At 43.3% G+C, this 576,716-nt stretch overlaps 2 protein-coding genes and 1 pseudogene across 6 annotated transcripts; all 3 read right to left on the bottom strand.

Moving 5' to 3' along the window:
• Positions 1–119,544: 119,544 nt before the first annotated feature.
• On the bottom strand, positions 119,545–124,771 carry BBS10 (Bardet-Biedl syndrome 10; the record flags this gene model as incomplete). The annotated part of the gene is made up of 2 exons (XM_082256605.1): positions 119,545–121,509; positions 124,578–124,771. The coding sequence occupies 2 exons, from the start codon at positions 124,769–124,771 to the stop codon at positions 119,640–119,642; spliced, it is 2,064 nt and encodes a 687-aa protein (XP_082112731.1). The 3' UTR covers positions 119,545–119,639.
• Positions 124,772–196,313: 71,542 nt separating this feature from the next.
• OSBPL8 (oxysterol binding protein like 8) lies at positions 196,314–574,140 on the bottom strand. Of its 4 annotated transcripts, none has more exons than XM_082257116.1 (23): positions 574,010–574,140; positions 512,678–512,714; positions 433,743–433,880; positions 322,922–322,992; positions 321,824–321,904; positions 319,156–319,257; positions 315,982–316,185; positions 312,917–313,001; positions 303,427–303,598; positions 300,465–300,702; positions 290,140–290,324; positions 280,861–280,942; positions 278,131–278,229; positions 260,351–260,447; positions 255,739–255,837; positions 255,559–255,656; positions 245,271–245,360; positions 243,303–243,439; positions 227,612–227,797; positions 225,520–225,673; positions 202,842–202,947; positions 199,836–199,941; positions 196,314–197,495 (listed from the first exon to the last, which is right to left on the bottom strand). In XM_082257116.1, the coding sequence occupies exons 1-23, from the start codon at positions 574,049–574,051 to the stop codon at positions 197,360–197,362; spliced, it is 2,745 nt and encodes a 914-aa protein (XP_082113242.1). In that variant the 5' UTR covers positions 574,052–574,140; the 3' UTR covers positions 196,314–197,359. The 4 variants fall into 4 exon arrangements, with proteins under 4 accessions (XP_082113242.1, XP_082113243.1, XP_082113244.1 ...); XM_082257117.1 differs by having other exon boundaries at positions 225,586–225,673; XM_082257118.1 differs by lacking the exons at positions 433,743–433,880; positions 512,678–512,714; positions 574,010–574,140 and adding an exon at positions 359,776–359,941.
• On the bottom strand, positions 248,318–249,322 carry LOC309554578 (annotated as a pseudogene). Its single transcript has one exon. The product of its transcript is annotated as an uncharacterized misc_RNA (transcript).
• Positions 574,141–576,716: the final 2,576 nt, after the last annotated feature.

Here is a 576,716-nt window from a genome sequence, read left to right as displayed (position 1 = left end):
ATTACTAAACACTTTAACATAAAACACCCTAAGCAAAATATACTGTTACCCTAGAATTTTTTCATCTGGCTATACAAATTTACATGTTTAGGTAGAAAAGAAAACAGTGTACCCCAAAAAAACAACAGGATAAACTGTAAAAACTCTCCAATGTGCACAAATTGATCTCAGGATACAAAGCAGACCAAGAAGGCAGATTGGGCAAAGAGAATAGTTTTTCAAAGCATCTGCACATCTCTAATTGCTACTGCAGCCTTTTCTAACCAAGGTACTGTAGAACCCTAGGATTTCACTGGAGATTGCTATGGGCTCCTTGACCAGTGAGCAGGATGGCCTGATTTTCTACAGGGTGGTACCAGTGCTGTATCTTGGCCTAGGCCTACGCAGCACATTGCAGGGGGCAGCAAAAAACCTGCACCCTACATGAAAAAAAAAAAAAACAGCCTACTCCCAGCTCCCGCACAAAAGGGGTCCCCGCCGGCTTGTGCTACGCTTTTAGTATAGTGCCAGTCTTATGGGGCGAATTGGGCTGGAGGTCAGGGTCCAGGAGGCAAGCCACTAATAAGGCAGCACTGATATGCTGCACTGATGGGCACTGATATGCTGCACTGATGGGCACTGATATGCTGCACTGATGGGCACTGATGAGGCTGCACTGATGGGCACTGATGAGGCTGCACTGATGGGCACTGATAGACTTTGGTTGTGGTCTGTGGTTTACAGATGACAGGGCGGGTCATAAACAGGAATATATTTAATATATTTAAATTAGGGGGTGCACAAGTTTAGTCAGGCCTAGGGCAGCACAAAACCTAAATACACCACTGGGTGGTCTATTTTGAACACCAGTGTAACAGGGCATTCTTTCCACTGTTCACAAGGGTAAGAGGATACCTCTCCTAATGTAAAGGGAAACCTTTCTTCCAGTTTCCAATGTTTTATACTGATCACAGATGTAAAGAAGCACCTCTCGTGTAGAAGATGCACGAATCCACTTATGACCACTAGTTAATTACCATGAGCTGAAGATATAATAACTTTGTGCAGGTTCCATGAGACCTGAAATTTTTTTTAAGGGTTCCTCCATGATAAAAAGATACAGAAGGTCTGAGCTACCTTTTCCTCTTATCAGATTCAGAACAGGATTTATGTGTATCCAAGCAAAAAAGATCTACAAGTAATTTTTGCAGCTTGATCTGCTTTCACATATGAAGGTATTTTGCCCATGCTTCATGACAAGCGTAAACATCCAAGATATGGTAATACACTTCTGAATGACAAGTGCATGTGTTATTTAGGAATTTAGCACAGATAAAATGGAAATAAAGGTGATGATAATGGAATGCCTACAACCCAGGAGGTTACAGAACAGCTGACATGTCATAAGACATTAGCTATTGTCTCTCGGAGCCTCCCAATGCTCCCTGAACCATTTCTGCCTGCATGGATGTGTACATGTTCCTTGCCTGTCTCCCTCAGTAAACTGCATCCACATCAGCTCAGGCATGCTTAGTCCTGTGTCTGTGTCTGTTGTGCAGTGATCTATATACTGTGCCCCACAGGGAATATTCATCTCACAAGCATCAATTTACAATGTATCTAGCTTAATGGTGCTAGCTAAATTGATGAACTTTATGTAAATTAGAATTATTTTTTAAAACTGCTCATTTATTTTGATGCATTTGACCAGTCTTAGCTATATCTTTGTAATAGTATGAGTACCATTATTTAAAGTATAATCATAGGACTCAAGCTACTAGCTGTAATTATTAATACTGGCATTCATATTATAAAAAAAGGATGCTCCCTTCACTAAATCCACATGTTTACCTATTTCTTATTTTTCTAAATGGTCCTGGATATGAAGATCCTCTCTGGTTGAAAAACAAAATTCCAAATTTCCACTTTTTTGGGCCTAGACCCACTTCTGAATACAGTTATTTTTCGGGACCCACTTGCTTGTAATTGAATATTGTAAAGCGCTACAGAATTTGTTGGCGCTATAAAAATCCAAATAATAGTTGCAAGTAATCAGCACCCTCGTAGACAGTATAAGGCAGACAGAGGACAGAAATCAACCACCCAGGACAGTGATCAGCAGGCTATATGGCACTCACCCTCCTTCCTCTCCCAGCGGTCCACAGTCAATGTGAAGTCCCTGAGGTGTCCTGGCTCTTCTCCTTCAGATCCTCTACTGGGATCACAGAAGCTGCCATGAGCTTCTGACACCGCCGGACCACCTGATCCTCCTATGACACCTCCTATGAGAATCCCGCCACCAGTCTAGCCACTACTGCTTCCGCCGGCAGGAATGATGAGCTGGCTGTGCACCCCATGAACATATACTACATAACAGCCCACATACATACAAATACAACATTACAATGCCATAGAATGGTTACTCGCTGATGCAAGTATCCTCCTCGCGGGAAATGCAGAGCAGCCTCCATAAACTGCGTGGGCAGGATTCTGAATCCATCGTGATTTGACTGCTCTGGCTCTCTGTAATTTGCACGGGCTCGCACACCACAATTTAAGCGGGCCCGCTCTCAGTGATTTCTGGCTCAGCGCGACCCACTCAAACGCAGCTCGCAACCCACCAGTGGGTCCCGACCCACAGTTTGGGAAATTCTGCCTTAGTATGTCCGGTTAACTCCTACCCTGTCCGCCTGAGCAATCCTTGAAAACTCATTTATTCAGGGAAGCCCAGCCCACTTCCACCTAAGAACTGTTCTTGAGTCCCCTTCATCAAATCATCCCCTGAAGCTATTACCTTTGTACCACCTCAACCTTCCCTTAGATTGTAAGCTCCATGAGCAGAGCCCTACATTCCTTCTGTAATTGTACTGTCCCCCTTTACGTTGTAAAACGCTGCGTAAACATTTGTTGTTATATAAATCCTGTATAATAATATTAATAATACTGCAGAGAGGAGCACTGAAGTCATATTTCAGTGATGGGGTTTTTTGCTAGCTGTGTCCCATTGGGGAGATTTCCCATCACTTCCTGACCCATAGCCAAAACAGGGAGTGAGAGGAAATGCCTCCAAAGTGAGAGAATCCTTGGTTGTCACCAGAGCCACCATAACTAGTGTCCCTTTTGGAAGATTTTCTTTCTATTACTGTTCTTGTTCTGGGAACAATCCAAAGTTTGGGAAAGTTTGACTTTCACTTTAAGTGATAACAGTAAATAGGATAAAGAGAGAGGGTGAATCTCCCTAACAGGGGCACACACAGAAATAAACACCAGACAAGGGTTCCAATCTCTTGCCACTCTATCCAAAACTAAAAACGTGTTTTGCCTTTAGTTATGATTTAGGCTCCATTCACACTTGTGCAACTTGTCATGAAACTTTGCATATAAAAGTTGCATTAAAAGTCGTTCCACGTGTTTTCCAATAATAACCATTCATATATGCGCAACTTAAAGTTGCAGCAACTTCAAAGTAGTTTATGCACTGCTTTGGTCTGACTTTTCATTCGTACCTGAATGCTATACAATGGAACTTGTGTGTAACAGTTGTCCATTATCACTGGTCAAAGCCCAAGTGATAATGGACGTTGTCCATACTGAAGAGCGTCTGCAATTGCTTGATTTATTCTCCCTGGAGAAGAGACGCATGAGGGGGTACATGATAGCAATTTATAAATATCTCAATGGGGATCTCAGCTTAGAAAAAAGGCTGTTCAGTCGAAGGGATTGCACGAGGACTCGAGGGCATACAATGCGATTAGAGAAGCGTTTTAACCTCAGGCAACATGGGGGGTTCTTTACTGTGAGGGCTACAAGATTGTGGAATTCTCTACCACAAGAGGTGGTTGCTGCGGGAAGTATGGTGGCTTTCAAAAGACTCTTAGACGTACATCTCAGGGATCAGAACATTCAGGGCTATGTGAGATGATTGCAGCCACGCACACCTACACAGGTTGAACTGGATGGACTATTGTCTTTATTCAACCTCACCTACTATGTAACTATGTAACTATATGTATGTAAGTCGTATCCAAGTTGCACCCATCCAAAGTTGCATCAAATTGGCCTCAAAGTTGCAGTCCAAAGGCGGCACGACTTTGGAGTCGTACAAGTGTGAATTAGGCCCTAACCAGTTCTGCTTTTTGAACAAATGTAGAAAGTCCAAAGAGTAAATGGTTAGGTACAAGCTGAGGGCTGCTTTGCATGTTGTCCTCAGACAGCTACTAGCTATAAAGTGATAGTGATCACTTTCACAGCGTGGGTGGCATACCCTGCCCTCCTGCTAGATCGTCACACGTGTTTCCCGGGATCTTCTGCTCTTACTGGGATGCATGGATTGCTTCATAATGGCAAAATGGAGAAAATTGAGGAATATCCTTTCCTCAATGTTTTCTGCCCAGTATAAAACCAGAAGCAATGATGATTTTGTCACTTACAGTTTCAGAGCCATCATTCTCTGGCTGATAAAAGGACAAAAGTATGTTTCTGCAACTGCTTAAAAAAGTAAAAGCTGGAGCTCAGCTTTAATTTGTTATTCAAATCCATCCTAACTATATGGTGTATCTAATAATACCCTCTTCTCAGATTGAAAATGCTGTGTCCAAAGGTATCTCTGTTGTTCCTCCATCCAGAGTGGAGAAACACTAAGACAGGATGACTGTTACTGGCCAGATTACCAGATGAAAATAAAGAGAAAAAAGCCTAAAAAAACCCAGAAAACAAATGTAGCTACCACATTTAAAGGTTGGTGCTATATAAATCCTGTATAATAATATATTTTTTCGAAACGTGAAAAAAATTTCCGCTCTATCCCTGTATAATAACCTCCTATTACTCAACTCTATATACTATAGGAAGCAGCTAGCACCACTATGCATCAAACCCCCTGTACAAATTGCAATAAATATATATAGTCACACAAAAGAGTGCAGCTCTTTCCTTAAATAAAGTGCATTCAAATTATAGTGCATAAATACATTTTTGAAAACAGTGTAAAAATCACCTATGTATAATAAATTAATTAATAACCTGAGTCCATCTTTTTTTTAAATATACTGTATACACAATCTATCAATAAATGATCAATGTTCGTGAAAAAAAAAAAAAAAGAGGTGCAGTCCCATACACCAGAAACTCTTCAGTAATTGTCTATGATCACCACAGTGCTCTTCACCCCACCTATGGGTCTCTTCTCACCTGCTTGAATGGACCTTACTAATTAAAGGAGGTCTATTTATGCACTTTGCAGTGTTATAAGTGGCACCGTTCCCACTGGCCGTACACTCCAAATCGGTGGCTTTCAGCAGCTCTCAGCATGGAGTCAATCATATAGGAGTTAGGAGGAAAGAACCAAAGTGCAAATTGCTAATAAAAAGCATTTATTTTCATATAAAAATCCACTCACATTTCAGAAGTAAAAAATGAGCATTTCACAATACAATCCTCTGCATACACAGCTCAACCTAGTCCCAGCATGACTACGTCACCGCCCACCTCACGCGTAGTGCCCAATGGGGTTTCTCAAAGGTTCAGGAGCCTGGTTGAATCTGAATATATTTTTTCTATTTTTGGCTTAATACTACTTTAAGAGAGCCGTCCTCTTCAGTTCTTAGAGAAAGTCCTTGCACAGCACAGAAAAACATGACAAGCAGCAGTACTGCTCTGACGCACAATGAGAATAGCAGCACTGCATTACATTCAATGTGCATGAGATGTAACTTTGTGCCTTAAGCACAATTACAAAGTTAATGTGAGAATATTATAATTTTACAGATGGACTAGACTTGTTATCAGTTGTTCTTGAAAAGAATGATTGTACTAACTGATGTTAAACAAAGTTGATATAAAACCTTTACCCCAAGAAAATCCAACTTCAGATTTAGAGGAAAACCCTCTTCTGTGAAAATGCCACCTGCTTTTAGCGCCCATGAAGCTATAACACCTTCAGCTCTTCTGGGAAGGCTGTCCACAAGGTTTAGGAGTGTGTCTATAGGAATGTTTGACCATTCTTCCAGAAGTGAATTTGTGGGGTTAGGCACTGGATGAGAAGGCATGGCTCGCAGTCTGCGCTCTAATTTATCCCAACAGTGTGCTATCGGGTTGAGGTCAGTACTCTGTACAGGCCAGTCAAGTTACTCCACCCCAAACTTGCTCATCCATGTCTTTATGGGCCTTGCTTTGTGCACTGGTCCAAATCATTTGGTGGAGGGGGATTATGGTGTGGGGTTGTTTTACAGGGATTAGGCTTGACTCCTTGGTTCGCATGAAGGGAGCTCTTAAGGTGTCAGCATATCAAGACATTTTGGACAATTTCATGCTCCCAACTTTGTGGAAAAAGTTTGGGGATGGCCCCTTCCTGTTCTAACATGACTGCACACCAATGCACAAAGAAAGGTCCATAAAGACATGGCTGAGCGCATTTGGGGTGGAGGAACTTGACTGGCCTTCACAAAGTCCTGACCTCAACCAGATAGAACACCTTTTGGATTCATTAGAAAGGAGACTGCGAGCCAGGCCTTCTCATCCAAGATCAGTGCCTGACCTCACAAATGGGCTTCTGGAAGAATGGTCAAATATTCCCATAGGCACACTCCTAAACCTTGTGGACAGCCTTCCCAGAAGAGTTGAAGCTGCCATAGCTGCAAAGGGTGGGCCAACTCAATATTGAACCCTACGGACTAAGACTGGGATTCCATTAAAGTTCATGTGTGTGTAAAGGCAGGCGTCCCAATACTTTTAACAATAAAGTGTGGATGGTATCCCTTTGTTAGCTACAGATGTGAATCTAAGCTAACATGTACTTAGTAAACTGTATAGGAAACAACCACTGACTTCTGCTTTTGAAATGCTATTTGTCTACCCCTTAAAGCCCATTTCAGAGCATGCACAATCTCCCTACAGGGATAGACCTGCAAGAGTAAAGAAAGCCTTTGAGAGCATCTCAAACTTTATCTGCAGAATCTTTGAAAGAAGGAACATCCTCAAAACAGTATGATGTTTGTTTTAAACTGAAACAAAGAGACCACTTCTTTAATCGCTTGAAGACCAGAATCATGATTACTTAGTCATACATCGGAGTTTATTACTAACGTTCATAAAAAAAATCATCTTGGTAGGAGTGATGATATCATAATTTCATTTAATGTTATGTAGCACCCTCCTAGGTAGGTGCTAGGTAAAAGCATTGTTTGCTCCATCTGCTTATCAGGGGAGCCTGATCAGTAGTTTTGCCTGTTACATGTGTCCATGTGTGATTCACTTGGTCTGAGGGAGTGTCCCCACTGTATCCAATAGGGGAGCCTGGTGGACAGTGGAGGAAACCCAGTCAGTGACACACAGGCTTTTGTGACAGTCCCGATGGGAGGGCACAACTGCAGTGCATCCTGGGATTGATCAAAAGCCAGGGGCACGTCCCATCCAAGTTCTAAAATAAAATACAAAAACCAATTCCCCTGGACTGTTCTTTGTCGGAGCCAAGTTTTAAAGTAATAAGTTTTACAGACTGTTGCTATGGGTAACCCAGGGGAATCCACTCAGCAGCTCCCTAGGGCACAGTGCTACAGTTAGTGGTAAACAACAAGCACATACTGTACTGCAAAGATAAAAACACTTCATTTTATGAGAGCAAATTTTCCAAGCATGAGGGTTGCTCCCCAAAATTTAGACTGGGAGGGAATGTGATCATTAACCCCTGGACCTCTGGAATATTTCCCCCCCCCCCTTCACGACCAGGCCAATTTTTGCGATACTAAGTTACTTTAATTGACAATTGCGTGGTTTTACTGAATTTATCCATATCCGTGTCAGGGAACATCCATAAAAGACACAGTTTAGGGTGGAGTGTCAGGGGGGATCCCATCTCATAATGTAAGAATTGCACGACCTGTTTCCAGTACCGGTGTTCTCATCACTTTTGTACCTAGCCAATCTAATGGGAGTAAGATAGGAGTGATGAAGAATATACTGTTGTATTAAGCGGTCTGACAGCCTAGGGGACACTATCTTGCAACCAGCAAGCGCTTCACTCTACTCTTCATCCTCCAGGGTGCCGATATCCCCTGCCCTTCATAATTTAAGCTCATAGGCCAGCCTGGATGAAGCGGGAGGATGTACAGTAGCTTGGTGTAGAATGCCGCGATCAATTTTTGGCATCCGTGCCCCTGATTGTCTCTATAATAGGGATAGGGTTGAATTGTAGGGGCATGGATACAAATTGAGTCTGAAAGGCATGGCGGAGTTGTAGAGTTGTAGATATCCGAAGAATATGTGATTAGGCAATGTGTGCTAAACTTTCAGCTGATCAAATGGTTTAAGGCACCCGTTCACCAATGTGGTGGCTACACCTCCGGTACTGGCGGTGAAATGGCTATTCGTCTGGGCTTTACATTATGATATTTGCCTATTTGATCATTTTAAATGTAAGCAGATTTGATAGGGGGGGGGGGGGTAGTGGACGTGTGTTAGTATATGTGAAATAAATTTTAAACGTTATCACAATGTCCGCCTCCTATCTTGCTTTTCTTGCATTGGTACGATCCGGTCACCTGATCTGGAGTTCCAAGGAGTACACAGATTCTTCAGATGAGAAATAAGAGTGTCCCTATCCAGTGTTACAAAAGGGTGTATGCAACCTATGCATAAACGTCTATGACCTGGGGTCATCTGGTGAGTGCCCATTCTTGTGGGGAGCACTTGAGGTGTGGTGAAGGCGTTTTGGTTGATCCACATAGAGCACTGGGAGTACCATCAATGTCTTGAACCTTGTTTTACCAGCAGAGAAATTTAAAGACTCTTTTTACCTGCATGGTGCTTTATGAGGACTTTTATATGATACATGTCATGTGCAAACATACATAGCGCTGCTGAATGTGGTTTATGCTATAATTTAATTACAGTATCTATTACATTTGTTTTTTGTGCTTTATTTGTTTTGACAGTAGCTGCTATCATAGAACCATACATCTTTATATTTTATTGATTTTAAAGATTTAATAGAGCATTTCCTGAAGACCGTCAGCGCTTGGCGAGTGTTTGAAGGTTTTAGGATCTCCAACCACTATAATTTTTCTGATTTACTGACTGCCTATCTAATTTTTTGAGATTTTAAAATGCCAGGACAGTGCAAAAATCCCCCAAAATGACTCCTTTTTTAGAAAGTAGACAGTTTAAGGTATTTAGTAAGAGACATGCTGAGTTTTTTAAAGTAGTAATTTTTTGAAGAAATTAAATAATTTTTTTTCACAAAGTTGACATTTTAACAACAATTATTTAATTTCAAAGCAGAAATATTTAGTGCTACTATCTAATAAATCTAGCATCAGTAGAACTCATAGGTGCCTGATCTGCAGCCTCACAGCTGTAATACATATCCATAAAAGTGATCTGCACAGCCGTTGCTGCTCTTAAAATATTGTTTGTTGTAGAAACCACTGTGTACAGGTAGTTGACGCATTTCAGCCAATGTGGCTTTAGTCATAACAAATATGGCTTTATATTAAAACTGGCCTATATCATGGTGGTGCTGTGTGAATCCATTCATTCCACAGAATCTGGTGTGGGGGTTTTCACTCTCTGACTTCTATGGCTTAATGACTTTTACGGACTTGTATATTTGTTATTTAGCACTGCATTCTGTCGCTATATATTGTCAATGGGACTGCAGATGGGTGATTTAATTGGGCAAGCAAAGACATAGTCAGCAAACAGACAGTTGGTCCAGACAACAAGCAGAAACATGGTCAATACAGGTGGCAGGCAGAGACAATACTGCACTGGTATGATATGGTGTGATCAGGAAAGCTGTTGCTTACTGCACTGGCACTAGTGACACTGTACTAATGTAGTGGTAATCAGGGACACTGTTGATGGCTGTACTAGCTCTAGTGACACTGGCACTGGTGTGGATAGAGATCAGGAACATTGTTGCTGGCTGCACTGGTCTGGTGACATTGCCACTGTTGTGGTGGCGATCAGGGACACTTTTGATGACTGCACTGGTCAGGTGACACTGGGTCTAATGTGGCAGCAATCAGGAACACTGTTTCTAGCTTACATTGTTCTGGCGACAATGAAGACTAGTGTGGGAGCAATCAGGAACACTGGTGCTGGCTTACACTGATCTGGTGAAACAGGGACTTGCGTGGCGGAGATCAGGAACATTGTTGCTGGCATACACGGGTCTGGTGACACAGCCACTGGGGTGGCGGTGATGAGGAACATTGTTGCTGGCATACATTTGGTCTGGTAACACGGGGACTGGTGTGGCAGTGATCAGGAAAACTGTTGCAGGCTGCAATGGTTTGCTGTGGCAGCAATAAGGAACACCTTTTTCTAAAAACACTAGTCTGGGGACACTGCGACTGGTGTAGTGGCGATTGGAGACACTGTGACTGGCTGCACTAATAGGGCTCATTCACATGTGAGGTTGGGAGGTAGTAAAACAATGCAGTTGAACTGTGGTTTTACTGCCCTCCAGCCCATTTAGCTGCAGAGGCAGCAGCCAAGGTGTGCACATGCAGCAGCCTCGTTGCTTCAGAGAATACTCTACATATGAATCAGGCCTTTTGATGACACTGGGATTGGTGTGATAAGGCAAGTGACCAATGTGCTACCAGTGACGTGATGAAAATGATAATAAAGTGAAAAATATATGTGATAAATTCTATGATCCAACAGTGAGTAAAGCTGCCAATTTCTGTAGTGTCATCACATACGTACCAATAAGAATTAGGAATAATGAAAAAAATTGGCTCTAATTCCAAACATAATATAAAGAATACAATCACAAACTATATCAAACAGTATAGCACTCTTGAAATAATCATTGATACCAACATATTTCAAAATGTTTTCTTCACTGATTTCCCAGGACAGTCTTTCTCCAAACTGTACTAAACTCTCTTTATCACCTGCCTATCTAATGATAATATCATCAATAAATCTCTTAAATAAGAGTAACTAGCTAGGTTGATTTTCATAAACAGCTTTCTCCTCCCATTGTGCCATAAAAAGGTTGGCCACACAAGTAGCGTATTTAGCCCCCATAGCAATGCCTTGTATTTGCCTATAGTATTCAGAATCATACCAAACTATACTTGAGACATTTCTGTAGATATTTTCTCTGTGGACATTGAAGGTCACTCATTTCTTTTAGAGCCAAATTAGTGGCTGATAAAGCTTCTTGATGGTTAATGATAGTGTACAAGCTAGCTACATCCGCTGTGGCTAGTTGAATCAGAATCCAATTTTAGAGATTATTCAATAACTATATAAGATGTTTAGTGTTTTTTGTACTACTGGCTGTAAAAAACAGTCAATATACTCTCCTAATCTATACCCAACTGAGTTAATCCCATTCACAGTGGGTCTACCAGGTGGATTCTGCTTATACTTGTGTATCTTTGGTAATATATAGATGGCTGGAATACGACAAGTGTTTGGTACTAAATATTTGGCCTCTTTTTCATTGAGGACATCTTTTCTTCTCCCTTTTTGGACTCGTTTTTCTAGCTCCTTCTTATATATTCGAGTTGGATTAGACGTCAGCTTTAGATAGGTGGATGAATCGGATAGCTGTCTTGACATTTCTTTAGTATAGGCTTCTTTAGACTGTATCACTATAGATCCACCTTTATTCACAGGCCTAATAACCAGATTCTTCCTTTCTTCTAGTTGTTTAAACCATTCCCTTTCGGATCCCATATTTTCTTCAGTTTCAGTTTAATCAAATCTTGAGTAACCAATTTCTTGAACACTTTGCTGTGGCTTTCATTGATTGACGGTGGATTAAACAATGACTTATTCCTCAATGTAGTGTGTGCAATAGTATCAGCTATTGGTCTACATATATGGGGCTCTCCTGGTTTTAATAACATATCTTTTTTAATGTTCAATTTACGTGTAACTTCAAAATATCAACATACGTGTCAAATTTATTAGGGTTCTTTTTCTGAGAAAATTTTAGACCCTTATCTAGAATAGTGATGTCGCGAACATAAAATTCGCCGTTCGCGAACGTCGAACATCGGCGAATGTTCGCGAACCGGCGAACATTGTGAACCGCCATAGACTTTAATAGGCAGGCGAATTTTAAAACCCACAGGGACTCTTTCTGGCCACAATAGTAATGGAAAAGTTGTTTCAAGGGGACAAACACCTGGACTGTGGCATGCCGGAGGGGGATCCATGGCAAAACTCCCATGGAAAATTACGTAGTTGACGCAGAGTCGGGTTTTATTCCATAAAGGGCATAAATCACCTAACATTCCTAAATTGTTTGGAATAACGTGCTTTAAAACATCCAGTGTGTGTATACGATCAGGTATGATGTTGTATCGATCAGGTAGTGTAAGGGTTACACCCGCTTCACAGTGACAGACCAAACTCCCTGTTTAACGCACCGCAAACAACCGCAAACAGACCAGAACCGACCAAAATGGGACAGGAACTGGGCTTTAAGGGTTAGGGTTAGGTTTAGTGTTAGGGGCTAGGGTTAGGGTTACGGTGAGATACTTAGGGTTAGAGTTAGTAGCCCTACCCCTACCCCTCTAACTCTAACCCTCCAACCCTAAGCACTAAAAATAACCCTAACCTTAGCCCTGACCCTAACCCTAGCCCTAACCCTAATTCTAATTTTTTCTGGTTCTGGACATGCTACAGAGCTGAAACTTCACAGGTACACTTTTTAGACCCCCCCAGACAATAAATCCAAAGACATTTTTTTTTTTTTAAGTTTTTTTTTTTTTTTTTTAAGTTTTCCAATAATTGGCTCTCTATCAAAAATGACAATTTTTAAGAACTTTTTTGTGTGATTTAGTGTCTAGGGGGTCTAAAAAGTGTACCTGTGAAGTTTCAGCTCTGTAGCATGTCCAGAACCAGAAAAAAAACGGAAAATTTATATCAAATACTTACCGTAATTTTCCTTTCCTGATGGACTCCATGGCAGCATACGTATCGGGTTTGGCCCCGCCTCCAAACCTACCCATAGGACCTCACTCCCATAAATCTTTGCTCCTGTTCAGCACACGTGTTCTTTAACTATCCTCCACAGAAATCCGGGAGGGAACTCCTGCTGCCATGGAGTCCATCAGGAAAGGAAAATTACGGTAAGTATTTGATATAAATTTTCCGTTTTCCTGACAGACTCCATGGCAGCATACGTATCGGGAATTAACTCGCCGTACACACAGGGTGGGCAGGTGCTGAACAGAAAAGTTTAATGCATTTTGTCAAACAGACAGGACTTGCAAACCGAAATTCACAGAAGAAAGAGCCGCTGGCTCAACACAGTAATGGGATAAGAAAGTGTTAATAGAGGACCACGACGCTGCTCTGCAAATGACTTCAGGAGCCACATGTCTGGATACTGCCCAGGAGGTAGAGATGCTCCGCGTCGAATGAGCTGTAACTACTGCTGGAGGGGTCAAGCCCTTAGCCCTATAAGCCCACTGGATGGTCTGGATGATCCAAGAGGAAATGGATCTCGTCGAGGCTCTTGAACCTTTGTTTTTTCCATAGAAGGTAACAAAAAGATGTTCTGATTTTCTGAAAGAGGAAGTGGCATCTAAATATTTCTTAATACACTCTCCAACATCCAGCGGATGAACCGAAGATTCTTCCTCTTCCTGTCTAAAGGTTGGTAATACTGTTTCTATGTTTTCATGGAAGACAGAGGTCCTTTTTGGTCTCGCATCCAGCATGGGGATGAGCACCACTCTGTCAGGAAAAAAGGTTAAGAAAGGCTCTTGTGTCCCAAAGGACCCAATTTCCGACACTCTTTTTGCTGAGGTTATAGCTACCAGAAACACTGTTATCAGTGTAAGCTCTCTTATGGTCAAGGAATCAGACATGTCTTGAATCTGACTCGCCAGGAAATCCAGAACTAGTGGCAGATCCCACTTGGGAAACCTGGGTTTTCTCTGAGGTCTGATTCTCACTGCCCCTTGGAAGAACTGACGAATTAGGGCATGAGTGGCCCAGGAGATCCCTGTAAAAGCGGAAATAGCCGAGACCTGGACTCTGAGCGAACTCACTGATAGAGGCAAATCCAGTCCTGATTGGAGAAAGCTCAATACATCCTGGATCTTAATTGAAGATTGAGGATCAGGCCTTGTATTCAGTTGTGCAGAAAATTTTTCCCAGATTCTCTGATACACCCTGTTCGTTGAGCTTCTTCTAGCACTAAGTAATGTCGAGATTGCCGTTTCTGGACAGCCTAAAGCCTGTAACCTCCTCCTCTCAACATCCAGACCCTGAGATGTAAACGGTCTGGGCACGGATGGAGTACAGACCCCTGGGACAACAGATCCGGTCTGAAGGGTAGCGGGATTGGGTCTCGGACACTGAGTAGCGTCAGAAGGGGAAACCATGGCCTGTTCGGCCAGAAGGGAATCACCGCCACTACCTCCACTGGCTCCGACCTGAGTCTCCGAAGGAACTGCAACACAATCGGAATTGGTGGGAAGGCGTATGCCCTGTGGAATCTCCACTGATCCGAGAGTGCATCTATCCCTGATGCTTGTGGATCTCTGAATCTTGAGTAGTACTTCGGCAGTTTGTGATTGCAGGGGGAGGCGAAGAGGTCTACCTCTGGAGAAAGCCCCAATGTTAGGATCCAGTTGAACGTTTCCTTGTGAAGGGACCACTCGTTGTTGTCCAGATCCACTCTGGACAAGAAGTCTGCTTTGACATTCTGGACTCCTGGAACATAAACCGCTGAAAGATTCGAGAGATTTTTCTGTGCCCAGGACATAATCGGCTCCACTTCCCTCAATAGGGACCAGCTGCGTGTTCCCCCTTGTTTCCTGATGTATGCCACTGCTGAGGTGTTGTCCAGGCGCAGCATGACAGGTTGGTCTTTTGTCAGGTGAGCAAATGCTCGAAGAGCTTGGAATGCTGCTCGGAGTTCTAGTATGTTGGATACTATTCCTCGAGTGGAAAACTCCCACCTGCCCTGTGCCACCTCCGACAGACAGTGGGCACCCCAGCCTATGTTGCTGGCGTCCGAGGTAACCACTACCCACGGAGCCGGCCTCAGAGAGTGGCAGTTCAGCAGGTGGTCTCTGCATAACCACCAGGGGAGACTCGCTCTCATTGAAGGGGTTAAGAAGATGCGTTGATCCAGATGCCACGTATCCCATTGCTGAAGGAATCCCTTCTGAAAGGGTCTCATCCTCCACAGGGCCCACTTCACCATGGGGACTACTGCGACCATAGTCCCGATCACCTTCAGGCATTGACGTGCCTGAAGATGAGAGGATGAGAGGGCAAAGCGAATCCTGTCTCGAAGAGTCCCTATCTTTTCCTCTGGAAGAGAGATAGTCGCCTTCTCTGTGTCGAACAGAGCGCCCAAGTAGATCAGGGACTGAGTTGGAATCAGGTGACTCTTCTCCTTGTTGAGTAACCAACCAAACTTCTGGAGAGTGGACACGACCTGCTCCAGATGAACTAATAGTTGGTCTCTGTCTTGGGACAACAGGAGTAGATCGTCCAAATAGTGGTGAAGACGGATACCTTTCAATCTCAGTAGGGCTACCACGGCCAATAAGATTTTTGAAAAGGTCCGTGGAGATGTTGAGAGCCCGAATGGGAGACAGATAAACTGAAGATGTAATCCTCCCACTTCGAACCGGAGAAACCTTTGAAAATCTTCGTCCACAGGGACATGAAAGTAGGCGTCTTTCAAGTCGATGGACACCATCCAATCTGCCGGCTGGACTGACTGCTGTATGGACAACAGGGTCTCCATTTTGAACCTTTCTTTTTTTATGAATTTGTTCAAGAAGGTCAAATCTATTACTGGTCTCCATGATCCATTCTTCTTTTGGACCAGAAAGAGCGGAGAATATATTCCTTGGCCTCGCTCGGACTCTGGAACGGAGATGACAGCCCCTTGAGCAATGAGAGCTTCGACGTAAGAAAACAAAATCTGACGCCTTTCTTCTAGGCATGGTATGGCAGTAGGCAGGAACCTTGAGCCTGGCCTCTCCTTGAAGACCCACTTGTGGCCTGAAGACACCGTCCTGACGGCCCAGGGGTCCTGAATCGAAGCCGCCCAGACATGTCGGAAGGAGCGTAGACGCGCACCCACCCGACATGTCTGAGCGGGCCCACCTTCAAAAGGACTTAGTGGGCTCACGGTCCCCCGAGGAGACGTTCTTTGTCGTCTTCCTGGAAGACTGTCTGGATCTCCAGTTCCGGTTGAACTCCCGACCAGGTCTATAAGAACGAGCTTCCCTGGCCCGGTCAGGCACAAATTTTCTGGTAGGCTGTCCTTTCTTGACGTTGAACTGGCGCCGATCCTGGGGAAGAAACCCAGACTTACCGCCTGTAGCCCGGGTTATGGCCTCGTCAAGTTTATTCCCGAAAAGGGAGGACCCCTCAAAGGGAATACGGCACCAAACTTGCTTTGATGCCGGATCCGCAACCCAAGGGCGGAGCCAAAGAGCTCTCTTAGCTGTGACCGAGGACAGCATAACTCTTGCCAATAGACGGATCAAGTCTATGGAAGCCTCCCCAAGGAACGACGCGCCCAGCCTAAGCTCCTGGATTGGAGCGCTTCTGGCCACCTCCTCCGAAACCGATCTGACCGATTCGTCTACCACATCAGCCCAAGACTCCATGGCTTTGGATAGAGCAGCCAAAGCCAGGACTGGTTTACAGGCCATACCTGCTGTAAGGTAGATTCTCTTCAAATCAGAGTCCATCCTTCGGTCCAACGGGTCTTTAAATGAGACCGTATCCTCTAAGGGAAGGGTCACGTGCTTGACCAGTCTCATGACTTCTGCGTCAACTAGGGGAGGAGACTCAAGATGTTTCACATCATCCTCTTTGAAGGGGTAAAGTTTAGCCATCTTGGATACTAAGGAATTCTTTCGTTCCACCTTTTTCCACTCCTCCAAGATGATTTCACCCAACTCTCCCAGGAAGGGAAAATTAACACGCTCCTTATTGAGCTGTTTAAAGTACTTCTTCTGCTTGGGAGGGGGAACAGCTGACTCTTCCCAATTTAAGGTCTCTCTGACCGCTTTAACCAGGGAAGGCACCAAGGTATATTCAAAACCCAAGCAGGGATCTTCATCTTCAGAGTCGCTACCCGACAAGAGCATCGACTGATGGCTTGTGTGGGCCGACTCGAAATCTTCCTGTACCTGTAGTGCTACAGGGGAAGGGCTTGGGGAAGCCGTTGCAGTGTCTTGAGAACGACTGACACCCAACTCTGCCAAAGAGTCCTTTACCACTCTCTTGACCAAAGCCTCAATGCGTTGATCGGAAGTATCCCTTTCTCCCGCAGCCTGGGAGAAACATCTGTCACAGAAAAGCTTCCTCTCCGGGACACTAGCGCCACAGCCCCTGCAACCTGCTTTGTCAGGTCTCTGTGCGTGGCTGGCTGAAGTGGACGCTTTACGATGATGTGAGCCCGAACGGGACTTTCCAGTAGAGTGCCGGTGGCGAGAGCTTGAGCGCCTTTCACTTCTTTGAGAAGAGTGCCTAGTCTCTGAACGAGGAGGGCTGTGAACAAGAGAAAAAACAGAAAACACAGACAGGAAGCTAGGAACACTTGAGTTCCTACCCCCACCCCCTATAACCCACAACCCCACCAAGAAGCCCCAAATACCTGTTAGGGGCGGGCTGACCACCGGAGGGCAAAGTAGCTTCCATTCTGATGCTGACCTACAAGAATGAGCCGGACAGCATGTCAGAAAAACCAGCAAAGCGGGGGGGGGGGGGGGGTTGCTCCCAAACTGGGGCCAGTACTCACCAGGAACCAAGGTTAGCAGGCAGAGCGGCAGCGCACAGCAAAATGACCACAAAAACGAACGATTTTCGTATGTGTAACACCCAGTATCAGCAGTGTGTACAAACACAACACTGCTGACAGCTCTGGGGTTTAAATATGGCGCCTGGTGACGTCATCAGCGATCGCCACCGACGCCAGCTTACTGCGCATGCGCCGTGCTTACACTGCGCATGCGCGAGAACCAAGCCTCGTTCCCGAGGCGCCGCACATGCGCAGTAGCGCGCACCGGAGGCCGGTCAGGAAGTGAATCGCTGACCGGCCCCGGACCACTAGCCACCAGGGAAGGCAGGAGAAAAACCAGGTAAGACATAAAGGCACGAGCAAGCAATAATATAAACAAAATAGCTGCCATGGAGGACTTTGTACTCACGGACCGCAGATCACCAGGAATGGATGCACACACCGGACTTATCTCATTCTTAGGGTACCGGCCACCCGCAGCAGCTGGGCTTTTTGGCCAAGGCTGCATACATCTTCGCCCCTACTCCATACCCCGCAGCAGCTGGGGCTTATTGGAGAGCTCCATACCCGACTGGTAGAGCCATCCATCACCCGGAATCCATCTTCAGGTAGGATATCAGGTAATCCTTTGGAGGACAAAAAAAGAACACGTGTGCTGAACAGGAGCAAAGATTTATGGGAGTGAGGTCCTATGGGTAGGTTTGGAGGCGGGGCCAAACCCGATACGTATGCTGCCATGGAGTCTGTCAGGAAAGATCATTTTTCAGTAGAGCAGGGATGGTGGGAACCCCTTTTACACCTATATGATCTTTTTTTCTGGTTCTGGACATGCTACAGAGTTGAAACTTCACAGGAACGCTTTTAGACCCCCCCAGACAATAAATACAAAGATTTTTTTTTAAGTTTTTTTCTTTTTTAATTTTTCCAATAATTGGCTCTCTATCAAAAATGACAATTTTTAAGAACTTTTTTTGTGTGATTCAGTGTCTAGGGGGTCTAAAAAGTGTACCTGTGAAGAGTGTACCTGTGAAGTTTCAGCTCTGTAGCATGTCCAGAACCAGAAAAAAAGATCATTTTTCAGTAGAGCAGGGATGGTGGGAACCCCTTTTACACCTATATGATCTTTTTTTCTGGTTCTGGACATGCTACAGAGCTGAAACTTCACAGGTACGCTTTTTAGACCCCCCAGACAATAAATACAAAGATTTTTTTTTTTTTTTTAAGTTTTTTTTTTTTTAATTTTTCCAATAATTGGCTCTCTATCAAAAATGACAATTTTTAAGAACTTTTTTGTGTGATTTAGTGTCTAGGGGGTCTAAAAAATGTACCTGTGAAGAGTGTACCTGTGAAGTTTCAGCTCTGTAGCATGTCCAGAACCAGAAAAAAAGATAATTTTTCAGTAGAGCAGGGATGGTGGGAACCCCTTTTACACCTATATGATTTTTTTTTTCTGGTTCTGGACATGCTACAGAGCTGAAACTTCACAGGTACGCATTTTAGACCCCCCCCCCCCCCAGACACTAATCCAAAAAAAGTCATGCCTGCCACCGTATATATCAGTGGTGGGTGGGCAGTGGCACTGCAGTGGGCACAGTACACTCTGTGGACCTGACAGTCACTGGCACCCAGGCAACTGCAATTATAAAAAAAATATATATATTTTTACTTTGCAAGCTGCTGTGCCACCGTATATATATCAGTGGTGGGTGGGCACGCAGTGGCACTACAGTGGGCACAGTACACTCTTTGGACCTGACAGTCACTGGCAGCCCAGGCAACTGCAATAATAAAAAATATTTTTTTTTTCAATTTGCAACAAGATGCTGTGCCACCGTATATATATATATATATCAGTGGTGGGCAGTGCACTGCAGTGGGTACAGTACACTCTGTGGACCTGACACAGCACTCACTGCAATTATGACAGAGGAAAAAAAAAATATTTTTTAAAATGCAAGGTACTGTGCCTGTGCCACCCGAAATGAGTGTGGTGTGCACACAGTACAGTCTGTGGTGGGTCTGTGGCCTCTCACACACAGCGGGCAGGCAACTGCAGTGTACAATAGATATATATATATATATATATATATATATATATATAAAAAGAAAAAACTCAATTACCAGCCCTTAAAAGGGCTTTTGGGGACACTAGAGATATATATATATATATATATATATATATATATATATATATATATATATATATATATATAAAAATACACAAATACCAGCCCTTAGAAGGGCTTTTTGGGGTGCTGTCAGGATGCTGTCCTTACAGCAGTAGTGGACCAAGAACACTGACTAGCAAGACCAGGAACACTGACTAACAACTGTCCCTAGCTATTAACAGCAGCAGCAGCAGCAGCAGCTCTCCCTGCTCTCACAAACACACACTGCTTCAGAATGATCTAAGATGGATGCTGCCCTTGCTTATTTATAGGAGGTGGGAGGGTGTGGGAGGGAGGTATGCTGATTGGCTGGAAATGTGCCTGCTGACTGTGAAGTTCAGGGTCAAAGTTTGCCTCAATGATGTATTATAGGGGGCGGACCGAACATCGCATATGTTCGCCCGCAGCGGTGAACGCGAACATGCTAAGTTTGCCGGGAACTGTCAGCCGGCGAACAGTTCGGTACACCTCTAATCTAGAACCCTAAGTTCCTGTTCTGTGAGATTAACACCACTTAAATGAAAGATCCCCTCTCCTAATATTCTCTTTTTCTTCTGTTTTTTGAGCCCTGCTCGACATCCTCTCGTCTTTCGGGGCTTCTTCTCCATCCTCTCTCCGGGGGTGTTGATCGTCTGCCTTCTTTTTCTCCATCTGGTCTTCATAGGGCTCTCTGTGCTCTGTCCCCAAAAAAAAGGTTGATCCCTAGAATAATCATCCCTGTGTCTTTCTTCTTTATAATATTGGCGGGCTGTTCTATCATTATCTTCTTCCCTCCTTAAAATCTCAGATCTATTGTAAGTCGGAATAGGGTCTCTTCTTTTCTCATAATATGAATTCTGATAGTCATGGGGAGTACAAGGAGGGACTGGGCTCCTCCTATTATCATTGGAGTGCCACGGAGAATCAATATACTTATGAAAAACGCCTTATTCATCCATCATTGAGGTGAGCGGCCATTGCACTCAATATTGGATTCTGCGTTGGGATCTTCTCACTTCTGTGACACTATTTTAATTGATTATTCACATCACAGTTTGGATCACCATTTTATTGCTTTACAATTATTATTCATTTTCTGCACATTCACATGGACTTTTTCATTTGAATTTTATAATGTCACTTTATTGATTATTTAGATCAAGTGCAGTTTATATTATATTTTTTCACACAGGGATTTATGCTTTGAACTCTGTTGGTATCAATGATTATTTCAAGAGTGCTTTACTGTTTGATATAGTTTTTGATTGGATTCTTTATATTATGTTTGGAATTAGCGCCAATTTTTTTCATTATTCCTAACTGGGATTGGTGTGGTGGTGATCCAGGATGCTTTGACTGGCTGCACTGGACTGGTGACATTGTAATGCTGTGGCGGTGTTTAGAGACAATGGCTGACTGCACTGACATACAGTGTTTTTATACTTCCTTTCTTTTAAGTGAAAAAAAAAATAAAAGATTTTTTTTAACATATATCAATGTTTGAACTGCCTTAAAAATCCCACAAAATGAGGATACAAATTTCAAAAGTTTACACTGTAATAAATACAATTCAAATATCACTTCTATCTTTTACAGTCAGAGGTATATGGGGTGACGGGTGACCATGTTTTACCTGCCCGCGATGCTGGACTGTATATAAAGTACAGGTTTCACCCTTCTTGGTGGCATACCCCTACACAGGTCTTCGGGGGTCTAAGTTCCATAGGGATGGACCACATTCCTGGACACCCTGTGGCTCACTACATGTTTTGCACTTAGGGGTTTGATTATTAAAGCTGGAGAGTGTAAAATCAGGCTCCCTTCTTCATAGAAACCAATCAACTTCCATGTTTTATTGCCAAAGCTTAATTTAACAAGCTAAGGTTTCTATGCAGAAGGGAGACTGATTTTGCACTCTCCATCTTTAGTAGATAAACCCCTTAGTGTCAAGGTAAGCGCCAATACAGAAACCAGTGCCCAAAGCAACATTACAGCTTCCAAGGTTTACGGAGGTTGTTCCACTCCAGATGCGCTGTTTCTCTTTTCTGGTGTTAACCACTTTACCACTGCTCACGTTGCTGCTACTGCAGCAAGGTGACAGCCCTGGGTCTGGCGACGTAAACCTACGTCACCAGATCCCTCAGTCTCTCGGTGATGCGTGCGCGCGTTGCCGGAGGCTCGCTCCCGCTGTGTTTAGACACAGCGGGAGTCGGGCCAGGGAAGGAGAGGCGGTGATCCCCACCTCTCTTCCCCAATCGTCGGGGAAAGACTGAGGAAATCCATCCGCTTGTGTAAACAAAGCAGGCGGATCTCCTCTGTGACAGGCAGGGACAGATCACAGGATTCAGCATGGCTGAACCTGCGATCTGTGTCTATGTCACACAACCCCCTCCCCCCACACACGTCAGTAAGCATGAGGCAGACATTTAACCCATTGATCACCAACAGTGTTAACCCCTTCCCTGCCAGTGTCATTATTACAGTAACAGTGCATATTTATAGCACTGATTACTGTAGTAATGTCACTGGTCCCCCCAAAAGTGTCAAAAATGTCAGTTAGGGGTCCGATCTGTCCGCCGTAATGTCGCAGTCCCGTAAAAAAATTGTAGATCGCTGCCATTACTAGTAAAAAAAAATAAACAATAAAAATAGCAAATCTTTCCCGTAGTTAGTAATCACGATAACTTTTGCGCAAACCAATCAAAATACGCTTATTGTGATTTTTTTTACCAAAAATATGTAGCAGAAAACAAATTGGCCTAAAATGTTAAAAAATTTTGATTTGTAAATTTTTTTTGGGGAATGTTATATATCAGAATGTAAAAAATATTGTTGTTTTTTTTTTTAAATTGTCGCTCTTTTTTTCAAAAATTAAAAATCGCACAGGTGATCAAATACCACCAAAAGAAAGCTCTATTTGTGGGGGGGGGGGGGGGAAGACATAAATCTAATTTGGGTACAGTGTCGCACGACCGCGCAATTGTCCGTTATCACAAGTGCTGAATCACAAAATATGGCCTGGTCAGGAATGGGGTAAAATACATTCTGGCCCTAATATATGACAAAAATTTTATATATTGGATATTGTTTAACTGTCAAAGTAGAAAATGTCAAATTTTTACAAAATTTTCGCTCTTTTTTTATTAATATCGCAAAAAATGAAAAGTGCAGAGCTGATCAAATACCACCAAAAGAAAGCTCTGTTTGTGGAAAAAAAAAAGGACGTAAATTTCGTTTGAGTACAGCATTGAATGATCGCGCAATTGTCAGTTAAAGTCGCACAGTGCCAAGTTGAAAAAAGTGGCCTGGTCCTTAACCACTTACCCCAAACTGACGTACCCGTATGTCGGCTGCCTTTGGGGGGTTTTACCGGGGTGATGCCTCTAGCTAGAGCGTGAGCAATAATTTAAAAAAAAAAGAGCTAAACTCTAACTCTAAACCAGTAACCGTTAAAAAAAATTAAAGCGTCGCCTATTGAGATTTCTTTTGACCGTAGTTTGTCGCCATTCCACGGGTGTGCGCAATTTTAAACCATAACATGTTGGGTATCTATTTACTCGGCGTGACATCATCTTTCACAATATACAAGAAAATGGGCTAAGTTTACTGTTTCGTTTTTTTTAAATGCAGTGAAATATGATTTTTCATAATTTTTTTAAAAAATGGCGTTTTAAAGACCGCTGCGCAAATACCGCGTGACAAAAAATATTGCAGTGACCGCCATTTTATTCTCCAGAGTCTTTGCTAAAAAATATACAGTTCCTTCGCGAAAGTATTCGGCCCCCTTGAACTTTTCAACCTTTTGCCACATTTCAGGCTTCAAACATAAAGATATAAAACTGTAATTTTTTGTGAAGAATCAACAACAAGTGGGACACAATCATGAAGTGGAACGAAATTTATTGGATATTTCAAACTTTTTTAACAAATAAAAAACTGAAAAATTGGGCGTGCAAAATTATTCAGCCCCCTTAAGTTAAGACTTTGTAGCGCCACCTTTTGCTGCAATTACAGCTGTAAGTCGCTTGGGGTATGTCTCTATCAGTTTTGCACATCGAGAGACTGAAATTTTTGCCCATTTCTCCTTGCAAAACAGCTCGAGCTCAGTGAGGTTGGATGGAGAGCGTTTGTGAACAGCAGTTTTCAGTTCTTTCCACAGATTCTCCATTGGATTCAGGTCTGGACTTTGACTTGGCCATTCTAACACCTGGATATGTTTATTTGTGAACCATTCCATTGTAGATTTTGCTTTATGTTTTGGATCATTGTCTTTTGCAGACTCCATCAGGTTTTCTTCCAGAATGGTCCTGTATTTGGCTCCATCCATCTTCCCATCAATTTTAACCATCTTCCCTGTCCCTGCTGAAGAAAAGCAGGCCCAAACCATGATGCTGCCACCACCATGTTTGACAGTGGGGATGGTGTGTTCAGGGTGATGAGCTGTGTTGCTTTTACACCAAACATAACGTTTTGCATTGTTGCCAAAAAGTTTGATTTTGGCTTCATCTGACCAGAGCACCTTCTTCCACATGTTTGGTGTGTCTCCCAGGTGGCTTGTGGCAAACTTTAAACGACACTTTTTATGGATTTAAGAAATGGCTTTCTTCTTGCCACTCTTCCATAAAGGACAGATTTTTGCAGTATACGACTGATGGACAGAGTCTCCCACCTCAGCTGTAGATCTCTGCAGTTCATCCAGAGTGATCATGGGCCTCTTGGCTGCATCTCTGATCAGTCTTCTCCTTGTATGAGCTGAAAGTTTAGAGGGACGGCCAGGTCTTCGTAGATTTGCAGTGGTCTGATACTCCTTCCATTTCAATATTATCGCTTGCACAGTGCTCCTTGGGATGTTTAAAGCTTGGGAAATCTTTTTATATCCAAATCCAGCTTTAAACTTCTCCACAACAGTATCTCGGACCTGCCTGGTGTGTTCCTTGTTCTTCATGATGCTCTCTGCGCTTTAAGTGGACCTCTGAGACTATCACAGTGCAGGTGCATTTATACGGAGACTTGATTACACACAGGTGGATTCTATTTATCATCATTAGTCATTTAGGTCAACATTGGATCATTCAGAGATCCTCACTGAACTTCTGGAGAGAGTTTGCTGCACTAAAAGTAAAGGGGCTGAATACTTTTGCACGCCCAATTTTTCAGTTTTTTATTTGTTAAAAAAGTTTGAAATATCCAATAAATTAGAGTTATAGGAGAGTTAAAGCATCCGGGGGCATGTCCTCAAATGCTTGCAAATGTCCAGTCACCTGAAGATATGAGCCTCTAACCCATGATCTATGAATACTTTACCTCGTTCCTGTGCTGATTAGATATAGTATTTTTGACTTTACAGTAAAATTAGTATCTTGGAATACAGTACAGGAACAGGATCTTTAGGCTTTACCATATGTAACATGGAGCTACCCTCAGGTGATTGGACTCACCTCAATTTTGTAGAAAGAAATAGGGAGATCATAAGAACAGAGGGGGAAGGACCTGTATCACACAGTGTACTCCAAGGAACAAATTCTATTAATAAGTCAAAACTCTTATTTTCTTATTCAAACAGTACAGGACACTGTGTTTTTAACCTTTTCTATGAGAACAAGAAGGAACATGGACACTTCCTATTGGCTCTTCATTGGTGGTGTTGGTGCGCTTCATTGGTGGTGATCCATATGAGGAGCGACATCAGTGCAGGCAAGACATCTGCAAGAGGTGGATTAGCAGTCCCCACACCCGGAAACAGATCTGGCAAAGGACCCGGACGGTAGACTTAGGTGAAAATATCTTAGTTCGTAAAATAAGAAAAATAATGCAGGATGGGTTTGCAGGGGGAGGGAGGAAAGGGCTTCATATTTTGCCTGAAGCTGGGATAAGGACATGTTTGCAGTCTTGCTGGGATGAATAAAGAGTAAATAAAGGATTTAAATACTTCACTGTCCTGTAGCAATGTTGGCCACATGCCTGAAAGCCAAGGCACTTGGATACATTACTTATTTTGAAGAGGATGATCTGCAATTATGAATAAAAATCAAATGCCAAGGCCTTTAAACATTTGAAAAGCACCAAGCATGATAAGTATTTTCTCTCTCCCTAAAGCTACGGTCTGTGGACCGCTTCATCACTTGCAATGCAGGGCTATTATCCCTGCATCATGCAGTATGTGTGACTGCATCCCAAAACACCTTAGAGAGGAGGCCTTGGGGGACCGGTTGTATGGATCAAGGGAGCCTGCCAGAGCCAGAAGTAAGGCATTTCTCATTTAAAGCTAGATTTAAAGCTAAACATAAAGCGCATGTAACCCTTGCATTAAGGGGCAGCCACACTGCAAGGGTTGTTTTTGTCACATTCCTGGAGTCAGTTTTATTACCAAAGTGCAGCGCAGCTCATGAGATATATACAGTATCTCACAAAAATGAGTACACCTCACACATTTTTGTAAATATTTTATTATATCTTTTCTTGTGAAAACACTGAAGAAATTACACTTTGCTACAATGTAAAGTAGTGAGTGTACAGCTTGTATTACAGTGTAAATTTGCTGTCCCCTCAAAATATATCAACACACAGTCATTAATTTCCAAACCACTGGCAACAAAAGTGAGTACATCCCTAAGTCAAAATGTTCAAATTGGACCCAATTAGCCATTTTCCCTCCCGGTGTCATGTGATTTGTTAGTGTTACAAGGTCCCAGGTGTGAATGGGGAGCAGGTGTGTTAAATTTGGTGTTATAGCTCACCCTCTCTCATAGTGGTCACTGGAAGTTCAACATGGCTCCTAATGGCAAAGAACTCTGAGGATCTGAAAAAAAGAATTGTTGCTCTACATAAAGATGGCCTAGGCTATATGTATATTGCCAAGACCCTGAAACTGAGCTGCAGCACAGTGGCTAAGACCATACAACGGTTTACCAGGACAGGTTCCACTCAGAACAGGCCTCGCCATAGTCGACCAAAGAAGTTGAGTGCACATGCTCAGCATCCTTTCCAGAAGTTGTCTTTGGGAAATAGACTTATGAGTGCTGCCAGTATTGCTGCAGAGGTTGAAGGGGTGGGGGTGTCATCTTGTCAGTGATTAGACCATACGCCGCGCACTGCATCAAATTGGTCTGCATGGCTATCATCCCAGAAGGAAGCCTCTTCTGCACGTCTAAACCTGCTTGCCTCAAGGGGGCCGACTGGCATATGTGGAGGGGAGGCAGGTGGGAAAGCAGCACAAACAGTCTGGCAAGCCTACAGATTGTGTGTTTATAGAAGGTTGGATTGTCAGCAGCAGAGTTTAATATTGTAGGCAGGTGCAACACTCTGCAGGCAGGTGCAACACTCTGCAGGCAGCTCAGTAAACTCTGGAGTGGGTCAGACAGTCAGTGCACAATGACAGAGAGCCTACAATCAAAAAGCAGGTACTACTGAGACATTATATACATATGTCCTGAAGAAGATTATGGAGCAGAGTCAGAGTAGGTAGATGCCGCAGTGCAGGTGGAGAATGGCACCAGGGGGACAGACAGTTCGTTGTGGATGTGGAGGTTGACTGGGCTTGAGGCTGGGCAGCCGGAGATTAACTACAGCCTGGGCAGGCCAGTTGTAAGCCAATATATACAGACCGACCCTGGATGGACCCCGGGGATGATGATCAGCGTGGGCACAGGGTCTAGCGCGGGAAAGATGGCGGCCGAAGCTTAGGCCGCCTGCGGTCACTAAGATGCAGTGCCTCTGTCAAAGGGCAGGTAGGTAAGCAGGATGGCATGGCTCTATGGGGGTCCGGCAGGCGCCTACCTGGCTCCTGGTGGCAGATGGATTAGGCCAGCAAAGGCTGACGGCGGCGGAGGCCCGAGCAGGCCGCGTCCATCCCAGAGATGCGATCTGGCCTCGCAGAGCAAAACTATGGCCCAATACTGTTGCAGCAGGACTTGCTGTGGTGAATGGAGGCAGTATTGAGATGGTAGATGCCTGTAATCCAGCGGATGGATGAGGATTGGGATCGGTGGCACCGGGGCTCTCGCTCTATGCGTCCGGCTCAGCTGACGTCCGGACACGCCCCCCAGAAGGAGGCCTCTTCTAAAGATGATGCACAAGAAAGCCCGCAAACAGAGTGCTGAAGACAAGCAGACTAAGAACATGGATTACTGGAACCATGTCCTGTGGTCAGATGAGACCAAGATAAACTTATTTGTTTGAGATGGTGTCAAACGTGTGTGGCGGCAACCAGGTGAGGAGTACAAAGACAAGTGTGTCTTGCCTACAGTCAAGCATGGTGGTGGGAGTGTCATGGTCTGGGGCAGCTTAGGAGCTACAGTTCATTGAGGGACCATGATTGCCAACATTTACTGTGACTTACTGAAGCAGAGCATGATCCCCTTCCCTTCGGAGACTGGGCAGCAGGGCAGAATTCAAACATTAGAATGACCCCAAACACACCTCCAAGATGACCACTGCCTTGCTAAAGAAGCTGAGGGAAAAGTTGATGACTGGCCAAGGCATGTCTCCAAACCTAAACCCTATTGAGCATCTGTGGGGCATCTTCAAACGGAAGGCGGAGGAGCGCAAAGTCTCTAACATCCACCAGCTCCGTGATGTTGGTGGACTCCAGTCACAATCTCTGAAGCTCCAGTGAACTCCATGCCCAAGAGGGTTAAGGCAGTGCTGGAAAATAATAGTGGCCACACAAAATATTGACACTTTGGGCCCAATTTGGACATTTTGACTTAGGGGTGTACTCACTTTTGTTGCCAGCGGTTTAGACATTAATGGCTGTGTGTTGAGTTATTTTGAGGGGACAGCAAATTTACACTGTTATACAAGCTGTACACTCACTACTTTACATTGTAGCAAAGTGTCATTTCTTCAGTGTTATCACATGAAAAGATATAATAAAATATTTACAAAAATATGAGGGGTGTACTTACTTTTGTGAGATACTGTGTATGTACATACATGTCAGGTATTAAAAGGTTTCATCAGGGCATTTACGGACAAATCCTAAAATTGGATTCACTTTTAATGGCATTCACCCTTCATGTTATGGTTGCATTGGTGCTGTTTAGTAAGCTGCAGCAGTTAGGTGATTGTAGCCAGACTAACTGTGCTCTAAGCAAATATCTGCTAAATATTATATATATAGTATATTCATTTTATGTGGCTTTTTTTTTTGGCTGAATTTCAGGCAAATCATTATAAAATGTCAGAGGAAGATGTGTTAACTTCCTGTGTCAGTATAAACTTCCTGTATAATGGTGTGCTCCTCAGCAAACGAAATGTCATTCTTTGCGGTCGTTGATCTTAGGTGTAAATAGAATTTGGCCTTGAGTGCCCAAGAAAATAGTTTGCTGATCACACTGGCATTTTCCACACTGGAGGACCAAGCTGTGTATGATCCATGCTATTTGGGAACAGGCAGCTGGGGTGAATACCATCTTCCATAAGCATCAGAGTTTGTTGCAATGCCACAAGGTAATTTGTGACATAAAAATATATGTATGTTTATGTTTAAAGTCTATAATTTGGCATTTCTCATTGCATATGCAATAATTAGAAACTATGTTTATGTCACTATTGTGTAAAATTCTCTTGACTTTTTTGTGCTAAATGCAGCATCCATGTACTATTTTGTCTTCCACCTTTGCCATAATTAATGTTGTCCTCACATTTAGGCCTGGCCCTACCATGGGTCCCGCTGGGTCCATTGGACCCAGGCAGAACTTTGAGAGGGGCAGCAGAGGTAGCTCTTTAACCACTTCATCTCCGGAAGGTTTTACCCCCTTAACGATCAGGCCATTTATTGCGATCTGCACAGCGTTACTTTAACAATTGCACGGTCGTACGATGCTGTACCTAAATACAATTGATGTCCTTTTTTCCCCCACAAATAGAGCTTTCTTTTGGTGGTATTTGATCACCTCTGTAGTTTTTAGATTTTGAGCTATAAACAAAAAAAGAGTAACAATTTTGAAAAAAAAAAAAATATTTTTTACTTTCTGCTATAAAACATTCCCATTAAAAAAATTTAAAAAATCATTTTTTTTTTTATCAGTTTAGATCAATTTGTATTCTGCTACATATATGGTAAAAAAATCCCCAAAAAGGTAATTGGTTTCCACAAAAGTTATAGCATTAACAAACTATGGGATAGATTTTTGGACTTTTTATTTATTTTTTTAGTTTTTATTAGTAATGGCTGCGATCAGCAATTTTTAGCAGGACTGCGACATTGCGACGGACATAAGTGACAGTTTTTGGGGACCAGTGACATTAATACAGTAATCAGTGCTAAAAATTATTCACTGTTACTGTATAAATGACACTGGCAGGGAAGGGGCTAATACTGGGGGTGATCAAGGGGTTAAATGTAAGCCTAAATGTGCTTGCTAATTGTGGGGGGGGGGCTGTGTGAAAGGCACACAGAGATCGGTGTTTCAGCTTAGCTGAAACACACAATCTCATTGTGCCTGTCGGATAGGAGAGCCGTCTGCTTTGTTTATGTAGGCAGGCGGCTCTCCTGTCAGTTTCCCCAAAGACCGCGGGAGGCTGGCGGTCTGGCTCCCGCTGTGTCGAATCACTCTGGCAGCTCGCACATAATCACGTAGATCTACATGATTATGCGCAGCCGAGCCGCCCTGCCGCAGTAAATTTGCTTGGGGCAGTCGACAAGTGGTTAATTTTGCAAATTAGGCAGTCGACTTAGGCCTCACGCTCACAGGGGCCTGGCATCTGCCTATTTAAAGAGCCGCCTCTGGGGGTGGGTAGCAGAGCTCCCTGCTCTCCTGCACTGGCTGTTTGTTAGTCTCGGATTCCCTGCCCATGTGCTTAGCTGGCTCCTCGGCCACTCAGCCAGAGTCCAACCCCCCTGAGTCGTCTGCATCCATTCCTCCTGTGCAAATGAAGTTTAAGCACACAGGTGCTGCAGTGTAGTAGCGCTATGAGAGCCAGAGGACACTGCAGGCTTGTCTGCCAGGCCAGCCCTCCTCCTTCCCCTGATCTTTAGCTAGCCATATATTATACAATTTTCTGTAAAATTTTCTTTAGACTTACCTTCAACTATGTAGTACAAAGGTCTACTTAATTGGATACAATTGAAAGTATTGTTTAGTTTTGACCTCATTATGTGGGACAGGGACCCCTTGTCACCTGAGGACATGGACCCCTTCTCACTTGGGGAAAGGGAGGGACACTCCCCTAAGGACAGCACTAAGAGAGTGTGCACTGACACCAGCACTGAGAAAGACCGAGCATTGACACCCACTGAGATAGAGGACACTGATTCCAGTACCGGGATAGAGAACATTGACACCAGCACCAAGATAGAGGATACTGATTCCAGCACCAAGACACAGTGCACTGTGAAAGAGTGCCATGACACCAGCACTGAGATAAAGAGCATTGATTCTAGCACCAAGACCGAGTGCACTAAGAAAGAGTGCCTTGGCACCAGCACCGAGACAGAGGCCACTGACACCAGCACTAAGAGCACACTGCCACTGGCGCTGATATAGGACACTGACACCATCTCCAAGACACACTGCACTGAAATAAAGTGTTCCGATACCAGTGCTTAGAGAGAATGCACTGACACCAGTGTTGAGATAGAGTACACTGACACCAGCACTTTAAGGCTCTTAATATATGCAATTTTCTACAGTTATTTTTTATCACTTGAATTATTTTTTACATTACGGGCGTGAGTGGGGCCTCATGTCTAAGTTGTGCCTGAGGCCTCACAAAGCCTAGAGCCACCTCTGGGGGGGGGGGGGGGGGGGGGGCAAATTGACGCCCAAGAGTATTTTTTTTTCCAGCAGTTTTGCATGTCATCAGTTTGCGGCACGTTACAGGCAGCATTTCTCCATCTCATACTGCCGCCCATTTTTTTTGGGGGGTGGGAAGCATTTAATTCTTGGACCAAGGCAGCACAATGTCTTGGGCCAGCCTAGCTCACATCATGGTTACAATACAATAATTGCCTAATTATTCTGATATTCCTAACTCCATATATGTTCGCTTGAATTTAACGCATATTAATCAGAAAGGTATACTCAATCTTATCATACATATTTATTTTTCAGGTTAGTTTTCCAGGAAAGTACTGAGCAAGCACTGCATATACAGGCAATCTGCTACTAGAAGTGGGAGCAGGAAATTTAGAGGACTACTATACATTTTTAAACCACTTCAGCTCTGGAAGGTTTTGTCCCTTAAAGACCAGGCCATTTTTTGCAATACGGCACTGCGACGATCGCGCAACATCGTACCAAAAAAAAAATTGACGTCCTTTTTTTTCCACAAATAGAGCTTTTTTGTGGTATTTGATCACCTCTGCGGTTTTTACTTTTTGCGCTATAAATAAAAAAAAGACCAACAATTTTGAAAAAAAAAAAAAATTTTTTTTTTACTTTTCTGCTATAAAATTAATCCAATAAAAAAAAATTTAAAAATCAAAATTAGTTTATTGGTTTAGACTAATTTTAATTCTGCTACATATATTTTGTAAAAAAATCCCAAAAAGCGTATATTGATTGGTTTGCGCAAACGTTATAGCGTTTACAAACTATGGGTTAGATTTATGGACTTTTTATTTTTTTTTTCTTATTGCTTTTATTAGTAATGGCTGCGATCAGCGATTTTTAGCAGGACTGTGACATTGCGGGAGAAAAATCTGACACTCAGTGTTACACAGTTACTGTATAAATGACACTGGCAGGGAAACAACAGGGGCAATCAAAGGGTTAAGTGTGCTCCTAGGGAAAGCTTTTTAACTGTGTGGGGGATGGGACTGACTGCAGGAAAAGAGAGATCGGTGTTCCTGATTAGTAGGAACACAAGGTCTCTCGCTTCCTGTCTGACAGAACGGCGGTCCGCCTTTCTGTCATTCTCCTGAACAATAGCGGGTGGGCACTGGACCTACGTGATTTTGTGCTTAAGGGCTGCCCCTTAATGTATGTGGGGTGGTCCTCAGGTGTTTAATACTGTTTTTGTTGACAGAATCTCCAACTATAGCACCCTGCCCAACATTCTTAAGGGGTAAGGAAGAAACACCCTCATCATACATGAACACTGGTAGGTCCTTGTTTTATCAGACATAATAGAGTAGTATTAAACCCTCAGGTAAAAATGTTAGCTTTCCTAAAGCACCCAGTATCTGGCAATTTCCAACTCACCAGTCTGATACCAGAGTCAATGTTTCTCCCCTTGCCTACCACCCTCTTTTCTTTAAGAAAAAAATAAGGTAATTTTGAAATGGTAGCAACACATTTCAAAAAGTTGGGACTGGGCAACAAATACAGTGGTGAAATTAATTATTTGATCCCCTGATGATTTTTTAAACTTGCCAACTTCTATATTTGTTATAGGTGTATTTTAAATGATAGAGACAGAATATCAACCAAAATCCAGAAACAACACATGATACAAATGTTATAAATTGAGTTGCAGTTGAGTAAAATAAGTATTTGATCCCTTACCAACCAACAATAATTCTGACTCCCACAGACTGGCTAATTAAAGAAGGTGCTCCTAACAACAATTCGTTATGTGTATAAAAGATACTTATCCACAGAATCTCTTTCTTCCATTCAAACCTCACCATCATGGGCAAGACCAAAAAGCTGTTAAAGGACGTCAGGGACAAGATTGTTGACTGACACAAGGCTGGAAGGGGCTACAAAACTTTCAGCAAGAAGCTTGGTGAGAAGGAGACAACTGTTGGAGCACTTATTCGCAACTGGAAGAAATACAAAATAACCATCAATCATCCTCGGTCTGGAGCTCCATGCATGATTTAGCCTCATGGGGTAGGGATGATCATGAGAAAAGTGAGGGATCCGCCCAGAACTACACAGGTGGAGCTTGTGAATGATTTCAAGGCAGTTGGGACCACAGTCACCAAACCACTGGTAACACAATACACCGCCATGGATTGAAATCCGGCAACGCCTGCAAAGTCCCCACATGTACAGGCCCATCGGAAGTTTGCAAATGAACATCTAAATGATTCAGAGAACGATTGGGAGAAAGTGCTGTGGTCAGATGAGACAAACTTTGAGCTCTTTGGCATTAATTCGACTTGCCATGTTTGGAGGAAGAAAAATTATGACCCGAAGAACACTATCTCTACAGTCAAGCAAGGAGATGGAAACATGGTTTGGGGCTGCTTCTCTGCTAAAGATACAAGCCGACTTTGCTGCATTTAGGGGCCAGTGGATGGGGCCATGTATTGTAAAATCTTGAATGAGAACCTTCTTCCCTGGTCTTCCAGCATGACAATGGCCCAAAACATACCGCAAGGCATCAAAGGAGTAGCTCAAGAAAAAGCACATTAAGGTCATGGAGTGGCCTAGCTAGTCTCAGAACCTTAATCCTATAGAAAATGTATGGAGGGAGCTAAACATTTGAGTTGCCAAGTGACAGCCAGGGACCCTTAAAGATTTAGAGAAGGTCTGTATGAAGGGTGGTCCAAAATCCCTCTTGAGATGTGTGCAAACCTGATAACCAACTACAAGATATGTCTTACCTCTGTGCTTGCCAAGAAGAGTTTCTCCACCAAGTACTAAGTCAGGCTTTGCTTGGGGATCAAATACCTTATTTTACTCAGTGAACTGCAACTCAATTTATAACAATTGTATCATGTGTTTTTTTCTGAATTTTTGGTTGATATTCTGTCTCGATCATTTAAAACACACCAATGATACAATAATAGACCATTCATTTATTTGTAAGTTGGCAAGCTTACAAAATCTGCAGGAGATCAAATCATTTTTTTTTTGCCACTGTAGCACCGCTCTATTCGTCAGCTCTTTAGAGAGCACAACTATTTGTATTGATCTGTTTCCCAATGGCAAACAATATATGCTTCTGTTCTAGACATAAGATACACACAGTAGGGTCAGTTTGAATTGAGGTTAATTGACTTTTCATTGTAGAACACATTTTTGTAGAATAGGCAAAAGACAAATACTGTAGGCTATGTTACAAGTGAATTCTTTACTACAGTATTACTGTTTGTCTTGTCAAGCATAACATATACAAGGGACACATCTGTGTATTATAGATTGCTTATTAAAGCTTAAAAGTCCACATGTTCTCTTCAGAAATGCTTTTCTAAATGACCGATGGCTTAAAAAATTATTTTTGTCTGTCCATATGTGTGTAGAATTTACTATAATAAAAGCCATTGTCTTACATACAAGGTTTACATTTCTATAGTCAAATATTAAGAGGTTGGCCTTAAACAAAGCATGTTTCAGACCAGGGCAATTCAAACAAAGCACGTTTCGAGAATGCCTAAAAAACAAAAAACAAACAAAAAGAAAGAAACACGTCTAAATGATTAGGAGATCCAGAAATATAGGGTACTGTACAAATCCAGATAATGCCAGCTGAATTTATTTGCATATGTCAAATGTACCTGTTAAGTCTCGTACACACTAGTAGTTTTTTTTTTTGTTCAACCTGAAAAAAACTGACAGCTCAGGAGGAGCCACTGCACTAACAATCTGATGTTAGTACAGCGATCTCCCCCGCTGTTCTATTGTGTTCTGACAGGGGAACGGCACCTCCCCCCAGAAGTCTCCGGTCAGCGCTCCCTGCCATTGAACTTTTTTGGTCACGCCCCTTTAACAGAAGTCGGCCGAACTACAGCACACACAGGCCGTATGTCAGTCGGTTTCGATTAACCTTTTTTTTTTAGTCTAAGCTTAATTGAACAAGCTGAAGTTAGAATCTGATTGGCTATCATGTACAGCTGCACATAATTTGCACTCTCCAGTTTTGGTAAATCAACCCCCATCTTTTTTTTTTTGACCAGACAGCAGGCTTAACAAAAAAAAAAAACCGAACCAATCTACCAATCCACACATTCAAGGTGGATGTGGAAATCTTCTCCACTGTGTCATTGTATTCTAACTGCAGGACTTCCCACCGACAGAATACAGTGATCAGCGCTGCAGCCCATTTTCTGCATGCGCTGATCAAATAAAAGTTTCCCAACAAGCTCATTTATGAGAAGCTGAATGAATCAATATTGGTTTGGGCCCTGCTGAACCGGACAAATTTTGATGCATCTATGGCCATCTTCACTGGCAGGATTATTGGGCGAAAATAAAAGAAAATACATTTAAAAATGAACATGAAGTTAAGCAAGCTCCAGGAGGCAGTGGAGGACAGAAAAGCCTGGAGTGCTATGGTCTATGAGGTCACGAAAATTCGGACACGACTAAACGACTGAACAGCAATTTACAGTTGTGTTCAAAATAATTCAACCCCCAATGCTGTAAAGGGTTTTAGGGAATTTAGTGTACATTTGTAATTGTATTCAGAATGAAATCCTACAAGGACTTCTTAAAGAACCATATGCAACTAAAATGACATCAATTGGTTTTGTAATACAGTAGTAAATGTTTCTTTTGTGAATTCTTCATTGATACAATTATTCAACCCCTTAAAGACTACCACTCTGAAGAACAGAGGTTCATTGAAGTGTTTTCAATCAGGTATTGAAAACACCTGTGGATGTCAGGGAGCAGCAATAAAGCCTAATAAGCACCAATTAGGCAGCTTTAAAATGACTGTGATACTCAGCTCCTTCTAGACATTTACTGTTGTGGTTACAAACATGGTGAAGTCAAGAGAATGGTCCAGGAAGACAAGAGAAGAGGTGATTACTCTTCACAGGAAGGGCAATGGCTATAAGAAGATTGCAAAGATGTTAAACATACCAAGAGATACCATAGGAAGCATCATTCGCAAATTCAAGGCAAAGGGCACTGTTGAAACGCTACCTGGTCGTGGCAGAAAGAAGATGCTGACTTCGACTGCTGTGCACTACCTGAAGCGTAGAGTGGAGAAAAGTCCCAGTGTGACTGCTGAGGAACTGAGAAAAGATTTGTCAGATGTGGGTACTGAAGTTTCTGCTCAGACAATACGGCGCCCACTGCGTAATGAAGGCCTCCATGCCAAAACTCCCAGGCGCACCCCGTTGCTGTCTCCAAAGAATAAGAAGAGTCGACTGCAGTATGCCAAAAGTCATGTGGACAAACCACAGAAGTTTTGGGATAGTGTTCTGTGGACTGATGAAACAAAACTAGAACTGTTTGGGCCCATGGATCAACGCTATGTTTGGAGGAGGAAGAACAAGGCCTATGAAGAAAAGAACACCTTGCCTACTGTGAAGCATGGCGGGGGGTCAATCATGCTTTGGGGCTGTTTTGCTTCTGCAGGTACAGGGAAGCTTCAGCGTGTGCAAGGTACCATAAATTCTCTTCAGTACCAGGAGATATTGGATGACAATGTGATGCAGTCCATCACAAACCTTAGGCTTGGGAGACGTTGGACCTTTCAACAGGACAATGATCCCAAGCATACCTCAAAGTCCACTAGAGCATGGTTGCAGATTAAAGGCTGGAACATTTTGGAGTGGCCATCACAGTCATCAGACTTAAATCCGATTGAGAACCTCTGGTGGGACTTAAAGAAAGCAGTTGCAGTGCACAAGCCTAAGAATGTGACTGAACTGGAGGCTTTTGCCCATGACGAATGGGCGAAGATACCCGTAGATCGCTGCAAGACACTTGTGTCAAGCTATGCTTCACGTTTAAAAGCGGTTATAACTGTAAAAGGATGTTGTACTAAGTACTAAGATTGAATGTCACTTGGGGGTTGAATAAAACTGATAATGATGTGAGCACAGAAAAGACATTTGTGGTTATTTCATTATAAATGTTATGTTATATTTGTCTGACCTACACGTGCCTCTTTGATTTAATTGTAAGCAGGATGACTGAATGATCAAAATCAATGTCAAACTGGCCAAAACAATCAATTTCAGTGGGGGTTGAATAATTTTGAACACAACTGTATATCTCCCTTAGGTGCTGAATTATAAAAAAAACTGTAACATGAAAACAGAAGTACATTTTTCAACCAATCAGGTTTTTAATTTTATAGATTTATAATATTTAAACAAGATTTTATTTTGTCTTATGCCAAAGCCCTGTAAACTCAATTGAGAAGTCTTAGCAACAATAGCTTTTATCATTTCCACACCCAACAAAGCTCTAACTAACATATTACAGACATACCCCAGTCTTTTGCATTTTGATTCTCCAGATAAAGTGGTGCTTGGCAGCAGGAGAGGCAAGTATTACTAAAATAGCTGATTGTAGCTATCTCTGGAACTTCTACATGCGCGCATTTCAATAAGACAAATATTCCTGAAATGTGCAGCTGAAAAAGGAGATGCTCAAACAGGAGTATCGTGTGTAGAGGCCTTTGCTGGCGTCCCCTGTTGTGGGATCTCTAATGACCTGTTGTGAATAGGTTAAGCTTTAGGGATCTTAGTCGACAGCATCTCCCTGAAGGGCCTAGTACCTGAAAAATCTGTACAGATCTTGCTGTGTGAGGTTTCAGCTCTAAGATCTATCTCTCACTTGTAGGTAAGGGTATCCACCAGGGATGCACCGATACTGATATTGGTGCAAATACCAAGCATTTTTATGAGTACTTGTGAAAATGCTCCCGATACCGAAACCAATACATTGCAGGGTGATTTGTGTCAACAAAAAATGAATGGGCACAAATCGCACTTCAAAGAATTGCATGCGACTTGACCAGGAATGCGGCGCGATTCCTGACTGAATTGCATTTGATTTCCCCCACCTTTCCTGCGTGTGTGTATAGAAAGGGAAGTGTCACCTAGTTCGCAGTTTATTAACAACTTACTTACTGGACACGTATACCCCCATTTTGAATGACAATTGCCCAGTCATGCAACACTGCACTATAATAAAGAAAATTGCTGCGCTAACTGAAATTCAAAGCTTCAAACATACAAACTTCAGAAGTTGGTAATAAAATCCAAATAGAAAAGCTGCTACACAGAATCTGGAATAAAAAACAGATCTAAAAGCAATATAAGAACAATGTAGCGCTAATCATCAGTAAAAAGTTCTCAGAAAGATTAAAAAGTCCATGTAAAGTCCCAATATGATCAGATGAAAAATGTAGCGAATCCGTGATACCACCACCAGACACCCAGTTCACACTGACCCTTACCACATAACGATGATCCCCATGACAGAGATCCCAAATGCCAAAACTAGACTCAGTAGGACTCGATATGTATCCTGGATAATATACGTCCTTCTCTGGAAGTCTCAGGTCAGTAGTCACAGGTATGTAGGGAATGAAGCACAAAGCAGTATCATAGCGCAAACCATTTATTAACCAGATCAAAATAATAGATTAAAAACACTTACAAGGATCCAATCATAACGAGCATGTAAAGCAGTCCAAATTGTTTCCAAGCATGTTCCGCCACGGCATTCCACCAAAATGATGGCCGCCACGTCTCCTCACTGTGGGCGAGCGTGTCCAATGTGACCGCCCATATAGGGCGGTCACAGTGGACACGCTCGCCCACAGTGAGGAGACGTGGCGGCCATCATTTTGGTGGAATGCCGTGGCGGAACATGCTTGGAAACAATTTGGACTGCTTTACATGCTCGTTATGATTGGATCCTTGTAAGTGTTTTTAATCTATTATTTTGATCTGGTTAATAAATGGTTTGCGCTATGATACTGCTTTGTGCTTCATTCCCTACATACCTGTGACTACTGACCTGAGACTTCCAGAGAAGGACGTATATTATCCAGGATACATATCGAGTCCTACTGAGTCTAGTTTTGGCATTTGGGATCTCTGTCATGGGGATCATCGTTATGTGGTAAGGGTCAGTGTGAACTGGGTGTCTGGTGGTGGTATCACGGATTCGCTACATTTTTCATCTGATCATATTGGGACTTTACATGGACTTTTTAATCTTTCTGAGAACTTTTTACTGATGATTAGCGCTACATTGTTCTTATATGCAACACTGCACCCATATGAAATTTTTATCAGTTTTTTTTCAAACAAATAAAGCTTTCTTTTGGTGGTATTTAATCACCATTGTGGTTTTTACCTTTTGTTAAACAAGGACCGACAATTTTAAAAAACAAAACATTTTTCATATTTTGTGTGTCTTCACAGCTTTAACTTCAGGCAGCTGGTATAGCTGCCCCTGTATCTAGGGGGTTTCTCTACTGAGAGATTCCATATTCTGAGCTGCCTTCTGACCTTCCAGGACAGGTGGTTCCCTCTACTTTGTGGAATCCCACCTACAGCAGGTCTCTTGGGTCAACCTCCGCTTGACATTCACGAGATATTACTTTGTCTTCACCACAGATAGGATTTCCTCCTGCGTCAGGAAAAGTATTCTGGTCTCTGTATTCCTTATTAGGGCAATTCACCAATCCATCTTACCTAGTAGCTTTTGATTACAGAGGAGAAATTCATTCCTCTATCTGAGCTCTTTCTAAGCTCACCTGAGGTGGACCCCCCCTTTTTCCCAGATGGCTTGCAGGCAGTGCACAATAGTCTCTTGCAGCGGGTACCCATTATAGGCTTAGAGGGACTTGTCCAATCACTCTTAGGTTCTCTTTCCTTGATGGATTTGGAGTTAATTAAGAGAAGCAAAATGTGTATAACCGCGCTTGCGACTAGAAACAGCTGCAACTTCAAGTGAGATAACACAAAAAAAAATATAAACCAAACAAGTCGCGCTAAGTAATGATCAAAAAATTATGTACATAAATAAATAAAAATTAGTTAAATAAGAATAAAAATTAGTTAAATAAGAAATACAAGTGAATTAATTAAGAAACAAATAAAATTCAATAATGTCCAAAAAATTGAAAATAGTGAATATCAAAAATTCTAATATAATCAGATGGTGAAAATAAGTGAAAGTTCTTAAAAAACAAATTTGCATATATGAAGCACACGTGATGTGATCTCCTCTACCGCCTGTGTTTCAATTCGCCACCATATATAAATTCCGCTTACCAGATGAAAACGGCAAACAGTCAAATGACAATATGGGAGGATGATGGGACCCAGACCTAAAACGGATAATCCTGCAACCCTGTATTGTGTCCAAATGGATGGAGGAAATATAGGGAGCCTCAAGATCGAGCCGCCACAAGGAGGGAGATGTAAAACCTGCAAGTGCAATTTTTTATGCTTTAATAAAGTGTTTAAGGATTTTACACTATGGAGCCTTTATTTTCCTTTGTGGCTGTCCATTGGCGAGTATGGATTCTCTAAGAGCGGGATGAGTATTGCTTGCGTGGATTGAGTTTTACATCTCCCTCCTTGTGGCGGCTCAATCTTGAGGCTCCCTATATTTCCTCCATCCGTTTGCACACAATACAGAGTTGCAGGATCATCTGTTTTAGGTCTGGGTCCCATCATCCTCCCATATGGTCATTTGACTGTTTGCCGTTTTCATCTGGTAAGTGGAATTTATATATGGTGGCGGATTGAAACACAGGCGGTGGAGGATATCACATCTCGCGTGCTTCATATATGCAAATTTGTTTTTTTTAAGAACTTTCATTTATTTTCACCATCTGATTATATTAGAACTTTTGATATTCACTATTTTCAATTTTTTGGACATTATTGAACTTGAATTTCTTATTTAACTCACTTGCATGTATTTATTTACATCATTTATTGATCATTACTTAGCGCAACTTGTTTGGTTTATAATTAAGAGAAGGGCTTAAGGTTTCTTGCCTTTTTTGGAATTCAGCCAGGCCTATGCTCATAGTTTTCTCCTGTTCCTTGCTGCACAGATGCTAGTGCTTTACTGGATGTCAAAGTTCGCAAGCATGTCTAGGCTTTAGGCTAGATACCAGGGATAGACAGAATTGCTGTTTAGCATTATTTCTCTGGGGTTGCGTCAGAGGAACTTTAACTTCCCAAGGAGGATATTTTTAGCTATCCTCTGCCCACTTGGTCATTTGCAACTCACCAGTCTGATACCAGAGTCAATGTTTCTCCCCTTTAAATCAATATTAAAATGTGTGATCGCCCTGCCTCTAAATCAAGGTAAAAATAATAACTAGAAAGTGACAAAAAATTACTAAATAGTTAAGTGTTTTTTTTATATATATATATATATATATATATATATATATATATACATACATATGTATGTGTATATATATATATTTTATATATATATATATATATATATATATATATAGTGCCAGTGTAAATAAAGTCCATAAACAAACAAAGCAAAAAAGGCAGATGCAATCAATAATAACAGATTCTTAAAGCTTGTGCAATCAAAAAAGTATTTTTTTGATAAGGTGCTTCATAGGGATGACACCACAGTGTAACGACAATTTTCCACTTGTGTTCATTTCACCAGGTGAAGTGCAAGCTCACCTCCATTATATACCTCTAAGGGTCAACAAAGCATAAACACAGATCAATCTGATGCACCAAACTGTTGTTCGTGTTCCTTTAAGAACGATGGAATTCCTCTTCAAGATGGCTCTACACAGCTCACACATAGGTCATTAGCAACAAACAGAAAAAACAGCCTCCAATAGTGCAGCATCTGGGTTATTAAGCTCAACAAACCGCACAGAACCCACTTCAAAAAATGCACTCACATTTATTAGGTAAAAAACAAGCATAATAAAATCAAGCTTCTTAGTGATCCAGTGAAAACTCCCGCCGCCAGACTCAACCTCTATGCGTTAGGCAAGTAACGTTCGTGGCTTAATCTGGAGGGAAGCCAAGCGGCAGTGGCAGGGTATATTTATGTGAAAAGGGAATAGTAATGGCCGTGTATCCACTTCTGGTTCACGCATGCTCATTGAGTGCAGAAATTCGCGAACGCGCATTGCACGCAGAAATTCACGCATTCGCAATAAAAAAAACGGCAACCTATAAAATAATGTACTACAATAAATTGTACTGCAATACAAATGGCATTCAAGTCCTGAGTTAACGCATGCAGGATTGCTAAAAAAAAAAACAGTAGTCCTATAATAAGGACAAGAAAATGGCTACGCAAAAGGGGAGAGCTTAGTAGCTAAACGGATAAAGGCTAACCCTTAGTGAGAGACAATATTCCAATCTGGAGACATAAATATTAACAGGTAAATCATGATTAAACAATAGTGATACTGAGAATCAATAAGTAAAATAAATAAAAAACAAGGTAATTCTAAACAATAAAGAAGGAACTGAAAAATAAAAATAATCCCACCTAGCAGCGCTCAAATCAGAAAAGTGCACACAATATATGTGAAAAAAATAAACAAACAAACAATTGAATCAATATATGTGTTCAAATAATCACTGAAAACCCAATCCCTAAATTAAATGAATGAATCAAGTGAAAAAAAATCAGTGAAAAATTCCAGTGAAACACACATGAATAAATCAATGTATAACTAAAAGTCCAATAGTAGGAAAACTAAAAGTCCAATAGTAGGAGAATAGTGATATGTGATGATCCAGTGAGATTCCAGTGTAAGTTGAACAGAAACACACCAACAAAGTGTCCGCCCCCTTTGTGCTCCACTCCCCTCAGCTAAAACACTCACCTCCACTTTTTGCCCTCCACTCTCATGGATAGGGCTGATCACGCTTTCGAATATGCACCACTGCACAGGATATAGGGAATAATGGATCCTTGGTGATTCTCAAGATGCCACTCCACATAAACCATAAAAGAAAGAGGAGAGCCAACTAGTGCAATAACGTATGAACTAGTTTATTCCATTCAAAATCCACTAATATGCACGTACATGGGATATAAATATGCAAAGCACATCATAATCAAGAGTGGGGATCAGGGTGCTCACTTGCTCCGGATGCGTGATGTACCAGCGAAGGGGGCCCCCTTCGAAAAAGTCAGTAAGTGATGAAACGTCAGGGACGTGGCCATACAACGTGCCTAGTGATTGATTGGGTGATCGGTGGTGTCTCACCGGAGAGTCCTCGACCCAAACCCAATCTGTTGGAGCTAGGATGGGTCAATACATTGATCAGTATTTGCAACCTCTAGCCCAAAAAGCTAAAGCATATTTGAGAGACACAAAGCATTGAATACAACTCTTAGAAGAAATCAGATAAGAAGAAGGACCATACATACTAGCTACAGCCGATATTAATTCTCTGTACACAATCATAGGACATCAAGAAGCAATGAAAGCAACAAAATGAACATTGAAGAAATTAAGTGATATATCGAGGAAACAAACAGCATACTTGGTTGAATGTTTAGATTACTACCTAGCGCATAATTATTTTTGGTACAACAATATTTATTATAACAAATCAAAGGTATTACAATGGAGGCACATTTTGCACCGAGTGTGGCTCATATTTTCAGAGGCTAATATAATGGAGGTGAGCTTGCACTTCACCTGGTGAAAAGAGCACAAGTGAAAAATTGTCGTTACACTGTGGTGTCATCCCTATGAAGCACCTTATCAAATAAAGACTTTTTTGATTGCACAATCTAAAAGAAGCTTTATTATTTTTACCTTCATTTAGAGGCAGCGCGATCACACAATTTATTATTAATATAAAGGGGAGAAACATTTACTCTGGTATCAGACTGTTGAGTTGAAAATGACCAAATGGGCTGAAGATAGCTAAAAATATCCTCATTGGGAAGTTAAAGTTCCTCTGAAGCAACCCAAGAGAAATAATGCTAAACAGCAATTCTGTCTATCCCTGGTATCTAGCCTAAAACCTAGAGATGCTCTGGCTGAATTCCAAAAAAAAGGCAAGAAACCTTAAGCCCTTCCTTTTATTGGCTCCAAACCCATCAAGGAAAGAGAACCTAAGCGTGATTGGACGAATCCCTCAAAGCCCATAATGGGTACCCGCTGCAAGAGACTATTGTGCACTGCCTGCAAGCCATCTGGGAAAAAAGGGGGGTCCACCTCAGATGAGCTTCGAAAGAGCTCAGATAGAGGAATGAATTTCTCCTCTGTAATCAAATGCTACTAGGTAAGATGGATTGGTGAATTGCCCTAATAAGGAACAATGTGCTTGAGGCAGATTCTCACATTATCATCCAGCACAGGGACCAGAATACTTTTCCTGGCACAGAAGGAAATCCTATCTGTGGTGAAGACAAAGTAATATCTCATGAATGTCAAGCGGAGGATGTCACAAGGGACCTGCTGTAGGTGGGATTCCACAAAGTAGAGGTAACCACCTGTTCTGGAAGTTTAGAAGGCAGCTCAGCAAATGAAATCTCTCAGTAGAGAAACCCCCAAGATACAGGGGCAGCTATACCAGCTGCCTGATGGTGAAGCTGTGAAGACACACCTGAGACTACCTGGTCCATAGAAGCAAACATTTTGGATTACCTGCAGACGTAGAGGTAACAGGTGAGGTAGGCCAAGAAGATGAAGGCAAAGGCAGTCTCTAAAGTCTTTAAAACACACCTGCAAGGAGGAAAAGAGAGGGCCCTAAATTACCACTGTGGACTAGTTTGTCCTAAGGTGGATACTAGGGATGCACCAATACAGGTTTTTTTTTTTATCAGCAAGTATGAGTATCGATACTTTCTGTCAAGTATTCGCCAATCCAGAGTACCGATACTTTGCGGTGCAATTTGCGTCAATACAAAATAAATAGATGCAAATTGCATGCAACGTGAACAGGAATTCCTGTCTGAATCACATGCGATTTCCATCACCACTTTTGTGTGTGTATAGGTTTACTAAAAATGTTATAACTCACATTAAGTACATATATGGCCAAATGCAAAATCTGCATAGTGTCCCAGTCCCACCAATGATGGAAAATCGCGGCCGCTGGAGGTGCTCACAGGGCTGGAGGAGAGGTTCCGGAAACCCTGTGGGTATAGGGTGGAAGTGATGTCAGCTTGGGGGTGGTCCGCCTCTACATTTCCTCCAGCCCTTTTTAATAAACTGCCCACAGGAACACTGTAGATTTTGCATTTGACCAGATACAGTATGTTCTTATTGTGAGCTAAAACATTTATAACTACTTGGCGCCCTCGCTATAGCCGAAAGACAGCTACAGAGCGGGCTTAAAAAGCCTGAAGGGGGTACATGGACGTCCTCCCGTTCTCGCACTGCAGGTGGCGGCTGGCTCTGTGATCGCAGAGTCCTTGGGACACAGCTGAACACTGATCAGGGTAAAGGGTCAATCACAGCGGGCTCTTTACCCCATGATCAGCGGTCAGCCAATGGTTGCTAATCAGTGCCCTCCAGTGCCACCTATGAGTGCCCTCCAGTGCTGCTAAATCAGTGTCCCCCAGTCTCTGGCAGACTGAGGAGTCACTGCACTATCTTATCAGGCTGTTGTGTTCCAGCTAATTCAGCATTCTCTTTGATCTGCCTTGTCTAGCTAGGTTAGTTTTCTGACCAGACACTCTGGTAGACATGGCTCTGATTCATTGATCCCAAGAGATCAGGGGTATTAAGGCCTAGGTTATCCCTACTTAACCAACTGGTCCTTTTTTATCACGACCCTTGTTGAATTAGGTACCTTTTTGGGGGTTTTGCACCCATAACTTGTTGGCCACATCAGGTTGTGGGTTATTTCTTTCCTTTTGGGGAATTTTTCACTCCACTTGTTTTGGTGGGTTAAGGTCAATCTGCTGTACCCTTCAAGTTGTGGTGTTTCCTCCCATTTGGAGTTACGCTCTTCTGACAGTGATCTTTCACTTTCTGACCTTTGGCCATGTCTGCTTCCTCTTGAAGTCAGGAGCTAACCCTCCCCAGGTCCTTCAAGGCAGTCTTTTGACTGCTGTCAATCCCCCCGCTCTGTTTTGATTAGGCCTGTTGGAGGTTGTTGCTCTGTTACCCTCCTCTCTGTTGGATTACTTGGTACTGATTTAACACAAATCTGAAGCATGCTGAAAGTAGGAGGTATTCTCCTGGGCAATTTTTATTTTTTCCAGTGTTGATTCTTCTGTAGATGGATGAATAACCAACAGTATCTGAATTGTTGTGCCCCTAAACTGATTCAGGGAAAAGGTTTTCATGGTAAGCACAAAAATCTGATTTTAGATAGCAGGACGAGCAACAATAAATAAACCATTCCATAAAATATTTACATGAAATGTAAATTGTATGTCTGTATGTCACACACTCTCACTCTTTGATCTGTAACATTTCTCAGTTCTTATACAGTTCTAAAGCATCTGGGGATAAAATGCACTAGAAACTTCCAAAGTACTTCCCAAAGACTTTTGCCTTTTGTACAAAATACCAGATGACATTATCATATATGGGTGCTTACTCTAAAATTGAGAGAAAGTGTATGCAATATATATATATATATATATATGTGGCTTAAAAATTCACTGTGTAGAAAAAATTTCTGCTGTCCCCATTATTCATTAAAGGAATCCCAGCTGTGGTTGTGATATGGACCCCTATAATGTATGCCTCGCCTCAAAGGACTATACCAAGTGGATAATAACAAGACATTGAAGTGTATTTAAAGGGTAACTCCGCTTTCGTGGTGAAAGAAAATAGGGAATAAAGAAAAAATAATATAGCGTTATACAATTGCGACACAAGTCATATTGTAATTAAATGTTATTAAAAATTACCTTTCCTTTTTATTCTGCAGCTCTGTAATTTTCTGAAAATACAATGCATTATGGCTACCTGGAGGTGTTCTTTACACAGAATGTGTACAGAATGCCCCCCCCAGAAACATCATTTCCTGCTTGTGTGATTGGCCCACTAATTTTCCCAGAAGTCTGCCCTAAGTCAGATTTCAGGCACCCTAGCAACATAAATGTCATTTTTGGTCAGATACTTCCAATAGGAAATCATGTCTGAAGGGATGCAGGCCCAGCAGCTTTCCTCATCAGAGCACTGCAGGTGCACAGCTGATTGATAATTAAGAAACCACTCCCATTAGGCTCACTTTCCAACCTGGATAAAGACAAACACACAGGGACTTCTTCAGAATAACTAAAGGTTGGAATCTGCAATAGTTTGTTAACCACTTTAGGACCGGAGGATTTTCCTGCTTTACGTCCAGGCCACTTTTTGCAACTTGGCACTGTGCAACTTTAACTGACAATTGCGCGGTCATGCAACGCAGTACCCAAGGGAAATTTACGTCCTTTTTTCCCACAAACAGAGCTTTCTTTTGGTGGTATTTGATCACCTCTGCGCTTTTCATTTTTTGCGATATTAATAAAAAAAGAGCGACAATTTTGAAAAAATTACAATATTTTTCTACTTTGACAGTTAAAAAATATCCAATATATTCAATTTTTGTCATATATTTAGGCCAAAATGTATTTAGCTACATGTCTTTGACAAAAAAAATTCTCAATGAGCGTATTTTTAACTGCTTTAAGACCAGAAGATTTTACCCCATTCCTGACCAGGCCATATTTTGCAATTCGGCACTGCGCTACTTTAATGGACAATTGCGCGGTCGTGCGAAGCTGTACCCAAATTTTGCCAATGTGCCAATTTTGAATAAATAACAATATTTTTCTCATTTTTTTATATGAAATTCCCCCCAAAAAAATTTAAAAATCAAAATGTTTTAACATTTTAAGCCAATTTGTTTTCTGCTACATATGTTTGGTTAAAAAAAAAAAATCGCAATAAGAGTATTTTGATTGGTTTGCGTAAAAGTTATCGCAGCTACTAACTACGGGAAAGATTTATGCCATTTATGTCGTTTTTTTTTTTTTTTTTTACGAGTAATGGCGGCGATCTGCGATTTTTTTTGCGGGACTGCGACATTGTAGCGGACAGATCCGAGCCTTGACTGACATTTTTGACATTTTCGGGGGGACCAGTGACATTACTACAATAATCAGTGCTATAAATATGCACTGTTACTGTAATAATGACACTGGCAGGGAAGGAGTTAACTTTACTGGTGATCAGTGGATTAAATATATGCCTGGTGCTTACTGACGTGTGTGGGGGGGAGGGGACTGTGTGACACAGGCACAGATCGCAGGTTCAGCTATGCTGAATCCTGTAATCTGTCCCTGCCTGTCACATAGGAGATCCGCTCGCTTTGTTTACACAAGCGGGCGGATTTCCTCACTCGATCCCCGACGATCGGGGAAGAGCGGGGGTGATCACCGCCTCTCCTCCCCTGGCCTGACTCCTGCTGTGTCTGAATACAGCGGGAGCGAGCCTCCGGCGGCGCGCGGCGCCCACAAGGGGAGGAGTCCAGCAACGTAGGTCTACGTCGCTGGACGGAATCGAGCCACTTTGCCGCAGTACGCTCCATGTGAGCGGTCGGCAAGTGGTTAAAATCCTTGTAATGTACATACTGTAGATCCCCCAAGCGGGAATGCTTTTTTCTACACAAAAGTGGGGTTACACTTTAAAGCTAAAATCCAGAAATGTCACGAAATAACCCTTGCAGTGGGCCCTCCCCGCACTGCAAGGGTAAAATGCTTGTTCAGTCTAGGGGAACAAAATACAATACAACAGGATAAACAGGCATTAATCAGCTCCTCACTTCACCCAGTAGTCTGGCGTTCTTGTAAAATATACAAATTAGCATTTTTTCAGCTCAACAGTACGTTCGCATGTGTTCATTTGTTCGCAATCACGCGTATTTGTGCACATTATGCCAAAGGGCTTTTGTTTTTGAAGCTTTAGAATATCTATTGACAAATATATATTGACAATCTTGTCTCGTTCGATGGTGTTTACTATCTCCAGCAGTGTGGGGCAGCTATGAGACCTAAATTTTCTCCCTCACTTGCAAACCTTTTAATGCGGTGGTGGGAGCGGTCCTACATCAATGAAGGTAGAAACCTATTTAGATTGCACATACGTATGGATTTACAGTACACTGATGATTTACTTTTTGTCTGCAACACAGGCTTTGGTGATTTAGGGGTTAATTCACTAAGAGTTAAATAACGGAAAGAAATGCGGTAAAATAACATATGCGGTAAATCAGTTTAAATTCTCTGAGAATTTAGCAATAAATAACGAATGCGCTATTTTTTTGATTGTTCGGTAACTACCGCATTTTCTCATGCAGTAATTTATCGCACTTGTCGGGGCTTAAGGGTTGTTTAAGGTTATTTCCTTATAAAATTTTATGTTTTAACATGCTTGTTAATTTTCTTTTCCAAAAAAACTATTTTTTAATCTAACATTTTTTACAGTAATCTATTTGGAGGCATTTAAACCATTGTCTCATATTCATGTCTCCTGATGTTTGGTAATCCAGGCTGTGTCTTTTTCATGTGGAACTCTGTTGCCTTAAATTAGCTGTTAAGCTGTGTTGCGCTCCTTTACTAAATCCATCATGCTATACATTCAAAAAATTTATTTTTTTGTAAATGTTTTGCCTACTAGAGCTGTTGAAAGTGCTCTTTACTAGATTGGTCTTTGTTTTTGGCCCAATTCTGTGCTTCTGTCTATGTTTATATTGTGGAAGCTGAAGAAAACTTGACTATACAGTATTTTATATCTTCTGTAAACATTTTTATTTATTTTAATTTTCCTATCCAAATTTACCTTGTAATGGTGTATATAAGCAATAGTATTACAGTGGTCACTTCTAGCTGGAGTAATTGTCACGGTTGACATACTCCAATAATGCACTTTTTTAAACGTTTACTTTTTAAAAAATAAAAAAAGATTATTTTTTAAAAAAAAAAGATGTTGATGTTAAATTTCAACCGATGTTTGCATTTAATTTTCACTGCACCTCATGCCTTTTTAATTTATTAAAAAAAAAAAAAGTTGTGTACTCGCAATCTATAATGCCACATTTTTGTGTGTCCACTGCTGGTGGAATAGGGTCAACTTTCTTGTGGGTGGAATTAGACCCCTCTCTGGGGGTAGTATTGCACCCCTTTCTGTGGGAGAAAAAGTACCCCTTCCTTACATTGTTACATATTAGTTGAGGTTAAATAAGGACAATAGTCCATCCAGTTCAACCTGTGTAGGTGTGTTTGGCCGTAATCATTTCTCATACCCCTGAATGTTTTGATCCTTGAGATGTACATCCAAGAGTCTTTTAAACGTAGCCATACTCCCCGCAGTTACTACTATTTGTGGCAAAGAATTCCAGTGTTGTAGCCCTTACTGTAAAGAACCCCCTGCGTAGCCTGAGGTTAAAGCGCTTCTCCTCTTAACACACTGTATTGTCTCGTGTCCTCATGCATTCCTTGCGACTGAATAGTTTTTATGTTCTATGCTCAGATCACAGTTGAGGTATTTGTAAATTGCTATCATGTCCCCTCTCAGGCGTCTCTTCTCCAGGGAGAATAAATCAAGCGCTTCTAAGCGCTCTTCATAATTAAAAGTAAGCAAAAGAAATTGTCTCACATGGTTCCATGTAAATACCTCCATCCCGGTTCATACTGAAAAAAGAAAAAAAGGTGCCCTTGGGGTGGGACTTTAAATGAGGTATATACATTCAGTGACCATAGTACAAAGATGGTAAAAAAATGACAAATGTTATTGATGTGGTTGCATATAAATGATAACAACAATAAAATAACAACGCAATGGGCATGCGGCATAATAGCATCAACAATACACATGAATAACAATATCGATAAAAATATGGGTTGCACTCATATATTGTAGTAACTCGACGCGTTTCGTGAGTCTTCAGTAAGCTCACTCATCAGGAGTGTATATGAGATAAATTGTCTAAAAATGAATGAGACAGTAAACAACATGTTACTATATATGATTGAGGAGTGTGATATTGTAACATCTGTACATGAACAGAAATGAAAAAGATCACACTCACACATCATTGTTATCATTTATATGCAACCACATCAATAAAATTTGTCATTTTTTTACCATCTTTGTACTATGGTCACTGAATGTATATACCTCATTTAAAGTCCCACCCCAAGGGATCCTTTTTTTCTTTTTTCTTCATAATTAAGGTCCTCCAATCCCCTAATAATTAGTTGCCCTTCTCTGGACTCTCTCCAGCTCCAACACATCCCTTCTGAAGACTGGCGACCAAAACTGGACAAAATACTCCAGATGCGGTCAGACCAGTGTTTTATAAAGTGGTAAGATTATAGTTTTATCTCTGGAATACATCCCCTTCCTTATGCATGCTAATATTCTGCCGGCTTTGGTAGCTGCAGCTTGACATTGCATGCTATTGCTAAGTCTATCTTCTACTAAGACTCCCAGATATTTCTCCATATTTGATTCCCCCAGAGGTTCCCCCCTAGCGTGTATTGTGCTTTTATGCTATTAGTCCCTAAGTGCAATACCTTGCACTTATCCACATTAAACCTCATTTGCCATGTAGTTGCCCACACTGTTATTTTGTTCAGGTCATTCTGTAAGACTTCTGCTTCACGATGTGAACTTATTGCCCTGCTTAATTTTGTGTCATCTGCAAAAACTGAGATCGAGCCAATGACCCCATCCTCAATGCTATTTATGAATAAATTGAACAAAATTGGTCCCAGGACTGAGCCTTGGGGGACCCCACTTGCCATCCCAGACCAGTCTGAGTATGCGTTATTTATTACCACCCTTTGGACACGCCCCTTTAACCAGTTCCGTATCCAAGAGCAAACCTTGTGGTCAATGTCTATGGACTTTATTTTATAAATTAAACGCTTGTGGAGCACTGTATCAAATGCCTTAGCAAAATCTAGGTACACCACATCCACAGGTCTCCCCCTGACTAGCTCACAGCTAACCTCCTCGTAGAATGTTAACAGATTGGTTTGACACGAACGCCCTTTTGTAAACCCGTGCTGATTACTATATATGTTGTCTTTAGCAAACTCTTGGATATAGTCCCTTATCATCCCTTCCAGAAGTTTACATACTATTGACGTCAGGCTGACTGGCCTATAATTTCCCCGAGATATGCCTCTGCCCTTTTTTAAATATTGGTATCACGTTAGCTTTTCTCCAGTCACCTGGTACAGTTCCTGTCATAATGCTGTCAGCAAAGATCAAGAACAGTGGTCTAGATATAACCTTACTGAGTTCTTTCAGTACTCTTGGATGTACGCCATCCGGGCCTGGTGATTTACTTGTGTTAATTTTATCCAGCCTTTCCCTGATTTCACCCTCTGTTAGCCATAGCGGCAAGTCCAGTGAAGTACTGCTAACCATACAGTCATGGTCAGTGTAAATAAATATATGCAAACCGCGCTATCTAAGAAATGATATGTGATAAGCTGCCAACACTTCAACTTGACATAGGTTGTATAAAGCAAATAAAATGATAAATGCAGAGCTAATACATGTAAAAACACAATGTGCAAATTATATACAGTAGTGAAACCAATGAAATATGATACACTAAAAATGTGCAAATGATGTGGAGGAAATACAGTTCCAATAAGTGAAAAAAGTCCCAAGTGAAACACAAAAATCTTCCAAATAAATGTAGACGTGGTGATAATGACAGGATCCCCACACCAACAGAATATAAATGCGCTCACCGGAGGACATGGACCCACACTTCCTTATGGAAAATGGATCATGTAAAGCAGATTAAGGTAACAGGTCTCTCCAACTGCCAATATGTTGCCAGATGTTAAAACCGAAATGGCCATGGGATTCAGCATAGGATACCCGGACTTCCAGATCAGTGTCACATAAATGGGAATAAACCAAATAATGCAGACAATGTGTAAAACCGCTTCACATTGTTTATTAAAAAACAAGGAATACACTTACAAACATCTTGTAGAACAGCGCATATAAGTAGAGAGATGGCAGTGCAAGATTTGACACGTTTCATCCAAACGGATATAATCATAGGAGATTTACCTCTGTGGTTAGTGTTCCTAGGGTCTGGTCCCAGTTTATTTACTCTATCATTGAGCACAGTTTGGGAAAGTTTGCCCTTCTGAAGTTTATGGTTCTTATGTTTCCCTCATGCCTTGCTATGTTGTGATTTACGCTAAATGTGATCATCCTGTGATCACTAGAACCCAGGTTGTCCCGGACTCCTACATCTGAGATTAGGTCTGGGTCATTAGTAATTAATAGATCCAACACTGCATTTTTTCTAATAGGTGAATCCACCAACTGAGACATTTAGTTGTCCTGTAAGGTTTCCATGAAGAGACGGGCCTTTAGTGAGTGTGCAGTCACCTCTTCCCAGTTAATGTCAGGATAATTAAAGTCCCCTAATATGATGACTGATCCCAGCTTTGCAACATTACCCAACAGTGATATAAATTCTAGCTCTACCTCCTCCCTTTGGTTGGGTGGCCTATAACAAACCCCCACAATTACTTTCCTCTTTTCTTCTTCCTTATGGAGTTCTACCCACACAGATTCTAACTCCCGTCATCCCTTCCATAATATCACTCCTCTCAACCACCCTTAAATTATTCTTGACATAGAGACATACCCCTGCCCCTGTTTTTCCTTCCTTGTCCTTCTGATACACGGAATACCCCTGGATATTGGCCAACCAGTCGTGTGAGGGGTTTCTGTTATTCCCACAAGGTCTATGTCCTCCTCATGTACTAACATTTCCAACTCATCTATTTTATCAGCTAGGCTGTGGGTTCAAATAGGGTCTCGGTAGGTTGAATGCCCCTTTCTGAGGGTTTATATAGGTCCCTCATTCTAGTACCGCACTGGTTATCGCCACCAAAAGGGTGGTGTTAAATATCGCACTTTTTTTTTTGTGAATCAGACTTAACAGATTACTGCACGATTATTTTATTTTCATTGTTTACCACAAAATCTTAATTTTTTTTAAACGAATTGGACTTTATTTACTGCATACGATAATTTATGCAAATTAGTAACATGATACCCTTACTGCATGCGGTAAAGCTTAGTGAATTGACCTCCTTAGAGTCTTTTTGTCATATCTGAATGTCTATTTAATTAGACATTCACTGAACTGTAGAGTGAGACTTTTATCTTTTTAGATAAAACTGTATGTACAGAATGGATGAGTAGGTACCTGGCTTTTTAGAAAACCTACCTCAACAGGGCTAACACTATCGCTAGAAATAGGAACAGGATTGAAAGGTATAAATTGTTTCTTCACCTCATGCTGCACTTTCTGCCACTGTATCCAATACTGCATTTCAGCCTTAAGCACAGATGTTTTTCCAGACTCTCTGAATCTTTTGATATTGTGTACTGTAGATGATGCTATATTTAAAGTCTTTGCAATTTTGCATTGAGGAACATTATTCTGAAATCTACCATTTTTTGATGCAGTTTTTTACAGACTGGTGAACCTCTGCCCATCTTTACTTCTGAGACACTCTCTTTAACTACTTCCATACCACGCCTATTTTGGCACTCCTCTCCAACATGTACAAATAATCATGTAAATCAATGTAAACAACCCTTATAAATGGGTTAGAGGATGACAGGTCCTCTTTATAGAGAGATGTGGGGTCTATAAGATCCCACATCTCTCCTCTAGGCATTAATGACTCATATAAAAAAAAACAAAAAAAAACCCAAACAATCTCGGCCTTTACAGCAGTGTACATGGAAGTGTTTACATCTTCCAGGCCAGACATGACATCATAACATTGCGCCTGGGCCTCTGAAGGTCATAGAGACTGCCGGGGACCATTCCTTCTCCAACTCGCCGACTGCACTGCATCATTTAGTTATCCCCACTCAAAGTCCAGGACGTCTTGGGTGTGGAAGGGGTTAAAGCAGAGCTCCACCGAAAAGGGGAAACTCTGCTTGTTTGATTCCTCCCCCCCCCCCTCCGCTGCCAAATTTGGCATCTTTCGGGGGGAAAGATGTATTCCGTGTATCAGAAGGACCATTCAGAAAGCGCAGCGTGACTCGCACATGCGCTGTAGGGAACAGGCTGTAAAGCCACAAGGCTTCACTTCCTAATTGCCTTGGTGAAGATGCCGTCACCTGCACCCGAAGCCAATGGACGGATGAGCTTGGGGTGCCGACATTGCAGGCTCCCTGGATAGGCAAGTGTCTTTATATTAAAAGTCAGCAGCTACAGTATTTATAGCTGCTGACTTTGAATTTTTTTTCCCTAGGCTGGAACTCCTCTTTAAGATGCTCTTTTTATATCCTGCCATGTTACAAAAAATTCTTCCAGCCCTTCCTTGTTAGTACTTTGCCAGCTTTTTGTTGCCCTGTCCCAACTTTTTTGAGACATGTTGCTGCCATGAATTTCATAGGCGTCTTTTTTGTCTTAAAATGGTACATTTTCTCAGTTTAAATATTTAATGTTTTCTATTTTCTGAGGTGAAAAAAATATGGGTTTATGAGATTTGCAAATCATTTTGCAACTTGGATTGTATGTCTGCCATCCAAGACAAAGTTGGTAAAATACCTCTGGTTAGAGAGATCATGTCATTGGTGGCTTTGGAAGCCCACTTACTTACCTGAACTCCACTTCTTGAAGAGTGGCCGACTCCTGGTACCACCTTGATAATTTATATAGGCCACTGCATTGTCAGATTGGACCCTGACTGGTAGTCACCAAAAATGCAAACTGAAGCATCACGCCACTGATAAGAGGTCCAGATATTCCAATAAAAGTCAAGCAGACAATTCAAAGAGTAACCAATGTGGCTTGGAGGCCAAATATTCCCCTTCATCAGGGCTAGATATTACATGAAAATATCTCTAAATCAATACAATATTCCCTCCTTGGAGCTATAGTTAAAACCAAATAGCTAATAACCAATAATATTGGTTGTATAAAAATTTATGTCAGATAAAACTGAATATATAATCAATATACAAGAGCCTCAGACAAATAATAATCAAAAACATACCATTTTCGTTTATCAATTAACTTTAAAAGCAGTAAAAATAAAAATGACAATATTAATAAAAAAAATACTTGCAAATGAAAACTTGGACCTCACGAGATAAAACACCTCTGTGGAGAAGGAAAGGACCTCTTGGGGATCCAGCCACTGACAGCTTAGGAATTCTACTTGCCAGTTTTTCATGCTGGGAATATGTGCTGCAGACACTTCTGCGGCATGAATAGAGAACTTGCTAACACAGAAGCAGATTGTCCAGATACCCCAGAATGGGAATCTTATGAGCAACTTTGTGAATGCTCACGGTGCCATGGCCAAGCCAAAGGGCAAGGCCACAAACTAAAAATGTTGCTTTCCTACTGCAAAGCGCAAGTAGCTAGAGATGTGGAGCCCTTGATGCCCACCGAGGCCAGAAAATCCCACAGATGAAGGGAAGTACCTACAGCCCTGGCCAAAAATATTGAGAATGACACAAAAATTAATTTTCAAAAAGTCTGCTGCTTCAGTATTTTAGATTTTTTCAGAGGTTACTATGGTATACTGAAGTAAAATTACAAGCATTTCATAAGTGTCAAAGGCTTTTAATGACAAATACAATAAGTTTATGCAGAGTCAATTTTTGCAGTGTTGACCCTTCTATTTCAAGATCTCTGTGAATTGTGCTGGCATGCCGTTAATCAACTTCTGGGCCACATCCTGATGATGGCAGCACATTCTTGCAAAATCAATGCTTGGAGTTTGTCAGAATTTATGGGGTTTTTTTTGTTCACCCGCCTCTTGAGGATTGACCACAAGTTCTTAATGAGAATGAGGTCTGGGGAGTTTCCAGACCATGGTCCCAAAATGTCCATGTTTTGTTCCCCAAGCCACTTAGTTATCACTTTTTCCTTGTGGCAAGGTGCTCCATTGTGACAGGAGTCACTTTGGCTGAGGGGCTTGTGGAACCCTGATTACTTTAGAGAGATCAGAAAACTCTTTGTCCAGCTTCCCCGGCCCCTCTTTTGTGTAAGTCACCCTGTGTCTATTAGGGGCACAGGGTGACCAAGAACTCAAGTTGGGTCTGCACTAATCAGACTGGCTGTACAACCACACCGGACTCAGCATTTCCTGTTACCTCGGTTATTGTGGGTTCTATATGTGTGGTTTGTATTGAAAGAGTGAAGGACCTCTTTCACTTGGGACAATAATGTTTCTGGACAATGTCCCTCAAGAGATATAAAGAGATAGACAATTTGACTTTTCAGATTGCTAGAATATTGCAGGAGTGTCTCATAGACCCTTTCTAGATAGTGAGGTGGAGTGGGGTTTGTTATTGTTAAGTACCTGTATTCCATTGTTCTATTGTTTCTAACTGCCTTAAGATCAACCTATTATGGGATGTATATATGTATGTGGATTGCCTGCTAAAGGGGGGGGGGGGGGAGCTGTCCCACAGTGTATATCTCTTTGTGCCTGTGTTTGAATAAACAGTTGTTATTCTGGAAGGTTCCTTAACCGCTTGCCGACCACCACAAGTACATATACCGCGGCGGTCAGCCCCGACCAGGCACTAGCCTGTGAGCCAATAGGGGCGAACCTCCCCCCCCCCGCTCGTTCACGGACGAATCGCGATCGTCCGCTGTGAAGGGAGAAAGGCAGACGGCTAATGTAAACAAAGCCGCCTGTCATTCTTCCCTGTGTAACAGCAGAGATCTAACGGTCCTGCTATGTAGGACCGTAGATCTCTGCTGTTACATGTAAAGCCACATCCCTGCACAGTTAGAAACATGCCCCTAGGGACACACTTAACCCCTCCTTCTCCAATAAACTTAACCCCTTCCCTGCCAGTGTAATTTTTACAGTAACAGTGCATATGTATAGCACTGATTACTGTAGTAATGTCACTGGTACCCCCGAAAGTGTCAAAAATGTCAGTCAAGGGTCCGATCTGTCCGCCGCAATGTCGCAGTCCCGCAAAAAAAAAAAAAAAAAAAAAAAAAATCGCAGATCGCCACCATTACTCGTTAAAAAAAAACAACAAAAATGACAAAAATATTTCCCTTAGTTAGTAAACGCAATAACTTTTGCGCAAACCAATCAAAATACGCTTATTGTGATTTTTTTTTACCAAACATATGTAGCAGAAAACAAATTGGCCAAAAATTTTAAAACATTTAGATTTTTACATTTTTTTTTGGGAATTGCATATACAAAACTTGAAAAATATTGTTATTTTTGCAAAATTGTAGCTCTTTTTTTGTTTATAGCGCATGATTAAAAAAAAAAAAAAAAAAAAAAATCGCACAGGTGATCAAATACTACCAAAAGAAAGCTCTATTAGTGGGAAAAAAAGGACGTCAAATTAGTTTAGGTACAGCGTCGCACGACCGCGCAATTGTCCGTTAAAGTCATGCAGTGCCGAATCGCAAAATAGGGCCTGGTCAGGAAGGGGGTAAAATCTTCCGGGGCTTAAGTGGTTAACTTGTACAAGCTAAGTTGTCGGCTAGCTTTGTATGGGGGCGGCTAGGATTTGATATCTATGTTCGCGACTGGGAGGAAGCCGTATACTGACGGAAGTCCACAAGTACAGTGTGGGTTGAGGTTCCGTTACATTGGTGGCAAGCAGTGGGATGCTTCCTGCAGTCTGGGACATCCAAACCTCCACCGGGATCCAAGGTCCGGATAGTAGAAGAAGAGAGGTACAGATATCAGCTGCCATGGAAGAGGAATTCGGAAGAAGGTTGCAAAAGATGCAGATACAGCACAGGGGACCAGTTTCAAAGCAGGTCCTGCTAGGATGGCATGATTCTGTGCACTTGGATCTCTGAAAGGATATGCTAGCCCGTCCCCTCCATCCAGAAAAGGTACTGGTCGCAGTATGGATTGCGGGAGCTGTTTTCGGGAGAAACACCGCACAAGGAGCAGACACCTGAGTTAAGAAGGCTGGTCTGGGCAGAGATGCGGTTGGAAGAGAGCTATAGAGCCCTCCAGTGGTTTAAATCCCAAACATGCCCGTGGATAGTGGAGGAAAGCACAACGGAAGGCTTTGGCTATGGCGGCCGGGGACTGTTGTAGGAGAAGCTGTCAGGGGACCCTAACTTTGGGAGCAGTTACAGGAAATTATGGATTACAGAGAAAGGATTCTGAACATCTTGGAAGTGCTCTGGGCACTGGAAGATATGGAGTTTCTGGCCATTCAGGAATGGGAGCTGGAGATGGCCTACAGATGGCTGCTAGACTCTGCTCAGCGCCAGGGATGGGCTCCCCTTGCCTGGGAATATCCAGAAGTACCAGCTGACTGTCTGGAAATTCTGGCTGAAGAATTGACAATATGGCATAGTAATAGTGTGCTTTGCTCACCTGCACCCACACTCTTGGATGCTAAGGTCTTATGGAAGATGCAGAAAGTGCTGACAACAGGGCACAGCTCTGCTAGCCTCTGCCCAGCACCGATAACATCTTCTGGGTTCCACAGACAGGAGATGGTGAATCTCAATCCCCAGACACCACCAGAGACTGGGGATTTAATAGACTTTTCTGCTGAGGAGGAACAACCTGGTGAGCATCGTGCAGAAGAGCTGACTTCAGTGCATGGCGCTGTTGACCCCTGCATACAACAATCGGCAGCCCTGAAGGATTTGTGCAAGGCCACCAATGTTTCAATTTACTTCCCAGTGCAATAGCTGGGCAGAACGCTACTAGCCTCTGCCCACAACAATCAACTCTGCAGGAGCTCCAGGGAGAGAATGCAATCGCCACCTCACAACTGCAGCTTGAGCTGATATCAGTGGATAGGACTGCGGTATTCACTGACAGCAATTTAGCAGAAGAGCTGGCAACAGGGCAGAGTGCTGCTGACCTCTGCCCACAACGAATAGAAGAAGAATTTCCTGTGGTAGTGGATGGGACTTTGGTTATTATGGGATGTATATGTGTATGTGGATTGGCTGCTAAGGGGGGGGGGGGGTTGTCTCACAGTGTATACAGGCATACCCCACTTTAAGTACACTCACGAGTACAGACACGGCACTTCTCCAGGGTTTTCACATTGGCGTCTATGGGAAATCTCTGTCAGCTTGTATCTCTTTGTGCCTGTGTTTGAATAAACAGTTCTTATTCTGGAAGGTTCCTTAACTTGTACAAGCTAAGTTGTTGGCTAGCTTTGTATGGGGGCGGCTAGGATTTGATATCCATGTTCATGACTGGGAGGAATCCGTATACTGACGGAAGTCCACAAGTACAGTGTGGGTTGAGGTTCCGTTACATCCATCATGCTGGAAAAGGCATGGTTACTCACCAAACTGCTCTTGGATCATTGGGAGAAGTTGCTCTCGGAGGATGTTTTTGTATCATTCTTTATTCATGGCTGTGTTCTCAGGAAAATTGTGAGTGGGCCCACTCCCTTGGTTGAGAAGCAACCCCACATATGAATGATCTCAGGATGCTTTACTGTTGGCATGACACAGGACTGATTGAAGTGCTCATCTTTTTCTTCTCTGGACAAGTTTTTTTACGGATGCCCTAAACAATCAGAAAAGAGGATTCCTCAGAGATAATGACTTTACCCCAGTCCTCAGTAGTCCTAATCCTGTACCTTTTGCAGAATATCAGTCTGTCCCTGATGTTTTCCTGGAGAGAAGTGGCTTCTTTGCTCCCCTTTTTGACACAAAAGCAGTGGAAAACTGGATTTTTGTCTTACCTTAAAATCCTTTTCTCTGATGTTCATTGACGGACACAGCTCCCCATCTTCTTGACCCTTGGGTTTATGCTGCCCCATAGGAAACTATGCAGAAAAAAATTTTGACTACGCCTATAGGGCAGTCCCAGGGGGTATACTCCCACTTGCTGCTATATATATTCAGTTTTGTAACAAGCAGTGTCAGAAGATCATATAACCCAACTCATTAGAGCGGCGGGTGCTGTGTTTGTCAATGAACATCATAGAAAAGGATTTTAGGGTAAGACAAAAATCCAGTTCTCTCTTTTGTTCTTTGACAGACACAACTCCATATCTTCTTGACCATTGGGACATCCGAAAGCAGTTCAACATGAGGGGTTGGAAGAACACAGCAATAACACACTACCCAAAAGGCTAAACATAGCCAACCAGGTAATATAAAACAGCTCAACCAGGAACAACTGAGGTTCACCTGACAAAAAATACACCCTCAAAGAGGACTAATCCTCTCCAACAGCGGTCTGCAAAACATTGTGGCCAAAGGCAGCATCTGCAGATGACAACACATCAACCTTATAAAATGTAATTAAAAAGTGTGCAAGGACGACTAGGTGGCCACTTGCAAACCTGCACCACTGACGCCTGATGACGAAAAGCCTAAGAGCAGAGTTGTATGAAGTACTCGAAACCCATACTTGAGTAAAAGTACAAGTGCTCGATCAAAAAGTGACTTGAGTAGAAGTGGAAGTGCTCGATCAAAAATTAACTTGAGTAGAAGTACTAAAGTATTCATACATAGTTACATAGTTACATATAGTTACATAGTAGGTGAGGTTGAATAAAGACAATAGTCCATCCAGTTCAACCTGTGTAGGTGTGTGTGACTGTAATCATCTAACATAGCCCTCAATCTCCTGATCCTTGAGATGTAAGTCTAAGAGTCTTTTGAAAGTCACCATACTACCCGCAGAAACCACCTCTTGTGGTAGACAATTCCACAATCATGTAGCCCTAACAGTAAAGAACCCCCCACGTTGCCTGAGGTTAAAACGCTTCTCCTCTAATCGCATTGTATGTCCTCGAGTCCTCATGCAATTCCTTCGAATGAACAGCTTTTCTTCTAAGCTGAGATCCCCATTAAGATATTTATAAATTTCTATCATGTCCCCTCTCAGACGTCTTTTCTCCAGGGAAAATAAATCGAGCGATTGCAGCCGCTCTTCATAGGTAAGGTCCTCCAACCCCCTAATCAGTTTAGTTGCCCTTCTCTGGACTTTCTCCAGCTCCAACACATCCCTCCTGAGGACTGGCGACCAGAACTGGACAGAATACTCCAGATGCGGTCGGACCAGAGTTTTATAAAGTGGAAGGATTATAGTCTTATCTCTGGAATACATCCCTTTCTTTATGCATGCTAATATTCTGTTGGCTTTGGAAGCTGCCGCTTGGCATTGCATGCTGTTGCCTAATCTATCATCAACTAAGACTCCCAGATCTTTCTCCATTTTTGATTCCCCCAAGGGTTCCCCTCCTAACGTGTATTGTGTTTTTATGTTTTTGGTCCCCAAGTGCAAAACCTTACACTTCTCCACATTAAACCTCATTTGCCATGTCGTTGCCCACTCCGTAATTTTGTCCAGGTCATTCTGTAGGATATCTGCTTCATGCTGTGCAGTTATTGCCCTGGCCAATTTTGTGTCATCTACAAAAACTGATAACGAACTACTGATCCCTTCCTCAATGCTGTTTATGAATAAATTGAACAAGGTTGGTCCCAGGACTGAGCCCTGGGGCACCCCGCTTACTACCTCAGACCAGTCTGAGTATGCGCTGTTTATTACTACCCTTTGGACACGGCCTTTTAGCCAATTCCGTATCCAAGAGCAAACCCTGCTGTCGATACCTGCAGACCTTATTTTATAAATTAAGCGCTTGTGGGGAACTGTATCAAACGCCTTAGCGAAATCCAAGTACACCACATCCACTGGTCTCCCCCTATCTAGCTCACAGCTCACTTCCTCGTAGAATGCTAAGAGATTGGTTTGACAAGATCGCCCATTTGTAAACCCGTGCTGGTTACTACTGATGATGTTGTTGTCTTTAGCATACTCTACGATATAGTCCCTTATCATCCCCTCCAAAAGTTTACATATTATTGATGTCAGACTGACAGGCCTATAATTTCCCGGGATATGTCTCTGGCCCTTTTTGAATATCGGAATCACGTTAGCCTTCCTCCAATCCCCTGGTACATCTCCTGTCCTAATACTGTCAGCAAAGATCAGGAACAGTGGTCTAGATATAACCATACTGAGTTCCTTGAGCACTCTCGGATGTACGCCATCCGGGCCTGGTGATTTGTTTGTGTTAAGTTTATCCAGTCTTTCCCTGATATCCCCCTCTGTTAGCCATAGTGGCAAGTCCTGTGTATTACTATTAACCATACAGTCATGGTCAGTGTACCCTTCCTTTTCCTGCGTAAAGACTGACGAGAAAAAAGAATTCAGCACGGTTGCTTTTTCAGTGTCCTCTGTAACCATCCTCCCATCATCGCTAATTATGTGTGCAATATGCTCTGCCCTAGTTTTTTTGCTGTTGATATATTTAAAGAATTTCTTTGGGTTTTTTTTACTATCCTCCGCTATTTGTCTCTCAAAGTTGATTTTAGCCATCTTGATTTCGTGTTTACACTTCTTATTTTCCTCCTTGTATTGCTGGAAGGCCGATACGGTGCCCTCTGATTTATATTTCTTGAAGGCCAATTTTTTTCCCCTAATAAGTTTTTTAACGCTACGGTTTAGCCAGCCAGGTTTGGCTTTGTCTCTTCTAAATTTATTCCCCATAGGAATGCACTGCAAGATGCCTTTGCTTAATATTGTTCTAAAGCATTCCCATTTTTCCTCTGTGGTCAGTGATCCCAGGGTTTGGTCCCAGTTTACCCTTTCCATCAATGAGTACAATTTTGGAAAGTCTGCCCTTCTGAAGTTTAGGGTTCTTATGTTCCCCACTTGCCTTTTTATATTGTTATTTATACTAAATGTGATCATCCTGTGATCGCTAGAGCCCAGGTTGTCCTGGACTCCTACCTCCGAGAGTATGTCTGGGTCATTAGTGATCAATAGATCCAGGATACCATTCTCTCTAGTAGGGGAATCCACCAACTGCGACATGTAGTTATCCTGTAAGGTTTCCGTGAATAGCCGGGCCTTATGCGAGTGTGCAGTCCCCTCTTCCCAGTCAATGTCGGGATAATTGAAGTCCCCCAATATGATGACTGATCCTAGTTTTGCCGCTTTACCTATTAGTGCTAAAAATTCCAGCTCTACCTCCTCCCCTTGGTTAGGTGGCCTATAGCAAACCCCCACAACTACTTTTCCCTTATCTTCTTCCCTATCGAGTTCAACCCACACAGATTCTAAATCCATGCTCATCCCATCCGTAATGTCACTCCTTTCTAGCACCTTTATATTGTTCTTGACATAGAGACATACCCCTCCCCCTCTTTTACCAACCCTGTCCTTCCGGTACACCGAATACCCTTGGATATTGGCCAGCCAGTCATGTGAGGGGTCGAACCAAGTCTCCGTTATTCCCACAAGGTCTATGTCCTCCTCATGTACTAACATGTCCAACTCATCCATCTTATTAGCTAGGCTCCTGGCATTAGCATATACCCCTCTTAGTTTTACGGAAGTTAAACGTGATTGGCGGTTTTGTTTATTTCTGTTTGGTCTGCTGTTCTCCCGCACAGACCCGCCAATTGATGTTGTTGACCTACTGTCGCTATTGACCCTACAACTGCCTTCAGTCCTCTGCTCCCTCCTGACTGATTCTATTTCTGAGCCCTCCCCCCCGTCTCCTAGTTTAAAAGCCCCTCCAACTCGGTGGCCATCTTTCTCCCCAAAAGAGCTGTACCGTCCCCATTAAGGTGCAGCCCATCCTTACTAAAGAGCCGGTAGCCGACTGAGAAGTCAGCCCAGTTCTCCAGGAACCCAAACCCCTCCTTCCTACACCAATTCCTCAGCCACTTGTTAACTTCCCTAATCTCCTTCTGCCTCTCCTGTGTGGCTCGAGGTACAGGCAGTATTTCAGAGAAAACCACCTTGGAGGTCCTTTTCCTCAATCTATTACCTAAGTCCCTGAAATCGTTCTTAAGGATCCTCCACCTACCTTTAACTTTGTCATTAGTGCCCACATGCACCATGACCGCGGGGTCATCCCCAGCCCCGCCCAACAATCTGTCTGCCAGATCTGCGATGTGCCGAACTCGGGCGCCCGGTAAACAACAAACTGTTCGGTTCACGCGATCTTTTTTACAGATTTCCCTCTCTGTCCTCTTGATAATTGAGTCCCCAACTACCACAACCTGTCTAACCTTTCCTGCGTTACGGCCCCCCTTCTTCCTGGAGCCGTCCCTCCCCTGGCAGCTGGGGGAGGGCGCATGCTCCAGCACTGCCACCCCTGAGTTGATATCCCCCTCAACCTGCAACTCGGCAAACATGTTAGGGTGTACCAACTCAGGACTGGCCTCCCTGACTCTCCTCCCCCTAACATTCCTAACAGTCACCCAGCTGCGTACCTCTGCTGCTTGCGTCTCCTCTATTCCTTCCTCCTCTATGCTGACCCCTGCCAGCGCCTGATGGGTAAAGTCCAAGCTCCTTTCCAGGTTGTAGATGCCACGCAGTCTTGTCACTGTGTTCTCTAGATCCACGATGTGGGCTTCCAGAGCAACAAGTCGCTCACATCTTGCACAGCAGTATTCGTCCTCGATTGTTTCATCAAGGAACGCATACTTGCCGCAAGAAGTGCACTGATTGGCATCCCCAATCCTGTCGGACATTATTACCCTCTACTCTATGGGGATAATATTAACGACCTGCTCTTCCTTACCTACACTACCTCTAACTTCCCTGGTACAAAACCTGGGGTACCCACCAGTCGCTAATACCCTCACCAGTCACTAGATACTCACCAGTCGCTAGGATCCTCACCAGTCGCAAGATACTCACCAGTCACAAGATACTCACCAGTCGCAAGGATACTCACCAGTCGCAAGGATACTCACCAGTCGCAAGGATACTCACCAGTCGCAAGCTACTTCACCAGTCGCAAGGATACTCACCAGTGCAAGGATACTCACCAGTCGCAAGGATACTCACCCGTCGCAAGATACTTCACCAGTCGCAAGGATACTCACCAGTCGCAAGGATACTCACCAGTCGCAAGGATACTCACCAGTCGCAAGGATACTCACCAGTCGCAAAGATACTCACCAGTCACAAGGACACTCACCAGTCGCAAAGATACTCACCAGTCGCAAGATACTCACCAGTCGCAAGCTACTTCACCAGTCGCAAGGATACTCACCAGTGCAAGGATATTCACCAGTTGCAAGGATACTCACCAGTTGCAAGGATACTCACCAGTTGCAAGGATACTCACCCGTCACAAGGATACTCACCAGTCGCAAAGATACTCACCAGTCGCAAAGATACTCACCAGTCGCAAAGATACTCACCAGTCGCAAGATACTCACCAGTCGCAAAGATACTCACCAGTCGCAAGGACACTCACCAGTCGCAAAGATACTCACCAGTCGCAAAGATACTCACCAGTCGCAATGATACTCACCAGTCGCAAAGATACTCACCAGTCGCAGGGATACTCACCTGTCGCAAGGATACTCACCAGTCGCAAGGACACTCACCAGTCGCAAAGATACTCACCAGTCGCAAAGATACTCACCAGTCGCAAGGATACTCACCAGTCGCAAGGATACTCACCAGTCGCAAGGACACTCACCAGTCGCAAAGATACTCACCAGTCGCAAGGACACTCACCAGTCGCAAAGATACTCACCAGTCGCAATGATACTCACCAGTCACAAGATACTCACCAGTCGCAAGGATACTTACCAGTCGCAAGGATACTCACCAGTCGCAAGGATACTTACCAGACTTCCCAGGTACTCAGTTGCAGAGACAGTCACACAGCAGTCAGTCGCAGTACAGACAAACAGCTATTGATTTCTTACAGAGTACAGTCACACAGCTTTCCCCCTGTTTGCAGCTGCTGCTCTACTCACAGCTGCTGACACACACACACACACACACACACACTGGGACGGATGTCTCCTCCTCCTCACTGGGCACGGACGGTCCTCCTCCTCTTCTTCCAGGCACTAAGGAAGGCGGGTTCTGACCTCCGCCGCCGCCGCCGCTCTCTGCCTCGGCTCCCGTCCTCCACCTCCGCTCAGTTGCTGGTCCCTGCACGGTGCACCCGCACCCCTTGTGCGGCTTCCCCCGCACGTGTCCCCGCAGCTCCTCTTCCTTCCTCCTCTCTCCCTTGCCGCACGAACCCTCACTTCCGGTTGAAAAAATTCAACATTTTTTGTACTTATGTATTGCAAGTAGTTTTTTTTTTTAATTTTGCTACTCAAGTACTGAAAGTAAAAGTACATGTAGTTTTGAAAAAAAAAAATGCTACTCAAGTACTGAAAGTAAAAGTACAAGTACTGTGTTATGTAGTTATTAAAGAAAGAAGTCAAAAGTTTGAACATCATATTGTTTTTTATTATTTCAAATGCAGCTCTTATTTATACATACAGTAGCTTTTATTTTCGTATGCGCTGATAATACACATGTTTTGAGCTTCATTAAACCTGCCATCTACTGTTCTGGCAGTGGTAATTTTTATAATTGTAACGAGTAACTATGCAGCACAAAAAAAAAATATCGGAGTAGAAGTATTGAAATCATAGAAAAAATGTAGTGAAGTAAAAGTGGAAGTAGGAGAAAAAAATTCTACTCTAGGAAAGTACAGATACCGCCTTTTGGTACTTAAGTACAGTAGTGAAGTAGTTCTACTTAGTTACTATACATCTCTGCCTAAGAGGCACTAAGCGCCCTCGTAGAATGAGCCTTAACAGGGAAAGGAGGAGCCTGATCCTTAATGGAGTTGGCCTGCACCACCGTCTGCCTGATTCATCTGGAAATGGTCACAGCAGACGCAGCCAGCCCCTTATGGGGTCCATCTGTAAGGACAAACAGAATACGATTTTCTGAATGACTTAGTCCCCCGCCAGGTACACCCTGATCGCCCGGACCACATCCAAAGAATGCAAGGCAATCTCTTTAGGGTGCTTAGGCTTAGGACACAAAGAAGGCAACACAATGTCTTAATTTAAATGGAAACCAGAGACGACCTTAGGAAGGAATGACTGGCAGGGTACGAAGCATTATTTTGTCTCTGTAAACCACCAGGTAAGGTTAACGATAAGACAATGCAGCCAACTCTGACACCCTGCAAGCAGAAGTAATAGCCACCAAGAATGCTACCTTCTGCGGCAAAGCGCCAGGGCCAAAATCTGTCCTTTGATGGTACCCAAGGCCAAATGCTGATCTACACCTCTTTGGAGAAACTCCAAGACACGAGACATAGAAAGGGAAACCCCCCGAGACTCGCACCACGCAATGTACGCCTTCCAGACTTGATGACAAATCTTCCTAGAAGTAAATTTTCTAGCTTTAAACAGCGTAGGAATCACAGATTCAGACACCCCTCTATCCTTCAGCACCTGGCTTTTAATAGCCAAGCCTGTTAAAGCCAGCGACTGTAAAGCAGGATGGAAGATCGGCCCTGTCGGTTGGACAACAGGAGTTGAATTGCATCCTGCAACGTCTGGAGTTTTTGGGCTGAGGCCGAGTCCAGGGTCAGGCCCAGGTAGTCCAGTTTGGTGGACGGAACCAGAGCAGATATTTGGAAATTCAGTTTCCACCCAAACTCTTGTATAGTTCACACCAGAATGTCCAGATTGTCTTGTAAGGCATTCGGAGACTCTGCTCACAGAAGGAGGTCGTCCAGATACCCCAGTACCGAAATCCCCTTCTGCCATAGCAATGCTAACACCGGGGCCAAAACGTTTGTGAACACGCAAGGAGCCGAGCCGAGACCAAAGGGTAACGCCATGAATTGGTAGTGCTCCTTGTCTACGGCAAAGCGAAGGAAACGCTGATGCCTGATATATTGGTATATAAAAGGTAAGCGTCCTTGATGTTGATAGAGGCCAGAAAATCACCTTGATGAAGGGATGCCACTACCATGTGAATGGACTCCATCCGAAATTTCAGAACCTGCACAAAGCAGTTCAAGGCCTTGAGGTCCAGGATTGGGAGGACCTTGCCTCCCTTCCAGGGAACAGTAAATAGGTTTGAATAAAACCCATGAAAGTGGCCTGATTCTGGAAATGGTAAAATGACCGCTTGTGAGAGTAGATCCTGTACTGTCCCAAGAAGACCTCATAGGCGATCTGGGGACATGCGCAGACTGGTAAGGAAGAACCTTGCTGAAGGCAAGGACTGAAACTCGATCTAGTAACTGGATCAAATCAACTTGTGAACCCATTTGTCTTGGATCAAGGAGGTCCACGGATCCGGAAAGAAGCAAAGACGTTCCCCCCACCCCAGATATGGGTGAGGGCACCCCTTCAGGCAGAAGTGGGCTTATCTGCGGTCCCGGAGGAATCCACTGTCGGCTTACCAGACCAGGGCCAATTGGAACCCCCTGCGGGGCTACGGACAGATTTTGACCCCTGGCCCTTAGATCCCAAGGGGCGAAAGGATTGCTTATGGGCTGAGAAGGGCCACATTTGCGACGAGACTCTTTGCTTCTGGTAGTCTGCAGAAGCGTACTCTTACCTCCTGTAAGACCCTTAATAATCTCCTCCATGGCAGCTCTGAACAGGCGGTCTCCTATAAAAGGGAGATCAGTCAGGATCTTCTTGGAAGCCTGGTCCACAGACCAGTATTTCAGCCATATCATGTGGCGAAGGGTCACCGCTGTCACGGACACGCATCCAGAGAGGCATCACAGATATACTGCAACCCCTGGACCTAGCAGAATGGAACAAGCCATGTTAAAATGGTATCAGACCAGAGATTCAGCTCTCTTGTCAAAAGGGTCCTTAAAAGGACAGAGAGTCCTTGTAACGTTCATGCGTTTTTGTTAGTGGAGGGATTTACAGCTGCAGAATTATTACACTCAGTAGCCTTGTAGAGAATCTGTTGAACAACATATCCAACTCTCAGGACTTCATCACCGTGTACAGCCTGTTATATACTATATATATATTAATAGATGTTTAATGGAGGGATAGAGTATATGAGGATATATAGATGAGAGACAGGCTATTGTATGGTGAGCACTAGAAGTAGTATTAGGAGAGTTGCAGGTGATGGTAAAGCAGATAGGTTCTGATGTCAAGTATAGTGCAGATGGTAAGAGGACACAGATGGAGTATACTTAGACAGAGTAACCTAGTGCAAGGATAGTTGAAGGTAGTCCCAAGAACTAACAGTCTATGCAGATGATAGTGAATAGATAGATACAGATAGTCTTTGGTAATTGCAGTAGATGACAGTAGGAGATTGGTTAGCAAGAATCCCCTGCGGGGTACTTATCACTTAGATAGGTTTAGGAATAACAGTGTCCATTGGAGAGGGGTGATCCCGTAGCGAGATACGGATCACCAGCGAGGTTTCCGGCTTCAGTTCAGCAAGGGAGGTATGTCAGCAGCTCCAACTTCTCAGGCGTAGGTGCGATGAACATGTGGGTGAAGGTGAAGACAGCATGCCAGGGGTGATCGGGTGGCGAGACACAGGATCCGAAAACAGGTTCAGGTAGCGAGATACAGGAACGTGTCGAACTGGTATGCTGACTTCAGACAGCGGGACGCTCCAACCATGGCGGTTGAACGAGCGATGAGTGAGAGCAAACCGGCGATTGAAATAGCCGCTCATAGCGGCGCTCGGCAATGATGTCATCCGGTCTTAAAGGTATATGCGTCCCTTGTTACACAAGATGGTACGCAATTAGGAGAGGAGAAATATGGAGACAAGGGTACCAGAGGTACCGGAACATTACAGTCCTCCACCGTGAGAAGGGTGGCTTTATTCAACCTGGAAACCTGAGAGTCCACCACAGGTGGTACTGTCAGTGTATTTAACAGGCACTCTTTAAAAGGATACCTTCTAGCATAACACTTAGGTGCCCCGACAGTGCGTTTTGGGGAACCCCACTGAAGCGCAACAATGCTCTTGAAATAGGCAGGAAAGGGAATACCTTTGCCGTCTTTGAGGCTCTGTGGGTATCAAAGTGTATCTGCGCAGCCAACGCAGCCGTAGCTGTGTCCTCCAATTTTAAAGTTTCCCGCACTGTCAGTGCATCCACTAGCATCTTTTCATGTGCAGCTGTAATGAAAGAGGATTCATCCTCACTATCAGATCATTCTGGGTGCGTGGACGGAGACCCAGTAGGGTGACTCGTGTCCACGGCGGCCAAATCAACCTAAGAATCTGAGGAGACAGAGGATGCAGGTGAAGGTAGAGGACGCTTTTTGCTCATGTTATTTTGGAGGGCAATATCTACCTTGGAAACTAGTGACTGCAGAACCGCCGTCATAGCAGACAAAGTGGACTGGGACCCAGAGGGCCCCAGAGCCTCAGAGGGGTTCAGGTGGTGACACTTGCTCCAGGGACTCCATGGGTTAACCTAGTGACTGCCAACAAAATTTTGAAAATTGCTGTAAAGTACCCTCCACCGCTGCACCAGCGGCACCACAAGTCCCAGCGCACCAAGTACCGCTATAGAAGAAAGAGGGAGTCTTTAGCACCCAAAAGGACTCACCACCCCCTACTCAGGTACAGGGACAGAGTGACAGGCTGCACGTCGTGCGGTGATCAGAGAGAAAGGAAAAAAGTTCAGGAACTGACACTAGAGGCCCAAAAATTCACCGCTCCATTGGCTTCAGAAACAAGGCGCCGTGTGATAGCAATGGCAAACTACAAGAAAATGGTCGCTGATAGATAGAACAGCCATCCACAGCAAAATGGGGGCTCCAGGGACCCCGAGAGGACCCACAGGTACATTTGGACGACAGCAAGAGGCCCCCACCAGGACCATCTTGCGCAAAAAACGCGCCTTGCGCAGCTGGCAGCGTGCCCCCCGCAGCCCCCACTTGACGCCCCCAAACATAACAGGCACAGCCACCCCGGGGAGGGGAGGGAGGAGCTAGGCATGGGTGAATGGGGGTGGTCCGCAGAGGGACCCCGATGGTGAAGAAGAGCATTCTGTGGGAAGGAAGGGCGCTCGGGGGTCCGACCAACCTAGGGGCCCACGTCCACCCCAAAAAAAACAAAAATGAGGAGGGACACTACTCACCACACCTAGGGACCGGGCGGGCACCACTTCAGGCAGACCACCGCACCATCTTGGAATGGGGGTGCTGCGGGCAAGAGGCACCAGGGCTATGCGACCTCGCAAAGTGTTTATCTCCATCCCCCGTCCAGTGAGGCTATGTCGCGGCCGATCTAGCGCAGAGCTGAGGTCGGGTCGTGCTTGCTGGCTGGACTAGGGAGACCATAAGGATCTAGAATATCCAGTCCATCACCCAGTCCAGCAGTTGCAATTCTCACAGAAACAGAATTGATTGTAGTTCTCACAGGAACAGAAAGTAATAAAAGGAGGCAAAAAATTTCATTTAAAAAAGGAAAAAATGTTAGGACGAGAGATCCCAGCAAGGAACTAGGCCCTTACTCCTGACTAGGCAGAAAGAGAAACTGAAGATCTATAGCAGGAAGTGGAAATATACACCCTGGGACTGCCCTATAGGTGTAGTCAAACTTTTTTCTGCCTAGTGTCCTACTTCTGTAGGGGGCAGCATAAACCCAAGGGTCAAGAATATATGGAGCAGTGTCCGTCAATGAACGAAAGATAAATATTTTTTATAGGATGAGGTTCATTTTCATGGCAAAGAGGGACTTTGCAATCAACTGCAATTCATCTGATCACTGTATATAACATTCTGGAGTATATGCAACTTACCATAAAAACTAAGACAGCAGACTTTTTAAAAATAATATTTGTGTCAGACTCTTTACAGAGCTTCTGAAAATGCAAGAAATTGTTCAAGTGCTTTAGGTGCAAAATGGACTGCGCATTGCCATTTGGCTTGGGAACCATGAACAGGTTGGAATAGTAATCATGAAACTTCTGGAATGGGGCAATGACCCCAAGAGCACAAAGGGTGGCAGAGTTGCTCTTTTGTCGGAGAAAAAGATATACATATGCCAAATCCCATTAGCTTGTTCATGTGTTTGAACTACCAGGTGCTAAAAGGGGTGTGACCACATAGTAACACTACAAATTCTGGATGGACCCTCTGCACACTGCTACACCCTTTCCAGCAAACTATGCAATGAAAAAAAGGGATATTTAGTTCACAAATATTGCAATACATGTTTAGGCTGTAAACATTAAACATGTATTGCAATATATGTGAACTAAATATCCCTTTTTTTAATTGCATAGTTGTCTGGAAAGGGTGTAGCAGTGTGCCGAGGTTCCATTCAGAATTTGCTCTTTTGTCAGATGCACTAGGCATGTTTGATGCCATAAAGAATGGAGGAATCAAAAATGAAACTCCAGTTTGTAGCCTCTGTACACAACATTGTGAACCCAGAGATCTCTCAGTCCATAGAGTTGCAAAGTGCAAGCATCACCGCACTTGCAGAAGTGGGGGCGTTCTTTCACTGGAAAGGTTTGTTTTTCTGAAAGGATGTTTTGTGTTTTGTTACAAGTTCGGAAAGGAACCCTTCTTGGTTCCAGAAGACAGCTTTTTGCTCAGAAGACTTTTGCAGAGGTAAGACCGTGCTTCTTTCTTTCTACCATGAGGTTTTGAATAAACATATTCAGAACATTGCCAAAGAGGCAGTCACCCCCAATAGGCATATGCTTCAGTTTTTTCCTGTAGGGGAGCGAGCTCTGCTGACTAGCATTTTAGCCACAGCACCCACTAGCATAAGTTCCAGTTGAGAAAGTTTTTGGACAGAAGCTCCCAACACATTCACACAGAAGCATAGAGCTTCAGGGAAGAGCTCCTAATGCTGGCTAGCCGAGGAACAAGACTTAAAGTGGTTGTAAACCCTTATACACTTAATATTTTAAACGCAACACTTTTAATTTTTGCCCCCATTTTTCATGAGCTTAACTCAAAGATTTAAGACTTTTTCTATGTACACAAAAGGCCTATTTCTCTCAAATATTGTTCACAAATCTGTCTAAATCTGTGTTAGTAAGCTCTTCTCCTTTACCGAGATAATCCATCCACCTCACAAGTGTGGCATATCAAGATGCTGATTAGACAGCATGAATATTGCACAGGTGTGCCTTAGGCTGGCCACAATAAAAGGCCACTCTAAAATGTTGTTCCGAAAAACAGTCAGTATCTGGTGTGACCCACAATTGTCTCACGCAGTGCAACACATCTCCTTTGCATAGAGTTGATCAGGTTGTTGATTGTGGCCTGTGGAATGTTGGTCCACTCCTCTTCAATGGCTGTGCAAAGTTTCTGGATATTGGCAGGACCTGAAACACGCTGTCGTATACACCGATCCAGAGCATCCCAAACATGCTTAATGGGTGATATGTCCGGTGAGTATGCTGGCCATGCAAGAAGTGGGATGTTTTCAGCTTCCAGGAATTGTGTACAGATCCTTGCAACATGGGGCCCTGCACATTATCATGCTGCAACATGGGGTGAAGGTCGTGGTTAAAGGGCACAGCAATGGGCCTCAGGATCTCTGTGCATTCAAAATGCCATCAATAAAATGCACCTATGTTCGTTGTCTATAACATACGCCTGCCCGTACCATAACCCCACCGCCACCATGAGCCACTCGATCCACAGCGTTGAATGAGCAAATTGCTCACCCACACGACGCTATACAAGCTGTCTGCCATCTGCCCTGTACAGTGAAAACCGGGATTCATCCGTGAAGAGAACACCTTTCCAAAGTGCCGGATGCTATCGAATGTGAGCATTTGCCCACGCATGTCGGTTACGACGACTAACTGCAGTCAGGTCGAGACCCCGATGAAGATGACGAGTATGCAGATGAGCTTCCCTGAAACAGTTTCTAAGAGTTTGTGCAGAAATTCTTTGGTTATGCAAACAGATTGTTGCAGCAGCTGTCCGGGTGGCTGGTCTCAGACGATCTTGGAGGTGAAGATGCTGGATGTGGAGGTCTTGGGCTGGTGTGGATACACGTGGTCTGCGGTTGGGAGGCTGGTTGGATGTACTGCCAAATTCTCTGAAACACCTTTAGAGACAGCTTATGGTAGAGAAATGAACATTCAATTCACGGGCAACAGCTCTGGTGGACATTTCTGCAGTCAGCATGCCAATTGCACGCTCCCTCAAAACTTGTGACATCTGTGGAATTTGTCTGAGTGATAAACCTGCACATTTTAGAGTAGCCTTTTATTGTGGCCAGCCTAAGGCACACCTGTGCAAAAATCATGCTGTCTAATCAGCATCTTGATATGCCACACCTGTGAAGTGGATGGATTATCTCAGCAAAGGAGAAGTGCTCACTAACACTTATTTAGACTTATTTAGATTTAGACAGATTTGTGAACAATATTTGAGAGAAATAGGCCTTTTAGGTACATAGAAAAAAGTCTTGGATCTTTGAGTTCAGCTCATAAAAAATGGGGGCAAAAACAAAAAAGTGTTGCGTTTATAATTTTGTTCAGTGCATATACCCAATGAAGTGATTAGCCTCAGGTGTTACACAGAGATTAACCACTTGCCACCCGCCCGCCGTCAATTGACGGCGGGACGATGCGGCCATTGTTCTGGGAAGACGTCATATGACGTGATCCCAGAAAAGCAGGGCAGGCGCGCGATCATGTGCGCCGCGCCCTGCACTGCCGGTGTCGGCGTGTCCCCGGGACACCCCCGTCACCGGCAGGGGGGAAACAGCCAATGGGCATGGCTGTTTCCCACGTGATCGGCTGTGTTCCAATGACACAGCCGATCACAATACAGGAGCCCGGAAGATGACCGCGCATGCGCGATCGGGAGCGCGCAGCGCGGTCATGTCGGTGGCTCTGTGTTCCCTAGGAACACAGCTAGTCACCGGCAGTAATAAACAGTCACTGACAGTGACTGTTTACTATGTGATCGGCTGTGAATCCATTCACAGCCGATCACAAAATGTAAACAAAGAGCAGTTTCCAGTGTGAGGAGAGCAGAGCTAGAAACAGTGAGTTACTGCTCTGTACACATGTCACAAAGTAAAAGCACAAAAATAAATGTCCCCACACAGTCCTTAGCCCCCCCCCAAATTGCACCTGTCACCCAACAGTCACCTCATCAGTGCCCAGAAATTGACACCCATAAGGCTACGTTCACATGTGAGCATAGCGATCGCGGGCAGAATCACCGCGATTCTGCCCGCGATCCGGAAATCATTGCAAATTGCGGGACACTTGTGCGTTGCCCGTGATTTGCAATAGCACCACAAACGCTGTGCGATGCCGCGATTTCCACCTGCTGAATCGCGGTAACATCGCGCAAACAACGCATGACGCCCAAAAAAGGTACAAGAGCTTCTTTGGAGCATCATGCGTTGTTTGCGTGATGTTACCGCGATTCGGCAGGCGGAAATCGCAGCAACATCGCACAGCGTTTGGGGTGCTATTGCAAATCACGGGCAACGCACAGGCGTCCCGCGATTTGCAATGATTTCTGGATTGCGGGCAGAATCGCAGTGATTCTGCCCGCGATCGCTATGCTCACATGTGGACATAGCCTAAAGTTCACCGGTCACCAGAGACTGCCATCAGTACCGCCGTGCACCATTGCCCGTCACCTGTCACCCATCAGTGACCATCGCCCGTCACCTGTCACCCCATCAATCACCGTCACCTGTCACCCCATCAGTCATCGTCATCTGTCACCCTATCAATCATCGTCACTTGTCACCCCATCAGTGATCGTCACTTGTCACCCATCAATCATTGTCACTTGTCACCCTGTCAGTGATTGTCATCTGTCACCCCATCAATCATCGTCACCTGTCACCTCATCAGTCATCGTCACCTGTCACCCCATCAGTCATCGTCACGTGTCACCCCATCAGTCATCGTCACCTGTCACCCCATCAGTCATCGTCACCTGTCACCCCATCAGTCATTGTCACCTGTTTGCCATATACATGCAACCACTTACCGACCGCCTAACGACTATGCGTCGGCCATTAAAAGCTAAATACTGGGATAGCTGCCATAACCCCGGTATTTTTTGAACCGGTGGGCGGTCGGCTTTCAGATAAGGGTGGTCGCAGTGGCGGATTCGCCGCGGAATTACCCTTACGGTGCAGGGGAAGAGGTGCCCCCCCCCTACTGCCGCGTCCCAGACGTTTTCCCAGCTTACAGGACCCGCCGGCAGCGGGGTAAACTACCCGGTCCCGGATCCTCAGAGACAGGAAGTCGAGTGAGGGCAAGATGGCCCTCACTTGACTCTATGGTCTTGGAGGACCGGAGCTACGTCAAAAGACGTTGCCTAGCAACCGGTTTAAAGGGCCGCTTTTTTTCTTCCTACTTTTTCAACAATTTTTTTTTTTTTCTTTTTTAGTGTAGTTGTGAGGTCTTTTTCACCCCAGATCTCACAAGAGGACCTGTCATGCCTATTTCTATTACAAGGGATGTTTACATTCCTTGTAATAGGAATAAAAATGATCAAAACATTTTTTTTTAAAACTGTGTAAAAATAAAAAAATAATAAATAAAATAAATAGGAAAAAAAAATTAAAGCGTCCTGTCCCCGTTAGCTCGCGCGCAGAAGCAAACGCATACGCAAGTCCCGCCCACATATGTAAATGGTGTTCAAACCATACATGTGAGGTATCTCCGCGATCGTTAGAGCGAGAGCAATAATTTGAGCCCTAGACCTCCTCTGTAGCTCTAAGCTGGTAACCTGGAGAAATTTTTAAAATGTTGCCTATGGGGATTTTTAAGTACCAATGTTTGGCGCCATTCTGTGAGCATGCACAATTTTGAAGCATGACATGTTGGGTATCTAATTACTCGGCGTAACATTATCTTTCACATTATGGAAAAAATTGGGCTAAATTTACTGTTTTCTTATTTTTTAGTTCAAAAAAGTGAATTTTTTTCAAAAAAATTGCATTTGGAAGACTGCTGCGCAAATATGGTGTAATAAAAAATATTGCAACGATCTCCATTCTATTCTCTAGGGTCTCTGCTAAAAAAAATATATATAATGTTTGGGGGTTCTAAGTAGTTTTCTAGCAAAAAAAGATTTTAGCTTGTAAACACCAAGTGTCAAAAATAGGTCCCAGTCTTAAAGCGGAGTTCCACCCTGGATTTTTTTTTTTTTTTTTTAATACCCCCGGGACAGTCAGGGCTAGTGCATTCCACAATGGCTAGCCTCTGATCTGTCCCGGGTTGCACTTACCTGTTAGGACAAATACTTACCTTGCAAACGTCTTGTCCAGCGCTGCCATCTCAGATGTGGGCAGCTTGAAGCCAGCGCGTCCTCTTCGGCGTCTTCTTCCGCCTTCTTTGGTCCCACGATGCTCTGCGCCGGCCCCAACGTCACTTCCGGGTCGCGCGCGTCATCCCTCCACAGCTTCTGGGCATGCCCAGAAGCTGTTTAGAAGGGGATGACGCGCGCGACCCGGAACTGACGTCGGGGCCGGTGCAGGCGCAATGATTCCTGGGAGCTATGACGTCCAGCTCCCAGGAATCATTGCAGAGCCAGGAAGTGACGACGGGCCGCGGCCGAGGAAGGAGGAAGAAGGAAGTAAGGTAAGTATATTTTCTTCGCTACGAGGTAAGTAAAAAAAAAAAAAATATGCGATTATCCATTTCTTTTTCAGGTGACCCGGAGCGAGAAGATGGAGGTAAGTATAAAAATAGGGTGGAACTCCACTTTAAAGTGGATAAATGGACAACTTTGTGAAAAGGGCTACTTGGATGTTAGGCCTCTGTATGTGGCTAGGCTGTGTAAAAGTGTTACACATGTGGTATCGCCATATTCAGGAGGAATAGCGGAATGTATTTTGGGGTGCAATTTTTGCTATGTACATGCTATGTGTTAGAAATATTGCATAAATTGACAGCTTTGTGTAAATAAAATGCGTTTTCATTTTCTTTCCACATTTTCCAAAAACTTGTGGAAAAAAATGACATATTCAAAAGATTCATTATGCCTCAAAAATTATACGTTGGGCTGTTTGCTTTCCAAAATGGGGTCATTTTATGGGGGTTTCCATTGTCCTGGAGCTCCAGGGCCTTCAAAAGTGCGATAGGTTGTCAGGAAATTATATGTGTAATTTGTGCTTCTAGAATGCCGGACGGTGCTACTTGGATGTTAGGCCTCTGTATGTGGCCAGGCTGTGAAAAAGTCTCACACGTGGTATCGACATACTCAGGAGGAGTAGTAGAATGTGTTTTTGGGTGTAGTTGCTGTTAATACGTCAATTTGTAAAAAAAAAAAGAAAAAAAATATCTTCATTTTGCAAAGAGTTGTGGGAAAAAATTACAACTTCAAAAAACTCACAATGCCCCTTATTAAATACCTTGGAATGTCTACTTTCCAAAAAGGGGTCATTTGGGGGGTATTTGTACTTTCCTGACTTTTTAGTGTCTCAAGAAATGAGATAGGCCTTCAGTACATCAGGTGTGGTCAAGTGTGATCAATTTTCAATGATTAGCACCATAACTTGTGGACTCTATAACTTTCACAAAGACCAAATAATATATACTTATTTGGGTTATTTTTACCAAAGATAAGTAGCAGTATAAATTTTGGCCAAAATTTGTGAAGAAAAATTACTCATTTGCTAAATTTTATGACAGAAACAAAGAAAAATGCGTTTTTTCACATCATTTTCAGTTTTTTTATTTATAGCACAAAAAATAAAAAACCCAGTAGTGATTAAATACCATCAAAAGAAAGCTCTATTTGTGTGAAAAAAAGGACACAAATTTTTTATAGGTACAGTGTTGCATGACTGAGTAATTGTCATTCAAAGTGTGAGAGCGCTGAAAGCTGAAAATCAGTCTGGGCAGGAAGGGGGTGAAAGTGCACTGTAGGCAAGTGGTTAAACAAATTCTTCTACATAAGTTGTACCTGCTTATCTGCGGCTCTCATCCTCTACAGCTGAAGTCGGCAACTCATCCCTCGTGCTCTACCTGTCGATCGCGGCTATCTGACAGGTAGATCGTGACCCTGACAAGCCACCTGCTCCTGATTACGCCTGCCACCTTTCAGATCAGAGCAGCAATCTTCAGTACAGGGAGGCAGACATGCCAAGTAAGGGGTGGGGCTGGATAGGAATGAGAGAGACAGCCAATTTGTGAGGAATGGGAGTCCCTGCCCAGCCTGCAAGAGCTGCGTCTATGTTATCGTGGTCATAAGGGAGTCTGATAGGACAATTGCTGAAAAACAAACCAGTAACTGAAGGCTGGATATGGGTGACGCTTATTAACACAGAAGAGGGTCAGGGCCAGGAGGCTGTAATGGCAGGTCCTCCATGATGAGCTACTAGTGTTATTTAAGGCTGCTGGCTACAATTCAGATGCATTATAGTGGTATCTGCCTGAGATGAGGAAACAATTAATGGCAGGGGCTGTAGATACAAATAGGCAGCTGCTTGTTACATACAGTGCCTTGCAAAAGTATTCAGCCCCCTTGAACTTTTCGACCTTTTGCCACATTTCAGGCTTCAAACATAAAGATATAAAACTGTCATTTTTTGTGAAGAATCAACAACAAGTGGGACACAATCATGAAGTGGAAACAAAATTTATTGGATATTTCAAACTTTGTTAACAAATAAAAACTGAAAAATTGGGCGTGCAAAATTATTCAGCCTCCTTAAGTTAATACTTTGTAGCGCCACCTTTTGCTGCGATTACAGCCGTAAGTCGCTTGGGGTATGTCTCTATCAGTTTTGCACAACGAGAGACTGAAATTTTTGCCCATTCCTCCTTGCAAAACAGCTCGAGCTCAGTGAGGTTGGATGGAGAGCGTTTGTAAACAGCAGTTTTCAGTTCTTTCCACAGATTCTCGATTGGATTCAGGTCTGGACTTTGACTTGGCCATTCTAACACCTGGATATGTTTATTTGGGAACCATTCCATTGTAGATTTTGCTTTAGGTTTTGGATCATTGTCTTGTTGGAAGACAAATCTCCGTCCCGGTCTCAGGTCTTTTGCAGACTCCATCAGGTTTTCTTCCAGAATTGTCCTGTATTTGGCTCCATCCGTCTTCCCATTAATTTTAACCATCTTCCCTGTCCCTGCTGAAGAAAAGCAGGCCCAAACCATGATGCTGCCACCACCATGTTTGACAGTGGGGATGGTGTGTTCAGCTGTGTTGCTTTTACGTCAAACATAACGTTTTGCATTGTTGCCAAAAAGTTCGATTTTGGTTTCATCTGACCAGAGCACCTTCTTCCACATGTTTGGTGTGACTCCCAGGTGGCTTGTGGCAAACTTTAAACAACACTTTTTATAGATATCTTTAAGAAATGGCTTTCTTCTTGCCACTCTTCCATAAAGACAGATTTGTGCAGTATACGACTGATTGTTGTCCTATGGACAGAGTCTCCCACCTCAACTGTAGATCTCTGCAGTTCATTAAGAGAGATCACGGGCCTCTTGGCTGCATCTCTGATCAGTCTTCTCCTCTTTACACTACTCTGCATCCTACTCACTTCTGTACACTGCCCTAAATCCTACTGACCCGTTTGGTGGGATTTGGCAGGTCTAAACCAATATGAGGATGAGAGCATAATCCCACGAGGAACTCAGAGTAAAAAAGATCCCTTCCACTATCTACTCTGTATTATTTTTTTAAGGAATGGAATGTCATTTTTTCCAAATGTTCATTTGAACTTATGAAGTTAATTATACCCTATGGAGGAGTCAACTTTAGAATCTGCAACTACAGAGGCAAAAACATGTAGAGCTTCCTTTGACAAGTTTGTACAATTGCCGGTTCACGAAGAGTTAAATAAAAAACTGGATTCCATTACTGATCTAGAAAACTCTATAAATGAATTCAAAAATCCAAATATCTCAGAGACGTGAAAAAATACCACATGGATGTGGTTTATAAATGGGGGCGGTGGGATCAGGATATATTCCACACTGCGTTCAATTTTCAAAAAACAGAAATAAAAAGGTGGAAACACAGACGTGATGCATCCCATAAAAGTGTCAGTTTCAGCTCACCTGATACATTGGATTCTCCATCTGAAATATCGGATGCTGGGGAGCGGAGTTTATTCCAGATTCAAGAAGCTCAGTAAGCTCTGTTTTTGCACGGGATGATGGTGCCAGTGAAACGTCAAAAATTGATCCACCCCTAAGTTACTTCAAGCATCCACAGTCAGCAAAAGACAGAAGAAAAAAGACACAGAGGGGACAGGCGAAAGAAGTACAAATATACCACATTAGTAAGAAGAAATGACCATAGACAATCAGATTTCACCGGCTACCAACATTGTCAATCTGTCAGATTTTCCTCTTACTGATTCTGATCTTTCCTTGCTTTCAAGGGGCCTATCTTTTGCCCCAACTTTTCACTTCAATGTCTTTTCTACCCTTCTCGATGTCAATAAATCCATTAGAAATCTATTATTAAAAAAACATTTCCTTAATGACAGTGAGGATGGTAGCAGCGATACAGATGCTACACTAGAATTTAGGCAAGATGAGGGGGTGCTTACATATAGCTCTGATAGCAATATTTTCACTTCTTTTCAGGATTTATCCACAAGATTGACTTTGGATCAGCTTTTATTCAGAATTTTCACATGGAATGCATGTGAGGAGTAGTAATGTGGAAAAAGGAGATAAATAAATAAAAGGAGATACATTTTTACCCTGTCCATGCGAGAGGTTTAGCAGTTAAAGCATTTCAAGAAACAATTGAAAGAGAACTCCATGTTTTGAAAACACATACTGGCAATCCCCATAGACCGAACCTGAGTAGGGAAGAGTTCAATGCCATTAAACATTTGCAAGAGAATAATCATTTGGTCATTAGAGAGGCTGATAAAGGTGGTGCAGTGGTGGTGTTCAGCACTGAACAATATCTCACTGAAACTTTGAGACAAGTGATGCAAATATATATTGACTTCTTAGATAAAATTCCACAAAAACCTTCAAAATGTCTTTGTTTAGTCTCATTAATGAAGGTCAGCAAATGGGACTTTTGAATGTGAAGACCACTGAATTTGTAAAGGTAAACAACCCCATCACTGCTGCTTTCCATCATTTGCCTAAATTAAACAAATCCCAAGTCCCTATACAGGGGTGTCCCATTATGGCTGGCATTGGCTCTCTCTTAGAGCCCCTTGGCGAGTGGGTTACATCCATGACACAGGACATGTCTTACATGAACTCCAAAATGCAAAGTGGACGGATGATTTAGTCTGGATAACTTTGGATGTCACTGCATTGTATTTCTCCATACCCCACTCACTGGCATTGAAAGTTGTAAAATATCACCTCCAGAAGTATAGTTCGTATACATTAGAACTTCAGGACTATCTTCTAAGATGCATAGATTTTCTTTTGACCCACAACTTTTTTCTTTCTGACAATACCTATTACTTGCAATTGTGTGGTGCATCGATGGATGCCAAATTTGCTCCTTCCCTGGCAAATATTTATATGGGTTGGTGGGAGGAATTTTATATTTTTTTCCATCTTACTCCATTTCATAGCAATTTATTTTGGTATAGCAGATTCATTGATGACCTGCTTATCATTTGGGTTAAGGATAACGCTACTTTTGACATCACACCATTTTTGCACTATGCAAATGCCAATGATCTTAATTTAAAGTTTACTGGCAATTGTCACAGAGTCATAGATTTCCTTGATGTCACCTTGGAAGGTGATCCCTTTGCCCAAACTGCTTCCACTAAAACTTTTCATAAACCCACCACTGGTAACACCACTTTACTAGCCAGTAGTTTTCATCCAGTGCAGACTATTAATTCCATCGCAGTAGGTGTGTTTACTAGAGCCAGAAGAAACTGCTCCATGGAGGTTTCTTTCAATAATGAATGCCAAGTAATTAACAGGTTTGAATCCAGAGGTTATCCTCCGTGGTCTATCCAGAGAGGTTGCAGCTACCAAACAGCGAGCTGATTTATTATCCAACGCTCATACTGTTAGATCCAAACCTACCAATTTGAGGAGACACAAGAACTCCAAACAGCCTGTCACCTTTGTCACGTCATACTCAGGTGAATATCATCAAATCACTAACATCATAAAGCAGAACCTCCCTATTCTGAATTCTGATAAAACCTTCTATAAATGTTTTATCCAATGGTGTTTGTTTGCTCTTTGCGCACCTACACTTAGGTCCCTTTTATCTCTATTTAGTCTTGTACCTCTTGATAATAAACAGAAGAAAAAAACTTGGTTATCCTATCCAGGTTCCTATAAATGTGGACTCAAGACTTGTAGATATTGCCGCACACATACTGTATCCAAGATTTTTGTTTCTGCCAACACGAAGGAAGAGTTCAAAATACAGGAATACATCAACTGTGGTACAGATTATGTTGTTTATCTAATCCAATGCACTGCGTGTAGTTTGCAGTACGTTGGTTGTACGATTCGTCCCTTTGTTCCTGCATAGCAGAACACTACTGTAATAGTATAAATGAAAATGCTAAAAACATCTCCACCATATCCAAACACTTCAGGGATGTGCATAAAGGAAATGTGAGTTCTTTCAGCTTTAATGGTGTTGCGAGAGTATTGCTAGATACCGTAGATTATTAGAGTGCAAGGTTTATTGGATTTTCAGATTAGACCCGCATCCCTCTTGGCCTTAACCATAGGTGGGATGTGGATTTGTACCTGAAATTATATGTATGTATATATATATATATATATATATATATATATATATATATATATATATATACACACATATACACACACACACACACACAAATACAGTATCTTACAAAAGTACACCCCTAACATTTTTGTAACTATTTTAGTATATCTTATCATGTGTCAACATTGTCAACGCTGAAGGAATGACACTTTGCTACAATGTACACAAGTGAGTGAACAGCTTGTATAACAGTGTAAATTTGCTACTCCCTCAAAGTAACTCAACACACAGCCATTATTGTTTAAACTGCTGGCAACAGGGAGCCTGTCAATGGCTCCCCCGCCTCCATGGGCTATTGAGCGGCCCACCCTAGGAACGCCGCCCCCCTCTTCACCCTCGAGCCGCCGGCGTGAGAAGAAGCTCGGTGGAGAACCGTAGCGACCCGCTCCGGACCAGGAGAGAGCTGCCACTGGTGTGGCCGGATCCCGCCGGAGGTCAGAGGTGGAGATCGGGCAGGACGTGCTAATGCGCGAGTGAGCAGCGTGGCTGCCAGAGAGGGAAGCTGACTCCGACAGAAGACCGCAGCGGAGACACGGAGGACAGCCAAGACGCATTGTTTGAGATCTGGCAGCCAACCTGGTCTACCTGGAGGGAAGCGGAGCGGGACTGCCACCTAGAAGCTCTAGAGAAAGTCTGTACACACCGACGAAGGAGTGGTGAGAGGGCGAAAGCCCCCCCCCCTTTTTTTTTTTTTGTGTTATTTTCTGTTCCTCTATTCCATACTTGCCCCACACCACCCTCCTCACTATACACCCTGGACAATGTATATGAACTTGGACACTTGCATTGATATACGAACTTGGACATCAAAAATGAATAATGAATGAAGCATTAACTGCATAGTACATATTAAAGGGTGGGAAAGGCTAGATAAGATTGGAAGGTATGCAGCAGGGAGATTTTACACAACCCCCCCAGAAGTAAGCTATAAGTCTGGACTGCCTAAATGGTCTTAAATAAATATATCGCCTGCTGGTTTACTGTATGTATAACTGAAAAACTGCTCACCTATGAAGTATCGCCATACTATCATCAACATTAGGTGTAAAACTTTTAAAAATTAATTGAGAAGAAGGTGTGCTGAAAAAGTATATGTTTCTAACAGAGGCAAGGACTGGATGGGATAAGGTGAAATAGAGGTATACCTCACACTGTCGTCCTAAACATATCGAATCCCCTATACTTTATTAAAGAAGAAAACATCTAAGAACCCAACCATATGGGGGGACTTTGACTCTTTATAGCTTGTCAATTAGACCAATACAGTGGCCTGTGTTGTGGCTATCTTTTCCGCATCTTGCTGTGCTCTATCAGAGGTGACCCTGAATTTTCTCTGGTCTACAAGCTTTTCTAGTGTATATAAAGACTTGCCCTATGTTATAAAGGTTATTGTACAAAGAAAGGCAAAAAAAAAAAAAAAAAACACCATACAAATAGAGGCTCAGAGGTCTGGACTGGATATAACCATATAACCAGGGAGCCCTTGCAAGGTTGCAAGGTTGAACTTAACTGGAGTATCCGTATTTCCTTTTCGTATTTTCTCTCTCTTTTTTATCACCCTTAATATCTCATTTTTTTTGAGAGATTGAAAAAAAAAAACAAAAATGAAAAATAAACCGGAAAAAGAAGTGGCAGGGAAGCCTGCAAAAACAACAGCAAGTCCAGGGTAAATTAAAATATACATGACGCCAGAAGGGAAAGGACAAAACGCACAGCCAGAGAAACAACCAGTCGTCAGACCAAAAAAAATTAAGAACCAAAAACCATCAGGAGGAAGTGGAGAAGAAAGTTTGGAGGTATCAAGAGAAAGTGCTCTAACAATAGGAGATGGAGACATGAGCAAAGAAGATGATCTGAGTGGAAAAGACACCCCCCCATCAAAATCGGAAATGCGTGAAATGTTCGCCAACCTTGAGAAATCCATCAAAACTGAAATGGCTACCTTGTATGGGGACTTGGGGCATATACTGGTAAGGGTAGAAGAAACAGAAGAGAAGGTGGAGCTTCATGGGAAAATGTTAAAAAACTTAAAAGAACAGATGAGGAAAATGCAATTGGATCAGAGAAATATGCTATACAAAATGGAAGATCAGGAGAACAGAAATCGAAGAAAAAAACTTACGAATAAGAGGAATACCAGAAAAAGGCCAAGCTGAGAACCTAGGAGAAATCCTGGAAAGTATACTCAATCCTCTACTGGGAAGAGCGATCACAGACAAAATTGAATTTGAAAGAATACATAGACTACGCAAACCACCTAATATTCCAAAAGAGAAAACAAGGGATGTGATTGCAAGATTCCACAAGTATGAGACAAGGGCCCAGGTCTGGGAGAAAATGAGAGATAGACCCGTATTAAAATACGATGGAGAGGATATTCAGATCTTTCCAGACCTAGCACAAGAAACGATCAACAGAAAACGTATCCTGAGACCATTGGTAGAAGCATTAAAGGGAAATAATATACAGTACTTCTGGAACCACCCAGCGGGTTTAGGAGTAAGGAGAGATGGGAAGACAATATTACTAAGGTTTCCAGAAGAAACTCAAGAATTTTGTGAATCAGTAAATATACCATTAATAGATATCCCGGGTTGGACAAAACAGGAGTCTCTAGAAGAGGAAACAGAGGAAGAAGAATCGGCCCAATGGAAACAGAAGAAAAAGCTGAAATAACTGAAAAAGAAAGTAAGAAGAAGATGAGGAAGAACTCTGGGGGGACTTGAGGGACCTGGGGGGCGGATGGGGGGAGACGGTCGGTGGGGGCGGGGAAGAAGGGGAGGAGTAAAATAAGAATGTAAAATAGATGGCTCCATGGGAATCAGCAGGCATGTACTATCGGACCTAGTAATAGGAAAGATAGACGGGGAATGCGACCATTGGCAGAGCTCGACCTCGGCTACAAGTCGATTGGAAAGGGAGGGAGGAAAATTGACAAATCTGGCGGAGGGATGGGGGTTAGCCAGGCCCCCACAAAGGAGGGGGAGGGTGGGGGGAAGAGAGGGAGGGAGGGAGGGAGGGTAGGGGCGGGAGGAGGAGAGGGAGGGTAAGAGGGAAAAATAAATCAAAAGGTTCAATTATCTCCTACGAGGAAGTTCTAGAATTAAGGGAGTATATACCCGCATATTTCTCTGCCCATTTTAAAGTCCTGATGAGCAATAAAGAAAAGAGCTATAAGAATGAAGGTTAATAAATCAGAAATGGTAGTAGTTAATATATTGTCTTACAATGTACGAGGTTTAAATTCACCAGATAAAAGGAAGAAAATTTTAAATGAAATCAGTTATTTGAAAGCAGACCTAACATTCCTACAAGAGACTCATATATCCCACGCATCCAACATTAGGCTTTACTCTAAGAACCATCCTACTTGGTACTACGCGGACTCGCCCGGGAGGAAGTCCAAGGGAGTTGCCATTGGCATCGCCAAGGACCTTGGATTCACTCTTGAGTCGAGACTAGTAGACCCAGAGGGAAGATACCTCTTTTTAAGAGGTAAAATTGGAGATGAAGAGCTGACTCTAGTAAATATATATAGTCCTAACGAGAGACAAGTAGACTTTCTAGGAAGGGTTCTGGGAAAATTAATGGAGTTTAAAAAAGGGGGAGCGATATTGGCAGGTGATCTCAATCTATGCCTCGACCCTAAAATAGACACTACATCAAAAATCCTACGAAATAATAGAATACAGACAGGGAAAATAAAAGAAAAATTGTTTACAAATCAATTGGCAGATATCTGGAGAATTCTCCACCCAAAAGATAGAGATTTCACGTGCTATTCAAGTGTACATGGAACATACTCGAGATTAGATTACATCCTACACGAACATAGATGGATTGAAAGGGTAAGTGAGGCAGAGATTTGGGATAAGGACCTGGTCCGACCACACGGTTAAGATGAAAATAGTGAAAGAGCGGCCTGGGATGGATGCGTGGAAGATAAATGAAGAGTTGTTAAGAGATAAAAAATGGGAACAAGAAATAGCGAAAGAGTTAGAATTCTACTTTCAAATAAATGACACGAATGAAGCACCGAAAGATATGGTATGGGAAGCTCATAAAGCTTATATAAGAGGTATACTCATCTCAAAAGGGGCCCAAAGGAAAAAAGAAAGAATTAAAGACAAGGTTAGGTTAATGACAGAACTACACCAACTAGAGCAAAAACACAAAAATACCCAAGATACATCAGTAAATAACCTACTAGAGGTAAAACGGGAAGAACTGAAAGATTTGTTAGAACAGGAAATCAGACAGGAAATGAAAAGATGTATAAAAGAAAAATATATTGAAAGCAACAAGGTGGGAAAAAATTTGGCAAGAATCTTAAAAAAGAAGAAAGGGAGAAATTTTATAGAGAAAATAAAGAATAAAAATGGGAAAATAATTCAAACAACGACAGGAATAGCCAAGGAATTTCTAAATTATTATGCCAATCTCTATGCAGTAAAAAAAGGGGATAAACAGGAGAATGAAACAGATAGGAGAGAGAAAATCAAAAAATATCTTATAGATGCTGGGTTGACAAAAATAGACGAGGATAAATTAGCATTTTTAGAAAGACCGATCTCAGAGCAAGAAATAGAGAGAGCTATTAAAGAAACGAGTTCAGGTAAAAGTCCAGGACCTGATGGGTTAACTATAAATTATTATAAAAAATATAAGGAAATTCTAATTCCAAGATTTAAAGAATATATAAACGTTATAGGTACCCAGTATGAGCTGAGTAAAGATGCACTATCTGCTTCAATTACAGTAATACGCAAGGAGGGGAAAGATCCGCTATTATGTTCTAGTTTTAGACCCATCTACCTCCTCAACGTTGATACTAAATTATTTACAAAAATACTGGCTACCAGGATGAAGAACCTAATGAGGGAATGGATACATAATGATCAAGTAGGATTCATCCCGGGGAGACAAGGAACGGGATAATGGGATAAAGACCTTACTCCTGATTAGCCAAATGACAAAAAGTAGATCACCCAGTGTACTCCTGTCAATAGATGCTGAAAAAGCATTTGACAGAGTAGACTGGGAGTTCATGATAAATACCTTAGAGGAGTTGGGAATAAAATCTAGAATGTTGGCCTGGATTAAAACATTGTATAACCAACCAACTGCAAAAGTAGAGATTAATGGAGTTTTGTCAGACCCCTTCAAAATGTATAATGGAACAAGACAAGGATGTCCCCTGTCACCGATGTTATTTGTTCTATCCTTAGAACCCCTTTTGGCAACCATTAGGAATAGTCCAGACATTAGGGGAGTAAGGATGGAACAAGAGGAGTACAAGGTCTCTACCTTTGCAGATGATATTCTGATTTATGTAAGTAATCCCAGGACCACATTACCAAATAGAATAAAAATAATGAAACAGTATGGAGAGTTATCCAATTTAAAAATCAATAAAAAAAAAAAATCAGAAATATTAAATATCAATATCCCCAAACTAGAAGAAGAGAGGCTAAAAAATGGCTAAAAAATGCATTCCAGTTCAACTGGAGAAAAGATGAGATTAAATATCTAGGGATTAAATTAACCCCAACCCCAGAAAAACTCTATAGAATTAATTTCATACAACTCTTAAATGAAATAAGAGTAGAATTGAATAGAGTATCTCCAATAATTTTTTCCTGGATAGGGAGAATAAACATGATAAAAATGATAATATTGCCTAAAATTTTATATAAATTCCAGATGATTCCAATTCTAATACCGCAAGCGTTCTTTAACCACTTTACGACCGGCGCACGACGATCTACGTCGGCACTCAGCCCCGGCCAGGCAAACTGACGTAGGCCTACGTCAGCACTATTTGCCGGCCCCGTGCGCGCTCCCGCGCGTCCCCGCCGCCGCCGATGACTCGATTGGGTTCAGAACCGATCAGTCATCAGGTCCAGGCCAATCATTTCTGGTCTGGACCTGTTGATCGGTCCTGCCCAATCAGATCATCCTCTAAGCCTGTGAAATGTAAACACAGGCTTAGAGGAGATGTGCCCTCCCCCCACAACGGTCTTTTTGGATCCAGCGTGAGAGGAGAGCACGTCTTACTGCGAGTATTGCACCAAGCACACCCACACACAGGTAGATAGGCACATTTCACCCCCGATCGCCCCCCCAATTAACCCCTACAGCACCTGACACAACACACACTATATACAGCATATAGCAGTTACCTATATACCTGTATAAGTGTGATTTGTGAACAGGTGTAGCACTTGCGACCCCCCCTTTTCCACTCAAATTACCCCCCACCCCCCCTAATAAAGATTTAACCCACTGATCTCCCCTGACCCCCCCCTGATCACCGCCGTTAACCACTACACCCTCTGTCACATCAGCACTAATACAAACGCAATATACGGTGTTATTGTATTTTTGTATTAGTGTCATTGTGATCAGAATTAGCGCAGGCGACTAAGTTTCTGTCCCAAGAAGGTTTAGGGTCCCCGCCACCCGCCCAATAAAGATTTAAGCCCCTGACCCCCCCCTGATCACCCCTACACCCCCTGTCATAACACACACCGTATACAGTATATAGCATTTTGCTATATACCCGTATAAGTGTGATTTGTGGTCAGGTCTAGCGCTTGCGACCCCCCTTTTTCCACTTGAATTACCCGCCACCCCCCCCTAATAAAGATTTAAGCCCCTGATCCCCCCTGATCCCCTCCTGATCACCGGTAGTTAACCCCTACACCCTCTGTCACATCAGCACTAATACAAACGTAATATACTGTGTTTTTGTATATTTGGATTAGTGTCATTGTGATCAGAATTAGCGCAGGCGACTAAGTTTGTGTCCCAAGGAGGTTTAGGGTCCCCGCCACCCGCCCAATAAAGATTTAATCCCCTGATCCCCTCCTGATCACCCCTACACCCCCTGCCACAACGCACACTGTATATAGTATATAGCATTTTCTATATACCCGTATAAGTGTGACTTGTGACCAGGTTTAGCGCTTGCCACCGTTCCTTTTATCCTTAGGATACCCGCCAGTCCCTTCCAATAAAGATTTAAACCCCTGATCCCCCCCTGATCACATCCCGTTAACCCCTACACCCTCTGTCACATTAGCACTAATACACACATAATATACTGTTTTTACTGTATTTTGTATTGAGGTTGCGTTAGCTAGCTAGTTTCTTTCCCAAAGGAGGTTTAGGGTCCCCGCCACCCCCCCCCCCCAGATCCCCGGCGCATAGTTTAGAAGTAACCCCTTGATTGCCACACACGCACGCACGCACGCACATACACTTCCATTTCTAGTATAGTGTTTGAACAGATCAATATCTGATCTGATCAGAACTATACTAGCGCCCCCATAGTTTAGGGTTCCCAAAACGCGGTGTTTGCACGATCAGTACTGATTCCGGCCAGCACCTGCGTTTAACCCTTTCACCCAGGCAAGTGTAGTAATCAATAGATTACTGTCACTTGCAAAAAAACACAAGACACAAAACCGCTGTGTTAGCAGAGTCAGGCCTGATCCCTGCTAGCATTAGCAGTTTTTTTTTGTAGCGCTTGAAATAATCTTCGACAACCAGGTGCTTTTATTACCTGTGAGTCGCATCACTGTACGGGTAAATTTAGTTACCAAAATGACCAAACGTTCGTACAGGGATGAAGAGCTTATCAGTTATATGCTGACCGAGTCATCTGATAGCGAAGGGGAAGCTACAATGACCGAATTAGTGTCAGTATATGAACCTGATGACGGCAGCGGCTCCCTGACAGATAGCTCCGACGACAGATGGGTCCCTGTTAGACCCAGGCGTACCCGACCCCATTCTGAAGTTGTTGAGATGCAGGAATCGCAGGGTGCTCGTATGGAGCAGAGTGTGGGTACTAGTGCCGCTCATCCTTCTGGCGACCTGGCAAGCGCCAGCGGCCTAGTACAACCTGGACCTAGTACAACTAGCACTGCAGTAAGAACTGGTGACGTGGCGAGTCCCCTAAGTGCAGTTGAAGCTGGTGCGGTGGCTAGCACAAGTAGTGGCCCGCAGCCACCGCGTATTCGAAGACAGGCCCGTAGAGCCCATAGTGCCCTCCCTGATGCGCTGGCATTTCCTAATTGGCAACCCACTGATACTACAGCGCCAGTACTTCCCCCATTCACCGCCCAACCTGGAATCCACGTGGAGACAGCTGGTTTTACGCCCCTGAACTTTTTTGAGCTGTTCTTCACGGAAGATCTTTACAGATCTATTGTGGATCAATCAAATTTATATGCACAACAGTTCATCGCCGCCAACCCAAATTCACACCTTGCGAGACAATTCGGCTGGAAACCTATAACGGTTTCCGAATTTAAGATCTTTCTGGGCCTTTCCCTCCACATGGGCATAACTAAACAGAGTGAATTGCGGCTATATTGGTCCACTAGCCCAGTTCACCATATGCGCATGTACTCTGCCTCTATGTCCAGGACGAGATACGAGCAAATTCTGCGATTTATGCATTTCAGCGACAATGAAATCTGTCGTCCTCGGGGAGACCCTGCATACGATCGGCTCCACAAAATTCGGCCCCTCATAGACCACTTCAATCAGCGGTTTGCAGCCTTGTTTACCCCCGAACAAGTTGTCTGCGTTGACGAGTCCCTGATTAAATTTACTGGCCGCCTTGCTATGAAACAGTACCTCCCCAGCAAGCGTGCCAAGTACGGGGTCAAACTGTATAAATTGTGTGACAGGGCCACAGGCTATACAGTTAGTTTCCGGGTCTATGAGGGAAAAGATAGCTGTGTGGAGCCCCCCAACTGCCCAGACTACATAGGGAGCAGCGGTAAGATCGTTTGGGACTTGGTGTCACCCATTCCTGGAAAGGGGTACCATTTGTACGTGGACAACTTTTACACAAGCGTGCCACTATTTAGTCACCTTCTCGATTTACAAATTGGCGCATGTGGCACCGTGCGACCTAATCGCCGGGGCTTCCCCCAACGGCTTGTAGATTCCCGTCTTAGTCGGGGGGTGAGAGCCTGCTTGAAAACGGACAAATTGCTTGCGGTGAAGTGGAAGGATACACGGGATGTTTATGTTCTGTCCTCCCAGGGGTTGTTTGATCATTATCCACCTATAGGATAGTGTGTGGTTTGCCACCGTCCCTGTCGTAATGTTTATGGGGTTAGGTACCTCAGGCCTAAAGATTGGTGGGACTTTATGGGCAAGGTATAGATAGTAAAAATGAGTACAATACTTAGTAAAAATAAATTTTGTTTACTGTATGTAAAATCATATATATACAGTATACAATGGTAGTAGTGAGGGGTTGTAGACCCCTGAGTGAGAAGGGTGAGGAAAATAATAGAATGGTGACAGTGTGTAAATAGTGACTTGGTAAGATAGGAAGTTTCTCTATTTCGTTTAAGAGAGTTTTCCTCTTTTGCGTCCCAACGCGTTTCGGCTCGCTCCTGGAGCCTTTTTCAAGGGTGTAAGTCACATAATATTCCTGAAATAGTCAGATAGATATTCTCAGTTACATATTGGTGATACCTATTGATTGATGTATCAAGCAATGGTATCTCCAGACAATATTGTTACATACATTTTGTTTTGCCGCGAGTAGAGATGGAGTTCCCTCTAGAAACAGCGAGAACGTGAGCCTTGTAAGCCTGCAAGGTATTAAGTGAGTTTAGGAAATCATATTTGTATCAACCAGTGCTGAGTGTTGTTGGGGTTAAACTTACTGGCTATGTGGTAGGTCTCGGTGCCCAGGATTGCCAGATGGGACATACAGAAAGGTCCCATTCAGGTGATGCTGGGGTGTCTTGCTGGGTTGTACTCCAGATTAGAATAGTATATCCAGTCAGGGAAAATCTCTGAAAGAATGATTTGAGGAGTTAAGTTCAGTGTGTGGGAATTTTGAGTGCAACCGGCATGTATAGACCCTTTCATAGGCTAGTACCTTGTGGGTTCCTTGCTTGCGTTGAGGTCGGGCATCTGATTGTATGCCTGTTGGAGCCTGTTGGATGGTGTGCTCCGATCTGCAGGAATGCATGGGTATGATGTATTGTATGTTATATGAAGATAAGTGTAATATAATATATATAAAGTATATATGTAATAAAAAATGAAAAAAATGAAAAAAATGAAAGATGGACGGTAAAGTGGTATAGGCCACTTGTGCTTGTTGTATTATTATATTTTGGGATAATATATGTGTATAGCCATCTATGGGCTTTAAAATTCTGGCTATGTATTAGCCACTTATTAAATTAGTATATATTGGAGCATCTATCCGTGCATCTTTGTGGTGATTAGTGCCTCAATTTAAGCGACTGTGTCGCTGAATGCATTGCAATTCCTGGTAAAAAGTCAGCAAAAGTGTGAGGGAGTTTACTTGATTTATGAGTCCAATATGTATCAGGTAAGGTGCCATCATATACTAGAAAGTGTGTGTACTGGTGGCTGTAAAATATATATATGCAAGACCAGAAGGTATCCTCACAGTGGGGGTACAAAAACCAGTGTGCAAAAATGTGACTCTTTTATTGGTGTTACATGTTTAAACAATGCTGGCCTGTTGGGGCCAGTAACTCACTTTTGAAAAATGCAGGAATGTCTCTCCAATGTGCGGGCTAGTAGCGGCTCTTGGGTACCTCTCTCCTCTCAGCCTGTGTGAGAGTGAGAGGACCCGATGCTCCCCGGCCTTTTAACGAGGCTCGCGCATGCGCAGATCGCGCCGCACGTTCCTCTCGCTGATTCCCTTCAGCTGACGTTAGGCTGTGGTGCGCGCGCGCGAGTTGCGCGCGCAACCTCACCTACGTCATCCGGGATATCAGCTGGCGGCCGCCGACAAGGTAAGGCGTGCTTCCACTGATGTGGGAGGGGGCGTGATGACGAAGCCTCATCGCTTCTGTGTGCCCCGGTCGGCCTGGTGGGCGGCGACAGGGGCTTACCTTGTCGGGTGTTTGTAGTGGGTAAAATCATGTCATAACTATGCGGCTCACATGAAAAAATAATACAAAACTGGCATGTAATTAAATAAATACTGAAGTAAACATATGTAATCTCTTTAGTGGTCTCATATAAAGAAGTATTAACAGCAGTGTGCAATTGGATCTGAATATCAATGGGATAACAGATGTTCTGGGAGGGGGATATATATATACCTCGGGATGGTTACCCGTATACTAATCGGATTGGAGGTTGGGAAGGCCTGTGCCCGACATACTTGGACCATTGGGGGGTACAGTGATAGATGTTTTTATGGGGGGGAAAGGGAAAAGGATTGGAGAATAGGAGATATGGAGCCAAACAGCGAAAGAGGACAGTGGTGTTAATAGCCCACCTGTGTGTCTAGGGCTGGGGTTTGGACTGTGGGCAGGAAAGGGGGAGGAGTCAGAGCATCGGTCGGAGAATCAACGATCGTGGAGTTTAGAAGTAGAGATGTAAAATCATGTCAAAATGGTGAAGCGAATGATAGAAAAAATTGATAGAAAAATGACCCAGGTTTCTGATGTGTTTGTGTTCCAGTTATCTCAGTCCGTTTTCCCAGAAGAGAAACCCTCTAGGAACGGTCTATAACTTTCTGCTTCATTTAGTCCTGGTGGTGTGGTGGCCTTGAGGCGTTGAATCCACCTCATCTCAAGTTGTAATAGGGTCTTGTTCCAATCACCCCCCCTCCTGGGGATGTGTACCCTTTCTAGGGCCATGAAGGTTACATTCGGCATTCTGTGGGCATGTTTGTGGGCCACATGACGTCCTAAAGGTAAATAGAAGTTGCATAACTCCATGCTGTTCATATGCTGGTTTACTCTTTTGCCAAATTCTTGCTTTGTTTTGCCAACGTAAAACGCATTGCAGTCGCATCTCATTAAATAGACGATGCCCTTAGTATGGCAATTCGCATAGTGTTTGGGTTCAAAGGGCTCTCCATTTGGTAAGGTGGTTTTTATGCATTTTTTTATTACTCTGCAGTTGTCGCATGTTCCACATGGATAGGTCCCCCTGACTTTGCATGGGTCCTTGCGATTTCCTTCACAGAATTCACTTCTGATTAGGTCGTTTTTGATTGCTCCTGCTTTCCTGTATGTGATTGGTGGCTTCTCGGTGATGAATCTTTTTACAGTTGGGTCCTCGTAGAGGATGGCCCAGTGTTTCTTTAGGATGTTGCTTATTTTATTGTGTTCGTTCGTATATCTCATAATGAGTCTAGTCTTGTGTTCTTTTGGTTCTGGGTCCTTGTTCTTTTTCTTAAATAGAATATCTCTTCTGTCTTTTCTCGCCACTCTGTTGAACGCCTTCCTAAGGGAGGTCTTGGTGTAATCTCTTTCCATCAATCTACAAGTCAGTGCATCCGCTTCTTTTTTGAAGTCTTCATATTTAGAGCAATTTCGTCTGATCCTTAGGAATTGACTATAAGGGATCGCTTGTTTTAAGGGAGTTGGATGGAAACTGGTTGCATGCAGGATAGAGTTTCCTGCAGTGTCTTTACGGTATAGGGTGGTTTTTAGTGTTCCATCTTTTTCTTTATAGATCCACGTATCCAGAAACGGGATCTTTTCTTTGCTGTAATTTAGCGTGAAAAACATGTTAAAGTTGTTGTTGTTTAGTTTTCGTCTCAAGTCTGGGATGGATTCTTCAGGTCCTGTCCAAACGATCAATATGTCGTCAATAAATCTCTGCCACATCAGTATATGGTCTGTGTATGGTCTATTTCGGTCATCCATGAGGAATTCCTGTTCCCAGGTTCCTAGATAGAGGTTTGCATAGCTGGGTGCACAGCTTGTGCCCATCGCCACACCGCATACTTGCAGATAGTGTGTGCCATCAAACGTAAAATAGTTTCTTCTCAGAATATATTCAAGCATATTGATAATGAAGTTGTTGAAAGCTGGGTCTTCTAGGCTTTGTTCTCTCAGTATTTTACTGATGGTTGCTATTCCTTTGTCGTGTGGGATATTGTTGTACAGGGCTTCTACGTCCACTGTAATAAGTATCGAGTTGATTGGGATTGTTATGTCTTCCAAGATTTGTAGCAAGTGCATAGTGTCTCTTACATAGGACGTGAGGCTTGTCACATATGGGCGAAGGTAGGCGTCAATAACTTCACTCATGCCTTCTGAGATACTCCCATTACCTGAAACAATCGGTCGCCCTGGGGGGTTCTTCTCGTTCTTATGAACTTTGGGTAACAAGTAAAATGTTGGAGTCCGTGGATATTTAGTCCTTATAAAGTTCCAGAGGGTAGGTGATATTATCCCATCACTTCCTGCTCTGTCGACTTTCTGATAAAATTCCTCTTTGTACCTTTGAATCATAACTGGGGAGATTTTTGTGTAACATTTTGGGTCATTCAAAATCTTCAAGCACATCTCCTTATAAAGTGTGTTATCCATAATTACGACATTTCCGCCTTTGTCAGATGGCTTGATCGTAATGCCTTCTAGCTCTCTTAGTTTTCTTAATGCCTTTTGCTGGGATTTAGTTAGGTTTTGCTTGCATTTTTCTCTGGGCATCTTTTCAATGTCCTTTGTAGTTTCTCGCACAAATAGTGCTATTGCAGGGTTTAGATTAAGAGGTGGAAATTTGTGTGATTTTTTCTTAAATTTCTTCAATATTTCATCCTTGTCTTGTGGTTTTTCAATGTCTTCTTCATCCCCACTGTCAGTGACGTCTCGATTGTCGTCTGTCCATTCATCAAGGCCTCCCTCCTGTAAAAGGAGATTGAGGTCTCTTAAGGCGCGGAACTCCGCGGCCGATAACTGGGGTTGGGGTTCGCTCACAATCGCTTGCTTACTATACATTACTTGCTGGAGAAGTTTCCTAGCAAAGAGGTGAATGTCTTTTATGGCTTCGAACCTATCCACCGGTTTGTTGGGACAGAATGATAGGCCCAAAGTCAGTACCTCTGTCTGTTCCTTCGTTAGTATGTGTGAGGAAAGGTTGATAATGGAAAGTCCTTGCTTGGTCATCTCCTTGTTAGTATTTGTTATTTCTGTTATTTGTTCCCCTTTGTCGATCTCCCTCGCGACCCTAAAAAAGGTCTTTGTTTCTTTGGGTCTTGTTGGGATCTGGTAAAGATCTGATGGTGCTTAACTGGGGGTGCATTTGCCATTTCATTGCTCGGTTCTTCTGGTGTGTCAGTGTCCTCCTCGTTCCTGTCGGTGGTTTCCACGTTGGTTCTTTCCAGTTCTTTTTGTGCTCCCCAATGTGGTTGGCGAGCTTGTGCTCTTTTCCTTTCGTCGTTCTCCCCTCCAGAGGTATATGTGGAAGAGTCTGAAGAGTAGTTTCTCGGATTTCTCTGTCCATATTGTGTTCTATTCCTGTATGTCTTGTTATTGGTCCATCTATATGCCCTGTTCTGGCTGAACGCATTTTTATCCCTCCAATATTTCTTTTCTTTCTTTCTTAAAATTTCTTTACTGTGTTGTTCCAAATGCTCCTTCAGTCTTTTTTCCTGTTCTGAATACAGGGTTACCGACTTCAAGGGGGTTAGTTGTTCATAGACCCCCTTAATCTCATCTTCAATGGTCTTTAATTGGTCTTCATATTCATTCTTAAGAAGGAGCATTAGGTTCTTTGAGCAAGTGTTGAGTATTTCTTCCCATTCTTTCTTCAGTTTCGTACTGATATTTTCCATGGTCGGGAATATTTGTACTCTCAGACCTATGGGATTGATGTTTTCTCGTATATAGCGTTCAAAAGATTTTATGTGCCAATATAGCGCTGATTTTCGTTCCAAGTGTCTTCTGAGAGTGTTGAATAGGGCCGTAACGCGTCACGTACCTGATCCGAGGCCGAGATGCAGAGAGGGCTCCCCTTGCGGCTGAGTGCGACACACCCCTGGGGTTGAGACAGAGGGTGTAGCGCCCACAGAAGCACTGGTTGCCAGCAGGGTCCTGATGGTGAACAGGCGGTCTCTAGCAGAGTGCTGGGCAGGAATACACCGGACAGTCCAAGGAGGAACCAGGAACAACCAGGCAGTAGGTGTAAGACCGGCCGGGGGTCAAACACAGGAAGCTGCAACAGGTGCAAGCCAAAGGTATGTTAGGAAAGCCAGAAGCAGACAAGTCCGTGGGGAAGCCAAGATCAGGTACTGGAGGGTAGGTAGACAGGAAGCAAGTCCGTGAGCCAAGCCGAGATCAGATAACAGGAGAGCCAAACTGGAGCAGGGATGGTCAGACGAAGCCGAGGGTCAAAGCCAGGAGAGAGAGCAGACAGGTCAGGAACAAGCCGGGTCAAACTGGAATCCAGGAAGTATCAATGCACAGGAAACAGGAAGAGCTGAAGACAATCCAGCAATCTGATGGGCTGAGCAGAGCCCTTTTATAGGCCAGTGAATTAGTCTATGGCCTGAGTCCATTGCGGCCATGGGAAGTACTGGAAAGTTGCCAGTTTGCAGCACAGCCATTTCACTGACAATGAGTCTATGGCCTGAGTCCATTGCGGCCATTGGAAGTACTGGCAGAGTCGCCAGTTGCAGCATGGCTGTTTCTCTGACAGTGCCCCCCCCCCAAGGGGCAGCCTCCGGATGCCCAACCGGGCCACGCTTCCCGGGAATCTCCTGTGGAATTCCTGTACCAGCCTGGGGGCATGCAGGTTACTAGCGGGTTCCCAGGAATTGTCTTCAGGGGGGTAACCTTTCCATTTAATAAGATACTGAGTTTGTCTCCCTTTCTTTCGGCAATCCAGTATGGACTCAACTTCAAATTCTGTCTCCCCTTCGATTGAGACAGGAGGTGGAGGTAGCTCGTCTCTCCCAGGAAATGGACTGGGGACAACTGGTTTGAGCAAGGAGATGTGAAAAACTGGGTGTACCTTAAAGGAGTCGGGAAGTGCCAGCTCAAAAGCCACAGGATTGATCACCCTCTTGACTTCAAACGGACCAATGAACCTTGGCCCGAGCTTCTTGGATGGGCATGAGAGTTTAAGGTTTAAGGCTGACAGCCAGACTTTGTCTCCAATCTTGAGATTCGGACCCTTCTTTCTTTTACAGTCATGAAACCGTTTATAGTCCTCCTGGGCTTTACGCATGGCTTCCTGTAGGGTTTGATAGTTGGTTTGAATGAAGCTGATCCGATCTTGGACAGCAGGAACTGATGCTTCCGGAAGGGTGTTAGGCAGAAAGGAGGGATGAAATCCATAATTTGCCCAGAAAGGGGACTGGTTGGTGGATGCATGAAGAGAATTGTTGTAAGCAAATTCCGCACAGGGGAGGAGCGAGACCCAGTCGTCTTGGGAACAGGTGCAAAAGCATCGTAAGTATTGTTCTAGAGTTTGATTAGTCCTCTCTGTTTGCCCATTGCTCTGAGGATGGTATGCAGAAGAAAGAGAAACTTCAATGGACAGGGATTTACAGAGATCCCTCCAGAACCTGGAGGTAAATTGCACTCCTCTATCTGAGACAATGTTATCTGGAAGGCCATGTAGCCTGACTATCTCCCTTATGAATATGTTGGCTGTGTCCAGGGCTGAAGGTGTGCCAACCATGGGTAGAAAATGGGCCATTTTGGAAAGGCGATCCACTACCACCAAGATGGTGGAAAATCCTTCTGAAGGGGGTAGTTCAACAATAAAGTCCATAGATATGTTTTTCCAGGGTTGCTCAGGAATGGGAAGTGGTCTTAGCAAACCCCAAGTCTTGGTACTTGACCCCTTGTTACGTTGGCAGATGGTACAAGAGCCGATGTAATCCTTGCAATCCTGCCCAAGGTTGGGCCACCAAAAAGAGCGTTGGATAAGCTCCGAGGTCTTCCGCACCCCAAAATGCCCAGCAAGTTTACTGTCATGAAATATTTTAAGATCTTGAGGTCTTACTTGGGCAGGGACAAAGATTTTATCCTGATGCCACAGCAACCCTTCCTGTTTTTTCAGGGAGGGTACTTCAGGATCCAAGCAAAGGGCTGAGGCCTGTCGGATTGCCGTCATCAGGTCAGGCTGGATAAGGAGAAAATTATGGGCAGAAAGGATGGTATCAGGTTCTGCTGTTTCTGGGGTATCTGGAAACATCCGGGAGAGAGCATCTGCTTTCCCATTCTTGGAGCCAGGTCGATAAGAAATATGGAAGTTAAACCTGGAGAAAAACAGCGCCCATCTGGCTTGTCTGGGTCTCAACCGTTTGGCAGTCCTGAGGTACTCCAAGTTCTTGTGGTCCGTGAAGATCATAATAGGATGAGTGGCTCCTTCCAATAGATATCTCCACTCTTCTAGTGCAAATTTAATGGCCAACAGTTCTCGGTCGCCAACGTCATAATTCTTCTCCGGAGGTGACATTTTCCTAGAAAAGAAGGCCACAGGATGTAGGAGAGATTTGGGCCCTTGACGTTGCGACAGGATTGCCCCGGTGGCCACTTCCGAGGCATCGACCTCCAACACATAGGGCAGAGCCGGATCAGGGTGTTGTAGGACAGGTGCAGAAATAAACAGCTGTTTAAGTTTGTCAAATGCCACTTGGGCCTCCTGAGACCACAGAAAGCGGGACTGATGGCGGGTTAACTGGGTGATGGGGGAGATGATGGAAGAAAAATTTTTCACAAAACGCCTGTAAAAATTAGAAAAGCCCACGAATCTCTGAACACCTTTCTTGTCACAAGGAGCAGGCCAATCTAGGATCGCTTTCACTTTTTGTGGGTCCATAGCGATCCCATCTGTGGAAATAATGAGTCCCAAAAACTGAATGGACCCCTTTTCAAAGTCACACTTCTCTGCCTTGGCATAGAGTCCGTGTTTTCTCAAGGTAGAAAGGACTTTTTTAACGTGAACCCGATGGAGTTCCAGTGAGGCAGAAAAAATGAGGATATCGTCAAGGTATACGATGACGAAGTGGTCAAGAAACTCCCGAAAGATATCATTTACCAGGTGCTGGAATGTGGCTGGGGCATTACACAGGCCGAAGGGCATGACAAGGTATTCATAATGTCCAAAACGAGTTCTGAATGCGGTCTTCCACTCATCTCCCTCCCGTATCCGGACAAGGTTATAAGCTCCCCGCAGGTCTAACTTGGTAAAGAGCTGGGCGGTCCGGAACCTCTGGAAGAGTTCGGGGACAAGGGGGAGCGGATACCGGTTTTTGATAGTGACCTTATTCAGCTCTCTATAGTCCACACAGGGTCTCAAGGTGCCATCTTTCTTTTCCACAAAGAATATACCAGCACCTGCAGGAGAAGAAGATGGGCGAATAAACCCCTTTTTCAAATTTTCATCAATATAGACCCGTAGGGCCTCCAGTTCCTTTTCAGAAAGGGGGAATATCCTTCCAAACGGGATCTCGGCTCCGGGAAGCATTTCTATAGGGCAATCGTAAGGCCGATGGGGAGGAAGGACCTCGGCTTTTTTCTTGTCAAAGACGTCCCTGAAGTCCTGGTAAGCAGGTGGGATATCCAGGAGTGGCTCAGGTGTTGGTTGAACAGACAAGCAACTAGCAGGCCCACTAGGTCTTTGAGGGAAGCAATGCTGCTGACAGTAGGCAGAAGAAAAGTTGAGTTCCTTCTTGGCCCAATCGATTTGGGGGTTATGGGCTTGCAGCCAAGGAAGTCTCAGTATGACGGGAAACATGGGGGAACAAAGGGCATCAAAACGGATGAACTCCTGATGACCGGAGTCTGCTGTGGTGAGGATGGGTCCAGTCTCTAGGATAACTGGTCCGGAACTGGGTAGGGACCCATCGGCGAGATGGACCTCGAGCCTTTGTGTCTTAGGGATAAGAGGAATATGGAGTCTCTTGGCCAAAGAAATGTCCAGAAAACAGCTGCAGGCCCCAGAGTCAACGATGGCTCGAAGTTGGACCTCCCCTTCCGCCACCTGTAAGGAGACCGGGAGAATAAGGTGAGAGAGCGAAAGCTCAGAAACTCTGCAGTTAAATGGGGGCTGAGAGTAAGGCTTACTGGGTCTCACGGGGCAGTTCCGAAGAAAATGTCCAGCCCCGCCGCAGTAGAGGCATAGGTTGGCCTGCCGACGACGTAGTCTCTCATCAGGAGTCAGGGAGGAACGGACCAGGCCCAGCTGCATAGGTTCCCCTTCAGATGCTCCCATGGGGGAAGAGACAGGAGGTGCAGGTGGAGCAGAAGAGATCTTGGGAAGCATGCAGGTGGGCCGGAATGTTTGGAGACGCTCCGAGCGTCGCTCCCGCAGACGTCTATCAAGTTGAATGGCGAGTTGTATGAGACCCTCAAGGGTAGCGGGGGTCTCCCCTCGAGCCAGCTCATCTTTTAATGTCTCAGAAAGTCCTTGGCGAAACTGATACTTGAGGGCAGCCTCATTCCAATCAGTGTCAGCGGACCATTTACGGAATTCAACCGTGTAGTCCTCCACTGGGCGCTTGCCCTGTAGCAGGGAGTGTAGGGCGACCTCTGCGGTGGCCGTGCGCTGGGGGTCGTCGTAAAGCTGAGCCATAGCCTCAAAGAATGTGTCCACAGAGTCCAGAACAGGGCTCTTCTGTTCCATTAAGTTATGAGCCCAGGTTTGGGGTCCTTCAGACAGCAAAGAGATGATGAACCCCACTTTCACAGAGTCCAGAGAAAAGGTCCGGGGTTGCAAGGCCAAGTATAGCAAGCAGGCGTTCTTAAAGGCCCTGAACTTCTTTCGATATCCAGAAAATCGCTCAGGCGTGGGTACTCGTGGTTCAGGAGGCGGGACTAGCATGGAATGGGCGGAGCTAGCGTGTCCTTGTTGTAACGGGGGTGAAGAGGTGCTGGCAGGCGATTTATTGGAGTCTGTAGGAGGCGAAACGGCCAGGTGTTGCAGGCGACCTTCCAACTGGAAATAACCCTCCTGGAGTCTTTGCACTGCCTGAGTGAGGGCGGTGACTTGCTGGCACAAAGCCTCAATTGGGGAAGCACCTCTGTCGGCCTCTGACATGGCTGGATTGTACTGTCACGTACCTGATCCGAGGCCGAGATGCAGAGAGGGCTCCCCTTGCGGCTGAGTGCGACACACCCCTGGGGTTGAGACAGAGGGTGTAGCGCCCACAGAAGCACTGGTTGCCAGCAGGGTCCTGATGGTGAACAGGCGGTCTCTAGCAGAGTGCTGGGCAGGAATACACCGGACAGTCCAAGGAGGAACCAGGAACAACCAGGCAGTAGGTGTAAGACCGGCCGGGGGTCAAACACAGGAAGCTGCAACAGGTGCAAGCCAAAGGTATGTTAGGAAAGCCAGAAGCAGACAAGTCCGTGGGGAAGCCAAGATCAGGTACTGGAGGGCAGGTAGACAGGAAGCAAGTCCGTGAGCCAAGCCGAGATCAGATAACAGGAGAGCCAAACTGGAGCAGGGATGGTCAGACGAAGCCGAGGGTCAAAGCCAGGAGAGAGAGCAGACAGGTCAGGAACAAGCCGGGTCAAACTGGAATCCAGGAAGTATCAATGCACAGGAAACAGGAAGAGCTGAAGACAATCCAGCAATCTGATGGGCTGAGCAGAGCCCTTTTATAGGCCAGTGAATTAGTCTATGGCCTGAGTCCATTGCGGCCATGGGAAGTACTGGAAAGTTGCCAGTTTGCAGCACAGCCATTTCACTGACAATGAGTCTATGGCCTGAGTCCATTGCGGCCATTGGAAGTACTGGCAGAGTCGCCAGTTGCAGCATGGCTGTTTCTCTGACATAACGTCAGAGTCCTGTTGTTCTTGTCCCTGGAAGGTCTTATGTATACCAGTCATTAGGTTTTCCCATTCTTTTCCGATTAGTTCTCCGCTTGTGTCCTCCATTTCTTCCAGGTTCATTAATGTTGTCCACCACTTCTTTTAGTGGGGGAAGGTTAAAGTTGCAATCGGTTATTGATGTTCCAACCTCCTTGTTTGGTTACCAAACTCGGTAATCCGTCAGAAGGGGGAAACTGTACTTTTTTACGATTGCTCACAGTATTTTGTCCGATAATGTGTTTATACTGGGATCCTGCTGATTGATTCCAGTGTTATCAGATAATATAAAGACATGTCTTTTGTAAAGGGTGAGGTCGGATGATGATCAGTGAGGTGTGGATGTGTTTGTACCCCCACTGTGAGGATACCTTCTGGTCTTGCATATATATATTTTACAGCCACCAGTACACACACTTTCTAGTATATGATGGCACCTTACCTGATACATATTGGACTCATAAATCAAGTAAACTCCCTCACACTTTTGCTGACTTTTTACCAGGAATTGCAATGCATTCAGCGACACACAGTCGCTTAAATTGAGGCACTAATCACCACAAAGATGCACGGATAGATGCTCCAATATATACTAATTTAATAAGTGGCTAATACATAGCCAGAATTTTAAAGCCCATAGATGGCTATACACATATATTATCCCAAAATATAATAATACAACAAGCACAAGTGGCCTATACCACTTTACCGTCCATCTTTCATTTTTTTCATTTTTTATTACATATATACTTTATATATATTATATTACACTTATCTTCATATAACATACAATACATCATACCCATGCATTCCTGCAGATCGGAGCACACCATCCAACAGGCTCCAACAGGCATACAATCAGATGCCCGACCTCAACGCAAGCAAGGAACCCACAAGGTACTAGCCTATGAAAGGGTCTATACATGCCGGTTGCACTCAAAATTCCCACACACTGAACTTAACTCCTCAAATCATTCTTTCAGAGATTTTCCCTGACTGGATATACTATTCTAATCTGGAGTACAACCCAGCAAGACACCCCAGCATCACCTGAATGGGACCTTTCTGTATGTCCCATCTGGCAATCCTGGGCACCGAGACCTACCACATAGCCAGTAAGTTTAACCCCAACAACACTCAGCACTGGTTGATACAAATATGATTTCCTAAACTCACTTAATACCTTGCAGGCTTACAAGGCTCACGCTCTCGCTGTTTCTAGAGGGAACTCCATCTCTACTCGCGGCAAAACAAAATGTATGTAACAATATTGTCTGGAGATACCATTGCTTGATACATCAATCAATAGGTATCACCAATATGTAACTGAGAATATCTATCTGACTATTTCAGGAATATTATGTGACTTACACCCTTGAAAAAGGCTCCAGGAGCGAGCCGAAACGCGTTGGGACGCAAAAGAGGAAAACTCTCTTAAACGAAATAGAGAAACTTCCTATCTTACCAAGTCACTATTTACACACTGTCACCATTCTATTATTTTCCTCACCCTTCTCACTCAGGGGTCTACAACCCCTCACTACTACCATTGTATACTGTATATATATGATTTTACATACAGTAAACAAAATTTATTTTTACTAAGTATTGTACTCATTTTTACTATCTATACCTTGCCCATAAAGTCCCACCAATCTTTAGGCCTGAGGTACCTAACCCCATAAACATGTTCTGTCCTCCCTTCACCCAGACACGACGATCCAAATTCCTACGGCAACTGGCGTTATGGAGAAACCCCTCTGTGTCCACGAATATAACCTTAATATGGGAGGGGTGGATCTTAACGACCAGCTTTTGGCGCCGTATTTAGTTGCCCGTAAAGCCAGACGCTGGTACAAAAAAGTGTCTGTTTACCTATACCAATTGGCTATGCTGAACGCCTTTGTCCTATACAGGGCGTCAGGACGAACTGGATCTTTCCGGGAATTCCAGGAAGAGATCATCCTTGCCTACCTGTACCCAGGAGGCACGCCTGCCCAACTTCCCCTTCCAGATGCAGTGAGCCGGCTGCATGAGAGGCATTTTTCACATGTCCTCCCGAGTACCCCTACACAAAGATGGCCCCAAAGCAGATGTCGTGTCTGTAGCAAGCGCGGATTTAGGCGTGACACCCGTTATTATTGTCCCAAATGTCCTGACCAACCTGGTCTCTGCATCGGGGAATGTTTCGAGCGCTACCATACACTAGTGGATTATTAGCGTAGGGTACAGCACGACACAGTGTAGGGCACATAAACACAGGGTCTCGAAGGATGTTGGATGTCCATCGACATTTTGAGAGACCCAAGCTGGAAGAGAAGATCGCAGAAGATCGCAGTCCCTCCCAAATCAAGAAATAAAGGAACAGTTAGAAAGAAAAATAAAAGGATCCAAAAACTGTTGTGGTGTCAGTAATTTTATATGTCCTTCTACTCCTTCCTACTATACTTTTTTCAATGTCCTTTGTTTGTTTTTTCATTCTTTTGTGACCTGTTTCTCTTGCAGGTACTCGTCAGCTACCACGCATTGATTTTATATATTCTGACACAAACAGCGTTTGCGCTCAGCATATATGGATACCTTTGCTGATAGCAGCTGTGGTGATTTTCTGATTTCAGCACTGCAGTTAAAATCCTATTTTGGTATACGTGGATAGCGCCGTGTATACCCATCATTAAATTCAGTGGGTGGTTGTTTGGGCGGTTAATGATGAAGATCCAAAAACTGTTGTTGTCAGTCATTTTATATGTCCTTCTACTCCTTCCTACTATACTTTTTTCAATGTCCTTTGTTTGTTTTTTTCATTCTTTTGTGACCTGTTTCTCTTGCAGGTACTCGTCGGCTACCACGCATTGATTTTATATATTCTGACACAAACAGTGTTTGCGCTCAGCATATATGGATACCTTTGCTGATAGCAGCTGTGGTGATTTTCTGATTTCAGCACTGCAGTTAAAATCCTATTTTGGTATACGTGGATAGTGTCGTGTATACCCATCATTAAATTAAGTGGGTGGTTGTTTGGGCGGTTAATGATGAGTAATACTACGCATTATTCCTGTGCTGATTTCTGATAGGTTCTCTTTTTTTCCGTTCAGCCCACAGGCTGCATGAAAAAAAAAAAAACCTATATGCCAAACAAGGACCAGCTGGACTTTGAGTGGTTATACCAGGATGATGCCTGCAGATTTAGGCATCATCTTGGTATCGTTTTTTACAGCCAGCGGTCGGCTTACATGTAAAAGCAATTCTAGCAGGTAATTGGCCGCTAGACTGCTTTTACATGCAGTGGGAGGGGCCTCCCCCCCCCACCGCCGCCTTCCGCAGCCTTCCATGGTTTTTCTCTGGCTCTCCTGTCCCACCGGTTAACCCGAGAGTGCAGCCGGTGGTTCAATTATCTAACCATAGAGCTAATTGGAGATGAGAATGGCTCCAATCATCTCTATGGCCTAAGATGCCGGAGGCTACGAGCATTTTATGACTTCTGTTTCGCCAGAAATAAACAGGGCCATTGGGAAATTGGGAAAGTATTTTATCACACCAATTTTGGTGTGGTCAGATGCGTTAAGGTCAGAGGAGAGATCTAGAGTCTAAAAGACCCCAATTTTTTTAAAAAAGAGTACCTGTCACCACAGATTGCTATCATAGGGGATATTTAAATTCACTATGATAACAATAAAAATGATTTAAAAAAAAAAAAATTAAAAGGAAAGGTGTCAAAATAACATAAAAAAGCAAAAGAAAAAAAAAAAATTGAGCCCCCCCCCCTTACCCCCAGTGCTTGCGCGCAATGGCGCACGCAAGCGGTGGTCTAGTGTCATATGTAAACCACAATTGCAGCATGCATGTGAGGTATCGCCGCGATCGCCAGATCGAGTGCAGTAATTCTTGCAGTAGACCTCCTCTGTAAGTCTAAAGTGGTAACCTGTAGAGACTTTTAAAGGTTTTTAAAAATGTACATATGTTTTTGTCGCTGCGCAGGCATGCGCAATTTTTAAAGCATGTCATGTTAGGTGTCTATGAACTCGGCATAAGATCATCTTTTAAATTTTACCAAAAAAATTGGAATTATATAGTGTATTTGTGCAATAAATTAAAAAAAAAATGTATTTTTTTCGCAAAAATTGCGTTTGGAAAATCTGTGCGCAAATACCGTGTGACAAAAAAAATTTGCAACATCCACCATTTTATTCTATAGGGCCTCTGCTTTAAAAAAATATATAATGTTTGGGGGTTCAAAGTAATTTTCTAGTAAAAAAAAAAATATTTTTTCATGTAAACAAAAAGGCACAGAAAAGGCTTGGTTTTCAAGTGGTTAGAAGAGTGGGTGATGTGTGGATAAGATTGAGCATAAAACGTCGGGACTGTTCAAACACCCCCCTAATGACCCCTTTTTGAAAAGTAGACACCCAAAGCTTTTTTCTGAGAGGCATGGTGAGTCCCATGGAGTATTTTATATTTTGCCACAAGTTTCGGGAAAATTATTATTTTTTTTTTTTGTTGTTTTTTTACAGAAAGTTGTCACTAAATGATATATTGCTCATGCATGCCATGGGAATATGTGAAATGACACCCCAAAAAACATTCTTTTGCTTCTCCTGAGTACAGGGATACCACATGTGTGAGACTTTTTGGGAGCCTAGCTGTGTATGCGCCCCCGAAAACCAATCCACATCTTCAGGTTTTCTAATGGCGTAAATTGCTGATTTTACCCCTGACTACCTGTCACAGTTTCAGAGGCCCTGAAATTTCAAGATGGCATAAAACCCCCCCAAATGACCCCATTTTGCAAAGTAGACACTCCAAGCTACTGGCTGAGAAGTATGGTGAGTCCATGGAATAGTTTATATTTTGCCACAAGTTTCGGGGAAAAATTTTTTTTTTATTTTTTTACACAAAGTTGTCAGTAAATGATATATTGCTCACACAGGCCATGGGTATATGTGAAATGACACCCCAAAATACATTCTGCTGCTTCTCCTGAGTACAATGATACCCCATGTGTGAGACTTTTTGCCAGTCTAGCCGCGTACAGGACCCGGAAAACCAATGCGCACCTTTAGGCTTTCTAAGGGCGTAAATTGTTGATCTCACTCCTTACTACCTATCACACTTTTGAAGTCCATAAAAAGCCAAGATTGCACAAACCCCCCCCAAATGACCCCATTTTGCAAAGTAGACACTCCAATCTATTTGCTGAGAGGCATGGTGAGTATTTTGCAGCTCTAATTTTTTTTGGAAAATGAAGAAAAAACAGGAAAATGCATTTTTTTTCCTCTTTTTTCAATTTCCAAAACTTTGTGACAAAAAGTGAGATCTGCAAAACACTCAACATGCCTCTCTGCAAATAGCTCAGGGTGTCTACTTTCCTAAAAGGGGTCATTTGGGGGGGGGGGGGTTGTGCTGTCTTGGCATTTCATGGCCTCCAAAACTGTGATAGGTAGTCAGGAGTGAAATCAACAATTTACGCCCTTGGAAAGCCTGAAGGCGATGATTGGTTTTCGGGGTCCTGTACTCGGCTAGACTGCAAAAAAGTCTCACACATGGGGTATCCCTATACTCAGGAGAAGCAGCAGAATGTATTTTGGGGTGTCAGTTCACATATACCCATGGCATGTGTGAGCAATATATCATTTACTGACAACTTTGTGTAAAAAAAAATAAATATATATATATATATTTCCCGGAACTTGTGGCAAAATATAAAATATTCCATGGACTCACCATGCCTCTCAGCAAATAGCTTGGGGTGTCTACTTTCCAGAATGGGGTCATTTGGGGGGGTTTGTGCTATCTTGGAATTTTAGGGCCTCCGAAACTGTGATAGGTAGTCAGGAGTGAAATCAACAATTTACGCCCTTGGAAAGCCTGAAAGCGGGGACTGGTTTTCGGGGACCTGTACTCGGCTAGACTGCAAAAAAGTCTCACACATGGGGTATCCCTGTACTCAGGAGAAGCAGCAGAATGTATTTTGGAGTGTCATTTCACATATACCCATGGCATGTGTGAGCAATATTTCATTTACTGACAACTTTGTGAAAAAAAAAAAAAAAAAAAAATTATATATATATATATATATATATATATATATATATATATATATATATATATATATATATATATATATATATATATATATATATATATATATATATATATATATATATATATATATATATGTATTTCCCGGAACTTGTGGCAGAATATAAAATATTCCATGGACTCACCATGCCTCTCAGCAAATAGCTTGGGGTGTCTACTTTCCAAAATGGGGTCATTTGGGGGGGGGGGTTTGTGCTATCTTGGAATTTTAGGGCCTCCGAAACTGTGACAGGTAGTGCAGAGGTGACATGCACAATTTACGCCATTAGAAAACCTGGGAGTGTTGATTGGTTTTCGCGGTCCTGTACACAGCTAGGCTCCCAAAAAGTCTCACACATGGGGCATCCCCATACTCAGGAGAAGTGGCAGAATGTATTTTGGGGTGTAATTCCACATATACCCATGTCATGTGTGAGAATTTTATCTTTTAGTGACAACGTTGTGTAAAAAAAAAAATAGTAATATTCCCAAAACTTGTGGTAAAATATAAAATATTCCATGGACTCACCATGCCTCTCAGCAAACAGCTTGGGGTGTCTACTTTCCAAAATGGGGTCATTTGGGGGGGTTTTGTGGTATCTTGACATTTCAGGGCCTCCTAAACCGTTAGAGGTAGTGAGAAAATGCAATGAAAAATGTACGCCCTTTGAAATTCTGATGGTGGGGATTTGTTTTTGTGGTCCCGTACACAGCTAGGCTCCCAAAAAGTCCCACATATGTGGTATCCCTGTACTCAGGAGAAGCAGCAGAATATATTTTGGGGTGTAATTACACATATACCCATGGCATGTGTGAGCAATATATCATTTCAATGACAACTTTGTGTAAAAAAAAAAAAAAAAAAATTTTTAGTCATTTTTCAAACACCTGTGACAAAAAAATGAAATATTCAATGAGCTCAACATGCCTCTCAGAACATTCCTTAGGATGTCTACTTTCCAAAAAGTGGTAGTTTGAGGGGGTTTTGTACTGCCCTGCCATTTTAGCACTTCATGAAATGAGATAGGCAGTCAAAAATTAAAGCTGCGTAAATTTCAGTATTTACACCATAGTTTGTAGACGCTATAACTTTTGCGCAAACCAATAAAAATACGCTCATTGAATTTTTTTTTGTCAAAGACATGTAGCTAAATATATTTTGGCCAAAAAAAAAGACATAAATTGAGTATATTGGATATTTTTTAAAAGACAAAGTTGAAAATGTCATTTTTTTGCAAAATTTTCGCTCTTTTTTTATTAATATCGCAAAAAATAAAAAGCGCAGAGGTGATCAAATACCACCAAAAGAAAGCTCTGTTTGTGGGAAAAAAAGGACGTAAATTTCGTTTGGGTACCACATTGCATGACCGCACAATTGTCAGTTAAAGTCACGCAGTGCCGAGTCGTAAAATACCCCCTGGTCGGAATGGGGGTAAAATCTTCCGGGGCTTAAGTGGTTAAAACACTCAAAACTCTAATATCTCGCTTCGTTTGGAAATACAAAAAGCCAAGGGTAAAGTACACTACACTTAGTAAAGGAAAGGGACAAGGAGGTCTAGCACTACCGGATTTTAAAAAATATTATTTTGCATCAATACTTACAAGGGTGATAGAATGGACAAAAAAAAAAAGTGACAGAAATTGGGTAACAATAGAAAACAAGATGAGTGGTACACACCTAGCAAAAGCTTTATGGATACCTCCGAGGTTCAGAAATTTAGACACTAATGCCCCATACACACGTGCAGATTATCTGCAGACTTATGTCTGCAGACTTACCTTTTCTATGTAGTGCAAGGGCCTGCCGGATTGCATACAAATTGAAAGTGTTTAGGTTTGACCTCATATTATATGGTTTTGGTAAGTCTGCAGACAAAAGTCTTCAGATAATCTGCACGTGTGTATGGGGCATAACACTCACACAATCACAAGACATGCTATTAAAATATGGGACAATGTACACAAACAAGAAAATTGGAAGCACAATTCACCAATGATCCCCTTACAGGGCACAAAATTTTTTGCTCCAGGGGAAGGGAAGGAACTGGGTAAATGGTTAGAAGAAGGAGAAGCACGATTAGGAGATATAATTGAGCAGGGAAAATTTTAAAGTTAAAACAAAGGAAGGGAGAATGGAAGATAAATGAGTGGAGATACCTTCAGCTGAAGCATTTTACACAGACATTACCTCAGCCATTGAGAGATATGAGTGATCTTCGACTTTTTGAGCAACTTTGTCTCTCAGATAAAATAGCTAATAATATATCCAATGTATATAAAATCCTATTAACAATAACAAAAGAGAGAGGACCTTCATTAAAAGAAAAATGGGAAAGGGACTTCGGTCCTTGTAGTAACAACACACTATGGGATAAGAGTTTGCAACTAGTACATAGATCAGCGATAGATAATAACACCGAGGAGATGAACTACAAATTGCTCACAAGGTGGTACAACACTCCTGACAAAGTAGGTAGATTCCAAGCAGAAAGTTCACGAGTTTGCTGGAGGGGCTGCCTGATGATAGGGACTATGGCCCATATATGGTGGGAGTGCCCCAAAATCAAAATATTCTGGAGAGACGTCCTAGTCCTGATAAATAAAATTACAAAAATAGAGATCCCCATGGATCCTTGGAAATGCCTATTCCACGGAACGCATATGTCAGTGAAACAATACAAAAAAAAACACTACTCCCTCATCTATTAAATTCAGCTAAAAGTTTAATTCCCACAAAATGGCAAAAAGAAGAACCTCCATCCAGTAAAGATTGGCTGATTAGAGTAGAGAAAACTAGAAAGTTAGAACAATTAAGAAGCGGGGAAGAGGAGGAACAGGGGAATGGAGAGGAAATTTGGGATGAATGGTTAAATTTTAAGGGCTCAAAGGAATATAAAGATCTAATAGGAGATGGATCGATAGAAGAAATAGGGGGTAGGGAGGGATAAGGGAGGGAGGGAGGAGGAACAAAGGGATTAGAGGATTGTATGTTTAAAATAAATAAATAAATAAACTGCTGGCAACAAACATGAGTACACCCCTAAGTCAAAATGTGCAATTTGGGCCCAATTAGCAATTTTCCCTCCCCGGTGTCATGTGACTGGTTAGGGTTACAAGGTCTCAGGTGTGAATGGGGAGCAGGTGCGTTAAATTTGTTTTTATCGCTCTCACTCTCTTACTGGTCACTGGAAGTTCAACGTGGCACCTCATGGCAAAGAACTCTCTGAGGATCTAAAAAACTTGATTTTTGACTTACCGTAAAATCCTTTTCTCTTAAGTTAATTGACAGGCACAGTTCTCTCTGATCCATATCAGTAGGGTAATACTGCCCCCTACAGGAAGGGGACACTAGCCAAAAAACAGTTCTGGCTATGCCTATGGGCAGTACCGGAGGGTACACCCTCTCTCTTCCTGCATAGGATGTTAGTTTTGTATCAAAGCAGTGTCAGAAAAGGAACACCAACCCAACTCAAAATAGAGGGGCGTGTTCCGCGTCCATCAGTGAACTTAAGAGAAAAAGGATTTTACGGTAAGTAAAAAATCCAGTTGTCTATATTGTTCATTGATGGACGCAGTTCTCTCTGATCCAGAACAGTAGGGACGTCCCAAAGCAGTGCCATAAAATGAGGGGTGGGAACAGCAGAAAAGAACAAATCCCCAAGGCCAAACATAGCCGACCAGGCAACATAGGACTCATCAGAACAAAAGATGAGGCCCACCTGAAACAAACAGTAAACACCCTCAAGGAAGGTCAAAAGCCCTCCAAACAGCAGCCAGCATAAAACTGCCAGCACGTCCACCTTATAAAAACGTGGTAAAGGAGTGAACAGACTACCAGGTAGCCGTCTTGAAACCTGGAGCACAGATGCCTACAAGGCGAAAAGCCCTGGAAGCACTAGGCGCCCTCCTCCTTCACTTCCATTCCAAGGAGGGTCGGGAGGGGAAAGTCACAAGGTGGATCCTGTGAAAATGGTGACCTAGACCACCGAACATCCTGCTGTAAATCCTTACGCATATCTTCCAGTTAAGCAGCTGAGAATTCCTTTTTAGACACAAAAGTTTCTGATGAAGGAGCTCCTCAAGGAGTAGGTAAAGAACCAGATGTTGCCTGAGAGCTAAAACTGATTTGCTGCCCTGTAAATTAGCTTGTGGAATACAGTATTCAACTGAAATATGGAAGTTTAGTTTGCATGTTTCCAGTTTCCCTAGTGCCAAATCCACAGTGCAATACCAACAATGCCTTGAGTACCTGAACCAATGGAGGGGAAGGAAAAGCAGTGGGGGGTGCCCTCCCAGTTTCCCTCCACCTTGAGTACCTAGGAATGCGACTGGTGCAGCATGTGTCCACAAGGAAAAGAAGTCAGAATCAATATGACGTCCACACATGTTCAGTGAAAACTTCCAGACACAAGTGTGCAGGGGACTGGCTTTGCCTGTGCACATCTATGCCGCCCATTTGTGCCCTAAGCTGGGCAGGGCTCCCCAGCACTGACGTGAACTACCAGAAAGCAAGGAAACCCACAGCACCCTCTTGCAGTACCTAGGGGCACAGGCAATAGATCTGTGGGAACCCATCAACTATGCTGAAGTCCCCCCAGCGTTCCGAGGCAGAAGACAAGTACATGGGGACCCCTAAAACAAGGGGCAACTTACAAATGTGCCCAAGAGCCAGATGGTTCCATCTTCACCATGTGCATATCCAGCGTACCCCACCGAGTCTTCAGGATCTGCCCAAGCAAATCATGCAATTGGACCTGTATAGCATCCAGCCAGCTAACTCACAAGACGCAACCTCCTGGCAAGGTGAGCACCAACATGCAGGATCCAGTGCAGTTGCAACTTACAGGCCTTTCCCATTCTTCTGCATAGGGTCCAGGTACAGCCCATCAATGAGTCAGTAATCTGTAGAGGCTGACTCGGATAACTGCTGCTGCTATACAGCACCAGGGCTCAGAAGCTCAACACAGCAGAACTTCTCTCAGCATAGAGAGACAGGTTCATCACCTATGGATACTGGCAAGAAAAATGAGGCAATGCTGGGTGTGGGAAGGGTTATGCCGGTCGATATCACGCTTTGATATTTGGCAGTGTTCAATCACCTAGAGGTGGAGCATAAACCAACAGTCTAAGAAGTCACTCTCCTGTTATTTATTGTTAAATCAGACACGCTGGGAAAAGGAGGGGCTTATCTTGTTTCCATTCTTCTTTTAGACTGATGTTTTGCTAGTGTCCATTCCTCCTGTAGATGGCAGTATAACCTGATCTGAAATCCTGTACCCCTCATTGGACTCCATGTAAGAAAGCAATAAATTCAATAATTGTGTAAAATAGACAGAATAATAAAACCTATTTGGTCTATCATTGGTGTTATCACAGCACAACAGTAAGGACGGCTTCACACTGCCCCACTGCAGTTTGGGCAAAATGTAGCCAACACGTGGGGCATATTGAAGTCTATGGGAAAGTGCAGCTAACCATAAAGTGTAGGTTAGCTGCCCTTTAGCCAAAGCACATCGGGTATAGTGTGAAGCTGCCCTAAAGAAAACTGCTAGTAAAAAAAAAAAAAATGGGGCTTCAAATCAAGATCAAATGTAACTATTAGCAGAATTAGAAAAAAGTCTTTATAAAACATACTTGTGTATGACAGCTTAAAACTAGCATTGTAAGAAGGAAAGATAAGCCTCTACAGTATGTAATCAGGATATGCTTCCTTTAGCATATTAAAAAATACTGCCTGAAAAAACAAAAATTATGTATTCATACTATCTTTTAACTGCTGGGTAAATGAACAGAATATTACTGGAAAAATTAGACTGGTGTCCATTTAAGAGAACCAGCTATGACTGCTCAATCAACAATCTGAGTATTCATTCAATCTAAAAACAAAATCTTATTTAGTTTTTTTACTGTTTTCTGACGTGTTAAGTTAAACTCCGATCGTTAAAAGGTCAGCTAAATAAATAAACTTTAGTTCTGAAAATGCTAGTTGACTGGCTCTCATTATGGCCCTCTCGCTTTACTACTGTACTGTACATGTGGGTGTACTGCTCCATACATATGTGTGAAGGGCCTTCTTCGCCCTTATGAGATGCACAGGTGTTCCGTGCATAGTCCTTAAGGAAGCCTGTTAAATGCAATGACAGGCAACCAGCTACATGAACCTGTGTACACCCATGCAGGTACAATGCATGGACCAGGATGCAGACAGACTGTTCTGAGCCATGCATCAGACCCGCATGGATGTACACTCGGGAATGCGCTTAGGGATCTGCACAGGTCCGTGCAGTTAGCCACCCGTCATGGATTTGAACAGGCAGTTTGCACGGAATACCTGTGCACCTCCCACGAGTGAAGATGGTCCTTCACATGGGTGTTCAGTACAGCCATGTGAATTAGGCCTAAGACACTGGCACTTCTCTGACTCACATGCTTGTGGTGGATTGCTGACACAAACTATTAAAGCTTGTGGGTCAAAATAACATCCAGGGCAGCGTTTGCTTGTCTTTGAACTTCCTAAAGCCCCGTACACACGTACTGATCGTCGGCCAAACGATCGGCCGTCTTTTGTCCAGGGCTGTCGTGTCTGTTGAAAACTGCAAAAGACTGCACACGAATTTTGTCGGCCAACAACAGCCGACTGCAGAAGTGATGTCATGTGATGGTTAACTTTCCTGGTCTTTTTTCTTTTCTGAGCATGCCCAGTCTTGCTAATCTGCTGTCTGTCGGCCGAAATCTGTACTGACTGGCGAACAATCGGCCGTTCTGGTGTTGGCCAACAAAAATTTTAATGCCTGCACGACAGATTCTGTTCGGCCGAAAATGCGCTGTCGGCTGTCGGAAGCATCATACTAACAAGCCTACAAATCGGCCGATCGGTCGTCGGCCGAATATTTAGGGCCGACAATCGGTACGTGTGTACGGGGCTTAACACAATAGGGGAGATTTACTAAAACTGGTACACACAGAACCTGGTGCAGCTGTGCATAGTAACCAATCACCTTTCAGGTTTTATTGTCTAAGCTAAATTGAACAAGCAGAAGTTAAAACGCGGATTGGTTGCTATGCACAACTGCACCAGATTCTGTGTGCACCAGTTTTAGGAAATCTCCTCCATAGTCTCTCAACGTCTGAACGCATAGTGTGTGAAGGGCAGCAGTTGCCAGGCTATAAGGCTACATTCACACCTGAGCGTAGCGTTTTTCGCGCGTTTTTTACCGCGATTTTTGCGGCGTTTTTTACCGCGATTTTACCGCGATTTTTACCGCGATTTTTGTGCAGGCGTTTTTAGATTGAATAGAGATCAATGGAAAACGCCTGTAATCTGCCCAAAAAGAAGCTCATGTACTTTTTTGAGCGTTGGGCGTTTTGTATACAGCGTCAAAACGCTCAGATGTGAACAGGGGCCATTGAAATGAATAGGATTTGTCTTGTTGGGCGTTTTGAGAGCTGATCCTAGAGCAGAAAAACGCCCCAAAAACGCCCCAAAACGCCTAGATGTGAACGGAGCCAAAGTGATCTTTCACCCCTGTAACTCAAAGCACAAAATAAAGCTAAACAAGGAGGTAAATATAAATATTACATTAGGAAGACCACAACATTATAATAATTTAAACACAAGCCTGTCAGCGCCATAGGAGCACTAAACAGGCTATAGCAATTCAACATACGCTCATAGTAACAACTTCACATACCTTTCTGTGACCAACACATCAGCAACACTTTCCCTAGAAATAAAATATAGGAACATTGCATGAAAGGTATGATCTGTTGCTTTGTGTCACTCACTTTGGGATAAAAAAGGGTTCATTTATATATTTATTATAAGTACTTTTAAAGCACCATCAATTTATGCAGCACTTTACATACACTATATATTGTACATTCACATTAGTCCCTGCCCTCAAGGAGCTTACAATCTAAGGTCCCTAACTCACATTCATACATACACCTACTATCTGAAAAAAACATTAGCATACCCCAGAATCAACATTAGAAGATAGAATGAGATGCTGGGTATGAAAGCAGAATTAATATCTTAGTATGTAAGAAGTCATATGTCCTCAATCTATTTCTTCCCTGGAAACACTCCGAGACCCTTTCTTGATACCAATAATTAAATCTATTGTCACGAGTTTACTAATGCATTGGAGCACTGAAGCCATCAATTGGTATTTGCAAGACACTGATTCAAAACCTGTCTGGGTTAGGTCTATTGGCTCTTTGCTTTTTAATGCATCAAGGCATTGTTTATATACAAGTGGAAAACTTTCCTTCTTAGCTTTGTAGATATGTTTCGGAATGCATAAGAGGGCTTCTCCAAAAACAGTACAAACCATTGCAAGATCTGCCTCCTGGCACGTTTTGGCAAAATTGTTAAGATGATGATGCAATAAAATTTCAAACACTCCCCCACTTGGTAATACTAGTCCGATATTTGCATACCCATTTGTAGATATAGCCTGCTTACGTGATATGACATGTGCAGGCAATTTTGCTCTGGATTTACAATTCACTGAACATCTTAACCTTTGTGCAGGTTCTGCTTCCACAGCTTGCTGAAGGCTTTGTTCTAACTGATTTAAACACATATGAATACCTGTACATAACTGGGAACATGTTCTTAAGCTAGTTGTTGCTTCTGGTAATGTCGGTTCTGAAAGGTCTCCTGGTATATTGTGTGTGCAGTGCATAGGAGTGTATTGATCCGTTCTTTGCAGATGGGAATCACAGCAGTCTGAGTCATTCTGGCAATTGCTACAAGTTACTCTTTGTTCTTCCACTGACACTCTTCTATTGGATAAACAAAAGTCTGGGTTATTTAGTGGCTGTTCCCAACTGGCATCTACTGGCTGGAATAACTGTTTAAGCATTTTAAAAGCACCATGAAAAGAAGAAGCAATCTGCTCACTCAGACCTCTGACAGGCCCATACAACACAATGCTGTGTGGCTTGAAGGCCAATGAACCACTGAAAACAAGATGTACACACTTTTTGTCACCAATTAAAACGGGCTGACAAGTCTTTACCAGAAAAGTGTTATTCTGAAGATGATCACTGAGTGCTGTAGACACTGAAGTCACCCCAGCGGCTGTGCAAAGCAGATCAATCTCTTCTGTTGGTATACATTCTACTATAGATATGCTATGCAGTCTAGCATAGAAAGAAACCACTTCATGTTGTTTAACAACTGATAATATCAGCTTGATCTTATTATTCTGAAATTGCTTCATTATATTTTCAGTTCTTTGCTCCAAATGCTGCTGGGAAATCTGTAGCTGAATCGGTGAGGAAACAACAAAGCCTATGCCTGATGCAGAAAGAGACTGATGGATTTGATCTGTGACTATAAGCGTTTGCAGGTCTCCCTCTGCTGGGCAGTATACAGAAAAATCTCGGTGAAGTAGCAGGCCTGGCAGAATCCTGGAATTTTCAATTGGAAATCCTGGAGCTTGTGTGTGAAGCTCAGAAAAGAATTTGTCCACAAAGCTGACTACTTCCAGAATGTCACGAGCACAAAATAAACATTTAAATAGATAATCACAGGCCAGTCTACTAAGGAACCCCTGGTTGTTGGAAGTATTTCTTCCACAAAAGTATGTATCCAGTGTTTGTTGCAAAGATGTTCTGCACAATGTAACATTTCCTGTCTGGTTTGTGTACATGGAAAGAAAGTGTGGTCTTAGGCACTTTTTTATGATGGGCTCCAGAACTGTGCTCTGTAAAATCAACAGCATATTGCTTAATCTTCTTAACACGTGACATTTACTTTTAGATTTCAATTTCCCTGCCGAATTCCCAGATAAAAGTAGGTCCTCATTTTTATCAGTTGATTTCTGGATTTCTCGGAGGAAAGCACACAGCAGTAAAACAAATGACTTCACACCATCTCCAGTGACACTATAATGCTTAGAGGCACAGTTCACAATTATTCTAAGAAAAAAACAAAATCAAAACAGGTAACTTTGCATTTTGTTTTTGTATGTGAATAATGAGTTCTTCTTTATAAAATAATATAGAAATAATTCAAATGGCCAACAATACAGAACACAGTATAAGGGTACAGTGCATCTGGAAAGTATTCACTTTTTTCTTGTTCCAAAATGGGATTAAATTAATTATTTTCCTCAAAATTCTACAAAACAATACCCCACAATGACAATGTGAAAGAAGTTTGTTTGAAATCTTTGGAAATTTAATAAAAAAAAAAAATCACATGTTCATTAGTATTCTCAGCCTTTGCCATGACACTTAAAATTGAGCTCAAGAATATCCTGTTTCCACTGATCACCCTTGAGGTGTTTCTACAACTTAACTGGAGTCCACCTGTGGTAAATTCCTGTCTATATAAAAAGGTCCCAGAGTTAGCAGTGCACGTCAGAGCAAAGTGAGAACAAGTCATGAAGTTCAAAAGCATTGTCTTTAGACCTCCGATATAGGATTGTATCAAAGCACAGATCTGGGGAAGAGTACAGAAGTTTTTCTGCCGCACTGAATGTCCCAATGAGTACAGTAGCCTCTATCATTGGTAAATGGAAGAAGTTTGGAACCACCAGGACTCTTCCTAGAGTGTGCCGCCGGGCCAAACTGAGTGATCGGGGAAGAAGCACCTTAACAACCATCTCTGCAGCACTCCACCAATCAGGCCTGTACGGTAGAGTGGCCAGACAGAAGCCACTCCTCAGTAAAAGGCACGACAGCCTGCCTGGTGTTTGCCAAAAGGCACCTGAAGGACTCTCAGACCATGAGAATCAAAATTCTCTGGTCTGATGAAACAAAAATGTAACTCTTTGGCCTGAATGGCAAGTGTCATGTCTGGAGGAAACCAGGCACCGCTCATCACCTGGCCAATACCATCCCTACAGTGAAGCGTGGTGTTGGAAGCATCATGCTATGGGGGATGTTTTTCAGCAGCAGGGACTGGGAGACTAGTCAGGATCAAGGGAAAGATGAATGCAGCAATGTACAGAGATACCATTCATTTTCATCCATAATGAAAACCTGCTCCAGAGCGCTCTGGACTTCAGACTGAGGCGAAGGTTCATCTTCCAATAGGACAACGCTCCCAAGCACACAGCCAAGATAACAAAGGAGTGGCTACAAGACAATTCTGTGAATGTCCTTGAGTGGCCCAGCAAGAGCCCAGACTTGAACCTGATTGAACATCTCTGGAGAAATCTGAAAATGGCTGTGCCCTGACGCACCCCATCCATCCTGATGGAGCTTGAGAGTTCCTGCAAAGAATAATGGGAGAAATTGCCCACAAATAGGTGTGCCAAGCTTGTAGCAACTTACTCAAAAAGACTTGAGGCTGTAATTGGTGCCAAAGATGCTTCAACAAAGTATTGAGCAAAAGCTGTGAATACTTATGTAGATGGGATTTTTGTTTTTTTATTTTGAATACATTTGCAAAGATTGCAAACAAGCTTATTTCACATTGTCATTATGGGGTATTGTTTGTAGAATTTTGAAGAAAAAAGTGAAGCGCTGTGAATACTTTCCGGATGCACTGTATGTGAAATAAAAGGGTTTTTCCCTTTTATAGATTCTGCTAGATTAAAGTGGAACTTTAGTCAGAAAATTAAGTCCTGCTAGATCACTTCATGCTGGCCCCTTTTACAGGTATAGCTATGCAAAACGTTAAAAATAAGTGCCTATACTTTTTAAAATCCAGTAATACACTGTCTCACCCTGCTCTGCACATGCTCAATTGTTCTCTACTTTGAGGAACTGCTGAATTTGTAGAGGTTGATCTGCTGACATCCTAAGAGCGGAATGTAAGAAGAAGCATTACACCCACGATCAGCAGATGCAGGAGTCATGCAGGAGTCCTGCAGACTTTTCAGTGTATCTGTTTGATCGTACCTCATGTGGGCAGACAGATACACACAGACAGGAAGAATTAATGAACTACCAGAGTGCTCAAAAGCACCCTGGTAGTTCTTTGAAATTACAAGTCGACACTCGGGACTTGTAGTTTCCCATTCACAGAGGACTGTAAATGAATGACGTGGCTCGATGGGCGGATCCCCACAAGGCCACATTTTTTTTCAAACAGTGACAGTGGGGGCGCCCAGAGAAGATGCCCGCCCACTGTCACTGAGGTGGGGGGGGGGGTGTCTGCAGCTGCTGGAACATATACAATCTTGGTAGAACATGTAGCAAGTTCCAAAAGGTGAAATTATCCTTTAAACCCTCCTATCCTTTACAGCCAAGGTAGCTGCTTCTGTTTGATCTGGATCTGCCATGGTGCTGCGCGTGTGATCAGTTATGACACCAGCTATTTGATGGTTTGACAGTTTGGTTGAGGATTCAACCAAATGTGACAGTTAGCAAACCCAGCATTCCAGGAAGGGAACTGTTTTTTTAAACTTAAAGCGGAGTTCCAGCCATTTACTCACCTCTCCAATGGTCCAGCGATGCGGCCGCCCGAAGCCTCGATCCTCTCCCTCGGCGCCGGCATCACTGCTGTGGGCACCCGGCTGTTACAGTTTGCGGCTTCACAGCCGGGTACCCACTGCACATGCGCGAGTTGCGCTGCGCGCCGTGATTGGCCGGCAATCTTCTGGGACCTCTGACGCAGGCGGCGCTCCGAGCGGAAGTGGGAGCGGGTACCTGTCAAAACTAGGTACCCGCTCCCCCCCCCCCCCCAAAAATGACATGCCAAATGTGGCATGTCGGGGGGTCAGGACTCCCTAAAGCGGAAGTTCCACTTTTGGGTGGAACTCCGCTTTAAATTGATGGGTTTAGTTCTGCTTTATGATTTACTGCAGTTCAGGGGCTCTGGGCTTCAACAAAATGGCAGCCTCCAGAAAGAAGAAACAGAAACAATGCTGGAGGCAATTCACAAAACACACTATTTTGGTAGCATAACAATTAATGTGGAATGTATGTTCCTGCTAAAGAACATTATTTTTTGATAAGTTGTTATGGGTAAAGTACTTACCCATACTTTAAAGTAGTTTCTACTCTCACCCTCTCCCCACTATAACATCACCCACCTTGCAACAGGGTGATCCAATAAGAGATACTCAAGTATTCTTTTTCCATCTTTGGTAATGATAAGCTCTCCAGTGGATTTAATAAAGAGAACCTGCCCCCCATCTGGACCAAAACAGCGACATATAGTTTTCTCCAATGATCCAGCCACTTGTAGAATTTTAGATATGTCCAAATGCTTTGTATGCTGCAGCATTTTTTCCTGTCAAAACAAGAAAAATAGGTTATATATATCCAATTTAAAGCTGAAGTTTAGCAACTTTTTTTTTTTTGGGATACAGTACTAAATGCATTAGTTGTGTGTAATTGTTTGTATCCCATATCCTGTAGGCTGCTGCTTCTTGTAACAAACTATCCTTCATGTTCCCTACACAGCCCCTTAGCAGCTATCTGGTGTATGGGTTGAGAGCAGCCGCTGCTTGAGTGAAGAGTTTTGCCACTCACCCACCCCTTTCTGCCCTTTCCGTCATTCAGAGACTCACAATGCATTGTGTTAAATGGAGATGAAATTTTTAAAAAATGACAAAATCCCCCTGCCTAGTCACAGAACGTGTTGCATTGTGGGAGAATATTGGAAAAGGTCTCAGAATGGTAGAGAGTGCAGGAGAATCAGCATGACATCCGGGCAACAATGTAGAATGGGGAGCCAGCAGTGGTACCCCCTGTTTCTCTCAGCAAAGGGCCCATTTAGATCCATCCATTGTGGTGTGCTGCAGTAAATTGTGAATTATATATGTTAGAGCATTGTATAGTCGAAACAACTAATCGATTATGAAAATAGTTGCCAACTATTTTCATAAATCGATTAGTTGGCCTGCATACAGAATGCATTATTTGTTTACATATGAAGTACACCATCCATACAGGTCAGTAAGTGCCTGAGAACTTGTGAATGTGAATGTGTGGGGAGCAATGCCTCATGGGACATGTAGTCCTGGGAAAGGAACTTTTACCAGTATTGTGCATTATATTTAAAATGATCCTATCCATGGGAAAAAAGCTTTTAGTACTACTTTAATATAAAAGATTTAGATCTCCCTTCCACCCTTCATATAGCTTCATGTTTGACTCCTACTTAAAATGTCCATATATCCTACTTCTGGGTGTATTTAGTTTTAGCTATATGATATATAAAACTTTTTACTGTTTCACAGTATAAAGTAACCCCTTATAGTTGCGATTATCTGCTCTTTTTGTACTATAAAGGGCTAATTTTAGTTATTTTAACCCCATTATGACAGGCGATACAAAAAAAAAAAAAATGCTACTGCTACTAAACATTTTAGGCCTTGTTCCCACCTATGTGTTTTTTTGCAGAAACGCACTACAGTTCATTTAACATGGTTTCCTATGGGACACATTCACATCTATGCTCTTTTTAGCCGCTTTGATCTGGAAAGGGTCAAGGACTTTTTCAACCCAAAACGGTTTTTCTTTTTTGCTTTTTTTGGTTTAATAGACTTCAATGGAGATGCTGCAGAAGAGCCTGTAGTGTGTCTTTACAGCTATTTGCGTTTTTTAACCTCTTTACCACTAGCCACTGTGCTGCTACTGCGGCACAGTGGCTCGTTATCGTCTAGCGACGTAGACCTACGTCACTAGACTCCTCCCCCTTTTCATTCACAGCGGGAGTCGGGCCAGGGGAGGAGCGGCGGCGATCGCCGCTGCTCTGCCCCGATCGTCGGGGAATCCAGTTTGGAGATGTGTAAACAGAGCGGGCGGATCTCCTAAGTGACAGGGAGTGACAGATCGGAGTGTTCAGTATAGCTGAACATCCGATCTGTCCCTGGCTCACTCAGTCACCTCCCCCCACACAGGTTAGTAAGCACCAGGCATACATTAACCCCTCCCTCTCCAATAAAATTAACCCCTTCCCTGCCAGTGTCATTTTTACAGTAACAGTACATATATATAGCACTGATTACTGCAGTAATGTCACTGGTACCCCCAAAAGTGTCAAAAATGTCAGTCAAGGGTCCGATCTGTCCGCCGCAATGTCGCAGTCCCGCAAAAAAAAAAAAAAAAAAAAAATCGCAGATCGCCGCCATTACTCGTTAAAAAACACCAAAAATGACAGAAATCTTTCCCTTAATTAGTAAACGCAATAACTTTTGCGCAAACCAATCAAAATACACTTATTGCGATTTTTTTTTACCAAACATAGGTAGCAGAAAACAAATTAGCCGAAAATGTAAAAAAAAAAATGTTTTTTACATCTTTTTTGAGGGGAATTTCATATAAAAAAAATTTAAAAATATTGTTATTTTTTCAAAATAAACGCTCTTTTTTTGTTTATAGCGCAAAAAGTAAAAATCGCACAGGTGATCAAACACCACCAAAAGAAAGCTCTGTTTGTGGGAAAAAAAAGGACGTAAATTTCGTTTGGGTACGGCGTCGCACGACTGCGCAATTGTCAGTTAAAGTTGCACAGCGCCGAATCGCAAAAAGTGGCCCAGACGTAAGACAGCAAAATGCTCTAGTGGTAAAGTGGTTAATCTGTCCAATAAAAAAAATCATAGAAAATGCAAAACGCAAATCACAGCTAAATCGCGTGTGCAAAAAACACAGAACAAAAAGCACTGCAGAAACTGATCAAAAGCAAACTGCATAGGTGTGAACCGAGCCTTATGCTGACCATATACATATCGATTTTCAGATGAGAATATTCATGCAAAAAATCTTTGAACATTCGCTGAATATAGAAGATATTGAAGATAGTTTGAAAATTTCACTTGCTTTTAACATTCAGTTTTAAAATGAATGTAATTTCTAAACGAGAACCACATACACTGAAAATTCCTGTGACCAAGAAGTTTTCTATTCTGCTCCTTCAAATTTTCCCAACACTGTGGTCGAAAACAAAATGCCAATTTGACCCCACTAACGATTATAAAATCAAATAAACGTTCTCAAAATGAAAATTTTTTTGAAGAAAGACACTTCTTTTGTATCGCCAGCATAAAAGACAGCAGGCGAAGGAGCTTTTATCAAGCCACCTGCCTATGACAAGGGAGTGTTATACATAATATATTACAGTTCTGTCTGAAAATCGGCAAAACAGTCTTAATTTTTTTTTCTTCTTTAACCACTTGCCTACAGTGCACTTTCACCCCCTTCCTGCCCAGACCGATTTTCAGCTTTCAGCGCTCTCACACTTTGACTGAGAATTACTCAGTCATGCAACACTGTACCCATACAAAAATTGTGTCCTTTTTTTCACACAAATAGAGCTTTCTTTTGATGGTATTTGATCAATACTGGGTTTTTTATTTTTTGTGCTATAAATAAAAAAAGACTGAAAATATCGTGAAAAAACGAATTTTTCTTTGTTTCTGTCATAAAATTTTGCAAATTAGTCATTTTTCTTCACAAATTTTGGCCAAAATTTATACTGCTACTTATCTTTGGTAAAAATAACCTAAGTAAGTGTACATTATTTGGTCTTTGTGAAAGTTATAGAGTCCACAAGCTATGGTGCGAATCATTGAAAATTGATCACACTTGCTCACACCTGATGTACTGAAGGCCTATCTCATTTCTTGAGACACTAAAAAGTCAGGAAAGTACAAATACCCCCCAAATGACCCCTTTTTGGAAAGTAGACATTCCAAGGTATTTAATAAGGGGCATGGAGAGTTTTTTGAAGTTGTCATTTTTTCCCACAACTCTTTGCAAAATGAAGATTTTTTTTTTTTTTTTTTTTTTTTTTTACAAATTGCCATATTAACAGGTTATTTATCTCACACAGCACATGTATACTTGCAACTACACCCCAAAACACATTCTACTACTCCTCCTGAGTATGGCGATACCACATGTGTGAGACTTTTTCACAGCCTGGCCACATACAGAGGCCTAACATTCAAGTAGCAGCGTCCGGCATTCTAGGAGCACAAATTACACATATAATTTCCTGACAACCTATCGCACTTTTGAAGGCCCTGGAGCACCAGGACAATGGAAACCCCCATAAAATGACCCCATTTTGGAAAGCAAACAGCCCAACGTATAATTTTTGAGGCATAATGAGTCTTTTGAATATGTCATTTTTTTCCACAAGTTTTTGGAAAATGTGGAAAGAAAATGAAAACACATTTTTTTTTACACAAAGCTGTCCATTTATGCAATATTTCTAACACATAGCATGTACATAACAAAAATTGCACCCCAAAATACATTCTGCTATTCCTCCTGAGTATGGCGATACCACATGTGTAACACTTTTTCACAGCCTGGCCACATACATAGGCCTAACATCCAAGTAGCGCTTTACACAAAGTTGTCCATTTATCCACTTTAAGACCGGGCCTATTTTTGACACTTGGTGTTTACAAGCTAAAATCATTTTTTTTGCTAGAAAATTACTTGGAACCCCCAAACATTATATATTTTTTTTTAGCAGAGACCCTAGAGAATAAAATGGAGATCGTTGCAATATTTTTTATCACACCATATTTGCGCAGCAGTCTTCCAGATGCGATTTTTTTGAAAAAAATTAACTTTTTTGAACTAAAAAATTAGAAAACAGTAAATTTAGCACAATTTTTTTCCATAATGTGAAAGATAATATTACGCCGAGTAATTAGATACCCAACATGTCATGCTTCAAAATTGCGCATGCTCACAGAATGGTGCCAAACATTGGTACTTAAAAATCCCCATAGGCAACATTTTAAAAATTTCTGCAGGTTACTAGCTTAGAGTTACAGAGGAGGTCTAGGGCTCAAATTATTGCTCTCGCTCTAACGATCGCGGCGATACCTCACATGTATGGTTTGAACATCGTTTACATATGTGGGCGGGAATTGCGTATGCGTTTGCTTCTGCGCGCGAGCTAACGGGGACAGGGCGCTTTAATTTTTTTTTTTTTTTTTTTTTCCTATTTATTTTATTTATTATTTTTTTATTTTTACACAGTTTAAAAAAAAAAATGTTTTGATCATTTTTATTCCTATTACAAGGAATGTAAACATCCCTTGTAATAGAAATAGGCATGACAGGTCCTCTTTATTGTGAGATCTGGGGTCAAAAAGACCTCACACCTCACAACTACACTAAAAAAGAAAAGAAAAAAAAAAAATTGTTGAAAGAGGAAAAAAAAAAAAGAAAAAAAAAAAAGCGGCCCTTTAAACCGGTTGCTAGGCAACGTCTTTTGACGTAGCTCCGGTCCTCCAAGACCATAGAGTTGAGTGAGGGCCATCTTGCCCTCACTCGACTTCCTGTCTCTGAGGATCCGGGACCGGATAGTTTTCCCCGCTGCCGGCTGGTCCGGTAAGCTGGGAAAACGTCTGGGACGCGGCAGGAGGGGGGGGGCACCTCTTCCCCTGCACCGTAAGGGTAATTCCGCGGCGAATCCGCCACTGGGACCACCCTTATCTGAAAGCCGACCGCCCGCCGTTTCAAAAAATACCGGGGTTATGGGGGCTATCTGCTGCCATAACCCCAGTATTTAGCTTTTAATGGCCGACGCATATAGTCGTTAGGCGATCAGTAAGTGATTGCATGTATATGGCAAACAGGTGACGATGACTGATGGGGTGACAGGTGACAATGACTGATGGGGTGACAGGTGACAATGACTGATGGGGTGACAGGTGACGATGACTGATGGGGTGACAGGTGACGATGACTGATGGGGTGACAGGTGACGATGACTGATGAGGTGACAGGTGACGATGATTGATGAGGTGACAAGTGACAATGATTGATGGGGTGACAGATGACAATCACTGACGGGGTGACATGTGACGATGATTGATGGGGTGACAAGTGAGGATCACTGATGGGGTGTCAAGTGACGATGATTGATAGGGTGACAGATGACGGTGACTGATGGGGTGACAGGTGACGATGACTGATGGGGTGACAGGTGACGGTGATTGATGGGGTGACAGGTGACGGGCGATGGTCACTGATGGGTGACAGGTGACGGGCGATGGTCACTGATGGGTGACAGGTGACGGGCGATGGTGCACGGCGGTACTGATGGTAGTCTCTGGTGACCGGTGAACTTTAGGCTATGTTCACATGTGAGCGTAGCGATCACGGGCAGAATCACTGCGATTCTGCCCGCGATCCAGAAATCATTGCAAATGGCGGGACGCCTGTGCGTTGCCCGTGATTTGCAATAGCACCCCAAACGCTGTGCGATGTTGCTGCGATTTCCGCCTGCCGAATTGAGGTAACATCACGCAAACAACGCATGACGCCCCAAAGAAGCTCTTGTACCTTTTTTGGGCGTCATGCGTTGTTTGCGCGATGTTACCGCGATTCGGCAGGCGGAAATGGTGGCAACATCGCACAGCGTTTGGGGTGCTATTGCAAAAAACGGGCAACGCACAGGCGTCCCGCAATTTGCAATGATTTCCGGATCGCGGGCAGAATCGCGGTGATTCTGCCTGCGATCGCTGCGCTCACATGTGAACGTTATGGGTGTCAATTTCTGGGCACTGATGAGGTGACTGTTGGGTGACAGGTGACATTGGGGGGGGCTGAGGAGTGTGTGGGGGGACCTTTATTAGTGTGACTTCTACTTTTACATGTGTACAGAGCAGTAACTCACTATTTCTAGCTCTTCTCCCCTCATACTGGAAGCTGTATGAGGAGAGAAGAGCTAGTAACACTGAGTTACTGCTCTTTGTTTACATTTTCTGATCGGCTGTGAATGGATTCACAGCCGATCACATAGTAAACAGTCACTGTCAGTGACTGTTTACTACCGCCGGTGACAGCTGTGTTCCTACGGAACACAGTGCCACCGACATGACCGCGCTGCGCGCTCCCGATCGCGCATGCGCGGTCATCTCCCGGCCGCCTCCATTGTGATCGGCTGTGTCATTGGAACACAGCCGATCACGTGGGAAACAGCCACGCCCAGTGGCTGTTTCCCCCCTGCCGGTGACGGGGGGTGTCCCGGGGACACCCCGACACCGGCAGTGCACGGCGGCGCGCCCGCGATCGCGCGCCTGCCGTGCATTTCCTGGGTCACGTCATATGACGTCCGCCCAGGATAATAGCCGCACCGTCCCGCCGTCATATGACGGCGGGCGGGCGGTAAGTGGTTAAATAAAAAAATTTGATCTCAGAGTCTGATATTTACCTGATTCAACCTCTAACAGTATTATACAGTATATCTCTTTTGTCTGTTATTCTCAGTGTGGATTAAAGATTTTGCTCCCTAACCATATAGTTGGTTATTTATATTTAACACTGCATATAGATATTTAAGAATAAATTGCCTTTTTCTTTTTTTTTTTAACTTTACATATTAACTAAATTATACACCACACTTTTTTTAAGGTTATTATCCGATTAATCGAAAAAATAAATCGGCCAACTAATCGATTTTAAAAATAATTGTTAGTTGCAGCCCTAGTGCATTGAGGTGCTGTTTTATTTCAAGTGCATCCACAGCATTACGGCAAAGCATCTTGAACATTTATGCACCACAGCACACCACGATGAATGGTAATACACTAATGTTTGTTGCAGTGCACTGCATCGGAAAAAATGTGCAGGTCCATATTTTGGTGCATTGGCAGTCCAATCAAATGTTTACTAACACACTGCAACAGTTTGAATTGCCCTTAAGATCAAAACTTCATTACTTTTTGGAGACAATATGGAAAAAAGCCAGGGGGGTCCCACTGGGGTGATTTACCTTCACTGCACTGTACACAAAACAGGAAGTAAGCAGAAATATCTGAAAGTGAGGAAAATACACTCTTAAAGGATCAGTTCATCTTTCAGAACATGTTATGGGGTATCTTCTCCCTGCACCTGTTGTCACCTTTTGAAAATAGCACAGCCATGTAGGGCGCCACCCACACGGCCATGTCATTTATTTACAGCGATCTGTGAATGCAAGAACTACAATTACTGTCAACCATTGCAGCTTGTAGGTTTCTATGAACTGCAAGGGTGCTGATGACCAGCACTTTCATAGTTCATTCACAAGCCCAGCAGCTTGTAAACATCACCTGTATCAAAATAGACATATGATTAAATGTTTAGTAAACAACTGAAACATTAATACAAAATAATAAAAAAACAAAAAAAACAAACAAACACACATTGTTTTCTTAACTTATTTTTTTATTAATAGATAGAGGCTATTTTTTTATTAATGTTTTTCTTGCTCAAATGTTTTTTTTAAAGTTAAAGAATAAACCTAGGGCTGGGCGATTTTGCCTAAAAAAAAAAAATCTTAGATTTTTAAAGAAAAATTCGAGTTTCGATTCGATTTTCGATTTTTTTTTCAATGCACTTAAAAAATGACTGCAGACATCAGATATAGTGTCAAAAGTGCAACTTTATAAAGTGCTTGTAGACTGTCTTGCTGAAGAAAGCATAGTAGAGTTCTATTGGAGTGAGTAGTAAATAGAGTGCTTGTTGACTGTCCTAAGCAATGTAGAATGTTTGATGACGGTCTTGCTGGAGAGAGCAGTATAGAGAGTCTGTAGACCGACTTTGTGGAGAGAGCAGAATACAATTCTTAGTGACTGTCCTGCTGGAGAGACTGGACTGATTATTCCAATCAGAAGGGAGAAGAAACTGATGATTTATGAAGGATTGTATGGCCACCATAAGGGCTTCTTTACACTAGCTAGAGGCAAGGACTCCTCTGAAAAGTGATCTGTACTTTTCAGAAGTGTTGAATAGACAGTGAGGCGATAGGATGCCTTTTTTTATCCCCTAAATGTCACACTCCTGTGTCCCGCACACACTGCTTTGGACATGAATGGGTCTCAAATTCCTGGCAGCAGCAAAGGTCAAACACGACAGTAGGTAATTCCTGGTGTGACCGCAAAACACTGCGACTGCAGCATATGTACACCCCTCCCCAGCGACTGCAGCTAAAAGGGGAGCGGTACAAACCTGGCTTAACAACGTGATTTTACTGCACCCCTCCCTGTAAACAAGACTGAGTGTTATATCAGAGCAAACCTGAACAATCCATTCAGTCTGCATCCAATCAGTCACACCCACTACACAGCTGAAGGGAGATACAAAGGAGATTGTACTGTGTATAGCAGATACAGTCTATACAATCTGATTGTACAATCTCTCTTAGATCATCCAACACCAGGCACAAGGACCTGCCTGACTGTATAGAGATGGATAGGCCAGGTCCTCATATACTATACAGATTCAGTAGATCTGAAATTTGATTGTACAATCAGGTTGTGACAGGTGGGGTGACCCTACGGAGACTCGGTAGATCTGAGGTTGCCTGTACGCATTGGGTGACCCTACAGGAGACTGTACAGAGTCTATACAATCTGAATGTAATGTGTGTGGGGTGACCCTACCGGAGACTGAACAGAGTCCATACAATCTGATTGTAGTGTGTGTGTGTGTGTGTGTGTGTGGGGTGACCCTACAGGAAACTGTACAGAGTCTATACAATCTTATTGTACGATCTCCTGTAGGCTCACCCCACACATTACAACCTGTTCACACCATCAGCTTGAGATCTACTGTATGTATGTATGTAATAGAAGGACCTACCTACTCCATCTCACCCACCTCCATACAAGCAGGCATGCCCTGGCACTACATACTTATAACAGAGATCATACAATCAGATAGTAAGGTGTGTGAGCTGACCATGCAATCTGATCATACGATTTGAAGCAGGGAAGAATTCATGTGGCAGAGGAAGACCCACAGTGATCTGCAGAGGGTGGAGGGAGGACTTCGCCTCTCCTGTACACCTGGGAGGAGAGGAGCAGGCTGGCCGGATGCTGTCTGGAGGAACAGGCGGAACTCACCACTATACGTCCAGGTGGAAGGCCCAGTACTGAGGACGCAGGTTACACCAGCCCGGGACTTTCTCGGCCTCCTCCCCGCACACACACACGTCGTTCTCCGCTTCCAGCAACAGACGCCTCTGCTCAGCACTCAAAGCTTTACTGAGTCCAATCTCCCCCACACAGATCCTGCACACTGCGCATTCCCACAACAACAGGACCTCCGTCACACAAACAACCTCCTATCACAGCGCACCGCAGCCCCTGTACAGACGCACCGCCCGCAGCGGACGTCACATCCAGGCGCGGCGGTGGTCCGTTACTGGGGAGTTTGGTTCCTGTGAAAACTCGAGCTTGAAAAAAAAATAGTTTCACACTAAAAAAAATCGATAAATCGATTTATCGCCCAGCCCTAAAACATACATATGAAAAAGATGCAAAAGACAAAATAGGGTATACAATGGTGCAGTGCAATAATAGGGACGCAGCCCGCACTAACAAAAAACATCTAAAAAGGTACACTAATGAAAACTGAGGGCAACAAGGCATGTGTATGGAAAAAATAGGTGTCCAACAAAGTAATACGACTGAAAATGAGCTTAGTATCGGAAGCAGTAAGTAATAACAAATGACAGGGAACTGAAGATGAACCTGCTTGGAAATAGAGCAGAAAATGGGACACTAGGAAACCTGAGAATAAAAGGGGGAAGAAGGGGAGTGGCTGTTGTGTGCAATTAAAACTGGGGTCTGGTGGGACATACATTATGTGGCTGGCATCCCGCCAAGTCGAATTGTACAGATGGGTCAATACTAATAGGGGATAATGTTTCAGTTTTTTATTAAACATTTAATCATATGTCTATTAATATGACCCATTTTAAAAGGCGAGCAGGACGGTAGTGTTTTGCTTATCTTTTTGCCTCCCTGGCCTTACATGTACAGGGCATTAGGTTCTGGTGTCATTTCCTCTTTAAAATGATGGCCACTGATGTCCCAGACCAGTCTTCATTCCCAGAGGACACCTTGTACAGAGAAACGCGTCAGCTGGTGCTAGTTCTGTGACGCCATCACGCAAAGGCTCGTTGGATGACAAGCCTATGCAACGCCTGTGGTCTCTGAAAGTACAATATTGTACTGAATAAACTGAGCATTTTAACCAGTTCCTGACCGCCTCCTGTATACTTACTGCGGCAGGCTGGTATACGTCGCTCGCCTGGGAGGAGCTAGAGGGCAAGCGCGTGCTGCAGATGGCGCGCTCCCGGCTCCAATTGCCGCCTGACACTCTTGATCGTTCCCCACTGAGAGAGAAGAACAGTCGGCTGTTGTAAACACAGCCGACCGTCTTTCTTCCTGAAATGATCACAGAGCTCATGTGATCCTATATAGCAGTCTCTATGATAATTTTACAAGTCCAATCCCCATACAGTTAGAATCACTCCCCTAGGGTCACATTTAACCCCTTGATCACCTATACTGTTAACCCCTTCCCTGCCAGTGTCATTATTACAGTAACAGTGCATATTTATAGCACTGATATATGCACTGATTACTGTAGTAATGTCACTGGTACCCCCAAAAGTGTAAATGTCAGTCAGGGATCCGATCTGTCCGTCGCAATCCCGCAAAAAAAAAAAAAAAAACGCAGATCGCCATTACTAGTAAAAAAAGGAAAACATTAAAAATGTCATAAATCTTTCTCGTAGCCAGTAGACGTGATAACTTTTGCGCAAACCAATCAAAATACGCTTATTGCGATTTTGTTTACCAAAAATATGTAGCAGAAAACAAATTGGCCTAAAATGTTAAAAAATTTTGATTTTTAAATTTTATTTTGAGAATGTTATATAGCAGAATATAAAAAATATTGTTTTTTTGTTTTTTTTTAAATTGTCACTCTTTTTTTGTTTATAGCGCAAAAAATAAAAATCGCACGGGTGATCAAATACCACCAAAAGAAAGCTCTATTTGTGGGCAAAAAGAATGTCAATTTCATTTGGGTACAGCGTCGCATGACCGCGCAATTGTCCGTTAAAGTGACGCAGTGCCGAATCGCAAAATAAGGTCATCAAGGGGGAAAATCCTTCTGGTCTTAAAGTGGTGAAAAGTGTTGCACTATGAGACTTCTTTTTTTTTATATTGGATGCAGACTTGTGTTGGAAATTGATGGAGTGCAGGCTGAAGTTTTCATTATATGCTGGGGACTTCGCTGCTAATTCCGGTCGTTGGAGTCACTGAGCTGAGTGGAGATCTGAGAGTGAGAGCGTCATCTCCTCTAAGCAATAAAGATAAGGCACAATTTATCTCTATAACTTGAGATCATTGCGATCTTATAAGAGGCCTTATCGTTTTAAAAGCACCTTGAGCACTTTTTATATTGGAGCACAGAGCACTTATTATGCACGTCGAGGGACTTTATAAGATTATTGACATTTGATTATGAGTGATTTATGAATTGTTTTTTTAGTTAATTTATATATTATTTTCACATTTTGGATACATTATATTAATTGGCATTGATGAATTGTATTTTCATTTATTTATTCATTTTGCTAAATTTGCACAGTTTTGATGAGATTTTTCATTATAAAAATAGTGTCTCATCACATTCTTTTATTTGTTAGACATTATTTCTGATTTGGTATTCAGGTTTGTGAAGTGCCAATAGCTGTAACCAAGCACGAGATTTTCCTTTTTAAATTAGCAAAAAAAAAAAAAAAAAAACCTGCCAACTCCCTCCAAACGAAAAAAAAAAATGGTTTCAGATACACTTTAAAACTGAACTCAAGTATAAGCACATATTGTCTAAATAGAGGAAACGTGTATTCTTACTTAAATCTTGGTGTGAACATTTCCTTTGTGTGGGAAATTTCTGTAATATAGACCAGTCACCACTGCTCTCTCCCCTTGTGCAGGGTAACTGGTCTTGTATCCACCCCCTTCCCTGCAGTGGGTGGGCTTGATAGGTCCCTCTCACAGCTCTGCTCTCTGTGTAGAACAGTGATGATGTCACTGTTCCTCAATTTAATGTTGCATAAACATTAAATATTTACACTACATAAAAACAAAGCCAACAGTTATTAGAAAATACACACTATGCCCCGATTACAAATTATCCATAAACTTTTTTTTCAATCCAAACCTCAGCAGGACAATCTGCCATGTTGTATAATCTTCCACAATATTACAAAAAAGCTGAATGAAAAAATTAGTTTAAGAATACATTTTACAAAACATGAACATGAAAATACTTTTGCAAACAAAAGCTTCATCTCTATGGAAATTTTTCAAAGACTGGAAGAGCAGTAACATAGCAGTGCTTCCACTGAGAACACTCATTCTTTATACAAGAATAGCTCTTCCATCCCCATGGGCGCTGGGTTAAACAGCAGTAATATCAGAGAGAAGAGTGGCACACAATGCTCTATTTCTACCAACCACTGCTTTATTTCCCCAGGAAAAAACAAGAAGAATCTCTATGCATCTCCTGCAAATGTGCTGAAACACAAATGGGAGACAATGGGATTGTGTGAATAGATGGTATGGCTTCTGCGCTAGGACTTTTAACCACTTTACCACCGGAGGATTTTGCTGTCTTCCGTCCAGGCCACTTTTTGCGATTCGGCGCTGTGCAACTTTAACTGACAATTGCGCGGTCGTGCGACGCCGTACCCAAACGAAATTTACGTCCTTTTTTCCCACAAACAGAGCCTTCTTTTGGTGGTATTTGATCACCTGTGCGATTTTTACTTCTTGCGCTATAAACAAAAAAAGAGCATTTATTTTGAAAAAATAACAATATTTTTCACATTTTTTTATATGAAATTCCCCCCAAAAAAAATGTAAAAATCAAATTTTTTTAAAATTTTTGGCCAATTTGTTTTCTGCTACCTATGTTTAGTAAAAAAAAAAAAAATCGCAATAAGCGTATTTTGATTGGTTTGCGCAAAAGTTATTGCGTTTACTAACTAAGGGAAAGATTTCTGTCATTTTTGGTGTTTTTTTTTTTTTTAACGCGTAATGGCGGTGATCTGCGATTTTTTTTGCGGGACTGCGACATTGCGGCGGACAGATCGGACCCTTGACTGACATTTTTGACACTTTTGGGGGTACCAGTGACATTTCTACAGTAATCAGTGCTATATATATGCACTGTTACTGTAAAAATGACACTGGCAGGGAAGGGGTTAATTTTATTGGAGAGGGAGGGGTTAATGTATGCCTGGTGCTTACTGACGTGTGGGGGGGAGGTGAATGTGTGACAGAAGGACAGATCGGATGTCCAGCTATGCTGAACACTCCGATCTGTCAGTCCCTGTCACTATGGAGATCCGCCCGCTGTGTTTACACACAGCGGGCGGATCTCCAGACTCGATCCCCGATGATCGCCGCTGCTCCTCCGCTGGCCCGACTCCCGCTGTGAATGAACACAGCGGGAGCGAGCCTCCGGCGGCGCGCGAGCGCCGCCCACAAGGGGCGGAGTCCAGCGACGTAGGTCTACGTCGCTGGACGGGATCGCGGCACTTTGCCGCAGTAGCCTCCATGTGAGCGGAGGTAAAGTGGTTAAAGTAAGGCCAAAGCCTACCTCACATATCACAAAAAGGATATGAAGTAAATTGGATTTAAAACAGAGAATAGGTGGCGCTTGAGAAATGCTGGAATTGGTATGAAGAAATATAAAAATCAAATATATATATGTGTGTGTAATGTGTACAGTGCTTAATGTGCTGTGAAAGCACAAAATAAAACGCAAAAAGATATACCAAAACCTCCTATGAACATACAAATCATATATATAATCCAGTAATCCAAATAACCAGAGATCATTGCACTGTAATCATGTAAAGTGCTCTAACTGCAAAGTAAAGTGACACACTTAATATATTGATCAAAAATATGTGACAAGATGAATATTATATAAAGTGCTAAAAACAATGATACATCAAATATCAATTAATTCTAAAAATTCAAAAAGTTAATGAATCCATATAAAGTGACAGGTGCGACAATAGGTGCAAATAAACGCAATCTTGTGGTGTTAACCTGTGCAAGTGGGCCCACTCGTGCTCCCCACTTTTAGGTCTGCACTCACCACAAAATGGAACCCCTACGGGGGTCACAGGTAGCCACCAGTGGGATATCTCCTTTGCCATCTTTATGCACCGGGACACAAGAATAGGGAATGAGATCACCAGCCAGACGACGATATATCTTTTTCCACTTCAGTTCACTAAGTTATTGTGGACTCCCATCACAGGTTTTTAGAAAAGAAAGGCATCTCATTGCGTGATTCCATATAAACCATTTTTAATAGTATAAAAAATATATTGCACTTACAAAACAAGCAAGGAATACAGGCCTTCAAAGCAGATCAAACACTTGGCACGCGGTATTTGGAACGCAATGGAGAAGAATGGCAGGAGGCATTCCGGATACTGAATTCCGGAGATTGCACCTATTATTTGCACCTGTCACTTTATATGGATTCATTAACTTTTTGAATTGATATGTGATGTATCATTGTTTTTGCACTTTGTAGAGCACTTTATATACAATAATTTTCATCTTGTCACTTATTTTTGATCAATATATTAAATTTGTGTCACTTTATTTTGCACTTAGAGCACTTTACACGATTACAGTGTAATGATATCTGGCTGTTTGGATTATATATGATTTGTAGGTTCATAGGAGGTTTTAGTATATTTTTATGAGTTTATTTTGTACTTTCACAGCACATTGAGCACCGTACACATTGGATTTAAAAGAGAAATAGGTGGTGCTGCCCAGAAGTGTGAGAAATGCTGGAATTGGTATGAAGAAATATAAAAATCAGAGATATATACAGTGGGGTTAACAAGTATTGGATACACTGCCGATTTTGCTCCTTACAAAGCATGTAGAGGTCTGTAATTTTTATCATAGGTACTCTTCAACTGTGAGAGATGGAATCTAAAACAAAAATGATGATTTTTAAATAATTAATTAACTGCACCTGTTTGAACTCGTTACCTGCCACACACACAAACAGACTCCAACCTCTCCACAATGGCCAAGATCAGAGAGCTGTGTAAGGACATCAGGGATACAATTGTAGACCTGCACAAGGCTTGGCATGGACTACAGGACAATAGACAAGCAGCTTGGTGAAAAGGCAACAACTGTTGGCGCAATTATTACAAAATGAAAGAAATTCAACATGACGGGACAATCCCCCTTGGTCTGGGGCTCCATGCAAGATCTCACCTCGTGGGACATCAATGATCATGAGGAAGGTGAGGGATCAGACCAGAAGTACATGGCAGGACCTGGTCAATGACCTGAAGAAAGCTGGGACCACAGTCTCAAAGAAAACCATTAGAAACACAATATGCCATTATGGATTAAAATCCTACAGCGCACGCAAGGTCCCCCTGCTCAAGCCAGCGCATGTCCAGGGCCATATGAAGTTTGCCAATGACCATCTGGATGATCCAGAGGAGGAATGGGAGAAGGTCATGTGGTCTGATAACGCACAAAAATAAGAGCTTTTTGGACTAAACTCCACTCGCCGTGGTTGGAGGAAGGAGGATGAGTACAGCCCCAAGAACACCATCCTAACCCAAGCATGGAGGTGGAAACATTCTTTGGGGATGCTTTTCTGCAAAGGGAACAGGACGACTGCACCGTATTGAGGGGAGGATGGATAGGGCCATGTATCGCGAGATCTTGGCCAACAACCTCCTTCCCTCAGTAAAAGCATTGAAGATGGGTCGTGGCTGGGTCTTCCAGCATGACAATGACCCGAAACACACAGCCAGGGCAACTAAGGAGTGGCTCCGTAAGAAGCATCTCAAGGTCCTGGAGTGGCCTAGCCAGTCTCCAGACCTGAACCTAATAGAAAATCTTTGGAGGCAGCTGAAAGTCCATATTGCCCAGCGACAGGATCTGGAGAAGCTCTGTATGGAGGAATGGGCCAAAATCCCTGCTGCAGTGTGTGCAAACCTGGTCAAGAACTACAGGAAATGTATGATCTCTGTAATTGCAAACAAAGGTTTCTGTACCAAATATTAAGTTCTGCTTTTCTGATGTACCAAATACTTATGTCATTCAATAAAATGCAAATTAATTACATAAAAATCATACAATGTGATTTTTTGGATTTTTGTTTTAGATTCCTTCTCTCACAGTTGAAGAGTACCTATGATAAAAATTACAGACCTCTACATGCTTTGTAAGTAGGAAAACCTGCAAAATCGGCAGTGTATCAAATACTTGTTCGCCCCACTGTATATATCTCTGATTTTTATATTTCTTCATACCAATTCCAGCATTTCTCACACTTCTGGGCAGCACCACCTATTTCTCTGTTTAACCACTTAAGCCCCGGAAGATTTTACCCCCTTCCTGACCAGGCTTTTTTTTGGGATTGGCACTGCATGACTTTAACGGACAATTGCGCTGTCGTGCAATGCTGTACCTAAACGAATTTGACATCCTTTTTTTCCCACAAACAGAGCTTTCTTTTGGTGGTATTTGATCACCTGTGCGATTTTTACTTTTTGCGCTATAAACAAAAAAAATAGCGTCAATTTTGCAAAAATAACAATATTTTTCACATTTTTTATATGGAAAAAAAAAAATGTAAAAATCAAATTTTTTTAACATTTTAGGCCAATTTGTTTTATGTTACATATGTTTGGTAAAAAAAAAAAAAAAAAAAAAAAAAAAACGCAAAAAGCGTATTTTGATTGGTTTGCGCAAAAGTTATTGCGTTTACTAACTAAATGTAAAAATCAAATTTTTTTAACATTTTAGGCCAATTTGTTTTATGTTACATATGTTTGGTAAAAAAAACAAAAAAAAAAAAAAACGCAAAAAGTGTATTTTGATTGGTTTGTGCAAAAGTTATTGCATTTACTAACTAAGGGAAAGATTTCTGTCATTTTTGGTGGGTTTTTTTAACGCGTAATGGCGGTGATCTGCGATTTTTTTGCGGTACTGCGACATTGCGGCGGACAGATCGGACCCTTGACTGACATTTTTGACACTTTTGGGGTTACCAGTGACATTACTACAGTAATCAGTGCTATATATATGCACTGTTACTGCAAAATGACACTGGCAGGGAAGGGGTTAACTTTATTGGGGAAGGAGGGGTTAAGTGTGTCCCTAGGGGGGTGCTTCTAACTGTGATTAGACATGGCTACTGGTGTAGGAACAGTGATCAATGATCCTACATAGTAGAACCGTATGATCACTATTCATACACAGGGGAGAATGACAGGCGGCTTGTTTACATTAGCCGCCTGCCTTTCTCCCTTCACGGCGGACGATCGCGAGTGACCGGCGGACATTGGGCGCGCGCTCGCCCGCTATTGGCTCACAAGCAAGTGACAGGCTAGTGACGTACCCATACATCACTTTGCCTGGCCGGGGCTGACCGCCGCAGTATATGTACTTGCAGCGGTCGGCAACCGGTTAAATCAAATGATTGTGTAAATGATGCCAAGTATAACAGCAGACCTGCATATTATTTTATTAGTAGTTAATATTTCTGTCTTGCAGCACTAGAATACTTGGTTCGAATACTGATCAGGACACATCTGCATGGAATTTGTATGTTCCCCCTGTGCTTGTGAAGGTTTCTTTCAGGTAATGCAGTTTGTTTCTACACCCCAAAGACATGCTGGTAGATTAACTGGCATAATATCTTTTATACACTGCTCAAAAAAAATTGAAGGAACACTTTTTATTAAGGGTGTAGCATCAAGTTAATTAAACTCCTGGGATAATGATCTGGTCAGTTAAGTAGCAGAGGGGGTTGTTAATCAGTTTCAGCTGCTTTGGTGTTAATGAAATTACCAACAGGTGCACTTGAAGGGCAACAATGAGACAACCTCCAAAATAGGAATGATTTTAAAGGTGGAGGCCACTGACATTCTTTTTCCCTACTCCTCTTTTCTGACTGTTGAAGGGGTGGGGGGTCAGCCTGTCAGTGCTCAGACCATACGCTGCACACCGCATCAAATTGGTCTGCATGGCTCTCATCCCAGAAGGAATCCTCTTCTAAAGATTATGCACAAGAAAGCCCACAAACAGTTTGCTGAAGACAAGCAGACTAAGGACATGGATTTGGATTACTGGGACCATGTCCTGTGGCCTGACCAAGAGAGAGACCAAGATAAACCTATTTGATTCAGATGGTGTCAAGGGTGTGTGGCGCCAACCGAGAGTGGAGTACAAAGACAAGTTTATCTTGGCTACAATCAAGCATGGTGGTGGGAGTGTCATGGTCTGGGGCTGCATGAGTGCTGCCGGCACTGGGGAGCTACAGTTCATTGAGGGAACCATGAATGCCACCATGTACTGTGACATAATGAAGCAGAGTATGATCCCCCTCCCTTCGGTGACTGGGTGGCAGGGCAGTATTCCAACATTATAATGACCCCAAACTTACCTCCAAGATGACCACTGCCTTCCTAAAGAAGCTGAGGGTAAAGGTGATGAACTAGCCAAGCATGTCTCCAGCCATAAACCCTATTGAGCATCTGTGAGGCATCCTCAAACGGAAGGTGGAGGAGCGCAAGGTCTCTAACATCCATCAGCTCCGCAATGTCATCATGGAGGAGTGGAAGAGGACTTCAGTGGCAACCTGTGAAGCTCTGGTGAACTCCATGCTCAAGAGGGTTAAGGCAGTGCTGAAAAATAATGGTGGCCACAAAAAATATTGACACTTTGGGTCCACTTTGGATATTGTCACTAAGGGGTGTACTCACTTTTGTTGGCAGCGGTTTAGACATTAATGTCTGTGTATCTGAGTTATTTTGAGGGGACAGCAAATTTACACTGCTATACAAGCTGTACACTCACTACTTTACATTGTAGCAATGTGTCATTTCTTCAGTGTTGTCACATGAAAATATATAATAAAATATTTACAAAAATGTGAGGGGTGTACTCACTTTTGTGAGATACTGTCTTTACAAAATGTTATAACAGAAACTAGGAAAAACATTTTGGTCTTTTTTTGTTTGTTTTGCAGAAAGAAAAAAAAAAAAAAAAACGGGGTGATTAAATACCACCAAAAGAAAGCTCTATCGCTCTAAAAAAAATTATAAAAATGTCATAGGAGTATAGTGTTGTATGACCGCGCAATTGTTATTCAAAGTGCGACCGCAATTTGCCTGGTCAGGAAGTGGGCGAAAGTGCCCAGTAGAACTGCACGATTAATTGTTAAAATAAAATTGCGATCTCGATTCACACCAAATGATCTTAAAACCACATTTCCTCGATTCATACAGAGCAGAGCTGTTCTCTGCTCACTCACAGCTGTCAAAAAAATAAATAAATAAAATGGGATCCTCCAGCCAATGTTTATCAACATTGTTAAGGCTGCTAGGATAACTAGAAACACAATGCTTTACAATGTATCATTTTCCTTCCATCTGTAAATCAGGACAGTTTAACCTCTTAGGCCCCTTTTATACTTGCGGACCGTTCAGATCCGCCTGTTAGTTTTTCAGGCGGATCTGAACGGATGCCCCATGTATCTCTATGGGGCATCGGATGACAGCGGACACATGTCTGCTGACATCCAATAAGTCAAATCTGGACGGAAACCCTATTTTCCATCCGTCCAGCGGATCGTATGAGAACAGACAGACGGTCCGTTCCCACCTGATTACCCCATAGAAAACAGCAGGGACCTGACAGCTCTGTCTCCGCACACAGCGCTGAGACAGAGCTGCCATCCACCTGCTCAGCGGGGGATTGGCGGATGGATACCCCACTGAGAAAAATGGAGTCCGCCGACAGACTACAAGTGTGAAAGGGGCCTAAGGCTCCATTCATACCTGAGGGTATCATTGTTAGGCTTTTCTTTGGGCTTTTTGCAGGTGTTTTTTGCAGGTGTTGACAGCTAACAAAAAACACTGGTAATCTGCCAAAAAAGCTCATGTACTTTTTCGAGCTTCAAGCATTTTGCTTCAGGTGACAAAACACTCATGCGAACAGCGGCCAATGAAATGAATGGGATTTTGCTTGTTGGGCGTTTTGAGACTTCAGAGATGAGCGTTTTACGAGCTGAAAAACGCTCAGGTGTGAACAGGGCCTTAACCACTTACTGACTGCCCACCACAGTTTTACTGTGGCAGGCTGGTTCAGGCTGCGCGAAACAATGTAGCTCAACGTTGGACGCACGTGTGGTGCTTGGGTGGTGAGCGTGCGCCTCCAGCAGGGATGCTGTGTTAATTTCACAAGCCCATCCCGCCCACAGTTAGAAGACACTCCCCTAGGCTCACACTTAAACCCCTACCCTGCCAATGTCATTATTACAGTAACAGTGCATATTTTTAGCACTGATTACTGTAGTAATGTCACTGGTCACCCCAAAAGTGTCAAAAATGTCAGTTAGGGGTCCGATCTGTCCGCCACAATGTCGCAGTCCTGCTAAAAATCGCAGATCATGGCCATTACTAGTTAAAAAAAAAAAAAAGAAAAAAAAAAGACAAATCTTTCCCCTAGTTTGTAGCCGCGATAATTTGCACAAACCAATCAAAATACGCTTATTGTGATTTTTTTTCTTTTTACCAAAAATATGTAGCAGACTACAAATTGGCATACAAGGATGAAACATTTTGATTTTTACATTTTTTTTTGGGGGGGGGGGTGTTATATAGCAGCATGTGAAAAATATATATATTTTTTCTTTCCAGAATTGTAGCTTTTTTTTTGTTTATAGCACAAAAAATAAAAACTGAAGAGGTGATCAAATACCACCAAAAGAAAGCTTTATTTGTGGTGAAAAAGAACATCAATTTCAGTACAGTGTCGCACGACCGTGCAATTTTCCGTTAAAGTAACAGTGCTGAATCGCAAAAAATGGCCTGGTCATTAAGGGGGCAAATCCTTCCGGTCCAGAACTGGTTAAAGGCTAAACCTTTTTCTGACATTTGTTGCTTACAAGTTAAAAATCTTTATTTTTTGCTAGAAAATGACTTAGAACCCCCAAACATTATATATATTTTTTAGAAGAGACCCTGGAGAATAAAATGGCGATCGTTGCAATCTTTTATGTCACACTGTATTTGCGCAGAAGTCTTTTAAACACAGTTTTTTGTGAAAATAATACACTTTCATGAATTAAAAAAAAATAAAAAATACAGTAAAAATAGCCCAAGTTTTTTGTATAATGTAAAATATGCTATGCCGAGAATCATGAGAGAGAATTGTGATCTTTATTCTAAGCAAATAATTTTTATAAAATCATTTTTATCCAGAATCGTGCATTTCTAGTGCCCAGTAGGCAAGTAGATAAAATGAAACAGAAAATCAGTAGTGGAAAGGCTGCACAGTCTAAGTGAAGGGACTATACAGCTAGGTGTGCCTGCAAAAGACGGGTGAAGACATTTGTTCTAGGAATGGCCAAGCAATGCAATATTAAGTGCCAGCTCCATAGCCCTCCCTGTGTCCTCTGACAAGCACACACAGGACGGCACAGCTTATAACGACTACACGCATTCTTCTTACCGGCGTCACCGCACTCAGCTGAAGAATCCTCACGTCTCTTCACAGCAAGCGACGTCTGCACGTTCATATACACGTTACGTATCCATGGCAGCGTGCCCGGGCTGCGCCTGCGCGGTGGTGCTGTGTTGGCTGTGTGTGTAGAGTAGAGGTATACAACGTGTGATTTCGGGGAACATTACAGGGAAGGGGCATTGGCAGAGAGATGTGGGCTGATACTGGGCATGCCAGTGTGTTCTTACAATTCTTCATTAGTCCGGGAAATAAGTATGTGGAGCAAGAACGTTCACACATAGAGAATTTACTGAGCTGCTGTGCATGACAACCAATCAGCTTCTAGCTCTCAAACACAAAGCTTAAAGCAGAACTAAAGTTCCATTGTACCTAACTGTGAGCAGGCAGGCTTTTCATTGCAATGCATGCAATGTCATGACAACAATATACATCTAGCTGCCTGCTCACAGTGATCCCCGCAATGTAGGATGAGGGGCGCATGTAACAGGATGTGTTAAGCCTCGTACACACGCAACGATTGTTGGCCAACCGATCGGCCGTCTTTTGTCCAGTGTTGTTGTGTTGGTTGAAATGTGCTCTACACTGCACACAAATGTTTTCGGCCAACAACAACCAACTTCAGAAGTGATGTCATGTGCTGGTTTACTTTCCGTGTGCTTGTTCTTCTCTGAGCATGCCCAGTCTTGCTCATCAGATTTTTGTCTGCCGCAATCTGTACTGACGGAAAATCGGCCGTTCTGTTGACGGCCAACAAAAATTTTATAGCATGCACACCAGATTTTGTTCGGCCGAAAAGTCGCAGTCGGTTGTCAGAAGCATCATACTAACAAGCCGACAATTGGCCGATCGGACGTTGGCCGAACAGGTGCGTGTGTACGAGGCATTAGGAAGGCTAACTTCTGCGTGTGCACAGGGGGGACATCATACTGCACCGGCCAATGAAGAGGTCCCAAATCAAGCACAGAGCAGATGAAAGGTGAGTATCTCTTGCCTTTAGTCCAGGTTTAAAGTGTTTGTAAAAAAAAAAAAAAAAAGACTTTCTGATCCCTTAGGTCCGGTTCACATTTGTGCGATTGCGGAGATCGCATGTAATTCGGAGCGCACTGCTCCTAAATGACATGCAATCTCATGTGCGGTGCGAATTCCAGCCTTACACTTTGTATGGCTGAATTCGCACCGCATCCGCAATAAACTCGCACATGAGGCTTTTTTTTTTTTATCCGCAGCAGAATCGGATCGTATAATGGTTCACACTAGTGTGATCCAATTCTGTGCAAACTTGCAGATCGCACTGCAATATGCGATCGCAACTGGGGCTGTCGTTAACCTTTAAATGACACCCCCTGCGTATTGCATATGGCAGTGTGAACTGCCAGGTGTGCAGATGCCATGCGGGATCATGCTGCATATTCGCAGCGTTCCCACATCGCACAAATGTGAACCGGCACTTACAGCAGGTTAAACAGCACCTGCCCCTCTCTAAAATAAAAAAACCTGGCTGAACCTGCTACTTCCTGTGTCCCCCTCTGTGAGCTGACCACAATAATCATGACCGCTGAGCCCTGATCACCATGGTCTGCCCGCGTGCCTCCGTTATTCCAAAGCTCTCCTGTCCTCCTTACCCCCTCCCCTCTCTGCCTGTCACCTCTCATGTCTGTGTGAGCTGTCTCTGCAGCCCCCCCTATTCATTGTAAAAAAAAAAAAAAAAAAAACCTTTACAAAATATCCTGGCAGCTTCTCTATTTTATCTGGCAATAACTCACTGTATAAGTGCTAAAGGATAAAAAAATGAATTGCGCGCTACCCTTGAAACACCAATAGTATAAATATAATTTTAAATAATGTAAAAATATAAATAAAAGCTACTGCTACCACTAAATGTGTTTCCACATCTAAGGATCCATATAAAAAGAAAAATGTGATAGCGCTGCTTAAACAGTGATAGTAAATTTACTAGTAAACAAATAAGTATAAGAGTGCAAATTTAACCATTTTTTAACCATATTTTATATGGATCACTGTATAAGTGATTGTTTAAAGAGGAAGTAAACTCAGCCAAAAATAATGAGAAAAGAAAAAACCTGTAAAGACAAAGGCATAATGAGCTAGTATGCATCACATACTAGCTCATTATGAAGTACTTGCCTGAAAACGAAGCCCCCGCAGTGCCGCCCGCTCAGCGACAGGATGGCTGACATGTTTAGCCGTCCTGCTTCCTGGTAAGCTCCTCCGGCCATCTGATTGGCCGGAGGAGCGATTACATCACTCCCTCACATGCGCGCGGGAGCTGCCGTTCACGGCACAGGGCTCTGAAGGAATGGCACGGGTGACCATCCCTTCAGAGCGCATACACCGACGACGTCATCGGCTGCATGCACTGTAAATATCTCCTAAACGGTGCAAGTTTAGGAGATATTTATAGCACCTATAGGTAAGCGTTAATATAGGCTTACCTATAGGTAAAAGTCTTTTAAATAGATATTTCTAAATACCCTTTTCCAGTTATCTGCAGGCCGGTCACGTGACTCCCAGCCGCCCTGCTATTCCAATCCCCAGGGCTATAGTGGGAGATGCAACCTCCCGGCTGACTTTATTTTTGTATACAAACTTTTTTATTAGGGTGAAAAAATTGTGGTACAAATGCGTATATTAACAGTGAGGTAAACAACAATAAACAGTTCCCGGCTGACTTTAGAGGGAGATCTCGGCTCCTCTTACTGAAGCCCTTGATCGGAGTAGCAGAGCAGCTGGGAGTCACGTGGCCGGCCTGCAGATAACTGGAAAAAGGAGTTTAGAGGCATCTATTTAAACAATCATTTTTACAGTGAGCTAGGGCTAGATAAAGGAGAGGGGCTGCCAGTGAAAAGAATTCTAGGGTTACAACCACTTTAGGGCAGCGCATAGATAAGTCAGTTTTTTTATATTAAAAGGATAAGTTCACTTTTTTAGAAAAAAAATAAATGCACATATTTTTGCAGGTAAAAAAAATGAGCATTTATTATTTTTTTTATGAAGCCAGTAAAGCATTGTACCATCGATCAGAAGATCGCTGGTGCCATGCAGGTCTCCTGCAAGATCTGCCAGCATATCAGCGTATCCTGCACGGGCAAGCTGATACAATCTGACAGAAGAGAGAATGAACTACCACAGCGCCATGGTAGTTCATTGAAAGCTACAAGCAGACAGCCACAAAGGCTGCCGTTGTTCTATCAGATTACCGCTACCCATCAGACTGCATAACGGAAGTGACGTTCCAACCAAAATACTGCACATGCGCTGTGCATTCAATGGCGCACTATGCGTTCCACACACTTCTCCACTTCACTACCAACAGAGCACAACAGACTGTTCAACAACAGTCGTATCAGATTACCACTACCCATCAGATGTGTTTGGAACACATAGCGCTGTGGAACGCATAGAACACTGGACCTTGTAGTTTTCCATTCAGAGGACGCTGTGAATGAGTGACTTGGGCAGAGCCCTGGATTTTTTAAATTGTGACAGTGTGGGGGGGAGATCCCCGCTAGCTGTCAATACTGGGAGGTATGGGGGCCGACCCATTCGTAACATGTTCCGGAGTGTGAACTTATCCTTTACCAGTGGGGTGAATAAAAATGAGCCAATTCCCACATCCACACATTTGATGTGGATGTGGGAATCCTCCCTGCTGATCTTTTTTTTTTTTCAAAATTCTTTATTAGAGAGAAAAAATGTACAAGCATACCACAGATCAACAACAGGTACAGCCAAATTCCAGGTACAGTGAACATATGACAAATTGAAGACAGTGCAGACAGCATTTCAAGGTGTATTAACGTAACACTAAGGCATCCATAGAGCGCATAAGGAACATAATGTACACCCCCTGTGAGGCCAACGGCCTTAGCTGTTAGAGCTGAATAGTGAACAAATAAATTCTCAGGGCACCTTCAGGCAGACCCCCCCCCGCCCCACCGGCATCCTTCTCATGGCCGGCTACCGGGGAAGGGAGGCCCCCCTCAGGTGCACCTGAGTGCCGCGCCACACCCCAGAGGACCCAATGGCGGTACTTCCCCCAAAGGGGTGTCGCACCGCATCACTCCCGGAAACTGACTGACCAACCTTATAGGGAGCCAAACATATCATAGCCAGTACTCAACAGCGGTATAGAGGATGAATAAGCTTATAGACGGTATGCTTAAAGCCAAAAAAGAAAAGGAGGGGCTACAGGAAAAAAGACAAAGAGGGAAAGAGAAGAGGGAAGGGGACCAAGGTGGAGAAGTAAGGGAACAGGGAAGCACCAAGGAGGAGAGTGGGGGGAGGCCGGCCGACCCCCGTTCAGCGACCATCAGCGGGTAAGCAACTCTGTATATTCCGAAGTGTATTTAAATTCATGCCAATAGAACCAGCGTTTCAGGAACTTCTCTCGTGTACCGTGCTCAGTGGCTACTAGATCTTCCATTTCATTGAGGCAAGAGACCTTGCGGAGCCACATGGCTACCGTAGGAGGCTGTGTCTGCTTCCATAGCGGAGGGATGCAGCTTTTAGCTGCCGTGAACAGAAGGGGCAGAATTGATTTCCGATAGGACGCTCTCGGATATTCATGGTGATGAAGGAGGAAGAGGGCTGGGTCTAGGGTGAAGGGATGGTCTGTAAATTTCTGGGCAATGCGGAGGACCTCCTTCCAGAAAGACTGTAAACTCGAACATGACCAAAAGACGTGTAGGTAGGTTCCAACCTCCTCCCCACACCGCCAACAGACATCCGGGCAGGTCGGGAACATGCGATGAAGCCTAACCGGAGTATAGTGCCAGCGGGTCAAGGTCTTATAGCCCACTTCCTGATACCGCGAGCAGCGGGAGGTCTTGTAAGTGAAAAATAATATCCTCTCAACCTGATGGTCTGTAAAAGACACATTCAGGTCCCTCTCCCATTTGGCAATAAATGGGGGGCGGAAAGATTCGTCCAGCGAGGCCAGCGCCCAGTAAACCAGAGAGACCGTGTGGCGAAGGGGAGACGTGTCGGAGCAAAGATCTTCAAAGTACGTGAGCCGCCTCGAAAATTGAGGCGCCGAAGGAAGAGCTTGTAGAAAATGAGCCAACTGGATCCGCTGCCAAAAGGACAAGGAGGTAAAGGGCGCCGTAGAGTTCATATGAGAGCGCGAGATCCAAGCCCCCGCCCTCACAAAGTGCCGTGCTTGGTGAACCCCCTCGGTCTTCAAGAACCTAAATCCAGGTTGATCCAATCCGGGCCCAAAGTCTGGGTTATCAATCACCGGGAGAAGGGGCGAGGGAGAGGACGCCAACTGGCCGTTGTGGCGCAAACGCCTGCCCACCGCCAGCGTGGGTCCAATGGTCGGATGGGTATCCAAGTCTCTGGGAACAGGGCCAGAGCTCCAAAGGGCGGACTCCAAGGGAGTCCCCACTGACAAACGCTCCAGGCGGACCCATTGTTTCATGGAACCGTGGCGATACCAGTCTATAATGCGAGAAAGAGGACATGCTTCATAATAGAGGACTGCGTCCGGCATTGCCATGCCCCCACTCAATTTAGGCATCCGGAGCACCCGCAGCGCCAAGCGGGGGGATCCCCGAAGCCACAGGAACTCCCGGAACACCCTGTTCACCCTCTTGAGGTAGGAGGATGGGACCTTAATGGGCAGCGCCTGGAGCACATACAAGAGGCGGGGCATGATGTTCATCTTTATAATGTTGCAGCGACCGAACCAGGAAAAAGTCCCTCGGCGCCACCCTTCTAAGTCCTGCTTGATGCGAGTCAAAAGAGGTGGGAAGTTACAATCGAAGATTTTCTCCGGGCAACTCGGGAGATAAATCCCCAGGTACTTGATGTGGGACAAACCCCATTTAAAAGGAAAATCAGCTCTAAGGAGAGTCGACAGAGAGGCCGGTAAACCGACCGCCAGCGCCTCCGACTTTGATTGGTTAATTTTATAGAAAGATAACGACTCATAAACCCGAAATTCTCGCAAGAGATTCGGGAGGGAAGTGAGAGGGCGTGTCAAGAAGAAAAGTAGATCGTCCGCGTATGCCGCCACTTTAAGCGACTCCCCTGCACTTACCGACAGTCCGGCCACATCCGCATTCGCCCTCACTGTCCTCAGAAAAGGCTCAAGAGCGAGAACAAAAATCAACGGGGAGAGCGGGCACCCCTGGCGAGTGACATTTGCGATGTCGAGGGAGTGTGAGAGAGACCCGTTGACCTTCACCCTAGCTGAGGGCCTGGAGTAAAATGGCCCTGATCCACGACAACTGGCGTTCCCCCAGACCCACATGCTCCATGGTAGCTAGCAGAAAATCCCAGTTCACCCGATCAAACGCCTTTTCGGCGTCCGTCGACAGGACCAACATCGGGATACGGTGGCTATTAGCATAATGTATGAGATTAATTGCCTTGGCGGTATTGTCCCGGGCTTCCCGGGCAGTAACAAAACCTACTTGATCATCGTGGATCAAGCTTGGGAGCAGGGGAGCCAATCTAGAGGCAAGGATCTTGGTGAATAGTTTTAGATCAATATTCAGGAGAGAAATCGGGCGGTAGCTCGCACATAGCAGTGGGTCTTTACCCTCCTTGGCCAAGACAGTGATATGAGCCCGCAAGGAATCAACCGGCAGGGCCGCCGACTCGCCAGCTGCATTGTACGCGGATAAGAAATGCGGCGATAGGACCTCCTCAAAACACTTGTAGTACGCAAGGGTGTAGCCATCAGGACCAGGCGCCTTCGCAGGTTGCATGCCCCCCAGGGCCGCAGTAAGCTCACCCGAGCGCAAAGGTGCGTCCAACTCTTCCACATCCTCCGGTGAAAGGGTGGGGAGGCCGGAAGCCGTAAGATACGATCGAATCTCCCGGATCCTAGCGTCCCGTGATGCCGGCGAAGGGCCAGAGGACAAATTGTACAGGGAGGATTAGTACCGACGGAAAGCTTCCGCTATGTCCGTCGTCGAATGGACCTTACGGCCCGCCGCCGTGGAGATCTCCGTGATAAACGTCCCGGATCTCTGTTGTCGCAGTGCCCTGGCTGTCAGGAACGCTCCCTGTGCACACTAAAGTGCTGTCATGAATCTGCCACCTAAGGGTTAACCTAGCTCAGACTAATTTCATTAATTGGCAATAGGCTGCCTTATTTAAGCACCTCAGAAGCACAGTGTCTTTGCTGTCTGATCTGAAGCTTCTCCTGTGTTCCTGAACCTGAAACCTGTTGTATCCAGTTTGATTCCTGTTTGACCTCCTGGCTTGTCCCTCACCTCGCTTGTCTGCTGCCCGCCCTGACCTTGGCTTGTTTGTGACCATTCTTTTGCCTTACCCTTGTCTGTTTATCTGCCACCAGATCCGGACCTGTTCACCTCCTGGCAGGGCAACCCCGAGGACCGCGACCTGGTGCTATACACGCAGCAAAATCCAACCTCACCATCTGAGGCTCTGGTGAAGACCGGTTGGCACTTAGATTCCGCACCTCGGGTTAGCCTGCGTCTACTGCCTGGGTGACTCGTCTGTGCTCCATCCCTCGGTGAGCTAGAGGCTACCCTCTGCACGTCAGGCTCGCCTCCAGAGTCCTGACAGTATCAGACAGCCATGTCGCAGCCTGCAAGAGGGGCCTCACCATTGGATGAGATCTGCCAGCATCTCACAACTTTATCTCAAGCCGTAAAGACACTTCAGGAGGGCTACATGCATCTGGAGGAACGGATGCGTTCTGCACCTGGGAACCCCCCTGTGATGACAGATTCTTCTTCCTCGGTACCAGCAGAACCTACTCCAGGTCCCACAGTAGTGATGTTGCCACCTGAACCCTGGGTCCCTACACCCGAAAAGTTCTCAGGGGACAGAGGCAAGTTCAGGGCGTTTCGCAACGCATGTGAATTATATTTCTCTCTGCAACCTCGGACTTTTTCCTTGGAGGCTACCAAAGTGGGCTTTGTCATCTCCCTGCTCCTGGATGAACCACAGTCTTGGGCTCATCGGCTTATTGAAGAGCGCAGTCCTCATCTAAAGTACTTATTGTCTTTCTTCAGTGCCATGGCTCAGCTGTATGACGACCCTCAGCGAACCTCCACCGCTGAAGCTGCTCTGCATGCGCTTCAGCAGGGTCAAAGAGATGTGGAAGACTATGTAACAGACTTTAGGCGTTGGAGTTCCGACACCCAGTGGAATGACGCTGCATTACGGTATCAGTTTCGTTTAGGTCTCTCTGAAGGGCTGAAGGATGAGCTAGCCCGGGTTGGGGTTCCTGACACCCTAGAGACTCTAATAAATCTGGCTATCCAGATAGACCGCCGGCTCAGGGAACGCCGTGCAGAACGTTCCACCCAGCAGCCTCGTCCAGCCTGGATGATGCCGCGGTTCGCGGCCCCGGTAAACGTCCCTTCCTTTAATCCGATTCCTACCAGCTCTGCTCCTGCAAACCTTGCTACGGATGTCCCGGAACCCATGCAGCTTGGGGTTAAGAGACCTGCCCTGTCTACTGAAGAAAGGCATCGCCGGCGACAGAACAATCTCTGCCTGTACTGTGGAGAAGGCGGTCACTACGTGCGCTCCTGCCCTGCGAAGCTACGTAAGTGCCTTTCCATCTCCCCATCCAGTGGTCCAGCATCCGCTTCCAGTGCTTCTCACCTAGCCTTCCCTGTCTCGTTTCAGCTTCCAGGAGGTAGCATATCAGTAACCGCGATTATTGACTCCGGAGCATGTAGTTGCTTTATCGACCTGTCATTCGCTGTTCAACGGGGTATTCCACTTCAACCCAAGACCCAAGGACTTACCATCTTCCTGGCTGATGGTTCCCACATCAGTTCCGGACCTGTAACCCAGGAGACTCCTCTCCTCATGATCTCCTCTTGTGACCATAAGGAACTAATAACACTAGACGCTATTGCGTCCCCCTTGTTTCCAGTTATCTTGGGGCTACCTTGGTTGAAGGCACACAACCCCCAAATCGACTGGACCTCTGGAGTCTTCAAGTTCCCGTCTACCTATTGCTTGAATTCCTGCCTGCCTGACTCTCTCAGCTCCTCCAGAACCTTGCTGTGCCTAGAATCTGATCCAGATTTATGCTCTGTTGTGCCTGAGGCTTATCATAATTATCTGGATGTTTTCAGCAAACGTGGGGCTGAGACCCTTCCCCCTCATAGTCCTTATGACTGCTCTATAGAGCTGCTTCCAGGGGCCGAGATTCCGTTTGGTCGTATCTACCCACTATCTGAACGGGAGTTGGAGGTTCTTAAGGAATACGTGGACGAAAGCTTAAAGAAGGGTTTCATCCGTCCATCTACTTCACCAGCAGGAGCAGGAATCTTTTTTGTAGAAAAAAAGGATCACTCTCTCCGTCCTTGTGTGGATTACCGAGAGTTGAATAAAGTCACGGTTAAAAACCGATATCCTCTCCCCTTGGTTCCAGAACTCTTTCAGAGATTAAGGTCTGCTGTCTTGTTTACCAAATTAGACTTACGTTGGGCCTACAATTTGGTTTGTATCAGCGAAGGGGACGAGTGGAAAACGGCGTTCCGTACCAGGTTTGGGCATTTCGAGTACCTGGTGATGCCCTTCGGTCTCTGCAAGGCCCCGGCTACATTCCAGCATTTTGTAAACGACATCTTCAGAGACTGGCTTGACACCTTCGTAATTGTCTATTTAGACGATATTTTAATCTTTTCTGCATCTCTGGACCAGCATCAGGAGCACGTCAGGAACGTTCTCGGCCGCCTCCGCCAACATGGACTCTATGCTAAGGCCGAGAAATGTGAATTTGAACAGCAAAGCATCCAGTTCTTGGGCCTGATCATATCCACCGAAGGAGTTAGGATGGATCCTCAAAAAGTTTCAGCTATCCTGGATTGGCCGGCTCCATCTGACAAAAAGGGGGTGCAGCGCTTTGTTGGATTTGCAAATTTTTACAGGAGATTCATTAAGGGGTTCTCTACCATCATCTTCCCTATCACACAGCTTACCAAGCAGAACATTCGCTTCCATTGGTCCCCTGAAGCCCAGACCGCCTTCTCAGTCCTGAAAAAGCTGTTTACTACTGCTCCCATCCTGAGACACCCTGATCCCACCTTACCTTACCTCCTTGAGGTAGATGCCTCAGAAGTGGCTGTAGGGGCTGTTATCTCCCAAAGACAGGGAGTTAAAGACTTGGTACACCCTGTAGCCTTCTTTTCCCGCAAACTCTCTCCAGCGGAGAGAAACTATGATGTGGGCGATCGTGAACTTTTGGCCATCAAGGTGACACTCGAGGAGTGGCGATATTTACTCGAAGGGGCAGCACATCCCATCCTTATCTTCACCGACCACAAGAACCTTGAATACTTGAGATCTGCTAAACGGCTGAGACCACGCCAGGCACGGTGGGCTGTTCTTTTCAAGGTTCGCGTTTCATATTACTTACCGACCTGGTTCCAAGAACGTCAAACCGGACGCACTCTCCCGCATGTTCGATGACCCGAAGGAAATTCCTGTACCTGACACCATCCTGTCTGAAGGTAACTTTCTTCTTCCATTAACTAATCTGATGGCTCATATTAAACAGGCTTCTGTGAGTATTCCCTGTCTTCCTGAAATTTCTCTGGTACCTAAGGACGGTTTGCTATGGTTTGGGGACAAGATCTTCATTCCAGAAGATGTCCGAATGTCGGTTCTGGGTTCTTGTCATGACCATCCCTTGGCAGGTCACTTTGGAGTCCGTAAGACCCTTGACTTGCTGCAGCGTACATTCTGGTGGCCTGACCTGGAAAAAAGTTGTAGGGACTATGTGTCTTCCTGTGCTGTGTGTTCCCGAAGCAAGCCCGCGAGAAGTAAGTCATGGGGTCTCCTTAGACCACTTCCAGTTCCTGATAGACCGTGGAGGATGATCGCCATGGATTTTATTGTGGAACTTCCTCCTTCTAAGGGATGCTCTGCCATTTTTGTTGTTGTGGATCGATTGTCTAAAATGGCCCATTTTTTGCCCCTCAGGGGTACTCCCTCTGCCAAGGAAACCGCAGAAGTCTTCATAAAAGAGATTGTTAGGCTTCACGGGGTACCTGCAAATATTGTCTCTGACAGAGGGGTGCAGTTCACCTCACGCTTCTGGAAAGCATTATGCAGTCTGTTGAAGATTGAATTATCCTTGTCTTCTGCTTACCACCCACAGACTAATGGGCAGACCGAGAGGACCAACCAGACCTTGGAACAGTACATTCGGTGTTTTACCACCTTTGTTCAAGACGATTGGGTGGCCTTGCTGCCATTCGCAGAGTTTGCCTATAATAATGCTAAACATTCTGTTACTGGACAATCTCCATTCTTCTCAAACTACGGCTTCCACCCATCCTTCTTGCCCGATATCCCGTCTGACTCTGGAGTCCCTGCAGTACAGGACACTATTAATTTCTTTGCTCTCAACAGCAAATTACTGCAAGAAGCCATACTTAAGGCACAAACGGCATCTAAGAAGATCTTTGATAGAAGAAGGGGAGAATTAATTCTTCAACCAGGTGACCAGGTTTGGTTGTCCACAACTAACCTCCGTTTAGCCTGTCCATCTAAAAAATTGGCTCCCAGGTTTATTGGACCCTTTCCGGTCAAGAGGAAACTTAATGAAGTTTCCTATGAGTTATCTTTGCCCAATTCACTCCGCATTCACCCAGTATTTCACGTCTCCTTGTAAAAGCCTGCAGTTCCCAATGCCTTCCCTGGTAGGAGTTCAGAGCCACCCGAACCTGTAATCGTTGATGGAGATGTGGAATATGAAGTAGAAGCTATTGTGGACTGCCGGAAGAGAGGAAACCTGTTACAGTACCTTGTCAAGTGGAAGGGTTATGGTCCAGAAGAAAACTCTTGGGAGCCTGAACAAAACATCCACGCTATGGAACTTATCCAGGCTTTCTTTCACAGTCACCCACAAAAGAGAAAACTATTGGGCACCCGGAGGTTGCCCTTAAGGGGGGGGGCAATGTCAGGAACGCTCCCTGTGCACACTAAAGTGCTGTCATGAATCTGCCACCTAAGGGTTAACCTAGCTCAGACTAATTTCATTAATTGGCAATAGGCTGCCTTATTTAAGCACCTCAGAAGCACAGTGTCTTTGCTGTCTGATCTGAAGCTTCTCCTGTGTTCCTGAACCTGAAACCTGTTGTATCCAGTTTGATTCCTGTTTGACCTCCTGGCTTGTCCCTCACCTCGCTTGTCTGCTGCCCGCCTTGACCTTGGCTTGTTTGTGACCATTCTTTTGCCTTACCCTTGTCTGTTTATCTGCCACCAGATCCGGACCTGTTCACCTCCTGGCAGGGCAACCCCGAGGACCGCGACCTGGTGCTATACACGCAGCAAAATCCAACCTCACCATCTGAGGCTCTGGTGAAGACCGGTTGGCACTTAGATTCCGCACCTCGGGTTAGCCTGCGTCTACTGCCTGGGTGACTCGTCTGTGCTCCATCCCTCGGTGAGCTAGAGGCTACCCTCTGCACGTCAGGCTCGCCTCCAGAGTCCTGACACTGGATAACAGCTTCCCACACTTGTCTCCATGCTCGTAAAAAGCTCGGCGACATTTAGCTAGGGCGGCCTTGGCTTGGAAGAGGACCAGATCTCGGAGCTGATCACGAAGAACAATGAGCTCCTGAAGGGCAGCAATTGCTTGGGACCGTTTGTGGACCCTCTCCAGGCTTCCGATTTTCGCCAGGAGGTCTGACATTTGAGCACTCCTTTCCTTCTTCCTCCGGGATCCGAGCTTAATCAAAACCCCGCGCATATAACTTTTATGGGCCTCCCAGACCATCACGGGCGTGCTGTCCGTCGTGACATTAGAGGCGAAGAAGTTCCTCAGTTCAACACCGAGCTCCCCCAGGATAGCAGGATCCTGGAGAAGGGTGTCGTTAAGCCTCCACTGCCATTGTGACACCTCCGGGGATCTCAGATCTAGGTCGAGGAGAACGGGAGCGTGGTCCGAAATGGCAATAGAACCAATAGAGGCAGCGGAGACCCTTGGAAGCAAGGACTGCGGTAACAAAAAAAAGTCGATACGCGAATATGAGTCGTGCGGGGGGGAGAAGAAAGTATAGTCCCTATCCCCGGGATGGAGAACGCGCCACGGATCCACTAGGCAAAAAGCATGAATCAACTGCTTGAAGCGTCGGAGAGCAGCATAGGACAACTGGGAGGCACCCTTGGAGGTATCCACTAGCGGGTCAAGAGCCAGATTAAAATCCCCTCCCATGAGAATCTGTCCCATAGCGAAGTCTGCCAACTTAGAAAGCACCGCGTCCATACAGGAGATTTGGTTAGTATTGGGCAGGTAGAGATTCACCAGGGTTACCGGGACGGAACCCAACTGGCCCTTCACAAAGAGGGCCCTGCCAGACTCGTCCCTCCACATATCCGAGAACATCCATGGAGTATTGCCCTGAATCAGGATGCTAACCCCTTTCGTCTTGGAATCAGAAGAACAGCCATGGTAAACCGTAGGAAAACGCCTATTTCCCAATTTAGGGATCTTATCCAGTCTGAAATGCGTTTCCTGCAAGAAACCAACATGAGCACGGAGACGGTGGAGTTCAGACAGCACAATAGAGCGCTTCTCAGGGGTGTTGAGTCCCTTCACATTCAAGGAGACCAAACGGATCGGGTCAGGACGGGGGGCGGCCATATCCTCCCCAACCAGTGTGTCCAGCCCACGGGTCAAAAACAAAAAACCCCCCAAGAGAAGGGGAGGAGGGGAAGGGAGGGAACGGTGGGAGAGAAAAAAAAAAAAAGGGGAGCAGTAAGGAGATAGAAGGATATGAAAAGAGAAAAAAAAGAAAAAGGAAAAAGGGGTGGAAAAAGGAGAAGGCGCGATGCACGCGCCGAACTACAAAGTAGTAGGTTGCCGAAGCACAAGAGAGAATTCAATCTCAAAGGACCCTAGGGCCCAGTCCACCACCCCCGCAAGCAGGGGACAATGAACAGGTATCCAGGGATCACCCTATGTGGGGAACGAGGAGAGCCACTAACCGGGAGAAGCAGGTGACCTCTCCCACGCCCCCCAGACCAGCCCACCATAATCCTAACAACATATAATAGCATAGTAACCAGCAATAAAATAACGAACCCAACACAAAAATCAGCAACACAGTGTTGCAGCCCGAGGCCCCCCACTAGAGAGGAGTCCCCCCCCCCCCGCCCGCCACGAGCCAAATCAGCAGTTCCCATGGCACTCTCGTTGACAAACGCCAGATTTAGCGCCCGCCCCCCTGCCCGGATTCCTCCCGCCGGGTCAGTAGCAGCAGACAGGAGGGGGAGGCGTCGCACCCACCCTCACCCATATCACCAGACCCTGGGAGGGGAAAACACTAGAAAAAGAAGGGGGGGAAAGTGAGGGGAATGGGGAGGGGGAGGGAGGGGGGAGGGGGAAAGGAGGTGGGAGGGAGGGGAGGGGAAGGAAGATGCGAGCTGGGGGAAGGGGAAAAAGGGGGGGAGGGAGAGGGAAAGGAGGGAAGGGGAAGAGGGGGATGAGGAGGGGGAGGGGGAAGGAGAGGAGAGGGGGAAACAAGGGAGTGGGAAGGAGGCATGGGGAAAAATGAAGGAGAAGGAAGAGGGAGGCGAGGGAAGGGGGGAAGGAAGGTGAGAGAGGGGAAAGGGGGGAGAGATAGGAAAAAGGAGGGGGGACAAGAAAAAAGGGGGGGGGAAGAAGGGGGGAGGGGGGAAGTGACGGGGGAGGGAGAGGGGAGGGAGAGGGGAGGGGGGACCGCATGAGGAGGGGGTACAGAAGGTAAGTAGGCGGTGCCCCACCGGAACTAACGAGAAGCCCAAGTCCCCGCAGCCCCCCAACCCGGCACAACGCACCACCAAGTAATGAAAGGAGAGCAGCACCCTGACCAAGCCAGCGCCCAATACAGGCATAGCCCGGCCAGAGCGCCGCCGGGAAGCAAAACCAGGGAATAAGCCAACTAGTATATCCCGAGCCCACTGCAGACCTATACAGACCCCAGTAGCAACTTCAATATAAACCATACATTGTTATAAAACATAGAGATAGATATGTATGCGTCCAGCCGTCCGGTAGGGGGTAACAGCCACCACTGTCACACTCTCTCCAGCAGGGCACCCCCGGAGCCAGAAGTAATGGGAACGAACACTGCACTACATAAGGGAAGGCGGGGGTCGTAGTTCCAGACATCAGAAAAGGGGGCAGCCAGGACAGTGGGACAAGGCATCCGTCTTGCAGGGACAGGGGCAAAGAGCACGGGATACGTCCGCATGAACCAGCAGGGGGTCAGTCAGAGGCAATGCAGACAGCGGGCAGGGCCGGGCAGAGGTTACAGAGCAGCTCGGGCGGGAGAACTGGAGGGAAGATCATGTGGGGTAAGGGAGGGGGCCATTAGGCTACTCACTGTTCCAGGGCATTCCAAGTTCAGTCTTCAGGCGAGGCCGCGGAGGAGCCAGCGGAGCTCGGCCCGGGGGCATGTCGCTGACGGTGCCAGCCGGCAGGACCCGTCCGCGATGGCCCACCGCCAGGGGATCGAGCATCACGCTCCGGGAGCCTCGCCAGCCAGTTCGGGATCGCCATTGGAGCCAGATCCGCAAACCGGAACAAGGCCTGAAGATCAGAATGCTTACGGAGGATAAACGTCGATCCATTTCTGCGGACTATCAGCTGAAGAGGGAAGCCCCAGCGATAGGTAGCGTCTTGACCATGGAGCCGTTCCAGAAGGGGCTTCAGCATCGCCCGGCGCATCAGGGTCCCTCGCGAAACATCCGGAAAAATGTGAATTGTAGCCCCATCGAAGTCCAAAGGGCCTACCGACCATGCGGCCCTCATCACCTGCTCCTTGACCGCGTAACGATGGAGGCGGCAGATCACGTCCCTGGGTCTGTCGGCATCCTGCGACCTGGGACCCAGAGCCCGATGGACCCTATCGAACTCCAACACCACCGGGGGTTCTGGCGGGAGAATCCGGATGAGTATGGCCCGGACCGTCTCAGGCAAGTCCTCGTGGCCCGTGGCTTCGGGAAGGCCGCGGAGCCGCAGATTGTTCCTACGGCTCCGATTCTCAATGTCCTCCATGGTAAGTTGTTGCTCAGCAAGGATGTCCGCGTGAGCTGCCTGGGTCTTCTCCAACTGGGTCACCCGGGTTTGTAGGTCACAAATAGCGGACTCTCCAGAGGCCACCCGCTCCTGCACCTGGGTCACCTCTCCCGACAGGGCCTGGAAGTCCCTCCGGTGTTGCTCCGTGACCTGAGCCACCAGGGCCTCCATGTCCATTTTGGTGGGGAGGGATCGCAGCAAGGCCCAAATGTCTCTGTCTTCCCCCGAGTCCCCGGTAAGAGAGGACTGGGACGCCATAGGAGGCGCCGGAGATGCCGCCGAAGGCGAGGGAGCCGGGGTGGAGGGTGTTTGAGGCAATGATGAGGTAGCGGCCGGAGCGGGGTCCCCGCGTGGACTCAGTGCAGGCGCCCGGATTCCCGGTGCTGGAGAACCCTGGAAAAACGGGCGGATCGGAGCCGAGGAAGTCGCCCGAGGAGCAGGTTTCGCCGATTTAGTCCTCCTCCGCTTGTAAGAGCTCATGACAGCCGGTAAATGCTAGGTTAAGGCCGATCAGGGAGGCTAGGGAGCGGAGCACCATGAGAAAACGTCTTCACGCCGCCATGTCCTAGCCACGCCCCCCCCCTGCTGATCTTTACTATTCAGATAGTGGGGAAGTTTCCCTGTCATCAGAATACACTCACACCCTGTCAAATTGTCTGGTGTCATTAAATTCGTAATACATTTCAGAGTATATAAGGCTCTCGGGCCTTCCCATTTAGGCTAGGGCTCCATGCACACTAGCATTGTTGTTAAGTTATAAAAAACGTTGAATAAAAAAATGCTAGTAATAGCTTTTTAGGAGCGTTTCTGCTGGAAAAATGCTGCAAGAAACTCTACAAAACGTTTTTTATTTTTTCTGCTAAAAAAAAAATGCTAATAGCCTAAAGTAGTGTGCTTGGACACATAGGATAACACGTTTTAGCTTCTAGGAGTAGAAAACCAAAAGCTTCTAGGAGGTTAAAAAAATGCTAGTGTGCATGGAGCCTAAAGCCTAATGCCTCATACACACGTACCGATCGTCGGCCGACCGATCGGCCGTCTTTTGTCCAGGGCTGTCATGTCCGCTGAAAAGTGCAAAAGACTGCACAAGAATTTTGTCTGCTGACTGCAGAAGTGATGTCATGTGATGGTTAACTTTCCCTGTGTTTTTTCTTTTCTGAGCATGCCCAGTCTTGCAAATCTGCTGATTGTCGGCCGAATTCTGTACTGACTGGCGAACAATCGGCCGTTCTGGTGTTGGCCAACAAAAATTTTAATGTCTACACGACAGATTCTTTTCGGCCGAAAGTGCGCTGTCGGCTGTCGGAAGCATCATACTAACAAGCCTACAATCGGCGGATCGGTCGTCGGCCGAATATTTACGGCCAACAATCGGTACGTGTGTACGGGGCTTAACTCCAGATTTAACTCCCCTCAACTGTTCCTCCCTGACCCAAAAATTGGCCACATATATAATATATGTAGAAAAAGAAATCGGTTGCACTCCGTCATGGAATGAAGCCGTCCAAATTTATTGAAGTATCATCATTCCAAACATCCAAACAGACAGAAACTGTTAAAATATCACACGAACAAGCACAGAGACCCATGTGAAACGTTAACAGTTTATGTCTGTTTGGAATGACGATACTTAAATAAATTCAGGCGGCTTCATTCCATGACAAAGTGCGACCTATTTCTTTTTCTACAAATATTTTCAGTGTTGAGCACCCAGCTGGATTGCAGAGCACAGCTGATTGAGCCTGAGCGGTGTTGCTCTTTTCTTTGCATCACATATACAGTGTACCTTATTTTTGAGTATCATGAGATCAATCTTTTGGTGAGTAGCATCAGTGTCCGCAGTCGAACAAGGCTCACATTGTAATGTGTGTGCGCCATGCTATGCAAAAATGCAAAATAGTGACATATGACCAGGCTGTGTAGGCTTTAAATTTTTTTGCAAATCATGTTTGCTGGGGGGGGGGGGGGAGCCTAGGCATGGCGCTCGAGTGGCGCTCATGCTAGGAGCTCTAGGATCCCATTCCCCTATGAAACGGCAGGTTTGATCTTCCCTCTCTTGTGCATACTCAAATATGAGAGGTAAAACAGTAAAGGTTGGAGCGACACCGAAGTCACCCAAAGTAAGTTCAAGGCCAACATATGATGCAAGAAGATGGCCTAGAGAAACAATAAGTACCCCTGTGAGACAGACAGAAGTAAAAGAAAAAAGTGGACAGAAAAGACCGCCATCTGACAAAAATAACACAGGGCAGTCAAGATTGGAGCAGGATCTGGAGAGTGACCCAGAGATCTCACAGTAGAACAAGGGGTGAATACCCAATTGCCCACAAAGGGGGAAATGGCCGCTATGTTTGCAATGCTAGAAAAGTCTTTAAAAACAGAAATGACAACAATACATAATGACCTGGGCCATTTATTGTCACCTGTGGAAGATATTGAGAAAAGACAAGACAGTTATATACAAATATAAATGAGCTAAAAAAGGGATGAAGGACCTAAAAACGGAACAGAGAAACCTGGCATACAGTGGGTACGGAAAGTATTCAGACCCCCTTAAATTTTTCACTCTTTGTTATATTGCAGCCATTTGCTAAAATAATTTAAGTTCATTCTTCTTCCTCATGAATGTACACATAGCACCCCATACTGACAGAAAAACACAGAATTGTTGACATTGTTGCAGATTTATTAAAAAAGAAAAACTGAAATATCACATGGTCCTAAATATTCAGACCCTTTGCTCAGTATTTAGTAGAAGCCCCCTTTTGATCTAATACAGCCAGGAGTCTTTTTGGGAAAGATGCAACAAGTCTTTCACACCTGGATTTGGGGATCCTCTGCCATTCCTCCTTGCAGATCCTCTCCAGTTCTGTCAGGTTGGATGGTAAACGTTGGTGGACAGCCATTTTTAGGTCTCTCCAGAGATGCTCAATTGGGTTTAAGTCAGAGCTCTGGCTGGGCCATTCAAGAACAGTCACGGAGTTGTTGTGAAGCCACTCCTTCGTTATTTTAGCTGTGTGCTTAGGGTCATTGTCTTGTTGGAAGGTAAACCTTCGGCCCAGTCTGAGGTCCAGAGCACTCTGGAGAAGGTTTTTGTCCAGGATATCCCTGTACTTGGCCGCATTCATCTTTCCCTCGATTGCAACCAGTCGTCCTGTCCCTGCAGCTGAAAAACACCCCCACAGCATGATGCTGCCACCACCAAGCTTCACTGTTGGGACTGTATTGGACAGGTGATGAGCAGTGCCTGGTTTTCTCCACACATACCGCTTAGAATTAAGGCCAAAAAGTTCTATTTTGGTCTCATCAGACCAGAGAATCTTATTTCTCACCATCTTGGAGTCCTTCAGGTGTTTTTTTTTAGCAAACTCCATGCGGGCTTTCATGTGTCTTACACTGAGGAGAGGCTTCCGTCGGGCCACTCTGCCATAAAGCCCCGACTGGTGGAGGGCTGCAGTCATGGTTGACTTTCTACAACTTTCTCCCATTTCCTGACTGCATCTCTGGAGCTCAGCCACAGTGATCTTTGGGTTCTTCTTTACCTCTCTCACCAAGGCTCTTCTCCCCCGATAGCTCAGTTTGGCCGGACGGCCAGCTCTAGGAAGGGTTCTGGTCGTCCCAAACGTCTTCCATTTGAGGATTATGGAGGCCACTGTGCTCTTAGGAACCTTAAGTGCAGCAGAAATCTTTTTGTAACCTTGGCCAGATCTGTGCCTTGCCACAATTCTGTCTCTGAGCTCTTCAGGCAGTTCCTTTGACCTCATGATTCTCATTTGCTCTGACATGCATTGTGATCTGGAAGGTCTTATATAGACAGGTGTGTGGCTTTCCTAATCAAGTCCAATCAGTATAATCAAACACAGCTGGACTCAAATGAAGGTGTAGTACCATCTCAAGGATGATCAGAAGAAATGGAAAGCACCTGAGTTAAATATATGAGCGTCACAGCAAAGGGTCTGAATACTTAGGACCATGTGATATTTCAGTTTTTCTTTTTTAATAAATCTGCAACAATGTCAACAATTCTGTGTTTTTCTGTCAGTATGGGGTGCTATGTGTACATTCATGAGGAAGAAGAATGAACTTAAATGATTTTAGCAAATGGCTGCAATATAACAAAGAGTGAAAAATTTAAGGGGGTCTGAATACTTTCCGTACCCACTGTATAAAGGAGGCAAAACTACCTAGAATGACAACAGAACAACTGCAAGCGCTCGAGGTACCAATTTCACAGGAGGAAATAAGGGTTGCACTAAAAAAACTCAGCAATAGGGAAGAGCCCAGGACCCAATGGGTTTAGCATTCGTTACTATAGGACGTTTAAGGAAATATTAGTACCAAAACTATGTAAATACATGAATGGGCTAGGAGAAGGAAAGGAAATGAGAGCAGAATCATTAAAAGCCTTCAAAACGGTAATATCAAAAGAAGGAAGTGATGCAACCTTGAGCTCTAGCTACAGGCCAATAGCGTTATTAAACTCTGACATAAAACTGTACGCAAAAATCCTGGCAACTAGATTAAAAGAGCTGATGCCTGAATGGATCCATGCAGACCAAACAGTTTCATTCTGGGTAGAGAAGGGAAATATAATGGGATAAGAACGTTACTCTTATTACAAAAATCTAGGGGACTTAAAGAGGTTGTAAACCCATTAAAAGTTTTTTTTTTCAACCTGAAAGAGAAACACATAATGAGCTAGTATGCATCATTATGAAATACTTACCTTAGAACGAGCCCCAGCCGTGCCGCCCGCTTACCTGTATGATGGTCGACATGTTCAGTCGCCCGTCTTCCGGGATCGCGGCATCCGGCCATCTGATGGAGCTGCGGTGACGTCACTCCCGCGCGTGCTGACGGTCACGGCACGGGGCAGTGAAGGAACGGCACCAGCGGCCGTTCCTTCAGAGCGCATGCGCCAGTGATGTCACTGGCTGCATGTAAGGTAAATATCTCCTAAACGGTACATGTTTAGGAGATATTTACAGTACCTATAGGTAACCCTTATCATAGGCTTACCTATAGGTAAAAGTTGCAGAGGAGGGTTTACTTCCTCTTTAAGGCCCTGATCTGCTACTATCAATAGATGCTGAAAAAGCATTTGACGGTAGACTCTGGGTTAATGTTAGAGATATTGGAAAATTTAGGTATTGGCCCCAGGATGAATCAATGGATTAGGGTACTATATAGAAACCCAACAGCCTCGGTAAAAGTAAATGGAAACCTCTCTCCTCCTTTTGAAAGGGGTGTCCCCTTACCCCCTTGTTATTCATTCTATCGTTGGAACCATTATTAGCCACCATTTGGAATAATGTAGACATAGGAGGAGTAAAGGTGGGACCTGAAGAACATAAAGTAGCAGCATATGCTGATGACATCCTGTTTTATATTACTAATCCTAGAATAACCCTCCCAAATGTAATAAAAGAACTAAAAAAATATGGGAAGCTATCAAACTTTAAGATCAACCCATTTGAATATATGCTTAGGTAAGAGAAGAAATAGCCCTGCAGAAGGAATTTCCATTTACATAGGCAAAATCAGAATTAAAATACCTAGGGATAAACCTAACTTCATTGTTAAAGAGTTTATATCATTCCAACTATATCCCTATGCTAAACGAGATAAAAGCAGATATTAAAAAACTATCAACGTGGCCCCTTCCATGTCTGGGACAAATAAATATGGTCAAGATGGTAATACCACCCAAAATCCTATATAAATTTCAAATGTTACCAACAGATATTCCACAGACATACTTTAAAACAGTTAAATTAATGATATTAAAGTTTATCTGGCAGGGAAAGAAGCCAGTATAGAAAGAATACAGTATACGACACTTAGTAAAGGGAAAACACGGCAGCACCAGATATTAACCACTTGCCGACCGCCCACAGTATATTTACTGCGGCAGTCAGCCCCTCACAGGCAAAGCCACGTAGTACTACGTCGCTAGCCTGTGAGGCTCTAGGGAGCGAGTGCGCGCGCGCGCCACCAGAGGCGCGCTCCTGCTTGCTCACGGACCCCCCCCCCCCCCCCCGCGCGTGTGAGCAGCGGACCCAATGTCCGCCGGTCACTCGCGATCGTCGGTTACACCGGGAGAAAGGCAGGCGGCTAAGGTAAACAAAGCCGCCTGTCATTCTCCCCTGTGTAACAGCAGAGATCATACGGTCCTGCTATGTAGGACCGTAGATCTCTGCTGTTACATGAAAAGCCACATCCAATCACAGTTAGAAGCACGCCCCTAGGGACATACTTAACCCCTCCTTCGCAAATAAAGTTAACCCCTTCTCTGCCAGTGTCATTTTTACAGTAACAGTGCATATGTATAGCACTGATTACTGTAGTAATGTCACTGGTACCCCCAAAAGTGTCAAAAATGTCAGTCAAGGGTCCGATCTGTCCGCCTCAATGTTGCAGTCCCGCAAAAAAAAAAATCGCAGATCGCCGCCATTACTCGTTAAAAAAAAAAACAACAAAAATCTTTCCCTTAGTTAGTAAACGCAATAACTTTTGCGCAAACCAATCAAAATACGCTTTTTGCTATTTTTTTTTACCAAACATATGTAGCAGAAAACAAATTGGCCTAAAATGTTAAAAAATTTTGATTTTTACATTTTTTGGGGAATTTCATATAAAAAAAATGTGAAAAATATTGTTATTTTTGCAAAATTGTCGCTCTTTTTTTGTTTATAGCGCATGATCAAAAAATCGCACAGGTGATCAAATACCACCAAAAGAAAGCTCTGTATGTGGGAAAAGGACGTCAATTTCATTTGGGTACAGCATCGCAGGGGCGCACGTGCGCCCATTCACCACAGGAGAGGTTGATCCGACAGCTGCGATTGCCGTTGGACACCTGCGATCACTCCTTGTGGAGACAGAACGGCTGTCTGCTGTTGTAAACATGGCAGACCGCATCGCGCGGAGGTGTCCGTGAACGAGCAGGGGAAGGAGCTCGCCCCCTATTGGCTCACAGGCGAGTGACGTCCTGGTACGTCACTTTGCCTGCACGGGGCTGACCGCCACAGTATATGTACTTGCGGCGGTCGGCAAGCGGTTACCCACTTGCCGACCGCCAGCAGTACATATACCGCGGCACGTCGGCTCTGTCTCGTAAAACGATGTAACTGTACTTCGCTGATTAGGGGCGCACGTACGCCCATTCACCACAGGAGAGGTCGATCCGACAGCTGCGATTGCCGTTGGACACCTGCGATCACTCCTTGTGGAGACAGAACGGCTGTCTGCTGTTGTAAACACGGCAGACCGCTGTTCTATCAGCAATGAACTCAGGGATCCTGTGTTCCTCCTATTTAGGAACACGTGTCCCTGTGTTCATTCCATAAGTCCATCCCCCCACAGTTAGAAAGCACCCCCAAGGGACACATTTAACCCTTTGATCGCCCCTGGTGTTCACCCCTTCCCCGCTAGTGTCATTAGTACAGTAACAGTGCATATTTTTAGCACTGATTACTGTAGTAATGTCACTGGTCCCCCCAAAAGTGTCAAAAATGTAAGTTATGTTTTTCGATCTGTCCGACGCAATTTTTCAGTCCCGCTAGAAATCAATGATCGCCGTCAACACTAGTAAAAAAATAAATAAATAAAAATGACAAATCTTTTCCCTAGTTTGTAGACACGATAACTTTTGCACAAAGCAATCAATATACACTCATTGGGATTTCTTTTTACCAAATATATGTAGCAGAGTACAAATTGGCCTAAAATTATGAAAACATTTTATTTTTATTTTTTTATGTTATTGGGAATGTTATATAGCAGAAAGTGAAAAATGTTTTTTTTTCAGAATTGTCGCTCTTTTTTCATTTATAGCGCAAAAAAAAAAAAAAAAAATCGCAGAGGTGATCAAATACCACCAAAAGAAAGCCCTATTTGTGGGGAAAAAAATGACAACAGTTTTATTTGGGTGCTGAAGTGTATTTGTATTTTTGTACCTGAAACTCAATAAAATTTTGAATAAAAAAAAAAAATCTTTTTGCTAATGAGAGGTTTAAAATCCAACTCCACAAATTAAAAACAATCTTCCCTTGCATTTCGAAGTGATGTAAGCATTAATAGAAGTGATGTCTTGTAACATGATAATCTTTTGTAACAATATCTATTGATGATGAACACAATACCCCCCTAGTATGTTGTATTAAAGTCTGTATCCATATAAAATTGATACCATGTTTTCACAGGTTACTTGGCACACCAGTATCTTACATTGTTCAGACATTCCAGTTGCAAGATTTCCACACCAAACAATCTGCTATGGCCATAGTGGGGGGTGTCTCACCTTCACTATTATTTTAGATTGTGGAGAATGCGACTACTCAAGATTCGGATCATCCAGGGGGGCAGAGCTGGGAACTGTAGTGCAATGATTCCACATAGTCCATAAGTATGTATACAACTGGTTTTCACAGACTTGATGGAGAATTTACATTTTTTCTTTACCTTTTAACCTTACGGTTTCATCAACGTCTTTCATTATTTTGCGCTGGCTTTAAATCCTTTTATTTTTATAGATTACTAACAAATAATTCAGCTGTGAAGTGCAATAAATAAAAAAAGGAACTTAAAGCAGAACTAAAAGCAAAACTTTCTTTTTTATTTTGGATAGAGTAAGGGAAGGTTATAATCTCTGTCAGTTTTGTTTTCCATCTATGTCCCATGGCCAAAACAGGAAGTGAGAAGAAATCTCTTTCCTAAAGCCCCATACACACACGCAGATCGTCGTCATACAAACGTCGGCGGACGAAAGATCTGCCGATTGTATGCGTGTTAGTATGGTGCCTCCGACAGCTGTCTGCACACAATCCGCGGACAAGAGTCTTTCTTGCAAACATGAAAATTTTTGTCTGCGGACACCAGAACGGACAATTGTTTGCCTGTCAGTACAGAAATCAGCTGACAGACCGCAGATTTGCAAGACTGGGCATGCTCAGAAAATAAAAAACACAGGGAAAGTTAACCATTACATGACATCACTTCTGCAGTCAGCTGAAGTCTGCGGACAAAATTCTTGTGCTGTCCTTGTGCTGTCTTTGCACTTTTCAACAGACACCGACATCCCGGGGAGAAAAGACGAACATTTGTATGACGACGATCTGCGTGTGTGTATGGGGCTTTAGTGAGGAAATCCCTGGTTGTCATCAGGGTAAGCAGAACTGGTCTCCCCATTGAAAGATTTCCCCTCTATTCCTGTTGCATAGTTGTTAAGGTTGAATAAAGCTATCAGTCCATCCAGTACAACCTGTGCGTGTATAAGTGTGTGTTTATGTATGTCTCTTCCATTTCCCATAACCCTGTATATTGCATTCGCTAAGATGCCTATCTAAAAGTTTTTTTTAAATTATCGACAGTCTCCCCTGACACCACCAATTGTGGAAGGGAGTTCCACATCCCTACCACTCTAACAGTAAAGAACCCCATACTGTATGTAGTTGAAGGTTAAACCGCTTCTCGTCTAATTTCATTTAGTGGCCTCATGTCTTCCTAAAGAAGTTGTAAACCTCCCAAAAAAAAAAAAAAAACCTGAAAGACAAAGGCATATCAAGCTAGTATGCATCACATACTAGCTCATTATGAAATACTTACCTTAAAATGAAGCCCCGGCAGCTGCACCCACACACCGCTGACAAGGCTGACTTGTTAACCAGTCTTCCTTCCAGGTTCACGTTCTCCGGCAATCTGATTGGCTGGAGCCATGATGACATTACTCCCGCGCATGCACACGGTAGCCGCTGTTCACGGCACAGGGCTCTGAAGGAACGGCACAGGCGGCTGTTCCTTAAGAGCGCATGCGCCAGTGATGTTGCTGGCTGCATGCAAAGTAAATAAAAAAAGCCAAGGAGTTTCCAGTCACAACTTAGCAACCAGCCTGCGACCAACCAAATGAATCTATCAGAATACATGTGCTCCCACTGTGGAGACTCTTTATAGGTAGAGTTAGGAACTGCAGATATCAGGGTGCCTTGCCGGAGCCTGCAGCTTACGCATGTATTTGCAAATGTGTGCAACTAAACCCCTGTTTTTAACGCTGCTGTTAGACAGGTTAATTGGGTTGGTCGCAGGTAAGTTGTGACTTGAAATTGCTTGGCTTTTTTGACATGCGTTTGCCCTTCCAGTGCTCCTTGCTGTTTAGACCAGTTATAGGTGGGGGAAGTGAGCGCTTTTTGTATTGCATGTAAAGTAAATATCTCCTAAAAGGTTCAAGTTTAGGAGATATTTAAAGTAGCTATAGGTAAGCCTTATCACAGGCACAAGTTACAGAGGAAGCTTTCCTTCCTTTTTAAAGTATAACTAAAGGCACAACTTTTTTTTTTTTTTTTGGATGGAGAGGAGAGGGATTCAAATGCCTGTCACTTTTTTTATGCTGTGTGCCCCATTAGGGATTTGTCCTGTTTACCATTATGATTGAAAATGAAAGTAAAAGAAAATTCCAAATTTTGGGTTGTCCCCAACAAAGTAACAGAGGGGAAATCTTCCTAGTTTTGGTGATCTGGGGGCTCTGCTTATCTGCCCCCCCCCCCCCCGTGCCACATTTGCCACCTTTCAGGGGAAGATGAGGTACGTCAGAAGTTCGGCCTCTTTCCCTGGTGCCAGGCCATTCAGAAAGCACAGCTCACTTCACGAACGCACAGTAGGGAATTAGCTGTGAAGCAGCAAGGCTTCACTGCTGGTTTCCCTTACAGGCTATGGTGGAGGCTGCACCCTAGAGCCGGTGTAAACATCAGCTGGGGTGCTGACATCACTGGATTCCAGGACAGGCAAGTGTCCTAATATTAAAAGTCAACAACTACCGCATGTGTAGCTGCTGACTTTAAATTTTTCCATGGGGGGCTGGAGCACTGCTTTAATTTGCAGGGATTTATTCCCACTTCCTGTTTGGCTATAAGACAGGAAGTGAAGGGGAAACTCTGTAATGGGTCACAGATGGTGAAAAAAATTAGACAGGGGTTAGAACTCTCTCTTGCCCTATCCAAAAATTAAAAAAGAAAAAAAATTGCCTGCAGTTCTACTTCAAGCGACCTGAGACCACCATTTAGATATTTGTATATTGAAATCATATCTCCTTTTAAAGCGTCACTTTACCAGGGAGAATACGTTTTATGTATATGTAGTCGTTCCTGAGGTCCTCCGATCCCCTTATCAGTTTTGTTGCCCTTCTGTTGACTTTCTCCTCTACTTCCAGTACATCCCTCATGTGGACTGGTGACCAGAACTGAATGGCATTCTCAGGATGTGGCCAAACCACAGTTTTGTACCATGATGGAAGTATAGTTTTATCATTGAGTAAACACTTTTTTAATGCATGCTAATAGTCTGCTAGCTTTGCTCGCTATTGCTAAGCCTGTGATTTACTAGGACCCCAGATCCTTTTCCATCCTAGATTCCTTCCCTAAGATTTTCCCCCTATTTTCATGGTTTTAAACCTCTGTTACACAAAGTACAAAAAAATGATAGGATAGGTTTTTAATTTTTGGCAGCGCCACCCCTTGTAGTGACCTTTGAGTTTTCCTTGAAGGGTACCAGTGGTAAAAAATTGATTTTTGTAAGATCTTACCGTAAAATCCTTTTCTCTTAAGCTCATTGACAGACGCAGTCCTCTTTGATTAATATCAAATTGGGTTATACTGCCCTCTACAGGAGTAGGACACTAGGCAGAAGAAAACGTTCTGGCCACACCTTAGGGGCAGTCCCAGAGGGTATATCCTCTCTATCTCTGCTACAGGATGTCAGTTATGTCACAAAGCAGTGTCAGAGAATTTAACCCAACCCAACTCAAAAATAGAGGGGCGGGTACTGCGTCTGTCAATGAGCTTAAGAGAAAAGGATTTTACGGTAAGATCTTACAAAAATCCATTTTTCTCTGTCGCTCATTGACAGACACAGTCCTCTTTGATTAATATCAAATTGGGACGTCCCAAAGCAGTGCCACAAATGAGGGGTGGGATAACGGAAATCAAAATCCAATCTAGAAGGCCCAACCGGTGCCGACTAGAAATCTTAAAGGCTCATCAGACAAAAGGATGAGACTCAACTGAAAACCCAACAGAAAAAAACCCTCGAGGTAGACCAACGATCTCCTCAAATTGCGGCCTGCAGAACCTTGCGGCCAAAAGAGGCATCCGACGATGCCATCACATCAACTTTATAAAATTTTGTAAAGGTATGAACCGACGACCAGGTAGCCGCCTTGCAAACCTGGACCACTGACGCCTGATGGCGGAAGGCCCAGGAAGCACTAAGCGCCCGAGTGGAGTGCGCCTTAACAGGGAACGGAGGATTCCGACCCTTAATAGAATAAGCCTGTACCACCGTCTGTCTGATCCATCTGGAGATAGTCGCGGCAGATGCAGGCAACCCCTTCTTGGGGCCATCCGTGATCACAAAAAGTGAATCCGTCTTACGAAACGAGTCCGTAGTTTTCAAGTATACCCTGATTGCCCGAACCACATCCAAGGAATGTAACGCAAACTCCCGAGGATGACTGGGCTTAGGACACAGGGAAGGTAACACAATATCTTCATTCAGATGAAACTCTGAAACCACTTTAGGAAGGAAGGATTCGGACGAAGAACCACCTTATCCCTATGAACCAACAGATATGGGGAACGACAAGATAATGCGGCCAGTTCTGACACCCTGCGTGCAGAAGTTATGGCCACCAAGAAGGCCACCTTCTGGGATAAAGTAAGCAAGGGAATCTCCCTAATATCTTCAAAGGGAGGTTTCTGAAGAACCGACAACACCAAATTAAGATCCCAGGGCGGTAAAGGCGCGCGCACTGGTGGAGCCAGGTGCCGCACCCCCTGGATGAAATTCCGCACCAAGGAATGAATAGCCAAAGGTTTCTGAAAGAAGATTGCTAACGCTGAAACCTGACCCTTGATAGTACTCAAGGCCAGCTTCTGCTCAACCCCCTGTTGCAGAAAAGCCAAGATTCGGGTCACCGAATAGGCACGTGGAGGAAATCCAAGGGATTCACACCACGCAATATAAGACTTCCATGTGCGATGATCAGTGCTGTATTTTGGCCTAGGCCAACAAGGCCCAGGCCTAGGGCAGCACTTTGCAGGGGGCAGCAAAAAAGTCGCCCCCCCCTCCACCTGAGACTTTATTGGCCACTGGTTGCTAGAGCCGCCTCTCTCACCCCCCTCTCTCTCTCACCTCTCTCTCACACCCCTCCTGTCTCTCTCCCTCTCTCTCACCTCCCCCTCTCACCCCCTCTCTCTTTCTCTCTCACCCCCTCTCTCTCTCTCACCCCCTCTCTCTTTCTCTCTCACCCCCTCTCTCTTTCTCTCTCATCTCCCGCTCTCTCTCACCCCCTCTCTCTTTCTCTCTCATCCCCCTCTCTCGCTCACCTCCCCTTTCTCTCTCTCTTTCTCACCCCCTCTCTCACCCCCCTCTCTCTCATCCCCCCCTCTCTCTTTCTCATCCCCCCCTCTCTATCATCCCCCCTCTCTCTCTTCCCCCCTCTCTCTCACTCCCTCTCTCACACCCCTCCTGTCTCTCTCTCTCTCTCTCTCTCACCCCATCTATCTCTCTCACCCCCCTCTCTCTCTCTCTCACCCCCCCCTCTCTCATCCCCCCTCTCTCTATCATCCCCCCTCTCTCTCTCACCCCCTCTCTTTCTCTCTCATTCCCCCTCTCTCTCTCATCCCCCCCTCTCTCTATCATCCCCCTCTCTCCCCCCTCTTTCTCTCATCCCTCCTCTCACCCCTTCTCTCACTCTCTCTCTCTCTCTCTCTCTCTCTCTCATCCCTCCCTCTCTCTATCACCCCCCCTCTCTCTCTCATTCCCTCTCTCTCTCTCATCCCCTCTCTCTCATCCTCTCTCTCACTCTTTGACCCCCCTCCCTCTCTTTCATCCCCTCTCACCCCCCCTCTCTCTCCCTCACCCACCCCCTCTCTCCGTCACCCTCCCCCTCTCTCCGTCACCCACCCCCTCTCACCCCCCCCCTCTTGTGAGATCTCAGGGGTTCATGCTGGGACTTGTAGTCCTTCAATTTTGGAAGGAGTCACATCCGTTAAAAAAGGAGTGGGGCAAATTTACAAAGGAGGGGGGGGTGCACAATTTTAGTTTTGCCTAGGGCAGCACAAAACCAAAATACACCACTGGCGATGATAGGCTTTTCTGGAAGTCGCTTTCCTTGCTTTAATTAGAGTAGGAATAACTGAAGTTGACAATCCCTTGTCCTTCAGCACCTGGGTCTCAATAGCCAGGCCGTTAAAGCCAGCGATTGTAAAGCAGGATGGAAGATCGGTCCCTGAGACAGCAGATCCTCCCTGAGAGGAAGTCTCCAAGGAGCGTCCGCGACCAGCCTGACCAAGTCGGCGTACCAGGGTCGACGAGGCCAGTCCGGAGCTACCAGGATAACTGGAATTCCCTCCACCTCTATCCTGCGAAGAAGTTTCGGCAGCAACTTGAGAGGAGGGAAGGCATACAGTAGCTGATACTGTCCCCACGGGGCGACCAGCGCGTCTGCTGCGTCCGCTAGAGGATCTCAGGAGCGGGCTACAAACCTCCGCACCTTCCTGTTGAGCCGAGATGCCAACAGATCCACATCCGGGGTGCCCCAATGAAGGCACAGCTGGTGAAATACCTCTGGATGAAGAGACCATTCCCCTTGATCCAGAATCTGACGGCTGAGATAATCTGCCTGCCAATTTTCCACCCCCGGAATGAATACCGCGGAGAGAGCCGGAACAAACCGTTCCGCCCAACGAAGATTGCTGGCCACTTTGATGGCCGCCAGGACACTCTTGGTGCTCCCTTGGTGATTGACATAAGCCACGGCCGTGGCATTGTCCGTCTGGATCCGAACCGGGCTGCCCTGGAGTTGCACGGTCCAGTAAATCAGTCAAAGTCTGATCGCTCTCAGTTCCAATACATTTATCGGTAACCTGGATTCTATCGGAAGAAATGACTTCCCCTGGCTGAGCATCGGAGACCGAAGCCACCAGACCAGAGACTCCCTGGTCCGCTCGCTCAACCGGATCCGATTGTCCAGGGAATCGGGATTCCGATTCCATTTGAGAAGAATCTCCTTTTGGAGAATTCGGGTATGAGACTGGGCAAACTGTACTGCCTCGAAGGAGGACACCATCAGTCCCAGGACCCTCATGCAAGTCCGAAGGGAAGGCCAGTGGACAGACAGCAACATCCGAATCGTTGACTGAATCTTCTGGAGTTTCTCCGCAAGGAGAAACACTCTTGCCAAGGATGTATCCAAAGTTAGGCCCAGATAGTTCAGTCTCCTGGTGGGAACCAGGGATGATCTTTGGGAAAAGCGAAGAAAACGCTGATGTCCTGCAAAGATGGGGATATGAAGATAGGCATCCTTGATGTCTATGGACGCCAGGAAATCCCCCTGATGCAGAGAGGCCACCACTGTTCGGATGGACTCCATCTTGAATTTTTGTACCCGGACAAAACACTTGAGTGCTCTCAAGTCCAGAATTGGACGCACCTCCCTTTACCGTGCCCACTCTTTACAGTGAATATCCGATAGTCAGCTCCCAAACCAAGCCTCCTGGTCCAAATCACACTCAAGAGGGAGATCTGTGACACGTTATAGGATAGAGGGGGGACCCAGCCCAAAACCCGACAGGGGAGAGGGGGAACATACTACTCACCATACCGGAACCGGCGGGCACCCACTCCCAACAGAACCCCTCTCCACCGAGGTGGGGGGGCTGTCGACCAATACGGACGCCGCGACTCAGTTTCCAACTGGTCGTCGGCCTCCCGGCGAGACGTTTAACTCGCAGGGCCAGTCCCTGTCCAGTGGGACTATGTCGCGGCCGACCCAGCGCGGAGCTAGGGCCTGCACGCGCTCGTAGGCTGACTGGGGTGACCACTGGATCTTAACATCCAGCCCGTCGCCCAGTTCCAGCAAAATTGTTGAAATGTGTCGCGGCCGATCCAGCGCGGAGCTGGAATCTGCACGCGCTTGTAGGCCGGCTGGGGTGACCACTGGACCTCAAAATCCAGCCCGTCGCCCAGATCCGGCATAATTGCTTGAAGATCTCACAGGAACAACTGGAGAAAAAAGCTGCCTAAAAAAGAAAAAAAATTTCTAAAAAAATCTTGCCAGGACCAAAGATCCCAGCAAGGAACTTAGGTCCTGACTAGACAGAAAAAAACTGACAGCCTGTAGCAGAGAGAGAGAGAGGATATACCCTCTGGGACTGCCCCTAAGGTGTGGCCAGAACGTTTTCTTCTGCCTAGTGTCCTACTCCTGTAGAGGGCAGTATAACCCAATTTGATATTAATCAAAGAGGACTGTGTCTGTCAATGAGCGACAGAGAAATATTGGTTTCTATATACCGTTGCTTAAGAGGATGACAGAACCTTACCTGCACTGGGTTGTGCTTGGCACACCAGAAGCACTCCTCTCTGTTGCTTTTATGGTTCTAAAATGCATTAAAAAAATTGCCATGTGCATGGGCACATAGTAGATTCCTAACCATAGGGTTCAAGGGGGGAGCTGATCTGGTTGCAAAGAGCTCAAAACAAAGCAGGAGGATCTAGATGTCCTTAATCGTCATCTATTACCGAAAAATCAATATTTCTGAGTGCGACGGACACATCGCTCCATAAATCATACCTACTGGGCTATATTGCCTCCTCCAGGAGTAGGACTAGGCAGAACAAAAAACACCTGGCTAAACCCATCCGTCCTCAGCTTGATATATAACCCCCCTCTCTGCTCTAGGTAATAAGTTTAGTAGCAAGCAGTATTAGAAGTATAAGATCTCCATAGAGGGGTGGGTGCTGTATCCGTCAATGAATTTAGAGAAATGGATTTTACGGTAAGCACAAAAATCCAGTTTTCTCTTTCATCCATCGACAGACACTGCACTCCATTAATCATACCTACTGGGACATCCAAAAGCAGTGAGAGGTGAGGAAAATAAATCAAGGCTAAACATAAGTTTCCTTAACCACTTTAAGACCGGAAGATTTTCCTGCTTAATGACCAGGCCCTCTCCTTTACCATAGTAGGGATCACTGATCCAGATAAACCTCTATCCCTCAGTACCTGGCTTTCAATAGCTAAGCCATTACAACCAGCAACTGTAAAGCAGGATGGTCGATTAGCCCTTGGGACAACTGGTCTTCTCTGAGAGGAACCCCCCAAGGGATGTTTACGGCCACCAGGATGATAGGAAGATCCTCGCTCTCAATGCCTTGCAAAAACTGCGGAAGCAGCCTGAGCGGAGGAGGATACTGGCCTTACCATGGCCCTTGGATGCCTGAAGCATCGGTCAGAGGACCCCGTGACCTCGTCATGAACTTCGGTATCCTCCTGTGGAGCCAAACCTGCTAAAGGAGCTGCATGTGGGATTGTGGAAACAGAACTGTCTTGAAGGTGGATACCACCAGATTCAGAACCTTTATGCAAATCAGGAGTGAGAACTGTCTGTGTGACAGTTGGCTAATTCAATTCCCTGGACAGGGATAGGGGGGGACCTTAGTTAGTTCAGAAATCACCTGAATCTTTGCAGGAATTAAATCCACACAAGGAGACTCAGGACCTAAAAAACCTGAAAAGAATAAACTTTGCCCCCCTTTCTGGGTACCCCCAAAATAATTTTGCGGATCTCCTTGATGCTCACAAAAGAAGTCCGCAGGGCCAAAAACCAGCAAAGATGTCCCCCCCACCCCAATAGGGCAGACCTTCATGCTGAAGGGGTCTTGTCTGCTGGTCCAGAGAAGCTAGCTCTAGGCTTACCAGACTAAGGTTGCTTGGAACCTCCCGGGGAAGATTTAAAAGATCTATTTCCCTTTTTCTCTGTCCCACAAGCACTAAATAATTTAAATATCTAAATCTAAACAGGCGATCGCCTTGAAAGGGCAGATCAATGAGAGCTTTCCTGTCAGCCAGGTCCTCAAAGGACGGGGATTCCTCTACTGGGATCATGGTTGCTTTATTCAACCTGAAAACAGGAGGGTCCACCACTGGTGAACTAGTCCACTTTTTTAAGTGACTCCTCAAAAAGGTAATGTACAGCAAAACGTTTGGTAACCACAAAGGGTAATTTTGGTTGTTCCCATTCCTTACAGGAAAACCTGTCAAAATGAGGCACATAAGGAAACACCTTTGGACGAGGCTACTTATGTGTAGCAAATGATACCAGCCATGTCCGTGGCTACATCAGCCGCATCCTCCGTTTTTAAAGTCTCACGCACTGCATTGATAAGTCTACCAGTGCTTTTTCATTTGCTGCTGCGACCATGGAGGAATCCTCTTCACTATCGGATGGATCTGGGGGGTGTGATATTCAGTCCCCCTGGACCGGCCGCATTCACAGTGGCATCAGTCTCAGAATGAGATGAGAAAGAATAAGCAGGGGAAGGCAGGGGGATGCTTCCTCCTGGGCCTTTGCCCACACGCCACTTTCACCCTAGACAATAAGGGCTGGAGGACCGCCATCAGTGCAACCATGGGAAGCTGGGGTTCTGAGGGACCTGCCACCTCCATGAGGGGGTCAGTGGAGGAGATGTGACCATGAGGCTCCATAAGGAAAGGAAGACCTTGAAGTACAAAAACGATCTTTTGGCACCACTAAAGGATCCCCTCAAGGCTCTGGGTACCTATCGGCAGAGAGATAACAGGGACCCCCAAAGACTCTCCCTACCGACCAGAGGAACTCTGAGAATTTCAAACCCAACATCATCATGGAAGCCTTCCCTGTTCATATGTCCTGGGCACAGGTAGAGGAAACAGAGGAGGAAGAGGAGGAGCTTCGGCATCCCCACGAGGCTTCGGTCATCTCCAGCTCCTCCCTGACTAAGGGAAAATGGCCCCCGTGACATCATCAGGCTACACAAATATGGCCGCCAACCGGAGCACAGCCAGACTAAGAAAAATGGCCACCATCAGCTACAAATGCTGAAGCATGCTGCCAGGGTCTTCCCTGCGCCCTCTGCACTTGGACCCCCTGCACTATACCCACACTGCAAACAGTAGGGCATGCACCTAGGGGTCTCCTACACTGGGACCCCTCCAGACTACCAGGGCAGGAAACACACTATCCCAGGACCCTTACAGAATGGGGATAGCGGGGGAGACCCTGGGGGTCTCTGCTACATTCTCTGCCCTGGGATCCCCACCAGACTTCAGGTCCAGACAGGGGGGGAAAGGGAGTGGGGGATGCCCAGCTCACTGAGGGATTTAAGGATGGGAGGAGGGAACCTGCAGGCAGGTCCGACCGTCCCTGGGGTTTACCCTTATCCACCCCAAAAAAACATCAAAAGGGGAGAGGGGGGACTGTACTTACTCTTCCATGGTGCGAGTAATGCTCCAGACAGATTCCTCGCCACCGAAGTAGGGGAGCTGTCGGCCAAGGGACCGCTGCGACTCAGACCCAAGCCCTGTTGTATGCGACCCTGCGAGACGTTTAACTCGCAGCCAGCCTCTGTCCGTGAGGCTATGTCGCTGCCGACATAGCGCCTAGCTGCGGTCTGCATGCGCTCGCTGGCTGGGCTGGGGCGGACCACTGGATCTAGATTATCCAGCCCGTCGCCCAGCCTGGCACTTGATTGCAGATCTCCCAAGAGAAAACACAAAAAAGATGTAAGGAAGGAGAAAAAATTGCTAGGTTTAGTGATCTCAGCTGGGAGCCTAGGTCTTTATTCCTGACTAGAAAGATTAAAACTGATTACCTAGAGCAGAGAGGGGGGGGGGGTATATACCAAGAAGGAAAGCAAATGGGAGTAGCCAGCTGTTTTTTGTTCTGCCTAGTCCTACTCCTGGAGGAGGCAATATAGCCCAGTAGTTATGATTTATGTAGCGCTGTGTCTGTCGATGAACGAAAGGGAAACTGCATTTTTATTAAACGCTAATAGCTCATAAATATAGTGCAGCTGTCGTAAGAGGAACTTCTATTGCTAATCACCATTTTGAAGATGCTCTGTTATCATTATGATGATTTAGCATCATTGCTTTCTGAGTCAACAAAAAGCATTAAGATGAGGAATCCAGACTTTGCTTCAAGCTCTCATTGCTGCAAGGTCTTTGTAGGTTTTTGACTCCGATATACTGAACAAAACAGTCATGCAACTATCATTTCCTGAAGGAAGCCAGCAGTGGCAGGTCACATATTTATTTTTATCATATGTATCCTACAATGTATTTTCTGTTAGAGTGGCTATTTAGCTGTAAAGCTGGAATCAAGGCAAGCAGTTAAAATATATATTTGAAACCGTTTTATTTTTCCAACAAATGTGTGATTTGTGCAGCCAGTCTTATGACTAAGGGACCTCTGCCAAATAGGGCAGCCAGATTTCTGCACTCCCCTATAGCAGCATCATAGCTTGGTTAAGAACACAGCATAAAAACAATCCCAAGGTGCCAATAGAATATTAGGGCAGCACATTCTGGTACTTGGTCTAATTGCAGTTAACATAAATCATGTAATGATTTTATGGACACATATCTTCAGTAAATGTGTCATATACCTGAATGAACTCCTAAGGTTCTCACTTCTGTTCATAGTGTGTAGTTGAGTTCCCCTCGGCTAGGGTCGCAAGGGGGACTCCTGGTTTTTCTTGCGCCCCTTAAGCCCCGGGAGACTCCCCCTGCTTATGCTGGATCACAGTTAATAATGATTAGGAAACACGGAGCCTACCTTCCAGTATGTCAAAAGGCCTCGATGTTAAGGTTTGTCTTTTTGCTGATGACACAAAGATATGTAACAGGGTTGATGTTCCTGGAGGGAAACGCCAAATGGAAAAGGATTTAGGAAAACTAGAAGAATGGTCAGAACTCTGGCAACTGAAATTTAATGTGGATAAGTGCAAGATAATGCACCTGGGGCGTAAAAACCCAAGGGCAGAATATAGAATATTTGACACAGTCCTGACCTCAGTATCTGAGGAAAGGGATTTAGAAGTAATTATTTCAGAAGACTTAAAGGTGGGAGGACAATGTAATAGAGCAGCACGAAATGCCAGCAGAATGCTTGGATGTATAGGGAGAGGTATAAGCAGTAGAAAGAGAGAAGTGCTTATGCCGCTGTACAGAACACTGGTGAGACCTCACTTGGAGTATTGTGCGCAGTACTGGAGGCCATATCTCCAGAAGGATATAAATGGATTTTTGTAAAATCTTACCGTAAAATCCTTTTCTCTTAGCTCATTGACAGACGTAGTCCTCGGTGATACAGCACCTTCGGGTTATGTTGCCTCCACAGGAGCAGGACTAGACAGGAAATTAAAAAGCTCTGGCCACACCCTAGGGGCAGTCCCAGAGGGTATATCCTCTCTCTCTCTGCCTCAGCAAATCAGTTATGTGAAAAAGCAGTCTTTAGAGATTTTAACCCAACCCAACTCAAAAAAACAGAGGGGCGGGGACTACGTCTGTCAATGAGCTAAGAGAAAAGGATTTTACGGTAAGATTTTACAAAAATCCATTTTTCTCTAGCGCTCATTGACAGACGTAGTCCTCGGTGATACAGCACCTTCGGGACGTCCCAGAGCAGTATCACAAATGAAGGGTGGGAAAATGAAAATCAAATCCCAATCTAGAAGGCCCAACCGGTGCCAACTAGAAGTTTACAATGCTCATCCTTAATGATGAGACTCAACAAAAAAGAGAAAAAATCTTTTTTTTTTTTTCAAACAGAAAAAACCCTCGAGGTAGACCACCGGTCTCCTCAAATTGCGGCCTGCAAAACCTTGCGGCCAAATGAGGCATCCGCCGATGCCGTCACATCAATTTTATAGAATTTTGTAAAGGTATGTACCGACGACCAGGTGGCCGCCTTACATACCTGGACCACTGACGCCTGATGGCGAAAGGCCCAAGAAGTACTGAGCGCTCGAGTGGAGTGCGCCCTAACAGGGAACGGAGGACTCTGACCCTTAATAGAATAAGCCTGTACCACCGTTTGTCTAATCCATTTGGCAATGGTCGCGGCAGATGCAGGCAAACCCTTTCTGGGGCCATCCGTGATCACAAAAAGTGAATCCGTCTTACGGAATGATTCCGTAGCTTTCAGGTATACCCTGATTGCCCGAACCACATCTAAGGAATGCAACGCATGTTCCCGATGATGCTTGGGCTGAGGACACAAGGAAGGTAGTACAATATCTTCATTCAGATGAAAATCTGAAACCACCTTAGGAAGAAAAGATGGCTTAGGATGAAGTACTACCTTATCCCTATGAATCACTAGGTATGGGGACTGGCATGATAATGCAGCCAGTTCTGACACCCTGCGAGCAGAAGTAATAGCTACCAAGAAGGCCACCTTCTGGGATAAAGTAAGCAAGGGAATCTCCCTGATGTTTTCAAAAGGAGGTTTCTGTAGAACCGACAAAACCAAATTAAGATCCCAGGGCGGTAAGGGCGCGCGGACTGGTGGAGCCAGGTGCCGCACCCCCTGGATGAAATTCCGCACCAAGGACTTGGTAGCTAAAGGCTTCTGAAAGAAGATTGCTAATGCTGAAACTTGACCCTTGATGGTGCTCAAGGCTAGCTTCTGCTCAACCCCTTGTTGCAAAAAGGCCAATATTCGAGTCACCGAATAGGTACGTGGAGGAAATCCTAAAGATTCGCACCACGCAATATAAGTCTTCCATGTGTGATAATAGACCTTGCTGGAAGTCACTTTCCTTGCTTTAATAAGGGTAGGAATGACTGAAGTAGACAAACCTCTGTCCTTCAGTACTTGGGTCTCGATGGCCAGGCCATTAAAACCAGCGACTGTAAAGCATGATGGTAAATTGGTCCTTGAGACCACAGACACTCCCTGAGACGAAGTTCCCACGGAACGTCTGCGACTAGCATGTCCAAGTCGGCCAGGCCGGCTTGAGGAGGCCAGCCTAGAATTTCTAGGACCACTGGCGCTGATAGAATCTGAACCAGGCGTCCCTAGAGGTATCTGGCCCCGACCATCCGAGAAAGTCTGGTCGTTTTCTGTTCCCACACATTTATCAGATACCTGATTGTTATCAGGAAGGGTGATCTTTTCTGGTTGAACCTCAGGGACCGAAGTCACCCGACTAGAGGCTACTTGGCCTATCTGGTCAACCAGATCCGATTCCTGTGAGGTATAGGGACTAATCTTAGGAAAAGGTAAAGGAAAAGATCTATTCAGGGAACGGTAACTACCGCTTCCTGTAGTACTTAAATGTTGGAAGGGAAGAATCGCACCGGTAGTAGTGGTTGATGCTCGATCTAATGTCCTGAATACCGGTGAAAACGTCCCCCCACCCTGAAACCGGGTGGGGGCGCACCTTCAGGCTGTGTACTCCTTTGCTTCGGGTTTGGCTGGGTTGGTCCTCTGCTTGTCCGACCAGCCCTTCTTGAACCCTCCTGGAGGAGTCTTGCCTTTCCCGCTAGTACCAGCCGGGCGCCCTTTATGGGCGGTAAAGAAAGGTCCTCGCTTGTTGCGAGGTCCCTTAGCTTTAGCAGCCTGTGGCAAAAAAGTGCTCTTGCCCCCAGTGGCATCCTTAATGATTTCATCTAGGTTGGCCCCAAATAGACGATTCCCCTGAAAAGGGAGATTTGTCAAGGTCTTTTTGGAACCTAGGTCAGCTGACCAGCATTTTAACCACAGCACACGTCTGAGGATCACCGCTGACATAGATGCATGCCCTAATAAGGGAGTAGTGTCCAAGGCTGCGTCACAGATAAACTGTAGCCTTTGTATAATCTGTTCCATCAAATCAGATGTCTCCTGGGGAATATCTTTTCCCCTAAGGTCTTGGCGTACCATTCTCGCCCATTCCGTAAGTGTCTGGGAAACTAGACCAATAACAATTACTGGTCTAAATGCTGACCCTATCAGAGAGAAGATGGTGCGGGACTCTGCTTCCATCTTTCGATCCACCGGATCCTTAAAGGACGAAGTGTCCTCCACTGGGATAACCGTGGCTTTATTCAGCCTGGAAATAGGTGGATCCACCACTGGTGGTACCGTCCATTTCTTAATGATGGATTCCTCAAACGGATAGCGTCTAGCAATACGCTTGGAAATAGTAAAGGTACGTTTAGAATGCTCCCATTCTCCTTTAATCTGATTACCGAAACACTTGGGTACAGGAAAAACCTTCACCGTTTTGATGGGCTTATTAGTACCAAAAGGAATCTCTGTTTCAGTTGCCTCTGCCGGTAAAGCCTCAAGTTTTAAGGTTTCCTGCACTGCCACAACTAGTGCGTCCACCAATGCTTCTTCCTGAATTATAGCGGGAGAAGAAGCGTCCTCCTCACTGTCTGAGGGGGCTTTACCTGAGACAACAGCCCTTGCAGAGGAACCTGCAACTGCAGTGACCATCTCTGAATCTGAGTCAGAGGTGTCAGATAGTATAGGGGTAGGCGGGGGTCGCTTCCTTGACCCCCGTCCCTGACAGGCCGCCTCCACCCGAGCCACCATAGACTCCAAAATTGCTGTAAATGACTCTACACTCTGTGCACCGGCGGGTCCCGTGGCCCCCTCGAGGGAAACAGGTGGGGGAATATGTGTGGCAGGGTCCATGATAATTCCAGTCACTTTCCTGGATAATATAATTCAAAATTAAAAAACTTTTTTTTTTTTTTTTCAGACCCCCAGCGCCACAAAAAGCCCCTTAGTGTTACCTGCTAGGGATCCCTATCGATCGAGAGAGAGAGAGATAGACCCCCAGGCTCACCACTTGATGCTCAGAGTTTAACTGCAACAGGTTACAGCGCTGTCTTGACAAACAGGAAGTCTTTTGGCTGGCTGCCCAGGAAGAAAGGAGGCGGCTCCGCCCCTCTGCACGCCTTCCGGCGCCTCCCCTAGCTCCACGAGGTGTTTGGATCACCTCAAACATGGCCGCCCCCATGCTGGAGACACGAGGCTACGCCAAAATGGCGGCTCGTGCGATCCAGCAAAAAAAATGGCGGCGGCCTGTACTGAATAGCGGTGTGCTGCAGGGCACACAACACTCTCTCTGCATGGGGATTTGGCGTGGTTGGCGGTACCGGCCCTGGCGGACCGCATGGCCATTCGGGAGGCCTGCTAATAGCTGGAGATCTGATTAGGAAGGCAGTCTACATGTCCGTGGCTTCTGACTGGTAGGTAGCTTATTCTTATCACCGTAAGATTCCCAGAATGCCACTGATTACAATCTTTTTAACATGTATACAATTAGATTGTTAGCTCCCAAACCAAGCCTCCTGGCTTTTTGCACATAAAATCACACTCAAAGTAGGAGGATCTGTGTCATTTATAGGATAGAGAGGGACTCTATCTTACCATACAGAGAGGGGCCCGCGTTCACCACAAGACCCGTCAGGGGAAAAGGGGGAACATACTACTCACCATACCGGAACCAGGCGGGCACCAACTCCTGACAGTACCCCTCTCCACCGGGGCGGGAGGGCTGTCGACCGATATGGACGCCGTGACTCATGGTCTTTGGCGTTTCAGCGAGACGTTTAACTCGCGGGGTCAGTCCTTTAATGGGACTTTGTCGCGGCCGACCCAGCGCGGAGCTATGGCCTGCACGCGCTCGTAGGCTGAACTGGGGTGACCACCGGATCTCAACATCCAGCCCGTCGCCCAGTTCAGCTTTCTTGCTTGAAGATCTCACAGGAACACTGGAGAAAAAAAGCTGTCTAAAAAATCTTTTAAGAAAAAAATCTTGCCAGGACCTAAGATCCCAGCAAGGTATCTAGGTCCTTACTCCTAACTAGACAGAAAATAACTGATTTGCTGAGGCAGAGAGAGAGAGGATATACCCTCTGGGACTGCCCCTAGGGTGTGGCCAGAGCTTTTTAATTTCGTGTCTAGTCCTGCTCCTGTGGAGGCAACATAACCCGAAGGTGCTGTATCACCGAGGACTACGTCTGTCAATGAGCGCTAGAGAAAGATACTCTAGAGAGAGTTCAGAGAAGAGCTACTAAACTAGTATATGGATTGCAGGAAAAAAACTTACCAGGAAAGGTTAAAGGACCTTAACATGTATAGCTTGGAAGAAAGAAGAGACAGAGGGGATATGATAGAAACTTTTAAATACATAAAGGGAATCAACTCAGTAAAGGAGGAGAGCATATTTAAAAGAAGAAAAACTACCACAAGAGGACACCGTTTTAAACTAGAGGGGCAAAGGTTTAAAAGTAATATGAGGAAGTATTACTTTACTGAGAGAGTAGTGGATGCATGGAATAACCTTCCTGCAAAAGTGGTAGCTGCAAATACAGTGAAGGAGTTTAAGCATGCATGGGATAGGCATAAGGCTATCCTTCATATAAGATAGGGCCAGGGACTATTCATAGGATTCAGATATATTGGGCAGACTAGATGGGCCAAATGGTTCTTATCTGCCGACACATTCTATGTTTCTATGTCCAAAGAACGCGAAGGCCTCATGCACACTGGATGTTATAAAAACGCCAGTAACATTAGCTGTAGAAAGCTGTAGTTTTGTAGCATTTTTGCAGTAGCGTTTTTCAGCGTTTTTTTGAGCTGTAGCATTTGTTTAGCAAAACTTTACTCCACAGAAGCTTATGGCTCAAAAATGCTGATAAACACTGAATAGCTGCATTTTTCTGCTTTTTATTTAAGCTTTTATCAGAGTTAGAGCGTTTTAACACCTGAAAAACTCCTCTAAAAAGCCACTAGTTCTGGGGTTTTTTTCCAGCCAGAAAACACCCCTGCCAATAAATGCTGATAGCCTATGTGTGCATGGACACATAGAATAACATGCTGGGGAGATTACTGGCCGCAGAAAAAAATGCCTGAAGCCAAAAACAGCAGCTGTAAAAAGTCCAGTGTGCATGAGGCCTAAGGGAGGAGTAAGGGGTGGCAATCAAGGTATGGAAGTATTACACATTCTTATTAATTGTTTAGGAGCTTTTACCATTCAACAAATGTGCAGTAGTAACTGCATTTTGTACTGTATTCACTTTGTACCAACACAGTTTTCTTTTTTTAAATTTACATTCCCAAATTCATAATCCACCATGCTGGCCCCTGACTGGTTTCCCCAACATCATGCAACAGGTGGTATTTATTGGAATGCTCCAGCCCAGGACTGGCCTCCTTGTCTCGTTCCCTTCTACCCTTCCTAACTGTCACTCAACTACTCTGCTCTGATGCCTGCACCCTTGTCTCTCCACCCGCCTGCCGGCACCTGATGGGTACGTTTTCCAGCTCTCCTTCAGTATGGAGATTCTACTCAGTGTTGCCTGTTGCTTCCCTAGATTCAGGACCTGAGCTTCCAGGGAAGCGACGTGCTTACATTTTGTGCCGTTGTATTCAACCTCGATCGCCTGATTGAGGAACGCATACATGCCACAAGATGTACACCGAGTTGCATTTCTACACCCCCCCACGGGCATTGTACCCACTAAACTAATGGAGATTTGGAAATTTAACTTTGTCCTGTGTAGCTGTTTTCTAGCTTCCTAACTCTAATTTCTCACACTCAGGTACTCTTCAACACTTGAGTACTCAGATACTTTACAACACTCGGTACTTACACTCGGATACTCAGGTACTTTTCAACCTCAGCTGCTCACACTCAGGTGCTCTCACATTCGGGTACTCAGGTACTTTTTAACCTCAGGTGCTCACACTTAGGTATTCAGGTACTCCCACACTCACAGTTGGTTTGTTCACATTGTTGCCATTCCAACCCTGATGAAGGGGGGGCTTGGACCCCAAACATGTTGGCTGCTTTTTTAGATATTACCCTTGACTTTGAATGAAATGAAGTTTTATCTGGACCTCTTAGCGGAGTTAAACTTCAATTTCAATTTTTGTTACATAATACTGCACATTACTGCAATATTATGGTCAAGCCACTTTGCCTTAGGAAATATGTTTTTCTGGGAAATAATATGGCAACGACATATTAATTGAAAAAGGAACCGCTGTGTATGTACAAGGGATCTTCAAAAAATGTCTGAACATATATATATATATATATATATATATATATATATATATATATATATATAAAACGTTTAAAAAAGTACGGAAACTTCTTGAAGTACCCTCGTATGTAAATATGGCACAACTTCTGTGTATGTTTAGGTAAACTTTCAAAATGTGTACAAGAACCAAAAAATAAATATTCGCATGGACAATAAAGTGCATGAGTAGAACCATAATCAATATATAAAACACTTGAGGCTTATGATCACATTTTTATTCTAATTGGAAATACAAAACTACAGACCAGTGATAGTGCTTCAACTTTCAAAAAGCCATTGGACAAGATGTTAAAAGACAAATGAACATTTAACATGCTACAAAAGACAAAACTTGTCATTCTCCTAGTCTGTTTCATCCTAGCTCGTTGATACTTAACTCTGATACTTAAGTCTCCTGAACAATGACGTGTGTGTAGTTATGCGAAGATACAGTTCAGAGGCTCTAGATATAAAATCGGCAATAAACTTCCATTTATAAATGAACAGTTTTGTCTTTTATTTATTTATTTTTTTTTACTTACATTCATTTTTGTCATGGGTTCTGGCTCTTTATCAATACATAACACTGGTCTTACTCAGTTTTATATAACAGTCTATAATAAGTCGTTTAAAAATGTAACAGTACAAAAAAAACAAGCATTGATGGTAAAATAACAAGCGTGCATAAAAATACAGAAGTCCAGTTTAAAAGGTATTACGTAAAAGAAAACATTAGTGAATAAACCTTCAGTCAGACCAGGCCCAACCCTGATTTTGTTGGGAGGACTATCCAGTGCAAGTGTTGTAGCCATTATGACAAGCCCAGGATTAAGTTTACTTAAGGTTCAGTATTAAAAAGCTGTGAAATGAATTAAAAAAAAAATTATATATATATAATTTTTTTTTTTATAATTACAATAAAGTCACACTCTTGTGTCCGAGGTGCCTGTTGCTATGGCTATTAGGATATACAACAAATTTTCATGACTTTATTGTAAATAAAACCAGTTAATAAACTCAAATCCAACCATGTCAAGTCAAAGGCTCAATCTGACTTTGTCGCTTCTCTGCCGCTTCTGTGACAGGTCAGCCAGTCAAAAGGAATCCCATTAACTTGAAAGGCTATACACATCTCACCTGCAATAGTAAAGGAATTCAGAATCTGAAATATGGAAAGTCCTCTTAGAAGAATATAATCACAGAGACTCTTGCAATCATCTGTATATGGCACAAACCCAACTTCTTTAACACGCTCATTTATCAAAAAGGCACATATAGCTATGTTCAGACAACTGTTGGGCTTTCCGTCTCAGCCAAAAAAGTGCAAGTGTAGGACATAACATGCAAAATGGACAGAAAAGTATAACAATACTATGTCCTATTTCCAGTACCAGTTGGGTCTACTTTGAACTTATAACTAAGGCCCATGTCAGATAGTGATTCTGTTGCCTATTCCTTCAGTAGCAATAATATTTTAACAGCATTTGAAATAATGACTTCCACAAATAGTAACAGAAGTTTAATACCTAATGCTGGTAACAGAATCACCCACCTAACAGAGGCCTAAAAAGCAAAAGTTGTACTACCAAAAACAAGGCATTGGGATCACCCCCTACAGCAGCCTTTCCAACCAGGGTTTGGTTCCTTCAGAAGATGCTAGGGTTTTTTCAGGACATAATTAATTTAAATTCATGGTGTGGAGGTTTAGGTACACCCCATATTTGTATTTCTTTCATTTAAAGTTTTTATAAAGGCTGAAAGTTTTTTAACCTTCATGCATAAAGGTAAAAAGAAAATCTTCAGTATGCAGCCTCCCCCTTATTTTATCTTGAGCCTGATCCAGTGATGTGTACAAGAGCTGCTGTTCTCCCGGGTCTCTGCTTTCTCATAGGCTAAGACACAATGGCTCCCACTGCTGTCAATCACAGCCAGTAAGGAGAGAGCAGGGGTGGGGCCGAGCCCTGTTCTGTGTGTCTTATAGACACACAGAGTGGGGGTTCAGGAGAGAGCATGCACAAGTTCCCCCATAGCAAGCAGGTTGCTAAATATAGGGGCACTCGGCAGGGGACCTGAGAAAAAGAGGATTGGGGCTGCTCTGTGCAAAACCACTGCACAGAGCAGGTAAGTATGACATGTTTGTTATTTTAAAGAAAATACATTTGAGCTGTTAGTAACCCTCTAAGAGCCGGTTCACACTAATCCGACTCAAAGTCGCCCGTGCAGCGCGACTTCATCGCGGCTTGCAAACGACTTCTCATAATAGAAGTCAATGCAAGTCGCTCCGACTTCGCCAAAAAATAGTACAGGAACCTTTTTCTAAGTCGGAGCGACTTGAGTCGCTCTGATTAGAACGGTTCCATTGCACAGCATTGGGAGCTAGTCACCTGACAAGTCAGAGTAGTGTGAACCAGCTCTAAAAACTCTCTACAGATCATGCTTATTTACAATAATCTGCAAGTATAATCATTTTTAGTGGGTTCCCTGAGTCCTGAAAACAATTTTAAGGGTTCCTCTGTGGTGAAAAGGTTGAGAAAGGCAGCCCTAGTGGATATAAAAAGAACATACCATCAGGACTAGAACTGGACATGAAAAGGTGCCTGAAGCTGTGCAGTTTAGCAGTAATCCGCTGAGTTCCTGGGTCTACACACAGCATAAGTTGTTCAGTCCCAGCTAGGTTTCATGTACTTAATGTAACTGCTACAAATAAACTTGGTACATTAGATTCTATCCTTTGTCTAGTGACAAAATGCAGTTATTTTATTCCCTGCAGCCTTAGGAGGCTATAAATACAAATGTTTATTATATGAATTGAGACTGTAAAAACACAACATTGCAATATAACAAATATTCTGACTTCTCCTCTATGGCTTATATAAGAAACATCTAAATATGCCGTTTGTGGAACTCCGGAGCGAGGTGGAAACAGCCTTAACAAGTAAAAGGTTTAAATATTGCTATTTTTTTTCTATATCGTTTCAAGTAACAAATATACAATTTACATTTATAAAGACAATTTAGGAGTGCACTCTATTTTAAAACAGGTTAAACATTTCACCATTTCATGGTGTTTCTGTACAAGCAGGAAAAAGAAGATTCCTGTCCACACAATTCAGAATGTGATTAACGACAATATTTTCAATCGCTTAGTTACTGTGAAGACATGTTTAAATGTGTTTGATGTTGTCATTGCCAGCTATAGAAGAGTGTGATACGTCCCTTTTTGCAGTGAGGTCATGGAAAAAGGCTTTGATATTTAGCTAATTATATGCGAAAAATGGTAAAGAAAAATGAATTAAGAAGATACTAATGAAATATTTAAGTGCTACTGCAGTTCTTTATTAACATTTAACTACAGATATGCTTGCGTTAAACTTTATTTATTTTTTTTTAAAAAAAAGGGTGGGAGTAATATACATGGATTGTCTATTTCTTATGGATGACCAGAATAAACATATGTTGTATCGTATGCAGTCATGGTTATGCTAGTACTTGAGATTTGGTAAGAAAACAAGTGACACATGCAGCAATCCCATAAATGTCCACATGGTGGAAGTATTGACCACTGTAACATAAGGATACTGCGTGTGAGGAATGTTCTGTCTGCTTTGGCAGAAGGAGCTGCATTCATGTGCCTTTATTTCCGCTTCCACTTCCATTTGGCAAAAACAACTAAAGCTGAATTTGTATTATTTCTCCATAAGCATTTTTCGCATTGCTTACAAACAAACTGGGTGCACAACAGTTATACACTATTGCATAACAAGATGGTGCAAAAGGTGCAGCCACTAAAAGCAAACAATCCCATTTTAACATATTTTTACCAGACCAATAAATGTATAATTACTGATTGCTTGCTATCTGTTTCTTCAGTCTACCCATTGTTCTCTACCTTATTAAATAAAGGCCTGTTTATCTTATTACTGTGTTTAAATAAGTTCACCTTTGTACAAAAAAAGAATAAATGCACATCTTTTTACAGGTAAAAAAATGTGCATTTGTTTTTTTTTGTATTTGGACACTGCCGGTAAAGCATTGCACCCGCGAGGAGTGCAGGAGATCGCTGATGCCATGCCAGTTTTCTGCACACTTTCCCGTACGGGTAAGCTGATAATCGCTGACAGGAAGATTCAATGAACTAACATAGCGCTCCATAGCGCCGTGGTAGTTCATTGAGAACTACAAGCCAACATCCGCTAAGGAAGTCAGGACTTGTAGTTCATTCATACACAGAGCTTTGTGTATGAATGACGTGGCCATGTGGCTGGAGCCCCGCACGGCTGTGCCTGGAAGTCAATACGGGGAACTTCTGCCATACTGCTGCCACAGTAAGGGAGGGAGAGGTGGGGATTCAGCGGACGGTGACTGCAGCACTGGGAACATGTCACATGTTCCACCATAAAATTGGGTGGAACATGTAACATGTTCCAAAAGGTGAACTTATCCTTTAATACAGTCAAAAATGATAGCAAGCTTTAAAAAAAATGGACAAATCCAGGATAGGTACTTCTGTTTCTTGGTGCTCTTAACATATTATCACCTGAATTATGCTACTTTAAAAGGTTCAATCCACCCCAAAGTGTTAGTTACAGAATAGGTGGATCCTGATGAGCCAAGTCACCTGTTGGCTTTTTCTGTCTCTTGGAGTCTGCTGTGGTGCAACGCACTCATCAAAGTTCTGCAGGCCCTGCTTCCACCCAACTTTGAGATTTGTGTATTCCCTACTAACTTTAAGTGTTTTCACATCTCCTTTTGCTTACTGTGTATACAACGAATTTAAATCTAAACATCCCTCAACATCAGCAGCAATTTCACAGGACCTGGAGATGTAAGCACAGAGAACTGACCAGTAGATTCTCCAAAATATATAAGAAGCCATTAGGTGGTTAATCTTCCCAGCAACTACTAAACACATCAGGCACCTCATTAATAAAAAGAAAGCCTTTGTGAAAAAAGATCGATCATTCCAAAATTGAAAGTGCTGGAAAATGTTGTTCTGAAATTCTTTAAAGGGAATTAACTTTCTATTTAAATGTGATACTTCAGTTTTGGGTGGATGCTGGTGGTTGGATCACCCATATATCAGAACTAATAGGCTCTCTGATACCCCACCTTTGTAGGGAGTCAATCTTGCCATTGACGTCTCTATTTTTTGGCCTATTTTACATTACGTATAGTGCAAGACAGATAAGGCTCAATCTTACCCACTGCAGGCAACAGAACGGAGAACTCCAACTAGGAGATATCTTTGTTCAAGTCTCAGAGATATAATCATTGACCTAGCTAGTCTTTATCTAAAACAGATAGACCTGTCCTGGAGCTTCTCCAAGATGCTTCTAAATGAGTTAGTAATACCATATAAATGTTACTGCTACCTAAATTCACAATTGTAGAGAAGTGTTTAGTAAAGCCGGCCATAGGCGGTTCGAATCTCAGCCAATTCAGCAGGAACCAACCGAGATTCATACCATGTTTGGGCAGGCTGAATAAAGTTGGTCGACCTGTGGTTGTAGGAAAGAAATTTGCTCCATCTATGGCCGGCCCAAGTAAACAATACCTGGTGCCATCTTGACCTATTCACAAAGCCTTTTTGTCACATACAAATTTGTAGAACACATATACTGAATGAAAAAAACTAAGCTGGTCCATACTTGAAACCATTAAAGCCTTCATATATCTCACAAGCAGATTACATTATCTGGAATAAACAAATTGCTATAAATAAAGGAAATACTAATCTGAGAACATAGTGCCTCATATTCTGTAACTAGCAATATGCTCATTTTACAAGTAGTAGAAATGCTTTGGTCCTACAATAGGCAGTCAGTAAGAGGAAAGGGATTATAAAAGTCTGGACAGCAGATGAGAGCACTCTATGGTTTAGAATGGGAACAAAGCAACTTCTTCAGTCCTGTCCTCTCTTACTGTTGAATTATAATACACTGAAAGATGTTTTTTAAAAAATTAACTGTTTTGGAATTCTTTTTCTGGTGCCAGCATTCCTCTACAGTTATGACTACAAGTGAAGAGATAATAAGTAATATATTTGGTCAAAGTTTGGTATCTACCCTATGTATAGACTGACTAGACCATTATTTTTTACATAGTTCGAAGTTAATTACAACCTATTTGCGCATTACGAATAACATCTGAATCCTTACAAACTGAAAAAAAAAAAAAAAAAAAGACAATCACTTACATACATATAAAAAGTATATATACATCTGTAACTACAGCATTACTTTCTCTTGAAAGAACAGTATGATGTGTAAAGCACAACATATTTCAACATTTAATACATAGCAACAGCTAGGTAGATGGTGCTGGCACTTTCAACGCTTGAGCTACTGGAAGCTTGGACAGATTGTGGCAATGATGCATCAATGTCTTCATAGGACCACGGTTTCTGACATGAGCACAACATTTCTGCCAAAGTCCAAATCGTTTGACCTCTATGACAGGATGAAAAGCACGACAGTGGCTTGTAGACCTCATCAAAAAGCCAATGAGGGTAAGCGTGGTCTCAATTCAACAGTGACAGTCTCAGATACCACATATTTCCATGTGAGACATTATTTCTTACTTGAACAGATAGTTAATGGCAATCTGCAGCAAAATCAGGAAGATGATAATACAATAGTCTCTTTGCTGAAGAAAATTGCTATCTGTGTTTGAGGCATTTGTAGACAAGCGGCTACGCAGAGCAACGATGTTCCTATTATGGAAAGAAAAATAAATGTAACCATAATATAGAGCAATTCACAATCCTTACCAATGTATGCTATATAACACAATATAAAAGTGCGCTATTCCTTTATATCAGAAAAAAATTAACACAAACAATTCATGAATATATAAATTTATAATCAATTCATAAATATACTTCCATAAATAAAGTGCTTAATAAATATACATCCATTAGTGAGTATATTTATATGCAATAGACCAGTGTTTCCCAACCTTTTTTCAGTCAATGCACCCTTTAAAAATGATGGACAGTCTCGAGGCACCAAATTCTAAAATGTAAAAACTATTCTAATATTTTTACATAATACAGTAACATCCACACACGTAGGACACCCAACATTAGAGGTGATTTATTCTTCCAAAGCAAATAAACTTTTGCAAACTTTTATTGACCAGTATTCCAATGTTTTTCTTCTCTCACAGTTTTTCTCCATCACTTAGCTATTGTGACTCCAATGCTAATGGAGAGGGGCAGAGGAAAGTCAAACAAGGATGCTATGCAGGTGACTAACATCTTCCATACCAACTGATGATGCCATTGGTGGTTAGGATGCCGGCAGCTAGAAGGTTGTAACGGTGCACAATGTGGCTCTGTGTAACTAAAAGGCAGGTTTCATCCATCTGTTGGCTTGTATACAATTTTTAGGCATTTTTCCAAGGCACCCCTGAAGAAACCTCAAGGCACCCTGGTTGAAAAAGGCTGCAATAGACTATACTGTTTAAAAAGCATGTTTAATGAAGCAAAAGTGTCAACGTAAGCAGATAAAAATGATAGAAACACCTTAAAGTATAACTAAAGGAAAAATGTTTTGTTTAGTTTTGGATAGGGTGGAGAGTGATTAGAACAGTTTATTGCTCTCCCTGTACCGGTTAGGGAGGATTCACCCTCTCTATCTGCCCCGTTTACATTTATCACGGAAAGTGAAAGTAAAAGAAAATCCCAAATTTGGGGCTATCAACAGAAAGAGGGAAAATCTTTCAATGGGGATCCAAGTTCTGGTGATCGTGGGGACAACCAAGAATTCACTCACTTTGGAGGGATTGCCTCTCACTTCCTGTTTTGGCTATGGGACAGGAAGTGAAGGAGAATATTAACTCTCCCTTACTCTAGCCAAAATTAAAAAAAAAATAAATAAAAAAGTTTTGTCTTTATTTCTACTTTAAGGCTCCTTTCAGACGGCCGCTCCGCTGCTTAAGTCCGCTGCGGGACTTTTTTTTTTTCTTTCCACGGAGCGGATGACATTTCTGTCATCCGCTCCGTGTGCCCGCATATCATCCCATCCGTTTGCGGATGATATGCGGACATAATGTAAGTATATGGCACTGCGGATGTCAGCGGATGACACCGCTGACATCAGATTTTCCTTCCTTTCCGTGTTTTACACGGAAGAAAAAATGGGGTTCTGTTCCATTCGTAAAAACGGAACAGAACTGACAGGAGGAAAATCGGGTGTCAGCGGGTGGTATTCCGCTGACACCCGCAGTGCCATTCACTTACATTATGTCCGCAAATCATCCGCAAACGGATGGGATGATTTGCGGACACACGGAGCGGCCATGTGAAAGGACCCTAACTGTTTTTACAATGTGTAAACTGAAAGATCACACTTTTTCTGAAAATACTGCATAAAAGCAACTGTCTTTAACCACTATGAGTGACATGTGGCAATAAGCAGTGTTCTGGTGTGGCTTCCAAGTACCTTCTGTGCAAGTGCTTAATAGATCTATATATGTATGAACCATAATGAACAAATCTAAAGGCAACCATTGAATAAATAGGTTGGATTAGACTGAATAAAAAGCAACACAATATTTTCTAAATATCTTACAGGCCTATGCATAATAATATGGTGGTATTCACTGTCACACAAGTGCCCATTTACACCAATGCTTTGCGGTGCCATTCATTTTTATTACTACCTCAGCTCTCTACATCTAAGGGAGTTGCAGAGCATGACAAAGCACTACTGTGCATTGTGGTGTGTTTCACAACTAAAAAAATGGTGCACCACCGACAAAATGGTGCATGTCCAATTTGCGGACTGTTGTAGTGCTTTGGAAACCCATTTAAATGCAACTTGAGTTAACACACCCCAAGAAACTGGAAAGATATGAATGGACTCCTAGTTTATGACACTTCACAAGCGGACAAAGGTTGGGATGTCCTGCATTAAAATCAAGCACACATTTAGATGATTTTTACATTTTGAAAAAAAAATAAAAAATGGGCAGTGTACTACAGCTAGTTACAAAATGAAGAAAAAAAAAAAAAAATTTTCAAATGTTAAAAAACATTAAGGCAATTTACCGGTTGATTTCCTCTTGAGTTTTCTTTATAGAGTCTATGGCACTTAGAAGTTCTCCATGGTCTGCTCCCTTTTTCCTGCTTCGATTGCTGTGTGTTAGTAGATGTGCTGGAAAAGGATTAGGGGAACAAACAATTACAAGACCAAATATTACATTTTTTGCAAACTAAGAAATATTAACGATAGCAGAACTATTATATAGAAACTATCTGCAGTATTGTACATGGACACTCATGGACATTAGAAAGCTATGATGCAGAGCTCACTGTTGTAGCCTCTAAGGTTAATACAACCATACAGCTTCTGTATAGACAATAAGATGGCAAGTCCACTCTGTACAAGACCTAAGACAGGTTCTCCACAAGTAATATACTGTACAATGCCTATAAAACTGATATAAACAGCTAGGGCAAGTCCTTTATATATTAGTAAAATGACAAAGAAATGCAGGTGCCTTAATTTTTGGCATCGTTCTAGTAAAAAGGAAGAACATTGCTGCCAACATTTATAGATGTTATTGCCGTGCTTTCATATTAATTCTCTTTTGCACCCAAAAGGCACACACTTTTGCCGTGCTGTTTACCCATGTCTTATTTACACCATCAAGGTCACCAAATTCTGGATTGCATTTATCTCATACCTCCTGTACCCAGAACAGGCATACATTTTAGAATGTTAAGTGGAAAAATGTACATCCACAACAAGGTCACTGGAAGGTAAAAATACCCAAAGACTAATAGCCACCAAATGCCTTTGAGTGGATGTAGTTAGATACTAATAAAAAATAAGAAGCATAGATTCAGTCCAAAACATCTATATGGAATCAATACTGAGGCGAAAATCATTATTTGATTCCCTCCAGATTTTTAAAGTTTGCCCACTTACAAAGAAATGAAGGGTCTATAATTTTTTTTAACATTGGTGTATTTTAAATGATAAAGACAGAATATCAACCAGAAATCCAGAAAAACATGATACAAATGTTATAAATTTAGCTGCAGTTCAGTGAGTAAAATAAGTATTTGATCCCCTACCAACCAACAATAATTTTGACTCCCACAGACTGGCTACAGTATGTGCTCATGTGGTACACAGATTAGTCCTGTCAATTTAAGAACGTGCTCCTAACGACAACTCATTATGTGTATAAAAGACACCTGTCCACAGAATCTCTTTCTTCCATTCAAACCTCACCATCATGGGCAAGACCAAAGAGCTGTCGGAGGACACCAAGGACAAGCTTTTAGGCCTGCACAAGGCTGTAATGGGCTACAAGTCCATCAGCAAGAAGCTTGGTGAGAAAGAGTGATTATTCCCAAATGGAAGAAATACAAAATAACCATCAATCGCATTAGGTCTGGAGCTCCATGCAAGATTTTGTCTCATGGGGTAAGGATGATCATGAGAAAAGTGAGGGATCAGCCCAGAACTACACAGGAGGAGCTTGTGAATGAACTCAAGACAATTGGGACCACAGTCAGCAAACAAACCATTGGTAACACAATACGCTGCCATGGGTTAAAAGCCTGCAGCACCCGCAAGGTCCCCCTCCTCACGAACGCACATGTACAGGCCCGTATGAAGTTTGCCAATGAACATCTAAATAATTCAGAGAAGGATTGGGAGAAAGTGCTGTGGTCAGATAAGACCAAAATTGGGCTCTTTGACATGAACTCGACCCGTGTTTGGAGGAAGAAAAATGCTTACTATGTCCCTACAGTCAAGCACGGAGGTGGAAACATTATGCTTTGGGGCTGTATTTCTGCTAAAGGTACAGGCCGACTTTATCGCATTAAGGGGCCGAGTATTGTAAAATCTTGGACGAGAACCTTCTTCCCTCAGCCAGAACACCCAGAACAACCAGATGGTTTGTGGATGGGTCTTCCAGCATGACAATGACCCAAAACATACCGCCAAGGCAACAAAGGAGTGGCTCAAGAAGAAGCGCGTTAGGGTCATGAAGTGGCCTAGCCAATATCCAGGCCTTAACCCTATAGAAAATTTATGGAGGGAGCTGAAACTTTGAGTTGCCAAGCAACAGCCAAGAACCCTTAAGGATTTAGAAAAGATGTGGAAAGAAGAGTGGGCCAAAATCCCTCCTGAGATGTGTGCAACCCTGATAACCAACTTCAAGAAACATCTTACCTCTGTGCTTACCAACAAGGGTTTCTCCACAAAATGCTAACTCATGTTTTGCTTGGGGATCAAACTTATTTTACTTACTGAACGGCAACTCAATTTATAACATTTGTATCATGTGCTTTTCCTAGATTTTTGGTTGATTTTCTGTCTCTGTCATTTAAAAATACACCTATGATAAAAACTGTAAACGCTTAATTTCTTTGTAAGTGGGCAAACTTACAAAATCTGCAAGGGATTAAAAAAATATTTTCCCCACTGTATTACCCATAGATGCCATCTTTACTTTTTAGACATCAATCAGGCTACAGTAAGAAGCCACCAATCAGACAGGGAAGTTCTGGCACAAAACCTATTGCTCCCTATTTGAACCAGAAAGAAAAAAAGAGTTGGCATTGTGGTGAATAGAACAGACTCCAAAATAGAAACGAGTATGGAAAACAGATATTCAAAAATTCGATTTATACCACGCATCTGATCATGCATTATTGGCTTATACACTCAGGCCAACATATGCATCTTGACACTTGTGAAAGCAGGCAGAATAAACAAGCAGAGTCACAAAAACAAACTTCTATGTAGTCTGTACTAAGCAAGATGCACGACAGCTCAGCAGTGCAATTTAGCCTGCATAACCCATAGAAGTGACTGACACAAACAGGCACACAGCAATCAAGGGGCAGTTGGCGTTAGGATATGTCTGGTGTCTGCGTACACAAGACCTTACATGTATGGACAACTATACACTATAATTCATAGAGTTTTTTTTTTTTTTTTTAAGTTTTAAACTTTTCTGTTTCTGTAAATAATTTATATTAGGTACTTTGTATATTTTTGTTGTGGAAATGATTTTGTGCAATATTTCTTACCTTCACTCCCTGAGGAATCCTGGTTATCCAGTTCTGGGGAGGAACAGCCACTTTCTCCTTTCTTCTGCTGTCCACTTGACTTGTGTTTAAGCTTTGGAACACATACCTGCATGACAAGCAATGCTACATGTTATTACCATAGTCAAACAGTGCATCATTATTATGCACCGTATACTTTCCGAAATGTTATTAGTCTTCACCAGTCATTCTAATTCTATCATTTATACTTTGTAAAGTATTACTAATAGACCAGGACACAAAGAGCAAAATAATAATATAATAGAACTGTGGTCTAAACTAAGTCTCATATATGTATATATATATATATATTTTTTTTTTTACAGTAGACCAAACTAAATTTAATATGGCCAATTAGCAATTGTTTTTCAACTTTTGAAGTTGTGTGAAAACCTTGATCTGTTAAACCATCCAAATAATTAGCTTGCCGAGTCTACTCTGCTTTAAAATGTTTGTAAACCCAAAAATCTATTTTTTATTATGTTTGACATCATGCCTCACTGTATACATTTTTTTAAGCAAATTGTTTTTTGTGAATCTGTTGTAACGTTTCTTACCTGAAACGTCTGCTAGTACCAGTGCTTCCTGTTTCAAGCTGAAAATCAAATCACTGCCTTGCAGTTTGCATCAGCATGGTCAGCCAGCCATTTCTGCACTTCAACCGAGTGTAGGGCCTGACAGGTCTGACAGACAGGCAGCCTAATGGCCATCTAAGAGTATGCAGATAACAGGCTGAAATGCTGCTATTCATTTCAAAGCTGTAGCTTAGGGTTGTCAACCTGCAACATTAGGCAATGTATTTGTGGGGAAAAAAAATGCATAGCTATTGACCCAGCAAATCTGCTGGTACATTTGTCCCCTGAAAACTGGCCAAAAACGATTGTGTCAGACTTGTATTTCCTCTACAGGCTGAATGTCATGTATTCATTATATAGTGACCTCGAAAAAAATGTGATTTTTGACTTTTTTCTTTGACCGTAAAATCAATTTCTCTGATGTTTATTGATGGACACAGCTCCTGATATTCTTAACCATGGGGTTATACTGCCCCCTACAAGAGTAGGACACTAGGCATAAAAAAAAGTCTGACTATGCATATGGGCAGTCCCAGGGGATATACTCCCTCTCGCTGCTATAGGCACTCAGTTTTGTTACAAGCATTGTCATAGAGAATACAACTCCACAGAAGGGTGGGTGCTGTGAGCGTCAATGAACATCAGAGAACTGGATTTTACTGTAAGTCAAAATCCAATTTTCTCTTTCGTTCATTGATGGCCACAGCTCCTAATATTCTTAACCATTGGTATGTCCCAAAGCAGTGTTAAACATGAGGGGTGGGAACAGCAAAAAATTCCCAAGGCTAAAAACAGTAGCTAACCAGGCAACAGGGGCTCAACCAAAACAACTGGAGCCCACCTGAAAAAAACAATACACCCTCAAAGAGGACCAAGTCCTCTAAACAGCAGCCTGCAAAACCTTGCAGCCAAAAGAGGCATCCGCAGATGCCAAAACATCCATTTTATAGAACATTGTGAAAGTGTGCACCGATGACCAGGTGGCCATGCCTTGCAAACCTGCATCACTGACGCCTGATGACGGAAGGCCCAGGAGGCACTGAGCGCCCAAGTAGAGTGCATCTTGATAGGGAAAGCAGGATCCTGACAACTGATGGAATAGGCCTGAATCACCATCTGTCTGATCCATCTGGGAATGGTCACAGAGGAAGCAGACAACCCTGTCCGAGACCCATCCGTAAGCACAAACATTGAGTCTGACTTGCTAAAAGACTTCACAGCTGCCAGGTACATCCTAATTGCCCGATCCACATTCAAGGCATGCAAGGCAATTTCCTTAGGATGTTTTGTCCTGGCACACAGGGAAGGAAATACAATGTCTTAATTCAAATGGAAATCAGAGACCACCTTTGGAAGGAATAACGGACAGGGGTGAAGAACCACCTCATCTCGGTGAACCACCAAGTAAGATGAAGGACAGGATAACGCCACCAGTCAACGCGTCAAAATGTCTTCATTTCCACCTTCTGAGACAGCGTAAACAATGGAATCTCCCAAAGAATCTTAAAGGTAAACTTCTGGAGAACCGAAAGCACCAAATTGAGGTCCCAAAGCAGCAACGGAGATCGCACTGGAGGAACCAAATGGCGAACACCCTGAAGAAAGGTACGCACCAAGCAGTGTGTGGCCAAGGGTCATTGAAAGAAGACCGCCAAAGTTGACACCTGGCCTTTGATGGTACTCAAAGGACAATTTCTGTTCAACCCCCGTGCCGGAAGGTCAAGATCCGAGCCACCGAGAAGGAGTGAGGGTTAACCCCAAGGGACTCACATTACGTCATGTACATCCGTGTATGATGGTAGATTTTCCTAGAAGTAGATTTCCTACTTTTCCAGTACTTTCCAGCATTGGACTCACCGATACAGACCAACCCCTATCCTTCAGTACCTGGCTTAAAACAGCCAAGCCGTCAAAGCCAGCATCTGTAAAGCAGGGTGGAAGATTGGCCTTTGGGACAGCAGATCCTCCCTGAGACGAAGCTTTCAAGGAAAGTCGGCAGCCGTCAAAGCCAGCGACTGTAAAGCAGGGTGGAAGATGGGCCTTTGGGACAGCAGATCCTCCCTGAGAGGAAGCTTTCAAGGAACGTCGGCAGCCGTCAAAGCCAGCGACTGTAAAGCAGGGTGGAAGATGGGCCTTTGGGACAGCAGATCCTCCCTGAGAGGAAGCTTTCAAGGAACGTCGGCAGCCAGCCACATCAGATCGGGATACCAAGCCCGGCGAGGCCACAAAGATGACCGGAATCCCTTCTACCTTGATCCTGCTTGGAAGTCTTGGCAGAAGCTTGAGAGGAGGGAAGGTGTAATTCAGACGATACTCCACGGGCCACCAGCGCATCTGTGGTGTCCACCAGAGGATCCCGTGACCGTGCCACGAACCTCTGCACCTTTTTGTTTAGCCGAGACACCAACAGATCTACAACTGATGAAACACCTCTGGACGAAGAGACCATACCCCCTGGTCCAACGCCTGCCGACTGAGGTAATCCACCTGCCAGTTTTCCCATCCGTGAATGTGTACGGCGGAAAGGGTTGGAACAAACGTTCTGCCCACCTGAGAATACCAGCTACCTCCAGAGCCGCCAGGACACTTCTTGTGCCCCCTTGGTGATTGACATAAGCCACGGCTGTGGCATTGTCTGATTGAATGTGCACTGGACATCCTTGGAGATGATCTGTCCAATGTTCCAGGCACAGTCTGATCGCTCGGAGCTCCAGGATATTGATTGGTAGTCTGGACCTCTTCCAGGGTTCAGACCCCCGGAGCAGAATTTCTGTCGAGAACGCCTCCCCACCCCGAGAGGCTGGCATTCATGGTGACCACCGTCCAATACAAGGGGAGGAAGAATTGGCCCTGCCAGAAAACCAGAGGACAAAGCCACCAGATCAGGGACCCTTTTGTACCCTGGCTCAGGTGGATTTGGTTGTCCAGAGTCTTGTCCCATTTGATTAGAATCTCCCTTGCAGGGACCTCGTATGGAACCATGCAAACGGGACCGCCTCAAAGGTAGACACCATCAGGCACAGTACTCGCATGCAAGTCCGGAGGAATGACCATCTGCTGGACAGCAGGAGGCGAATTGCAGCCTGCAGTTTCTGGAGTTTGTCCAGAGGATGGAGTACTCCAGCTATGACCGAGTCCAGAGTCAGACCCAGATAGTCTAGTTTCGTGGAAGGAACTAAGGCAGACTTCTGAAGATTCAGAATCCAGCCAAACTTCCTCAGGGTCCGTAGGGAGATCTCCAAGTTTTCCACCAGCGCAGTAGGAGACTCTTCTCGCAAAAGAAGGTCATCCAAGTAGCCCAGGACCGCGACCCCCTGCTTACGTAACAATGCTAGTACCGGGGCCAACACTGTTTTGAAGACCTGAGGAGCAGAGGCGAGACCAAAGGGTAACGCCACAAACTGATAATGCTCCTCTCCCACAGCAAAGCGGAGGAAACGCTGGTGACCCACACATATTGGAATGTAAAGGTAAGCGACCTTGATGTTGATGGAGGCAAGAAAATCCCCCTGATGCAGGAAAGCCACCACCATGCGAACAAACTCCATTCTGAACTTCTGCACCTGCAAAAGCAGTTCAGCACTTTGAGGTCCAGGATTGGACACACCTTGCCTTCTTTTCTGGGGACTGTAAACAGGTTTGAGTAAAACCCCTGAAAACGTTCTGAAGTCGGAAACGGGACAATCACCCTTTGAAGTAAAAGGTCTTGCACTGCCCCAAAGAGAGCCTGTAAGCGGACGGGGACAGTTGCACTTTGGAAGAAAAGAACCTTTCCGGAGGGTAAGATCGAAACTCGTTCTTGTAGCCAGACCGAATGACTTTGTGGACCGACTTGTCTTGTAGCGGGGAAGTCCATGGGTCTGGGAACCAGCGAAGATATCCCCCCCACCCCCGATAGCTGAGGGCGCACCTTCAAGCTGATGGGGCTTGTCCTCGGGTCTGGAGAAGCCCACTCTTGACTTGCCAGACCAAGTTCGCTTGGATCCTCCAGAGGAGGCCCTGAAGGGCTTAGATTCCTTGTCAGTCGACCCTGAGGGACGAAAAAAACTTCTTATGAGCTGAGGAGGGCCCACGTATACGACAAGGGTCCTTGCCTTAGTAGCCTGTGGAAGAAGGGTACTCTTTCCCCCTGTGAGACCTTTTATGATGTCATCCAGGGTAGCACCAAACAGGCGATCTCCTTAAACGGTAAAATTAGTCAAGGCCTTTTTAGAAGTCTGGTCCGCAGACCAGCATTTGAGCGTAAAGACACGCGGAAGGACCACTGTGGAAACAGAGAGCAGAGCCACTAGGGAGCCGCATCTAAAAAGGCATCACACAAACTGCAGCCCCTGGACAAGCTTATCCGCCAGCTCAGCAAAGCCAGGGGGGAGCTGTTATCGCTCCAGGTCACCGCATAAAAGCTTAGCCCACTTGGTCAAAGTCTGCGACAACAGGGCAATGGTTACTATCGGTCTCAGTGCCAAACCAGCCAGGGTGTACATATTGCGGGCCACAGCCACCGCCTTCCTGTCAGCCGGGGGCTTAAAGGCCAGGGACTCTTTATCCATAATCATGTTTGCCTTATTGAAACTAGAAACCGGAGGGTCCATCACTGGTGGAACAGTCCACTTCTTAAGAAGGGACTCCTTATAAGGGTATCGCCTAGCAAAGCGCTTAGGGACCCCAAGGGGACACTTTGGTCGCCCCCACTCTTTAGTGAAAATTCTGTCAAAATAGGAGGGGAAAGGTTATACCTTTGCCACTCTGGATGACTTGTGAGTGGCAAAGGGGACCTGTGCCTCTGTCGCAGCTGCAGCCTCCATCTTTAAGGTCTCATGCACAGATACAATTAGTATACAATTAGTATTCCCCCAGGATTCAGGGCATTTGGTCACAGACCCATGCAGGGTGACCCACGTCCGTAGTGGCCAAATCAGATTCAGGATTTGAGGGGACAAATGAGGCAGGGGAAAGCGGGAGGGCACTTTTTTGCCAGCCCGTCACCCAAAAGCCAATTCCACCCGGGACACAAAGGACTCCAGTACTGCCGACAGTGCGTCGATGGATGGTTGGGACCTGGAAGGCCCCACAGCCTCAGAGAGGGGATCAGGTGGGGAGACCGTGCTCTAAAAGACTTCACCAAGGGGACCCCACAAAAAAGTGTAAAACACTACTGAGGGACACCTCCACCGCTCTGGCAGCACACTCGGTTGCCAGTCACAGAGCTCCAATCAATCCTCAGCAGAGAGAGAGAGGACCCCACCAGATTAACCACCCCGCAGAAACCAGGCACCACAGCCACCAAGAGAATTTGCACTGCACATACGGCGATAAGGAAAAGAAAGTATCCAGGAGTAAGCACCAGGGGATGAGGAGCGGCTCCCACCCCTAGAATCGCCGTCCATAGGGTTTCACTGTCATGGCCGCAGCTGTTTTCTAGGGCAAACCACCGTAAAATGGCCGCTGGACTACACAAATATGGCTGCCGTGCATTGCAGCACAAAGACTACAAGAAAATGGTGGCACCACAAGGCTCCCCAGGACCTAGGAGGGATCCCTAGGCCTCGGGACAGGCGCAAGCAGGACAGGGGGCCCTGGCAAGAACCCCCATCAGGTACAACACCCTCCCCCTTGCACAGCCGATCATCCGGTCACCAGTGGCGCACCCCCCACCCTTATGGCCAGCATAGCGCCCTGCCCCCACCCCAGGAGGTGTACCAGACTAACCACAGAGCCCCAGCATTAGTGGGGGGGGGGGGGGTTTAGGGGTCAGATGGGGGAAAGGTGTGGGAGAGCCTAACGGGAAGGAGGGGAACCGGGGGTCCAACCGTCACATGGAGGGGCCCGTGTCCACCCAAAAACCCTACAGGGGGGAGAGGGGGGACAGCTACTCACCATACCAGGAACCAGACGGGCACTGCTCCAGACAGAACCCCTCGCCATCGAAATGGGGGGCTGTCGGCCAGGAGGAACGCTGCGACTTTGGCCGAGACCCAATCGTACGCGACCTTGTGAGACGTTTAACTCACAGGCCAGTCCCCGTTCGATGGGGCTAGGTCGCGGCTGACCTAGCGCAGAGCTGAGGTCTGCGCACGCTCACTGGCCAGACTAGTGTGACCTCTGGATCTAGATTATCCAGCCCGTCGCCCAGTCCGGCAGTTGTCTGTAGATCTCACAGGAAAAACCAGGAGAAAAAAATCTTAAAGGACACATTTTAGCAAGTAGGTCCTTACTCCTGACTAGGCGGAAAAACTGATTGCCTATAGCCGAGAGAGGAAGTATACTCCCCATGGGACTACCCATAGGCGTAGCCAGACTTCTTTTCCACCTAGTGTTCTACCCCTGTAGGGGGCAGTATAACCCAATGGATAAGAATATCAGGAGCTGTGTCTGTCAATGAACGGAAGAGAAATACTGCATTATGGCCACTAGGTGGAGCTGATAGTCATAGGGAAAATTATTTCCTATGAGTACCAGCTCCATCTACTGACCATAATGGAGTAATTTCAGTAATAAAGTCCTGATGGGAAAATAACCTAAAAATAGCCTAATCACATTTGATTTTTCCTCCGGTTGTACAGGACAAATAGACCTGCAATTTCACAGGAAGAATAGCCCAGCATTTTTTTTTTATATAAATGCACCCCTAAGTGATGTTATTGGTAGGATCTCCATGCAAGAATCTTTGCTACAGATTAGCAAAAAAACATTTGCCTAAAGTGGTAATAGACCCAAACCAGTTGCTTTTCCCTTCACATTTTTTGCCACACTTTGATAATTCCTTTTGGGATTTTTCTCTCCATATCCATTTATTGCTTTCTCCATCACGTTTCAGTACTGCTTTTGGCACACTATCTTATGCACCGGTTTATGGTTGTCACGCTCCTTCACTATCTACCTTCCACCTTTTGGACCATATTGGTGCATTTTTGCCCAACATCTATATTTATTTCTCTCTTTCACTTTGGTCTTGGGCTCATTGATTCTATTTATATATCTTATGGTTTTATCTCTAATACAAATTCCTACTTTGGTACCCCCCCTATTAGATTTTTACCTGATTATCTAGCCCAAGACCTATTTTTGGGAATCCACACCATGCTATTGGACCTTGCGGTTTGGCCCTGTGCCCCCTCAGTTCCCAACAGAGACGTTTTTCTGGGAGATCTACAGTCTCATTGACAACCAATATTCTATTGTAAGTTATTTAATTTTCATTTTTTCAAAATACTCCTCCTTTGGATGCATTATTGCTCTCATTATATATATATATATATATATATATATATATATATATATATAATATTTTTTTAGAAATTAGAAATGTGCCTGCTCCTGATGAAGTGAAACACTTTTCACGAAACGCGTTGTTTTTACGGTCATATTATGTTATCCATATGTACTTTATGTCCCCTTTTACTTGTTTTTTATTTACTGTACTTCATATTAACTGCTATGGATATGTCAACAAACACATAATGTAAACCTTATGCTTCTATATGCTTACTAGCAGATGTATATGTGATATTATTATCATTATGTGTATACTGGCCACACCTCATGCAAAGTCCCACATTTTTTGAACACTATGTGTTCCCATTTTTCAATATAATCAGGGATGGAGACTCAATTGCACGAGTTTCATTTAAAGTCCCATCTCCCTCTTTTTTCCTTTTATTCAACATACCCTTCCCTCTCCCTTTTTCCCCATTGTCCTCTTAACTACAAACAATATATGTGGTGGCTGGATTCGTTTTTATTTAGGCATTTTTCCCTTCTATTTTCACCTGGTGATGTGGTCATTAACACACCTCATGTATTAGCGTGCCCTCATTCTAGATGAAGAAGCTCAGGGGCACCTTTGGACAGCAGCATTGTCAGTCTGGGGGGGGGGGGGGTAGTGTAAGATGTACTAGCAGATTTAACCTCTTAAGCCCCAGGCCTATTTCGGACACTTCTTGTTTACAAGTTAAAATCAGTATTTTTTCCTAGAAAACTACTATTTAAACATATTTATATATATTTTTTTAGCAAAGACTCTTGAGAATAAAATGTCGGTCATTGCAATATTTTTTGTCACGTGGTATTTGCACAGCGGTCTTTAAAACGCCATTTTTTTGGAAAAATTATGAAAAATCACATTTCAATGCATTTAAAAAATACTTAACAGTAAAGTTAGCCCTTTTTTTTTTGTATATTGTGAAAGATGATGTCACGCCGAGTAAATAGATAACCAACAGGTTAAGGTTTAAAATTGCGCACACCCGTGGAATGGCGACAAAGTACGGCCAATAGAAATCTCAATAGGCGACGCTTTAAAAAATTTTAACGGTTACCACTTTAGAGTTAGAGTGTAGCTCTTTTTTTTAAATTATTGCTCACGCTCTGGCGATCGCGGCGATACCTCACATGTGTGGTTTGAACAGTGATTTCATTCGCGGCTCGACTTCCGTATACTTTTTCTTTCGTGCGCGAGCTAACGGTGACGGGGGCGGATAACATTTTTTTTTTTTCCTATTTAATTTATTTAAAAAAAAACTCCATAAGGCCCACAAAAACAAACAAACTGGGGCTGCTTGCAGCTTAAAGAGCCACCTGAAGGACCTTATGCTTGAAGCTGGCATCAGATGAGGCCTGAACATTCACCTGGTGAAACTTGGAAAACTTGTTAACACCAGGTGGCTGCCTTGCAAATCTGGGAAACAGTTACTAAATGCCAGAAAGCACAAGCAGCGCTCATAGAACTAGTGGATTGTGGCAGGGCATGATAGGGAGGAAACTGATCCATAAGACCATAGGCTTGGTTAATGGTCTGCTTGAGCCACATAAAGTCAGTGGAACAAGGAGCTGGTGTACCCTTATAAGGTTCATCTGGGATTTAAAAAAATGGGGTTTGTCTTCCTGAAAGACACAGTGGCTGAGGGAGACTCACACAGCCTGAACTACACCTAAACAATGCAGGGAAAATTTTTTTGTCAGACTGGAGCTGGACAAAGACACAGAAGAACGATGGGTTGAATGAAGTAAAAGGTCAAAACTACCTTAGACAAGAAGCTCTGTTCCTTTACACGACTTTGTCCCTTGGCAAAACCTGCAATGCATTCTTGCAGGATACACGGATAAATTTAGACACTCACCTTGCAGAGGTGATAGCTACAAGAATATAATCTTGTGGAGTAATTGGGTATAAATGGTGGCTTCTGAAGCACAGAGAGAACTAAATTCATAGAGTCAGAGGAATGAGAAGGGGGAGTTAAATGGGAAACTCCCTGTTTGAAGGTATGGCACCTGTCTCTAAAAACCTGGCCTTCAACAGCCACGTGCTTAAAGGCAGTGACTGTGAAGAAGGATGGTCCTCGAGACAGAAGACTGACATAGAATATGCACAAGAAATGTCCGCCAGGAGTCTTACTAAGTCAGTGTACCACATCTGCCTGGGAAAGTACAGAGTTATGAGGATCAATGGAATGCTGATTCACTACACTCTTGCGAAGGAGATGAAGAAGTTTGAGGGGAGGAAAAGCTTAGATCAGGGTAAACTGATCCCATGAAGCAACCAAAGCATCCACATCTTTCACTAGAGAATCCCTATACCTGCAGAAAGACTCTCTTGGAATACCTCTGACTGCAGGGAACACTACCCTCGGTCCAGATGCTGTAAGCTGAGGAAGTCTGCCTGACAATTATCTACACCTGGGTTGTACACGACAGTAAAGGCTGAAATGTGAAGTTCATGCCAGGACAGGATGCCATTCACTTTTCATACCACGGTAAAACCTGGTTCCTCCTTGATTGTTGATGTACACCATCGTGTTGACTGAATCCAGATTGGATGACACTCCAGCAGGATGGTCCAGCACTGCAGACAGCCAAAATTGCTTGAAGCTCCAGCATGTTGTTTGGGAAACAAGACTTTTTCCTAAAACCGAGTCGCCTGCATCAACAAGGTGCCCAAAACTAGTTTCCAACCTGAGAAACTAGCATCAGTCGTGAAGATCTTACAGAAGATGGGAAGAAACGACTTCACCTTGAATATTTCCAGCGTCGCAAGTTGCCATCTTTACCTTTTATGGCAGAGAGCTTCGCCATCTGTCTACTGCATTTATGCTACTGTTCATTAATATCTGTTTTCATTTTGTTTGACAAACTGACATTGCAGTTAGCAGACATGTGCCTCACAGCATTGTACCTAAACCTGATATGTACGCTGTTTACTGCTCTTCAATTTGTCAATAAAAACATTGTAAAAGAAAGGACTTCCCCAATTCCACAGACATCAAGCCAGTGACAAACTGGTCCCTAGTGCCAAGCAAATCAATCTGTCCAGGGACTTGGATGACTTGTCAGATTATATCAGAATGCTGCATTGTAGAGATCAGGAAGTGGGCAAATGGAGTTTTCTTAAAAGGAGACTACTATCAGGCCCAAGACTCTCATGCAAAAGTTGAGAGCCGAGCAACTCCAGGATTGAAGAACTTGAATTTTAGGTAGAAAAAATTTAAGTTTTTCCTATGAGAGAAAGACCCTAGCCTGAGAGTCCTCTAGTTGTGCACACTGTGCATTGATAAGAGCCAAAATGGTCTCTTTTATTTGGGAGTAATAGCAGGAGACTGTGGGGTTGATTGACTAAAACTGGAGAGTGCAAAATCTGGTGCAGGGAAACCAATGAGCTTCCAGTTTTTTTGTGAAAGCTTAACCACTTTACCACCGGAGGATTTTCCTGCATTAGGTCCAGGCCACTTTTTGCGTTTCGGCACTCTGCGAATTTAACTGACAATTGCGCAGTCATGCAACGCCGTACCCAAATGAAATTTACGTCCTTTTTTTCCCACAAACAGAGCTTTCTTTTGGTGGTATTTGATCACCTCTGCGCTTTTCATTTTTTTCAATATTAATAAAAAAAAGCGACAATTTTGAAAAAAATAACAATATTTTTCTACTTTGACAGTTAAAAAATATCCAATATATTAAATTTTTGTTATATTTAGGCCAAAATGTATTTAGCCACATGTCTTTGACAAAAAAATTCTCAATGAGCGTATTTTTAACCGCTTTAAGACCGGAAGATTTTACCCCATTCCTGACCAGGCCATATTTTGCGATTCAGCACTGCGTTACTTTAATGGACAATTGCGCGGTCGTGCATACCCAAATTATGTCCTTGTTTTCCCCACAAACAGAGCTTTCTTTTGGTGGTATTTGATCACCTGTGCGATTTTTACTTTTTGCGCTATAAACAAAAAAAGAGCGACAATTTTGAAAAAAATAACAATATTTTTCAAATTTCTTTATATGAAAGTCCCCCCCCCAAAAAAATGTAAAAATCTAATTTTTTTTAACATTTTAGGCAAATTTGTTTTCTGCTACATATGTTTGGTAAAAAAAACATCGCAATAAGCGTATTTTGATTGGTTTGCGCAAAAGTTATCGCAGCTACTAACTACGGGAAATTCATGTCATTTTTATTGTTTTTTTTTTTAACTAGTAATGGCGGCGATCTGCGATTTTTTTTGTGGGACTGCGACATTGCGGCGGACAGATCGGACCCCTAAATGACATTTCTGACACTTTCGGGGGTACCAGTGACATTACTATAGTAATCAGTGCTATAAATATGCACTGTTACTGTAAAAATGACACTGGCAGGGAAAGGGTTAACTTTTATTGGTGATCAAGGGGTTAATGTATGCCTGGTGTTTACTGACGTGTGTGGGGGGAGGGGACTGTGTGACACAGGCACAGATCGCAGGTTCAGCTATGCTGAATCCTGTAATCTGTGACTGCCTGTCACTTAGGAGATCCGCCCGCTTTGTTTATACAAGCGGGCGGATCTCCACACTCGATCCCTGAGGATCGGGGAAGAGCGGCGGTGATCACCGCCCCTCCTCCCCTAGCCCGACTCCCGCAGTGTCTAAATACAGCGGGAGTGAGCCTCCGGCGGGGTGCGCGCACGCCGCCCACAAGGGGAGGAGTCCAGCGACGTAGGTCTACGTCGCTGGACGATAACGAGCCACTTTGCCGCAGTACCCTCAACGTGAGCGGTCGGCAAGTGGTTAATTGAACAATTTGAAGTTAGAAGGTGATTGGCTAACATGTACAGCTGAACCAGATTTTGCACTCTCTAGTTTTAGTAAATCTACCTCTGTGATTCTTGTGCTTAAAAGCCACCAAGGTCACCAGTTAATCAAACACATACTCTGTGTGGGATAGCACGAGAATGCACTTGTGGCCTCTAAGGTAAGAGGAGTAAATAACAGGTTGGTTTTGGCCTTAAATTCCCACAAGACTGTAGAGAAAACCGTCCAAAACCGATAAACAAAAAGGATTTCGATGACCAAATAAACTGTAGGAGAAGGCAACATGTGACTGTTGGCAGTAATGCAACTAAAGGCCCAGGGTACAGGGCAGGGCCTCAAGCATTCATGAAACCAAAACAGATGGTAGCACATGAGGTTCAGATGGTCAGCTATGACCAAAGTTACAGTAGGTGGGCAGCAGGAACTGAATGATGATCAGAGTTCCACGTGGCTATATATAAGCAGGAGCAGCAGCAGCAGATGCTTCCTCGTATCAGCATGACAGAAAGGAATGCATGTGTGCCACACTTCACCCTGTTGATGATGTCCATGCTCAGTCAGTTTTAATCCCTTACATTGTGGAAATTAATAGAAAGCATAGTGACCGATGTCAATGAAGTAGCTCCTGATACACTGCCCAACCGGCTTACTCATGGAGCAAGTCTTCAGAGACCGGACAAGTACTTAAGCAATGATGGTGGGTTTGGACCTGGAAAATGCTCCATGGCTAACTTGTTAGAACAGAGTTTGAAAAGCACCTCATGCAGAGCCACAATGTCTAGTCTAAAAGGGTATGGATGCAGCAAAGCCAAGCTGAGGACAATTGCATCAGATTTCTCCAATCGAAAAGCCCATTACTAGAAGTGATGTAGAGAAGAGTCTTAATTGAAGAAAATATTTTAAAGAATAGGAAAAAAGATGCTAGTAAAAGTAGAATAGTCTTTTACACAGCAAAGCTGAATAAATAAGATGTTCATCCTCATAGAACACTAGAAAAAAAACTGAGGCATGAAGGGTAATGGGAGGGGTTATCCTAGGCTTGCTTAAAGTTTTGTTTGCTACTGTCCAATTCTTCGGCAAGAGGCATTATAAGCCAAGAGTTAAAAACTACCCACGCGCCTCAATGGACGAGAAAGAAATACGGTTTATGTTAAGATCTAAACGTATCTTTTGTAAGAATAATAATATAGTTCAACCAAATCAAACAAATGTAGGTGCATCGACAAACTCAATCGGGACATCATATACCTTGGTCACACCATACACCAGTTTTCTTATGGTTTGTAATCATACTGATAAAAATGGGATTTATGTACTTACCGTAAAATCAATTTCTCTGACTTCATCAACGGACACAGCTCTCCATAAATCTTACCTACTGGGTTATACTGCTGGCTTCAGAAGTAGGACTAGGCAGAACAAATACACCTGGCTACAACCATGAGCCATCCTCAGCTTGGTATATAACACCCCTCTCTGCTCTAGGTAGTCAGTTTAGTAGCAAGCAGTATTAGGAGTATCAGGTCTCCATAGAGGTTTGGGTGCTGTGTTCGTTGATGAACTTGATTTTACGGTAAGTACAAAAATCCCATTTTCTCTTTTGTTCATCGACAGACACAGTACTCCATAAATCATAACTACTGGGATGTCTAAAAGCAGTGCCAAAAGGAAAATGAGGGGTGGGGAAAACAACCCAAGGCTAAACAAAGGAGCCCTTAACCAGGACACAGGAGCCCTGTCTGAAAAATAAAAGGTTATAAGGAAAAAAAAAACCAACAAGAGGGAACAGCCCCTCATAAACAGCAGCCTGCAAACCTTTGCGGCCAAAAGAAGCATCCACAGATGCCAAAGTATCTACCTTATAGAATTTTGTTAAGGAATGCACTGACGACCTTGCAAACTTGTGATATTGATGCCTGATGATGGCAGGCCCAAGAAGCACTTAGCGCCCGAGTAGAATGCACCGTGACAGGGAAAGGAGGAACCTGACCTTTAATGGAATAGGCCTGGGTCATCGTCTGTCTGATCCCTCTGGAGATGGTAGCCGAAGAAGCGGCCAGCCCTTTTCCTGGTCCGTCCGTAACCACAAAAAGTGAGTCTGACCTCCGAGAGGACTCAGTAGCTGCCAAATACACTCAAATCGCACAAACCACATCCAGGGTATGCAAAGCAAATTCCTTGGGATGAACCGGCTTGGGAAACAAGGAAGGCAACACAATGTCCTCATTCAAATGGAAGTCAGAGAAAACTTTGGGCAGGAACGATGAACAACTTTATAGGGACTGCAGCAGGATAATGCCGCCAATTCCGATACCCTGCAGGCCGAGGTAATAGCCACCAAGAATGTCACCTTCTGGGATAATATAGTCAGGGGAATCTCCAGGATATTCTCAAATGGAGTTTTCCGGAGAATCGAAAGTACTAGTACTAAATTTAAATCCCATGGCGGCAAAAGAGACCATACAGATGGAGCCACATATCGAACCCCCTGAATTAAGGTACGAACTAAAGAGTGCGTGGCTAGGGGTCACTGAAAGAAGATTGTCAGTGCAGACACCTGGCCTTTGATGGTACTTAAGGCCAACTTCTGATCAATGCCCCGTTGAAGAAAGGTTAGGATCAGAGTCACAGAAAAGGATTGAGGATGAGCGCCAATTGACTCACACCAAGAAACATACGCTTTCCACGAAACAAAGGTATATCTTGCTGGAAGACGACTTCCTCGCCTTTACCATAGTAGAGATCACTGATCCAGACAGACCTCTATCCCTCAGTAGCTGGCTTTCAATAGCTAAGCCATTAAAACCAGTGACTGTAAAGCAGGATGGTAGATCAGCCCTTGGGATAAGATCCTCACAGGAATTGCAGAAAAAGCCTGAGCAGAGGATGATAGTGGCCTTACCGTGGCCCTTGGACGCCTGCGGCATTTGCCAGAGGAATCCGTGTTCTCGCCACGAACCTCAGTATCCTCCTGTGGAGCCTATCCTGCTAAAGAAGCTGCATGTAGGACTGTGCAAATAGAACTGTCTTGATGGTGGATACCACCAGACTCAGAACCTATATGCAAAATAGGAGAGAGAACTATCTGTGTGACAGCAGCCGGTGAATCACAGCCTGTGGTTCCTGAAGTTTGTACAGAGGAAAGACCACACTGGTCAGAATTAGAATCAGACCTAGGTAAATCAATTCCCTAGACAAGGATAGGGGGGACCTTCGGTAGTTCGGACATCACCTGAAGCTTTGCAGGAATTTAAATCTGCACAAGGAGAATCATGACCTAAAAAAAACTGAATTTTTGTAAAATCTTACCTGTAAAATTCCTTTCTCTGAGTCCTCCGACAGTCGCCGCCTCTTCATATTCGTCACTAATGGGGTTATTGACCTTTGCTCCGTAGGAGTAGCTAGGCAACAGAATATATTAATATCAAAGCTTTTAGCATATCCCACCCCCAGGGGGTGGTCCCCTCAGTCAATACCTCCCTGCTTCCTGCATTTCCAACTCAGTTTCAGTAGCATAGCAGTAGAGTACATAAACAAACCCCAAAAGAGGGGCGGGGGCGGCGACTGTTGGAGGACTCAGAGAAAGGAATTTTACAGGTAAGATTTTACAAAAATTCAGTTTTCTCTTACGTCCTCCGACAGTCGCCGCCTCTTCATATTCGTCACTAATGGGGACGTCCCATAGCAGTGTAGACATGAGGGGTGGGAAAAAGCCGCCACGCCTAAAGCAACGCAGTACCCACATCAGATAAAGGAACCTTACCAAAGTAAGATAACCAACTGGGCAACAGGAAAACGTGCTCAACAGGAGCAACAACCCAGGAAAGAACAAGTAACCTAGGGGTAAAAACACCCCAACAGCCAAGGGCCCAAACAAGGGACCCTAAGGCACTGCCGCACTAAGAACTTTACGGCCAAAAGAAGCATCTGCCGATGCCTGAACATCCACTTTGTAAAATTTTGAGAAGGTGTGAACGGACGACCAAGTCGCCGCCTTACACACCTGGGCCACAGAAGCCCGATGACGATAGGCCCAAGACGTACTCAGAGACCTGGTAGAGTGCGCCTTCACAGGAAAAGGAGGAACCTTCCCCTTCAAAGCATAGGCTTGCACAATCGTCTGTCTGATCCATTTGGCGATGGTCGCAGCCGACGCCGCCATGCCCTTCCGAGGACCCTCAGGAAGAACAAAGAGAGAATCCGACTTGCGAAAGGATTTAGTCGATGACAGGTAAACCCTGATCGCCCTAACAACATCCAAGGAATGCAACGCCACCTCCTTCGGATGCTTAGGCTTCGCGCAAAGCAAAGGCAGAACAATATCCTCATTGAGGTGAAATTCCGAGATCCTCTTCGGAAGAAAAGACGGGTTAGGTCGCAAGACCACCTTATCCAAGTGAATCACCAAATACGGAGATTTGCAGGACAAGGCCGCCAGCTCCGACACTCTGCGAGCCGAAGTGATCGCCACCGAGAAGGCAACCTTCTTGGACAACAAAGACAACGAGATCTCCCTAATCTTTTCAAAAGGAGCATGTTGCAACACGGACAGAACAAGGTTCAAATCCCATGGAGGCAAAGGCTCCCTCCTAGGAGGGACCAAATGGCGCACCCCTTGAACAAAGGTGCTAACCAAAGAGTTAGACGCCACAGGGCGTTGAAAGAGCACGGCCAGCGCAGAAATCTGACCCTTAATCGTGGCCAACGCCAAACGCTGGTCCACGCCCGTTTGAAGGAAAGCCAACACTCTCGACACCGAGTACGAGCGAGGGGAATACCCCCTGGACTCACACCAGGCAAAGTAAGCCTTCCAAGTACGGTAGTAAATCTTCCCCGAAGAGGCCTTCCTAGCCTTGATCAAAGTGGGAATGACCTCAGGGGAAAGACCCCTATCCTTCAGGACCTGGCTTTCAACAGCCAGGCCGTTAAAGCTAGCGACTGTAAAGCAGGATGGAATATCGGTCCTTGAGACAGGAGATCTTCTCGAAGTGGCAGACGCCATGGAGCGTCGACCGCCAGATTCACGAGGTCTGCGTACCAAGACCGGCGAGGCCAGTCCGGTGCCACCAGAATCACTGTGCGCGGTTCCGAGGCCAACCTGCGAAGGAGCCTGGACAGCAGCTGAATCGGTGGAAAGGCATACATCAGGCAATACTGATGCCAGGGCGCCACTAACGCGTCTGAGGCGTCTGCCCGAGGATCGCGCGTCCTTGCCACGAACCTTTCCACCTTGTTGTTTAGACGAGACGCGAACAGGTCCACATCTGGGGACCCCCACTTCGCGCACAACATCTGGAAGACATCCGGGTGAAGGGACCATTCTCCCTGGTCCAGGGTCTGGCGGCTCAGATAATCCCGCCTGCCAGTTCTCCACCCCCGGAATGTGAACTGCAGATATCGCCGGGACGTGCGTCTCGGCCCAAGACAGAATGTCGGCTACTTCCCGAGCCGCTCGGGCACTCCCGGTGCCCCCTTGGTGGTTGATGTAGGCCACCGCTGTGGCATTGTCCGTCTGTACCCGAACTGGACGGCCCTGAAGCCTGTCCGTCCAACGCAGTAGACAGAGATTTATCGCTCGCAATTCCAGAATGTTGATCGGAAGGGAGGATTCCTCCTTCAACCAAGTACCCTGGGCGGACAGAACGCCCAGAACACCACCCCAGCCCGACAGGCTGGCATCCGTGGTGATCACCGTCCACGACAAAGGACGAAAGGACTTGCCCCCCGACACCGCCGGGGACTGGAGCCACCACAAAAGACCCCTGCGGGTGAGACGGCTCAACGACAGCCGCAGATCCAGAGATTGCGGACGCCCGTCCCACTTGGCCAGGACCTCCGCCTGAAGCTCCCGTGTGTGAAACTGGGCGAAGGGAATCGCCTCGAAGGCCGAAACCATCAATCCCAGACACCTCATACACGTCCGGAGGGACGAGCACTGATTGTCCCTGAGGGACCTGACTTCGCACTGAAGTGTCCGAAGCTTGTCTTCCGGCAGGAAGACCTTCGCTTGAACAGAGTCCAGAATCATCCCCAGGTAGGGAAGACGAACCGACGGACACAACGTTGACTTCGGAAAATTTATCGTCCAACCGAAGTCCTGCAGAGTCTGCATTGTGATGGACAGGTCGTTCACCAGGCCCTGACTGGTCGCGGACCGAATCAGGATATCGTCCAGATACCCCAGGACAGAAATGCCCTGGGCCCTCAATAAGGCCAGAACCGGCGCAAGCACCTTGGTGAAAACCCGCGGAGCCGAAGCGAGACCAAAGGGCAACGCCACGAATTAATAATGATCCTCCGCAATGGCAAATCGAAGGTACCTCTGGTGACCCTCGAAAATGGGGATGTGAAGGTATGCATCCTTCAAGTCGATGGAGGCCATGAATTCCCCCGGAACCAGGGCAGCCACCACTGATCACAGGGATTCCATGCGGAACTTGCGAACCTGCACAAAGCGGTTCAGAGCTTTTAAGTCCAGAATCGGACGTACCTTGCCCTCCTTTCTGGGCACAGTGAACAGATTGGAGTAGAACCCCCGAAATCTGTCCCAATGAGGCACTGGGCCCGCAGGTCCCGCACCGCCAGGTGCAGATCCTGCAAGCGCTCCGGAGTCAGCTGAAGGTTTGAGGGGAAAAATCTGCCCGCCGGCCGAGAGAGAAACTCGATCTTGTATCCAGATCGAACGATTTCCTGAACCCATCTGTCCCGAATGCGGTCCAGCCAGGGTTGAAGAAAACCGAGCAAACGTCCCCCCACCCCAGAACCGGGTGAGGGCGTCCCTTCAGGCCGCATTGTTGTGGGTAGCGGACCCGGACTGGCCGGACTTCTGCTTACCCGTCCACGGCTTCTTCTGGGAGCCTTGGCCCTTGAAGGGCTTGCCCTTATAGTGCGACCGAAAGGCACGAAAGGACCCCTGAGAGGGCCTAAACGAGGTATTCTTCTTACCACGAACAAACTTAGTTTTGTGAGTTTGGGGCAAGAGAGTGCTCTTACCCCCAGAAATACCCTTTATCAGAGTATCCAAAGATTCGCCAAAAAGGCGAGATCCCGCGTAGGGCAAATTAGCCAAAGTCTCGCGGGAAGACTGGTCAACAGACCAACATTTCAGCCATATCAGGCGACGGTTCAAGACCGCCACACTAGAAAGACGCGCAGCCAAAGGGACCATATCTAAGTCCGCATCACACAAATACATGACACCCTGATGAATTTGATCCACCATAGCCAAAGTTGTCGGCGGGGCAGAGTCAGCCACCAGGGTGCGCCTGAGCACCTGCGTCCAATCCGCAATGGCTTGGGCTGCCATAATGGAAGCAAAAATAGGCTTCAGCATAGAACCAGCAACCGTATAAGAATGACGGGCCAGAGATTCCAATCTCCTGTCCGTAGGGTCCCGGAACACCGGGGTATCCTCAGCAGGAATCGCAGTGGATTTATTCAAAATCGCCACCGCGTGATCTACTTGAGGCGGCACACACCAACGCTCATCAGTGGCTGGAGTAAATGGATAACGCAGCTTGAACCTACTCGGCACAGCGAAAGGTTTCTTTAAATTGCGCCATTGCTCATCAACAGCGCGCTGAAATTCCGTAGAGCAAGGAAAAACCTGCGATGTCTTGCGCTTTCTTTGCGTCCCATAAGAGGACATCAAAATTGGAGGACATGGTTCATCCTGTAAATGCAGCGTTTGCTTGATAGAAGCAACCAACTCATCCATGAGTGCAAGCTCTTCAGACGAGCCAGGGGGAGAATTATCAACCCCTTCCACCTCAGCCTCCCCTTCAGACCCCACAAGGTCTAGAGATGAGTGAGACCCTGAGAAGGGCACTCCAGCCATAGCAGCCCCATCGCCCTCTGAATCAGAGGAAATAGACACTCTGGGCCGTTTTGTGGATCGATCAGCCACCAGCATCTGCACTTGAGCAGCTAAGTTTGCCACAATAGTGGCCAGATCAGCCCCCTCTGGGGAAGCAGCAGCCCCTTGGCCCCCCACCAAGGTGGGAGGAAACTTGCATTCCTGAGAATCCATGCCCCAGCAATATTAGGAAAAAAAGGAGTACTGCCCCTTTAAGATCGCGGCGAGTGTAGCCCACCGCACCCACTGAATACACCGACCCCTACAGGGACAAGAAACTGGGCAAGGAATACAGGAAAAAAAGGGAAGATAAAAACCTGGAGAGATCACACAGGCTGCTGCCACCGATCGCTGTCCCAGAGCAAAAGGAAGTGATGCAAGACTGACCGCCCCTATGAAGCCTATGCAAGGCTACACAAACATGGCCGCTCGGCTGAGGATTCTATGGGCAAATAGAAAATGGCGCCGACATGTGGCCTGATCGATCGCCGCCAAAATGGCGGCGTTTGGCGCCAAAACGCCGTGCATCACCACACAGGCCCGGCCACCATGATTTTGCCACAAAAAAATGGCGGGTCGACGCAGCGATCGCCGCACAGCATGCCCAAAATCTGACTGCCTCCTGCTGACACCAAGCAGAGCGGGAGAGCCCCCCCCTTCACAGCCCACACACAGGCAGCAGGTCCACACAGGAACTGACAGGGAGCACAGCAGCCACACAGACATGCAGGGTCACACAGTCCCAGACTGACACCCAAATAGACAGGTCCCCACATAGAGTTACACTTACCAGTCCGGATGGCGTGGGGAGCCTGCTCCAGCGACCAAACCGCTGCACTGAGGACAGGGAGTGTCGCAAGCATGACGCAGTGGAACTGCGGTGCGAAACCGCAATGGCGTCCAGTGAGGTAGCCACCTCACCGATAGCATCCCTGCAGCGAACAGGGATGGGTCGTTCAATGTGCCAGGGTAAAACCTAAGCTGAACGCTCGATGGCAGGCTGGGAAGCCCCTGGCCCTGAGCCCTGGGAACCAGGGTGGCCAGACCGAGACCCAGCTCCGCACGATCATCTTCATCAGAAGAAACTAACTAACGCTGAAATAAACAGCTAAGTAAAAGAAAGAGAAAAAAAAACTCCAAATAAAATCAAAAAGAGAAAAGAAGCTGAGACTAAGAGCCCCAGCACAGGAACAGCCAGCCTACTCCTGAGCTAGGCATTAGAAACTGAGTTGGAAATGCAGGAAGCAGGGAGGTATTGACTGAGGGGACCACCCCCTGGGGGTGGGATATGCTAAAAGCTTTGATATTAATATATTCTGTTGCCTAGCTACTCCTACGGAGCAAAGGTCAATAACCCCATTAGTGACGAATATGAAGAGGCGGCGACTGTCGGAGGACGTAAGAGAAACTTAAAAATGACAAACTCTGCCCCCCTTTCTGAGTACCCCCAAAATAATCATTTTGTGGATCCACTTGATGTTCATGAAGGAGGTCCATGACTAGACAGATTAAAACTGATTAACTAAAGCAGAGAGGGGGGTTAAATACCAAGCTAAGGAAGGCCCATGGGCGTAGCCAGGTGTTTTTGTTCTGCCTAGTCCTACTCCTGGAGGAGGGAATATAACCCAGTAGTTATGACTTATGGAGCGCTGTGTCTGTCGATGAACGAAAGAGAAATATGAGTTTTTATTGGGGTCTATGGGTTACAAAATGTGTTCTGTTTGGAAAGCGGAGAATATGTTTAACTGTTGCTGGATGTCTACATAAGAAACAGAAGTGAATAAAATAGAACTGACAAGAGTATTCATACAACTTAGAATATTAGTAGAAAGCAGATTTGTAGTAGTAGTAGTAGCAGCAGCAGTAGTCATAACATAGCAAATTTGCTTGAAGCAAAAGTAGACGCAACTGTAATTAAACAAACCTTTTCTATAATCAGTAAGGTCACTTGCAACAATACAGATACACACTGTCCCCTGGACTATGGTTTAAAAGGGATTTACAGCACTTTATGGTACACTTTAAATCAAAAAAGCAGACACTTACATGATGAGATTTCTGAGCTTTACAGCTAAGTGTTAGTAAGTTTAAGCCGATATCATCATACACATGCTTCCTTGATCTTGATAGGACAGACGAGAGAAAAGCCATTGGTTTTTCTCCAGACCTACCTGATAATTGCATATCTCCCGCTTTGCCCTTTGGTTACTGAGACTAATTACACTGCCCGAACGTACCATTGGAGTCCTATGCCTGACTTTTGTCTGGATAGCACCATTGTCTTCAAACTGAACCAGATCATTTAGCGGGTCCCATGGTCGAGTACTGCAACACATAAAACAAAAATAGTAAGATTAAGTATGCTAACTTGCTGAATCACAAATATTCCTCATTTTCAATAGGTTACACAATAACCATTTACTTGTACCAGTGGAGTACACACCTTGCATGAGAATTCATAGAAACTGTACTGCTTGTAAGAAAAGAAGCAGAACCTGACAGACAATTTCCATGAAGAGTCTGCTCATTTGCTCATTGCCATGTGGACTGCACAGCAAAGAACCTGATGGAGCGAGGGCAAGTAAATGTGTGCTTTGTCAGGGGTGCTGAGCAAAAGCATGTCTTTTGCTGGTGTCTTAGGTGTATGGTTGTTTTTTGGTTAGCTCTGCTGTGTAAAAGACTAAGCTATTTTCACTAGCACCATTTTTCTTATTTTTCAAAAATCATTACCACTGTTCCCAGTATGTTTTGTGGAAAAGCACCAAGAGCATGATCATAATCACAATTCTTCAATGAGGAAGAAATGGTAAGTGCAAAAATACAAATTTCTCCCTCGGTTATTGAAGGACAAAGGAGTACAGAGACTGTTGGGACACCCAGAAGCAGTCCAACTGAGGGGTCGGCAACAAAACACTGCCAGGCCAAAAAAAAAAAAAGAAAACCCACAAACAACAAAGTATGCCTTCCATGTGTGGTGGTCAGCAACTGGGAAGGAAGAGGGGTAGTTTAGGAGTGTCAGTCCACTTAGACTTAGAAGCTCTAAAGGTGCCAAGACCGGAACAGCACAGGTAAGAAGCTGCAGGCTGATCTTCAAGCTCTAAAGTGGTGTGCAATCTAACAGTGAGGGCAAAAAAAAGTCTCTAAGTTTTGGAGTGATGGCAGAAAGACAGATTGCTTTGGTGTAGGTTCATCTAATAAACACTTGCGGTCCGGGCCAATTCAGACATTTCTCACATTTATGTAAAAATCAGCCATTTCTGCTAGAAAATTGCTTAGAACCCTCAAACATTCTATATTTTCTGAAAGAAAATGCTAGAGAATAAAATGGGGACAGTTACAGTTTTTTATGTCAGATGATATTTGTGCAGCTGCAGCCATGATACTGGTGTCACCGCTTCCATTTGAAGACAAATATATACAGTGGATGGGAAGCAGTAAAGGGCTTGAGAGATTCAGTGTCAAAGAGAGAGAATCTCGTGGCTAAAGGCCACGGGGAAAACAGATAAGGATTTTGCAGGACAGGTCATAAATATACGCTTATGGACTCTAAAAACAGAGTAAGCAATCAAATGTGCGATTTATCCCAAAAATCCTGCATAACTGCAGTGAAATGTTCCCAAGAAAGAGCCAAAGAGGTTCCCAAGCCCAACAGTTCTATAAAAGACTCCGGGGATGGCGGAGACTCTAGTAGAAGGCAAGAATATTCTATTTCAGGCACCCCACAAATGGTACACAACAGACAGCACCAGAACTGTTAGTGGAGCAAGTGCTAGAGCCACCGGATACAGCTGGACTGTCCCCCATGTGTCTAGAGCCAGGCATTTTGCAAGGCAGAGAGGAATGCAACTTGGCTAAGCCTTAGATACTCACAAACCCAGCTGCTGGGCAGCGGAGGTAGGGTCCGGGCCGTGCATTTGGGGAACAAACAGATTTTTTAGTTTCTCTCTCTTAGGTATAACACACAGACTTTAGTTTCAGTTTAAATCTTCTTTAATGAGCAGGCACTACACAAGATTCCAGCTGGCAGTGTTAAACGTTGAAATCAATGAGTCAATCAAATAACCCAGCTGCCTTATCTAGCCATTGTCAGGTAGATGAAAAGTACCAGGCAATGTGGGCACAAGGACAGATAAACACAACAATGCTGTTCCCACTGCTTACAGGAAGGGTTTTACTGCTTTTGTTAATCTTTAAACTAAAAGTATAATTTCTTATAATAAAGAATCATATTTCCAATTTATATGAGAAAGTATTCAGACTCACTCAGCAAATTTGTAATGCCACTCTCCAGAGATTGGATCTTGTTCAAAGAGATGGCAAGTCCAGTCTTCACCTTTGGCTTTTCTCTCTTTGGCAGCTTTTCTCTGAGCTTCTTCTAAGACGAACTTCTCCTGAGTGGCTTCTGTTTGATCCTTGTTATTGATTGCCTTTGTAACATGCTGCCAGAGTCTGCAATTTGAGAACTGCAACAGTTATTTGCCAGCAAGCTATTTATACATTTATAAAGCCTGGAAAATTATAATGTTTTTTTTTTTTTTTTTATAATTGCCTACTGAGTAGTGTTTAAATGGAAATGCTGTAATTGCATACTTTTTGGGTACTTATTTCCACTAAGATTATGGATGAGATAAGCTATTACTTTTCCCTTCTATAACTTTCATACCTTCAAAAGGAGGTTGCGTTTTGATTAACCGCTTGCTTACTGGGCACTTAATCCCCTTTCTGCCCAGGCCAATTTTCCTTTTTCTGTGCTATCGCACTTTGAATAACATTTACGCAGTCATACAACACTGTACCTATATTACATTTTATCCTGAGACAGATAGAGTTTTATTTTGGTGGTATTTATTCACCACTGATTTTTTATTTTTTTTCTAAACAAACGATAAAAGACAAACAACTTGTTCTTAGTTTCGGTTTTAAAATTTTGCAAATAATGGGATTTTTGCCTTACCGTAAAATCCATTTCTCTGATGTCGATTGACAGACACAGCTCTTGTCATTCTTGACCATTGGGTCTGCTGCCCCACACAGGAGTTGGATACTAGGCAGAAAAAACTTCTGGCTACACCCATGGGCAGTCCCAGCGAGTATACTCCCTCTTCCTGCTTTAGTCACTCAGTTTTGCTACAAGCAGTGTCAGGAGAATCCACAGAGGGGTGGGTGCTGTGTCCGTCAAAGAACATTAGAGAAATATATTTTACGGTAAGTCAAAAATCCCATTTTCTCTTTTTGGTTCATTGACGGACAGAGCTCCTGTAATTCTTGACCACTGGGATGTCCCAAAGCAATGTTAAACATGAGGGGTGGGAAACAGCAAAACATCACCAAGGCTAAGCAGTACCCTACCAAGCAACAGGGGCTCAACCAAAACAACTGGAGCCCACCTGAAAAAAACAATACAAAGAGGATGAGGTCCTCCTAAACAGCAGCCTGCGAAACCTTGCAGCCAAAGGAAGCATCCGCAGATGCCAACACATCCACTTTAAAAAACGTTGAAAAGGGAGGACCAACGACCAGGTGGCTGCCTTGCAATCCTGCCTCACTGACGCCTGAGGACGGGAAGCCCAGGAGGCATTAAGCGCCCTAGTAAAGTGCGCCTTGACCAGGAAAGGAGGAACCTGACCCCTTATGGAATAGGCCTGAACCACGTCTGCCCGAGCCATCTGGAAATGGTCGCAGAGGAAGTGGACAACCCTTTGCAAGGTCCATCCGTGAGCACAAATAGAGAGTCTGACATCCTGAAAGACTCCGTAGCTGCCAGGTACACCCTAATAGTCCGGACCACATCCAAAGCATGTAAGGCAATTTCCTTCAGATGTTTAGGCCTGGGACATAGGGAAGGCAACACAATGTCTTCATTCAAATGAAAGTCAGAGACCACCTTATGAAAGAACGACTGACAGAGGGGAAGCACCACCTTATCTTTGTGAATAACCAGATAAGGTAAACGACAGGATAACGCAGCCAGTTCCGACACCCTGTGCGCAGACGTGATAGCCACTAAAAAGGCCACCTTCTGGGACAGCGTAAGCAGGGCAATCTCTCGAATATTTTCAAAGGGAGGCTTCTGTAGAGCTGAAACCACCAAATTAAGATCCCAAGGCGGCAACGGAGCCTGCACTAGAGGAACCATATGTCGGACACTCTGAAGAACAAAGTACATACCAGGGAGTGTGTGGCCAAAGGTCGTTGGAAAAAGACCGCCAAGGCCGATACATGGCCATTGATAGTCCCTAAGGCTAAATTCTGAAGGAAGGTTAAGATCCGAGCCACCAAGAAGCAGCGGGGATGAACCCCAAGAGACTCACACCACGCAATGTATGTCTTCTATGTTTGATGGTAGATCTTCCTAGAAGTAGATTTCCTAGCTGTTAACAACATAGGAATCACCAACTCAGACAAACTTCTATCCTTTAGCACCTGGGGTTCAACAGCCAAGCCGTCAAAGCCAGCGACTGTAAAGCAGGATAGAAGATCGGTTCTTGGGACATCAGATCCTCCCCGAGAGGAAGCTTCCAAGGAACACCAGCGACCAGCCGCACTAGATTGGCGTACTAAGCCCGGAGCCACTTAGATGACCGCAATCCCTTCTGCCTCAATCCTGCGTAGGAGTCTGGGCAGAAGCTTGAGAGAAGGGAAGGCGTAGATCAGGCAATGCTGACCCCATGAGGCCACCAGCACGTCTGTGGCGTCAGCCAGTGGATCCCTTGACCGAGCCACAAACCTCTGCACCTTTCTGTTGAGCCAAGACGCCAGCAGATCCACCTCAGGGGTGTCCCACTGGAGACACAGCTGATGAAACACCTCCAGAAGAAGGGACCACTCCCCTTGGTCCAATGCCTGCCGACTGAGGTAATCCGCCTGACAATTTTCCACCACGGGAATGTGTACAGCGGAGAGGGCTGAAACAAACCGTTCTGCCCACCTTAGAATTCCAGCTATCTCCAGGGCACTTCTTGTGCCCCCTTGGTGATTGACATAAGGCAAATGGCATTGTCAGACTGAATGCGCACTGGAAATCCCTGAAGACGATCCGTCCAATTATCCAGACACAGTCTGGTCGCTTGGAGTTCCAAGACTTTGATCGGTAGTCTGGACTCTTCCAGCGTACAGATCCCCTGAGCAGAATGCATGCGGAGTATGCCTCCCCAGGGGGTTAGGCTGGCATCCGTGGTGACCACTGTCCAATACAAGGTGAGGAAGGATTTTCCCAGCCGAAGCACCGGAAGTGAAGCCACCATATCAGGGACGCCTTCGTTCCCCGACTCAGCCGGATCTTATTGTCCAGAGACTACAGAGTCTTGTCCTACTTGGTCAGAATCTCCCTTTGCAGGGACCTCGTATAAAGATACCATCAGGCCCAGCACCCGCACGCATGTCCGGAGGGATGACCATTTGTTGGGCAGCGGGAGGCGAATTGCAGTCTGCAATTTCTGGAGTTTGTCCAGAGGAAGGAGCACTCTGGCTATGGCCGAGTTCAGAGTCAGGCCCAAATAGTCCAGCTTTGTGGACGGAACCAGAGCAGAATTCATTCGCATTGTGATCTCCAGGTTCTCCACCAAAGCAGAGGGAGATTCCGCTCGCAGAAGATTGTCCAAGTAACCCATTTCCGCGATTCCCCGTTGGTGTAGCAAGGCTAGCACCGGAGCCAACACTTTTGTGATAACCTGAGGAGCGGAGACGAGACCAAAGGCTAACCCCACAAACTGATAATGCCCCTCTCCCACAGCAAAGCGAAGAAAACACTGGTGGACTGGCACATATTGGAATGTGAAGATAGGCATCCTTGATATCTATAAACTTGAGGAAATCCCCCTGAGGCAACGATGCCACCACCATTTGAACGGACTCCATTCTTAACTTCTGTACCCGCACAAAGCAGTTTAGTGCCTTGAGGTCCAGGACTGGACGCACTTTGAGGTTTGACTAAAAACTCTGAAAACGTTACGAAATCCGAACCGGGAAAATCACCCCTTGAAGGAAAAGGTCTTGTACCGCCCCAAACAGACCCTGTCTGGGGACAGGTGCAGGTTAAAAGAAAAAAACCTTGCCGAGGGAAAAATTTTGATCTTGTAGCCGCACCGAATGACTTTGTGGACCCACTTGTCTTCTACCAGGGAAGTTCACAGGTCGGGAAACCAGTGAAGACGACCCCCCCCCTCCCGATATGGGTGAGTGTGCACCTTCATGCAGAAGGAGCCTTGTTCACGGGTCTGGAGAAGCCCACTCTCGGCTTGCCAGTCTAAGTTTGTGTGGATCTGCCAAAGGAGGCCCTGTAAGGCTTTGAGCCCTTGTCAGTCGATCCTGAGGGATGAAAAAACTTCTTATGAGCCAGAAGGAAGGTCCACGTCTACAACAAGGTTCCTTGCCCTTAGTAGCCTGTGGAAGAAAGATACTCTTCCCCCCCGTGAGACCTTTAATGATGTCATCCAGGGTAGCTCCAAACAGGCAAGCTCCTTGAAAGGGAAGATCAATCAAGGCATTTTTTTTTAGAAGTCTGGTTCGCAGACCAGCATTTGCGCCAAAGACACGCGAAGGACCACCGCCAAAACAGAGGTGAACCATCAGGTGAGCCGCATCCAAAGAGGCATCACAGATAAACTGCAGGCCCTGGACCAGCTGGTCCGCCAGCTCAGCAAAGGCAGGGGGGAGCTGTTCTCCCTGTAAGTCTTGGCTTAGGAGCTTAGCCCACTCAGTCAGAGTTTGTAACACCAGGCCAATGGTAAATACCGGCCTTCTTGCCGAACCAGCTATGGTGTACATAGTGTGGGCCACAGCCTCCGCCTTCCAGTCAGTCAGGTCCTTAACCACTTTACCACCGGATGATTTTGCGGTCTTACTTCCAGGCCACTCTTTGCGATTCGGCGCTGTGTGACTTTAACTGACAATTGCGCGGTTGTGCGATGCCGTATCCAAGCGAAATTTACGTCTTTTTTTTCCCCACAAACAGAGCTTTCTTTTGGTGGTATTTGATCACCTGTGCGATTTTTACTTTTTGCGCTATAAACAAAAAAAGAGCGTTTATTTTGAAAAAATAACAATATTTTTAACATTTTTTTATATGAAATTCCCCCCAAAAAAGATGTAAAAAACTATTTTTTTTTACATTTTTGGCCAATTTGTTTTCTGTTACCCATGTTTGGTAAAAAAAAATCACAATAAGCGTATTTTGATTGGTTTGCGCAAAAGTTATTGCGTTTACTAACAAAGGGAAAGATTTCTGTCATTTTTGGTGTTTTTTTTTTTAACGCGCAATGGCGGCGATCTGCGATTTTTTTTGCGGTACTGCGACATTGCGGCGGACAGATCGGACCCTTGACTGACATTTTTGACACTTTTGGGGGTACCAGTGACATTACTGCAGTAATCAGTGCTATAAATATGCACTGTTACTGTAAAAATGACACTGGCAGGGAAGGGGTTAATTTTATTGGAGAGGGAGGGGTTAATGTATGCCTGGTGCTTACTGACGTGTGGGGGGGGGGGGGGAGGTGACTGAGTGAGCCAGGGACAGATCGGATGTCCAGCTATGCTGAACACTCCGATCTGACCCTGCCTGTCACTTGGGAGATCCGCCCGCTTGTGTTTACACAGGCGGGCGGATCTCCACACTAGATCCCCGACGATCGGGGATGAGCGGCGGCGATCGCCGCTGCTTTCCCCCTGGCCCGACTCCCGCTGTGACCTAAAACAGCGGGAGCGAGCCTCCGGCGGCGCGCAAGCGCCGCCCAGAAGGGGGAGTGTCTGACGATGTAGTACTACGTCGTCAGACGATAACGAGCCACTCTGCCGCAGTAATATTACTGTGGGCGGAGGTAAAGTGGTTAAAGGCCGGGGACTCTTCAACCAGAATCGTGGATGTCTGTTTATTCTGGAAACCAGAGGGTCCACCACCGGTGGCACAGTCCACTTCTTAAGAAGAGACTCCTCATAGAGGTAACGCCTAGTAAAACGCTTAGGAACCCCATGGGGATGCTTTGGTCGTTCCCACTCTTTAGCGACAATTCTGTCAAAATTGACGGGGAAAGGAAACACCTTTGCCGCTCTGGATAGCTTGCAAGTGCCAAAGAGTACCTACGCCTCCGTCGCAACTTCTGCTGCGCCCTTCATCTTTAGGGTCTCACGCACAGATACAATCAGTGCATCCACCAGCACCTTTTCGTGCGCGGTCGCAGACGTGGAGGAATCATCCTCACTATCAGAGGATACAAGAAGGGTGACTGACGTCCGCGGTGGCCGAATCAGATTCAGGATCTGATGACACAGATGAAGCAGGGGAAGGCGGTGGGCGCTTTTTGCTAGCCTGTCGCCCGCAAGCCGCCTCCACCCAGGACACAAAGGAATTACAGGGCGGCCTTCAGTTAATGGATGGATGGTTGGGACCCAGAGGGCCCCGCAGCCTCAGAAAGGGGATCAGGTGGGGAGACAAGCTCCAAAGACTCCATGAGTCACCAGGGGGACCACACAAAAAAGTGTAACACACTGCTAAGGTATAACCCCCACCACGCTGGCAGCACCACCCGGACGCCAAGCACAAGGCACAGAGCGATCCTCAGGAGAGAGGGAGAGGACCCCACCAAACTCACCAATCGCTGACACAGGCACCTGCAAAAACCAGCAGAATCTGCATTACACGTGTGGCGATCAGGAAGCTAAATGATCCAGGAGTCAGTACAAGGGGATAAGGAAGTGCTCCCATCGCCGAAATTGCCTCCCATAGGGCTCCACTGTCATGGCTGCCGCTATTTGCAATGGCAAACAACAAGAAAATGGCCACCGGACTACACAAACATGACCGCCGTGTATAGGAATACATAGGCTACAACAAAATGGCAGCACCACAAAGCATACAGGGAACCAAAATTGGGAGACAAGGCCTCAGGACAGATCCAGGTACAACCCCCCACCCCGCACAATCAATCATCTGGCCGCCGGTGGCACGCCCCCCCATCGCAAGTTAGCGCCCTTCCCCCACCCCAGAAAAAGTGGTCAGACCATCCAAAGAAAAAAAAAATACATCCCCAGTGTATGTGGAGGGGAGGGGGGGGGGGCAAGATGAGGGACTTGGCAGAGGGGGTGCCTTCGGGAAAGAGGGGAACTCGGGGTTCCGACTGTCCCAAGTAGAGGGGCCCACATCCACCCCAAAACCCTCACAGTGGTAGAGGGGGGGCAGCTACTCACCATACCAGGAACCAGGTGGGCACCTCTCCAGACAGATCATCCTCTCCATCTAAATGGGGGGCTGTTGGCCAGGAGGAACGCTGCCACTCAAGCCGAGGCCAGGCTGTATGCGACCCCGCAAGACATTTAACTTGCAGAGCCAGCCCCCGTCCAGTGGGGCTATGTCGCGGACAACCTAGCCCGGAGCTGAGGCCTGCGCACGCTCACAGGCCAGATTTGGGTGACCTCTGGATCTAGATTATCCTATTCGTCGCCCAGTCTGGCAGTTGATAGTAGATCTCCCAGTAAAAATCCAGGAGTAAAAAATGTTCTATCTAGGTCCTTACTCCTGACTAGGCAAAAAACAAAAACAAAAAACTGAGTGACTATAGCAAGAAGAGGGAGTATACCCCTTGGGAATGCCCATGGGTGTAGCCAGAAGTTTTTTCTGCCTAGTGTCCTACTTCTGTAGGGGGCAGCATAATGCAATGGTCAAGAATGACAGGAGCTGTGTCCATCAATGAACAAAGAGAAAAGTAATTTTTCTCCTTCACTGATGTGCTCTAATGAGGTTACATTGATGGGCACTGATGAGGATGCACCGATGAGCAGCACTGATGGCACTGATGGGGCTCCACTGATCATCAGTGCCCTGATCATGTGTGTGCATGTGCCCTGTCAAAATTGCTGGTTACCGGTCCTCCTCTCCTCACACTGTGACAGCACGTGAGTAAAGTACTGCTGATAACCAGCAATTTTGTTTACAACGTGATCAGCTGTGATTGGACACTGCTGATCACTTGGTAAAGGGCCGCTGTGATTGGCCCTTTACCACAATCTGTTATCCGGGAACTAGAGAGCCCTGCTGTAGCTGTATTTTGGCTATAGCGCGGTAAGGAAGTGGGTAACAATGATATAAATGGATTTTTGTAAGAACTTACCGTAAAATCCTTTTCTCTTAAGCTCATTGACAGACGTAGTCTTCTTGATTCTCAAGAGCTGGGTTATGTTGTCTCCGCAGGAGTAGGACTAGGCAGAATGACAAAAACGTTCTGGCTCCACCCTAGGGGGCAGTCCCTGAGGGTATATCCTCCCTCTCTCTGCTACAGGGAATCAGTTCTGTTTAAAGCAGTACAGAGAATTTAACCCAACCCAACTCAATGATAGAGGGGCGGGTACTACGTCTGTCAATGAGCTTAAGAGAAAAGGATTTTACGGTAAGTTCTTACAAAAATCCATTTTTCTCTATCGCTCATTGACAGACGTAGTCTTCTTGATTCTCAAGAGCTGGGACATCCAGAAGCAGTGCCACAAATGAGGGGTGGGATTGACAAAATCAAATCCAATCTAGTAGGCCCAACCGGTGCCAAACTAGAAGTTTTAAAGGCTCATTATAAACAAAGAATGAGACTAAAGAAAAATTTTCCAACGGAAAAAACCCTCGAGGTAGACCACTGGTCTCCTCAAATTGCGGCCTGCAAAACCTTGCGGCCAAACGAGGCATCAGACGATGCCATAACATCAACTTTATAATGTTTAGAGAAGGTATGCACCGACGACCAGGTAGCCGCCTTGCACACCTGGACCACTGACGCCTGATGGCGAAAGGCCCATGACGCACTAAGTGCCCGAGTGGAGTGCGCCTTAACAGGGAACGGGGGCTCCCAACCCTTAATAGAATAAGCCTGCACTATCGTCTGTCTGATCCATCTGGAAATGGTCGCGGCAGATGCAGGCAACCCCTTTTTGGGTCCATCTGGGATCACAAAAAGTGAATCCGTCTTGCGAAACGAGTCTGTCGTTTTCAAGTATACCCTGATCGCCCGGACCACATCCAAGGAGTGCAAAGCAAATTCCCGAGGATGACTGGGCTTAGGACACAGGGAAGGTAATACAATTTCTTCATTCAGATGAAATTCTGAAACTACTTTTGGTAGGAAGGATGGATTCGGACGAAGAACCACCTTATCTCTATGAACCACCAGATATGGTGAACGACAAGATAATGCGGCCAGTTCTGACACCCTGCGTGCAGAAGTAATAGCCACCAAGAAGGCCACCTTCTGGGACAACGTGGGTAGAGGAATCTCCCTAATATCTTCAAAGGGAGGTTTCTGAAGAACCGACAACACTAAATTAAGATCCCAGGGGGGTAACGGCGCGTGCACTGGCGGAGCCAGATGTCGCACCCCCTGGATGAAATTCCGCACCAAGGAATGAGTAGCCAAAGGCTTCTGAAAGAAGATGGCTAATGCTGAGACCTGACCCTTGATAGTACTCAAGGCCAGTTTCTGCTCAACCCCTTGTTGCAGAAAAGCCAATATTCGACTAATCGAATAAGACCGAGGACGGAACCCCAAAGGTTCACACCATGCAATGTAGGACTTCCATGTGCGATGATAAATCTTTCTGGAAGTCGCTTTCCTTGCTTCAACTAGAGTAGGAATAACTGAAGCTGACAAACCTTTGTCCTTCAGCACCTGGGTCTCAATAGCCAGGCCGTTAAAGCCAGCGATCGTAAAGCAGGATGGAGGATCGGTCCCTGAGACAGTAGATCCTCTCTGAGAGGAAGTCTCCACGGGACGTCCGTCACCAGTCTGACCATGTCGGCGTACCAAGCTCGACGAGGCCAGTCCGGAGCTACCAGGATTACTGGGATTCCTTCCTCCTCTACCCTGCGAAGAAGTCTTGGCAGTAACGCGAGAGGAGGGAAGGCATATATTAGCTGGTATTGCCCCCACGAGGCGATCAGTGCGTCTGCGGTTTCTGCTAGAGGATCGCGGGAGCGAGCCACGAATCTCTGAACTTTCCTGTTGAATCGTGATGCCAACAGATCCACATCCGGGGTGCCCCACCGTAGGCACAACTGGTGGAAAACGTCTGGATGGAGGGACCATTCCCCCTGATCCAGGGTCTGACGGCTGAGATAATCTGCCTGCCAATTCTCCACCCCCGGAATGAACACCGCAGAGATTGCTGGAACAAATCGTTCCGCCCAGCGAAGAATGCAAGCCACTTCTTTGGCCGCTCGGACACTCTTGGTGCCCCCCTGGTGATTGACATAAGCCACGGCCGTGGCATTGTCCGACTGGATCCGAACCGGGCTGCCCTGGAGCTGCTCGGTCCAGTGAATCAGACAAAGTCTGATCGCTCTCAGTTCCAATACATTTATCGGTAATCTGGATTCTTCCGGGGACCAAAGTCCCTGGGCAGATAATTGACCGAGAATTCCTCCCCATCCGGATAGACTGGCATCCGTGGTCACTATCGTCCAATATATTGGCAGAAATGACTTTCCCTGGCTGAGCATTGGAGACCGAAGCCACCAAACCAGAGACTCTCTGGTCTGTTTGCTCAATCGTATCTGATTGTCCAGGGATTCCGGATTCCGATTCCATCTGAGGAGAATCTCTTGCTGAAGAATTCGGGTATGGGACTGGGCAAATGGGACTGCTTCGAATGAAGCCACCATCAACCCCAGAACCCTCATGCAAGTCCGAAGGGAAGACCAGCTGTTGGACAGTAACAACTGGACTGCTGATTGAATCTTTCGAAGTTTCCCTACCGGAAGAAAAACTCTTGTCCTGACTGTGTCTAGAATTAGACCCAGATATTCGAGCCTCTGGGTGGGAACCAGAAAAGACTTTTGCTGGTTCACCAGCCACCCGAATTCCTGTAAAGAAATCATAGTAATTTCTATGTTTTGTAGCAAGGTCTGAGGAGACTCTGCATGAAGCAGAAGATCGTCTAGGTAACCTAGAATCGATATACCTCTTTGGCGCAGAAGTGCCAACATTGGGGCCAACACTTTTGTGAAGACCCGCGGAGCCGTGGCGAGACCGAAAGGTAACGCCACAAACTGATAGTGGTTCTCCTCTACGGAAAAGCGTAGAAAACGCTGATGTCCTGCGAAAATGGGAATGTGAAGATAGGCGTCCTTGATGTCTATGGACGCTAGGACATCCCCTGGATGCAGGAAGGCTGCTACCGTGCGAATGGACTCCATTCTGAATCTTCTTATGTTGACGAAAGAATTGAGTGCTCTTAAGTCCAGAATTGGACGCACTTTGCCCTCTTTCCTGGGTATTGTAAACAGGTTTGAATAAAACCCTTGAAACCGTTCTGTCCAAGGAACGTGGACTACCACTCCTTGTTGTAGTAGATCTGTGACTGCTCTCCGCAGATCTTCTAGACGATCCGGAGATAGTCGGATATTGGAAGGGAAGAATCGCGCCGGTGGGAGAGATCGAAACTCGATCTTGTACCCTGACTTTATGACTTCGCAAACCCATTTGTCCGGGATTCTGGAAAGCCATGGATCCGGGAACCGGCGAAGACGTCCCCCCACCCCAGTTATGGGTGGGGGCTCACCTTCAGGCTTTGGATGGTTTATCTTCAGGTCTGGAAGGGGCGGGCTTTTGCTTGCCCGACCAACGACCCCTGACGCCTCCTGTAGAAACCTTGGAGGACTTAGTTTTTTCACCCGCTGGACGAAAAAACCTCTTGTGAGCAGAAAAAGAAGGCCCTCGTCTTTGACGAGTTCCTCTACCTTTAAAATTTTGCGGTAAAAAGGTGCTTTTTCCACCGGTGAGATCCTTAATGATCTCATCTAAGTTGGCTCCAAATAGACGTTCTCCTGAAAAGGGGATATTAGCCAATGCTTTTTTGGAACCTTGGTCGGCTATCCAACCTTTTAGCCACAGTGTACGCCTGAGAACCACTGCTGAGACTGATGCTCGCGCCATTAATGGAGTGGCGTCTAACGCCGCATCACATACAAACTGTAACCCCTGTATCATTTGTTCCAACAAATCTGATACCGCCTGAGGGACTTCTTCTAAGTCCCGGCGTAACCACTTGGTCCATTCAGTTACAGCCTGCGAAACCAGACCAATAGCAATTATTGGCCTGAAAGCTGATCCAATCAAGGAAAACATGGTGCGAGACATAGCTTCTATCTTGCGATCCACTGGATCTTTAAAAGACGGAGCGTCTTCTAAAGGAATAACCGTGGCTTTATTCAATCTAGCAATTGGTGAATCCACCACAGGTGGTTCTGTCCATTTCTTAATAAGGGTTTCCTCAAACGGATAACGCCTGTCAATGCGTTTGGAAATATTAAAAGTGCGTTTTGGCAGACGCCATTCTTCATCGATTGGATTGCCAAAACATTTGGGCAATGGAAAAACCTTTGCCACTTTGATGCGCTTTTTAGTCCCAAAAGGGATCTCAGTTTCAGCTATTTCTGATGGAATACCCTGTAACCTTAAAGTCTCTTGAACAGATACAATGAGTGCGTTTACCAACGCTTCCTCTCGGGCTATGGCTGATGCCGAAACATCCTCCTCACTGTCTGAAGAGACAGGACCCGAGACACCAATACCAGATGAAGTACCTGCAACTGCAGAAATAGGCTCAGAGTCTGAATCCGAGGTTTCAGATAATAAGGGGTTAGGCGGGGGTCGCTTTCTTGCGCCCTGTCCCTGACAAGCCACTTCCACCCGGGACACAAAAGTTTCCATAATGGCTGACAAAGATTCAATTGTCAATGGGGTGCTGGAGGATCCCGCAGACCCCTCGAGGGGATCCGGAGGAGATACATGAGTGGCAGGGTCCATGTTAATACAGGACACTTTTGCCAGCAATAAACAAAAAAACTCTTTTTTTTTTTTTTTTTTTGTGTGTCTCCCCCTAGCGCAATAGCGCCCCTCAGAGTACCTGCTTCTCGATCCCAAAGAGAGAGAGAGAGAGAGAGAGGGGGCCCCCAAGGCTCACCAACCGATGCAGTGCAGTTTCCAACAAACTGCAGCCAGCGTCTGTCTTACACAGACTGGAAGGAGCTGTTTGCTTTTTCCCGGGCAGAAGGCGTGGCTCCGCCCCCTGTGTACGCCTTCCGGCGTTCCCAGCCCTCCACGAGGAAGCTGGGCTCACAAAACATGGCCGCCCCCATAGAGGAGACATAAGACTCCAAAAACATGGCGGCCGGCGTGACCTGAGGACATACATGCATTCGGTCTACGGCAAAATGGCGGCGGACCGCCGATATCGTCTTCCCAGCACATCCACCTGCACTCTGCTGAGAGGTGACATATGGATCTACAGAGATACACTGCACATAAGGTAGGATTATACCTCCTATGTTTGCTGTAATGTTACAGTCTGCTGGGTAGAGTGTTAGCTCTTGAACCAAGTCCACTTCCCACAAACACATGCTGTATTACAAGGGGGACTTGTAAGTGTCAGATATATACTGACAATATATGGAGGGGCCCATAATATATACTGCCTCATAAATGAGGAAAAAAGGGAACGTTTTACTCACCATACCGAACCGACAGGCACCCTCTCTTCATAATACCCTCTCCACCGAGGTGGGGGTTTGTGGACGCCTCGACTCTCTGGTCCTGGCGTCCAAGCGAGCTTTTAACTCGCAAAGTCAGTCCCTTTACTGGGACTCCGTCGCGGCCGACTCAGCGCACTGGTCTGCACGCGCTTTTAGGCAGAGACCGGGGTGACCACTGGATTTCACATCCAGCCCGTCGCCCGGCCCCGCATACTTACTTGAATATGTCGCGGCCGACCAAGCGCAATGCCTGGTCTGCACGCGCTCGTAGGCCGGCTGGGGTGACCACAAGTGTCGCCCAGTCCGGCATTTTTGCTTGAAGATCTCACAGGAAAAAACACTGGAGAAAACTACCTAAAAAAATGTCTTTTTCTTAAAGAAAAAAAGTCTTGCCAGGACCAAAAGATCCCAGCAAGGAACTTAGGTCCTTACTCCTGACTAGACAGAAAAAAACTGATTCCCTGTAGCAGAGAGAGGGAGGATATACCCTCAGGGACTGCCCCCTAGGGTGGAGCCAGAACGTTTTTGTCATTCTGCCTAGTCCTACTCCTGCGGAGACAACATAACCCAGCTCTTGAGAATCAAGAAGACTACGTCTGTCAATGAGCGATAGAGAAATTCCATTTCTATCATGAACTTTCCTTTACTCATTTACAAATTTGCCATTCTGCTATACTAACAACAACTTACAAGGCCATCAAGGCCAGAGTAAGGCCAACTTACTCTGCCCCTAGCTACATCACTAACCAAGTTTTATGACCAACCAAATAATTCTCTTCCTCTCCCCCAAGCCCTCCTGCTCTCCAGCTCCCTTGTCACCTTCTCCCATGCTCCCCCTTGGACTTCTCCAGAACCTCTCCTATCCTCTGGAACTCCCTACCAAAATCTATCCAACTATCTCCTACTTTGTCCACTTTCAGATGATCCCTGAAAACTCATCTCTTCAGAGAGATCTATTCAGCCCCCACCTAACAACTGTCCCATCCATGTGTGAAGCTACTCTATTTAAAGGTAATTAGGGACTCATTCATCCCGATGTTTACCTCAAATAGAACAATATCAATTATTTTGTATATTTTCTCATATATACTTTTTGTTTTTATTTTCCAGCTTCTAGCTTTGAAAAGAACTTGAAAAATCCTTTTTTCCTCAAAAATCTTTTGAGATATATATAAAATCGGTTTAAAAATTTCCATAATATCCTTTATACAGCAATTTTTGCTGACTTAATTCCTAAATATTGGATTGAAGGGTAAATATACTTAATATATATATATATTTTAAAATATTACCATCAGTATAGGCAATACAAAATATTTCTACTTTAATTTATCAACAATAGACTCTTATATCCAGGCTTGGCTTTTTCCTCCTCTATGGTATGTCGCATGCCAAGTGGGTGGTCCTATCCTTGATTCTCCTGTTTTGAGGCATTTGTCATCTACAATCCCTTCCATAGAGGGCACAATTCAGTTTCTTGAGGTATGTTTTGAGCTTGTCTCATGATTATTATATAGATATATGGTTCATGCATACTGTGACCGTTGTAACTTAATACAGTTGCTGTGTAATATATATGTATATATGCAATATTCTTATGTATATTTTTTCATTATATACAGAAAAATTACTTGTTAAAGATGTATGTTAGTCTCCTGAAGAAGCCATTACAAGATGGCAAAACATGTTGAGCTGGCATTATCAAGTTTTTTCTTCTTTCTTTTATGTGTTTTTAAAGAATAATGTTTGTCATTTTTGAATAAATAAAATGTGTAAAATTTGTTTTTACAAAAAATTATTTTTTCTCCATTATTTACATTTGTGTTTGCACCTTAAAAGTCCAGAAACAAACTTTTTCTTTTTTGGATTACTACTAAGGTATGTGGTGCATTTGAATTAACTCTCCGGCAATATAAAAATTAAAACTGTACATTTATGTTCTCCTTCAGCCTATACCCCACAGTTATTACCTTTTGTATCTCTTGACCCTTCCTCTTAGATTTTAAGCTTTAATGAGCAGGGTCCGCTTATTCCTACTGTAATAACTTGTATTGTAATTGTACTGTCTGCCCTTATGTTGTAAACCACTGCGTAAACATTTGGCGCTATGTAAATCCTGTATAATAATGTATAATGATAGAAGAATATGCTTATAACATAAAAAAATGTTCACAAATCAATTCCATCTATTCAAACAGGAGTTTATAACACTTTAAAGGCTCTACTTTTATGCTTCTAATAATTCCTAGATTTTAAAAGTCACAATATATAGTGGTGTATTCTAATAATACTTAGATGAAGATTGTTCATGGGTAAAAAAAGAAAAGCCAATAGCATACATTTTAGAGTGAAACAATTTGTAAAAAGACAAAATGCAGCATTAGGAACTTAAAGAAATATTTCTGCCCCAGTGAAGTATGGTGAAGCCCAATCCCAAGAGACAATTACCTCTCAGATTCAAACTCTCCTTGCTCATCATAGTTAACTGTGCAGCGTGTTAATCTGCGCTGCCTTATATCAGCTGTTGGGTTCCAGAAAGTGTCAGATAGCTCTGTCTTTTTGTCATTAATAAACACTTCGCTATCCTGAAAAGAAACACACAGACATCAAATAATATTATACAGACTTCTGATACCACCACCTTTAAGTTAAAATAATCTTTAGTCAAACGATAGAAGTTTTATTTCTAAAACTTGGAAAAATAAAAGGTATTTGTTTACTAAAAGAAACTGCCTGTGCTGTGGTGGCGGAATCCAATTAGAAGGGAGCTAACTGAAGGCAAACAAGAAGCATGATTTAGCATACCAAAATAACCCCATTTCATGAAAAATCCAACATGTTGGCGTGTATATATAATAAATAAAGATACTACCAATAATATAAGTTCTTTTACCATTATATATTGTTGAAATATACATCTTTTCTAGGGAGACCCCGAACCCAAATTTCCCACTGACCCCAGTAGTATGCAAATAAGCTGCAAGCATTTAGTTTATGCTAATAGTCACTGCAGCTTAGCCAGACTACAACAAAATTTCTTTCTGGAAGTTAACATTTTAGAGCTTTACACTCCTGGTCAGTGTTAGTGAAGAATCTTACTTTGGAGCTGGATTGTTAACTGATATATTTTAGAAATTTTGAATTAGAGGGGAAAAAAAGGCGAGTGAGGGAGGTAATAAGGTATTGGAAAGGGCAGGTGAGAAAGGTAGAGTGAGGACTTGGGAAATCAGAGAAAGAGGATGGTCACTTCTGTAACTCCGCTACCCCCAGTTATTGGCAAACCATCATACAAAGGTAGATAAGTAAATATTTTAAGCAAACTGAATACTCTAGTAAAGTGTAAAAAGAATCCAGGGAAACCATGTTTCATAAAAGTTTTAGTTTAGTCTTTCAGTGACCATATTTATAATATATCATAATACAATGCTTGTGCACTAACTGATCATAGGGCAGGGTAGACTGCTTCCACTTTGTTAATCGGATTTTATCTCCTGCACTCCACTACTGAGCAGGCAGTCTGCCCATCACACTTATGAACTAATAGTGGACCAGTCTTTAAGGCAGGAATCCTGGTTAAAATTTGCATTCTAGAGCACCATGGAATATAGAATGCTCTTTTAAAAAAAAAACTGAATGTAAAAGACATCTAGATGTTCCTCCTACATCATACAAAAGACTATTTTAAGCAGACTGTCTGCTAACCTAACTGATTTCCCACCCTCCCTATTTTCTCTAACCCACAATGCAGAAATAATTTCCCTGGGAACCCTTAATCTCACTGCTGCTGTTATTCCAGGTATCTGGGTGCAGAAGTGAAATGGACTGGCTGCCCAATGTATAGCAGCAAGACCTATAATGCAGGGAGCTCAAAACTACCACCAGGCAAGGAAGTGATTTCTGCATATTAACTAGGACAAGAAAATGTTAGGAAATATTAGTAAATTAATTTAGGTCTATGTAAAAAACATCAGATCGCTTAATGTTTTGTTGCAATGCTAGGATAACAAAGAACAAATGGAAATATAAACTGGCTAACTCCTGTTTCTAGGTACAGGTGTTGCAGCTGCAGACATTTAGGGGGGGGGGCATGGGGGGAACTCAAGAAAGGAAAACTTTGAGATACTGTTTCTTGTAAGAGATTCAGGAATCGTTGACGGATTCATGGCAGCCCTTGGCTGCAGCCGAGAGTCACATGCATGAATGGAGTTCCTAACTACAAAAAATTTGTTAACTGTAACATCAGGTCTGTTTGTTAAAAGTCATGCCTATTGGTCCCACACAATTCTTTCATGTGAGGCAAATTGGTTAGTGAAAAAAAAATAAATCAATAAATCTTAGAGCAATGAGAAGAAGCAATTGTTTGGGTATATTTAGAGATCATTTATCAAATCAGGGCTGTCACTTACGGCCACTTACCCAGTGCCCCTCCAGTGTTGCCAAGACTTCCTTTCCCAACTTTATCTTCCCTGATATCTGATTTACACTGTCGTCACTACCAAGAAAGGGCTGAAAGGCAAACATGCAAGTTTGAAACACAAAAACAAATACATGAAAATAGCTGCACATTACAAAACATACATAAATTAAGTTGTTAACTTTGCTAGTACTTTGCTCAATGTGTGTTTTGTTTTTCTTGGCAATAGCTGGACCTTAATCAGATGGCTGGCTGGCTGCATTGAAAGCTTTTAACTTGCTATTTAGTAGCAGATTTTTTGTTCCTTTGTACATGAGACTGAAAGCTGTGTCATACACATAGGGCTATCCACCTCATTCAGGTGCTGATGCCTTTATGGGAAAATGATAAAAGCATCAAAGTAATGTGTGTGCCCCACAATGCATTGTCATTTCACTACATCCAACTTCTGTATTACTATTAAAAAAATACCAGCACATTGCTTCCAGTTGACGTTTTCCCATGCTGCTTTGTTACATGGATGTTGCTGGGGATTACTGCTTTAAATGCAACTATTTGACACATGTTGTTCTGTAATAGGATTTATATGCATCATTTTCTGGAATCCTATGATTGTCACTGACACGACTGTATTCTGATGCCGTGAATTCTTTCTTGACAAATGTTCAAATTTCTATCTTTCATACGTTATTTTGAAAAATTTTAATAAAAAATATTGAAAATTAAAAAATACCAGCCCTTGACTAACGTGGACTATAAATTTCTCCTTAATGACCAGCCTAGAGCGCTTGAGAAAAGATGGTGTGGTACTAAAGATATCTGGTTAAAAGAACCATTTAGAAATCTTCCAAAATGGTCTAAGAAGCCATGCTTTTTTTTTTAACAGAAAAGTTTTATTGAAGAAAAAGATATACATAGAATCAGTTTAGAAGCCATGCTGTTTAAAAGCCTAAAGTGGAAAGCAAGTCAAAACCAAACTAAGCTTAAATCTACTCCCAACCCCATTCCAAGTCTATTCCATCTATCCTGTAAAAGGAAAAATGCCTATAATTACCTATTCTGAAATCGCTCCAGTCCAACCACATGATTAGGTCCAGGTGCCGGCTTCAGTTTAGAGGAGTGACAGCCGACAACGGATAAATAAAAAAAAAACAAAAAAGAGAAAAAAGAGATGTCACCACCCTGCATCTGTTGTCGGCAATCTGCTCCACACTGAAAGCAGTGTTGGAGATAAGGTGACCGGACCGCAGCTACTTCAGAATAGGTAAGTACAGACATCTTTCCTTTCACAAGGCAGATAGAAATAATGGAGACGGGAGTAGATTTAGGCATAGTTAGGTTTTGACTTGCCTTCTACTTTAAAGCGGAAGTGTAGGACTCTTCTTTTTATTTATTTTTTTTTGGGGGGGGGGGGGGGCAATGTTGGGGAAGGATACAGCACTATACACATGAGTTATGTGCAATGGTTTAAATCCCATTATCTGCAGGTGGCTGTTTCTGCTAAGGTTCAAACTCATGCAGTTTGCTTGTGATCCATTTATGCAATGCTTTTTGAGGTGTGTTTTGCATTGTTGCACATGTGCTTTTTACACGTTTTTGATGCATTTTTAATGCAAATTATTTATTTGTTTTATTTAAAAGGGGAGATGTTTTTGTTTTGAGGCAGATTAAAAAAATGCATAAAAAAGACATGCATTTCCGCAACGTTTCCATTTAATTCTATTGAAACAAAAACGCACCATGTTGCGTTTAAAACAGTCCCTGACCCTTCCAAAAAGTGCAGTGGCTGAAAAACACATAGATGTGAACGTATCCCATAGGAAACCATGTTAAATGAACTTTAGTTTGTTTCTGCAAAATGCAAGATGCACTAAAAGAATGCATAGTTGTGAACCAGGCCTGAAAATCCTCCTTGTTTTGCCTCTTCACAACTGCCAGAGTTTGTCCTGAGAGACTGTCCTCACAAGAGATAATGTGACATTATAGTTGATTTGTTTTTTTATTCATAAAACAGATCATAATATTAGAATTTACATGTATTTGCTGTTCGTCTAAAAAATTCCTCATCTGCGTTTACCTTTAAAAGTGTTCCCCAGTCATGCCGACACACGCTCCATCCATTCTGTTACTCCCAATCTATATAGCAGAATCGGCTAGACTGTGCAAGATGCTAAGCCAACTGCCAAGGTACCAGAAAGCCAAAGAAGGCCCCCAGCAAAGAGAAATCTAATTGTTTTGAGAATTGTTTATCAATTTCAACCAGATTTTATGTTTCAAGAAAGAAGAAATAACTTAAAGAGACTCTTGCTATTTTAAAACACAAAATAAAGATGTCCCTGCAAAACACACAATCATTACCTGTCCCGCTTTGTTGGGTTACAGAGAAGTTTGCTCTAGGACCTACTCCTGTTTGGACAACAATGAACAAGCAACTCTCTGTTCCAGCAGCTCGGCTCCAAGTAGCTCTTTCCCGCTGTCACTTCGAACCTCAGGTGTTGAAGGCAAAGTCAAGCTGTCCTTGCCCGCAGTCTCAAAGTAAAAAGAAAGAGCCACCACACACTGGATAAATCGCTGACATCCACAAGAAAGGCAATGACAGTTCCTGCCCTAGGACCCCCCCCCCCCTCTCTCCCAACAGGGCTTAGTCTAGTAAGCCCTTTTGACTAAAACACATTAGAGGGAGCGGTCCAAAGGTAGGGACTGTCATCGCCATGCTTGTGGATGTCCTACTTAGAAAAAACATATACAGTTGGGCAAAAAAGTATTTAGTCAGCCACCAATTGTGCAAGTACTCCCACTTAAAAAGATGAGAGAGGCCTGTAATTTTCATCATAGGTATACTTCAACTATGAGAGACAAAATTAGAGAGAAAATCAGTCTGATTTTTAAAGAATTTATTTGCAAAATAAAATAAGTATGGTGGAAAATAAGTATTTGGTAAATAACAAAAGTTCATCTCAATACTTTGTTATATACCCTTTGTTGGCAATGACAGAGGTCAAACGTTTTCTGTAAATCTTCACAGGGTTTCCACACACTGTTTCTGGTATTTTGGCCCATTCCTCCATGCAGATCTCCTCTAGCGCAGTGATGTTTTGGAGCTGTCGCTGGGCAACACAGACTTTCAACTCCCTCCAAAGGTTTTCTATGGGGTTGAGATCTGGAGACTGGCTAGGCCACTCCAGGACCTTGAAATGCTTCTTGTGAAGCCACTCCTTCGTTGCCCGGGCGGTGTGTTTGGGATCATTGTCATGCTGAAAGACCCAGCCAAATTTCATCTTCAATGCCCTTGCTGATGGAAGGAGGTTTTCACTCAAAATCTCACGATACATGGCCCCATTTATTTTTTCCTTTGCATGGATCAGTTGCCCTGGTCCCTTTGCAGAAAAACAGCCCCAAAGCATGTGGTTTCCACCCCCATGCTTCACAGTAGGTATGGTGTTCTTTGGATGCAACTCATCATTCTTTCTCCTTCAAACACGACGAGTTGAGTTTTTACCAAAAAGTTCTACTTTGGTTTCATCTGACCATATGACATTCTCCCAATCCTCTTCTGGATCATCCAAATGCTCTCTAGCAAACTTCAGATGGGCCTGGACATGTACTGGCTTAAGCAGGGGGACACGTCTGGCACTGCAGGATTTGAGTCCCTGGCGGCGTAGTGTGTTACTGATGGTAGTCTTTGTTACTTTTGTCCCAGCTCTCTGCAGGTCATTCACTAAGTCCCCCATTGTGGTTCTGGGATTTTTGCTCACCGTTCTTGTGATCATTTTCACCCCACGGGGTGAGATCTTGCGTGGAGCCCAAGATCGAGGGAGATTATCAGTGGTCTTGTATGTCTTACATTTTCTAATAATTGCTCCCACAGTTGATTTCTTCACACCAAGCTGCTTGCCTATTGCAGATTCAGTCTTCCCAGCCTGGTGCAGGTCTAAAATTTTGTTTCTGGTGTCCTTCGACAGCTCTTTGGTCTTGGCCATAGTGGAGTTTGGAGTGTGACTGTTTGAGGTTGTGGACAGGTGTCTTTTATACTGATAACAAGTTCAAACAGGTGCCATTATACAGGTAACGAGTGGAGGACAGAGGAGCCTCTTAAAGAAGAAGTTACAGGTCTGTGAGAGCCAGAAATCTTGCTTATTTTACAGAGAAATTTGCCAATTAATTCATTAGAAATGCTACAATGTGATTTCCTGGATTATTTTCCCCCATTCTGTCTCTCATAGTTGAAGTGTACCTATGATGTAAATTACAGGCCTCTCTCTCTCATCTTTTTAAGTGGAAGAACTTGCACAATTGGTGGCTGACTAAATACTTTTTTGCCCAACTGTATACCAGTGATTTCTCTGCTGTGCATAAGCCCTTTCTTTCTACATTACTCAAAAACCTATTACCTTTGACTTCCTTCAGTGCCAGATGCTGACACTCCCCACTGTGCTCTGTGGTCCCCTCCACCAGCCCCTACGTCATTACAGATATAGGGGCTGGCTGAAGGAACCATAATACACAAGGTCGAAACAAAATATCAAATACAAACAGGAGTGTGCCAGATGCTAAAGACTTTTCAGAAAGATGATCTCTGCAACCCAGCCAGGGTGGGTAAATATTGTTTGCTGCGCACAGAGACCTTTATTTCAGGTTTTAAAAATAGTGCATTGCTTTATCTAATAGAAATGCTATAGAAGAAGTTTATGGATTTATTTGACTTAATTTCCATCATGTACTGCTCTGGAATGTCATCCATATAAATTAACGCTTTTAACTTTATCTGAACACTGTGTCACTATGTCCCCATGTTTCCTGTAAGCAAGATACTACAGTACTCCGATGCAGTGAAAAGGGCAATAGTTTTGTGGCCTTTAAATTTCACCTGAAAATGTACATGATTCATGCTGGCATGTGAAATTTACAATTTTATGGAAACAATTATAACTACAGGAAGCTAAAATGTAGCATGCAAGTAGGGTACAACAAGAGAGCAAGAAAAAAATTGATGGTTACCATCAATTCTAATTAAGGCAAGTCAGCTGCAGTAGAAAATATGCAGAAGGAGCAGATAAGCATTACTGAGATGTAGAACTGTTTAAGTTGATTAAAAGCTCTGCAAGTCTCCATGAAGTAGTTGCCAGTAGGAGCTGCATTTTTTCCTATTGACCAGACACCTACCTTGAAATCCTTGAAACATTTTATATTATTTTTGGCCGCAGGAATAAAACAGATGCACTCAAAATAAATGAAATAATTAACCACTTTACTACCAGTCACGTAACCTCTACGTCGGCTGACTTTGAGTGGTTATACCGGGATGATGCCTCTAGCTAGAGGCATCATCCCGGTACCGTTGTTTGAAGCCGACGGTCGGCTTTCCGTCGGTAACGATCGATGCGGCTCGGGAGCCGCTCGATCGTTACCCGGGGGGGCGGGAGGGGACGTCCCCCCCCCTCCCGCCGCCTTCCGCGGCTTTGCTCGGGGCTACCGTCCCACCGGGAGCCCCGAGCACCCAGCCGGCACGTCCGCCGGCTGGATGGAGTCCCGATGAATGCCGGAAACGGCATCGATCGGGTCTCCGATGACGTAACCCGGAGGCGGCGTCCATGACGTCACTTCCGGGTTACTGTGCTGCAAAAGGCGGCAGATTTGAAAAACGGCTGTATGCAAAAATGCCGTTTTCGGCGTTTTGCATACAGGGAAGTGTAGTGGAGGGGTCTAGGGTCTTTTAGACCCTCGATCCCTCCATAAAGTGTACCTGTCACGACATATTGCTGTCACCAGGGATGTTTACATTGCTTGTGACAGCAATAAAAGTGATCAGATTTTTTTTTTTTTTTAAAAACCTGTAATAAAGTTTAAAAAAAAAGAAAAAATAAATAGGAAAAAAAAAAATTTAGCCGTCCCCGTCACCGTTAGCTCGCGCACAAAAAAAAACGTATACGCAAGTCGAGCCGCAAATGAAATCGCTGTTCAAACCACACATGTGAGGTATCGCCGCGATCGCCAGAGCGTGGGCAATAATTAAAAAAAAAGAGCTACACACTAACTCTAAACTGGTAACCGTTAAATAAATTTAAAGCGTCGCAGATTGAGATCTCTATTGACCGTAGTTTGTCGCCATCCCACGGGGGGGCGCAATTTTAAACCGTAACATGTTTGGTATCTATTTACTCGGCGTGACATCATCTTTCACAATATACAAAAAAAATGGGCTAACTTTACTGTTTAGTATTTTTTAAATGCAGTGAAATGTGATTTTTCAAATTTTTTCCAAAAAAATGGCGTTTTAAAGACCGCTGCGCAAATACCGCGTGACAAAAAATTTTGCAATGACCGACATTTTATTCTCCAGAGTCTTTGCTAAAAAAATATATATAATGTTTGGGGGTTCTAAGTAGTTTTCTAGGAAAAAATACTGGTTTTAACTTGTGAACAAAAAGTGTCCGAAATAGGGCTGGGGCTAAAGTGGTTAAGTAAAACTTCTGTCTCCAGCAAAGCTACACTGAGGCTCGGTTTCAATCTATGCAGTTTGCGATTGATGAGTTCTACTGCGCATTTGGCTGTGAGTTTTGTGTTTTTGCACAAGTGAGTTTGCAATGATTTGCTTTTTTTAAGCTTTATTTTGCCCCCAATTTGTTGTTGAGCAGATTCAGTCACAAAATGCAAATCGTGGCCAAATCACGGGAGAAATGCACTACATGCTTTCCTGCAGTGTCTCCATTGAAGTCTATGGAACCAAAAGAAGCACTGTTTTGCAGTTAAAAAAGTTCCTGACCCTTTCCAAAAATGCAGAGGTTGAAAAGAAGCACAGATGTGAATGTGTCCCATAGGAAACAATGGTAAATAGACTGTAGTGCATTTCTGCAAAAAGCACAAAAAGGCATAGGTGTGAACCAGGCCTAAGTGGTCTCTTTTATAAGATACACCAACCTAAGAGCCCTTTCTCAACCAATGCAATCCAGAACCTAAGGTGTCAAGCGTACATCACTTTGATACCATGTCAGTTCCCCTATGATACAGATGAATTAGTGATCGGTGAAAAATAGATTCCTAATAGGATTAGCTTGTTTTCCCTCATCTCACAAATCCCTGCATGAAATCACACAGTGATCTAGATCCCATGGATAAAAAAAAAAATAAACCCATTTAGGTAATCATAAAATTGAAAACACAAATTTGTATTTGTATTTTCTATACAACTAGCTAATGTGTCTACATTTGTTTTGACATCATAGCAGCAATCAGAGAAAAGGGAAGCACTCCAAATCAGTGAAGATTTCACAGCTTTGCACATTGTTTGTCTACTTAAGAAATAGGTTTACAGAAGGGGAGATTCTAGAGATGACCTTATCAGTTGTGCTCCTTCTCCTCCATAATTCAATCAATCAACAGGCAGGGAAAAAGAGGTTGCAAAGAAACTCTTTAGATGGGTAATATTACTATGATTTCAGGGGTAGAATGGTGGTAAAACAGAACTCCAGGAAATAGAAAAAAACTACCACTGCGGTGTGCTTCCCCTACAAGGGTCATTTTTTTTTCATTCTCTGAATTTCAGCTTTAAACTTTACACATAGAGGATGCTTAACAACTTCAATACAAGGCACTTTTACCCCTTTCCTGCCCAGGCCAATTTTCAACTTTTAGTTCTGTCGCACTTTGGATGACAATTGTGCGACCATGCAACACTACTCAAAGTTTTGATCATTTTGTTCACACAAATAGAGCTTTCTTTTGGTGGTATTAAATCACCACTCGGTTTTTTATTTTCCCGCTAAATTTTGCAAATAAATATTTGTTCTTCATAAATTTAGCCCAAAATGTATTCTGCTACATTTTGTTTGGTGAAAACAACCCAAATCAGTGTATATTATTTAGTCTGTTTACCACAAACTATGGTAATATCTGACGGCCTATCTAATTTTTTTGAGGCCTGAAAATGCCAGGGCAGAAGAAATACCCCCCAAATTACCCCTTTTTGGAAAGAAGACAGTCCAAGGTAGGAGGCATGGCTAGTTTTTTGAAGTTGTACATTTTTGTCACAATTCTTTGGAAAATCGAGAAAGTACATTTTTTTTTTTTTTTTTTTTACATACTGTCACTAGTACAGCATCATCATATAACTGGTGTGGTGGCAGTGATCAGGGACATGATCAGTACGAAAAAAAAAAAAAGTTATAATTTTTTTTATTTTTTTAATACACTGTGAGCAATATTATGTTACCATAGTAATATTGTACTACTCTCGGAAAGTGATCAGGACTTTCTTTTTTTCTTACATGTTTGTTTTTATTAGTGAATTACATTGCTATAAGCACGCATTTTACTGAATGAAACTGAATCATTTAGTCTGTTTTGTTGTGACTGGTCAAACCTAATCACATGGGCTGTAATTGGCCCTGTATGTACCCTGTGATCAAAACTGACCAATCACAGCTAGCAACACAATTGTACATAATGGATGGCATGAAAGGAAGCCATCCATTACGTACAACTGTCATGTGACCTGCTGTGATTCGTCACGGCGGTCACATGGTTCCAGCAGCGAATCATCAGCTATGTCCCATGAACACAGCTGGTGACAGATCATGTCGCTGCGCAGCCCCGCGATTGTCGCTTTCTGACAGGATGTCATACAACATCCACTCAGAATAAGAAAGCCACCGCCTGCCTGTGATTTGTCTATAGGCCGGGCGTGAAGTGGTTAAAGTGGTTGTAAATGCTAAACGTTTTTTTTTTTTTTACCTTAATGCATTTTTTTTTTTTAGGTGAAGCTATCTCCTGCCCCTAAATAATTACCGGAGTCTGATCTTGGTTCAGTGCTGAGCCCAAGAGCAGCTAAGCTGCTCTCTCTCCCCCTCCTCACTGTACTCAGTGAGAGCAGCGGGAGATGTCAATCAAATTTAGCGACAACAGAGCAGGGGGGAGCACTGTGTGTGTCAGTAGGCGCTCACACTACGGCTCGGGATCGAGCCCACATGAGTACCCTCTAGCAAAAGGCTTTCTAGAAGGGTTACACGAAGGTAGGATGAGCCAGAAGTGCTGGTGGGGGACCCCAGATGAGAGGAATCAGCGTTGCTCTGTGCAAAACCATAACCCTTTACAATTACTTTAAGATGTATATGGGGCATAGAACAGAGACCATAGATACTACAATCATTGCTCAGAGATGCACCTTGCACTGATTTCTTTGTCTTGTTTCTATACACATTCAGCAGCTATCATAGGCAATGGTCATTACCAGATTGAAGAGAATACAGACAGATATTGAGGAAAATCGACCAATGTAACTACTTCTGCTCAGTGATATAAATTATTAAACTGAAATAATCAAATTCCTGCCTGTCCAATAGCATTTCAGGAAGAGATCAACAATGGCAGCATATTAATTTTTCTCAAAACAGCTGTCCAAATGTTTGTGATAAAATAGTCCACTATGCATCTTAAAACATAAATGCTCACACAAAGCATACAAAATACAATTTACCTTCATTTTCATAGTATATGATAAGCAGCTAAGCACAGAAAGGGATGCCAATGGACATTTCCCTACATAAAATAAATACAAAGAATTGATCTCATTCCCTATGGTGATCAGGATGGCAGGTTATGCACTCTTCCAGAGGCGGAAAGTGACTTACTCCTTTTATAATCCATAGGTAAAACCAAACTCTATAAACACTGTTTATAAACATAAAAATACTCCTGTTCATCATTAGTGCTAACAACTTACAAAGCCATCCACAACTCTGCCCCCAGTTACATCACTAACCTTATCACCTCCTCCCATGCTCGCCTTCAGGACTTCTCCCGAGCACCTCCCATCCTTTGGAACTCCCTACCCCAATCGGTTTGACTATTCCCCAATCTATCCATCTTCAGACAATTCCCTGAAAATCCTTCTCTTTAAAGAAGCCTATCCTGCTTCTATCCAATACACTATGTTTTCACTTTATCCATCAGCCCATCTCCCACAGGTATTACTTTTTGTATCCCTTTGACCCTCCCTCTTAGATTGTAAGCTCTCATGTGCAGGGCCCTTTGATTCTTCATGTACCAAATTGTATTGTAACTGTAATGTCTGCCTTCATTTTGTTAAGCACTGCACAAAGAGTGCTATATAGATCCTGTATAATAATGATAATCAATCAGCAAAGTCTAGATTTATCTTTCGCAGTGATGCATATCTCAATAATTCTCAGCCTGCTTCATAAAACACTGTGACCATTCACTGTCAGTCATTTACATGATAGTGTTCCTAATAAAGCGACCACTCAGTTTATATAAAAATAAAAGCATGTATACCTTTAACTTAAACTCTAGAATGGCGCTATACCCAGTTTTTTCGCAGGTAATGGTGACATTTCCTCCAAGCTCTAGAGTCATGGTGCCATAAAGGATTCCTGTAGAGACACATAAATAGGTAAAACACTGGCAGGATATTAGACAATTCCATAACATAGTACTAGGTAGAAGGATTCTTACCTTTACAGTGTGCATATGGCATAGTCATAGTGTAATCCTCTCCTCTGTTAAGGAATGTTAGTCTGCCATCTCCTTCCAGAAGAGCTGATAGGGAATTTCCTGTGGGACAAAAATGTCCAAAAATGAAAGTCTATCTAAACCAAAAACTTAAACAAAATATATTGCTGCATATGTCCTTGTAATGTCAGATAAAAAAAATAAATAAAAGGTGCATCCACAGACCCTGTCCCAGGGTGACAACACTCATTCAGTTCAACTGCAGTGTTGTCAGCCTACATGCAGCAGCTACAATGCACAGTGCACTGGCACAGCTGCCAATAGTTACCACAATATAAATGACATTTTTCTGCTAGCAGACTGCTTATACATGTGCATACATGTGATTATGAGGCAGCTGTTAATACAAAGAGTCTCTAGGATCTAGATCACACATATAAAAATAAAATGTAACCTATTTAAATAATAATTTAATGAAAACATTATGGTTCAAGCCCACCCTGGGACGCAAATAAAAAAATTAAAACATTAAATGTATTTTATACAAAGTTATCTTAACCTCTTGTAGTCCCCTGCAGAGCAGAAACCAGACTGAGAGGGAAGGGGCAGCACTCTACGCCAGTCAAGTCTCCACTGCTTTGCACAGTGCTTGTCATTCTAACACTAACAAGTTTGCAGGAAGGACAATTGCAGGGATGACCTCATCAGTGTGACTCTTCACTTCCATTATCCAAGCAGCAGGCAAAGAAAAACAGTTCAAGAAGCAGGCCTTCAGGTGGGTAAGATTACTATGGTTTTGGGGGTAGAAAGGTTTCAGAGCTGCAACAAACCCAAAAGCAAACATTTATTTTATTGCAGCTTACCAGTTCTAAGATGTGATGGCTGCATGTTTTTTTTTTTTTTAGGCTTTTGTCTTAAATTTTCATGTGGTAATCCAGCCAGCAAGTCTGTTATTTTTCACAAGTTAAAATTCTCCAGCAGGATGAGACAAACCCCTTAGGCCCCTTTCACACATACGGTCCGTTCAGATCCGCCTGTCCGTTTTTTTGGCGGATCTGAACCGATGCCCCATGCATCTCTATGGGGCATCGGATGTCAGTGGAGACATGTCCGCTGACATCCGTTCTGATCCATCAAATCTGGACGGATGGAAACCCTATTTTCCATCCGTCCAGCGGATAGGATCGGATGAGAATGGACAGACGGTCCGTTCCCATCTGATTCCCCCCATAGAGAACAGCGGGGACCTGACAGCTCTGTCTCCGCACACAGCGCGGAGACAGAGCTGCCATCCGCCTGCTCAGTGGGGGATCGGCGGATCGATCCCTCGCTGAGAAAAACGGAGTCCGCCAACGGACTCCCCTGTGTGAAAGGGGCCCTAAAGTGTTTGTTACCCCAACATGTCATATTCCGGATATGTGCCTGCTGTACCATGTACTTGTATTAACAAGTATCCTGTTCTCTTTATATTGCTTCCTTTGTGTGAAATCCTTGGTGTTCCTGTCAAACCTTTTGGTTCCCTATTAAAAATTTACCACACTAAGCAGGAGAGTACAGCGTGGTCAGTTCTCTAGCAATGCTGGGAAATCAGCCTGGCCTCCTTCAATGATCAGACTTGTCCTGACACACCCCCTCTGCACAGCCTTTCACTGGGGAGTTCAGTGCACTGTTGATTCTCCTCCCCCAGCTCTTATGCAGCTGAGAACAGAGGGAACAGAGGGAGTGCCAAGTATTTATGTTTTTTTATTACATCTATAAACAAATGTTTTGCCTTTCATTTCCATTTTAAACTGAATGGGTTGTTTTACAAGGTGATTGTTTACAATCACTTTAACATTGGGGGGGTGACTAAAATAATCAGCTTTTATTTATTCACGCAAAAATGTTATCCCAACAAGAAAAACTATTTGCTGTAACGGATTATAAAGAGTGTGCTGGAGTTTGGCTTCAATTTGTTAGCGTATCTAAATCTGCTAATACATTTAACACTCCCCTCTCCCCAATACTGACAATGCTGCTGTGCCTCCTGTGCTCATTCCTCTAGAGTTATGTCTCACGAATACAAGTGGCTTATTACTGACCAGATCACCAGAACAACTAATGCAGCCACCACATCGAATGGTTTGTAAGCTGCAATATTATACATTTTTGGTTTTGGGCCTAATACTGCTTTAAAGCTAAACTGGGGAACTGAAAAACTATCCATGCAGTGTGGCTATAGTGGAGGTGCCCAAGGAGCGTTCCTTTGAAAGCTTTGCCAGTGTTCAGTCACCTGAATAAGATAGCATTTAAATCTTACAGTGCAGGTCGAAACCTCACAGCATGGGTAAGATACAGGATGCTCCAGATATATATGGGGCATAAAAGAGACTGTAAATACTATACTTAAACAGCTGTGGTCTACAAAATGTAAGGTTTTGTGAGAGTTTGGTTATAGTTTAATGTAAGAAAATATTGAAGAAATGAATTTAGTCTTCTGCCACCGAGCAACTAAAGATCAACATCTGACACTTTAATATAATATTTAAACAAAAATAGGTGACATTGCAGTTTCTTTTCCTGTAAGGCTTAGGACCTCTTTAATATTATTATTATTATAATATAGGCTTTATAAAGTGCCAACAGTTTGTGCAGCACTTTACAATATAGGGGAGACAGTACAGTTACATTACAATTGAACACAGGAGGGTTAGGAGGGCTCTGCTCGTGTTAACTTACAATCAAATAGGGTGGGGCAGGTGGTAAAAAAAGGTAACAACTGTGAATGATGAGCTGATAGAATAATTAAAAGTGTAGTTAGGGGGAGTTTTTCAGGGAACATCTAAAGGTGCACAGAGTGGGAGAAAGCTGCAGAGAATGAGGTAGAGAGTTCCAAAGGATGGAAGAGGCCTTGAAGAAGTCCCAGGGGCGAGCACTGGAGGAGGAGACAAGGTGTTAGAGAGTTGGTGGTCATGGAAGGAGTGGAGAGGACAGCATGGGTAATATAGCTCATGGGAGAGTTGTGGATGGCTTTGTATGTTGTTGTTGGGTGACTGGAATCAAGTGATGGGATTGGCAGAGAGGTGTGGCAAGCACTGAATGGTTGCTAAAGTAGAGGGGTTTAGCAGCAGCATTCATGATGGGACTAAAGGGGGATAGCCTTACAGAGCAGAGGGTGAGATCAGAAAGGGCAAAGCTACCTTTGAATGCTTTTAGGTACCGGCTCCAATATTACTCAGTTCCAGCCCTAATTCTAAAGTACACAACGCATTTAAATTTATAAATACTCTGCACTTCTGTACTGCTAGCAGAAATCTTATGCAAAAAGTGGTCTTTTGGCTTGAGAACAATTTAAAAATGGATGAGTCTGTATGAAATATTTCTTGACAGGTCATAAAATACAGCCAATGGCGAGCAAACGTTTGGCAAAGCTCTGGGTCAACTCCTTGACTGTATGCTTTTACAATGCGATTCCAAAGCATTTCCTTTCATTGCGGCTGGACAGCCTACTCATTTGAACCGAAACCCATGGAAAACAGGACAGTCTTTCATTTCCACAATGAGTAAGGGCAACACTTAATAAACCTTGTAAAGTCCAGCATAGACACTTGGAACTGTGGGTTAGAAATTAAACTGAAGCCAGACCTGATACAGTTCATGCCTGCATTTTCATTTCTAACCGACAGTGCCAAGTGTCTATGATTTCCAAAGACTTAACCAGGTTTAGACGTTTTGGAAATGTCCTGTTCTGTTCAGATTCTTCACATGTTGAAGTCAGTGCGCCAGGTGGCAGATCACCTGGCTGATGGAGAAAAATCGCCAGCGAGCTGCTGCAGCAGAATGGGTCCCAACGGCATTCTGTGTCTGCTGTGCCCCGGATGCCCTCCCCCCATGAATGCCAGAGACCACTGAACTTTTGGCACAACTCTCTGCATGCCATTGAATAGAGCAGCAGCTATTCTTTCATAAACAATAACAAATACTTTTTATCATTAAAAAGCAGCCCTAGAACCTCCGTCAAATGACTGATTATAGCAATGATCTTGCCTGAGAGGGGCATTAAGGAAGAAATGTATGATTTGAGTATCCTGCAGACAGGGGGAAGTGGTTTCTCAGTCCTACATCCCTCAATGATCATTCAGTTCAGCTAACTGGTGTGCCAAGTCTCAGGATGAAACGTATCATGCCTTATGAAACAACCTATGCAGAAAACAACTAGCCTATGTGAGTGTAACAGGATTTGACACTGGCTGGCTACAGATTGTGAAGCAGGAAATGGGGGGCTGATCTGTGTGAGATCACAGGCAAGGGCAAGGGCAAAGGCTTCTGTTGAGAACAGGTTTTGGCTCTCTAAAGACCAGCATCTTATTCCTGGAAGTAGATGCTGCATTGAATGACTCCTGAAGAAATATAACACAGGCCTTTGGAGGAAAATGAAAGAATAAAGAATTAGGAAGAAAATAATAAAAAATTAAATAAAGATCGAGTGCTGTGATCCCTTTGAGAGAGTTCGCACTTTTACGCAATACATATTACTTACCACACATGCACATAACACAAAAAATATAATGGGCTAGGTCTACTTTAACTGCTGTACAAAGCACGGTCATTGATGGAACAGATCAGACTCACTTACCATAAAATTTCGATTTGGCCAGAATACTCCCACTAAGACAAAATCCATCTTTGCGATTACTGACATAAAAGGCAGACACTGGTGGATGATGGGAAACCTAGTAATGAAGTTAAGAGTATTGTCACAGATTTAAAATAAGCATGTACTATTACCAAAGCTTGTCAGGCCTCAGGCTAACAAACATTACAATGTATATCAAAATTAATAATGAAAGCATATTACACAAAGCAGGTTTCAGCACTGTAAGCACTCATGTACACGTCCCAGATGACTGTTGTGGGGCAAGTACTGTGGACACTTGCAGCCAGGATCCAAAGTGCACTAATCAGCAGCAGCGTCTGGTCAACCGTCAACCTGTACAACTATCAGAGTTTTCTTTATAAAACTTATCATGCCTTATGAAATAACCTATGCATCTATCCAATTTTGGAAAAAAAAATGTATATGTATATATATACATATATACATACACACATACACAGTGGGGAAAAAATATTGATTTGATACCCTGCAGATTTTTGTAAGTGTTCTCACTTATGAATAAATGATCTATGATTTTTATCATAGGTGTTTTTTAAATGAAAGAAACAGATGATCAACTAAAAATCCAGAAAAAAACACGATACATATATTATAAATTGAGTTGCAGTTTAGTGAGTAAAATAAGTATTTGATCCCCAAGCAAAACATGACTTTGTACTTGGTGGAGAAACCCTTGTTGGCAAGCACAGAGGCAAGACATTTCTTGTAAATGGTTACCAGGTTAGCACACATCTCAGAAGAGATTTTTGTCCACTCTTCTTTACAAATCTCTAAACCCTGAAGGGGTCGCTTGGCAACTCGAAGTTTTAGCTCCCTCCGTTAATTTTTTTAGGCGATTAAGGTCTGGAGACTGGTTAGGCCACCCGTGACCTTAATGTACCTTTTCTTGAGCCCCCCTTTTTTGCCTTGGCAGTATGTTTTGGGTCATTGTCATGCTGGAAGACCCATCCACGACTCGTCTTCAGTATTCTGGCTGAGGGAAGAAGGTTCTCATCCAAGATTTTACAATACGTGGCCCCATCTATTGGCCCCTCAATGTGGCAAAGTCGGCCTGTACCTTTAGCAGAGAAACAGCCCAAAAGCAGAATGTTTCCACCTCTGTATTTGGCAGGGTTGGTGTTCTTAGGGTCATAAAAAGCATTTTTTCTACCTCCAAACACGGCGAGTCAAGTTAATGCAAAAGAGCTCAATTTTGGTCTCATCTGACCACAGCACTGTCTTACAATCCCTCTCTAAATCATTTAGATGTTCATTGGCAAGTTTGAGACAGGCCTGTACATGTGCCTTCTTGAGGAGGGGGACCATGCAGGCGCTGCTGGTATTAAATTCATGGCGGCATATTGTGTTACAAATTGTTTGTTTTGGGACTGTGGTCCCAACTGCATTGAGATCATTCACAAACTCCTCCTGTGTAGTTCTGGGCTGATCCCTCACTTTTCCCCTGATCATTCTTACCCCATGAGGAAAAATCTTCCATGGAGTTCCAGAGCGAGGGCAATTGATAGTTATTTTATTTTTCTTACATTTGTAAATAATCGCTCCAACTTGTCGTTAGGAACACTTTCTTAAATTGACAGGACTAATCTGTGTACCACGTGAGCATACAGTGGTGATCGGAAGTTTGGGCACCCCAGGTAAAAATTTGTATTAATGTGCATAAAGAAGCCAAGGAAAGATGGAAAAAATCTCCAAAAGGCATCAAATTACAGATTAGACATTCTTATAATATGTCAAAAAAAGTTATATTTTATTTCCATCATTGACACTTTCAAAATTACAGAAAACAAAACAATGGTGTCTGCAAAAGTTTGGGCACCCTGCAGAATTTATAGCATGCGCTGCCCCCTTTGCAAGGCTGAGACCTGCCAGTGTCATGGATTGTTCTCATTCATCGTCTGGGAAGACCAGGTTATGTCAATCTCAAAGGTTTTAAATGCCCAGACTCATCTGACCTTGCCCCAACAATCAGCACCATGGGATCTTCCAAGCAGTTGTCTAGAAAACTGAAACTGAAAATAGTTGACGCTCACAGAGCTGGAGAAGGCTATAAGAAGATAGCAAAGCGTTTTCAGATGTCAATATCCTCTGTTCGGAATGTAATTAGGAAATGGCATCATGAACAGTGGAAGTTAAAGCAAGATCTGGAAGACCAAGAAAAATAGCAGACAGAACAGCTCGCAGGATTGTGAGAAAAACAATTCAAAACCCACATTTGACTGCACGATCCCTCTAGAAAGATCTGGCAGACACTGGAGTTGTGGTACACTATTCCACTATAAAGAGATACTTGTACAAATATTAATAAAGAAATATGACCAGCGCTACGGACTAGATGTTTGGGAGAGAAATATATTAGATAGAGGTGTAAGCTGCCCCAATCAGACCTTGAGGTTAAGGTGCAAGTGTTATAGAAGAAGTGTGAAGATTGGTGGTGGCGCTACCTCTGAAATAAGAATAAATATAAAAAAAGCCCCTTGTGAAGTGTAAGGGGAAGTGTACTGGTAGACAATAACCCACAAATGGTGCAATATCTAAAAATAATAATAAATGGATAACAAAGATATATTCAAATCAAATAATACATGCGAAGAAATTGTATATATATATATATAAACCGATGTTGTGACAAAAGACCCACAACCGAAGATATGTGAGTGATTTCCAAATGGATGTGCCACTTGATCTGTAACAACGTGAGTGAAAAAACATATAAATTAAAATAAAAAAGTGGATAAGTGAAATTCCACGAGTGGCCACTAGGTGGCGCAAATAGCTTGGTACAACCTGTATGTTGATGTATGGAGATGTTCCTTTTCGAGATGAACGAGCAGTCAGAGTAGTCAGCGGCGGGTGCCCTGAGTGCTCACATGAAAGGAAAAATACCCCGTGGTGAATAAAAGTAACATACAGTTGTAAATAAGCGGCGTAGTAGACTCACTCGTACAGTAGATCAGGGTCAGAATAGTCGTGTTCGCCGGGAGGCTTCCGCGTTCCACGGCCGACAACCGGAAGTGACGTTTGACGTCGGAGACTCCGCCCTACGCGTTTCGTCACAATGACGTCAACTGGAGCTTGTACAAATATGGTCTTCATGGAAGAGTCATCAGAAGAAAACCTTCTTTACGTCCTCACCACAAAAATCAGCGTTTGAACTTTGCAAATGAACATATAGACAAGCCTGATGCATTTTGGAAACAAGTTCTGTGGACCGATGAGGTTAAAATTGAACTTTTTGGCAGGAATGAGCACAGGTACGTTTGGAGAAGAAGGGGCACAGAATTTAATGAAAAGAACCTCTGTCCAACTGTTAAGCATGGGGGTGGATCAATCATGCTTTGGGGTTGTATTGCAGCCAGTGGCACAGGGAACATCTCACGAGTAGAAGGAAAAATGGATTCAATAAAATTTCAGCAAATTTTGGATGGTAACTTGATGCCATCTGTAAAAAAGCTGAAGTTAAAGAGAGGATGGCTTCTACAAATGGATAATGATCCTAAACACACCTCGAAATCAACAGGGGATTACATCAAGAGGCGTAAACTGAAGGTTTTGCCATGACCTTCACATTCTCCTGACCTCAACATAATTGAAAATCTATGGATAGACCTTAAAAGAGCAGTGCGTGACAGACAGCCCAGAAATCTTAAAGAACCGGAAGACTTTTGTAAGGAAGAATGAGCAAAGATACCTCAAACAAGAATTGAAAGACTCTTGGCTGGCTACAAAAATGGATTTTTGTAAGATCTTACCGTAAAATCCTTTTCTCTTAAGCTCATTGACAGACGTAGTCTTCTTGATTCTCAAGAGCTGGGTTATGTTGTCTCCGCAGGAGTAGGACTAGGCAGAAAGACAAAACGTTCTGGCTCCACCTTAGGGGCAGTCCCTGAGGGTATATCCTCCCTCTCTCTGCTACAGGGAATCAGTTCTGTTTTAAAGCAGTACAGAGAATTTAACCCAACCCAACTCAATGATAGAGGGGCGGGTACTACGTCTGTCAATGAGCTTAAGAGAAAAGGATTTTACAGTAAGATCTTACAAAAATCCATTTTTCTCTATCGCTCATTGACAGACGTAGTCTTCTTGATTCTCAAGAGCTGGGACATCCAGAAGCAGTGCCACAAAATGAGGGGTGGGATTGACAGAATCAAAATCCAATCTAGAAGGCCCAACCGGAGCCAACCAGAAGTATCAAAGGACTCATCGAGTAAACAGATGAGACCTACCCCACAAATCCTCGAGGTAGACCAACAGTCTCCTCAAACAGTGGCCTGCAGGAACCTTGCAGCCAGAAGAGGCATCTGACGATGCCATCACATAAACCTTATACAATATTGTAAAGGTATGAACCGACTACTAAACAGTCGCCTTGAAAACCTGAACCACTGACGCCTGATGGCGGAAGGTCCAGGAAACTCTAAGCGCCCGAGTAGAATGCGCCTTAACAGGGAACGGGGGATCCCGACCCTTAGATAAAATAAGCCTATACCACCGTCTGTCTGATCCATCTAAAGATGGTCGCAGCAGAACAGGCAACCCCTTCTTAGGGCCATCCGTGATCACAAACAGTGAATCCGTCTTACAAATTGAATCCGTAGTATTCAAGTATATCCTGATCGCCCGAACTACATCCAAGGAATGCCATGCAAATTCTCGAGGATGATTGGGCTAAGGACATAGGAAGGACAATACACTGTCCTTATTCAATGAAACTTTGAAACCACCTTAGAAGGAAGGATGGATTCGGATGAAGAACAACCTTATCCCTATGAACCACCAGATCTGGGGAACAACAGTATAATGCAGCCAGTTCTGACGCCCTGCGTGCAGAAGTGATAGCCACCAAGAAGACCACCTTCTGGGATAAAGTAGGCAAGGGAATCTCCCTGATATTTTCAAAGGGAGGTGTCTGAAGAACCGACAGCACCAAATTAAGATCCCAGGATGGTAACGGCGCGTGCACTGGCAGAGCCAGGTGTCGCACCCCCTGGATGAAATTCCGCACCAAGGAATGAGTAGACAAAAGCTTCTGAAAGAAGATAGCAAATGCTGAAACCAGACCCTTGATAACACTCAAGGCCAGCTTCTGCTCAACTCCCTGTTGCAGAAAGCCAATATTCGGACTACCGAATAAAGATGTAGATGGAACCCAAGGGATTCACATCACACAATATAAGACTTCCATGTACGATGATAATCTTTCTGGAAGTCGCTTTCCTTGTTTTAACTAGAGTAGGAATAACTGAAGCTGACAATCCCTTGTCCTTCAGCACCTGGGTCTCAATAACCAGGCCGTTTAAAACCAGCGATCGTAAAGCAGGATGGAAGATCGGTCCCTGAGACAGTAGATCCTCCCTGAGAGGAAGTCTCCACGGGACGTCCGCCATCAGTCTGACCAAGTCGGCGTAACAAGCTCGACGAGGCCAGTCCGGAGCTGCCAGGATTACTGGAATTCCTTCCTCCTCTATCTTGCGAAGAAGTCTTGGCAGTAACCCAAGAGGAGGGAAGGCATACATTAGCTGGTATTGCCCCCACGGGGCGATCAGTGCGTCTGCGGTTTCTGCTAGAGGATCGTGGGAGCGAGCCACGAATCTCTGAACTTTCCTGTTGAATCGAGATGCCAACAGATCCATATCCGGGGTGCCCCATCGTAGGCACAACTGGTGGAAAACGTCTGGATGGAGGGACCATTCCCCCTGATCCAGAGTCTGACGGCTGAGATAATCTGCCTGCCAATTCTCCACCCCCGGAATGAACACCGCAGAGATTGCTGGAACAAATCGTTCCGCCCAGCGAAGAATGCAAGCCACTTCTTTGGCCGCTCGGACACTCTTGGTGCCCCCCTGGTGATTGACATAAGCCACGGCCGTGGCGTTGTCCGACTGGATCCGAACCGGGCTGCCCTGGAGCTGCTCGGTCCAGTGAATCAGACAAAGTCTGATCGCTCTCAGTTCCAATACATTTATCGGTAACCTGGATTCTTCCGGGGACCAAAGTCCCTGGACAGATAACTGACCGAGAATTCCTCCCCATCCGGATAGACTGGCATCCGTGGTCACTGTCGTCCAATATATTGGCAGAAATGACTTTCCCTGGCTGAGCATCGGAGACCGAAGCCACCAGACCAGAGACTCTCTGGTCTGTTTGCTCAATCGGATCTGATTGTCCAGGGATTCCGGATTCCGATTCCATCTGAGAGGAATCTCTTGCTGAAGAATTCGGGTATGGGACTGGGCAAATGGGACTGCTTCGAAGGAAGCCACCATCAACCCCAGACCCCTCATGCAAGTCCGAAGGGAAGACCAGCTGTTGGTGGACTGCTGATTGAAACTTTCGGAGTTTCCCTACCGGAAGAAAAAACTCTTGTCCTGACTGTGTCTAGAATTAGACCCAGATATTCGAGCCTCTGGGTGGGAACCAGAAATGACTTTTGCTGGTTCACCAGCCACCCGAATTCCTGTAAAGAAATCATAGTAATTTCTATGTTTTGTAGCAAGGTCTGAGGAGACTCTGCATGAAGCAGAAGATCGTCTAGGTAACCTAGAATCGATATGCCTCTTTGGCGCAGAAGTGCCAACATTGGGGCCAACACCTTCGTGAAGACCCGCGGAGCCGTGGCGAGACCGAGAGGTAACGCCACAAACTGATAGTGGTTCTCTTCTACGGAAAAACGTAGAAACCGCTGATGTCCTGCAAAAATGGGAATGTGAAGATATGCGTCCTAGATGTCTATGGACGCTAGGACATCCCCTGGATGCAGAAAGGCTGCTACTGTGCGAATGGACTCCATTCTGAATCTTCTTATGTAGACAAAAGAATTGAGTGCCCTTAAGTCCAGAATTGGACGCACTTTGCCCTCTTTCCTGAGTATTGTAAATAGGTTTGAATAAAAACCCCTGAAAGCGTTCTGTCCAAGGAACGTGGACTACCACTCCTTGTTGTAGTAAATCTGTGACTGCTCTCCACAGATCGTCTAAACGATCCGGGGATAGTCGGCTATTGGAAGGGAAGAATCGCGCCGGTGGGAGAGATCGAAGCTCGATCTTGTACCCTGACCTTATGACTTCGCAAACCCATCTGTCCGGGATTCTGGAAAGCCATGGATCCGGGAACCGGCGAAGACGTCCCCCCACCCCAGTTATGGGTGGGGGGCGCACCTTCAGGCTTTGGACGGTTTATCTTCAGGTCTAGAGGGGGGCGGGCTTTTGCTTGCCCGACCAACGACCCCTGACGCCTCCTGCAGGAGCTTTGGAGGACTTAATTTTTTCACCCGCGGGACGAAAAAAATGGATTTTTGTAAAATCTTACCGTAAAATCCTTTTCTCTTAGCTCATTGACAGACGTAGTCCTCGGTGATACACCACCTTCGGGTTATGTTGCCTCCACAGGAGCAGGACTAGACAGGAAATTAAAAAGCTCTGGCCACACCCTAGGGGCAGTCCCAGAGGGTATATCCTCTCTCTCTCTGCCTCAGCAAATCAGGTATGTGAAAAAGCAGTCTTTAGAGATTTTAACCCAACCCAACTCAAAAACAGAGGGGCGGGGACTACGTCTGTCAATGAGCTAAGAGAAAAGGATTTTACGGTAAGATTTTACAAAAATCCATTTTTCTCTAGCGCTCATTGACAGACGTAGTCCTCGGTGATACACCACCTTCGGGACGTCCCAGAGCAGTATCACAAATGAGGGGTGGGAAAATGGAAATCAAATCCCAATCTAGAAGGCCCAACCGGTGCCAACTAGAAGTTTACAATGCTCATCCTTAATGATGAGACTCAACAAAAAAGAGAAAAATTTTTTTTTTTTTCAAACAGAAAAAAACCCTCGAGGTAGACCACCGGTCTCCTCAAATTGCGGCCTGCAAAACCTTGCGGCCAAATGAGGCATCCGCCGATGCCGTCACATCAATTTTATAGAATTTTGTAAAGGTATGTACCGACGACCAGGTGGCCGCCTTACATACCTGGACCACTGACGCCTGATGGCGAAAGGCCCAGGAAGTACTGAGCGCTCGAGTGGAGTGCACCCTAACAGGGAACGGAGGACTCTGACCCTTAATAGAATAAGCCTGTACCACCGTTTGGCTAATCCATTTAGCAATGGTCGCGGCAGATGCAGGCAAACCCTTTCTGGGGCCATCCGTGATCACAAAAAGTGAATCCGTCTTATGGAATGATTCCGTAGCTTTCAGGTATACCCTGATTGCCCGAACCACATCTAAGGAATGCAACGCATGTTCCCGATGATGCTTGGGCTGAGGACACAAGGAAGGTAGTACAATATCTTCATTCAGATGAAAATCTGAAACCACCTTAGGAAGAAAAGATGGCTTAGGATGAAGTACTACCTTATCCCTATGAATCACTAGGTATGGGGACTGGCATGATAATGCAGCCAGTTCTGACACCCTGCGAGCAGAAGTAATAGCCACCAAGAAGGCCACCTTCTGGGATAAAGTAAGCAAGGGAATCTCCCTGATGTTTTCAAAGGGAGGTTTCTGTAGAACCGACAAAACCAAATTAAGATCCCAGGGCGGTAAGGGCGCGCGGACTGGAGGAGCCAGGTGCCGCACCCCCTGGATGAAATTCCGCACCAAGGACTTGGTAGCTAAAGGTTTCTGAAAGAAGATTGCTAATGCTGAAACTTGACCCTTGATGGTGCTCAAGGCTAGCTTCTGCTCAACCCCTTGTTGCAAAAAGGCCAATATTCGAGTCACCGAATAGGTACGTGGAGGAAATCCTAAAGATTCGCACCACGCAATATAAGTCTTCCATGTGTGATAATAGACCTTGCTGGAAGTCGCTTTCCTTGCTTTAATAAGGGTAGGAATGACTGAAGTAGACAAACCTCTGTCCTTCAGTACTTGGGTCTCAATGGCCAGGCCATTAAACCCAGCGACTGTAAAGCATGATGGTAAATTGGTCCTTGAGACCACAGACACTCCCTGAGACGAAGTTCCCACGGAACGTCTGCGACTAGCATGTCCAAGTCGGCCAGGCCGGCTTGAGGAGGCCAGCCTAGAATTTCTAGGACCACTGGCGCTGATAGAATCTGAACCAGGCGTCCCTAGAGGTATCTGGCCCCGACCATCCGAGAAAGTCTGGTCGTTTTCTGTTCCCACACATTTATCAGATACCTGATTGTTATCAGGAAGGGTGATCTTTTCTGGTTGAACCTCAGGGACCGAAGTCACCCGACTAGAGGCTACTTGGCCTATCTGGTCAACCAGATCCGATTCCTGTGAGGTATAGGGACTAATCTTAGGAAAAGGTCTCTGCTTCCATCTTTCGATCCACCGGATCCTTAAAGGACGAAGTGTCCTCCACTGGGATAACCGTGGCTTTATTCAGCCTGGAAATAGGTGGATCCACCACTGGTGGCCGTCCATTTCTTAATGATGGATTCCTCAAACGGATAGCGTCTAGCAATACGCTTGGAAATAGTAAAGGTACGTTTAGAATGCTCCCATTCTCCTTTAATCTGATTACCGAAACATTTGGGTACAGGAAAAACCTTCACCGTTTTGATGGGCTTATTAGTACCAAAAGGAATCTCTGTGTCAGTTGCCTCTGCCGGTAAAGCCTCAAGTTTTAAGGTTTCCTGCACTGCCACAACTAGTGCGTCCACCAATGCTTCTTCCTGAATTATAGCAGGAGAGGAAGCGTCCTCCTCACTGTCTGAGGGGGCTTTACCTGGGATAACAGCCTTTGCAGAGGAACCTGCAACTGCAGTGACCATCTCTGAATCAGAGTCAGAGGTGTCAGATAGTATAGGGGTAGGCGGGGGTCGCTTCCTTGACCCCCGTCCCTGACAGGCCGCCTCCACCCGAGCCACCATAGACTCCAAAATTGCTGTAAATGACTCTACACTCTGTGCACCGGCGGGTCCCGTGGCCCCCTCGAGGGAAACAGGTGGGGGAATATGTGTGGCAGGGTCCATGATAATTCCAGTCACTTCCTGGATAATATAATTCAAAAATAAAAAACTTTTTTTTTTTTTTTTTTTTTCCAGACCCCCAGCGCCACAAAAAGCCCCTTAGTGTTACCTGCTAGGGATCCCTATCGATCGAGAGAGAGAGATAGACCCCCAGGCTCACCACTTGATGCTCAGAGTTTAACTGCAACAGGTTACAGCGCTGTCTTGACAAACAGGAAGTCTTTTGGCTGGCTGCCCAGGAAGAAAGGAGGCGGCTCCGCCCCTCTGCACGCCTTCCGGCGCCTCCCCTAGCTCCACGAGGTGTTTGGATCACCTCAAACATGGCCGCCCCCATGCTGGAGACACGAGGCTACGCCAAAATGGTGGCTCGTGCGATCCAGCAAAAAAAAAATGGCGGCGGCCTGTACTGAATAGCGGTGTGCTGCAGGGCACACAACACTCTCTCTGCATGGGGATTTGGCGTGGTTGGCGGTACCGGCCCTGGCGGACCGCATGGCCATTCGGGAGGCCTGCTAATAGCTGGAGATCTGATTAGGAAGGCAGTCTACATGTCCGTGGCTTCTGACTGGTAGGTAGCTCCCAAACCAAGCCTCCTGGCTTTTTGCACATAAAATCACACTCAAAGTAGGAGGATCTGTGTCATTTATAGGATAGAGAGGGACTCTATCTTACCATACAGAGAGGGGCCCGCGTTCACCACAAGACCCGTCAGGGGAAAAGGGGGAACATACTACTCACCATACCGGAACCAGGCGGGCACCAACTCCTGACAGTACCCCTCTCCACCGGGGCGGGAGGGCTGTCGACCGATATGGACGCCGTGACTCATGGTCTTTGGCGTTTCAGCGAGACGTTTAACTCGCGGGGTCAGTCCTTTAATGGGACTTTGTCGCGGCCGACCCAGCGTGGAGCTATGGCCTGCACGCGCTCGTAGGCTGTACTGGGGTGACCACCGGATCTCAACATCCAGCCCGTCGCCCAGTTCAGCTTTCTTGCTTGAAGATCTCACAGGAACACTGGAGAAAAAAAGCTGTCTAAAAAATCCTTTAAGAAAAAAATCTTGCCAGGACCTAAGATCCCAGCAAGGTATCTAGGTCCTTACTCCTAACTAGACAGAAAATAACTGATTTGCTGAGGCAGAGAGAGAGAGGATATACCCTCTGGGACTGCCCCTAGGGTGTGGCCAGAGCTTTTTAATTTCCTGTCTAGTCCTGCTCCTGTGGAGGCAACATAACCCGAAGGTGGTGTATCACCGAGGACTACGTCTGTCAATGAGCGCTAGAGAAAAACCTCTTGTGAGCAGAAAAAGAAGGCCCTCGTCTTTGACGAGTTCCTTTACCTTTAAAATTTTGCGGTAAAAAGGTGCTCTTTCCACCCGTGAGATCCTTAATGATCTCATCTAAGTTGGCTCCAAATAGACGCTCTCCTAAAAAGGGGAAATTAGCCAATGCTTTTTTGGAACCTTGGTCGGCTAACCAACCTTTTAGCCACAGTGTACGCTTGAGAACCACCGCTGAGACAGATGCTCGCGCCAATAATGAAGTGGCGTCTAACGCCGCATCACACACAAACTGTAACCCCTGTATCATCTGTTCCAACAAATCTGATACCGCCTGAGGGACCTCTTCTAGGTCCCGGCGTAACCACTTGGTCCATACAGTTACAGCCTGCGAAACCAGACCAATAGCAATTATTGGTCTGAAAGCTGATCCAATCAAGGTAAACATGGTGCGAGACATAGCTTCTATCTTGCGAACCACTGGATCTTTAAAAGACGGAGCGTCTTCTAGAGGAATAACCGTGGCTTTATTCAATCTAGCAATTGGTGAATCCACCACAGGTGGTTCTGTCCATTTCTTAATGAGGGTTTCCTCAAACGGATAACGCCTGTTAATGCGTGTAGAAATGCGTTTTGGCAGACTCCATTCTTCTTTGATTGGATTGCCAAAACATTTGGGCAATGGAAAAAACCTTCGCCACTAGATGCGTTTTTAGTCCCAAAAGGGATTTCAGTTTCAGCTATTTCTGACGGAATACCCTGTAATCTTAAGGTCTCTTGAACAGATACCATGAGTGCGTTTACCAACGCTTCCTCTCTGGCTATGGCTGATGCCGAAACATCCTCCTCACTGTCTGAAAAGACAGTACACGAGACACCAATACCAGATGAAGTACCTGCAACCGCAGAAATAGGCTCAGAGTCTGAATCCGAGGTTTCAGATAATAAGGGGTTAGGCGGGGGTCGCTTACTTGCGCCCTGTCCCCTAATTTTTTTTTTTTTTTTTTTTATGTGTCTCCCCCTAGCGCAATAGCGCCCCTCAGAGTACCTGCTTCTCGATCCCACAGAGAGAGAGAGGGACCCCCAAGGCTCACCAACCGATGCAGTGAAGTTTCCAACCAACTGCAGTCAGCGTCTGTCTTTACAGACTGGAAGGAGCTGTTGCTTTTTCCCGGGTAGAAGAACGTGGCTCCGCCCCCTGTGTACGCCTTCCGGCATTCCCAGCTCTCCACGAGGTAGCTGGGCTCATGAAACATGGCCGCCCCCATATAGGAGACATTAGACTCCAAAAACATGGCGGCCGGCGTGACCTGAGGACATGCATGCACCTGGTCTACGGCAAAATGGCGGCGGACCGCCGAAAACGTTTTTCCCAGCACATCCACCTGCATCTCTGCTGAGTGGCGATTGATAGATCTACAGGAGATACACTACAAATAAGGTAGGATTATACCTCCTATGTCTGCTGTAATGCTACAGTCTGCTGGGTAGAGTGTTAGCTCTCAAACCAAGTCCACTTTCCACAAACACATACTGTATTTACAAGGGGGACTTTTAGTGTCAGATATATACTGACCATGTATGGAGGGGCCCATAATTCATACTGCCTCATAACGAGGAAAGAAAAAAGGGAACGTTTACTCACCATACCGAACCGACAGGCACCCTCTCTTCACAATACCCTCTCCACCGGGGTGGGGGTTTGTGGACCACTCCGGACGCCTCGACTCTCAGGTTCCTGGCGTCCAAGCGAGACTTTTAACTCGCAAGGTCAGTCCCTCCACTGGGACTCCGTCGCGGCCGACCCAGCGCGGAGCTCTGGTCTGCACGCGCTCGTAGGCAGAAACCGGGGTGACCACTGGATCTCAACATCCAGCCCGTCGCCCGGCCCCGCATACTTACTTGAATGTGTCGCGGCCGACCAAGCGCAATGCAATGGTCTGTGCGCGCTCGTAGGCCGGCTGGGGTGACCACTAGTGTCGCCCAGTCCGGCGTTTTTTGCTTGAAGATCTCACAGGAAAAACACTGGAGAAAAAACTACCTAAAAAATATTTCTTCTAAAGAAAAAATCTTGCCAGGACCAAAAAGATCCCAGCAAGGAGCTTAGGTCCTTACTCCTGACTAGACAGAAAAAAACTGATTCCCTGTAGCAGAGAGAGGGAGGATATACCCTCAGGGACTGCCCCTAAGGTGGAGCCAGAACGTTTTGTCTTTCTGCCTAGTCCTACTCCTGCAGAGACAACATAACCCAGCTCTTGAGAATCAAGAAGACTACGTCTGTCAATGAGCGATAGAGAAAAAGCGTTTACAAGCTGTGATACTTGCCAAAGGGGGCAGTACAAGATATTACCTCTGCAGGGTGCCCAAACTTTTGCAGACACCATTTTTTTGTTTTCTGTTATTTTGAAAGTGTAAATGATGGAAATAAAATCTAACTTTTGTTGACATATTATAAGAATGTATAATCTGTAATTTGATGCCTTTTGGAGATTTTTCCATCTTTCCTTGGCTTCTTTATGCACATTAATACAAATTTCTACCTGGGGTGCCCAAACTTTCGATCACCACTGTATACCATAACCAGACTGCGGGAGCCAGAATTACTGTTGGTTGGTAGGGGATCAAATACTTTTTTTACTCACTGAACAGAAACTAAGTTTATAACATTTGTATCATGTGCTTTTTCCTGATTTTTGTTTCATATTCGGTCTCTAGTATTTAAAATATACCTATGATAAAAATGATAGACCCTTCATTTCTTTGTAAGCAAGCAAACTTCCAAAATCTCCAGGGGATCAAATATTTATTTTCCCCACTGTATGTGTAAATATATATTAAGCAAATATTAATAAAATAATCCACACTAAAATCATAAACAGTTAACCACTTGCCGACCGCCGCAAGTACATTTACTGCGGTAGTCAGCCCCTCCTGGGCAAAGTGACGTAGTACTACGTCGCTAGCCCAGGAGCCTGTAGGGGGCGAGCGCGCGCCGCCGGAAGCACGCTCCCGCCCTCGCTCGTTTCCCTGCCGGTCACTCGCGATCTCCCGCTGGAGAGGGAGAAAGGCAGGCGGCTGATGGAAACAAAGCCGCTTGTCATTCTCCCTGGTGTAACCGCAGAGATCATATGATCCTGCTATGTAGGATCGTATGTCTCTGTGGTTACATGAAAAGCCACACCCCTTTATAGTTAGAAGCACGCCCCTAGGGACAAATTTAACCCCTGCATCTCTAATAAAGTTAACCCCTTCCCTGCTGGTGTCATTTTTACAGTAACAGTGCATATGTATAGCACTGAATACTGTAGTAATGTCACTGGTACCCCCAAAAGTGTCAAAAATGTCAGTCAAGGGTCCGATCTGTCCGCCGCAATGTCACAGTCCCGCAAAAAAAAAAAAAAATTGCAGATCGCCAACATTACTCGTTAAAAAAAAAAAAAAGACATAAATCTTTCCCTTAGTTAGTAAACGCAATAACTTTTGTGCAAACCAATCAAAATACGCTTATTGCGATTTTTTTACCAAAAATATGTAGCAGAAAACAAATTGGCCTAAAATGTTAAAAAAGTTTGATTTTTACATTTTTTGGGGGAATTTTATATAAAAAAATGTGAAAAATATAATTTTTTAAAAATTTTCGGTCTTTTTTTGTTTATAGCGCAAAAAGTAAAAATTGCACAGGTGATCAAATAGCACCAAAAAAAACTCTGTTTATGGAAAAAAAGGACATCAATTTCATTTGGGTACAGCATCGCACGACCGCGCAATTGTCCGCAGTGCCGAATCGCAAAATAGGGCCTGGTCAGGAAGGGGGTAAAATCTTCCGGGGCTGAAGTGGTTAACCAATTAATCACAATTCCCATGCCAATGAAGTGCCAAGAGAGGTGACAAAATTGTAACAAATCTCAAAAGTCCTTTGTCAAAAAAAAAAAAAAAAAAGACTTCCGTACTTCAGTGCTGGTTCCCCCTTTTAAGTAAATCATTCACCAGACTTAAATGACCCCTTGTAATAAGGTCAATAAGTGCTGTTAGGTGCAAAGCTTTCTCTCCAGGCAGATTGCTTTCCTCCAAAGGTTTTCATAAACTCTCTGGGACCTTTTTCCTCTCTCCTACAGTGGGTACGAAAAGTATTCAGACCCCCTTAAATGTTTCACTCTTTGTTATATTGCAGCCATTTGCTAAAATAATTTAAGTTCATTCTTCTTCCTCATGAATGTACACATAGCACCCCATACTGACAGAAAAACACAGAATTGTTGACATTGTTGCAGATACCCACTGTAAGCAGACTGACCAGGAAGAAATCACAAGGGTATACTAAAATAATTTCTGATGGTTTACACTTTATTAATTTTTTTGCACAAATACATGAAGTAACACAGGTGTTGCTTCAGAGCACATTGGCACTTTCACAATTAGCACTGCTAGTTTTTTTCTTTCACTTTATAGTGGTGTAAGAGGAAGTATACCCACTAGCTGATGCTGGGGATTGTAGGGAGATACTGTAGATTCCTTTTGTACACCATAAGCGCACGTTCATATCAAATTTATTTCAACCTGTACAACTGAATGACAAGCTGATGTGAGCCAAGGCTGTATGTGGCTGAAAACATGTCACAGTGATTTGAGAACCTGTGAATGAGGGCCTAAACTAGGTTCACTCTAGCCTATGTTTTATTGTGGAGGCTAGCGTCAATTTCTGCTCCGGCAGGGAGCGGTATGATAAGTTTTTCAGTGCATCATACTGCTGGTTTTATTTTTCAACAAGATTTGAAGTGTCACATTTTAAAACAAACATATTATACTTACCTGCTCTGTTGCAGTTGATTTGCACAGAGCAGCCTGGATCCTCCTCTTCTCGGGTCCCTTTTTGCAGCTACTGGCCCCTCCCTCCTATTGAGTGCCCCCACAGCAAGCAGCTTGCTATGGGGGCACCCGAGCTGAGCTGCAGCTCCGTCTGTGCATTCAGACACGGAGCTGCCGTTCGCCCCCTCTCCAGATGGGCTGACCGACTGTGATTGACTGCCGCAGGAGGCAATGTCGTCGCTGCTGTCTCTCAGCCAATCAGGAGGGACGGCTAAGGGACTAGTGGACATCGCTGGACAGAAATCAGGTTCTGGTGAGTATCAGGGGGAGGCTGCTACATACAGGTTTTTTTATTCTATGCATTAAGATAAAAAACTTTCTGACTTTACAACTCCTGTAACCACTTGCCGACCAGCTGCCGTACTTATACTGCAGCAGGTCGGCTCTGTCCCGCGAAATTATGTACCACAGGGGGAGCCAATCAGCAGGTCCCGTGGCCGCCATGTCCGCCAGGTACCAGCGATTGCTGCCCGTGGAGACATAATGTCAGTCTGCCGATGTAAACACGGCATTGTATACAATCGCACATTCTTTGAAATCCTATTTAAACATGATTACATATAGGACCATATACTTTACACAATAGTTGCAGAGGTCAACAGTGCATATTTTAACCACGGATTACTGTAGTAATGTCACTGGTCCCCCAAAAAGTGTAAAAAATATCAGTTAGGTGTCCGATCTGTCCACCTCAATGTCGCAGTCATGTTTGTGACACCTCTGGCAAAGTAAGTTACAAATTAAATGTAAAGATTTATTTTTTTTTGGACAAACTATAATAAAAAAGGTTACAAATAAAATTAGCAAATATATTATATCTAAGGATGGAAACAGTAAATTAGGTTGAGGATTGAGGTTACCTAGGGTTTATATGGTGCAAAAAAAAAATTCTTCCTCCCACTCGGATGGCTGCTGGAACAAATCAAGATGCATTGCAGCAATATTGTGTGTGTATATATATATATATATATATATATATATATATATATATATATATATATATATATATATATGAGCCTCTGAGAGCCTGAGCCGGCCACTCCCACCCCCTCCACAGCCCAGCGAGCCAGTGAGCAGGGTGAGGTAGAGCAGAGGGCTGATGATTTTCAGTTAGCAGCTCTCTGCTCAGGAAGCAACAATCCACGCTGTGTGATCGCTCAGTTCAGTGTTAGAGCCGGAGGGGGGACAGATGCAGCATCAAACCGATGCTGCATCCACCTAGGTAAGTATGATTCTACAAAAAAATGAAACCAAATACTTCTCTTTTAGTAAATCTTGAAAACTTGTTTTTGCAGGATTACTTTTTTTAATAAAGGAGCCTCTGGCTTTACTCCTAAAATAGCATCATTTAGCTGGGTAGAGCAGATGTGACGGAGGAGGAAGCCCTTGGTATATCAGGTATTAAAATGCATTTTATGGGCATAGGAATTATCTATAAGGACAGCTCCCCTTTGGGTGCTTTTCATCATCTAGTATCACTCTAGTAAAAGAGGCTGTTAAACATATTCTGCCATTTGTGTTGTATTAGTATATTAAATGAATATTATGCAAAGATTTTATGTCCATAATATTAAATTCCAATGGTGGGCAAATATTAAATATTATATACAAGAAAAAAAACAATAGCTGTACTAAAGCCTTCAAGCAAAGTTGTCTATACCTGTTCAGCAATGTAATAGGTCTTGCTACTGGTTTTTGGATGGATCCACAAGCAGCGGAACGTTTCCCCAAGAATAGGATTATAAGGTTTTTTCAGACCCTTAAGAAGGAAATAAAAAAAAAAAACACATTTAAACAACTGCAGTTATTTACATTGGCATAGAGTTCAACATATTGAGGATTGTTCTACTAAGGTATTACGTCACCCTTAAAAAACAGACTACAATTTTTAGATGAATATGTTTTCTCTAACTTTTGTTCCATTAATAAAACTAACATACTACATTAAGGCCCCTTTCACACTTGTGCGACCTAAAAGTCACACGATTTTGACTGGACTTGAAGCAATGCCTGTGTAATCTTGAGGTCTTTGGACCTCAAAAGGCATCAAAGTCGGACCAAAGTAGTGCAGGGACTACTTTGAAATCATTGCGGCTTGAAGTCGCACAGATATGAATAGTACTTATAGGAAATCATGGAATCGGACTTGTCATGTGACTCTGCAGTCGCACAAGTGTGAAAAGGACCTCATGGACTAGGTTGTTGAACTAGGTGGAACTTTTTATAATAAACCTTTAGAAATTGTTTTATAATATAGGGATTCACATTCAGCAGATTTTAACATCCCTTTCGGCAAGGAGAGTTTAGGTCGGTGAAACGCGCGCCCCTGTGTCATACTGGGAGAGCAGCCACTGGAAAATCGTTTAATAGGACACTGCTGAAATCTGCTGGGTCTTGCGTCTGTTTTTCTTTTATTTTTTATCCGAGTCAATGAATGGAGATATGAGTACCACAAGGGAGGTAGATGATCAGATACCCAGGATCTGGAATTTTAATAAAAGCCCTATTAGACCCATTTAAAGATTGGGTCTAAAAGTCTAGTGAGTTCATAGGCATAAGGGGGAAGGAGTGGAAGTAAGCACTATCTGGAGTACACTTTTACTTGCATGGAGTGTGATGAGCACATATAGTGTTTCCAGTCACATCACTGGTGGTACATTAAATTGGATTTATTGATTCATGGGCACTCATGGACATTTAAAGTTTTGGAAAAGCAAGTTATACCGTCTAATCAATTTATTTCACAATTTTTGTTGTCACATTTGGTTTGATTTATTTTTATTTGCATTTATATTTTAATGTGCCCTATTTCAATCAAAATTATGTTAACTGTTTTTTTATCAGGAGCATGTCTATTGTCCTTCACATTATAATGTTTCAGTGTTGCTTATACACTGTTTTTCAACTATGCTTATATACTCAATATGAAGAAAATCCTTTCACAGAAACAGTAGTAAATTAAGAAAAAAGAAAATTGTGCAAGTTTTTGGAAATGCTCTTGCTGAAAGACCCTTTGCCTTTAAGGATGGGTGGGCTCCCTTCAGGCTCACCTGTCCTCTATCTATCCATCATGCATGTGCTTCTACTATGGAGTCTCTCAAAAATGTATAGAGTTAGGACTTTAGATCATACTGGGGTGTTGTGAAATGGCTCTGCAGCTTACGCATGTATTAGCAAATGTGTGCAAACTAAACCTGTTTTTAACGCATACTGTTAGACAGGATAATTTGCCTTGTTGGCAAGTTGAGCTGGGAATTTTCTTCGGTTTTGGTTGACATGCATCGCCCTTTCATGTGCTCCTTGATGCAATGCCAGTTATAGATGGGGGCAATGGCTATTTGTTTGTAGTGAGTGGTCTGGCTAATTATACATGCCCGCTCCCAGGGCTGCTTTATACCATCCACTATTTCTTCCTAGAAAATGTTTTATAAAATTAAAAACCAGATGGAGGGAAAGATGCAAGGGTCATTTAATGGTGTACCGTCTAGAGTCAAAGTTTTATAGACTTTAAAGTGGCAACTGGCAAAGTTATTTGATTCATATTTTTCCAATTTCTTGAGTATGCCACAGAAGCCAAACAATACTTAGCTCTTGTAGTCACTAGCTGCCATGGCCTCTCCTAACAAAACTATTAATTGGTGACGCTGCCCATTGGAGTGATAGGCCAATAATGACATGCATGAAGAAAACAAAGAAGCTGCATTCTGCTTGCTTTTAAGAAATCTCTGATACTGGAAAGGACATGCAAGTACATAGAAATCCCTGGAATTGAAAGTTTACTTATAAAGCAGTAGTATGGACTTACTGAAGCCATATTGCGGATTTAAAAAAAAAAAAAAAAAAAAAATTATATATATATATATATATATATATATATACATACACACAAACATACATTGGTGTGCTTTACAAATGTGCAGGGCTCTGGTCATAAAATCTATTTTCCAATCATTAAAGGCTCTCTACAATGTTTAGTTCCACACTGTGGCCTACAGCTTTTGAATGGCTCATAAAATGAGTGTGCAGTGTGAAGAAAACATTGGGGTTGATTTGATAAACCTGAGAGTGCAAAATCTGGTGCAGCTGTGCATGGTTGCCAATCAGCTTCCAGTTTTTATTGTAAGGTTTAATTGAACAAACTGACGTTAGAAGCGGATTGGCTACCATGCACAGCTGCACCAGATTTTTGCACTCTCCAGTTTTAGTTAATCAACCAGTGTGTTGTCCAGTGAAAAGAGGATAATTTGTCTACTCTCTGCTATAACTAGATCCCTTAGTGTAAGAGACAACAATTTAGCATTTTCACTTTTAAAGGACATAAAAAAAAAAGAAATAAATGCCCCATCATGAAAGTATCTTATGAATTCCTATACATTTAAACCAATCAAACCTTTGGCTTTTTGTAGAATCCTGACAGATACCACTTCACCACTTTCTGCATCCGGCTGTAAGGATTTTCTTCTAGAGCCGCTCTGGTAACAAAAAGAAAAATAAATTTGATATTTAAGCAAGTCTTTACAGATTTCGACGGTAGAAAAAATACCCACTTACTACAAACTTTTCATGGGAACTCCCAAAAATACTTCAAAATTATGTGATAAAAACGAATTTATTACTGCGCTAGCTTCAATAAAGTGATAAGTGCTGTGATATATAAACAATATTCAATAATTTATAAAGTGCATAAAAGGATCATATAACCAAAGTGCTAAGTGCTAAAAAATATGCAATATCCAATAAATTATAAAGTGCATATATACACATAAGTGGTTAGATATACTCCAAAAGAATGTTCAATGTTTGAAACAAAAAGTCCTTAAAGTGATCCAATTAAGGTGCCAAGGTGCCAAAAAATAATTCAGGTGCTTGCAAAGTGACAAGGTGCCCCTCAAGGTTCCCCACTCACCAGATTGCAGATAAATTAAGACCCTCAAGATTATTGCACTTCAAAATTATGGTTGAGGATATAGTTATTTCTGAAGACATTACATGTTTTTTTATTTACTATGCATCTTTTTTTTAAAGCTTATGGAAAAGCAATTTTAGACTCCCTGTCGGGTATTTACTGTCTGCCATCTGTGTACCAGCTGTGGTGCTTCTAAGGGTTTCTCACATCTATAGCCTGGCCATAAAGGATTCTGCTACAGAGTAAATTGGGGCACTTTGTTAAATATTACTTGAAAGTTTTTCCCTATAACTTAAAACGGATACATTGTCAAGGAAGTATACACCATCTTGGACAGTGGCACTGTATTGGCTTCACCTAATCTGCAGATATTTGATATTTATGGTTTGAAAAATAACCTGGTACTGTGTAAAGGTGGTATGAGACCTCACAGTATGGTGAATTTGTACCAAGACTGTACTGTTGTTTCATGAAAGATTACCCAGTTCCAAATTATGATTTGTATACTTCCTTGCTGTGTACCATGAAGTGTTACTAAACCCAGGACCCTGCATTCACTATATATGGTCACCCACAGTACACAGAACATGGAAATGCAATAGTTTTAGTAAATATAAACTGCTAAATACCTTTTCTCATCAGTAGTATATAGTAGTCTTGTGACTTATATCAGTGTCTGGCAGAGCACTGGTTAAAACTTGTAGGAGGAGTTTTCATTCTACTTTGACTGTCCTATGAGGCTGAAGCACCCCTGACCCTCTGTCTGGAAAGTGCTGATTGGCCCTGTGCTAATCACATGCACCCTCCCAAGAAAAAAAATAAAAATCTCTAGCAACATACACCAAACTAAGCATGTGCAGAGGGCCTCATAGGGCTCTGTGCTATCAGCAGAAGGATTGGGGACAGTGGAAGGGGAGGATCAGAACAGACAGGCTCAAACAGCCTTTTAAAACAATGCAGAGGATTAAACCCTTAGGTTCCAAAGTAAATATAACCAGCATGCTTTACTGCATATAAAGACTGATTTTACAGTTGAGTTCAGTAAAAATTTAAATAAAGACTTACTACAAAAGATTAGCTATTGTTTCAAAGTAGTTATTTGCCTATCTATAACAAATTTAAAAACTTTATTACTCTTTCTAGAACTAGTAAACTTTCAGTAGGTAAAGTACATACACTTTTTGATAAATGGTAATTTCAGCATGTAGCCTAACAGAGATGCAACATTTGCAATACAAAAATAACTAATAGCTTTTTACATTTAAGAGTTTTACAAAATAATCACAGTCAATAGAAAAAAGATGAGGGGATCCATACTGTATACGTCTCAGTCTTTAAAAGGGATGTGGCAAGTTTCAAGTATCAATTAGAATAGCCAAACAGAGAGCGGGCGGTGTAGAAAATTTAGGCTCCATGATAACAAAACTTTCTGACTTGCCCATAATCACAGTTTTCTTAACACATGCCAATTTAAATTTTTTCTATAAGAAAGGGGGTAGAGAAACGCTAACTGAAAAGGAAATAGGAAGACTTCATTGGTTCCAGTAAATTGTGTGACAAGATGGACAGATGACTCACAACCCACTGTTTTCAGCGGGACTATTGCCTATAGAGCGCCTTAGGGCTTGTTTACCTTGGTTTTAGTATTATATTTCTGACCTATTTGTAAAGCGGTTTTGAAGGATCTCAAATGAAGGGTTTCAATTATGAAGTAGATGGTGTTCACATGTGTATTTCTGCTTCTGCCATGCATATTTGGAAATGCAGAAGCCCTATTTAGCTGCTTTTAATGGTCTATGCCCACTGGACTTAAAAACGCTGGTTCTATAGGAGTTTTGCATTTTGCCAGTAGAAGCAACGTAATGTTATCCAATGTGTGCATACATGTTCGGATGTTCGGAGGCATATTTTTAGCTTAGCGTTTAGAGGGAGAAAAATAAAACCCTTCTAGTTTGCACTCTTGAGAGGAGTTTTCTGGCAGAAAAAACAAAAAATGAATAGCTCCTAAACACATGTACAAAAATGCTCTAAATTAGCTCTTTTTTCTTCCAAAAGATCTGGTGTTTTTTAAGCCCAGTGTGCATGGATCCTTATTGCTTTATATCTTCTTCTGAATCTGGCACCTCTATAAACTAACTAGGTGGCCAAAGATATGACAGTGTATACAATAAACATGATTCAAACATTTAACACCTAACTTCAGCTAACTTTTTTTTTTTAGTGTTGGATGGAGTGGGTAAAAGTTAAAGTGTGTCTAGAACAAAAAATTAATATACTGCAGTTTACCAGGCCTTTTGTTAAAATGGCTGCATTCGTTTTCTTTTTTCAATCTTTTTTTTTTTTTTTTTAAAGATATTTTTATTGTCTTTTTTCAATCTAGTAATTATGAAAATAACACTACTAAGATAGCTATGCACACTATCCACTCTATTTTTTATAGGATTGTCATCCAGGTTGGACTTTAAATGTCTGCCTTTGTTGATCACCATACATGGGGGATGAGGAGATTAGTAGTTTACAGAAGGAAGAGGGGTAAGGACAACGCATTTCTGACCAAGAAATATTCTTAGCCCTAAAAAGAGATACCTAACCCCATTTAAGTAAACGTCAACTTATTAACTTTTTGTTCTAGGGTTTTAACATTTTTTGGCCAAATTTTCTGTGACGCAACTGGGAACATTTTCCCTCACTTCCTGTCAATGGAAGCGAGGGCCTGCCGCCTATATGAAAAGTAGAACAACTGTTACTGGGACAGGATGACAAAGCGAGCAATAACAACCAAGTCAGATGCTCTAAACCTTCCCCAATATACTGAAAATGTGTCCCTGTTGGGGAGATTCCTTATCACTTTCTGTCCAGACAGAAAGTGAGGGGATCCACCCCAAAACAGATACAGACAATAGAAACCCCAGTACCATGTGTGCATCTTTATCCAATGTACAACCCTGAATCCCAAACAGTTGGGTTGTGAAAAATCTACATAAACACAGAATTCAAAGATTTGCATACCCCATAAACCCATATGTTATTCACAAAAGAAAATAGAAAATAGAAAACATATCATTTGTTTAAACTGAGAAAATGTACAATTTAAAAAAAAAATAAGGTATCATCCCTTGTTCTTTTAACAACACTCTGTAAATGTCTGGCAACAGGAAGACCAGTTGCTGACATTTTGGAAATGTAATGTTGTCCCATTCTTGCCTGATATAGGATTCTAACTAACTGCTCAACAGTTCTGGGTTTTCATGTCGTATTTTTCATTTTAAGAGCCACTAAATACTTTCATTTGGTGAAAGGTCTGGACTGCTGGCAGTCCAGTTAAGCACCCGGACGTTTCTACTACAAGCCATACTCTTGTCATAGATGCAGTAGCGGTTTAGCATTATCTGGCTGAAATATGCAAGGCCTTCCCTGAAAAGGATGTCGTCTGTATTGGAGCACATTCTGCTCCAAAACCTGGATGGATATATATATATATATATATATATATATATATATATATATATATATATACACACACATATATATATATATATATATATATATATATATATATATATATATATATATATATATATATATATATATATATATATATACGAGCTGCTCATTCCATACATACTAATGCACCCCTTAACATTAGAAATGCAGGTTTTTAAACTGAGCACTGAAAACAAGATGGATGGTCCCTCTCTGCCTTAATCCTGTGGATACCGTGCCCATGGTTGCCAAAAAGAATGTCAAATTTAGTCTAACCACAGAACAGTTTTCCACTTGAACAGATAATTTTAAATGAGATTTGGCCCAGAGCAGAGAATGCGGCGACGTTTCTGGGTCATGCTCAGATAGAACTTCTTCTTTGCATGATAGAGCTTTACCTTGCATTTTTGGATGGCATGGGTAATTGTGTGCAAAGACCATAATCATGCTTGCTTTTAATGCAGTGCCATCTGAGGGCTTGAAGATCACAAGCATCCAGTATTGCATTTCGACCTTGCACCTTACGCACAGAGATTTCCCCAGATTTTCAGAATCTTTTGATAACTTGATAATTTTGATAATCTACTGTAGATGAATATATATTTATTTAAAGTCCTTGCATTTTTACATTGAAGGACATCATTCGGAAATTGTTCGCCGATTTTTCAATCCTTGCATTTTTACATTGAAGGACATCATTCGGAAATTGTTCGCCGATTTTTCAATGCAGCTTTTCACAGATAGGTGAACCTCTGCCCATCTTTACTTTTAAGACACCATGACTCCCTAAGATGTTCTTTTTATACCCAATCATGTTACTATTAAACCTAATGAGATGCAAAATGTTCTTCCATGTCTTCCTTGTTAGTACCACTTACTTTGCAGCCCTGGCCCAACTATTTTGAGACGTGTTGCCACCATCAATTTCAAAATTACTTTACTTTTTTTCTTAAAATGGTACATTTTCTCAGTTTCAACATTAGATATGTTTTCCATTTTCTATTGTGAAAAAAATGGGATTTTTGACTTACCGTAAAATCCATTTCTCTGATGTTCACTGACGGACACAGCTCCTGGTATTTATAACCATTGGCATGTCCCAAAGCAGTGTTAAAAATGAGGGGTGGGAACAACCAAAAAATTCCCAAGGCTAAACATTAGCCAACCAGGCAACAGGGGCTCAACCAAACAACCGAAGCCCACCTGAAAAAAGCAATACACCCTCAAAGATGATCGGGTCCTCCTAAACAGCAGCCTGCAAAACCTTGCGATCAAAGGAAGTATCCGCAGACACATAACACATCCACTTTATAAAACCTTGTAGAAGTGTGCACCAACGACCAGGTGGCCGCCTTGCAAACCTGCGTCACTGACGACCGATGACGGAAGGCTCAGGAGGCGCTAAGCGTCCTAGTAGACAGGTAGTGACAGGGAAAGGAGGAACCTGACCCCTGATGGAATAGGCCTGAACCACCGTCTGTCTGATCTATCTGGAAATGGTCGCAGAGGAACCGGACAACCCTTTTCGAGTTCCATCCATGAGCACAAAAAGAGAGTCTGACTTCCTGAAAGACTCCATAGCTGCCAGGTACACCCTAATTGCCCAGACCACATCCAAGGCATGCAAGGCAATTTTCTTTGGATGTTTAGGCCAGGAAGGCAACATAATGTCTTCATTCAAATGAAAGTCAGAGACAGCCTTAGCAAGGAATGACAGACAGGGGGAAGAACCACCTTATCCCTGTGACTCACCAGGTACAACGTCTCCGCATAGTCAATCATCCGGTCGCCGTTGCTAGTCAGTGCCCTGCCCCCATCTCAGGAAAGTGGCCAGACCACCCAAACAGCCCAATTGTATGTGAAGGGCGAGAGAGAGGGCAAGATGAGGGACTCGGCAAGAGGGGGGGGGTTGCCTGCGTGAAGGAGGGGAACCCAGGGGGTTTGGCACCGCCCCAAGGAGGGGCCCACGTCCACCCCAAAACCCTCCAGGGGAGAGGGGGGGCAGCTACTCACCATACAAGGAACCAGACAGGCACTGCTCCAGACAGAACCCCTCTCCATCTAAATGGGGGGCTGTCAGCCAGGAGGAATGCTGCGACCTCACAAGTTGTTTACCTCGCAGGCCATGGGGCTATGTTGCGCCCGACCTAGCTTGGAGCTGAGGTCTGTGCACGCTCGCAAGCCAGACTGGGGTGACCCCCAGATCTAGTTATCCAGCCTGTCACCCAGTCCGGCAGTTGATTGTAGATCTCATAGGTAAAATTCAGGAGGAAAAAAATTCCTATCTAAAAAAAAATGTTGCCAGGACCAAAGATCCCAGCAAGGAACTGGGTCCTTACTCCTGACTAGGCAGAAAAAACTGAGTGGCTATAGCAGAGAGAGGGAGTATACTCCCTGGGACTGCCCATTTTTTTCTGCTTAGTGTCCTACTCCTATAGGGGGCAGTATAAACCAATGGTTATGAATACCAGGAGCTGTGTCTGTCAATGAACGAAAGAGAAAATATGGGTTTATAAGATTTGCAAATCATTGCATTCTGTTTTTATATAGATTTTACAAAGCATCCCAACTTTTTGGGAATTGGCAAATGCCCTTACCCATTTGCCCAGTGCATTAAAACTGCTGTCTAGCTAAAACTGTATATGGATGTACTTTAATTCTTTAGGAAAAGCAAAACATGCATCACAAATATGTTAGCTGTCTTAAACTATACTGCACTTAATATGGCATAATATAAACACTCCCTAAATATATTTCGCTTTACCATGTGTTTACATTCAGAGATAGTGGAGGGCTGTGCTTAGCTGCTACATATGTACAGACTTTAAATGATAGTAACATAAGTGTTGTGTTACTGTGTCTCAGCTGCACAAGAACAATAAACAGCAAGATGGGTAATTTGGCATATGAAAAACAAATACACAAGATGATTATTATGGTGAAAATATGTTGTTTTGCAGAGCTCCCTATCATTTTCTTGCCAAGGCCAGTTTAACATAGCCAGTGTATGCATTTCTACCATATTCTGCCTGTTCTGAGAAGACAAGAACAAGAAACAAAGCTACAGTTACAGATCACAATATTTACAGCGGATAGGATTTAGCTTTAAACGATAGCTCTCCCTATTTATATCCATACAGTTTATTCCTCCGGGGGAAACCTGTTGACCTTATAGACTTGGGATCATGGGTTCAAGCCCCACCAGGACTCCAAACACATACTAATTTCCCTAGTGTCTATTTATATGCATATGACTTAAGCAAGGAAGTGAGACTGTAAACTCATCCGAGGGCAAGAACTAATGTGATTACAGATATATAAAAAAAATGCAAATGAAGTAGATGATAAATTGTAGCATGCCCAGGGAACAGTGGGCAGACACATTAGAAATGACCTCATAGTGGTACTTTCACAAACACTTTGTATATATTACATCACAAGCCAGTAACAAAAACTGTGGCATGTATGGGAACAAAGTCTATGCAGTCCTCATACTGCATACTGGTACTTCTGTAAGCAATTACAGACCAAAGAAAGAATCCCTTCACTCACCACCTCTGCAGCATATCTACTCTATCTATCCTCTGTACATATTATCTATCTATCTATCTATCTATCTATCTATCTATCTATCTATCTATCTATCTATCTATCTATCTATCTATCTATCTATCTATCTATCTATCTATCTATCTATCTATCTATCTATCTATCTATCTATCTATCTATCTATCTATCTATCTATCTATCTATCTATCTATCTATCTATCTATCTATCTATCTATCTATCTATCTATCTATCTATCTATCTATCTATCTATCTATCTATCTATCTATCTATCTATCTATCTATCTATCTATCTATCTATCTATCTATCTATCTATCTATCTATCTATCTATCTATCTATCTATCTATCTATCTATCTATCTATCTATCTATCTATCTATCTATCTATCTATCTATCTATCTATCTATCTATCTATCTATCTATCTATCTATCTATCTATCTATCTATCTATCTATCTATCTATCTATCTATCTATCATTTTTGACTCCCAGGAAAACAGTTTTATCTTTAAAGCTGACCATAGATGGATTGAAATGCAGCCTGTTCAGCAAGGACTGGCCAAATTTTGATCCATTTATGACCATTGCTGCTCAACAGAAGTCGATATGTCCAATCGAACCGATGGAAAACTTTTGTCAATCAGTGTCTTGTAGCCAATCAACTTAGTGTAGGAGTCCCCACTGTCAGAACACAATAGCACAGCAGGGAGGATTCCTCCATCCATCTTACAGCCGTTAATCAGCGTAAGTTCTGCTGTCAAAATACAAAGGCACAGCAAAAAGGATTCCTCCATCCACCGTTTATGTGCGGGTGGAAGAATCTGTTTTTTTTTTTAATCAGCCTGCTGCAACCAAAACCACATTTCCTTACTTTTGTACTGGTTCCAGCCACTATGCTCTTGATAAATGTTTCATATACATTGTTTTTTACTCACTGTTTCCATCGGCTGTCGGATGCTGTCCCGGCCACTGCCGGTAAGGGAACTCGGCAGGGAAGCCTTGCAGCTTCAAGGCCGGGTCCTAGTGCGCATGCATGAATCGTGCTGTGCTCGGTTACTGGGCTGTAAGCAGTGAAAGGAGGAGGGAGGAGGAGGGGGCCGAACTTCTGACGTACCTTGCCGTGGCGAGGTCCGATGGAAGTCTGGACAGGGTACCAGTCAAAAACAGGTACCCGCTCCCCCCGAAAGGTGCCAAATGTGGCACTGGAAGGGGGGGGGGGCAGATAAGCAAAGGTTCCACTTTTGAGTGGAACTCAGCTTTAAGTTAGAAGTTGATTGGAAACTATGCACAACTGCACCAGATTCTGTGCACTACAGTTCTTTTAACTTGCATATTTTATTGTATCACTTTCATCTTTGTGTTGTTACTATGGGGAGGATACCTCCTAAAGATGTGATGTGTTCAATATAAATGCCCCTCCCCTCTTATCAATTTAGTATACAATTTTAGTAAATCTACCCCCATAGTGTCTTCAACTTTACTATGAAGTAAAATTTTCAAACAAGTGACAGTTGATTGAATGAATAAATAGTAAATTAAGGAAGACTGTGCTATGTAAAACACTGTCCAGAAATGCATGTCAGCGGTTTGCAATGCCTCATGGGACTTGTAGTTCTGCAGCAGCTGGAGGACCACAGGTTGAGCACCCTTGAGAACTGCTTTGTTTTATTTGATTAACACTGACTGATCGAGATGACCAAAGTGCACTTACTCAGACAGGAAGTCAGCATGATAGTAATAGTCTGAGAGCTTGTCCAGGAATGACCGGGGTTCCAGTATGAAGGTGGGAAGCACCACTTTGGACAGGTCCATTCCCGGCCGCACCTGCTTTAGTAATGTCCAGATCAAACTTTTGTGCTCTTCTGAAACAGTCTCAGTCTGTGATGCTTCACCAGCCTTGAAAAAAAAATTGAAAAATTAATTAAAAAGGTCTACAATGAACAATGCTGCCACTCATACAGCTTATTTACAAAACAGCACGCATCTTTGCTTGCCTCACAACATGCACATATTTGGTATGAAAACAAAGAAAGGTGATTACACCAAATACTGCAAAGTTGTAGTTTTGGAAGTATAATGAGGGGAATTAACTAAGCATCGGGAGCAGATGAATATGGCAATCAATCCGTTTCTATTTTTCTTTTTCAAAGTTGAACTGAACAAGCTCACCATAGAAGCTGATTGGTTACAATACAATCCGGCATCTTTGTTTTGTTGTTTTTGTTGTATTTGAAGGGGATTGGAGAAGGGAATGTGTGGGATACTCCTTTCGGCTCGACTAAGTACAACTTGGGACTTTTTCCTGAAACGCCAATGCTCACTGACGCTTGAAACACACTGTAACCTGGATGAAGTGCTGAATCCTCGACTTGATGTCCAGAAGACCCAGGACCGTGAAGTATTGAACTACTGACACTGCTGGACTGCTAAGTCACTGACTACTCCCTCCCAGTCTTGCACTGGCTTGAGGTAACTTGACGTGAATTCCTGTATGGCTGCAACTCTCAACTGGCACTCCGTACAATTCAAGGCCCTAACTGCAGGGGCCCCCTTTACACTATTAGCTCTTCGGGGTCCACTGACTATGCAACCCCTCTGTAACTTCAGGGTCCTCAACCTAGGTACCCCCTTTACAGCTAGCTGACACTGGATCCCAGAACCTCCTCCGGAGCGGCCTCCTCTAACACTTCAGGCCAGGGGTAATCCTCAGTACTCACAACCTATGTAGGCTTTCCTGGGACTGGACCCCTCTCACTCTCCGCTGGTTCTCGGCACACCGGATGCCCTCAGCTCAACTCAGCACTCTCTGGATTTCTCAGGCGACACCCCGAGATATCCGCTTCCTCAGACAGGAGGAGAGACAGCCATACTCTCCCTCCTGGGACTCTGCTTCCCGCTAAAGACCACGAGTCATGCGCCCCCTTCAGACTTCTGCCCCTCCCCAGAATCCTCTGCGGCAGAATCTGCCTTTTGGGGTAGATACAAGTCTGAATGTATCTGATTGGGTTTCCTCCACTGCCCTATCAGAAACCTCTAATAGAGCCATTGGGGAGACTTCCCTCTCAGGAGACACACTTGGAAACCATGACAACCTACCTATCAAAAGAAACCTGGCCCTGCTGTTAGGTAGACAAGGCCCACTATGCATTTACCTAGCACCTACCTGTAGGGTGCTACAAAACAATGGGGGGAATTTATTGAAAGTACAGCAAACAGAATGCAGAACAATTCTGCATAGCAATCAAATTATATCTTCATCTTCTTTCTCCCAATAGGTCAAAAAGATCTCCAATATATCTTCAGCTTGTTTAATTACATTTTGAAAATGAAACCTGGAAGCTGACTGGTTGCTATGCACCTCTGCTTCAGATACTGTGGCATATTTTTAGAGAATAAAGCCTTCTGGGACAATTGTTTAGTCTGAAATCCACCCTACTTTTTCGTTTTAGAGAATGTGCGGTAGTAAAAGCACTGTACTTGTGTAAGATCTTATCAGTCGAAGTTAAAGCTCAATACCACTTCTTGCTCAACAGTAGCTGAAGGAGGGTACAAGATACCCCTTTAGGCTGGGTGTACCTGAATCAGCCCCAGTGACAGTTTGTAGGGGGCATGTTTATAATTTACAAAACCACTATACTTATAAACTGCAATCACTTTAGCTTTATTCACAGGTACTTCTGTACTGCCAAATAGATGCAGACTGCCACTGCTGCCCTAATGAAAATGCTATTAACCCAGCGGTCTCTGTTTCAATACTCCTAGTTATTAACCTAAAACAAATATGAAATCAAAACAGGTTAACTGCATACTTAGGTCTTCTGCACACTGGGTATTAAAAAAAAACGAATTTAAACAGTGTTTTTTTTTTTTATGCCGCTAAACACCCCTCTATGTTTGCCTATGTATCCACTGACACAGAGGTTTATAGGGAGGCACAAGAGAGGCACAAACAAAAATCACTTGCACATTCAGGAGAGGAGCAATTCTTCTGATAAAACGGTTGATGTGCCTAAATGCAGTGTTCGTGCACGCCAAGTGTTCAATTATTTCAGTGGCTAGAATAATGTGGGCCAATTAAATAATGAATGACAATACGCTTGACGTGTCTACAAGCGTCCTGCCAGCAGAAAAGGAGTTCAGAAGAGCTGGGCAAACACCCAGTGTGCATGAGGGCTTAAAGTTTACCTAAATGCAAACAAAGTAAATAAAGTGCAGCACTAAATATTAATGACTGAACACACTAGTCCATGTGCATAAGGATTCACCAAATATGGTGAATACATAAAGTCTTGTGTGAATGGTGCAGAAAATCATCCAAAAGTGGTAAATGTGGTCACAGTGGCAGCCAGACCCCAACACCATCAGAGGAGAAATGATAATGCACTCACCGGAGACTTTGGACCCAAACTACCATATGGCAAAAGGGTCAAATAGGCTGGTAACATGGAATGTTAAAAACAGTGGTCATAAGATGGATTCAGAAGAAAGATATTGCCCCTTTTGTTTATCTCTGACGAAACGCGTCTGCCAGGGACAGCCTGATTTGCTTACTTATTATATGCTTGTACATCTGGATGTCTGTAAGTGTACCTCCCCTTTTTTTTAATAAATTTGTTTTGCGGATTTACACTATGTTTGTTCCCTCTGGTTTTATTCCTCATGTCATCTGTTGGTTGAGACTTCCTTTCTTCTGAATCCATCTTATGACCACTGTTTGGAACATCTGAGGGCACTGCGGGCATTTGGAGATACCAAGAATTCCATGTTACTAGCCTATTTGACCCTTATGCCTTATGGTAGTTTGGGTCCAAAGTGTCCAGGGAGCGCATTATCATTTCTCCTCCGATGGTGTTGGGGTCTGGCTGCCACTGTGACCACATTTACCATTTTTGGATGATTTTCTGCACCATTCACACGGGACTTTATTTATGTATTCACCATCTTTGGTGAATCCTTATGCACATGGACTAGTGTGTTCAGTCATTATTATTTAACGCTGCACTTTATTTACTTTGTTTATATTTTGCCTACCATATGTCTGGTTTTTGTGCTATCGGCTTTAGTTGTATTTAGTTAGCGCAGTTGATCACTTTTTCCTTTTACCTAAATGCAAAACTTTTTTTCTTAGTTTTGGATAGAGGGAAGATCCTTACTCTATTCAAAATTCAAAAAAAAAAAAAAAAACGTTTTGCCTAAAGTTCTACTTTAATCTGGGATAGTAACTTTAAGGCCCCATGCACACGGGACGTTTTTAACGCCGCTGTAAGCAGCGTCAGGCGTTTTCTTTTTGCAGCCTAAAAACGCCCCTCCATGTTATTCTATGGCCTCATGCACACTCAGACGTTTTTGAGCTGTAAGTGGCTTAGGCGTTTTTAGGCTGCAACAAGAACCCACCACCTGCGCGTTCTGAGGACCAGCGTTACAGCGTTAAAAACGCCTGACGCTGCTAAAAGCTGAATAACTTTGCTATAACGTTGCTTAACGTGCGTTAAGCCACGTTATACGTTTTTTTTTCTTCCATTCAAAATCAATGGTTCCCTATGGGATCCTATTGATTTGAATGGAGGTCGCACCGCAACACCGCAAGTCGGATCCGACTTGCGGGGTGACTTGCGCTGTGGGAATCTTGAGGGGGAACGCCACGCCAAAATGGGAAAAAAACGGCGTGGGGTCCCCCCCAGGGTTCCAAACCAGGCCCTTCGAGTCTGTTATGGAATTTGAGGGTAGCCCCATGCCGAAAAAACGGCGTGGGGTCCCCCCCAAAATCCATACCAGACCCTTAACCGAGCATGCAGCCCGGCAGGCCAGGAAAGGGGAGGGGACGAGCGAGCGGCCCCACCCCCCCTGGACCACACCAGGCCACATGCCCTCAACATGGGGGGGTGTTGGTGCTTTGGGGCAGGGGGAGCTCTGCACCCCCCACCTCAAAGCACCTTGCCCCCATGTTGATGAGGACAAGGGCCTCATCCCCACAACCCTGGCCGGTGGTTGTGGGGGTCTGCGGGCAGGGGGCTCATCGGAATCTGGAAGCCCCCTTTAACAAGGGGGCACCCCAGATCCCGGACCCCCTCCCTATGTGAATGGGTATGGGGTACACTGTACCCCTACCCATTCACCCCATAAAAGGCAGTGTATGGAAATAACGACAAGAGACGTTTTGAAAAGTTTATTAAAAATCTTCATCCGACTCTTCTTGTCTTCTCCTCTCCGGGGTCTTCTCCGGGGTCTTCTGCTCTTTTGCTGTCCGCCCTTCTTGTCTTCTCCTCTCCGGGGTCTTCTCCGGGGTCTTCTGCTCTTTTGCTGTCCGCCCTTCTTGTCTTCTCCTCTCCGGGGTCTTCTGCTCTTTTGCTGTCCCCCTCTTCTTGTGTTCTTGTCTCCGGGGTCTTCTGCTGTCCCCTCTTCTGCTGTCCTCTCTTCTTTTCTTCTCCTCTCCGGTCTTCTGCTCTTTTGCTGTCGGCTGTCTTCTTCCTCCGGTCCTCCTCCGACGACGTCTCCGCTGATTATGCCTATCTCCGGTCTCTTCAGCTTATTATATAGCCATTAGGGGCGTGGCCCCGATGACGTCATCTGGAGGCCCCGCCCCCTCATGTCACATATGACGTCATCTGTGACATGAGGGGGCGGGGCCTCCAGATGACGTCATCGGGGCCACGCCCCTAATGGCTATATAATAAGCTGAAGAGACCGGAGATAGGCATAATCAGCGGAGACGTCGTCGGAGGAGGACCGGAGGAAGAAGACAGCCGACAGCCGACAGCAAAAGAGCAGAAGACCGGAGAGGAGAAGAAAAGAAGAGAGGACAGCAGAAGAGGGGACAGCAGAAGACCCCGGAGACAAGAACACAAGAAGAGGGGGACAGCAAAAGAGCAGAAGACCCCGGAGAGGAGAAGACAAGAAGGGCGGACAGCAAAAGAGCAGAAGACCCCGGAGAAGACCCCGGAGAAGACCCCGGAGAGGAGAAGACAAGAAGGGCGGACAGCAAAAGAGCAGAAGACCCCGGAGAAGACCCCGGAGAGGAGAAGACAAGAAGAGTCGGATGAAGATTTTTAATAAACTTTTCAAAACGTCTCTTGTCGTTATTTCCATACACTGCCTTTTATGGGGTGAATGGGTAGGGGTACAGTGTACCCCATACCCATTCACATAGGGAGGGGGTCCGGGATCTGGGGTGCCCCCTTGTTAAAGGGGGCTTCCAGATTCCGATGAGCCCCCTGCCCGCAGACCCCCACAACCACCGGCCAGGGTTGTGGGGATGAGGCCCTTGTCCTCATCAACATGGGGGCAAGGTGCTTTGAGGTGGGGGGTGCAGAGCTCCCCCTGCCCCAAAGCACCAACACCCCCCCATGTTGAGGGCATGTGGCCTGGTGTGGTCCAGGGGGGGTGGGGCCGCTCGCTCGTCCCCTCCCCTTTCCTGGCCTGCCGGGCTGCATGCTCGGATAAGGGTTTGGTATGGATTTTGGGGGGGACCCCATGCCGTTTTTTCGGCATGGGGCTACCCTCAAATTCCATAACAGACCCGAAGGGCCTGGTTTGGAACCCTGGGGGGGACCCCCACGCCGTTTTTTTCCCATTTTGGCGTGGAGTTCCCCCTCAAGATTCTCACAGCGCAAGTCGCCCCGCAAGTCGGATCCGACTTGCGGTGTTGCGGTGCGACCTCCATTCAAATCAATAGGCTCCCATAGGGAACCATTGATTTTGAATGGAAGGAAAAAAAACGCTGCTAAAAGCAACGTGGCAAAACGTGCAATAACGCCAATGGAAAAAGCTACTGAAAGCACGTTTTTACAGCTGCTTTTTCTGGCGTCAGAACTAACTTTGACGTACATTTTTTCTAACGCCCCGTGTGCATGGGGCCTAAAAGCATTTAAAGTGATTGTAAACCTCAAGACATGAAATATGAACAAAGCATATCCCTCTATAGTGTTTACTTGTCTAAATCCAGAGCACCAAGTGTCATTTCTGTCTGCTGCTTTGTTCATCTGCTATTAGTATGAGTCACTTTTGACAAGTTTTCCAGACACCAAAAGAAAAAAGGTGACGGGGAGGGAGTTGCAGCTTATTAACAGCCTCAGCTCTGTTCCTGTGTGAAGGGGGGGGGGGGGGTATCCCTTCCCTCCAATCAGCTCTCAGAGCGCTCTTCACTGATGTAACTTCAGCTCTCTGCCCCCTGCTTTTCAGAGCTGAAAGATCCTGTGTAAATTCTGCACTTTGAATTGATGTAGGGGACACATGGTTGTAGATAAACAAGCATAACTTGTTTAGGAGGATTTGTTTAATCTCTGTGTATCACCTGAGGCCAGTCACTTTACTGGGTATGTGTAAAGGTTTACAACCCCTTTAAGCTACTGAACCAGTTTGGCAGCTGGTCAAACTAGAATTTACATAAAAAGGTCTGGAATGACAGCCTACATATTTCTTTCAGTACATCCTTTAAACCTCAACTCCAGGATACCAAATAAAGCAATTTAGGCTACTTCATCCCCTAATACAGACCAGAAATATCATAAAGAGTAAACACACCTTTAGTTCAGTTAAAATTAAACGTTAACTTCTCCTGACCCCAGTCCTACCTGCCAATCTTACATACGCCTGTAATATTGGTGATGAAGTCATAAAACAGCGAGACAAAAATGTCTGAGCTGGGCCTGCACATGCACTCTGCACTCTTAAGTCAGTTCTTTGGAAAGTATACACTCTGCCAGAGCATGATTACAAACTTTGCAGAATACTGGGTGGAGATTGCATCATAGGACTGAATGGAGAGTGCAGAGGGACTGGGTAGGGGACTACACGCAGAATAAGGAACACCACAAATGTATTCACACCTTAATTTCTTCTCTTTTAAATAAGCTCCCACTACCAGGTAGTGTATTTCTGCTGGTGTAGGGGGTGGGTGCATACTGCAGAGTCACATCCCAAGAAGAGTTTGGGCGATTAAGATTGTTGTAAAAGACTGTTACAACTGTACAAGAAGGGCTTCTCTAAATTATTACAGGAACAATCCCAATGGTAAGCAATTTAATATTACATTACTGTTGTCTAGTCTTTCCAAGAGAATAAAAAGGTCTGAGAAGAATAATGTTTTACAGTAAAAACACAGTAAAGCCATCTCAGATCCACCACTTGTACTTCTGAACGTCTAACATTGGTTATTACTCATGACCACTATGGTTTCTCATCTCTTGCTTCACTGTCACAATGTTTTCTAAATTTAAAGTGATTGTAAAGGCAGAAGGCTTTTTATTTGAATACATTCTATGTATTAAAAAAAATTTAGCATCGCCCGCCGCAGTTTTACGTGGGTATTTTAACGTTAAATACTTGTATTAAGCAGCAGATAGCCGCCATAACCCAGGTATTTTCTTACAGGGCAGGCGGTCCTCTTTCACATAAAAGTGGTCCCAGCAGTGGATTCACCGCAAGATCACTTATGGGTGGTGGGAGAGGTGCCCCCCCCCCCTCTCTGCCGCTTCCCGGTCATTCTCCCCGATTACCAGAACCATCGGTAGCAGGGAAAACGATAGCCCCCACTCGACTCTATGGCCTTGGAGGACCGGAGCGACATCATACGTCTTTTTCTACCAACGGCTTTAACCACTTGCCGACTGCCTAACGACGATTTACATCGGCAGTCAGCCCCTCACAGGCAAAGCGACGTAGGTCTACGTCGCTAGCCTGTGAGGCTCTAGGGAGCTGGAGGCTCGCTCCCGCTCGCTCACTAATGTAAACACAGCCGCCTGTCATTCTCCCCTGTGTAAGAATGTCAGTCAAGGGTCCAATCTGTCCGCTGTAATGTCGCAGTCCCGCAAAAAAAAATCGCAGATCGCCATTACTCGTTAAAAAAAAAAAATGACAAAAATCTTTCCCTTAGTTAGTAAACGCAATAACTTTTACGCAAACCAATCAAAATACGCTTTTTGTGATTTTTTTTTACCAAACATAGGTAGCATAAAACAAATTGGCCTAAAATGTTAAAAAATGTAGATTTTTACTGTTTTTTTTTTTTTTTTTGGAATTTCATATAAAAAAAAAAGTGAAAAATATTGTTATTTTTACAAAATTGATGCTCTTTTTTTGTTTATAGCGCATGATCAAAAAATCACACAGGTGATCAAATACCACCAAAAGAAAGCTCTGTTTGTGGGAAAAAAAGGATGTCAAATTTGTTTAGGTACAGCGTCGCACGACTGTGCAATTGTCCGTTAAATTCACGCAGTGCCGAATCGCAAAATAGGCCCTGGTCAGGAAGGGGGTAAAATCTTCCGGGGCTTAAGTGGTTAAAGGGCCCATTTTTGTTCTTGCTGAAAAAAATGAAATTTTTTCTTTTTTTTTGGCTTTTAGGTGTAGATGTGAGATCTGAGGTCTTTTTGACTAGCGATCTCACATTAAAGAGGACCTCTCTTGCTTATCTATATTACAAGGGATGTTTACAGTCCTTGTACTAGGAATATCGGTGATCAATTTTTTTTTTCAAAGGGACTGTGTAAAAATAAAAGGTAAATAAAATAAGAAAAAAAAAATTTGAAGCGCCCTGTCCCTCCGAGCTCGCACGCAGAAGCGAACCCATACGCAAGTCGTGCCCAGATTTGTAAACGGTATTCAAACCACACATGTGAGGTATCCCCGCGATCGTTAGAGTGAGAGCAATAATTCTAGCCCTAGACCTCCTCTGCAACTCTAAACTTGTAACCTGTAAAAGTTTTTAAAAACGTTGCCTATGGAAATGTTGTAAGTACCAATGTTTGTCGCCATTCCATGAGCATGCGCAATTTTCAAGCATGACATGTTGGGTATCTATTTACTCAGCGTAACATTATCTTTCACATAACAGAAAAAAAAATGGGCTAACTTTACTGCTTTCTTATTATTTAATTCAAAAAGGTGTATTTTTTCCAAAAAATTGCATTTGTAAGACCGCTGTGCAAATACCGTGTGACAAAGTATTGCAACGATCTCCATTTTACTCTATAGGGTCTCTGATACATATATATATATATATATATATATATATATATATATATATATATACACAATGTTTGGGGGTTTTAAGTAATTTTCTAAACAAGTGTCAGAAATAGGCCTGGTCCTTAAGTGGTTAAGATAACAAGCGCTCTGTGTGCAGCAGCCTCCCTAGTACTAACCAAAACCCATCTAGATCCAGCGATGTTGCACTAGAGACTCGGCCTCCTCACTGGCTGACTGAGCAGCATGGCGCCACTGGCTCCTGCTGCTGTCAATCATAGTCAGTGAGCCAATGAGGAGATAAAGGGGGTGGGGCCGGGTCGCGTTTCCGTGTCTAAATCGACACAGGGTGCTGCGGCTCGGGTGCCTCCCGTAGCAAGCTGCTTGCTGCGGGGGCACTCAACAGGAGGGAGGGGCCAGGAGCACCAAAGAGGGACCAGAGAAGAGGAGGATCAGGGCTGCCCTGTGCAAAACCATTACACTGAGCAGGAATTACATGTTTGTTATAGGTTATGAAAATAAATAAAAAACTACACTTTAGTATCCCTTTAAGTCAAAAACCAAGTCTTCTTATTATTTTCATGTTCTTTTCATAACTCACAAACCTGATTCTGATGTACATGAAATGTTTCCTACCATATAAACTGCAATTTAGTTACATCATCCCAGATCATACTCCTTTGATGTACATTCATATAGAACAGCTAGTTTCAAGTAGAAATGAACAAATTGGGATGCCAAGCATGTACAGTATGAGTGAGCAGCAGGCAGGAAGGCTAAGGAAGTCACTCTCATTTCAGTCCTTCTAGGCATGTTCCCCAATGTAAAAAAAAGTAGTAGTAGGAGCAATCAATTTATGTTACTGCAGGACCCAAAGAGAATGTGTAAGTTACATCTTATTCGTTATACAAAAAATATTCCTATCAAGCAGTAACTCATCCTGCAGAAAATACTCAGAATACAAGTTTCCAGGTTAACCAAGGCAGGTTGTTATCTTTGAAATAATAGAAAAAGCACTACATAAACTCTTCTACAATGCAGATGGTGGCAACAGCGGAAGCACTTTTTCCTCACCTCTCCCAATTCTTCATGCGACTCTTCCACATATGTCGTCTCTTTTAATATATCAATTGGTTCAGGGTCAATAAAAGAGTCATCCTGTCTCTCTGAGGTGTCACTGTCACTCTCCTCACTTTTTCCAAGTCCATCATTATCAGAATCCTCATGATCATGGTCATTCTCCTTATCTGATTTATCAGAATAGGTGTCCTGATCTTTAAAGTGTTGTCTTTCAATTTCACTGTCATTTAACCTGAAACAAATTGCACAACATGACATGATCAATTGTTCTTCTTACAACATGATGTGAAACCCCCCTGTAAAAATGACCCGTGACTTTAGATCTTGTCTGCAGAGCTGAAAAATAAACATAACCAGGATAGGTAATATCTTTCCCTGGTTTGACAAAACTATTTCTATCAGCCAGTAGCTATTTGCTAGCTGGCTCATCCAGTGCTAAGCACTTGAAGCTGCTCTGAAATGTCTCTGCCACAGGGGTAAATGTAAGGATTCATGCACAATATAAAAAAATAAAAATTCTGAAGACTGAAAACTTGCATTAGACACTTTCAGACTAATAACAATCTCTGCAACCAATGATTACAATCTTTGACACTGGCATTTTTTAACCTTATTGACAATCAAGTGATCTCTAGCAATGCTTAATCTACTTTCATAACTACCAAATACTGGTTACTGCATGGGCAACTTTGGCAGGTAACAAACCAGAGAAACACTAACTGTTTAAATAATACTGAACTATTTTTCCAGCTGATAAAATGTACTTTATATGTTCATTAATGATCATTTATGAATCAATTTATGTATAATCATCATTCCTGGATGGAACTGTTAAATTAAAAAAGAAATTCGGAATTAAAAATAAAAAAAAGAAGAAGAAAACTCACCTAGGTGGATGCAGCATTGATCCAATGCTGCATCTGTCCCCCGCTGACTCTTAAGACTGTGAGCTGAGAGCCGGGGACTGTCAGTCTCTGGCTCTCTGTTTTGCCCCCCCCCCTTTTCACTGGAGCAAGTTGTGGAGGGGAGGGGAGCGGCTGGCTCAGGCTGTCAGTGGCTTGCTGAGAGGCTGACCATTATGGTCAGGATCTTTTCAGAGCCTGGACTGGATCTAAGACGTCAGCCAACAGGGGGCTTCAGTCCGCTGTAAGCTGAAAATGGGCCAGAGGAGTGCAGAACAAACTGTAATCCACAGGAGAAGTACAGCCAAAATAGCTTTGGCTATATTTCTCCTTTAGGTTCCAATGGAAAGATTCAATTTTTCTTGTGCTCAATTAAGCACTGTGGAAGCTGAGCCCAAAAAAGGCAGGCAGAGGGCAAAGGATGAGTTAGCAGCATTGCCTGTAGGCACCCTGCAGCTGATCATTTCCACTAGTACTCACTTATCATGCCTCTGTGTGAAGGTAGTCACCTTGGTAGAGGAGCAGGGAATTGCTTTCTTACCTCAGATCAGCCTTTTTGATGACTGGTGGGGAAATATTTAAGATGCAGCAAAAGAAGAGAAGGGAGTGTGTTCTGTGTCTTCCTCTACAGTGCAGTACCCAGCTGTGTAAGGGAAGGTACTGTACTACAATTTTTTTAAAGGGATATATACAGTACATGTGTTTGTGTGTACATGTGTCTGTACGTGTGTGTGTGTGTGTGTGTGTGTACACGTGTCTGTATGTGTGTATGTCTGTACATGTGTTTGTTTTTATTTTTGTGTGTGTGTGTGTGTGTATGCATGTGTCATGACCCCTTTTCCTGTATTATCAGAACTGCTTTTTTAGGGCTTGTTCGTAATAGCAGCAAGGACTGCGGCTCCTCTGAAAAGTAATCCATTCTCAGATTGCTTTTCAGAGGCATTTGACAGGCGGTAAAGAAGCAATATGTCGCCCCCTCACCACCTGTTTTAACCACGTAAATGCAGCATCATTACACCAGAACAAGATCCAATGCACACAGTTGCGGCGTGGCTGTAGTGCAGCCCTATTTAGCTGGAGGTATTTTCAAGCTGCAGCCACAAAACATGTATATCCCCCGCTGCTGCCTTTGCAGCTAAAGGGTTAGCAATTGGGGTGGTAAAAACAGCTCAACCATGTGGTTTTACCGCTCGCCAACCTCAAATGTGAACAACACCCTTGGTTCACATCTGTGGGGCTACGTGCTGCACGTAGGGCAGCCCATTTGTTTCAATGGGCTTTTCTATCTGCAGAAAAGTAGGGAAAGTCACCCCTGACCTTTATTTTAAAATTGTGCCACACCAAAAAAACCCGCATTTGCCAATGTGTTGGGTACCACAAAAAATAAATGGTACCCCTAAAGAGCAGAGAATTTGTCTGCGTGTCAGGAATAAGTACAATTTTACATGCGTTCCGCGACACACAGTAACCTGAACCAAGCCTTTGACAAGGGTGCCTCGAGAGTGAAAATCATTTTCAAGGGAACCCAAACTCGAAAAAGGTTGAGAAACACTGTTCTAGACAATCCATGTAGGAAAACGAATCTCATCTTTATAGAGTACTGTAGTAATATAGTGGCTGTTGAAAGAAACCACAACATCCAATGTGGGACACGCTATCTAACCATAACGTATCCTCCAGATAGCATGTCAGATAGCAATAGTACCCAGAGCTTTTTAAAGAACTCTTCCTTCTTAACAGGACATATTCAGGTGCCCATATACTGTACAGTTGCATCCACACTTGGCCCTGTTGTTTTACGTTTTTGGAAATGTATGTATTAAAATACAAAACTCTCTAATGATAAATTCTCCAAGCTTATAACTTGGACATCTGCTTATTGAAAATGTTATGTACCAACTTGGCTGTACTGAAAAGACTGCACTAATGATGTGCACTGAAAAAACATCAATAAAATATTGAATTAAAAATTATTTGGGTAGATTTGAGTCAGAACATATTGACTTTAGTTTTATTTTTAGAAAAGTAAAAGGACAGAGCTGGACAATACTTACTGGAAATTTTCATTGCTGTGCATGTTGTTTGCCCTTAGCAAGCCATAGAAGTTTACGTGGCTGTTCTCATTAGAGGAGTTCAGGTCATGCTCTTTACCTTCCCTGATCATGGTGCGTTTCAGCAAACTGGAGCATTTTAGAGCCAGCTCTAGTGCATCCATCCAGCACCTTCCTAGCATAACAAAAAAAAACAGAGGCTGAAAAAAATAGCACATCCCTACAATATGTAACAGATTTTAGTGTATATTAAAGTGGTTGTAAAGGCAGAAGGTTTTTTTTTTTTTTTTTATTATACTACATTCTTTTCAGTAAGGTAAAAACCTTCTGCATGGAGCCCCCCCCTCCTAAATACATACCTGAGCCCGATCTTAATCTAGTGGTGTACACGAGAGCCAAGGTTTTCTTGGCTCTCTCACTCCTCATTGGCTCATATACAGCAACCGGAGCCATTTTGAAGGGGCAGAGCCTGAGCCCTGCTGTGTGTGTGTCTTATGGGCACTCGGCTAGGGGGACGGTAGCACTGGCAGTGGACCTGAAAAGAGGAGGAACGGGGCAGCTCTGTGCAAAACCACTGCACAGAGCAGGTAAGTATAACATGTTTGTTATTTTAATTGAAAAAAAAAAAACGTTACAAATCACTTTAACACTCTGCTTTTAACCTCAGAATATTGCCAAGGCATGTACACCTGTGGAAAACCCTTTGGGCACATCGGCTTTGATGAAGGCACAGGCTAAATCATTGTATTCTGAATCTGCTAACTGTGCAATGAAAGTACTGCTTCCACACAAACTAGATAGATTAATTACAACTAAAAAAGAACGCCTGCAGGATAATTATATTTGTGAACAGAACATTTTGATGCAAAAACACATGTTCTAATAATCTGAGGTCACCATTTTTATAGTAACAAGAATAATAACGCAATAATAAAAACGGCATAAGCATTATGCTTTAGCTATTTGACTCTTGTGTCTACTATATAAAGGCCATGCAAATATGTCTAAAAACTGTGTTGTGTTGAAGCATGAGTTTTCTTCAAGAGATGAATAGTTGAAGCTGAGTAAAACTAAAAACTAGATAAAAATGAATAGACCATTAACTCCTCCTTGATGAAAGAAAAACAAATCACAATTACTTGGTGTATCCAGGTTAATTATACCTTGTTCTCTCAGGACAAATTGAACCAACTGGACTTTTATTTGGTGGTCAATGGTCATGGATATCTCCAAATTGTGTTTTATTATTAAAGAAAAACTGACCCAAAATAGTAAAAAAAAATATATATATATTTTTTTAAACTTTAGCTGTATTTCTCTTGGAGTACATAGCACTTCTACATGTGTTTTATTTTGTTGTTTGTACTTTTAGTAGGGCCCAGAAACAACTGTGCATTGTGCGAATTTCTTAACCTACCTTAATCACACGGACATTAAATATAAAACTTGTTTTTATGCTATGTAAAACACACTGAAACTAACCTAAATCACGTCCTGATCTAACTATTTTATCTTTAGTTTTTTATTTTTACAACAGACTTTTTTTTCCGCATACTTCTCCGCTAGAGAGGAAAAAAAGAGTCTCACAGTGCAGAAAGAGAAGCAGGGGATTGGATATCACAGTCATTATTCGATTGGGAGCTTGTCCATCTGCTCCCAAATAGTTAGTCTGAGACTAGGTGCTGTTGGTGAAAGCGCAGTCACACGTGCACCCCACCACAAAAGCAGGAGGCACATATGCAGCAACACAAGAAAACCCACCTTCATGACAACACATATATGTGTACTCTCAGCGAGAAGGAGTTAATGATAAAATCATACTTTTGCTGCAACAGTCACCTTCAATTTAGAGATTTCTCCTGCATTACTTTTTTCTGCCACTAGATGTCCCCAGTCCGATAGCATCATTCAACAAAAACTTCTAAGCCTAGGTCTTCCTGGACCTTCCCCAGCCTGTTACTGGACAGTGAAATACAAAGCCGCACAGAAGTGAACTCAGAATGCCTCGATAGCACACATATACGGATTGGTTCCTTGTACGGATTCTCGCTCACTCTTCATCCCAGCTGTGCAGGGTCTGCTACAATGTCACAATTCACATACTACATGCATACCTTTAAAGGTATAACTAGTAAAAAGTCTCTATTCCTAAAAAAAAAAACTGTATTTAAAGTGATTGTAAAGTTATTTTTTTTAATAACAACCATGTCATACTTACCTGCTCTGTGCAATGGTTTTGCATAGTGCAGCACTGATCCTCCACCGCTGCTCTCGGCTGCCCTCCCACGTGTGTCACCATAGGAAACTGCTACCTATAGTGACACACATGTAAGTTCGATTCCTAGCTGGGCTGTGTGCATTTATTCTATTGGCTCTTTTTCAGCCCGACTAGGTTTTTAAAAAATTTAGTACTGAAAAGTACATTCACAAAGATTAACGCACAGGTTCTTACATGGTAAAATACTGCTAGCTAGTTGACTTGAGTTAAACACGAGGTGTATTGACAACAGAAGAAAGCTGACCATTTGAGGTGATGAGACTAATTCAGGAGAAAAAAAAGCTTGCAAAGATCACATGAATATATAAGGCTCAAAAAAAAAATTTTGTGATATTTCTAATTTTTATAATTGATTGTGTGCTAAACAGCAAAATGCAGAAAAAAATAACTCATGTAGCCCAGCACATTGACTCTGTTGTTGCCCAGACCTTTAGCAAAAATAAATTTTGTATATATATTCATTTTCAATACCAATTGGACACAAGGGAAGATGCAAACAACCGGTTATGTTGCAATTAACAACACTTCAGAGTGATGAAATACTGAGAAATATGGAGAAATACAGAGTATACAACATCTACCTTCATAGTGCTGCAGAATAAACATGATTTCTAATAGCTCCATAATCAGCTAAGGACATTTGCTCAAGAACAACAAACACATTAAAGTGTCACTAAATCCACATCATAAAAACTAAAAATAAATTGTGTATTACATGCTGTTCATACTTACCAACTCACTGAGATTCATTTTCTGTATTTTGCAAAAAACCTGGTTAATCCTGCTGCTCTCTATCTCCGCCTTCTGTCCAAGTCCCCAATTCAGCTATAGTTGGCAACTCTGCACATGCCCAGTTATCTATGCTGAGCTGACAGGTCAGGGCTCTGCCTTGTTTACATAGGCAGGGCTCTGTCCTGTGTGAATTTATGATGATCGCAGGGTACCAGCAGTAATCTATTGGCAGGCACCCAGTGATCGACATCTGCAGTGTTTAATCACTGCACGGATGGGGTCACCGGCGGCACGCGCCCCCCTATCCGGAAGTGTCAGATCATCATATAACGTACTTTGCACCTTGCAGTTATATATAACGTCACCTTGCAGCTATATATGCAAGTTATACGGTCAAGAATCGGTTAGAACTGTTTATTGATATTTTAGTTTTACTCTGCATTCCAAAGGCAATTTTTTTTATTTTCAACATGTGACCAACAGCAGAGGACTGGAAGCTCCTTTTGCTTATGTTTCCCTGCAGACAGGCTGGGGAAAAGCTACATCATGTGACAGTTGTATATCAATTAGGAGAAAGGTACTTTTTTTTTTTTTATTATTAAAATAATTACAGTGCCATCATCCACATACAGAAATGGAAAGGACAATGTAAATAAACAATGTAAATTAAAATGTTTAGTATCACTTTAATTATCCCTTTGGGGATGGCACTCGAAATCTATGTCACGAGACAACACACAGTGCAATAACTCATGGCGACTAATCAGAACCAATATTTTACTAAGCTAACGAAAACCTGATTGATTGCTAGGGTTTACTGCATTATAATATGCAGGGAGGTTAGAGAATTCCACTCTCATAGTAGTAAAATCTCCTCCAAACTAGGATGTGATTGTTAATACAAACTGCCCTGAAAATATGTTTCACAAGCTCTGTTGGTTGTAGGAGTTAAAGTATTTTGTCTGCTGGCACAATGGCATTTTCTGCTGCCTCACCCACGTCTGCTGCATGCCACAGAGCAGCTATACAAAACCCAGGAATGTTATTCCACATTAACACTCTAAATACCAAGGGACCATGAACAGTTGTTACAAGGGTAAAGCAGTCTATCCATTCTATCCTTATTACATGAACCATTTTTGAAGAACACTGTTATTCAATGTGTCACTTTGGATACCGTGGGACAGTCAAACGTCCTTCCAAATTAACATACTGATTCAAGAAATCATAAGTGTCTTAAGACACTTTCACAGATGTAGAATATAAACTAGCCTAAAAAGAATCTCGTAAAATATGCAAAAATGTAAAGTGAAAAGAAGAAACATTTGTTCTCCTGATTCTCCCCAAGGTTGTCTGAAAGAAAGCTACTGCACCCTCTCACCCCATCAGTTTCCTCGTGTATCACTGATTTACTAACACTGGATGTCACACCACTTTCTCAAACTCAATCTATACAAAACCAAGCTCATACTATTTCCTCCCCCACGTGCCCCCTTCTCCTGACTTCTCTGTCAAGATCAATGGCATAATAATCAACCAATCCCCACATGCCAGGGCGCTAGGGGTAGCCTTGGGACTCTGAACTGTCCTTTCAGTCCCACATCCAATCCCTTTCCAAATCATGCTGCCTCAACCTCTGCAACATCTCCAGAATACGCCCATTTTGAACGAATGAATGTTATCCCTCGTCTTATCTCCCCCTTCAGTCTATCACAAATGCTGCTACCAGACTCATCCACCCTACCAACCATTCAGTGTCTAGAACACTTCTTTGTCAATCCCTCTACTGACTTTGGCTCACCCAACAAATAAAATTCTAAGTACTAACAACAACTTACAAAGCCATCCACAACTCTGCCCCCCAGCTACAGTACTAACCTGGTTTCAAAATATTGTCCAAACCGCTCTGTTTGGTCCTCCCAAGACCTCCTGCTCTCTAGCTCCCTTTTTACCTCCTCCCATGTGTGCCTCCAGGACTTCTCCAAAGCTTCTCCCATCCTTTGGAACTTCCTACCCCAATCTGTCCGAGCAGGGCCCTCTGATTGCTCTTGTACCAAATTGTATTGTAACTGTAATGTCTTCTTTCATTTTGTAAAGCTCTGAGCAAACTGTTGGCACTATATAAATCCTGCATATATTAATAATATTACCTTCACACTGATTACTGATTGCAGGCTCCCCACTCTAATTTCAGGTTAGCCCACCCCAAGTATTTTGGAAACTGATCGTTAGACATCATAGTTTCCTCCCAGATATGGATTTCAGTTTGTACTAGTCTGGTTAGACTAGCCCTCTCAATGCACCTACATGGGTACCTTCATTTCACACATATAGTGTCTTGAAAGAGTTACAACCAAAATTGTAAATGTATTTTCTCTTTCGTTCATTGACGGACACAGCTCCTGATTCATCTTAACCATTGGGTTATACTGCTCCCTACAGGAGTTAGACACTAGGCAGGAAAAAGCTGGATTACACCTATGGGCAGTGCCAGGGGGTAAACACCCAGTCTCAGCTATAGGCACTCAGTTTTGTTACAAGCAGTGTCAGAAGAAAGCCAACTCCACAGAGGGGCGGGTGCTGTGTCAGTCAATGAACATCAGAGAAGAAAGCCAACTCCACAGAGGGGTGGGTGCTGTGTCCGTCAATGAACATCAGAGAAATGGATTTTACGGTTAGTCAAAAATCCCATTTTATTGGGATTTTATGTGATAGACCAACACAAAGTGGCACATAATTGTGAAGTGGAAGGAAAAAGATAAATTTTTAATATTTTTTACAAAAATCCCATTTTCTCTTTTGTTCATTGACGGACACAGCTCCTGATTCATCTTAACCATTGGGTTATACTGCCCCCTACAGGAGTTAGACACTAGGCAGGAAAAAGCTGGACTACGCCTATGGGCAGTGCCAGGGGGTAAACACCCAGTCTCAGCTATAGGCACTCAGTTTTGTTACAAGCAGTGTCAGAAGAAAGCCAACTCCACAGAGGGGTGGGTGCTGTGTCAGTCAATGAACAACAGAGAAGAAAGCCAATTCCACAGAGGGGTGGGTGCTGTGTCCGTCAATGAACATCAGAGAAATGGATTTTACGGTAAGTCAAAAATCCAATTGTATTGGGATTTTATGTGATAGACCAACACAAAGTGGCAGGAAAAAGATACATTTTTAATATTTTTTACAAAAATCCCATTTTCTCTTTTGTTCATTGACGGACACAGCTCCTGATTCTTCTTAACCATTGGGAAGTCCCAAAGCAGAGTTAAACATGAGGGGTGGGAAAATATCAGAAAAAAAATTCCCAAGGCTAACCACAGCCAACCAGGTAACATAGAGCTCAACCATAAACAACTGGAGCTCACCTAAAAAAACAATACACCCTCAAAGAGTACCATTTCCTCTAAACAGAAGCCAGCAAAACCTTGCGGCCAAAAGTAGTATCCGCAGATGCCAACACAACCACTTTCCAAAAGACTTTGTAAAAGTGTGCACCGATGACCAGGTGGCTGCCTTGCAAAACCTGCATCACTGACGCATGAAGATGAAAAGCCCAGGAGACACTAAGGGCCCTAGAAGGTTGCTCCTTCACAGGGAAAGGAGGAACCTGACCCCTAATGCAATAGGCCTGAACACCCATCTGACTGATCCATCTGGAAATGGTGAGGCCCACCTGTGAGCAAAAATAGAGTCTGACTTCCTAAAAGACTCCGTAGCTGCCAGGTACACCCTAATTGCCCAGACCACATCCAAGACATGCAAGGCAAGTTCCTTCAGATGTTTAGGCCTGGGACACAGGGAAAGCAACACAGGGACAGACCACCTTAGGAAGGAACGACGGACAGAGGCAAAGCACCACCTTATCCTTGTGAAGCACCAGCAATCAGTTCCGACACCCTGCATTCAGAGGTGATAGCCACCAAAGAAGGCCACCTTCTGGGGCAATGTAAGCAGGAAAACCTCCTGAATATTTTCAAAGAGAACCTTCAGTAGAGCTAAAAGCACCAACAGAGCCTGCACTGAAGGAACTAAAATGTCGGACACCCTGAAGAAAAGGTACGCACCAGGGAGTGTGTGGCCAAAGGTCGCTGGAAAAAGACCGCCAAAAACCCGATACCTGGCCCTCGATGGTACTCAATGCCAATTTTTGTTCAACCCCCCATTAAAGGAAGGATAAGATCTGATCCACCGAGAAAGAGCGAGGCTGAACCCCAAAAGACTCACACCACGCAATGTACGTCTTACACGTACAATGGTAGATCTTCCTTGAGGCAGATTTCCAAGCTTTTAACAGCGTAGGAATCACTGATTTAAACAAACCTTTACCCTTCAGCACCTGACGTTTAACAACCAAGCCGTTAAAGCCAGCGTCCATAAAGCAGAACGGAAGATTGGTCCTTGGGACAGCAGATACTCCCTGAGAGGAAGTCCCCAAGGAGCATCATCGACCAGCTGTACCAGATCGGCATACCAACATCGGCGAGACCAGTCTGGAGCCACTAGAATGCCTGGAATCCCTTCTGTCTGAATCCTGCACAGGAGTCGTGGCAGAGGTTTGAGAGGACTGGAACAAATCATTCAGCCCACCTTAGAATGCCGGCTACTTACCGAGCCGCCAGGGCACCTATTGTGCCCCCATGGTGATGGACATAGACCACGGCCGTGGCATTATCCAAATAAATTTGTGCCGGACAGCACTGAAGACAATTATCTAATGATCCAGACAAAGTCTGGTCGCTCTGAGTTCCAGTACACTAATCGGCAGTCTGGGCTCTGCCAGAGTCCAGACCCCCTGAGCGTGTCTGTGCTGGGGACACCTCCCCGGGCCCGTACAGGCTGGCATCTGTGGAGACATTCGTCCAGTACAGGAGGAGAAGGATTTTCTCTGTCGAAGTTACAGAGAGGGAAGCCACCTCTTAAAGACCGTGGATCCTTGACCCATTTCACCAGAATCTCTTTAGCAGAGATCTTGTGTGGAACTGTGCAAAAGGAACTGCCTCGAGGGTGAACACCAGTAGGCCCACCACGCGCATGCAAGCCCAGAGGGATGACCATCTGTAGAACAACAGAAGTTGAATTGCCTTTTGCAATGTCTGGAGTTTTTCCCGAGGAAGAAACACTCTGGCTGAGTTGACCCAGATAGGCCATTTTTTGTTGACAGAACCAAAGCAGACTCCTGAATGTTCACCATCCCCACAGGGGTCACCTCACATAAGTTCCGACGACTAGGCTGCAAGGACGTGGCCTAAAATGTTGGCCAAATCCAGCCACGTGGGGCGCATACCTGCGGATAGTAAAAACATCCATTCCCCCAGTCCAAAAAGTGCCGCAGGGAGCCCAGAGGACATCCCTGCCCTAGTTACCAACCCCTAGGATGGCAGGGAACCCTGCTCAACCCCCCGTTGCACACCAGGAAAACCCTGTCAGCAGCAACTCCAACCAGACAGTGGCAAAGCAAGCTCATCACTGGGGACTGGGGGGAAGGGAGGGGAATCAGGGGCTCCGACCATCCCAGGGAGGAGCCAACGTCCACCCCAAAACCCTCCAAGGTTAGTGGGAGACAGCTACTTAACACACCAGGAACAGGTTGGGCACCGCACCCCGGACAGGACACCGCTCCATCGTAATGTGGGTGCTGTCGGCCAGAACACTGCGACTCGGGCGGAAGCCAGTTCATATGTGTCCTCGCGAGACGTTTAACTCGCAGGCCAGCCTCCGTCCCGTGGGTCTATGTTGTGGCCGACCTAGGACGGAGCTGCGGTTTTCACCCGTTTGCTGGCCGGACTAGGGGGACCCTAAGGATCTATATTATCCAGTTCATCGCCCAGTCCGTCACTTGATTGCAGTTCTCACAGAAACAAAATAAAAGAGGAAAAAAAAAATTCCATTCAAAATGAAAAAATTACCAGGACCAAAGATCCCAGCAAGGAACTAGGTCCTTACTTCTCACTAGGCGGAAAAAAAACTGAGGGCCTTTAGCTGAGAGTGGGTGTATTTCCCCTGGGACTGCCTATAGGTATAGTCAAGCTTTTCCCTGCATAGTGTCCTACTCTTATAGGGGGCAGCATAACCCAATGGTTAAGAAGAATCAGGAGCTGTATCCGGGGGTATGAATACCTTTTCAAGGCACTGTAACTATTCTGCATTTGAACGTTCAGCCTTTGTGTAAATGTGTACTCAAATGTATAGACATACTATGAGGCATAAGTAATGACGTTTCTCCACGATCTTCCCCTCAATTTATCATTTATTTTAAAGTAAATGGAATGGATTACATTAACAATATAAGATGCTCTATTCTCTCTTACACCCTACATACAGATCACATTGTCCATCTCTTCTGAAATAATGATTCTAAATAAATCCTGCGTTGGCAGCTGGGAAGGTACAAATGTGAGCAGCTGGTATTGACTAAGAGCAAACATAGTACAGACCAGCCTTTATTTTAAATCTTGCCTTTCAACCACAAGAAATATTGGTATTTACCGTCTGATTCTGACGCAGCTCTAATTATCAAGTAACTGCTTGGTAGAGGCTGAGTAATGGATCCAACAGCTTCACCTTTAGGACCCTTAAAAGAAATGAAGAAAATGAAAATATTTTCAGTAAGTTTAACGGAATTCATCTAAAAAGATTTGGACCAGAAAAACAAGGGAAAAATAAAGTTCTCTTAGACAACACCACTAGCCCACTGCCTCTACTGACAGCAATGGTTATCTAATGCAGAACAGGGGAAGCTTCCTTTGCTAGGTTTATTTCTGGTTTAGGCCTACCTCCCACTAACATTCTAAGGAAGAGATATGGTGACACAGGTTCTAATTTTAAGAATGCCTTCACATGTGTATTACTAGGAGAAGCAAACACAGACCAGTCATAACACTGTGGTTGATTTACTAAAACTGCAAAGTGGAAAATCTGGTGCAGCTCTGCATAGAAACCAATCAGATTCCAGGTTTTTTGTCAAAGCCTAATTGAACAAGCTGAAGTTAGAAGCTAATTGATTTATCTGTACAGCTGCACCAGATTTTTGCACTCTCCAGTTTTAGTAAATCAACCCCATTTTTACCCCCCACCATAACCTTTTCGATGTATGGACTCCACCAGACCTCTGAAAGTATGCTGTGGTATCTGGCACCAAGCCCTCAGTAGCAGTAACTAAGTCCTGTAAGTTGCGAAGTGGGGCCTTCATGGACTGGACTTGGTTTTCCAGTACATCCCACAGATGCTCAATTGGATTGAGATCTGGAGAATTTGTAGAACAAGTCAACACCTCAAACTCATTGTGTTTCCCAACTCATTTATCTATTTGTAGTTGTTTTGGCTGTGAACACAGGTCAGCATGGGCACCTTTACCAGTCTGTGGTTATGCAGACCCATACGCAACAAACTGAGATGCACTATATTTTCTGACACCTTTCTATCACAACCAGCATTAAATTTATCAGAAATTTCAGCTACAGTAGATCTTCTATTGGATTGGACTACACAGGCCAGCCTTGTACCCCATGTGCATCAATGATCCTTTGACGCCCCTGTCGCCAGTTTTCCTTCCTTATACAACACTTTTGGTAGGTCCTGATCACTGCAGACCAGGAACATCCAACTAGAGTTGCAGTTTTGGAGATGTTCTGATCTATTCGACTAGCCATTATAATTTGGTCCTTGTCAAAGTCGCTCGAATCCTTACACTTGCCCATTTGTTCTGCATTCAACACGTCAATGCCAGGGATAACATGCTCAATTGCTGCCCAACATATCCCACCCATTTTTAGGTGCCACTGTAATGAGATAATCAATGTTATTCACTGATCCACCTGCTAGTGGTCTTAATGTTATGGCTGAACGGTGCATGCACCCCATTAAGAGAAAGCTCTTTCTTTATAATGGGACAATCCTCATGATGTTGTACTGGAGTAATGGTTTGTGGTCTTCCTGATCTTGTACTGGTGTGATGGTATGTGGTTTTTCTGATATTGCCCTAGTTCTATGCTGTGTGGTCTGACACTGTACTGGGATATTTCTATGTTGTATTTCTAACACTGCACTGGGCTTATTATATGTATTAATGCTGGCATTGTACTATGGTTATGTGGTCCTCCTGATACCATATGTGAGCCTTCTGATATCGCACAGGAATTGGATTTTTTGGACATTGTACTTAAGTTCTGCTAAGTGGTCTTTCTCATGCTGAAATGCGATTATATTATGTGGTCTCTCTCATATGGTACTGGGGTTCTGCTATGTAATCTTTCTGACACTGTACTGGGGTAATGCTATGTGATCTTTCTGACACTGTACAAAAAGTGGTCACCTCTCCCACCTATAACTGGTCTTGATAGCAAGGAGCACTGGAAGGGCAAACGCAGATCAAAAAAGCCAGTTTAAACCCCTGTTTTTAACGCATACTATTAGACAGGTTAATTTGGTTGGTCGCTAGCTGGTTGGTAAGTAGTGACTGGAAATCTCCTTGCTTTTTTGATCTGCGTTTCCCCTTCCAGTGCGCCTTATTATCAAGACCAGTTATAAGGGAGGTGACCACTTTTTGTATTATCGTTTATATTGGTCAGGCAATGCACTGACACCTTTGCTGCCATTGTGCAATGTGCTGGGTGTTCAGTGTGACCCTGCGCCTTTAAGGAGGGGTGGGCTCCCTCCAGTCACCTGTCCTCCATCTATCCATTAGAATACATGTGCTCTCACTGTGGAGACTCTTTATAGGGAGAGTTAGGGTCTGCAGATAATAGGGTGCCTTGCCGTGGCCTGCAGCTTACACATATATTTACAAGTGTGTGCAACTAAACCCCTGTTTTTAACGCATACTGTTAGACAGGTTAATTCGGCTGGTCGCTGGCTGGAAATCCCCTTGCTTTTTTGATCTTTGTGACACTGCACTGGGGTAATGCTATGTGATCTTTCTGACACTGTACTGGGGTAATGCTATGTGATCTTTCTGACACTGTACTGGGGTAATGCTATGTGATCTTTCTGACACTGTACTGGGGTAATGCTATGTGATCTTTCTGACACTGTACTGTGATCTTTCTGAAACTGTACTGGGGTAATGCTATGTGATCTTTCTGACACTGTACTGGGGTAATGCTATGTGATCTTTCTGACACTGTACTGGGGTAATGCTATGTGATCTTTCTGACACTGTACTGGGGTAATGCTATGTGATCTTTCTGACACTGTACTGGGGTAATGCTATGTGATCTTTCTGACACTGTACTGGGGTAATGCTATGTGATCTTTCTGACACTGTACTGGGGTAATGCTACGTGATCTTTCTGACACTGCACTGGGGTAATGCTACGTGAACTTTCTAACACTGTACTGGGGTAATGCTATGTGATCTTTCTGACACAGTACTGGGGTAATGCTATGTGATCTTTCTGACACTGTACTGGGGTAATGCTACGTGATCTTTCTGACACTGTACTGGGGTTATACTATAGGAGCATGTGGTCCACAACATTTACTATGCATTACACATCAAAATAATTCAGTATTCCATAAAAGATTTTCATAGCAGAATAGTAGGAGATATTTACCTTAACAGCCCAGATTGACTGTTCCAGTGGGTGAAAAAGTTTAAAGCAAAATCCATCCTTTTTAGATGGCCTCTCTATGATTTCACAGGCATTCAGTAGAACTGTGCCTACCCACTGTCCATTTTTTGGGGTTTTGTAGATTAACAGGACCCCTGGTTTTAACACACACCACAGTTTTGTCCAGCTTTTTAATGTCCCTCTAATCTGTAAAAAAACATGCAACACATTCTTAAGGTGAAAATCCACTTATGATAAAATAAAGTAAATACAAATGTTACACAAGGATTATTGTAATACAATACATAATTTTCTTTCTGGTTCGATTTGCTGCCAGCTACAATTTTCTAAAATTGTCAAAAAATTAAAATATGTTGCTTCCTGCTCACGAGATATTATGTCCCTGACAGTTTTTCTCTTATTACATCACTGGGACTCATGTGATTACATCAGAATACCCATCCTCTCAGTACTCAGGAAGTAGATGGTGGCTGCAGGAAGTGATGGGAATCCATTTATGTTTCAATACAAACAGCAGCCAGCATGTAGGCCTCAGCGACCAGGCCAGGCTTGTTTTTCTCCCTCAGTATAAGTGGAACTTTACTTAAAATAGAGCCAACCAATCACTACAACAGTTACCTTTGTGTACCGTATTTGGAATAACTAAGAAATTGATGATTGAATACCCGGAGAGCAGTTACATCTGACTGGATACCACTGATGTTCAGCAGAGTTTTCGGTCTGCATTTTTTGATCATTCAATTTTGAGTAGGAGGGTGGCGAAATTTCAGCAACTTTGTCAGTATTCACAATATGTATGGCCATCATTAAAGTTAATTTTTATGGATATTTGTGACAACTGCACCAGTAATCCTAGAGAGTATAATAGGATTACACAGATTTTACAAGAGGAGACATATTTTCACTCAAAACAGATGTACAATTAAGATGTGGTGAATGACAGGTTTTACTTTGTCACAGTCCTGTTATAGAACAGTTTAGGGTGCATTTATGAAAAAAAAGCTGCCTAAATATAAGTTTTGCCTCTCCTATTTAGCATTGCCTAGCGGTGTGACAGAATTGCTAAATATCCAACACATTATTTAAAGCAGAGTACCACTCCAAAGGGGGAAGTCCCGCTTTAAGGCCTCTACCCCACTCCTGTTTGTGAAATGGAACTTTTGGGAAGGGAAGGAGGGGGGCCCAATTTTCTAATCAGATTATTTTTTTTTTTTAATACAAAAAATAAAATACAAAAGTGGGGCCTATACAAAAAATATGATAAAGTACATTGGTTGGTAGGCTATATTCCTCTTTAAATGTCTGAAAGTCTTTCAATATTTGGCCATGGAAAATTGTGAGATGTATTTAAGACCACACATAGACCACCTATTAAATACCTGCAGTTTCTGAAGTTCAGTATAATTGTTGCTGTTAAAGAAAGTGAGAGTGGTAAAACCCAGACAATGGAAATGCTGTTTAGTTTTACACCAGATTTAGTGAGTACCCGATTTTGATAGGACCTACTTCCATTCCGACCACCTAGGCCAATGGAAGATGAAGTTTTCCTTCCCTCCCGAAGTCAGCTGAGCCGGGCCATTCAGAGTGTGCAGCGCCGTTCCCACATGCGCATCCAGCTGTGAAGCCGCAAGCTGTCACAGTTGGGTGCCCATAGTAAAAATGCCTGCGTCAGTGAGAAAGAACACAGAGATAACTCCCGGGGTAAGCACACCGCTGGATCCTGGCACAGGTCAGTGGCTGTTTATTAAAAGTCAGCAGCTACAGTATATGTAGCTGCTGACTTTTAATTTTCACTTAAGAGCCTGGAGCTTCTCTTAAATTACTCAGTTACTTCTTGGTCAGTGAAATTGCTTGGCTATTAGACATGGTATCTTTTAGATGTCAAGGGAATGCATACCTCAGCATCAGTTACACAATAAATTAAAGCTTGTCTGAGAGAAATATGGAGGTCTTAATGGCATCCCAAAGCAGCTAGCCAATAGATGTGTGTTGCAGTGCATCGACCAGATAGGTACATGCACCTTTTTTGGTACATAGGGCAGCCCATTCAAACTGGCTTTCTTAATGCAATGCACATGTGCTAACGTATCTTAACAGTGTGAATGGGCCTTAACGTGTCAGAGCCCATTTATACTGATGTGTTGCAGCAATGCATACTAACATTTGTGCATTCCTGCAATAAAACAAACCTTTGTGTAGTGCATTACGGTACCAGTGCACGCACACTGCAGTGCACCACAAAGTACACAGCATACTTTGTGGCACACGAGTTGCAAAGAAAATAAAAAAGAAGGTCATGTGCATGGTTTGATCAGTTTTGTTGGCAACATATTCATAATGAATGTGTGGGAGGAACCACAGCAAGCAGCAGGGGGGAGGGTGAATTCAACCCACTAACCTGACAATAAAATCAAACTGGCATTTCAACATTTGGGAACCTAGAAAAGCATAAACTCGCTTCCTTTGTAGGCAGTTCTTCTTTCTGTTTGTACTGACCATTCTTTCTGACTTTGTACTGACCGTATAATTTTAACAACCAATGTGTCTGCTGAAAACATTAATATGACAACAAGAATTCATCAGTCACTAGAATAGCTGATTCATGCCTGCATATATTATATTTGTCTTTCAAAATCTGGCCATAGCCCTTCATGGGGTTACAGAAAAGGGAAAACAAGAAACGAAAATGCTTATGAATTTTATAGATAACATTGTTTAAAACACTTTCAAAAGGATGATGACAGATCTGCCTGTCCTTGGGGCAATGTCAAATCTGCTGAAGTCGAGGCAACTTTAAAAAAAAAAAAAAAACAAACTCAGGAAATGAATTGTGTCACATGCACATAGAAAGACTTTCTACATGGAAATGGAATAAAACAATCAGCTACACAGGTACTGTTAATGCTCTTAAAGCATAAACAAGCATTATAAAAATGAAATACTTTCTACCTACAAACTTATAAAATCGGAAGCAATACTTGGATGAGGTACATCACTTGAAAAAGAAGTCAGACTCGTGTAGCTGGACTAAAAGCAGTATGGAATTGTTAAGAAGGCTCAAGTAGAAGTGACTTCAAACTGTTTGGCAAATAACGGCATCATTGTGAATGTATGAACTTTTATGTGAGAATAACCAGCATCATCTACAGCTCCCACCTTTAGCCAATCTGCCATGACAATAACTGATGGATCTGTGATTGTACTGAGCAATTCTTTAGTGGCCCTCTTCTTCTCCTCCCTGTAATTTTTCTTTTGCACCTGAAAGGACAGAATAAACACATTACACTAATGCAGATAACAGGAGGTTTTCATGTGGAAAACACTAATCAGTTTCCAGTCTGCCTATTCTGACCTTGGGCAAACCTAGTTATCAAAGTCAAGGTTGGAAAAAGTTGACAAAGTATAACCAAGAACAGTAGATGATTGCTTATCATATAACAAAGAAGGAAATAACAAGCACGCAGAAATGCATTTTCAGAATTTATTCAAAACACATGATGTCACATCATTTAAGACAGCCCCCACTTCAGGGCCTTGCAGGGTCCCCTTCCTCAAGGTGACATAGTGACAGAGTTAGGCTCTTTTTGGTTAGTCGCTTATGTAACGCCCATCTGAATCTACTAGTTCATTTAACACTACCCTTGTCACAACATTGTTTACAATGCTGGTGCCTAAGGATGGCTATGTTGCTCCTTCATTTATGCATTAGAGGAATGACAGTATCCACCCTAAAACAGGAGTTGTGCAAATGGCTAGCAGTGTTAACTTCACTGATGAAATTAAAACCATTTTAGTCAAACTAAAATAGGACTACAACTAAAATAATTAATAGGACTAAAATACGACTAAAACTAATATGGTATTTTAGTCAAAAGACTAGGACGAAATTCGACGTCAAAACGAACACTGCTGGCTAGAAGATGAGGTAAAAATAAAGGAAAACAAAAGCTTAAAAAAGAAAACTAATACAGTCACCATCTAAAGCAGGGCTCAAAATTTCAAGTCCTGAGCTACTAACCAGGCCTTAGGAGTTACTCGCCACCAGTTGCCCCAACCCAACCCCTACCCTGCCCCACCCCTAAACATGCTCTCGTAAATTATCTCATGAAATTACATGGTTAAATGTCTTATGCAGAATTAAGTTACAAAAATAAATATGAACAACAACTTAAACAATATAAACATAAAGCAATGTAAACATAAAAGGAAAATACGTGCTTTACATCAATACGGAAACAAAATAATAAGTGTAACTGCTTAAACCTTTTATAAACTTAAAGCATTTTTTTTTTTTAAATCTTTACAATCACACGTAGGAGACTTTCTCTAAGTGAAAGTGGGGCATTAAGGGAAAACAAACCTAGGCTTCTTTTTATGTCATACAATATGGCATATCAATAGGAAGCCAGTTTCAGACAAAGATTTGCTATGGTGTGTGGTGTACAGAAAAAGCAAACCCTGTGTAACAACCCCTTTCTGATAAAAAAAAAAATACCACTTATCAATGGCTGTGTCTGTATTGTAATCCCTAAATGGTGGTCCATTAACAGCAATCATCAAAAAGATAAATAAAGATAAAATATGATTGGCTACTATAGGCACTCTACACATCATTACTGCTTTGTTAAGTCAATATTTTAATGCCATATTAAATTTAGCATTAAAAAAATGTAAAACAATGAATGACACTTTCACTGATTTAGGATGCAGAGACTTACAGCGGAGCATAGCACTGGACAAGGGAGCGTGAGCTGCCAAAGTTAAATTTTCCTATTAACAAGCTAGTGATTGGTTACTCAGCGGTCCAAGCAACCAATCACCAGCTTGTTAATAGGAAAAGTAAACTTTGGCAGCTCTCGCCCAACCCCCCTCCCAGCCCCTACCTCATCTAGTTCTATACCGACTCCCACTGTATGCCAGGCCATGCTAAGAGAATGAAAGGGGGGGCGGAGGCTGGGAGGAGAATTGGCTTTTGTTCAACCCCGCCTGCCAGCGGCGCACCCCCAATGCGGCTCCAAATTCGCCCTCAGCTTATTTCCACTCACCTAATGCGAGCAGGTGAGTGGAAAACTTGAGGGCTGATCTAAGGACTGGTAAGCTGCAATAAATTACATATATTGCAAAAACAATAATTTACTGAGGTAGCTTTTACTGACTTTATGTACGGATACAAAAGGAAATGCTTTTCAACTTTACATAAAGAACAACCCTGAATACACTATAACAATAATATTGTTAGAATATTTATATAACGATGCCTGAAATTAGGGCTTTCAGGCTTAATTTTTTAACAGGAGCTTCTGTCAGCACTCCTGCAACAAAGGCTGGGACCTTGCTGTCAAAATGACAACTGGTGCTACTGATTTCTGACAGCTCTTGAGCCATGGCAGTGGAGGAAGACCAGGGTGTACCACATAGGACTGGGCACTTCATTGAAGGTTTTTGGGTGTCTCTTATATCCAATACTGGTTAATATAATACACAAAACAAATCACTTCAACATTTTATCGTAGACCAGGAGTCTTTAAACTATGACCCTCCAGTTGTTCAGGAACTACAATTCCCATTATGCCTAGTCATATCTGTGAATGTCAGAGTTTCACAATGCCTCATGGGATGTGTAGTTCCGCAACAGCTGGAGGGCCGTAGTTTGAGGATCCCTGTCAGACAATCAGATGAGACATACACTAGCTCTTGAAAGTTCTACGGTGAATGTATTACAATGGGTTTTGAAGTGTCCCATCCTGCAGCAAGACACATTCATTCCATAACAGATTCCCCTGGTACAAGCCACTGACATTTAACATGGTCAGCAATGACTTACCTTGAGTGATTCCTTTTTTGTAAGTTTGCTTGAGGCAGAAGCAATGTCCTTTTCAGACCCATTATATAATTTAGACTCTGACTGCAAAGGAACAACCAATTGTAGGGAACATTATAAATACAAATGTAGGTAAAAGATCAACATTCACCATTATTTGCTTGTGTTTTATCCTGTAACAAGAATCTTATAAAAAAAAAAAAAAAAAAGAAAGTATACCCCTGGATGATAAAACTCAGAAACAATATATTAGTATATCTATACACTTGAGGATACATGCTTAAAAATCAGAGGAAAAAAAATAATATATTTCCTAACAACCCCAAATTTCCTCCATCTTTTTCTATATTTGGTAGGGAAAATGAAGGTAACCCTGTTGTTTTTTTGAATATTTAATTTGCCATATTCTAAATCTATTCATTTGCAGTCCCAAATTTTTCTAATTAAAGGATTTGGCAACCAGAAGCTGTTATTTCAGTTTTGGATAGATGAATGTGCTCCTTCATAACAGACTGTCTTAATAATTCTTCAGCTGAGATCTTTGTCCCTGAGCTCTCAACACCACCCACCTTCCACAATCATTGCTAGGAAGCTACAACCTTCATTCACTTTAAATTACGTAATGCTATAATGGAGTGGGAGTGGCAGCAGAACTTCTCATTGAGGGCAGTTGCAGGGAGTTGGGTGCTGCAGTAGAGATGTAGCTAGTACTGGAGATAAGCAGTCACCTAATGATTCAGCCCATCAGCAGTCCCCGTTTAACTTATCAAGTACTTTGGATATACTATCCTTCTAGGCTTCATTTATGAATGCCCTGACACCTTCTTTCATCTGTGAATCTGTTTTGTTGATCGTTCTTACTGGCACAGGAAGAGAACTATTGTATAAGGCAACAGCCCAATTTTGATAAAGCTGATCAATTTCCATAAGCCTCTAAGTAAACTGGAGCTCTACTACATACAACATAACTTGGAACAAATACCAAAATTCTAATAACTTTCCATTGCTATATAACACAAGCACATCAGGACTTCTGGGGGGCATTTAGTGATAAAGGAAGTTGTACCAGGTAATGGCCAAGGAAAGCATGCATGAGATTACCTTGCTCTTGGACATGGAGTGAGAAGAGTCATCTTTACTTTGCAAAGTGTCATCCTTGCCCCTGTCAAAACCTAGAATAGATTTAAGAAATTACTTTACTGATTTACACAAAAACAATATACATTTTAAAATTTGAAGGCTTAATTTATGTGAAAGTACCAATTTGTACCCCCCATGTCAAGGGAGACCCATGCAGCTAGCCAACTGTCATTGTTTTTAATAGGTTGCCTGCACAGAACACCTATACGGGTGAGGACGGCTCTTTGCCCAGGTGTACATACCGGTGTAAGCCTGTGTAAGTGTGGCTCAAAAGTTTTAAAACATTATATAATATAAATGTTGGCTATTAAGAATATACATAAGGGACAAGATCGCACTGTAATAAACACAAATGTATGTTTCCTTTTTAAGTTTTAATACAATTTTATCCATACAAGATAAATAAAATTTCAGAAACAGTGTATATATCAATACAGTGATTGACAATTCATTTTATTTTTATTTTTTACAGGTATTACAGGAAAGTTTCGCAAGCAGAATTATGTAATAACATGGTATTAATAAGCATCCCAGGTTAACAAAGAAAACAGTCCTTTGAACATTTAATCACAAAGACAGTGGCAACATGTGTCAGTCTTCCTGTTTAAGGAAAGTGATCTCTTCCATGGGAATATTTGGAGAGCAGCCTTGTGGCCGCAATCGGGTGCAGTATCCATTTCCTATATCTGTAAGACAAGGTTATGAGGTTGATCATCTGCTTCCAATAAGTGGGGAAGGGTACCAGATGACCGTCACCTCTCTAGCACAGTGGGGAAACCTGAGCATCCAGCAGTCTGGATCTCTGCACCGCTATGCCTAAAGCTGCACAGTATTAGTGTTGATAGAAGAGTTAAGTGAAGGATTATGAACCAGTGTCTGTCTGAAAGGGTGTTTGACAATTCCTTTACGCTAGGTAGGTTTGAAGGTTTGAATGTGCTGCTGCCAGAAGCAGTTTGTACAGCAATGAGATACCATGGGAAAGACCAGAAGTGAGCAAGAATTTCTTTTCCGAGGGGTCCATTTTTAAATAACTTTTTTTGTATTGTGATGAATAAAATTTTGTGACAAATGTGACAAGCATTCTAATACTCAATAAGTGATTTCCTAAGATTGTCAGCTCCGTCTACTGGCCAAAATGCAATTTTTTTCTGATTGAGGTATTGCACTGTAGAAATCATTGAATTAAGCAAAATACATCCAGAATTAGTCAAGGCTGGGCAAATGCTTGCCACATCAGTCCAACAAATTTGTTTTTACAAATAAACCCCTATGTGGTTTATTTTACCATCAACATGATCAATAAAACATAACTAAAAGAGGAAAATGAATTATGTACAAGGCTAACAGTTTTGTACAGAATATTAAATCTTTAATAAAACAATGAAACAAGCATTTGGGCAATTGCGCCCGGTAAGGTAAAAATTATATTTCAGTCATTTAGGAAACCATATCTATTTAATAGCACACACACTAAAACATACTACAGATGATCTGCTGCTATAGTTGATCATTACTTGTAGTTACTGTAAGTTTTAAGCACAGTTCGTTTGGTTGCCTTATACGGGTCACTGGAATGTGCACATGGCCCTTTGTGTCCCAGTTCCCAACCACGGTGTCAGAGGAAGGAATGGGGAACTAATCCTCCCAACAATCTGTCAAAGGCAGTATTAAGTGGCGTAATCTCCTACCCCATGGTGCCTGTATAGTTCAGAGGTAAGTGCCAATAAATACTAATTGCTGGGGCATCATACCTCACACTGACACCAATGCTGGGACACCATTTCACCCACTGACAATAATGCTGTGGCATGGCTTCTACCATTGACATCAATGCTGAGCATCATTCCTCCCATTGGTACCAATGCTGGAATACCATTTCTTCCACTGGCACAAATTCTGAGGGACCAATCCTCCCCACTGACAATGCTGGGCCACTATTCTTCCCACTGACACCAATGCTGGGGCACCATTCCTCTTGTTGACCATTGACACTAATGTGAAGGTTTAATTCTTCCCACTGACACCAATGATTATGTAACATTCTTCCCAAAGAACACTGTGACAATAGTGACAAGGTAACATTTCTCCCACTGACACAAATGATGTGTCACTATTCCTGCCACTAACCACTCACATCAATAATGGAGTAACATTTATCCCACTGACAACTATGCTGGGGCACCATTCCTCCCACTCACACCAATGTTGAGGTTTCATGATATCATCATAAGGCGTGGCATAGGATATGGATCCTGTACAGAGGCATATGCCACTGAACACTAATACTAGGGCACCATTCCTTAAATTAACTTCCATGCTAGGGCACCATTGCTCCCACTAATACCATTGCTAAGGCATGGTTTCTCCCACTGACATCAATGCTGGGGCACAACCCCCCCCCGGGGCACACCCCCCCGACCCCCCCCAACAAGACAAATGCTGGGACACCATTCCTCCCACTAACACCAAAGAATGGGTAACAGTGTTCCCAATGTTCCCAATGACACCAGTGAGGGGGCACCATTTCTCTCACTGACACCAATGATGGGGCAATATTCCTGCCACTAACCACTGACACGAATGCTGGGGCCCTATTCCTTCCACTGACACGAATGCTGGGGCCCTATTCCTTCCACTGACAAGACTGTTCAGGCTCGGTTCCTTCCACTGACACCAATGATGAGGCAACATTTCTCCCACTAACCACAGACAGCAACCATGGTGTGCCATTCCTTCCACTGACCCAGGGGCTCTTTTTACTACCAACCACTAACACCAGGGCATTTATTATAGTCTCTGATACAAGGATTTATTACTCTCACTGAGCACTGGCATAGGATATTTTTTTACCCCCAAGGGATGCTGGCCCTAAACAGTGTGATTTGACCTTTTAGTCATAAAGTTTGAGGACCACCGATTTTAAGCTTTAAAATGCTACAATAAAAAGCTATTTGGAAGGGAAAAGTATGTGAATCTGCAGACAGGTTTTCATTGCACTTGCAAATCTGTAGGTGGGCACATGACATCATAGTCTCTGAATTAAAAGAATGCCCAACACCAATAATAGGCAAGCATGGCTCATTCACTGACTGAGAAACTACATATAATTCTTCCTCTTAGCCATTATCCCATCAACTAAAGGACCAGGAGAGTGTGAGGGGGCTGAGTGGCACTGAGTTACTGATCATAGCTGGCAGTTTCAAAGGTTGGTTGCTTGAAAACTGGAGTTCAGACAGGATGCATATGTTGCATTATGCATTTATCAAGTTACAGGTGGTAAATGAGTACTTCAAAAGGTGTGTGTTTTTTCTGTAGCATTGGCTCTGAAAAATGTCCAGTAACATGTGCTCCTTCTTGGGTGTTAAATCTAGTTTCCTCTTCAAGCTAATATTTGTCTCTTATAAGTAATCTGAGAACATGATCATAGATTTCCTGATTTGCTATAAAAGTTAGGCATGCTTGCAATCTTGAAGATGTACAGGGCACTTGTTTTTCTCTGTGAAGCACTCTAGGGATTACCAGCAACAGAAGTGTCAGAAGCTGCAATTAACATTGTGGGAACAAAAACAACTATTCTGAGGAAAATCACTACTCCAGAGCACAGAAAATTAAAGCAATGACTTGTACATGATTATTTAACAAGAACGGCAGAACAAACATTATTCCTCAATTACAAGTTTAAAAAAAAATTTGCATTCCAATTTGTAATTTTTCCACAGACTACATATTGCTATGCAACACTCAAAGCACAATTAAAATTCTCAAACACAGACAGCAAAGATTTCTGTCCAAATACATAACATAGTAATAAATGTTTTATTTGTACCTGGAATAATCCAAATGAACATTAACGTATTATGCAGCCCACATTTGGTGGGATGGCATATTATTTCAGAAAACACATTCTAGGGTTAACCTTGGTTAAAGGATAAGTTCACTTTAGAAAAAATAAATGCACATTTTTTTGCAGGTTAAAAAAATATGCATTTACTTTTTTTTATTCTGAGAGCCTAGAAAGCATTGAACCCTCAATCAGAAGATCGTGGGTGCCACGCAGAACTCCTACAGACTGTCAGTGTGAGTGGTCTGCCTGTACATCGTACAGTCAGGAAGACTCAATAAACTACTTGAGCTCTCTACAGCGTCCTGGCAGTTCACTGAGAACTGCAAGCCGACAGCCGCAAAGGATGTTGATACTCGTTCATTGATTCACAGGGATTTGAGAAGAGAAGCACGGAGCCCGATGTAGTCATGCTCTTTTCAAATAGTGACAGCAGGTATGAGGAGATGATCCTGCTGTCACAGGATGGAACATGTAACATGTTCCTGAAAGTGAACTTACCCTTTAAGTATAACTGCTATATGAATAAACTTCCCTTACTCATGGTGGCCGCAGATAGAAATGCTAAGGGAGCACATTTCAAAGCAACTTATCATCAAAAAGCATGGAGATATGGATGCATAGGCAAGTTTAAAATAAAAGAAATGAATGAAACAGTATCTTCAGTTTGTGGTGCTCAGACAGAGTTTAGTTCTGCTTTAAAGGGGACGTATAGCCAAAGTATCTTTGGCTACACTTCACCTACGGATCACAGGGTTGCAGTTCGTTGCACTCCTGTGACCTGTTTTCAGCCCGCTGTCTGCTGATGTCATTCAGCCGGCCCAGCCTTGAGAATGATCCCAACAAGCAGCATGTTCCTCCTTGCTCTAAGACAATACATCTCTATTTCAGACATGATTGACACCAGGCAGCCCTGTTGAAGGGAGCATTTCCGGTATCCTGGGGGAAATAGCAGGCCCCCATTGGCCGCCATTGCAGGGTCTATCTAATTGGCCTCAATTGTCACTTGCTGCTGGGACTGAATGCAATACCCTCACCACCAATATATTATTTTGGTAAAAAGTGTACAGAGATGTTTGTTCACATTCAATTGGCGGAGGTTCTGAGACATTGTTTTTAATATTATACATGGTAATGTGGAATCTGTCATCAATATAATTCATAGGATTAACGTTTACTGTACCCATGAGGAAGAAGCTATGCAAGCTTTGAAACGCTTCGGGTGATTTCTAATTTGATCCATGTACATTGCATATATTGGTGAAAGTATCATTGTGCATTCCATGTATATCGCTCTATATTTGATTTGTGTGTATGCATGTTTTTATTCTTTGTGACACAATAAAATGAATTTTTTATAATACTGTTGCATATTCCATTAGTGCCACCTCTAGGGGAACCCTCTCCATGGTGTACAATTGGCAGCTGGCTCAGCCTCTCAGCATGCTGCTGAGAACCTAAGCCATCACCTTCCACCCCTCCAAAGCCCAGCGCTCCACTGAGCGTGGAGGGCCAGAGCAAAGAGCCAGTGACGACAGTCAGGGCTCTCTGCTCAGAGTGTATGGGGGTGAACTGAGTGATCAGCGGTGTTTAATCGCTCAGTTCTCTGGGTAGAAGCGGCGGGGGACAGCTGCAGCTGGGATTGATGCTGCAGCTATCTAGGTGCATATGATTTTTTTTTTTTTCTGTATTCCCGAACTCTTTTAAGAGGATGTAAACCCTATCCTATACCCAGTGAAGTGAACAGCCCCAGATAAAACACAGGGATGAAACAAATCTCCCCACATAAGTTTTATGTCTTCAGCTTGCTATATTCTTTAGAATTCTAACATCGTGTTAGAATTTTTATGTCCTCATTCAGCAGTAGGAGTGTAGTCTTGGCATACACTGTTTGACAGCTGATTGGAGGAAAGGCACTAACCCCCCCTCCACATAGGTAGAGGAAGGAAGGAATGTGCAGAGCTGTGCTGAAAAAAGACAAGCTTTTTGCTAATCTGTTTATAGCACCCACCCCAACGCAAATTTCAGGCTGGTTTTATTTCGGTTGTCGGCGAGATTGTAAGAAGTCATTATACTGATAACAGAGGAACGAAACAGCAGAAAGACACAGGACTTAGGGCTTTAGCAAGAAATAAGTAAACACTACAGATATACTGTGCAGTGTGACGGGAGTCACTTTGGTTGGGGGGCCCGTGGATCACAGCTTACCTTAGAGAGGTAGGGAAATCCCTGTCTTAGCTCCCCAGGTTCCTCTTATATGTAAATCACCCTACATCGATTAGGTGCACAGGGCGATCGAGAAAATTATGGACAACTACTTAATGGACACAGAGAATATGGTTTGGATTACTTCAAATGGGACAGTAATAGTTATCCACAATATCCCTGAAGAAATCTATGATACATTAATTCCACTGTATCAGAATGACGGAACATTGTATGAGTTTTAGCCTGTTGTAGACCGTCTGATATTCCTGATTAATCAAAGCATTGCTTAGATGTGGATTTTATGGTTATTTGTAAAATTGAACACTTATTGTCTCTGCTAACAAACCCTTGTGTTTATACTTGTAATGATGTGTCCTTGGTATTCACTGTTGTAGGGGCTGAATAGTCTAGTTATCCAGGCTGGTTAAAGGGGTGAGTTAATTAGCATGGTAATTATAACATTGTCTAGGTGAGTATTCCCATTCACTTATTGTTTCTGTTCAGATGGCTAGTTTATTAGCTCAAGTTAATGATGTTTCCGTGTGCAGTTTGTATTGTTCGAGTAATCAGATCAGGAGGGGGATGTACGGTATCTTACAAAAGCGAGTACACTCCTCACATTTTTGTAAATATTTTATATCTTTTCATGTGACAACACTGAAGAAATGACACTTTGCTACAATGTAAAGTAGTGAGTGTGCAGCTTGTATAACAGTGTAAATTTGCTGTCCTCTCAAAATAACTCAACACACAGCCATTAATGTCTAAACTGCTGGCAACTAAAGTTCGTACATTCCTAAGTGAAAATGTCCAAATCGGGCCCAATTAGACATTTTCCCTCCCCGGAGTTATGCGACTCGTTAGTGTTACAAGGTCTCAGGTGTGAATGAGAAGCAGGCGTGTTAAATTTGATTTTATCGCTCTAAATTTGGTTCAACATGGTACCTCATGGCAAAGAACTCTGAGGATCTGAAAAAAATAATTGTTGCTCTTCATAAAGATGGCCTAGACTATAAGAAGATTGCCAAGACCCTGAAACTGAGCTGCAGCATGGCGGCCAAGAATATACAGCGGTTTATCAGGCCTCGCCATGGTCGACCAAGGAAGTTGAGTGCACATGCTCAGTGTCATATTCAGAGGTTGTCTTTTGGAAATAGACATATGAGTGCTGCCAATATTGCTGCAGAGGTTGAATGGGTGAGGAGGGGGGGTCATCCTGTGAGTGCTCAGAAAATCTGCCGCACACTGCATCAAATTGGTCTGCATGGCTGTCGCCCCAGAAGAAAGCCTCTTCTAAAGATGATGCACAAGAAAGCCAGCAGTTTGCTGAGGACAAGCAGACTAAGGACATGGATTACTGGAACCATGTCCTGTGGTCTGATAAAACTAAGATAAACCTATTTGGTTCAGATGGTGTCAAGAGTGTGTGGTGGCAACCAGGTGAGAAGTACAAAGACAAGTTTCTTGCCTACAGTCAAGCATGGTGATGGGAGTGTCATGATCTGGGGCTGCATAAGTGCTGGGGAGCTACAGTTCATTGAGGGAACCATGAATGCCAAAATGTACTGTGACATACTGAAGCAGAGCATGATCCCCTCCCTTCAGAGACTGGGCTGCAGGGCAGTATTCCAACATGATAACAAGCTCAAACACACCTCCAAGATGACCACTGCCTTTCTAAGGAAGCTGAGGGTAAAAGGTGATGGACTGGCCAAACATGTCTCCAGACCTAAACCTTATTGAGCATCTGTAGGGCATACTCAAATGGAAGGTGGAGGAGCGCAAGGTCTCTAACATCCTCCAGCTCTGTGATGTCATCATGGAGGAGTGAAAGAGGACTCCAGTGGCAACCTGAGAATCTCTGGTGAACTCCATGCCCAAGAGGGTTAAGGCAGTGCTGGAAAATTATGGCCACACACATAATTTGACACTTTGGGCCCAATTTGAACATTTTCACTTGTGTGGCCAGCGGTTTAGACATTAATGGCTGTGTGTTGAGTTATTTTGAGGGGACAGCGCATTTACACTATTATACAAGCTGTACACTCACTACTTTACATTGTAGCAAAGTGTAATTTCTTTAGTGTTGTCACATGAAAAGATATATAATAAAATATTTACAAAAATGTGAGGAGTGTACTGACTTTTTGAGATACTGTATGTGCCTAGCTCAAATTTCATGAAAGTAGTTTTAAACACTCACCTTGTAAAACAACCCATTCTGTTTAAAATAGAAATGAAAGGCAAAACATTTTTTGTATAGATATAAAATAAAGTTATAAATAGTTTTTTATTTGTGATCACATTCATTCCCTCTGTTTTCAGCTGCGTAAGACCTGGGTGGAGGAGAAGCTGCAGGACACTGAGCTTCCCAGTGAATGGCTGTGCAGCGGGGCCAGTGTCAGGACAAGTCTGAGCATTGGAGAAGAGTATATAGCTAGAGAACTGACCATTGTGTGCTCTCCTGCTAGTGTGGTCACTTTCTATTAGGAAAGCAAGAGGACTAGCAAAAACATCAGGATTTCACATAAAGGAAGCAATACAAAGAGAACAGGATACTTTGTCATACAAGTACATAGTATCACAGGCACAGATCAGGAATATGAAGTTTTGGGGTAACAAATGCTTTAAGTATACAGACCTTTTACTCAGTACTTTGTTGAAGCACCTTTGGCAGCAATTACAGCCTTGAGTTTTTTTGGGTATGACGTGACAAGCTTTGCACACTTGGATTGGGGAATTTTCTGCCATTCTTCTTTGCAAATCCTCTCAAGCTCAGTCAGGTTTGATGGGGACCAGCCATTTTCAGGTCTCTCCAGAGATTTTTATTCGTGTTCAGGTTAGGGCTCTGCCTGGGCCACTGTAGAACATTCACAGAGTTGTCCCTAAGCCATTCCTGTGTTGTCTTGGCTGCGTGCTTAGGATCGTTGTCATGTTGGAAGGTAAACCATCAGCCCACTCTGAGGTCTTGAGTGCTGTGGAACAGTTTCTCATTGAAGACATCTCTATACTTTCAGCTTTCCCTCAACCCTGACCAGTCTCCCAGTCCCTGCTGCTGTAAAACACCCCATAGCATGATGCTGCCACCACCATGCTTCACTGTAGGGATGGTATTGGGCAGGTGATGAGCGGTGCTTGGTTTCCTCCAGACATGACATTTAGAGTTGAGGCTAAACCGTTCAATCCTGGGTTCATCAGACCAGAGAATCTGGTTTCTTACATTCAGAGACCTTTTAGGTGCTTTTTTGCAAACTCCAAGCAGGCTTTTATATGTCTTCATTTGAGAATTATGAAGGCTATTGTGCTCTTGGGAACCATCAATGCAGCAGAATTGTTTTTCTAGCCTTCCCCAGATCTGTACCTTGCAATAATCCTGTCTTTAAGCTCTGCAGGCAGTTCCTTTTTTACCTCATGGCTTTTGTTTTGATACAGTATGCAATGTCAGCTGTGAGATTTTTTTATAGAGAGGCGTATGCCTTTCCAAATCATGTCCAATCATTTCAATTTACGATCAAGAGAAATGGGGGGAACCTAAGTGTTGTTGCAAAGGGTCTGAATACTTATGCCAATGTGATATTTCAGTTTTTCCCTTTTTCATACATTTGCAAACATTTCTAAAATTCAGTTTTCACTTTAAAAAAAAAAAAAAAAAAATATTTAATCTATGATTGTTATAAAACCCATTTTGTTATTTAATTGTGTTAAAATATTTAAAAAAAGCCTTTTGTTTTAGTGTTTTATGGCCTGTACACACAATTTTTTTTGCATGCTAGACACATATATCGAAAATGGAGAAGTTAACTAAAGTTACAAAAATTCTCGTACAACAGGATAAAAATTTGGAAGTGATGTAATGTGTTGTAGTATATTTGTATTGTATTCTCAGACAACAACTGTACTGATTCAATGAAAGTTGTATAATATGGTATCGTACGAGAAACATTTTCATGCTTGACCGATCAGATAATATTGGATGAACTGTCATGATTAGCTCTCCAAAGCTTTTTACCAACGACCTGATTATCGTACGATTGCTTTGAAAGCGGTACTTTTCGTCTGATTTTCGGATTTTGTGTGCGGGCCATTTGTCTCCATACACAGTGTGTTTCTTACACTGCTAAAAAACATACTTGGTTTCTTTGTAAATATGGCAGTCCTAGGGGTGTTCCCCGGAAATGTCTTGCTCATTCGATTTGCTTGTACCAGTTTTCACTATTACACAGTGATTTTAGCAGGCAGATTATTTTACTTAAAGTGGATGTAAACCCGATTTAACCACTTACCGCCCGCCCGCCGTCATATGACGGCGGGACGGTGCGGCTATTATCCTGGGCGGACGTCATATGACGTGACCCAGGAAATGCACGGCAGGCGCGCGATCGCGGGCGCGCCGCCGTGCACTGCCGGTGTCGGGGTGTCCCCGGGACACCCCCCGTCACCGGCAGGGGGGAAACAGCCACTGGGCGTGGTTGTTTCCCATGTGATCGGCTGTGTTCCAATGACACAGCCGATCACTTTGGAGGCGGCCGGGAGATGACCGCGCATGCGCGATCGGGAGCGCGCAGCGCGGTCATGTCGGTGGCACTGTGTTCCGTAGGAACACAGCTGTCACCGGCAGTAGTAAACAGTCACTGATAGTGACTGTTTACTATGTGATCGGCTGTGAATCCATTCACAGCCGATCAGAAAATGTAAACAAAGAGCAGTAACTCAGTGTTACTAGCTCTTCTCCCCTCATACAGTTTCCAGTGTGAGGGGAGAAGAACTAGAAACAGTGAGTTACTGCTCTGTGTACCTGTAAAAAGTAAAATCACACCAATAAAGGTCCCCCCACACAGTCCTCAGCCCCCCCCCCCCCAATGTCACCTGTCACCCAACAGTCACCTCATCAGTGCCCAGAAATTGACACCCATAACGTTCACATGTGAGGGCAGCGATCGCGGGCAGAATCACCGCGATTCTGCCCGCGATCCGGAAATCATTGTGCAATGTTGCCGCCATTTCCACCTGCCGAATCGCGGTAACATCGCGCAAACAACGCATGACGCCCAAAAAAGGTACAAGAGTTTCTTTGGGGCGTCATGCGTTGTTTGCGTGATGTTACCTCAATTCGGCAGGCAGAAATCGCAGCAACATCGCACAGCGTTTGGGGTGCTATTGCAAATCACGAGCAACGCACAGGCATCCCGCAATTTGCAATGATTTCTGGATCACGGGCAGAATCGCAGTGATTCTGCCCGCAATCGCTACGCTCACATGTGAACGTAGCCTAAAATTCGCCGTGCACCATCGCCCGTCACCTGTCACCCATCAGTGACCATCGCCCGTCACCTGTCACCCCATCAATCACCGTCACCTGTCACCCCATCAGTCATCGTCATCTGTCACCCTATCAATCATCGTCACTTGACACCCTATCAGTGATCGTCACTTGTCACCCCATCAATCATCGTCACATGTCACCCCGTCAGTGATTGTCATCTGTCACCCCATCAATCATCGTCACCTGTCACCCCATCAATCATCGTCACCTGTCACCTCATCAGTCATCGTCACCTGTCACCCCATCAGTCATCGTCACCTGTCACCCCATCAGTCATCGTCACCTGTCACCCCATCAGTCATTGTCACCTGTCACCCCATCAGTCATTGTCACCTGTCACCCCATCAGTCATCGTCACCTGTCACCCCATCAGTCATCGTCACCTGTTTGCCATATACATGCAATCACTTACTGACCGCCTAACGACTATATGCGTCGGCCATTAAAAGCTAAATACTGGGGTTATGGCAGCAGATAGCCCCCATAACCCCGGTATTTTTTGAAACGGCAGGCGGTCGGCTTTCAGATAAGGGTGGTCCCAGTGGTAGATTCGCCGCGGAATTACCCTTACGGTGCAGGGGAAGAGGTGCCCCCCTCCTGCCGCGTCCCAGACGTTTTCCCAGCTTACCGGACCCGCCGGCAGCGGGGAAAACTATCCGGTCCCGGATCCTCAGAGACAGGAAGTCGAGTGAGGGCAAGATGGCCCTCACTCAACTCTATGGTCTTGGAGGACCAGAGCTACGTCAAAAGACTTTGCCTGGCAACCGGTTTAAAGGGCCGCTTTTTTTTTTCCTCTTTCAACAATTTTTTTTTTTTCTTTTCTTTTTTAGTGTAGTTGTGAGGTGTGAGGTCTTTTTGACCCCAGATCTCACAATAAAGAGGACCTGTCATGCCTATTTCTATTACAAGGGATGTTTACATTCCGTATAATAGGAATAAAAATGATCAAAACATTTTTTTTTTTAAAACTGTGTAAAAATAAAAAAATAATAAATAAAATAAATAGGAAAAAAAAAAAAAAAAAATTAAAGCGCCCTGTCCCCGTTAGCTCGCGCGCAGAAGCAAACGCATACACAAGTCCCGCCCACATATGTAAACGGTGTTCAAACCATACATGTGAGGTATCGCCGCGATCGTTAGAGCGAGAGCAATAATTTGAGCCCTAGACCTCCTCTGTAACTCTAAGCTAGTAACCTGCAAAAATTTTTAAAATGTTGCCTATGGGGATTTTTAAGTACCAATGTTTGGCGCCATTCTGTGTGCATGTTCAATTTTGAAGCATGACATGTTGGGTATCTAATTACTCGGCGTAACATTATCTTTCACATTATGGAAAAAAATTGTGCTAAATTTACTGTTTTCTTATTTTTTTAGTTCAAAAAAGTGAATTTTTTTCAAAAAAATCGCATCTGGAAGACTGCTGCGCAAATATGGTGTGATAAAAAATATTGCAACGATCTCCATTTTATTCTCTAGGGTCTCTGCTAAAAAAAAAATATATAATGTTTGGGGGTTCCAAGTAATTTTCTAGCAAAAAAAATGATTTTAGCTTGTAAACACCAAGTGTCAAAAATAGGCCCAGTCTTAAAGTGGATAAATGGACAACTTTGTGTAAAGCGCTACTTGGATGTTAGGCCTATGTGTGTGGCCAGGCTGTGAAAAAGTGTTACACATGTGGTATCGCCATACTCAGGAGGAATAGCAGAATGTATTTTGGGGTGCAATTTTTGCTATGTACATGCTATGTGTTAGAAATATTGCATAAATGGACAGCTTTGTGTAAAAAAAACATGTGTTTTAATTTTCTTTCCACATTTTCCAAAAACTTGTGGAAAAAAATGACATATTCAAAAGACTCATTATGCCTCAAAAATTATACGTTGGGCTGTTTGCTTTCCAAAATGGGGTCATTTTATGGGGGTTTCCATTGTCCTGGTGCTCCAGGGCCTTCAAAAGTGCGATAGGTTGTCAGGAAATTATATGTGTAATTTGTGCTCCTAGAATGCCGGACGCTGCTACTTGGATGTTAGGCCTCTGTATGTGGCCAGGCTGTGAAAAAGTCTCACACATGTGGTATCGCCATACTCAGGAGGAGTAGTAGAATGTGTTTTGGGGTGTAGTTGCAAGTATACATGTGCTGTGTGAGAGAAATAACCTGTTAATATGGCAATTTGTAAAAACAAAAAAAATCTTCATTTTGCAAAGAGTTGTGGGAAAAAATGACAACTTCAAAAAACTCACCATGCCCCTTATTAAATACCTTGGAATGTCTACTTTCCAAAAAGGGGTCATTTGGGGGGTATTTGTACTTTCCTGACTTTTTAGTGTCTCAAGAAATGAGATAGGCCTTCAGTACATCAGGTGTGATCAAGTGTGATCAATTTTCAATGATTCGCACCATAGCTTGTGGACTCTATAACTTTCACAAAGACCAAATAATATACACTTACTTGGGTTATTTTTACCAAAGATAAGTAGCAGTATAAATTTTGGCCAAAATTTGTGAAGAAAAATGACTAATTGGCAAAATTTTATGACAGAAACAAAGAAAAATGCATTTTTTCACGATATTTTCAGTCTTTTTTTTATTTATAGCACAAAAAATAAAAAACCCAGTATTGATCAAATACCATCAAAAGAAAGCTCTATTTGTGTGAAAAAAAGGACACAATTTTTGTATGGGTACAGTGTTGCATGACTGAGTAATTCTCAGTCAAATTGTGAGAGCGCTGAAAGCTGAAAATCGGTCTGGGCAGGAAGGGGGTGAAAGTGCACTGTAGGCAAGTGGTTAAGTACATGTGATATTTGTGTGTTTTTTTTTTTTTTTTTTTTTTTTTTATAAATTCACAGACATTTCTATAATTCTATTTTCACTTTGTCATTATGGAGTACTAAGTGTGGATTAATGAGAAAAAAAGGAATTTTAACAACTGGAGAATACAGCTGCAACATAAAATTGAAAAAAGTGAATGGGGTCTGAATACTTTAGGAATGTACTATATATTCCATAAAGCACCACAGAATACGTATGTCCAACCACTGAAATACTGTAATGGCCACTGGATTTTATAATTGTGCAACAGTACCCGAATCCACGAGCAGATGGTGCTGAAAAAGAGATATGGAATTACATTTCTGGGTCATGATAAAAATATGGGAACTAAGGATGTAGAGACCAGCCTTTCTTTTTAAGCTGCTCAAGGATTTCAAATTTAACATGCCGTTTGCATGACATGCAGAGAGTGATATACACAACCTGGGAACACAGAGATTCTAAGGCAAAAATATAAAGTGCAACACTTTTCTAAATGCAATGACCACTTGCTTCCATTTTGTTTCTTGTACAAGCATGTGGCATTCTCAAACATTGCCATTGTTTGTCTTTTCGGCTATTATAAATTGTACCATCTACTAGATATTTCTTAAAAAAAAAAAAAAAATAATAATAATAATCATTTAAAAAAAAAAATGAATGGCCAATTGAGCTTTTAACTAAAGCAATATTCCCAACAAAGCACAGTTAGTAAGGATGCAATTTGTAAGAAATGGAGTGCATGGTGTCTTGGACATTCTAATCTGGGCATCCCTGGAATGCTCAAATCAGTGTGCTTACTTTATTGTAAACTGCAGACAATGCCCATTTGTGTGATCTAAAAACGCTGGAGAGAAAATCAAATCTTTTACACTCCCTGACATTTACAAAGGGCACTCGGACAAGGCTGTTTATTGAAACACTCCTCCATTTACCAACATATTTCAGTGTACTCTGTGTGCCAGTTTGTTAGATTAGCAGAGCACAATAAATGCCAGTAAATCCAATGGACAGCTTCCAAGTACATCCATAATGGTATGATCACCAACCATAATACATTTCGCTTTGACCATAACAAATGTAGTGTAAAAAACAGATATATGCAAGATAAAACGCTATTTCAGTTTTGGATAACCTTCACAAGTGAAATCACCAACCTCGTTAACAGTATTTGGCCCAAAGTTCTCAACACAGAGCAGTAATTAAACCAATAAGAAATAAATTGCACTCATACAAGTCTGTTTAACGTTCTCCAATTTCACAATAAAATTCTTAATATGACAGCAAGGACAAGATTTCTGTGAACCTTACAGTTGTGTGAAAAGACAGAGGTTCTGGGTAGTAAACATTCCCTTTTCAAGCAAAAATGTATTCCAAAGGTTAATATTCAAATACAGTGATACCTCGGTTCACGAACACTTCTGTTAACGAACAACTTGGTTCACGAACAGAAAAGTTCATAAAAATATGCTCTGGTTCACGAACTCCACTTCGGTTCACGAACAGGAGCCGCGGCCATTTTAATGCTATTTCCAGGCTGTCACATGGTCGTGACTTCCTATAGGAAGATTGTGGAGAGAAGAAAAGACACAGAAAGAAGTACTGTGAAGACACTTTCAGTGACTTTTTGCTTTTTGGTGTGCTTTTTAGCACATACAGTACTGTACTACTGTACTGTACAATACTTCTGTACAATAATGTACTTACTGTATTGTACAGTTCACCCGTTTTAGTGCTTACTGTTCTGGACTCCCAATATGGCTCCCAAGAAGCATAGTGGAAAGAAGAAAGTCCAGAGCAGCAATGAAGGTGACAAGAACAGCAATGCAGGTGACAATGTGCAAGTGGAAATGCAGCTAGGAAACAAAGGAGAGAGGAAACCCCTGAAGGAGATCCCCCTGATGTCCTTATGGAGGGGGACTCTCCCTCCAAACAATAACCACCTCCGACCCGCCTCCCACCTGCCTTCCTCCATGCCAGAAGTCATCTCAAGCAAGGCAAGTGTTCTCTCTTTATACATTACTATACTGTACTAATGTGTATTGTAATTTGTTTCATATTTTTGTGCTTCAAAAACCAAAAAAAAAAAAAAGGTCAGAACGGATTAACCGGATTTACATTGAACCATATGGAAAAATGTGCCTCGATTCACGACCAATTCGGTTTGCGACCAGAGTCAGTTCACAAATTAAGTTTGTGAACCGAGGTATCACTGTACCTATTTCAGTTATGCGTATAAAATACATTTAGGTAAATGTACATTTAGAATTTCCAGTACCTACATAATCAGTATTTGGAAACCAACCTGGCCAACAGGGAAAAAACATGTCAAAGTCCATGGTTTACAACCATATACAAAAGCGGGGAAGGTCCGTGAACACTATGAACAGTAGTCCTGAATTTTTTGCCGTGGTCACCAACCGGTGCCAATTTATACCCTGTACTGCTTGCTGTGTCTGGGTTCTCTGCAGTCCCTTCCCAGGTTCACAGTATTACTGTTACAGTAGAGGCTCACTGTATGGCAGGAGGTAGTGTTTGCACATTTTGGTTACTTTTTTTGTTGTTTTTAGATCACTGAATGTTTTTTTTTTTTTTTTAACTTGGAAGCCACAGTCCAGTTAATTCTTTTCTTTTCTTTTTCTTCAAGAGCAGAGCATGTTGCACACATAATTAACGATGAGGGGAGGATGGTTACAGAGGACACTGAAAAGGCAACTGTGCTTAGTGCTTTTTTCTCCTCAGTCTTTACACAGGAAAAGGAGGGGTACACTGACCATGACTGTATGGTTAGTAGTAATTCACAGGACTTGCTGCTATGGCTAACAGAGGGTGAAATCAGGGAAAGGCTGGATAAAATTAACACAAATAAATCACCAGGCCCGGATGGCATACATCCGAGAGTACTCAAAGAACTTAGTAAAACTATATCTAGACCACTGTTCCTGATCTTTGCTGACAGTATTATGACAGGAAATGTACCGGGGGATTGGAGGAAAGCTAACGTGATACCGATATTCAAAAAAGGGCAGAGGCATGTCCTGGGAAATTATAGGCTAGTCAGTCTGACATCGATAGTATGTAAACTTCTGGAGGGGATAAGGGACTATATCGTAGAGTTTGCTAAAGACAACAACACCATCAGCAGTAATCAGCACGGGTTTACTAAAGGGCGTTCTTGTCAAACCAATCTCTTAACATTCTACGAGAAGGTGAGCTGTGAGCTAGATAGGGGGAGACCAGTGGATGTGGTGTACTTGGATTTCGCTAAGGCGTTTGATACAGTTGCCCACAAGCACTTAATTTATGAAATAAGGTCTGCAGGCATCAACCACAAGGTTTGCTCTTGGATATGGAACTGGCTAAAAGGGCGTGTCCACAGGGTGGTAATAAATAGCGCATGCTCAGACTGGTCTGGGGTGGTAAGTGGGGTCCCCCAAGGCTCAGTCCTGGGACCGACCCTGTTCAATTTATTCATAAACAACATTGAGAAAGGGATCAGTAGTTCTATATCAGTTTTTGCAGATGTCACAAAATCGGGCAGGGCAATAACGGCACAGCATGAGGCAGATATCCTACAGAATGACCTGAACAAAATAACAGAGTTGGCAATGACATGGCAAATTATGTTTAATGTGGAGAAGTGTAAGGTTGGTGCACTTGGGGGCTAAAAACATAAAAGCACAATACACTTTAGGGGGGGGGGGGAACCTGTGGGGGAATCAAAAATGGAGAAAGACCTGGGAGTCTTGGTAGAGGATAGACTAAGCAATAGCATGCAATGTCAAGCGGCAGCTGCCAAATCCGGCATAATATTAGCATGCATAAAGAAAGGGATGTATTCCAGAGATAAAACTATAATCCTACCACTTTATAAAACTCTGGTCCAACCGCATCTGGAGTATTATGTCCAATTCTGGTTGCCAGTCCTCAGGAGGGATGTGTTGGAGCTGGAGAGAGTCCAGAGAAGGGCAACTAAACTAATTGGGGGATTGGAGGACCTTAACTATGAAGAGCGTTTACAATCGCTTAATTTATTCTCCCTGGAGAAGAGACGCCTGAGAGGAAACATGATAGCAATTTATAAATACCTCAATGGTGATCTCAGCATAGAAAAAAAGCTATTCAGTCGCAAGGATTGCATGAGGACTCGAGGACATACAATGCGATTAGAGGAGAAGCGTTTTGACCTCAGGCAACGCAGGGGGTTCTTTACTGTTAGGGCTACAAGAGTGTGGAATTCTCTGGCACAAGAGGTAGTTTCTGCGGGGAGTATGGCTACTTTCAAAAGACTCTTGGACATACATCTCAAGGATCAGAACATTAAGGGGTATGAGAGATGATTACGGCCACGCGCACGCCTACACAGATCGAACTTGATGGACTATTGTCTTTATTCAACCTCAAGTACTGTACTATGTAACTATGTAACAACTATGGTATTTTGACTGACAATTAGTCATGCAACACTGGACCAAAGTTAATTTCATATAATTTTTAGAGACCGAAAAAAAATGATTTTTTTGAATTAAAGAAGCATGCTGGTATTGTGGTGGTTATGTGCTTAGCCTTTAAAAATCACCCTCTGAAGTCAAGTCCAAGTTTTAAAATGAGTAAGAAGTAATGCAAGGGTCTTCAAACTATGGCCCTCCAGATGTTGAGGAACTACGATTCCCATCATGCCTAGTCATGTCTGCAAATGTCAGAGTTTTACAATGCCTCATGGGATGTGTAGTTCTGCAACAGCTGGAGGGCCGTAGTTTGAGGATCCCTGCTGTAATGGATAGTTGTCATTACTCCCACAATCATGCGCACTTTAACCCCTTCACAAAACAATCCCTTTTTCATTGCTGGTCATTGACACTTTAACAACAACCCCCGCCCCTCAAATAAAACCACAACATTGGTTGTCAGTGGCACTTTAGAAAACAGAGATGTTGGATGCAGCCTTCCTACTGATGGTCTTTTCTCCTCTCCCTTGTTCAGGCTGCAATCCTCCTCCGTCCTGTTTCAGCTTTGTGAAAGGAAGAGGGGGGCTCTCCAATAAACAAAAATACTGTTACCTTTGGTGATCCTTGTCTACGGGCATCAAATAAACCACCAGGCACACAACCACTGTTAACTCTGTGCCTTTAGGCTGTGATTGCTACCTGCGTGTGCACCAATGATAAAAACTGGGATGTTTTTACTGTACCTGTCTACTGAGAATAACCGCACCCTCTAGCAGCTGATTTTCTACAATAGCCAGTAGGGATGTGGTGAAATAAATATCTAGATAGCATAAATAGAATTAACTGATTACAAAACCATAAATAATAATATAGCTGCGCTAATCGTGATATATGTCAATAAAGCATATTACAAATTAAATAGTGCAATAATGAAACATGTGATCAATACAGAATGTACAAATTGAAAAAAGTGAAACAAAAGTATAGCAAATTCATGTGCTCACAACAATTAAACGTGTTAGCTAAAAAATATAGTGCATAAAGCAAAAAATTATAGATAAAAGTCAAAGACAAGTGTAATAAGTGAATATTCAAATGTGAGGAAAGAAAAAGTGAAATCCTCCACCACAGCTATATTCAGTCTTCCTCCGCAGTGTCTCCGTTACACAGACAAGCTCATGCGCTTAACAGAGTAAGGTAGAGAATAAGCCTTTCAACAATATCCTTGTTGGATCCAGATAACAGGCCAGCTCAATATAGACAGACCACGGATTGCCACAATGTGTCAAACCGGTATTAGATACCGTGTCCTTCAGAGGGTGACTCGGGTAATGCAGCAGTCTTCACCGCGGTATCCACATACATAAGAAATGAAAGCCTCCATGGTGAAGTATGTAAGTAACAATATTTATTAAAATTAAAGTAGAAAACTCACATGTAAAAGGATAAAAAACAGCGCTGTAAGAAGAAAAGCCGTCAAGATGCAGACGCCCGACTTCCGGGTTCCACGTGGTGACGTCAGCACGCCAATCCCGACGCGTTTTGTCACAGCCGACGTCTTCCCCCGGAGACTTTTATCTATAGTTTTTTGCTATCTTTTTTAGCTAACACGTTTAATTGTTGTGAGCACATGAATTTGCTATACTTTTGTTTCACTTTTTTCAATTTGTACATTCTGTATTGATCACGTTTCATTATTGCACTATTTCATTTGTAATATGCTTTATTGATATATATCACTATTAGCGCAGCTATATTATTATTTATATATTCTGGTGTTTCCCACTTCTAGCTGCAGCTGTATACCTTTATTTCTAGTGTGGTTATTTTTTACACTATTTGATTACAAAACCACCAAGCCCCTTATCATAATTTTTGAGGAAGTTCACATCTCCTTCATGAGATCTGCACACCATGAACAGCCTTGCCCTGGCCCAGATATAGAGAATTCTTTGAATAGGTCCCAACATTGACAGAGGCATGTTTTCCAGACAGATTTTTAATAAGAAACAAACTGTACACATTCTCAAGTAGGAGATGGAATGCTCTTAATATATTAGGGGTAAATAAAAAGTTTAGAAGGGGATACTAAAAAAAGAAAAAAAAATTATGTTAATTTATATAGAGTAACATGGATTTTAAAGGTGTGTTTAATAATACTACTTTGCTATCTTATGCCACACAAATGCTTAGTTTTGCTTTCTACTTCTAACTAGAGAAACAATAGAATAACTCAGATGGCACTGACAGTTTCATTTTACACACCATTATCTTATATTTGGGCACCCGTGAGGGTCTTTTGTGTTTTTGGGTCCGGTTCATGTACGAATTTAGGAAAAAAATCTGACCCAATTCGCACAGGAACAAGTGAACTGGGACGCACTGGACCCCATGCTGAGAACCGCGGCCACACACATTAACCCGGCCTCAAACAACCCTTTAGAAGAAAGATGCTTACATTTACCTATTCGCAGGGCTGTCCGGTCACGTGATCGTCTCCCAGCATCGGGTTCAGGGGAGAGGAGGGACAGCCAACAACAGATGCCCCATTGTAAGCCTATGGGTGAAGTCCCTGTTCAGGCATTCCAGCCACGGTTGGCGATCTCTCCTCTGCCCTGAAACCTGCCCCTGGGGAGGCTGCGCTGGAGTGCTGCGAGAATTGAGAAGTAGAAGCATCTTTCTTCTACAGGGTAGTTAGGAGGAGGGTGGGAGCAGCTTTAGGCTTAGTTAGATATAGACTGGAATTCTACTTTAAGGTTGGCCATACATTATACTATTTTCTGTACAATTTTCTTTAGATTTACCTTCAACTATGTAGTACAAAGGCCTGCCTAATTGGATACAATTAAAAGTGTTGTTTAGTTTTGCCCTTATTGTTATATGGTTTTTGTTAAATCTAACAGAAAATTGTACAAGAAAATTGAACATGTATGGCCAGCCTAATAGTGTGGTCTGAGCGAAACAATTTGCTTAAAAGCAAAAAAAAAGAAAAAAAGAAGAAAATTATTACATTATTATAAGCAGTCTTGTATTTGCTTCCACAACCATTTATGGTTTTCTTAAAATAAATGCCGGGATGCCAAAATACTATATTTTTTTCTTTTTAGAACCCTGATCATGTAATTATAGGATGTTAGACCCATTTAGAAATATTTGTGGTTGTTTGAAGAATTAAGTGCAATAATCTGCCATGTGTCTAGAGAACAGAAGCAGGTAGGAATAGGTAATGAATTTAGCTAAACTCCCTGCAATGCTCATATTTGTACAGGAGAGGGTTATTAATTTTCAACAAAAGTGAGGTGTCACTTTACATTCCAAGAGAAATGAATCTTAAAATCTGATTTTAAAGAATGTAATGAAAAAAAATTAATGCTTCAGCTGGCCATAACATTACAATCTGTTTGTACGATATCCTAAAAGCTCAATATTAATGTTACAAACTGACTCTACAATCGCCTTTAGATTCACAAACAACTATGTAGTTGAAGCGCCTGCCTGATTGGATACAAAATGAGGGGATATTTTAGTTGGGTTCTCACATACCACTGTTTTGGTAATTCTAAAGGAGAATGTACCATGAGATTGTAATGGGTATAGTAAATTTTAGATTTAAAAAACTATGCAATTTGTGTTCACTTTGGCAGGCCTTTGCACTCTATGGTCATCAGTATAATGTACAACCATGTTTGTACTACGTGTGGTCAAATTACATTGGTGCTCCTGCTCCAGAGACCTCGATTTATGAACAGTATCTGCTCACTAGGGATCAACTGATTATCGGCAAAGCCGATATATCGAGGGGCGATAAGCACTTTCCCCGATATATCGGAATCAGCCACCTTGGTATTACCGATATTTCGTAAAGTGCTTGTCCTGGAGTGATGCCTGCAGCTAGAGGCATCACCCCGGTACCGGCGTCCATTGCCGACGGTCGGTTGTCTTGTAATGACAACCAATGCGGCTGAGAAGCAGCTCGGCAGTTATTACAAGGAGCGGGAGGGGACGCCCCCCCCCCTTCCATGGCTCACCCATGTCTCCCGTCTCATCGGGAGACCCGAGCAACCAGCCTACTCGGCGCCAGATTAAAAAAATGACAGCATTCAAAACAACCAAACTTGGGGTTTTGAATGCTTTTAAGTGCAGAGGAGGGGTTTGGGGCCTTTTAGACCCCCGGATACCTCCACAAGAGTACATGTCAAGTAAAAAATTTTTTATTAAATGTACGAAAATATCGGCACATACCAATACGTGATGACCAAAATATCGGTAATGAAAAAACAATATCGGTCCATTCCCTGCTGCTCACAGCATACATATTCTGCAATTCCCTTTTCTGTTCCCAAAGGTAAATTAAAGAGTATTTGACTGACTGCAACTGACAAATCTTTTGATAAATAGGTCCTAATAATTTACAGACTAGAGTGAAACCACTCCAAGCCCCCATTCACACCTGAGCGTTTTGTCATGCGATTCCCTAAAGTTCAAGCCTAATAATCCCATTATTCTCACTGGGTTCTGAGAGTAAGGTTTTTTGTCCTATCAAAACTAGAAGTTAATTGAGCTTTTTTAGGCCAGAATTGCACATTGCCCAGTCTTTAATAGAAGCTCCTGAAAAATGCTTGACAAATGTGTGTACTGCTCTTGCACAATTATTTGAGCAAACATAAAAAAACGCATTATAATTGCCTGCCTAGGTTCAGGAGAACTATAAGAGGGGGGCTGAAAAACGGAGTTTACAAAACCCACCACAGCCAACAGAAGAATCAATAAAAAAAATTGTATAAAAACAGACTATACATTAACATTGTCCGAGACCTTTGAGAGAACAAGACATCTATTTATATGCAGAAACTCTCCCCATGGTTGCAAATAGCAGTCATTGAGTTGAAAAGCTTTAGATTGCAAAATTCACCAAAAGAACTTTCTTTTTAACAAAAAGAAAAAAAATCGGACCCAATTTTATAGATTTGCCTCAAACAAACCAAAAACACATTGACATTTTTTCTGCATGTATAGGAGCTACTGCAAGCATATGCCATGTGGATAATATAAATTTAATAAAACTGGTTCAGTATATTAAAATGTACAAAGGCATGCATAATCCCTTATGACTTTTCCAAGAAATGAGAGTTCATTAACATTCACACCTTATGTCACGACTGCAAAACCTCATGTGGCAAAATCATGTGACTCAGATGAAAAATGAATTAAGAAATAAGATCCGGCTTTGGCATTACGCAAATACGACATCACTACAAGCAGCAGAGGAAGGAGATATGGAAGGTCTAAGGGTGATGCCGTATTTCAGGATAGGTATGGAGATAGCCTTGATCCTGATTATGATAAGAAAGTACTTAGCTGGAGGAATAAGCAGCAATGTGCTGACAGGAGGCTTTTATAAGATTTCTTTATTAGAAGAAGGAAACAAAACACACGCTCCTTACCCTACATAGCAAGTACAGCCCACATAGAAGCTTAAACATATCGCTGCGGGAAATGTATTCTTGTTACAGTCTTTATTATTGCTTGTAATATCAGTGTGAAGTATTAAAGAGGTTTTCTACTTTGCCTACTGTATATAATATATTCAATCACCCCATATAACTAACCCTTGAAGTGGAAATTCACTCTCTCAATCAACATTGACTATTTTAATCCTTATGCTGCTAGCATTAGTAATAGGAAAGTATTTCATATTTACTTGTTTTAATTTTTTTTTTTTTTTTTTTACATTTCTCCAATTGCTTCCTGGTTTCTTGCCTAGGCAAATGTCCTCACACATCCCAGAGATCTTCAGGAAGGGGGGGGGGGGTTTCTCAGCTAAGCATGCCCTCTTGTTTGCATGCCTGAGCTAAGGGCAGAAGGATCCCAAGAAGTAAAACTGGTCAAAAAATTAGGCATGGAGTTCTGGCTGTAGAAGAGATGACCACCCTGGTTAAGTCCACCTACCAGGATACCTGGGCTCATTATATGAGGTCCAGGAAGACTCACAGGAAGGAGGGCCGTGCAAATGACTCTAGAAATTCTGTGAGGGTGAACAGAATATTTTTTCTGTTCAAGAGCATATGGAGATTTCAATACCTAAATGGAGTTTGTTCAGGCTGACCAAAAGTCTACTACATGGACTGATGTATTTGCTCAAGTAGGCCTTTGTGTCAAATAAAAATAAATGTGGGATCAGTAATCCCACAAAGAGACTGTTGTATAGTGTATTCCTACCACAGAGCTAACACTTGAGCATGTCCCTTGTTATACATGTAAACAGAAATGGTTTTGGTTAAAAGCCAGTATTGTGAAATGTTGTAAAGCACTGGGCAAACTGTTGACACTATATAAATCCTGTATAATAATACTGAGGAAATTTTGAATCTTTAAACCATGCTGAGAATCTTCCAAGCTGGAACACAGGATTCGGAAGAGCCCCCTAACCTCCCCTAATAAACTCATCTTTTCTAACTACCGTACTCTTCTTTTGCCCACTGATACATTGGTGCTCGGCCTCTCTCAGTGCCTGACATAGCTTATTGAAACACTTTGTTACAACAGAACGCACAATGCCTTGTGTATTGTAACCTTGTCAATGCATAATGTTTACAATGGACTGTTCTCTGGATCCGCACTATTTAACTTTGCTAAAAACTATTACACTTTATTAAACAGTAATGCCTATGAAAAACAGACTGATAAAATACCAATTAGTGGATGAATGTTAAGAACAGAAAGGTGCACTTTAAATCTCTTAATAAAAGGTAAAAGATTCACATTCTAAAAAATAAAATATTTTATGCTGTTAAAGGACTGTGACAAAGTCCTTAGTTTCTACTAGTGTCTGCTAGTGTCTGCATTTTTCCTAGTTGGTGGGCATTAGGGCCAAGCAAAAAATCCTAAGATTTCACGTTTCAAAAGTTAATTTTCACTTCAAATGTAATACTTTTATATTGACAGCTTTCATTAAAAAGAAAAAAAAAAACGGTGATCCTGTCATGAAGGACCTTGTGTTACAGTGTGACAACACATTGTCCTTGTCTCCTAACTGTCCTCTTGCTTTATTACAATGTTACATGGCTTTTCCGATGGAGACTTACAAGAGGCTGTTTCGCCACACATTATGTAGACATAGTGAAGTCATATCACCATCAGGAAACCCGCCCTGATAAATGGCATGAAGCCATCACTGGAGTGAATGCCAGTGGAATAAAATGTGGCTGTAAAGAGGATGTATAAGATTAACAGCACTGAGATACAAAAAAGGATGACTAAACAATGAAAACAAGAATTTCAATTAACACGCTGCTGCCCCTGAGCCCTTTCAGTGGATCTATATGCCAAGAGGCAGAGGTGGGCTTTCAGAACTTGTGACCGCTGTGATTGGCTGTTACAGCGATCACATGATTGGAAGCTCCTGATTGCAAGTATGAATCAAGGGCTGTCCATACCATCTTAGTTCCTGTGTTGGGAGCATTCAATGAGTGCGCTCTAAGCAAAGAAAAGCCATTCCCCATGGACACACATATGCGGCCATTATGCATTAAAGTGGACCTGCCTAGCAGACACATCATTTATATTACCAAAAGTATTGGGAAGCCTGCCTTTACACGCCGATGAACTTTAATGGCATCCCAGTCTTAGTCTGTAGGGTTCAATATTGAGTTGGCCCACCCTTTGCAGCTAAAACCGCTTCAACTCTTCTGGGAAGGCTGTCCACAAGGTTTAGGAATGTGTCTATGGGAATGTTTGACCATTCTTCCAGAAGTGCATTTTTGAGGTCAGGCACTGATGTGGACAAGAAGGCCTGGCTAGGAGCCTCCGCTCAAATTCATCCCAAAGCTGTTCTATCGGATTGAGGTCAGGACTCTGTGCAGGCCAGTTAAGTTCCTTCAGCCCACACTGGCTCATCTTTGTTTTTATGGACCTTGCTTTGTGCATTGGTCAAAATCATTTGGTGGAGGAGGGATTATGGTGTGTTTTTTCTTTTTAGGGGTTGGGCTTCGCCCCTTAGTTTCTAGTGAAGGGAACTCTTAAGGCATCAGCATAACAAGACATTTTGGACAATTTCATGCTCTTGCCCACAGTTTGAGGGTGGCCCCTTCCTTTTCCAACATGACTGCGCATCAGTGCACAAAACAAGGTCCATAAAGACATGGATGAGCAAGTTTGGGGTGGAGGAACATGACTGGCCTCAACCCGATAGAAGACCTTTTGGATGAATCAGGGCAGAGACTGCAAGCTAGGACTTCTAGTCCAACTTCAGTGCCTGACCTCACAAATGCGCTTCCGGAAGAATGGTCAAACATTCCCATAGACACACTCTGAAACCTTGTGGACCACCTTCCCAGAAGAGTTGAAGCTGGTATAAGTGTATGTATTACAGTGTATATGCATATGGCAAGAAAGAATAGGTTTAAAAAAAATTAAATAATAATTGCTTTGATACATGGTACCTTAAACAAAATATCAGTCAGATAGGGTTTACATCTAATTTAAAGGAATGTTTAGTAACAGAAACATGGTAATGATCATGTCAGCAGAAAGTCAAGAATGCGGAGTGGCCTTTATTGCAAGGCTACAGATAGCAACAAATCATCTTTTATCTGCCTTCTTTGCTTGACAACATATACACTACATTAAAAGGGTTCTGTTTTTAGTTTCACACATTTTTTTATTTTCTATTGTTTGGAATGAAACACATTGATAATGAAGATGTTGAGGATGACAAAAGGTGACAATATATAATTATGGCAAACAGAAAGAAAGCCTGCATTCCATGCCTTCAAATGTTTACAAAATGGACAGAATGTACTGATGAACAGGTATTTATATATGAATCCCATCCCACACAACTCTGCTGCCAGCTTCTCGATGGGCTGAATGTTACAAAGCTTCCGCCTTCCTTGACAGGCTAATGAGGATCCAGAAAAAAAAGATCTCATTAGTTGCTGAGAGAATCACTCAAGGGAAGTTTTAAAGAAAAAAAAAAAGTTTCATACAGATATAAAGAAAATCATCAAACTGCTCAGTACAAAAAATAAATAATACTTTTAACAGATACTGAAGATGCTGTAATGCTAGCTGCCTGTCTTAGGCTTAAGTGCATTCTGAGATGGTGGCCTAAAATGCCATGCATCCATTAAAATTAGTGGCGCAGAAGAAGCATGAAGTCATTTGTGCAGAATTGGCATGCAGCAACTCAAGTCAGTGGGCTGGAATAAGCATGCAGTCTGTAAAATCAGTGGTCTGGAATATGCATACAGCCAGGAAAATCAGTGGCATGGAATAACCATGAAGCTAATAAAGTCAGTTGCCCATAATAGGCATGCAGCCAGTGAAGACAGTAGCCCAGAATAGGCATGCAGCTAGTGAAGTCTGAACAGCATGATTCAAAGTACCTTTTTTATCAGGATTAAGACATCAGCCAGAAATTAGCATTTTAATTGGAGGGAATAAATGGCAGTACAAAGTGTGTGACAAAAGAGAAAGGAGTGCAGCGCCATCTAAGTACAGTATAAAAGATGCGTTTAATAACTCACAGGATGGGCATGATAAACCAGCATGTATAGGGTTCATCCACTTCAGTGGGAGGACGAGCAGCAGGAATCTTCGCTGGTGGCTCCCAGCAGTTCCGGGTATGCGGACAGCAACTCAAGCTAACATTTCTGGAAAAAGTTACCCCCCCCCCCACTCTTGTAGATGAGGCCTACAATTTCTACAAACCATACAACGCCACCAAGTTGATAAAAGTCCCAAAACTCTCCACACTACACAACCGCTTAGGTTCACCATCACCACCAATTTCCATACTCAATTTAGGGACATGGAATACATATTCCATAAACATTGGTCAATATTACAAGGAGATCCACATGTCAAATCTTCCATTAGAGATTGACCCCTCATTTTGTATAGACGAGCTAGAAACCTGAAAACTCATATTGCACCCAGCAAAGTTAAAACGGCCACTACTATTAGTTCTCCCCTAAAATTCTTTCACATTTGATGTATGTACCAGTGTCACAAGGCTTTATGCTTCACATGCCCACATCACTCATGGACAAAAAGAGTTTGGTTCCAAGGGCAAGAGTTTCTCCATCCCTGACTTTTATACATGTTCTTCAGAGTTCATGGCCTACTATTTGTCTTGTCCTTGTGGACTGCTATTTGTGGGCCTCACCATTCGTACACTCCGGAAAAGGTTTGTAGAAGTAGGGTCGGACCAGCACAGTGTCCCCAAACATTTCCTTACACAACACAACCAGTTTTCCCAGGAGCTCAGGGTGTGGGTCATTGAGGCCATTTCTAACAACCTTCCTATAGCAGAACGCTTCAGGTGTCTGTATGCACGCGAGTCCTACTGGATTTACACACTGGACACTTTGGCACCTGGTGGGTTAAACGAGGAGCTAGTCCCCTGCTGTAACCATTATCACAAAAAATAATTTCCCCGCTTTTTCTCCCTCCCCCCCAAAATATGCCAGATGTTTTTCATTAGTACATATTACTTTATTTTAACCTGCCAGATTCATTTTTCCAGCCAGATATACCATCCAAAATTTTTATTCCTCTTCTTCTAGACATCCTTGCCCTTATAACCTCTTTACTACATATATTTCGTCATTAGGCAAGTGTATTCTCTGTTTTATCATTTACATATATATTCCTATATTATTATTTACTACTTATGTTCATTTAAATATATTCTTAATTATTTTATTTTTTTTTGGCCATTATTATTTTCAGTCATTTTTTGTCAATATTCATTACTATTTTTTTTGATTATTTTATTATTAATATTTATTTTTAATTCTTTTTTTATTATATAAATATATTTTTTGTCATTATTTCCAATTTTTTTACAACTATTATCGGTTATCCACTGGTCATTTATTATCCTTTATTCATTATTTTCTTGCCCTCTTCTCTGCTATTCTTTCATTCTGCATGTCCGTGACATAACCAATGTTTTTATTAATGCATTGACACATGCATCCAGGCAACTATTCAGGTAGAGTCCAAAGTGCCTAGTGAAGCCATATATGCCTAGTAAAGGATTAAACTCCTGCACTTGCTAGGTCTGTCTTCATCCCGATCAGCAGTATTTGTTTATTATGAGCCGGTTACCATGGCTTTGCCCCCACTTGGACTTCCTACTTATACCTCCTGCCTAATGGCCGCACTCATTGTACCTTCAACCCGGAAGTGAAGTTAGCGGCTCTTCTCTGAGCGACACCGTGTACCCGAAAGTGCTGGGAGCCACCAGCACAGCGGGGAAAAAGCAAAGATTCTCCGGATTCCCGCTGCTCATCCTCCCACTAGAGTGGATGTAACCTTTACATGCTAGTTTATCATGCCGCTCCTGTGAGTTTGCATGTGTCTGTTGTTATTAAACGCATCTTTTATACTGCACTTAGATGGCGCTGCTCTCCTTTCTCTTTTGTTGTACATTTCCACAGAGTTCCTTCTAGCTCTTACAGAGCCTGCAGCCTTCTACAGCCAGTATTTCTCCTTTGTCCAGCAATCAGCCCATGCTTGAACTTTATGGACATTTTAACCAGAACTTACTCCTGCATATGCCGTCCTCATCTCAGCCTATAGCATGCTTATGTTTTTGTTGTTTGTGCTGTTTTTACAAGTCATGTGTTATATTATTGTACAGGCAGTCCCCGAGTTACGAACAAGATAGGTTCTGTAGATTTGTTCTTGAGTTGAATTTGTATGCAAGTTGGAACAGGTACATTTTTTAAGTAACTTCAGCCAAAAATGGATTTTTGTAAAATCTTACCGTAAAATCCTTTTCTCTTAGCTCATTGACAGACGTAGTCCTCGGTGATACACCACCTTCGGGTTATGTTGCCTCCACAGGAGCAGGACTAGACAGGAAATTAAAAAGCTCTGGCCACACCCTAGGGGCAGTCCCAGAGGGTATATCCTCTCTCTCTCTGCCTCAGCAAATCAGTTATGTGAAAAAGCAGTCTTTAGAGATTTTAACCCAACCCAACTCAAAAACAGAGGGGCGGGGACTACGTCTGTCAATGAGCTAAGAGAAAAGGATTTTACGGTAAGATTTTACAAAAATCCATTTTTCTCTAGCGCTCATTGACAGACGTAGTCCTCGGTGATACACCACCTTCGGGACGTCCCAGAGCAGTATCACAAATGAGGGGTGGGAAAATGGAAATCAAATCCCAATCTAGAAGGCCCAACCGGTGCCAACTAGAAGTTTACAATGCTCATCCTTAATGATGAGACTCAACAAAAAAGAGAAAAATCCTTTAAGAAAAAAATCTTGCCAGGACCTAAGATCCCAGCAAGGTATCTAGGTCCTTACTCCTAACTAGACAGAAAATAACTGATTTGCTGAGGCAGAGAGAGAGAGGATATACCCTCTGGGACTGCCCCTAGGGTGTGGCCAGAGCTTTTTAATTTCCTGTCTAGTCCTGCTCCTGTGGAGGCAACATAACCCGAAGGTGGTGTATCACCGAGGACTACGTCTGTCAATGAGCGCTAGAGAAAAAAATATTTTTACATTTTGGATAGCATAGGGAAGAGTTAACTGGCCATGCAGTGATGTGGAATTGCTGACAGGTCTGCTGGAAAGTAGATGGCAGCATGCGGTGTGGAGCAAAATGGCTGCCTGGCAGTTTACAGGACCAGCATGATTATCACGCTGCCTCCATTCTCAAGTAAGAGTTGTATGTAAGACGGAGGTTTATAACTCAGGGACTGCCTGTACTTGGAGTGTACAGTTTGCAGTACATGGAGGAAGTATGCACTGCACAATGACTAAACCGTGTCTGAGAGTTGATCTCCCTACTATAACCGAAAAGTCAATAATTCCTCAAAGGGTCTGTGCACCCAAAAGAAGTTATAGGTAGGGCATGTCTTGGATGCTCCAACCAAAATGTCCCCTTGCCATAATTTCCAACTTTGTTCCTGTCTACCTCAAAGTCTTGGCTCTTTCACCCACCTCTACATGTTCCTCATTTTCTGTTTTCCTTATTGTAAAATAAATATTCAGAGACAATGGATAACAGGTTTCCTGGCCCAGAGCCAGATATTTAAGAGGTGGATGAAATTATCAGGTGGCCTAACTTGGCTTGAACCAAACAATGATCAGTTGTAAATGATTTTCTACAGTCCCTTTATCTAATCAGGTTGGCATGCCTTCTTCACATAGAAGATTAGTGCATGTGGTGCTAAAATCACCCCAGGAAATACTATAGGGCAGCAGAGGAAATTAGTTACACAATCATTATGTAGTTTTGTTAAAAGATTTTAATTTATCACTCATTTCAGTCCACTGCTGAATAATTCAACTTTATGTAATGGGATTTGTGTTCCATCTTTTGTCTCTGCATCCATATGAAAATAATGTGAAAACAGTACCATGACACAGATTGTGTATTTTAAGAAGCTCACTAGTTTTTCTCATGTACTCCAGGTGACAATGCGCTTGTAGCACTTTGACCTATCTTTTAGCTTGTCTCATTTTTGATACGAAGGGAGTAGAACCCCCCCCCCCCCCCCCCCACACACACACACACTCTCCCCTCACTAGTCTTGCAGCTTTCCGATCACGTATTAAGCAAAGAGACAAAAACTTACGGTAATCGACAGAGAAGTGCAGTTATTGGGTATGAAGGAAGAAAAGGCATGTCAGTTTCCCTGGCTGCTAGGATACATACAGCCCCTCTCATAAATCATCCTTGGTTGCTAGGATGCAGACAGCGACCTGCACCATAACAACCGGTATAAAAACCCCACCACCTGCATCCTAGCAACCAGGGAAAGTAGACAACAGAAGCAGCATGTATCTCAGCAAAAAAAAAAAAAAAAGACAGAGAAGGTGAAACAGGAGAACTGGGTTGGAGCCTGCTAGACAAAACACCCCCTCCCTCAGATGCACCCACTATACAGAGAGTGGTGGCAATTGAGCATTGCCTGGGCTTATCGTCCATAACAGCCACAAGTAGGGCTTCCAACAGGGGAGGCGAAGAGAAGCTGGAAAGCATAGAATAAAGGAGTTGGGTTCTTCACATTTCCATACTGTCTTGGTGGAGAAGCTAATGCAGGTATTTAGACATGAATGTATAGACCTGTATTTAAATATTTTTTTTTTGCAAATAAGAGTTCTTCTTTAATCTTTCATTAGTACACTTAAAGTGGAGTTCCACACATTGTTCTGTTTATTAAAATTTAGCAGCTACAAAAATGTAGCTGCTGACTTTCAATAAACACACTCTCACCTGTCCCCCGGTCCAGTGATGTGGGCACCAAAAGCCTCGCTTCTCTCCCTCTGTTTGCGGTGCCGGCATTGCAAGTGTGGCAACCCAGCTGTGACAGCTTGCGGCTTCCCAGCCGGGTACGAGCCACGCAGCACCTCCCCATTGGTCGGGGCAATCTTCTGGGACCTTTGACGTGTCCCAGAAGACTGCAAGGAGGGAGGGGGAGAGGAGAACTAGGCAGTTGAAACGGAAGTGGGGGCAGGTACCTGTCAAAACTAGGTACCTGCCCCCCTCCAAAATGACATGCCAAATGTGACATATTTGGGGGGAGAGGACCTATTTGATGGAGCTTTGCTTTAACGAGAAAAGAAGACAGCACGTAGCACAGTAAAATACCGGATGTTGTATGTAAAACCGATGATCATAAACAATTCCATATGACAAAAACTATATGCAGATGTAAGAAGACAAACACTGTCATAAAATTGAATCTGCTCTCTTTACCCCAAGTGTCATGTTGCTTACTTTATCAAAGGACTGCTGTCACTGATATGTCACAAACATGTCAAGTTCCCCAAATACGTGTATTTTGCTGGCACAAGTGCCATAAATCGGTCATTTATTGAAATTAACAGGCAAGCACTGTCCTCAGATACTGACTATTATTTAGGAACATAAAAAACAGAGGAGACAGCTGGACAGCACTTCTAAGTGTTTCTCTCACTGGCAACATGCAATCTACAACACAAATATTGAAACAAACTAGCATTCATTAACTCCAAAATAGGTCAATATTCATAGCAGTGAATAGTAAATACAAACACAGGGTAAATGCAAACGTCAGTCAATTCAACTGTTTTCTATTAAGGATTTCATGTGAATTACGTCTGCACACATTTATGCATTTACTGTAGGCTATGGTTTCTGAAATGCTTGAAAGTGGTATTAAACCCAAAAGCAAAAACGTATTATATTGCAGCTTACCAATTCTTAGATGTAAATCACCAAATAATTATGCACTCAGTGCGAGAGGGTAATGCTGCACACTATGTTCAGATAAAGGAAAAAAAAAATAGACAAAAAGAGTCCACAAAACCTCAAACTATGAAAATAACACTGACAACAAACAATGAAGTGATCCAACTTGTGTTGAAGATGTGGCAGGGAGGAAGGTTCGATGTTACACGTTTGGTGGAGTTGCAAACTCTTACAACCTTACTGGAACACTGTTCACAAGATCATATCTCACGTGACCTCATACTCCTCCTTAGACTATTCTCCTGCCCAATATCTACTACATCATACTTCACGTTCTAAAAGAGAATACAACAAATATGTATATGGTAAATACAGCAAGACTGTGTATTCCAGTACACTGGAGATTTACTCGTGTCCCAACTGCAGCGGAGTGGCTTGCCAGAATAAACAAAATAGAAGAGATGGAAGAACTTATACACATCTGACATGAACGAATGCATAAATTTACAGTCCTTTGGTCAAGTTGGTTCAAATTTAAGACCACAGATCGCTACAGGGGATACAGATAGGAGACCACTTCTCTCTCACTGTTGCTTTACAGACCCGAGAAGATGTGGCTGAACAGGGGGGGTATATGGATAATCGACCCCCTTGATGCAATTTGGGGGACGGGAGGGGGTAGGGACACAACATAACCTCCAACAACCTCCCCAACCCTTTGTGTTTCTATTTTTCTCTCTCTCTTTCCCTTTTTCTCTATATAGCCAAGGTACGGGGCATCTGGCTAATGGGCGATACACACTAAGATTTTCTGAAGACTTTTTCCTTTAGACTTACCAAAACCATATAATATAAGGTCAAACCTAAACACTTTCAATTTGTATGCAATCTGGCAGGCCCTTGCACTACATAGAAAAGGTAAATCTGAAGGAAATCTACCAACAAAAGTTGGATAGTGTGTATCCAGCTTAAGTTTGACTCCCCAGCAAGTTTGATGCATCTCTTGCTGAAATTCAAGATCGTTTGAATACATGTACTTCTTATGCATATATTATTGGATTGTTACGTTTATTAGATCTGTGGTTATATCCCTGACCGGCCAGTGAGGACCATTTACATTGTAAACTGATGTTGATATTTTCAATAAAGCATTTTTGGAAAAAAGAAAAAACAGTAAGGCTCCTTTCACACGAACGATCCGATCAGATCATGTCCACTGACACCCGCTGCCATCCGCATCCGATTCTATCCATGGAACCCTATTTTCCATCCGTCCAGGGGATCGGATGAGAGCGGACAGGCGGTCCGCTCTCTTCCGATTCCCCATAGAGAGCAGCGAGGCTCTGACACCTCCCTCTCCTGTCATCCGTCTGCTCGGCGGGGATCGGCGGATCGATCCCCGCTGAGCAGAGAACAGTCCGCACTGGACAGCGGACCATGTGAAAGGACCCTAAAGTAATGCAAATAATATCAACATCAATAAATAAAACTACCAATATAGTGGACAAAAAAAAAAAAAAACATTCAGTATAAATCAAAAAATGATAACAGAAACGAAAGCCCACCCACAAAGGAATATTCAGGGCTCCACTAGGGGGCCAATATAAACAATCTTGTGTGAAACTGAAAGTCCACTCCCAAAAGAATAATTCAGGGCTCCACTAGGGGGTCGTAGTAGAATCTTGTGTGAATATGATTCTCCACAGTTCGTGTTTTAGTTCAAAACCACTTTGGGTATCGATATATGAATTCCCTTACCGGAAAAACCAGGAACTCCAGATTATAAGAGATCACTAATGAAAATCACAACAGGGTATGGTGACAACCTCCATGCCCACAAGTCCTCCACTGGCACAGTTCTCCCCAGTAAGATTCAGAGGGAAATACAAAGGACCATAGCGTAATATTGCTAAAAACACCAATTTATTTCATGCAAATATACTCACAAGCATCTTAGTGTAACAAAAGCTCAAAAACACCACACTGTTGTACACCAGTGGGTGTGATGACGTCATATGCCGCCAGCCTCTCCCTACACGTTTCGTCTATGCAAGGGATATCCTTAGGGGACATAAAGGAGCACCCGTTGATCCTACCAGAAATATTTTGAGCTGATAACTTCCTATTCTCTGCCTCGCCTGACTATTATTAGTTAGCACTGTTAAAAGTTCTCTATTTGGACTACAGAACACGACCTTCCTATTTTATGGCACACGTCTTGATCTAAAGTGACAACATTGCTCCTCTGTAGATACACACAATGAGTGAGCGTTGTTACAGTAGGACAAGAAGTGTGTTACCGAGAGGATCACCAGGTGAAAATAAAGGTTAAAAAAAGAGTAATATACACCATTGTTTCATTCTAACATTAATGCAATATCTGATTAAGCAGGTGATATTTTTCAAATGTACCTAAACTGTTAAGGACTGCTGTACTTTTGTTAAAAATGCCTAATAAAAATCTGTTAAAAAAAAATAGGAGTAAAATAAAAAGCTAATGCTGTCATTGCATCTAAGAACTGGTAAGCTGTAATATTTTTATTCCTGTGTTTAGATGTACTTTAAATTCAACCTTAGTACCCTCAATTCTGATCAGCAGGCATGAAAAGCAAGTAACAAAATACCCATTCTTGTTGGACACAAACACCAGTTGATCCTTCCACATATTTTTTCAAAACAGAGAATTAATGCAGATCACATATATTTATTTTTTCAACAAGATTTTATTTTATTATCATTGATGCCAGATTCCTTTTAATCAGTTACAAATTACTATTTTATAAAAGATCACGAGGGAAGGTGGGTAGCTTCTGTACAAACGTCAAAGCAAATGTATCAGGTACATATCATAAAAGAGAACAATTTTGTGAAGTAGATCTCAAGGGATTTGTAGGAAGTGTAGCAAAGGAAAAGCTTCAAGCGTTACTTGTGTTTCTGCATTTCAAACTACCAAAAGTACAATGGTGTAGAGAGAAAGCATACCAACCTGGCACAGCAGGAGAGAGCTCATTGTATCCTCCAAATGATGCGTTTCTGACAAGCTTTCGTCCATCAGGCCTTGGGAGGAAGGTGCCAGGTGAAACCCCGGCACATGACCTGCGCCTTAGGAGGCCCTCTTCCTTCATGGCTCGGGCGTACTGTCAATCTGAAGGCTGCTTAGAACAAAAAGGGGGCAGCTATTGCCTAAGACCATCACACAACACACACACACAGCATAGCACACCTACAAGACATGCACTTCCAACGTCTTTTCACTCCGATATGTATGAGGTGGTCCTTTCCATCAAGTCTTACTAGTGTGCAAGCTCCTTCAGCTATTCAATGCTAATTAGTGATGCAAAAAGGGCCAGAAATTGATTTGGATGGTTTCTCATGTTAAGATCCCCCATCCAGGTTACAATTCTAAATTTGGAACAACTGCAAGTAATTAATTGCCAAAGATGGCTTTTCTAGAATCTATTTCTCACAGTGTGAGGGCACAAAATCTGAGCTTTCTCTCCCTATGCCTAGTTATTACAGGACATTTCTTTTTTTAACACATGAAAAGTATGATTCATTTCCTGTGCGTGTCAGCATATAGAGATTCACAGTGCTGAATACACTAATGAACTACGCTATCAGTCTTCGGTGACTGTAGCTGTTTGGCAAAGCTCCTGGCCTGTCATTGTTCTGCCATGTACCTGCACAATAACACACTGAATGATTTAGAGTATATTTATTGCAACTTGCTTAATAGCAGCCAAACATACAAGTATGAATAGTTTGGCAGTAAGAGAGCAGGGCCATGTCATGAAGCCAATACTGCAGTCTCCAATGACATTTGAATATGTTTTTAATCTGTCAACAACACTCCTAAAGGAACTGCTATAGGAAAAAATAGAAAATCATTACCATTTTCCATTTCATGCATCTCTAGATTCTGCTGAACAAGATGAGGGGCGACACCTTGCCAATATATTGTGTATCATTTGAAAATGTAGGAAGCTGTATAGCTCCCAGATTAAAGCGGAGTTCCATCCAAAAATGGAACTTCTGATTTAAGGCCTCCTGACCCTCTGACATGCCCCATTTGGGTGGGGGGGAGCGGGTACCTAGTTTTGACAGATACCCGCTCCCACTTACACTCAGGCCGCCCAGGCGGCGCCCTGAGCTGAAGTTCTCTCCCCCTCCCTCCCTGCAATTTTCTGGGACATATCACAGCTCCCAGAAGATTGCCCGTCGACTCAACACACAGCGCGACTCGTTCATGTGCAGTGCCCACCCAGCAGTGAAGCCACAAGCTGTCACAGCCGGGTGCCCTCACTAGAGTTGCCGGCACCGTGGGGAGAAGAGGGGGAGAACCGAGGCTCCCGCTGGCCGCAATCGCTGGACCGTGGGACAGGTGAGTGTGTGTTAATTAAAAGTCAGCAGCTACACTTTTTGTAGCTGCTGACTTTTAATAAACACAAAAACGGGTGGAACTCCGTTTTAGCTTTGATATAAGTCACACACATAAGGGATCTTCTAAACTGGAGAAAGAACATAAGTCTTTGCAATGATTCCAGGCCATACAGAAAGTCTTTGTCAGGGATGTTATTATTAAGTGCTTGAAGAAGACTTACATGTTGGCAACATACACCGATCAGCCATAACATTACGACCACCAACAGGTTAAGTGAATAACACTAATTATCTCATTACAATGACATCTGAAAGTGGGTGGGATATATTAGACAGCAAGTGAACATGTTGTCCCTGAAGTTGATGTGTTGAAAGCAGATGAAAAAGGGACAACAGCAATATTTGGGGTACCTCAAAACAAAATAGAAAAAAACTAGCAGACTTTACTGGTACCAGAAAGAGACGGTCAAATATGGTTATAAAAAGGTTAAGTATTTTTTACAAAATATAGTTAAAACACAGTTCATAAAAAAACATGAAATGGATGCTCTCCTAGGATAATCCAAGCCATATAATCAGACTACATTAGTGGATATTTTCTATATGCTCGACGCGTTTCCCATTTAACTTCTTCCTCAGGACATGGTCTTAAAAGCTCAATCTTTAATACGTACAGGTCATCATTCATGCAACGACATACTGTGCCCGCCAGATCAACTCACATGTCACCCTGAGAATAAATGCACTTAGCTTTGCACTGAACCTTGTATTGTCGTCCTAGCATTTATTCTCAGTGTGACATGTGAGTTCATCTGGCGGGCACATTATGTCTTTGCATGAATAAGGAGCAGTTCGATGCGAAACACGTTGACCTCTTGGAGCATATAGCAAAGACACACTAATGTTGTCTGATTGTATGGCTTGGATCATCCTAGGAGAGCACCCTTTTCATGTTTATTTTATAAGGGTGATTTAACTATATTTTGTAATAAATACTTACCTTTTTATAACAATATCTGACCGTCTATTTCTGGTACCAGTAAAGTCTGCTAGTTTTTTCTATTTTGTTTGTGTTGAAAGCAGAAAAAATGGGCAAGCCTAAAGAGGACCTTCACCCTCTACATGAACTTCCTCCCTCTCCACGCCTCCTCCCATCATCTTCATGAAATCAGACATTTATTTATTTAACTTTTTTGAGAAAAAAAAAGTGTAGCTCCGCCCCTCAATGCACTTTATTCGCCTAGATGAATGACCTGCACGTCACATTCATTCAGAAGTGGGATGGGGGCAGGCCCAGAGGTACGTGATCGCTCAATGACGTCACAGGTAAGATGGCCGCACGGGACCTAGCGGTCCCTGCTGACAGATGGATGTCAGAGGGACAACGCTGGATCCGGTGGCTGAGTGAGTATCCGAACTCTGCCTAAAACAACAGGAGGTAAACAGGAGCAAAAAAAAAAAAGAAAATGGGGGGGGGGGGTACACTGAAGGTCCTCTTTAAAGTATAACTATAGACAAAACTTGTTTTTTTCATTTTGGATAGAGAAAGGGAGTTATAGGCCCTATCATATTTCAATTGCGGCGATTTCCCTTCACTTCCTGTCCCATAGCTAAACAGGAAGTGAGAGGAAATCCCTGAAAATGAAGAACATTTCTTGGAGACCCCCAGGTCAACATAACTAGTGTCCCCAGTGAAAGATTTCCCCTTTATTTCTTTTCTGGGGACAGACCAAAACCTGGGCTTTTTTTTACTTTCAATGATAATGGTAAACAAAATAAATAGAGAGGGTGAATCTCCCTAAAAGGGGGACAGACCAGAATAAAAACTGACTAGCATTCTGATCCCTCGCCATGCTACCCAGAACTAAAAAAGGACTTGAGCGACTTTGACAAGGGCAAAATTGTAAAGTCTAGAAAACTGGGTCAGAGCATTTCAAAAACTAAAGCTCTTGTGGGATGTTCCTGGTCTACAGTGGTCAGAACTTACCAAATGTGTCCCAAAGCCGGAAAACTGATGAACTGGTGACAGGGTCATGGGTGGCCAAGTCTCACTGATGCATGTGAAGATCAAAGGCTGATCATAGCTCACATTGCTGAAAAAGTTAATGCTGGTACCAACAGAATGGTGTCAGAACACAAGGCATCATATAGTTTGTTACGTATGGGGCTACATAGCTGCAGACTGGCCAGGGTGCCCATGCTAACGCATGTTGCCTTGTCTGATGCATTCAAACATGGTTTGAAAAACACAACAAGTTCAAGCTGTTGACCTGGTCTCCAAATTCTCCACAACTTTTTCAATCGAACATCTATGATACATGCAGGAAAATCAGTCAGATCTATTGAGGCCCAACCTCGCAACACACAGGACCTAAATAATCTGCTACTGATGGCTTAGGGCTAGAGACCACAGCATTTCTTTAGAGGTCTAGTGGCGTCCATCAAATGTCTCCACTGGTTATGGTGGGTGGTCATAATGTTATAGTTGATCGGTGAAAAATCCTTACTCATGTGCCGATACCAGCAAACCTGCTTGCAGTTGCTACAGCACCTGCTACAGACCTTGTCATTATGTGTGACATACGAAACTGGAGGGGGTAAAAAACAAACATGGAGTAGATGTGAAAGCTTTTTGCACTATGTAAGAGAGGTGACTTTGCTGTAACATGAATGCAGCAAAGCACTTCAAACTGATACTAAAGGATCCAACTCTAAAGAGTATGTAGACCTAACATGTCATATTCCTAAAAGGGGCCTGCTGTACCATTTACTTGTATGTAAAGTATCCTGTTCTCTTTGTATTTGCTTCCCTTGTGTGAAATCCCTGGTGTTCCGGTCAGTCCCTCTGCTTTCCTATTAAAAACTGACCACACTAAGCAGGAGAACATAGCTAGCTATGCTGCCTACTCTCCTCCAATACGCAGACTTATCCTGACACACACCCTCTCCCCCCTGCACGGCCTTTCACTGGAAAGATCTGTGTGCTGCTGCTGCTGCTTCTCCTTCCCCATCTCTTTTGCAGCCGAGAACAAAGGGAATGTGATCACTTATTAAAAAAAGAAAAAAAGGGAAAAAAAAAAGATTTTTATAATGTTTTTTATATCTATTCACAAATGTTTTGCCTATCATTTTTATTTTAAACTAAATGGATTGCCTTACAAGGTGATCGTTTACAATCACTTTAAGAGAATCCTGTGAAATCTACAATAAAACAGAAAGCTTTACCATCCTTTATATATCACTGCTTTTTTATGGACTAAACATTTGACTGAGTTCTTCAGCAGACCTTCACAAACATGACGCCATCTGGTTGCTCTGGGCTTCTACACTTCTATTTCATATATAGTATAAAGGAACTTTGCTCATATGAAACAGGACTGCACTGTACTGTGTATAGCAAGGTTAACCAATGTAGAAATCAATTCTCCAAAAATCAATACTGTTATTGTAAACAGCAGATAGGCTCCATTCACACCTGAGCGTATCATTTTCAGGTGTTTTTTTGGGCGTTTTTCAGGCGTCTATTGCAGGTGTTTGGAGGCAGGCATTGGCATCTAACAAAAACACTTTTAATCTGCCAAAAAACAAGCTCATGTACTTTTTTGAGCTTCAGGTGACAAAACGCTCAGATGAGAACAGGGGCCATTGAAACAAATGGGATTTTGCTTGTTGGGCATTTTAAAACTTCAGAGATGAGCTTTTTACAAGCTGAAAAATGCTCAGGTGTGAACAGGGCCATAAAAATCATCAGTTCGGACACTCGGTGCATAGAATCAATGGTACTCAACAACATTTTATGTCTAGGAGCTGGAAAAATCATTGAAGATGGCCATATTAACACCATCTTGTTAAAGAGGAACTGCAGTCTGCTCACATAATATGTAATAAAAACATCTTTGCCATTCTGAAGCTTCTCTCCAACCACTTTGCATATTATTTTTATATGTATTGTGATTCTGTACTTGCCAAATATGCTACACTCCACTAAGTCTGGATGCAGCTGCTGACTGTTCACTTCCTGGACTTACACAGAGACATATATATATATATATATATACATACATACACATATACAGACACTGTCACACCACTGCTTGCCTTCACATTTCTCCTCCCTTGATGAATACTCATGGATCTCTGCAGTCTCCTGTTATCTACACCCTCATCCAGCCCCCTCCAGCTCTCCTTAGCTTTCCTATGACTCACCACTCATGCCTTGCTGGCAAACTCTCATGAGAGTTAGAGAGAGAGCTGTGCATGATGTCTTTAGCCTAGGTTAATTACCAGACAAGAAAGAGGAAGTGGGCTGTATAAGGTATTTACAGGCAAAAAAATGTTTTACTATCCAAAGTTAAAACAACAAGGGCAGAAAATTTAATAGAGGGAAGAGGAAAATTACTGAATAACCTCTTTAATAAGCTGCTCAATGCACAGACACAACTTTCTAGGTGATAGATCTCCCTTAAAGTAGACTTTTTATAACCCCATCCCCATTTTTAGTACTTTACCCCTGCTACTATGCTCAATAATTTTCAGTGGACTGCCTGTGCATTTGTCCTATGGCGCCCTAGCATGTCAATGAAGCACTTCAGGGCAGATTCAGTATTACTCACTGTGCACAGGAATAACGGGTGTAAAAGAAATCACTGGGCAGCTAAAAACTGCACAAAGCCCTCGCCTAATCTACATAAAAAAAATTATTATAAACGTGTATTCTAGTATTAGGGAGTATAAATATGTTTTTTTAAACAATGATTTGAGCTTGATGTTTCTGTATTTCTGCTTTCAGAGACCTGCATTTATCTTTAATAAAATCAATACCACACCATATCGCAAATAAAGCATGTCACCCAGGAGAGAAAATGCATTGATTGGATGTTTTATTTTTTGAGTAGGCTTGAGGGAACTGGATGCTTTTATCGGCATCACTTGGACTGCCGTCATCTCTCAATGCAGGGCAGAACAAAGCATTGGGTTTATTTAATTGGACTCCTGTATACAGTCAGTAGAACCCTGAAAAGGAGTTATTCTCTCAGGAATATATATTTTTTTGACAGAACAGGAATATTGTTTAAAGTGAATTTTCAATATTAATTTTCACAGTAAAATTTGAAAAAAACCCAACTACATATTGGTATGTGTTTTTATTCATACAGCATACTATTTTTTTTTATATTTCTTAGCTTTTATAGGTTTCCCAGGAGAAGGCCCCATGGCTTCATAGATTTCTGAACAATGTCAGAGTAAGTCTGTCCTACGAGCTGGTTCCCACCAGATGCAGTCCAGTGCGTTTTTATTCTGCATTAAAAACTAATGGACAGTGTTTACCATGGATTCCAATGGCTCTAGTCCACACCACTGCAGTGCAGCCAGCAAAAGTAAAACATGTTGCATATTTTCTGCATTAAACGTAGCAACAAAAACACACATCCTCAATTTTGATGAAGAAAAAAAAAAGGAGGTAAAAAAAAAATGTGCTGTAACTCAAAAATGTACTGGAATGCATCAAAAACACATATGGAACGCAGAAATTGTGTTGTGAACTGGCCCTAAGGAGATGCGGAGTCTTCTCTCAATAATACAGTGATGGAAGCCCAGAGTTAAAGTAGAATTCAAGCCCAGTATTATCCATCTTTAAAAATGTTCCCTCCACTCTCCTCCAACCTATCCTGCCTACCTTACTATTAGTGAGCAGTGGCTGCAGGGGAGAGGAGGGAGCAGTCTAAATGGCTGGGAATTCCAGAAGCTGTGACGTCACCCATAGGCTCCCATGTCCCAGCCCTTGTTGGTGCTCCTTCCTGTCTCCTGTAGCCGCCACCCACTGACACATGGGAGCTGCAGCATCATGTGACAAGATCAGATAACACTAAATTTAAGGAAGTATATACTTTTTTTTTTTTAGGCAGGATAGGTGGGGGGGTTAAGGCTGAAATTCTACTTAACCTTTGTTAGGACAGGCAGCCTCTTTACCTTCAAATCTAGTGTACAACTGATAAATGGATTTTTGTAAAATCTTACCGTAAAATCCTTTTCTCTTAGCTCATCGACAGACGTAGTCCTCGGTGATACACCACCTTCGGGTTATGTTACCTCCGCAGGAGCAGGACTAGACAGGAAATTAAAAAGCTCTGGCCACACCCTAGGGGCAGTCCCAGAGGGTATATCCTCTCTCTCTCTGCCTCAGCAAATCAGTTATGTGAAAAAGCAGTGCTTAGAGAATTTAACCCAACCCAACTCCAAAACAGAGGGGCGGGGACTACGTCTGTCGATGAGCTAAGAGAAAAGGATTTTACGGTAAGATTTTACAAAAATCAATTTTTCTCTAGCGCTCATCGACAGACGTAGTCCTCGGTGATACACCACCTTCGGGACGTCCCAGAGCAGTATCACAACTGAGGGGTGGGAAAATGGAAATCAAATCCCAATCTAGAAGGCCCAACCGGTGCCAACTAGAAGTTTACAATGCTCATCCTTAATGATGAGACTCAACCAAAAAAAAAAAAAAGAGAAAACAATTTTTTTTTTTTTTTTTTCAAACAGAAAAAAACCCTCGAGGTAGACCACCGGTCTCCTCAAATTGCGGCCTGCAAAACCTTGCGGCCAAATGAGGCATCCGCCGATGCCGTCACATCAATTTTATAGAATTTTGTAAAGGTATGTACCGACGACCAGGTGGCCACCTTACATACCTGGACCACTGACGCCTGATGGCGAAAGGCCCAGGAAGTACTGAGCGCCAGGGCCGGATTAACAGCATCATGGGCTTGGTGCTCAGGATTTTGAAGGGCCTTAAGGGCCGTGCCTTGCCATGCACCCAGAGGAGGAAGGGTGCAGCCATGCATGCCTAATTCAACATGGGATGCTGTCTCTGAAGCCCATAAACACATCCATGCATCGCCAACTGTCCCTCCTTGTCCGGCCTTCACGCTGTGTGGGGAGGTTCTGAGGGTGCTGCCTGGGGAAGCGAGCATAGAAGCCAGACTTCTGTGTTTACAAGTGACAGAAGAGCGGTAACAGTGAATATGGCCAACCCGGGGCCTATATAAAAGGTAGGGGCCTGGAGCTGCAGCTCCAATAGCCCCTACATTAATCTGGCCCTGCTGAGCGCCCGAGTGGAGTGCGCTCTAACAGGGAACGGAGGACTCTGACCCTTAATAGAATAAGCTTGTACCACCGTTTGTCTAATCCATTTGGCAATGGTCACGGCAGATGCAGGCAAACCCTTTCTGGGGCCATCCGTGATCACAAAAAGTGAATCCGTCTTACGGAATGATTCCGTAGCTTTCAGGTATACCCTGATTGCCCGAACCACATCTAAGGAATGCAACGCATGTTCCCGATGATGCTTGGGCTGAGGACACAAGGAAGGTAGTACAATATCTTCATTCAGATGAAAATCTGAAACCACCTTGGGAAGAAAAGATGGCTTAGGATGAAGTACTACCTTATCCCTATGAATCACTAGGTATGGGGACTGGCATGATAATGCAGCCAGTTCTGACACCCTGCGAGCAGAAGTAATAGCCACCAAGAAGGCCACCTTCTGGGATAGAGTAAGCAAGGGAATCTCCCTGATGTCTTCAAAGGGAGGTTTCTGTAGAACCGACAAAACCAAATTAAGATCCCAGGGCGGTAAGGGCGCGCGGACTGGAGGAGCCAGGTGCCGCACCCCCTGGATGAAATTCCGCACCAAGGATTTGGTAGCTAAAGGCTTCTGAAAGAAGATTGCTAATGCTGAAACTTGACCCTTGATGGTGCTCAAGGCTAGCTTCTGCTCAACCCCTTGTTGCAAAAAGGCCAATATTCGAGTCACCGAATAGGTACGTGGAGGAAATCCTAAAGATTCGCACCACGCAATATAAGTCTTCCATGTGTGATAATAGACTTTGCTGGAAGTCGCTTTCCTTGCTTTAATAAGGGTAGGAATGACTGAAGTAGACAAACCTCTGTCCTTTAGTACTTGGGTCTCAATGGCCAGGCCATTAAAACCAGCGACTGTAAAGCACGAAGGTAAATTGGTCCTAGAGACTACAGACACTCCCTGAGACGAAGTTCCCACGGAACGTCTGCGACTAACATGTCCAAGTCGGCCAGGCCGGCTTGAGGAGGCCAGCCTAGAATTTCTAGGACCACTGGCGCTGATTGGATCTGAACCAGGCGTCCCTAGAGCTACCACACATTTATCAGATACCTGATAGTTATCAGGAAAGGTGATCTTTTCTGGTTGAACCTCAGGGACCGAAGTCACCCGACTAGAGGCTACTTGGCCTATCTGGTCAACCAGATCCGATTCCTGTGAGGTATCGGGACTAATCTTAGGAAAAGGTAAAGGAAAAGATCTTTTCAGGGAACGGTAACTACCGCTTCCTGTGGTACTTAAATGTTGGAAGGGAAGAATCGCACCGGTAGTAGTGGCTGAATACCGGTGAAAACGTCCCCCCACCCTGAAACCGGGTGGGGGCGCCTTTCCCGCTAGTACCAGCCGGGCGCCCTTTATGGGCGGTAAAGAAAGGTCCTCGCTTGTTGCGAGGTCCCTTAGCTTTTGCAGCCTGTGGCAAAAAAGTGCTCTTGCCCCCAGTGGCATCCTTAATGATTTCATCTAGGTTGGCTCCAAATAGACGATTCCCCTGAAAGGGGAGATTGGTCAAGGTCTTTTTGGAACCTAGGTCAGCTGACCAGCATTTTAACCACAGCACACGTCTGAGGATCACTGCTAACTTAGATGCATGCCCTAATAGGGGAGTAGTGTCCAAGGCTGCGTCACAGATAAACCGTAGCCCTTGTATGATCTGTTCCAACAAATCAGATGTCTCCTGGGGAATATCTTTTCCCCTAAGATCTTGGCGTACCATTTTCGCCCATTCCGTAAGTGTCTGGGAAACTAGACCAATAACGATTACTGGTCTAAATGCTGACCCTATCAGAGAAAAAATAGTGCGGGACTCTGCTTCTATCTTTCGATCCACCGGATCCTTAAAGGACGAAGTGTCCTCCACTGGAATAACCGTGGCTTTATTCAGCCTGGAAATAGGCGGATCCACGACTGGTGGTACCGTCCATTTCTTAATGATGGATTCCTCAAACGGATAGCGTCTAGCAATACGCTTGGAAATAGTAAAGGTACGTTTAGAATGCTCCCATTCTCCTTTAATCTGATTACCAAAACATTTAGGTACAGGAAAAGCCTTCGCCGTCTTGATGGGCTTATTAGTCCCAAAAGGCCTCTCTGTTTCAGTTGCCTCTGCCGGTAAAGCCTCAAGTTTTAAGGTTTCTTGCACTGCCACAACTAGTGCGTCCACCAATGCTTCTTCCTGAATTATAGCAAGAGAAGAAGCGTCCTCCTCACTGTCTGAGGGGGCTTTACCTGGGATAACAGCCCTTGCAGAGGAACCTGCAACTGCCGTGACCATCTCTGAATCTGAGTCAGAGGTGTCAGATGGTATAGGGGTAGGCGGGGGTCGCTTCCTTGACCCCCGTCCCTGACAGGCCGCCTCCACCCGAGCCACCATAGACTCCAAAATTGCTGTAAATGACTCTATACTCTGTGCACCGGCGGGTCCCGAGGCCCCCTCGAGGGAAACAGGTGGGGGAATATGTGTGGCAGGGTCCATAATAACTCCAGTTACTTCCTGGATAATATAATTCAAAAGTAAAGAAAAAAACTTTTTTTTTTTTTTTTTTCTTTTTTTTTTTTTTTTTCTTTTCTGACCCCCAGCGCCACAAAAAAGCCCCTTAGTGTTACCTGCTTAGGGATCCCTATCGATCGAGAGAGAGAGAGAGATAGACCCCCAGGCTCACCACTTGATGCTCAGAGTTAAACTGCAACAGCTTACAGCGCTGTCTTGACAAACAGGAAGTCTTTTGGCTGGCTGCCCAGGAAGAAAGGAGGCGGCTCCGCCCCTCTGCACGCCTTCCGGCGCCTCCCCCAAGCTCCACGAGGTGTAGGATCACCTCAAACATGGCCGCCCCCAGGCTGGAGACACGAGACTACGCCAAAATGGCGGCTCGTGCGATCCAGCAAAAAAAATGGCGGCGGCCTAAACTGAATAGCGGTGTGCTGCAGGGCACACAACACTCTCTCTGCATGGGGATATGGCGTGGTTGGCGGTACCGGCCCTGGCGGACCGCGTGGCCGTTCGGGAGGCCTGCTAATAGCTGGAGATCTGATTTGGAAGGCAGTCTACATGTCCGTGGCTTCTGACTGGTAGGTAGCTTATACTTAACCCATAAGATTCCCAGAATGCCACAGATTACATCTTTAAAACATGTATACAATAGATTGTTAGCTCCCAAGCCAAGCCTCCTGGCTTTTGCACACATAAATCACACTCAAAGTAGGAGGATTTGTGACATGTTATAGGATAGAAAGGACTCTTTCTTACCATACAGAGAGGGGCCCGCGTTCACCACAAAACCCGTCAGGGAAAAAGGGGGAACATACTACTCACCATACCGGAACCAGGCGGGCACCAACTCCTGACAGTACCCCTCTCCACCGGGGCGGGAGGGCTGTCGACCGATACGGACGCCGTGACTCATGGTCTTTGGCGTTTCGGCGAGACGTTTAACTCGCGTGGACAGTCCTTTAATGGGACTTTGTCGCGGCCGACCCAGCGCGGAGCTATGGCCTGCACGCGCTCGTAGGCTGAACTGGGGTGACCACCGGATCTCAACATCCAGCCCGTCGCCCAGTTCAGCTTTCTTGCTTGAAGATCTCACAGGAACACTGGAGAAAAAAGCTGTCTAAAAAAATCCTTTAAGAAAAAATTCTTGCCAGGACCTAAGATCCCAGCAAGGTGTCTAGGTCCTTACTCCTAACTAGACAGAAAATAACTGATTTGCTGAGGCAGAGAGAGAGATGATATACCCTCTGGGACTGCCCCTAGGGTGTGGCCAGAGCTTTTTAATTTCCTGTCTAGTCCTGCTCCTGCGGAGGTAACATAACCCGAAGGTGGTGTATCACCGAGGACTACGTCTGTCGATGAGCGCTAGAGAAAAGGAGATTTGCCAGCACAGTACAGACAGGGTGAATTATGGCAAACAGCTGTCTATCCCCTAATGAACCAAGAGAACTAGTAGGATTTTACAGTGCTGGGATTTCTAAAAAAAAAGCACATCTAAAAAGGTAAGGTGCAAGTTTTAAATATATTTTTTTAATGCTATGTGAATGAGAACATGTAACAGATATAAAGTAGGTGTTATCCCTAGTCTGTGAGAGTGGCCGTAAAACAACAGCCAGGACTCCATTAGCATCTAAAGTAGTTCTAAACTGAAACGTTTTTTTTTCTACCTTAATGCTTGCAATAAGATAAAAAAAAAAAAAAACTCCCATAAATCCCCCATCCCTAAAAACGTACCTTCGCTCTTACCTCCTCTCTCAATCCAGCACTGTGCCCTGCACTCCTGCTGCCGTCAGGTATTTTCTGTGAGGAGGGTGCGGAGGGGGGGGGGCATGGCTGAGCTGCACTGTGTGTGTCAATGAATGCACACAGCCCAGTTCGGGAGCCCCTATAGCACATGGCTCTCTAGGGGGGCAGCCACAAGAAGAAATAGTGGACAATGCTGACAAGAAACCCCAAAAGAAGAGGAAAGAGGCCACTCTGTGCAATATCGTTGCACAGAGCAGGCAAATATCACATCTTATTTGAGGGAGAAAGAATAAGAACTAAAATGGAGCCTTTATTATTACTTTAAAGAGCCGATCATAAAACCCAGGGATATGTCAAACGACGGGAAACAGGCCCCTGGTGTACAATCTACAGCAACATATATGGATTTACTTAAGTGTATGCAAAACCTTAACAATGAGCTTCGCTTATTTGGTCCCTTTTGATCTTTGAATCAAAATCACTGAACATTTTTTTTATATCAGTTTGATAAGATACTGGTTGATCCTGCCAGAAACCTTCCTGTTATGCATTCCCATTAGTTATACTTTTCCTGGTTATCTGTCTGGGGACTAAAGAACCCCCACTCCTTTACAGTAGGGAGAAGAGGAGAGGGTGATGTGCTTGTAGTCCTGTCTTATAGTGACAACACTGCTCCTCCATAGCTACAGTAAAGCACATGAGTTAATGGCAAGGTCAACAGGTAAAAATGAAGGGGAAAAAAATCCTGAAACAAAAAACGAATGCAGTGACCAGATTTAAGAACTGGTAACCTGGAATATAGGAAGATTTTTCCTTTGATGATGTGCAGAGTACAGTCAGTCAACCATTCAGCTTTCACCCTTCATTAGTGTAATAATGCTGAGTGATTGCTGACAGGTTGCTATGGTTTACAGCGCTATTCCTATATTAGCCGAATAATGTTGATCTCAGCTAAGTAAGCATTGTCTTTTTTCCATCACGCCTATCAAGACTGGTCATCGCCTCCCATTACATCTGACTAATTTGACTAGCAATCACTCCTTTTAAAAAGGATTTGCATGATTTGACTACCTCGCCTAGCTGATCTGTACAGTGGAAGAAATGTGAATTTATGTGCAAATACTATCGATCAACAGTCCAATCTCTGTTTACCTTAACTAAACAAGGGAATAGGTATTGACCATTTTCTTCCTTCCAGTAATGTACTTAAAGTTTATTTACAAACGTTACCTGGAAAGTGTCATTTAGGTGAACTGATTATTGCTACCTTGTTGAGGGCAATAATGAGTGTCATCAGGATAGGGAATTCATGTATACGATGGTGCTTTGGTATACACCAGGAGTTATTGCACTGGGGTTTGAGAAATCCCAGCTCATGGCACACTGTATTCCCATTTCCCAGAAGCCTGTTCTTTCCCTTGTGCGCAGCCATTATTCCCATCTCATGCTATGACTTATCTTTGCCCATCTCATGCTAGGACTTATCTTTGCCCATCTCATGCTAGGACTTATCTTTGCCCATCTCATGCTAGGACTTATCTTTGCCCATCTCATGCTAGGACTTATCTTTGCCCATCTCATGCTATGACTTATCTTTGCCCATCTCATGCTATGACTTATCTTTGCCCATCTCATGCTACGACTTATCTTTGCCCATCTCATGCTATGACTTATCTTTGCCCATCTCATGCTACGACTTATCTTTGCCCATCTCATGCTATGACTTATCTTTGCCCATCTCATGCTATGACTTATCTTTGCCCATCTCATGCTATGACTTATCTTTGCCCATCTCATGCTATGACTTATCTTTGCCCATTTCATGCTATAACTTATCTTTGCCCATCTCATGCTACGATTTATCTTTGCCCATCTCATGCTACGACTTATCTATGCCCATCTCATGCTACGACTTATCTTTGCCCATCTCATGCTACGACTTATCTTTGCCCATCTCATGCTATGACTTATCTTTGCCCATCTCATTCTAGGACTTATCTTTGCCCATCTCATGCTATGACTTATCTTTGCCCATTTCATGCTATAACTTATCTTTGCCCATCTCATGCTACGATTTATCTTTGCCCATCTCATGCTACGACTTATCTATGCCCATCTCATGCTACGACTTATCTTTGCCCATCTCATGCTATGACTTATCTTTGCCCATCTCATGCTACGACTTATCTTTGCCCATCTCATGCTACGACTTATCTTTGCCCATCTCATGCTATGACTTATCTTTGCCCATCTCATGCTATGACTTATCTTTGCCCATCTCATGCTATGACTTATCTTTGCCCATCTCATGCTATGACTTATCTTTGCCCATCTCATGCTATGACTTATCTTTGCCCATCTCATGCTATGACTTATCTTTGCCCATCTCATGCTACGACTTATCTTTGCCCATCTCATGCTACGACTTATCTTTGCCCATCTCATGCTACGACTTATCTTTGCTGGAACCTCTGAACTGCTTCATGGTGCTAGGATTGCTCTTGGGCCATTTTCTATAAAGCTGTAGAACCTAGTACATTACAATGTTAACAAATCATGGGCTAGGGGAAAAGGTGATCACATCTAAAGCACAATGCTAAAATGTAATTTTCTAGGAAAAAGTATTTAAATTAGTGCCCAAAACTGTACACACAGTATGCACCACATATATGATTTGCTTTTTTTTTTAAATGGACCAAACCATACTAGCAGCCATTGAATTAAGAAATGGAACAGCATGCAACTGACAGCTAAATAGTGTGCGAGACATGTCAAAAGCCCAGACATCATCTGATGAATACAGAGAGGTCCAAGCTGTGGGGGAGAAACTGACAAACAACAGGCAGACAGCTGGCCACATTATGCCGGCTAGTTGACTAGTACATATTCAACAAATGAACATAATGAGATTGCTAATCTGCACTCTGTACATCATCATTTATTTACAAGGCATTAAAAAATAAGTCTCCTAGTTTTATGACAGCACAACTTTCCTTTAGCAATCTGGTGCCCGGAATGATTACAAGACTAAAGTCCCGGGCACCTCTGTGCTGGCAGACCTCCTAGATCAGTTTTCTGATCACAACAGAACTGACAGATCTATACAAACATTAAACTGGTATAAGACTCGAGGCTTTGTGAAAAGACTGCTGAAGCTGGATTTTTCTTGCAGTAGTCCTATGGCAGAAGATGTGCCATGCACAGAGTAATATGGAGGAATTCTTTAAAGGGAAACTTATGGGATGTGGACACAAGAGTACAGATGAGTCTGACAGCTTTGCTACTCTATCTTAGATCTGTCTCCCCTGTACATGGCTAATGGAAGTTAGCTCACCACAAACTAGTCCCCTATACGCACAACACAATCTCCAGCTAGTGAAATCACTGCAGTCTGCTCTTGCACGCAGCGCACACACACACACACACTGTTGCATGAATCAACAAGCTGCTTTGGCTACATACTTGCCTTTTGTTGTCAGTGATTTTTACTCAAGGGTACCAGAAATCCAAAGGCAAAAAGGTGTTCATTTTGCAGGGTTATAATGCTCTTGTGTTCCCCGTGAAGAATTTTCCCTGCTCACCTTCTAATCCTAAAGCCTGAGCATGCTTCCACACAGAGCCATTACATGGAGGGAAGTGCGAGCTCTGGGTCTCTGTGATTATGCTGGAGAGACTACTCTTCAGGCACTCAGCTCCTCCCAGCCAAGAGACGTGGACTTCTTCCCCGATCACATTTCCTTCCTAATGATACAGGCAGCACACACCGAGATCACTGCCTTGCCTGGATGTTAGAATAGGTCAGGTTATACCCTGCACAGGCTGCATTCCTCATTCCCATTTGAATGTATAGAAAGACAGGACAGCCTACTATAGAGAGCAGGTGCAAGGTCAAAGCTTTAGAATTTAATGGGCAAATTCTTATAGCTGCGCTCTCACTAAATATTAGCAAACACATAAAACCTTCATTTCCAGGATCTACACCTAGAAGGATTTGTTTGTACAGACCGCAATGTGTACCTAAAGATATTAACAGTTGTAAGGGGAAACTCTACTTACTAGTAGTAAACACAGGATAAAGACACCAACAGTTTGCACAGCATTTTACACTATAAAAGGAGAAAATACAGCAAAAATACAATTCAATACAAGAGCTCCTGGGAGCTTACAATCTAATAGATTAATGTTCATCTTGGTATATTGTACATGAATTCGTCGCAGAATTGTCTCTGACAGAACTTTGTCTGTCACACAATACTTTTACACAACTTACACTATTGTACATGCTACACGATTTACTTCAACATAAAGAGGGTCGTAGGCTAGGTTCACGTGTGTGGGTGTAGGACTGTGTGCGTAAATTGTACGCCTTCCCGCACCAAAAATCTGCTGCTGTTAGAGACGCGTAGGGGTGCCATTAATTCCTAACCACTTCCTGTCTGCTCACTAATATTATATATATATATATATATAGCAGGTTTTCTACGCCTTGAGTCTAAGGTGGGTCTGCCATTGTTACCGATAACACAATCAGCCCATTTGAGCTGTAAAGACAGGTGTGAGAACTGAGACAAGGACCAGTCCGGCATCTTTAGCTGGTTTGTTTTATTGTATTTAGGGGATAGGAGAAGAGAATGAGTGGGATACTCTTCTGGCTCAACTAGGTACAATTCTGGGACTCTTCTAGAACAATGCCTGTTAGCGCTGTCTTGACGCCAGCCGACGCTAGCCAACGCTTCCTGACGCTTGAATATACTGTATCACTGAAAACTGTGCTGGAACTTCGACTTTAATTCAGAAGATTTAGGACTGTAGAATACTTGACTTCTGACACTGCTTTGCTCAAAAGTCACTGAACAGCTCCCTCCAGCCCTATACTAGCTTGAAGTAGCTCTTTGTAAATTCCTGTGCTGCTGCAACTCTCAACCTGCACACTCCACACTGTACAATGACTCTTCAGGGCCCAAACTGCAGGCACCCCCTTTAACAGTTTCAGGGTCGTCAACCTAGGTACCCCTTCTAACACTTCAGGGTCCTGCGACCAGGCACCCCTTTACAGCCAGCTGACTCTTGGATCCCAGAACCTTCTCAGGAGTGGTCCCCTCTGACTTTAGGCAGACCCCCAGGGGCAATCCACAGTACTCACGACCTTTGTAGGCTTTCCTGGGACTGGACCCCTCTCTCTCTCCGCTGGTTCTCGGCACACCGGATCCCCTTCTGCTCAACTCTGCACCCTCTGGATTTTCAGGCAGCATCCAGAGACATCCGCTTCCTCTGACAGGAGGAGAGACAGCCGTACTCTCCCTCCTGGGACTCTGCTTCCCGCTAAAGATGTTGAGTCATGCACTCCCCTCAAACTTATACCCACTCCCATAATCCTCTGCGGCAGAATCTGCCTTCTGGGGTAGTTACAAGCCTGAATGTGTCCCTGATTGGGTTTACTCCATAGCCCTATGAGAAACCTCTCACAGAGCCAGTGGAGAGACTCCCCACCCCCTCAGCAGACACACCTGAAAGCCATGACACCCTTACCAAAAAGAAATCATGGCCCTGCTGTTAGGCAGACAAGGCCCACTATGCATTTACCTAGCACCTACCTGTAGGGTGCTTTCTGGTTTTGGGAGGATGTACTAGTAGGTCCTCTTATTCTTGCCACTCATGTGCAGCCTCTGGGCCACAAACCGTTACAATCTGACTCCAGGGGACACAGCGGATCACAAATCAAGGGAAAAGGACACATTTTATTGGCCCTGTATCATGTGATTTCTGGGACCAATCACAGCAATCCCACATGCACACACAAGCTTCAACCTGCACAGTCTCTCCAGTTACAGCAATCAGCTGTGAGAGACGAGATAGTACATAGAACAGTGCTGGGCACTGTTCGACACACTCAAAAAGTGGGGAAAAAAAAAACATCCGTCATTGATCACTGTCACTTGGGCAGCTGCTTGGTTTTATCACCCACCAATCACAAATGTAAACAAGCTTTTACACACTCACCACACTAGTGCAGCCAGTCACAGTGTCCCTAAACACACCAGTCCCAATGTCACCAGAAGGCCTCATTCCCATGGGGCGCATCAATGCACACCCTGTGCAAGGGCCACGTTTATACGCATGGGGATACACAGGTGTTCAGTGAAACCCTGTGCAGGCACTTCCATTCATGTCTTTTGGGACACAATGACTGCATGGACCAACTTGACATGTGCAGATGCAAGACCCGAACACAGACAGTGTGAGTTTGGGGACACACAACTGCATCGATGTCAGATTGGGTGCAGCAGTGTGGAACAACTGTGCAGGTAAACATTGCCCTCGCATGGGGCATGTATTGTTACACCCCGTGTGAACAAAGCCTAATAGTACAGCTAGTCACAGTGTTCCTGATCGCCGCCACACCAGTGACAATGTCACCAGACCAGTGCAGCCAGCAACAGTGTCCCTGATCTCTGCCAAATCAGTACAATATCACCAGAGCCAGTGCTGCCAGCAAAAGCATTCTTGATCACTGCCACGCCAGTGCAGTGTTGCCTTTGCCTGCCACCTGTTGTAACCCTAAACTTGTTTATTGACAATGTTTCTGCCTGCTGTCTGGACCAATCCTTTGACCATGTCGCTCATGCTGCCTTAACTGATCCATCAACAGGTCCCACTATGTTCCTGCAACACACCAGTTCCAGCCATTACTTGCAGAAAACTGCACTCCTGGAACCACAGGAACTCTTTTGTTCCTCCTTTTTTCAGCCTCCAGTACTTCCTGGCCAGGGAACAGGGCAGCCACATACGAGTAGGCTGGGCTTGTTTGGCTTATAGGAATGGGCACTGCTATGGGTAATGCCACACTAAAGCATATACCCTGACCACTCGTACAGAGGCGACCTATAGAGTAGGTTGTTTTCTATGCAGCGCTGGTTGATCTTTGTGATGCACATGATGCAATGTCCGGTACACAATTAGTGCAAACACTGAAAAAGTTTAGAAGTACCAGAATGTGTTTTGGAGTGAAATTGGAAGTATGCCCAAACTGTGTTTGAAACCGATCATCTAAAACTGACTGTGTAAAGAAAAATATTTTTCATTTTCTTTCCTACATTTTCCAAAACTTTTGCCAAAAAAAATTAAGTCTTCAAAAGACTCGCCATGCCTCTTAAAAAAATACCAATTCCAAAATGTGGTAATTTTGGGGATGTTTCTACAGAACAGGCACTCCAGGGCCTCCAAATATGTGACAGCTAGTCAAGTATGCCTATGATGTATGTTATAATTGTCTTATTCACAACTTTCATATTCTTTACGCATTTTCCAGAAACCCCCCCCCCCCAACTTGCATTTTACGAAGGTACAGCAGCCCATTCAAATGCTCATGCAAATGCAGCAGCAGGGAAACTGCAATAATGTAAGTGTAGCACCCTGGTCCTAGACTGGGGCTACTATGCAAATTACATTTTTGGCTGGGCTGTAGGCAGCTCAGATTAATTGTTCAGTTCATCTGGTCTTTCCCTAGGCTCAATTAGGTTGTGCATTTCTCACTGTTGCCAGTAGGTGTCACTTGTACCACAGGTCAGTAATAGATAGTACAACTAGGTTGAGTTAGAAGTATTTTTTTTTTTAATTCAGCCAGCCCACTGGTGCATTCTGGGAGAGGATACATTTTTGGATGAGGCCATGCTCACTCTCCTGCCTCCAGCCCTCATGGCCTGGGAATGTCTTGCTGAAGTGAGCTCTGCAAGTAGGCCCAGAAGCCTGTCTGGGCCCTACTAATTGTGAGGTGGTCCTTAGGTTTTCTTGCCCGGCGTGGAAGAAGCCGTGCCAAAATAGAGAAGACCCAGGGGAGGACCCTTGCTGGAGAGAGCCAGGATGAAGGCTGGTCTCTCAGGAGGGTCTGATGACTTGTTTGGAGGACACCCTACATCTAAAACGTGCTTACAGTGTTGCCGGGTTGGTTTAAAGGTTGACACTGTGAAGCTGGATCTTGTTTCATCTGAAAACATGTTTGCAGTATTGCCAGGGCAGCTTAAAGATTCTGGTACTGTGAAGCTGTACTTTTTCTGGATCCAAGGAGTCTTTAAGTGATCTGCTACTGGTATCGGAGAACCCTAAACTTCTCTCCTACTACCTCCTTCCAGGTTCTACATTAAAGCTTTGAAAAGATTAAAAATGAGTAGCGCTCAATTTTTCTTCAGAACTCCCCATTATAGCCATGGACTCAGCCCTGGGGTAAACGTTAGCAGCCCTCCCTGTCTCTGGGGGTCACCAAACTGCCTCTGGAGGTCAGGGGGGCGCTACATGAACCTAGCCTTATTAACTTCCACTTTCTAGATTATAGATATGACAGTATTTCCTTATTAATTGCAATAATAGACAAAGAAAGTAAAAGTGTCACAAATAAAGACCTAGATGAATTTGCTGCACAAATCAGTACCATCAATGAAAATGCCACACAGGTTTTACTCATTTGGCGCAAGGCTTCTTACTATATCCAAATCACCAGAATTGTGTCATAAATGCCATATTGAAACACCCCCCTATCTATCCCTGGAACATGTAAAGAGCATTGTTTACACTCGCTGGAAATTTGCCTCCCTTCCATGCAAGAAAGGGCAGAATCTACGACAGATTCGTATAATTGTAAGGTGTATATGAATTTGTTGCACAACTGTTCATGACAAAATTTGTCCACAACACAATGCTTACTTCCACATTAAAGAGGTCTCATTTACCTCCCCTTTTATGATCACTGATACGGTGGTTTTTGTTAATGATTGCAGCCATGGCGGCAGAATGTAAAAATGTTGCACATAAGAACTACCTGAATGTGTTGCACATGTTGGAAATAGCAGGAAAACAGTTGCATGGCTTTCATGAATTCGGCGCAGGACATTCTAATACAGCTATAACATCTGAAAAGCAGAGCAAATGCTTTACTGAATCACCCCCACAACATTCACACGTGACACATTTTACTCTAAAAATTAAAAATAAAAAAAAAAAGGCTTATTTGCTTCCCCTTCCTTATCAGTGATATGGTGTTTTTTTAAATGAATTTGTCACAACAGGAGACAGCAAAGTGTCCGAGATAAGAACTATGTGAATTTGTTGCACACAACTGTACCAACAATAAAAATGTTGCATGGGTTTAATAAAATTGGTGCAAGTCTTCAGGCTACATCCACGATGCCAGAAATGGGTCACAAATACCTTATAGAATCACCCTATATGTTTTCTACATATTACATTTTACACTTACTGGTATATTTTATCATTTATAAAACAATAAAAAAAAAAAAATATAAGACACACAATATGTATATAAAGTAAATTTAGAGGCAACTGGCAAAAAAAAAAAAAATATATATATATATATATATACACACATATATATATATATATATATATATATATATATATATACATATATACACATATATATATATATATATATATATATATACACATATATATATATATATATATATATATATATATATATATATATATATATATATATATACATACACAGTAAACCCCCCTCCATTGCAGGGGTTACGTTCCGGACCCAGCCGCGAAAAGTGAAAATCCACGAAATAGAAAAACCCTATTAAAATGCATTGTTGGCATGTTTTTTTTTACTGTCACTGTACGTGTAAAAGCATTTTAAGGTCTTTAAACACACATTTAAAACAATAGAAACTCATTTAAACACATAAAAGATACTGAGAGACATAGCAAGAGCTATGGAAAACACAAAAATATAAATTTTTAATGATTTATATAGTAAAATAACATTACAAAAAAAAAACGCAATATACCGGGACCGCAAAAACTGAACCGCGATGGAGCGGGGGTTTACTGAATACTGTTTGAAGTTCTCACACACTGAAACCCACAGGACACAGGAGGTATATGAAAAATATCAAATGTTATACAAAAAGCTACATAATACTAGAACAGGCCAAAAACCTTTGGGCCATCCTACTATGTTAGAAATCCGCAGGCAAAGCACAGGATAAGAGGCGGAAGCACACCACCAGAACTGGTAACTGTAGTAGACACCTTTCTGCTGCGGGCAGCCCAAAGTGCCGCTCCCACTTTACTTTCTCACCTAAAGAGCACTACTCAAGTAAGTAAACACTTAGGGGCATATTTATGAAGCAATAAATCTGACATTAAGCAAACATTCTTAGCAGGTGACTCTTCAAGTGCCATATGTATTAAATGGCAGTGATTGATTCTCCCCCGGAGTATGTTTGGTGAAAATCACATTCACTGCTTTATAGGGAGACCCCTTAAAACTTTGCACACCAGTTGGAGAATAGCTAGGAGTTTGGAATGTAAAAACTAAGGTGCCCAGAGCTGGGCTTTATTCTCCTACAATCGAGTATACCATATCTAACCCCTTGCTGGCATTTACCTCAATAAGCTTGTGCCACACTGGATGTTTTCAGTAGATTAACCACTTCTGGACTGGAAGGTTTTACCCCCTTAATGACCAGGCCACTGCATTATTTTAAATGACAATTGCGCGGTCGTGCGACGCTGTACCCAAATAAAATTGATGTCCTTTTTTTTCCTCACAAATAGAGCTTTCTTTTAGTGGTATTTGATCACCTTTGCGATTTTCTTTTTTTTTGCGCTATAAACTAAAAAAGAGTGACCATTCTGAAAAAAAAAAAAAAAAAAAACACTATTTTTTACTTTCTGCTATAAATTTTCCCAATAAAAAAAAAAATTTAAATCAAATTTTTTCATAATTTTAGGCTGCTACATATTTTTGGGGAAAAAATCCCAATAAGTGTATATTGATTGGTTTGCGCAAAAGTTAACGTGTCTAAAAACTAGGGGAAAGATTTATGCCATTTTTATTTATTTTTACTAGTAATGGCGGCAATCAGCGAGTTTTAGCGAGCCTGTGATATTGTGGAGGACAGATTGCACACCTAACAGATATTTTTGACCCTTTTGGGGGGACCAGTGACATTATACAGTAATCAGTGCTAAAAAAACGGAATTTTTGTAAAATCTTACCTGTAAAATTCCTTTCTCTGAGTCCTCCGACAGTCGCCGCCTCTTCATATTCGTCACATATGGGGTATTAGACTTTGCTCCGAAGGAGTAGCTAGGCAACAGAATATGTTAACAATAAAGCTTTAACATATCCCACCCTCAAGGGGTGGTCCCCTCAGTCAATACCCTCCTACTTCCTGCAACCATATCTCAGTTTTAGTGGAATAGCAGTAGAGTATACAATCAAACCCCAAAAGAGGGGCGGGGGCGGCGACTGTCGGAGGACTCAGAGAAAGGAATTTTACAGGTAAGATTTTACAAAAATTCCGTTTTCTCTTACGTCCTCCGACAGTCGCCGCCTCTTCATATTCGTCACATATGGGGACGTCCCAAAGCAGTGCAAACATGAGGGGTGGGAAACGCATTCGCGCCGAAAGGCAACGCAGTCTCCGCATCAAAGAAGGAACCTTACCAAAGGAAGGAACCAGCTGGGCAACAGCAAAAAACAAGTGCTCAACAGGAGCAACAACCCAGGAAAAGACAAAAAACCAGGGGATACAAAACTTATCCCAACAGCCAGGAGTCCCCAACAAGGGACCCTAGGGAACAGCCGCACTAAGAACCTTGCGGCCAAAGGAAGCATCCGCCGATGCCTGAACATCTACTTTGTAGAATTTTGTGAAAGTGTGCACGGTCGACCAAGTCGCCGCCTTACACACCTGGGCTACAGAAGCCCCATGACGACAGGCCCAAGACGTACTCAAGAGATCTAGTCGAGTGCGCCTTCACAGGCACAGGGGGAACCTTCCCCTGCAAGGCATAGGACTGTTCAATGGTCTGCCTGATCCATTTGGCGATGGTAGAGGCCGAAGCCGCCATGCCCTTCCGAGGACCCTCTGGAAGAACAAACAAGGAGTCCGTCTTTCGAAAAGACTCAGTCGACTTAAGGTAAACCCTTATCGCCCGAACAACATCCAGAGAGTGCAATCTCACCTCCTTCGGATGTTTAGGCTTCGTGCACAACGAAGGCAAGACAATATCCTCATTAAGATGGAAGTCCGAAACTCGTTTCGGAAGAAAAGAAGGATTAGGTCGCAAGACCACCTTATCCACATGAATAACCAGGTACGGAGACTTGCAGGACAAAGCCGCCAGCTCCGACACTCTGCGAGCCGAAGTGATCGCCACCAAAAAGGCGACCTTTTTGGACAACATAGACAACGAGATCTCCCTGATCTGTTCAAAAGGAGCACGTTGTAACACAGATAGAACGAGATTCAAGTCCCAAAGGGGCAGAGGATCCCGCCTCGGGGGAACCAGATGCCGCACACCCTGAATAAAGGTGCCAAACAATGGGTTGGAAGCCACGGGACGTTGAAACAGAACGGCCAGAGCAGACACCTGACCCTTTATCGTAGCCAGCGCCAAACGCTGATCAACACCCGTTTGAAGGAAAGACAGCACACGGGACACCGAGTACGTGCGGGGTGAAAACCCCCTGGACTCACACCAGGCAAAATAGGCCTTCCAAGTACGGTAATAAACCTTCCCCGAGGAAGATTTCCTCGCATTGATTAAGGTATGGACGACCTCCGGAGAGAGACCCCTCTCCTTCAGGACCTCGGTCTCAACAGCCAGGCCGTCAAAGCCAGCGACTGTAAAGCAGGATGGTATATCGGTCCTTGAGACAGTAGATCGTCTCGAAGAGGCAGACGCCACAGGGCGTCGACCGCCAGATTCACGAGGTCTGCGTACCAGGACCGGCGAGGCCAGTCCGGTGCCACAAGAATCACCGTGCTGCGTTCCGAGTGTAACCTGCGAAGGAACCTGGACAGCAACTGAATCGGTGGAAACGCGTACATCAGCCTGTACTGATGCCACGGGGCCACTAACGCGTCCGACGCGTCTGCCCGAGGGTCGCGCGTCCTTGCCACGAACCTCTTCACCTTGTTGTTGAGGCGAGACGCGAACAGGTCCACATCTGGAAGACCCCACTTCGCGCACAACGTCTGGAAGACAGCCGGATGGAGAGACCATTCCCCCTGATCCAGGGTCTGGCGACTCAGATAGTCCGCCTGCCAGTTCTCCACTCCCGGAATGTGAACCGCCGTTATCGCCGGGACATGAGTCTCGGCCCAAGACAGAATGTCGGCCACTTCTCGAGCCGCTCGGGCACTCTTGGTGCCCCCTTGGTGGTTGATGTAGGCCACCGCCGTGGCATTGTCCGTCTGCACCCGAACCGGGCAACCCTGCAGCCGGTCCGTCCAGCGATGAAGACAGAGACTTATCGCACGCAATTCCAGAATGTTGATCGGAAGGGAAGACTCCCCCTCCGACCAAGTCCCCTGAGCGGACAGAACGCCCAGAACTCCACCCCAGCCCGACAGGCTGGCATCCGTGGTGATTACCGTCCACGAGATCGGACGAAACGACTTGCCCCCGGACACCAACGGGGACTGGAGCCACCACAGAAGGTTTTCCCTGGTGCGAAGACTCAACGAGATCTGAAGATCCAGAGATTGAGGTCGCCCGTCCCACCTGGACAGGATCTCCGCTTGGAGACCCCGCGTGTGAAACTGTGCGAAAGGAATCGCCTCGAAGGCCGAGACCATCAATCCCAGACATCTCATACACGTCCGCAGAGACGAGTTCGGAACGTCCCTGAGGGACCTGACTTCCTCCCGGAGAGTCCTGAGTTTGTCTTCCGGCAGGAAGACCTTCGCCTGCACCGAGTCCAGTATCATTCCCAGATAGGGGAGACGAACCGACGGACTCAGTGTCGACTTTGGAAAATTTATCGTCCAACCAAACTCCTGTAGAGTTTGCATCGTGACAGACAGGTCCTCCTCCAGACCCTGGCTGGTCGCAGACCGAACCAGAATGTCGTCCAGATACCCCAGGACAGAAACGCCCTGGGCCCTCAATAATGCCAGAACCGGTGCAAGCACCTTGGTGAAGACCCGCAGAGCCGAGGCGAGACCAAAGGGCAACTCCACGAACTGGTAGTGATCCTCCGCAATGGCAAATCGAAGGTACCTCTGATGACCCTCGAATATGGGGATGTGAAGGTACGCATCCTTCAAATCGATGGAGGCCATGAATTCCCCCGGAGCCAGGGCAGCCACCACCGACCGCAGGGATTCCATGCGGAACTTGCGAACCCGCACAGAGCGGTTCAGAGCCTTCAAGTCCAGAATCGGACGAACTTTGCCCTCCTTTCTGGGCACGGTGAACAGATTGGAATAAAACCCCCGAAAACCTGTCCCGATGAGGCACCGGAACCACCACTCCCTGAGCCCTCAGGTCCCGCACCGCCAGGTGCAGGTCCCGCAAGCGCTCTGGAGACAGTTGAAGATTTGAGGGAAAAAATCTGCTCTCCGGCCGAGAGAGAAACTCGATCTTGTAACCAGATCGAACGATTTCCAGAACCCATCTGTCCCGCACACGGGCCAACCAGGGCTGAAGAAAACCGAGCAAGCGTCCCCCCACCCCAAAACTGGGTGAGGGCGCCCCTTCAGGCCGAACTGTTATGGGCTGCAGGTCCGGATTGGCCGGACTTCTGTTTACCAGACCAGGGCTTCTTCTGAGAGCCTTGACCTTTGAACGGTTTGCCCTTGTAGTGCGGCCGAAAGGCACGAAAGGACCCCTGAGGGGGCCGAAAATTAGCATGCTTCTTCCCAGAAGCCCCCTTAGCTTTGGGGAAATGGGGCAAGAGAGTGCTCTTACCCCCGGTGATCCCCTTAATCAACACATCCAAGGACTCCCCAAAAAGGCGAGACCCATCATAAGGCAGATTGGCTAAGGTCTTACGTGAAGATTGGTCCACCGACCAACATTTCAACCAGACCAGGCGGCGAGACAACACCGCCACGCTGTGCACACGTGCAGCCAACGGAATCAGGTCCAGGTCCGCATCACACAGATACATGACACCCTGGTGGATCTGATCCACCATATCCAGGGTCGCCGGCGAGGCCGAGTCGGCCACTAGGACGCGCCTAAGCATCTGCGTCCAACTTGCGATCGCCTGGGCCGCCATGAGAGAAGCAAACAGAGCCTTAAGCATAGAACCCGTAACAGAATAAGTATGACGGGCAAGAGACTCCAATCTCCTATCCGTGGCATCACGGAAAACAGGGGAACCCTCTGCAGGAATCGCAGTGGCTTTGTTCAAAACCGCAATTGCATGATCCACTGGTGGAGGCACACACCACCTTTCATCAGTGGCAGGCGAAAAAGGATAACGCAGCTTGAATTTACTCGGTACCGCAAAAGGCTTGCGCAGATCGCGCCATTGATCCTTAACAGCGCGCTGAAAATCAGCATTGCAGGGAAAAACCTGCGGCGTCCTGCGTTTCCTCTGCGTCCCATAAGCCGCCAAGGCAGCGGGGGGACACACTTCGTCCTGCAAACGCAGCGTTTGCTTAATGGAAGCAATCAACTCATCCATGATTGCAAGCTCTTCAGGCGAGCCAGGGGGAGAATTATCAACCCCCTCAACTTCAGCCTCCACCTCAGACCCCACTAGATCAAGAGAGGAGCGGGACCCCGATAAGGAGGCCCCTGCCAGAACAGCCCCATCACCTTCACCCTCAGAATCAGAGGAAAGAGCAACTCTGGGCCTTTTAGTAGATTGAGCAGCCACCAGCATTTGCACCTGAGCAGCAAGGCCAGCCACAATAGTGGCTAAATCCCCCCCTGGGGGGGAAACAGCGGCCCCCTGGCTTTCCACCAATACTGTAGGAAATTTGCCCTCCTGAGAATCCATTGCCCCTGTAATGCCAGACAACCAAGGGTTAACTGCCCCTTTTAAGCAAGCGCGGCAAGCGCAGCCCACCGCACCACACTCAAGCACAATGAGACCCCCACAGGGAATATGCAAACTGAACACAGGCAATGGATAGCAAGAACAGAAGGATAAAACCTGAGGAGACCCTCGCCGCTGCTGCTGCCTCGATCGGTGTTCCAGGAAAGAGGAAGTGATGCTGCCAGGGCGCTTCTATGTAAGCCTATGGAGGCTACAAGAAAATGGCCGCCATGCATGTAAACCATGCGGCCGGAGCGGGTGTAGGCAAAATGGCGTCGTTTGGCGCCGAAACCGCCGCTCCACAGTGCATTAAAACACACATTACATTCCAATATCAGAATACATGTCAGATCGCCGCAGCGATCGCCGTATAGTGCCCAAACATGCCAAAAAAAACATGCCCCACAGCACACAGCTTCTCACACCGACCAGTCTGACACACACAGTGTCATACAGCTCCCCCCCCCCCCCCTTGCAGCCCACAGCATGCAGCCGAGAGATAGGGAGACAAGCAGTGTGAATAGAGGCAGGTTACACAGTCCCAGACTGACACCCCCCCAGACAGACAGGTCCCCACATAGATACACTTACCTCACATGGCGTGGGGGACCCGCACAGGCGAACAAGCCGCTGCACATGAGGCAGGGAGAGTCGCAATTCAAGACGCACAAAATGGGGGTTAAGAAACCGCACAGCGTCCAGTGAGGTAGCCACCTCACCAATCATCCCTGCACCGAACAGGGATGGGTCGTTCACTGTGCCAGGAGCGTTACCTGGCTGAACGCTCGATGGCAGACTGGGAAGCCACTGACCCACGACCAGGGGGATCAGCCCGAGACCCAGTCCGCATGATCCTCTTCGTCCGAAGAACTAACTAACGCTGACAAAATAACAGCTAAATAAAGGTAGAGAGAAAAACTCAAACAAAATATTAAAAAGAAGAAAGAGTCTGGGACAGAAAGTCCCAGCACAGAGAGAGCCAGCCACTCCTGACAAGCTAGACATTAAAACTGAGATATGGTTGCAGGAAGTAGGAGGGTATTGACTGAGGGGACCACCCCTTGAGGGTGGGATATGTTAAAGCTTTATTGTTAACATATTCTGTTGCCTAGCTACTCCTTCGGAGCAAAGTCTAATACCCCATATGTGACGAATATGAAGAGGCGGCGACTGTCGGAGGACGTAAGAGAAACATGCACTGTTACTGTACTAATGACACTGGCAGGGAAGGGGCTAACACCAGGGGCGATCAAAGGGTTAAATGGGTCGCTGGGGGGTGCTTTCTAACTGTGTGGGGGTGGACTTCCTGAATGAACACAGAGACCTGTGTTTCTAAATAGGAGGAACATGGGATCCCTGTGTTCATCACTGACAGAACAGCGGTCTGCCATGTTTACATCAGCAGACCACCGTTCTGTCTCCATGGGCAGCAATTGCAGGTGCCCGGCGGACATTGCTTGCCTCCACTAGCGGTCTCACAAAGCGACAGATACGTCAGAGGTCAACTTGCCGCAGTATAAATATGGCTGGTCGGCAAGTGGTGGTTAAAGTGTTACTAAACCCACAACAGTAAAAATCAGTCAGCATATGCAGTGAAGCATGCTTGTTATACTCACTGTGGAACCTAAGGGGTTAATTCTCTGTATTGTCTAAAAAGGCTGTTTAATCAGGTTTCTTCTGATCCTCCCCTTCTTCCATTGTCCCCAAAACATCTCTAGATAAGACAATGTTAGTGGAGTCACTCTGTACATGCTCAGTTTCTATTGCTGGATCTCTATTGCTTTGTTTCTTTTGCTCTATCTAGTCTCTATTGCTGGAGAGAACGTTTCCTGTTTGATCGGAGCTAATCAGATCACATGGCTTGTGAACAGAGTAAAGCAGAATGTCACTCACATGTAACTCTGCCCACTCTAATATATTACTAAATCAATATAACTATAATACTAAAAAAGAAAAAAAAAATACATTTTGGGCTCTTTCTGTAATATTATATAAGTTTGTGATATTTGAACTGCATTTTTATAAAGTTTTTAATTTCACTTTTTTTTTTGGTGGGTGTACAGGTCATCCACACAGTGTCAATCAGCGCTGGCTAGAAAGAGGGTAGGGGGGTCAATCAGCGAAGTTTCCTCCTACAAGAACATTAAGTGCTTGGCCTGATAATGGTGTATGTCACGTGACCGCTGTATACTGCTACACGAAAAAAGTATATGGCGGTTTTATTTTAATGAAAACATTGCATTTATAGGTTGTGTGTACTGTGAGGGAGAGGATGTATTTTCATAGTCATAGGTTTAGTATCACTTTAAACTGCTGACAATTAATTGCTAAAAGTAGCAATTTATTGCTAAAAATATGGGACAAATAGCCACTACGTGCTACACTGAGCATACTGCAGTGATTGCGAACCTTGGCACCCCAGTTTTGGAAATGTAGTTCCAAAAACACCTGGGGTGCCAAGGTTTGCCATCATTGGCATACTGTATAATAGGGATCACTCTCACATGGTTGCACAATGCTCCAAACACGTGCAACTGATTGCTCCAAGATGCTACTGCATGCTGTTGTGTAGCTTACAACATAGGGAGCTATACGTTTCATCTGTTTAGTGATCATGTAGCTTAACCTTAAAGCCCAAATCCAGGCTCTAGACTTTCACTCGTCCCCAATGCTCCTCCATCTCTTCCCCCGAAGGCTCCACGGGCAGAATTTTTTTTTTGTTATTCGCCTTTAGTTATGTGATGTTACAGGGTCCTCATTACTCTCTGCACTATTACATAGTAAATGCAGGGTACTATGGTTACGTCATCTAAGGGGGCAGGCCAAAAAATGCTTTGCACTCACAGTATGTCCTCGATCTTTTGATGTGTCACTCAACCAAGAAGCCTGAGCACATTTTCTCGTGAATAGAGAACAGCTCTTGATTAAGAGGCGAGTATTGCAGGCAGAGTTTCATTTTTTTTTTTTTTTTTTACTTGATGGGGGATAAAAAAGATGGCAGCTATGCTTTAAAATAGCTTTTCTGTACTTCTGATTTTCGAATAAGGAAGGGGTAGCACTGCCAATCCACTACTTTGTGCACTGTATAGTAGTCTAGATCTGAAAGAAGGGAAGACCCTAGGAAGTATACTGCTGCTGCTACTCCTCCTTAATTGTCCAATCACAGACTGGGGATGGAGCAATGATTTAGGAAGCAGCAATGATTTAGGAAGCAGAACATTAGCACCAGTTTTCTTCTAGGAGTTCCCCATCAGATGGGTACCCCTTTTTAGGCTTTCAGGGGTGGGGATTGACATTTAATTGTGTATATAAACAGTGCTTGCACAGCAAAGCAGGAAATATTCTGTGCCTATATAAGTGAGATTGTGATATCATTTAAACTTTGATTTTGGCTTTAATTTTTAAAAACACAAAATTAATTTATAAAAATACAAAATATAAAATTAGACAACTACTACTACAAACAAATATTCAATGTAATAATAATTTATAGGGTTAAACGATCTCCTCATTGATGTAGTTTAAAACTAAAATCTCAGTCACGTGGACAAAAGTGTTCAAACATATGGTATATTATCATAATGACCAGACTTATACTTACCCAATAACCAACACAAGAACAAATAGCGATTTACTGGGACCTGTTCCCGTATATATGTCTTTTGTTTAGTTCTTATAATATGAAAATTATTACAGATATTTTATAATCCTGTCAAATATTGAATGTGTTTCACATGCCTAATGCCGAATTCTGTTTCCATGGATACCATAAAGACAAGCGAAGGCATAACTTGGGAAAATGTGAGAATTACATAAACACCTATGTTAATTCACTGAAAACTCGAGCAGAATAGCACTTTACAGTCTAAATAAGCTGATTATATCCCGTGTTCTTCATATTCACATATGTGCCACACTCAGAATAAAAAACAAGTTTAAGCCATTTCTTTACCAAGATATCGATCAATACTGTGTGATAAAGAATTTAGGTGGTTGTAAACCTCAGACATGAAATATGAACAAAGCATATCACTCTACAGTGTGTACTTGTCTCAGTGCAGACTACAAAGTGTCATTTTTGTCTGCTGCCCCTTTACTCTGATTATGAGTCACTTCTGACAAGTTTTCCTGACACCAAGAGAAAAATAGTGACAGAGGGAGCTTCAGCTAATTAATAGCCTCAGCCCTGTTTCTCTATGCTTTTATGAAGGGGTGTGTCCCTTCCCTCCAATCAGCTGTGACTGACAGTTCCAAACTCTCTGCTCAGGGAGCTGTGAGAACCGAGCGATCGGCGGTGTTTGATCGCACCTTTCTCAGTCCTAAAGCAGATGAAAAAACATACTTCTCTTTTATGGGTGTACGGGTACTTCTGTCCCTACACCCTTAAAGCATTTATATCTGCAGTGTGGGATCTAAGGCATTACTGACTGCTAGTCTCAGGAGATTTGGAGGAGTTTTAGTGATGTCGCTACTGTGCCAGTCACTATCCCCTTGCTCTAGCTTCTGACATGAGGAAACAAAGTCCTGCCTCTTCCAAGATGGCGGCTTCCACACTGAGACATAGTACAGAACGAGATATGGTAAGTCAATAATGGGGAAACATTAACTACAGAGAGACCACAGGCAATACTGGTGAAGAGTTCTATGCCATGCGCCTGCCTTTTTGAGTACAGCCTGCAGAGTTCCTCATTAAAGCCAGGAGTCCAGCAAAGCAGCCAGGTAAACTGCATGCTTTAAAAAAAAAGAAGCTCACTACAGTGATCGTGTACATTTTGATTCATTCCTTGCTGTAATAAGCACACATGTGCATGCAACACACTTTGAATAGGTTTGAACAGCAATGAAGCCTGATGAACATTTTATTAAAGCAACTAGATACAGTTGTAGCATGTAATTGCCTGGGCTGGTCAGAGATGGCTTTTACTTTGCAATTCTTGGTGTGTTTCTAAAGTTGGAAAGGGAGTCCAGGTAGCCATGAGCAATCGGGTATCACTAAGGGAGCTTTTCCAACTTCCAGGAAAAATGTCCCTGCAAGGGGGGTCTCCATCCCTCACATTTTTATGAAAAAGTCCTGCATGTGTGCTTTTGGCTCAGCTCAGTCGAGGCTTATGTCAAGTACTGGGGGGGTCATGCAACGAAAGGCAAATGTGTTCCCGCCAGTTGCTTTTAGATAGTTATTGATCTGTATTTACAGTAGCTAGCCTACAGGACATGTTCTTCAGGCAAAAATGTCAGTCTAAGATTACATGGTGTAAGCTTTGCTGAAGGAAATTTCCTGACCTTATGAAAAGCTGAAAAGCTCATAGTTATGAAATTAGGAAGCCATTAGATGGCTCCGTTATAACAAAATTACCTTTTACGTTCCCAATCATTTTAAAAGGCATGCTATTTATAGATATGGCTAGAGGCAGTCGTGAAGGCTATGTAGTAGAACAGGCCAGGTATTCCGACTCCACATAAATCTCTGCCCATAAGAGATCAATCCACACACACACAAAATGTGTAGGACTTCAAGGAACATATAAAATGGCCTTTTGTGCGTACACTAGCAAATTTGTGCACATTCCAGAATGGACAATGTTAGGGTGGTGAGAACATGAAGGGGATACCAGGGATTATGGTGAGAGCAAGGAGTTGTAAGGAAAAGGTCAGAGGGTGCATTAGGTGGTGGGAGAAGAGGTGCTACAGATACAACGGGTGGTGAAGGAAAGGGAGGCAGGCATGGTGGGTAGTGAGATAAGAGGGAAGGCAGGCACATCTAACTAAGCCAGTGGTTCTTAACCTGGGTTCGATCGAACCCCAGGGGTTCGGTGAGTCAGTCTCGCGGGTTCGGCAGAGGTCAAGACACACACCCAACTCATATGATTCGTGATGACACGCCCCGCTCATTGGCTGCAGGTGATCACACAACATCCCTTGGCCTATCTGTGCTGCAGAGAATTTGGTGCGCCCAGTAGTCGAATTGTAACTGTCGTGATGGTACGTCGTGTGATTTCTTTCTTAATATTTTAATCCCTTCATACTATGTCGAGCAAAAAAAGAAAGTGGTCGGACGAATATGTACAATATGGATTCACATGTATAATGGAACATGATGGGAGTCAGCGTCCTAACTCCATGATTTGCAATGCCAAGTTGAGCAATTCTAGTCTAGCACCGGCAAAACTAAGAGAACATTTCCTTAAGCTGCATGGAGATGGAAAATACAAGAACACAACGCTCGCTGAATTCAAGGTGAGGAGAGCCAGATTCAATGAAAAGGCTAGTCTGCTTGTTCTCTGCTTTGTACCCATCAACAAACCGATCCTCATAGCATCGTACGAAGTTGCTTACCTGATCGCAAAGCAGGGCAAACCACACACCATTGGTGAAACATAAACCAGCTGTGTTGAAGATGGCGAATATCATGCTGGGGTTTTGTTCTTTAATGGTTTTGTTCATTTTGTGCACCTATGTATAAATGAATACCTAAATATATACCTATGTTTTGAATTTGAAAAATCATATTTTATTTTTCCAATTAAGAAGGGTTCGGTAAATGCGCATATAAAACTGGTGGGGTTCAGTACCTACAACAAGGTTAAGAACCACTGAACTAAGCTCTAAGATGACACATCTGTCTGGGCTCCGATAGTAAAGAAGACGCACGTATCCAGGATCTGGTGTGAGTGGGTGCACGCCTATTCTGGGTTCTGAGGGGGAAGAGCACACCTCTGGCTGACTCTATGATTGAATAGAACACACATCACCTGGGCTCTCTGGGTCAATAGGAACACACCTTTCTGGGTCTAAGGGTGAAAAAAAATCATACGTCTCATCTGGGCTCTGGGAGAGATCGGAACATATCTCACCTGGGCCTTTAGGGTGAATGGAGTTCAACAGTAATTCCACAGTTTCCTGTAAATTAATGCATTACAAGTACTGTCAGCGATGGCAACTGACGGCTTATAGTTGTGAATGAACTGTGAGGGTGCTGATGAGCGCTTTTGTAGTTCGTTCACAAGCAGCATTCAACTGACAGCCCAAATTAAGGTATGGGCAGAAAGTTGCAAGGGTTGTCTGTAGAGTCCTGACATTGCATCCCTAAACCACTGGTCAGGTGTGCAATGCTTTCCAGGCTCCTGCAGGAAATAAAATAGAAATGCCCTTTTTCCTTGCAAAAATATGTGCATTTATTATTTTGAAAGGTGATCTCTTCTATTATTAATATTAACTTGCACTCAACCTCTATGTAGCATCTAAACTTGCAACATAAATCAAAAGAATCTGCATGAGGTTGCAACCTTTAATAAGGGGATTTAAAAGAGTGTACTGGCCTCAACATTTTGGTATACCAGTGAACAAGCCCTTAGCCCGAACTAAAACCTTAAAAAGGGAACCTTTAACCCGTACCTAACCTCAGACAGCAACCCAAAAGCACAGGAGAAATTAACCTTATCATGGCAATAAAAATATCTGATCATGGTGATAAACTATAGTGCTACTACTTGCAGTGATACTACCCAGTTGAAAGTGACGCGATTACAGTTCAGCACCCAATTACAACTACTAAATGATTGACCATGACGCATTCTTTACAGCCAGATGATCACGTCTTATTTGAAAATCAATAACTTCTTTCCACAATATATATTATACCAAACTATTTTCAGAGAAAAGAATAGCAAAACTATTGCAGGCCTCCTGGCTTTCTGACATTATTGTAAATGGAAATCCACCCCTCTACATTGCAACATATTGTACTCTTTCATCGGAGTCCAAGTGTCCCTACCAGGTATACTTTCATTGCAACAAAAATACCTGCTAATACACGGTAATTGCTGTCTAGATAAATTATAATACAGCACCCAGTATTGAATCCTTATTTTACTAGACCACTTAGCAGTTAGATTATAATTACAGGAGAGGGGGGAGAGATTGGCGCGATCGGACTATATGGGCTGCTACAGTAGTCTACATTGTGGGCAAATGAAACAGTCCAGTGGAATTGCTTGAACACTTCGATGGCTGCAGGCTTGTAGAGGGTGAAGCAACCCTGTGTGGATCCAAAAAGAGAGAGAGAAGGCCAAGCGCCGATCTAAGTGTAGCAATGCAGGTTTTTAATATCACATAAAAAGAGTGTTACTCACAAGAGGTGCATAAAAGCAGGCATCTAAAAGCAGAAGGGGGTCTCTGTGGTCACATCCAGGGTGTCTTTTCCGGTTCGGCTGCAGCGCTGATGCTGTGGGGAACGAGCGGTGATCTCCTGTTGCGACACGTTGCGGAGCTTCGCTCCTTCTTCATGACGGCCTGAAGAAGGAGCGGAGCTCCGCAACGCGTCGCCGTTCTATCCCTACTGTGTCTCCAGGAAGTGACGTCATAGCCCTCCGACCAGCGGACCCACGCTGCCCCACCACCGCTGAGGATCAGCACATCCCCTGCCTCGCAACAGGAGATCACCGCTCGTTCCCCACAGCAGCAGCCGAACCGGAAAAGACACCCTGGATGTGACCACAGAGACCCCCTACTGCTTTTAGATGCCTGCTTTTATGCACCTCTTGTGAATAACACTCTTTTTATGTGATATTAAAAACCTGCATTGCTACACTTAGATCGGTGTTGGCCTTCTCTCTCTCTTTTTAGATTATAATTACACACTTGATAATATTTTCCCATAAACAAGAACAGTTTGTTTCTTTCACAAGTGATGGCCTTTAGGCATATATTCACTTTTTACAATACAAGAGGAAAGGAATAGAAAGGCAAATAATATAAAGTTACTAAGCTAACAAGACGTGACACATTGCATAACCCAAACTATTACTTCACTGATCTCCATAATAATGTATTGTTTTTTTTTTTTCATCTACAGGCAGGTGTCAAAATGAATGCCACTTAGCAGGAGTAATGCAGCTCTCAGTAGTGGAAGGCACAGCTGTTGCCATAAACCAGCGGTACCTAAACCATATGTGGCAACCCAAAGAGTCACACACTCCTTTGGCGTGGGTTGCCGCCCAAGATATGCGCGCAGTCTCTCCCTAAACCCACGTTGCTCATTTATTGAAAGAAGCAGAAGCACTATTCAATAGTTATACACTTCCCTAGTGTAAAAATGCAGAATCTATTGTATGGTGTATTGGCAGGACGGAGTGTGCAGCAGCAGCTGATTTTGTGAAAAACCGCTTGCTTTGATAAGCTGCAGCCAGTGATAGAGGGAGCCACAAAGAGCCTACGACAGTGATGGCGAACCTTGGCACTCCAGATGTTTTGGAACTACATTTCCCATGATGCTCAACTGCACTGCAGAGTGCATCAGCATCATGGGAAATGTAGTTCCAAAACATATTGAGTGCCAAGGTTCGCCATCACAGGCCTAGGAGGAGCATGTGCGAGGTACAAATCAAGTTATTTGAGCATTCTCCACTAATCACCTGTATACATTGGTGGTCACTTAAGCAGTGCCCCCTAACAGTGCCAGTTCTGCACTGAAATTGTAAGGGAGCACTTCCTTACTGACACCAATGTTAGGGATTAACATTTAATGGGAGTGGCATTTCCCCCATGAACCCAAAGTGAGGGGCACTTTGTTACTGACCCCAGTGTAATTCGTGTTTCCACTAACACTAATGTAATGGGACAAGTCTTCACTGACATCGTAAACTGGCCCTTCTCCACGAACATCAATGTCTGCATGCTGGGAGACTTTTGTGGCACAGTAGCAGGGTGCATGATGTGCTGCTTCATTGTTCCCCTTGAAAGAGCCCAGGGGTGCGGGTGCCCTTTGAGTCTTTCACAATTCAAGCAAAGCTGCTGGTCCCAATTTGGCAACCTAATTTGTCAAAGCGTGAGATTAATGGCAAATTTTTTGTTACATAGTTACATAGCTGGTGAGGTTGAAAAAAAGACACCAGTCCATCCAGTTCAACCTATGACGTGTGTGTGTATGTGTTTATGTCAATATTACATCGTATACCCCTGTATGTTGTTGTCGTTCAGGTGCCCATCTAATAGTTTTTTTAAACTAATCAACGCTCCCTGCTGATACCACTGCTTGTGGCAGAGAATTTCACATCTTTACTGCTCTGACAGTAAAGAACCCTCTACGCAGTTTAAGGTTAAACCGCTTCTCTCCCAATTTTACTGAATGGCCACGTGTCTTTTTAAATTCCCTTTCTCTGAAAAGTTTGTTCCCAAAGCTAGGGTCACCAGTACATTATTTGTACATTGATATCATATCCCCTCTCAAGCGTCTCCTCTCCAGAGAGAATAAGTTCAATGCTTGTAGTCTTTACCCATTGGAGGTCCGCCAGTCCCTTCTTTTTAAAACTCTGTTGCCCTTTTGATTGCACGACAACGCAGACATGAATAGAGAACAAATGCATGTGCAATGCAAGCGGTGGAAGGAATTACGCAGTCAAGACTCTTGGATCCCAGTATGGTAGCCATTTTCTTATTTAAGTCTTCAGAAAAAAAGTTTAAGAGTCCCTGCTATAAACTGATACAACAAGAAGGCTCAATGCAAATGGTATGAAAAATGTTAAACCAATATTATCTATAAATTATGTATTTCTACACACAAACACATACCCTACCCAAGCCAAGAACTGTGGAATAAAATGGAGAATTGTACAGTAACAAAGGGGAACGGTTTGAAACCTGGTACACTGAAAAAAACCTAGCACAAAAGCATTATTGGGGAACTAAATTGTAGCAGGCCGAGCTAACTAAACAAAACCAATTCAGTGCTTATATACTCTAATGGGAACCAGGGAGGACAACAATACAGCAGCTGCCATTGTTGACTTGTTTTTAAAGGTGCATGCTGTAGGGTCTGTCATCTTGATCCTGGATTCTCTGCCTAAGGCTAGGTTGCACTTATGCGATGCAGGAACCACAGCGATTCCTGTGCGATTTCCCACATCACATCTGGCTCACAGACAGTTAACACTGCTCTTTGCGAACCACTGCGGGTGTCAATGTAAAGTTATTGACACACCCAAATAGGTTCGCGAACTGCGAAATCAGATGGATATGGATTGCATGGGTCTAAACACCCATGCAAACCGATTCCAGTGCGGACCAAAAAAAGGGTCCTGCACCATTTTGGCGTGAATGCTATTTCAGCTATACAAACATGCTGCATGGCAGAGATGAGTAAATCTCAGAAATGGAAGGACAGAAATAAAAATTGCTGCAGCAAGTAAAGCATTCCTTTTAGAAGTATAGGCAACAGAATGGTGCACACCTAAAGTTATTGGATTACAAAACAATTACAAAAACATCACAGCTAACAAACTGTGGGAAAAAAATCTGCAGTAGTCTCTTCAGTGGCAGGTGTATATATAAGGCCTCATGCACACAGGGCATTTTTACAGCCGTTTTTAGGAGCGTCTGGCATTTTTTTTTTTTTTTTTTGCAGCTTAAAAACGCCCCTTCATGGTATTCTATGGCCTCATGCACACACAGGCGTTTTGAAGCTGTAAGTGGCATAGGCATTTTCAAGCTGCAAAAAAGAAAAAAAAAATGCGTTCTGAGGACCGGTGTTACAGCTGTAATAAAACATCTGACGCGGCTTAACGCCGCATACAGGGTTCAGCCGTGTCAAGACTTTTTTCTTTTTTTTGTTTGACATGTCAAAATCAATGGTTTTCTATGAGAGCCCATATATTTGAATGGAAGTCGCATCCAAGTCGGATAATGATGATCCAACTTGTGGTGCAACTTGTGCTCTGAGGATCTTGAAGGGGAACCCCCAAAAAAAAGTTGTGGGGTCCCCCCTAAATTCCATTCCAGGCTCTTGGAGTCTGGCATGGATCTTTTTGGGGTGAATAAGTAGGGGTAAAATGTACTCCATACTCATTCACATGGGGGGGGGGGGGGGGGCTAGGATATGGGGGTCCTCTTGTTAAAGGGGGCTTCCAGATTCTGATAAGCCCCCTGCCCACAGACCCCCACAACCACCGCCCAGGGTTGTCGGGAAGAGGCCCTTGTCCCAATCAACATGGGGACAAGGTGCTTTGGGGTGGGGGGGTGTAGAGCCCCCCTGCCCTAAAGCACCCATCCCTCCATGTTGAGGGCGTGTGGCCTGGTATGATCCGGGGGGGGGCACTTGCACATCCCCTCTCCTTTCCTGACATGCTGGACTTCATGCTCGATTAAGAGTCTGGTATGGATTTTGGGGGGGACCCCACACCAGAGCAAAATTCACACCACAAGTCGGATCATCATAATCCGACTTGGATGCAACTTCTATTCAAATCATCAAAAGACGGCTCTCATAGGCAACCATTGACTTTGAATAGAGGCAAAGAAACACTGCTAAAAGCTAATGTGGCTAAACAAGCATTAACGCCAATGGAAAAAGCTACTAAAAGCAGGTTTTTACAGATGCTTTTTCCTGGTGTTGGTAGTGGCTTTGCTTCCTGTGTGCATGAGGCCTAAAAAATGCTGACAGATAACATATCTTGCCAATCCACTAGAAGCATACATTACCTTGGCTAATGGGCAGATGAGCTCACATAACAAAGTATTGCTTAAGTGAAGCACCTAAGCAGAAACCTCAACAAGATGCACAAGACGAATCTAATATTACCTTCCCCTCCTCCTCTGTGAGGTTTCAAGACATTCAAGACAAACTCCAGGTACGACAGCTAGGGCTTGCTCAGATGTTCATTATTTATCACAGTGAGCCTCAAATATAACTTCTTTGGAAAATAAAACTAACATTACTCTTCCAGCAACAGAGTCCGCTTTCATTTTTTTTTTTTCAATTCAAAGAAAAAAATGTGAATGCTCTGGAAAGTACCGGCAACTTTAGTCTTAAAGGCTTATAAATGCTATACTGATAAAATAAATCAAATATTATAACTGACATAACACAAAGAAATAAAAGTAAAAGAAAAAAGATGGGATTTGAAAATGGTTGTTGGTTTTAAGCATGATCATGAACACTGGGATGTGTGGAAAAGACCTAAACAGCAAATATATTTTTCCAACATATTTTTCCAAATGTTGCATAATCATTGCAAAGCATGAATATTTATGTTAATGTAGTCAAGAACATGAGGACGCCCCTTATTGGCTTAACCTAGTTCCAGGTAAAACAGTAGCGACTGGCTGAATATTTTCAACACGTCCAGTTGCTAATTCTCTTGAAGTCTGTCAGCAGGCGCCAAAAAATGGTAATAAGTTAAGGCTTAGAACTGTGTATGACATAAGGTGTATGGTCCAGGAATGTGTAACACACAAAGTACAAGACTCAGGAGTTCATAACACACAGGGCTCAGGTGTGTGTATTGTGCAGTTGTGAGAAGTGTGTATCACACATGGTGCAGAAAAAATAAAAAACAGCAAAAGGGATAGTACTTAAATTCAATGCGAAGCATCCCTTGTGCTCAGGAATATGCTACATGTAGACCTGTGTACAGAGTGCAGGGGTCAGGAATATGAGACATAGAGGCCATCACACAGAGTGCAGTGGTAAGGCGTATGTAATATGCAGTCCAGCATACAGAATGCAGGGCTCAGGAGTATGCAACGCAAAACTGTACAGAATTCAGGAGTACCATCCCAAAGCTTTTAATATGTAACATACAGAACAGCAAGCAGAGTATAATGGTTCTAAATATGTAATATAGAAGGTATTACAAAATTCTCACCATTGCACCCTGCATGCTGTGCCATACATCTTGGTCACAGAACACTTTCTGCTTTACTGTCCCTCTGCAAATTTCCCTGGTGTTCCCCAAGCAAAAATCCTACTTCCCTCAAGTATCTCCCCCCCCCCCCCCCCCCAAAAGTAACCATCAAATCCTCATCTCTGCACACCTCTTTGCTTACCTCTGCAATCACATCCACAGCTCAACTTTTCTTTCCCCTTTCCACAGTTCCACACTGCACCCCTATCCACAAATCACCTTTGCCCCCCTCCTCAAAACATCTCACCTCTGCACCCCTCCAACCACAGCGCACACCCCCAGTCCACAAATGACCTCTGCACCCCATTCACGTTATCTCTGCCCCCTTCTGCACCCAAATCCACAGCTTTCCCCTTTGCCACTCCCCATGTTTCACCTCTGAACCCCAAGCTTCCCCCACAGCTCTCACCTCTGTACAACCTGCTCCCCCTCCACATCTCTCACTTTGCACAACCTACATTCTGCCCTCTGCAACGCTCACCCCAGTTCTCCTCTCTGCTAAAATTCCCCCCCCCCCCCAGCTATACTCTCTGCACAAATACCCCCCCCCCCCACACACACTTTCCCAGTTCTCCTCATCACAAATCCCCCCCCCCCCCTCCAGCTCTTCTCTCATCTTAAATCCCCCCCCCGCAGCTCTCCTCTCATCACAAAAATCACCCCAGCTCTTCTCTCTGCTAACCCCCCCCCCCCTCCCACACACACACACACACACAAACACACACATTTATGCTGGCCATACACTATATGAAAAATCGTTCAAACTAATTTTCCAAAAACGAACACTGGGCCATGAGAGCAAACGACCGAAAAATCGTTCCATGGACATAAATTAATCTGTTTTTTCACATATACCTAGTGCAAACAGTTTTGGACGAGAAACAGTTTGTACCAGGCTGCCTCGGGGGTGGGGGGAGCGCTGCCGCATTACATAAAGCCGGGATCTCCTGCGTACTCGCAATCACACAAAGTCCCACTTCCTGGACCAGCTCTTAGGATAGACGTCACATGTTCTGGCATTGGATCAGTGTTCTGTCTATCATAAGAGCCGGCCAAGGAGGCGGGATTGTGTGTGACTGCGAGCGCCGAGCACACAGGAGATCCCTTTGCGTAATCCCTCACAGATCAGGCTGGAATAATGAGCAATAGCAAGGCTGCATATGGGCACATAGGCTGCAATGATGGGCACAGATCAGGCTGCCATGGTGGGCACTGATCAGGCTGCAAAGATGGGCACAGATCAGGCTGCAAAGATGGGCACAGATCAGGCTGCAAAGATGGGCACAGATCAGGCTGCAAAGATGGGCACAGATCAGGCTGCAATGATGGGCACAGATCAGGCTGCAATGATGGGCACAGATCAGGCTGCAATGATGGGCACAGATCAGGCTGCAATGATGGGCACAGATCAGGCTGCAATGATGGGCACAGATCAGGCTGCAATGATGGGCACAGATCAGGCTGCAATGATGGGCACAGATCAGGCTGCAATGATGGGCACAGATCAGGCTACAAAGTTGGGCACAGATCAGGCTGCAATGATGGGCACAGATCAGGCTGCAATGATGGGCACAGATCAGGCTGCAATGATGGGCACAGATCAGGCTGCAATGATGGGCACAGATTAGGCTGCAATGATGGCACAGATCAGGCTGCAATGATGGGCACAGATCAGGCTGCAATGATGGGCACAGATCAGGCTGCAATGATGGGCACAGATCAGGCTGCAATAATGGGCACAGATCAGGCTGCAATAATGGGCACAGATCAGGCTGCAATGATGGGCAATGGTGAGGCTGCAGATGGGCACTGATCCTTATTTTGCTTCAGAGTTCTTTAATTAAAATGTAAGTTTTTTCCTGAAACTTCCCTTATAAAATTAAGGTGCGTTATAAGCCTGTGCGTGTTATATGCCGATAAATATGGTAATTACTAAACAGAGTCTACCTGAGTAATTTAACCTCGGTGTTAATACAGCTGTTCTGCGAAGTACTCAGAGGTTTGTTAGAGAACCTCAGTGAACAAACTGCATCATGAAGGCCAAGGAACACACCAGACAGGTCAGGAAAAAAGTTGTGGAGAAGTTTAAAGCAGGATTAGGTTTGGAAAAAAAAAAAACATCCCAAGCTTTGAACATCTCACGGAGCACTCCTTCAATCCATCATCTGAAAATGCAAAGCGTATGGCACAACTGCAAGCCTACCAAGACATGGCCGTTCACCTAAACTGACAGGCCGGCCAAAGAGAGCAAAAAATCAGAAAAACAGGCAAGAGGCAAGAGGCAAACGGTAACTCTTGAGGAGCTGCATAGATACACAGCTCAGGTGGGAGAATCTGTCCAGAGGACAGCTATTAGTTGTGCACTCCACAAATCTGTTCTTTATGGAAGAGCGGCAAGAAGAAAACCAGTGTTGAAAGAAAGCCATTGGAAGTCCCGTTTTCAGTTTGCAAGAAGCCATGTGGGGGACACAGCAAACATGTGGAAGAAGGTGCTCGTCAGATGAGACCAAAATTTAACTTTTTGGCCTTAAAGCAGAATGCTATGTGTGGCCGAAAACTAACACTGTACATCACCTTGAACACACCATCCCCACTGCAAAACATGGTGGTGGCAGCATAATGTTGTGGGGATGCTTTTCTTCAGAGGGGACAGGGAAGTTTGTCAGAGTTGATGGTTAGATAGATGGAGCCAAATACAGGTTAACCTTAGAAGAAAACCTGTTAGAGTCTATGAAAGACTTAAGACTGTAGCAGAGGTTCACCTTCCAGCAGGACAACAACCCTAAACATACAGCCAGAGCAACAATGGAATGGTTTAGATCAAAGCATTTTCATGTGTTAGAATATCCCAGTCAAAGTCCAGACCTAAATTCAACTGACAATCTGCAGCAAGGCTTGAAATTTGCTGTTCACCGATGCTCTCCATTCAGTCTTTTCAGATATGTACTTTAAACCAATTTGCAAACCATTTATCATTTTCCTTCCACTTCACAATTATGTGCCACTTTGTGTTGGTCTATTACATAAAAATATAAAACTTTTTCAAGGCATTCTACCTTCAAGTGGATCTAAACTCACAAAGTTAAGCTTTGCTTTGTTATAGGGAACATCTTGAAATGCTAATTGTGCCTATATGGTACCCAGAAAAACGTACCTTTTCTCTGAATTCTTTCTAATATAACAGTGCACTGCCTTGTATGTGAAAATCTGGCCACTCCTGTACCTACATCCCATTTTTGCGATCCCACATCTCACTAATAGACCTTCAACATAAAAAGGGGGAGGCATATCATCAAAAAAGTAGAAATTTACATATTACAATGGCAAAGATTTTTTTCTACGAAAATCATAAAGCTCTGAAGGTGTGGGCACCAAAGCAGGCCTGTTTTTCAGTTATGAGGGCAGATAGTTATGTCAGCACAATGACAAGTTAAAGTAGAACTATAGATAAAACTTTTTTCCACATAATGGATAAAGAAAGGGAGGGTTACACCGTCATTTTTTGTGTGCAATCTGTGCCCCATTGAGAGATTCGCTTTCACTTCCCATAACCAAAACATGAAGTTCAAGAAAATCACTGCAAATTGAGGGAATCCCTTGGGGCATAAAATCAAAGCGAAAAGCTCAATCCCTATAGCCCAGTAATGGCACTTTTTCACTGCAAGTACCGGCTCGGCTCTACTCGGCCCTGCTTGGCCCGGTTTGGTTTTCCACTGCATTGTACCGCATGGTACGGTGTTGGAACGGTTCGGTACGGTTTGGTATGGTTTGCTTTTCCACTAAAGTAGTACTAAAGTAAGTGGGTGGGATAACAACGATTCTCTGACCAATCAGTGGCTAGTAGTGACTGCATGCAAAGGATTGTGGGATATGGTACCGGTATGGTACCTTTTGGAACCACAATCGAGGTGGTACTGTTTTAGAGAGCCGTACCATTCGGTTCCATGTAGTGGAAAAGCGCCGCCATACTGTACCGAACCGTTCCTACACCGTACCATGCGGTACCAGCAGTGGAAAAGCACAAAAGCGAGCCGAACCGTTCGGTTCCAAGCAGAGGAAAAGCCCCATTAGACTGCAGGGTCCCGAACCCTGACCCTAGCTTCTGCCAGCTCACTTCAAATAGGATATTACTAAAAGATAGTTTGCATCACAGAAAGTTCCAGCATAAAAAAGCTATTAATTTTTATTGATCCAGAAGGCTAAAACCAGCCCTGCAGGAAAAACTGACATGTTTCAGCCCAAAAGGGCCTAAATCATTGCAAATTAAGGGAATCCCTTGGGATTTTCTCCTACTTTCACCTTCAAAAATAACGGTAAACAGAAAAAATAGAGAGGGTGAATCTCCCCAACGGGGGTATAGACAGTAATAAAAACCTGACAGATGTTCCGACACCTCTCCGCAGTTTCCAAAACTATAAAAAAGTTAGTTCTACTTAAACTTTAGGCAAACAAAACAAATATGTAGCATATAACGTAAAGAAAAATAGGAGATAGACACACAAGAATACATAAAAATTGGATTTTTGTACTAACCGTAAAATTAATTTCCCTAAGCTCACTGATGGACACAGCGCTCCATAAACCACAACTACTGGGTTATATTGCCTCCTCCAGGAGTAGGACTAGGCAAAACAAAAAAAAAAAAAACACCTGGCTACGCCCATGGGCCACCTTCAGCTTGGTACAAAACCCCCCTCTCTGCTCTAGGTAATCAGTTTAGTAGAAAGCAGTATTACAAGTATCAGAACTCCATAGAGGGGTGGGTGCTGTGTCCGTCAAACTCAGAGAAATGGATTTTAGAGTAAGCACAAAAATCCCATTTTCTCTTTCGTTCAGTACAAAAATCCCATTTTCTCTTTCGTTCATCGACGGACACAGGGCTCCAGAAATCATAACTACTGGAACGTCCAAAAGCAGTGCCAAAATGAAAATGAGGGGTGGGCATAATAACCCAAGGCTAAACAAAAGAGCCCTTAACCAGGACACAGGAGCCTTAACCGGGTCACAGGAGCCCCATCTGAAAAAATAAAAGTTTAAGGAAAAACACCCTTCAAGAGGGAACAGACCCTCTTAAACAACAGCCTGCAAAACTTTGCGGCCAAAGGAAGCATTCGCAGATGCCAAAGTATCTACCTTATAGAATTTTGTGAAGGTATGTATGACTTAGGTATGACCAAGTGGAATGCGCCTTGACAGGGAAAGAAGGAACCTGACCTTTAATGGAAATAGGCCTGAGTCACCCTCTATCTGATCCACCTGGAGATGGTAGCCAAAGAAATGGCCAGCCCTTTCCTTGGTACGCCTGTAACCACAGTGAGTCCGACCTCCGATAGGACTTCATAGCTGCCGGATACACCCGAAATGACACAAACCACATCCAAGGTATGCAAAGCAAATTCCTTGGGATGAGCCTGCTTGGGACACAAGGAAGGCAACACAATGTCCTCATTCAAATGGAAGTCACAGACAACTTTGGGCAAAAATGATAGCCAGGGACAAAGAACTACTTTATCCCTATGGACCACCAAATAGGGACTGCGACAGGATAATGCCGCCAATTAGCCACTAAGAATGTCATCTTCTGGGATAATGTAGACAAGGGAATCTTACTAATATTCTCAAATGGAGGTTTCCGGAGAACCGAAAGCACTAAATTTAAATACCATGTAGAGCTGCACGATTAATCGTTCTAGAATCGCAATCTCGATTCACCCCCCTATGCAATCTCCATCCAGAATATCGGCGATTGTGGGGGCAGGGGTTGGGGAAGCCATCGGCCTGGAACGCAAATGGCGCCGTCGCAGCCAATACAGGAACTGAGGTCAGCAGTGAGAGACTGCATCCACTGATGGGCGGTACCTTCAGAGGCCCCATGGACACTGCACTCCAGCCCTCACTAAAGATATATATATATCTATCATTCATTTATAATATACAATATTTTTTAGGGATTCCATTTTCTGCACATAACACTACCTTTTCAGCAGTTTGACATGCGAATTATTACTATAATAATAATTAATGAAATTATTATTTTCATTACATCATAATATATATATATATATATATATATATATATATATATATACACACACGTGTGTGTGTGTGTGTGCATATAATAAATAATAAAATGAAAATAATAGGTTCATTAATTATATTAAATATTTATCTATATATCTATATATATATATCTATATATATATATATATATACACATATATACACACATACATACATGCAAGTTTCTCCCACCTTTTTTTTTTTTTTTAAGTGTCACATTACAAGATGATGCTTCAATCAAGTTAATGTACAATGACATGCAGTGAAGTGCAGTGAAGCACCACAACCTACCTCATCACAATGTTATGGTGAGTACAGACCAGAGCACACAGAAAATAAATGTGGTCTGAGTGCCATTGCGTTAGGCCTGCAGTGCACCACTTACGAACCGCCCACTGTGTTTTTATGTCGGTACTTTGACGTTAAATACCGGGGTTATGGCAGTAGGTAGCTGGCATAACCCCAGTATTTTTTTAAAAAGCAGGCGGTCCGCTTTAACATAAGTGTGGTCCCAGCGGTGGATTCGCCGCGAGATCTCCCTTATGGGTGGCAGGAGACGTTCCTGTTTGCCAGACCCGTCGGTAGCGGGGAAAATGATCCGGTCGGCTGTCCTCTCAGGCAGGAAGTGGAGTGAGGGCAAGATGGCCCTCACCCGACTTTATGGCCTTGGGAGGACCAGAGCGACGTCATTTGTTTGAAGTAAAGAGTGTTATGGCTTATTTTATTGCCATCTGGTTTGATGTTCAAAGGTTGTAAATCTTTAAAATAAAAAAGATTTTGAGAATCATGAGAGAATCGTCATCTTCATTCTTAGCCAAAAAAATTGTGATTCTAATTTTTGCCAGAATTGTGCTCTAATACCATGGCGACAAAAGAGACTGTATAGGTGGAGCTACATGTCGAAAACCCCTGAATGAAGGGACGAACTAAAGAGTGTGTGGCCAGGAGTCGCTGAAATAAGATTGCCAAGGCAGACACCTGGCCCTTGATGGTACTCAAGGCCAACTTTTGATCAATGCCCCATTGAAGAAAGGTTAAGATCCGAGCCACAGACAAGTATTGAGGATGAGCCCCAACTGACTCACACCAAGAAATGTACGCTTTCCACGTACGATGGTATATTTTGCTGGAAGACGACTTCCTCAGCTTCACCATAGAAGGGATCACTGAACCAGACCAACCTCTATCCCCCAGTACCTGGCTTTCAATAGCTAGGCCAATAAAACCAGCGACTGTAAAGCAGGATGGTAGATTAACCCTTGGGACAACTGGTCTTCTCTGAATGGAAGCCCCCAAGGTAAGTTTACGGCCATCAAAATAATTGGAAGATCCTCGCTCTTGATTCCTCGCAGGAAGTGCGGAAGAAGCCTGAGCCGAGGAGGATACTGGCCTTACCATGGCCCTTGGATTCCTGCGACGTCTGGCAGAGGAATCCGTGATCTCGCCACGCACATTGGAATCCTCCTGTGGAGTCGAACCTGCTAAAAGAGTTGCATGTAGGACTATACAAATAGAACTGTCTTTAAGGTGGATACCACCAGACTCAGAACCTGTATGCAAATCGGGAGAGAGAACTATCTGTGTGACAACAGCCGGTGAATCACGGCCTGTAGTTCCTGAAATTTGTCCAGAGGAAGGATCACCCTGGTCAGAATTAAAATCAGACCTAGGTAATTAAATTCCCTGGACAGGGATAGGGGGGGACCTTAGGTAGTTCGGACAAGTCATGAACCTTTGTAGGAATTAAATATGCACAAGGAGACTCAGGACCTAAAATACCTAAAAAAGACAAACTTTGCCCCCCTTTCTGGGTACCCCCAAAAGAAACATTTTGCGGATCTCCTTGACTCTCACAAAAGAAGTCCACTGGGCCGGAAACCAGCGAAGAGGTCTTCCCACCCCAATAATGGGTGAGGGCAGACCTTCATGCTGAAGGCTTTGTGTCTGCCGGTCCAGAGAAGCTTATCTCTAGGCTTACCAGACCAAGGTTGTTGGGAAAGACTTAGAAAATTATTTTGTGCTTCTGGGATGGAGAATAAGGAAAATAGATTTTTTATGGGCTGAGAAGGAGGGCCCCCGTCTACAACGAGGCTCCTTCCCTTTCCTTGACTGTGGCAGGAAGGTACCCTTCCCTTCTGTGATACCCTTAATGATGTCATCCAGTGTATGCCCAAACAGGCGATTGCCTTGAAAGGGCAGATCAATGAGAGCTTTCTTAGAGGCCTGATCTGTGGACCCATTCTTAAGCCACAGCATGCGCCTAATCACCACCGCTGAAACAGAAAGTTTGGACAGCACAGGAGCTGTATCCAAAGCTGCATCACAAATAAACTGCAGCCCATGGACCAACTGGTCTGCTAAATAAACATAAGCAGCAGGGACTTACTTACTTCCCCAGGCCCTGGCGCAAAAACTTGGCCCATTCAGTTAGGGTCTAAGACACCAGGGCTGAGGTAAAGACTGGCCGCAATGCTGAAGCAGCCATAGTAAACATGCTGCGTACCACAGCCTCCACTTTCCTGTCAGCCAGGTCCTTAAAGGACGGGGATTCCTCTACTGGGATCATGGTTGCTTTATTCAACCTGAAAACAGGAGGGTCCACCACTGGTGAACTAGTCCACATTTTTTTAAAATTGAATCCTCAAAAGGGTAACGTACAGCAAAACGTTTGAGGACCACAAAGGGTAATTTTGGTTGTTCCCATTCCTTACAGAAAAACCTGTCAAAATAAGGCACATAAGGAAACCCCTTTGGAGTGCGAGGCGACTTACGCGTACCAAACGACACAGTCACTGGGGTGCAGTGTAACTTCAAACAAGATGTAAACCAGCGTGAGAGACGGTCATCACAAACACGGATTTCACCTTTTGTTTTTTAATTTAGTGCAGGGCACATTGAGGTACATTCTTTATTCTTACTGTGTCCCCACTTGGGAGATTCACCATCTCCATTTGTCTTAGTTTGAACTGTCATTAGAACAGAGATAATGAGAGCTGTAAGATTCTTTAGTTCCCATCAAAACAAAAATAAGAGAGACTTCCTCTCTCTTCCTGTTGTGTCTCTGGTACAGGAAGTGAAATAAAATCTTCCCAATACAACAAATGAAACCAATAGGTGTACTAACCATCCCCTATCTAAATATAAACAAAAAAAAAAAGGTTTTGTCGAGAGATACACATGAATGATAAAAGAATGTAGAAGTTCATTTAGTGGTATAAACTGGGTAGAATTGCGGTTTTAAAACTCTGAAGGGTTTCAGTAGGAGATGATTCATATATTATGCCTTCTGCAGCCAGCAAACTTTACAAAAACAATAAATGATATAAATGCCAGGATTCTGTGTGCACAAACTGGCCCTCTCTGGCCACACCCCTGTGAAAAGCCAACAAACCTGTATAGTGAGTGGAAAAGTTTAGCCCTATGTAAAGGATATTTTTAAAAAGTAGATAGCTGCAGGAAGCAGGATTGGAAGGATGCTAAATTACACATATATTAAAGTCCATCATCAAGCAAATATTACATGATCAGAAAGTATTAAAAACATACTCTAACATTATTATTTATAGTATCACAATTTGGCAAACACTACTATACTATGTAATATAATATATACCATTTATAAATTATCTAGTAGGAGTTAGTTACTTTCAATTGGACTTGTTCTGTAATGTCGAAAAGATTTTGTACCTTTTCTAAGCTACTTCTTAAGTTCTGAGTGTCAGGAAAATACCCCAGCACTTTTACAGTGCCTTTGCGAAAGTATTCACCCCCTTGAACTTTGCGACCTTTTGCCACATTTCAGGCTTCAAACATATAGATATAAAACTGTAATTTTTTGTGAAGAAACAACAAGTGGGACACAATCATGAAGTGGAACGAAATTTATTGGATAGTTCAACTTTTTTAATAAATAAAAAAACTGAAAAATTGGCCGTGCAAAATTATTCAGCCCCCTTAAGTTAATACTTTGCTGCGATTACAGCTGTAAGTCGCTTGGGGTATGTCTCTATCAGTTTTGCACATCGAGAGACTGAAATTTTTGCCCATTCCTCCTTGCAAAACAGCTCAAGCTCAGTGAGGTTGGATGGAGAGCGTTTGTGAACAGCAGTTTTCAGTTCTTTCCACAGATTCTCGATTGGATTCAGGTCTGGAATTTGACTTGGCCATTCTAACACCTGGATCGGTTTATTTGTGAACCATTCCATTGTAGATTTTGCTTTATGTTTTGGATCATTGTCTTGTTGGAAGACAAATCTCGGTAACAAAAAAGCTTTCCCATGCAGGGGGGCTGTGCCCGCATTGAATGTGTCAGCTTCTCATTTTTGTCTAGGGGAGAGGAAAAAGGAGATTTACTTACCTGATCCTCAGATCCTCCCAGCACAAGACAAGTCTAGCAGCACTTTTATCATTGCTGTTTTGATGCCGAGGATCTGGTCTTTCGAGTAAAATAAAAGATTTGTAAAAAAAAAAAAATATATATATATATATAAAAAAAGGACAACACATAGTGTGTCACAGTAGATTTCTAAGTCAAAAGCATATAGTGCTTTACACCTCAGCATTTATCATGTTAAATGCATATGCTTTCTAATTTTTCTTTTTGTTTGCTGTCTATCCACTCCCCTTCTTTTCAGATGGCTCCAGCCCTTTTACAGGATCCACCCTTGTGTGTGCTCTTGGCTGGTCGGCTTACTCCTCTCTCTACACTGCTTGTGTACACAGCAGCATATAGCCCCAAATCCTAGGACGGAAAGCCATTCCTCAGCAACCCCCACTCTCTGTGCCATCCCTGTGTGTGCTCCCCTACCCAGAGTTCAGGGAATTATCTCTGTGCAACTTGGATCTACAGCAGTAAACACCATAGCATGCAAGTCTTTTGGGCACAAATATAAGCCAAAATATTTCTGGATAATATTTCACTGCTTTCCTGGAAAGCTACAAAATGCTGAGCATTTAGTACTACTTTAAGTATAGAATATATCACCTGTGCATACATTTTATACAAACATTTGAGCACAACAGAAGTTGAATATACTGCTAATCATACATTTTTTGGAATTTGTAAATGAGTTTATGTCAGTTGTAAGAACTTGCTCTGAGAGGAGCTAAGGCACATATGTTCTCATTATCACAATTCTTCTTTAGTAGCTCCAGGAATACAAATCACCATAGGTCTTTCACCTTTCATTGTCTTCACAGTTCATTTCATGTTGAGTGTGTTCATCTTTTCCAAGAATCTACATTAGAACTGGATTACAAACTTTCCAGCCAGCTTCACATTAGTTGAATTATTAAATGATAGACAAAAATGTATTTGTTACAATTTACATATGACATGAAATACACATACTAGGTATAACTAAGTTCTATAGTCCGTACTTTCAACCAAATTCTAGGTTGTCCCTTTCTCCATACCAGGTTCCTAAAGAGACCCTCTAGTTTCCCAACCCACACACCAGGAATTCATATTGGTGAATTATGTAGTATATATATCAATTGAGGTAACCACACCGATTTGATCAAACTACATCTGCGCACTACTGACAGGGGAAGTCTTGCATTTTCCTTTTAATACTTTTATCAAAAGGTACTAAATTTTTTTTGGATATACCGCTTGGAGTTTACCGTTATGTTTATGCCTATGTTTTTTAAAGCTTTCCACTACCTGTAAATATCTAGCACTCTCAGCCCCCGTTCACACTAAGGCGACCTGTGAGGCGACCTGGTCGCCTCACAGGTCGCCTTCCATAGGGAAGCTGTGGACCCGTTCTAATAGGAGCGACACAAGTCGCTCCGACTTAGAAAAAGGGTCCGGAGCTTCTTTGGGGCGACCCGGAGGCGACCGCCATAGACTTCAATGTTATGAAGTCCGTGGCGGTCGCTCCAAGGTCGCGGCGCGCTGCTCGCACCGCAACCTCAGAGGTCGCGGTGCGAAGTAGCGTCGCGGTAGTGTGAATGGGGGCTCAGGCAGTTCTTGTTTCAGTCCATTAACTGGAACAACAAATTTCTCCCAGTTGATAGAAAGACCCGAGACCACACCTAATCTTTTTATAATATCCATCACTGCAATTAGCAAGTGATTTGCATCTCCCAGGAATAGAAGGATATCGTCTACATAGAGCAAAATATTTTCCTCACCCACCCCTCTCCTAAAGCCTCTTACCTCTATGAATATGCTCTATGAATAATATCAAATTGTGTGTGATTTTTTGGGCTGCTGATAAGGACAACAGATCTATTGAGGTTACCATAAAATTCCATTGAACATTAATTTTCCCACATCCTCTTCCCATTTTTCCCTACTAGTGAGCCGGGAATCCTTATCCAGTACTTTTAAATGTATATTTTTATCGTGTTCAAATAGTTTATTGAAAAAAAACAGAAGTAAATACAACGCAACATGTACAATCAGAGCAAGAGAGGTTACATTTGCACAACAGGTCGCAACAGTAAACCGGAGATAGTAACAAAGCAAACCAGGGTAACAGACACATTCCGGAGCCAAGTGGGCGACAACCCCAGAAGGGAGATCCTTCCAGCACAGCCAACACCCGGGCACCCCTAAAAGGGAACTTGCTGTGCCCGCGCGCGACTGCGCCTTCAGTGGGTCATATAGCATGCAAGAAAGTATCGTTTTCGGGGGTCGCAATACATGGCTCAGAGGGAGAAAGGAAGCCTGGTTAGGTCAGGAGTCCTTGGCATTAGGTCAAACAAGATGCAGACTGTAGTAGAATGCCGAAATGACTTGTGTAGGGAATGTGGAGAGAAGTAACCACAGTGGGGAAGAGTATGGGACAGAGTATAGTACATATAGCGGGATATGGTCATAAGAGAGGTGAGAATAGGGGGGAAGGGGGGAGAAGAAAGGAATGGGGGGAAAGGAGAGGGGTGGAAGGGGAGAAAGTGGGGGGGGGAGGAGGGGGGTCGCCGGGGGGGAGCAGGGTAACTACTGGTGGATACAAGCATTGCAAATATGCCGTTTAGGGCAATAAGAGAGTGCTATCAAAGTTCGGAGGGAGAAAGTGGTCTACCCATGGTTGCCATAATTTGTCAAACTTTTCGACCCTGTCCAGCAGGACCGCCTCAATTTTCGCATGAATCATGGCATTAGTGATTCTGTGTTTCACTTCGGGAATAGGTAGATGGGGGGTTTTCCAAGCTTTAGCTATTGTTTGTTTAGCCGCTGTCGCGACTTGTAGGAACAATTTGTGCTGCCGTGTGGAAATGTCATCTGATTTCACGTTCAAGAGGGCGAGACAGGGGTCAGGGTCGATGTGCGTGTCCATGAGGGTGGAGAGAATGCGAAAGACAGCCTTCCAAAATCGTTGGACCACGGGGCAGGACCACCAGATATGCATATGAGTGCCCTCATCCTGACAGCCTCGGAAACAGTCCTGAGAGTATGAGGGATGGAATTTAGCAATACGAGCTGGCACAAGGTACCAACGCAGAAGCACCTTATAGTTGGTTTCGGAAGCCACTATATTTTGGGAGGCTGTCTTTGTCGTCTGCCAGATCTTGGACCAGTCTGCAGGCTCAAGTGTAATGCCCAAGTCCCGTTCCCATTTGGACGTATATGCTGGGAGAGCTCGGGTTAGGGGTTCAGAAAGTTTAGAGTAAAGGAGGGATATTAGACCTCGGGTGTGTGGGTCATGGAGACAGACGTGTTCAAATGAGGTCAAGGTGGGTAAAGATGTGTCCGTACGTATGCAGCGGGATAAGAAGTGTTTAATTTGTAGGTAGCGGAAGATCTCAGAATTGGGGAGTTGGTGTGAGTCTTGGAGAGTCGGAAAGGATTTAAATGTATCGAAAACGATCAAGGAGTGGGCCCGGAGGAGGCCAGCTGCCGACCAACGTTGAAAAGAGGATGGGGATTCCAGAGCTGGGGGGAAGGACGGGTTGTGGAGGTAGGAGAGAAGCGGGTTATGGGGCGACAGAAGCTTATACTTGAACTTTAGGGTGTCCCAAAGGTGCAGGGAATGGCGTAGAATGGGGTTGGTAATCGATCTGCGATCAGAGGATTTTAACCACAGTAGGTTGGCCACCGATAAAGGATCACATTCGACCGCTTCGAGGGCCACCCATAGGGGAATTTCCCGAGTAGCGTGCCAATTGGTCAGCTGGGCTAGTTGGGCTGCCTGGTAATATTTGGCGAAGTGGGGGAGGCCCAGCCCGCCCTGCAGCTTGTGGAGGTGAAGAATCTGTCTGGATACCCTGGGTCTAATTTTACCCCAAACGTAGGAGAAGGTCCGGCTTTGGAGCTGACGCAGGTAGTAGGAGGGGACATGTAAGGGCAGAACCCGAAACAGGTACAATATTTTGGGCAGCAAGGCCATTTTAACAACTGTGATGCGACCCATCCAAGTTAAGGGAAGTGAGGACCAAGTTTGCATAAGCCTAGTTAGGTGTTGTAGCATAGGAGGATAGTTAGCTGCATAGAGGTCAAGAGGGTCAGTCGTGAGCTTTACTCCTAGATAGGGAATGTGGTGAGTGGCCCAGGAGAAGGGGAGCACCGATTGTAGTTGTGTGAGGAGGGGCGCAGGCAGGGAAATATTGAGTGCTTTGGATTTGTGGGTGTTGACCACCAGGCCAGAGATATGGGCAAATTGTTGCAAAATGGCTAGGAGATTGGGACCAGAGGTGAGTGGGGAGGTGAGGAATAGAAGGATGTCGTCTGCGAATAAGCATAATTTATGATGGTGACCACCTAGTTCAATTCCTTTTATATTCTGGTTGGAACGGATCTTATGGGCAAGGGGCTCGATTGCAAGTGCAAAAAGGAGAGGGGATAGGGGGCAGCCCTGTCTAGTGCCACAGCCTATGGTGAAGTTAGAGGACTGGAAGCCTGCATAGCGAATAAAGGCAGAGGGGGTAGAATATAATGATGAGATCCAGGATAGGAAATGGGGGCCGAAACCCCAGATGCGTAGTACCGATTGCAGGTAGTTCCATGATAAAGTGTCAAAGGCTTTCCGAATATCAAGGGAGACAAAGCACGCAGGGATGTGGCGACGGCGGGCTTGGTAGGCAAGATGAACAGCCCTGCGTACGTTGTCTCCCGTTTGACGACAAGGGATGAAACCAGTCTGGTCTCTATGGATCAAGGAGCCTATGACGAGATTAAGACGGGCTGACAGTATTTTAGCCATAATCTTTATGTCTATGTTAAGGAGGGAGATCGGACGGTAGTTAGTCCAAGAGGAGTCGTCAGTTTGTGGTTTGGGTATCATGGAGATAGCTGCTTTCATTGAGTCGGGACTGAGAGAGTGGCCTGTAAGCAAGGAGTTATAGGCTTTAGAAAGCATGGGGGTCAGGAGGTCAGAAAAGTGCTTGTAGTAAGAGGCCGTGAAGCCGTCGGGTCCAGGCCTCTTGTTGGGTTTGAGAGACTTGATGGCCATGCAGATTTCGAGATCAGATATGGGTCTATCCAAATCTTCTCGTTGAGGGGCAGACAGTGAAGGCAAGGTGAGGTCAGAAAAGAAGTCGGTGATCTGGGAGTCAGGCGGAGGTGGTGGAGGGGAATAAAGTTTTGAGAGGTGTAAACGGAAGGTCTCCAGAATCTTAAGTGGGTTACTAGTGTAAGTCGTGGTGGATGTTTTTAGTCGGATCGGTTTCCGAACAATGTTGGCGTTGCGGAGCGAGAGTGCTAAGAAGGTGTCGGGTTTGTTAGCTTTAGTGTAGAACTGGTGTTGGGAACGCCTGAGCTGCTTTTCAGCGGATTCTGTGAGAAAAAGGTCCAGTTCCAGTGTTGCTTTGTCAAGGGAGATCTTATGTGCTGGGGTTGGGTCCGCTTGGAAGCGTTCGTGAGCTAAAGCGAAGGTGGAATTAAGGGTACGGTAGAGAAGCTGTCGCTCTTTCTTGCGACGGGAGGCCAGGCTAATGAGGGTGCCCCGAAGCACCGGTTTATGGGCTTCCCATAGTGTGAGTGGAGTGACGTCAGCAGTGTCATTGTGAGAAATATATTCCTTAATAGCCACAGCCACTTCGGCTCTGTGAGAGGGGTGGGCCAGGAGGGAGTTGTTCAAGCACCAAGAGAAGTTGTGTTGCTTGGGGACTAGGGAGTCAAAGGTGGAGACCACCGCGTTATGATCGGTCCATGGAATCGGTAGAATAGAAGAGGATAGGAGAGCAGGGGAGGAGGCCACGGGGGTGAATATATGGTCTATGCGTGAAGACACTTTATGTGGATGAGAGTAAAAGGTGTATTGACGCTTATTCGGGTTAAGTTCCCGCCAGGTGTCCACCAGTGAATGAGTCTGGAGGAGGAGTTGGAATGAAAGCCGCTGCGCAGGCTGAGAAAGAGAGACAGGGGACTTGTCTAGAAACGGATATAAGACCTGGTTGGAGTCACCACAAAGAATGACTGTACCTTTTTTATGTTGTTCAACTATCTGTAGAAAGTGTGAGAGGAAGGAGAGGGGTTTCGAATTTGGTGCGTAGTAGGACGCTAAAGTGACTTCTGTGTCCAACAAGGAGCCGGTGAGTATCAAGTACCTGCCTTCAGGGTCAGCTACAGTGGAGTGGAGTATGAATGGAGTCTTACGGTGGAACGCTATAAGAACCCCTCTTTTCTTTACCGTAGCCGAGGCCACGAAAAACTGGGGATAAGAGGCCATTAGGTATTTAGGTGCATGCAAGGTGGAAAAATGGGTCTCCTGGAGGCACGCAACATGTACGTCAAGTGAAGCTAGGGAACGAAAGGCTTTGCAACGTTTTTGTGGGGAGTTGAGGCCCTGAACATTAAGGGACAAGACATTTAAGGAGGCCATCGTGTGTCAAGGGGAGAAGAGCTAAAAATGGCGATCTTGCGTTCGCCAACTGTGCCCCCCCGGCGAGTAGGGGGGAGGGGGAAGGAAAGGAGGGAGGGCAGGGGGGAGGACGACAGTGGGGGGAGAAAGGAGGGGGGTACAGGAGACATTGAGATATGTTGAGATAGCAATAAAATCATGTGAGCAAATAGTAGTCCGTCTGAGGAGAGGGAGTCCATCCACTCAGAGGGAGTAGGGTCACCTCGGGAAATCTCCAAAAGGAGGGTTCCGGAGGCAAGAAGGAGGCAGCAGTGACTGCCGACAGGAGACAAACCGCCTGTAGAAGCATAAAACTGATAGAGAACATTTGGTGACCAGAAGTGGTAAGCAATGGTAACAACAATATCGTACATTTGTAAAGTGAGTAAATTAGCATGAGGAACAGTGTGTTACGGCCCGTGAGGGACCCAAGGGGAGGGCCAGTGGTAGCCGTGCCCCAAAAAACAGGGCAAAAAAAAAAAAAAAGGGGGGGGGAATAAAAAAGTCATACAAAAGTATGGGGACCCGCTAGAGGTCAGTGCAACTAACAAGAGAAAGAGAGTATTTGTTGTGAAAAATTCAAAAATATAATGTCAGAGGAAAAAATAAAAATAAAAATAACACGCCATAGTTACCGTCCCAGGAGAAGCGTGTGAGATCAGTGGAGGCGAGCGCGCCAGTGCAGGTCAGACGAATGGATGGATGGTCCAGGAACAACTGCAACAGTGCAGTATGGGAGGTCCGCTGTGCAGAAGCAGGAAGCAAAACAGGAGAAAGATAACTCGTCAATACAATCAAGATAATGAAGTGTAAAAATTCAAATACATAAAAGGATGAATCCAGGGCCTGGGGCCGCTCGCGGTTATCAGTCCATGGAGTCTAAGGGCGTTGGCAGAGGGGAGATGAGACGACTCCGTTTAGGAGTGGCTGATGTGGAGGCAGTGGCTGTCTGCGGGGAGCGGGATGCAGAGCGTCTGCGGTGCTGTTGTGACGTAGAGAACTCAAGGGAGGAAGACAGATGCAGCTCATGGAGAAGATGTTGGAGGTCCTCAATGGTTTTGCAGGTGTGCTTGCGCCCCTGGTAGGTAAATCGCACAGAAAATGGGAAACCCCAGGAGTAAATGATCTGGTGTTGCTGCAGGATCTGGAGAAGGGGCTTGAATGCCCTGCGTCTCGTGATCGTGGCTTTACAGAGATCAGTGAACAGCTGATAGGAATAGCCTTGGAACAAGAGGGTGTCCTTTTGCCTGGCAGCTTGTAGGAGTTGTTCCTTTGTTTTATAGTAGTGCAGTTTGGCTATGACATCTCTGGGGGGTCCCTCAGGCTTACGGGGGGCCAAGGCCCTGTGGACCCGGTCCATTTCCAGACGTTCAATAGGGATGGAAGGGGAGAGTTCCTGAAAGAGAGCAGTAATGGTGGACTGCAGATCCACAACAGTCTCAGGGATCCCCCTAATTCTAATGTTAGATCGTCTAGCTCTATTCTCCTGGTCCTCAAGTTGAACTTGTAGGGCTAGATTTTCCTCTCTGAGGGTCTCAAGTTCCTCGGAGTGATTGTGAATGCTCACTTCAAGATCCTCTGTTTTGTATTCCAGGTCTGAGGTGCGCTGGCCTAGTTCCCTGATCTCCCTAGTGAGCCTGTCTGTAATCTGCTCTGAGGTGTGCTGGAGGGCTTTGTTTAGGATACGCTCAAAATGCTGGATTAGTGCAGCTTGTGAGGGGTCAAAGGCTGTGGCTCCCCGGGAGAGAGGGGCATCGGTGTCCGACTCACCTTCATCTGGGTGAGGCAAGTTGCTTCTGGGGGCCTTGGAGAAGCTGGGGCTGGAGCGTGAGGAGAGAGGCGGCGCCATCTTGGAAGAAGCCCTCACAAGGGCATCGCGGATAGTACGGCTCTTTATCTTGGATTTCACGCCGCCAGACACCATGATGGGGTGTGGAGGGATGCCGGCTGGCCGAGGGTGACTTACGGGCTGAGGATCGTTCGGCTGGTCACAGCGATAGGCGGCGGGATGTCTCACTGCGGAGCGGAGCTCAGGCTGACATGTCCGTCTCGCCGAGTCCCGCGCATGCGCCTCCCTTAAATGTATATTTTTATACAATTTCAAGGTCATCCCTTTTAAGGAAGTGGTGTCTACCAGCATTTTCAAAAAAGGAGCTCTACTCCATTCTAACCTCTTTTCTTTAAATTGTGTTGTCAATGCGTGTCTTAATTGTAAGTACTGATAAAAGTTCTGCCCAAATTCCTTTCTTAGTTCCTGAAATGTCTTCAGTTCTTCCGCCACATATAACTGCGACAGTCTAACACCACCCCCCCCCCCCCCCTCTGTTTCCAGTTATTAAAATTCTCCAACCCTTCAAGCTCCAGTAGGTTTTTATTGTCCCAGATAGGTGCATATTCTGTATATCCTGAGTATTGAAATATTAGCCGTACTGTTTTCAATGCCTTTACCACCAATTGTACTGAAGGGCACTGACTATCTTTTCCCAATGAGTTTTCATCTAGAGCTTCATTTAAAGATGTATGTAGGGTACAGGACAGCAATGCAAGTGAGCTGTAACTAGTATCATTACCTGTCTCCCACCCCCTTTTCTGTTGAAGCTGAGCAGCCAAAAAATAACCTCCAAGGGTGCGGTATTGCCATACCAACCCCCCAAATCTCTTGGCAGCAGCCGTACTTTCAACCAAATTCTAGGTTGTCCCTTTCTCCATACCAGGTTCCTAAAGAGACCCTCTAGTTTCCCAAACCACACACCAGGAATTCATATTGGTGAATTATGTAGTATATATATCAATTGAGGTAACCACACCGATTTGATCAAACTACATCTGCGCACTACTGACAGGGGAAGTCTTGCATTTTCCTTTTAATACTTTTATCAAAAGGTACTACATTTTTTTGGATATACAGCTTGGAGTTTACCGTTATGTTTATGCCTATGTTTTTTAAAGCTTTCCACTACCTGTAAATATCTAGCACTCTCAGGCAGTTCTTGTTTCAGTCCATTAACTGGAAGAACAACAAATTTCTCCCAGTTGATAGAAAGACCCGAGACCACACCTAATCTTTTTATAATATCCATCACTGCAATTAGCAAGTGATTTGCATCTCCCAGGAATAGAAGGATATCGTCTACATAGAGCGAAATATTTTCCTCACCCACCCCTCTCCTCTTACTCAGCCTCTTACCTCTCCTACCATTCTTATAGCTATGGCCAATGGCAAAAAGCAGAGGCGACAATGGGCACCCCTGCCTCGTGCCCTGGGACAGTAAGAAGCATTCCGGAATTTTTTCATTAATGTTTACTTTCGCCCTTGGGTTAGTGCATAACAATTTCATTGTTTTATAAAAACAGGACCTATATAAAAGGCTGACAGCACCTTCCACAAATAGTGCCATTCAACGCTGTCAAATGCTTTCACAGCAGAGGGACAATATAATTCTTGATCCCATCTTCTCGACGTATTTGAATATTTAAAAAAATTCTCCTACTGTTCAGTGCTGTTGACCTACCAGGAAGAAATCCACACTGATCAGGGTGGATTATAGTATGTATTATTTTACTCAATCTATTAGCTAGAACCTTTGCCTAAACTGCACAAAGCAGGGAAATTGGTCTATAGGATGCAGGTTGAAGAGGATCTTTCCCTTCTTTTGGTATTAATATAATCGTTGCTTCTGTCATAGATACTGGTAGTTTTTACTTTTCCATTGCCTCATTTAATACCTGCAGTAACTCTGGTTGCATTATCTTCCCAAATTCCTTATAGATTTAATTTGGTAAGCCATCTGGCCCTGGTGCTTTATGGCTAGATTAATTCAATACTGCCTCCTGTAGTTCTTTAATAGTAATGGGCAATTCCAAAAGTGCCTTATCTTCGTCTGAGAGGTGTGGAATAGTTAAACCCTAAAAAAACTCTCATATTTCTCTATCTACCTCACCTACCTTAGACTTGTATAAATCCGAATAATACTCCCTTAAAAACATTCATTATTTCCAACGGGCACATGGTCACCCCTCCGGCCTGAGTCCTGATAGACACAAAAGCATTTGTAATGGTATCCAGAGATTTTTCCAGGAGGGCCAGCATGTGTCCGGTGTTTACTCCTTCCTCATAATGGGCTTGCTTCAAGAAAAACCTTCTATTCTCTGCTCTTTTTAATAACACCGTCCGATAGATCTGTTGTGCTTCAGCCCATTTAGCTAGGTTATCTGGTGATGGATCTTCTACATATAATTTTTTATATTTGTTTATCTCCCATTCCTTAGTAAGATTTTTTTCTTTTAGAGATTTGCTGAATTATGATTCCCCTTAGGTAAACTTTAAACATGTCCTATACTATGCCCTGCGTTGCTAATTTTCTATCATTCTCTAGAAATTCCTGAAGTGTATCTATAATACTTTCTTTAGGAGTAATCAACTCTAACCAAAACAGATTCCCTCTCCATTCTCCTCCTTCCCATCGCTTTCCTAGTCTTACTGTCAGAACTAAAGGGGAGTGGTCCGACAATCCTCTAGCCTCGTATCTAATATATGTTACCTTTGTAGCAGGGGGGGATCTCTCCCTATTGCCATGTCTATTCTGGAAAGTGTTGAGTGCAAACCAGAGCAGCATGAGAATATCTGAACTGCTAAGTGGCGTTCACGCCAAATATGCAACAGACCTGTCTCTCTAAATGTCTTGTATAATAATGTATATGGATTTTGTTCATGTCTATTTCCTGGAGGGAACTTATCCACCTGAGCATTCATCACCATGTTAAAATCCCCAACTATCAGGACTGGTACCCTTGGTTTATCAACCATAAATTTCAACAAATGCTTAATTACCTCTAATTTAAAGGGAGGGATGTACACATTCATTATTATACATAGCGTTTTTGCCAACATACAATACAGAAATGTTTATAGTCCCTCACCGTCTATCTTTACTTGCCTACAGGATTGTGTATTAGGATACTCGTTCCTTTTGAATATGATGTAGGTACTGAATATTATTGATAAGAGAATCATTTACATCATAACTGTGAAACAGTTTCTTTTGTTAAATGACAGCTACTGCAAATGTTGAGACAAACTTAAGTATAGCTATTTTTTTTAATGGATCGTCTAATCCCCTCACATTCCATGAGCAAATCGTAATTCCTTTATTCATTTTTACTCAGAAATAAAGAAAAAATAGAAATAAAATCAATATATGTGTAGTTCTGTGAATCACCCTGTGTAAGTAGGATCCATATGCCATGTCCCTTAACCCATACCCTCTCTTGTATACAGTATCCCTAATCTTATTAAATGTTTCAACCAACATGTACTCATATTTAAGTTCCTCTGTACCTTTTCCATACCAAATACCTGTGTCTGTTTTTTCCATTCTTTTCTCACTATTTTGAACCCTCCCCCCCCCCCCCCCCCAAAAAAAAAAAGAAAAGGGGGACACATCAAACCCCTCTCTCTCTCATCGTTGGTGGAGATCATTTTAATTGTCGTCTCTTCCCAGCATTCTGAGATGAATTATGGGCAAATTTCTCCAATTTTGCAGCAACCTGCCTGTTTTTTTCTTTGGCCTTTTGCGACTGTAAGCTAGGATCATCCTGCGATGCTGATATATCCCCCTTTTTACGCGCCATCATTCCCAGCCTAACAACAATAAAGGGGAGGTAAAAAAATAGCAGAAATAAACGTTAACCGTTCCTTTTCATCCTTTATCTTTCAATAATGTTGCGAGAAAGTTTACAAAGACCAAAAAAAAAGAAAAATATTTTTTTCCTTTTTTCTTTACTTATCTGTGCCAGTTGATCTGTATATGAATGATTAGGATGAAACTAACAAGCTCCACTTGTACCAATAGGAAACAGCCATCCCCAACCAGCAAACTGCAATGGTTAATAGCTCAAGGACAACAGTTCAGCAGCTTCAATGTGGTCTAATAGAGACATGTATTGTCCATCCCAGGCCAAAGCGAACTTACAGGGTCCAAAACCGACCAATGGCGGCTAAACCCTCCGGTTGTAGCTAAAGAAAGGCCGACTTGAGCCGTTCTGAGCCGACGGGAGCTGAGGGGGGCCGCTGATCACAGCCAAGCCATCACTGCTGGCTGCCCCCCACTTCTCAGGCAGGCACGGACTGACACGGGGATCCAGCAGTGCAAGCCGACTAAGCAGGTCAAACACAGCTTCACACCGCCACTGACCTCCAGCCTCTAGCTCCCGCTCCACCAGTCCGCACCGCCCCGTGCTACAGGTAATCGTCTGGCCGGTCTCTGGACAGACACACACCGGTCAGCTGTCAGGATGAAGGTGCTCCAGGTGAGTCACACACACCCGCTCACATTGGCGTTAGGCCATGCCCCCTTGCTGTGTCTTCCCTCCACCTCATTTATATTCAGAAGGTTACAATGATCAATTAGTATTTTAAAGTGGTCGTAAACCCCTACATATACCCAGTGAAGTGACTAGCCGCAAGTGATACACAGAGATTAAATAAATCCTCCTATAAGTTCTACCTATTTATCTGCAGTCTTCTCTTCTCCACATCCTTTTAAAACCCAGAATTTATAAAGCATTTCTAAGCTGTCAGAAAACAGAGGGCAGAGAGATGAAACAAAACACTGCAGAGCTCAGTGAGGAGAGCTCTGAGAGTGGATTGGAGGGAAGGGACACACCCCCCTTCACACAGCATACAGAAACTGAGCTGAGGCTGTCAATCACAGGCTGTGTGCTGGCATTCCCTCCCCATCACCATTTTTCTTTTGGTGTCAGGAAAACTTGCCAGAAGTGATTCATGCAGATGGAAGAGAAATGGGGCAGCAGACAGAAATGACACTTAGTGCACTGGACTGAGACAAGTACACACTTAAGAGTGATATGCTTTATTCATATTTCATGTCTGAGGTTTACAACCACTTTAATAAGAATTTAGAATTCTTAGCTGACAATGATAGAAATGTATGATTTATCTGTGTATTTATCTTTATACAAGTTGATGTTCGCTTTCAAAAACAGAATATATTTGAATCTTTTAGGGCCAATTCACACCAGTGTGTTGATCTGCGTTTTAGTGCAGATGTAAAATGCAGATCAAGGGAGATACACATGGAAAAACAATTTCCAATGTGTCCTATTCACACCATAATGGTGCGCATGCATGTCAACAGACGTTACAATGCAACAACGGATATCAGCGCACTTTAAAATGAGACTAAAGTAGATGGAAATGTACATGCATTTTAGCGCAAGTCATTGTGAATTGGCCCTAAAATTACCAGGCTACGAAAAAGAAGTGATACTAAAGCACAGCTGTTACATTAACACCTATTCTTCAGATAATTTGTACAGCACTAGACTCTAAAAATACACGGAGTTTCTATAATTGTTTGCCAAAAAAAAGGCAGAACACTTTGTGCTAACCAAGCAATGGACAAAAAATAATCACTGTAAAATTGACATAGCGATGAAAAAGTGTGAAAGGAGTAAAATATTTAAAAGCACTGAAAAATAAATTAACTATATCTACCTTAATGCCTTTGACCAGTATATTAAAAGGACACAAAGTATGTAAAGTGCAAAAATTTCTGGGAACACAAACTGCTAAAAACCAATCCCTTCAAGCTATATACAAAAATTACACACATTTTACAATATACTTAGGAGTCAATTTAAAAAACATTCATTAGACAAATGTCACAAGCATTAGTCTGGGCTGCACAAATATGGACCTTATTTTCTCTAATACTATGACTTCAAAGTCAATCATAGGAAAATTTATGCAGCCTGGACAAATGTTGCAAATGTTCTAATTTTTAGACCTCTGATGAAGAAGGTATATCCTTTGAAATGAGTCAGCTAGCTAGGATCCCGGCGAGATTCCCCTGTTCCGAGGAGCCTGCCAGACTATTGAGCTATAATTGATTAGCTCGAAGAGCGATTTTTATTCATGTGATTGTGAGCATATTTTATGTTGCTTTTATGTTGATGAATATTGAGGGATAATGCACTAGGCTGCTGCGGCCTCTTTGGCTTGTTTTTCGTAGTAGCTACAGGACATCACCCAGTCCTAGAGGACAGCAAGGCTTGGAGCTTATTCCTGTGACATGGAGACCGCACTAATACTTAATCCAGGCTACACACTTATGCACTTTTGTGTGAACCCAGAAGGCACCCTGGGGTGCAGGTCTAATGATTACTTGCAATTCTAATCAACCACCTTTTTTTACCACATTTGCCCACTCCTGGATGCACTCCTTATGGAGATCGCCTATGCCCTCCGTTTGCCTGTCCTCTTCACCCTACCACCACTTTTTTTCATCTCCTTTAGTTCTTAAAACCCTTTATCTACCACTGGCCTTCCTTAACTTTGGTAGGATCACCCCCTCATCTTGACCCATATTTTACCTAAACATTTGATACACATTGGACTCATTCTGTGCCTTTGCGTTTCTACCACTCTAAAGGGAACAAGCTGCGGAACCTGATGTCTAACCAATTGTAACAAGTACCATTTTCTGTAAATGCATCAGGCCACTGCTAAATTTTTCTTTCTGATTGCATTGCAATTTAACTCAATAAAGTGGAACTTTACTCTCTCAATCAACAGTGACTATGTTTTTATCCTTATACTGCTAGCCTTAGTAAATAGATAGGAAAGTATATTATATTTGATTGTTTTAAACCTTTTTTTCACATTTCATCAGTTACTTCCTGGTTTCGATGCCTAGGCCAATTGATGTCATACATGTCAGGAGTCTTCAGGAGGGGAGGAGGGGTTTTCTCAGCTAAGCACACCCTCCTTACTGCATGCATGAGCTAAGGACAGATGGAATCCAGGAAGTAAATGCTACCTAAATCATTTGCCCTTACTCAAGATGGCCACAGCCAGAAATGCTAGGCGGATGTTTTTTAAAGTAAAGCATGGTGACATGGATGGAGGGGGGGAGTTTGCTAGGAAAATAAAAAATGAATTAAATAGCATTTTTTGGTGTTCAGATGCAGTGTAGTTGTGCTTTAAGTTGAGGCACTGCAGAAAGGTCTTGTCTAACAGATTGGATGTATGCTGACATAGATGAATGGTAATTCAAGTGTAGTCTGGGAAAATTTATCAGAAAAACCTTTTTATAATTTCCCTAAAGTAGACCTGGTCCCACATAAGTCATCAAACCACCCACCCCATAAAAGACATTCAGTGAAAAATAAGAAAAGGCATGAAATAACTACCTTGGCTAAAGAATAGCTTGGTATTGAGCCTGACTTCTCCTGAATGGGAGGATAAGAGATCAGACTGCCTTTAAACAGAGATCAAAAAAGCAAAGGCTTAGGCACGGTAAGGTGACTAGCTGTCATGTGATCTTAGACTAGCAAGTTCTGCAGCTAAACTTATTTAGGAGTTTGTTCTTTTATTTTTTTATTTTTCACAGAATGGTCTGAGCAGGGTGGGAGGGTCTAGCATGGTAAAAGGAAATAGGTCCTGCGAGCAACCCTGTGGTTCTAGATCAATAGACTATCTGCCACAGACACTCCACTTCTCATAATAGTGTGAATAATTTAAATAAATAAATAGTGCTGCGCAAATATATAAGGTAACATATACTGCACTGTGTGCATAAAAATTAAAATACAAAAATCAGTGACTGTAATATAATATTAAAGTGCCAATCGTGCCAATAAATTAATATGATTCCATAAAAGAGGAAAAGACAAATAGATAAAACAGAGTCCAGTGTAAAAAAAGTGTATAGCCGTGCTGAAAACTAATAAATTAGTATAGTCCAAAAAAATCCTAAAGTGATCTGTACTCCCAAGAAAAAGTGACAAGAGTGTCACAGTGGACAGCCAGCCGTGCACCCCCTTGTGAATGGGTGCTCACCTCAGATCTTTACAAAGAGCGCATAGGTTAATAGATCCTATATAGATCATCCATCCAACTCCTTAGGGCTCCTCTCATTTACAGAAGCTGAAATCTGGTTTGTAGTGTTACCCAATGCAGCATATATGGAAATAGAAAGACTTGCAATAGTGCATGAAATCCTTAAAAACCGGTCTTTATTAAGCAAAAGATAGATTGGTCTCACTTACATTTGTGGGTGCATCACATGCACTTAGATAATCACATCAAGACCGTTTAGCGCCGCCGGTTTCCACACCGTGCGCTGATAGGTGACAGTCTCACCAAACAGCGGTGTATCGCTCCGTCCGTCCTTGCCACTCCCCTAGGCATGATGACACAGGGACCACGTGTCTTCCTCCCCTGAGGAAGACACGTGGTCCCTGTGTCGTCACGCGTAGGGGAGGGGCAAGGACGGACGGAGTGATACACCGCTGTTTGGTGAGGCTGTCAGCGCACGTTGTGGAAACCGGCGGCGCTGAACGGCCTCTCCCACTATACCACCACGATTTCCACCATTTCTTGATGTGATTATCTAAGTGCATGTGATGCACCCACAAATGTAAGTGAGACCAATCTATCTTTTGCTTAATAAAGACCGGTTTTTAAGGATTTCATGCACTATTGCAAGTCTTTCTATTTCCATATATGCTGCATTGGGTAACACTACAAGCCAGATTTCAGCTTCTGTGAATGAGAGGAGCCCTAAGGAGTTGGATGGATGATCAATAGGATCTATTAACCTATGCGCTCTTTGTAAAGATCTGAGGTGAGCACCCATTCACAAGGGGGTGCACGGCTGGCTGTCCACTGTGGCACTCTTGTCACTTTTTCTTGGGAGTACAGATCACTTTAGGATTGTTTTGGTCTAGCAGGACAACCGATCCACTTTAACTGAAGAGCCAATGAAAACAGCTCTATAGAAGTCATGAAGATGACATGCAAATAAATTACAAATGGGATGCAGAAAGAAGTCTAACATTGCAAATGCAAAAAATACATGAAGTAAAGTGGTCTAAACATGAAGGTAAAAAACCTTCTGCAGCCCCCCAGCTTCCCCTAATACTTACCTAAGCCCCCTCTTGATCCAGCAATGTCCACTACAGCATTGCCTCTCTTTGCCTTGTTTCTCCCGGGACTCGTGCTTATAATTGGCTTTTAGCAGCTGCGGGAGCCATTGGCTACAGCAACAGCCAGTAAGCCAATCAGGAGATGGAGGGGGCATGGCCATGCCGTGGCTCCGTGTGTGACTGGACACGCAGACACACAGAGCCAGAGGGAGAGGAGCATGCCTGCTTGGGTGCCCCCATACAAAGCTTTTAGCTGTGGGTGCACCCGGCAGGAGGGAGGAGCCAGGAGCGCCAGTGAGGGACCTAAGAAGGGAGATCTGGGCTGCTCTGTGCAAAACAATTGCACAGAGCAGGTAAGTATTAAAACATTTTTATTTATTTTTTTTGTATGTTTAAACAAGACTTTACAATCACTTTAAGCTACACAACAATATATGAGATACCTTTCAAAATTCATATTTGCATGATAAAGTCTGATTCTATGAGAATAAACAACTCATTCATCACAGTGTTTTCTTCTTGCAGAAGTGAAGCTTTACTTTTGCTTGTTCAAGACTTATTAATTTCATTAATGTACATAATCATTCTGGGGTTTTTCATAGAGAACAATGAACTATTCACAACTGTCATAACCGAATTTGCAATGTCTGCACAACAGTTCTAGTAATATTCTTATGACAGCTGTATTTCCTCACTTGGACTGCTTTGCGCAAGATGCTGGTATTTAAAATCAACAGTAATAAAAAATCAGGAGGTGCACTGGTACCATAAGAAACTGCTTACTTTTCCTAACTTAAATATTTTAAATTGGTAGACATTTATAGTAGGTAGCTACACAATGAATCATATAAACGGCTCTTTAATTGCACAGTACCTACCCCAGACCACTTTGCATCTATAAAGATTTGTTATAGATCATCAAACAAAAACATGCATCCAAAGTGAGTGCTTAAAAACCCCCCACTGAAGTATACATAATGAATTAAGTCCCCAGTGTTCCTGTATGCTATTGTGGTGGGGAAGGTCAACTTGTTGGGGGTAAATTTGGTCAGTTATCCACTCTGGACAAAAAATCTCCATTCCACCGATCTGTAAGAAGATGAACATGGCGCAACACTAACGGTCATAGGAAAATGCCATCAAATTCTGTGGGTGGAGAGAAGTGATGTGAAAGATGCCCTTGTAATTTACACCAGAATTGTAAAATGATACATTGTCTCTAAGGCCCATCATACAATCATTTTGAATCTCCAAGCCATGAGGGGCACCAGAAGCCCCTTTTCAGTGTTGCCAGGACTGCAAACCATTAGCTATACCAAGCAGCCTCACAAAAATGAATTCATTTAAGACCAGAATTGGTGCAGTAGAAAAAACAGCCTTGACTAATCACATTTCGAAAGGAACTCAAAGTAAAATTCCCACCATAAGCCTAAGATTTTTGGGAGTTTAGAAAGTGTGAGTAAAGAATAGGACTTCTGACAAGATCTGCATTCACAATGGATAGATTTCCCTTAACTTCCTGTTTCATAGTCAAAGGAAGTGAGAAGAGATCTCAAAGTCAGGGAAAACTGCAGCTATGCCAGCTGTCTCCTAAACAGAGTTCCCTATTGGTAGGTGTTACCCCAACTTTTGCTGCTGTGAAAACTGTAAAATGTTTGAATTACACTTGCACTTTATCAGCGATAGAAATAAAGTGAAGATTAATTTGCATAGCATGCACCATATGACAAAAAACAACTGCCATCTTACCTTTTCACATTTTGTTAAAAAATCCACTTTAAAGTGTATTTCCACTTTTGCAGCAAGACACCTACTTTATATTTGTGACATGGTCAAATTCACAATGCAGAAATTAAAAAAATAAATATTATATATATATATATATATATATATATATATATATATATATATATATATTTTATTTTTTTTAAATTGCTTCTTCATTTTTTTATTTACATGCATATGTCGACTTAGTTTTCCCCTACTATATAATATTAAGGAGGGGGGCAGGGGATTTAGGTTTATCATAATTAATCTGTGCTATGCTGGCAAATCTCATTATCAGTCATAAACTTGATGTGCACATTGCCTGTCCTAACAAAGGGCAAAAGCCCATCTCTCGGTCAAGAAAAAAAAAAGTTCCCTTGCAGTGGAGCTGCCCCTTCACTGCAAGGATTAAAAGCAGATTTGTGTCTAGGAGCTGTGAAAAGCACTTATCTTTACCTGATCCTCCACTCCCCTCGTAGCCGGCATTTTACTTTACTCCCCTATGCTCCAGCAGCCCTTTCAGCTTGATAAATCTCAATGAATGAGTGGTACTGTGGGGTTGATTTACTAAAACTGGAGTTCGCAAAATCGGGTGCAGCTGTGCATAGAAAGCAATCAGCTTCCAGGTTTTTTTTTTGTCAAGGCTTAATTGAACAAGCTGAAGTTAGAAGCCAATTGGCTGCCATGCACAGCTGCACCCGATTTTGCATTCTCCAATTTTAGTAAATCCACCCCATTGTGTGTTGTTGCACTTATTTAAAAAAAAAAACACCCTGAGGGCTCTTTCACACGGGCGATCCGATCAGATCCGCCTGTCAGTTTTTTAGGCGGATCTGATCGGATCCTCCATGCAGCTCTATGGGGCAGCAGGTGTCAGCGGAGACACCTCCGCTGACACCCGCTGCCATCCGCATCCGATCCTGTCCGTGAAATCTGGACGGATGGAAACCCTATTTTTCCATCCGTTCAGTAATCGGAGCAGATCGGATCTGATGAGAGCGGACAGGCGGTCCGCTCTCATCCGATCCCCCATAGAGGGCAGCGGAGACTGAGACACCTCCCTCTCCGCTCTGCAAGCGGAGACGGAGCTGTCATCCGCCGGCTCAGCGGGGATCGCGGATCGATCCCCGCTGAGCAACACGGATCCGCCTACGGAGGCGGACCGTGTGAAAGAGCCCTAACATTTGTCCCTCTAATTGCACATTGCAAGCTATTCTGAACAATTTCAAGCTGCCGATAGTTTGGTATAAAAACCTGTTACAAAAAAAAAAAAAAAACCAAAAACTAGAAAATATTTGTTTTAATTATTAGTAGGTATACTGGGTAAATGGGAAAACTCTACCCAACATACTGTATAGTAGGGGGTTTTGCAAACTTATACATACATATTCGCCAGCACACCGTGGATCTTGCAAAAGCAGTCCAAAAGCTTTATTGCAAAAAGGATCACATCGGAAACAGTGCAACGTTTCGGAGTCATGCAGGACCCCTTCGTCAGCATGTGATTTTGCAAACTTGACTGCAAAAGTGAAAAAACACTTTAAAGTTCTTTGCTAGGATAATGTTAGCCTCTTGACCCCTGTGACTGATCATTGGCTGGATCCAATTGGCTGTTAGTAGTGCCCCACACCTGGAAATGGCCCCTGAGAGAAACCCGATTTCACCACTTGCTTCACCAAGTAAAAAAAAAACAATAGGAAGGAATAAAGAATACAGGGCAGTAGATATTCTAAGCTTTACAAAATGTATCATTTCTTTGAAGAGCAAAAAAACAAAAAAAAAAAAAAAAACTTGTTTTTAAGACGGCAGCTAAAATCCATTCGTTTAAAAATGCCTTTGCAGTTTCATGTACTCCAAAAATTCCAGTGGCATTTAAAAAAGAACACTTATTATCCTTCAAAGGACTCTGGTACCATGCTCCACCACACTTCTTGGCATCACTGCAAATTACATCTGCTATATCCTGTACCAGCAACATTAAAGAGCCTAAAAATAAAACACATCATCTCAAAGTAAACACAGCACAAGGTCACACGTGGCGAAAAGCAACAAACTGAGTCTGGCAGGGCTGAACAATGTGCAGAATGTAGAAATAAAATCCTTTTTTAGTACATAAGAATTTGAACAGAATTTCAAATATAACTTCTTACCATGACTGGGAATAATTCCTGGGCTCAGCGTAGCCTGGACTAAGTCTTTGGTAGGAGAAAGGTATGCGTCTTTACCCTGACGATGGCTCATCTTTGCCGGTAGGATCACTGGAGAATCATCACTGCTTGTTATGACAGCTGGAACAAAATAAACACATTACAAAGCTTAGTTCTCCTTTGCAGGAATAAGAGATGTATTCTTCTCAAAGTTCCCAATAGGTCTAATTTGCAAAAACTGCACTGTACAGGAACATCTGAAATTATACCTAAAAGGAGTGTATTACATAATAAAATTTAGGATTATTTGCAATCTTTAATTAGTATTTTTATTTAAGGAACCTTTCAGACATTTCAAAAATGTTTCAAAAATGTTAACAGTTAAAGACAAACATGATCACTTAGGCTGGCCATACACTATACAATTTTCTTGTTCAACTTTCCTTTAGATTTACCAAAACCATGTAATATAGGGTCAAACCTACAAACTTTCAATTTGTATGCAATCAGGCAGGCACTTGTACTACATAGTTTAAGGTAAATCTAAAGGAAATTGAATAAGAAAATTGTATAGTGTATGGCCAGCCTTAGGCCCCGTTCACATTGCCGCGATCCGACTTGGGGGGGTGACCTCCGAGGTCGCGATGCGAGCAGCGCGCCGCGACCTCGGAGCGGCTGCCACGGACTTCATAACATTGAAGTCTATGGCGGTCGCCTCCGGGTCGCCCCAAAGAAGCTCCGGACCCTTTTTCTAAGTCGGAGCGACTTGTGTCGCTCCTATTAGAACGGGTCCGCAGCTTCCCTATGGAAGGCGACCTGTGAGGCGACCAGGTCGCCTCACAGGTCGCCTTAGTGTGAACGGGGACTTAGTCCTCTTGCTCACTAGAAAGCTAAACACTGCTGTAAAAACACCAGGACAAAAAACTATAATGTTTTAGGTTACATTTTAATGTAAGCTATGTTTAGTAGCTGCAGCGTTAAAGAGTGGGGTTGCCGGCGTCCTTAACAACCAGTGAATAGCTGGAGCGGGTGGGGAAGCTGGCTGCTGCGTCATTACCAAAAGGATGAGTCATTAGCTGTCAGCGGGCTTCCCTGCTGACTGCAAAAAAAAAAAAAAATGATTTTCATCAATACAGAAATGTGAAAAGAAGGCCCTTTGGGTTTCGTATGGATTTTAGCGAGAATCCCATGCCAAAAAGGTAAAACATTGGCATTGGGTCCCCCCACAAATCCATACCAGACCTACTTTGAAGGTATTGCCCATGACAAAATAATAAAAAAATAAAAAAATAGCACAGGGCCCCGCCCAGAATCCATACCAGACAGCAAAAAGGGGGGGAGCTAGTTCCCCCCCCCTCCTTAACCATACCATGCCACATGCCCTCAACATGGGGGGGGTGCTTTGGGGCACAAGGGGCAATGACAGCTGATCCCTTCCCTCTGCAGTCCATTTGCAGAAGACTTTGTATTTTGTGAATGGGTTTACAGCACTCTGTGATTGGGCAGGAGGAGGGGAGGGCAAAGCGGCTGCACACAAATCGGCAATAGCAGCAGAGACCAGATGGTCCAGCGTTGGAAGTGTAGTGAAGGCTGTACTCATGGACACTCAGTAAAATTAAAATTGTAATTTAAAGAGAAAGTCAGGAGATGCATGAACCTTTTTTGGCCCTAACCAAAAGAATCTGGTTCATTTTAGAATGTGGCTGAATTCCTGAAGGTTAGCTTTAAAACGGTTAGCCCTGTGAAGCATTATACTCACCTGAGCATCTGCCACGTCTGTTTGGATCTGGGTGGTCAAGGCAGGATCATTTGCCTATTTTTACTGCCCCCTTGCTGCCTGTGTGAACAAGGCCTTACTGATTAAAAGCACAGGCACATCAAAGAGGGATAATGTTAGGTTCACACCTATTTGTTTGCTGCAGCACGTGTTTGAGCAGGCACAGCAGCCCATTCATTTGAATGGGCTGCAGTACCTGTGGGCAACTCAGGAAAAATGTCCCTGCACTTTTTTAAAAAACACAGCTGCAGGAAAAGGACCATGCGATTTCCTGCACCTAGAAACGCTCAGTGCTTTCAGATGCGTGGGGGTGTGAACCAAGATTAACAGCTGTCAAAGCCAACAAGGAAAACATTGGATTTTATTTCTCTGATGTTCATTGATGGACACAGCTCCTGATCTTCTTAACCATTGGGTTATACTGTTCCCTACAGGAGTAGGACACTAGGCAGAAAAAAAAAGTCTGGTTATGCCTATGGGCAGTTCCAGGGGGAATACTCCCTCTCTCTGCTATAGGTACTCAATTTTGTTACAAGCAGTATAAGAAGAATTACAACTCCACAGAGGGGTGGGTGCTGTGTCAATGAACATAACAGAAATAGATTTTACAATAGGTCACAAATCCCATTTTCTCTTTCGTTCATTGACAGACACAGCTCCTGATCTTCCCAAAGCAGTGTTAAACACGAGGGGTGGGAACAGCAAAAAAGAAATTCCCAAGGCTAACTATAGCCAAACAGGTAAACAGGAGCTCAACCAAAACAACTGGAGCTCACCTGAAAAAAAAAAAAAAACACACTACACCCTCAAAGAGGACCAGATCTTCTAAACAGCAGCCTGCAAAACCTTGCGGCCAAAGAAGGCATCCGCAGATGCCAACACATCCACTTTATAGAACATTGTGAAAGTGTGCACCGACAACCAGGCGGCCACCTTGCAAACCTGCGTCACTGATGCCTGATGACAGAAGGCCCAGGAGGCACTGAGCGCCCAAGTAGAGTGCTCCTTGACAGGGAAAGGAGAAACCTGACCCTTGATGGAATAGGCCTGAATCACCCTCTGTCTAATCATCTGTAAATGGTAGTGGACAACCCTTACCGAGGCCCATCCATAAGCACAAATAATGAGACTGATTTCCTAAAAGATGCCAGGTACACCCTAATCGCCCGGACCACATCCAAGGCAAGCAAAGCACTTTCCTTCGGATGTTTTGGGCTGGGATACAGGGAAGGCAACACAATGACTTCATTCAAATGAAAACCAGAGACAACCTGAGGAAGGAATACCGGACGGGGTGAAGAATCACTTTATCACTGTGAACCAAGTAAGTTGAATGACAGGGTAACAGCGCCAATTCCGACAACCTGCACGCAGAGGTGAAAGCCACCCAAAGGGTCACCTTCGGGGACAGCGTAAGCAGGGGAATCTCCTGAAGATTCTCAAAAGGAGGCTTCTGGAGGACAGAGCACCAAATTGAGGTCCCAAGGCAGCAACAGAGACCGTACTGGAGGGGTCAAGTGCCTAACTCCCTGAAGAAAAGTATGCACCAAGGATTATGTGGCCAAGGCCCTTTGAAATAAGGCCACTAAGGCTGACACCTGACCCAAGGCCAGTTTCTGCTCAACCCCCCATTGAAGGAAGGTCAAAATCCAAGCCAACGAAAAAAGAGCGAGGATGAACCACAAGAAACTCACACAACGCAATGTACATCTTCCACGTTCAGGAATCACCAGACCGATGAGGGAGTTCCTAACGGTTAGGAGGGAAACCCAGGGGTCCAACCGTCCCATGGAGGGGCCCACGTCCACCCCAAAATGCTCCAGGGCGAGAGGGGAGACAGGAACCAGGCGAGCAGCGCTCCAGAGGGAACCTCCTCTCCATCAAAAAGGGGGGGGGCTATCGGCCAGGAGGAATGCTGCGACTCGGGCTTAGACCCGGTCATATGCGACCCCGCGAGACATTTAACTCGCAGGCCAGCCCCCGTCTGGTGGGTCTATGTGCCGGCCAACCTAGCGCGGAGCTGAGGTCTGTGCGCACTCGCTGGCCAGACTGGGGTGACCACTGATACTAGATTATCCAGCCCATTGCCCAGTCCCGCAGTTAATTGTAGATCTCACAGGAAAAAATCCAGGAGAAAAAAAGAAAAAATTGCAAGGACCAGGGACCCCAGCAAGTGAATAGGTCCTTACTCCTGACTAGGCAGAAAAAAACGGAGTAACTATAGCAGAGAGATGGAGTACACCCCCTTGGGACTGCCCATAGGTGTAGCCAGACTTTTTTTCTGCTTAGTGTCCTACTCCTGTAAGGGGAAGTATACCCAATGGTTACGAAGATCAGGAGCGGTGTCCGTCAATGAACGAAAGAGAAACTAGTTTAAAAGAAGCCTATATAGGCAATAGCAGTAAGGCATGTAGAGGCATATGCCCTTAGTATGAAATAGTTTACAGTTTAAAGAGCTGGTTCAGTCTGTATAAAAAAAAAAAAAAAAAAAATTAAGTCAGCAGCTACAAATCCTATAGCTGCTGACTTTTAATAAATGGACAGTTACCTGTCTAAGGATCCAGAACTGTCCTCACCTGGGCTAGTTCTTCACTAGCCTTCGGGTCCCGACGCAGGCATCCTAACTTTGAGATGCTGGCTGTGCGGCTTTCGGCTTCACAGCTAGCTGCCCACTGCCCTCTGTCAATGGCCCTGCTGTCTTTTGGGGCCTTGCGACGTCAGTCCCAAAGGACTGCAAGAATTCATGCTCCAATCGTTTACTCAAAACCAGGTACCCACTCCACCCCCTTACATGCCAAGTTAGGCAGACGAGCGGGGGAGGATGTCTTAAAGAAGAACTTCCCCTTTTAAGAGGAGCTCCGTTTTAAGTTTTAAATACAAAAGCAGGGCTTGACAAATTAGCTTGGAATCTAAAAGCCAGCTAAAAGTTAGGAGCCAGTTTTTTTTTTCCGCGCATGCCGAATGGTCGGCTTCTGTCGGACTGGCTGCCATACACACAGGCCGAATGGCGGCCAGTTTTTAAGGTGGGGGCGATAGGTGATCCAGTAACTCATGCCACCTTAGACTCCTTTCATATGGGCACCTCTGCTAAGTGAAATCCGCTTGCTCAGCAGGGATTTCTCCACTAATCCCAGCTGAGCAGGCGGTAGAAAGGTCCTGTCCACTCCGCTATGCAGAGAGAGCACTGACACAGTCCTGCTCGCCTCCTTGGGGCAATCAGATGGAAATGGACTGCCTATCTGATTCGATCCACTGGACGGATTGAAAATAGGACCACCATCCCTCTGTTTTTGGCGGACAGGATCAGATTGCGGCAGTTGTCAGCGGACATCCGCCGCTCCATAGAGGAGACTGAAGGGTCCGATCAGGCCTGCCTAAAAAACTGACAGGCGGACCTGATCAGACAGCCCGTGTAAAAAGGGGCATTTGGCTGTGTGGCTGTGGCATGGCAGGGAGATGATAAAAAATAATAAAACATTTATTTTATTTAAAAAAAATTAATAAAACTGTTAACATCTTTTGTGAGGGTGTGAATAGAACGAAGGCTGTTCCAATCAACAGCCCCACACTCCCTGTCCACTTACCATTAAGCAAAGGGCGCCAGATGAAGCCTACAACAACTTCAGTCTCTTCTCCTCTTGGGAAGGAGATGGGCAGGCAGTGAGAACAGGCAGGGGAAACACTCAACACCGTTCGTGACTGCTTGTTACATCCCCGGCCACCACAAGAGGGCGCCAGTTCCCTGATAGAAGCATCTCACTCCAGAAGGCCGTAAAGCCGCGGTCTCAATGACCAGCTGGCACAGCATCTTAGTCCGCGCACCCGTGGGGGGGTTGTTGCGTGAGTACAAGACTTCTCTTGTAGTGCAGCCCAGGCCCAGTAGGCCCAGTACACAGCCATGCACAATATAATCAAAGTCAGGTGCTGAAATGTGTTTCAGGTGGGGGTATCAAAACGTATTTAACTAGTGGATGGATAAATACATTTGTTATAAAGTGATTGCTTGATATTCTACCAGATTGTACACATCTCTCAGATCACATCAGATATAAATAGAAAGCCATGCTGAGTTGCTGCATTTCATTTGTTCAGTCCAATTAGAAGCAATTTTTTTACAACCCATTTGTGTACATCTATGTAATTATGGAACTACTTTAGCATATTTCCAATTTGTATTGTATGTTGGCATAAAGGAGCAATTGCTAATGCAGGTATGCACAATTTCTATAATCCTATAACAGACTGCACGCATAAAGAAAATAAGCAGTGTCCTGGCACATCTGGATCAGGCTCTGAGACAGTTTTGGAACACTATATCAGGCCTAAAACTTTGGTTATAATTTATTTTTAAATACGACCCCTTTGTTTTTAAGACACCACAATTTTATATACCACAAAATGAGTAAGGCTAGCCATACATGATGCGATTTTCTTATTCTATTTCCTTTAAATTTACCTTCAATTATGTAGTGCAAGGGACTTCCTGATTACATCCAAACTTAAAGTGTTTTAGGTTTGACCTCATATTACAGTGGGTACGGAAAGTATTCAGACCCCCTTAAATTTTTCACTCTTTGTTATATTGCAGCCATTTGCTAAAATCATTTAAGTTCATTCTTCTTCCTCATGGATGTACACATAGCACCCCATACTGACAGAAAAACACAGAATTGTTGACATTGTTGCAGATTTATTAAAAAAGAAAAACTGAAATATCACATGGTCCTAAGTATTCAGACCCTTTGCTGTGACACTCATATATTTAACTCAGGTGCTTTCCATTTCTTCTGATCATCCTTGAGATGGTTCTACACCTTCATTTGAGTCCAGCTGTGTTTGATTATACTGATTGGACTTGATTAGGAAAGCCACACACCTGTCTATATAAGACCTTCCAGATCACAATGCATGTCAGAGCAAATGAGAATCATGAGGTCAAAGGAACTGCCTGAAGAGCTCAGAGACAGAATTGTGGCAAGGCACAGATCTGGCCAAGGTTACAAAAAGATTTCTGCTGCACTTAAGGTTCCTAAGAGCACAGTGGCCTCCATAATCCTCAAATGGAAGACGTTTGGGACGACCAGAACCCTTCCTAGAGCTGGCCGTCCGGCCAAACTGAGCTATCGGGGGAGAAGAGCCTTGGTGAGAGAGGTAAAGAAGAACCCAAAGATCACTGTGGCTGAGCTCCAGAGATGCAGTCAGGAGATGGGAGAAAGTTGTAGAAAGTCAACCATCACTGCAGTCCTCCACCAGTCGGGGCTTTATGGCAGAGTGGCCCGACGGAAGCCTCTCCTCAGTGTAAGACACATGAAAGCCCGCATGGAGTTTGCTAAAAAACACCTGAAGGACTCCAAGATGGTGAGAAATAAGATTCTCTGGTCTGATGAGACCAAAATAGAACTTTTTGGCCTTAATTCTAAGCGGTATGTGTGGAGAAAACCAGGCACTGCTCATCACCTGTCCAATACAGTCCCAACAGTGAAGCATGGTGGTGGCAGCATCATGCTGTGGGGGTGTTTTTCAGCTGCAGGGACAGGACGACTGGTTGCAATCGAGGGAAAGATGAATGCGGCCAAGTACAGGGATATCCTGGACAAAAACCTTCTCCAGAGTGCTCTGGACCTCAGACTGGGCCGAAGGTTTACCTTCCAACAAGACAATGACCCTAAGCACACAGCTAAAATAACGAAGGAGTGGCTTCACAACAACTCCGTGACTGTTCTGGAATGGCCCAGCCAGAGCCCTGACTTAAACCCAATTGAGCATCTCTGGAGAGACCTAAAAATGGCTGTCCACCAACGTTTACCATCCAACCTGACAGAACTGGAGAGGATCTGCAAGGAGGAATGGCAGAGGATCCCCAAATCCAGGTGTGAAAGACTTGTTGCATCTTTCCCAAAAAGACTCCTGGCTGTATTAGATCAAAAGGGGGCTTCTACTAAATACTGAGCAAAGGGTCTGAATACTTAGGACCATGTGATATTTCAGTTTTTCTTTTTTAATAAATCTGCAACAATGTCAACAATTCTGTGTTTTTCTGTCAGTATGGGGTGCTATGTGTACATTCATGAGGAAGAAGAATGAACCTAAATGATTTTAGCAAATGGCTGCAATATAACAAAGAGTGAAAAATTTAAGGGGGTCTGAATACTTTCCGTACCCACTGTATATGGTTTTGGTCATTCTAAAGGAAAATTGTACAGGAAAATTGTTTAATGTAAAAGCAAAACTTTATTTTGTTTTGGATAGAGTAGGGCAGGGGAAGGCAACCTTCACATTCCAGCTATGGTAAAGCTACAAATCCCATCATGCTTCTGCCTTTGTGGCTGTCAGAGTCTTGCAATGCCTTATGGGGCTTGTAGTTCCACAACAACTGGGGTGCCAAGGTTGTTTAATTGTGTCTACTGTCCCAGAGACACAAAAGAAGTAAAAGGAAATCTTTCCAAAGTAAGGTAAACATCCTCTGACAGTTTTCATCTGAACAGGTGTCCCCATGGGATCATTTCCATTCACCTCTTGTTCTTGTGACAATGCAAAAAAATGTGGAATTTCCTATCAATTTCTGCATCAGAGACAACAGTCGCCAGGCCAAATCAGAGGTGAATTTCTGCAGTGGTGTTCAACACCGCAATAATAAACATAGAGTCACTTTGCCTTGTTTCCACATCCTATGCAGGAAAACATAGGAACTGGTTTGCAGAAAATGGCAGCAGGTGCTCTGAACTGATGAGTTAAAATGTGAAATATTTGGCTGTAGCAGAAGGCAGTTTGTTCCCCGAAGGGTTGGAGAGCAGTACAATAATGAGGGTCTGCATGCAACTGTGAAGCATGGTGGAGGTTCCTTGCAAGTTTGGGGCTGCATTTCTGCAAACGGAGTTGGAGATTTGATGAGAATCAATGGTGTCCTTAAAGTGGAGTTCCGGGCACAGATGTCATTTTTCAATGAACATACCCCCGGGACAGTCAGGGCTAGCACATTCCACAATGGCTAGCCTCTGATCTGTCCCAGTTCGCACTTACCTTTTAGAAGAAATACTTACTTATAAAATTTCTTCCACAGAGTTTCCATCTCTCTTGTGGGCAGCTGAAGCCGGCGCGGTCCTCTTCTGTGTCTTCTTCCGCGTCTTCTTGTCCCAGAATGCGCCGCACCGTCCCCTCTCGTTACTTCCGGTGCGGCGCTGCATTCCTCCACAGCTTCTGGGCATGCCCAGAAGCTGTTTAGCAGGGGAATGCGGCGTCGCCCGGAAATGACGCGCAGGGCCGGTGCCGTCGCATTGATTCCTGGGAGCTATGACGTTCAGCTCCCAGGAATCATAGCGAGACAGGAAGTGACGGGGTGAGCCGCGGCTCCGAGGGAGGAAGTACTCTGAGGTGAGTATCTTCGATCTTCTATTACAAGGTGAGTAAACAAAAAAAAAAACCTAACTATGCAATTCCTTTTCAGGTGCGGTGTACCTAGCGGAGGGGCACAAAAAAAAAATATCGTTTTTGTGCCCGGAACTTTAATGCTGAGAAATATAGGCAGATATTTATCCATCATGCCATACCATACCATCAGGGAGGCGTTTGATTGGCCCCAAATTTATTTTAAAGCAAGACATCAACCCTAAACATACAGCCAATGTCATTGAGAACTATTTTCAGTGTAAAGACCAAGATGTCCTGGAAGAGATATTTAGGCCCCCACAGAGCCCTGATCTCAACATCATTGAGTCGGTCTGGGATTACATGAAGAGACAGAAGGATTTGAGGCATCCTACATCCACAGAAGATCTGTGCTTAGTTCTCCAAGATGTTTGGAGCAACCTGCCTGTACCTAGATGAATTGATGCCGTTTTGAATGCAAAGGGTGGTCACACCAAAATATTGATTTGATTTGGATTTCTCTTCTGTTCATTTACTTTCCAATTTGTTAATTTATAAAAATAAACTATGAACACTTTTATTTCTGAAAATATTCTTAACCGGTTGCCGACTGCTCACAGTATATTTACTGCGGCAGTCAGCCCCGGCCAGGCAGAGTGACGTAGGTCTACGTCGCTCGCCTGTCACTCCTTTTAGAGCCAATAGCGGGCGAGCGCGCGCCCGCCTCGGCTCGTTCACAAAGGAGTGCGGGCGTGTGACCGGCAGACCCAATGTCCGCCGGTCACACTACGATCGCCGGTACAGCGGGAGAAAGACAGAGCGGCTAATGTAAACAAGCCGCCTGTCATTCTCCCCTGTGTAAAAATGAAGATCAGACGGTTCTACTATGTAGAACCGTTTATCTTTGTTTTTACACTAGGAGACCTGTCCCCCTACAGTTAGAAGCATGCCCCTAGGACACACTTAACCCCTCCCTGTCCAATACAGTTAACCCCTTCCCTGCCAGTGTCATTTTTGCAGTAACAGTGCATATATATATATATAGCACTGATTACTGCAGTAATGTCACTGGTACCCCCAAAAGTGTCAAAAATGTCAGTCAAGGGTCCGATCTGTCCGCCGCAATGTCGCAGTACCGCAAAAAAAATCGCAGATCGCCGCCATTACTCGTTAAAAAAAAAAAACACCAAAAATGACAAAAATCTTTCCCTTTGTTAGTAAACGCGATAACTTTTGCGCAAACCAATCAAAATACGCTTTTTGCGATTTTTTTACCAAACATATGTAGCGTAAAACAATTTGGCCAAAAATGCTAAAAAATTTTGATTTTTACATTTTTTTGGGGGGGAATTTCATATAAAAAAAAGTGAAAAATATTATTATTTTTGCAAAAATTATGCTCTTTTTTTGTTTAAAGCGCATGATCAAAAAATCGCACAGGTGATCAAATACCACCAAAAGAAAGCTCTGTTTGTGGGAAAAAAAGGACGTGAAATTCGTTTAGGTACAGCGTGGCACGACCGCGCAATTGTCCGTCAAAATCACGCAGTAAAAAAATCGCAAAAAACCCCCTGGTCAGGAAGGGGATAAAATCTTCCGGGGCTTAAGTGGTTAAAGAGGAGGTCTCGTCTGGAAAAAAATAAAAATAAAAATTAAAAGTCTGCAGCTACAAATCCTGTAGCGGCTGACTTTTAGCAAAAGGACACTTACCTTTACAGGGATCCAGCGCCATCCTCCCCAACGCTAGTTCGTTACTAGCCTTTGGGTTCCCTAACTGCCAGGCTCCTAACAGCCGGCTGCCCATCGTGCATATGCGAGCCACAATGCGCTTTCTGCACAGTACCACTGTCTTCTGAGACCTGTGATGTATCCCAGAAGTGTGCAGGAAAGGAGGGGGAGAGGAGAACTCCCACTCAGATCCGAGCAGAAGTAGGAGCGGATACCTGTCAAAAACACAAAGAAAAATTACCATGCCAAATGTGGCAGGTGAGGAAGGGAGGAGGGGAGGAGGACTCAAAGCAGAACATCTTTTGGAAGGAGATCAGAGATGTATAGTAACTAAGTAGAACTACTTCACTACTGTACTTAAGTACCGAAAGGCGGTATCTGTACTTTCCTAGAGTAGAATTTTTTTCTCCTACTTCCACTTTTACTTCACTACATTTTTTCAATGATTTCAATACTTCTACTCCGATTTTTTTTTTTTTGTGCTGCATAGTTACTCGTTACAATTATAAAAATTACCACTGCCAGAACAGTAGATGGCAGGTTTCATGAAGCTCAAAACATGTGTATTATCAGCGCATACGAAAATAAATGCTACTATATGTATAAATAAAAGCTGCATTTGAAATAATAAAAAAACAATATGATGTTCAAACTTTTGACTTCTTTCTTTAATAACTACATAATACAGTACTTGTACTTTTACTTTCAGTACTTGAGTAGCAACATTTTTAAAAAACTACTTGCAATACTTAAGTACAAAAAATGTGGAATACTTTAGTACTTCTACTCAAGTCACTTTTTGATCGAGCACTTCCACTTCTACTCAAGTCACTTTTTGATCGAGCACTTGTACTTTCACTCAAGTATGGGTTTCGAGTACTTTATACAATTCTGAAGGAGATACACTTTACGTTACAGCATTTTTTTTTCTTCACAACTGCCTAAAACGTTCGCACACTACTGTGTATTTAATGCATGAATATGCTTTGATCAAAACCATTCCATTGTAGCTCTGGCTGTATGTTTAGGGTCGTTGTCCTGCTGGAAGGTGAACCTCTTCCCCAGTCTCAAGTCTTTTGCAGACTAACAGGTCTTCTTCTAAGATTGCCCTGTATTTGGCTCCATACATCTTCCAATCAACTCTGACCAGCTTCCCTGTCCCTGCTGAATCAAAGTATCCCCACAACATGATGCTGCCACCACCATGTTTTGTGGGGATGGTGTGTTCAGGGTGATGTGCAGTGTTAGTTTTCTGCCACACATAGCGTTCTGCTTTTAGTACAATGTTCAATTTTGGTCTCATCTGACCAGAGCTCCTTCTTCCACGTGTTTTCTGTGTCCCCCCACATGGCTTCTCGCAAACTGCAAAGGGGGACTTCTTATGGCTTTCTTCTTGCCACTCTTCCGTAAGTGTCAGATTTGTGGAGTGCATGACTAATAGTTGTCCTGTGCACAGATTCTCCCACCTGAGATGTGGATCTCTGCAGCTCCTCCAGAGTTACCATGGGCCTCTTGGCTGCTTCTCTGATTATTGCTCTCTTTCCCGGCCTGTCAGTTTAGGTGGATAGCCATGTCTTGAGAGGTTTGCAGTTGTGCCATACTCTTTCCATTTTTGGATGATGGATTGAACAGTGCTCCATGAAATGTTCAAAGCTTGGGATATTTTTTTTTTTTTTTTTTTATCACCTAACCCTGCTTTATACTTTTCCACAATTTTATCCCGGACCTGCCTGGGGTGTTCCCTGGCCTTCATGATGCTGCCTGTTCACTAAGGTTCTCTAACAAATCTCTGAAGATTTCATGGAACAGCTGTATTTACACAGGGATTACACTACACACAGGTGAACTCTATTTACTAATTAGGTGCCTACTGAAGGCAATTGGTTCAACTAGATTTTAGGGGAATCAGAGTAAAGGGGGATGAATACAAATGCACGCCACACTTTTCAGAGATTTGTAAAAATAAAATTGAAAACCGATCATAATTTTCCTTCCACTTTACAATTATGTGCCACTTTGTGTTGCTCTATCACATAAAATCCCAATAAAACACATTTATGTTTTTGGTTGTAACAAGATAAAATTCTGAAAATTTCAAGGGGTATGAATATTTTTTTTAAGGCACTGTATATAGCCCCCCATGAAGGTTTATTTTGGCCCTGGCCATGAAGGAGTTAAGGTTATGCCATTGTTTCTGTGCAAGCAAATCCTTTGCACACCTGGTGCTCATAGCTGGTAATTAAACCGAGCCAAACCAGCAGACACAGACCTATTTTTAGGCTGGTTGAGGAGTTTTATCCCTGGAGCATTATCTTTGTAGTTCTTGTCACAAGGTATTTTATTAAAACAGGAGCTGTAAAATGCAGTGTCATTAGGAGAATACATACGGTATTTGTTATGTCATGGGGACAATGGCAATATGCATGTACACCACTGAAAGGTCACCTTAAAACTTTTCCTATACATGAATTTATTCCCACTGTGGCAGATGACATTCAGTTAAGAGTGTGCACAAATACAGTAAAGCACAGCTAAACTTACATTTTAACCTCATGCACACAGGGCTTAAAAAAATCACTTTTACAGGTGTTTGGCAGTTTTTTTTCTCTGCCTGTAAACGTACGCTATTTCAGCATATGTGTACATGTACACATAGGTGTTTACAGGTGTATTAAAAGAGAAGGATTTACTGGCAAAAAAAAAAAATGCACTACCAGTGTTTTCAGGAGAGGAGCTTAAAAGCTAAAAAACCGCCCTCACGTATAAACGAATTTAAAGGCTGGACGCATTTAGTGCTTGAGCATTTATTCATTCCAAATAATATTCTGGCCAAGGGAATCCATAAATGCTAAAATGCATGATGCGCCTAAACGCATGTGCAAAATGCAGCTTTAGTATTTTCAATGGGCTGTCCTACATACAGCAAAGTAGCTCATAGGACCTTTTGGTGTGTTACGGTTTGCATGTTATTTACTGTGCATTTTGCTGCTTTTGTCATACAGAAAAATGTGTTTCCTTCCACGTTTTTTTACCAATTAATGGCACTGAACTCACGACTAGTTCATTTTAGGTTTATAAAGACTGATTATACAATTTCCTTTAGATTTACCAAAATCTATACAATCATCTTGAATTACATTAGGGGTGTCCAGTCTGAAGGCCATATGCAGTCAGAGTTTAGCATGCGATCTAAGCCCACTTGGAGGGATGCCGTGCAAACATAGTTTAAGGATGCAGGGTTGTGTGTTAATGAGGTCAGCTGGTGAACACCTTTCTGTGTCTTACCGATTTTCATGTCCTAAATCTACATAACAGGAAGTCATGAAATATTCCATGGAACACAGCTGGAACTCAGGTAAGGCCTTGTTCACAAAAAACAGAAACGTTTTTTTTCCTCAACAGAGGTATGTTAATGGTATATTGGTAGAAAGGGGAGCTGGAATTTAGGAAAAAAAAGGCGAACCGAGCATTTAAGAATATGTTTCCACAGAATTGATTATTCACCACTCCCACTTTTCACGGACCAGGTTAGGGAGATCTCTCTGCTCTACTGCTGCCATGATTACCTAACGTTATAGTGCATTCTATTTGATCATGTTTGTAAAGGTCAAACATTTTCCTTTATTCTTGCACTGTAGCGTCGCAAAGTGAACAACAGTAATCGTTTGAGAATTGCAAAGAAAAATAAAAGGTTTTCCAACACCTGTCCCTAATTCTCTATGTACAGTACCTTTCTTTAGGTTCCCACTGTAGGTGTTAGAACTCTGCTTGGCCCAAAACTTCCATGCTTTTCCTATAGAAAAGCAATTCTTCCTTTTGAGAAATAAGCAGTAGCTGAACACTGTAGTTGTGTGTAAAATTGTGTAGCTCAGCATATAGCTTTAGCGTTGTCCACAAAGTTTCTTATGGTCAAAAAATGATCACTGTTCCCAGACTTTCAGTTCATGCCAACAATAGACACAAAGGACTTCCTTAACAGAACTTCCCTGATTTATTACAGTTGAAAATATAGTCAATTCTTACCTCCTAAAACATAGTTGTAAAAAAATGTACGAATATTTGCAGCACTTTGGTTGGCTTTATCATATTAAATGAGTAATCAACCATCACCACCCCATTAAGTGCAATGGAACCGTTCTAACAGTAGCAACTTGAGTTGCTCTGACTTATACCTCGTACACACGCAACGATTATCGGCCGACCGATCGGCCGTCTTTTGTCCAGTGTTGTTGTGTTGGTTGAAATGTGCTCTAGACTGCACACATTTTTTCGGCCAACAACAACCAACTTCAGAAGTGATGTCATGTGCTGGTTTACTTTCCGTGTGTTTTTTCTTCTCTGAGCATGCCCAGTCTTGCTTATCTGATTTTTGTCTGCCGAAATCTGTACTGACTGACGAACAATCAGCCGTTCTGTTGACGGCCAACAAAAATTTTATAGCATGCACACTAGATTTTGTTCGGCTGAAAAGCCGCAGTCGGTTGTCGGAAGCATCATACTAACAAGCCGACAATCGGCCGATCGGACGTTGGCCGAAAATTCACGGCCAACAATCGTTGCGTGTGTACGAGGCATTAGAAAAAGGTTCCTGCACTACTTCTGGTCTGACTTCGGCACGACTTGCATGGACTTCTGATAAATAAGTTGAATGCAAGTTGTGCCAAAGTCACGCTGGAATGTCGGCTTTGAAGTTGTGGCAGTGTGAACTGGGCCTAACCATTTTGGATCAAATATATTTAAATCGTGTGAATTCATAAAGGGTTTCATAGACAGCCTCAAGAAATCCTTCGGAGCGCAGCACCAAAAATGTCAGTGTATGTGCCCGATTCATGTACTTGTCACAGACAGGTAAATGAGTCAGCACTGAAGAAGGAAATGAGTCAGCACTGAAGAAGGTGTCTCCACACTGTTGAGTGAGCTCACTGCGTCCAGAGCCCATCACTCACATGTGATCGCTGCTTGAGGGATTACATGCAAGTGGACATGATTAGGTGCGAGAGAAAGCAGCTCTATATTGCTTTCAATGCAGGACACAGGCTATGACAATGCTGGATTCGCTGGGCAGGTTGAGGGGATAGGGAGAGTGGTAAGGAAAGTTAAGAAATTAATCACGCTCCACAGCAAAATTTGACTGTGACCCAAAACTTATAATAAAAATAATAATAAAACGTTTGTGAGGACTCTTTATTAAATATATGGCAATGTCCCAATTTTCGTCCTGGAACATCTCATTAAACTAAACATCAACAACTATAGCCTGAGCTTGGGCCCCCATACAAACAAAGTTAGCCTTTTTGCAGATGACCTATTATTAACCCTAACCCAATCTCTCCTTGCTTAACTTACTATCCACCATAAATGTATTCTCCCATGTCACCAGCCTATTCATAAATGAGAAAAATGTCAGTTCCCCTCAATGTCTACTTGTCCAATCCAATACTTGAAATGCTTAATTCTACCTTCACTTTCACTTAGGCTCACAAATAACTGGATTTTTTTTTTGCAAACTAACCCCCAACTATTCTAATTTAAACTAGGCCAGTTACATCCCAACTATCTGTAGTTTAAAAACCCAAATAATGTCTTCGACATTATATCTCTAGGATGGGGAAAATTATTTCCATCAAAATTACCATTGTACTAAACCTCTTGTACCTTTTCCGTACCCTCCTAATCCCAGTGCCCTCATAATTTTGCCCTTTGTATAGCATACCAAGAAACGGAGAACCTTTAGACAAACAATGTATATACACAGACGCCAAGGAGGTCAAGGGGTTCCAAATTTCTTAAAATATTACCAGGCTGCCCAGGTCACCCCGCTCTTTGCACTATATGTTTCTAAAGAGGCCCCTATTTGGGTAGCCCCAGAGGCTAATCGTTGATCACCAGTTCACTTGAAAGCCTTACCTTAGACCCCAACCAGTTCAAGACCAAATAGAATGACCACCCTGATGAAATACACCCTAAAAATTTGGGATCGTTTTAGCATTCTAGTAAGCCAATATCACATCTCCTCTTACTTCCTGTGACAGGCAACCCACATTTCAAATTAAGACTAAAATCCCCCACCGCCAAAGTATGGTTAACACAGGGCCACGCGACTGCCCACTCCCTCCCCGAAAACGATTAGATTCTCACAAGGCTCACCAGCAAAGAGAAATTCAAAGCTTCTTCCTCAGAATTTCTTTTAGGCCCCTTTCACACGGGCGATCCGATCTGCCTGTCAGTTTTTCAGGCGGACCTGATCGGATGCTCCATGCAACCCTATGGAGCAGCGGATGTCAGCGGAGACATCTCCGCTGACACCCGCTGCTATCCAATCTGATCCTGTCCATGAAATCCTATTTTCCATCCGTCTGGAGGATCGGATGGGATCGGATGAGAACGGACAGGCGGTCCGCAGAGGATTCATGTAGTATTTACTTCCTGGAATCCATCTGCCCTGAGCCCCAAACATGCAAGCAGGAGAGCGTGCTTAGCAAAGAAAAACCCTCCTGAAGACTCCTGGAATGTATGACATAATTTGGCTATGCCTGAAAAATATAAACTGAAGAAATGTAAAGAAAAAAAAAAAAGTTTAAAACAAGTAAATATGATATATGTTCTTATTTATTTACTAATGCTGGCAGCATAAGGAATAAAAATAGTTCATGTTGATTGAACTTACTAACCTACAACACACTTGTGGCCAAATGGGAGGACTTAAAGGCTAAAAAGACAGAGAAAAACTACCAAGAAACATGTCCTATTATTGCCACATGTAATATCAAGGTTACCTCTCTTGAATCCACATTCCAGGTCTTAACCAGATGGTATTTAGTACCTTCAAGACTCACTCACTCATATATAGCCTGATATATATCCTGTGCATTTAGGCTTTTGCTTTAGGGACTGCCAGACTGCTGGACATGACATAGTTGGTCAGGTTGAAAAAAGATACAAGTCCAACTAACTCAACCAATAAAAAAACAAAAAAACAAAAAAAGAAAACACAACCATACAATCCCATATACCCAATCCTATACCCACAGTTGATCAACAGGAAGGTGAAAAACCCAGAAAAGCATGATCCAATTATCTAAAGCCTCGTACACACGTGTCGAAATTCGGCCGGGAATTTTCGTCTGATGACCGATCTGCCGATTTTCGGCTTGTTAGTATGATGCTTCCGAAAACCGACTCCGACTTTTCGGCCGAAAAAATTCTGGTGTGCAGGCTATAAAATTTTTGACCTCCGTCAAAACACGTCCGATTTTCGTGCAGTCAGTACAGATTTCGACAGGGAAAAATCTTATGAGCAAGACTGGGCATGCTCAGAGAAGAAAGAACACAAAGAAAGCAAACAAACACATGACATCACTTCTGAAGTAGAATTTTCGTGTGCAGTCTAGGCACATTCCAACCAACAAAACACAACTCTGGACAAAAGACGGACGACCGGTTGGCGGAAATTCGTTGCGTGTGTACTAGGCTTAAAGCAGGGGAAAAATTTCCTTCCTGACCCCCTGAGAGGCAATCGGATATTCCATGGATCAACTTTACCTATAAATATTAGTACCCAGTTATTATAGTATATGATGTACATTTATTAAAGAATCCAGGCCTTTTTTAAAGTAATCCACTGAGCTTCCCAGAACCACCTCTGGAGGGAGTCTATTCCACATGTTCACAGCTCTTCCTGTGAAGAAGCCTTTTTGTATTTGGAAACAAAATCTCTTTTCCTCTAGATGTAAAGAGTGCCCCTTTGTCCTCTGTGATGACCTTAAAGTGAATAATTTAACACCAAGTTCACTATTTAGACCCCTTATTTATTTATACATGTTGATCATATCCCTCCTCAATCTCTCGAGAGAATAACTGGATTTTTGTCTTACCGTAAAATCCTTTTCTCTGATGTTCATTGACGGACACAGCTTCAGAATCTTGTAGACCATTGGGTTATGCTGCCCTCTACAGGAGTAGGATACTAGGCAGGAAAAAGAAAAAAAAACTACCACGCCTTTGGGGCAGTCCCAGGGGGTATACTCCCACTTCCTGCTATAACCATTAAGTTTTGTTCCAAGCAGTGTCAGAAGAACAAATAACCCAACTCAGAGGGGTGGGGTACTGTGCCCATCAATGAACATCAGACAAAAGGATTTTACGGTAAGACAAGAATCCAATAAACTCTTTTGTTCATTTGCAGACATAGCTCCAGACATTCTCAAAAGGCTAAACCTAGCTAACCAAGTAACATGGAGCTCAACCAAGAACAACTGGAGCTCACCTGAAAACAATACACTCTCAAAGAGGATCAAGTCCTCTCAAACAGCGGCCTGCAAAACCTTGCGGCCAAAAGCAGCATCCGCAGATTCCAATACATCTACTTTATAAAATTTTGTGAAAGTAAGCACAGACAACCAGGTGGCCGCCTTGCAAACCTGCACCTTTGATGCCTGATGGTGAAAGGCCCAGGAGGCACTAAGCATCCATGTAGAATTTGCCTTTAACAGGGAAAGGAGGAACCGGACTCTTGATTGAATAGGCCTGCACTACCCTCTGTCTGATCCATCTGGAAATGGTAGTGGCAGACTCAGCCAACCCCTTGCGAGGTCCATCCGTAAGGACAAAAAGTTAGTCTGATTTCCTAAACGACTCAGTTGCCACCAGGTACACCCTGATCGCCGAACCACATCCAGAGAATGCAAGGCAATGCTTAGGCTTAGGACACAGGGAAGGCAACACAATGTCTTCATTCAGATGGAAACCAGAGACAATCTTAGGAAGGAACGACTGACAAGGGCGAAGCACCACTTTATCTCTGTGAACCACCAAATAAGGTGAACGACAAGACAAAGCTGCCAGAACGGACACCCTGCATGCAGAAGTAATCGGCATCAAGAAGGCTACCTTCTGGGACAATGTAACCAGAGAGATCTTGTGATAATTTCCAAAAGGTGGTTTCTGAAGAACCGACAGTACCAAATTGAGGTCCCACAGAGGCAACGGAGACTGCACAGGTGGAGCCAAGTGGGGAACCCCCTGAACAAAAGTGCGTTGAAAGAACATCGCCAAGGCTGAAACCTGGCCCTTGAAGGTACCCAAGGCCAGGCACTGTTCCACACCTCTTTGGAGGAATTCCAAAATTCAAGCCCCTGAAAAGGAACGGGGAGAACCCCCAGAGACTCACACCAAGCAATGTATGACTTCCAGAGGCGATGGTAAATCTTTCTAGAGGTAGATTTTCTAGCCTTCAACAGCGTGGGAATCACAGAGTCAGACAACCCCCTATCCTTCAGCACCTGGCTTTCAACAGCCAAGCCGTTAAAGCCAGAGACTAAAGAAGGATGGAAGATCAGCCTTTGGGGCCAACAGGTCTTCTCTGAGAGGGAATCGCCAAGGGACATTGGCGGCCAGCCATACCAGACCCGCGTACCAAAACTGTCTGGGGCCACAAAGATGACCGGAATTCCTTCTGCCTCTATCCTCTGCAGAAATCTTGGCAGAAGTTTGAAGGGCAGAAAGGTGTATATCAGATGGTACTGGCCCCAAAGGGGCCACCAGTGTGTCCGTGGCGTTGGCTAGAGGATCCCGAGACCTCGCTACAAACCTCTGCACCTTCCTGTTAAGATGAGAGCCCAATAGGTCCACCTCCAGGGTTCCCCACAGGAGACACAGCTGATGAAACACCTCCGGATGAAGAGACCATTCCATTTGGTCCAAGGCGACTGAGGTAATCCGCCTGACGATTTTCCACCCCTGGAACATGCACAGCAGAGAGGGCTGGAACAAAATGTTCCGCCCACCTTAGAATTCCAGCTACTTCTCGAGCCGCAAGGACACTTTTTGTGCCCCCCTTAGTAATTTATATTTGCCACAGCCGTGGCATTGTCACAAAATAATAAAAAATAATAAAAGAGGAAGAAAAATCCATTTAAAAAAGGAAAAAATGCTAGGACCAGAGATCCCAGCAAGGAACAAGATCCTTACTCCTAACTAGGCAGAAAAAAACTAGATGCCTATTGCAGGAAGTGGGAGTATACCCCCTGGGACTGCCCCATATGTGTAGTAAACTTTTTTCCTGCCCGGTGTCCAACTCCTATAGGGGGCCGCATAACCCAATGGTCAAGAAGATTCTGGAGCAATGTCCGCCAATTAACAAAGAAAAATTCAGTTCCTCTAATCTTTCCTCATAAATGAGCCCCTCCATGCCTCTTATCAGTTTGGTTGCCCTTCTCTGCACTTTCTCCAGCTCCCCAATATCCTTTTTGAGAACTGCATATTCTAGATGAGGGCTTACTAATGATTTGTACAGGGGCAAAATGATATCTCTCTCTCTCTCTCTCTCTCTGGAGTCCATGCCTCTCAATACAAGAAAGGACTTTGCTTGCTTTGGAAACCGCAGCTTGGCATTGCATGCTACTAATAAGCTTATGATCTACCAGAACACCCAGATCCTTCTCCATTATGGATTCCCCCCAGTTGTACTCCCTCTAGTATGTATGATGCATGCAAATTGCCCCCAAGTGCATAAGTTTGCCTTCACAGTTGGTGGACCTGCATGATGTGAAGTCTTTCTAGACCAGGGTCTTCATCTGAACCATGCTCAAACTCGTACCGCTTTTTAAAAAAGGGGTGCGGCCAGCCCGCACATATGTGAACTGGCTCCACGGAAAAGGCTGAAGGTTCACAAGTCATGAGAATGTGGTTCTGAGTTTTAAGATGCATATAAATAACCACAATACATAGTTTTTACTAATATCCTATTCATGGAATCCTCGCGTTTTGTAAAACTGATTGCAAGATCTTTGGAACTAAACAATGCTGCAATTTTCTGCTATACCTTTAAGTAAAACTTATTAAAATAAAAATACAAATATGGTAATGTAAAATGGGTATAATCTCTGCTAAATAAGACGGCCTCTTTATTATGATCAAATTACATTTTAGAAGACACTAATACAAAACTGCAGACCATTTCCAAAGGGAATCTCACAACTGTACTGGAAAAATTTGGAAGGTGTAACGTGTCCAAGAATAATGAAAATAATGAAGTCTATGGTAAAACTAAAAATCACAAAATATCATAACACCTTGTTGCTTTGCATCTGGATCTTGTTAAGGTATTTCAAAACACGTTTAAAAAAACATCTGCTGCCCTCTGCTGGAAAAAAAACAAACTTTCAGATGTAGACATAATCCCATATCAAAAAAAGTTGTGATGCTATGTAAAACCAACATAAAAACAGAATGCAATGATTTGTAACTCTCATAAACTCATACTTAACTCCCAATAGAGGGGGAGAGAAAACATATAAAATATTTAAACTAAGAAAAGGTACAATTTTAAGAAAACAAATACGGACATTCTGAAATTGATGGCAGCAAAATGTCTCATAAAAGTTGTGACAGAGCCATGTTTAGCACAGTGTAGCATTCCTACTTCTTTTGACAACTCTGTAAATGCCTGGGCACTGAGGAGACCAGTTGCTGGAGTTTTGGGAGAGGAATGTTGTCCCATTCTTGCTGGATATAGGGATCTAGCTGCTCAACAGTTCTGGGTCTTCTTTATCGTATTTTTCATTTCAGAATGCACCAAATATTTTCAATTCGTGAAAGGTCTGGACTGCAGGCAGGCCAATTATGCACCTGGACTCTTCTACTACGAAGCCATGCTGTTGTTATACTGTAGATGCAGTATGCGGTTTGGCATTGTCCTGCTGAAATATGCAAGGCCTTCTGTGAAAAAGACATCATCTAGATGGGAGCATATGCTGCTCTAAAACCTGGACATATCTTTCAGTACTAATGATGCCTTTCCAGCTGTGCAAGGTGCCCATTCCATAATGTACCCCAATACCATGAGAGATGCAGATTGAACTGAGCCATGATAACATAGAAGGGTCCTTCTCCTCTTTACACTGGAGGATGCAACATCCATGGTTGCAAAAAAAAAAAAGTACATTTTCGATTAATCTTACCACAGAACAGTTTTCCACTTTACAACAGATCATTTTAAAGGAGCTTTGGACCACAGGAGACAGCTGCATTTATGGATCATATTCAGGTGTGGCTTCTTCTTTGCATGATAGAGCTTTACCTTACATTTTTGGATGGCACGGCAAACTGTGTTCACAGACAGTGATTTCTGGAAGCATTCCTGAGCCCATGTAGTGATGTCCATCACAGAATCATACCAGTTTTTAATGCAGTGCCATCTGTGGGCTTGCAGATCATAGGCAAGTATTGCGTTTTGGCTTCGTCCCTTGCAAACAGAGATTTTTTTACAGATTCTCAGAATCTTTTGGTATTATATACTGTAGATCAGGGGTATGCAAACTGTGTCCCTCCAGATGTTGCAGAACTACAAGTCCCATGAGGCATAGCAAGACTGACAGCCACAAGCATGACACCCAGAGGCATAGGCATGATGGGACTTTTAGTTTTGCAAGAGCTAGAGGGTCACAGTTTGAATATCTCTGCTTTAGATGATGATAGATTTAAAGTATTTTCAATATGTTGAGGAACATTATTCTGAAGCAGATTTGACAGTTTTTAGGTGACGCTTTTCACAGATTGGTGGACTCTGCCCATCCTTACTTCACTAATTAGTGGCAAAATGTTCTTTCAGCTATTCATTTTTAATACCACTTTGCCAGCTTTCTGTTGTCCTGTCCCAACTTTTTTTGAGACATGTTGCTGCCATCAATTTCAAAATTACCCTATTTTTTTCTTAAAATGGTAAGTTTCTTATTTTAAACACTTGATAGGTTGTCTATTGTGAATAAAATATGGGTTCATGAGATTTGCAAATCATTGCATTTAGTTTTTATGTAGATTTTACACAACATTCCAAAATTTAATAAATTGGGGTTGTAAAAGTAAAACTACTTTTATTTTTTAATATACCACTATGTGATCAACTTAGAAGATGACTGTAGTTTTGGAGATGAAAGCTCTTTATGTTCAACCTCGCATCCCTTACATTGGTAAAATGAATGTCAAACAACTGAATCACCATTGTTTTTATAAACAGTAGGTATCTAAAAAAATCACCCCTTTAAAATAATTACGTTGTGTTGCTTTGCAGCCTGAAATGAAGATACAGTTTTTGTTTTAACCAGCTGTATTTACTTGCAAGTTATAACATCCAAGTGAAAGCTATAACACCAACATATCAGAAAAAAATAAATCAAACACAAAATCACAGAGCTGAAAAAGGATCACCCCCCCCCCCCCCCCAGGCTTTTGAGAATGCTTTGATTGGCAGAGCGAAACGTGTCAAGCCGTTACTCTGACGCACTACGTCACTTCCGGTACGAGCGTGTGGAACGCAAAGGAAAGATTGGTGTCCCCGAGTTAGGAGCTGTTACCGCATATTGTGATTTGATACGCTGTAAGTGCAATCTTAATTGATTTTTAATAAAGTTGATAATACTGCACGATGAGGTCTCTCTCCATTTGAATTTTATGGTGGATCTATTACTGGATGTTTTTTTATCGGAAACTGCTGCGATCTATTGGTGAGGAGATTGATCTGAGGTGCTGATAACCTGGTGATTTCCTGGGATCCTTGACGGTGTTTTATGCTTATAAGGCTTGAACCCTCTTACAGTCCGGTGAGTAGGGGACTGAGAGGGGAGCACCTGGACACTTGAGCACTGAGCACTTTAATCATCTCTGGTGTAAGACAGAGCACTTTTTGTATGAAGAGGATAATAAATTTATTTATTGTCACTGAGCATTGGACACTTTAATATTGATATTAATTATATGTTTACACTAATGAGCTTAATGGCATTAATATACAGCACTTTATAACTTATAATATTTTTGGACATTTTTTTGGGATATTTGCTTGGATTATATATTCAGAATAATGAGTTTTATATTATTTTATTGTTTTCATAGTTTATATTTATATAGATTTATATTATTTTATATTATTTTTATTATTATTTATAGGATAATTTTGCATTTAATTTATTATATTGGCATTAGCCACACATTATTGACTTATTTATTAATGAGCAGCGCTGATACTCATTTACCCATTTAGGTTAATACCAGGATACTACCACCTCAATGCTTTACTGTAGGAATGGGGTTATTTGGATGGGGAGCGGTTTTGGATTTCCGCCAAACATATCGTTTGGTGTTGAAGCCAAATAATTACATTTTAGTCTCATCTGACCAGAACACCTTTTTTCTTCTGGCATCAGAATCTTTAAGGTATGTTTAAGGATGTCAGATGAGACTTAAATATAAAAATAGCCAAATGATTCCGAGCATCAGAACTGTAAAATAATGGCAACTGTTGGCAGTGGGTTGTAGCAATATGTTAGGTTGATAGACAGATTTCTTCCTGAGAAAGACAGGCAGGAAGACATCTAGTGTCCTCAGTCTCACTGAGACCCTCCCCTTCAAGACTCACCTGGAGGACCTAAGCTGCAAAAAATGGGATCTTTGTACTTACCGTAAAATCCATTTCTCTGGAGTTTGACGAAACAGCGCTCCATAAATCATAACTATTGGGTTATATTGCCTCCTCCAGGAGTAGGACTAGGCAGAACAAAAAACATCTGGCTATGCCCATTGGCCGTCCTCAGCTTGGTATATAAGCCCCCTCTCTGCTCTAGGTAATCAGTTTAGTAGCAAGTAGTATTCGAAGTATCAGAACTCCAAACACGGTTGGGTGATGTGTCCGTCGAACTTCGAGAAATAGAGTTTACGGTAAGTACAAAAATCCCATTTTCCCTTTCCTTCATCGACGGACACAGCGCTTCAAAAATCATAACTACTGGGACGTCCAAAAGCAGTGCCAAAAGGAAGGAGGGGAAAATAACCCATGGCTAAACATAAGGACCCTTAACCCTCCTCTTGTGTTAGGGTCAGAACCGACCCGTTTTCAGGTTTTGAATGTCTATAAGTATCACATAAATTTGTTTATTGCATCAAGATTTTTTTACTTTGTCAGGAACCTCTATTTAAACAATGTAATAGAAAAAGAATCCTTTTCACAAAATTATAAAATACTGTGGTAAAAATTAAGACGTTTATGGTGTTAGGGTCAATTCTGACCCAGTTATAATATAGGATTATAGGACACTAATAAGTGCCAAAACTGAAATCATAAACACTCTCTCTGCTTAGTAACACTGACAGCCAATCACCTCTCAACCCTGTGAGCTGTAGTTAGGGAGGGGCCTATCTCTTTGCCTGCTTGTCTGCTTCTCTAAATAAAGTGAAGAAACATAGGACCAATACATTTCAGAGTTGCTGACTTTATTTTACCATTTTTTAAATTTGAAAATGAGAGGTATGCTATCAAAAGAAAGGTCTAAGGGGTCACACCAAAAATATTCAAACCAATCTTTTCAAGGATAAAGAAGCCTAACAAGGTAACAAAGAGGTAAGAAACAAATTGGATGATAAATAATTGTTCAGAGGGTATTTAATAGCTGATTCAAGACACGGGTCAAAACCGACCCGTTATCATCATGGATAGTAACAGAAAGCTAACATAAGAGGAGGGTTAACCACGACACAGGAGACTTAACCAGGTCACCGGAGCCCTGTCTGAAAAATAAAAGTTTAAAGAAAAACATCCCTCAAGAGAAAACAGCCCCTCTTAAATAGCAGCCTGCAAAACTTTGCGGCCAAAAGAAGCATCTGCAGATGCCAAAGTATCTACCTTATAGAATTTTGTGAAGGTGTGCCCTGACGACCAAGTGGCCGCCTTGCAAACTTGCGATATTGATGTCTGATGACGGAAGGCCCAAGAAGCACTCAGCGCCCAAGTAGAATGCGCTGTGACTGGGAAAGGTGAAACCTGACCTTTAATGGAATAAGCCTGAGTCACTGCCTTTCTGATCCATCTAGAGATGGTAGCCGAAGAAGCAACAAGCCCTTTTCTTGGTCCATCTGTAACCATAAAAGGAGAGTCTGACCTCCGAAAGGACTCGGAAAGTTGCCGCCAGATACACCCGAATCGCACAAACCACATCCAAGATATGCAAAGCCAAATTCCTTGGGATGAGCTGGCTTGGGACACAAGGAAGGCAACACAATGTCCTCATTCAAATGGAAGGCAGAGAACACTTTGGGCAGGAATGATGGACAGGGACAAAGAACCACTTTATTCCTTTAGACCACTAAATAGGGAATGCTACGGGACAATGTCAATTTCGATACCCTGCCGGCCGAGGTAATAGCCACCAAGAGTGTCCCCTTCTGGGATAACGTAGGCAAGGGAATCTCCCAAATATTCTCAAATAGAGGTTTCTGGAGAACGGAAACTACTAAATTTAAATCCCATGGCGGCAAAAGAGACCGTACAGATGGAGTTACATGTCGAACCCCCTAAATGATGGTATGAACTAAAGAGTGCATGGCTAGGGATCACAGAACCTAAAAAACCTGAAAAGGACAATTTTGTCCCCCTTTCTGGGTACCCCCAAAAGATTTATTTGGTGGATCCCCTTGACGCTCATGAAGGAGGTCCACGAGGGCAGACCTTCATGCTGAAGGGGTCTTATCTGCGGGTCCGGAGAAGCTAGCTCTAGGCTTACCAGACCAAGGATGTTTGGAACCTCCCGGGGAAGGTTTTAAAGATCTACTTCTCTTATTCTTCAACCCAGAAGCACGAAAGACTTTTCTATGTGCTGAGAAGGAGGGCCCCCGTCTGCGACAAAGCTCCTTCCCTTTCCTAGACTATTCCAGGAAGGTACTCTTCCCGCTCGTGGTACCGTTAATAATGTTATCCAGGGTAGCCCCAAACAGGCGATCGCATTGAAAGGGCAGATCAATGAGAGCTTTCTTAGAGGCTTGGTCTGCAGACCAATTATTAAGCCACAGCACGTGCCTAATCACCACCGCTGAATCAGAAAGTTTGGACAACACAGGAGCTGTATCCAAAGTTGCATCACAAATAAACTGCAGCCCAAGGACCAACTGGTCGGCTAAATCAACGTAAGCGGCGGGGGCTTGCTCATCCCCCCAGACCCTGGCGCAAAAGCTTTGCCCATTCAGTTAGGGTCTGAGACACCAGGGCTGAGGCAAAGACTGGCCGCAATGTCTAACCAGCCATAATAAACATGCTGCTTGCCACAGCGTCCTGTCAGCAGGGTCCTAAAAAGACGGGTATTCCTCTATTGGGATCATGATAGCTTTGTTCAACCACTGGTGGACTAGTCGACTTTTTTAAAGGGACTCCTCTAAAGGGTAACATACGGCAAAACGTTTGGGGACCACCTGAGTGCGAGGTGACTTATGCCTACCAAACGACACAGCCACGTCCGTGGCTACATCAGCCGCATCCTCCGTTTTCAAAGTCTCAAGCACGGCAGTGCTTTTAAATTCACTGCTGCGACCATGGAGGAATCATCCTTACTATCGGATGGATCTGGGGGTGTGATATTAAGACCCCCTGGATGAGCCGTGCCCATTGCAGCATCAGGCTCAGAATCAGATGGGACAGACTGAGCAGGTAAAGGAGGGAGATGCTTCCTCCTGGGCCTTTGCCCACACACCACTTCTACCTGAAACACTAAGGACTGCAGGACCACTGTCAGTGCAACCATGGGAAGCTGGGGGTTCCGAAGGACCTGCCACCTCCATGAGAGGGTCAGTGGGCAGGGAAAGGAGGGGGATGCTTCCTCCTGGGCCTTTGCCCACAAGCCACTTCTACCCAAAACACTAAGGACTGCAGGACCACTGTCAGTGCAACCGTGCAACCATGGGAAGCTGGGGTTCCAAAAAATGAGATATTACAAGATGCCATTAAAATGGTTGAAAATACACCCCTGACATAGCGAATATTGAAAATGGCTTTAGCAAATGGCTATCACTACTTGGAAATACTAATATATGACCATTAAGGTCCATTTCCAGTATTTTCAGCAGCCATTTCTATAGTGTCCTAATGCTGAACTCATGCCGGTTTAATAAACTCTTATTGCTCAACCCATTTTACTGCTAAAAACAGCAAGTAAACCAGTCATCCTTGGGTCACAAGGAACTATCGTTAAAAAGTTCACTTTTGGGTTCAAAAATCATCTGCTTATAAAAGCGTTTTCAGGAAACATCATTATACTGGAGTCTTATGAAAGGCGGTTATTGTATGAAACAGACTACCAAGAAAAAGAAGAAGATTTCATACAAAAGGTTTCCACAACTGGATCGAACCAAGATAGAAAAAAGAATTGCGAAGTAAAGATACACACTGCAGAAGAAGTTAAGTACATCAGAATCTGCAATTTGAGAAACTTGTGCCTTACAGGTCCTCAGAAAGCTGCTTACCTAAAGTGGTTGTAAACCTCTGACATGAAATATGAACACAAGAAGGCGTCAGACTCAGTTAAGCAGGTACTGCAAATGGATTTTATAAAAAGCTAATTGGCAGCTTTAAAGGATAAAATGTATAGGAATATAAAAAGGTCTATGGCTGATATAACTGGGCTTCCCGAGGTCATTAATGCAGGTCCTGGATGGTAGGAGACTCCTGTCCCTGGTTGCTTGTTGGGTGAACAGCAGAGAACAGCAGGAAGTGGGCTGAAGTCAGCGGTAAAGCAGATGGACCTGAAGTGATGTCAGTGGGAGGTGGGGGATGTCAAAGACCAATGAGGTATCCTACCATCCAGAACCTGCACTGATGACCTCAGGAAGCCCAGTTACATCGGCCATAGACCTTTTGATATGCCTGGTTATTTTATCCCTTATGTAAGTTGCCAATTAGCTTTCAATAAATCCATTTGCTCTACCTGCTACACTTACACTGGACCCCCCTTGTGTTCCCTTTTGTTTCCTACAGAGTCTGCTTCACTTTATGGAAGAGCTACGACTGAGATGGCACAGCTACACACATATATTTATGGACTTACAGACATCCATTACCTTCTGCTGTCTAGTTCCTCTGCTATCTGCATGAGTTATTTCTGACAGGTTTTTTAGACTACAAGAGATAAAAAGTGAGAGTGGGAGCTCCGGCACACAGCCTGTGATTCATATCCTCAGCTCTGCATCATTCCTGTATGTTGTGGGGACAGTGGCATGTCCATTCCCTCCAATGGGCTCTCAGAGCTCTCCTCATTGAGCTATACAGTGTCTAACTTTAGTTTCCCACCTCTGTGCTTTAGTAAAAAATCATTTTTATCTCCAAGTTTTACAAAGCTCTACAGGGCAAATGGCTACAGAAAAAAAAAGGTACAACTTATGTTGGAGGATTTTCTCCATCTCTGTATCACCTGAGTCGTCACTTCACTGGGTATATTTAATGGTTTAAAACAAGTTTAAAAGAGAAGTATAACCAAAGCTATTTTGGATCACAGTTTGCTCTGCACACCTGGGACTCATTTTCAGCTGACAGTGGGCTAAAGCGGATGTCACTCAGCTGGTCCAAGCTCGGGAAAGATTCTGACTTTACAGTTAGGATTCACCCAGAGCCTGGACAGGCAGCTAGCTCAGCCTCTCCTGCCCCCTGTACAGCCCAGCTCTCCAGTGAGCGCTGGATGGCCAAAGCAGAGTCACCAGCTCATTGCTGGCTGAAAACTGGGAACTCAATGATGGTCTTTGATCACTGAGTTCTCAGTCTTTGAGGCAGAGGGGGACAGCTGTAGTGGGGATCAGTGCTGCAGCCATCTGGGTGAGTATGATATGGTAAGACTGCAATATAAAGCCTTACTTTTATTTTACATAGTACACACTTAATAGCATCATCATCTGTTAAAGTAAAAAAAAAAAAAAAAAAAAAAAAAAAAAGTTTGGATACCAGCCATGTCTAAAACTATTTAGAAAAATACATTTTAAAAATGAGCAAAAGAGCATAGATACCGAATGGTGCATGATGGGAAAAGCATATTATGAATGCGTTAGCCCAAGCATGAATGGACTTCCAAATTAAGTTATAACATAGTATGTCATTCTGTAGCTCTCTGACATAAAAAGCCAATGCTGGGCACTCAACTAAGACAGAGCAAGAGAAGATTTACAGTCGGCTGTACACACACATGACATAATACAATGGGACTGTTTACTTATTACTCTTATTAAATCGTACTTATTGCACTTATTACTGTTGCTTGGGCACATATTTAAAACTGACTTTTCTATGTGTACTTTTCGGTTACAATTTTGCTTAAGACAAAACACTCTATACAAGGCTTTATGCCTAAAAAAAAATACATATTTAGCATGGCAGCCATTAATTATCTTAAATCTATGGTAGAAATTGAAAAAAATGGGTGTCATTGATTACTATGGGCAATAACTGCACATACATTTATGGCCCGTACACACGATCCGAAAATCGGACGAAAATTAACGCTTGTGAAAGGATCGGACGATAATCTGATCGTTAGTACACAGCTTACGAGAGGCGATCACGACAGTTCGCCCGATATTATCCGGTCGTGCAAGCATAAAAATTTTGATCATATTATAACACATCGTACGATAATCGTATTATCAGTATGTTGTTCGTCCGAAAAAAATGGTGAGCAGTAGACAGCGCATGAGCAGTAGACATCATTTTCACCTCACACGCTACAGCGTGGTTACGCATACCGGAAGCTTTTGACAGGGTTCATACACATTTTCACCAATAAAATTCCATGACTTTTCCATGACTTCACGTAAATATTCATGACCTAATGTTTCATGAAATGTCTATGTATACATGTTAAATAAGAAGAAAATCCATGTCACACCCAGCATATTTTCACTAAAATAAATGACAATCTTTGTAGTGTACAGTACCTCTGCAGTAAGGGCTCTTTCACACGGGCGGTCCGATCAGATCCGCCTGTCAGTTTTTTAGGCGGATCTGATCGGATCCTCCATGCAGCTCTATGGGGCAGCGGGTGTCAGCGGAGACACCTCCGCTGACACCCGCTGCCATCCGCATCCGATCCTGTGCTGAAATCTGGACGGATGGAAACCCTATTTTTCCATCCGTTCAGTAATCAGAGCGGATCTGATGAGAGCGGACAAGCGGTCCGCTCTCCTCCGATCCCCCATAGAGGGCAGCGGGTGCTGAGACACCTCCCTCTCCGCTCTGAAAGCGGAGACGGAGCTGTCATCCGCCCGGGATCGATCCGCGATCCCCGCTGAGCAACACGGATCCGCCTGCGGAGGCGGACCGTGTTAAAGAGCCCTTAGGGTTTCATTTCTGGATACAGCGTGACTCAAAATGGTCCCTTGTTTTACAGTGGATAAGATGGAAGCACTGCTGCCGCAGCTGGGAGCCGGTGTCACTTCAGGCGCACGGGTGAAAAAGCCAGCGATCAGATTGGAAGCTGTCAAGCACGCAGCTGCAGACTGGTGCTTTGCACCTTTAGCGTGGCTAGACAGCGCTGCCTCTCCCATGTTCGAAATGTCAAACGTTTTACGACACACACTGTACATTTAGCGGACATGATACAGGAGGTGGTCAGAGGCTGCGGACATGATACAGGAGGTGGTCAGAGGCTGCGGACATGATACAGGAGGTGGTCAGAGGCTGTGGACATGATACAGGAGGTGGTCAGAGGCTGCGGACATGATACAGGAGGTGGTCAGAGGCTGCGGACATTATACAGGAGGTGGTCAGAGGCTGCGGACATTATACAGGAGGTGGTCAGAGGCTGCGGACATGATACAGGTGGTGGTCAGAGGCTGCGGACATTATACAGGAGGTGGTCAGAGGCTGCGGACATTATACAGGAGGTGGTCAGAGGCTGCGGACATGATACAGGAGGTGGTCAGAGGCTGCGGACATGATACAGGAGGTGGTCAGAGGCTGCGGACATGATACAAGAGAAGGTCAGAGACTACAGACATGATAGAAGATAGAAGAGCACAGGGGAAGCAGAGAGCACTGGAGGAGCTGAAGGGCACGGGGGGGGAGGGGGGACTGGAAAGGCGCGCAAAACGGTTACCGCCCCCTTCCGCATCATCATCACGTTAATGCGGCCGGCCCGCCCTCCAGTGACGCTTCCGCTGCCTCATCGGTTGATAATCTCCCGGCTGTTACTGCTGCTGCTAGTCAGTCACAGTGTCTCCAGGCAAACCGCGGCCGGCCCTCCCCGCTGCCTGATTGGGTCATCTCTTTGGCTGCTGCTGGCCAATGACAGCACGCGCATACCACGGACCCGGAAGGACGCTAATACAGCGAAATGTAAATACAGTATGTGGCAATATAATTATAAAATAATTAAAATAATTAAGCATCTGCTTCCCGCTCCTCCACAGTAATTTAATTCCATGACTTTTCCAAAACCTAGTGTATTTCCTAATTTTCCATGACCTTTCCAGGCCTGGAAAGTGTCATCTAAAAATTCCAAAACTTTTCCAGGATTTCCATGACCGTATGAACCCTGTTTTGAATCATCGTCCGAGAAAATTCGTATCGTAAGTAACCTCTCCCATTTGCAAATATAATTGAGAGTTCCTAGCAACCAAACAAAAACGGACGGAGAGTCGTCCGATTTTCGGATCGTGTGTACTGGGCATAAGACACTTCGATAAATATATAGACTGACATTGCCCCCACCATCTCTGCCATGAACTACAAGAAGTCACACTGAAAGAATGCAGATGATGTAAACTGTCCACACTATGCACTGCAAAACAAAAGAAAGTTTCAGGATGTTTCTGTTTATAGCACGTATATTAACTGGACAAGCACGGAAAGCAGGTTAAAGTAGCTTAAAAGGTCACATACAGATCAGAAGGCGGACAACTACAGGTAATGCAATTCATTTGCCTGCCAACATGGGCCCATGGGCCTCCTTCACAGGGTTGATTACCTGCATACACCGGATTTCAGAAGTCAGATGTATCTGGGTTCAGAAATCCATCCCTAACTTTAGGTAATGGTTTGGTGTGCAGCTACATGCAAATAGCAATGGCTGCTGTCAGCTTGTCATTGCTGTGTACAGGTGGAGTGGCTGCAGCTATTCCCATATCCCTTTCATCGCAGCTACAAGAGTTTCCTGATTATTGCCGCTGGACTCAAAAAGTATGCAGATAATTACCCGTGTGAAAGAGGACCTAAATTATAACTATGGTCTATGTTGCAGCACTTTAAATGGAGCTGCACATACAGTTTTCGCTTAGCCCTTAGCAAACTCCCACAGATACTTGTTAAAGTGATTGTAAGTGCCGGTTCACACTGCAGCGGCGCGACTTCGGGGGCGACCTGTGAAGTCGCATGCACCGCGACTTTGGCGCGACTTGCACGGACTTCATAAAATGAATGTTTTATGAACTGGGACTTTGCCCGCCCCCCCGTCACAGCTTTTGATTGACAGTAATGGGAGCCAATGGCTCCTGCTGCAATCAATCTGACCAATGAGGAAAGAGGTGCACATTGCTGGATCGGATCAGGCTCAGGTAAGAAAAAGGGGGGGGGGTCGGGGGGCTGCAACACAGAAGGTTTTTCACCTTAATGCATAGAATGCAATAAAGTAGAACTATAGGCAAAACCTTTTTTTTTTTTTTCATTTTGGATAGAGCAAAGGATGGTTATAACCCGTCAGATTTTTTTCCTCGCCATCTGTCTTCCATTGTGGAGATTTCCCTTCACTTCCTGTCACATAGCCAAATAGGAACTGAGAGAAAATCCCTGCAAATTAAGGGAATTCTTTTGGAACCCCCCAGGTCACCAGAACTGGTGTCGCCATTGGAAGATTTTCCCATTATTACTTTTCTTGGAACAACCCAAAATGTGGGTTTTTCTTTTACTTTCAATGATAATGGTAAACATGACATATTTAGGGTGAATCTCCCTAATGGTTGCACAGACAGCAATAAAAACTGACAGGGATTCTAGTCCCTCTCCACTATCAAAAACTAAAAAAAAAAAAAAAAAGTTTTACCTTTAGGGTGAAAAACCTTAAGGCTTTACAACCACTTTAAGATTGCTAATTAAGTCCACCTAATGCAACTCTTCCAAATTCAGAGTAGAGTTGCCACTCTTTGCCTGCTTGCAATACAGTGGCATGGGAAGATTTAGCAGGGGGTGTGGCATATCCATATCCACACTGAGTCACAAGAGTGTAGCTTGTCAATCAACACCTGGTCAGGGCGTGGCCAGGAACGGCATTGTTAGCAGCTGCTTTTCACAGAGCTCCCGGGAGTTACTCGGATTTCATCCTGTTCCCGATGCCACGGGCTCAATTGCTTGACATCCAAGGGTTCCACCACCCCTGCTGATACTTCTGGTACCTTTGGCCCTTCTCGACTTAATTACCCCCAAAAACAAGGAGGATACCCAGCGCCCGGACTAACATGGCGCCGCCGCAGCCCTCCAGCGGCATGGTCCACACGGTGCTGAGAAGAACAAGGAGGCTGTGAGTAAACACCTGGTCATACCTTCTCCTGCTCACTGCATTCAATATTGATAGCACTGTCTCTGTTAATGAAATCTACCAACTGCGAGCTGCAGTGTCTGGGAGGGGGGAGTTTGTGAGATACAAACCAAGGAGGATTTGGCTCAGCCAGGTAAGTTAAGGGGAAGTTTGTTAGCTTTGTTCATCCTATAATAATAGGATTTTGGACATGCTTTGACTCTCCAACAGGAGCTTTAGGTTGTACTCTTAGTTGGCCATAGTCACTGGCCGTGGTTAAACAGATATACAATCTGACAGGCCCTCAAACATCTTCTGTGTATACCAGTATATTCCTAAACATAAGAAAATGCCTGGAGTAACCTTTTATAAGGATCCAATGTAGCGTGAGAAGTTGCAGAAACCTCCAGCCTTGCCTTACTGGGATGAAAACAAAAGGCTATTGCACATGCTTGTCTACCTTGTCTGATCAATTTCTCTCCATTGAGACTTCGTCAGCTACTGAAAATAGCTCAGAGACATCAGAATTCTGCACAGTCAGATTGATGGCGTTCATCATCTAATAGCAGTGGTTATATATACAGTACATTTATTGTTTTAAAGAGGAAGGATTGTGTAATTTCAGTGAGCACATATTTTGAAATATTAATATAATATTCACTTAAAGCGGAGTTCCGGCCTCAAAAAAATGTTTCCGATAAAAATACCCCCAGGACAGCCAGGGCTAGTGCATTTCAGCAATGATAGCCTCTGAACTGTCCCCGGGTTCACTTACCTTTTAGAAGAAATACTTACATTGAAAATGTCTTGTCCAGCGCTGCCACCTCAGGTGTGGGCAGATGAAGCCAGAGCGTCCTCTTCGGTGACGTTGGAGTCCCAGAATGCCCTGCACCGGCCCTGCTCGTCACTTCCGGTGCAGGCGCGTCATCCCTGCACAGCTTCTGGGCATGCTCCCAGGAGTCAATGCAAGCAGCAAGAGACAGCGCGAGCCGCGGCCGCAGAGGGAGGAAGTGGAAGGAAGGTAAGTATATTTTCTACAAAAACAAGGTAAGTTAAGCAAAAAAAAAAAAATCGTGATTATCCACTTCTTTTTCAGGTTACTTGGGCAAGCGGATGCCAAATTTTCGTTTTCAGGCTGGAACTCCACTTTAGGAAAAACTCCCAATCTATAATCTGCCACCCTGCTGAGAGAAAATGTTCATCTAAGTTATCAGTCACATAAGCACTTTTTAACCAGCTGGCCAACTTACAGACATAAAGTGAAACTCCACTTTTGTTGAGAAAAAAACATTCCCCTCTGGGTGATGCCTGTATATTGCAGGGATTTTAACAAACTTTGTTGCAGATTCCTTTTGTTATTATGAAGAAATCATTTTGTTCCTCTGTGCCGTGTGGGTCACATGAGAGTGGTTTCATAATTATCAGCTGTGCAGCTGCAGGGCTCTAATGAGGAAATCTGCTGGGCCTGTATCCCTTTAGACGTGTTCCTATTGGGAGTATCTGACCAAAAATGACATTTTTGTTTCAGGGGATGTCAGAAATCTGACTTGTATCTTAGTGCAGACTTCTGGGAAAATTGGTGAGCCAATCACACAAGCAGGAAATGATGTTTCTGGGGTGTGGTCAGTATACATTCTGTGTACAGAACAGCTCCAGGTAGCCATATTGCATTGCATTTTCAGAAAATTACAGTGATTGCAAATTGAATAGAAGAGGTCATTTTTAATAACATTAAATTACAATATGATTTGTGTCGCAGTTACATAGTTACATAGTTAGTGAGGTTGAAAAAAGACAACAGTCCATCCAGTTCAACCTATGATGTGTGTGTGTGTGTGTTTGCTTTTAACCGTACATTGTATACCCCTGTATGTTGTGGTCTCTAAGGTGACCATCTAACAGTTTTTTGAAACTATCAATGCTCCCTGCTGACACGACTGCTTGTGGAAGAGAATTCCACATCCTTACCGCTCTTACAGTGAAGAACCCCTTACGCATTTTAAGGTTAAACCGCCTTTCCTCTAGTTTTAGTGAGTGGCCACGTGTCTTATTGTATTCCCTTACTCTGAATAGTTTGTTCCTTATGCCAGGGTCGCCAGTACAGTATTTGTACATTGATATCATATCCCCCCTCAATCTTCTCTTCTCCAGAGAGAATAAGTTCAGTGCTTGTAGCCTTTCCTCATAGCTGATGTCCTCCATTCCCCTAATTATTTTTGTTGCCCTTCTCTGGACTCTTTCCAATTCCAGCACATCCTTCCTGAGGACCGGTGCCCAGAACTGGACAGCATACTCCAGATGTGGCCGGACCAGAGTCTTATAGAGCGGGAGCATAATCTCTTTATTTCTGGAGTGAATCCCCTTTTTTATACATCCCAGTATTCTGTTGGCTTTACTTGCAGCGGCTTAGCATTGCATGCCACTGCCAAGCCTGTTGTCTACCAGGACCCCCAAGTCTTTTTCCATCTTAGACTCACCCAGAGGTTCCCCCCCTAGTGAGTAGCTTGCTTTCTGGTTTCTGGCCCCCAAGTGCATTACTTTACATTTTTCAACATTAAACCTCATCTGCCATGTAGTTGCCCACCCCGTTATTTTGTTCAGGTCTGCTTGTAAGGTTTCCACATCCTGCATAGAAGATATTGGCATGCCTAGTTTAGTATCATCTGCAAATACTGAGATTGTACTAGATATCCCCTCCTCTAGATCATTTATGAATAAATTAAACAGGATTGGTCCCAGGACCGAACCCTGGGGGACCCCACTTTCCACACCCGCCCAATCCGAGTACTCCCCATTAATCATCACCCTCTGGACTCTCCCCTGGAGCCAGTTCTCTATCCAGGTACTCACCTTATGGTCCATACCTACCTTCCTTAGTTTGTACAGTAAGCGTTTGTGGGGAACGGTGTCAAAGGCCTTTGAAAAGTCCAGATACACCACATCCACCGGCTTACCTGTATCTAGGTGGCAGCTCACTTCATCGTAGAAGGTTAATAGATTGGTTTGGCAGTTGTATACGGTGTATTGTTTTTTTCTTTATTTGATGATTTTTTCCCCCACGAAAGTGGAGTTTCCTTTAACGTGGAACTTCACTCTCCCAATCAACATTTATTTATTTTTTTAAATCCTCATGCTAGTTACTAGCATTAGTAAATAGATAGGAAAGTATATATTTACTTGTTTTAAAATTTTTTTGTTTTACATTTCTTCAGTTACTTCCTGGTTTCTTGCCTAAGCAAAATATGTCATACACACCAGAAGTCTTCAAGAGGGGAGGAGGGGGTTTTCTCGGCTGAGCACACCGTCTTGCATGCATGCCTGAGCTAGATGGTCATCCGCTGACATCCGCAATCCCATTGACATGCATTATGTCCGTATATCACCCGCAAACCGATGGGGTGATATACGGACATACGGAACGCCCATGTGAAAGAGGCCTTAAGCTCTGCTTTACGGAGGCTTTAAATGGATTGAAATGTGGCAGTTTCAGCAGGGACCGGACACATTTTTATCTATGTATGGTCACTGCAACTGGACAGAAGTAAATCTGCCCACTGCCTTCTGTTCAATCACCCTGTTGGATAAAAGCCGCACAATCAGCAGCTGCAGGCTGATTTCTGTATTCTGACAGAAGAGGAGTCTCCCTGCTATCAATATACTATAGCACAGCAGGAGGATTTCCCCATCCACCATGTATGGATGGGGGAACCAGTTTGGGTTTTCTGGTTCAGCCCACTGGCTGGGCGAAAAATAAAAGAACAGTAAAGTAGAATTGTTGGGGTTTATTTCCTGAAGCAGTAAAGCACAAAGTGAATTTTAACTTCGAGAAGGTCAAGCTGTGCTGACCTGAAATTATCGTTGTGTGCAAAAGGGAAAAATCCTGTTTTTTTAATCTTCCATGGGCATAGGTATTCTTTGCAAAGGAAATATTTACTCTGCTAGTAAACCAATGTACTGCTAAGCAGGTAATAAGCATGTAAAAAGCAAATATGGTTCCAAGTATATAAACAATTGCAAAATATGAACAGAGACCAGGTTTAAATAAAAAATAGAAAAACGGTGGCATGACTGTTCACATCAAGTTGCATTTTTTAACATATACAGAATTCTATATTCCTCTAAGTGCCCTACTTCATCTGAGTTTAGCACAGACACAGAACACAGATGCTTTAAACTGAAAAGAAAGCAGATAATGATCAACAGATTACAACAGACAAGTATGACCATAACTGTACTAGAGGGTTATATAGTGACACATTAAGAAAGTGTTTTCTTACACTTAATATTTGTGAAATGGTTAAGACAGAAATGTATAAACAATACTTATCCAAGGAAAAAAAAAAAAAAATGGACTCCATTTTTCAAAATGAACAAAATACCCTGATAGGTGGCATATCACACCTTCAAACTAATCAGTGCCCCCTGGCAAAGTGGCTAAAGGCAGCTAAGCAATAAGAGAAACTTCCCTTCATCACAATGTCCTAGCTGGCTTTAGCATAGTATAATGATAAAAAAAAAAACGTTGTCCGTCTTCTACAATCAAATCGTTATTGATGCATGTTCAGCATGTCATGAAGGTTTTGGGACCACCAGGGGCCCCTTTATCAGGCAAAGTGACATTAATCAGATACAAATGTGCTCCCAGTACACCTTAGGCTTCTTTTACATGGTCTGCTGCTCAGCGAGGATCGATCCGCCGATCCCCGCTGAGCCAGCGGATGACAGCTCCGTCTCCGCACTGTGCGGAGAGGGAGGTATAAGAGCACCGCTGCTCTCTATGGGGAATCACATCCGATCCGATCCCCTGGACAGATGGAAAATGGGTTTTTCATCCGTCTGGATTTCACAGACAGGATTGGATGCGGATGGCAGCGGGTGTCACCAGACATGTCTCCACTGACATCCGCTGCCCCATAGGGATGCATGGAGGATCCGATCAGATCGGCCTAAAAAACTGACAGGCGGATCTGATCGGATCGTTCGTGTGAAATGAGCCTTAATCTTTTGCAATCTTTATTGACATTTAGCAAGTCATACAAAAAAATGCAAAGATTCAGAGGCACCAGGCACGTATCCTTTTTTTTTTCTTAAGGAACCCCCGATAGTTTGGAAATGTTGCACTTTTTCTATGACATTTTAAACAAAGGTCAATAAAGATAATTTAATTGCAGAAGAAAGAGGCGGCAACCTTTTATCTTAGCTGTGAGTGCCATCCACCAGTTGTTTTTAGCACCCTGTACATAATGATAAATTCTAGTTTGGTGTGCAATGGATATCTGATGTCATGATGTCATAGTACAATGACCCCATTACCTATAGATGTTCAAGTGGTACTAAACCCAGGACCATGCATTCACTATATCTGGTCTCCCACAGTACATGGAAATGCAATCGTTTTAGTAATTTTAGTAATAGTTTTAGACTTCTATCAGTGTCTAGTTAGAGCTTGCAGGAGTTTTCATTCTGCACTGTCCTATTGGGATGCAGCAGGACCCCCGACCCTCTGTCTGGACAGTGCTGATTGGCCCTGCGCTGATTACATTCACCCTCCAAAACTCTGTAGTAATACACACCAAACTGAGCATATGCAGCTTACCCCAAGGGTCTGTTCTATCAGGAGATGTTTTGGGGGCTGTGGATCAGAGAAGACAGCATCAAAACAGCCTTCTTACACAATGCAGAGGATTAACCACTTAGGTCCCACATTGCCTCATTGCGTATAACAAGCATGCTTTACTGCATATACAGACTGATTTTACATTTGTGAGTTTAGTAACACTTCAATGCAAACATTATACTGGCATGAAAAGGCAAACTAAAATCCTGTTAAAAAAAAACAAAAAACAAATGCTCCCCTGGATGATGAGTGTTGTCTGAAAAAAGTCTGAAAAAAGGAAAAAGGGAACAGCGACAGTTAACTTGTGAAAGACCACAAGTTAAGATCAAGTTAAAGCATAAGAAAGCGGTGCTATAAGCTGCATTTTCACAAGCCAACAGCAGGTGGCTCCAAAGCACTACAGATTTTTTTCTAGTACGTACTTGGCAAGCGAGCATAATTCAGATCCAATAGAGCTTTGATAGACGTGTGTGGCTGAAGAGCCGCAGAACTGTGATTTAAAAAGGCTTTCAAGGAATAGTATGATTTAAAAGTAACAATTGTATTAAAATTAGATTGCACCAGGGAGAAATAGAAGTTTACACAGTTCTCCTAGCGCTTGTGGTCAGACAAAAGAGTCGTTAGGCCACAATAGGAAAACAGTACTCAGCAGCAAGGAAGACACGCTAAAATATTATTATAATTCATCCCTGACCACACCTCTTCCCTATAGCTAAAAAGGTGTGAATCATTACATAACAAGAACTTCCTGAATCGGTTTTAAACATCAGCATGGTTTGATGGAAGAGGCATGACGAGAATACATTTCAGGGTGTCAAGCTCTGGATTGCATATTACCTGTTCAATGATGTTCTAAGGCAGGGTTTTTCAACCTTTTTTCAGCCAAGGCACCCTTTAAAATTATGGACAATCTCGAGGCACCCTCCAAAAAATCTTGAGGCACCCCATTCTAAAATGCAAAAACTATTCTGATAGTTTTACATAACGCAGCAACATTAATGAAGGTAAGATACCCAATGTTAGAGGATGGTTTATTCTTCCAAATCAAATACACCTTTGCAAACTGATATTGACTAGTATTCCAATGTTTCTCTTCTCCGTCCGTTTTTCTCCATCACTTAGCTAATGAGACCCCAAAGCTGATGGAGAGAGGCAGGGGGGGGTCAAACCAGGATGACATGCAGGTAACGGACATCCTCCTTATCAAATGATGATGCCATTGGTCGTTAGAGGGTTGGAAGCTAGAAGGTTGTAATGGTGTACAATGAAAAGCTGTGGCTTTAGGTAACTAAAAGGCAGGTTTCATCCACCCACTGGCTTGTATACAATTTTGGGCAATTTTTAGGAATCTTGCAGAGGCAACCCTGAAGAAACCTCATGGCACCCTGGCTGAAAACGGCTGTTCTAGGTGTCTGTTCTAAGATGTCAGTGTCATGCATGCCAAGTAAACCAATACTTTCTTTAGGACCCTTTCACACTTGAATGACCTGAAAGTCACGTGACTGACACGACTTGAAGCAATGCCTGTGTAATCTTGAGGTCTATGGACCCAAAGTTGCATCAAAGTCTGACCAAAGTAGTGCAGGGACTACTTTGAATTTGCTTTGACTTGAATCTACACCGATATAAATGGTACTCATTGGAAATCATGGGGCATGACTTGTCAAGCGACTTTGCAGTCCCAAGATAAGATAAAGAGAGGCAAACTAAAGGGGGAGGAGTTATTTAAAACCATCATACATATTATCTTGACATAATAAACTGTGCTTTAAAGAGTGTTTACAAACTGCACAGATAAAGATATAAAATAATCTACTTAGAGTCGGTTCACACTATGGCGACACGACTTTGGGGCGACTTGAACAAGTCGCCGTGCACCGCGACTTCAGCGCGGCTTGCACTGACTTCCCATAATGGAAGTCAATGCAAGTCGCTCCGACTTAGGCCAAAAGTAGTGAGACTTGAGTCGCTCCTATTAGAACAGTTCCCATTGCACAGAATGGAGCACGACTTTTCAGGCGACCAAGTCGCCTGACAAGTTGGAGTAGTGTGAACCAGCACTTAAACATACGTTTTTGAACATTTAGATATATTATGACTTATTAATTTATTAAAGAACATAAGAGGGACTGTAGGCTTTGAGGGCTGGTTCATACTAGATGCAGTCGAGTACAATTTTATTCTGCATCAAAAATGCATGGACAGTATTTAACATGGATTGCAACGGTCCTAGTTCAGACCAATGCGGTGTGTTCCAGTGCAGTCAACAAATGCAGAACACGTTGCATTTTTTTTCTGTATGCAACACATGTGGAACGTAACAAAAATGCACTAAAAAATGCACCAAGATATGTCAATAATTGAGGTTAAAAAAAAAGGGTGGGAAAAAGTGCACTGAAATGCATGAAAAATGTATAGAAAACACACTGAAATGCATAAAAAAAATGTGCACGCATACACGCATCCGGAACACAGATATTAAGGTGGGAAAAGTAGATGAAAAACTGTAAAAATGTCCAAGCGATGTGTATGAATGTAATGTCTGGGCTTGTACAGGAAATACTGAAAGTTACAAGACATCTTGTTTTTACAACAGTGTACTTCAACATTAAGGTCCCCCGTTCACACTAACTACTCACAAAAGGCATGCAGGTCATCAAAAAACATTGTTTTCGATGAAGGCCATTCACATCTATTCAGTGCGATTTTGATCCAGTTAAGAAAAAAGGGTCCTCTGCGAGTTTAGTGTGAATTTAATTTCTATAGACTTCAATAGGACCGGATTGAAATGCCAGCTGTTTTTTCCTACATTTTACAAATTTCCCTTCTCACACTACTCCCCTCGGCTCCTGGAAATGGCAGGTTGTTAAGGAGTGGGGTCCCTGTTTTCTTAACAACCGATTATTTGTCAGCGGGATTCCCTGCTGACAGCTGAATGTAAACAAAAGAATACCAGCGATATCTCCACCCCACCTCGATTTATACTTGGACCTTTAGGTCTGGTATGGATTTTAAGGTAAACTTCACGTACTTTTTTTTTTTTTTTAAATGCTGGCATTATTTTATTTGCATTCAGCTATCAGCGGCGAACCCCACTAACAGCTGATGTGTCAATGGTTGTTAAGGACACAGCGGCCCAGCTCCTTAACAACTGGCTTGGGCCAAGCTGTGATTTCTTTTTATTTACAATAGAGTTTCACCTGTCAAACAGTAATCACGCTGCAAATTTTCACCACTCCCAACAAAAAATGGATGGATTTTACACTGCATCAGTATGAATCGAGACTAAATCTCTGACAAAACCAGGTCGCTCTCAGAATCACTAATGACTTTTTTTTTTTTACATCTAATTAATCATGAATGAGCACTTAGCAGGTGCTCATTCTATTGTATAATGCCAGTTCATTCCTTTGACTACATTTACTATAGGTTTAAAATATTTCATATACCATACTTACGTGCAATCTGGTCCACCTATTCAATGCTAGGGTCACAGTGACATCTTATTGTAAAGAAACCTGTGGTGAACGCTGTCACACATAAGCATTTGCCACACACAAGAGTGACATGAATGTCATCTCTCTATTTACAGAAACGCAACCTTACTCTTGCGGGACAGGTCTACAATTTTATTGCCACATGCGCTAATTGCGCCATAATAAAGTAAACTATTATAAGTAACAGAAACAAAGAACTAAATAAAAACCAATAAACATTATCTTTGAAATGCATAAAGAGTGTCTTACCTGCTCATTAGAAGCCCTGCAGTAGTGCAACCTGCGACAAAAACATATTTCAACGTGGAGGAGGTTTTGTAAAGAGGAAAAGATCGCACCTTCTCCCAACCAGCCCAAGTAAATAAAAAATAAAGAACAGCCTCCTGCATGTCTTCACCACACACACCCCGAATCATTTCACCCCACCCACTGGGGCTTAGGCTGGCCATAAACGGTTCGAATCTCGGCTGGTTCAGCAGGAACCGGCCGAGATTCGAACCGTAAATGGGCAGGCTGAATGCACCAAGTTAATCGATCTATCAACTTGGGAAAAAACAGCCTGCTGGATTCTCTTCCGATTATCGCTAGCGGCTGCCATAGCTGCTAGCAATAATCACCGTCTTCTCCCAGCGGAGATAGCCCCCCTTGGGAAAAGACAACTGTTCAGCAGGAGGGAGTCCCCTGTCATTGCGGTCTGTGTTGATGGAGGAATCGTGCAAATTCCTTTCCTGCAATTCATGGTTGCAGGAAAGAAATTCACACCGCGTGGCCAAGCCTTAGTCCTTGGAAACATGTAGGCTGAGGCCGCTCTTTATCATTTATTCACCTGGGCTGGTCAGGAGTAGCAGCAATCCATTACAATTACCAGCCCTCTGGATTGATATTATGGAAAAATGTTTTGGTAATATGTCCTGGGACACAAAGATATGCTTTCACCTCTACTTTGAGCGGCGCAAAAAACAATTTGAACTGGTCGCATGAAGCAGGTTTTAATTTACCTCCATTTTCCCTTTTTACCAAATATTACTTTTTGAATTTCTTGCAACAACAGTGACAGACCGTAAAAGTGTTGCAAATAACAGCTTAATGAATTTATGTCTGTACTAACAATAATAATGTCGCACAGGCTTCAAGAATTTGGCACAAGCTTCCAACTACATCCACACCACCAGAAATGTGTCACAAACTATATTGCCCCCAGTGTGTTAACAGTCCTTAAAACTACAATTTAAAAATCTCTAAAAAACACAAACTGGTTATAAATAAAAAAAAAAAACATACTTTATATTCATACGCCCTTAATCTGGTCTACTCCTGGGCACAGATCTACATCAGCAGCTAATTTAGAGGCTATATTTTGCATCGGTATTAAATCGCAGGCTAGTAGTCACTAGTGCATTATGCAAAATATGCCCTACATATGTATACAGGAAAAGAAAACACGTTTTCTTATTTTCCTTCTCTGTCTCTTATTCCAAGCGTCATCTTGAAATCCCTGTGGGTTTTCTCACATGTAAAAGTGACCTGTACAGAAATTCCCTAATTAGGGAAAATTACCCAGAGGAAAGAGGTTTATGTTAGATATGGGTATTCAACACTCCCTTACGCTTTTATTGAATTACATGCTGAACAAATTACTTTGTGCCTGACTTAATTTATTTCATCTAAGTGCACTTCTGTTCAGCCATTAGCAAATCCTGCTCCTGATTACTGAAACAGCTTAAAGCAACAACAACTAGAGCCCAGCAAGCTGAAATACAACAGCAAATCACTTGGCTGCAGTGCTGGGCAACTCTGATGATGAACCCTGCACGACTCGTCTTCAAACTATCTGCTTAATTAAATATATGACGGCGCTGAAAATCCAAAACAAAGCGCTAACCTCAATGAAAATATGAACTGATCAAATCTGTTCTTTAAAAAAAAAATGGTAAACACAGACGGCGAACAAAATTCCACATGGTTTTGCGCTAAAAATAGAGGCCAATCACATCACAGCTATCAAATTTGAAGCCTGGACTTGACTACAAAATTTTAGGAAGTTCTAATGCCAGCTGGAGAGGCAATAGTATCCCTAGGCAGCAGGCATTTATGGCTTCCTTGTCTTTATAAATGTATTATATAAGGTAATTGATGGGTAGTGGGCTAATATAAGGAACCATCCTATTAAGGGACCATGTAACATGTACATTCAGCAAGCTTCACATAATTATTACACAGGATTCATATAGCATCAAAAAATCCTTCGACCAGACAGTGTGGGGCAGGGCCAAGCTGTGCGTGTCAATAGACACACAGAGCAGGGTCTGGTAGTGCGCCCGCATATGTGGCACCATAGGAAACGGATTCCTATGGTGGCACATAGAGAAGAAGAGACGCTCTGTGCAATGCCATAGCAGGTAAGTATAAAACAAATGATTATTTTAGTTAACCACTTGATGCCCACGCTATAGCCAAAAGATGGCTACAGTTCAGGCTTCAAATGCCAAGAGGCCGTACGTTAACATTCTCCAATTCTCGCACCACCCGTGCGCCCTAGGAGAGCGAGGGCGGCGCTCTCTGCGATTGGCGAGTCCTTGGGACTTGGCTGATCACAGAGCAGGGTAAAGGGCAAATCACAGTGGGCCCTTTACCATGTGATCAGCTGTCAGCCAATGACCGCCAATCACAGATGTAAACAAAAGCCGGTTACCTGCTTTTTTTTACCAAAATGTTCAGTCTTTTTTTTGTTTGTTTAGCAAAAAATTAAAAACCCAGTGGAAAATAAAAACTACCAAAAGAAAGCTTTATTTATTCGTGTGAAAAAAATGATAAACATTTCATTTTGGTACAGTGTTGCATGACCGCTCAATTGTCATTCAAAGTGTGAGAGTGCTGAAAGCTGAAAATTGGTCTGGTCAGGAAGGGGGTATAAGATCCCAGTAAGCAAGTGGTTAAAGTGGTAGTAAACCGCTGGCTTTTATTTATTTTTAAACCTGCAAGGCAATGCTATAATGTGTTAGTATGCATCGCATACCAGCACATTATGTGAAACTTACCTAAGAAAGAAGCCCTGCAGTGCTCTCATCTTCACCCGGTCTTCCTTCTGGGTTCACGGACTCCAGCTGTCTCAGTGACCAGAGCTGCGATAACGTCACTCCCGTGCATGCGTGCTGGAGCCGACGTTTACGGCACAATACTCTGAAGGAACAGCAAGGGTATGCATGAATTCTTTAAGAGCGCATTCGCCGGTGATGTCACTGGTTGCATCTACAGTAAATATCTTCTAAACGGTGCACATTTAGAAGATATTTACAGTACCTACAGGTAGGCTTTCTTATAGGTTTACCTATAGGTAAAATTCAAGGACGGGAGTTTACTCGCACTTTTAAAAAAAAAAAAAAAGAAAAGAAAAAAATAATTTTTACTTACCATAAAATCAATTTCTGTGCATTCATTGATGGACACAGCTCCTTAGGATTCTAGACCATTGGGTTATACTGCCCCCGGCAGGAGTAGGACACTAGGCAGAAAAATAACTTGACTATGCCTATGGGCAGTCCCAGGAAGGATACACCCCCCCCCCCCCTCTCTGCTATAGGTACTCAGTTTTGTTACAAGCTGTGTCAGAAGTATTACAGCTGTATAGAGGGATGGGTGCTGTATCCGTCAATGAACGCAGAGAAATTGATTTTACAGTAAGTCAAAAATCCCATTTTCTCCTTCATTCATTGATGGGCACAGCTCCTTAGGATTCATGACCATTGGGATGTCCCAAAGCATTGTCAAACATGAGGGGTGGGAACAGCAAAATATTACCAAGGCTAAACAGTAGCCAACCAGGTAACTGGAGCCCAACTGAACAATTACACCCCCAAACTAGGAACAGACCCTCTAAACAGCAGCCTGCAAAACCTTGCGGCCAAAAGAAGGATTCACAGATGCCAACACATCCACCTTATGGAATTTAGTGAAAGTCTGCACCGATGACCAGATGGCCGCCTTGCAGTCCTGCGTCGGACGCCTGATGACAGAAGGCCCAAGAAGCACTAAGACCCTTGATCGAATAGGCCTGAGTCATTGTCTGTCTGATCCATATTCATTCAAATGGAAATCAAAGACGTACAAGGGCGAAGAACCACCTTATCTTTGTGAACCACCAAGTAAGGGGTACGACAAGATAACGCCTCCAATTCAGACACCCTGCAATCAGAGGTGATATCTACCAAAAAGGCCATCTTCTAGAACAGCGTAAGCAGGGGAATCTCCCAAATATTTACAAAGGAAGGCTTTTGGAGAACTGAAAGCACCAAGTTCAGATCCCATGGTGGTAGAGGAGACCGTAGCGGTGGTGTCAGATGTCAAACCCCTGTGAATAAAAGGTACGCACCAGGCAATGTGTGGCCAGGGGTCGTTGAAAGAGGACAGCCAAGGCCGACACCCGGTCCTTGATGGTACTCAAGACCTGATTCTGCTCAACCCCTCGTTGAAGGAAGGTCAAAAGAGAAAAAGAGCGAGGGAGAACACCAATCGACTCACACCACGAAAAGAATGCTTTCCACGTACGATGGTAGATCTTCCTAGAGGTAGACTTCTTAGCCTTCAGCAGTGTCTGAATCACTGACCCAGGCAAACCTCTATCATTCAGCACCTGGCTTTCAAACAACCAAGCCAGCGACTGTAAAGCAGGATGGAAGATTGGCCCTTGGGACAACAGATCCTCCCTGAGAGGCAGTCTCCAATGGATGTCAGTGAACCAGTAGTACCAGATCAGCGTACCAAGACCGGAGAGGCCAGTTCGGGGCCACTAGAATGACCGGAATCGCCTCTGCCTCGATCCTGCGCAAGAGCCTCAGCAGAAGCTTGAGGGGAGGGAAAGCGTAAATCAGATGATACTTGCCCATGGGGTCACCAGAGCTTCTGTAGCATCCGCCAGAGCGAACCATGCCACAAACCTCAAAACTTTTCTGTTGAGCAGGGATGCCAACAGTTCCACCTCAGGGGTGCCCCACTGGAGACATATCTGATAAAACACGTCGGAGTGAAGGGACCACTCCCCTTTGGCCAACGCCTGCCGGCTGAGATAATCCATCTGCCAGTTTTCCACTCCTAGAATGTGCATGGCAAAGAGGGCCAGAACAAAGGGTTCTGCTCACGGTAGAATGTCGGCTACCTCCAGAGCTGTCAACACCCTTCTTGTTCATCCTGGTGATTGACATAAGCCACAGCCATGGCATTGTCAGACTGAATCCTCACTGGAAACCCCTAAAGACAGACCCATCCAGTGATCCAGGCACGGTCTGATCGCCCGGAGTTCCAGGACATTTATCGGTAGTTTGGACTCTTCCAGTGTCCAAACACCCTGAGCAGAGCTCCAACCCAGGACACCCCCCCCCCCACCTGGAGAGACTGGCATCCGTGGCGACCACTGTCCAAAACAACGGGAGAAAGAACTTTAACTGTCGAAGAGCTGGAGAGTGAAGACACCAGACCAGAGAACCTTTGGTTCATCTGGAGGGATGACCATCTGCTGGACAGCAGGAGATGAGCAGGAGAAGAAGAATAGCAGCATGCAACTTCTCGAGTTTGTCCAGAGGAAGGAACTCTCTGGCAATAGCTAAATCCAGAGTCAGACCCAGATAATGCAATTTTCTGGATGGAATTAGAGCAGACTTCTGGTAATTCAGAAGCCAGTCCAACTCCCTCAGGGTCTGTATAGAGATCTCCACGTCACCCATCAGAACCACAAAGGAATCCGCTCACAAGAGGATGTTGTCCAGGTAACCCAGTATTGCAATTCCCCTCTGACATAGCAAGGCCAGAACTGGGGCCAATATTTTTGTGAAGACCCGAGGGGCGGAGGTGAGACAAAAGGTAACGCTGCAAACTGATAATGCTCCTCTCCTACACCAAAGCGGAGAAAGCACTGGTGGTGGGCACATATTGGAATGTGCAAGTAAGCATCCTTGATGTCTAAAGAGGCAAGAAAATCCCCTTGATGCAAGGATGCAACTACCGTGCGAATAGACTACATTCTGAACTTCTGTACCCGCACAAAGCAGTTTTGTCCTTAAGATCCAGAATCGGACACACCTTCCCTCTTTTTTTGGGACCATAAACAGGTTTAAATAAAAGCCCTGAAACCGATCCGAGGCCGGAATGGGGACAATAACACCCTGCAGCAGCAGATCTTGTACCGCCCAATAGAGAGCTTGCAATTAGTCCAGGGACAGGTGCACATTGGAAGGAAAGAACCTTTCTGGGGGGTAAGAATGAAACTCGATCTTGTAGCCAGACCGTATCACTTCGTGGACCCATTTGTCTTGCACCAAGGAGGTCCATGGGCCCGGAAACCAGTGAAGACGCCCCCCCCCCCACCCCAGGATTGGGTGAGAGCGCACCTTCATGCTGAAGGGGTCTTGTCCGTAGGTCTAGAGAATCGAGCTCTCTGCTTGCTAGACCAGGGTCGCTTGGAACCTCCAGAGGAGGACCTGTGGAAGAAAAATACTCTTCCCCCCCCCTGTGAGACTCTTAATTTTGTCATCCAGGGTAGCCCCACACAGGCAATTTCCATAAAAAGGTAGATCAGGTAAAGCTTTTTTAGAGGTCTGGTCCGCAGACCAAACACTTAAGCCACAATATGCGCCTAAGTACCACTGCCGAAGCAGACAGCCTAGAAGCCGCACCCAAAGAGGCATCACAGATCAACTGCAGCCCGTAGACCAACTGGTCCACCAGTTCAGCAAAGGCAGGGTGGAGCTGCACAATACCCACAACTGTGAACATATTGTGGGCCACAGTCTTCGCTTTTCTGTCAGCTAGATCCTTAAAGGCCAGCAATTCTTCAACCAGGATCATGGTCGCCCTATTCAACCTGGAAACAGGGATGTTCACCACCGGTGGAACAGTCCACCTTTTAAGGAAGGACTCCTCAAAAGGGGTACCATATCGCAAAGCGTTTAGGAATCACAAAGGGACGTTTTGGACGCTCCACTCTGTTGCAAAAAATTCTGTGAAAATAGAAGGGAAAAAGGAAACACCTTTGACGCTCTAGACAGGCTTGAGCTGCATCCCCCATTTTTAAAGTTTCAAGTACAGACACAATCAGTACCGTCCACGCATTTACACTCGCAGCTACAGGTGTGGAGGAATCATCTTCACTATCAGAAAAATCAGGACGTGTGGCCGCAGTCCCCACAGGGTGGGCCACTTTGACAGCCGCCCAATCTGCTGCAGGATTGTGGTGTGCTGGATTGGGGGCTAGATGACCCACAGGGATCACCAGAATACAGGGGGGCCTATGGGAAGGAGGGGAACCCGGGGATCTGACCATTCCAGGGAGGGGGCCCGCGTCCACCCCAAAACCCTCCAGGGGGAGGGGGGGGCAGCTACTCACCATACCGGGAACTTGGTGGGCAGCGCTCCAGACAAAATCTCCTCACCATCGAAATGGAGCCAGGAGAAACACTGCGACACAGGCCAAGACCAGGTCGTATGTGACCTTGGTTAATTAGCAGGCCAGTCGCCGTCCAGTAGGGCTATGTCGCGACTGACCTAGTGTGGAGCTGAGGTCTGCGCGCGCTCGCCGGCCAGACTGGGGTGACCACTGGTTGACTGTAGATCTCGCAGGGGAAAAAAAGCCATTTAAAAGAAAAAATTGCCAGGACCAGAGATCCCAGCAAGGTACTAGGTCCAAACTCCTGTCTAGGCAGAAAAAAACTGAGTACCTATAGCAGAGAGGGGGGGGGGGGGAGTATACCTCCTGGGACTGCCCATAGGCGTGGTCAAGTTCTTTTTCTGCCTAGTGTCCTCCTCCTGTAGGGGGCAGTATAACCCAATGGTCAAGAATCCTAAGGAGCAAGGTTTGCAACCACTTTAAAGCCTAACCCAGGGATCGTCAGTGCAATCCCATTTTCCCACATCCTCTAGCAAAAACTTCCAAATTCTGCAGAACAGCACAACAGTATGATATGATGCAGCATCACTGGATGGGGGGAGTGTGCGCGGGGACTTTTTTTTCTTTTGCTCAAGGTAGAATTGGCCTTTAAGGAAGATGTAAACCCTAGCAGAATTGCATTCAGTTTTCCAAAGTACCATGTATCATTAATAACTGCCTTTCTTCCCCCCATTTTCCACTTTTTTTTTTTCCCTTTGCTGATCATCTCCACATGCTTCTTTCAGCCACTTCCTGTCTATCTTCATGTACTCCAGCAATGGCTGCATGGCATTTCATTGGCTACGGTTTCTTATGGTGACAGAGGATTTTTCCTGCTGTTGAAAAAGCAAACCGTAGTCTCCATCAGAAATCCATATGACAGGTTAAAGCGGAACGCACCAAAAAGGGGAAGTTCTTTTCTTCTCATTCCCCCCCCCCCCACCTTTTTTTAAGTACTGGTTTTGGCAGGTACCCCCTCCCAATTCCAGTCAGATCGCTGCAGCAATCTGAGCAGAAGTACTGCCCTCCCCCTCCCTCCTCCCTTGCAGTGGGAAATTTGACCTATTATAGGTAGTGCCTGAACAAGAACCTTCAAAACAGGACCACCAGGAAGAAATTCTAATGAAGACCGCAGATGTAAAGATATTCAAAAAGCTGCATTAGTTTAGACCCAGTGATGTCATCACTGAATCTCTGTGCTTCTCTAGACAATTTAGATTCCTCATGGCTGGCAGGGTGTTGTAAAAAGCTTCTTGAAGACATCACTCCCCCAAGAGCCCTCAGCACTTGAATGCCAGTGGGCTGGCTCTTCGGAGGAGTTGTGGAAATGCTAAAAATCCTTCATGGTAGGGTGTTAATCTGGAAAAGTGGTAATTTCTAGGCAGACTACATGATAGTGACACCCACATGCAGTGCTAAGCCTTTACTGAAATCGAATAAATGAAAAGAATGGTCAAGGGACAGTACGGCTAGATCTGCTGGATGTCCTCCAGCCAGGGAATAAGGCAGATTCTATCTTATTTGCTGCAGTTTCTAATGCACACTAGAGAAGCTCACAGTTCCGCTTTAAAGCTTATATGAGATTTTAGATGATAGGAATTACGTATAAGGATGGTGCCAGACATCGAGTCAGTTCAGCAACCATTACATTAGAATGGTCCATTTATGTTCAGGAAACATTATCTTGTTATCCTAGAGCAGTAAAGGCACTTAAGACATCACCTGTTTTTGACCTCTGAGAAGGCTCCATGGAAAAGCAGTGAGCCCACGACATTAGCAGGAAAATTGTGGGAAATCCCATCTACATACAGTAGGAGAAATTAATTTTCTACATAAACAATTTCTAAAAAATTATTGTTGGCTGCAAACTGAAAATGAATAGTGATCTTTAATGAAGAGGTGGCATTGACTTGTTCTATACATTTTCTTTTAAGAATAATATATAAAACAGAAAAAAGGATACCTACAAAATGCATCTCCAGTACATTTAAATTAGGGTAGTCAATATTAGGGATATACATTACAACAATTTTTATTCAACTAACAACCTGCTGTGTAAACAACTTGCTTAATTTTTAGGTTGAAAATTAGAAATAATCCCTTGCGGCACGAAATGAGCAGAATAATTGAACACCCTCAATAAGATAGGTTAAGTATACACCCCAAGGGTCTGAGGATTCAATCAATCAAGAAATTAACTCCTTCACAGCTTTGCAGGCTCTGGGATTTGTTATATAAGCAGAGTTCTGGAGCTAAATCTAACCCTACTCCGGAAAACACTTTTCTTTTTTGGAAATAATGTTTTAACGGTCACTAAACCCACATCATAAAAAAAAAAAAAATCAAATGCTTCATTACATGCTATTCATACTCAGTCACTATGAGATTTATTTTCTGTATTATGCAAAAAAACTGTTTGATTCTGCTCCTCTCCCTCTCTCCATTCTGTCCAAGTCCCCCTATTCAGCTAGGGATTTTTCAGCTGTGGTGGCAACTCTGCAAATGCCCAGTTTTCAGTGAGTTTCTATGCGAGCATTATTGCCCTATCGGATCTGAGCAGCCCATGTGACTATAGAGTCACAAATGTGGGCATATACACAGTAGAAAATAACAGCCCACTCCCTCCCTCCCCCATGCCCACTAACCAGCTAAATTACACAATCGGGGCAGGATATTACATGTATATTGATGGAAGCTTCACCTCCCTCTTATTCTAAGACACAGGCTGGAGGGGCGTGGCAGCCTGTGACTAGCAGAAATCCGCACACACCACGTTATTGCTAAAAAAAAAAATTTGATTTCAAATATATATTTGTATAAAAATTTAAAACTGTTTGATAATTTTTACTCTGTATTTCAAAGGCTGTTTTTTTTTTTTTTTTTTACTACGTGACCAGCAGCGGAGAACTAGAAGCTCCTCCTGCTTATATTTCCTGCAGATTCTTAATGGCGTAATAACTTGGAGAGAGCAGATCTGGGCCACCCTACAGAAATATATTGTAGGCCGGAATCTAGCAGGGACTCTTTGGATCCTGCATGCTGCTAGGGGGGTGGTCGAGCTGGACGTCCCCCTTAATATTGACCACTCTTTTGATCAAGGACCAGATCAACAAAACTGGATAACTGTATCCGGTGAGGTCACCCCCTGGTTCCCCTGCCCCCGGTGAAGGTGTCACGTTTTTAAAAACTTGGAGCAGAGATGGCGACTACCTGCTCTAAACTGGCACCTGCGGGACACCTTCTGACCTTGGAAGGGTTAAGACACATTTATGGTGGATTCCCCATGGGCGCTTGGCGTCACAGGCAACTAGGTGACTTCTTACAGAAATGAATGCCCAAACTACGCCCTAATGACACTTTAATGTCATTCGGATCTATGAGTACATCCATTGGGAATGATTGATACCTCTTATTTCAGTGGTACAAACTTCTACTTCGTAACCACTCCCAGACAGTTCCCTACTTTTTACAGGAATGGGAGCTAGAACTAGGTGTGGAATTCACTCCACACCAGCAGCAAAAAATTAAGTTGTCACACGTGTTCTCAATTAGCTCTAGGACTCAAGAATCTTATTAGAAGTTCCTATCCTGCTGGTATAAAACACCCTTACGTTTAGCTACAGTCTTTCCAGGCACAGATCATAACTGCTGGAGGGGATGTGTCCCAAGAGGGCACTTTTCTGTATCTCTGGAGGTACTGCCCCAAAATTCAAACATTTTGGAGGGATATATCACTGTGGATCCTTAGGACTATGCTCAAACCCATACAATTTACCCACCTCCACTACTTATTCCATGATACCCCATCTTCCCTTAAATCATATAAACATAGAGTTACCTTTGAAATGGGGCTAAAAGGCTTTTACAGAGATTTTGGAAACAAGCCCGCTGCCCTATACTACATGACTGGAAGAGAGAGATGGAGAGAGTCATAGAGGCAGATAGAAGGGTATACACTGTTTAGAATAGGCAGGAAAAGTTATTTGACATCTTGTCTGGCTGGTTGTACTATACCTTAGAACTTGACAATCCCAATTGACCTGCTCTTCGGTCACTACACAGATCTCTAGCCCTCAATAGCCACTTCCCCTATGCTATGAATTTACTGGAAACTGCTAACATTCCCTCATGGGAAGCTCTTTTCACTCAACCTTGGACTTAACACTGACCTCTGGCTGGAGTCATATGTACTATAGATATTACCTCATGCTTACGTAACCTTACTATCGAGATCCTAGCTGACCTTCACACAAGGTTTACGGTTTTTCGTTTCCTATTTCGTTATTAGTGTTTTCATCCAGGATACATATACATACATACATACATACATACATACATATATATATATATATATATATATATATATATATATATATATATATATATATATATATATATATATATATACACACACATATACACATACATACATACATACATACATACAGGAAGTGCAGAATTATTAGGCAAATGAGTATTTTGACCACATCATCCTCTTTATGCATGTTGTCTTACTCCAAGCTGTATAGGCTCGAAAGCCTACTACCAATTAAGCATATTAGGTGATGTGCATCTCTGTAATGAGAAGGGGTGTGGTCTAATGACATCAACACCCTATATCAGGTGTGCATAATTATTAGGCAACTTCCTTTCCTTGGGCAAAATGGGTCAAAAGAAGGACTTGACAGTCTCAGAAAAGTCAAAAATAGTGAGATATCTTGCAGAGGGATGCAGCACTCTTAAAATTGCAAAGCTTCTGAAGCGTGATCATCGAACAATCAAGCATTTCATTCAAAATAGTCAACAGGGCCGCAAGAAGCGTGTGGAAAAACCAAGGCGCAAAATAACAGCCCATGAACTGAGAAAAGTCAAGCGTGCAGCTGCCAAGATGCCACTTGCCACCAGTTTGGCCATATTTCAGAGCTGCAACATCACTGGAGTGCCCAAAAGTACTAGGTGTGCAATACTCAGAGACATGGCCAAGGTAAGAAAGGCTGAAAGACGACCACCACTGAACAAGACACACAAGCTGAAACGTCAAGACTGGGCCAAGAAATATCTCAAGACTGATTTTTCAAAGGTTTTATGGACTGATGAAATGAGAGTGAGTCTTGATGGGCCAGATGGATGGGTCCATGGCTGGATTGGTAAAGGGCAGAGAGCTCCAGTCCAACTCAGACGCCAGCAAGGTGGAGGTGGAGTACTGGTTTGGGCTGGTATCATCAAAGATGAGCTTGTGGGGCCTTTTCGGGTTGAGGATGGAGTCAAGCTCAACTCCCAGTCCTACTGCCAGTTTCTGGAAGACACCTTCCTCAAGCAGTGGTACAGGAAGAAGTCTGCATCCTTCAAGAAAAACATGATTTTCATGCAGGACAATGCTCCATCACACGCGTCCAAGTACTCCACAGCGTGGCTGGCAAGAAAGGGTATAAAAGAAGAAAAGCTAATGACATGGCCTCCTTGTTCACCTGATCTGAACCCCATTTAGAACCTGTGGTCCATCATCAAATGTGAGATTTACAAGGAGGGAAAACAGTACACCTCTCTGAACAGTGTCTGGGAGGCTGTGGTTGCTGCATGGATGGCAGGCTTTTGAGTGTCCTTTCAAAGAAAGGTGGCTATATTGGTCACTGATTTGTTTTTGTTTTGTTTTTGAATGTCAGAAATGTATATTTGTGAATGTTGAGATGTTATATTGGTTTCACTGGTAAAAATAAATAATTGAAATGGGTATACTGTATATTTATATTTGATTTTTGTTAAGTTGCCTAATAATTATGCACAGTAATAGTCACCTGCACACACAGATATCCCCCTAAAATAGCTAAAACTAAAAACAAACTAAAAACTACTTCCAAAAATAGTCAGCTTTGATATTAATGAGTTTTTTGGGTTCATTGAGAACATGGTTGTTGTTCAATAATAAAATTAATCCTCAAAAATACTCATTTGCCTAATAATTCTGCACTCCCTGTACATACACATATATATATAATCATTTGAGTTATGCGACTTGTTACTTTGCCACACAAAACGATGTGGACTAAATATCAGTCGTCCCACCAAACACCTGAAGTCTTACTATGGATACACGCTTCTGATGCAAAGTTGTTTCATTTTTCCTTTTGTCATGCTACATTCTAAGACTTATGTAGTACATTCAAGCTGTGTACTGTCTCTATGTTACTTGAAAGTGCGGTAACTGGAGTTATTGACACTATTGTTTGTTTTTACTTTCTATAATTCTATATTTTTGTACTGAAATTTTTCAATAAAAGGAGAATATCCCAAAAAAAAAAATTATAGTGCCATCATCGACATACAGACCTCAAAGAAACAAAATAAATTAAACTGTGTGTGATTAGTATCACTTAAAATCATATAAACATAAGAGGACAATTACAAGCTCCCCAGGTAGTGTTTTATGGTTGGTCTTAACCCCGGTAACTGTCACTTTTGCGGGACAGATTGTAGAAGTAGAAACATAACAGATCAACTGGCAGAATCAATAGGTAGAACTATTTACCAGAGGGACAAAATAAAACAATACACTATACTAAATAAGTAATTTTAATATTTATTTCTAAACTAATAATTTTAATATCTTGCTGTAACATGTTTATATTTTATATCGAAGCATATGATATCACTGTTTTACCCCATACTGGTCCATTTATGCTTTCTGTGTAATTACCACCAATATGTATTTCAGCGCCTGAGATTCACAGGTGTAGCATTCAGCCCGCTGCCAGCAGCCTGTCAAAATCAGTGACCAGCTGAAATACGCTTCTCCTGTAAGAGCTCTTTCACACGGGCGATCCGATCAGATCCGCCTGTCAGTTTTCTAGGCGGAACTGATCGGATCCTCAATGCAGCTCTATGGGGCAGCGGATGTCAGCGGAGACACCTCCGCTGACACCCACTGCCATCCGTATCCGATCCTGTCCATGAAATCTGGACGGATGGAAACCCTATTTTTCCATCCGTTCAGGGATCGGATCGGATGAGAGCGGACAGACGGTCCGCTCTCATCCGATCCCCCATAGAGAGCAGCGGGAACTGTGACACCTCCCTCTCTGCACTGCAAGCGGAGACGGAGCTGTCATCCGCCGGCTCAGCGGGGATCGGCGGATCGATCCCCGCTGAGCAGCATGGATCCGCTTACGGAGGCCGACCGTGTGAAAGAGCCCTAAGGCTGGCCATACATGATACAATTTTCTTTAGATTTACCTTCAACTATGTAGTACAAAGGCCTGCCTAATTGGATACAAGTGAAAGTCTTGTTTAGTTTTGACCTTCTATTATATGGTTTTTGGTAACTCTAACAGAAAATTAAATGTAGCAGGATTCCCAGCCGTTTTGCTGGATATGGTTCCCCCTGGGTCACCGGGTGCAACAAAAGTACCTTTGTGCGTGTTTCTCCAAGTGTGAGCACTGAAACAATGACCAGTCCAGTATCTTTGGGTTTTTATATTTATTGAGAACTTGGATAGGAGAAGGGATGAGTGGGATACTTCTTTGGCTCAATTATGCACAATTTACAGGGGACAACTGATGCCGGTCAACGCCGGTTAACGCTTGTCTGCTGCCTATTAACACTGAACTGACTTCTGATCACCTCCTTGTGACTCAAAGTCCTTTTGAAGCTCCCTTTGGCACTCCTTGAACACTTGTACGCTTCAGGGCCCACCCCGGCACCCTCTTTCACTCACTTATCTTCAGGGCTTAGACACTGGCACCCTCTTCCTAAGCCTTCTCTACTGGTTAGCTGGCTCCCGGATCCCTTTGACCTTCTGGAGTGGTCCCCTCTCCTAGGCAGACCCCTGGGCAGTTTACAGTACTCACGACACTGCTTTCCTGGAAACCTCTGCCCAGCAGCTCTACTCAGTCCACAGCACACTGGATCCCTCGCTGCAGCTCAGCTCAACCTTCTGTCCTCTAGGTCGACTGCCAAGGACCTTTCCTCACGCTGACAGGAGGAGAGACAGCTGTCACCCTCCTCCAGGGACTCTGCGTCTTGTGTTCCCCTCAGACTTCTACCCTCTCCCAGGGTGCTTTGTGGCAGATTCTGCCCTCTGGGATAGATACAAGCCCTGGTGTGCTATTGGTTAGGTTTCCTCCACTGTCCAATAGGAACCCCCCATTGGACACAGTGAAGAGACTCCCCAACTCAACAGACACCCTGGAAACACATGACAGCCTGACTGAACAATTAGGTCCCCCTGATAAGCAAACAGGGCCTCCCTTATGATTTTTCCTAGCACCTACCTAGGAGGGTGCTTGCTACATCTACAAGAAAATTGAACATGGCCAGCCTAAGCACAATCGGTAAAGGAACATATGTCATTTCTGCGTTTGGGGCATATGTGCATGAATGCATTCGGCCCTATACGCAAGCACTGCTCAGATTGTGTTTGAAGCAGATTATAGCTTGCCATGCACTTTGACAGGCTGCAGGCAGCGGGCTGCATGCACCACTTCAAACTCCTGGGCACAGAAACAAGTTTTGCTCTGCATGATCAAATGTGCCCATGTGCAGGAGGCCTTATGTTATGTACAGTGTATTTAAATGACAAATTTGTGTTTCAAATTAAAAAGCTCTAACGAGTTTTCCACTTGAAAACATTAAAACACAGGTGAAAACGATTTATCCATTTTATAAAAAATTATAGAATAAATTGATGGTTATACAACTCGCACATAAAAGCCTCAACTGCGCATATAGCCATTTGCCAAGAGTTCAGCTCAACGTACAGTACATGTATGTATCCATCATTTACATTTCTACTAGATACTGCTTTATTATGGGTTATAAATACTATGAAAATATTTCTAGGCATATACAACATTTGCACACCTACAAAAGAAACTTTCTAATACAGGAGTTTATGGAACCAGGAAACTGGAGTATTTGTCAATGGCCAGAAGAGACAAAAATCTAACAAGGAATCTGCTTGCGTTTTTCCCAGATTCCTTTACACACTATATTGTCAAAAGTATTGGGACACCTGTCTTTACATGCAGATTAACTTTTATGGCACCCCAGTCTTAGTCCATAAGATTCAATATTGAGTTGGCCCACCCTTTGCAGCTACTCTTCTTTGAAGGCTGTCCATAAGGTTTAGGAGTTTGCATATGGTAATATTTGACCATTCTTCCAGAAATGCACTTGTGAGGTCAGGCACTGATGTGGACGATAAGGCCCGGCTCGCAGTCTCTGCTCCAATTCATCCCAAAGGTGTTCTATCGGGTTGAAGTCAGGACTCTGTGCAACCCAGTCAAGTTCCTGCACCCCAAACTCCCTTATCCAGGTCTTTATGGACCTTGCTTTGTGCACTGCTCCAAATCATGTGGTGCAGGGGGGGGGGGGGGGGGAATATGGTGTGGGGTTGGTTTTCAGGGGTTGGGCTTGGTCCCTTCGTTCCAGTGAAGGGAACTCTTCAAGTCACGTCAGCATACCAAGACTTTTTGGACAATTTAATTCTCCCATCTTTGTGGGAACAGTTTGGGGATGGCCCCTTCCTGTTCCAACATGACTGCTCACCAGTGCACAAAGCAAGGTCCATAAAAGACATGGATGAGTGAGTTTGGGGTGAAGGAACTTGACTGACCTGCACAGAGTTTTGACCTCAACCCAATAGAACACCTTGAGGATGAATTAGAGCGAAGACTACTAGCCAGGCCTTCTCGTCCAGATCAGTGCTTGACCTCACAAATGCGTTTCTGGAAGAATGGTCAAACACTCCCATAGACACACTACTAAACCTTGTAAACAGCCTTCATAGAAGAGTTGAAGCTGTAATAGCTGCAAAGGGTGGGCTAACTCAATATTAAACCCTTCGGACTAAGACTGGGATGCCATTAAATTCATGTGCGTGTAAAAGCAGGTGTCCCAATACTTTTGACAATATAGTGTAACTGTTTTCATACATCAGTAGACTAGTGTCTGTTATACCCCCACGGTTCATCATCATCACTATATTGTCAGTGAAATCTGTTTCCTTGGGTCATCCATGGCCTCTAATGTGCAGCGCATCAGTGCCTGCGCCTGTGATCGTCATTGCACACGAAGATCCTTTAGGAAACAGGTTACATATGTAGTCCAGGTATTTGAAATTGTTATCTTCCCAGCGTAAAATGAAACATATTTATTACACTAGAGGTTTCTAGAAGACAACTATACAATGGAAAATGGTATTCATTACTAGTCACTGCATTCCCTGGAAATATCATCCGGAACAGCCAGTATGTCAGATTATTTTCTGCCCCCTTGGCTGAAATGTCAGCAGACTGATAAGGTTATAAATACGGATTCAAATGTTGCCTGCCCCTATAAATACAAGCAAATCTAACAGGAAATAAGTGATAAGAATTCTGGGAAAACAAGTGTAAAAACATCTCTGCTTACAGGAAACCATAATATCATAATATAAAACCCCCCCCCCCTCTTTTTACAGAGAGGTTTGATTGGAAACAAAGCTCACCAGCTGCTATACCAGGATTTAGGGGGCACAAAAGAGCATACTGTCAGTTCATATGAAGGGTCATAGCACGCCACACAAATGGGAGCAGAGATTTGAAGCAGCTCCTAAGCTTTATCATTATTTTCTATGGAGGTTTTAAGCCAGCTACAGACTTATTTCTACCAACTAAAACTGACCACTATGTAGCCACAATCAACTGCTAAACTACTAATTGCTGGAATCATTGGAGTGAGTGGATGCCAGAAAAATCAAATATTCCTAGCAACAAAAACACTAAGCAGTGCCAGCCTGTAATAACTGCACATTGCTGCTATATATCAGCGTCCTTGATTTTGGGTCCTGGGACATCTCCCAGACATGGGGTGAGTGATTGCCTATTTTGATTCACAGGCACAGAAATTATTCTGTGAAATGCTAATGCTAATATGGGTGTAAGCAACCTCATGCATTTCAAAAATCCAAAAAAAAAAAAAAAAACAAAGCAAAAAAAAAAAAACAAAGCAAAAAAAAAAAAATGCAAAAAAAAAAAAAAAAAAGGGGGGGGGGGTATCCAGAAAACAAAATCGACAGAAAAAAAAAAACAAAAAAAGAAAACACAGAATGGGTTGAACTGCTGTACTATAGCGGAATAGGTCTCATTATGTCTGAACAGAATGCACAAGCCGGTTCACATTAGCGCGACTTGTCAGCCTGACAAGTCGCGCTCCCTCGCGGTCCATTGACCGCTACAGGACCCGTTCTAATAGGAGCGACACAAGTCGCTCCGACTTAGAAAAAGGGTCCTGTACTATTTCGGGGCGACCTCGGAGCGACTTGCATAGACTTCCATTATGTGAAGTCCCTGCAAGGTGGTGCAATGTAATGCACAAGTTGCCCCCGAAGTAGTAAGGAGTCGTGTCGCGCTAATGTGAACCGGCTCTTAACCACTTATGCTCCTGAAGATTTACCCCACCTTTATGATCAGGCCAATTTTTGCGATACAGCACTGCGTTACTTAAACTGACAACTGCGCAGTCGTGCCACACTGTACCCAAATCAAATTTATGTAATATTTTTCCCACAAATAGAGCTTTCTTTTGGTGGTAATTGATCACCTCTACAGTTTTTATTTTAGCTCCATAAACAAAAAAATAAATTTTTTATTTTGTGCTATAAAACATATGCAACAACATGTAAAAAAAAAATCAAATTTCTTCTTCAGTTTAGGCCAATATGTATTCTGATTCATATTTTTGGTAGAAAAAATCCCAATGAGTGTATATTGATTGCCTTGTGCAAAATTTATATCCTCTACAAACTAAGGGATATATTTATGGAATGTTAATTTTTTTTTTTTAGTAATGTGGCGATCAGCGACTTATAGCAGGGCTGTGATATTGCAGCGGACAAATTGGACATTAACTTACACTATTTTGGGAACCAGTGGCACGAATACAGTGATCAGTGCTAAAAACATTCACTGTCACTGTAGTAATAACACTGGCTGGGAAGAGATCAAAGGGTTAGCTGTGTGCCTAATTTGTGTTTTATTACAGTGTGGGAGGTGTTTTTACTAGGGAGAGACAAGGATCTATGTCCCTGCTTTGCAGAAACACAGGATCCATGCCTTCCCTCTTGTCAGCAATCTGCATTCGCGCCCCCCCCACCTGGAAGTGCAAGATCATGTGTATAGATATATATGTGATCCTGTGCACAGGAAAACTGCTATAAAGCAGTCGGCAAATGGTTAAAGCTGAACGTCAGACAAATCTATAGTCACAACATACTCTTTCATATTAGAACATCAGGATTGCAATACCAATGCAAACACTGTTCTGATTAGGTCCACCTTTCAGTTTTTGAAACTTGTGTCTGTTTACAAGCATATGCCGACCGCCAGAAGTACATATACTGCGGCAGGTCGGCTCTGTCCTGCGAGGTAACTGTATGTTGCTCCGCGGGACCGCTAGTGGGAGGTGCGCACCAATTTGCCACAGGGGTAGCCAATTAGTGGGCAAGGCGGCCACAATTGCCCCTGGGCACCAGTGATCATTCCGCATGGAGACAGAACAGCGGCCTGCCGTTGTAAACACGGCAGCCCACTGTTCTGTCAGTAATGAACACAGGGATCCTGTGTTGCCCTTATTTAGGAACACAGGTCTCCGTTTTAATGCAGCAAGCCCATCCTCCCCACAGTTAGAAAGCACCCCCTAGGGACACATTTAACCTTTTGATCGCCCCTTGTGTTCCCTTTTTTTTGTCAAATTACTTTTTATTCAAATCTTTGAGGAACAAACATACAATATAGGAGTATGTAAAGACCCCAAATTTATACCGCATATTACCCAGGGTACTCTGAGTAAAGGAGACCTGATAGGTACACTATATCTTGAATTATATTGTAATTGTACTGCCTGCACTCACGTTGTAAAGCACTGCGCAAACTGTTGGCGCTATAAAAATACTGTACAAGAATAATATATAATAATAATCATAAGACAAACAAAGTAGCTGGGAACAACCAGGAAAACAAGTTTACCAAAACAAATTTCAAGAAAGAAGACCCTGGACTTCACTTTTGGCCCCAAGACAAACCTTATGCAATGCAGTGACACGTGTGCATAGATGCACCCTTTATGCACACGTTACATGCTTTGTGCTCGGGCAACCCATACATTTCAATAGGCTGCCCAATACACAGATATTACACTAAAGAAGTGCATGTGCCTATTTTTTTTTCCCCCTTTAACCTCTTGCCGATTGCCCACCGTAATATTATTGCGACAGGGCGGCTCGGCTGCGCAAAATCACGTAGTACTACGTGATTTCGTGCACAAGGTCTTGGTGACGCGCGCCCACCGCTGGAGCCGCGTTCCCTCTGTGTTTAGACACAGCGAGAGGCGGTCCGTGGGAGGAGCGGCAGCAATTGCCCCCGGTCTCCTGTGATCATCAGATAAACTGACAGAAGACCCGCCTGCTTATGTAAACAAAGCAGGCAGGTCTTCTGTCAGACAGGCAGGGAGAGATCAGAAGTTTCAGCTAAGCTTAAACTCCGATCTCTCTGTGCCTTTCACAGAACCATTTCCCTACACAGTCAGCAAGCATATTTAGGCACACATTAACCCCTTTGATCACCTCCAGTGTTAACCCCTTCCTTGCTAGTGTCATTTATACAGCAACAGTGCAAAATATTTAGCACTGATTAATGTATTAATGTCACTGGTCCACAAAAAGTAAAAAAGGGGTCCGATCTGTCTGCCGCAATGTCGCAGTCCCGCTAAAAAATGCTGATCGCTGCCATTACTAATAAAAACAAAAAAATAAATCAAAATTCCAAAAATCTATCTCGCAGTTTGTAAATGCTATAACTTTTACGCAAACCAATTAAAATACGCTTTTTGGGATTTTTTTTACCAAAAATATGTAGCAGAATACAAATTGGCCTAAACTGATAAGAAAAAACTTGTTCTTTTACATTTTTTTATTGGGAATGTTTTATAACAGAATGTAAAAAATATGGCTTTTTTTTTTTTTTCAAAATTGTCTCTCTTTTTTTGTTTATAGCGCAAAATCTAAAAACTACATAGGTGATCAAATACCACCAAAAAAAGCTCTATTTGTGGGAAAAAGGGACATCAGTTGTATTTGGGTACAGCATCGCACAACCGCGCAATGCCAAATAGCAAAAAAAGGCCTGGTCATTAAGGGGTAAAACCTTCCACAGCTGAAGTGGTTAAAAAATGCATTGTAATAAGTTACCATGCATTGTGGTGAGCTAAAAAACAACATGCATTGTTAGCAAGGTGCATTGGGATTGCCTTTCAAAATTAATTGGCATTGCAAGATAAAAAAAACGTGTTTTTGTGTGCTGCGGGAACACGCACAATTTTGCGCACGTTGCTGTAGCATGCAGCCATGAAAGGGGAATTATTCTTGACTTGCTGTGTAAACCGGAGAGAAAGCATTGGAAGCACAAGCAAGAATCTAAGTATAACGCAGAGAAGTTACAGTGGTTTCCTGAAAACAGACTGGCTGCCAATGTTTTTCTAAACGCACTTCACTTACAGTGTGAGCTGGGATATGGAGATGTGAAGCAATCTGCCAGCACGAGTATTTTCAGTTATAACAGCATTATGTCAAACCATCCCCAGCTCAGATATATTTGGAGTGCTGACAGGCTAAAGGCAAAAGGAACATGGCAACGCAACATTTCTCAAATGCTTGAGAAGAACGAGTACCAGCGAGAGGCAGGAGAGCGGCTGTATAAGGGACAAGCAGAGACAGTCTGAAAGCCACAGTGTTGGAACGAGTCCTCAAACTGGCCCGAGGTTTAGAAAACATCACATGACGGTGAAATGTTTTGGTCCTCACTGTGAATAAAGCAGCTGTTCAACTTGTATATGAAACTGAGCTCTTTGATGAGGCTTTGTTAAGATACCAAAAGCCACTGATTAACATGTGTGAAAAAAATAAAAGCAAACTGTAATAAAAGGGCTGATAGCTAGAGAGAAGGATGGTCTCTTTCAAACTGGGCTCAGTCCAGTGGTTCTAATAAAAATAACCACTGATATGAAGAACTACTGGAAAATTCCCAAGCTAACCATAAATGAATCAATATCCAAAGAACAAGCAATGGAGCCCTTTACTATGGCAGTTATCAGAGATGTATAGTAACTAAGTAGAACTACTTCACTACTGTACTTAAGTACCGAGAGGCGGTATCTGTACTTTCCTAGGAGTAGAATTTTTTTCTCCTACTTCCACTTTTACTTCACTACATTTTTTCAATGATTTCAATACTTCTACTCCGATATTTTTCTTTTGTGCTGCATAGTTACTCGTTACAATTATAAAAATTACCACTGCCAGAACAGTAGATGGCAGGTTTCATGAAGCTCAAAACATGTGTATTATCAGCGCATACGAAAATAAATGCTACTGTATGTATAAATAAAAGCTGCATTTGAAATAATAAAAAACAATATGATGTTCAAACTTTTGACTTCTTTCTTTAATAACTACATAACACAGTACTTGTACTTTTACTTTCAGTACTTGAGTAGCAATTTTTAAAAAAAAAAAAACTACTGGTACTTTTACTTTCAGTACTTGAGTAGCAAAATTTTTAAAAAAACTACTTGCAATACTTAAGTACAAAAAATGTTGAATACTTTAGTACTTCTACTCAAGTCACTTTTTGATCGAGCACTTGTACTTTTACTCAAGTATGGGTTTCGAGTACTTTATACAACTCTGGCAGTTATTCAAAATGTTTTTTTTGATGTGACAAACTGTAGGCTAAACATGAATACGTTGCTATGTTGAATTGAATAAATAGGGTGTAATAAAAGGGACTCAAGTCTAACCAAACTAGGGATGTAACGATATCAAAATCTCACGGTACGATACAATTTCGATATTGACCTCACGGTACGATATTTATTGCAATATTGTGGAAAAGCTCACGGTATTGTTAAATAGCTCATGATAGTGTTTGTGATGATAATAGCGAAAAAATACCGACATTTATTCTGCTTTTGCCAGTCAACAGGCAATTTATTGTTGTATTTATGGATCCATGACAACATAAAACACTGATCACATAGTGCTTTTAAAGTGCAAGTTGTAGTCAGGAACATCAATATTCTGTATAGTAATATTTGGTTGCATAACTGATTCTTCTGTGCAATGTTCAAGTTAAGAAGCAGCTAGAACAATTGTAAACAAACAATAGGCAATTCCCTTTAAGTGCAAACAAAGATCAAGTTAAAGCGGAGTTCCGGGCAGAGAAACGTTTTTTTCTTGAACATACCCCCGGGACAGTCAGGGCTAGCACATTCCACAATGGCTAGCCTCTGATCTGTCCCGGTTCGCACTTATCTTTTAGAAGAAATACTTACTTAGAAATTTTCTTCCACAGCGTTTCCATCTCGGTTGTGGGCAGCTGAAGCCGGCGCGGTCCTCTTCTCTGTCTTCTTCCGTGTCTTCGTGTCCCAGAATGCACTGCACCGGCCCCTCTTGTCACTTCCGGTGCGGCGCCGCATTCCTAAACAGCTTCTGGGCATGCCCAGAAGCTGTTTAGCAGGGGAATGCGGCGTCGCCCGGAAATGACGAGCGGGGCCGGTGCGGCGCATTGATTCCTGGGAGCTATGACGTTTAGCTCCCAGGAATCATCGCGAGGCAGGGAGTGACGGGGTGAGCCTCGGCGCTGGAGGAGGAAGCTGTCATAGGTGAGTATTTACGATCGTCAACAAAAAGGTGAGTAAACGAAAAAAAAATAACTATCCAATTCCTTTTCAGGTGCGGCATACCTAGCGGAGGGGCACAAAAAAAAAAAATCTTTTTTGTGCCCGGAACTCCGCTTTAAGTCAGGTTTAAATGTGCAAGGCAAATAAAGGCAGCCTTTTAAAACTGGTATTTAGGAACATAACTTAAACTTAAATAAAATAGTCAGTCAAAAAGCCTTTAAAAAAAACACTGACCTATCATTTAGCTTATGTTCACGTTTTTCCATCAGAAAGATCAAAATATCTACATTGCAAGAAAAAAAAAAAGAAAAACAGTAAAAAAAATCCTTAAACTCTGGTCTATGTAGTTAAAAATGATTTGTTCCGCGGGACTGTGTTTATTCCTCTTGCTTTTTGACGGACACCTGTCCTTTTAATATTGTAACCTAACCACGACGATATCGAGACACGACCACGACGATATCGAGACACGACCACGACGATACCGAGACACGACCACAACGATATCGAGACGACCACGACGATACGATATCGCGATATCTTCGATATCGTTACATCCCTAAACCAAATCCAAAGACGGTGCTGTTCTAGTTTACCTTCACTGCTGGTCATAGGTCAAAAATTCTAGGCACATACAGTGCCTTGAAAATGTATTCATTCATTCAGAGTGGCGTATTTTCTGGATCAGCAGGGATCATGTACCTTGGCCAGCAAACACGCATTAAGCACTAAAGGAAGTTTGGTGCACCATTTTCTCCAGAAACAGCATGAATCTTAGCACTTTTATAAATAATTACCAAGCAGCATAACTCAACATTACTTTTAACAGCATATGAGTAGAGATTCACATTTAAATGGTGGCAGCTGTTTGAAATCTCTTGCTTTTTACAGTGTTACTGGTCATGTATTTCAAGGGTTTCAGAAAAGAAGAATTCCAAGATATTTTTAGTTTGGACCAATATAACCATACCTGTGGGGTCCCTCAATAAGCTGAAAAATCATTGGAAGACACTCCCTCCTCCCCCCCCCCCCTACTCCATTGATTTCCACTTGCTGCTAGGTCCCGTGCTGAGCGCTGTGCTCTGCTGCATTGGGATCAAAGCAGGTTATTCACTCAGAACAGGCACCATTCAGAGAATGCTTTGCTTTTTCTCAGTGAATGCAAAGCTTTCCCTGATTGGACGATGTGCAGAACATAACATCACTGCCCCTTCTCCATCCCCTCATCCAATGCAACAGGACAGACACTCAGCACAGGACTCAGAAGCAAGTGGGGATTATTGGAATAGCAATGTGTATTATACTGATTTACAGCTTTTAGAGGGATCCCATGGCATATGCATAGTTACACTGATCCAAGCTGGGCCAATCTTAACTATATAAAAACATCCATACCTGGAATTCGTCTTTAAGGCAAGTGTGGGGTAACACATTTAAGTGTGAGTGGATCCACAGAGCTTTGCATTCCAAAATACAATAAATTGAAGAATAGATGGGAACCAGCTCACCCTGAAGCCTTCTTCACAAATGCAGTGGAAATTTTTTTATGGGATTAAGTTATTTTCATGGCAAAAGGGGCCTTTGCAATTCGTCTGATTACTCTTCATAACATTCTGGAGTATATGCAAATTGCCATCATAAAAACTGAAGCATCAGACTTTGTGAAAATTAATATTTGTGCCATTTTCAAAACTTTTGGCCACGGCTGTAAAATCACATCAGTCCCCGCCCTCCAGGAGCTTACAATCTAAGATACCAGGGCCACTTTAGAAAGGAGCCAATGAACCTCCCAGCATGTCTTTGGAGTGTAGGTGGGAACCGGAGTACCCAAAGAAAACCCAAACAGGCACAGTGTCATGTACCTGGGTGTCCTTGAATCGGGAGGTTCCTTGTTTCGTAGCTTGCAGCCTTACCTGTTGTGCCACAGAGAAGCTCTGGAGTTTGGCAGTGATTTTTCCAGCCTGATGCTTGCCTTGGACTCACTAGCCCCACCTGCTGTCAGCTGTGAACAATGTACAATTTACCCAGCTGTGAACAATGTGCAATTTGACCAGCATTTAAATAGCAGCACTTCCTGTTGCCGAGTGCCCATTTGTTTGGAATATCTTCCTTGGTGTACTGCTTGCTCTTTGATAGACTTTCATGTATGAACTTTTGTCTGTATTCTTGACCCCTCTTCAGCCTGCTGAATCTGTACTTCACTACCAGCTTGTGTATGATTTCTGCCTGCCTGACCATTCTTTGGATTACGTTTGGATACTGTTTTGCCCGATCTGTTGCCGGCCTGATCTCTGACTACATTTTCGCCTGAATCCTCATCACTCAAACTCCACTTCAGACTTTACCTAACAGGTACCTAACACACAGGAACTTATTTTTAAAAAAAGTCCCCTCCCACTTCCTCATCCTGCATACCCTGTACAAAAAAAAGATCGGTGTACTATTTTTAAGCCAGTCCAGGTACATGATCCTGCAGCTTTGATTCACCTGTTGCAGTGAGCAGCTGCTGTAGGGGAGAGGAGGGAGCACAGACAATGGATGGGCCATGAGAGCCTATGAGTGACATCATGACTCAGAATTTACAGCCATTGTTAAATGTTTCTTTACACAGAGAAGCCAAAGCTGCTGGATCACATGACTGGGCTGCATTAAAAAAAAAATAAAATAAAATAACTACACAGATCTTTTTTATACAGGGAATGCTGGATAGGTAACGAGGGAGGGGGGAGGGGGGGGGGGAGTAAGGATGTTTTTAACGATAATTTAAGTTAGCCTTTACTCACACTTTTAAAATCATTTTAGATTAGCATCCGTATTATTAGTCAGTTCTCAGTAGTCAGGATATATGAACACACTTTCACTATCTAATCTTCATCCAAAGAAATCACACAAATCGCACATAAATCTGTACTGCTTGAGTTTGTGTTGAAACCAAGCAAATTCCAGACCTGTAGGAATTTCAGGGGGGCAAACAAGATGACAAAAATACGATCAAGAGTTTCTCTACTTAAAAAAAAAAAGAGAGAAAAAAGCAAAGAACGGATAAATCAGGAAGATAAAGGACATTCATAAATCCAAAGTTCCAGCAAGACAGAATTTAGGAATAATGTACTGGTCTTCACCTAGGTCTGACTGAAAGGGAAACCTTGTACTTTTTTTTTTTTTTTTTTTAATGGCTCTTTAAACAGCTTACTAATATTATCAGTCTAGATTTCAAAAATGCCACACAAATACAAACTTAATTCATATTAGAGCAAGCTTTTAAAAACACTCAATTCCCTTTGACCGTGACAGATACTTCAGCTTTTCTAATGCTTGCACTAAAATATATTTGTTTAGCTCATAATAAAAGATATTGGCAATATTTTACCTTCTTGATAATACTAATGCTAGCACAGGACAACACTGTATTGTGGACCAGAAAAACAAACATTCAGGGCCCGTTTACACATACGCACTCGTTTTTGTGCGTTGAAGCGTGTTGTGTTAAACAGCCCATTCAACGTGACTTGGCTGTCAACAAACACAATAATAGGTCCTAAATGATTTTTTCTTTAGTACACGACATTGCAAAGCATATAGGTCTGTGTGTTGCAGCACACTATAACATGGATGCACTTAAAGTTATACTGAAGTTTTGTTGGGTTTTTTTTTTAGTTAAAAATAACAAACATGTTATACATACCCGCTCTGTGCAGTGATTTTGCACAGAACAGCCCAGATTGGGTCTTTTTTCGGTGCTCCTGGCCCCTCCCTTCTGCCAAGGGTCCTCACAGCAAGCAGCTTGATATGGGGGCACCCGAGCCGAGACAATGCTCTTTGTCCATTCAGACACAGAGCCTTGTCTTGGCCCCTCTCTCTCCTCTTTGGCTCACTGACTTTGACTGACAGCAGCGTGAGCCAATGGTGCCCACTGCTGTGTCTCAGCCAATCAAAAGGGAGAGTCACGGACAGCTGAGACTTTCGTGCAACATCGCTGGATTGAGATAGGGCTCAGGTAAGTATTAGGAGGCTGTTGCACATGGAAGGTTTTTTTATCTTAAAGCGGAGTTCCGGCCACAAAAAAAAAAATTTCAATGAACATGACCCCGGGACAGTCAGGGCTAGTACATTCCAAAATGGCTAGCCTCCGATCTGTCCCGGTTCGCACTTACCTTTTAGAAGAAATACTCACTTTTAAAATTTCTTCTCCAGCACTGCCATCTCAGGTGTGGGCAGCTTGAAGCCAGCGCGATCCTCTTCTGCGTCCTCTTCCGTCCTCTTCGGTCCCACGATGCACTGCGCCAGCCCCGCCGTCACTTCCAGGGCCGCAGCGTCATCCCTGCACAGTTTCTGGGCATGCCCAGAAGCTGTTTAGCAAGGTATGACGCGCCTGACCCGGAACTGACGTCGGGGCCGGTGCAGGCGCATTGATTCCTGGGAGCGATGACGTTCAGCTCCCAGGAATCAATGCAAAGAGGAAGTGACGGCGCGGGCCGCGGCCGCCGAGGGAGGAAGTGGAAGAAAGGTGAGTATTTTTTTTCTGCAATTACAAGGTAAGTAAAATAAAAAAAATAAAAAATCTTAACTTCCCATTTCTTTTTCAGGTGACAAATAGGAAGCGGATGGCCCAAAATCGACTATGTCGATTTTGTGGCCGGAACTCCGCTTTAATGTATAGAATGCGTTCAGATAAACGTTCTGCCTTTAAAACTACTTACACTTTGCACTGCAACACGACACGCTGCTATAGAGCTTTATCATACATTACACTCTGGATTTACATGAATTTGCTCATGCAAAAATGTTTTTTATGCATTTGTCAGTATATTATAAAATAGGGGCAGGGCCTTTTTTTTTTTTATTAATAATAAAGCAGAAGTTGTTTAAGGAAAATGCTGACAGGTAGGATTTTTATGGTGTCTCTTCTGACATATACCTCTCTCTCCCTTCCAAGCGTTTTTTTAAACAAGCACAGCTCAGACTATGATTTTGGCAGAGTTTTGTGCGGGAACAAAGTAATTCGTATGTGCATGCGTGGGAGTTACATCATCCCGGACCGGCCAATAAAAACTGCTTAACACTCCAAGCGGAGAAGAAAACCCAAGCAAAGATGGAAGCGCCAGCGATGGAGAGCAAGGCAGACATTGCAGTGCTGGAAGAAAATCACTTTGCTAGTTAAGTAAGCCATAATATATAAATATGTTGTGTACACTTGCATATTATGGCACAATGGGGCCATGTTTTTTTTTTTTTCATTTTTACTGGTGGTTTACTTCCTCTTTAAAAATGTTTAAAATAAAATAAAAAAAAAACGATAGTCTTAAAAATATGTATTTAAAAAAAAAATGTAGGTGTTGCTGCTACATTTGGCCTGACCCACCCCAATTACAAAAGCTTTAATGGATAAACCCTTGTTCTCACGTGATTATTTTTTTTTCTGAGTTTTAGATATATATAAATTTAACAGATAATTATAAAGAAATCATCAACAGCTTTATCAGTGATGCATAAAGTGAAGTTGGAACACACCTGGCATAGTTAAAAAGAAATCCAGAAGAGGAAATCAAAGCTGATTTTTCCTAAAGCCCTATGTTTTAATATCTGTCAAACAAGACAGCATGAGTCTCCATATACTGCAAAGTGAATATTAAAAAAAAAAAAAAAAACGAAGTAATTAAAAGCCCCATTATCTAGATATCCCGGCTTTCTTTTAAAAGCCTCAGTCTAGACGGAAGTGTCACTGGAAGGGTTTACGTTGATAATATGGGAGTCATTAACGTGACACTGGGAGGAGATGTGCTCTATAAAGCACAAAACAGTCAAAGTATGGCAGAAGTTCGTTTCTATGTGTGGAGAAGAGGTCCTAAAATTAGCATGAGGTCATTTACAATATAAAATCACACGTATTTCCTGTGTACAGACATATTCCACAAACAAGTAAAGTCAGGCTTCCCTGTGCAAAAATATATCCGAAATTACCCTCATACATAGCCTCATATGCCTGTGTGCATGAGGCCATATTTTAACAATGGCAAGACAAATGGTAGTTGGAATCTCAACAGATGTGATGGTAAGCACAATTTGTTTCTTAAAAAAGTGTTTTTTTTTTTTTAAATTTCAGAAGTAAAACTTTATTGGTCAATGGTCATTAACATTGTAGGTCTGACAACTATAAGATAAAATTACACCGTATGACTAGTTTTGTCTACAGTAAAGCGGATCTGGGGACTTTACTTTACCAATGTTGCATTCAAAACCAAGATATAGAAGCCAACGGATTTCCTTTTTAGGAAGCACTGATATGCTAGAATTGAAGAAAGCCAACATATGGAAAATCTCACTATGCCTACAACAAATAAGGAAGATAATTTCTTCCATATATTGATACCTTGGTTTCTCTATATGGACGCAGCATCCCAGAGAGTCAGCACAATTTGCTCAAATTTGGCAAAATTTCTGTATACTCTTGTCTACATGGTATGTCGATGAGATAATTGTTTATTCCTCTGCTCAACTATTAAATAAAGAATTAAAAAAATAAATCTCAGGTAGACATTTTTTTTTTTAAACAAAACATCTTATGCCTAAGTGTGATATCTTTTCTACAAATGTTCTGAACTGGAAAAACTGTATTGGACCAGTATGCAGAAGGTTAATGAAGTGAGCAAAAAAACAACATTGAAAATAAGTTTATAGCTGGCCAGTTACTAGTAGATTTTGCCATTATTTGTCATGTTAGCCCCCGTTCACATAGGGGCGATCCGACTTCGGCTGGCGACCTCCGAGGTCGTGGTGCGAGCAGCGCGCCGCGACCTCGGAGCGGCCGCCACGGACTTCATAACATTGAAGTCTATGGCGGTCGCCTCCTGGTCGCCCCAAAGAAGCTCCGGACCCTTTTTCTAAGTCGGAGCGACTTGCGTCGCTCCTATTAGAACGGGTCCGCAGCGTCGCCTCACAGGTCGCCTCTATGGGAACGGGGACTAAATGTACCAATTCTCTTTGTACCACCATTTTCTGTTTCCTTTCAATAAAAGTTTGTATACAAAAAGACACTAGCAGATTTTCATAAAAACATTTGCACAACATTTCTCCAGTACATGCAACGATTTGACAAAGGTCAGTCAAAAGGTATTTAAAAAGACCATAGCCAGCGCTTGGAAGCGACCTTCAGTTTCCATATTGCGCGCTAAAAGAAAAATTTCCTGGATCATGTCGCAAGAATTGTTAGCTAGCAAACTCCTGGATACTCACCATCTGCATCTCTTCGAGGTGGTGTGGGAACCATGGGCTGAGTTTACTGAAACCCCGTTACATGCTCTGCAGCACTAATTTGATCCTTCTTGTTCTAAGGGACCTGTCAGGAAAACTTCTTCCTGTCACTTTCTCTCTCTAAAGGCCCGTACACACGTGCAGATTGTCGGCCGAAAAGATTCGGCCAACGACCGATCGGCCGATTTTCGGCTTGTTAGTATGATGCTTCCGACAGCCGACAGCGCACTTTCGGACGAACAGAATCTGTCGTGCAAGCATTAAATTTTCTGTATGCCGACACCAGAACGGCCGATTGTTCGCTTGTCAGTACAGAATTCGGCCGACAGACAGCAGATTTGCAAGACTGGGCATGCTCAGAAAAGAAAAAACACAGGGAAAGTTAACCATTACATGACATCACTTCTGCAGTCGGCGGACAAAATTCGTGTGCAGTCTTTTGCACTTTTTAGCGGACACGACAGCCCGGGGACAAAAGACGGCCGATCGTTCGGCCGACGATCGGTACGTGTGTACGGGGCTTTAGACCTCATTCATCTGTGCTAGTATCGCACCCTCTTTATCATGGTCTGCTTCTTCCTCTGTTCTCTCTTTTAATAGCCTCTTTGACTCTCCTTTCTATTCCTTTCCCACCTTTTGTCTCTTCTCTTTCTCTTCTCCACACCATTTTCTCTTGAGCATACCATGCTTGATGCAAAGATTTTGAGACGCTAGTTGCTCCCTACCTTCACGGTATTGGAAGCCTTCTCGACTCTTAGGGTTGCATATTACTCAATAGCCTTTTGATCCGAATTTATAACTTTACTGCACTCTATTATAAGGGTAAATCATTAATACCTCAACTTGGTCTACCAGAGTTATGGGGAGCCGGGGATGCCCTATCTCTCCTTAGGGGACAGTCTTAGCCCCCAGTAGGGGTCTCCTTGGGATTGGGCGGGTCTCTTTGATCTCCATTTCACGGCGCATAACTTTTCCTCTGCGCCCTGCTCATTGTGGAACCTATGAGGATCACTTGCTTTCTTACACTTTGAAGTTTTTGATAATTGTTTGTATACTGTTCGGTATGGTTCAATTTGTCAAATATTTGCTGTTTGTGTATGGTTCATAATGCTTGTTTTGTATCTGTTCCTTTATATTACAAATACAAATCTTTTAAAAAGTAAAAAAGGTATTAAAGAAAAAAAAAAAAGTTGATTGTAAAACCCTTAGCGCCAAAGGGTAAAACAAATCTCAAAAGCTTAAGCACGATTTTGCAACTTTGACATGTGTTAGTAAAACCGTACATTGATAATAGTGAATAGATAACTTCTGCGCAAACCAAAAAAGGCTAAGTGAACAAGAACAAGGCAGCTGCCAACACTCAAATGTGTCCCCACATGTAATGATAAACAAATGCAAAGTATGTGTGGCGCGACCTCCAAATAAATTGATCAATTGAGCAGCAAGTAAATATATGTGCAAATGAGCAAATAAATAAATTCATGAAAAATGTAAAAAAATAAATAAATATATCCCCCTACTGGGTAATTAATTCCAGATCACTGATGCTGCAAAAAACTTATAGGTCAGAGAAAATGCAAGTTAATATATCCAAGCATAAAGATACAACTTTCTTTAGCGTAAGTGAAATAAAAAAACTTCTAAAAATATGTAAATAAGAGTACGCGTGAAAACATATGTGAATGTCCTACAAAATCCATTTCAATAGATTGTGCACACAATGAAGTATTATAAAATAGTTAATAATGTGAAAAAGGTAAAAGTGATAAACCAAGTGCAAAATGGCATCAGCTCTTTGTGTGTTGTGTTCACACCCCCTTGCACCATCCAGAGTCCACCCAGTGGGTCCTAGCAGCTCACCTCAGGTAAAGACCACAAGGGTCTAGCAGCGCTTTTCAATTATATACAATCTTGCAACAGGTCACTATATAATCTCCTCTCCTCCGATCAACAAACCCAGGATATAGTGGATAGGGCAATTAGAGATGATCAGTAAACTCTCCCACTTGGCTGCCATATATCCTCCTCTCCTTCACTCAGTACAGGCCATATGAGGTAAAAGAAATCTCCATTGTGTAATATTTTTTATCTTTAATCAGCAGTAGTAACGTACATGTAAATACAAGACTTCAGAATCAATAAGAACTGTAAATATCTTAACTTTGTGGATTATAGCACATTTTTTCAAGACAAATTGGGCTTTCATTTGGTGCTAAATGGTGATGGATATCTTCTGATTTTTTTTTTATTATTATCACAGGAAAACTAGCCCATAATAGTAAAAAAAAAAAAATTAAAATTTAGCTGTATATTTCTTGCTACTACCATAACCTTCCATCAAAAAACAACCCAAAATAAATTCTCCTGCTTCAGACGATTGCAGCTATACTACGTATGTGTATGTTGTTTGCACTCATAGTACAGCCCAGAAACAATAGTGCACATGACATTTTGCTTCTTTTTTTTTTCCTTTTATCCTACCTAAAACGACGCTAATTTAAAAAAGAAAATCCTGTCACTGACCTTGACCCAAACGCTAACCTAGATCAAACTTTGATTTAGGTTTTTTTTTTTTATGTATTCTATTTATATTTACTCTTTTTACACAATTTTTTTTTTTTTCCGCTCTGCAAGGACAGAGAAATACAATATGTCTCTCTCCTCCATTCACAAAGAAAGAAAAAACACAGGGGTGGGCTTCACAGTGACTGATCAATGTGACAGCCAATCAGAGGATATCACAGCAATCAGATGACCCGGAATCAAGGCAAACACACACACATAGGTTGAACTGGATGGACTTGTGTCTTTTTTCAGCCTCACTAACTATGTAACTATGTAACTAAGGGTTTTGGGTCCCGATCGTTAGTACGGGACCCAGGGCTCTTAGTGTGACCCCAATCTCTGTGCTGGGAGCTCGCTGTGCAGGGAGATACGCAAATATGCAGACCCATGGCAAAGAGCCCAGTCCAGTGGGGCTGCATATTTCCGTATGCTCTGCGCCAACGGGTTAACCTTCAATTTTAGAACATGAACGTCGATTTGACCCCACTAACCATCAGAAATTTGAAAGAGAAATTCTTCAAACAAAGGCCAGCTTAAGTTCCAATTTAACATTGACCTACAGTTCAAACAAAGCAATAATGACATCAACCACTGAGAACATGTTGTACTCAAAGCTTCCAATTCCATCAAAAACTGCATGCATGATTGTGGAAAACAACACTTCCTGTTGGTGTGTCATAGAACAAATAAACATGCTTAGACACTTACGTGTTGATCCAGTGGTGTCTTTGATCTCAGATTGATTCTGTTTTAGAATTGGTGATAAAGAGAATCAGAGCAGCAATCCAGCGCCAAGGGCAAACAAGATGATGCGATGGTAAATACAGCCGTGTCAGAAAGAGCAGGAGCAAGGGAGAGAGGAAATAAATAGTGTTAACTTGTGTTCAGACATACAAAATCATGCTACTGTGCTAGATTAAACAAAACATGTACATAAAAAAGGTGCACATTGCATGCACTTATAGTTTAATGCCTCAGGCACCCCAAGTTAAAATGCAGAGATCAATGTGCTACGCAAATCTAAAGGTCTGTATTGCTAGAAAGGTTAAAATAGCATTTTCAGGAATGGAAGAAAACTCGACTACAAGCCATATATTTTCATTCTGACAGGTCAAGGCAAATACAAGCTCTTGCTTATTACAAAGCAATTCGACAAGTGATAATTCTCTAATGACATTTTGAAAAATATATTAAAGCCTGAAGCAGCTTCATGCTTTAAAAAGTATTATAGGTAATGAATATCTGTTTAACCTACTGGTTTCTGTATTAAGCAGGGAGGATGCAACACTATTTACACATATAAAGTATAGACAGTATAAAATGGTGTGCTACATCTGGGCAAATGTAAAACTCTATTTCACATACAAAATACCAATACATAGATACATACAATCAGTGGTGTATTTAGGTTTTGTGCTGCCCTAGGCCTGACTAAACTTGTGCACCCCCTAATTTAAATATGACCTGCCCTTTCCTGTAAAGACCACACCCCTTCCTGTTTATGACCCACCCTGTCATCTGTAAACCACAGACCATAACCACAGTCTATCAGTGCCCATCAGCATAGCTTCATCAGTTCCCACACGTTATCAGTGCCGCCTCTTTACTGCACGTCAGTGCAGCATATCAGTGTGGCCTCATCAGTGGTCACCAGTGCAGCCTTATCGGTGCCCATTAGTACAGCCTCATGTCACGGGTCAAGTAAGATTACTCTTTTAAGATATTTGGACTTGTGTTTGCTGCCACTAATTGTAATTATAGGATTATTTTACTTATTTGTATAATAAATAGGAAGTCCATAGTCATTATACAAATAATAAAATATTTTTTTGCTGCCCCCCTGCAAAGTGCCGCCCTAGGCCTGGGCCTTGTTGGCCTAGGCCAGGATACAGCACTGCATACAATAATGACCCCCAAGGCAGATAAAGTAGAATACAAGACTTATGGTGGAGTGAGAAAGTCTGCAATTTTGACCACAGTGGCTAATGCCTACAAGAGGTATTTCAGCTCCATGGTACAAAAGCCCTTAGCTCCTAATCTGGCTATACACTAATAGCATTTTCATTCAGTCTGAATGCTAAAAGAAAAAAACAAAAAATAAACAGATTCCTCCATCCACACTACAAAGCGTAGATAGTCGAAACTCCAACTTCAGCTGTTCCAATTTGACAGATGCACCCGTTTTTCAGTTGATATTTTTCGATCGAGGGATGTCTGCCAGACAGGGCCACTCACTGATGCATTTTGACCACTTCATCAGAAAGCTTCAGTTGGTGCGAACACTCATTTGAGAGTGATCATTTGAGAAAGCAGAGTTGTCTAAACCATATTTTTCATTAACGTGTATGAAAACCCTTCTTTGGTCTGTAAAATCCATCATTGAAAGTGTCAAATAAATTAAGAAAATAAGTGTTGATCCGGATGATGTGTGCATTATGTATTTGATTTTTTTTTTTATATACCTGTACAAGTTTCTCTTGTATAGACTTCTGAAAGTCCCGTGACTGCTGCTGGGCACCACAATGTTGGATGTGATGACACCAGCCCCAGCGAAGGCAAAGTTGTCACTCAATTGATACTTTATAGTGTCCCCTTCAGTACTCCCCTGGCATCTATGTAAACGTTATGTAGGGAAGTGAAAGGAGTAGTGGTGAAGCTTTAAAAGCCCAGACAGTAAATAGTTAAAAGCTAAATTCTAGGAATTCAGTTACTTTGAAAAATCTGCAGGCATTCCATGAGTGAAGCCCAGCGAGGTGCCTGATGCCTTTTAGACCTAGCTCTATTATTCCCATCTGACAGGTTTATGCTTCATAAGGTCCAACCCTGCTAACTGTGGTCTTGGTTCCTTCAAGAGCAGAATCGCTGGAACTGCTATGCCTGCCCCTGCCCTACTTCTGCCCATTCACTGAAGCCTTTGTATTATGTGAACTCACAAAATACAAATGTTTTTGTGAAATGGCAGCAAAGGGGAGGGGAGGACATACTGTAGCTGCTCTGTGTGCAAAGTTACTGAATTCCTGGAATTCAGCTTTAAAAGGCGCATTGCAACTGAATTTTAAAAAAATAACGTACGGAAAGGAACAAACCCTGCAAAGTATGTAAAATACTTGATTTTAACCAGCGTTTACATGCAATTTTTAGGTTGTTGGCAGTATCTCTTTAAGATGAGGTCCATTCTCTGTCACAACATGTAAAAATGAACAAAGCAATAGGAACAAAAGCCTTCTGCTGTGACTGTACTGTGGAAAAAAAAACCTCACCCACAGCAACACTAGTATGTATACACATAGTATAAAGAGAAATGCTGAAGAGATCAAACACTGACATGCAGACTCATACCGAAAGAAACATCCTTATACACAACTACATAGGAAGCACTTAAATTAAATCTAAGGCACTTCCTTTAGCTTCCCTACTGAGTGATTTGTGAACCTTGCATTCTGGGGTGCACTTATGCATATTTCAACTAGCTGCCATTGTCCCACCACTCCCAACTCAATATCTTATTATTGGTTAATGTGCCCATAATAATAATGGACCATTAGGAAGGTGTGGGGCTGGAAAAGGAAAGTCCAGGCTCTCAACATTGGCAGCCTACTAGAAAAGCTTTTCTCAGCACTAGATGAACCCTTAAAGTAATGTTCAGCTCGCAGAGATCCTCTGCTAAAATAAATCTACAGTTCATTACCATTAGCTCTTTATAATAAACTTATTTTCAGTAATAATCATAAAATGAAATGAGGGCAGAAAATAAAAGAGAAACTTGTAATGTCCCTGTGCACTAGGGGCCAGTGGAGAAGTGCCCCTTACATTAATGATCAATGGAAAAGTGTCCCCTTACTTTGCAGGGGATTCTAGAAGTGAGCCCTTACATTGGTTGTTCCTGGAAATTTGCCTCCTTACACTGAACGTGAGCATAGGTGGGTGAACAATACCCACCATTGTTCACTGCTCAAGAAACCCCTAGGAACCTTTCTGGAGGAACCCAAGGGATTCACAGAACCGTGGTTGGGAAAGGCTTCATTTCAGAGTGGAAAAAAGCCTAAGCAGAGCTAGACACCAAGTTACTAAGACTACTCCTATTCTGGTATTCATGAACAGGACTGCAAAGGCAGCACAAAATGCAGGAATATACATAACCTGTGTAAAATCTTCCCAAGGAGCCGCAGATGCTGTGTACAGCCATCCAGAAAACAGTCAGGCTTAACCAAGGTATGCAATGGTGCTTGTATAGACGCACGTATGCAAGTACAGCCCTGGATGCTGAATGTCTTTGTCAAGAATTGTACATCCAAATGCGCGTTTATGCAAGTACTGCTGTATACGTGCGTAAAGCAGCATTTTGCAATTGTTGCGATCGGTGGTTGTATGCAGCCGCTGTGGCTTCTGGGTAAGTGAAGGTCCTATATGCTCTTGCACACTATATGGTCGCCCTTGCGGCCTTGGTCCTCATTCAAATGGCAGGAAAAACTCATTCACAAGCATTATTTATGGATCTGAATGCAGCTGCATTACACATTGTGCGTAAACATGCACTGCGTTCAGATGTGTAACACAAAATACAAAAATATGCATCTGAGGACCTGCGTATGTATTCTGGTACTGAAAAAACAGGGCAATTTTATGAATCTGTAATTCTAAGGCTCCATTCACACCTGGGCGTTTTTGAGCGTTTTTCAGCTCCAAAAACGCTCAAAAAAAAAAACGTTTGAAAAAAAAAGGCCAACAAGTAAAACCCCATTCATTTAAATGGCCCCTGTTCACATCTGAGCGTTTTAACGCCTGAAGCAAAACGCCTGTAGCTGAAAAAAGTACATGAGCTTCTTTTTGGGCTGATTACCAGCGTTTTTGATAGATGTCAATGCCTGCCTCCAAAAACGCCTGAAACAAACACCTGAAAATCGCGGTAAAATGGCGGTAAAAATTGCAGTAAAAAACGTTACGCTCAAGTGTGAATGCAGCCTTAAGGTTTTTTTTCTTAACCACTTGCCGACCGCCGCACGACTATCTACGTCGGCGGTCAGCCCCTCACAGGCAAAGTGACGTAGGGCTACGTCACTAGCTTGTGAGGGTCTAGGGAGCGAGCGCGCGCCGCCGGAGGCGCGCTCCCGCGTGGTCACGGACCCCCCCGCGCGTGTGACCGGTGGACCCGATGTCCGCCGGCCACTCTGCGATCGGCGGGGGAGAGGGAGAAAGTCAGGCAGCTTGTGTAAACAAGCTGCTTGTCATTCTCCCCTCTGTATGAGAGATGATCATATGGATCTACTATGTAGATCAGTTGATCACTCTGCATACAGCTGAAGCCACAGCCAATCACAGTAAGAATCACGCCCCTAGGGACACACACAGCCCCTCCCTCTCAAATAAAGTTAACCCCTTCACTACCAGTGTATTTTTATAGTAACAGTGCATATATATAGCACTGATTACTGTAGAAATGTCACTGGTAACCCCAAAAGTGTCAAAAATGTCAGTCAAGGGTCCAATCTGTCCGCCGCAATGTCGCAGGACCGCAAAAAAAAAAAATCGCAGATCGTCGCCATTACGCGTTAGAAAAAAAACAACAAAAATGACATAAATCTTTCCCGTAGTTAGTAAACGCAATAACTTTTGCGCAAACCAATCAAAATACGCTTTTTGCGATTTTTTTTACCAAACATAGGTAGCATAAAACAAATTGGCTGAAAATGTTAAATTTTGATTTTTACATTTTTTGGGGGGGAATTTCATTTCATATAAAAAAAAGTGAAAAATATTGTTATTTTTGCAAAATTTACGCTCTTTTTTGTTTATAGCGCGTGATCAAAAAAATCGCACAGGTGATCAAATACCACCAAAAGAAAGCTCTGTTTGTGGGAAAAAAAGGACGCCAAATTCGTTTAGGTACAGCGTCGCACGACCGCGCAATTGTCCGTTAAAGTCACGCAGTGCCGAATCGCAAAATACCCCCTGGTCGTTTAGCAGCCAAATCCTCCGGGGCTTAAGTGGTTAAATAGCAAACATGTTATACTTAACTGCTCTGTGCAATGCTTTTGCACAGAGCAGCACTGATCCTCTTCTTTTTGGGTCCCCCGCTGGTGGTCCAAACTCCTCCAGCCTGCTGGGTGCCCCTAATAGTAAGCTCGCTCCCGACATCGTCCATAGAGGATGGCTCGGCCCCACCCCCACTCTCTTCTCATTGGCTTACTGGTTGCGATTGACAGCAGCAGGAGCCAATAGCTCCTGCTTCTGTGTGAGCCAATGAGGAGATGGAGATTTAGGAGAGCCGCTGCTCTCATGCACATTTCTGGATTGAGATATGGATCAGGTAAGTATAGGGGGGTGCTGCACCCAGAAGGTTTCTTACCTTAATGCCATGGGAAAAAAAAACCTTATGCCTTTAGAACCACTATTAAAAGAAAAAAACAGGTATCATTTAAACGCAGAAACTTTTTTATGTCCATGTGAATGTAGACTTGTGCATGAGCACTTACACAGAAGACAGACTTGCGGAAATACTAGTTTACTGTTGTAACACTGTTAGGCTGGATTCACACCTGTGTGATCGAAGACAACACATGTGATTCAGACCGCATTGCTGTGCAGATCACACATGTCTGTGCAATGTGAATTCAGAAATACAAACAGTATGGCTGAAATCGCATCGCATTTGCACCAAAACAGTGCAGGACCCTTTTTTGGTCCGCACTGGAATCAGATCCCATGGGTGTTCACACCTATGCAATTCGATTTCTACACAACTTCACAGTTTGCACTGCGATCTGCGAACCGATCTGTGGGTGTCATTAACTTTACATTGACAACCGAAGTGGTTTGTTGATGTCAGTGTGAACCGCCGGCAATTCAGGTGCTACCCAGGAACCCACACAGTTATTGCGCTGGTTCCTGCATTGCATGAGTGTGAACCCAGCCTTAAAGGTGATGCTAGACTGCTATCTTATCACTATGTAGTATACCTTAGTATTATGTCTGTAATCCACAGTCTGTTCTTTCATGCCAAACAATGAACAAAAAACTGTATTAAAAGGTGACCGCTGTAAGCACCCCCTGGCAGTGGTCTAGATTGGCCCAACCCCCCCTCACTGTAACTTCTGCAGGTCAGCTTGGTCTACATATAAATGTAGAGAAACTGTAAATAAAGGCATTGTTAAATTAAAAGCATTGCATATACTGAACACCATCATTATAAATATTACCCCATATAGTTATCACAATACAACATTGCATAAAGGGGAGTCTAGATTATTTATGAATACATCTGTGCGTCCGGACAGCGCATTTCATCCTGATTATTCAGAATGGCAATGGAATAAAGCATGCTACCTGGCACGTCCAATTTCTCAGCCATGGAAATCCATGAAGTACACTATTTCCACAGGAAGCCACGAAGACATATTCCAAACCTACTTCTCTTGCTCCATTACAAGTTTTTCTATAGATGCCATACACAAATAAACATGTCTATTTTAGATAAGAAAAAGACTCTGCAAGCCAGAAAATATGTTTCCTAAAAAGGACAGCGCTGCTGCAGACTAAAACAGAATTAAATCTGGTCTCCAGAGGAAAGATCAAGGAGCACATCTGGAAGCAATTTATGAAATGCAAAGAAGCTCATTGTGGATGTATTGAGTTCCATGGTCAGAGGTCTCCCCATGCCTGGGGTGTACTGCTCTTCTCATATGCTTTCAGCACTGCAATGTGTGACCACAGCTTATCAGTCTATACATTAAGAACACGCCTATATAGGCATGCTAGAAATCTGCTGCTGCTTTTTGATAGCAGAAGAGGAGGCCGATAAGAATCCATTTTCCATGTATCTATGTACAGAGCACAAAAACGACTGTCAGTCCATTCAGAAGTGATCATTCAGTTATATTTGTAGTCCCATTACATTTCTTGTCACCTTGTTTAGTAAGCTCCTCCTCACCGAGATCTTGGTTCCCTGCCTACCCACCTTGCCGTTTTGGATTTTTCAGCACACCTTAGGGTGTTCCCACTGGTCCTGATCCATTATTTACAATTTAAAACTATACAACATTATCCAATCGTTTATCTTTTTTATCCTCTACTGGAAATGTAATTGTCACTTTTAGGTGCACTAATATATAGACTCACCGGCCAGTTTATTAGGAACACCTGTTTAAATGTTTGGTAACACAAATTGCTATTCAGCCAATCGCATGGCAGCAACTCCGTGCATTTAGGCATCTAGATGTGGTGATGACGACTTGCTGAAGTTTGAAACCGAGCATCAGAATGGGAAAGAAAGGGGATTGAAGTGACTTTGAATGGAGCATGCTTGTTGGTGCTAGACAGGCTGGTCTGAGTATTTTAAAAACTGCTAATCTACTGGGGCTATTATGGTCAACCCTCTCTAGGGTTTACAGAGAATGGTCCGAAAGAGAAAATATCCAGTGAGCGGCACATGTGTGGACGAAAATGCCTTGTTGATGTCAGAGGTGAATGGGCAGACTGGTTGGAGATGATACGGCAAAAGTAACTCAAATAACTACTTGTGACAACCCACAGGTATGTAGACTACCATCTCTGAACTCACAACAGATCGAACCTTGAAGCAGATGGGGTACAGCAGCAGAAGACCACACAGGGTGCCACTCCTGTCAGCTAATAACAGGAAACTAAGGGTAGAATTTGCACAGGTTCACCAAAATTGGACACTATAAGATTGGAAAAATGTTGTCTGGTCTGAGGAGTCTCAATTTTAGCTGCGACATTCAGATGGTAGGGTCAGAATTGGGCGTAAACAACATGAAAGCATCGATTCATCCTGCCCTGTATAAACAGTTACGGCTGGTGGTGATGTAATGGTGTAAAAAATGGTATGGGTAAAATAATTCAAGTCACCATAATTCATCATCAGTGGGAGCCCTGAGCTGCCACCAGATGAAGATTGTCACTATCCTGCCACCAGATACAGACTGTCACTATCCTGCATCCAGATGCAGACTGTCACTATTCCTGCCACCAGATGCAGACTGTCACTATTCCTGCCACCAGATGCAGACTGTCACTATTCCTGCCACCAGATGCAGACTGTCAGTATCCTGCCACCAAACGCAGACTGTCAGTATCCTGCCACCAAACGCAGACTGTCACTACCCTGCCACCAAACGCAGACTGTCACTATCCTGCCACGAGATGCAGATTGTTACTATCCTGCCACCAGATGCAGATTGTTACTATCCTGCCACCAGATGCAGATTGTCACTATCCTGCCACCAGATGCAGATTGTCACTATCCTGCCACCAGATGCAGATTGTTACTATCCTGCCAGCAGATGCAGATTGTCACTATCCTGCCACCAGACGCAGACTGTCACTATCCTGCCACCAGACGCAGACTGTCACTATCCTGCCACCAGATGCAGATTGTTACTATCCTGCCACCAGAAGCAGACTGTCACTATCCTGCCACCAGATGCAGATTGTCACTATCCTGCCACCAGATGCAGATTGTCACTATCCTGCCACCAGATGCAGATTGTTACTATCCTGCCACCAGATGCAGACTGTCACTATTCTGCCACCAGATGCAGACTGTAACTATTCCTGCCACCAGATGCAGACTGTCACTATCCTGCCACCAGATACAGACTGTCACTATCCTGCATCCAGATGCAGACTGTCACTATTCCTGCCACCAGATGCAGACTGTCACTATTCCTGCCACCAGATGCAGACTGTCACTATTCCTGCCACCAGATGCAGACTGTCAGTATCCTGCCACCAAACGCAGACTGTCAGTATCCTGCCACCAAACGCAGACTGTCACTACCCTGCCACCAAACGCAGATTGTCACTACCCTGCCACGAGATGCAGATTGTTACTATCCTGCCACCAGAAGCAGACTGTCACTATCCTGCCACCAGATGCAGATTGTCACTATCCTGCCACCAGATGCAGATTGTCACTATCCTGCCACCAGATGCAGATTGTCACTATCCTGCCACCAGATGCAGATTGGTACTATCCTGCCACCAGATGCAGATTGTCACTATCCTGCCACCAGATGCAGATTGTTACTATCCTGTCACCAGATGCAGATTGTTACTATCCTGCCACCAGATGCAGATTGTTACTATCCTGCCAATGGATGCAGATTGTTACTATCCTGCCACCAGATGCAGATTGTTACTATCCTGCCACCAGATGCAGATTGTTACTATCCTGCCACCAGATGCAGATTGTTACTATCCTGCCACCAGATGCAGATTGTTACTATCCTGCCACCAGATGCAGATTGTTACTATCCTGCCACCAGATGCAGATTGTCACTATCCTTCCACCAGATGCAGATTGTTACTATCCTGCCACCAGATGCAGATTGTTACTATCCTGCCACCAGATGCAGATTGTCACTATCCTGCCACCAGACGCAGACTGTCACTATCCTGCCACCAGATGCAGATTGTTACTATCCTGCCACCAGATGCAGATTGTTACTATCCTGCCACCAGATGCAGATTGTCACTATCCTGCCACCAGATGCAGATTGTCACTATCCTGCCACCAGATGCAGATTGTTACTATCCTGCCAGCAGATGCAGATTGTCACTATCCTGCCACCAGACGCAGACTGTCACTATCCTGCCACCAGACGCAGACTGTCACTATCCTGCCACCAGATGCAGATTGTTACTATCCTGCCACCAGAAGCAGACTGTCACTATCCTGCCACCAGATGCAGATTGTCACTATCCTGCCACCAGATGCAGATTGTTACTATCCTGCCACCAGATGCAGACTGTCACTATTCTGCCACCAGATGCAGACTGTCACTATCCTGCCACCAGATGCAGACTGTCACTATTCCTGCCACCAGATGCAGACTGTCACTATTCCTGCCACCAGATGCAGACTGTCACTATCCTGCCACCAGATGCAGACTGTCACTATCCTGCCACCAGATGCAGACTGTCACTATCCTGTCACCAGATGCAGTTTGTTACTATCCTGCCAGCAGACGCAGTTTGTTACTATCCTATCACCCATTGGTGTGTGCAGCATGCACACTGTGCATATATCAGCAGAGCAGTGGATAGTATCAATCAGTAATTTTTTTTAAATTTAATTATAATTATTTTTACAAATTTCTTTTAGGAGTCCTGTGATGGGGCTTTGGTTAAATATCAATGGTCTAAAACAGACCATTGATGTCTGCCTTTTGAGACAGAGAAAGAAAATGAGGACAGAGGTTCCCCAGTCCCTTTCTCTGCCTCATGCAGTATACGTAGTTTAATGTGCTTCAGTTAAGAATGAAGACAGGAACGGTCGGTACAGATCACTCACTGTGTTCATTCAGTAAAGGAAGGGGTCGGTTAATTAAATATTTACCAGCCCCTTTCTCCCTTCTGAGAGGAGGGAAGCTGGCAGCACTGCATGAGGGAGACAGAAAGCAGGGGGAATCGGCACAGCATGGGGTGATTAGGGTGTGCACATACCTATGCTTCCAACAGATTCAGATTGTCACTATCCTGCCTCCAGATGCAGCTTCCCACTATTGCGGCCTGCCATTAGGTGTATGTGTGTGTATATATATATATATATATATATATATATATATACACACACACACACACACACACACACAAAGACATTCTTTAACACTTCCCTTATTTCAAGTCACATCATCTTTTCCCTTTGGATGGGTTAATTTGAGCAGCTTGCAAGTACCTACTGACCCCAGTTTCCAGAGCTCTATTACTGTAATTATACAAAGCCTATTTTCTTTCTAGGAGATGCACATTATGAGTGCATTATGGAACTTAATTTAGGCAGCAATGTTGAAGTCAATAGTTGACACATGATTGAGATATGCCTTTGATTCTAAACATACTCCCACCTGAGGAACATGGGTTGCTCTATAAAGGTAGCACATATAGAGATGATCGATGTCTCATTACCGACGGGTGACATCATTTGGGAACTGACACACGGCAAAAGGGCCAACCTACGCAAGCACCAGGAAACAAACAAGCTACAATGTTTCAGCCTGAAAAAAATGTCACAACAGCAACCTTTAAATAAATAAACCAAGAGCAAGTAATGTGAGGTTTTCACAATCTACGTTTAAAAGTGAAAACATTCACAATAGAATCTTCCTTATTGCCAAATCCAGCATATTGACCTTTCATTTTAAATTCAATTTACTGAAACACTTCTACATGAATAAAAGTTTTCCTTATGTTCTGTATTCTCAGATCACTACACCAATGTAGATGGAAATTTTGCCCACATCAAAGGTTTCCTACTGCTTCAGGTTGTCCTACTTTACCTCTTTGTATTTTCAGGTACTGCCTGTCTGCCCTGTAAATGTCGCATTAATCAAATGAGAACCATATACAGATTGTTACCGTTTTAAAATTAACAGCACCAAGTTTTCTGAAACGCAATATAAAACCCGTGAATAAATTTACCAGGTGCAAGAAAAATAAAATCTTACATGCTTTTCAACAAATGATCACTTCATTCCATTTCACTTCCATTTTAATTGCAATTTCCAGAAATAAACAAATCTGCTCTTAATCATTGTTAAAAATAAAATTAGCATATATTACTGGAGTCTATTTTTACCTCCAAATGTTCCTAAGGATCAAAACATTAGACACACTGGATTTGACACAGCAAATACAATTTTCTTTGATAGTAGTGGAATGTACGGCATCCATTAGCTATTTCAGTATCGAGCATACCAAAGCTGTGTGATTTGTTACAGAATGAGAAGGGAAGACCAATGGCCCGTACACACGATCCGAAAATCGGACGAAAATTAACGCTTGTGAAAGGATCGGACGATAATCGGATCGTTAGTACACAGCTTACGAGAGGCGATCACAACAGTTCACCCGATATTATCCGGTCGTGCAAGCATAAAAATTTTGATCGTATTATAACACATCGTACGATAATCGTATTATCAGTATGTTGTTCGTCCGAAAAAAATGGTGAGCAGTAGACAGCGCATGAGCAGTAGACATCATTTTCCCCTCACACGCTACAGCGTGGTTACGCATACCGGAAGCTAAGAATTATCGTCCGAGAAAATTCGTATCATGAGTAACCTCTCCCTTTAAGCGAATATTATTGAGAGCTGCTAGAATACGAAAAATAACGGATGGAACGTCGCCCGATTTTCGGATCGTGTGTACTGGGCATTAGGCTCAGTTCACATGTGAGCGTATGGATCGCGGGCAGAACCGCCGCGGTTCCGCCCGCGATCCGGAGATTTATTGCAAATCGCGGGACGCCTAGCGTTGCCCGTTGATTTGCAATAGCCCCCCAAACGCCGAGCGATGTTGCCGCGATTTCCGCCTGCCGAATCGCGGCAACATCGCGCAAACAAAATCGCGGGACGCAATACGCTCCAAAGAAGTACAAGAGCTTCTTTGGAGCGTATTGCGTCCCGCGATTTTGTTTGCGCGATGTTGCCGCGATTCGGCAGGCGGAAATCGCGGCAACATCGCTCGGCGTTTGGGGGGCTATTGCAAATCAACGGGCAACGCTAGGCGTCCCGCGATTTGCAATAAATCTCCGGATCGCGGGCGGAACCGCGGCAGTTCTGCCCGCGATCCATACGCTCACATGTGAACGGAGCCTTAAAGTATGAAAAACCACAATTTTCTGTTTTGGTTCTTTCACATGGGCAGAAGGGTAGTAAAAGCAGGCAGCTGAACCATGGCTTTACCACTACAATTACACCTAGACATATTTTTTTTTTTTTAAATGACTGACCTGGGTTTTATCCATTCAGTACTTTACACAAAGCTAAAAAAAATACATTTTAGCTTTATATATTCTTTAATAGTGTAGTGTAGGTAGTATACTGTATTTGCTGCAACTACGCTTTTGTTTCAGGTTTGCTTCACAAGGGCAGAGATGGCCTTGCAAGAAAATGATTTAAAAAAAAAATGTAAAAAATATAATAATTAAAAAATGTAAACCTGTGAACGCAGTATAAAAAAAAAAAAAAGAAAGAAAAAAACAGACACACACACACACAAATCCTACTACCTGCCTCTCAGTTAAAGCCAGACTGACCTTCCCCCTGGTCGCATGATTTCTCCCCTTCATTTGCTAATGCTTGCCCATCCATCTGTGATGTGGATGGGGAGCCAGCCTATGGCCATACGTTTCTCCTCTGCAGCTATGCCTTCAGTGCCGGTGATCTGGCCACCATCATGAAACGCAGCAAGGATTGTCACAGCACATCCTCAAAGTGCTGCATTTTGGGTTCCCACTGGGAAGGTGGCAGTAAGTCCTCAGATTTTCCCCCTGCAACTAGAAGCAATGAAACACTTTGAAGCTGCCTCATATTTTTCTTCTTCTCCTTACTGCTAGCACCCTAACACCCCTCATCCCAAATGCTGGTGAAAAAGCAGGGAAGGCTTTCTGTTAAAAAATAATGGCAGCTAACAAATGGCCTTCTGGGCAAAATAATAGCAGCTGAGTAGCTGGCACTGCAGGGTAACAAAGATCACAAGCGGGGTGTTTCACTATGATGGCATGAAGGTGCATTAGGGAAAGGTTTTTCTTCTACTCCAGCAACAGCACTGAAGGTGCTGAGGTCCCTAGTGATGGCAGCGAAAAAATTCTGTCTACACCTCATAAGCAGGGTATACACAGACCAAAAATCAACCAGTTTAGAAGGTCCGTGAGTACTGCTGTCTGTTCAACAGAAGCCAGGATATGCTGAAAAGCCAATAGCTGCAAGCGCTGATCTGTGTATTCTGATGGAGAGAGTCCCCCCTGTCAGAATACAATAGCCTTCCCTTGACCCTCCTTCACTGTGGTCCCTGGGTCCTCTTCTCAGCTAGGTGTTACAGAACAGCACAACTTTCGTTGACAGCATCCGCAACACTGTATTCTGCACTGTCCCTTAAAATTGTACTGTCTCCTAACACAACATACAGTTTAAAAGGTATTTCCTCAGCAGAGGAAATCCAAAAGATAAGTGTCTTTCCTATGCTGTCCTCAAAGTCGCATTAAAAGGAGGACCCTCTCAGTATTGTACAGTATTTACAAAAAATATTTTTTGCATTTGTACATGTCCCCTATATGGAAGTGCCCACCTCAACATGCCCTTTTTTGATACTCCATTGCCTATTAGCCTTCAAAATGATCATAATTAATCAAGATTTGCCCAAAACAAACTTCAATGGGGTTCAACTTTAAAGGATAAGTTCACTTAAAAAAAAAAAAAATGCAAATTTTTTTTTTGCAGGTAATAAATAGGCATATTATTTTTTTTTTTAAGCCTGTAAAGCAGGGGTGTGTAACCTGCTACCCTCCAGATGTTGCAGGACTACATCTCCCATACTGCCTTGCCAGCCTCTTAGATGACAGAGTATTATGGGAAATGTAGTCCTGCAACATCTGGAGGGCCGCAGGTTGGACACCTCAGCTGTAAAGCATTGCATTAGCAATCAGCAGATCACTGATGATACATCCCATACAGGGCAAGCAGATACACTGACAGGAGGAATCAATGCTCTACCACAGCGCCGTGGTAGTTCATTGAGAACTACCAGCTAACATCCGCAAAGGATGTCGGTACTTGTAGTTTATTCATTTCACAGAACTCTGTGAATTAATGAATGGCATGGCCATGTGGGTGGAGCCCTGCACGGCCACGCTGATTCCAAAAACTGACAGCTAGTACAGGGAACCTATCCCCATACTACTGGCACAGGGAGAGGGGATCTGGCAGTGTCTCCAGCATTGGGAACATGTTACATGTTCCACACTAAAAATGAGTGGAACATGTAACATGCTCCTAACCCATCCTTTAAGTTTGTCATTTTTTGCTCTGGGTTCGATGAACTCCCTAAAAACCAAACCCAGACACAATTGCTTATCCCTATTCATAACAATCACACATCCCCCCTACCCTTTCATCTGCTAACCAACCCAATATAGATGAAAGAGAAAGTTTAACTGGCTTCCACTAAAAATGTTTAAAGTTCTTCTATCAAATACAAACACTAAAGAAGCCAGATAAATAGGACTACAGCTCCTAGCAACTTCTTAAGGCTCCATTCACACCTGGGCGTTTTCAGCTCCAAAAACGCTCAAAAGAAACGCTTCCAAAACGCCCAACAAGTAAAACCCCATTCATTTAAATGGCCCCTGTTCACATCTGAGCGTTTTGCAAAACGCCTGTAGCTGAAAAAAGTACATGAGCTTCTTTTTGGGCTGATTACCAGCGTTTTTGATAGATGTCAATGAAAAACGCCTGAAAAAATCGCGGTAAAATCGCGGTAAAATCGCGGTAAAAAACGCTACGCTCAAGTGTGAATGCAGCCTAAGGGTTATGTGCCTCTTCTAGCTGTTTAAAGCAGATTTAAACAGTCCTGTCCTTTACAGAACAGGCCTTACTAGCCTCTGTTTGATCTGCAGTTGCCATGGTGCTGCACATGTGGTCAGGTATGACACCAGCCATTGGATGGCTTCACAGTTGGGTTGCGAGTACAAGCACTTGTGAAAACGGTTAAACTGATGCTTTAAATGCGCTCAACCAGCGTCGCCACAGATGGAGAAAGATACCAAGACTTTAAAGTGTCATGACAAGAATCAATATCCTAGTCTACAAAGTATCTAAGATATTGATTGCTTTATAAATAAATGAGTAAACTCCCAACATGATTTCTAATTTCCTGTTTAAACAGATTTCTTCCTTTCACCTACCTCTATATACACTATATTGTCAAAAGTATTGTGACACCTGCCTTTACACAGACATGAACTTTAATGGCATCCCAGTCTTACACCGAAGGGTTCAATATTGAGTTGGCCCACCCTTTGCAGCTATAACAGCTTCAACTCTTCTGGGAAGGCTGTTCACAAGGTTTAGGAGTGTGTCTATGGGAATGTCTGACCATTCTTCCAGAAGCGCATTTGTGAGATTAAGCACTGATGTGGACAAGAAGGCCTGGTTTGCAATCTATGCTCTAATTCATCCCAATGGTGTTCAATTGGGTCGAGGTCAGGACTGTGTGCAGGCCAGTCAAGTTCCTCTACCCCAAACTCACTCATCCATGTCTTTATGAACCATGCTTTGTGCACTGGTCCAAATTAATTGGTGGAGGGGGGATTATGGTGTGTGGTTGTTTTACAGGGGTTGGCCCCTTAGTTCCAGTGAAGCGAGCTCTTAAAATGTCAGCATATCAAGACATTTTTGACAAAATCTTGCTCCCAACTTTGTGGGAACAGTTTGGGGATTGCCTCTTCCTGTTCCAACATCAAGGTTACAAGGTCCATGACGACATGGATGAAGCAGTTTGGGGTGGAGGAACTTGACTGGACTTCACCGAGTCCTGACCTCAACCCAATAGAGCACCTTTGGTATGAATTAAAGTGGAGACTGCAAGCCAGGCCTTCTCATCCAACATCAGTGCCTGAGCTCACAAATGCGCTTCTGGAAGAATGGTCAAACATTCCCATAGACACACTCCTAAACCTTGTGGACAGCCTTCCCAAAAGAGTTGAAGCTGTTATAACTGCAAAGGGTGGGCTAACTCAATATTTAACCCTACGGACTAAGACTAGGATGCCATTAAAGGTCATGTGCGTGTAAAGGCAGTCTTCCCAATACGTTTGGTATTATAGTGTAGCTCATGGTTATTACTTTAACTGATTTTAAATATAAACACCTCTCGTCAGTTTGTAATTTCTCAATCTATACCATCAGACAAAAGGAGGATAGTGGGCTTCTACTGGTTTAATATGACATTTCATGTGAATTGGCTATGGCATTTCATTAATAGCTAATGGTCTGCTGCCAGCAGTAATAATGCAGGTAATGTAATAATGCACAGTTCAGGACATTTTGTTCCCTGTTAAGATCCACTGACCATTAGTGATAATGCCAAATACACAAACCCCAACAGTTATATTTTATAGAAGAACTAGATTTGATTAAAACAGACAAACTAAAATTTGTCATAATGAAATGAAACGCTGACAGTTTGCTAAAAGGGAACAGCTGCTTTTGTGCACTGTTAAAGTGAAGGAATACGAAATCACAATCAAGGACGAGATAGAAGATTGGTAATGGAAAGCAGCTGTTTCTATAAAGCACCAAGAACATTCATATTGGAGCAAGGACTAGGGAACCTACATATCTGAAAGAATACAACAAGCAAATTCGCTTACTGAATACTTTATTTAAATAATTCTATCTTTTTCTCTGTCTTTTTTCTATTACATTTCCAACAAGATCACAGTGACCCACTGCCACATGAATACTGTACAAGCCGTTTTTACATTAAAGCGGTAGTAAACTAATTAAAAAAACAAAATACCCAGCCCCCCTGCAGGTTCAAGTGATACTAAAGGTCATTTTTTTTTCTAATAAACATGTCATACTTATCTGCTCTGTGCAGTGGTTTTGCACAGAGCAACCCTGAGCCTCCTCTTCTCGGGTCCCTCGCCAGTGCTCCTGGCTCCTACTCCCTGCTGAGTGCGTCCATAGCAAGCTGCTTGCTATGGGGACATTTGTTCATGCTGGTACCTGGGCCACCGCCTCCCTTCTCACTGGCTGTGATTAACAGTAGCGGGAGCCAATGACTACCACTGCTTTGTATGAGCCAATGAGGTGGGAGTAAGCAGAGAGCTGCTGTTCTCGTGCACATTGGTAGATCAAGTTTAGGCTCGGGTATATATAAGGGGGGGAGCTGTTTTTTTTTTTCTGCCTAGAATGCAAGAAGGTATAAAACTTTAAGCCTTTAAAACTACTTTAATGGCATAATATGCTAGTATGCACTGTGTACTAGCACATTAAGCCAGCCTTAACTTATAAACGGAGCCCACGGACAGCATGTTGTCACCGCCACAGGTACTTCCATCTTCACCCGGTTTTTCTTCTGGGTTTGGGTTCTGTGGACATTTGAATGACTAGGCCACAATGACATAACTCAGGTGACATCACAAGGCTGCAACAGCTGTAAATATCTTCTAAATGGTGCATGTTTAGGAGATATTCACTGTACCTACAGATAAGCCTCATTACGCTTTAAAGTGTATCTTTGATGGAAATTTTAAATCCTACATGTATTTTCACATTGCATTTCAATTAGTTTTTGCCAACACCTATTATCCTGAACGAACCCCAAAGTTTGTAAACTTACTTTGTAAAGATCCCCATACATTTACTTGAATTCTGTAACATATTTACACTTTCCCTAAGCTTTGGTTGCTTTCCCTCTGTAAAGGATCTTCTTTATGCCAAGCTCCGTGTCCCAAATAGCAGTAGTCTCTACATTTAGGTATCTAGGTATTCAAGTAACATCTCAAATGTCTGAATATGTAGAGAGAAATGTAGATCCACTGCTTAAAAGTTTTAAAAGGATGGGAAAATACAGAATAAGTTGCCTTTATCAGTAACAGGCAGAGCCAAACTGGTAAAAATGGTGTGAATGCCACAATTATTGTATCTTCTACACAATTGTCCTGTATGGTTGGAACAAAGCTTCTTTCGATTGGTGAATATATATAAGCACCCCCGGATTAGATTGGGAATTCTGCAGCAGCCCAAGGATGGAGGAGGTCTAGCCGTCCTCAATGCTAAATTGTACTACCTGGTATCACAACTGCAACATTTAAATAGTTGGAATGCCATAGACTTGGGGAGGACCCTTTACAACAAATCATAATTTCGGTGGAGCCACTGGTGCAGTTAATAGTACCTCATCATTTCCATAGTAAACAACGCCTCCCTACATTCCACTTAGTTCATAAAGTTTGGACTACAATTCAGCAACATACTTCTCACGAGGGATATACTCAATTTTTGCCCATATGGAACAATTTAGTATTACCAGAGGAAGTGAAACTTAAAGCAGAGTTCCACCTAAAACAAAAAAAAAAAAATACATAAAAATACCCCTGGGACAGTCAGGGCTAGTGCATTCCACAATGGATAGCCTCTGAACTGTCCCCTTTTAGAAGAAATACTTACCTTGAAAATTTATTTTCCAGCGCTGCCATCTCAGGTGTGGGCAGCTTGAAGCCAGCGCGATCCTCTTCTGCGTCCTCTTCGGTCCCACGTTGCACTGCATCGGCCCCGCTGTCACTTGCGGGGCTGCAGCGTCATCCCTGCACAGCTTCTGGGCATGCCCAGAAGCTGTTTAGCAAGGTATGATGCGCCTGCACCGGAACGGACGTCGGGGCCGGTGCAGGCGCATTGATTCCTGGGAGCGATGACGTTCAGCTCCCAGGAATCATTGCAAGCCAGAAAGTGACGACGGGCCTTGGCCGCAGAGGGAGAAAGAGGCAGTAAGGTGAGTATATTTTCTTCTAAAACAAGTAAAAAAAAAAATTGCGACTATCCATTTGTTTTTCAGGTGACCCGGAGCAAGAAGATGGACCGAAGGTAAATGTTAGGGTGGAACTCCACTTTAAAAGCTTTGATTCATGGAAAATGGGTGGCATTGTACTTCTCCACCAGCTTTTTGACACCATTTATTAATGAACTCGCAGAGAAATACCTATTCTATCTGATAATTTATTTTTCCAGTATTTTCAATTGTGGCATGCTCTGCAGAGTCAAGAAGTGACTTTTCCATTAAAATATAATCCTTCTATAAGCTTAACAATAGCAGTATCCACAAGGAGCTCCAAACAGGGACTTAGTCGTGATTATATATATATATATATATATATATATATATATATATATATATATATATATATATATATACTCCTCTTTACATACAACTAACGCCAGTACACAGGGTCGTAGTCTTGAACGGTGGCGTAGGGATTTTGAAACTATTAGTGATGAGGAATGGAAGCAAGCTTTGGAGATGCCCCAAATTACATCAATATTGGGAATATATATTTAATACCTTAAGTAAACTAAGCTCTACACATGTTCAAGTAGACCCAAAAATAGCTCGTTAGGGATTATTTTGGAAGATAATCTCCCAACTATAATGCATGAGATGTGGTTGTGGGCTATGTTGTATATAGACCGTAAACTAATACTGCAGAAATGGATATCAAATTTCCCTCCAACAACTGTCCAATGGGTTGATGCAATTAATATTAAATTTCAAGAAGGGAGGAATTGGCATATAAACATAGGAAAAACACCCAAAAATTCCAGAAAATATGGTCTCGATGGCTAGACTCTGATTTGTTCAAGCAAATAGGTTGAGCTTATGAACAACGCAGACTGCATGCAACAGAGGGAAACATAGTTGGCATGGAAACCAGTATATACAAGTTGCAAAGATGTGTAAGTTAAACTAAACACAATGATCAGCCCCATAAGGTAGGTGAATCATTAAGTTATAAAAATGTTGAAAGTCTGTAAGAGACAATGATAGTATAATTAGGAAGCTGTACAGCCTATATGCAAATTTTTTTTTATTTGCTTTGTGTTGTGATTTGTTTTGTGAGTTGTCTATGTTAATTTCAAATTTTAAGCAGTGTATGGATGATATTTATTGACTTGGTTGTTAAATTTAAAAAAAAAAAAAAGTATCTGATTGAAAAAAAAAAAAAAAAAAAAAGGTTCTTCACACTTGAGTGGGCAACAGCGTTTTTCTGCACTAGAAAAACACTAATCTCCACAAAGGCACAAAGGAAACAATTGTTTTCTATGTGCCCTGTTCATATTGGAATGTAGGCCGCAGCTATGGAGAATTGCTGTTCATATATAGTTAACAAGTCCGCATTATTCCACACTTCTCCACAGCTTCCCGTTTCTATGCACCGCAGATGAGGTGCTTAGGAATCAATGAAAAGTCTGTTTGTGACATTTTAAAAGTAGAAAAAAAAAACAAAATGAGAAAAAAAAAGAAGTAAATAGTGCCTTGCGCTGTAATAACAAGGCACTGTCCCAAAGCCCATTCGGCAAGGACACAAGCCTATTTCCCCAGTGTGGCTACTGTGAACCAACCCGCAAAGTTCCCCCTTCTCATGTTCCTTTTTTCAGTTAGCTGTGTCCCCTTACAGGGTCCCATTGAGCCACGTTTGCGTACCCAACTTGCATCTATAAAAAAAAACAAATCCTGCAAGCCTGGACCAGAAAGCCATTCCCCTGGTTTCTTCCATTAGTTGACTGACACTGGCTGAAGATGTTGGGTATATGATGTAATCAGGGGGAACCCGTATCTACCCAGGGCTTCGGGGAAGTGGCGTTTAGGACCTAAAGCCAGCAGCAGTGTAAGAATGTTAAGTAAGTGTATTTATACATTTACAAAGAAAAATACGTACTGGGGAATGTTCTACAGGTAGTTCAGAATGCATGAACGTAAAAACAAGCAGTGCTTAATACTACTTCAACTACTGCTAGCCTAAGCAGGTTTTTCTATACGATATGTAAAATGCAAACAAATATGGAGGATGACACAGTGCATACAACAATGGCAATATACAGTTTATGCTTCAGTAGTGAAGAAACAAGTACAACAACTTCATATGCACAGCATGCAAAAAAAAAAAAAAAAAGAAATTATATATAAATATGTATGTGTTTGTATATATACATACACACACAAACTTTAAACTATTCTTTATTCTTAGAGGAAGTTACTATAGAAGGTTTGTTCTGCAATTATACAATAGCACACACTAAGACAAGTTTGGATGGAAAGCTGTCAACATACTAGTATGCCCAAAACAATAAAAATAGTACCGCTCGAAGGCCCCCCAAACCTATGCCAGTCAGATCAGCATGTAAAAAAGACTGGTGCAAGACAGACAGGATCAGCTTGTAAGGCTCTAGTAGACTTCAACAAAATGGTGGCAGTCTACTTACCAATACTGACTCCCCTATTGCATTGAATGTGAATGAGCCTCTACGACTAAGCCCTGAAAAGGGTGAAACGTGTATGAGAAGTTTTCTACTGGTAGAGAACAGGAGCTGAAGCCATCTTTTACCCATCTTATTCACATTCCATGCTGACCTGAAATAAGACAGCTATTAACCCGAAGAGAGAATTTGTGCCATCAAAACAAATCAGTAATATACAGCACAAGCACAACATATTGCATTAACGCACCACAATTTAGAAGAAACCACACAAATATTTTAAGAAAATCTATAAATTCAAAAAGGTATTTAGTGTTAACATGAGAAAAATAAAGCATTCTGCATATGCCCATAGCTTAACAAAACACAAACAAGCTAGAAAAAAGCCCAGAATGCAAATGCTAGATTATTTCTGTTACCTATACAGCATTCAGCGTGTGCCCGTTAACAATCTAGAACAAACACTTGGGACACTTCTAATTCTCCATCTGAGAACGAGATAGATAGCTGTTCACTCATCAACTGATGTCACGGTTAGCCATTAAGCTATAGTCAGCATAAACAACCACATGATGCCTCACTGGCTGTGAACACAAATTAAACCATAACTAGGTGAGATATTAAATCTGCATAAATAATACTGTGTCTTGTCACACTCTGCAGATGGATTATAACAATATGACCAACTTACAGCACTTTTTTAAAAAATAAGGCTTTAATACTATAGAAAAGCAACCACTAAGGTTGTCAATGTCTGTATTCTCACAGACAATTCGTAAAAAAAAAAAAAAAAATTTGACTTACAGTAAAATCCATTTCTCTGATGTTCATGGACGGACACAGCTCCTTACCTTCTTGACAGTTGGGACTTCCCAAAGCAGTGTCAAAAATAAGGGGTGGGAACAGCAAGAAAAAAATCCCAAGGCTAAACCATAGCCAACCAGGTACTATGGAGCTCTACCATAAACAAATGGGGCTCACCTGAAAAAAAACAACACACCCTCAAAGAGGACCAGGTCCTCTAGACAGCAGCCTTCAAAACCTCGCTGCCAAAGGAAGCATCCGCAGATGCCAACACATCCACCTTATAAAACTTTGTGAAAGTGTGCACAGACGACCAGGTGGCCGCCTTGCAAACCTGCAGCACTGACGCCTGATGAGGAAAAGCCCAGGAGGCACTAATCGTCCGAGTAGAGTGCGCCTTAACAGGGAAAAGGAGGAACCTGACCCTTAATTGAAGAGGCCTGAATCACTGTCTATCTGATCCATGTGGAAATGGACACAGCAGAATCAGCCAACCCTTTTGCGAGGTCCATCCGTGAGGACAAAGAGGGAGTCTGACTTCCTAAAATACTCCGTAGCTGCCAGGTACACCCTGACTGCCCGAACCACATTCAGGGAATGCAAGGCAATTTCCTTAGGATGTTTAGGCCTGGGACATAGGGAAGGCAACACAATGTCTTCATTCAAATGGAAATCAGAGATGACCTTTGGAAGGAACAACAGAAGAGGACGAAAACCCACCTTATCTCAGTGAACCACCAGGTAAGGTGGACAAGAAAACGCTGCCAACTCAGACACCCTGCATGCAGAAGTAATAGCCAACAAAAAGGCCACTTTCTGGGACAACGTAAGCAGGGGAACCTCCCGAAGACTTTCAAAGAGAGGCTTCTGAAGGAGAGAGCACAAATTTATGGTCCCACGGTGGCACTAGAGACCGCACTGGAGGAGCCAAGTGACGAACTCCCTGGTTAATGCACACCAAGGAATGTGTGGCCAATGGATGGTGAAAGAAAACCGCCAAAGCCGAAACATGGCCCTTGATGGTACTCAAGGCCAGGCGCTGCTCAACCTCCCGTTGGAGGGAAGCCAAGACCCAAGCCACCGAAAAAAAGGAGCAAGGGAGAACCCCTAGAGACTCACACCACGCAATGTACGATGGCAGATCTTCCTAGAGGTTGAGTTTCTAGCCTTTCAAAAAACTGATTCAGACAAACCTCTATTCTTCAGCACCTGGCTTGCAACAGCCAAGCCATTAAAGCCAGCGACTTAGCAGGATGGAAGATCGGCCGATTGGGTCAGCAGATATTCCCTGAGAGGAAGTCTCCAAAGCGCATCGGCGACCAGCTGTACCAGATCGACTTACCATGACCGGCGAGGCCAGTCTGGAGACACTAGAATGACGGGAATCCCTTCAGCCTCAATTCTGCACAGGAGTCTTGGCAGCAGTTTGAGAGAGGAAAAAATCCAATTAAAAGGAAAAAAAAATTGCCAGGACCAAAGATACCAAGCAAGGAACTAGGTCCTTACTCCTGACTAGGCAGAAAAAAAACAGAATGCCTATAGCTGAGAGTGGGAGTATACCCCCTGGTACTGCCCTATAGGCATAGTCAGGTTTTTTTTCCTGCCTAGAGTCCTACTCCTGTAGAAGGAAGCATAACCCAACAGTGAAGAAGATAAGAAGCTGTGTCTGTCAATAAACGAAAGAGAAAATTACACCCATCTGTAAAAGTCCATGAGTGGGGGAACACCCTCCATGAAAATACAGTGCCTAGCTGCAGCCATCGCATTAGGCTATCAGTTTGTGCTCCTGTCCAGCATGGTTTCCTGCATTTATTGGACGTACGCTGGATCTTGTCCACCTCCCACACTATCCCTGTTGTGTCTACCCAGCCACACACTCCCCCCATCAGGTATGCAATGCATGGCAACACTGCCTCTGCAAGGGGTTGTTGTGTGGGCATGTGCAGGCTTGCAGATCTAAGCACAAAGTGCACGCAGCAGCTCTAGGTCCTGGCCCAGATTTCCTCCAGATATCGGTGAATAAAACTCCAGTGAGTTCACCTTTCACTAAGTCTTTAGCAGATCTGCCTTGGAAGGAGCAACAAATACGTAGACACCATTGAAAGTGCCCTCTATATATCTCTCTGCTCATACTCTCCCCACTCCTCCCACTTTATGCCTTTCCCCCCCCCCACCTTTTTCTGCCCCTCTCTCTCTCCTCCCGATTTTATCCCTCCTCTCTCCCTCATCTTCAAATCCGGACTGCTGCATTCTATACGCTGTGTTGTAGGTTACTTACATACTCCTGTCCATAAAGACATGGATGAGTGAGTTTGGGGTGGGGGAACTTGACTGGCCTGCACAGTCTTGACCTCAACCCTATAGAAAACCTTTAGGATGAATTAGAGCGGAGACTGCAAGCCAGGTCTTCTCTCCAACATCAGTGCCAGACCTCACAAATGCGATACTGGAAGAATGGTCAAACATTCTCATAGACACACTCCTAAACCTTGTGGACAGCCTTCCCAGAAGAGTTAAAGCTGTTATAGCTGCAAAGGGTGGGTCAACCTAATAATGAACCCTACAGGCTAAGACTGGGATGCCATTAAAGTTCATGTGCATGTAAAGGCAGGTGTCCCAATACTTTTGGTAATATAGTGTATATAGCCCAGCAGCAACTCAGCACAACTTCCTGTACTACCCTCCTCCATAGTCAAACATGCAACCTTAGGTCATCTGAGCATTCATGTTAGTGAAAAAAATCCTTCCTTTATATTTCATAGTTACATAGTTAGTCAAGTTGAAAAAAGACAAGTCCATCTGGCTCAACCAATAAAAAACAAAAAACAGTAAAGAAAACACAACCATAGAATCCCATATACACAATCATATACCTACAGTTGATCCATAGGAAGGCAAAAAACCCCAGCAAAGCATGATCCAATTTGCTACAGCAGGGGAAAAAAAGTTCCTTCCTGATCCACAGAGGCAATCGTATATTCCCTGGATCAAATTTACCTATAAATATTAGTAACCAGTTATATTATTTACACCTAGGAAATAATCCAGGCTTTTTTTAAAGCAATTTAGTGAGCTGGCCAGAACCACCTCTAGAGGGAGTCTATTCCATATTTTCACAGCTCTTACTGTGAAGAAATCTTTCCATATTTGGAGACAAAATCTCTTTTCCCCTAGACGTAAAGAGGGCCCCCTTGTCCTCTGTGATGACCTTAAACTGAATAACTCAACACCAAGTTCACTATATGGACCCCATATGTATTTATACTGGTTTTCGTTGCCGATACCGATATTCTGGCCATTGAATATCGGTATCGGACAATTTTTCTGTACATTTAAAAAATATATATTTTTTTTATTTTTACACCTGATAGGTACTACTGTTGTGGAGGGATCTGGGGGTCTAAGAGACCCCAAACCCCTCCTCTGCACTTAAAAGCATTCAAAACAGCCAAGTTTGGCTGTTTTGAATGCTGTCATTTTTTTTTTAATCTGGCGCCGAATACCCGGAAGTTATGTCATGACATCACTTCCGGGTTTTTACATGGAGACCCGATCAGAGCCGAATGCGGCTTTGATCGGGTCCTTGTCGGCCATGCAGGTAGGATGCCAGGGTCTCTCAGTGGGACGGGAGACCCGGGTGAGCCACGGGAGGGGGGTGATGTCCCCTCCTGCTCCTTGTAATGACAGCCGAGCGGCTTCTCAGCCACATCAGTTGTCATTACAAGACAGCCGACCGTCAGCTATGGATGCCGGTATCGGGGAGATGCCTCTAGCTGCAGGCATCACTCCGGTACAGCACTTTCCCGAAATATCGGCAATATCGGTAAACTCAGGGGCCGATTCCGATATATCGGGGAAAGTGCAGATCGGCCCTCCATATATCGGCTTTGCCGATAATCGGTCAATCCCTAATTTATACATATTGATCATATCCCCCTTTAATCTCCTCTTCTTAAGAGAGAATAAATTCAGTTCCTCTAATATTTCCTCATAGCTGAGCTCCTCCATGCCTCTTATCAGTTTGGTTGCTCTTCCCTGCACTTTCTCCAGTTCCCCGATCTAGTTTTTAAGAATCGGTGCCCAAAACTGAACTGCATATTCCAGATTACTAGTGATTTGTACATAGGCAAAATTATCTCTCTCTCTCTCTGGAGTCCATGCCTCTTAATACAAAAAGGACTTTGCTTGCTTTGGAAACCGCAACTTGGCATTGCATGTTATTATTAAGCTTATGATCTACCAGAACACCCAGATCCTTCTCCGCTATGAATTTCCCCAGTTCTACTCCCCCCTAGTATGTATGCTGCATGCATATTTTTAGCCCCCAAGTGCATAACTTTACATTTATCAACATTAAACCTCATTTGCCACATAGTTGCCCAATGAAACAATGCATGCATTGAGGTTGGCTTGTAAGTTGGAGACATCCTGTGGGGAAGTTATTCCACTGCAAAGCTTGGGGTCATCTGCAAAGACTGAAATGGTTATAAAGTAAAGATCCCAACACTGAAACTTGGGGTACACCACTGATAACCTTTGACCATTCAGAGTAAGAATCATTACTACTCTCTGAATTCTATCTTTTATCCAATTTTCTATCCATTTACAAATTGATCATTCCAAGCTTGTAGACTTTACCTTACACATTAGCTGTGTATGAGGAACAATGTCAAATGCTTTTGCAAAATCCAAGTATACCACTTCCACAGCCACCCCTCTGTCCAAGGTTTTACTTACCCCCTCATAAAAAGAAATCAGGTTTGTTTGACAATGTCTGTCTTTCATGAATCCATGCTGTCTTGTTGCTTAACCACTTGCTGACCGCCTGCCGCATATATACTACGGCAAGCTGGCTCGGCTGTGCAAATCGCCTTACCTTTAAGATGATCCGCGGGAGTGCTCCTGGGGGCGAAGGCGCTGCCGGTGGCGTGCTCCCATCCCACTAGGCAGCGGGGATGCTGATCCACGGAATCGTTCCCCGCTGAGAGAGAACATTGGTCAGCTGTTGTAAACACAGCCGACTGTTGTTCTCTCTGAAATGATCAAAGAGCGCCTGTGATCCTTCTATATAGGATCACAGGTCTCTGTGATCATTTCATAAGTTCCCCCCTCCATAGTTCGAAACCACTCCCCTAGGCTTACACTTTGATCACCCCTAGGTTAACGCCTTCCCTGCCAATGTCATTATTACAGTATCAGTGCATATATTTTAGCAAGGATTACTGTAGTAATGCCACTGGGTCCCCCCCCCCCCCCAAAGTGTCAAAAATGTCAGTTAGGGGTCCGATATGTCCGCCGCAAGGTCGCAGTCCCACTAAAAATCACAGATCGCCGCTAGTACTAGTACTAGTAAAACAAATAAAAATGACATAAATCTTTCCCCCAGTTTGTAGACGCGATAACTTTTGCGCAGACCAATCAAAATACACCTATTTCAAATTTTTTTACCAAAAATATGTAGCAGAATACAAATTGGCCTAATAGGATGAAAAAAAAATTAAATGTTCTATAGCAGAAAGTGAAAAATATTGTCACTTTTTTTGTTTAAAGTGCAAAAATTAAAATAGCACAGGTGATCAAATACCAGCAAAAGAAATCTCTATTAGTGGGGGAAATAGCTACACCGTCACATGGCCATGCAATTGTCCGTTTAAGTAACACAGTGCCGAATCACAAAAGGGGGCAAATCCTTCCGGTCACGAACTGGTTAAAATGTTTTTTTCCAGCAAGAACTCATCTATGTGATCTTTTATTAAACTCTCCAGTATCTTCCTGACTAAAGAAGTTAAACTAACAGGTCTATAGTTACTTGGCAAAGACTTTGATCCCTCCCTTTGCTCCTTAATTTCCATAGACAGTTTAAAGGTTCATTAGAAGAATACAAAAAAACAGCATACAAACAAAAAGAGGAAGCATTTGAATCAGGAAAACACTTGAAATAATCAAAAAGAAGAAAATGGATTTACATAAACCAGCTGCCTTACTTTCCATCACATGACATATCTGCTCATTTTGTCCTCCAAAAAAAAAAAAAAACTGTAGGCCAGTCTAATTTTATTTTGAAACGGAACTACGTGCAATTCCAGCCAAAATTTGTCTCTTCTAACTGTCTGAAAGAATATAGAGAAAATGTTTCCACAGGGGACTGATGAGCTGAGGAAGAGGCATCAATTCTACTTGGATGCTAAGAAGAAAATTAGTTGCCTAGAAAAGAGGAGATTTAGCCAATGAGTGGATCCAATCTCCTGGATCAGTGGTTACAACCCCTGTATTCCACAAAAGTGAGTACACCCCTCACATTTTTGTAAATATTTTATTATACCTTCTCATATGACAACACTGAAGAAATGACACTTTGTTGCAATGTAAAGTAGTGAGTGTACAGCTTGTATAACAATGTAAATGTGTTGTCCCCTCAAAATATCTTAACACACAGCCATTCATTTCAAAACGGCTGGCAACTAGATGCTCAATAGGGTTTAGGTCTGGAGACATGCTTGGCCAGTCCATCACTTTTACCCTCAGCTTCTTTAGCAAGGCAGTTGTCATCCTGGAGGTGTGTTTGGGGTCGTTATGTTGGAATATTGCCCTGCGGCCCAGTCTCCAAAGGGGGGGGGGGATCATGCTTTGCTTCAGTATGTCACAGTACATGTTGGCATTCATGGTTCCCTCAATGAACTGTATCTCCCCAGTCCTTGCAGCACTCATGCAGCCCCAGGCCATGACACTCCCACCACCATGCTTGACTGTAGGCAAGAAACACTTGTCTTTGTAATTCTCACCTGGTTGCCGCCACACACGCTTGACACCATCTGAACCAAATACATTTTTCTTGGTCTCATCAGACCACAGGACATGGTTCCTGTAATCCATGTCCTTAGTCTGCTTGTCTTCAGCAAAATGCTGGCTTTCTTGTGCATCATCTTTAGAAGAGGCTTCCTTCTGGGACGACTGCCATGCAGACCAATTTGATGCAGTGTGCAGGGAATGGCCTGAGCACTGACAGGCTAACCCTCGACCCCTTCAACCTCTACAGCAATGCTGGCAGCACTCATACGTCTATTTCCAAAAGACAACCTCTGAATATGACGCTGCGCACGTGCACACAACTTCTTTGGTCGACCATGGCGAGGCCTGTTCTGAGTGGCACCTGTCCTGTTAAACCGCTGTATAGTCTTGGCCACCGCGCTGCAGCACAGTTTCAGGGTCTTGGCAATCTTCTTATAGCCTAGGCCATCTTTATGTAGAGCAACAATTCTTTTTTCAGATCCTCAGAGAGTTCTTTGCCATAAGGTGCCATGTTGAACTTCCAGTGACCAGTATGAAAGAGTGAGAGCGATAACACCAAATTTAACACACCTGCAACCTTGTAACACTAACAAGTCACATGACACCGGGGTGGGGAAATGGCTAATTGGGACCAATTTGGACATTTTCACTTAGGGGTCTACTCACTTTTGTTGCCAGTGGTTTAGACAATAATGGCTGTGTAAACAAAAAAAAAAAAAAAAAGTAGCTCTAGTAACAAATGACACATTAAATAAAGTCCATGACAAATAAGTGCTTGAGGAGTGCAGAATTAAAGGGTCAGCTTATTTCCACCCAGGTGTTTAACCAACAGAAAGATGTGAAATCCCAGCCACCACACACTGACTCTTACCAAATGATGGCGGGAATGCAGCAGTAATCGGTTATGGGACCGCTAAGACCCTCTCACACGAACCAAGCACCTCTAGAATTCTCCAGCATCCACAGCCTTCAATCTTCGATCGACACCGAGATAGTATGTGGTATAACAGCCAAATCTGCCCTTGATAAAAACCCACCTCATGCAAGTGGGGAAATATCAAAAAGGAAAAGGCCCATAGTGCATTATCCTTGGTATACACCTTTTATTAAAGACTTCTAGGGTATGCACTCACCCAATCAGCAGAGATAAAAGCATGTAAAAAACAATAGCAGCATCTATCAGAAGCATTCAAAACAGTGTTCCTTCAGTATCTAACCAAAAAGATGGCCGACCTCAAAGCTTCTGGGTGTGACGCAGGTAACGCTTGGCTAGCTGCGTCACACCTGGAAGTTTTGAGGTCGGCCATCTTTTTGGTTACCTACTGAAGGAACACCGTTTTGAATGCTCCTGATAGATGCTGCTATCGTTTTTTACATGCTTTTGTCTCTGCTGATTGGGTGAGTGCATACCCTAGAAGTCTTTAATAAAAGGTGTATACCAAGGATAATGCACTATGGGCCTTTTCCTTTTTGATATTTCCCCACTTGCATGAGGTGGGTTTTTATCAAGGGCAGATTTGGCTGTTATACCACATACTATCTCGGTGTCGATCGAAGATTGAAGGCTGTGGATGCTGGAGAATTCTAGAGGTGCTTGGTTCGTGTGAGAGGGTCTTAGCGGTCCCATAACCGCTTACTGCTGCATTCCCGCCATCATTTGGTAAGAGTCAGTGTGTGGTGGCTGGGATTTCACATCTTCCTGTTGGTTAAACACCTGGGTGGAAATATGCTGACCCTTTAATTCTGCCCTCCTCAAGCACTCATTTGCCATGGACTTTGTTTAATGTGTCATATGTTACTAGCGCTACTCTTTTTGTTTATATTGTTTTAACCTTCCAGTGTTTTGAGTTTGCTGCTGGTGCTCTGTAAGTGCCGGTTCACACTTGTGCGATGCGGGAACGCTGCGAATATGCAGCGTGTTTCCGCATTGCATCCACACATCTGGCAGTTCACACTGCCATATGCGATACGCAGGGGGTGTCAATTAAAAGTTAACGACACCCCCAGTTTGATCGCATATCGCAGTGCGATCTGACAGTTCGCACAGAATCGGATCACACAAGTGTGAACCACTGTGCGGACTGATTCTGATGCGGCTCAAAAAAAGCCTCATGTGCGAGTTTGGTGCGGATGCGCTGCGAATTCAGCCATACAAAGTGAGATCGCATGTAATGAAGGAGCAGTGCGCTCCGAATTACATGCGATCTCGCAAACCGCACAAGTGTGAACCGGCACTAAAGGGCGCAGAGTGATTTATATATCAATAATGGCTGCGTGTTGAGTTGTTTTGAGGGGACAGCAAATTTACACTGTTATACAAGCTGTACACTCACTACTTTACATTGTAGTGTAATTTCTTCAGTGTTGTCACATGAAAAGTTAGAATAAAATATTTATAAAAATGTGAGGTGTGTATTCACTTTTTGTGAGATACTGATATATATATATATATATATATATATATATATATATATATATATATATATATATATATATATATATATATATATATATATATATATAGATAGATATATACACACACACCTGCAGCTCCTCCCAAAGATATCTTGGGATCAATCCAGATGAAGTACAATAGACAAGGTAGACAAGGAAAGAGGAAAAGATTAAATCGCGTATTGTTTAGTCAATAAATAGCAATGCCATCCGGGTTGCCTGTGTCATTCGTGAGTGCAAAAATCACTGTGCTTATGATGACCTGAAGCCAAAAGCAGAGGTAGATGGTTAGCCCCAGGCCAGATGGCGCTGGATCCACTGTCAGACTCAGCAGGGTCCATGGCCATAGTCAGCACTAGAGGAGGCCACAGAAGCAATCAATAATATTTCAATCTCTCCACCATGACCAAGCTGTCCAAGGATATCAGGGACAAGATTGTAGACCTACACAAGGCTGGAATGGGCTACAGGACCATCACCAAGCAGCTTGGTGAGAGGGTGACAACAGTCGGTGTGATAATTCGCAAATGAAAGAAACACAAAATAACTGTCAGCCTCCCTCGGTCTGGGGCTCCATGCAAGATGTCACCTTGTGGAGTTTCAATGATTACGAGAACGGTGAGGAATCAGCCCAGAACTACACGGGAGAATCTTGTCAATGATCTCAAGGCTGCTCGCACCATAGTCACCAAGAAAACAATTGGTAACACAATATGTTGTGAAGGACTATAATTCTGCAGCCCCCGCACAGTCCCCCTGCTGAAGAAAGGACTTGTACAGGCCCGTCTGAAGTTTGCTAATTAACAACTGAATGATTCAGAGAACTGGGTGAAAGTGTTGTGGTCAGATGAGACCAAAATCTAGTTCTTTGGCATCAACTCAATTCGCTGTGTTTGGAGGAGGAATGCTGCTGACCCAAACAACACCATCATCACCGTCAAACAAAGGTGGAAACGTTATGCTTTGGGGGTGTTTTTCTGCTAAGGGGACAGGGCAACTTCACTGCATCAATGGGACAATGGACGGAGCCATGTACAGTCAAATCTTGGGTGAGAAGATAATTCCCTCAGCCAGGGCATTGAAAATGGGTCGTAGATGGGTATTCCAGCATGACAATGACCAAAAATACACAGCCAAGGCAACAAAGGAGTGGCTCAAAAAGATTCACATTAAGGTCCTAGAGTGGCCTAGCCAGTCTCCAGACCTTCATCCCACAGAAAATATGTGGAGGGAGCTTAAGGTTCGAGTTACCAAACGTCAGCCTCGAAACTCGAATGGCTTGGAGACGATCTACAAAGAAGAGTGGGGCAAAATCCCTCCTGAGATGTGTGCAAACCTGGTGGCCAACTACAAGAAACGTCTGACCTCTGATTGCCAATGAGGGTTTTGCCACCAAGAACTATAAGTCATGTTCTGCGAAAGGGTCAAATACTTACTTCACTCATTAAAATGCAAATCAATTTATAACTTTTTTAAAATGCAGTTTTCTGGATATTTTTTGTTGTTATTCTGTCTCTCACTGTTAAAATAAACCTACCATTAAAATTATAGAGTGATCCTCTTTGTCAGTGGACAAATGTACAAAATCAGCAGGGGATGAAATACTTTTTTCCCCCTCACTGTAGGAGAGTATACATGTTTTTTTTTTTTTTTTTTTTTACTTCTCTTTTAAACCTGACAGCCTCAAGAAGTAGAGTTCCTTCGGGGGTCCTTGCATTAGGGACAACAAATGCTTTGCTAGCAGGTGTCAATTTCCTACTGTTTGCATTTTATTGCTGTATGTTGTACTACAGTACCCGTGCGTGGCTCACCTTGCTACCTACCTCTCTGTACGTGTTTGCGTTACTTGTTTGTGGAGTCAAAACTAATAAAATTATAAAAAAAAAAAAAAAATGTTTTGCTAACATAAAACTGTCAAAGCAGTTAGAGGATGTGAGATATGCCCTCTAGGCAATTACACAACACAGTCTAAAAATAACTGCGGTATTTGTTCCATGACAATGCATAAGGGCTAAAGGAATCTGCCCAGAGTCAGTAAGTTGCCATTTTAAAGTCATACAGTGAATGAAACGAATGCACTGCAACCAGTTTGCAACGTTATGACAATATTACTAAATCAAAAGGTTATTTTAAGCAAACCAATGCTTTATTCACCCCTTTTTTAGCATATATTTCCTTCCCTTTCACTTTCCACTGTTCCGTTCAGCACAAACAGCCAAAAGAAATTACTCGGTACGCCCAGGTATGAAGAAACATGTGACAGCGCTAGGTCAATCAGTGTTGTCACATGGGGACTCCATAGCTCAGTGTAAGCTACAATCTGGTGACTTGACTTCTAATAGGACATTCCTTTTGTCCCTAGAAAATGAACAGAGTGCAAAGGAGTAAGGCCTCTTTCACACGGAGCGGACTGTATGGCGATCCGCTCCGGCACTTTTTTTTTTTCTTTTTTACGGACACGGGTGACACTTGTGTCATCCGGTTCGTATGTCCGCATATCATCCCATCCGTTTGCGGATGATATACGGACATAATGTAGGTCTATGGGATTGCGGATGTCAGCGGATAACACCGCTGACATCCGATTTTGCGTCCTTTCCGTTTTTTAAACGGAAGAAAAATAGGGTTCTGTTCCGTTCCAAAAAACGGAACAGAACTGAAAGGACGCAAATCGGATGTCAGCGGATGGTCATCCTCTGACATCCGCAATCCCACTGACATGCATTATGTCCGTATATCATCCGCAAACGGATGGGGTGATATACGGACATACGGAACGCCCGTGTGAAAGAGGCTTAATTTAAAAAGGCATATGTTGCTTTAGAGGGCTCAGCTAAATTGAACTCGTTGCTTTGCCCTGTCTTGGTGAGCACAGGTCCCATTTAAATCAGAGACAGCACTTTAACGTTTGGGACATTTTTGTTTAATTTTGTTTTTTTAGAGGCACACATGCTCTTATTCTATAGAATCATAGGAAAGTTTAAGCCCTGGTTCACACTGAATCAGACTTTGAAATCGTGCGACTTCACTTGAATTTGCACGATTTCAAAGCCACATGCCAGTGCAACTTTAGGTGCGACTTTGCTGACATCTGTGTGACTTCATGAACAGATGTCTATGCAAGTCGCACCTAAAATCACCAAAAGGTATTGCAGGAACTACTTTTTCAAATCGGTGCGGCACCACAAAGTCGGTGTCACACTGATTTGAACAGTTCCATTAGGAACAATATGGTGCGACTCTTCATGTGATTTGGACCTCTCAAATTGCATGACAAGTCACAACGGTGTGAACGGGGCTAAAAAATGTATAGCGGCTTACCATTTAAATTTACCCATGTAATCACAGACACTGAAAAACTGTTATCCTTTCTTAGGTAAAATTGCAGACACAGTTTTAAGTGACTCACCTGTGTGAGATTCAAGCCTGGTACACACGATCAGGTATCGTACGAGGAAAATTTTCATATCTGCCCCTTCAGAAAATTCCAGACGAAAACAGTGTACTAAACAATCAGATTATCATACGATCGATTTAAAAGCAGTATGTTTTGTACGATATTCGGATAATTTCTACAGGGTTTAACGTGTCATTTGGGAAAATTTCAGGTTGGAGCCAACTCCAATTATTATGAAGAAAGAATGCACATTCATTCACAGCATTCTAAGGGTTAAATCTTATTTTAAGATTAAATCTCAAGATTTTCTTCAGTTCTCATATGGATTGATTTGATTTGGGTAAAACACTATTTCCCCCCTTAGGACAGAAAGAAAAAATAAAAATAAAACCGTATGGCAAAAGGAAGCTCTCCACAGGAAGCCGTTCGGAAATGGAAAATTTAATGATTCTTGGTTGACAGCTGTTGTGTAAGACAAAATAAAAAAAACCACACACGCTACAGAGCACACAGCAGATACATCTTTGTCATCAGCTTACACTGACTGTCAAGGTTAACCCATTCATTATGGTGACAAACGAGCAAACTGAAAACTTACATAACACCAGCTTACCTCCTTCAATATACATTATATTCGCAATACTAGCCCTGTAAGTCTCTCTATGAATTCCCAGTGCTCACCTGTAATTAGCTAGTCAACAGCCCTGACTTTGGTTGTGTCCGTATTTCCCAGGAGCACAAATACTTTGCCTGTTGATGACGAAGATGTTCAGAACTCACCATGTCACAAGCATGCCTTTGGGTTTAAACAGGTTGAAATCTAATACTAATGTAATGACAAGCACTGGTTCCAAACACAATAGGAAGACACATGTAGAGGGTATTATTGTGAACATTTATTCCTTGACTTTAAGAAGTACAAAGCTCGTTTGGCTGTACTCCTGTGGATCACAGGAGTGCAGCTCGTATTGCACTGCTGTGACCAGTTTTCAGCAGACAGCGGGCTGTCGGCTGAGGTCACAGAGCCAGTCCAGGCTAGGGCAACATCATTACCATATGGTCAGAATCTGCCCACATGCCTGGACCGACACCTGGCTCAGCCTCTAAGCGAGCCACTAAGAGCCCGTGCTGACCGCTCCTGCCCCCTCAACAGCCCTCCAATGAGCGAGGGGGAGCAGAGAGCCAGTGACTGATAGTCAGCAGCTCTCTGCTTACCGAGCGATGTGCAGTGTTTGATCGCTCGGTTCCCAATCTTAAAGCCGGCTGGGTATAGATGCTGAATCCACCTAGGTAAGTACGATTTAAAAAAAAAAAAAAAGTTATTCCCATACATAGTGTGTGCAGATAAAATCAAACTGTATATCTGATTATAGTTGAAAAATGCTTGCTGTAGGCCATTTACATACCATTTAAAACCTGATTGGAATACTCCTGGATGTTGTTAGGACATTGCTAAGTGAGGCCTAGTCATTACTGCTCACCCCCACCATCACAGGAGTGAGATTTTTCTCTGATTCAAACCTCCTCACATGCTCACATGCTCCTTCTCTCCCTGATGCAGAAGCTCTGAGCTCAGCATTTGAGAGGTCAGCAGTAATCAACAGGCCTCAAACAGCAACATTCTGGTAGTATTCCAGTCAGGCTTCAGGAGGTACACAAATGGCCTACACTTCTAGCAAGGACATTATTTAACTTAAGTCAGATCTGCACAGTTTGTTTTTATCTACTTATGCCCCTTATCTGCATAGGCAGTTTTTTGGTAAAGGTGAACTAACCCTTTAAAGTATACCCTAATGTCGGGAGAACACGATGGCTCCACGGGAGGGATTCCCTCAAGGCACCGATTGTGTTGGTGGTGGGGAGGAGTCTATCGATTCTCTTTCCTGCATCTTTGGCCAGCTTAATATGTCTGGGAAAGACAGCTATCTGTTTTCAGGCCTGCTTTTGATTTAATATGTTTAATGATGGAAAAAAAAAAAAAAAAAAAGATTTAATTTTAAGTTTACATGAGTCGGGTTTATTTACCACATATACTGTATATAACAAATACTATGCGGACTATAGGTTTTCTTGCCTTAAATTAATCAAATTTAACAAAGCAAAAATACAAAGTAAATGACTAAAATAGACACATTCTATTATATAAAAGTACAAAACACATAACCAAAGACTTCAAGATACAAGGTCAGCTTAAGCACGGAAATAAAAAAACTCATGCGCCATTCACTGCATTCTGCCTTCATTATAACAGGTAATACCTACATTTTAACACTCTCAGGAGCAATTACAGATTACGATATCTAATCTTTCAAAAGGCTATAACAATAATCATGTTGTTACCTTTATATCCAAAGATAAGTGGCTATTTAAGTAAATAGGTTTTATGGCACATTTCTTTCATGATAAGGAGGCTCAGGCTAAGGAAAACTCAATCTACATTCCCATAGGCCACAGTGCTCACATAGCTAAAACGCAATTTTTGACGAATTCAAATCCTGCAGAGGCAAAACTTCTAATAGCAAAAGCTTAGGTTATTAGTGCTAGGAAACGACATCCAATAACCACAGAAAAAAACACAGACATTGAAAAAATTTTGAACATTTTTTTTTTAATGTCATGCAACTAGAAAATTATAAACATTATACAGTAAACCCCCGCTCCATCGCGGTTCAGTTTTTTGCGGTCCCGGTATATTGCGTTTTTTTTTTGGAATGTTATTTTACTATATAAATCATTAAAAATGAAATATTTTTGTGTTTTCCATAGCTCTTGCTCTGTCTCTCAGTATCTTTTATGTGTTTAAATGAGTTTCTATTGTTTTAAAAGTGTGTTTAAAGACCTTAAAATGCTTTTACACGTACAGTGACAGTAAAAAAAACATGCCTACAATGCATTTTAATAGGGTTTTTCTATTTCGCAGATTTTCACTTTTCGCGGCTGGGTCCGGAACATAACCCCCGCAATGAAGGGGGGTTTACTGTATACCTGTATTTAGTAGCCCTTATTTTAAATACAAAGTATGCTTTACTACAGTCTTCATTAAAGCTGGACCCTGTAGAAAGGAAAAATTCTCCCTTACTGTGGGGCTATCCCCTCCCCCATACCACAAGGGTTAAGTGTTCATTAATGCCTAAAGTACCAGTAACCAGGACTTTTACTGTCCTTAGGCCCGGTTCAAAAACCTATGCTTTTTGCAGGAGTGCAATACAGTTTATTCAACATGGTTTACTACGGGACACATTCACATGCTTTTTTCAGCCGATGCGTATTTGGAAAGGGTCAGAAATTTTAACTGCAAAACTGTGCTTTTTTTTTTTTTGTCTTTTTGGTTCCATAGACTTCAATGGAGAAGCTGCAGAAAAGAATATAGTGTGTTTTTGCCACGATTCTCATTTCATTTGCCCAACAAATTGGCCACAAAAAAAAAAGAAAGAAAAAAGCATAAAAATGCAAAACGTAAATCGCAGCAAAATCTTTGTAAAATTGTGCGTGCAAAAACACACAGCAGAAATGACTAAAAGCAAACTGCATAGGTATGAACCGAGCCTTATTCCTCGCTCCTGCAGCCTCCCTCCATTCTATATGACCAGCCATCGCCCAGCCTCTTCTCTAATATGCTCCAGCTGTCACAGGCACTCTGACATCATCAGGTACAGTGCAGGGCCAATATCGCTGCACGCTACACGACGACGATGAGGGACTGCTCACAACCTAGAATGTCAGGGAAAACTGGTGATTGCCAGCTGCCAGGGAAGGGAGGGATAAGGTAAAAGTCCTTGTTACTAGCAACCTAGGCATAAATGAGCATTTACCATTGCAGTGGGGGGGGGGGGGTTACCCCACTTGAAGGGAGGACCTCCCCCCCAGTGTTAAATAAACGTAGTCACATGTTGGACTGTACTTTACCATTCTTTCTGAAAACTGAAAATCCCCTCTAAGCCCTACATGTAGCAACAACCTCATTTAGGTCCCTTGATTTGCTGCATAGTTCACCTGCAGTGCACCTTAACATATAGTACTACAACCAATATCTCAAAATGGTTGGAAGGGCATCCTCTTCACTGTGGTAATAAAACCTTCTGTGATCAGCTCCCTCCTAACACCCCCCCCCCCCCAAGCATACTTACCTGAGCCTGATCTCGATCCAGTGGTGTGCCCAAGAGCAGCATCGCTCCTCTCTCTCTTTCCTCATAGAATCTGGAGGATTCAGTGTTAGCCATTTGCTACTGCCAATCAAATCCTAGGAGGAGAGCATGGGTGGGGGGGGGGGCTTGGGCTGAGCTACACCATGTGTGTCAATAGACGCACACATCCCGGCTCTAGATCCTGCCCACACAAGTGCCCCTCTAGCAAACGACTTTCTATTGGGCCACTGGGAAGCAGTGTTAATTTTGGCAGCAAATTTCAATTTAGTTTTAGTCTTAGTCTTAGGACTAAAATGGCATTTTAGTTTTAGTCCCATTTTAGTCTTCTGCAAGTGTTTTAGTTTTAGTCATATTTAGTCGACTAAAACCCCAGTACATTTTAGTCGACTAAAACTCATTTTAGTCATCAATAATCGAATGGGTGTAGTTCAATTGTAATTTGTAATGCATTATTTAAGCATTTCTCTACAATTTCCAAACTCATTATATACTATTGCTGGTCCTGGAGTGAAAAATCGAATAGGTTAGTATTTATGGTATTAAGCTTTGAGCATGCACTAGCACAGCACTACACCAGTGTTAATTTTGGCAGCAAATTTCAATTTAGTTTTAGTTATAGTCTTATGACTAAAATGCCATTTTAATTTTAGTCGTATTTTAGTCCTCTGAATGGTTTTAGTTTTAGTCGTATTTTAGTCGACTAAAATTGTGTTCATTTAGTCGACGAAAACGTTTTAGTGTAACGCTCCTGCGTTTCATGTATGGTGTGGATTTTCAGCTGCAGAAATATTCCACTTCAGTAGTCATGTAAGAGAAACGCTGAGATACCATTCCCAACCCTCAATGACTCATCATGTGTGGAAGGTCTTAATTCAGCCAGTAAATACACACACTCTACAAGATGGTTCCTAGAGTGACTTTATGTATATAGTAACACAGTGATGTTTAGACTGAAGAGACAGGTTGGGTGGAGATGGTAGATGACAGACACTTGAAGGAAAGATAGTAGCAGATGGATGCAGACAGGTTTAGCAATCATGTATGGTAGCAGATGACAGAGTAGCAGGTGGACATACAAGAGAGATCAACCCAGTGCAGGAATAGTTAGCAGTAGTCTCAAGAGCTAGCAATCTAGACATGCAGATGTGATAACAGTCCTTACTATGCAGAGCTAGATAGTGTAAGCTTTAGTATAAAGTTTATAGAGGTTTCCCCTGCGGGGTACTTAACACTAATAGCAGTATAGCCAAGGGGTGGTTCAAGAAGAGCGGATGATCCAGTAGCGGGATACAGGGATCAGCGCAGCGTGGTTCCGTCAGCGAGGTCTGCTTGCAAGCACGAGAGCTTCAAGCTAAGTTAGCATCTAGGTAACAAGGGTGTTTGAACGAACACATGTGAGTGAGAGCCGGCGATCTAAATAGCCATCCAGTCCGGCGCTGAGTGATGACAGCATCAGTCTTAAAGGGAAACACACCTATGTGTGTTTCATCTATCTAGGTAGATGGAAATCACCCGGAAATAATGTGATAGGAGGCACTGAGAGTGCCAGAACCTTACAGTACCCCCCCCCCCCCCGTAAGGCCGGCTCCGGAAGGCCTCTAAGGCTGGTTGTCGATATAAGAATCGGAAAAGACTGGTTGCCGATACGAGAATCGGATAAGACTGGTTGCCGATACGAGAATCGGATAAGACTGGTTGCCGATACGAGAATCGGATAAGACTGGTTGCCGATACGAGAATCGGATAAGACTGGTTGCCGATACGAGAATCGGATAAGACTGGTTGCCGATACGAGAATCGGATAAGACTGGTTGCCGATACGAGAATCGGATAAGACTGGTTGCCGATACGAGAATCGGATAAGACTGGTTGCCGATACGAGAATCGGAAAAGACTGGTTGCCGATACGAGAATCAGATAAGACTGGTTGCCGATACGAGAATCGGATAAGACTGGTTGCCGATACGAGAATCGGATAAGACTGGTTGCCGATACGAGAATCGGATAAGACTGGTTGCCGATATGAAAATCGGGAAGAAAAAAAAAATAAATGGTTGCCGATATGAGAATCGGATCAGGTTGGTTGCCGATACGAGAATCGGATAAGACTGGTTGCCGATACGAGAATCGGATAAGACTGGTTGCCGATACGAGAATCGGATAAGACTGGTTGCCGATATGAAAATCGGGAAGAAAAAAAAAATGGTTGCTGATATGAGAATCGGATCAGGTTGGTAACCGATCTGAGAATCGGATCACTTGTTGCCGATATGAAAATCGGATCAGGTTGGTAACCGATGTGAGAATCGGATCACTTGTTGCCGATATGAGAATCGGATCAGGTTGGTAACCGATCTGAGAATCGGAACACTTGTTGCCGATATGAAAATCGGATCAGGTTGGTAACCGATGTGAGAATCGGATCACTTGTTGTTAGGGTGTCTGCTACATGAACCCCTCACTAGAATCGGACGCATAACCATCCGAAGTAATCCTAGTAGTCCTAGCAACCAATGCTTCTTCAAACATCCTCAGATCCTTCCTACATACCACCGTGCCATTAGAAGCGCGTACGCAGTCAGGTGCAAGAATCTCAATGTTTTCATTGGAAGCTAAAAATGTGCTTGCAAAAATAGGAGTATCTATACCAACATCTGCCAATTTCTGGGTGTCCTTTTCTGATATAGAACGGGGACAGAGCTGGCAACAGCCTTGGTAATTTCCAGGCTGTTTTTCAGGGAAGACCCTTCGGATTCGCCTGGCCTCCATTGGGAGAGCCTTAGGCCTATGGGGTCTGGTTGGGCAGAATGTAATGAAATGTCCCCCTTCACCACAATAAAAACAAAGGCCACAGATTCTTCTTAGATCTCTTTTTTCTTGTAAGGACAACTTAGTATGTACGGCACCAATCTCCATAGGCTCCTCATCCATCTCTGTAGGATCAGGGTTCAAATGGGATGTGTCAGAGTGACAAGGCTGACTGTTTAAGGCAGGCTTGGACCATGACCAGGCAGGATCACCATATTTATTTGGTTTCCTTTTTTCCCTAGGTAGCCGGGGTCTGTGGTTACCTGGAGCGGGTTTAGGAGTGGGGTCAACGGCCGAAATCCGAGAAGAACTGGATAATGGCATTCCCATTTTTTCAGACTTCCTTTCTCGTAGTCTTCTATCTATGGTGATACTGAGTTGTATCAATGCATCCAGGGTTTTTGGCAGATCCGCTCGGGCCAGCTCGTCTTTAACGGCCTCTGATAGGCCAAGCCTAAATTGGGTTTTCAGAGATGCATCATTCCATTCTGAATCAAGGGTCCATCTCTTGAATTCTGCGACAAAGTCTTCCACAGGTCTCCCACCTTGGTTCAAGGATCTTAATTGAAAATCGGCAGTACTCTGCCTATTGGGATCATCATATAGGCTAGTAAGTTCTGCTAGAAACAAGGCATAGAAGCTGAGAAGCTGGTCGTTTTTCTCAAAAAGAGAGTCTGCCCAGGCCCGAGGATCGCCTGTTAGGTAAGAAATAATAGTACAAACCTTAATATGATCAGTAAGGTAGGTACGGGGTCTTAACAAGAAAAGTAACTCACATGCGTTTTTAAATTCGCGAAATTTTTTGCGATCGCCTGTAAATACCAAAGGAGGATTTATTTTGGGTTCAGGGGACTGAGCAGAGGTAAGTTGTGTCAGTCTAATTACCTGCTGCGACAGAGCCTGATTGTCTTCTTTTAATTCAGCAAGTGCGTGTATTAACGCAGATACTTGCTGTTTTAATTGTGTCACCTGAGTGGTTATTTCTGCTGAATCCATTTGTAGGTTCGTTCAATCTGTAACGCTCCTGCGTTTCATGTATGGTGTGGATTTTCAGCTGCAGAAATATTCCACTTCAGTAGTCATGTAAGAGAAACGCTGAGATACCATTCCCAACCCTCAATGACTCATGTGTGGAAGGTCTTAATTCAGCCAGTAAATACACACACTCTACAAGATGGTTCCTAGAGTGACTTTATGTATATAGTAACACAGTGATGTTTAGACTGAAGAGACAGGTTGGGTGGAGATGGTAGATGACAGACACTTGAAGGAAAGATAGTAGCAGATGGATGCAGACAGGTTTAGCAATCATGTATGGTAGCAGATGACAGAGTAGCAGGTGGACATACAAGAGAGATCAACCCAGTGCAGGAATAGTTAGCAGTAGTCTCAAGAGCTAGCAATCTAGACATGCAGATGTGATAACAGTCCTTACTATGCAGAGCTAGATAGTGTAAGCTTTAGTATAAAGTTTATAGAGGTTTCCCCTGCAGGGTACTTAACACTAATAGCAGTATAGCCAAGGGGTGGTTCAAGAAGAGCGGATGATCCAGTAGCGGGATACAGGGATCAGCGCAGCGTGGTTCCGTCAGCGAGGTCTGCTTGCAAGCACGAGAGCTTCAAGCTAAGTTAGCATCTAGGTAACAAGGGTGTTTGAACGAACACATGTGAGTGAGAGCTGGCGATCTAAATAGCCATCCAGTCCGGCTCTGAGTGATGACAGCATCAGTCTTAAAGGGAAACACACCTATGTGTGTTTCATCTATCTAGGTAGATGGAAATCACCCGGAAATAATGTGATAGGAGGCACTGAGAGTGCCAGAACCTTACATTTAGTCGGTTTAAGTCGACGAAATTAACACTGCTGGGAAGGCCAAGAGCACCGGTGGGAGACCCCAAAAGGAAGAGGTTTGGGGCAAAACCATAGCATAGAGCAGGTTGATATGACAGGTTTATTATTTTTTTTTTTTTAATTGTATCTTTACAATCACTTTACAATCACAATAATTTATATTAGAATGACTGCAGGCCAAAATTGTATATGGTCATGGAGCTCCTGTGTAACTTGTATAAATGACAGCTTGAAAGGATTGACACATAGAAGGGTACATACAAATGATAACATATAACATTGACATACCAATGATAACATATTACTTTGACAGGATTGTCGAAGTAATATTATACGAAGCTTTACAAGGTTAGAATGGAAAATAGGCCAAAGGATTCTCTTTGAAAAGCAGCAGTAATTTCACTATTACTTTACAAAATTTAAAGGAAACCTGTACAGTAAGAAACTTAAAGTATAACTAAAGGCAAAGCTTTTTTGTTTTGTACAGTGTGGAGAGGGATTAGAATGCTTGTCAGGTTTTATTGCTGTCTGTGCCCCCATAAAAGGAGGTTTCCTCTCTATTTGTCCTGTTTACCTTTACCGTTGAAAGTGAAAGTAAAAGAAAATTACAAATTTTGGGTTTTCCCCACAAAAGTAGTAGAAAGAAAGTCTTCAAACGGGGACACTAATTCTGGTTACCTTGGGGTCCCCAAAGAATTCTCTTAATTTGCCGGGATTTCCTCTCACTTCCTGTCTGGATATGGGACAGGAAGTAAAGGGAAATCTACACAATGGGAATCAGATGGCAAAAAAAAAAAAATCTGACAGGGGTTATAACCCTTACTTGCTCTATCCAAAATTAAAAAAAATAAATAATAATTTTGCCTATAGTTCTACTTTAAAGATTGACCTCCGCTTCTGGCTTCTCAATGGTTTCAATATTTGAGTCAATGCTCTAAAACAGTGGTCCTCAACCCTGGCCTACAGGGCTTACTAACAGGCCAGATTTTAGGTATTACCTTGGGGAGATGCAGACTAGAGTACTGCAATCACTGAGCAGCAAATGAGATCACCTGGGATGTATTTCAGTTATCTTGAAAATCTGGCCTGTTAGTGGGCCCTGTAGGCCAGGGTTGAGGACCACTGCTCTAAAACACATACATCAGGCATTGGTCAGTGACCAGTAGACCATCCAGCAGCATTTTTTTTCTTTTGCACCATTTGAAAGCAAAAAAAAAAAAAAAGTGCAAAAATGAGTGCACCCAATCCTCTCTCATCACTCACATTACCTGAACCACTATTCCCACAGCTATAAAAGCAGGTATGCACCGTTTAAGGCTATTATCCCTGGAAAAACTATACTGCTGCTGGCCAATGTTACACACTGCTGTATCCTCTAAGACGGTGGTCTCCAAACTGTGGCTCCTTTACAGGCCTTTATCAGGCCCTTGGGGCACTATTCCTACCACTCACATTAAAGCGTTTGTTACCCCAACACTTCGTATTCTTGATATGTGCCTGCTGTACCATGAAAGTATCCTGTTCTCTTTGTATGCTTACTTTGTGTGAACTCTCTGGTGTTCCTGCCAGTCCTTCTACTTTCCTATAAAAACTGACCACAATAAGCAGGAAGGCACATCGTGGTCAGTACTCTAGCTGTGCTGGGAACTGAGCCTGTTCTCCTCCAATGATCAGACTTTTCCTGACACGCCCCCCATGCACAACCCTTTACTCAGAAGCTCAGTGTGCTGCTGCTTCTCCTCCTCCCCCAGCTCTTATGCAGCTGAGAACAGAGGGTATGTGATCACTTATAAAAAGGGAAAAAATGGATTTATAATGTATTTTATATCTATATAAAAATGTTTTGCCTTTCATTTCTATTTTAAACTAAAAGGATCGTTTACAATCACTTTAACCACTTCCCCACTGCTCACTGTGCTGCTACTGCGGCACAGTGGCTCGTTATCGTCTGGCGACGTAGGTCTACGTCACCAGACATTCCCTTCTCTCGGTGGCGCGCGCGCGCCGCCGGAGGCTCGCTCCCGCTGTTTTCAGCTACAGCGGGAGTCGGGCCAGGGGAGGAGCGGCGGTGATCGCCGCTGCTCTTCCCCGATCGTCGGGGAATCTAGTTTGGAGATCCGCCCGCTTGTGTAAACAGAGCGGGCGGATCTCCTCAGTGACAAGGAGTGACAGATTGCAGTGTTCCGCATAGCTGAACATGCGATCTGTCCTTATGTCACTCAGTAACCTCCCCCCCCCCCACACGTTAGTAAGCACCAGGCATACATTAACCCCTCCCTCTCCAATAAAATTAACCCCTTCCCTGAAAGTGTCATTTTTACAGTACAGTGCATATATATAGCACTGATTACTGCAGTAATGTCACTGGTACCCCCAAAAGTGTCAAAAATGTCAGTCAAGGGTCCGATCTGTCCGCCGCAATGTCGCAGTCCCGCAAAAAAAACGCAGATCACCGCCATTACGCGTTAAAAAAAAAACACCAAAAATGACAGAAATCTTTCCCTTTGTTAGTAAACGCAATAACTTTTGCGCAAACCAATCAAAATACGCTTATTGTGATTTTTTTTACCAAACATAGGTAGCAGAAAACAAATTGGCCAAAAATTTAAAAAAATTTGATTTTTACATTTTTTTTGGGGGGGGGGGGGGGATTTCATATAAAAAAATGTTAAAAATATTGTTATTTTTTCAAAATAAACGCTCTTTTCTTGTTTATAGCGCAAAAAGTAAAAAATCGCACAGGTGATCAAATACCACCAAAAGAAAGCTCTGTTTGTGGGAGAAAAAAAGGACGTAAATTTCGTTTTTGGGTACGGCATCGCACGACCGCGCAATTGTCAGTTAAAGTCGCACAGCGCCGAATCGCAAAAAGTGGCAGACAGCAAAATCCTCCAGTGGTGAGGTGGTTAAGAATGGGGCATAATTCCTGCCACTGACACCAATAGTGGGGCACTCTTTCTCCTACTGACAACTATGAGACACTATTTCCCTCTCTGACACCAATGATGGGGCATGGTTACCGATGCCAGGAATTTTCTACTCCCACTGGCCACAATCCAGCCCCGCAAAAGTCTGAAGGATAATAAACTGGCCCTTTGTTTGAAAGTTTGGAGACCCCTGCTATAAGGTATCTTCATTTTATTAAATGATATATCCCTTTTTGTCATTACTAATTGATAAATGAAACTAATCAATATGACCTAAAGCAAGACTAAAAATTACAAAAACAATTTATAAAGCATTCGCCATATAGAAAGTTATTCAGTAGCTGCCTAAACGTACAATGTAACTCTGCCATTAGGACTGAATTGCTTAAAGTGGTTCTAAAGTCAGAAGAGGTTTATAGGGCCCTGATCATTTCTGTTTTCGCAACTGTTGTGCTGTACCATGACATGCTGGGTCCCATACCCCACCAAGTCTTAGAGTGGTCCCAAGGGTTTGGTATCCCATCTGTTGGGGGTAGGACCCCTCCAACTCTCAGCTATCTACAGCTTCCCACTATAGCAAAGGTCTTCCCTCCACCTGTCCATTTGCCTTCCCTATCCTGAGGGAGGCTTTCCCCTCGACCACCCTACAAACCCTAGATTTTGCTTCCTCTAGCAGCAACTGACCTCTTCGGGATGGGAAAACAACCCAAAAGAAAATAGCTACCCCACCTACCGGGCCCAGCATGTCATTCCCAAATGGATTTTCCCAGACATTATCACTTACTGTTTGCCCTGGGACAACTGGGGCCTTTTCCTATTTTTCTACCAAAACTGTCACTATGTGCCATATTCAGCGTGCCAACTCATTTATGTTTTTAACTTTATAAAGCTTGTGCCACAATTACTCTGTAACCCTATGATCTTCATCTTTATAACGTTCTCCATCTCGTTTAATAAAAACTGATTCAGAATAAAAATGAACTAACCCTTTAAAAAGTAACACGGTTAAGCATTTTTGCATTACATGCTCAGTTTTAAATACCAACATTTATGAGAAACTTGCTTTAAATATCAATCGTTTGCAGAACTAGCTTAACCTGATAGCTTTAAAACAAACAGTTTACATATCAAATTCCCACTAGGCTGAGATAGAAGAAAAGCAATCTCTTCTATCCAGTTTTCACTCAGCACTGGTGTGCACTCTGGGAATCCCTTTCCACTGTGATCACTTCTCAGATTCCACTTTCCTCTGTGTTCCCTGCTTTGATTAGAAGATGGGTGCTTAGCAGGAATCTGTCATTAGGCTAAATGCATTACTGATGGAGGCCATCACTGTCTGACTCCACCTACATGCCACTTCCAGGGCAGATAAAGTGGAAACTTCACTCTCCCAATCAACATTGATTATTTTTAATCTCCATGTTGCTAGCATTAGTAAATAGATAGAAAAGTATATTATATTTACTTTAAACATTATTTTTTTTTTTTTACATTTCTTTCTTTACTTCCTGGTTTCCTACCTAGAAAAATTATGTCATACATTCCAGGAGTCTCCAGGGGGATCAAAAACAGGGTTACCTAAAAGTAGCCCAGGAGTCTTCAGGATGGGAAGAGATGAGGAGGGGTTTTCTCAGCTAAGTGCACTCTCCTGCATGCATGCTAGAGCTACGGGCAGATGAATTCCAGGAAGTAAATGCGAAACAAGTCATTTGCCCCTACTGAAGATGGCAATGGCCAGAAATGCCAGGGGGTTGTTTTTCAAAACGATTTCTCAACAAAATAAAGCATAGAGACATAGATGGAGGGGGGGGTTAGTTTGCTTTAAATATTAAAAATGAATTGTGTTTTTGGTTTGTGGTGCTCAGATGCAGTGAAGATCCACTTTAAGTACCTGTTCAGCATCACTGACAATAAGGTGCCTGGCAATGTATCACCACCCCCCCCCCTCCCTCTCCCTAAAACCATTAGCATGAGGAAAACTACACAGAATAGATTGCTTTTCTTCTTTCTGAGAGGAATGAAAAGACCTTCAGTATACATTAAAGTTGCTGTAAACTTACCTTTATAATTTGTACCTATAGGTAAGCCTATAATAAGGCTTACCTATAGGTAGTGTAAACATCTCCTAAACTTGCACCGTTTAGGAGATATTTACATTGCATGCAGCTGATGAATTCATCGGCGCATCCGCTCTGAAGGAACGGCTGCCAGTGCCATTTCTTCAGAGCCCTGTGCCTTGACCGGCGGCTCCAGTAGTACAGCCGAAGTCTGAGGACCTGGAAGGAAGTCGGCCGAAGATGGATGAGGCCTCCAGCAGTGACAACGTGGGCTTCGTACGCAAGTATCACATAATGTGCTAGTATGCAATGCATACTAGCACATTATGCATTTACTTTGAATGTGAAAAAAAGTTCAGACTTTACTTTCTCTTTAAAGCATTTTTTTTTAACTGACTGCATTCAAAGCCTGCACGCTAAAACTGCTGTATGGGGAAAAAAAAAAACAGGAACAGACTGATGTTTATAAATGTAAGCCTACTGATGGTTTTCATTTTGTATGCTTTTATTGTGTCATCTGGCTTTAAGAAGGAGTGCCTTTAAAGATATGATTGCATACAATACAAGAGTAGATAAGCATTTCTATTTCCATTGCACAAGAGCCTCTAAATGGAGACAAGCACTAAAGCATGGAGATCAGCCCCATGGAACATTTTAATGCAAAACTGGGGCCCATTTTGGTTAATATGGTTTTAAGAACAAACGCATCTTGCGTCCAGATTTTTGCTTACTGCTGTACGTTTAGCCACTGAAAATATTGTGTATGTATTTTCTCAAAACCAGAGAAAAAAAGGTGCAGGTTGCATTTAGTTAAACTACAACATGCAGAACTGCATAGATGGAAACTTTACAATGAAATACATTAGTATCCACGTTTCCTTGCTGTTTTTTTGCAGAAGAGATTGGCCCTGTTCACCAACACCAAAAGGAGATTGGGTATCCGCAAGAAGAGTGTTTAAACTACTGGCTTAGATTACTGCCTCTTACATTTGCAACAATAGGTGAAAGGAGAAAACTTTTTTTATTGGCAAATAAGGAAAAAAAAAAAAAAAATACCTTCAACTATACCACTATTGAAGCGAGCTGCGCACCAGTATCAGAATAGAAATGTCATTTAATTAGGACACATAGGATCTGAGGTGTGATTTCTATTGTTATTATCTCTAAACCTAATGTGACAATTTCACTTTTATTACAAATCATGTTTTATTAAAAAATCAATCATTAATATAAAAAAAAAAAAAAATACATGACAGTGAAAGAGAATTATAAAAGTCAAAAAGATTTGCAGTTGAAATAACTGCTCACGATTTAAAGTCAAAAAATGTGCTGCGCTACAATAAATCACCAAACTGTATGGGAATGTGTTAGTACAATAATAACATTTAAATAATAAATAACATATGTGCATATAGAAAAATCTTGCAAAGAAAGAACAAAATGTGCACAAACTGCTCACGATTGCCACATCCATTTGTAACTTGGGACTTTAAAGGCTCAAAGAGTAAACATATGTATTTAAAAACAGAAATTTTATTATCCAAGAAAAGTTATATAGGATAAAATAAGAAATGTATCAAAAAAATACAGAAATCATGTACAATAAAAAAGGGGGTACACATTACCACAGTGTAATTTTACACAGTATTTATATTGGTATCTACATGCAGAGAATGCATGGACATATCCGACACGTTTCAGAGTCCCTTGGTTCCTTCCTCAGGGATCGTTTCGCAGTTAGTGTTGATATAGTAGGGTGCCCCCAAAACCATGGTTCAAAAAAGTCACATCGATAAAAAACAAAAAATTGTTGGAGTGTCATCTTATCAAGCAAGGAGTGTCATCTTATCAAGCAAGCATCGAAACCCCACTGGATGCAACGCAGGAAAATGGGCGGGGGCCTCAAAGAACAAGGAGTCCAATTTGGCATACACTAAATCCACATAACTTTGCTAGGTCTATGGGATCCAGCCGAGTTGTATCTGACAAGTCAGGGGTAGGTAACTAGCGGCCCAAGTGCTAGAGTGTGCAAACACCAAGTTTTATCCAGCACAGCTTTCTTCCTAAACCTCCTGCACTCTGTCATACCATTGGAGAAATGGTCACTCTCGATTCTCGACTTGAGAATTATAAAAAGGTACTAGCACCTAAGTTTATTCTTCATAAAACCCCCACAGCTTTCTTGTGGAATTATTAGTACAAACACCCACTGGCAACAAGTGTCGTTTTGAGAAGAGTTGCCCTAATTTTTTATGCTGGTCATTCCTAAACCTCCACACACACACACACCTATAGGCCTCTCCCACATTGGGTACAACCCATTTGTTAAATGGCAAGTAAACTAAAAGACAAATGTAGTAAAAGTGCCATACAGTGGACAACCCTTGGGGAAGTTAGTGCCAGCAGGAACAGACTAAATTTTGATCCATCTCTGAGCAAGCTGGTTGCATTGAAGTCAATCAATTGTCTTTGGTACAACCACCCAGTTGGGGTTTTTTTTGTACGATTACTACCGTCAGCAGTAATCATTGTATTCTGATGGGAAGGAAACTTGACGCTGTCAGAATACCATAGCGCAGGCATTAAAATTAATACCACACGCATCAAACGGACACTTCAATTGTCCAATGGCTGAAGTTAACTCGGACTACAAAAACACCCCAATCTGGCAAATCTTGCCATAAATGTAATACTGAATCTGTTCAAGATTCAAATTTTGGGGTCATGAAAGCAAATTGAAGGCAAAATTTTGTGTAAATGGTGAACTGTACAAGTTCAGTTCCTGTAAATTCCGGTGGTTTTTAAGTAACCGCAAAATGCATGTATAGTAAATTTGTTTCACAGCTTGCATACAATCAACGGGTTCAAATGGGTTAACACAGAAATTCAAAATAATTCCAGCCTTAGAGAACCAGCAATCCTTTATTGGAAATTATATTTTAGAACAGAGATTTTCAATGAAGCAATAAGAGTGTGCTTCAAGAGTTACAAGTGATAAACTGAGAAAGTAAAGGGTAAAAGAGTAAACTCCACTTTTGTGGAGGGGAATAAAAATGATATATATCATAAATAATTGCTTAAAACGCAATGCAATTTGGCAACCTGTAGGTGCTCTGTACACATTACGACCATAAACGTCTTTTCCTGCTGGTATGATTGGTTTACCCATTTTACTGGGAGTATAAACTAAGACAGAAGTCAGATTTTGGGCACCCCATGCAAAAAATGTAATTTTTGGCGAGATACTCCTAGAGGGAAATTACATCTAAAAGGGATTCAGACCCTGCCACTTAGAACCCTGCAAGTGTAGCAGCTGATTGATAATTATAAAATTACTCATTCATTTATATTCACTTTGCATATGGACACAAACAGCTACTTCTACAAAATAACAAAAAGTAGGAATCGGCAACAAAGTTGGTTACAATCCCTGCAATGTACATTGATCACCCAGAGTGGGATGTTTTTTTCTCAACCAGTACCCACGCAGATATACTGCTTGCAGACGATCATTTACACACACACACACACACACACACACACACACACACACACATATTATATATATATATATATATATATATATATATATATATATACATATATACATACATACATACATACATACAAACATACATACATACATACAATTACCCTTATGTAACAGATTGCATTTTGTATGCACTGCTTTTTAAGACACGACAGTGCTGGATATAAATGATGAATAGGAATCTGTCACTTATGGAGAGGGATGTACATGTGAAAGGTTACAAAATATGACTAACAATTCGCATCGTCAAAAGCCACAGGAAATACCATCTATGAATCATTCTAGGTAAACTTCAGACATTCTCAGAGACACAGATACATGGTCACACCAAAAAGCACTCAATCAGAATGAGACATACACAGACACTCACACACATATATATATATATATATATATATATATATATATATATACACATATAAATATATACACACACATATACAGTATATAAACTATATATGTTTGAGATAGCATTAGCAACTCACCTCAAACTTCTAGTAAGCCCTCAAGAGTACAGAACACTTTACACACAAGATGGCTGTTCTGTCCCAGGCTATTTATACCCACTTGCATCAGTTGATAACAAGCAGCCTATTCGTAATACATACCAGCATTATATATTTATAATCTGATAGTTCAGATCACTAGCAAATGACACCAACACTGTGCCCTGCCAGTCAGTCGGTCTTGCCAATTTACTGACCCAGTTGTGCCGTCGTGAACTCCACAAGACCTAACCTAGATCTGGATAAGCTTTAAATGAAGATATCAAAACCCTCCAGCTCTGTGCTCCCAGCAGGTCATGACTGGGGACCAGGTAGGATTCTTGTAGACAAAAGCAATGGCTTGCGTCCAGAAACATCCCAAACCAATTAAATATGGGCATATGTTTAAGAAACAACACGTTGAAGGTGGTGTGTAGTTACACAGTTGGTTAAACTGAAAAAAAGACACAATTCCACCTAGTTCAACCATAGAAAAAAAACAAGGTATATAGAAAGCCTCCAAACAAAGAACCTTATACCAACGTTTGATTCATAGGAGGGCAAAAAAAAAAAAAAAAAAAAAAAACCCCACAACCACTTTATAACGCAAGATCCAATTGGCTCCAGGGGAGGGGGGGGGCCCTCCCTGATCCCCTAAAGGTGTAACAGCTTTACATTTCTTTTTTTTCTTTTTTATCCCGTCTTGGCTAGGTTAAAAAAGCAAATACTACATTAATATTCACTATTTTTTAGCCAGCAGTGTAAGCTTCACACGGGCGGTGCGCCTGACGGAGTCCGTTTTGCTCAGTGGGGATCGATGTGCTGATCCCCGCTGAGCAGGCGGATGTCAGCTCCGTCTCCGTTCTGTGTGCAGAGATGGAGCTGTCAGATCCTCACTCTCCTCTATGGGAGATCAGATGATAACGGACCGCCTGTCTGTTTTCATCCGATCCTCCAGACAGATGGAAAATAGGGTTTCACGGACAGGATCGGAACGGATAGCAGCAGGTATCAGCGGACATGTCTCTGCTGCTCCATAGGGCTTCATGGAGCATGCGATCCAGCTCCCCTGAAAGTCCACAGGTGGCCTGAATCGGAAAGCCTGTGTGAAAGGGACCTAAGACTGAATGACTAATTCCATTTGGCTCACCCCTTACCTGTCAACTCTGCTGAAGTTTTATTCAGACAAAGCCAACCAAGAAGCAAGTTTCTACTGCTCAGCTGTCTTCTTTAGCTAAGGCATGATGCTCTGGGATCCCTTATCACATGCTAAATGTTTATCTGTAAAAGAACAATTGTATACATATAGTAGAAACAGCAATAAAAGCACCAGTTCAAAAACAAAAATAAGATAAAACAATATTTTCTTTAGCAGAATTAAAAAGAACCCACTGCCGCTTGCCTTTCTGAACTAATGTACACTAAACACCCCATCCCTCAGCAGTACAGCCATAACCTTCGATGTTTCTAGGTTTTATGTAGAAGCCTTCTTGTGAGCCCTCAGAAGCTCCTACAAAGATATACTCGAGTTTTTCGAGTCCTGGCATACAGCGCTATTTAGAAAAAAAAAGCAATTAGGAAAATATGAAAATAAAAAAATGCCTGAGCGTATCCCGTCACCATTCAGTGAAAAATCAACCAATTAACCTGTGATAAAATAAACCTGTAATGCAGTTTAAACACTTGCTGACCGAGCCATAGCCAAATGATGGCTACAGCGCAGTCGGCTTATTCTGGGAGGGCGTACAACGACGTACTCCCAAAATCGGGCATGCACACGGAAGTGTCCGTGTTTGCTGGGTCCAAGGAACCCGGCGCATAAAAAAGGGTGGTAAAGGGCCAATGACAGCGGCCCTTTACCATTTGATTGCTCTGTCAAATGACAGAGCGATCAGTTGTCAACAAACCGGCGCAATATCCGGTTCAGTTCTCTACTCGCTCACTGTACACAGCAATCGGTACAGCATTTGAGGAAGGAGGCTGCAGCACAGCTCATTCCCTGCCTCAATCATACCTCAGTCATGCCTCAATCATTCCCATCCGTGCCTCAATCATGCCCATCCGTGCCTCATTCATGCCCTTCTGTGCCCACCCATGCCACCTCAGTGCTCATCCCTGGCTCATCCATGCCAGGTCAGTGATTATCCATGCCATGTCCATACCACATCAGTGCTCATCCATGCCTCATCTGTGCTACATCAGTGCCACTACAGTACTTATTCAGTGCCCTACAGTGCCTCACAAAAGTGTAATGGGTAGTCAGGAAACGACAGTGCTCCCTGCATGTTGGGCCTCCGCATGTAGCCAGGCTGTGTAAAAGTCTCACATGTGGTATTGCCCTACGCCAGAGGAGTGACAATGTATTTTGGGGTGTCAATTTTGCTATGAACATGTTACGTATAGAAATATCTTATAAATGGACAACTTTGTGTAAACAAAAATGCATTATCATTTTCTTTCCACATTTTCCAAAATGTGTGGGAAAAAATGACATGTTCAAAAGAGGCATTATGCCTCCTAGATTATATGTTGGGGTGTTTGCGGGCGTTTCCATTGTCTTGGTGCTCCAGGGCCTTCAAAAGTGTGATAGGTTGTCGAAAAATATACATGTAATTTTTGCTCCTAGAACACCTGGAGGTGCAACTTGGATGTTGGGCCTCTGTATGTGGCCAGGCTGTCTAAAAGTCTCACACATGTGGTATCGCCATACTCAGGAGTAGCAGAATGTATTTTGGGGTGTAGTTGCAAGTATGCCTATACAGTGTGTGAGAAAAAACTTGGTAATATGATAATTTTGTGAAAAAGAAAAAACAAATCTTCATTTTGTAAAGAATTGTGGGGAAAAATTACAACTTCAAAAAACTCACCATGCCTCTGACTAAATACCCTGGAATGTCTACTTTCCAAAAAGGGGTAATTTGGGGGGTATTTGTACTTTCCTGGCTTGTTAGTGTCTCATGAAATGAGATAGGCCTTCAGTACATTAGGTGTGATCAATTTTCAATGATTGGCACCATAACTTGTAGACTCTAAAACCTTCACATACACCAAATAATATATACTTATTTGGGTTATTTTTACCAAAGATATTAGTAGTATAACTTTTGGCCAAAATTTATCAAGAAAAATGACTAAATTTGCAAAATTTTTAAATCGAAACAAAGAAAAAAGCATTTTTTTATTTTTATTTTTTTACCAATTTTTGGTCTTTTCTCATTTATAGCGCAAAAAATGAAAATCCCCATGGTGAATGAATACCACCAAAAGAAAGCTCTATTTAATTGAAAAGAAGAACGAAAATTTCACATGGGTACAGTGTTGCCTGCCTGAGTAATTGTCATTCAAAATGGGAGAGAGCACTGAAAGCTGAAAATTGGCCTGATTAGGAAGGGGGTTTAAGTGCACAGTGGGTAAATGGTTAAATAAAGCAATGTAAAGTGATAAACAAATCCTAAAAAGCCGCAACCAATATAGTCCAAACACAAGGACCTTAAGATAATGGATATAAGAAAAATGGGTGCGCTAATCATATAAGACTCAATGGCTGTGTATAAAACAAATTGATAATTTCAAACACTCAAAGAAACAAAGTCCGTTAAAAAAATTCAGAAAGTAAAAGTCCTTCAAGTGATTTATCCTCTTCAATAGTGGAAAAACATGTATTCATGTTCACAAAGGAATCCAAAAGAAACGGTGTTCAAAACAGATTCCTTCACCACATATACACACCGCTTACCAGAAATCGTGGATCTCAGATTATAGGGATCAAACATGCCTTAATCACTTCCAACAGACTCAGCAGCCAAGCTGGAGAAAGGATATTGATTCCACTGGTATTCATAAGGAAAATCCCATAGGTTCCAATAATAAGGCAATCAGCTGGTAATAACTCCCCATGTGTATAGATAAAAGAGGGAAACCTCGTAATGTAATATGTTAAAACAGCATTTATTGACAAGACATAAGTTAAACTTCCGAGAATGAAGATACAAATCAGAGTTGTCTATACATTAGTATCAAACACAGCGGTGGTCAGCACCAGCCTGCTCGTGCGGAATAACGTCACAAATATGGCTCCGCCCGACGCATTTCCCCGTAACAGGCTTTGACTGGGAAAGGAGTCTCCGCACGAGCAGGCTGGTGCTGACCGTGTTTGATACGAATGTATAGCCTGATTTGTATCTTCATTCTCATAAGTGTAACTTATGTCTTGTCAATAAATGCTGTTTTAATATATTACACTACGAGGTTTCCCTCTTATCTATACAAATGGGGAGTTATTACCAGCTGATTGCCTTATTATTGGAACCTATGATATTTTCCATATGAATACCAGTGGAATCAATATCGTTCTCCTCCAGCTTGGCTGCTGAGTCAGTTGGGAGTGATTAAGGCATGTGTGATCTCTATAATCTGAGATCCACGATTTCTGGTAAGCAGTGTGTATATATGAGGTGAAGGGATCTGTTTTGAGCACAGATTCTTTTAAATTCCTTTGTGAACACGGATACATGTTGTTCCACTATTGAAGAGGATAAATCATGTGAAGGACTTTTACTTACTGATTTTTTTTTAATGGACACTATGTTTGTTTGAGTGTTTAAAATTATCAATTTGTTTTATACACAGCCATTGAGTTTTATATGATTAGCGCACCCATTTTTCTTATATCAATTTGGAAAATATATTTGGGAATTTAATACTGAACTACAGTGTCTTGCAAAAGTATTGACCCCCCTTGGCATTTTTTTGTGTTTGGTTGCCTCACAACCTGGAATTAACATGCATTGTTTGTTTGAGGATTTGCATCATTTAATTTACAGAACATGCCCACAACTTTGAAGATGTTTTTTTTTTTTTTTTTTTTTATTGTGAAGCAAACAGCAAATAGGACAAAATAACAGAAAAAAAGTCAACATGCATAGCTATTCACCCCCCTAAAGTCAATACTTTGTAGAGCCACCTTTTGTGGCAATCACAGCTCCAAGTCGCTTTGGATAAGTCTCTATGAGCTTGCCACATCTTACCTCTGGGATTTTTGCCCATTCCCCCTTGCAAAACTGCTCCAGCTCCTTCAAGTTGGATGGTGTGCGCTTGTGAACAGAAATCTTTAAGTCTGACCACATATTTTCTATTGGATTAAGGTCTGGGCTTTGACTAGGCCATTCCAACACAATTTACATGTTTCCCCTTAAACCACTCGAGTATTGCTTTAGCAGTGTGTTTGGGGTGATTGTCCTGCTGGAAGGTGAACCTCCGTCCTAGCCTCAAATCCCGCACAGAGTGGTACAGGTTTTGCTCAAGAATATCCCTGTATTTGGCACCATCCATCTTTCCCTCAACTCTGACCAGTTTCCCAGTCCTGGCTGCTGAAAAACATCCCCACAGCATCATGCTGCCACCACGTTTCACTGTGGGGATGAGGTTCTTTGGGTGATGTGTTGGGTTTGCGCCAGACATAGCGTTTTCTTTGATTGCCGAAAAAGTTAAATTTTAATCTCATCAGACCAGAGCACCTTCGTCCATACATTTTGGGAGTCTCCCACATTCCTTTTCGCAAACTCAAAACGTGCCATTTTGTTTTTTGCTGAAAGTAATGGCTTTCTTCTGGCCACTCTGCCATAAAGCCCAACTCTATGGAGCGTACGGCTTATTATCGTCCTATGTACAGATACTCCAGTCTCTGCTGGGGAACTCTGCAGCTCCTCCAGGGTTACCTTAGGTCTCTGTGCTGCCTCTATAATTAATGCCCTCCTTGTCCGGTCCGTGAGTTTTGGTGGGCGGCCGTCTCTTGGCAGGTTTGCTATTGTGCCATGTGCTTTCCATTTGGTTATGATAGATTTGATGGTGCTCCTGGGGATCATCAAAGATTTGGATATTTTTTTTTGACCTAACCCTGACTTGTACTTCTCAACAACATTGTCCCTTTGGAGAGATGGTCTTCATGGCAGTGTTTGGTTAGTGATGCCTCTCGCTTAGGTGTTGCAGCCTCTGGGGCCTTTCAAAAAAGGTGTGTAATTATGTGACTTCTAAAGGTATTTGGTTGCGCCAGCGCTTTTTATGGGCTTCATAACAAAAAGGGAGTGAATACATACGCACATGCCAATTTTCTGTTTTCTATTTTTAAAAAATAGTTTGAAGTAAATATTTTTCTCATTTCACTTCACCAACTTAGACTATTGCGTTCTGATCCATCACATAGAATTCAAATTAACAAAACATTGAACTTAAGGCTGTAATGTAACAAAATAGGTAAAAAGTCAAAGGGGGTGAATACTTTTGCAAGGCACTGTACATCTATAAACGCATAATTTAAAGGATAATGTCACCTTTCATAGCATGTTGCACCTATATTCAGAGTGTAACATGTTATGAATGCACCGGCCTCCGCTGTAACACCAGACCGGGGATTTTCTCTCTGTCTGCTGCCCACTCGGCCGCATCACTCATTCACAGTCTTCTGTGAATGGAAAACTACAAACTCCGGCAGCCGCTGCCCCACCCGCAAGAATATACCAGTCAGTGCTTTCAACCACTCTATTGAATCGGCCGATGTACCCTGATATTCGGCGTGTGTAGGGCACTTAAGGACAGCTATACATTATGCAATTTTCTTTACTTCAACCATGGATTGAATGAGGGAATCCCGCCCGCTGATTTATTGTATTCTGACAGCGGGAGGTTTCCCAGACTTCAGAAAACAAATGATCACTGCTGGGGGCTAAAGCTGCGTACTGTAATGTTCCGGTACCTCTGGTACCCTTGTTTCCATATTTCTCCTCTCTTAATTGCGTCCCATCTTGTATAACAAAGGACGCATATACCTTTAAGACCGGATGACATCACTGCCGAGCGCCGCTATGAGCGGCTATTTCAATCGCCGGTTTGCTCTCACTCATCGCTCGTTCAAACCCACATGTTCATCGCACCTACGCCTGAGAAGTCGGAGCTGCTGACATACCTTCCTTGCTGAACTGAAGCCGGAAACCTCGCTGGTGATCCGTATCTCGCTACGGGATCACCCCTCTCCAATGGACACTGTTATTCCTAAACCTATCTAAGTGATAAGTACCCCGCAGGGGATTCTTGCTAACCAATCTCCTACTGTCATCTACTGCAATTACCAAGACTATCTATCTATCTATCTATTCACTATCATCTGCATAAGACTGTTAGCTCTTGGGACTACCTTGAACTATCCTTGCACTAGGTTACTCTGTCTAAGTATACTCCATCTGTGTCCTCTTACCATCTGCACTATACTTGACATCAGAACCTATCTGCTTTACCATCACCTGCAACTCTCCTAATACTACTTCTAGTGCTCACCATACAATAGCCTGTCTCTCATCTATATCCTCATATACTCTATCCCTCCATTAAACATCTATTGATATATACTAATATATATATATATATATATATATATATATATATATATAACAGGCTGTACACGGTGATGAAGTCCTGAGAGTTGGATATGTTGTTCAACAGATTCTCTACAAGGCTACTGAGTGTAATAATTCTGCAGCTGTAAATCCATCCACAAACAAAAACGCATGAACGTTACACGTACAAAGAGCCAAAAAAAAGAAAAAGGGTTTATAATAAGTGCTTAGAAATATAGTGCATGACAATATACAGCTAGGTTAAACATAAGTGATCCTACATTCATAAAAATGTCTCAAATTCATAAGTGATGTCAAGTCGTTACCAGTTGAACATGGAAAGGTTTATAACATAGTCACAAAACTAAAACTTTACAATGAGTTTCCTGATCTGCAGTCCTCTTTCATTAATTACAGTACTTCACTTGTATGAATGTTAATATTTGTTTCACTAATATTTGAAATGTATTATAAAACACTAAATGGATACTAATTCTATCTAACTGTGTAATGGACAAATATGTTACTCTGTGTGAGTAATGCAGCCCCCGTATATGCTGTGTTATATTGGCAACCCCTGGTAATTCAAACTTTAATGTGACTTACCAAAGTTTTCTCAGGTTCCACCTCCGAGACGTTCGTCTCCATGTCAAATGCTTGTCTGAGAGCCCAGCGTTGAATTAGAAATCTAACATCTCAAGGCCTTGCGTATCCTGTAACAATAAGATAGCATGTCAGTGCCAGGGCCAGGCTGAAGGAGGAATAAGTGCGTTTGTCTACTAAGAAAACCTGATGGGCAAAACAAAGAAATATGTTAACAACTATGGGATGGAATCCCTTTGATAGCAAATGGGTTCATGCCGACTGCTTTACAGAACATCTGCTGCAATGAAGTCTCTGTAAAACAAACAGCAATTTGGAAGGCAATCAATTCTCTATGAGCAGTTGCAAGAAGTATTCCCTTTACCGAGCGGAAAACGATGGCTCTTTGCAGCCCACAAGGTCCATTGGTTCCTGGGTACAGGCTTCACTGTCACACAGAAAACAGGCACGCTCTTACAATGCCTTTCAGAGTACAAGGAACACGCACACAGCAGCAACTGTGCCTACTATAAAAAGCAGCAACACAGCAAAGTCATACACCAATTTATATGTCAGTGATACAATGGTTAGAGCACAAACTAAACAACCTTTATGTAAGTGGCCTTTGCCAGTGTGAGGGGGGGGGGGGGGTTCCTGCTTTGTTTAAAAATCCAAAGTCAAGGCTGGCTTGATTACTGCTTCATAGTTTATTTGGTGAGGAGAGTCTGGAAATACATACATCCACATTGCTTAAAGCGGAGTTCCGGCCCCAAAATCGATAAATCGATTTTGGGCCATCCACTTGCTAAGGGGAACCTGAAAAAGAAATGGATACTGGCGATTTTTTTTGTCACTTACCTTATTATAGAATAAAATATACTCACCTTCTTTCCACTTCCTGCCTCTGCGGCCGCAGCCCGCGTAATCACTTCCGGTTTGCGATGATTCCTGGGAGCTGAACGTCATCGTTCCCAGGAATCAATGCGCCTGCACCAGCCCCTGCTCGTCACTTCCGGTGCAGGCATGCCGTGCCTGCACCGGAAGTGACGAGCAGGGCTGGTGCAGTGCATTGTGGGACTCCGACGTCTCGAAGAGGACACGAAGAGGGACGCTGTGGCTTCAGCTGCCCACACCTGAGATGGCAGCGCTGGAGAAGAAATTTTCAAGTTAAGTATTTCTTCTTACAGGTAAGTGCAACCCGGGACAGTTCAGAGGCTATCCGTTATGGAATTTACTAGCCCTGACTTCCCCCGGGGGTATTTTTATCTCAAATTGACCCCGGAGGCCGGAACTCCGCTTTAAGTAGAGTTAAATGCGCAGTGGTTAGAGGGGAAATGGTAATATAATGGGTGTGTCGGGGTGTGCAAGTGAAGTGTTCAGGGAGCAGGGCTTTATGTATACTTCTAGTGAGTATACACAGGTGCAGTTGTAAGACCCAGTGGTGGAAGCAGAAGGTAGGCAGGCATTGGGTTATAGGGCCTGTATGGGTAAGGGAACCTAAACAAGTGCATTTTTTTTTTTTTTTTAAAAAAGGTACTTGTATAGCACCATCAGTGCTTTACACATACACTATATTGTCAAAAGTAGTGGGACGCTTGCCTTTACATGCACATGAACTTTAATAGCATCCCAGTCTTAGTCCATAGGGTTCAATATTGAGTTGGCCCACCCTTTGCAGCTACAACAGCTTTAACTCTTCTGGGAAGACTGTCCACAAGGTTTAAGATTGTGACTACGGGAATGTTTGACAATTATTCCAGAAGCCCATTTGTGAGGTCAGGCACTGATGTTGGACCAGAAGGCCTGGATTGCAGTCTCTGCTATAATTCATCCCAAATGTGTTCAATTAGGGGTGAAGTAAGGACACTGTTCAAGCCAGTCAAGTTCCTCCAAACCATACTTGCTTATCTATGTCTTTATGCACCATGCTTTGTGCACTGGTCCAAATCATTTGGTGGAGGGGGGATTATGGTTGGGGTTGTTTTTCAGGGGTTCTACGTTCCAGTGAAAAGAACTCTTAAGACGTCAGCATACAAAGACATTAAAGACATAGATGAGCGAGTTTGGGGAGGAGGAACGTGACTGGCCTACACAGAGTCCTGACTTCAAACCGACAGAACACATTTGGGATAAATTAGAGCAGAGACAGCCAGGCCTTCTTGTCCATTAGTGAAGGGCTCCAGCATGTTTAGTGTGAGAAGGGAAAACTGTGTTTTCAGCTTTCTCCAGGTTTTTTAATGGCAGATCGGGTCCTGGAGCTTGAAGGCTTCAAAATGTCTTGGGTGAGACAAAGCTTTCAATCTTGTGTCCAGATCTTGATGACGACTTGAAGACCCTACGAGTGCACAGGCATGCAGATTTGTTCTAAGTCAGGCCTGACCATTGCTCACTAGCAGATCTAGGGGACTGGAGGGAGTCTAAGTCTCAGAGGAGTGGGAGAGCCATGGGTGCTAGGAAAACCCTATCTAGGAGTGGGCCCAAGCAGAAAGGTGCTGTAACTATAAGGTTGAGTAAAGCCTGGAGAGCCAGAGAGCTGGGTCTGAAGGACCCTGACAAATGGTGCTGCTGAAGAGTAATCCAGGTTGCTGAACATTTTTATTATTTGTTTTGCTGCTGGAAAACCCCTGAGTGGGCAACCTATTCTCAATACTTAACTTTTCGTTTACTGTAAATAAAAGTATGCCAGCAAGTACTAATTAACCACAGACTACCATTAAGCTAAACAACCCCA

This window comes from Pelophylax lessonae, assembly GCF_965119305.1.
Source record: "Pelophylax lessonae genome assembly, chromosome: 4".
NCBI lineage: Eukaryota > Metazoa > Chordata > Amphibia > Anura > Ranidae > Pelophylax > Pelophylax lessonae.
The sequence above is the reverse complement of the archived record's forward strand: the minus strand, read 5'-3'. Positions and strand labels throughout refer to the sequence as shown.

Coding starts and splice junctions, on each gene's coding strand:
- OSBPL8 (XM_082257116.1), bottom strand. CDS start 574,051: ATGGAGACGAACGTCTCGGAGGTGGAACCTGAGAAAACTTTG. Junction 278,230..280,860: donor GATTCTACAAAAAGCCAAAG/GTTTGATTGGTT, acceptor TTCCTTCTTAAG/GGTCTGAAAAAACCTTATAA. Junction 199,942..202,841: donor GGATTCCTCAGGGAGTGAAG/GTAAGAAATATT, acceptor ATCCTTTTCCAG/CACATCTACTAACACACAGC.